The sequence below is a fragment of the Eschrichtius robustus genome, chromosome X, assembly GCF_028021215.1.
Source record: "Eschrichtius robustus isolate mEscRob2 chromosome X, mEscRob2.pri, whole genome shotgun sequence".
Taxonomy (NCBI): Eukaryota; Metazoa; Chordata; class Mammalia; order Artiodactyla; family Eschrichtiidae; genus Eschrichtius; species Eschrichtius robustus.
Window position 1 is genome coordinate 76910655 of NC_090845.1, and position 576716 is coordinate 77487370.

The 576716-nt window shown below is 36.3% G+C and overlaps 1 pseudogene; it reads right to left on the reverse strand.

The window, feature by feature from the left end:
- Positions 1-101291: 101291 nt before the first annotated feature.
- On the reverse strand, positions 101292-101762 carry LOC137756349 (ubiquitin-conjugating enzyme E2 D2-like; annotated as a pseudogene).
- Between the last annotated feature and the right edge of the window lie 474954 nt (positions 101763-576716).

A 576716-nucleotide genomic window follows, 5' to 3' on the forward strand; every position in this document is an offset into this window, starting at 1 on the left:
ACTACAAGCAACTGTATGCCAATAAAATGGACAACCTGGAAGAAATGGACAAATTTGTAGAAAGGTACAATCTCCCAAGACTGAAACAGGAAGAAATAGAAAAATATGAACAGACCACTCACAAGTACTGAAATTGAAACAGTGATTAAAAAACTCCCAACAAAAAAAGTCCACAACCAGATGGCTTCACAGGTGATTTCTATCAAACATTTAAAGAAGGCTAACACCTATCCTTCTCAAACTCTTGCAAAAAATTGCAGAGGAATGAATACTCCCAAAGTCATTCTATGCAGCCAACATCACCCTGATACCAAAACCAAAGATACCACCCACAGAAAAAGAAAATTATAGACCAATGTCACTGATGAACATAAATGCAAAAATCCTCAATAAAATACTAACAATTTGAATCCAACAATACATTAAGAGGATCAGACACCCTGATCAAGTGGGATTAATCCCAGGGATGCAAGGGTTTTTCAATATCCACAAATCAATCAGTGTGATACACCACATAAACAAATTGAAGAATTAAAAATATTATTTCATATTTTCATTTCAATAGATGCAGAAAAACCTTTTGACAAAGTTCAACACCCATTTATAATAAAAACTCTCCAGAAAGTGGGCACAGAGGGAACATACCACAACATAATAAAGGCCATATATGGCAAACCTACAGCTAACATCATACTCAACTGTGAAAAGTATTACCACTAAGATCAGGAAGAAGACAAGGATGTCCACTTTTGTCACGTTTATTCAGCATAGTTTTGGAAGTCCTAGCCAAGGCGATCAGAGAAGAAAAAGGAATACAAATTGGAAAAGAAGAAGTAAAACTGTCACTGTTTGCAGATGACATGATACTACACATCGAAAATCCTAAATATACTATCAGAAAACTACCAGAGCTCATCAATGAATTTGGTAAAGTTGCAGGATACAAAATTAATACACAGAAATCTCTTGCATTTCTATACACTAACAATGAAAGATCAGAAAGATAAATTAAGGAAACAATCCCATTTACCATCACATTAAAAAGAACAAAACACCTAGGAATATACCTACCTAAGGAGACAGAAGACCTGTACTCAGAAAACTGTAAGACACTGATGGAATAAATCAAAGATGACACAAACAGATGGAAACATATACCATATTCTTGGATTGGAAGAATCAATATTGTCAAAATGACAATACTACCCAAGGCAATCTACAGATTTAATGCAATCCTTATCAAATTACCAGTGGCATTTTTCACAGAACTAGAACAAAAAAATATTAAAATTTGTATGGAGACACAAAAGACCCTGAATATCCAAAGCAATCTTGAGAAAGAAAAATGGAGCTGGAGGAATCAGGCTCCCTGACTTCAGACTATATTACAAAGCTACAGTAATCAAGACAGTATGTCATTGACACAAAAACAGAATTATAGATCAATGCAACAGGATAGAAAGCCCAGCAATAAGCCCACACAGCTATGGCCAATTAATCTATCACAAAGGAGGCAAGAATATAAAATAGAGGAAAGAAATTCTCTTCAATAAATGGTGCTGGGAAAACTGGACAGCTACATGTTAAAAAATGAAATTAGAACACTCTTTAACACCATACACAAAAATAAACTCAAAATGCATTAAAGACCAAAATGTAAGAATGGATACTATAAAAGTCTTAGAGGAAAACAAGCAGAACACTCTTTGACATAAATCACAGCAAGATCTTTTTTTATCCACCTCCTAGAGTAATGGAAATAAAAGCAAAAATATACAAATAGGACCTAATTAAACTCGAAAGCTTTTGCACAGCAAAGGAAAACATAATCAAAACGAAAAGACAACCCACAGAATGGGAGAAAATATTTGCAAACAATGCGACCAACAAGGGATTAGTCTCCAAAGTTTACAAAGAGCTCATGCAGCTCAGTATCAAAAACAAACAAACAAACAACAAAATCAAAAAATGGATGGAAGATCTAAATAGACATTTCTCCAAAGAAGATATATAGATGGCCAAGAGGCACATGAAAAGATGCTCAAAATCACTAATTATTAGAGAAATGCAAATCAATACTACAATGAGGTATCACCTCACACTGGTCAGATGGCCATCATCAAAAAATCTGCAAACAATAAATGCTGGAGAGAGTGTGGAGAAAAAGGAAACCTCCTACACTGTTGGGGGGAATGTAAATTGCTACAGCCACTATGGAGAACAGTATGGAGGTTCCTTAAAAAACTAAAAATAGAGCTAACCATGTAATCCAGCAATCCCACTCCTGGGCATATATCTGGAGAAATACATTGTTCGAAAGGATACATGTACCCCAATGTTCATGGCAGCACTGTATACAATTGCCAAGACATGGAAGCCACCTAAATGTCCATCAACAGATGAATGGATCAAGAAGATGTGGTACAGGGCTTCCCTGGTGGCACAGTGGTTGAGAATCTGCCTGCCAATGCAGGGCACACGGGTTCGAGCCCTGGTCTGGGAAGATCCCACATGCCACGGAGCAACTAGGCCCGTGAGCCACAATTACTGAGCCTGCACGTCTGGAGCCTGTGCTCCGCAACAAGAGAGGCCGCAATAGTGAGAGGCCCATGCACCGTGACGAAGAGTGGCCCCCACTTGCCACAACTAGAGAAAGCCCATGCACAGACACGAAGACCCAACACAGCCATAAATAAATAAAGACAAATATCATATGATATCACTTATATGCTGAATCATAAAAAAATGATACAAATGAACTTATTTACAAAACAGAAACAGACTCAAAGACTTAGAGAATGAACTTATGGTTACCAGGGTTGAAGGGTGGAGGAGAGGGATAGATTGGAAGTTTGGGATTGACATGTACACACTACTATATTTAAAATAAAATGCCTTTCCATGAAAAAAAAAACATAATAAAGAATTGAAATCACATAATCATCTCAATAGATGCATAAAGTTTGCTTAACCAAATTCAACACCATTTCACGCTAAAGAATCTCAAAACCTAGAATAGAAGAAGTGCATTTCAACATAACAAAGGCTATATATGAAAAGTCCATTGCTGTACTCATACACAATTATGAAAAACTGTCCTTCCCTTAAGATCAGGGAAAAAACAAGATGTTTAGTCTCACCACTTATATTGAAAACAATACTGGATATCCTAATCAGAACAATTAGGCAAGAAAAAGAAATAAAAAGCATCAAAACCATAAAGGAAGAAGCAAAATTGTACCTGTTTGCATATGACATGATCTTATATGCAAAAAAACTTTTAAATCTGTTTTTTTTAACTGTTAGACTTAATAAATAAATTCAGTAAAGTTGCAGGATAAAAAAATCAACATACAAAAATAAGTTCCATTATAATACTCTAACCGTGAACTATCTAAAGGAAAATTAGGATAACAATCCCATTCACGATAGCACAAAAAATAATAAAACACTTAGTAATAAAGTTAATTAAGAAGGTAAAAAAACTGTGTCTCTATACACTAATAATGAGCTATCAGAAAGAGAAATTAAAAATCAATCCCATTTACAATTGCATAAAAAAGAATAAAATACGTAGTAATAAACGTAACCAAGAAGGTGAAATATGTGTACAGTGAGAACTATAAGACGTTAAAAAAGAAAATGAAGAAGATGCAAATAAATGGAAAAATATCCCATGCTCATGGATTGGAAGAATTAATATTGTTAAAATGTCCATGCTACCCAAGGCAATCTACAGATTCAATGTGGTCCCTATCAAAATTTCAATGGTATTTTTCACAGAAATAGAACAAACAATTCTAAAATTCGTATGGAGTCACAAAAGATGCTGAATATCCAAAGAAATCTTGAGAAAGAACAATGCTGGTTATATCACATTCCCTGATTTCAAACTATATTATAAAGCTATAATAATCAAAAGAGTGTGGTATTGGCATAAAAAGACACATACATCAATTAATTTGTAAGAAAGGAGCCAAGAATATAAAATGGGGAAAGAACAGTATTTTCATTAAATGTTGGGAAAACTGGATAGCCTCCTGCAATGAATGAAACTGGACCACTACCTTACACTGTACACAAAAATTTACTCAAAATAGATTAAAGACTTGAATGTAAGACATGAAACTATAAATTTCTAAAAGAAAAAAAGAAAAGGTGGTAACCTCACTTCCATTTATCTTAGTCATATATTTGTGGATCTGACTCCAAAGGCAAGGGAAACAAAAATGAACAAGTAGGATTATATCAAACTAAAAAGCTTTGGCACAGAAAAGAAAACCATCATCAAAATAAAAGGCACCATAATGAATGGGAGTAGGTATTTGCAAATTATGCATCTGATAAGGCATTAATATCTAAAATATATAAAGAAACTGTAGAACTCAATATCAAAAAAACCACCCAATTAAAAAATAGGGAGAAGATCCGAATAGACATTTTTCCAAAGAAGACATACAAGGGCCAACAGGCACATGAAAAGATATTCAACATCACTAATTATTAAAGAAATTAAACCTACAATGAGATATTGCTTCACACCTGTTAGAATGGTTATTATCATAAAGACAAAAAATAACAAATGTTGGACATGATGTGGAGAAAAGTAAACTGTCATACACTGTTGGTGGAAATATAAATTTGTGCAGCCACTATGCAAAACAGTATGAAGGTTTCTTAAAAAATTAAAAATAGAACTACCATATCATCCATCAATTTTGCCTCTAAGTATTTATCTAAAGAAAATGAAAACACTAATTCAAAAAGATATATGCACCCCCGTGTTCATTGTAGCATAATTTACAACAGTTAAGACATGGAAACAACCCAAATGTCCATCAATGGATGAATGGATAAAGAAAATGTTTTATCTATATATCTATAGATAGATAAATAGATGATAGATAGATAGATAGATATAGATATATATAGATATATAGATATGCAACAGAATATTATTCAGCCATAAAGAATGAAACTTGCCATATGGATGGACCTCAGGGCATTATGCAAAATGAAATATGTTAGACAGAAAAAAATAAATACCATATGATCGCACTTATATATGGAATCTGAAAACAAACAAAAAAAAGACAAAAAAATGAGCTCATGGATATAGTGAACATATTGGTGGCTGCCTGCGGGTGGGGGCAAAATAGGTGAAGGGGGTCAAAAGGTACAAATTTACAGTTACAAAATGTATGTAATGGGGTTGTAGTGTACAGCATGGTGACTATAGCTAACAATATAATACTGTATTGAAGATTTGAAAGTTGCTAAAAGTAAATCTTAAAAGTACCTAACACAAGAAAAAAGAATTTGTAACTATGTATGGTGATAGATGTTAACTAGGTTTATTGTGGTGACCATTTTGCAATATATACAAATATCAAATCATTATGTTCTATACCTGAAATTAATGCTATATGTCAATTATACCTCAATAAAACAAACAGGAAATCCTATAGCAAACTTCATCACTAATGGTATAAAATTATAAGCAGTACCACTAAAATTAATATCAAAATAATGTCACTGCCCACTTCCACTGCAACTATTACACACTGTACTAGAATTTGTAGGTAATATAATAAGAAAAGAAAAATAGTTGCATATGGATTTGAAAGATGCATTTTATTGTATGTAAATTTTACAGCAAAAGAAAACAAACTGTAAACAAATACTGAGTTCTAGTTAATGATATTCACACTGAAGTATTTTGGAAAAGTACTAATGCCTGCGATTTACTTTGAAACTGCACCAAAAACAAAAAAAAAGATATATTTATAGAAAGACAGAAGGGTTGATAGATGAATAGATATGAGATAAAACAACTATAGTGAAATGTTAATATTGATGGGTGTAAGGTGGATATATAGTGATTCACTGTAAAACCCATTCAAATGTGCTGTATGTTTGGAAATGGTTCATAATGAAATATTGTAAAAATTAATATAGAAACCTAAAGTTTTTTAAGTGTATGTAAGACAATTTTGATAAAACCAAAAAGCACTGGGAGCAGAAAGGGAGTAATATGCTAAAAATGCTTCTTATAAAATTTTGTAATTGAAAAAGTGTGCTATTTGTACAGGACAGACACAGATTAATGAAACAGAATAGAGAACAGATATAAATATAAGTATATATGGGAGCTTGAAAGCAGCATTTCCAATCAGTGGAGAAAGATGTACAGTTCAATAATTAGTGTTGCTATGATTGGCTTTTTTACCCGCTGGGGAAAAGTAGAAATATATTCCTATTTCAGATCATACATATGATATAAATTCCAGCTGCATGTTTTAAAAATTAAATTAAAAGCAATTAACAAGTATTAAAAAGCAAAAACACACAACTATTGGGGGAAAAATATAGGAGACTGGTCATTAGGCTCTCAGGAAATAACAAGATTTCTTTGACAAGGCACGAACAAATTTAAGAAAAAAACTCTGACCATGCCATAAAATAAACTATATATGAAAAGAGACACTGAAAACTTTATTAAAGGACTCGAAACATACTTGGAAAGGATATTTACTACATATACAAAAGACAAATTAGAAGTATTCAGAATTTTAAATGGACTTAAGCAAAAAAAAAAAAAAAAAAAAAAAACAATAGAAAAACAAAGGGTGCAATAAACGAGAAATGCTCAGGAGAAAATTTTACTGAATGGCCAGTAAAAGTAAAACAAAATACTAATCTCTAGAAATCAGAGAAATGAAAATTAAAATAGTAGTAAAATACCACTTCTCAGCTACCAAATAGGTAAAAAGAAAATTGATTATGAAAAAAAAGTGTTGAGGATGTAAAAAAAACATGAACTCTCCATGCTATTGACCAGAATGTAAATTGGTATAACTGCTTTAGAGAGCAACTTTAAAATATCTATTAGAAATGAATACTGTCATCCCCTAAACCCATAAATTCTTCTTGCAGTTAAATACTCTACAGAAACTTTTGCATTTGTGCAACAAAAAATATGTACATAGGGCCACTGCCCTTAATAGTAACAAGTAGAATTAACCTATGTGTCCTTCAACAGGGGAATGAGTAAGTAAATTGTATTTGTTCAAGGAATTACTACATAGCAGTTGAAAAAGGGAAGGAAACAAGAACAAAGAGGCCTTCAATCTTATTTGTAATGAACTATTGGTTTATATAAATATTGGAGGCACAAAGAAGAAAATGTTAACATTTGTTAACTCTGGAACTCATCATGTACATGGATGCTTATTACACTATTCAGTTATTTCCTATAATTTTAAACATTTTTTAATTGGCCACAAGATAAAGAAAACAAAGAGGAAAAGAGAATATCATAAATCCTTGTAAGAAACACTTTATCTCTTCTCCTGGGCCATTTTTCCATCTACTCCGTTACTTACCCTCCCTGCTCAATCAATCCATTTCTCACTCAAACACTCTTAATCTATTTGTCAGATGACCTGAATGCAAAGTACTGCAGGGAGCTTTCTAAAGAAACTGAGCAAGACAAAGAATAGGCACTGTTTGATATCTTTGCCTTCTTCTGTGAACATTTACCCTTAAAACATAGAACACAATAAGATGTATACCAAACATTTAAATGCAGCATTTTTAGTAATCTAAAACTAGAGGCAAACAAGTCATATAAAAATAATACTGTTGTCTAGATTCAGTAAATATATATATATAGGAAAACTTTTTAATGAAAATTGACCCAATTATGCAAATTATTATTTTAATAATGTAGTACTACAATATAATGTTATTATGCAAAACAATATAGTTTGGAAGATTAAAGAAATGACTGTAATAAAGTGCTTGAATGTATTTGGCAAGAGAAGTGTTTTAAATTTTGTCTAAAAAATATTTCCCTAGATATGCCTATATTTCATTGTACTACTCTGAAGATGTCAGCAAGTTAAAGATGATTAAGTACCAGAACATTCAAAATCATTTCTTAGATGCAATCATGTTTTCAAATATCCTCTGAGTATTATTTTCATTATTGAAGAAAAACCTTGAAATGTAAGGGCGGATAAGCAGTGCCATAGCCTATGTGTGGATATACCATTTTCAGTAATCTCTTATCTCCATGCCTCAAAAATGGCACGAAAACTAAACTTGACTCCAAAAGACTGAACAGAGAAGAAAATATTCCTCCACAAAAATGCACCACAAAATTTCAGTAAAACAAAATTTTAGCCTATCACATAAAAGATGTAGAATACCCTGCCTCTAACAAGCTAGCCAAAATTTCTGCATCTGACAAGCTGGTTAAATTTCTAAATAAAAGAGCAACCAGAAAACTTCTTTCTCTTGATCTGCAATACTTTTCCAAATCTAATCTGAGTAGTTTGAATAAATGGAAGAATATTTACTCACTTCTTTAAATGAACTTGCATAATTTACATGAGAGAAAAATGTTAGATAGCAACTGAGGGAGTGTGACATTCTTGTGTTTCTTCCAAACTAAGCCATTTTCTAGGACATCTCAGGGATACAGGCCAGACACTACAAGGTCAAAAATGTGTTTTCTTCCAAAGGTGTGAGTGCTCAAAAGAATGATTCATGCCTTTGATGCGCCTTACGACCCCCTACCCCTAGTGTGTGTATATATATATTCTTCCTCTAAAATGAGAGAGGGTAATGCGTAGAAGTCAAGTGTATGAATACAAGAGAAGCTGAACCTCTCCTTCTCCTTCCTCATCCTGAAAAGTAATCATAACAGGGACAGAGCCTTTAAGGAATATTGGCCTAGAGGTTCTCTCAACACAATTGATTCCTATGACCTCTATCTATGCTCATCTAGAGCATGCTTTCCCACTGCTCTTTCAGGTACTCTCTACCTCATGGCTTATTTCCATCAAAGCATATATGTGCTCACATCTTTGTTTTAGTAAAACAAAATAAAACAAAAATTAACTTCTCCTTTAATCCTGCATCTGCCTCTAGATTATTCCTGCTCTTACTCTCTCATTCTCCTTTCCTTGACAGCCAAGCTCTTTTCAATAGCATACATTAGTTATCTTAAATTCATGGATTCTGCCTCCATAGTTGCACTAAAACAACTTTGGCAAAAGTTACGAATAACTTCCTTGTTGCTAAATTCATGGTTGTATTTCATTTCTTACCCTTTATGAGCTCTCTGATACGTAAGTCCCTTCTAGTCAAGTTCTTTGGCTTCTGTAACACTATTCTCTCCAGTTATTCCTCCTACCTCTCTGGTCACTCCTTGATCTCATTCACTAGTAACTCTTCTACCTCCCATTGTCCCTAACCAATTACAGCCTGCTGATTGAAACGATGGTTTCAGGTGGAATATGGTAGAATGAAAAATAGGACTGAGACAGGATACAAGAGTGAGGAGGATGAAAGAAAAATGTGCAAGGTCTAACATGTATATCTTACAAAGCTTCTAAAAATAAGGTGGGTTCTTTGATATGCTGAGTTCCTTTTAAGTCTGGGTCTAGTTTGTGAATAAATGTCTCAGAAACTAAGACCAAATTTTCCCAACTGCTTTTTTATGCATTCATTCATCTAACAAGCATTTACTGATTTTCCTATAATGTCCCAGATTTTGTACTAGGCACTTGGGGATAGAGAGATGAATAAGAAATAATTTCTGCTTTTCAAGGAGCATCATAAGAGAAACACTTTTAAAAGTTCAATAACGAATATATGTCAGTCACGTGATAGTCTTAAAATACAGCAGAGCCCCGGGAATTAAAAAGGTGGCAAGCCCTACTTTGGATGGGAAGTGGAATATCTAGGCTTCTCAAAAGAGGTGACTCTTGTACTGAGTCTAAGAGACAAGGAGGTATTTGCCATTGAGGGAGTGATGGGGCAGAAGGGCAAGGTCAGGCAGAGTGAACACATGATCAAAGATACACAAGCATAGTGCATTAAGGGAGTCATCTACATTAATACATGAAAAAGGAATGAGGAGAATGGAAAACCACCATTAGAACAATACAATAATTGCTGAAGGCAGAATCCATGGACGTATGTTAAATTAGTTGGTGAAACAATAAGGAGAATGAGGATATTTGTAGAGCTTCCAAGTACCTCCTCCAAAATATTTATTAATTACTGTGTTGGTTTTAGCATATGTGGACAAATTTTTTGATATCTCCCCTTCCAAGAGGTGGATCTTAATTCTCCTCCCTTTGAGTGTGGGCTGAACCTTGCCTCTAATGACAGAGTATGGAAAGGAGGAACTTGGCTGGTATCATCTTAACCAAGTTACCAGAGTTAACATTATCAGTGATAAATTATGCTGACATCTAACCTATGTCATGAGCACAATAATAATATCAACTGATAGTACCGGGTGTTCATGAAGTTCCAAGCACCATGCTAGTTGTTTTATTCATGCTAACTCATTTAATTCTTATACCATCCTATGAAGTAGACACTATCATTTGTCCTGTTTTACAGATGGCAGAATTGAGGCAAAGAGGGTTTAAGTAACTTCTTCAGGTTACACAGATATTTTGTGGTAATTAAAGGTTTGAAGCTAGGTAATGTTAACCATTATACTACCCTTCCTCCCCTATAGAGAATATGGTAGGGGTGGGGTGCAAATAGCCCTGCAATTCCGGAAATGTTGTTAATGGAATGTGTAGGCTGAAAGGTGGCCCAACTAGTTTTCTTCATCCATGATTTTGATCTTGTGTCACAAAAGAATCTTAGCTCTGCCCTCTCATCTTTATGGAGCTCAAGGTTTTGCTATAAGGTGTAATCAATTGGAAAGGATTCCCTAATAGTTTTCTATTTCTAAGTGACTAACATGTATTTAACTACCACAAAACATTTTCTACAGAGAACCAGTTAGGTTCAATATTTCATGTGCCATATTAAGGATTTCTTGTCTAATTCTTTTTTCAAAGGGAGTCTTCTACTTATTTACATTTGCATCATGTGATATACATCATCTCAGAGAAGGTTGTTTTTATATCTATGATTTCACCTGTCACAGTGATTGAAGTAAAGAAATTCACATTGTTTGTCTAGAACTACTATTCTTTACAGTCTGAGGAAACAATAATGTCCTTTTTTATTAAAACATAATTGAAAACATAAAGCATTCTTTAGCAGCCAACTTACATATAACAGCTAATGAGAATACCAGTAATAATACTGGGCCATAAGCTAACAGCAATACAGGTAAATGTGATGTTATCTTAGCCAGGGGCTAATTACTCAATTTTTAAACTAATTTAAGGGTATTTTAGTAAATGGTTGTTTTAATAGTCCTAATGTGCTTCATTTTAATGTATTAGTCTGATATAAAAAACTATTTGCAACAGAAGAACTAGTAATGAGAAATGTACTTAATACTTTTGAAATAATCTATTAGAGCGTATTTTCTTGAATAACTGATTACATTTTTTGTTATACAACAAGAATAAGAAATGTTATGCAGTTAGGAAACTACTTTCCTTATTTATTTAAATTCCTTTACCACAAAACAGTTTCAATTAACTACAATGTTACAATTTCTGAAAACTTCTTCCCCCAAAAATATTGTATGAGGAGAATTTCACTATCATTTATAATCAGCCACTACATTGTTTAAACAAACCAAATATTTTGTCAATACTTTTTTCTAAGAATATATCCCTAACCTTACTACTCAACCACTGCATATGCAAATACTGCTGCATACGTAGAAAGAATAGGGCAGAGAAAGAAGAGAACATTCCTTCTCCAAAATTTCAATTTTTTTTAGTGTAATCATCAAAAAAAAATCTACAAGTTCTTTTCCTCTATCTTTAAGGTAAACTACTACAGACAATGTAGTCATAGAAATTCTATAGAAAACTATCTGTTTGATGTTGCTTTCATATATTTTAACAATAGATTTTGCTGAATTCAGCTTAAGATGTGACAAAAATGCTGAACTATGTATCAAACCAATAAGGTGTTCGACTGTACTGACCCACTCTCTAGCACAATGATACCCTAAGAGAAAAATCAAACATGTAAAAGTCCTTCACATATGAGTGACTGACATTCTGGCTCTCCCCTACTATGATAGTGGTAGCAGCTGAATTCCAGTTTTGACATGAAGCTTTTTCAGCTTTTGGCTTTCAACCAAGAGAATGAAGTTAGAGTTCTTCCTGCATAGCTGATATGAACCTATAGAGGACTCTGGAACCCTAAAATGAGAAATGAGCTTCAAGTATCCTCCTAAACCTAGTTGCAGTTCAACACTTTTAAATCTATTGATCACTGTAGTAGGCGGAATAATGCCTCTTTTCCCAAAGATGTCCACACCCTAATCCCTGGAACCTGTGCAACCTGTTGCATTACACGTCAGAAGGGATTTTGCAGGGGCTTCCCTGGAGGTGCAGCAGTTAAGGATCCGCCTGCCAATGCAGGGGACACGGGTTCGAGCCCTGGTCCACGAAGATCCCACATGCCATGGAGCAACTAAGCCCGTGCATCACAGTTACTAAGCCTGCGCTCTAGAGCTCACGTGCCACAACTACTGAAGCCCGTGCACTTACAGCCCGTGCTCCGCAACAAGAGAAGCCACCACAATGAGAAGCCTGTGCACCGCAACGAAGAGTAGCCCCCACTCACCGCAACTAGAGAAAGCCCGCGCACAGCAACAGAGACCCAACGCAGCCAAAAATAAATAAATAAATAAACAAAATAAATCTATAGAGAAAATAAATGGGAGGTTTTGCAGGTATGATTAAGGTATGGACCTTAAAATAGGAAGATCATACTAGATTATCTGGGCAGGCCCAATGCAATCACATGAGCCTTTAAATATGGAAAAGAAAGGCAGACGAGTCAGAGAGAGATGTGATGGAAGAAGAGACAGGAGACATTTGTAATGCTGGCTTTAAAGATGGAGGATAGAAGCCATTTAGCCAAGGAATGCTAATGGCCTCTAGAAGCTGGGAATGGCCCTTGGCTGACAGCCTCTAGGAAAGGAAGACCTCAGTTTTAAAACTACAAGGAACTAAATTCTATCAGCAACCTGAATGAGCAAGGAAACCAATTCTACTCTAAAACCTCCAGAAAGGAAAACAGCCCTCCCAATACCTTGATTTTATCCTGTAAGATCCATGTCAGAATTCTGACCTACAGAACTATAAGATAATAAATGAGTGCAACATGAGCCACCAAATTTGTGATAACTTGTAATGACAGCAATAGAAAACCAATATAATTCGCTATTGCTCTAATGGCTAGTCATTAGTCCAAATCTCTTTGCTTATGGCACAGGAATACTCGCTATATGATAGTGTTCAATAGAACTTTCCTAGGCTCCCTCTTTTTTCTCCAATAGTTATAAAAAATCTCCATTATGTCAAATTAACCAAGGCTGTTATATTTTTTCTCAAATATTAGCAAAGATTCCAATGATAAGGAGAAAATCATACATAATAAATGGTTTAAAAGGGAAGAGATGGATTCTACACTACTGTAGTTACACAGAAGCTTCACGACCGGTTGTATTTCACTATATATCAATCTTAAAATGAAAGCCTTAAAATTCTATCACATGAAATTCCTCTGGGAGGAAAAATAATTTAAAGTCAAGGAATGAAAGGAAAAGAAGCTTTTAACAGGCACTAAAATAGAGCTCAGTTTGACAGTTCAATAGTCATGTCATAGCCACTTCACTTTAATAGATAAAGTTTTTGTTCAAACCACTAAAATATCTCCAAATATATACCACACAACATTAAAGTTCACAAGTAACTTGGTTTCACATTGCAGTCAATTTTAAATAAGTGAAAAACTTGTTTGAGAGTTTGGTTAAAGTCATTAAAGTACATGAAGTTGACATCTGTCGAAAAAAAATAAGTGCATTTCTATTAAGGAATTGACATTCAGTCACAGTAAATGGTAACTTTCAAGCAAGCAAAGGTAAGAAATTGGTTAAGGCACAAATATAGATATTGTTTAGTTGTATGCCAACAGTTTTAATCTTTCCAACTCACAGGGAAAGAGATTAAAGTCAATGACAAGAGCTGTTAAAACCATTTCAGGGTAAAAAACATATTTTCATAGTCTTAATGCAAAGTTCAAGTTTTCATCCTAGATTTTTTTCTAGCTTCAACCTTTCACTTATTTGGTAAATAGATATGTTCATGAAAATATGAAGTGACAACGTTTCTCACAGGCAATATTTCTACCCATTCTTCATTTTGAACAGGGTTTATTTTAATATAACCTATGTTCCTAAAGCCACATCATGCCAGAGGTAAAAATAACAGAATTTATACAATACAACAACAGCAATGTCAACAAAATATAAATACTTCTCTGATCCCCTTATTGTCCTGTCCTTCCCCGGCCTCCATGGGCACTTTAGCCCATTAGCCATATAAAGCTGGGGCACTGTAGAGTGTCTCATGTGTGACTTGTCCTCTTGGTTTGCTTATGGCCCTCAACATTTTTCTTCTTTCCTGGTCAGGCTCCCTCTGAAGATATCTCTGTCACTGATGGTAAAAATAAAGGGGAAATTCTGCCACTGATGCCCAATGAAGACATGTTTGCTGCTGTTCTCTATTATGGGGTAGAGCTAAGTAGGACCAGAACGGGAGCATAGGAAAGGGATCACAGAGACCGTTAAGGAGCTGACTCTAATCTAAGCCTTACCCTAATGCTTCTTCAACTTTTCAATCAAAATGCCTCTAAAGACACATAAAGGAAAAAAAAAAAAAAAACACTCTAAGGCAGTCTGCCACAGTACACATTCTTTGAAGTCTTAGAGTTTTTTAACAATTTATGATAATTTTACACTTCACCCCATTAAAAATCTTTGTTTCTTTTAATATAAGCTAATGTTTTCAACCACTCACAATCAAGTAAATGCGATGGCCTGGGAAAATAGGAGAAAGATGAGAATATAAAGGAATAAAATCATTTTGTTTTTTAGGTTTCTAAATTGTCCAACTAAGTTCCAAGGTTGTAGGGGAAGAGGTTAACTAGAAGAGTTCTATTTGTCATATATTTATCCTTTTAGGTACCATAATGATACTGGAAAGGTCTAATGGAGATAAAACTCCAGTCTCTGGTTACTACCTGCAATAAGTTTAGCCAAGTATGAAGTTAAAGGGGACAAAGTCCTCCACAAGACCACTCTCACTTTCTGCAAGTTCGGGGGTTCCCCAAACCATGCTCAGGTTCACTAATAAGCTGGAAAAATACACAGAATTCACTAAAAATTGTTATACTTGTAAATTATTACAGGGAAAGGCTACAGGTTAAAATTAGCCAAATGAATAGACACACAGGGCAGAGTCCAGCAGGGGTCCAAATGGGAAGCTCCCAGGTGTCCTTTCCCAATCAAGTTATGGATGGCATTACCACCTCCTAGTCAATGATATGTGACAATACACACAGCGTATACACAAAGGGAAGCTCACCCAAGCCTTTGATGTCCAGTTTTCATCGGAGCTCAATTGCATACTGCCCAAGAAACTGATCTTTATTCTCCAGTCCCTCTGGAGGCTGGGCTAATATCTTTAGTCATCAAACTCCGGATGTCCAAACTGAGACTGTCCAAACTGAGACTGTGTGGCCCAAAGCCTCTATCATAAATCACAGTGATAAATTCTCTGGTAGTCATAGGCCACAGACAAACAAAGACCCTCCTATCCTTCAGGACAATTCAGGAGCCTAGAGATCACCTCCTAGTGGCCGAGGGCGAAAGTCAGACCACTTTTGGGGTAAGGTTCATTCTTTACACACCCTAACACATTTTTACCACTTAGATAAACTACTGGTACAAAACACATTTCTCAAACATTATCATATTGGGCTAGCCAAAATGTTCCCTCGTTTTTTTCCTTAAGATGGCTCTAGTAGCACTTAGTTGTCTTTAACTTCATTCAAAACAATTTTGTTAGATTGTATGTGACAGCTCTCATATCAACGTGCATTTAAAAAAAGACTTATCAAAATTGGTGAATGTTTGTGTAGCCATTTCAATATTGAAGATGGAAGAAAAAACGCAACATTTTCAGCATATTATGCTTTATTATTTAAAGAAAGGTAAAAAAGCAACTGAAATGCACAAAAAGATTCGTGCACTGTATGGAGAAGGCGCTGTGACTGATCAAATGTGTCAAAAGTGGTTTGCAAAGTTTTGTGTTGGAGATTTCTCACTGGACAATGCTCCATGGTTGGGTAGACCAGTTGAAGTCGACAGTGATCAAATCGAGACATTGAGAACAATCAACGTTATACCACTTGAGAGATAGCCGACATACTCAAGATATCCAAATCAAGTGTTGAAAATCACTTGCACCAGCTTGGTTATTCTAATTGCTTTGATGTTTGGGTTCCACATAAATTAAGCGAAAAAAGCCTTCTTGACCGTATTTCCGCATGCTATCTCTACTGAAACGTAATGAAAACATTCCATTTTTAAGACAAATTGTGGGGCTTCCCTAGAGGCTCAGTGGTTAAGAATCTGCCTACCAATGCAGGGGGACACGGGTTTGAGCCCTGGTCCAGGAAGATCCCACATGCCACGGAGCAACTAAGCCCATGTGTCACAACTACTGAACCTGTGCTCTAGAGCCCACGAGCCACAACTACTGAGCCTACATGCCATGACTACTGAAGCCTGCGTGCCTAGAGCCCGTGCTGTACAAGAGAAGCCACTGCAATGAGAAGCCCGTGCACCGCAACGAAGAGTAACCCCCGCTCCACAACTAGAGAAAGCCTGCGCACAGCAACGAAGACCCAACGCAGCCATAAACAAACAAACAAACAAACAAACAAATAAATAAATAAAACAAACTGTGACGGGCGTTGAAAAGAGGATACTGTACAATAATGTGGAATGTAAGAGAACATGGGGCAAGCGAAATGAACTGCCACCAACTACACCAAAGGCTGGTCTTCATCCAAAGAAGGTGATGTTGTGTATATGTTGGGATTGGAAGGGAGTCCTCTATTATGAGCTCCTTCTGGAAAACCAAATGCTTAATTCCAACAGGTACTGCTCTCAACCAGACCAACTGAAAGTGGCACTTGACAAAAAGTGTCCGGAATTAGTCAACAGAAAACGCATAATCTTCCATCAGGATAATGCAAAACTGCATGTTTCTTTGATGACCAGGCAAAAACTGTTACAGCTTGACTGGGAAGTTCTTTTTTTTTAATTTATTTATTTTATTTATTTATTTTTGGCTGCGTTGGGTCTTCATTGCTGTGCACAGGCTTTCTGTAGTTGTGGCGAGTGGGGGGCTAATCTTTGTTGCGGTACGTAAGCTTCTCATTGTGGTGGCTTCTCTGGTTGCGGAGCACAGGCTCTAGGTGTGCAGGCTTCAGCAGTTGTGGCTCACAGGCTCTAGAGCACACACTCAGTAGTTGTGGCACTCGGGCTTAGTTGTTCCGTGGCATGTGGGATCTTCCCGGACCAGGGCTCGAACCCGTGTCCCCTGCATTGGCAGGCAGATTCTTAACCACTGTGCCACCAGGGAAGCCCTTGGCTGGGAAGTTCTGATTCATCTGCTGTATTCACCAGACATTGCACCTTCCTATTTCCATTTATTTCAGTCTTTGCAAAATTCTCTTAATGGAAAAAATTTCAATTCCCTGGAAGACGGTAAAAGGCACCTGGAACAGTTCTTTGCTCAAAAAGATAAAAAGTTTTGGGAAGATGGAATTATGAAGTTGCCTGAAAAATGGCAGAAGGTAGTAGAACAAAAGGGTGAATACGTTGTTCAATAAAGTTCATGGTGAAAATGAAAAATGTGTATTTTATTTTTACTTAAAAACCAAAGGCACTTTTTCCCAACCCAATACAATAAAAGCCCTGTAAGTAATAAATGTTCAGTCCTCCATTATCAATGATGAAAAGGGCTTCAATTTCCTTTTTATAGAAGAATCTCTAAAGAGTGCTTAAAGAAAACCCTAGAACCCAAAGGAATGCATAAAATAAAACATTACACTAGAGACTTTCAAAACGCTATTCAATACAAGCCATAAAATCAGATTTTCATTATTTGCTGAAAATCCTTATATGCATGGTGGTACTGTAATTTTGATTAGTTTCTCAGGTAGTGTCCTCACCGTGTTCCTTTCCAGTACTTGAAAAATATAAATTATTCATGACAGGACAGATCCAAAGCAAATGAGGAAAGAAATAGGGAAACAATAATAAGCCACCGTGTTTACAGAAGCTTCAGACAACAGTGTAGCAGAAGGAGATATTGGCTTTGGGGATCATCATCTGATTCTGTCTGCATCACTGTTCTGTAAAGGTCTGTGTGAGTGTGAAGCTGAGATAATGCCCCTGTGATTAGGTCTTTTCCTCCTTAACTGTATTTTTTTCCTCTATGAATAAGCCTTGAATTATATATAAAAATGCCAGAATTTAAAATGATATTCATGCTTTCTTATACTCCTCCCTGCTCAACAGTCCTTAAATATTATTTACATACTGAGAAAAAATAAGGAAGAGCTAAGTGATCTGATCCATAGATAACTGCTGGGCTATCCTTATTTATTATGCTAATTTTGTAGTCTCATTTTGGGTAGACTGGTGGCAGTTATCCAACCTAGGCCTGAAAAGAAGTAGTTAACAGAATCCAAAGAGCCATGTGGAAAGGGCCTCCTGACAGGAGCTGTGACCTTTTGCCTAGGGCCACAACCAACCCACAAGTACCTGCCAGAAACAGCTAGAGGAATAAATATTTTTCCCATTCTCTGGATAACCTACTGTGCCTCCTAATGACAGAACCCAGCTAGAAAGAAGACTGCAAGGAAGTTGGGTTTTGCTGTCCAAATAGATAGCCTCATGGGACATAGAACAATGTAGAGAAAAGTAGAGAGTGGAGCCAGAAGGGCAAATACATAGGTCTGAGAACTAAGCCCTGGGACAGTCCAACGCTTAGAAGTCTACTAAAACTGGGATGGACAAGCAAAGGAGACTGAGAAGGAACAGCCAATGGGTAGCAAGAAAACCAAGAGAGTGTGACATCCTTGAGCCAAATAAAGGTGTTTTAAATTGTATGGGAGTAAAATTTTCAACTGTATCACGTACTGATGGGTCAAAAATATGAGGACTGAAAATTGGCTGCTGGATTTGGCAAGGTGGATGACACAAACAACTTTGAAAAGAGGAATGTGGAAATAAATAAAGACCATGCAAATGAGAACAAACAGAGGCTATTTATTCAGAGCTTTCAATAGCAAGGCAATCAGCCACCATCACCTGTACTTGGCAGATATTAAAAAGCTTGCAGAAGAGTTGGAAAGCTTTACAGTGAAAAAAAAAAAAAGAGAGAGGCTTCAGTATTGCTTTGATTGGACGTTGTGAGCATGGGGAAGCTAGAGATGGGTTAGCTAGAAGGCAGACATCCTATGTGATTGGTTGAGGATCGTATTTGGCTTTCTCTGGTTGGTCTGAGTTGGAAAGGGGGACAGAAGTTAAGGAAGCTGGTAATCATTGACCAAGTTCTAACTCGTTTGAGCCAATTGCCACAAAAGTTCTGGTTTGGCTTTCTGTCCTGGCCACAGAGGTTGTAGGTCAGAGTCCCATTGTCATATATGACCTGACCGTTGTCCATTTGTATAATGTCACTTGGGAGTTTCAGTGGAGTAGTGTGGGCAAAAGAGTATTTTCAGTGATGTACCAGTAAGGGTAAAGTCGGGAACCAGAAATTATTCTAATTATTTCAAACAGAGAATTTAATATAGGTGATCGGTGACAGATGAGCTGAGAAAACTAGTGGGGGACAGTAAAGCAACCCAGAGATTAGCAACCAGAGGCAGGTATTCCCACCCTTAGAACTGAAGGAGTAATAGAAGGCAGTGATGTTACCAGAGCCCAGAAGCCAGTCGGGTCCAGCAGGGGCTAAAACCACTACAGGAGCCGCCTAGGGGCCAAAGAAGGAAGTGTTGTGTGGTGGGACCTAGAGCCATGGGGGAGACACATAGCTAGAGGACACTGATACTGGAGAAGCTGCCTAAGAAAAGGAAAAGTGGAGGGAAATATATAGCTTCTCCTATCCTCTCACCCTCCCATTAGTGTCCCTCACTGGCTAATCCCAGTGAGAAGCAAGCTGACAGGGAGCCTGGGTAATGCAGCTTAGGTGTCAGTCCCCTTGCAGTTTATATCAGAGTGGGGAAAAAGTGAAAAATGAGAGTACAAAAAGGCATATTACTGACCAAAATGGGTTCAAGAGAAAATGGGGCACTTCTGAAAATGAAGAGTTGGTTTACTAGGACTAATCTTCCTGCTGTGAGCAACTAAAACTGGTAGATGAATTTTTTTTTAATATTTAAATAATTAAAATACTATCAAGAGGGAAGGAAACTGCCAGATGTGGAGGAGAGCTGGAGTTTAGCGATAAAGGCAGAGTACAAGCAAAACAAAGGTGTTTTTGCTCAGGGAATTTATCAAAACAGGAAAATGTACAAGGCCTTGAGGGCAAGGTGGACAAGAGTCAAGGCTCAAAGTCACCCAGAGCCTGTTGAAGGACATCTGGTCTGATTCCAGTTTTTCATTATAAACAAATGGTTATACAACTTTATAAATATACTAAAAAAACATTGACTTCTACATTTTAACGGGTGAACTTAATTGTAGGTAAATTATATCCCATAAAGCTGTTAGAAAAATAATGAGAGTGAGAAAAAAGATATTTTCTGATGAGAAGCTGAGAAAATATGCCACTAGTAGATGTTCAGGAAAGGATATTCTAAAGCATGCATTCCAAAGCAGAAGGAGAGTGATCCCAGATGGAAAGTCTAGGCAAATAAAATGGTAAATATGTTGGTAAATCTTAACAGATATTGACTCTATAAAACAGTGGCATCAATAATCATGATGCCTTTTGAAGAAATAAATAAGTAAATAAGTAAATGAATGAATGAATAAATCAGATAGAATTAAAATTCATGGCAAAAAAGGGAATGAACAAAGGATGGTGAAGAATCCAGAGATCAGCAACAGTTGGCATCTGTTACTATCAATAGATCTGTAAGTACAGAGAAGGAAATAGTGTTGCCAGGGCCCAAGGAGAGTTAAACTTGGAAGAAGCTTCCCAGTGAGAGTTGTGGTCACTGGGAGATACAACTTCTGCCAAAAACTTAGCACTAAAACAGGAAAGGTACAGGACAGAAGGAACAATAAATCTTTCTCTGTTTGAATTGCAAGCTCTTGCTTATGCCTCCCACTAGACAAACCCAAAGGAATAGGAAAATCAAAAGACACAGAAAAAATAATGAAAAGGCAAGCCAGAGTAGAAAAAGAAATTTCCAACAGGTTTAACCAACAAAAAACTAATATCCTGAATATATAAAAAAACTTTGAAATATCAGTAGGAAAAAGGTAGACAATCCAATAGAAAAAAGTTGACACACAAGTTGATTAAACACTTCACAGAAAAGAAAATCCCAAATAGAAATTATTTACACATGAAAGTGTGCTCAATTTTATAAGTAATCTCTGAACCATGAAATATCAATAATATTATATCCCTACAAGATTGGCAAAAATAAAAATAAAAATCCTAGGAATATCAAAGGTAGCAAAAATATAGAGACATAGGAATTTTCATGCACTGCTAGTGAAAATGTAAGTTGAGAAAATAACTGAAAAATTTTCGGCAATGTCTAGCGAACTTGACCATATACATACTCTAATCCAGCAATTTCACTACCAGGTATTTATCCTCAAACTTATGTACATATGCATCTAGATAAATGCACAAGAATGTGCACTGCAGCACTGTCCCTAATATCTCCCAAATGGAAATAATACAAATATCTATCAACAGTAGCACAGGTAAATAAACTGTTGAATATCCAACTAATGGAATATTCTACAGCTTTATAACATTGTAAACGAATAAACTACATCTACACATAATAGCACAAATGAAACTTATAGATACTGACTTGACAGAAGCAAGTCACAAAGAAATATAGGATATAATTCCATTCAAATTTCTAAAAGTACTGGTCAAACTAAATAATGGTATATTGTTTAGCAATACATAGATAAGTGATAATGTGTTAAAAAGAAACATGGAAATGATTATCAGACAGGGTTGTGGATAGCTCATTCAGAGTAACAGGAGGGAAGGTAGAGAGTACACTGGAATAGTTGCGGAGAAGTCCACAGTAGTGACTGTGGCAGTGAGAAAACATAAACTCTAGAGACAAAATGCATGGTATAAACCCCAGCTGTTTGACCTTCGGAAAATTTTGTGATTTCTCTGTGCCTCTCAAGCTCCTCAGCTGTAAAATAGAGCAAGTAACAGTAGAAATCTAACAGAAAGCACCCAGAAAATGCTGAGCACATAGGAAACACTCAATAAATGGGAGTTATTATAAGTATTACTGATTTTCAGGTTCTCCATTTATTCAATATTTATTAAACACCTACTATATGCAAGAAATTCCGTAAGGTATAATATTTACCCTCCAGGGGATTACAATACAGAGGAGATGGCCATCTAGACAATAAATTTATTGAGAACTTATTATGTGACACCACATTCTAAATGCTTTACAAAAATGAAATGGACTGCAACTGACTGTAGAGTTTGGTATAATGACCAAGACATTAATTTCTCATCAAATGTTCAATTTAATCCAGTTAATGCAGGTGAACAAATGTACTTTCATTATTTTTATTTGTTTTAAGATCTATCATGCACTGTGTCATCAATTATTAATAAATCTCTAGACATGGCCAGAATCCAAGGCCTTACAATATTCAGTCTTTCCAATTAAGCATCAATTTCTCATGTATTCATTCAATATTCATTGACATACATTATATGTAAAGTCCTGGGGTTGACACAAAGATGTAAGTTATTCCTTCTCAAAAATGACCTCAGTCCAATGGGAAAACAAACATTTAAAAAGTAGACAATACAATCTAATGTGGTAAATATGTGAAGAGAGATTAGAAGAGGTTAACTATAGGAGCATTTAGGAGGAGTGATTATTCAGTACCCTGAGAGGTCAGGCAAGGGTTTTCTGGAAAATGTGATATGTGAACTAAATTTTAGGAGACGTACAGAATGTAAACAGATGAAAGTAATGAGGTGGGGCACAAGGATTCTAAGGGCAGTAGGGCAGTATAAGAATCATGTGGAAAGATTATGTGGAGCAGCATGGCATGTTCTAGAATTTAAAGTGATATGGAAAGACTAGACATTACGATGTAGTGAGTTCAGTGGTGAGTAGTGAAGTAGTTGGGGAGGTAAGGTGGGGACAGAGCATGAAAATCCTTGTATGCTAAACTGTTTGGCTTTTATTTCAAAGGTGATGAGGAACCACTGAACTGAAAGATTTTGTGCACAAAAGGAAACTCTTCCTTGACAACCTCTAACCATTTGTATCTGAAATCTCCTTTATACCCAATCTAAGCCCCTGCTTTTACAAAAGGACAGAGCCTGGATCTGGCTTATTTAAGAAGAAATTGGCCCCAATGTATATGCTATACTGTGGCTCAAGTGCTTAGCTCTTCTACAAACTCACACGCATTGCTGCTAGAATGACAAGTTGTGAGCAGTCAGCAAGCAGGGTGGATCAGCAGCCATTTGGAGCCTTGTGGAGTGTCAATGTGCCTAAAAGTGTGTGGGGGTGGGGTTGGGGAGGGGGTTTGAAGAGGGAGGATCCAGTCTGCTTTTACTGTGGTGTCCAGGGAAGAGAAATCTCACTTCTCCTCCAGGTATATCTCACAAGTTTGGTTTGCCCCAATGTCTCTTCTTGCCTCTGTGACAAAATGTGGATAAGACCAAAGGACTTACGAAAAAGGAAGTGCCTGAATTGATTTCCCCAGACCTAGAACAAGTGAAACTGACCTGTACTTAGAAACATTCTTACTTACCTTCCAGATCCTTAAGGCCATGGGAGGTATCTGTGACAATAGGATATTTTTAACTCTTTTGAAACACTCTTCCCCACATTGTGCCTACCAATAAAAAGTAAGCCTGGATGTTCAACTCTCAAACATACTTCAAAAACTGCATAGGAAAGAAGGGACTACCTTTTAAAGTAGAAGACACACTGAACTGGAAGGAGCCAGGATATCTTCCTATGACAATGAACCAAGAATTATAAAGAGTAACTACAACAGATGAGAAGTCCACTAGCCTGAACCAAAGGAGTGTAGATGCCAAAGGGCTATGTCTGTAACTTGCACTGAAGGTATTATATTTGTCTTTCTATTTGAAGTGAGCAAATATGTATGTGCTACGGGAGTCATGCTGAGGAGTAAGTGAAGGAGGCTGAGGAACACCTCTCTCTAGACTCCATCTTAATCAGAGAGAATAAAGATATTGTTAGATCAGCTCTATAAATACTGTGAAAGGAATCCAAAAATGTAGTTCTTCAACAATGAGGAAGGGAATCAGAACCTAATTCAAACAGCTAGTTACAGAAGAATGACATATTAAGGAGAAAAGGGAAACAAAATCTGTGCTCTTAGAGACACATAGTTAAGTATAAAGTTGCTCACAGACGGGCTATTTCCAAACGGTCTAGGGAAGAGTAGCATCCTTTGATATATAGACAGTTGTGAGGAGATCAAAAGGGATTCAAAAATAAAAGTAAGGTAGACAGTCTAGGAACTTGACACAAGAAGATGGAGAGAAATAAAAATGAAGAAGGAAACTGCTACTCTGGACATAATTCTGACAACAAAAATTGAGCAGTGATTTGAAAGTGAGATTTCATAAGTCTGCATTTGTTTAGATTATTTTTCATGATTTATTTCCCTCCTCATCCATTACCTCACCAACATTTAAGCATTTTTTTGTCAAACTAATGAAAAAAATATGCACCAGTAGCAGTAATAATCATTAAAGATTATGAACGAATTTGTTTAAGGTTTTTCTTATGCAAAGTATTTTCAGACTCATAATTATCTGCCAGTTTTTCTCTGCCTCCTGCTTTGGTTACAGAACAAAATCATTGCTTTCTGTGCACTACTGCAGAGCAAATAAATTTGAATAAGACCTCTGCACTCTGCCCATTGGAAAAATATTTAAATAACATTATTTCAATAAGGCAGCATCAAGGACGCTTTGTGTAGCAGAGGACATATATTCATTACGGTGTCTTCAAAACTAGCAATCGTCCCTCTAAGAACATTTCAATGAAGAGGTAAATTCCAGAGATTAGAATACTGTTTGCATCTTCTTCAACTCTCAACCGTTAGCTCTGATTCCTTTTAGTGAAGAATCAAACTTTGTGAATCATACTCCCTGAATACACATACAGTAAGTCCCCTGCATATGAATGAGTTCTGTTCCAAGAGCGCATTGGTAAGTCCAGTCGGCTATATAGCACTGTACTAGGTTTAAAATACTTTTCACACAAATAATACATAAAAAACAAACAAAAACAAAAAATAAAATATTTTTAATCTTACAGTACAGTACCTTGAAAAGTACAGTAGTACAGTACAAAAGCTAGCATACAGGGGCTGGCATCGAGTGAACAAGCAAGAAGACTTACTGACTGGAGGAGGGAGAGGAGGTGGGAGATGGTAGAGCTGAAGGATTGTCAGCAATAGGAGACGGAAGGCAAGGTACAATTTCACTCACGCCTGACGTTGATGACACAGGTTCTGGTTCCTTGCTGGATTCAATTCTATCTACCCTCTTGAAAAAATGATCCAGTGATGTCTGGGTAGTAGCTTTTTTTTTTTTTTTCTTGTCATAGATGACATGGTAGGGTTGGATTGCATTCTGAACGGCTGCTGCAACCTTCGTGTACCGTTCTACGTTAGGGTCCTGTGCCTCAAAAACTAACAGTGCCTTCTCAAATAAAGAAAATTCCCTTGCCATTTCCTGCATCATGATCTCTTCAGTTCTTCAATTATTTCTTTTTCCTCTTGTCTCTCTTCATCCTTTCTCTGGGCCTCCAATTCCATCAGGTCTTCATTAGTAAGCTCCTCGTGTTGTACAACAAGGAGTTCAGTGAAGACATCCTCTTGCAGATCTAGCTCCAGCTTCTCACTGAGGGTCACTAAGTTGCTGAAGACCTCTTTGGATTCCTCATTCACCTTCTCAAATCCATGAAAATTGTGAACAAACTGCGGGCAAAGGTTCTTCCAAACCTCATTCATGGTGATGGCTGTAACCTCATGCCAAGCAAAGTCAATGTTCTTTATGGCATTGTAGATGTTATAGTCTTTCCAAAATTCTCGCCAAGTTGTTCCTGATTCATCACTTGCCTTTACAGCCTGACAAAAAGTGTGACATAAATGATATTTCTTGAAAGTTGCTATAACTCCCTGGCCCATAGGTTGGATGAGCAACGTAGTAACCAGTGGCAGATGCACTACTTTGACTTTGGGATGAAAGTTGTCCATGAATGGGGGGTGGCCTGGAGCATTGTTGAACAGGAAAAGAATGTTGAATGGGATGTTCTTCTCCAAGCAATATTTCTCTACCTCTGGGATAAAGTGGTGGAAAAACCAGTCCTAGAAAATGGTCTGTGTAACCCAGGCTTTGGGGTTACTCTTCCACACAACAGGAAGAAAGCCCTTGGCTACATTTTTAAGGGCTCTTGGGTTCTCTGAATGATAAACTAAGAGAGGCTTCAGCTTCATATTGCCAGAAGCATTGCCACTAAACAACAGAGTAGGCCTATCCTTTGCTGCTTTATAGCCTGGCATCAACTTTTCCTCCTTACTGATGTAACTTTGGTCTGGTATCCTCTTCCAGTACAGTCCTGTCTCATCCACATTAAAAACCTGCTCAAGTAAATATGTGCCTTCATCAATAATTTCTCGAAGGGCTTCAGGAAATTTCAGGGCAGCTACTGTACCTGCACTCGCTGCCTTGCCACTTTTACATTGCGAATGTTGGCTCTAGCCTTGAACCTATGAAACCAGCCATGGCTGGCATTAAAAGATGCACCCTCTAATTCTTTGCCATGTTTCTTCTTCAAATCTTCATAAAAGATTTTAGCTTTCTCTTGAATCAGCATTAAGCGGGACTCAACCCTGATGCTGGTCCTGCATCCACACACTAAGTTTCTCCATCTCTTCCAACACTTTTCCATGCTTCTTTGATATTACTGTTGGCATCATCGGCACAGCAGACTTTGCATGTTCCACGATCTTGTCCTTGTTCTTTAGAATCGTGCTGATGGCTGAGCAATTCATGCTATAAGGACAAGTAACGTCTACCATCTTTTCGCCTCTCTCCACTCTCTTGATTATTTTCAGTTTTGTTTCCATCGTTAACGTTTGGCGCTTCTTAGCAGTACCGGCTACGTCACCACTGATTTTATGCTTGCTTCCGGACATCTTGGACTTGAAATAAAGATACTGTACTACTGTACTCTATAAAGTGCTGTACAGTAAAGTATAGAAAAGCACAACCAACTGTAGAGGATGCATGCACATGACAGTGTACGCCAGACACGTGAACTAACTCTAGTGATTGGACATGCAAACGCACGTTCACATCTTTGAAAGTTTGCAACTTGAAGGTTCGTATGTTGGGGACTTACTGTAACAGGCTAGTGAACTCTCATTGCCTCTATATCCCCCTTCCCCTGAGAGTTCCTTACAAACTTCTTCTGGTGGCCTCTAGGTTTACACTCATTAAAGTTGTGATGATTTGCCTGAAGGCTCTGAAACTGAAGTTACAGGGTGAGGATCAAAGAGGATTGACAGAGTACACCAGCCACTATCATATATTTGCTAAAATAACATCAGTAATTGCAACACTAGCTGAGCAGCAGTGATGGAATCTATCTCCCCACTGTGGCAGTGGAGTTTTGAGGATGCCACCCCTATGGTAACAAATTTGGATATCTTACTAACAAAATGTAACCAAGACAAAAAGCAGTGGTCATGAGGGAGCCAGGGAATTTGGAGTAACTTTCTTACCATTATTATTTACTACTCTTTTCTGTTAGGTGTAAATCAGGGTGTGTGTTGGAAGAGTGTGGGCAGCAAGAGACTACTATTTTCGAGCTTTGTACCAGCTAAACTAAGATTCTTTCTATGCATTTTCTCATTCATTGAATCCCATGTATATTCTCTATCTTCAGTTGGAGGTAATTATAAGAGTCACCAATAGCTCTGGATCACCTCTGATTAACAATATTAAGATGCACAGAATATTAAGATGCACATACCATCATTGTATTTTATTAACGTTGGTGCTTGTATATCATACCTCTACATACACAGAAATATATTATAGTATCAATATTATCTCAACATCATGCTTATCTTACCTATATATTATAAATAAAGTCAGCTTGGCTTTTGGGTGCCTGAATACCTTGCTTTTAGTTCTTGTCAGCCCTCTGGCTCAGAGGCTAGATTGTTTAATGTACCAAGTATTGGCTGGAGAAGTGGTTTTAAATATTCCACAAGCTCTTTGATATCCTTCCCTTTAAGAGATGGAGCCTAATTCCCCTCCCATCAGTGTGTGAAGACTTAGAAACTTGCTGCAAATGAATAGAATAAGATAGAAAAGACAGTGTGTGACTTCAGAGACTAGGTCAAAAAAAAAATGCTGTGACTTCCTCCTCTCTCTTGTGTCACTTGATCTGGGCTAAGCCAGCTGCTATGTCATGAGAAGAGGCCTATGTGGGAAAGAACTGAGTCCTTTAACAACCACGTGAGTGAGCCATTTAGAAGCTGATCCTCCTGCTCCAGTCAAGTCTTCAAATGATTGCAGCCCAGGTTGAATTGTGAATGAAACCTCATAAGAGACTCTTAGCAAGAACCACCCAGTTCAGCCACTCCTGGACTCCTAACCCATAGGAACTGTATGACATAATAAACCTTTGATGTTTTAAGCTGCTAGGTACTGGGGTCAATTGCTATACAGCAGTATATAACAAACACAACTGGGATTCTGTTCTTTTTTCTTTTTTTTTTTTTTTTTTTTGGCTGCACCGCACAGCTTGCAGGATCTTATTTCCCCAACCAGGGATTGAACCCACGCCCTTGGCAGTGAAAGCATGGAGTCCTAATGACTGGACCACCAGGGAATTCCCTGGGATTCTGTCCTAAACAAGATGGACAACTCAGAACGAAAACACTAACACAGATCTAACTACAGGGATCCCTATTTCTGGTTATTCCACCTTATTTACCAGATTGGATTTCTTTCAGTATCAATTCTGGTCTGATCAAGTTCAAATTCTCCAGATTTTTGGCACTGATTAGGAACATTGGTCACTTTCAGGTGGCCAGACTAATTAATCTGTCTAATCCTAGCCCATTTACGCTTAGGCTTATTCCTCCTCCTCCCCCATGCCTTGAATTCAATATGGGTCACGACACTACCTATTTTGCTTATATTTTCATTCTGCAACAAATATTAATGGCAACTTGTTATAGTTGAACCACTCTGCTCATCACTAAGAATATAAAAGTAAGAGCCAATACCTACATTCATAGAGTTCATAGTCTGTGACACAGATTGTTACATCCTTCTGTTCCGATTTCCCTTTCTTCCTTCAGTAATAGAACCCCATGTTTTTTCTGGGCTCTTTCTAATGAGATGCAAGAGGAAGTAATTTTGCCACTTTTGGATCATGTCCCTCCAGAGACAACGTGTGCCCTTCACTCCCTTACCCTCTTCTTGCTGGCTGGAATGCATTAATGACAGAAAGATTGGATTAGACATTTTAGAATGTAAGGTGGAAGCCTTGGGTGGAGAATGATGACAAAGATTCTTTCCCTGACCAAGGCTCCTCTGAGCTCTATTTCAACTAGGTCTCAACTTTTAGACTTCTGGGTTCATCTCTGCATTGTCTAATTTTAGGAAGAATACTAAGTTAAGTTTAGCTAGAATCCCCTATCTTCAATATCTGATCACTCTTGATATCTAATTGGGATTCCCAACCTCACAATCCTCCTGATAATGTCTGATCCCCCTTGCCTGCCTTCAGCAAGAATTCTGTTAGATCAGTTTAGCTAGACTCTCCCTTACCCCCAATGTTTCCTCTTACTAATTTTCCATCCACTGACCCCCACCCTGCTCCTTGGCTGTAAATTTTTACTTGCCCGTGTTATATTCAGAATTGAGCCCAATCTTTCTCCCTCACTGCAAGACCTCATTGCAGTAGTCCCTTTATCTATTCTGATAGCCACTGCTTGAATAAAGTTTTCTTTAATATCTTTAACAAGTATCAAGAATATTTTTTTCTTTAAAAAGGGCAAAGCAACAAGTTAGAATGAAGACACTATATCAGTTCTGGACTGCTTATGTTTACAATGGTACAGGATAATAAATCAACTCTGTCTTGTTTTAGGTATCTAATAAATGCATAGTCTGATGAGACTGACATGCAGACAAGTAATTTTAACACAGTATTCTATACAGAGGTAAGTGTAAACTCTTATGAGAGCACAGCAGAGGGAGCAAATGACTCTGCTTGCTGGAGTAGGGATAAAGCACCAAGGAGTCTCCTGGGATATTAAGGCTGACATCTCAGTTTGTCCTGAGCTTGATGAACTTGATTACTCCAGCATTCAAATAACCCAGACTACCACTTCCAAAGTTTTCATCCTCTCAATCCATGCTCTCCTACTCCTTGACTTCTTTTTATAATGCAACTGATGATTTTTTTTTAGAAGTTTATTTATTTATTTATTTATATTTGGCTGTGTTGGGTCTTCGTTTCTGTGCGAGGGCTTTCTCCAGTTGCGGCGAGAGGGGGCCACTCTTCATCGCGGTGCGCGGGCCTCTCACTGTCGCGGCCTCTCTTGTTGCGGAGCACAAGCTCCAGACGCGCAGGCTCAGTAATTGTGGCTCACGGGCCTAGTTGCTCCGCGGCATGTGGGATCTTCCCAGACTAGGGCTCGAACCCGTGTCCCCTGCATTGGCAGGCAGACTCTCAACCACTGCGCCACCAGGGAAGCCCACAACTGATGATTTTTGAAGACTTATATCATTCTCTTCAAACCATTCTTATGTAAGAATTATGGGAAAATGTCAACAATAGACACAATCAAATTTCTGTCACTCATGCAATACCAATACACAGCAAATTCATGTGATTAACTTCTTTAATATAGAATCAAAATCCTTATGGTATTTCTGGAGGGTTGGGGTGGACAAAATGGATGAAGGTATTTCTAATTGGTTAGGGTAAAAAGTTGGCTTACATTGTTAATATTATTACCCTGAGTTTATGAGGGAATTATTAGAGTCAACATGTTGACATTTTCTCCGGGTGGCATTACTATATAATGGAGTAAAATTCACATAAAATAATCATGTTTAGCTCTAAACACAGTAACATTTTTGTGTGTATGGAAAATATCTAATTGTCAAACCAAGCACAAAAATCTTACTGAAAAAGAAATATTTTAGAGGTTTAAGTCCTCATGTTCTCTCCTATTAGTTTTTTTAATTTTTTTTACAGATTAGATAGGATTGACAGATATATGCTAAGGTGTCAGTGGGGAATGAGCCTTCATATGTTATCTCCTCCGAAGATTTTTAACAGATAAGTACGTCTCTATTTGACCAACTGGATAAATTGTACAAATCCATTATTATGCTACTTGTAACTTTTCACAAAACTAAATCAACTAGAATTTACTGAAAATCTATTATATATGTGATGTTGTGCAGGGACAAACGTTCAAAACTGTGTTGGGGAAAAATTGTTATACATAAGACACACAGAGGATAACATAAAACAAATGTAATCAAGTGCTAAATATTGTGGAACTGGTAACAAATGCATTAGGAATTTAGAAAAGGAAAGGTTACTATATTTGGAATGATTAAGGAAGGCTCCATGGAGGAGTATGAACTTAAGGATGGGTAAATTAGAAGAGGCAGGGAAAGATTTCATTAGGTCTTCAAATTATGGCAATGGCATATTCCTGTGTAATTTGTTATATATATATATATATATATATATATATATATATATATATATATATATATATATATATATATATATGCGTGCTTATTATATATATATGTTAAATTGAAGACCCTATTGTGATTTTTTTACAGTATACATGGGTAAAACATCTACTTATACAACTGAAATGTTGTTTTTGCAGAGATAAATTATATATTATTAATCTGTTTTATATATAATATATAAAATATAGCAAATATTATAATATATTTATACAATAATATAATAATATATATTTATAAGAAATATATATTTATATGCATATCATATATAAAAACAGATGTATATTATATATATAATTTATCTCAATAAAAACAGAACATTTCAGTTGAATAGCTATTTTACCCACATACACTAGAAAATTGTAATAGGTTCTACAATTATTTCTTCCCCCTTTCCTATGATTGTACATCCTCATTCTATGTCATGTGATTTGCAGCACCCTCTGTGGGAGGAATATACCTCCTCACCCTAATGCACAGAACTTGTTTTGGCCAACAGAATGTAAGCAAATGTGAGGCGTACTACGTCTGAAAAGAAGCTTTAAGAGCTACCAAGAATTCAGTTTCTTCGCCTTGAGAACAATATGTCATAGATATGGACTACTTCTTCAGCCTTAGCCCTGAATGGAAAATCATGAGTAGAGTCACAGCAAACCCACAGACAATGTATAAAGTAAGTCTGAAATAAACATTTGGTTTTGTGAGTCACTGATTATTGGATCCAAAGATTTGAGATCAATCACTGGAGATTACTACAACAAAATGAACACCTATACTAAAATTTGTTGTTTCCAAATGAATACAAATGAGATTTTAAAAATTAAGAAAACAGAAAAACAAAAACAGAAGGCATGTAGAAAAGAGCAGAAGACTTATTCCCAAGAAGGTGCAATTAAAGAAGGTGTAATTAAAAAACAGGGAAATTAAATAAGTACTGGGATGCTGACAGTGTTGTCATTGTCATTCCAGGCAATCAGGAGCAATACCTGTATATAAGCAATACCTCATCTGCTAGTTGAAGTACTCTGGGCACTTAAAGAATTCTGTCCAAACCCCTGCACTAAAAGACTTGATCAAAATGTAAAGTAGCTTCTAGCAACCTCAGGCTATATCCCTGGGATGGCCCAAACACCTTTTGAGTCCCTCTCTGGAAAAGCTAAAGGCTGTCACAAGAATTTGTGCTAGTCAACATCTGATGATATGTCTCTGACCTCCCCTTTCTTAGAGCATTTACTACAAAGGGTTTACAATTGTGAGTCCTTCCTTTGTCCCTTGAGATGTATACATATCTCCTACAACTCTAGAGTGCCTTTCTAAAGGATCTGAAAGCCATTCCTTTGAAATGTAATCATCAGAAAGGATAGGGCCTCTGTCTCCTAGTCTCAGTGGGAGGATATAACCCTAATTTAGATAATTGTCAGCTAGCAAGCACAGCTGGCCTAAATCCATTTACTTTGCCAATCCTTTATAACTTTTCACTATCCTGACTCTACTTGAGCCCTGTTCCTCTGGTCCTCATTCTCCCTTTAAAGGACTCAGACACCTCTGCACAAATAAGAATGAAATGCAGCTCTCTACTCTTAGTAGTTACTGAATAAAATCTGTTTCCACCACTTTAGCTAATGGCTGGCTTTGTTAATCTTTCACAGAGTACACTGGCATGTAGTTTAAAGAGTAAGTTATGACTATCTTATATCAAAGCATGCATCACAACATGTGTGTTTTTATAGGATTCTACTAACCACATAATAATAACAACAACAGTAATTAGCATTTACTATACTTACATTTACTGTAAAATTTTGAAACTTTACATTTATTCATTTTTTCCAGGATTTATTTCTGTGCTAATGGTGTAGGGGCCCTAAGTCAGCATGTGTGAGATTCTCTTGGCCTTCTCAAGGTTGCAAGATTGCCACTACCAACTACAAGCATGAAATCCTTACATGTCAGACTTCACAGCAGGGAAGGGAGGAGGGAGGTGCACAAAGGGAGCTCTCCTCACATATTTGTCTTTTTTAACTATGAATCAAGCAAAATATTTTCCATAAAATATAATCACATTGGTTAGAACTAGGTCACATCCCTAGGCCAAGGACTAGATACACTTTCCTTGAAATAGGGATCTCTGCCAATACCTGAGCAAAACCACAGTTCGTACTAAAAGAATGCAGGAGGGTGGACACGCTTCTGGATAAAAATCAAACAGTATCTTCCATAACTACTAAACTGTACATTTTGCTCAAATTGTTCTCCTTCCCATCTTCTAGAACTCACGTCTAATTCCTAGGGAAGGGTATATGCTACATAAATAAGTAAATAAAAACAAAATGAACTGATGTAGTAAGAAGCTGAAAATTATGTGCAGTATTTTTGCCAGCAGTCTTAATAGTAAAATCAATGCACCAGTGCCTTCAATATCGGGCAGTGTCAGACACTGCACGAATGTCAGCATGCATCGAGAGCAGTGATGCATGCCTTCAGTGGTCATCAGCAGTGTAGTTACAACTTTTGGTGTTGGCATCAACGGAAGATATACTCATGGCACTCCAAAACAAGAAAGAAGGAAAATGACCAATATCAGGTCTGGTTCAAGGAATACATGTAAGATACCCTCTGAAGATACCCAGACAATTGAACAGACATTTGAAGGAGCCTGGAATTCTACAGAGCCAGATGGGGGTAGCACCAACAATGTCTATATTGAGACTGTTCCTGTGAACTATATTTACCTCCAGGCTAGTATAACCTGGGCTACAGAAGTTGGGGTTTTTTTCCCAAGACAATAATGTATGTCATTTTAAAAATGCATTCTGTGCTTCAATACATTCTCTCTAGGAGTCCAGCTAAGGCTAAGATTTATAATAATTCTTTAGATTGTTTTCCTCCCTGGGGCTCACTCTGGTGTGTACCCCTTCACATTTAGATGACTTTTTGTACATGAGTTGCACTGTAAGTAACTAATAAATACAGGTCACTAAAGGAATTAAAAAAAAAACAAAACATTGAAATAAGTGTGATTTAATTCAAGTTTTCTAAAGAAAGAGAAATAGCTGATTAAAAGTATAGGCGAGAAAGAAGCAATCTCCAGTACAAAAAGCTGAGAGGCAGTTCTGAAATTCCAAATATAAGCAGCTGGAAAGAACACATTTAAAATTGTCAAAAATCAAGAAAATGAGATTAGGTATTATTTCAACATACCCTATCTCCATTTTTTTAAACGATAGCTTTCAAAAGTTTAAAAACATGTTTGAGAGGATTAGTATGGGTAAAAAAAATATATATATATATATATATATATATATATATATGATTTTAACCCTCTTTTCTTCAGATAATATAATTCTGAACTCTGAACCTCAAATAATATAGAGCTGTAACACAACCAAAATGAAAGATACAAGGATTTATCTTTTGTGCTAATATAGCCTGCATCTCCCTCTCCAACAAAATGTTCCTGACCAAAAATCCAGACCCTAATTCAGCTTCTCTCTTCTATCAGGTTGAAAAAGACAAAAACCGAACAAGTCAGAAAACTGATTTCATGAAAACTCTTGCAATAGGGAGAGTTCTCCAGATTCAAAGATCAGAGTATCTGAGCACAGTGGGTTTTGCCCTAAACTTTTATAGGGACAAGATTATAAGAGGCAAATTATAAGACGGGTGATTTATGGTTGTAACTTCTTAGCAATCAAGCAAAGTTTTGTTCAGTTAGCCAAACAGAAAACCTTTCTCTCTCTGTCTAGCTAATTTTAGGGAACAGTTCTAACCGCAGCTAATCATGTATAAGACAAAGAATGGGGAGTTGGAGGGCAGAATTAGGCAAAGCAGAAAGATGTATTTAGCCTTGTCACAGGTAAACAAAAGATCATCCATGTGTCTTATGAGAGTCATGAGAAAGAGTGGACAGCAAGTCTTCTCTAAGTCTTAAGGGGAAGGGTGGCTATCTATCTGCAGTAAACAGTTTCCCATAAAGCAAAAGTCGGGGGCAGGGATTACTTGACCTTCACTGTTTTCCAGAAACATAGGGCTCAGTTAAACTTCAAAATTGTCAGTTCCCCCTTTTGATTAAGGTGAGTGAATATCATTTGTTGCTGAACAACTCAGATGTGATCATAAATCTGAGTGGGGTGAAGCAGGGTCTAAAAAAGTGTCTTGAGGACTCTTGTTGACGTTGTTCCTTCAAAATCAGTTAACAAATCTGTTGAGAGTTAGTAACAAAGATCAGTTGTTTTAGAGTCCTGGGAGATCAGGCATCTTAAAAGAAGGGTGTCTGAAACTGTAAAGAGATATTGTACAGAAAAGAGTTAATATAGCAGGCCTGAGACTCTCATCCTCAGAAAGCCATGCTTGCAAGGTTGACCCTTGGTTATCTGTAACCTGAATGAATGGTAACAGTTCCCTACACTGAAATAAAACTTTCCCTAAATAAAAAGAGTGACTCACTATGCCTAGACTTTATATATATATATATATATATATATATATATATATATATATATATATATATATATATATATATATAATCAAAGTGGTTTATGCTATACCAGCTTTTTTTCTGGGAATCTGGAATTCTGGTACTTAATAGGCAAAAGGTCCCTATCTGGCCAGCCACCAATAAATTCCTTGAATACTGAGTCGCTAATAAAATTTCTTGGTAGACAATAATTCACGTGTGCTGTAACACTTTGATACTAGAAGAATTAGATACATCCTGCGTGACTCCACTGGGAGAGGACTTTTGGAAACTTGACCTAGTTTTCTCTGGAACTTTTCCCATGCACATTTTTCCTATGCCTTTCTTTGTATCCTTTCACTGAAAGCTTAACTGTAACTACCCCATGCTGAGTCTTGGGAGTCATCTAGCAAATCATCAAAACTAGGGGTGGACTTGGGGACACCCAACAGATATAGTAATAAAAATGATTGATTGTATTAAAATAAAAACCCACTAATCTAATCCTGAGGGTATCTAGTCCAGCGAATTCTAAGAGGTGAGTAGATGGACATCTTTCAACTATATATCACTGCTTGCTGAATTCCCTGAAGCTAAGATTTCTAATGCTCTTGGTGATGTCCACTGTCATGGTTACCTCTTATATAAAAGGGCATGCATGACCTAAGCTTTTCACCAGATTTTATAAGTGGTCCAGAGAGCAGCTCATTCAAGGAGAAATCTGACCCATTCATGATATCTTATGGTGGTGAGTCTTTAGAGGTCTCTATCAAGTTATCAGACTGTATCTCACAGAGCTCATTCAGATCCTGAAAAGGACAGCTACAAGAAAACCTAAGCAGAATCCTGACAGGGATCTGAGTAGTCAAGATTTAGTTCTCAGCTATGAGTCAGGCAAGAGTGAAAAAGACTGGAAATGTCAGTTTAGAGTGTTGTATCCAGATACTGAAAATATTATGAACTGAACCGTGTCTCTCCCTAAATTCACAGGTTGAAAATCTAACCCTCAGTATGACTATATTTGGAGAAAGGGCCTTTAGGGAGGTAATTAAGGTTAAATGAGACCATAAGGATGGTGCCCTAATTCAACAGGACTAGTGTCCTTATAAGAAGTGGAAGAGATACCAGGAGCATATGCACACAGAGGAAAAGGCAATGTGAGGATACATAGAGAACACAGCCATCTGTAAGCCAAGGAGAGAGGCCTAACCAGAAACCAAACCTGACAGCACCTTGATCTTAAGAGCTCCAGCCTCCAGAAGTGTGAGAAGATTATTTTTTGTTAAGTCACCTAGTCTGTAAGTACTCTGTTATAGCAGTACTAGCTGACTGATACAGAAGAAAAATAAAAGAATTAAAAGTTTGGGTAACAGTTATCAATTTGTGCTGGAACTATTCCAATTTATAGGTAGGTATCAAAACTGATCTTTCCACAATGGGAGAGGAAATCAACTTAATTTCAGTCAGAGTTCCACTTCCAGAATGGCAATATGAAAAGCTCTGTGGTCCCATTCCCCAGTGAAAAAATTAAATGGTGAAAATTACTTAAAAAAAATAACAATTTAAAGCCTCTGGAAATTGATCTAAGATCTTACAGCAAATTAAATAACATTTCTTAAAGAATATATGCTAAAACTCGGTGAAAAGAGTGGAGTCTGTGGAATTTGAACCATGGTCCACTCTTGTCCTACCCTCTCCCATTTCTCTGTGCTAGAAATTCCACTCCAGGTGGGTACTGCTAAAAACACAGGATTCCCTCTATTACCAGCTCTCAGTTAGAAAATTACAATACCTTCAAAGAGGGGTGAAATGCCAATGTTTCTCACTCCCCTACTGTTGCTAATGCTAAAGTCCAGATGAATGCAGCCAAAAGGTTGGGAGCTTCATTTTTTCATCTAATCCCCACTCATAGAATGGAGGCTCTACCTCAAGTATGACATACTGATAATACTGGGGCCCCGGTGGCCCTCACTTCATGTAAGGGAGGTCCATGCCAGGAGAGGCAAGCCGAGAAGTCCAGAGTTACCTCCCACACTCGGATCCATGCTCCTAAAGCAGAGGTATCACTATGAGGGAAGTTGGTCACTGGTCACACCCCTAAATCCACAGCCATGGCTCAGAGGTTTTTCAAACAGAGGGAGAAAAATCTTAAGAATGGAGAGCTCAGAAGCTCTCCTAAAAGAAAACGACTTTTAGGGAAGGGGGTACTCAAGCCTAAGGTCACTCTCAGAATGGAAATTTTGGCAGTCAGCAATTAAGAGGAGGACAGTGATTTCATGATACCAACAAGCTAAACCACAGGCAAGCTATTTTATCAGAGAGAACAAAGAAGAAAAAAAAAGAATAAGAACAATGAACAGAGCCTCAGAGAAATGTGGAAAACCATTAGGCAAATCAACATAAACACAATGTGAGTACTAGAAGGAGAGGAGGGTGAGAAAGGAGCAGAAAAAAAATATTCAAAGAAACAATGGCTGAAGCCTTCACAAATTTGATGAAAAACAATCTATATATACAAAAAGCTTAACCAAGGCCAAGCAGGATAAATACAAAAAGACCCACACCCATGTGCATCATAGTCAAAATGTTGAAAGACAAAGAAAATTAAATTCCGAAACAGGAAGACAAAAAGGACTCATTATTTACAAGGGAGCCCCACTACCATTAACAGATGACTTCTCATCAGGAGTAATTAGGCCAGAAGGCAGAAAAAATGATATATCCAACATACTGAAAGAAATAAATTGTCAACCAGTAATTTTACATGCATCAAAACTAACTTTTAAAAATGAAGGCAAATTAAGACATTATTTGTTCAAGATAAATGAAAACTGAGAATTCATTCCCAGCAAAACTGCCTTAAAACAAATACTAAACAAACTTCTTCAGGTTGAAAGCAACCTAGTTATTTGAAATTACAGCTGGTAATTTGAAATTACATGAAAAAAATAAAGGGCACTGATAAAGGTAATTATGAAAGTCAGAATAAATGCATAAATCTTCTTTCTTATGTTAACTGATTTAAAAAGCAGTTGTAGAGACCACCTTTTCTCCATTGTATATTCTTGCCTCCTTTGTTGTAGATGAGGTGACCATAGGTGCGTGGGTTTATCTCTGAACTTCCTATCCTGTTCCACTGATCTATATTTCTGTTTTTGTGCCAGGACCAGACTGTTTTGATTACTGTAGCTTTGCAGTATAGTCTGAAATCAGGGAGCTGGGAAAACTGGACAGCTACATGTAAAAAAATAAAATTAGAATGCTCCCTAACACCATACAAAAAATAAATAAACTCAATATTGTCACAATGTTAGTTCTTCCAAACTGGATCTATAGATTCAATGCAGTCCAAAGCAAAATCCCAGCTACTTATTTTGTGGATATTAACAAATTGAAGTTTACATGGAAATGCATAAAGCCCAGAAGAGCCAACATGATACTGAAGGAGAACAAAGTTGGAGACTGACACTACCTAACTGTATAACTTAGTTTATAGCTACAGTATTCAAAACATTGTGGTATAAGTGAAAGAAGACACAAATAGTTCAAGGGAACAGAATAAATAGTGCAATAATAGACCCACATAAATATAGTCAACTACCCTTTTTGATAAAGGAGCAAAAGCAATAAAATGCAACAAAGACAGTATACTCAACAAGTGGTGCTGTAACAACTGGACACTCACATAAAAAAAAAAAGAATCTAGACACAGACCTTACACCCTTCACAAAAATTAAATCAAAACCGATCATAAGCCTAAATGTAAAATGTGAATCTATGTAACTCTCAGAAGGTAACGTAGGAGAAAATCTAGATGACCTTAGGTATAGTGATGTCTTCTTATATACAACACCAAAGGCAGGATTCATGAAAGAAATAATTGATAAGCTGGATTTCATGAAAATTACAAAATTCTGCTCTGCAAAAGACAATGTCAACAGAATGAGAAGACAAGCCACAGACTGAGAGAAAATACTGGCAAAACACATAGTTGAAAAAGGACTAGTATCCAAATATATAAGGAACTCTTAAAATTCAACAATAAGAAAATAAACAACCAAATTAAAAATTTTAAATGGGCAAAGATCTGAATAGACACTTCACCAATGAAGATATACAAATGGCAAATAAACATGAAAAGATGCTCCACATCATATGCCAGGGAAATGCAAATTAAAACAAGATACCACTTCACACCTATTAGAATGGCAAAAATCCAGAACAATGACAACAGCAAATGCTGGTGAGGATGTGGAGCAAGAGGAACTCTCATTCATTGCTGGTGGAAATGCACATGGTACAATAACTTTGTAAGACAGTTTGGCAGTTTCTTATAAAACCAAACATACTCTTACCATGAACTCTAGAAATTGCACTCCTTGGTATTTATCCAAAAGAGCTGAAAACTTATGTCCACACAAAAACCTGCACACAGATATCTATAGCAGTTTTATTCATAATTGCCAAAACTTGGAAACAACCAAGATGTCCTTCAGTAGGTGAATAAACTGTGATACCTCCAGATGATGGAATATTATTAAGTGCTAAAAAGAAATGAGCTATCAAGCCATGAAAAGCTATGGAGGAAACTTAAATGAATGTCACTAAGTGAAAGAACCCAATATGGGAAGGCTACATACTGTAAGATTTCAACTATAAAACATTCTAGGAAAGGCAAAACTATGGAGACAGTAAAAATGTAACTTGTTGCCAGGGGTTGCAGAGGGGGTAGATGTGGTGGGATGAATAGGCAGAGCACAGAGGATTTTTAGGGCAGTGAAAACACTGTATGATACCATAATGATGGATACATGTCATCGTACACTTGTCCAAACCCATAGATTGTACAACACCAAGAGTGAACCATAATGTAAACTATGAACTTTGGGTGATTATGATGAGTTGATGTAGGTTCATCTTTTGCAATAAATGTACCACTCTGGTGGGGGCTGTAGATAATGGGGGAGGCTGTGTACATGTGGGGCAGGGGACATTTGGGAAGTTACTGTACTTTCCCCTTAATTTTGCTGTGAACCCAAACTGCTCTAAATATATAAAGTCTTTTAAAAAAAAGCATAAAAACATATTCATAGCATATTTATTCATAATAGCCCCAAATAGAAACAACCCAAATGTCCATCAACTGGTGAACTGATAAATATATTGTGGTTTATTCATATAATGGAATATTATTGGCCATAAAACTAATGAAGTACTGATTGATCCATGCTACAATGTGGATGAACCTTGAGAACATTATGCTAAGTGCAGGGAGGCAGCCACAAAAGACTACATATTATGATTCCATTTATATGAAAAGTCCAGAATGGGCAAATCTATAGTATAGAAATTAGATTAGTGGTTTCCAGGTGCTGAGGATAAGAGAGAAATGGAGAATGACTCCTGGTGTGTATAGAGTTAGATTAATGAAATATCCTAAAATTAACTGTGGTACTGGTTTCACATTTCTGTGAAAATACTAAAACACAATGAATTGTACATTTCAAATGGGTACATTTTCCAATAGGTGAATTGTTATCGCAATAAATCTGTTACCAAAAAATCTCTATCAGCTAACACAGAGTTTGCATACCTATCCATTACCTGCAATTAACAAAGTGCTGCAAAATAACTTGTAGATAATAAACTGAGTCAGAATCTGATAACCCAGATGAATGTGCAACTGATTTTCATCAAAACACAATATTTTCATCTACAGTTAGCCTCTTTGATCAAAAAAAAAAAAATGTCAAAGAAGGTTTTCATGGTCACAGAATAAGGTTGGTTTCATTAAATTTGACCTGATTATTTACATAGTTGCAGCAAGAATGTTAATTTACCATATAGGCATCCTTAAAATTGTTTTGCTGGAAGTTTTCATAAGGAATCTCAGATTGAACTCTTGAGGCTAGAAAGCCAAGCCAAGATCAGATGTCACTGACAGTATCTACAAATTTGGGTGAATACCTCTTTTCTCAGGATCCCCCAATTATCCTAAAATTCCTGTAAGCTAGGTGCCAGGTCAGTTTCCTCATAAGAGCTTGCAAATACTGGCTCCAAATAGTCAATATTATTTCCTTAAATGTATCTGGTCATATCTGATTAAATGAGCATCATTCATTCTCAAATATGACATTTCAGAAAAGTCCTTGGTTGTGAACAAAGGTTTCAAATTATGTCCTATTAACAAGCAGGATATAGTCTTAACTCAACTTATTCCAACAACAACATTGCTATGGGAAAAAAATTTCAATAAGAGTTTCCAGATACTAGAGGCACCATGCAAGGAGGAAAAGACTGTTTCATTTACAAAAGTATAGTCTATTAATTGTTATGAATTGTAGATGGTTTAAGAGGAAAGAGAAATGACTTCCTTTAGAAATGGGTTCTACTCCAGAGAGAAGAACATTAAAACATCAGGAATTCCAAAATCAAACGTACAGTTTTTGCTCCATTTCATTTATTTCTATGTAATTGGTTCTTGTTCAGCTCAATTTTGGGTTAGCAGTCTCATGAACCCACTGGTTTCTCAACAAGAGTTCTGTTAATCCTGACTCAGTCAACTGGGTAAGGTCTCAAAGCTGTTTTAGCAATACCATCAGAAGTCTGTGCACAAATATTATTCTTTTCCCTGAGTATCTGAGACAGTCCTTCTTTGAGACAAAGCCCTCTGGCTTATGGCTGATTTCTACTGCTTTCAAGCATCAGAGTTGCTATGGACTGAATGTTTATATGCCCTCCAAATTCATATATTGAAGCTCTAACTCCCCCCCACCAGTGCTGTATTTGGAGATGGGGCCTCTAAGGAAATAATTAGGGTTAAATGAGGTTTAAGGGTGGGATCCTGATCCTATATGCTCAGTGTTCTTATAAGAAGAAACACCAGGGAGCCCTCTCCCACTCTCCCCTCCCCAGTTGAAAACAACAACTTAGAATATACTAGATTCAAATTAAAGAAGTAAAGTTGTGACCAAGATAACATTTTTTAAAATAACTGCAATTATGACCAAGAGCACTATACTGTTTTGGTCTAATATCAGGGAATACAGTATCAGGTTTCTCTTAAATAGAAACATCTCATGGGTCATGAGGGAACTGATAAATATCTAGGAACTTCATACAATTTATGAAATATTTATGTTAATAAAATTTTACCCATACATATTTAACCTAGTATATCTTCTGCTTTGGCAATGCTTTTCATGCAACCATAATGTATCCAAAAAATCTACTGATTTCTAGTTCCCCTTGTTTTACAACGTGAAAGAGTAAGTCCTTTGTGATTTTCAAGGGACCCTCTGAGATAGTTCAAAGAAAGTCTTAGATATAAAATATATCATTTTGGATTTGAATTTAGGAAAGCAAAATATCAAAAGCTGTCAGGAAATTTGAACATTTGATTCAATAGGATCACGGGTTATTGAAAAAGAGCATCATGCTATCAATTTAATCAAAGTGACAAAAGATTTTAAAAGTAAACATGAGAAGTAACATAACTGTAAGGAATCTTAGCTCTTTTAAAAGTGAGAAGAATTTATTCTCTTAATTAAGGACATTATAAGTCAACATAAATCACAGAAAACTATTCTGAAAAAACACAGAATCTTATCCTTCTAGGCAGATTATTCAGAGGTAAAGAAAAACATTTTATAGCTTCTTATTAAAAGGAGACCAACAATCAATTCTACAAGAAGATAAAACAATGTTTAATGTACCTCCACTTAACAACAGAATATCAAAATACTTGAGGCAAAGCGCAGCTCCCACCATGGCTGAAGAGGAAGTTGCTGTCCCGATGGAGAAAGTTATCTGGATCCAGAGGGTGTTTATAAACCTGCTGGACTCATACAGCAGCAGAAACATCGGGAAGTTTCTTTCTAACTGTGTTGTCAGTGGCCTCACTTGAAGAAATTACCAAAGAGGAAGAGGAAGATGAAAATATCTGTGATGCCAGAAGCCTCCTCAGCCAAACTGAAGGAAGGCATGTTCCAGATCATGGGCATGCTTTCCAAGCTTGAAATCCCCCGGCCCAATTTTGCCACAGAGACACTGTGCCATCTCTTGAGAAGACCTTCTCATGTGCCTGCTGGAGTATGATGTTATCATTTATAACATCACTGAGAACCCCCAGCAAATGGAGAAAGCCATCTGGGCAGTCTCTGGCCAGTGAGATGCTCCCTTGATCTCCAGGGACAGGACTTTTTTACTTTACCTAAGAGTCATCTAAGGAGCACTAGGCAAATTAGGACCATGGAAGAACTGATCTTAGACTCACTTAAAACACAAAATGAAATCAGACTAGTGGATATGCCTAGCAGTTACAAGATAAACTGAGGCATATGAAAATCTTTAAGAGTTTATGTGAGCAAAAATTGATGCGTATTGGGCAGCACCAAGCTGGAAGTGGTTAGGAGCTCCACCAACAGGAGCTAGGGACAAGACTTTCACAGAGAAGAGCCAAATGCAAAGCAATTATTTGATTGGCTATAGCTGAAGCATTTCCCTTATTTGGGAGAGCCTAGTTGGCTGTTTGTGATTAGTTGTTCTTAGGTTTGGGTTTGCTTATCTAGGCTGCTAAGCTATTAGTCCACCTCAGTCTACAGGCTTCCTTGTTTAATTAATTTAGCAATAGGCCCTTCCAAAGAAGAGATTTTTTTTAATTGAAGTATAGTTGATATACAGTATTATATAGCCTACAGGTGTATGATATAGTGATTCACATTTTTTAAAGATTATACTCCAGTTATTATAAAATACTCCCTGTATTCCAAGTGTTGTACAATATATCCTTGTAGCTTATTTTATGCCTAATAGTTTCTACTTTTTATTCCCCTACTTCTATATTAACCCCCCCCCTTCCCTCTCCCCACTGGTAACCACTAGTTTGTTCTCTATATCTGTGAGTCTGCTTCTTTTTTGTTATATTCACTAGTTTGTTGCATTTTTTAGATTTCATATATGAGAAACATCATACAGTATTTGTCTTTCTCTGACTTATTTCACTTAGTGTAATGCCCTTCAAGTCCATCCATGTTGTTGCAAATGGCAAAATTTCATTTTTTATATAGCTGAGTAATATTTCATTGGAATATATATATACTACTTCTTCTTTATCCATTCATCTGTTGATGGACACTTAGGATGCTTCCGTATCTTGGCAATTGTAAATAATGCTGCTATGAATATTGGGGTGCATGTGTCTTTTCAAATTAGCGTTTTTGGTTCTTTTCAGATATATACCCAGGAGTGGAAATGTTGGGTCATGTGGTAATTCTATGTTTAGTTATTTGAGAAACTGCCATACTGTTTTCCACAGTGGCTGCACCAATGTACATTCCCACCAACAGTGTACAAGGGTTCCCTTTTCTCTACATCCTCGCCAACATTTGTTATTTGTGTTCTTTTTGATGATAGCCATTCTGACAGATATGAGGTGATATCTCATTGTGGTTTTGATTTGCATATCCCTGGTGATTATCAATGTTGAACATCTTTTCATGTGCCTGTTGGCCATCTGCATTTCCTCTTTGGAAAAATGTTTATTCAGTTCTTCTGCCCGGTTTTTAATCGGGTTGTTTGTTTTTTGATGTTGAGTTGTATGAGCTATTTATATATGTTGGATATTAACCCCTTATCATTCATATCATTTGCAAATATTTTCTCCCTTTAGTAGGTTGTCTTTTCATTTTGTTGATGGTTTCCTTTGCTGTGCAAAACCTTTTAAGTTTAATTTGGTCCCATTTGCTTATTTTTTGCTTTTATGTCCTTTACTTTAAGAGAGAGATGCAACAAAATATTGCTATGATTTATGTCAAATAGTGTTCTGCCTATGTTTCCCCCTAGGAGTTTTATGGTTTCCAGTCTTACCATTTACGTTTTTAATCCATTTTGAGTTTATTTTTGTATATCATGTTAGCGAATCTTCTAATTTCATTCTTTTACATGTAGCTGTCCAATTTCCCCAGCACCAGCTATTGAAGAGACTGTCTTTTCTCCATTGTATATTCTTGCCTCCTTTGTCATAGATTAACTGACCATAAGTTCATGGGTTTATTTCTGGGCTCTCTATTCTGTTCCATTGATCTATGTGTCTGAAGAATAGAATATTTTTAATCATTGAAAGAAATGAAACATTAAAGAAAATACTTGAAGCAAAAACTGATACAATTGCAAGGAGAAATAGAAAATGCCAGTATTTATAGTTGGAAGGTTCAACATCACAACTGATCTCATAGACATTAAAAGGATTTTTAAAAAAGAAGACTATGAACAACTCTATGCCCACAAAATTTATAATTTATGAAATAAGCTGGGACCTAAGACCCTCTACCAGAGTTCATGCACCTGGACAAATGTCTCCTTGAGCAACAGGTTACAAAGAAACTATGAGTGACTAAAAATAACTGTGCACATGTGCAGTTGGGGTAATTATGAACAATAGAATGCAAAAAGGCCACAAACCAACTACCATTTCTGAGGTACTGGGAGCAAAAGCAGGGTACTGTACATGATCTCTGCACACAGCACCACCAAGGGGGATGGACAGACCACCTAAGCTATGCCTCCTACCCAACCCACCAATCCAACCCTACCCTCATCCCATTTAAGGAATCAGCTTAACACCCCACCCCACTCCCACCTGCAGAGTGAGCAAGGGCACCTGTTTCTAGTTTTTGCTCCCTGATGCTATGGCACAAGCCCCAAAAAAGCCTTGTCTGAAATTCTCGTCTGGCCTCTTATCAATTTCCATTGATTGAAGAGTCCAAGGGCTGGGGTCAGTAACACTTAGATGAAACAGACTGATTTTCTGAAAGACACAAATTACCAAAATGCACACAAGGAGAAATAGATCATCTGAATAGTCCTATATTTACTAGAAAAATTGAAACAATAATATCCTTCAAAAAGGAAAGCACCAGGTCCAGCTGCTTTCACAGTTAAATTCTACCAAATATTTAAGGAAGAAATGGTATCAGTTCTCTATAAGTTTAACCAGAAAATAGAAGCAGAGAGAACACCATCTAATTCATTCTATTAGGCCAGCATTACCCTAAAAACAAACCAGAAAAATACATTATAAGGAAGGAAGACTGCATAACAATGTCTCTCATGAATATAGATACAAAAATCCTCATGAAATATTAACAAATCAAATCCAACAGTGTTTTAAAACAATTGTGCACCACAACCAAGTGTGATTCATTACAAGTATGCAAGGCTGGTACAACATTTGAAAATCAATTTAGGTAATCCAACACATCAACAAGATAAGAAGAAAAATCATATTATTTTATTGATAGATGTAAAAAGCATTTCACAAAATCCAACACTCATTCAAGATAAAAACTCTCAGCAAACTAAGAATACAGGAAATGTTCTCATTTTGATAAAGTTCACCTGCTAAAAACCTGTAACTAATGTCATATCTAATGGTGAAAAACTGCACTTTCTAAGATTGGGAACAAGTAATGGATGCCATTTCTTACCATGCTTATTCAGCATCATTCTGGAATTTCTATCTAGTGTAATAAACAAGAAGAGAAATGTATACATATTGGAAAAGGAAAAGTAAAAGTGCTTTATTCACAGATAACCTGACTGTCTATGTAGAAAATCCCAATGAATTGGTCAAAAAGAAAAAAACCTTCTGAATCCAATACGCAAGTATAGCAAGGTCTCAGTATACAAGGCTTATAGACAAAAGTCAACTGCTTACCTACATATCAGCAGCAAACAATTAAATTTGAAATTTTGCAATACTACCATATATAATAAGACCAAAAATATTTAAACACTTCATCAAAAATCTGACCAAATATGTACAAGATCTACATGTGAAAAAAACACAAAAATCTGATGGAAAAAAATTCAAAGAAAATCTAAATCAGTGTATAGGTATTCCATGTTCATGGAGTGGAAGACTCAACACTGTTAAGATGTTAATTCTTCCCAACATGATGTACAGATTAAACACAATCCCAGTCAAACTCCCAGCAAGTTATTTTGTAGCTAGAAAAAATAATCCTATGTAGAAAAGCAAAACACCTAGAATAGCTAGCACAATACTGAATAAAAACAAAGCTGAAAGACTCAAGACTTACTATAAAGCTACAATAATCAAGAAGTGTATGGGATTAGTAAATAAATATACATATAGATCAATGGAACAGAATGGAGAGCCCTGAAATTGTTGGACACAAATATAGTCATCTGATCTTTGACAAAGGAGCAATGGAAATTCAATGGAGAAGAGACAGTATTTTCAACAAATGGTGCTAAAACAACTGGTTGTCCATATGCAAAAGAAAATAATGAACCCAGACATAGAGTATATACCTTTTGCAAAATTAAACTCAAAATGGATGATAGGCATAAGTGTAAATACTTAAAACTATAAAACTCCTTGAAAAAACATAGAAAATCAATGTGACTTTGAGTTGACTGATGAATTTTTAGATACAATACAAAAAGCATGATGAATGAAAGAAAACATTAATAAATTAGACTTCATTAAATTTAAAAACTTGCAATCTGTAAAAGTCACTGTTAAGTGAATGAAAAGATAAGCCACAGACCAGGAGGAAATATTTGCAGAACACATAAATGACAAAAGAATGTATAAAAAATATACAAAGCCCTCCCATAATGATTTCATTTTAACTTAATTATTTCTCTAAAGACCATACTTCCAAATAAAGTCACATTCTGAGCTACTGGGGTCTAGGACTCTAACAACAACTACTACCTTTTTTTGGGGGGGTGTGGGCAGAGAAGGAGGGGCACAATTCAATCCATAAGCTTCTATAATCTATTAATCATAGTCCTAGATATTTACCCAACTGATCTGAAAATTTATATCCATGCAAAGACCTGCATGCATATATCTATACCACCTTCTCCCTTGGGAGGAAAGAAAAGAATGAAACTTATGTCCAATTTTCTGTTTCCTTGAGTCTGCCTGAGAGACTGGTTTCAGAGTGTTAACAGGGAACCATATACTTTGTATGCATGGTAGCCACTGAGAACAAGGAGAGCTGCTGGGCTTGTTGCAGCACCAGAGAACCTGCAGTACCACAGAGAGACACCAGAGGTAACAAGAGATTACAAACTGCTCAAAATGAAACCCACAAATTTCTCTAATTGGGAGATTACATGCACAAACCCAGAGAAGACAAATTCCCAGAAAATGTTTACAAGGCCCACAGAATCTCTAGCTGGGAGCACTGGTGAAGGTCTTCCCCTGTATATAGCCGGTCAGTAAAGACTGGGACAGGTGAACATTTTTTCAAATGCCCAAATTCAACAAAAGATCACGAGGCATACAAAAACAAAAACACACACACAAAAAGTTGGGAAACATGGCCCAATCAAAGGAAAACAGTATCCAAAAACCAACCCTAAAGAAACAGAGATCTATAAATTACCTGACAAAGAATTCAAAATAACTGTCTTAATAAGCTAAAACAAAACACAGACAACTAAACAACATTAAGAAAATGACACATGAATAAAATGACATTATCAACAGCAAGTAAGGAAAAGAGGGACAAAAGAACTACAACACAGACAGAAAACAATTAAGAAAATGACAGTAGTAAGTTCTTCCCCATCAAGAGCTACTTCAAATATAAAAAAATTAAACTCACCAATCAAAAGACAGAGAATGGCTAAATGGATTAAATAAAACAATATCGCACTACATGCTGTATACAGGAGACTCACTATAGATGTTAGGACGCACATGTCAATGTAAGGCTGAAAGTAAAAGTATGAAAAGAAGATACTCCATTCAAATAGTAACCAAAAGAGAGCAGGTGTGGCCATACTTATGTCAGATGAAAGAGATTTTAAGTGCATAACTGTCAAAAGAGACAAAAAGAACATAAAATGATGAAAGGGTCAATTCACCAGGAAGACACAATAATTATTAATATATATGCAATTAAGATAACAGCACACAAATATATAAAGCAATTATTTAAAGAGCTGAAGGGAGAAATATATAGTAACAATAATAATAGAAGATTACAATACCCCTACTTTCAATAACGGATAAAACAACCAGACAGAAAAGCAGTAAGGAAACAGAGAATTTGTACTATAATATAAACCAATACTACAGACCAACAGACATATACAGAAAACTCCAACAGCAGCATACACATTCTACTCAAGCTCACATGGAACATTCTCCAGGATAGATCTCATGTTAGATCACAAAATCAGTCTTAACAAACTTAAAAAGACTGAAATTATACCAAGTGTCTTTTCCAACTACAGTGGAATGAAACTAAATATCAAAAGCAATCTAAAGTAGTAAAACTCATAGAATAATGGCTGCCATGGGCTAGGGGGAGGGTAAAATAGGGAGTTGCTTTTCCATGCACCTATAGTTTGAGTAATACAACATGAATAAGTCTAAGAGATCTGTTGCACAACATTGTGTCTACATTTAACATATTGTATTATGCACTTAAAAATCCATCAAGAGGGTGTATCTAATGTTAAGTATTCTTACCACAATATAATAAAAATTAAAATTTTGAAAAAGGGAAATGGGAAAATTTACAAATATACAGAAATTAAACAACACACTCTTGACAACCAAGGAGGGAAAGAAGAAATTAAAAGGGAAATTAGAAAATATCTTGAGATAAATGAGAACAATAACATAACAAAAATCATGGGATGCAGCAAAAGCTAAGAGGGAATTTTATAGTGGTAAATACCTACATTAAAAAAGAGTAAAGATCAAATAAATAACCTAACTTTACAGCTCAAAGAAATAGAACAAGAAAACTAAATATAAATTTAGTAGAAGGAAGAAAATAATAAATATTAGAGCAGAAATAAATGTAATAGAGGGGAATGGCCAAGATGGGAAGACCCTGAGCTCGCCTCCTCTAATGGGCACAGCAAAACTACAAATATTTACATAACAACTATTGATAAGACAGGAAGACTAGAAGAAGAGATCTTCTACAACTAAAGACATAAAGAAGGAACCACAATGTGACGGGTAGGAGTAGGGGAGACATGGTATAGTCAAGACCCATACTCCTGGGTAGATGAGCCACAAACAGGAGGATAATTACAATTGCACAGACTCACCTCAAGGAGTGAGGGGTCCAAGCCCCACATTGGGCTCCCCAGCCCAGGGGTCCTGTACCAGGAAGACGAACCTCCAGAATGTTTGGCTTTGAAGGCCAGTGGAAACCCAGAGGGATGTAAGAAACAGAGACTCCACTCTGAAAGGTACACAAAATCTCACACATTCCAGAATCCAGGGCAGAAGCAGTTATATGAAAGGAGCCACCTGCTGATCTTGGAGAGACTCCTGGAAAGGCAGGAGGAAACCAGAGGTCACCCTAGGGACACAGACACTGGCAGCATCCATTTGGGGGAGCTCATTCTTCCATGAGGACACTGGTACTGGCAAGAGCCATTTTGGAATCCTCTCTCTAGCTTATTAATGCCAGGACCCAGCCCCACCCATCATCCTGTTGGCCCCAACACTGGGACACATTAGGTCAAGCAAAAAGCCAGGTGAGGACACAGCCCCATCCACTAGTAGGCCTGCTAATTTAAGACCCCCTGAGCCCACAGCCACCCTGGGATACAGCCCTGTTTAACAGAAGGCCCAGGACCCAGCCCCATACACCAATGAGTTGGCACTAGCTGCAGGAACGCATGGACCACAGCCTCGCCCACCAGCATGCCAAAACACCAACTCCGGGACCCTGAGGGCCCTGCAGCCAGAGACCCTGGTACCTGGCTCGACTCACCAGCAAGCCAGCACTAACTAGCTCAGGGAGCCCCCTGGGCCTCAACCTCACCAACAAGCAGGAGGACACCAGCTCCAGGGACCATTGGGCCTGGCAGCCAGAGACCCCAGGACCCAGCTCTGCCCATCAGTTGGCTGGCACTAGCCCCAGGACACAGTCTCACCCACCAGTGGATGGGCACCAGGCCCGGGATACCCTGGGTGGATACTAACTCTGTAACATCTTGGAACCCTCAGCCAACAACCCCAGGATCTGGCTCCACTCACCAGGCAGCCAACACCAGCTTTGGGACATCTCAGGCCCAGCAGTCAGCCTTGTCAGGAATTGGCCCCAGCCACCAGCAGGCCCAGCAGCTCCAGGACCCTCAGGGCCCTACAACCAGAGAACCCAGGACCTGGCTCCACCTACTGGCAGGCTGAAACCAGCTCTGAGACACCTTGAACTCCTCAGCCAGCCATCCAAGGATCCAGCCCCAATCACTAGCACTCCGACAATAACTTTGGGACACCCTGGACCTGACAGCAGAGCCGTGTCAGGAACCAACCTGCCCACCAACAGATTGATGCTAGATCTGGGACCAACAGGCAAGCAACCACACAGGCAGAACCCAGCTCTGCTGACCATTGGGCCACCTGTACCCCAGAATGTCCCAGGGCTGCACAGTCAAGTGCCTCATAACTTGGCCCCACCCACCAGTAGCAAGCATCCTCCACACAAGGCTACATAAAACAAAAAGATGTAAAATATGATGTTAAAAACAATAAACATGGGGGAAGACAGAAAACTGCAGGGCTGTTAAAATGCTTCTGAACTTAAGTGATCAGCAACTTAATCATGTGTATATACAGATTACTATATATAAACTTCATAGTAACCACAAACTAAAAATCTGTAATAGGTAAACACACACAAAAGAGAAAGGAATCCAAACATGACACTAAAGATAGTCATCTAATCACAAGGGAAGAAAGCAAAAGAAGAAGAAAGGAGCAAAAAAGAACTATAAAAACGACCCAAAAACAATTAACAATGCCAATAAGTACATAGTTAACAATAATTACTTTAGGAAGAAAGAAGAACTACAATCCTGCAGCCTGTGGAAAAAAACACATTCACAGAAAGATAGACAAGATGAAAAGGCAGAGGGCTATGTACCAGATGAAGGAAAAAGATAAAACCCCAGATAAAGAACTAAATGAAGTGGAGATAGGCAACCTTCCAGAAAAAGAATTCAGAATAATGATAGTGAAGATGATCCAGGACCTCGGAAAAAGAATGGAGGCAAAGATCGAGAAGATGCAAGAAATGTTTAACAAAGACCGAGAAGAATTGAAGAACAAACAGAGATGAACAATAAAATAACTGAAATGAAAACTACACTAGAAGGAATCAATAGCAGAATAACTGAGGCAGAAGAACGGATAAGTGACCTGGAAGACAGAATGATAGAATTCACTGCTGTGGAACAGAATAAAGAAAAAAGAACGAAAAGAAATGAAGACAGCCTAAGAGACATCTGGGACAACATTAAACGCAACAACATTCACATTATAGGGGTCCCAGAAGGAGAAAAGAGAGAGGAAGGACCAGAGAAAATATTTGAAGAGATTATAGTCGAAAACTACCCTAACATGGGAAAGGAAATAGCCACCCAAGCCCAGGAAGCGCAGAGAGTCCCATACAGGATAAACCCAAGGAGAAACACACCGAGACACATATTAATCAAATTGGCAAAAATTAAAGACAAAGAAAAATTATTGAAAGCAGCAAGGGGAAAACAACAAATAACATACAAGGGAACTCCCATAAGGTTAACAGCTGATTTCTTAGCAGAAACTCTAGAAGCCAGAAGGGAGTGTCATGATATACTTAAAGAGCTGAAAGAGAAGAACTTACAACCAAGATTGCTCTACCCGGCAAGGATCTCATTCAGATTAAATGGAGAAATCAAAAGCTTTACAGACAAGCAAAAGCTAAGAGCATTCAGCACCACCAAACCAGCTCAACAACAAATGCTAAAGGAGCTTCTCTAAGTGGGAAATACAAGAGAAGAAAAGGACATACAAAAACAAACCCAAAACAATTAAGAAAATGGTCACAGGAACATACATATCGATAATTACCTTAAATGTGAATGGATTAAATGCTCCAACCAAAAGACACAGGCTTGCTGAATGGATACAAAAACAAGACCCATATATATGCTGTCTACAAGAGACCCACTTCAGACTTAGGGACACATACAGACTGAAAGTGAGGGGATGGAAAAAGATATTCCATGCAAATGGAAATCAAAAGAAAGCTGGAGTAGCTATACTCATATCAGATAAAATAGACTTTAAAATAAAGAATGTTACAAGAGACAAGGAAGGACACTACATAATGATCAAGGGATCAATCCAAGAAGAAGATATAACAATTATAAATATGTATGCACCCAACATAGGAGCACCTCAATGCATAAGGCAACTGCTAACAGCTATAAAAGACGAAATCGACAGTAACACAATAATAGTAGGGGACTTTAACACCTCACTTACAGCAATGGACAGATCAACCAAAATGAAAACAAAAAAGGAAACAGAAGCTTTAAATGACACAATAGACCAGATAGATTGACTTGATATTTATAGGACATTCCATCCAAAAACAGCAGATTACACTTTCTTCTCAAGTGCGCATGGAACATTCTCCAGGATAGATCACATCTTGGGTCACAAATCAAGCCTCAGTAAATGTAAGAAAATTGAAATCATAGCAAGCATCTTTTCTGACCAAAATGTTATGAGCTTATAAATGAATTACAGGGAAAAAAACATAAAAAACACAAACAAATGGAGGCTAAACAATACGTTACTAAATAACCAATAGATCACTGAAGAAATCAAAGAGGAAATCAAAAAATACCTAGAGACAAATGACAATGAAAACACGACGATCCAAAACCTATGGGATGCAGCAAAAGCAGTTCTAAGAGGGAAGTTTATAGCTATACAAGCCTACCTCAAGAAACAAGAAAAAATCTCAAGTAAACAATCTAACCTTACACCTAAAGGAACTAGAGAAAGAAGAACAAACAAAACCCAAAGTTAGCAGAAGGAAAGAAATCATAAAGATCAGAGCGGAAATAAATGAAATAGAAACAAAGAAAACAATAGCAAAGATCAATAAAACTAAAAGCTGGTTCCTTGAGAAGATAAACAAAATTGATAAACCATTAGCCAGACTCATCAAGAAAAAGAGGGAGAGGACTCAAATCAATAAAACTAGAAACGAAAAAGGAGAAGTTACAACAGACACCGCAGAAATACAAAGCATCCTAAGAGACTACTACAAGCAATTCTATGCCAATAAAATGGACAACCTGGAAGAAATGGACAAATTCTTAGAAAGGTATAACCTTCCAAGATTGAACCAGGAAGAAACAGAAAATATGAACAGACCAATCACAAGAGATGAAATTGAAACTGTGATTAAAAATATTCCAGGGGCTTCCCTGGTGGCGCAGTGGTTGAGAGTCTGCCTGCCAATGTGGGGGACACGGGTTCGGGCCCTGGTCTGGGAGGATCCCGCATGCCGCGGAGCGACTGGGCCCGTGAGCCACGGTTACTGAGCCTGCGCGTCTGGGGCCTCTGCTCTGCAACAAGAGAGGCCGCGATAATGAGAGGCCCGCGCACCGCGATGAGGAGTGGCCCCTGCTTGCCACAACTAGAGAGGGCCCTCGCACAGAAACGAAGACCCAACACAGCCAAAAATAAATAAATAAATAAAATAAACCCCCAAAAAAAGTAAAAAAAAAAAAATTCCAACAAACAAAAGTCCAGGATCAGATGGCTTCACAGGTGATTTCTATCAAACATTTAGAGAAGAGCTAACACCCATCCTTCTCAAACTCTTCCAAAAAATTGCAGAGAAAGGAACACTCCCAAACTCATTCTATGAGGCCACCACCACCCTGATACCAAAGCCAGACAAAGATACTACAAAAAAAGAAAATTACAGACCAATATCACTGATGAGTATAGATGCAAAAATCCTCAACAAAATACTAGCAAACACAATCCGCAACACGTTAAAAGGCTCATACACCACGATCAAATGGGATTTATCCCAGGGATGCAAGGATCCTTCCATATACGCAAATCAATCAATGTGATGCACCATATTAACAAATTGAAAAATAAAAACCATATGATCATCTCAATAGATGCAGAAAAAGCTTTTGACAAAATTCAACACCCATTTATGAGAAAAACTCTCCAGAAAGTGGGCATAGAGGGAACCTACATCAACATAATAAAGGCCATATACGACAAACCCACAGCAAACATCATTCTCAACAGTGAAAAACTAAAAGCATTTCCTCTAAGATCAGGAAAGAGACAAGTATGTCCACTCTCACCACTATTATTCAACATAGTTTTGGAAGTCCTAGCCATGGCAATCAGAGAAGAAAAATATATAAAAGGAATACAAATTGGAAAAGAAGAAGTAAAACTGTCACTGTTTGCAGATGACATGATACTATACATAGAGAATCCTAAAAATGCCACCAGAAAACTACTAGAGCTAATCAATGAATTTGGTAAAGTTGCAGGATACAAAATTAATGCACAGAAATCTCTTGCATTCCTATACACTAATGATGAAAAATCTGAAAGAGAAATTATGGAAACGCTCCCATTTACCATTGCAACATAAAGAATAAAATACCTAGGAATAAACCTACCTAGGGAGACAAAAGACCTGTATGCAGAAAACTATAAGACACTGATGAAAGAAATTAAAGATGATACCAACAGATGGAGAGATATACCATGTTCTTGGATTGGAAGAATCAACATTCTGAAAATGACTATACTACCCAAAGCAATCTACAGATGCAATGCAATCTCTATCAAATTACCAATGGCATTTTTCACAGAACTAGAACAAATCATCTTAAAATTTGTATGGAGACACAAAAGACCCCAAATAGCCAAAGCAGTCTTCAGGGAAAAAAATGGATCTGGAGGAATCAGACTCCCTGACTTCAGACTATACTACAAAGCTACAGTAATCAAGACAATACGGTACTGGCACAAAAACAGAAACATAGATCAATGGAACAAGATAGAAAGCCCAGAGATTAACCCACGCACCTATGGTCAACTAATCTATGACAAAGGAGGCAAAGATATGCAATGGAGAAAAGACAGTCTCTTCAATAATTGGTGCTGGGAAAAGTGGACAGCTACATGTAAAAAAATGAAATTAGAATACTCCCTAACACCATACACAAAAATAAACTCAAAATGGATTCAAGACCTAAATGTAAGACCGGACACTATAAAACTCTTAGAGTAAAACATAGGGAGAACACACTTTGACATAAATCACCGCAAGATCTTTTTTGATCCACCTCCTAGAGTAATGGAAATAAAAACAAAAATAAACAAATGGGACCTAATGAAACTTCAAAGCTTTTGCACAGCAGAGGAAACCATAAACAAGACAAAAAGACAACCCTCAGAATGGGAGAAAATATTTGCAAATGAATCAACGGACAAAGGATTAATCTCCAAAATATATAAACAGCTCATTCAGCTCAATATTAAAGAAACAAACAACCCAATCCAAAAATGGGCAGAAGACCTAAATAGACATTTCTCCAAAGAAGACATACAGATGACCACGAAGCACATGAAAAGATGCTCAACATCACTAATTATTAGAGAAGTGCAAATCAAAACTACAATGAGGTATCACCTCATACCAGTTAGAATGGGCATCATCAGAAAATCTACAAACAACAAATGCTGGAGAGGGTGTGGAGAAAAGGGAACCCTATTTTACTGTTGGTGGGAATGTAAGTTGATACAGCCACTATGGAGAACAATATGGAGGTTCCTTAAAAAACTAAAACTAGAATTACCATATGACCCAGCAATCCCACTACTGGGCATATATCCAGAGAAAACCATAATTCAAAAAGACACATGCACCCTCATGTTCATTGCAGCACTATTTACAGTAGCCAGGTCATGGAAGCAACCTAAATGTTCATCGACAGACAAATGGATAAAGAAGAGGTGGTACATATATACAATGGAATATTACTCAGCCATAAAAAGGAACAAAATTGAGTCATTTGTTGAGATGTGGACGGATCTAGAGACTGTCACACAGAGTGAAGTAAGTCAGAAAGAGAAAAACAAATATTGTATATTAATGCATGTATCTGGAACTTAGAAAAATGGTACAGATGAACCGGTTTGCAAGGCAGAAGTTGAGACACAGATGTAGAGAACAAACGTATGGACACCAAGGGGGGAAAACCGCGGTGGGATGGGGATGGTGATGTGCTGAATTGGGCGATTGGGATTGACATGTATACACTGATGTGTATAAAATTGATGACTGATTAAAAAACAAAACAAAACAAACAAACAAAAACAAAACAAAAAAAGAGTATTCGTCCTATCGTGCTATTAAAGTATTCTTTTATTTTCATTTTAAATTAATTTGATTAGGAATGAGCACTAAATTTGATCAAACTACATTATAGCATCTTTTTTTTCCCCAATCACATCTGATAAAATACAGCAATAAATTTCTTCATATTGCAACGAGAACAACAAAAAAGAAAATTAAGTTTGAGGATTTCAAAAGTTCTTCATAATCTCCATTGATTTTCTAAATTGCCTTTGGTCAGGTTGGTCCAAGTAGTTAGAAATGCACATGACAAAGGACCATGATTTTTAAACGTAATATTGGCCAGAATCCCTGTGGGTTGGGGCACCCTCAAAATACTTAGATAACTGGTATTCCATTAATAAGAGGTTTTTCCTCTAGAGTAAAGAACAATTTTCAAACAGCTTAAACAGCTTACAGTACAAATAGCTCAATTCTAACAGCTAACAAGCCAATCCCAGCCAGTACTAAGAAGACAGCTTGATCCTGAGGAGGAGTCAGGCTAAAGGTTTTTTTTTTTTTTTTTTTAATTTATTTATTTTATTTATTTTTGGCTGTGTTGGGTCTTCGTTTCTGTGCGAGGGCTTTCTTTAGTTGCGGCAAGCGGGGGCCATTCTTCATCGCGGTGCGCGGGCCTCTCACCATTGTGGCCTCTCTTGTTGCGGAGCACAGGCTCCAGATGCGCAGGCTCAGTAGTTGTGGCTCACGGGCCTAGTTGCTCCGCGGCATGTGGGATCCTCCCAGACCAGGGCTCGAACCCGTGTCCCCTGCACTGGCAGGCAGACTCCCAACCACTGCGCCACCAGGGAAGCCCAGGCTAAAGGTTTTTTGTTTTTGTTTTTGTTTTTTGCCAATCTCCAGAGATAGGCTTTCCAAAGGAATAGGCTGAAAGTCTAAAAAACTGGCACAGTTTCATTTGAAGCAGTTCCTTCCCAAAGGAGTTGGGCCAAAGTCATTTTCAGCCAGCTTCGGTTGAGACAGAGCTCAAAATCAGACTGAAGTGCCAAACAACGACTCATATACAGAAGAAGGTCTTAACCAGAAAAGCAAAACCTTAAAATGGATCCTGAATAAAACCTGGGGACCTTTTAGCACAAAGAGTGTGTGAGCTTGGATCCAGGATATAGACATAACTTCAAACCATGTGGTCATCAAGAAAACAGTGAGCAACAATGGGCTCGATTATAACTCAGCTGTACCTCAAAAGGGTACTGCACCTGTTTGCTCACCATCCCCAGATCCATCAGAGGGTCTTCTCTGGTCCCTGTCCAGGCCACCAAAATGTTGACCTGAAATATATATTGTGGCAGATATTTCTGTAGCAAAGATGGGTTTATTCAGGATCAGCAGAGGATTGCAATATGGGGTCTGCAACCATGGTGAGCCACATACAAGTCCCCACACAGCAAGGGAGGGCATTTTCTTTTTGTAGAGTGGAAATAAAAGTTGGAAGGGCTATAATAAACAAAGAGGCCATGACTTTTCATTGGCTGAGTCCTTGCCAGGAAAGAAGAGGATTGTTTCTTCTTCCTGTGGGTTTTGCTTTCATCACAGGACATGGGAGCTCCCCCTTCTGGTCTGCCAACTCTTTTCATTTGAGGTTTCTGTTTGTTAATTTTTTACAACTTGAAAATAATTTATATTCTGTTCTTGTTGGATAGTGTTTTATAAAGGCCAATTAGTTCTAGCTGTTTGATAATGTTCAGGTCTTCTACACACTTACTGATTTCTGTTTACGTGTTGTATCAGTGACTGAAAGAAAGGTGATGGAGTCTCCAAATATAATTGTGGATTTGTCTATATCTCCTTTCAGTTCCATCCATTTTGCCTCATATATTTTGAAGTTCTGGTGTTAGGTGCATGACCATTTAGGATTCAATTTTCTTTTAATGAATTGACCTGTTTATCATTGTTTAATGTTTTCTTTAGCCTTGATACTATTCCTCATATTAATATAGCTATTCCAGCTAACTTTGGGATAATGTTTGAATAGTGTATTTTTCTCCATCGTTTTATGTTTAACCTACTATAGCTTTATATTTAAAGTGAGTTTCTTGTAGCCAGCATAGAGTTGGGTCTTGGTCATTTTTAAATCTAATTTGATAATATTTTATAACCGGTGTGGTTAGATCTAATTTGATAATCTCTTATAACCGGTGTGGTTAGAAAATTCATATTTAATGTGCCTAGTGATACATTTTTCCCTAGTTGTTCCAACTGTTCTCTGTTTCCTTTATTTTCTTGCCTTCTCTTGGTGTTAATCAACATTTTGGGATTTCACTATATCTCCTCCTTTGATTAATTATTTTATTTTGCTTTTAAAAAAATTGGTTTTAGTGGTTACAATTGGGTCTACAAAATACTTCTTTAATTAATCAGAGCCTAACTTTAAATAACCTTATATAGTTACAAGTGCATTATTAGAAACTTAAAATGGAAAATTCCCAATTCCCCCCACATCTGTGCTATTATTTTCATACTTTTTACTTTTATATATATATTATAAACAATAAAAAGCATTGCTATTATTTTTGCTTTAGACTATATATTTAGACTTTTAGAGCAATAAAAAAGACAAAAATGAATTTTATCTATTTTTAATAAAAATTGTTTTGATATACATATACATAGTGAAATGATTATTATAGTCAGGCTAATTAACATATCCACCTCCTCACATAGTTATATTTTTTGTGTGTGTGGTGAGAGCAACTGAAATTTATTCTCTTGGCAAATGTCTAGATTATAGTTAATAATACAGTACAGTAGTATTTGATCAGCATCTCCTCTTTTCCCCCACCTCCCCACTCTGCTTCTATGAATTTGACTTTTTTAGATTCCACGTATAAGTGAGATCATACAGTATTTTTCTTTCTGTGTCTGGCTTATTTCACTGTTCCTATTCTAATTTGCACCATGGAATGGTACACCAGTCAACAGTCAGGTATATCAGTATAAACATGGGGGCCATCTCATTCTTGATAGAGTTTTATGGATTCTGGTGTTGGGGAAAGGGTGCAATATTGTAATTTATAAGAAATATATATTTGGTCCTTTAGATCAGCGGTCCCCAACCCCTGGGCCATGGACTGGTACTGGTCTGTGGCCTGTTAGGAACCATGTCGCACAGCAAGAGGTGAGCAGTGAGCGAGCCAGCGAAGCTTCATCTGCCACTCCCCATTGCTCCCCAATGCTCGCATTACTACCTGTACCATCACCTCTCTCCCCCGGTCCACGGAAAAATTGTCTCCGAGGAAACTGGTCCCTGGTGCCAAAACGGTTGGGGGCCACTGCTTTAGATGACCAAAATATATTTCTCATATGTATTTGGTCTTTATCCACAGTTCCTGGCTCACAGATCCCCAAATCCTTGGAATTTCCTAAGTGTTGAGAGGAGTGAATAAAAGTGTCCTGTGTTATATGAATGAGGTGACTTTTAGAAGCATCTAAAAATGGTGACTCATTGCCAGGAGAACCAACCAAGTGATTAGAAGGTTGGAACTTTCAGTCTCTTTGCTGATTTCTGAGGGAAGAGAGGCTGGAGGTTGAATCAATCGCTACTGGCCAATGATTAGTCAATTGTGACTATGTAATGAAACCTCTATAAAAACCCAGAAGGACAGCTTTTTGTTCCTTATCAGAGAGCTTCCATGTGGGAGAACCAAGATGCTTCTTTGTGCCACTGTGCCAGGGCCCCAAGCTCCACAAGGACAGAAGCTCCTTTGTTCAGGACCTCACCCTATGTATCTCTTTATCTGGTCATTGATTCATATCCTTTAAAATCCTTTTATAATAAATTAGTAATCTAGTGAGTAAACAGTTTTCCTGAGTTCTATGAGCTGTTCTGGCCAATTAATTTAATCTGAGGAGGGGGTTAGGAGAACCTCTGACTTATAGCCAGTTGGTCAGAAGTACAGGTAACAACCTAGACTTGTGATTAGCATTCTGTGTTGGAAGGGGTCACTGGAACCTCCAATTTACATCCAGTCAGTCAGAAACACAATAACAACTTGGGCTTGAGACTGGCACCTGAGGTGGAGAGTGGTCTTGTAGGACTGAGTCCACACGTGTTGGAATTGGGCCCAGGGTCAGGGGAGAGGCCTGGGTACTGGGTGAGAGTACGGAAGTGTCCTCAAGGTTTCTTCCTCTTTCCCTCATAAGAAGGTCTCCGCAGAGATGTGTAAAGAGGAACTATGCCCATGGCCTCAGATAAAGAGACCTAAGAATGAAAGTGCTGGGACTAGGAATGTAAATATGTGAGGAGCATGACCTGCCAGAGAAGCTTGAGTCCTTGACTGCAACTTCCTTCACAGGCTGCTATGCATTGGCTGTGTCCCTTTTCTGGCATGGGGAGAGCATCTTCCCCCATGAGGCTTGCCAAGGAAGGCCTTTGTAATTTCTTGTGGTCAGGCATAAAAAAATCACACATAGATTTTTAATCAGGAGCTGGACTCCTTAACTCTAGTGTTGTATTTTTTATGACATGAGCAAGAAACTTAGGCTACTCCATCATGAACCTGAATAAGTTAGACTTTGAGGTGCTGTGACAATAACCAGGTGATTAGTCAGAGACAACAGCAGACTAAGGCTATGATCAAGACCACTCCAAGCAGGATGATCAGGCCTGCCTGGAGGATTGAACATAACCATGAATTTCAGTTGCTTAGCCAGGAAAAAAATATCTCATAACTTATCATTAGGGTCTAATTTAGAGAGACAGGAGGAGGTGTTTACCTTTCTTTTTCAAAATTGAAGTATATTTGATTTACAATGTTGTATTAGTCTCAGGTGTACAACATAGTGATTTGATATTTTTATAGTTTGTACTCCACTTAAAGTTATTACAAAATATTACCTATATTCCTTGTGCTGTACATTTTGTATCTCATTTATTTTATACCTAGTAGTTTGTACCTCTTAATCCCCTTCTCTTATCTCTCCCCCACTCCACTTTCCTCTCCCCACTGGTAACCATTAGTTTGTTCTCTATATCTAGGAGTCTTCTTCTTTTATATGCACTATTTAGTTTTATTTTTTAGATTCCACATATAAGTGAAAACGTAGAATATCTGTTGTTCTCTGTCTGACTTATTTTCCTAAGTGTAATACACTCCAGGTCCATCCATGTTGCTGCAAATGACAAAATTTCATTCTTATTTTTTTTATGGCTGAGTAGTATTCCACTGTGTATGTGTATATATGTATATATATACCACATCTTCTTTATCCATTCATCTGTTGATGGACAGTTGGGTTGCTTCCTTATCTTGGCAATTGTAAATAATGTTGCTATGCTGCTATGAACATTGGGGTACATATATCTTTTCAAAGTGTTTTCATTTTCTTAAGATATATACCCAGGAGTGGAGTTGCTGGATCATATTGTAGTTCTATTTTTAATTTTTTAAAGACCCTCCATACTGTTTCCTCAGGAGGCTTTTTCTTTAAGTTTTTATATAAATCTTTTTTTTATTTTTACCTGGCCTGAGGTATCAATTTAGGCATAGCACAGCTGACCCGAATGACTTCCAGGGGTGAAGCAATGTCATGATAATCAGGGTACATACATAAGAAGCATAACCCCAGAGGACACATTTGGTATCCCTGGAAACAAAGAGTTTACATTGTTAGGTCATTCTAAACTAGACATATATTCATCAGACAGTCACGTTAACAAGGCCTTCAATGTGACTTTCCAGTATGGGGGTCTCTTTCTGTGGTATTCCCTGTCTAGTCCATATAATTTAGTTTAGTATTTGGTTTAAGAAGGACTGCCCGAAGCAGTCAGTTTTAAACAGTTTTATTTGTCTGTGACATCAGTGTATCTGCCACACAAGTGTGGATGACATATAGAGCTATTTCATGTGGAAAGCGCAGGAGCTGAGGCCATCCTCTGCTGTCTCATTGTTAACATTGTCAGGTGTGATCATAGGCTCAGCAGTCAGTCTGAAGAAGCAGTCAGTCTGCAGCTTGGAAAGACAGCACAGAGAGTTGTTTTTAGAAGGAGGGGAACTCTTTCAGGAGTAGTTCTGAAATATAAAGATTATTAATGCCCTCTACCACCCCTGTGTTTTCCTAGGTGTTAGGGATTTAGTTTGTGGTTTTCATTATCAGTGTGTCCCATATTACATTTTTAATCATTCCTCAGTTTTATCTAGACATTTTGTTCCGAAGGATTGCATGCAAGAGGAACAAAAGTATTTTTACAGAAAAAGATTTTTATAATGTAATCATAAAACACATCATGTTTAAGAATTGGTTAGAACAAAATCCTGAATTTTCAAAAGATTTCAAAAATGTGTTTATATAATTCCCCAACCCTTGTTGTTTAATAGCTATTTCAATCTCCCATTTACTTGAGTCTTTGAAAAGGAGTCAAAGGGAATAGAAGGCTCTTGCAGCATCTTCCACGGTGACCAAGGTGTGAATAACTCTAAAAGAAGGGTGTACAATTGAAGGAAGAGAGCAGACAATCTGGTCAAACATAAGGAGCAAATGAGAAGTAATCTTTTGGGAAACTGCTGCATTAAAAGCCCAGACTGCTTGCCTGAGATGTTTAGTCTAGACTGGGGTTGTCTTGTCCCCTCCCATCAGTTGCTTAAACCTGTCTTTTAATTGTCCATTAGAACACTTAACCACACTTGCAGCTTGGGGCTGATACAGAGCGTGGATATTCCACAGTATGCCTCATGATTGGGTCCACCAATATGTAGCTTGGGCCACGAATTCAGGCTGTTATCTGATGCAATATGCTCAGGAAATCTGAACAGGAGACCAATGTGGTCTCATAGGGCCTGGATAGTGTGATCTGAGTCAATGGAACACTTGGGATAGAAAGGCCAAACCTGGTGAAATTATCAACTGAAGAAAAACCATCTGGATGGGATGAGAGGCCCAATATGATCTACCTACCAAGAAAGTCCTGATCTGTTGGGCTGGGAATCTATCCTGGGGTGGTATTTCGAGCTTTGGCCAGGCTCTGGCAGACGGGATAGCTATTCATGCTGCTTTGGCAACTTCTGATGATAGTGGCAGTCTATATGTACAGGTCTAGTAAAATGGTGTCTGATTTTTATGGACTGTCGTCTTATGGGTCTAGGAAGTAGCTGTACATCCGATTGCTCTGGGACAGAGGATAGGCCAATCTCTACATTTAACTATCAAACGCAGTCTGCTTGTTGGTTATGGTCTCCCTTGTCAGCACAATGGTCTCTCTGGTAAAAAGCTTATTTGGAATCAGAACGAATTTTTATCCAAATGCCTTATCCCCATAGGGGGGCTTATTTTTATCAGTCTAAGGCTTTCCTATGGCCCAATCAAATGGTGAGGTTATTAGTTATAGCCTATGAATCAGGTAGGCTTATGGTCTTCTATATGCCCCTTTATAATGGCCCTAAATACAGCAATTCCTATCAGAGCTTAGAGGCAAAGGCTAGCAGAGGTGCACAGAAACATCAACATCAATAATACATTCAGTAATGGAGAGTATAATTGTGGAGGTTTGTAGGGACCCAAAGGGACATACCTATAGTCAGACTTGGGTTACAGTGGCATCATATCCCAAACTAGAGAACATTATTTTGTTTTTTCCTCTTCTTGGTGCCAGGCATTGCCGGGATAACAGTCATGTAAGCACCAGTACCTAAAAGCTCAAGAAGTATATTTTCTTTTTTATATTGAACTCAAATCTTGACATAGGTCCTCCAGTTCTTCCTGGGTGCAGAGAGACATCAGCCTAACTCCTAGCTTTGTTTATTTTTAAAAGCTGAAAGGTCTGGATAAATGATAGTGGGACACTACAAGCTATCCCTAGGCCCACAGGGAGGGGCAGAGGGAACCAAATCTTTTTCAGTCACAGGGGCTGCTCATCAGAGTTTGGTCTCGCATTTTATGGGGCTGGAGAGGGAGTGAAGAGCCTGGTGGAGCAGCAAGCAGGGATGGACATCAATTTTTTGTTTGGAACTCCCAGGGGTTGCCTGAGCTGGGACATGCATCTTCTGTTGCCTTGAACATCAGTGCTCCTGAGTCTTAGGCCTTCAGATTCAGACTGAATTACACCACCAGTTTTCCTAGTCCTCCAATTTGCAGATTCTCTGTCTCTCTCTCTCTCTCTTTCATACACACACACACACACACACACACTCAGGTCTAAATTCATCCTGTGGTTATTACCCCTGTTCTGGAAAGCATAATTGGAAGAGACATCCTAAGCAACTGGCAGAAGCCTTATGTTGGTTCCATAATTGTAGAGTGAGGATTATTATGGTGGGAAAGGCCAAGTGGAAACCACTAGAACGGCTTCTACCTATGAAAATAGTAAATCAAAAGCAATACCTCATTCTTTGAGGCATTGCAGAGATTAGTGTCACCATCAAGGACTTGAAAAATGCAGGGGTGGTGATTCCCACCATATCCTCATTCAACTCCCATATTTGGCTTTTGCAGAAAACAGTTGGCTCTTGGAGAATGAAGGTGGATTATCATAAGCTTAACCAGGTGATGACTCCAATTTTAGCTGCTATACTATACGTAGATTCATTTCTTGGGAAAATTCACACATCCACTAGTACCTGGTATGTAGCTATTGAGTTGATAGTTTTTTTTTCCCTTATCTGTTGGTAAAGACTACCAGAAGAAGTATTATTTCAATTAGCAAGACAAGCAATATAACTTGACTGTCCTACCCTAGGTGTATATCAATTCTCCAGGCCTAAGTCATAATTTAGTACATAGAGATCATTTTTTGCCTTTCCTGTCCACAAGACATCACACTAGTCCATTTAATTGATGAAATTATGCTGATTGGAGCTAGTGAGCAGGAAGCAGCAACTACTTTAGACTTATTGCCAACATATTTGCATGTCAGAGGGTAGGAAATATATCCTATGAAGATTCAGAAGTCTTCTATCTCAGTCAGATTTCTAGGAGTCCAGTGTTGTGAAGCATGTCAAGATATCCCTTCTAAGGAAAAGCAATTTGTTGCATCTGACCCTTGCTACAACCTAAGAGGGGGCACAGTGCCTAGTGGGCCTCTTTGGATTTTGAAGGGAACATATTTTCTGTTTGGATGTAATACTTCAACCCCTTTACCATGTGACCCCAAAAGCTGCTAGTTTTGAGTGAGACCTAGAACAAGAGAAGGCTCTAATGTCCAGGCTGCCATGCAAGCTGCTCTGCCGCATGGGCTATATGATCCAGCAGATTCAATGGTGCTTGAAATGGCAGTGGCAGAAAGTGATGCTTTTTGGACCTTTTGCAGTCCCCTATAGGTAAATCACAGTGCAGGCTCTTAAGATTTTGAAGCAAAGTCCTGTCATTTTCTGTGGATAATTACTTTCAAAAGCCATTGAGAAATAGCTTTGGGCTTGCTACTGGGCCTTAATACAGACTGAATGCTTAAGCACAGGCCATCAAGTTACCATGTACCTCAGCTGTCTATCATGAACTGGGTGTGTCTGACGCACCAAGCCATAAAGTTGGGCATGCACAGCAGTCCTCCACTATCAAATAGAAGTGCTGTATATGAGATTGGGCTTGAGCAGGCCCTGAAGGAAAATTCAAGTCACTTGAGGAATTGGTCCACATGCTCATAGTCCTTACCCCTGCTACACTACCTTCTCTTTCTCATCCTGTACCTACTGCCTCATGGGGCTTTCCTTACAATCAGTTAACAGAGGAAGAGAAAATGCAGTTCTGTTTTACAGATAATTCTGTGTTATATGCAGGCAATACCTGTAAGTGGATGGCTGCAACACTACAGCCTCTTTCTGGGACATTCCTGAAGGAATGTGACAAAAGAAATTCTTCCAGTGGGCAAAAATTTTATATGTACCTAGCTATTCATTTTCCGTGGAAGGAGAAATGGACAGATGAGCAACTATATACCTATTCAAGGGCTGTGGCCCATGGGTTGCCTGGATGGTCAGGGCCATGGAAAGATAATCATTGAGTAATTGGTGACAAGGAGGTCTGGGTGAGAGGTATGTGGATTGACCTCTCTGAATGGATGAAAAACATGAAGATATTTGTGTTGCATGTGAATGCTCACCAAGGGGAGCCCTCATCAGAGGAATATTTAAATAATCAAGTGGATGGGATGACCTTTTCTGTAGAATCCAGTCAACTTTTTCCCCCATCCACCCATGGCATTGCCCAATGAGCTCATGAACAAAGTGGCCATAGCGGCAGTTATGTACGTTATGTATGGGCTCTACAACACGGCTTCCACTCACCAAGCCAACCTGGCTATGGTCACTGCTGAGTGCCAAATCTGCCGACGGTGGAGACCAGCACTGAATCCCCAACATGGCACCATTACCTATGGTAATCAGCTAGCTACCTAGTGGCAGTTTAATTATATTGGGGTGTTTCCAAAGTGGTGTTGTTTCATTTTTACTGGAATAGATACTTACTCTAGATACAGATTTGCCTTTCTGGCATGCAGTGCTTTTGCCAAAACTATCATCTTTGGACTTACAGAAATTTTTTTTTTTTGGCTGCATCAGGTCTTCGTTGTTGCATGTGGGCTTTCTCTAGTTGCGGTGAGCGGGGGTTACTCTTCGCTGTGGTGTGCGGGCTTCTCAGTGCGATGGCATCTCTTGTTGAGGAGCATGGGCTCTAGGTGCGTGGGCTTCAGTAGTTGTGGCACGTGGGCTCTAGAGCACAGGCTCAGTAGTTGTGGCGCATGGGCTTAGTTCCTCCGTGGCATGTGGGATCTTCCTGGACCAGGGCTTGAACCCGTGTCCCCTGCATTAGCAGGCGGATTCTTAACCACTGTGCCACCAGGGAAGCCCTTACACAATGTTTTATCCACAGTCATGGTGTTCCACATAGCATTGCTTCTGATCAAAGACCTTACTTTACAGCAAATATAGGTGGCAATGAGGACATGCTCATGGAATTCACTGATCTTGCCATGTTCTCCATCGTCTTGAAGCAACTGTCTTGATTGGATGATGAATGACCCTTTGAGGACTCAGTTATAAGGCCTGCTATGTGGTAAGACCTTGTAGGGTTGGGACAAATTTCTTCAGGGGGTCTGTATATGCTCTGAATCATTGTTCAATATGTGATGTTATTTCTCCCATAGCTATGATTCAAGCCAGGAATCAAGGAGTGGAAATGGATGTCTTACCACTCACTATTACCCATATTTATGAATTGGCATTTTTTTTCTTTCTGTTCCTGTGAACTTACACTCTGCTGGCCTAGAGGTCTTAGTTCCAAAAGGAGAAATGATTCCACCAGGAAACACAACAATGATTTCATTAAACTGGAAGTTAAGATTGTTTCACAGCCACTTTGGGCTCCTCATGTGTCTGAAGCAACAAGCAAAGAAATGAGTTACTTTGGTGACTGTATTGACTGATGCTGATTACCAGGGGAAAATTGGACTACTACTCCACAAGTAGATGTATAGAAGAGTATGTCTGGAATACAGAGGAACCTTTAGGGCATATTATCATGCCCTGTGATTAAAGTCAATGGAAATCTACAATAACCCAATTTAGGCAGGACTACTAATGGCCCAGACCCTTCAGGAATGAAAATTTGGGTCACCTGTTCGGATAAGAAAACCACCTGTAGTGTTTACTAAGCACAAAGGGAATACATAATAGATAGTGGAGGAAAGTAGTTTTATTTTATTTTTTGGAAGAAGATAGTTTTAAATACTAGATACAACCATGTGACCAGTTACAGAATCAAGGACTATAATTGTCATGAGCATTACTTCTTAATATGTATGAATATGTATATATATCACAAATATCGTTGTTTTCTTCCTTGTCTTATTCCCTCATCATAGAACATAAACTGTATTGACTTTTAATCACACAGCATTTAAGTACTGTTGACTTTATCCTAGTGTTCTAGTTAACAGGATATCAGGATATCAAAGAGAAGAGAGGATATCACTAAAGAAATTTGTCATTTTCTGGGGAAGGAGTAGTGTAATGTATTTTTGATTATACTCAGGATTTTTTTTTTATCACATTAGGCAGCTGTACCACCTTGTTATTGTTTCTATTTGGGAATTAAGCATCGTTTTAAGAGATGTGTATGGATGCTAAGTTGACAACAGTATTACTTGTGATGGTTAATTTTATGTGTCAACTTGGCTAGGTCATGGTACCCAGATATTTGGTTAAACACTAATCTAGATATTGCTGTGAAAGTGTTTTTTATTTTCTTTCTTTCTTTCTTTCTTTCTTTCTTTCTTTCTTTCTTTCTTTCTTTCTTTCTTTCTTTCTTTCTTTCTTTCTTCTGTGCTGTGTGGCTTGTGGGATCTTACTTCCCTTACCAGGGATCAAACCTGAGCCCCCTGCAGTGGAAGCATGGAGTCCTAACCACTGGACTGCCAGGGAATTCCTGAAAGCATTTTTCAAATGAGGTTACTACTTAAATCAGTTGACTTTGAGTAAGTCAGATTGCCCTCCATAATGTGGGTAGACCTCATCCAGTCATTGAAGGCCTTAAGAAATAAGAGACCGACATTACCCAAAGAAGTGAGAAATCTGCCTTTAAATTGTCTTTGGACTGAAGCTGCAAAATTAACTCTTTCTTGGGCCTACACTCTGCTAGCCTCCCCTGCATATTTTTAACCTGCCAGCATCCACAACTGTGTGAACCAAGTCCTTAAAAATCTCTCTCTCCCTCTCTCTCTCTCTCTCTCTCTCTCTATATATATATATATATATAAAATAGAATATATATATTCTATAATATATAGTATATATTCTATAGTACATAGCATACATATAAAATATATGTTATATATTTTCTATTATATATATATATATATATATATATATATATATATATTTCTTTTTTTTTCTCCCCTAGGGAACCCTGACCAATACACAGTCACACTGGTAAAAAGTCATAAGTACTATTGGGGAAGGTTGGGAGAAAGATTACCAACATTAAGTTTTTGGCACTGTATCAGAATCCTTCCTCTACGGAAGCCAGCTTCCACTTCATCCAAGGAGTTTTGGAGCTGTAAGCTGTCTCAAGTCTGGGAATTTGTTTAGGGGTTCCCTCACAAATTTATTTCTCATAGTCATGATGAGAAGATGTGTCCTCTACATCCTTCCAGGTTGTGTCAGCTGATCCTAAATGACAAATGTACACTAACATTCCTTTCTCTCAAAGCCTTTGAATCCCTTCTTCTATAATATACCAAAGCGAGTCTTTTTTCAATTGCATTTAGTGTAGTTTACCTTTTTGTCCACATTGCAGCTAACCAACCAAACTGTTAGAGCCCTCTCTAACTCCAGAGCTGTAATATTAAATCCAGACTCTCTGCTTAGTGGGCTCATATTAGTAAATGTGACCTTATCCAACTTTATGTTCCTTCCACTGTTATCCTACATCCATAATATTCATTCCCACACAGATTCCTTAAATTTTTATTCATCAATGTTGGAAAAAATCATGTAGTTCTTTTGGTTGTGTGCCTCATGAGTCACATTTTGTACCTCATACTTCCTCATATTTAGGGGCCTGCTGTGACTTGAGTCTAGTTATATGTCTAAAAGCAAAGAAGTATGGTAGGTGAGGGTCCTGAGGAGAATCAGCTCTCTCTTGCAAGGTAACTAACTCTGTGTTGGCCATTACAGTTTGGCAGGCAAAGTAGGTTTAATCTCATCAGATGTGGCAGGAACAGCTGCTTCTACTGGCAAAGAAGACTCATTAGAATTTAGGGGTCCATTATCCCCAGCTTTATTAGAATTTTCCATTTTGTCCGTATTCCAATTTTCTGTGTCTCCTTCCTTCCCATTCTATGCCCTTGCTTTGACAGTAGACACCCTGTGAGGTTGTAAATTCAACTTGTATTGTAATTCAGCAATTCATAGGGTGAGACTCTGAGTCTGATCTTTAGCAATCTCAGCTCTGAAGCTACAGGAGATAAAGCTTTCTTTCAAGGAAAACCTAAAAACTTTCAAGTCATTTATGTGTCACTTGAGCTGGGAAATTGAATCCTTGAGCTCATCCTCTTCTTTCTCCACTTTGTCCAGAGCAATTAGGAGAAACCAGCAATCTCATTCTTCATCATTTAGATCCTTGCTTCTTATGTGTGTTTGATTAAGAATATCTGATGGTGATATATATTTATTTTGAAGAATTGACACAGGCAATTGTGGGAGCTTTAATGTCTGAAATCTGCAGGGAAGGCCAGCAGCCTGGAGACCCAGGGAAGTGTTGATTTTGCAGCTCTATGCTGAAGTCAGTCTGGAGACAGAATTCCCTCTTCCTCAGGGAACCTCAGTCTTTTTCTCTTTAGTCCTTCAACTGATTGGATGAGGCTCAATCACTTTGTGTAGGGTAAACTGCTTTACTCAAAGTATACTGATTTAAATATTAATCTCATCTTAAAAATATCTTCACAGAGACATCTAGACTGATGTTTGACCAAATATCTGGGTACAGTGGCCTATCACAGTTGACACATAAAATTAACCATCACACACAGTGTCTCACCTGCCCATATTTTGTCTTAGGAAAGTTGTCAAATATTCTAGCTGAACTCTTCTTACCAGTGTCTGCTTTCATCTCCTTCAGGTGAGCACATGATAACCTCTCTCCACTTCTCTCTTGGTTTTGTCTCTCCTTTAATTTTGGTGTGGGTAGCTCCTCTGAAACTTCAGCTTCTTGGTAGGTTTGAAAAAATTCATGAATTTAAGTTAATACAGCTCATGTTGGGAGCAATGCTTGTTCTAACTGCCTATATCCTGAGAGGAACCAAGATGTCAGCACTATATGTAAAAATCCATCTATGTTTCTATGTATACTTGCCTGTTGCTTCCACTTGCAGCATAAGACTCTGAGACAGGAAGACAAGTGTACAGTCATTTTGGGAAAGGACTGGGGAACAGCCTTGGGAAAAACAGGCCTTGCAAGCTAAAGAACAAAGGTCCTGGGGATCTGAGTCCTAGAGACAAAAACCAGGTTGGCAGGAATAAAAGATTAACTTTATCTTTGTTACACTGAGTATACCTAGTTGCCACAAGGCAAGAAACTCAACTATAAATTTTAACCCTATCTGTCCCTGTGCTTTCTTGCAAAAAATTCTCATGCATTTCTTTCCCCTCACAGAAGCACTCCCTATTCCTGATAGCCACCATGGAGCCAATTGCTACTGATCAAAGATGTATGATAATTTCTGGAAATTATCAATGATCATGAGACAAGCCCCCCTTTTGTTATAAAAGAAACTTGCCCCTTCTACTCCGGGAGCTGGCTTTTATTTTCTGCCTTCTCACTTGTGCACAAGCTATCTCTTTTAATAAAAAGATTTGCTTGCCTGGACTTCCCTGGTGGTCCAGTGGGTAAGACTCCATGCCCCCCACTGCAGGGAGCCCTGGTTCAATACCCGGTTGGGGAACTAGATCCCACATGCATGCTGCAACTAAGAGTTCGCATGCTGTAGCTAAGAAGTCCTCATGATGCAAAGAAGTCTGAATGCTGCAACTAAAAGATCCCACATACTGCAACTGAGACTTGGCGCAGCCAAAATAAATTTAAAAAAAGAAAGAAAAGAAACAAAGAACTCTTTTAAAAAAAATAATAAAATTTTTTAATAAAAAAATTCAAAAACTAAAAAGTTAAAACATTTTTTAAATTAAAAAAAAATTTAATTAAAAATTTTTAAAAATAAAAATTATAAAATTAAAAAAAAAAACTTTGCTTGCCTAAGAGTCTTGTGGAAGTGATATTCATTTCTATGGTATCGCTGTCCAAGAATCTGGAAAGGGCCCAGTAACAACTCCATGATGTACATTCACTAAATTTTGTTTAACTATCATGAAAAACACTGCTTGTATGCATGAACTTATAGACATGTTTGAGAATGTCTTTGCATATAAATCCAGAAGTTTTTTCAAACTTTGAAAAGGACCTATATAGAGACATAATTTAAAGTGGACAAGATAAAAGGATAATAAAAATGAAAGCTTTTTGTTGTTGTTCTTTTTTTTTTTTTCCAACCCTTCCTTTGCCATTACTACAATTATTATTAGGCTGGTGGGTAGAAACTAATAGCAATATCTATATATGTATTTGTATATGAAAGAATTATAACCCACCAAACAGTTGGGGAAATCCTAGAGAAAAGTCTTTCAAAGTATGGGCTCTGATGCAGGTCACGTGAAGGATCAGAGATTTTACCCTATTTGTAAGCTAACAGTTTAGCCTGCCACAGTTCTGTAGATGTTGCCAGAATGGCACAAGTTTTCTGGGTCAGAGACAAAGAACTTTATTACTCATGGCACAATAGGCAGCATGAGCTTCATGTTTTTATCAGTTCCTCTTGTCACCAAATCCCACAGGAAAGATGCAGAGAAGTGCAGGTCAATGCTACACACACAGTGGGTTTGTGTCACAGCTGAGAAACCAGGAACTTAGGAAACCCCTTGATTTTATAAGGGGGCTGCTAGAAAACTTGTCCAGTGTTAGCCCCAGAGGAAGACATTATCTTTGTTATACTGGTCAAGAAATAAACCAGCTCTCCACCCAGGAAGGAGATTCTACATCTTACAAGACTTCTTTCTATACAATCATACTTGAAATGATAGTTTAAAACAAACTATGGTCTGAATGCTGTTGCCTCTCCCCATTCATATGTTGAAGTACTTCCCCTCAAGGTGATGGTATTAGGAGGTGGAGCCTTTGGGAGGTGATTATATCATGAAGATGGAGTCCTCGTGAATGGGATTAATGCCCTTATAAAAGAGGCCAAAGAAAGCTCCCTTGTCCCTTCCACCATGTGAAGTTACAGTGAGAAGACCATCTATAAGGAAGCAGTATCTCACCAGACACCAAATCTACTGGCACCTTAATCTTGGACTTCCCAGCCTCCAGAACCGTGAGAAATAAGTTTCTGTTGTATATAAGCCACCCAATTTATGGTATTTTGTTATAGCAATCAAATGGACTGACAATGCCTACACTCATGGAAACATGAGATAACATGGTGAATTGTTTCTCCATTATCCATTAGTAGGTCAGGAAATCTTTTTAGTGAGTCACAACTAGCACATTAATACATATATACACATATATGTAATTGGTCATGATGAACAATGTGTTTCTTATTGTGGGTTATTGTCACAGAAGTTTGAAAACCACTGCCCTAGAACAGTTTAAATTGCAAAAGTTTTATTGAGCTAAGAATTCATGAAAGAATTAGGGGTCTGAAGTGTATCTTACCCTGGAACTTTAATGAGATATCTGGAAAATCTTTATTAATATTTGTAACAGGAAAGAGCCAATTCTGACTCCATGTTGGATCTGTTCCTTTTACTTTAACCTTTGCTTTTCATTGCTTTTGTTATTATATTCACTGTCTATAGCTGTAAGCACACATAATGGCCTGCTACTGGGAACTCTGCCTCTCTGTCTGACTGTTAAACTAAAGTGCTTTTGTTCAGCTCACAGAGAGACATTCTGACCCTGCCCACCTGTGAATGGCTACAGAAAAGAAGAAATTAACACATTCCCTCCCTGAGGCAGGCCATGGGAGGAGATGTTTTGCAAGATAAATGGCCTTTTTATTTTACTTCCTTACCTCCACCCCCTCTCTGTTCTATAAAAGGAACTGGCATCTAGACCCCATAAGATGATTTTCTGGGGACTCTAGTCTGCCATCTTCTCCATCTGCTGGCTTTCCAAATAAAGTCTCTATCTCTTGCCTCAACACCTCATCTCCCGATTTTTTGGCCTGTCGTGCAGTGAGCAGAGCGATCTTGGACTTGGTAAAAAATTTGGCTTAACCAGTCAGGAGCCTTGCTTCTCGTGGCTAGCCAGCACCAGTCAGGGAATATTGGGGCAAGGCTCTAGCAGCTGCCAGGATTATTTGCCTGAGGATCTTCCCTTCAAGATTCCCTGAAGCAGCACCCGCTACCCCAGCACTTGGCAGTTGAAGCAAGGAACCGACAAACTTCTTCAAGTTGATGGACTCGATATTAGAGGGTAAGTCGCTCCAGTGTGCGCACTGAGAACATATCCCCCCCTCAGTTTGGGCTTTTCCTTTACGGGACAAGCCAGTTTGTTTGGTTGGGGTACCATGTTGGAGAGGGGAATTATTGTTGGACTTCATCTGATTTGGAAACCGGTTCGTTGGTTTTGGTTTTGGTTTTGTGTGCGTCAATGTTGGAATTTGTTTGTGCTTTTTGCGTTGGAATTTGTTTGCGTGTTTTGTGTTTTGGTGTTATCAAACTTATAAAAATGGGAAATAACTCCATCTATCTAAAAGGAGAGTCCTTTGGGGCGTATATTAGAGAAGTGGGCAAAACATAGCCGTGAGCCTATGACTAAGAAAGACATGATATACTATTTTAATAGGGTGTGGACCCAATATATGTTAAGTTCAGAAGAGCGATGGCTCCTGAATGGCTCACTCAATTATTATACGATCTTGCAATTAGAAGTGTTTTGCGAAAGAGCAGGGAAAAGAGATGAGATTCCGTATGTAGAAGCATTTGCTCTATTGCATCAAGAGGAAAAAGAGTCAGAGGACTGTCACCTTATGGTGTAGCGGTCTGAAAGGAAACCCAAGGGGGAACCTGTTCTACAAGGGGAAGAGGGAGAAAAATGAGAGTGGGCACATGTTACGTCAAAATCTGAACCCCCCTCCGGCCTATCCAGCTCCCCCACTGGCCAAGCAGGCTGCACCGGTGGTTGTTCCAACTGCCCCCTCCCCCATATTCGTTACTTTCACCATCTCCTGTTTCCCCTACCCACGGGGATCGAATAGAAGTTTCTATGTTAACTCCTGGAACACAGAGACCTGGTTTAGTATTACCATCTAAGATCTAACAGGGAACCTAATTTGGACTGGGAACCACTTCTGCATCAGGCCAATTTCCCTTGAGCCGATATCCTGTAAGAGGCCAGGGGACTCCCTTAGACTTGAGGCATCCGATTCTAATTTCCCCACAGGAGCCCCAGGTAACTGACAGTGGGGAACAAGTTGATTGACTTCTAATAGATATGGGTGCCACATATTCTGTGGTAAACACCAAGGTGGCACAGAAAACATCTCAGTCTATCACGGTCACAGGAGTTTCTGGAGAAATACAAAACCATCCATTCTGACAGCCTCTAGAATGCCAACTAGGGGACCTCACCTTGAAACATAGCTTCTTATATATGCCAGTGTCCAATCCCCCTTTTTTGGGATGACATCTCCTTTGTAAATTAAATGCTCAGGTAACTTTTTTGCTAGAATATCTTGACATCAGGGTCCCACCAGAGCACACTTTAAGCCTACAAATGGTGCTCATGGAAACCCCAGAGAAGGAAAAAAGTCATCCAAGGAGAAACTTGCCTGTATCTTTGAGATGCAAATGTCCTATCTGGTCTTCTCAGGAACACTCATCTCTGTCATCCCTTTGTTTTGTTTTTTTTTTTTTTTGCATTGAATGTCTCTATTGTTTTCTCTATGTCATTAATTTTCATTCTGATTTTTATTATGTCTTTTCTTCTGCTTGTTTTAGGTTCAGCTTGCTTTTCTTTTTCCAGTGTTTAATAGTGGAAGGTTAAGATATTAATTTTAGATTTCTCTTTTTTAATACAAGCATTCACAGCCATAAATTACTTTCTCAAAACTACTTTACCTGAATTCTATAAGTTTTACTCTTCTGTGTGTTTTTTCATTCAGTTGGAAATAGCACATAAGCTTTTTTATTTAAATTATTTTTTATCGGAGTATAATTGCTTTACAATGTTGTGTTAGTTTCTACTGTACAGCAAAATGAATCAGCCATACATATACATGTAACCCCTCCCATTTGGACTTCCTTCCCATTCAGGTCACCACAATGCATTAAGTAGAGTTCCCTGTGCTATACAGTATGTTCTCATTAGTTATCTATTTTATACATAGTATCAATAGTGTATATGTGTCAATCCCAATCTCCCAATTCCTCCCACCCTCCTTTCCCTCTTGGTATCCATCCATTTGTTCTCTACACCTGTGTCTCTATTTCTGCTTTTCTGCCATCCTTTTAAAATGTAAATTTTGAAAAGAGGGTAAAGTAATATAGAAATTGACTTGTCAAGGGTAAATAGAAATCTTAAGTGTCTTTTCTGTAAATATTGAGCCAACTAGACAAGTGAGCTTGATTGTTCCTTCTGCCAGAAACCTATTTTAATCCAACCTCTTTTGTAAACTGATGGGTTTTACATTGCTGTACCTGATTCAGGGCTGAAATTTTGAAATGAGAACTATGAGGTCTCTCTGTCTGTTTGTGTGTTTGTATGTGTCTTTGTCTTTGGATAACATTGCTGAGGTTAATCTGTAAATGAGCTCTATTTAATTGGCGTGAAGAAAAGTAAGCACTTACGAATCAAACAATTCTAAATACAAGAGAAATTAAGCTAAATGAGTTTTAGGTTCACGTGAACTGGGAAATATTTAGTATTAGATAATACCTGGTATTAATGTTTAAGTTTGTTGATATAATTAATATAGATGTGTCTTTAGAGTCATCAACATTAAGTATAATACTTTCACTGCACCTAGGTTTAATAGAAGTTAAATGAAATCTTGTTATACCTGTTGCAAATTTGTCAGCAAGAAAAATAACTTGATATGATGAAACTTTAAAGTAAATGTAAATGAGATAAGAGCCTTTAGGTTAACTCTATAGGAATAATTATGTTCTGAAAAATTATCTAAAATAGTCTCTCCAGATTTTGGTAACTATTACTTACCTCTTGGTTTTCACTAGAAATTAAGGTTTGTTTTTTTTAAAATTTATTTATTTAATTATTTTTATTTTTGGCTGTTTTGGGTCTTCGTTTCTGTGCGAGGGCTTTCTCTAGTTGTGGCGAGCGGGGGCCACTCTTCATCGTGGTGCGCGGCCTCTCTTGTTGCGGAGCACAGGCTCCAGATGCGCAGGCTCAGTAGTTCTGGCTCACGGGCTCAGTTCCTCCGCGGCATTTGGGATCTTCCCAGACCAGGGCTCAAACCCGTGTCCCCTACATTGGCAGGCAGATTCTCAACCACTGCACCACCAGGGAAGCCCCAAAATTAAGGTTTTTAAGAGTTGGGGATTCTAATTTAAATATATAATTAAAGCTACTGAAAATAATTTAAAAAAACATTTCAATATGGTAGAATGTGTGTTTTCAGTTAAGAAGGTATGAGGAATGGAATTACATTTTACAGATAAAGTTTTATAAATGGTCAGGATTAACTAAATTTAGATTGAAGTTAGCTAAGTAAATGGATTTTGTTAAGTAAGCTAATACAAGACTGGAATTTGATCTCTCTCTCTGTTAGAAGTGCTCCTTTTTGATAACAGATAGTATGAATTTCTGTGCCCTTAGTTGATCCATATTTGTTTTCTTTTAATCGGTTTGTGACTTTGGTTAAATGAATAAGTATTGTTTCACAGTGACCTATGATGCTGTTGTGTTTTAAAACCTTTTTGATATTTTTAACAAACATTCCAAATATCAAAATCTGACTAAAGTTTTTTAGCTTCCAGCTGATTCTGGGATACTTCGAAAGAACATCTCTGAGACATCTCAGAGAGGAATGTCAAACTATGTTTATTTGGTATGTTAAATTACTTCAAAAACATTGTCAAGTGATTGGAGATGAACCTTTGGTTATAGAGTAAGGATAAATGTCATTAATATAGATATTCCAAAATTTATATGGAATCCCTAACATCTGATATGTCCTAATATGTTATCAATCATAATTCTAGTTATTCTAAAATGTTGTATGTAACAGAAATATCCACATTTCCTGCTAATTGCATTGTACTCAAATCTTTAACCAGACTATTTTGTTTTGTCCTGATGCTTTTACAAAATGAAGATTTTCAAGAAGACTCATAGAAAGGATAAATATGAGTTTCTGACGGCCTTTAGATAATATCATGGGACTGGGTAACAAATGACAAAACTAGTGGAAAACCTGATTACTTCAGCCAGATCAACAGGAATTAATTACATAGGACTGAATGAACTGGTAAATATGATTTATAACTTTATGTCTTTGGGAAATATACTGGCTTTAATCTTTGTTTTTCTGAAACAAAACAAAACAAAACCTTTTCTCTTATGCTATGACATACGACAAGTTGATAAAGTACTTCTTTGTAAAAACAGAGGAATCATTTATCTTTTTCTCTCTACCTGGTTGATCCTGCCAGTAGCATATGCTTGTCTCAAAGATTAAGGCCATGCATGTCTAAGTATGCATGACCAGTACAGTGAAACCGTGGATACCTCATTAAATCAGTTATGGTTCCTTTGGCTGCACATTATTGCAACTGGATTACAACTAGTTATACTAATCATTGTTTAATTTGTTCTTTGTTTCCAAATTGTTTGTGTTTTGTGTTTCCCTGCTGCACGGTGACTTTGTCAGTGTTACTAGCTGCATTAATTTTATCCTGTCTATTTTATAAGATTGTTGTGTCTTACAGCACCTAGTGTGTAACCAGGACTCCAACAAAATATATGATGGCTAACATCTTGAGGAAATAGATCACATTTATAACATAATATAACTTTAATAGTGTGATTCTAGGTATAGGAAGAGGCAACAAGGGAAAATATCTCCTGGATCATATTAGATTAGTAAGAGGATCCAGAGAATCTTTAATTACCAATAGGACCTAATCAGAAAATTAGCACCTGGAGTGGCATATTAAGAATTTTCGCCTGATCTGGGATGAGCCTCCAAGCGCTGTGGGACAAAATTTGATCATGAAATGTCTCCCAAATATTGGTGAAATTCCTTAACAAGAGGAGAGGATCTGAGAAATGGAATATTTCCTGCCATATCAGTCATCAGCAATTGCAGCCCCCCAAAGTGAGCCGGTGAACCCTGAGGAAACTCAGGAAGGAGAAGAATACCTGCCATTTAGCAGCCATCAGACTGCAGTCACTCCCTATGGTGAGCCCTGAGGAAACTCAGGATATGAGAATACAGGATACTGGCCCCAGATAGCTGAGGTGCATATCAAAGGAATGATTTCAGTGAGCCCAGATTCTTGGGAAGATCCCATACACAGAAAAACATTAAATTCCTTAACTTGAGAAGTGGCTCTCAGGCTTGAAGTCCTCAAAATTCCCAGTAACTCTCAAATTTAGGTTGTGAATATTTTTAAAGTCTACAGGTGTAAAGTAAACACTTTTCAAAGAGGAACAAAAGAGGACAAATCTCAAAATTTGGAACACTGGCACTGATGGCAGACAGTCCCAGAAAGATCCATTTAATGAAGCAGTTAGAATGGTTGTCACCCCTTTTTCCACAAGATTGCCAAATGGACGTTGACAGTGGGGAATTGTAACAGGAAAGAGCCAATTCTGACTCCATGTTGGATCTGTTTCTTTTCCTTTAACCTTTGCTTTTTGTTGCTTTTGTTATTATAATCACTGTCTATAGCTGTAAGCATACATAATGGCCTGCTATAGGGAACTCTGCCCCTCTGACTGTTAAACTAAAGTGCTTTTGTCCAGCTCACAGAGAGACATTGTGACCCCGCCCACCTGTGAATGGCTACAGAAAAGAAGAAATTAACACATTCCCTCCCTGAGGCAGGCCATGGGAGGAGATGTTTTGCAAGATAAATGGCCTTTTTACTTTACTTCCTCACCTCCTCCCCCCTCTGTTCTATAAAAGGAACTGGCATCCATACCCTGATAAGGTGATATTTTGTAAGATGGTATTTTGGGGACCCTAGGCTGTTAACCCAAGTTCGTGTGCTTGACTCTCAGTGAGGCCAAACAAACTGAAACATCAGACTTTGGGGCAGAGAAAGGTTTATTTCAAGGAGACGAGGTGGCTCATACCCTGAAAAGCCTCGAGCTCCACAAAAGGTTTCAGCAAAGCATGTTTAAAGCCCAGGGGTGTGGGGAGCGTCACAGGGTACGAGATCAGCTTGTGCACAGTTCTCTGATTGGCTGATGGTGAGGCAGCAGGGTGGTGTCACTGCGGTTAACTTTGTCAGTCCTTAGGCTCCAGGAAGCCAGGGGCTATGTGCTCATAGTCATCAAGTAGTTCTTCCTTTTGGTGTGTGCGTCTTTGTGTGTGGGGGAGGGGGGGATTCACATCTGCAAAACAACGCAGGAAATTTGCATCAAACATTATCTAGGTACTTCAGAGAGGAGCTAAAGCAGAGGATATGGAGGAAGGCTTGTCCTGGGAAGGCCGCATAGGATCCTGTTTGGTTACAATTCCCCCCTTTTCTTTGTCACTGCTCAATCATGAGGAGAACATTTTTTTTTTTTAATATCCTTATTGGGGTATAATTGCTTAACAATGTTCTGTTAGTTTCTGCTGTATAGTAAAGTGAAACAGCTATATGTATACATATATCCCCATATCCCCTCCCTCTTGCATCTCCCTCCCACCCTCCCTATCCCACCCCTCTAGGTGGTCACAAAACACCAGCTGATCTCCCTGTGCTATGCAGCTGCTTCCCACTAGCTATCTATTTTACATTTGGTAGTGTATATATGTCCATGCCACTCTCTCACTTCATCCCAGCTTACCCTACCTCCTCCCCGTGTCCTCAAGTCCATTCTCTATGTCTTCGTCTTTACTCCTGTCCTGCCCCTAGGTTCTTCAGAACCATTTTTGTTTGTTTGTTTGTTTTTTTAGATTCCATATGTATGCGTTAACATATGGTATTAGTTTTTCTCTTTCTGACTTACTTCACTCTGTATTACAGACTCTGGGTCATCCACCTCATTGCAAATGACTCAGTTTTGTTTCTTTTTCTGGCTGAGTAACATTTCATTGAATATATGTGCCACATCTTCTTTATCCATTCATCTGTCTACGGACACTTAGGTTGCTTGCATGTCCTGGCTATTGTAAATAAAGCTGCAATGAACATTGTGGTACATGACTCTTTGAATTATGCTTTTCTCAGGGTATATGCCCAGTAGTGGGATTGCTGGGTCCTATGATAGTTCTATTTTTAGTTTTTTAAGGAACCTCCATACTGTTCTCCATAGTGGCTCTATCAATTTACATTCCCACTGACAGTGCAAGAGTGTTCCCTTTTCTCCACACCCTCTCCAGCATTTATTGCTTATAGGTTTTTTTGATGATGGCCATTCTGACTGGTGTGAGGCGATACCTCATTGTCATTCTGATTTGCATTTCTCTAATGATTAGTGATTTTGAGCATGCTTTCACGTGTTTGTTGACAATCTGTATATCTTCTTTGGAGAAATGTCCATTTAGGTCTTCTGCCCATTTTTGGATTGGGTTGTTTGTTTTTTTGATATTGAGCTGCATGAGCAGCTTGTGTATTTGAGAGATTAATCCTTTGTCAGTTACTTCATTTGCAAATATTTTCTCCCATTCTGAGGGTTGTCTTTTCATCTTGTTTATGGTTTCCTCTGCTGTGCAAAAGCTTTAAGTTTCATTAGGTCCCATTTGTTTATTTTTCTTTTAATTTCCTTTACTCTAAGAAGTGGGTCAAAAACGATCTTGCTGTGATTTATGTCATAGAGTGTTCTGCCTATGTTTTTGTCTAACAGTTTTATAGTGTCTGGCCTTACATTTAGGTCTTTAATACATTTTGAGTTTACTTTTGTGTATGGGGTTAGGAAGTGTTCTAATTTCCTTCTTTTACATGTAGCTGTCCATTTTTCCCAGCACCACTTATTGAAGAGGCTGTCTTTTCTCCATTGTATATTCTTGCCTCCTTTGTCAAAGATAAGGTGACCATATGTGCATGGGTTTATCTCTGGGCTTTCTATCCTGTTCCATTGATCTATATTTCTGTTTTTGTGTCAGTACCATACTGTCTTGATTACTGTAGCTTTGTAGTATAGTTTGAAGTCCAGGAGCCTGATTCTTCCAGCTCCATTTTTCTTTCTCAAGATTGCTTTGGCTATTCGGGGTCTTTTGTGTTTCCATACAAATTGTAAAATATTTTGTTCTGCCTAGAGAATTTCCTTTAGCGTTTGTTGTAAAGCTGGTTTGGTACTGCTGAATTCTCTTAGCTTTTGCTTGTCTGTAAAGGTTTTAATTTCTCCGTCGAATCTGAATGAGATCCTTGCTGGGTAGGGTAATCTTGGTTGTAGGTTTTTTCCTTTCATCACTTTAAATATGTCCTGCCACTCCCTTCTGGCTTGCAGTGTTTTTGCTGAAAGATCAGCTGTTAACCTTATGGGGATTCCCTTGTATGCTATTTGTTGCTTTTCCCTTGCTGCTTTTAATATTTTTTCTTTGTATTTAATTTTTGATAGTTTGATTCATATGTGTCTTGGCATGTTTCTCCTTTGATTTATCCTGTATGGGACTCTCTGCACTTCCTGGACTTGATTGACTATTTCCTTTCCCATATTAGGGAAGTTTTCAACTGTAATCTCTTCAAATATTTTCTCAGTCCCTTTTTTTTCCCTCTTCTTCTTCTGGGACCCCTATAGTTTGAATGTTCTTGTGTTTAATGTTGTCCCAGAGGTCTCTGAGGCTGTCCTCAATTCTTTTCATCCTTTTTTCTTCTGCTCTGCGATAGTTATTTCCACTCTTTTATCTTCCAGGTCACTTCTCCATTCTTCCGCCTCAGTGATTCTTCTGTTGATTCCTTCTAGAGAATTTTTAATTTCATTTATTGTGTTGTTCATCATTGTTTGTTTGCTCTTTAGTTCTTCAAGGTCCTTGTTAAACGTTTCTTGTAGTTTCCCCATTTTATTTCCAAGATTTTGGATCATCTTTACTATCATTACTCTGAATTCCTTTTCAGGTAGACTGCCTATTTCCTCTTCATTTGTTTGGTCTGGTGGGTTTTTACCTTGCTCCTTCATGTGCTGTGTATTTCTGTGTCTTCTCATTTTGCTTAACTTTCTGTGTTTGGGGTCTCCTTTTTGCAGGCTGCAGGTTTGTAGTTCCTGTTGTTTTTGTTTCCTACCCCCAGTAGGTAAGGTTGGTTCAGTGGCTTGTGTAGGCTTCCTGGTGGAGGGGACTGGTTCCTGTGTTCTGGTGGATGAGGCTGGATTTTGTCTTTCTGGTGGGCAGCACCTCGTCTGGTGGTGTGTTTTGGAGTGTCTGTGAATTTCTTATGATTTTAGCCAGCTTCCCTGCTAGTGGGTGGGGTTATGTTCCTGTCTTGCCAGTTGTTTGGCATGGGCTGTCCAGCACTGTAACTTGCCAGTCATTGAGTGGAGCTGGGTCTTAGCGTTGAGATGGAGATCTCTGGGAGAGCTTTGGCCAGTTGATATTTTGAGGAGCTGGGAGTTCTCTGGTGGACCAATGTCCTGAAATTGGCTCTCCCACCACAGAGGCTCAGGCCTGACACCTGGCTGGAGCACCAAGACCCAGTCAGCCACATGGCATAGAAGAAAAGGGAGAAAAAAAAAGAAAGAAAGAAAAGAAAAGTAAAATAACATAAAGTTTTTTTTGGGGGTTTTTTTTTTTTTTTAACATCTTTATTGAAGTATAATTGCTTTACAATGGTGTGTTAGTTTCTGCTTTAAAACAAAGTGAATCAGTTATACATATACATATGTTCCCAGGTAAAGTTTTTAAAATAAAAAAATAAATATTAAAAAAATAAATAAAAAAGTAATTTAAAAAAAGAAAAGAAAGAAAGAAAAGAGCTACCAAACCAAAAAACAAATCCACCAATGATAACAAGTGCTAAAAAGTATACTAAAAAACAAAAAAAAAAAGGACAGACAGAACCCTAGGACAAATTGTAAAAGCAAATCTATACAGACAAAAATCACACAAAGAAGCAAGCATACACATACACACTCACGAAAAAGAAAAAGGAAAAAGAAAATTTATATATATTTAAAAAAAAGGAAGAGAGCAACCAAATCAATAAATAAGTTGACCAATAATAATAACCTCCAAATGCTAAACTAAAATAAGCAGAAAACCAGAAACAAATTAGATGCAGAAAGCAAACCCCAAGTTTACAGTTGCTCCCAAAGTCCACCACCTCAATTTTGGGATGATTCATTGTCTATTCCGGTGTTCTAGAGATGCAGGGTACATCAAGCTGATTGTGAAGATTTAAACCTCTGTTCCTGAGGCTGCTGGGAGAAATTTCCTTTTCTCTTCTTTGTTTGCACAGCTCCTGGGGTTCAGCTTTGGATTTAGCCCCACCACTGCATGTAGGTCGCTTGAGGACATCTGTTCCCCACCCAGACAGGATAGGGTTAATGTAGCAGGTGATTAGGGGGCTCTGGCTCACTCAGGCTGGGGGAAGGGAGGGGTATAGAATGTGGAGCGAGCCTGTGCCGGCAGAGGCCAGCATGACACTGCAACAGCCTGAGGCGTGCCATGTGTTCTCCTGGGGAAGTTGTCCCTGGATCATGGGACCCTGGCAGTGGCGGGATGCACAGGCTCCTGGGAGTGGAGGTGTGGATAGTGACCTGTGCTTGCACACAGGCTTCTTGGTTGCTGCAGCAGCAGCCTTAGCGTTTCACGCCTGTCTCTGGTGTCTGCGCTGATAGCTGTGGCTCACACCCATCTCTGGAGCTTGTTTAGGTGCTGCTCTGAATCCCCTCTCCTCACGCACCCCAAAACAATGGTCTCTTGCCTCTTAGGCAGTTCCAGACTTTTTCCTGGACTCCCTCCCTGCTAGCTGTGGTGCACTAGCCCCCTTAGGCTGTCTTCATGCAGCCAACCCCAGTCCTCTCTCTGGGATCTGAACTCTGAAGCCCGAGCCACAGCTCCTAGCCCCCGTCCGCCCCAACGGGTGAGCAGACAAGCCTCTCATGCTGGTGAGTGCTGGCCGGCACTCATCCTCTGTGCAGGAATCTCTCCACTTTGCCCTCTGCACTCCTGTTGCTGCACTCTCCTCTGCTGCACTCTCCTCCATGGCTCTGAAGCTTCCCCCCACCCACCCACCCCCCGTCTCCACCAGTGAAGGGGCTTCCTAGTGTGTGGAAACTTTTCCTCCTTCACAGCTCCTTCCCAGATGTGCAGGTCTTATCACTATTCTTTTGTCTCTGTTTTTCCTTTTTTCTTTTGCCCTACCCAGATACGTCGGGAGTTTCTTGCCTTTTGGGAAGTCTGAGGTCTTCTGCCAGCGTTCAGTAGGTGTTCTGTAGGAGTTGTTCCACATGTAGATGTATTTTTGATGTATTTGAGAGGAGGGAGGTGATCTCAATGTCTTACTCCTCTGCCATCTTGAAGGTCATCACCCCCTGCTGCAGGAGAACAAACTTTGATCAAGAAAAGGAATAAAGGTTCAGATAGAGAGGTTAATCATAAACTTGACAGAGGGACCCATAGTGTCCCTCTTGGTTACAATTATTCCAGCAGACACTGCTTTGAGAATGGCTGGTGGCTTCTGAGTCTGACACAGCTACTCCATTCTTACTTCCAAATGCATTTCTCTCCTCAATGGCCAAAGCAGATGTTACCATTAGTGATTTTAATGCTTTTCTAAATATGAGAAGGTGCAAGAATTTGGGCTCATAAAATCGGAAAACATCTAAGGCCTGATCTGCCAGCTTTTTCCAAAGCACAGAGCGCCTCATTCCTGATCTCCACCCTGACGTCCTTTTAGGGGGTGTTGAAGGTCAGCAGCTGCAGTGGAGAGGTAGATGGCAAGTGTCAGTTTCCAGCTGGTCCCTTCCTGGTCATAAATTTGATCATCGTTTTGGGGGCTCTTCATGACCATTTTGTCCCACAGTGCTAGGAGTGCTCATTCTCAGGTCTGGCGAAGATTTCACTGGTTGGCCACTCAATGTGCTATCACTGGACTAGGCCTTAGTGCCAAAAGTCTCAGTACCTCCTGTCTTACTAGTCTCTTATGTTCCAGGAAAATACTCCCTCTTGTTGCTTCTTCTCATACCTAGAGTTTCACTATTAAAATCATTGATCATATATGGAACTATATATTATTTTATCAGAGGCTCAATCACACATTTGTTAATGAAAGAAACAACAAAATAGGCAATATAGGTTATAAGTTGTTGCAAATATCTCCTGGTTTCAGCCAGACTCAGGAGGAGATATGCTTCTTTCCTGCAGCCATTCACAGGTGGGCTGGGTCAAGATGTTCCCAGTGAGTTGAACAAAGTATTCTAGTTTAACATTCAAGCGTGGGGACAGGGTTCCCTGAGATGGGCCATTTATGTATACTTTAAGCTATAACCAAATCATTTAGTGATGAACTTGTAGCAAAAGCAATAGAATACAAAGATTAAAGTAAAAGAAACAGGTCTAATAGGGGTCAGATTTGTTCTTCCCTATTACAATTCCTGACTGTCAATGTCCATTCCACAGTCTTTTGGGGAAAGGCGCAACAACCGCTCTTAGCTACTTCCTGCTGTACGGGGGCAATGAAGGGTGATTGTGGAATGGAATTGATCAGCCTTGGACAGAGAATATTAAACCTTTTAGCCTTGTTATCTAATTTGTAATTGGACCTACCTATTAATTTTAACTTTCTCACTGTGTCATAACTATACTTAGGGGGAGAGATTTCCTTATATCTGGATAAACACAGATTAAAAGCCAGTAATATTTCAGGCAGTGTCAAAAATTACAACCATATTCATCAGTTTACTCAGTCCTATATAATTAATCCTTTTTACTAACAGTTTTATGAAATCAGAGTTTCCATTACACTTTTAAAATATCTTACCTAGTTCACCAGTATGATTTAAAAGTTATCAGAAACCTGTTTTTGTCAAAACACCCTTTTATGGCTTTTCTTGAAGATGTGGCAGTTTTGTAAAGCATCAGCTTAGCTGCCTATGAATGATAAAAGTCTTAAAAAGGCAAGGTTAAAGATCTGATTACCATTCTTCCTGTCAAAGATGCTTCTGCAAGCTGTTGTGACATGCAATATTTTAAGATAACTAAAATTATAACATTATACCAGGACATATACAAATTTCAGAAACTTTATATGATTTCTACAATGTCTGTATTAATAACACTTATTCATACTGTATAATCTGAGGAGGCTTATCACTCATTTGACAATGTTTTCTGTGTAATTTAGCATACCAGCCAATTCTAGTCAGTTTATCTTTTTTTTTTTTTTCTTGAGGTGCCTCAGGGACCCTCTGAAGTATCCCAATGCTAGCTGAAGTCAAAGGAACTTTACTTAGGATTTGATAGGAAGGTCGTCAAAATATCAGAAAGTTTAGTTTTTTAAAAAAATTTGGTCAGATAGAATATTTAAGAACAAATTCAGATCAGTTAAATGCAAGATAGTTCACACAATCTGTTGTCAAAAGCAGTATTCTAAGTAAACTTGTTCTCCTAACAAAGAGGAACCAAGTCTGGTCCTGCACCAGTCTACTTTTAATAACAAAATTCATTTTCCCAATTAAGTGTAATCTAATGTCAGCCTGACCAAGCATAAAACTCCTTTTTTTACTCAAAATATATATCCCACTTTCCTACTGGATCGTGAAATGTTTTATTATTTTTAGTAGCTTTAATTACATGTCTAAATTAGAATCCCCAACTCTTAAAACCTTAATTTCTAGTGAAAACCAAGAGGCAAGTAATAGTTACCAAAATCTGGAGAGACTATTTTAGATAATTTTCCAGAACATAATTATTCCTATAGAGTTAACCTAAAGGCTCTTATCTCGTTTACATTTACTTTAAAGTTTCATCATATCAAGTTATTTTTCTTGCTGAAAATTTGCAACAGATGTAATAAGATTTCATTTAACTTCTATTAAACCTAGGTGCAGTGGAAGTATTATGCTTACTGTTGATGACTCTAAAGACACATCTATATTAATTATATCAACAAACTTAAACATTAATACCAGGTATTAATTTAATACTAAATATTTCCCAGTTCACGTGAACCTAAAACTCATTTAGCTTAATTTTTCTTGTATTTAGAATTGTTTGATTTGTAAGTGCTAACTTTTCTTTAAGCCAATTAAATAGAGCTCATTTACAGATTTACCTCAGCAATGTTATCCAAGGACAAAGACGCAGACAAACACACAAACAGAGAGACCTCATAGTTTTCATTTCAAAATTTCAGCCCTGAGTCAGGTACAGCAATGTAAAACCCCTTAGTTTACAAAAGAGGTTGGATTAAAATTAAGTTTCTGGCAGATGGAACAAATCAAGCTCACTTGTCTAGATGGCTAAATATTTGCAGAAAAAACACTTACGATTTCTATTTACCCTTGACAAGTCAATTTCTAAATTACTTTACCCTCCCTTCAAAATTTGCATTTTAAAAGGATGGCAGAGATGAGGGTTCCTGAGAAGACCAAATAGGATATTTGCATCTCAAAGATACAGGTAAGTTTCTCCTTGGATGACTTTGTTTCCCCTTTGTTGGTCTCTGAGGTGTCAAAGCCATTGCCATCATGGGCCTTTTGCATATTTCTCTGGGTGCATTCAGTCTTTTCAACCATATCCCTATTACTGAAAACCAAATAAGCCAATTGAAACAAATCGTTCATTGGAGCCTGAGGACCAGCAGTTGCTTTCTGAATTGTGCCCCTGATGTCTGGGGCAGACTGGGCTATGAAATGCATAGCCAAAAGGGCCTGTCCCTTGGGGGAGGAGGGATCCACGTTTGTATACTTCTTAAAGTGTCCACTAGTCTCCCTTGGATGACTGAAGGATTTTTGTGCTGTCCCTGTTGCACCTCTTTCACCTTTTTATAATTAATAGATTTTACTGTAAGTTTCTTCAGGCCCTAATGAAGCTTATGAATTAAAGTTTGGCTGAGGGAACATTCCCAGCAGTTTTGAATGTTATTCTTGCACCCCCTTTTTTCTTCAGTTCCAAGCAACACAGATTGATTAGATCAGCTCCAGAGAGCCCAGGTAGATCATTTATATCTCAAGGCACAGGAAGAGAAATGCAAATTCCTCTTCTAACTACTTATAGAAAACCCAGCCATCTCAGGCTATTTTCAGGGAACTTTCCTTTTTCTCAGTTCCCAAATATCCACCTCAGTTTAAACAAACAAATACATACATATCCTCCACTCACATTCACATGCCCCTTTTCCAGCAAAACCAGGAAGAGAAAAAGGGATTCGGACCCAGGTACCAAGACACCCATTCACATACACACACATACCCCCAAGATAAAAGCAATTGCAAAAGGCCCACTTTGACATAGTAGCCAAGCCATTAGGGGGCTTTGCCGTCCAGATCTCAGGGAGTATTGAAGCATTTTCTTTCATTTAGGGAACATAGCTAAAGATCTCTTAGTTTTGCAAAAGCACCCCAGGGGACGATAAGATGGAACAGAGCTCTGATCATCCATACTTAATTATTCATGGCCGGTGTTATCAAATATCAAGCAAACGGCAATTCAAATCGGTCTCTCAGGGTCACAGTTCCCTAGCCCCTAAAAGGAAGAAAGTTCTAACCAACGCTCTGCCACAGGGGAAACCAACTCAATAGGGAAGGATATCCTGGTGTCGTCACTCAGGAGCCCCGTTACTGATCAAAATGTCTCAACTGGCCAATGCAAGTACTAACACACATACAAACAACAAACACATGGTCCCACAAACAAAGAATCAGACGAGGCGTAGCCCAGCAATTCCACCTCCATTCCCAGACAGAGGCTCCAGAGTGGCCTGGCTCCCGAAAAAGAATGGACCACGAGTGGCTCACCCCAAAATGGTACACACAAAAACACAAACAACAACTAAGTTACAGTCACACAGACAGAAAATCAGAAGAGGTGTAGTCTAGAATTCCCCTTTCACTCTCCAATGGAGGCCAAGCCCGGCTCTCGTAAATGAACCAACCGGTTTCCAAATCGGGTAGAGTCCAACAACAATTCCCATCTCCAACAAGGTACCCCAACCAAACAAATTGGCTTGTCCCGTAAAGGAAAAGCCAGTCTGAGGAGGGAATATGTTCCTGGTGTGCACACTGGAGCGACTTACCCCTCGGGTGGCTCACTTCCCGCAAGGGAAGCAGCCCAAATGGAGTGGAGAGAATTACAAGCCTGCACAAGCTGAAGTGACTCACCCAATGACACCAAATGTGGACTGCAGCTCCAGACATTTCTCGGCTCCAAACAGCCTCATGCCATGGGTGACCAGCGCCTGTCGGGGACAGTCCCTCCAAGATCCCAGGAGCGAAATGGACTCCAACAGTTGCTGGGGGCTCAGGGAAGGAATTGACCGGCCATGGACACGAACTCCTGGCTGACTGGCCAAAATTTTTAATGCACATTCACGTGCCCAACGCACAGTGAGGCCAAACAAACTGAAACATCAGAGTTTGGAGCAGAGAAAGGTTTATTGCAAGGCCATGCAAGGAAATGAGGTGGCTCATGCCCTGAAAAGCCTTGAGCTCCCCAAAAGCTTTAGGCAAAGCATTTTTAAAGGCCAGGAGAAGGGGGGGGGACGTCGCAGGGTACGTGATCAGCTTGTTCACGATTCTCTGATTGGCTATTGGTGAGGCAGCAGCGTGGTGTCACAGGGGTTAACCTTGTCAGTCCTTAGGCACAGGAGGCCTGGGGCTATGTGCTCATAGTCATCAAGTAGTTCTTCCATTTGGTGTGTGTGTGGAGGTGGGGGGGGTGGTTCATATCTGCAAAACACCTCAGGAAATGTGCATCAAATACTATTATCTAGGTACTTCAGAGAGGAGCTAAAGCAGAGGATATGGGGGAAGGCCTGTCTCGGGAAGGCCCCATAGGGTCTTGCTCAGTTATAGTCCGCCATCTTCTTGATCTGCCAGCTTTCAGAATAAAGTTGCTATTCCTTGCCTCAACACCTCATCTCCCTAGTTTGGACTCGGTAACATATTGTTGACTTAAAAAATATTCACAACCTAAAAGTTGAGAGTTATGTTTTATTCGGTGGGAATTTTTAGGACTTCAAGCCTGGGAGGCAGCATCTCAAGTAACCCTGAGAAAACTGCTCTGAGGAGGCCAGGGGGGGAGCCAGGATGTATAGGAGTTTTGCAACAAAAGGCAGGTAGTAGGAACATCAAAAGATTACTGTTAATTAAAGAAAACCATACACCTTTCTGTGTATGGGAAGGTGCAAGAGTCTGGGCTCACTGAAATTATTCCTTTGATATGCACCTCAGCTACCTGGGGCCCTGTGCTTTATATCCTGAGTTCCCTCAGGGCTCACATTGGAGGGCTGCAATTGCTGATGACTGTGACATCCTTTGTTTACTGATATGGCAGGAAATATTCCATTTCTCAATATCTTCCTGTATCATGAATGCCATGAGTTGGAAAATAATTTATTTACTTTATTTGCTTGTGCATAGAATTTATAGTTGCTCTGTTGGAACTGTTCATCTTCAATATCTAATTTTAGAAAGCAAACCTCATGTATGATCTAGACAAAAGTAATCCAGCTATTGAAAGATTCAACTATTACTTAATCCAACTTAAAATAGCACTGATGCTCATGGTCCCTTTTCTTGTTTATCTTGAGGACAAAACTGATAGCTCAAGTAATTGAACTTAGAAATCGTTAAGAATGCTCAAAGAGCAGAGTTGGAGAATTGTAGCTCTGGTATTTTTGTTTGTTTTGTTCTCATGGTGAATAACTCCATTTTGCATTGTTAAAAGGAGTCTTTCATTTCTTAATGTTACTTGTTATTCTTTCATCCAAATAATATACCTTAGCAGACCAATGCTTTCTTGATTTTTATTTTTTTAGGCTTCACAGCATGTGGGATCTTAGTTCCCCAACCAGGGATCTAACCCCCACCCCTTGCAGTGGAAGCTCAGAGTCTTAACAACTGGACCACCAGGGAAGTCCTGACCAATGTGTTCTTTAATTGCTAATTGAAAACAAAGAAAACCAGTCATTGACATGACTTCTGGCAGTCACTTATTAGTATTCTAGTATTATGAGGAAACTAATGCTAATTCTTTTTTAAAAGACAGCACATTTCCCCCTTCATTTTTCTTGTTAGAGAAATCTCTAAGAGATGAGAGAGACTTAGCTTTCCTAGTGTCATCAGGACCATTGTATAAATGCTAATAACTCCAATTTTAGCCTGTATGCCAATGACTTTCAAAACTATATGCCCAGCTCAAGCTTTTTTCCTAGACCCCATACCCAATAATCTGATTGATAGAGGAGTCATCTAAATGTCTCACATAAAAATCAACTCATTCAACATATCCAACTCAACTGAACTCCTGATCTAACCGCTACAAACCTGCTACTGTTCTGTGTCACTTTTTTAGGAAAAGGCAGCATTCTCCTGGTTGACCAGTTCAGAAACTTGGAATTAATTCAAGATCACTGTATTTCAAACTTTTGGTCTCAGGATTCTTTTACACTCTTAAAGATTATTAATGACCCTGTGGGCAGTGGGGAATAATTTTTCCTCTATCCTTCTGGATTCTTGGTTGATACCACCCTGTAATAAAAAGACAGATTAACAGCAGAAAAATAAATTTAAAAGCATACTCATGGGAGTCCCCCAAAGATATGAGACCAAAGGCAGTCAGGCAATTGAGGCTTATATACCATCCTGAGTAAGGAGAAGTGGGTAGTGGTCTGGGGCTTCAAAGGAGAGGAAGGCAATTCACAGGAAGTTGAGAAGAGCAAATGTTTGGTAAATAAATATTTGCCCTGCCATGTAGATAACTTTCTTAGATATAAAAAGTTATCTCTTGTAATAGCTCTTTTCCTGGTACAAGCTCCCTTTTCTGATTTCTTTTAGGCAGTTAAGGTAAAAACTTTTCTTGACTCTGATGGGTCTTGATTGCCTTCAGCTCCACATGGTAAAGTGGCATATTTGGAGTGTTACATTCTGCTAAAATTCAATCCCAAACAGATTTTATTTAAGTGGTTCATATGTGTTGATATTTACATATTAAAAATTAAAGCAGAAATTTCAAAACTATTATTCCAAAAATAACAATAAACACGTTACATGTTAACCTATTTTTAAAGGTTTTATCATAATTTTATTATTTTTCTTATTTTAATTGAAACAATTGATTTACAATATTATATTAGTTTCAGGTGTACAACATAGTGATTCAATATGTTTATAGATTGTACTCCATTTAGAGTTATTACAAAATAATGACTATTTCCCCTGTGCTGTACAATATATCCTTGTTGCTTATTTATTTTATACCTGGTAGTTTGTATCTCTTAATCCCATACTTCTCTCTAGCCCCTTCCCCCTTCCCTCTCCATACTAGTAACCACTAATTTGTTCTCATATAAGTGATAACATAGAGTATTTGTGTTTCTCTGTCTGACCTACTTTACACTAGACCCTGCCATGAAACCAATATCCTAATCTTCTATATTTGAAAAATCTTTCCTGTCTGTCCTGTCTTCTGCATCCTTATTAACACTGCTTTCATTTAGACCCTAATCATCTCTCATCTGGATTCTCAAAATACCTTCTGATCTGGTCTCTGTATTTAACCCATCTCTTGCAATTTGTTTTCTATTCTGTCCTTAGAATGATTTTTCTAACATGCAAATCTGAACTTACCATTCTCCAGTTCAAATTATTGAATTGTTCTTTATCACTCATAAGATCAAGTGTAATTGTCTTTAGGTAGGCTATAAGACCACCCACATTCAGGCCTCTTCCTGCCTCTCCAACAATTTGTGGTGTAGTCATATTGAATATGAACAAAAAGTTATTTCTTGTTTACCATATACTTTGTAATGCTTTTGTACCTTTGTGTTATGTTCCTTCTATCCACGATACCCTTTTTGTCCCTTATCTACCTGTGAAATCCTACTCATATGTCAAGGTTCAAAGGAGGTATAATTACCTAACAACGTACTCCCTTCCCATCTCCATGCCAGAATTGGGTAGTTTTTGATATCTCCAGCTGAATAGGACCAAAGGAGCCATGTATTAACACTTCACAAAATGCTCATCAAATAAGACACACTCAATGAACATTTAATTTTCTTTCTATAGTGTGGAAATCCCTGCTTCTTTTTGTTCCCTTACTAGAAACACTAAATGCTTCATCCACACAGTTATCTAAGGTAAATTTTAGGGGGAGGAGGGAAAAGGTTAATGTAATATAGTATTTTGTAAATGTTGTCTTAATACAGTTCTGAAGTCATGCCTAAAATCTCTCAGTTGCCTTTTGCAGGCAGTTTACTAAGCTCCCACACCAACAGGGACAGCACTTAGGCCCATGAACCTGTAAAATTTTTCAGGTAACCCAATCCACAGGGAACTTGGGAAACCTAGCTCACCCCATCCCCCCTTGCCATACATATGTTGCCCCTTGTTCCCTGTCCCCTGCCTCTGGGTGCAACTCCCTGTGTGGCAGTCTTGTCTAGTTTGCAACTGTAAGTAACAAAGAGTTCTGCCTTTCAACTATCTAAGGTTAATTTGTTCTATCCCACCATCAAGAACCTTTAAATTTTATAAAATAGTAATGTAATCTGTAGTCTAAATTCTTAGAATAATCTTGTTGAAGAACTTCCAAACATAACTTGAGTTACATGTTCACAGATTTAGCAAAGAAATGCTACTTCCTTTAGTAAATGGTGATAAAGAGAACTCAGAATGATATTTTAAGTGGAAAGCAATATTTCTTTAAGAGCTCACTCAGAAATTTTCAAAATGATTTAAACATTTATTGCATTCATTATTTGATGAATCCAATGGTACACTTAATTCCTACCTTTTATGCAATCTGTAATGAGGCTGAATAGCTCAAATTCTCTTATTTGCAAAGCTATGAAGTATTTAAGCTATGTCTATAACCATAAATGGGTTTGAATATTGCCAGTAAAGTTAATCAAAACATTTTTATGTAAAAAATAAAATCACTTGGGGAAGAGGTATGCTGGTAACTAAGTCAAAATACGTTAAACCTTGGCAATCTGCATTAGTACAGAATCTCACCCTCTTTTGTTAACAAATAATAATTCAAGTAGTGCAGTGAAATACATGGTCTATTAAAGAGTGCTCATTTCCCACCTGCTTAAAAATCATTTTTGATGATTGCAAATGCAGATTACTGGGCCCTCCTATAGGTGAGATTCAGGAATTTGCATTTTTAACAAGGCTTCAAATTGATTTTTTTTGTACTCTAAAGTTTGTGCGTATTTCTAAAAAAAAGCTGGAGGGGGATACTTCTTGTGACAGACATCCTTGTGCATGCACCCTTTCATGAATTCCCAAATTCCCAATTAAACTTACAGATTCTCTTAGCCCCTGCCTTCTCCCCCAGCCATCCTAAGAATATCAGAAGTACAGATTTGACCTGTGAAATCATCTTGCTGGCAGCCCAGCACAAGGTTATCCTAAAAGGATAAATATAATGAAGCGAAATAATAAATACAACTCCAATTATTGAATGTGTACTCAACGGTACAGGTTAAGTGTTTTTCATATATCATCTTATTCTTAAAACTAGGAAGTGTCATAGACAATATTCCAATTTAGTATTTGAAGAAACTAAGATTCATAGGGGTTAGGTAACATATTGAGAGTCACACAATTAGATATTGGTGGAGCCTGGATTAGAACACAGGGTTTTGCTCCAAACTCCCATTCTTTCTCCACGCTATCTCTGATCATAAAAAAATTAAATCAATAGTTAGGGGAAAAAAAGATAAAAGAAAAAATGTCCCCATGTCACCAAATCCTCAATTTCTTTCATGATACAGTAGTGACTGGTTGTACATGGCTATTCCAATGTAATTAATTTAATATTTTAATTTAAAATTAATTAAAATTGAATAAAAATTCAGTTGCCTGATCACACTAAACTTCAAGTGGTCAATAGCTACAGTGGCTAGTGGCTACTATATTGGATAGTGCAGATATAGAACATTCCTATTTGGCATCACTGCCTGAATGTATAGGTAAAAGGAAATTTTATATTTGAGGTGTTTGTTAGTACTTTTGATAAATATTTTTGACTTATTTTGATAAATGTTTTTTTAATGTTAAGTCATTAATATTTTCATGTTTTTACTTAAAATTATAATCCCTCTCTGCCATTAAAAAGAGTAGATTATAGTGTTTTTTAAAGGTTTTAAGTAATCTGCTTATTTCACTGGTTAGACATTCCTGAATGTACAAGTTCTAAAGGGAAAATTGGACCTTTTTCAGCACACACAAGTATTTTCATAAAATTAATTTTTACCTTTACAATCAGATAGATCCAAGCAGTTAAGACTGTTGGGGTGCAATTCTCCATGGTGTTTCTACACATCTTGTGACAGTATTTGTCCTAGACTATCCTTTCAAGGACATTTGTATAGCAAACAGCCTTGGAAGACAGAGGGCCCTCCAGGGTGAAGGATGGATTTGTTTCCTCAGCAGGTTAATAAAGATTGCATTTCCTTCTGAGGCAAAAGTTGGTCAGGTTTGGTAGAATTTCCCTTTCTAAGACTGGGGGTTTCCTTAGCTTGGGGTAACTTGGCTGTTACAGAAACCCACTGTATGTGCAGCACCCTCCTGGTTGAGTTGAGTGTTGGGGGGCAAGGGGAACTGATGTCAGTGAAGCTCATGCTGCCTGCTGGGCCCTGACTAAGTCCTGTCTCTAACCCAAGAGTCTGTGTCATTCTGCCAGCCTCCATTGGCTCACATGTAGGCTTGCAAGCTGGGTAAAATCTTAGACCATACACAGTTCTTGAGAAAGCATAAGACAAATGAGTGCTAATAGGTATGTCCTGAGAAGCAGCCTACAATCCAGAGTGGGAGAGAGGCAGAGTGACAACAAAGATAGGGATTGAAGGAGTGGGAGGTGGAGAAGGCTGGGAATAAAACTCATCATTTTATTTTGTAACAACTCCAAATCCATTTAATTTTGCTGGTTAAATATGGACCTCAAGATAGAGGATGTTACCAAACCAAACTTGGGGCTATTCTCCTGCTTGCAGTAAAGCCAGTCTACTGTCACCGGGTTGCAGAGAAGGAAAGTGCAGCCTTTATTTTAAGGCTCCAGACAAGGAGTCTAGGGTAGCTAATGCTCAAAAAACCTGATCTCCCCAGTAGGTTTCAGGAAAGCATTTTTAAAAGCAAGATGAAGGAGGGGAGTTGCAGGATGTATGATCAGCGCACAATTAACAAAATTACACAGGCCATTTTTTTTTTCAAAGCTGGATATATTTTATTTATAAATAACATTTAGATACAGAGGTTAATCAGATATTCTCCAAGATCCCCAACGTACTAGCACAGACACACCAGAGAGGAAAGAGAACGTGTTTATGTGTTTCTGACATATGGCAGCAAAATCCAAGGCTGGTTATATCCAGACATCTCAGTAAACAGAGTGCCAGATCACTTGCAAACTACAAGCACTGGGTTTATTTTGTTATTTGTTAATTAGGATGTATGATCAGCGCACAATTGGATGTATGATCAGTGCACAATTTTTTTTTTTTTAGGTCCTTGTTAAAATTTTATTAAATTTAAATATGGATCTTCTGGATGGATACCATGATAAATGCACACTCTTTTAGAGGTGTAATTCCTAAGTATGTTAGAGGGAAACTATATTTTAACATTGTTAAATCTGAGGGAAGTACATTTATTTTGGAAGACATATCAAACAAACTTCTAGGACTTTTCATATCAGCTACACATGTAAAGTTTATAAGTCATCACTCAGGTCCCTAGAAGAAGAAAATGAACAAAATGAAAAAGATCATCTTTTCTTGGACGCATTAGAGAACTGAGGTCTAAGCGCAAACAGATTCATCGAATTCTGGAGGGACAGATGTGTACAGAGTCACAGATGAGACTTGCCAACCTGAAGCAGAAGCTTCTGGAGCCATCACAGGGTAGCTCAGATTAAATGGTAATTTTGCCAAATTCTTGGAGGTGGAGTGTGGACTTTGAGAAGGAAAACATCCTGGTAACTAAAGTCAGGTGTCCACATATCTCCATAGGTTGTGTCTCCAGGAACCCTACCAGGTTTTCACAGTGAAAACCAAGAAACTTCCCACTGTGGCTCTGTCAAGAGTGAGGAAGAGATTTGTTGATGGTGAGGTAACAGGGTGGTGTCACAGAGGTTAACATCAATCCTCAGGCTCCATTAGGTCTGCGTCTACATGCTCATGGTCAGCAAGTAGTTAACTTCTTCCATCTGGTGGGGGTTTAGCACCTGTAAAACAACTCAGTGTCTGCCTCAGATACTGTTATCTATGTATTCCAGGGAGGAACTAAGGATTCCATGACTGTCATGGCTGATTTACTGTTTAAATTGTTACCAGTTCACCTGGCCCAACTGCTACTTTTGTCACTACATGGTCACATCCTTTCAATCATTAATTCTTGAGTCAGGCTTTTATGACTCAGGGGAGTCCTGAGAAACTATGGCTTTTCTGTAGACAAGAGGCAGGCAGAGGACCTGGGGGGAGGGTCTTGCCCAGTTACAAGGATATTGGTTAATACTAATCTTGGTCAAAATCAACACCCAAAGTTTCTTCAGAATAAAGTGGATACCTGACTAGCTTTGTAATCTTCATTGTTTTTCCTCACCATTGTCAGTTCTAAGAGACTCACATTAAAAATTATCTCTCTGGTTGGTGGAACTGCTCTCCTTATCCTAAAGCCACCACCCCCTTGTTCTTGCTTTCCTAATCCTAAATCAATAAAGAAATCTTTTAGTTAAAACTGGATTAAAACTGGTGTCACACTCACCCAAACCCCCAACCTTACCCCCATTCACTAATCCCTCCTCCACCCTTGCCTCCACCTGCAGACTTGCTCCACCGCCTCCACACACCCTGATATATAGGAGGTGTTACCACATATGCCCAGAGGATGGGGAGCCCTCCTTTCGTAGAAAGCCAACAAAAGGTAACCAATTAAACTGCCAGCTTTAATAAGGCAATGGGATTATCATTTATTTTTAAATTGCATGTCGTATTTCTTAGTCCATTCCCAAGCAATTCTGTCATACCTCCTCCTATCCTTTGTGTAGATCTTAGCAATTTCCGGAACCAAAGGATCATCTGCGTTGGGGGCGCACAACAGGGAGTAAATGGATAACAATACTTTGGAAATTGTCAGTGCTGGCGACCACTCAGATCTAAGGATGTCCAGGCAGATGTTTCCGTTTCTGTTAATGTTTGGATGGTAAATTCGAATGCGATTTTGGGTGGTTTGAATGGGTAATCGGAGGGAAATTGGACCTTTAGGAAGAAGACTCCTCCCTGGTAGGTGTTGTCATTGGGCCCCATCATGGTCGCTTGCCAGTGGAACATATCATCCCCCACTACCCCTGCTGAGCTCTGGGCGGGGGGTGGGAGTGGTGGGGGTGGGGTCGCGGGACAGGTCGAGGAGCTCCTTGTGGATGCACTTTAAGGCCATCATCTGTGACATGTGGCCAATCCTTGGCGCTGGGCCTGGCGACAGGTAGAAGGCGACGGCGGTGATCACGGGGTGGGAGGAACGGTGACAGACGCGCAGGTAGATGGGTGGACTGAAGGCCGGCTGCGGGGTCGAGGGGGGCGTCGTGGGAGGTGGATGGTGGCAGAGAGTGGGAGAGTGGGACTGAGGAGGGAGTCGGGCGCTCGACCACACTTGATGCGCTACTGGACGCTAGTAGCTCGTGGCCACCGCTTCCTCCTCGGCGCTGTCCTGAGCTGGAGGGCACGCAGCCCGGAGGCCGCGCCGCCCTAAGACACGGCCGCCCAGAGACACCGCCGCTCCTGCCCTGGACCGCCAGGCGGGGACCCCCTTAGTGAGGTCACAGGGGCCACGTTGATGAGGCGGCGCGGCGTCTCCCAGGGCGGGTACCGCAGGGGCGACAGGGGGAGGGGCAGGGAAGTGAAGGAGGAAGGGACGGGGTGGGGGGCGTGGAAGGGGGCGGAGGCATGGAGGGGGGTAGTGGGTACAGGGGTCTGGGGAGGGATTGGGGGGTGGAGGGGCCGGGGCTCACCCAGCGCCGGCGCTCTGGGCTGGCATGTTGAGCCACACCCACTGTCCACCAATGAGAGTTACCTGAATAAATAAGAGCGGTTCAAGGAATTCCTCTCCAGCCCTCAATAACACAGATTCAGCATCCCTTAACATTTTACCCCGTCAGCTTTATATTAATGAATTCTCTCTCTCTCATATATGTATGTATGCACACACACACACATATACACATACACTTCTGAGTGAGTTACATACATCCTGGCCTTTACTTCCAGATACTTCTTTGTGTATTTCCTAAGAGAGACATTCTTTTATATGCTCAACTTTTTAGCAAATTTAACATCATTACAATACTTTTATAAATTTTTTTTAATTTAAGTATAGTTGATTTACAACATCATGTTAGTTTCAGGTGTACAACATAGCTACTCAACATTTTTACAGATTATACTCCATTAACTTTTTAAAGTAATGTTTCATAACGTTTTGGTAAATTCATTTTTTATGAAGAAATAAAGCCTTCAAAAATTCATTGTGGGGCTAAAATCTCTTTAATTTTTGAAAAACTTCTGACAGGAAAAGGAGGAAGGAAGGAAACCAGTACTCTATCTGGTATATATAATCATTAAATTTAACATCTATAAAATACTTTAATATCCATATTCCAGTTATGTCAATTGACATGTAGTGTCTTTCAAACTTATTTTTAAACCCCTCCAGTACAGAATCCAACCTAGGATCAAGTATATTGCTTTTAGTTGTTGTCTCTATTTAGTCTCCTTGAGTCTGGAACATTGCTGCAGCCTTTCTGTCTTTTATGACACTGACACATCTGAAGAATTGCTGAGGGGGCGGGGAACACACCTTTCCCTAGTCACACTTCCCAGTCTTAAAACTGTAACTTCAGTAAACCTAGATAATATGGGAGAGAGCAGGAGGAAAAAGGGAAAAGAATGACTGCTCAGATTTGTATTTTGAATGCTGTAGTAAAGTTGTTTAAATACTTTACGATGTGTGTTATATTAGGATGCATTCTCTATTGCTTTTTGTAAGATGAATGAACTTATCTCACCCACAGGAAGTTTGTATTCTCTAATCCTCTTTGAAAAGATGAGAAACTGACAAGTCTTTTGTTGACAATGATTATATTTCCAAGAAACTAAGAAAGAAATAGAAGGCCATGTTGTATGGATTAGTTGATTCTGATTTTAGATTAAGATGTATCTATATATTTATCTGTAAATGTATATATATATATATATATATATCTTAATCTGAAATTAGAATCAATTTATGTGTGTATGTATTCTCACCATTGAAAGAAATGTTATTTGAGTAAAATTGTTAATGTGAAGTACTTTACAGACTTACACCTTCTTTTTTAGTTTCCTATGCTGTTATAACAAAATTACACAGACTGGCTTAAAACAACAGGAATTTATTTTCTTATGGATCTGGAGGCAAGAAGTCTGAAATCCTGGTGTCAGCAGAGCTCTTTCTCTCTTGAAACCTCTAGGGAAAAACCCATCCTCACCTCCTCCTTGCTTCAGTGGTCCCAGCAATCCTTGCTGCCCCTTGGTTTGTGGCTGCATCACTCCAATCTCTGCCTCAGTCTTCATGTGGACTTCTTCCCTGTGTGTGTTTTTGTGTTTGTCCAAATCTTTCTCTCCTTATAAGGACACCAATGTTTGGACTTAGTGTGCACCCAAATCCAGTATAATCTCATTTAACTTGATTACACCTACACATACTCTATTTCCAAGCAAGATCATATTCTGAGGTTCCAGGTAGACATGGATTTTGGTAGGATACTGTTCAACCTAGTACAGTATGCGCTCTACCTCCCAAAATTCACATCTGTCTCATACAAAAATACAAAATACAAAATATACTCATCCCATCCCAACATCTCCAGCAGTCTTAAACCATTCTGGCATTAACTCTAAAATCTCATCTAAATATCAAGTCAAAAAGTTCCAAATCTCATTTAAGGACACTAATTCAGGTATGGGTGAGACTCTGGGTATGATTCACCTTGGGACAAAATTCCTCATCATCTGTGGACCTGTGAAACAGAAAACAAGTTTTTTGTTTGCAAATACAATGATAGTACAAGCATAGGATAGACATTCCCATTATGAAAGGGAGAAATTGGAAGGAATAAACAAGTCAGTAGTCTCAAGCAAATCTGAAATCCAGAAAGGAAGAGTCCACTAGTTTTTGTGGCCTGAAAATAAACTTCTTTTACCCAATCTACCCTTTGTGCCCAAGGAGGCCCTGCCAGGACCTGCCTCTGTTCCTGTCTCTAGCTTCTCTGCCTCTGCACCCATGACTCTGCCCTTATAGTCATTCTTTTTCTTGAAGAAGAGCTCATGTTTGAGTATTTCTATCAGTCTGTTTCTACCAGTAGAAACTCTGAAATCTGATAGCCTTTCTGCATTTCATCCTGTCTCTGGCTCCTTCCGTCACAGCTTTCAGTGTTCCTTCTGATATAACATTCTCAAAAACCTTGTCAGTTCTTCCGTGTATGTCAAGGGGATCCATGCCATTACAGAACTGGATAACCCACCTCTATTCCTGGCTTCTACTGAGATGGTTGACTGGATCCATGAGTCACAGGCATAATCTCTTCAGGAAAAGTCTGTGCAGTCACACACTTAGCCCAGAAAATGCTATCTGGACATGCTAAGAATTTTCCAAATAATCAAGTCTGGCTCCTTTTTTCTTAACAGTTCTGTTCTCAGTTTATCTCATTCTTCTCACACTTTATTGTAAGCAAGGAACAAGGAGAAACCAGGCTGTACATTCCACACTTTGCTTGGAAATCTCAGCTATATGTCTCAGAACTTACTTAGAAGTTCTACCTTCCCACTAACAGCAGAGCACAATTAAGCCAAGTTTTTTGCCACATTAAAATGAGGATTGCCTTTTCTCCAGTGTCCAATAACACGCTCCTCACTTCCTTCTGAAATCTCACCAGAAACTCCTTTAACACCATATTTCAATCAAAATTCTGTTCATGGTGATATATGTATTCTCTAAGATAATAGAAATTCTCTTTACCATACTCTTCATTTCCTTCTGAACTCTCACCAGAATCACCTTTAACATCCATATTTCTACCAATGTTCTCTTCTACACAATTTAGGCATTTTTTTATTATGTGCCTCAAAATTCTTCCAGCTTCTACTTATTACCCAATTCCAAAGTCACTTCCACAATTTCATTATTGTTACAGTAGCACCTCACTTCCCAGTACCAAAAGCTCTATCAGTCAGGGAGTCAGGGTTCTCCAGAGAAAGAAAAACACAATAATATATATATTATAGAATTGTGTGTGTGTATATATATATATATAAGATTGTATGTATACAATTAGTTCTGTTTCTCAGGAGAACCCTGACTAATACAGATTTTGGTACCCAGAGTGGTTCTAGAGAGACAGAATTTTAAAGATGAGGTTTTTTGAATTGGGTTCTGGGGTTTCTGGAAATGGCTCTCTAATCTGATTATATTTAAATGTGCTAATGACTCTATTTCTAGTAGTAAAGAGAACACTCATAGACCATGGCATAATCTGACAATATAGATACACAAAATATCACCGTTAGATACTCCTAATCAACCACTTACAAGAAGTAAGGATCTGAGTGACTGTGTATATGATACTTTGGAACATTTTTGACAAGCTAACTAGTGAAGTGATATTGGCTAGTTGCTCCTAATGTTGCTGGACAAAGAAGAGAAAGAAAAAGATGAGTGCAGGGATTTGAATTCCCAACTCAAGCACTGCATAAATGACCTGAAAATTTCTATGTGTACCATGAAGGAGACCCTTATTTCCTATAGCTGCTGGAACAAGATTGCTGAAAATCAAACCCAGAATCTCATCCTCCTACTGTCTGAATTACAATGCAAATTGAATTCTCAGCCTTGTAGGATGTTTAGAGTCAATGTGAAGACATTTATTGGGAAGAAATGGGATACTAAATGTTGGATTTGGGACTTGTGGGAGACCCTGTTGAACTTGGAGACATTGAGCTCCTACATTCTGATGAGTCTTCTTTTCCTGTGGAAGAGGCTTCTCTTATGCATTGACTCAGCAACATGGACTTCACCAAGGCTGACTTGGTTACAGCAACCACTGAGTATCCATAACCAACAATGAGTCTCCAGTATGGCACCATTCCCCAGCGTGATTAATTAACTACTGGTGGCAGGTTGGTTACATTGGACCTCTTTCATCATGGAAAGGGCATCATTTTGTTCTTACTAGAACAGACACTCACCCTGAATATGGATTTTCCTTCCCTACTCATAATGCTTCTTCCAAAACTGCCATCCATAGACTTACAGAATGTCTTCCACTGTCATGGTATTACACACAACATTGTTTCTTTTTTCTTTTTTCTTTTTTTAAAATTTATTTTTGGCTGCATTGGGTCTTGGTTGCTGTGCACGGGCTTTCTCTAGTTGTGGAGAGCAGGGGCTACTCTGCGTTGTGGTGCACGGGCTTCTCATTGTGGTGGCTTCTCTTGTTGCCTAGAGCAACAACAGAAGCCTAGAGCATGGACTCTAGGCACGTGGGCTTCTGTAGTTGTCGCTCATGGGCTCTAGAGCGCAGGCTCAGTAGTTGTGGTGCACGGGCTTAGTTGCTCCGCGGCATGTGGGATATTCCCGGACCAGGGCTCAAACCCGTGTCCCCTACATTGGCAGGCAGATTCTTAACCACTGTGCCACCAGGGAAGCCCCACAGCATTGTTTCTGATCAAGAAAGTCACTTCACAACAAATGAAGTGTAGTACTAGGCCCGTGGAATTCACTGGTGTTACCATATTCTTTACCATCCTGAAGCTGCTGGCTTGATACAATGGTGGAATGGCCTTTTAAAGACTCAGTTACAGTGCCAACTAGGTGCCAATACCTTGAAGTACTGGGCAATATTCTCCAGAAGGCTGTGTATGCTCTGAATCAGCATCAAATATATGGTGTTGTTTCTCCAATAGCTAGGATTCACAGGTCCAGGAATCAAGGAGTGGAAGTAGGAATGGCACCACTCACTGTGATCCCTTAGTGACACACTAGCAAAATTTTGCTTCCTTTCTTCCAGGACCTTATGTTCTGTTGTCCTAGAGGTTTTTGTTCTGAAGGGAAGAATGCTTCTACTAGCAGAGACAACAATGATTCCATTGAACTGGAATTTAAGACAGTTGCCTGACCACTTTAGGCTCCTCATGCCACTGAATCAACAGCAAAGAAGGGAATTACTGTGCTGCTGGGGGTGATGGATCCCAACTACCAAGAAGAAATTGAACTACTCCATAATAGAGGCAAGGAAGAGTGTGTCTGAAATACAGGAGATCTCTTAGGGTGTCTATTATTATTACCATGCCCTGTGATTAAGGTCAATGGAAAACCACAACAACCTAGTCCAGACAGGACTATTAATGGCCCCATAGTCCAGACAGGACTATTAATGGCCCCAATCTTTAGGATGAAGGTTTGGGTCACTCTACCAAGTAAAGAACCAGGACCAGTTAAGGTGCTTGGAGAAGGCCATGGGAATACAGAATGGCTAGTAGATGAAGGTAGTTATACTTACCATGTGGCCAGTTATATAACCTGGAAGAGTAACTGTTGTGAGTATTTCTCCTTATTTTGTCATGAATGTGTGTGTGTGTGTGTGTGTGTGTACACGCCCCACATCCATGACTATATATATATATATAAAATAAAATATACATATATATTTATAATTATATATATATATATATAACTTACATTATTGATGGTGAATTTTCTTTACTTAAAGGCAACTGATTTTGGATGCCATACAAAACAGCCATCACAGCAATACCTAGATTAGTGTCTGATTATATAACTCAGTGTTATAGCCAAGCCATATTAACACATAAAACTAGCCATCACAACTTCCAATGCAATATTTTCCACTTTTAACTAGTTAAATTTGTAGAGAGATAGATGTTTTACCCTTTACAAACTCAAAAGTTTATTTTCCAGTTTCATAAATGCTAAACATAAATCATAATGGAAACTTATGGAAGTGACTCATATGCATTTTACACAGTGGCATTGAGACTAATCTCCTGATGTGTGTGTGTGTGTGTGTGTGTATGTGTATGTGTGTGTGAGAGAGAGAGAGAGAGTGATGAATGATGTTAATACAATGTAATCAAACCAAAGGTACATGTATTTCTTCCTTTTGTACCATTTACAATTCATTTTTAGAATTTTCTATTTCACTCCCACTTAGGTGAGAAGAAAGATTAATTTCATAAAGAAAACAACAAGCAAACAAATAAAAACCAAGCTGAGTTGAGATATTATTGGGTCTTACCCAATAAGGTCTGATACTAAAGAAAGTAAAATAACTTAAGTTTCTCTTTATTAACTTTAAGATGAAATATTATACATTGTGAGTTGTGCTCATATTGAAAGAATATACTATATAGGGCAATTTTACCATACTCATGCTTCTAGTAGAAATAAAGTTAGGCATACTTACCTGAAGGCAGAATTGATCTATGTAATACTCATTGGTCATAACACATTTCTATTTTAGAATTTACAGGGAAGTCATATCCATATTAAATTGATTGGCTCTGAACTTTTAAAATGACTGTAAGCTCATTTCATACAATTACAGAGTTTAATTATCCCAAGCTTCTCATTTCAATCATGCACCAAAGGTGTTGTACATATCAGTATATAGTAGTAGGCTTAAAACCTATGAAATATAAGCCCAACACTAAAGAAAACAGGTCTTAGATAAGCATGGCTTTACTATTTTAAAATTTCATTCTTTCAAGTTATTCTTGGTCATTTTCATTAGGTGTGTTGCCCTGTGATCTTGTGAAGTACAAAATGACTAATGGCTACTAATGGCTCATATTTTCCAGCTTGATGGACTTTCCTTGTGGTATTGAAATTGAGAATAGATGTATGTATCTAGCAGAATCTAAGAATGTAGCATGCTATGGAATTAACAAAGAGAATAAAGGTAGAACTAGTAGTGAATCTCTAGTTTAATCATTCAAGCTTGCACTCATATAGTGCCAACAATGTATGTTTAGCCTTTTTCCCTCTTCTGTATTGGGTACTATGTTAGTTAAATATTGAAAGAAAGTTTTAGAACATCCTTCCTTGAAATCTAGCTTACAGTGAGTATATCACATACTTTAGTTCCTCGTTTCCTTCAGATGTTTGCTCAAACCTGTATAGGTCAGCCTCTGTGCTCCATACTAGGGTTACAAAGAAGAGTAAATGCCAGGTGATCACCGAGGGGCAATTAAGCCATTTTCTGTGAATATTTCTCAAGTGAATAAATGAATGAATGAAAGGAATTAATCCTTAATCACTAATCCTAAGGGATATCAAAATACATTTTGTAGAACTACTACTTGCCACAAAATAATTTCTTTCTGACAGTTCCTTACCTGCCTCTCTATACCATATTCCTGGAGAATTTTCCTCTGTAGGGTTTAACAGTTTTCCCTCTCTTACTTCAGTGCTAAGAGTCAGCCCTATTCTTTTTATGTTGGATAATTCAATGTCAGATATCATACCCTAGAGCAGATATTTGTTGCCTTATCTTTTCCTCTGAGCTATTCAAATAAAGATACTAAGTCAAAATTAATCCAATCATTTTGGGGATGTCATTTGCATTATCTACTCCGTCAGATCATGTTTAGATAGCTTGGTGTCTTACCTTAGGTTTACTAATCATTTAGCTTAGTGGAGCTAATATTAGTTTTCCTTTGAGTTTCAGATGAAACAAGAGATGATATTGTCAGAAATTTGTTGCCTTTCTTGTTGTCTTTCATTTCTGAGGTTTGCTATCAGTGTGCTCTTAGCATACATTTCAACGAGAAAATCAAATCTTCTCTGTGTCACATAGTTTAATAGTGTTTACATATTTGTCTTTCTTCACTTGGATGCTTTATATGATGGGTTGTAGTTGTTATTATGGGGAAGAATAGAGACATTGTAGAAATCCAGTTATAAAAATCTAATATAAGTGAAAAAAATCATAAGCAAATTGAGGAAGATTCTGGAATATAGTACATATGTTATCACAGCTCACTCACTTAGCCTTGGTCCTTCTGAAAAAGTAAGTGTAGGATTTCTGGTTTCTGGTCCACATGAAAGGAGCTTGGAAGTCACCATTCTGTCCTAACAACAAGTAAAAAACTGAACAGACTGAAAAATCAACAACTCTTCTTGGATTTGTAAGAGAGGGGAGGACACAGGACAAACTGCTCTGCCTAAGATTGTAGAGAGAGAAAGGCAAATAGAGAGTCACTTTGTACTGGAGCAGAGACTCACCAGCAGAAACTGGCTCAAGAAACAGTGACAGGGTAGAAAAACCTAAACTCTAATTTACGAATTGCCAGAAGCTCAGTATGGACAACCCTGAGAGTGAAAAACTCCAAGGGGATCCAGTCATACAGTGTCCTTCAAAATATTGTGAGATTTACCTCTAGGAGCTTGACTTGGCTCAACAGTAAATATTGGAAAATATCTCCTTCTGCTTCTGCAGGGTGTCAAGAAAAGGAACCATTTTCAAAACTGCCAGAACACACTGTTTTTCTTTTAATTTTTATTTTTTTAATTGAATTTTTTTAATACAGCAGGTTCTTATTAGTTATCTGTTTTATATATATTAGTGTATATATGTCAATCCCAAGCTCCCAATTCATCCAACCATCACTACCACCCCCCACCCTGCTTTCCCCCCTTGGTGTCCATACCTTTGTTCTCTACAACTGTGTCTCTATTTCCGCCTTGCATATTGGTTCATCTGTACCATTTATCTAGATTCCACATATGTGGATTAATATACGATATTTGTTTTTCTTTTTCTGACTTACTTCACTCTGCTTGACAGTCTCTAGGTCCATCCACGTCTCTACAAATGACCCAATTTCATTCCACTTTATGGCTGAGTAATATTCCATTGTATATATATATACCACATCTTCTTTATCGATTCATCTGTCGATGGACACTTAGGTTACTTCCATGACCTGGCTATTGTAAATAGTGCTGCAATGAATATTGGGGTGCATGTGTCTTTTTGCATTATGGTTTTCTCTGGGTATATGCCCAGTAGTGGGATTGCTGGGTCATATGGTAATTCTATTTTTAGTTTTTTAAGGAACCTCCATACTGTTCTCCATAGTGGCTGTATCAATTTACATTCCCACCAACAGTGCAAGAGGGTTCCTTTTTCTCCACACCCTCTCCAGCATTTGTTGTTTGTAGATTTCCTGATGATGGTCATTCTGACCAGTGTGATACCTCATTGTAGTTTTGATTTGCATTTCTGTAATAATTAGTGATGTTGAACATCTTTTCATGTGCCTCTTGGCCATCTGTATGGCTTCTTTGGAGAAATGTCTACTTAGGTCTTCTGCCATTTTTTGATTGGGTTGTTTGTTTTTTTTAATATGGGGCTACATGAGCTGTTTATATATTTTGGAGATTAATCCTTTGTCCATTGACTTGTTTGCAAATATTTTCTCCCATTCTGAGGGTTGTCTTTTCATCTTGTTTATAGTTTCCTTTGCTGTGCAAAAGCTTTAAATTTCATTAGGTTCCATTTGTTTATTTTTGTTTTTATTTCCATTACTTTAGGAGGTGGGTCAAAAAAGATCTTGCTGTGATTTAAGTCAAAGAGTGTTCTTCTTATATTTTCCTCTAAGAGTTTTATACTGTCCAGTCTTATATTTAGGTCTTTAATCCATTTTGAGTTTATTTTTGTACAGGGTGTCAGGGAGTCTTTTAATTTCCTTTTACATGTAGCTGTCCAATTTTCCCAGCACCACTTTTTGAATAGACTGTCTTTTCTCCATTGTATATCCTTGTCTCCTTTGTCATAGATTAGTTGATCATAGGTGCATGGGTTTATCTCTGGGATTTCTATCCTGGTCCATTTATCTATATTTCTATTTTTGTGCCAGAACCTTATTGTCTTGATTACTGTAGCTTTGTAGTATAGTCTGAAGTCAGGGAATCTGATTCTTCCAGCTCCATTTTTTTCCCTCAAGATTGCATTGGCTATTCAGGGTCTTTTGTGTCTCCATACAAATTTTAGGAATTTTTGTTCTAGCTCTGTAAAAACTGCCATTGGTAATTTGACAGGGATTGCATTCAATCTGTAGATTGATTTGGGTAGTATAGTCATTTTCACAATATTGATTCTTCCAATCCAAGAACATGGTATATCTCTCCATCAGTTTGTGTCATCTTTGATTTCTATCATCAGTGTTTTATAGTTTTCTGAGTACAGGTTTTTTACCTCCTTGGGTAGGTTTATTCCTATGTATTTTATTCTTTTTGTTGCAATGGTGAATGGGATTGGTTCCTTAATTTCTCTTCCTGATCTTTCTTTGTTAGTGTATAGGAATGCAAGAGATTTCTGTGTATTATTTTTGTATCCTGCAACTTTACCAAATTCATTGATTAGCTCTAGTAGTTTTCTGGTGGCATCTTTAGGATTATCTGTGTATAGTACCATGTCATCTGCAAACAGTGACAGTTTTACTTCTTTTCCAATTTGAATCCCTTTTATTTATTTTTCTTCTCTGATTGCTGTGACTTCCAATACTATGTTGAATAGAAGTGGTGAGAGGGGACATCCTTGTCTTGTTCCTGATCTTAGCAGAAATGCTTTCAGTTTTTCACCATTGAGAATGATGTTTGCTGTGAGTTTGTCATATATGGACTTTATTATGTTGAGGTAGTTCCTTCTATGCCCACTTTCTGGAGAGTTTTTATCATAAATAGGTGTAGAATTTGGTTGAAAGATTTTTCTGCATCTATTGAGATGATCATATGGTTTTTATTCCTTAATTTGTTAATATGGTGTATCACATTGATTTTCATATATTGAAGAATCCTTGCATCCCTGTGATAAATCCCACTTGATCGTGGTGTATGATCCTTTTAATGTGTTGTTGGAATCTGTTTGCTAGTATCTAGCTGAGGATTTTTGCATCTATATTCATCAGTGATATTGGTCTGTAATTTTCTTTTTTTGTAGTATTTTTGTCTGGTTTTGGTATCAGGGTGATGGTGGCCTCATAGAATGAGTTTGGGAGTGTTCTTTCTCTGCACTTTTTTGGAAGAGTGTGAGAAGTATGGATGTAAGCTCTTCTCTAAAAGTTTGAACAGAATTCGTCTGTGAAGCAATCTGGTCCTGGGCTTTTGTTTGTTGGAAGATTTTTAATCACAGTTTCAATTTTAGTGCTTGTGATTGGTCTGTTCATATTTTCTATTTCTTCCTGGTTCAGTCTTGGAAGGTTATACCTTTCTAAGAATTTGTCCATTTCTTCCAGGTTGTCCATTTTATTGGTATAGAGTTGCTTGTAGTTGTTTTTTGTGATGTTTTGTGTTTCTGTGGTGTCCATTGTAATTTCTCCTGTTTCATTTCTAATTTTATTGATTTGAGTCTTCTCCCTCTTTTTCTTGATGAATCTGGCTAAAGGTTTACCAATTTTGTTTATCTTCTCAAAGAACCAGCTTTTAGTTTTATTGATCTTTACTATTGTTTTCTTTGTTTCTATTTCATTTATTTCTGCTCTGACCTTTATGATGTCTTTCCTCCTACTAACTTTGGGTTTTGTTTGTTCTTCTTTCTCTAGTTCCTTTAGGTGTGAGGTTAGATTGTTCATTTGAGATGTTTTCTTGTTTCTTGAGGTAGGATTGTATTGCTATAAACTTCCCTCTTAGAACTGCTTTTGCTGAATCCCATAGGTTTTGGTTCGTCATGTTTTCGTTGTCATTTGTCTCTACATATTTTTTTATTTCCTCTTTGATTACTTCAGTGATCTCTTGGTTATTTAGTAATGTATTGTTTAGCCTCCATGTGTTTGTTTTTTACGTTTTTTTCCCCTGTAATTTACTTCTAATCTCATAGCATGTGGTCAGAAAAGATGCTTGACATAATTTAAATTTTCTTAAATTTACTGATGCTTCATTTGTGACCCAAGATGTGACCTATCCTGGAGAATATTCCATGTGCACTTGAGAAGAACGTGCAATCTGCTGTTTTCTGATGGACTGTCCTATAAATGTCAATTATATCTATCTGGTTTAATGTGTCATTTAAAGCTTGTGATTCATTATTAATATTCTGTCTGGATGATCTCTCCATTATTAATATTCTGTCTGGATGATCTCTCTGGTGTAAGTGAGGTGTTAAAGTCCCCCACTATTATTGTGTTACTGTTGATTTCCTCTTTTATAGCTGTTAGCATTTGCCTTATGTATTGAGGTGCTCCTATGTTGGTTGCATATATATTTATAATTGTTATATCATCCTCTTGGATTGATCCCTTGATCATTATTTAGTGTCCTTCCTTGTCTCTTGTAGCATTCTTTATTTTAAATTCTATTTTATCTGATATGAATATTGCTACTCCAGCTTTTGATTTCCATTTTCATGGAGTATCTTTTTCCATCCCCTCACTTTCTGTCTGTATGTGTCCCTAGGTCTGAAATGCGTCTCTTGTAGACAGCATATATATGGGTCTTGTTTTTGTCTCCATTCAGCAAGCCTGTGTCTTTTGGTTGGAGCATTTAATCCATTCACATTTAAGGTAATTATCAATATGTATGTTTTAATTATCATTTTCTTAATTGTTTTGGGTTTGTTTTTGTAGGTCTACTCCTTCTCTTGTGTTTCCTGCCTAGAGAAGTTCTTTTAGCATTTGTTGTAGAGCTGGTTTTGTGGTGCTGAATTCTCTTAGCTTTTCTTGTCTGTAAAGCTTTTGATTTCTCCGTCAATTCTGAATGAGATCCTTGCCAGGTAGAGTAATCTTGGTTGTAGGTTTTTCCCTTTCATCACTTTAAATATATCATGCCACTTCCTTCTGGCTTGTAGAGTTTCTGCTGAGAAATCAGCTGTTAACCTTATGGGAGTTCCCTTATATGTTATTTGTTGCTTTTCCCTTGTTGCTTTTAATAATTTTTCTTTTTCTTTAATTTTTGTCAATTTGATTACTATGTTTCTTGGTGTGTTTCTCCTTGGGTTTATTCTGCCTGGGACTCTCTGCACTTCCTGGACTTGGGTGGCTATTTCCTTTCCCATGTTAGGGAAGTTTTCGACTATAATCTCTTCAAATATTTTCTCAGGTCCTTCCTTTCTCTCTCTCTTCTCCTTCTGGGACCCCTATAATGCAAATGTTGTTGCATTTAATGTTGTCCCAGAGGTCTCTTAGGCTGTCTTCATTTCTTTTCATTCTTTTTTCTTTATTCTGTTCTGCAGCAGTGAGTTCCACCATTCTGTCTTCCAGGTCACTTATCCGTTCTTCTGCTTGTGTTATTCTGTTATGGATTCCTTCTAGCGTATTTTTCATTTCAGTGTTTGTATTGTTCATCTCTGTTTGTTTGTTCTTTAATTCTTCTAGGTGTTTGTTCTTTAATTCTTCTAGGTCTTTGTTAAACATTTTTTGCAACTTCTTGGTCTTTGCCTCCATTCTTTTTCCAAAGTCCTGGATCATCTTCACTATCATTATTCTGAAATCTTTCTCTGTAAGGTTGCCTATCAACACTTCATTTAGCTGTTTTTCTGGGGTTTTGTCTTGTTCCTTCATCTGGTACATCGTCCTCTGCCTTTTCATTTTGTCTGTCTTTCTGTGAATGTTGTTTTTGTTCCACAGGCTGCAGGATTGTAGTTCTTATTGCTTCTGCTGTCTGCCCTCTGGTGTATGAGCCTAAGTAAGAGAATTGTGCAATCTTCCTGATAGGAGGGACTGGTGGTGGGTATAGCTGGTTGTTGCTCTGGTGGGCAGGGCTCAGTAAAACTTTCATCTGCCTGTCTGCTGCTGGGTGGGTCTGAGTTCCCTCCTGGTTGGTTGTTTGGCCTGAGACGACCCAGCACTGGAGGTTACAGGCTCTTTTGTGGGGCTAATGGCAAACTGCGGGAGGGCTCACACCAAGGAGCACTTCCCAGAACTTCTGCTGCCAGTGTCCTTGTCCCCACAGTGAGCCACAGCCACCTCCCACCTCTGCAGGAGACCCTCCAACACTAGTGGGTAGGTCTGGTTCTTTCTCCTATGGGGTCACCGCTCCTTCCCCCTGGGTCCTGATGCTCACACTATTTTGTGTGTGCCCTCCAAGAGTGGAGTCTCTGTTTCCCTCAGTCCTGTCAAACTCCTGCAATCAAATCCCACTAGCCTTCAAGGTCTGATTCTTTAGGAATCCTCCTCCCATTCCCGACCCCCAGGTTGGGAAACCTAACAGGCTCAGAACCTTCACTACAGTGGGTGGACTTCTGTTGGTACCATTGTTCTCCAGTTTATCACCCACCCAGTGGTTATGGGACTTGATTTTGTTGTGATTGTGCCCCTCCTACCATCTCATTGTGGCTTCTCCTTTGTCTTTGGATATGGGGTATCTTTTTTGTTGAGTTCCATGTCTTCCTGTCAATGATTGTTCAGCAGTTATTTGTGATTCTGGTGCTCTTGCAACAGGGAGTGAGTGCACATCCTTCTATTCCACCATCTTGAACTGATCCTCCAAAACACTCTGTTCTTAACAAGGCTTCCTCTTAAGAGGAAACTAGTTAACCAGAGCCTAGCCTGCCAGTGTGTTATCTGAGCCTAACTGGCCTGAGGGAAAGGAAATATCCAACTCCAGCTGGATCTAGTCTACCAACAAGGATAGGGGAAATACCCAATTCCAGCCACTCTAGCCATCCTGTCCCACCTAATAAGGGAGAAAAAAGGTAAGAAAAAAAATCTTGTAAATTTCACAGTCCAGAGGCATAGGTGCACTAAAAAACTGAGACCAACTCATAGGATTGTAGAACACCTCACCCCACACCTTATCATCACATTGCTAAAGGCTTGTTTACATTAGTTTCTTTTACCTGGTACATCATGTCTAGCTATCAAGAAAAAATTACAAGGCATACCAAAAGGCAAAAACCACAATATGTAGTGAAGGAAGAAGCATCAGAACCAGACATGACAGAGATATTGGAATTATCATACCAGGATTTTTAAACAACCATGATTAATATGCTAAACAGTCTAATGGATAAAGTACACTGCACACAAAAAGAGATGGATGATGCAAACAGAGAAATAGAAATCTTAAGAACCAAAAAGACATGCAAAAATTTATAAAACACTGTAACAGAAATGAAGGTTGCCTTTGATGGGCTCATTAGTTGACAGAACAAGCCTGAGAAAAGACTCTCTGAGCTGCAAGACATATTAATACAATTCTAAAAACAAAGATTACAAAATTTGAAAGCAGCACAACAGAATATCCAAAAATTGTGGGACAAATACAAAATATGTAACATACGTGTAATGAGAATACTAAAGGGAGAAGAGAAAAAGGAACAGAAGAAATATTTAAAACAATAACTGAGAATTTCCCCAAATTAATGTCAGACACCAAACCACAGATCCAGGAAACTCAGAGAACATCAAGCTGGATAAATGACAAAAAACCCTACTTATTGGCATATCATTTACAAACTACAGGATATAAAGGATGAATAAATATTTAAAGTGTTGAGAGGAAAAGAAAATCACCAACCTAAAATTTTGTACCCTACCAAATTATCCATCAAAAGTGAAAATAAATACTTTCTCAGACAAACAAAAATTGAGGGAATTTATTGCTATTAGACTTGCCTTGCAAGAAAACAAAAACTTCTAACTGATAACAGTTAATAGATAGCAGATAACACTTTGTTCAAAATAATAATAACAACAATGTATTTGATTATGTATGTATATGTGTATTATGTATAAATGAATTTTATATATATATATATACATACATATCACATACCTTTATTGTGATATTTGCTTTATTGAAGTGGTCTGGAACCAAACCCACAATATCTCCAAGGTATATTATAATATATTATATTATATTATATTATATTATATTATATTATATTATAATATATAATAATTATATACATTATATTATACTTTGGAGATATTGTCAGTTTGGTTCCAGACCACTTCAATAAAGCAAATATCAAAATAAAGTGAGTCACATGAATTCTTTGGTTTCCCAGTACATGTAAAAGTTATGTATGCACTATACTGTAATCTATTAAGTGTTTAATAGCATTATGTCTAAAAAGCAAGTGTACAGACCTTAATAAAGAATACTTTTTTGCTAAAAAATGTTCACCAACATCTGAGCCTTCAGCGAGTCATAATTTTTTTTGCTGAAGGAGGGTCTTGCCTCCATGTTGATAGCTGCTGACTGACAAAAGTGGTGATTACTGAATGTTGGGGTGGCTGTGTCAATTTCTCAAAATAAAACGACAATAAAGTTTGCTGCCATGACTGACTCTTCCTTTCATGAACAATTTCTCTATAGCATACAATGCTGTTTAATAGTGTTTTACCATAGTAGAACTTCTTTAAAAATTGTAGTTAGTCATCTCAAAACCTGCCACTGCTTTATCAACTAAGTTTATATAATATTCTAATTTTTTGTTGTCATTTCAACAATTTTCACAGCATTTTTACCAGGAGTAAAAGGAGAGATGTTCCATGTTGATGGATGGGAAGACTCTATATTGTCAAGATGTCCGTTCTTCCCAAAATGATCAATAGATTCAAAGCAATATCAATAAAAATTTCAGCAAGTTATTTTGTGGCTGTCATTACAGTGCTTTGAAAGTTTATATTGAGATGAAAAAATCAAAAAACAAAACTAAACAAAACAAAAAAAACAGAATAGCCAACACAATATTGAAGGAAAAGAACAAAGTTGGAGGACTAACACTACTCACCTTCAAGACTTATTTTATATCTACAGTAATAAAGACAGCATGGTATTGGTGAAAGAATAGACAAATATTTTAAGGGGCCAGAAAAGGAGTGCAATAATAGACCCACATAAATATAGTGAATTATCTTTGAAGAGGAGCAAAGGCAGTACAATGCAGCAAAGATAGTGTTTTCAACCAAAGGTGTTGGAATAACTAGACATCCACATGCAAAACAGTGAATATAGACAGATCTTATATCCTTCACAAAGATTAACTCAAAATGGATCACAGACCTAAGTGTAAAACACAAAACTATAAAACTCTTAGAAGATAACATGGGAAAAAATCTAGATGATTGTGCATATGGTGATGCATTTTAGATACAATACCAAAGACATGATCTGTGGAAGAAATAATTAATAAGCTAGACTTCATTAAAAGTAAAGACTTCTTCTCTGAAAAAAACAATGTCAAGATAATGAGAAGACAAGCTGCAGACTGGGATAAATATTTGCAAAAGACACATCTGATAAAGGACTGTTACACAAAATATACAAAGAACTCTTACAACTCAACAATAGGAAAATAAACAACTCAATTATAAAGTAGGCCAAAGAACTTAATAGTCACCTCACAAAAGAAGCTATACATACTGCAAATAAGCATATGAAAAGATGTTCCATACCATATTTCATCAGGAAATTGCAAATTAAAACAATGAGATACAGCTATGTATCTATTAGAATGGCCAACATCCAGAACACCAGCATGCCAAATACTGGTGAGGGCTTGCAGCAGCAGGAGCTTTAATTCATTGCTGGTAGGAATGCAAAATATTATGGCTACTCTGGAAAATACTTTGGCTGTTTCTTACACAACTAAACATACTTTTACCATGTGATCCTGCAATCACACTCCTTGGTATTTACCCAAAATTATGTCCACATTAAAACCTACATGTAAATGTTTATAACAGTTTTGTTCATAATTGCCAAAACTTGGAAGTAACCAAGATGTCCTTCAGTAGGTGAATGTATAAACTATGGTACATCCAGAAAATGGAATATTATTCAGCACTTTAAAAAAATGAGCCATCAAGCCATGAAAAGATATGGAAGAACCTTAAATACTTATTACTAAATGAAAGAAGTCAATATTACAAGGTTATATACCATATGACTCCAACTCTATGACATGGAAAAGGCAAAACTGTAGCGATGCTAAAAACATCAGTGGTTTCTACAAGTTTACAGGGGAAGAAAAGAATGGTGGAGCACAGAATATTTTTAGGGAAGTGAAAATGCTCTGTATAACATAATGATGTGTAAGGTGTCATTATACATTTGTCCAAAATCATAAAATTTACAACACCAAGAATGAACCATAATGTAAATTATGAACTTTGGGTGATCATGATATACCAGTGTAGGTTCATCAATTTTAAAAATGCATCAGTCTGGTGGGGTCTGTTAATAATGAGGGGGGCTATACATGTGTGGAGGCAAAGAGGCATACGGTAGATCTCTGTAACATCTCTTCAATATTGCTGTGAACCTAAAACTACTCTAAAAAAGTAAAGTCTTAATAAAAGAAGAACCTTGTTGCTTAATTATCTTAGAACTCAGTGCTATGAAAGGTACTAATAAAAAAAATAACTGTAGGTTTAATAATCAGGTAATTAAAATGGAAATTTCAAAATAGTATCCAGATTATGTACTATATATAGTTTATTCAGCTTCTTTTATTCTGAGTAATGTGAACCATGAAACAAATATTACTTCTGTTATTGTATCAGGTTGTTGTCTATTTGTCTTTTTGTTTCTTTGCTTAGTATGGAAATCTGACCACATTTCTTTGAGGTAGATTTCATTAGAGATACCAGGTTAGGCTATTGCTGCTTGAAAATAGTATTAAGAATATGATACTAGTTTAATGTATTCTTACTGAATAATTGGAACTACCGGCATTTACATGACCAGCACAGAAGAAATATTGTTAGATTAGTCAGAACTTTAGTAAGATATAGTTATACCAGTCATTTAGGTAAATGCAGAATATGTTCAAATAGCTTTCTGGTAGAAAAATGAATTAATTATTCAAAGACCCAGCCTTTCATATTACGGTCATTGAGTTCAATCTCTCCAGCATAAATTTTGACTAAAAGGCATTGCATGTTTGTCCTGTATCATTGAATGCTTAATATGTGTCAGGCATTGTTTCGGGCCTTAAGGCCCCATGATGAACAAGACAGATGCAGTCACTGTCCTCACTGAGATTCTATTATTGTGGGGGGACAGACCTAAAATCAAGTAAGTATCCAAACAACCTAATTATGGCAATTTGGAATGAATACTATAAAGAAAACAAACAAGAAACAGAGATGGAAAGAAATAAAAGGGAACCTATTTTAGATAGTTTGATTAGAACAGATCTCTCTGAGAAAGTGATATTTAAGTTGAGAATTAAAGAGAAGGAACTGGATTTGGGAAGTGAGGGGAAAAAATTTACTTTAGGCAGAGAGCAGAGTGTATGCAAAACAGAGATATAAAAAAGGTTTGTTGTATTAAGAGCTAAGAGATCTGTGAATGGAGTGTAGAGATCAACAGAGTACCCAGGATTAAAATGTACCTGGGATTTGTTGAATCAGGCATGCTAAGGACAGCAGATCAGGAGACTTGACTGCAATTGAGAAGATATGTTATGCATAGTTGCCAAGGTGTGTGTGTGAGGGCATGCCATACCCCACCAGGGCTGGTCAGGAAGCATAAGGAGTTGAGGGGAAGTTATGAGCCAGAGCCTTTATTGGGTTTATTGTGGGAAGGAATGGGTGAGGCAAGGTAGATACACTGAATACATTTAGGATTGGAGAGAGTTTGAATAATTTCAGCAGGCTTTGGGCTATAGAGGTTATCTCTAGTTGTCCAGTACTTGACCCTTGGGTGCATTAGATTAAGGGGAATATTCACTTGTAGTATGAATGTTTGATATAGGAGGTGGTTGCTGGTATGGGCTCTCTAGGAATTAGCTAACTCTGGGAGTGCCAGTATCTGTTAAAACTTGAGATTCCTGAACCATGCTACAGGCCTAGTAAATCAGGCTCTGGAATTTTATTTTTAACTAACTCCTGGATGATTCTTATCCATTCAGCAAGGCAAAGGATTAAGGACCAGTATCTGGGAACTACTGTACTGGATTTATATTGCAATGGATTTATATTCTATCACTCACCTGACACTTTTGTGAGATGTGTAATCTAATGGTCAGTCTCGTCACCTTGTATATTCTAGTGAAAAGTGCAAGTGTCATTGGGGACATTGAATATTATAACCTATAATAATTAATTCATTATTATATGGTGGATTTAATTTAACCTTTCCTCACATACCCACCCAAATACTCCAGGTGCCAGTGCCAGGACAACTCCAATTCATATAAAAAAGAATGACTCACAATTAATTATTGAGTAAGTCAAGTACTCAAAATACAGCAAGCATTTTCTTTTCTCGTAACAGTGGTTAAAATTAGAATTTCCAAATATTGCGATACTTTGAATGATATTTATGTTGTTGAACTTTATAGGCTTCATTATCACTTATTTTTAAGGACTGATTGTACAGTTCTTTTTTCTTTTGGTGTAGGCAAGTACCTCATGAATATTTATGAAAATCGGATTTAATTACACTATTTATGAATGGATTGAACGTGGCTAGAGATGTACTAAAATAAATCTTTTGTTGTTTTAATTTCATGGGGGAGCTGATTCCCAAATGTTCCAGCGTTCAGAAATAACTTACTGCACAAAAAAGGAATTTCTATATTTATATCTGTCTGGATATTTCAGCTTCACCTGATAGAAACACTAAATTATTTGTACAAGGAAATCAGTTGTATATAGTTCTCTCTCTTTACCCTTTAGTCTAAAAGAAAAGTTCGCTAAGTGATTCTCAAGTTCCAATTTAAAAAGGACTACAGATGTTAATGATAGAATGTAAAAATTTTGTTTCAGAGTATTCGGCAAATAATGTGAAATTTCAGAAACTAAATTAATCATAGAAAGACTGACTTTTCTATTCGCTTTAATCATGCTGCATATATTTTGGGGTGCAAATGCTCTAAAATAACTTAGAATGGAAATGGACTTTTAAAACCCTAGAAATACTTACTGTTTTCTGTGTTCCTGTATTGTCCATCTCAAGGTTGCTTTCTTTGCTTATAATAACACTCTTATAATAACACCCTTCACAACTATTGATTCATGCAACATCTGTTGATTCAGAAATCATTCTGTACATTTCTGCAATATACTTCTGCTGCTGAGCAACCCAGAATAAAAGTCATTTTTCATTTCTAAGGGGTATAAAGATTTTTTTATTAATATACAGATATGTACAACGAATTTAGGACTAAAGAAGAGGATTATTTCTAAATGAAATGAATAACCACAATTTAAGGATCAGATGGAATCAAAGAGTTGTCTCCTCTCTTCCCTGATTAGACTTAGAAATATATTTTCTATGACCTTCAAAGAGAAACAATCAATGAATCTCCAGTATATTTATTCAGTGTTTTGAGTGAGGAGCTAAGTGTATTTGCCTCAGAACAAGGTAAAATGGTACTAACCCTATCAGTTTTTCTTTTTATGAACAAGTAAACCCCATCAACTTTATTATTCTAAATAACTCATCTCTTAGCCACTGTTGTAATAACCTGATAAATCCATTTTCTTTTTTGGGGTGACAGCACTGTTTACACAGAATGGAGAGATCAGGATTTGTAGGCAGAGTGGAAAAAGAGACAATTCTGTCACTAACTAGCTGTGTGAGTGTTGGGAGATAATCTGACCTCTGTGATTTGATTTCCTCATCTGTTATAGTGTTTCATGAGCCTGGACTTTGGAGCCAGACTGTTTGGGTTCCAAGCCCAGCTCTACCACTGACTAGCTGTGAGACCATGAGCAAACTCCTTAAACTTCCTGTGCTTTGTAACTTTGTGTTGGGATCCACACATTTGAAAAGACAGTCGCTCCTCCCAGTCTTTATGAGCTTACTTTATACAGGTAAAGACCTTCACCTTCTGGGGGCTTCTCAAACCCTTTTTGTGGATACATTTTCTCTGGACTTGTGCCTATAAATTTCCAATTTGAGGAAGTTGCTGGCTTCTTTTTTAGGTCTTGTAATCTTGTGCTGTCTCTGGTGTCCATCTGTGTTGCTGCAAGTTCCCTGAAGATTCTGCAAGCCACCCAACTTTCTATTTTCTTAGCAGAGAATGGGCTTCTACAGTAGGCCTGGTTCTGTTAGCACTCCAAATCGGTTGAGACAGAACTCAGTTCCTCAAGCATCACCCCCACCCCCGCCAAAAAAACAAAACCAAATCCAAAACTGTAACAGTGGAGCATGCTCTATTCTTTTATTCCTTCCAAATGGGAGGCCATCAAGCTATATTGTTCTTTGTCTTCTATACTGCAGGTCTTCTAGAGAAGCAGCAAGCTTCCCGGTACTCTATTGCTTTCAGTGGCACCTAGTAACTCATACTATGCTGCCCTATCAGTGCTCTGAGACACTGAAAGCAGTCCCTTAGGCAGCTCCCTGAAAAACCAGAATGTTTTACACATGTTCCAACTCCTTCCATATCCAGGTAGAAGCTGGGAGTTGGGTTTTTTCCCTGCTCCTTCCATGCTGAACCAGGGGAAGAGACACACTCTCCAGAGTGTGTGCTAGTCCAAATCATTGCCTTTGTTCCTAGCAGACCCCAACTGGGTATCCTTTCCTGTCAGGATTTAGATACAGGCAAGACAGAAGCCAGCCCCTCAGACGAAGTCAGGATGTTGGAAGTATGGTCCAGTCTTCTCTTTTCCTCCCCAGGGAGAAGGCAGGAGTTCGGAGTTTTCTTCCAATTTCACTATGCTGTGCCACAGAGAGGGACTATGGTGAATGAATGCCATGAATTTTCCTATTGGATTCAATGTGTCTGATTTTACTCACCTGGAGTGCAGGAGCCTCTTAGCTTGTTTCCAGATTTCTAACAGAGAATTGGTTCAAGTATTTTCATTGAGTTGGTGTCTTTGTCAGAAGAAGGAGGCTCTGGGACTTCCTATTCCACCATCTTTCTGATGTCATCATTCTCAGTAATCTATGTTTTAGCAAGATGATTCCAGTGCACATGGAAGCTTGAGAAACACTGATCTAAGTTTTCTTCTGGCTTAAGCATTCATCAGTACTCCTCGTCTTCAAATTCTAGATATGCCACCTATAAGCTGTATGACTTTGTGCAAGTTCTTTTACCTCTCTGAGACTAATTTGCCCCATATACAAAGTGGGTATGATAGTTGTAGTTTATTCATAAGGTGATTATAACATTAAATGAGTTAATATATACATTAGTTGTTTTTTTTTTTTACTGTTATCAATGTATTCATCATAAGTCTCAACTCTCTGTGTTTTAAGGCAATGTTGCAGTCCTCAGGGAAAGCAGGAGTTTACTTTATACCCCTGGAAATTATAGAAAGAAGATATACTTAAGTATAAAATAATAGGAAGCAAGAATCATAAAACATAAAAAGTGAACTGTGAATAAAAAGACTAATGAAGGTGCCATAAGAGACCTTAGAGTTCTTCATCAAAGAAGAAGTAATAACAGAGGGAGTTAGAGATTCTTAAGTCTGTATTAAAAAATTGCTTCATATTTCTAAGTTGGCCTGTAGTTGGGCATGTTTGATTATTGAACTTGGAATATTGTATTTTGGAGAAGGTTTTGCAGTGTATTTTTGACAACAGTAAAACTATTTTAAGACTAGCTCTTTTTTTTTTTAAGTAGAGGGAAGGATTATTTACTTATTTACTTATTTATTTATGTATTTATTTTTGGCTGTGTTGGGTCTTCGTTTTGTGAGAGGGCTTTCTCTAGTTGCGGCAAGCGGGGGCCACTCCTCATCGCGGTGTGCGGGCCTTTCAGTATCGCGGCCTCTCTTGTTTGGGGGCACAGGCTCCAGACGCGCAGGCTCAGTACTTGCGGCTCACGGGCCTAGTTGCTCCGTGGCATGTGGGATCTTCCCAGACCAGGGCTCGAACCCGTGTCCCCTGCATTGGCAGGCAGATTCTCAACCACTGCGCCACCAGGGAAGCCCAAGACCAGCTCTTTAACGGTAAGTTTACCGTGTCCTTACTTGCACATTCAGTAAATAGTCCTTTTTTTTACTCCCTGTCCTCACCCTCTTCAAATGCAAATAACAGTTGGGCTTGAGAGAATGAGAAGGTGACAAAGTGCAAAGTTGATATTATCTTTAAAGGACATAGAAGCTTTGGCTTGTGGTTGGGAAATGTAAAATGATAATTTATTAACTGAGAAGATCTACTTATCAGGAAATTTTGGAGTGGGGTGAAAGTAGAAAACCAATGGTACTACTTGAGTGGCAATGATAGGTCAAGGAAATCTAGAAGACATATTTAAGTCCAGAAAACTGGCATCTGAAAAAATTTTACAGCAATTTGAACCCTGACTTTAATATTTCATTGCAAAAGTATGATTTAAGCATACTATCAATTTTTGGCTGATTTATACTTGAAGAGACATCTGAAAATAGTAAAAAAAAGTAAAATATTTTTAAAGAGCTTAAGCTATATTTTCTGTTTAGTCAAACATAATGTTAATATATTACAAACTCCTCTAATTAAAACATGTCTACTTCTTGATTGATGATTAATAATAGTCAGATATGTCAATATAAGATCTTATATGATTGGAGCTGTGACCTAAATCTATAATTCTTCCAACACTATAATGATGGTAATATATTCTGTAATTATAGAAGAATATGTTAATATCACCATTTTTGTCTCAATTTAAAGTATGTGTTTCCGTAAATGCCTTAAGATAATATAGGTCCATATTTATTTATGGTCTGTGGACTTCATCTTTTATAAAAAGAAATTCTTCTTAAATTTGTATGCTGTTTTGTCCTCGCAACAATTTTGTGATGCTGGTGGTGCAGAATTATTCAAGCAAGTGATAGAGCCAGAACAGAAATACTAGCAAGTCTTCATTCTTGTCATCTAGTTACCAGGACAGTTAGGAAATTCAAATGAAATATTACATATTAAGTGCTTATCACAGTGCCCGAGACATAGTAAGCACTTAATAAATGCTATTACTACTACCACCACCACAACTACTACTGCTGCTGCTGCTGTTACTACTACTATTACTGCTGCTGCTGTTGCTGCTACTACTACTACTGCTACTGCACAAAACAAGCTCAAAACTAGAAAGAATAGAATAAATGGTAAACTGTGGAATTAAAAATTTTTGGTAACAACTTGTAGTTTGGTCGCTAATAGAAGGCTTTTCTAAAGCACAGGCAGTATATTATTTATTTTCTGATGATATCAGAAATTATTTCAAAAGAATTTTAGGGGAATGGGTGAGGGTCTCTTCTATAAAAGCCATCAATCCTCAGCACACTTCTCTATGATAGAGACCTCTACAGTGATAAGAAAATATATGCATGTGAAGATACCAAGGGTAGAAAAAGAACCAAAAAGCACTCTGGAGGATTTAGAGCTAGAACTAGTGAGTAATTTAGTGTCTATCTGATACTCTAACCAAAGTGAATATCTTGAATTTTAAATAGGATTAAGTTGAAAAGGTAACCAATTTACTTAAAAATATTTTGATAAAAATGGACAGTTTAATGGTTCAAAGATGAACTATATGTGAAGCAACATAGTTGCTAGAAAGTTTAATGAATATGTAAATTCAAATTAAAAGCAATATATGATGGATTTATTATAAAAAGTAATGTTTATATAGAGAAAAAAGAGTGGTTGTGTTTTCTTGTCTTCTGACAATTCCAAGGAAACCTTTTTTTTTTTTTTTTGGTAGCAGCGTGATGACTTATAATTCGTTATGTAAATTTACTGTCAAAAATATGTATGCTCTTTAATAATGTAATATTTTCAGTATTAAAATCTAACAACTCTGTTATTAATAATTGTGGCATACACATAATCTATAATAAGGAAAACAGAGTGAAATTTACAGTGTTGGGATGTATAATATTAGTAGTCATTGCCTTTGACTGTAGCTTCTGACTGTCTCTTGTTTTTATGCGCTAAGCTTCTGTTCACTAATTGGATGCAATAATATAATATGATAATTCTGGCTGTAGACAGTCATCATTCCCTTTGAGTGCCATAGATGAACTTAATTTGGATGGATCCAATCAGGAAGACCCTTAGGAAGCCAAGTGTTTCTGGGTCTGAGCTGGTATTTCAGGTCTGTGCTATGATTTGGATCTAAGGGTTCATGATGGACTTCCTTTTATAATAGGCCTAATATTCTCTTAAGCAGGCAACCACTTAAACAGATAACAGAATTAAATAAGACTGAGGACGCTGAGATGCAAACAGAATGAGTATGGCATCTCACAGCTCCATAATACTGTTAGAGAGCTGTTTCTTGCTTTCCTGAGCACATAGAAAAAGACTGGAGGTTGCTCCTCACTGGGTCAATAATCTTATCAAATTTAATATTTGCTCAGAAACCTTTTCTATATAACAGGTAGGACAGTGTAGGAAGCGTTTGCTGGCAATGCCATCTAGTAATATAACAAGAGTACTACTGAACACATTTCTAAAAACATGCAATACAAATTGTTTTTTTCCTCATACAAGGATAGGTTATACTAGGTTAAATATAATCTTATTTAATCTCTCTTGCAAGCAAGAAATCCATTGTTAAATATCTAGCCAGGGGTTAAGATGTAGCTGTGTCTCCAAACCTGGTTTTTCATCAGAATTAGTTGAGGAGATTTGCAATAATACTTATTCCAAGGCCCTTTCTCCACCCAACATCTGATTCTGATTCACAAAGTCTAAGCTAGGGGCTCGACATCACTCTCTATTTTTAAACTCCTCAACAATTCAGAAACAGAGATAGAGTTTCAAACCACAGATGAGTCTCTGGCCATGGTATTATTAGTACTTTCCTGGGATGTGGAAAGTACTAATGTGAACTGAAGGATTCATCTTTCTTCATTATGTATGTCAATAACTTGCTTGGGTGGGGGTCTGGGGCATTTAACTCGTTGGGTTAGAATTTTTGGTAGAAGAAATAAAGACTTTACAGTTCTCTATATAAGTAGTTTTCTGCAAATTCTCCCTCCTCCTTATCCTAAAAATAATGTGGTAAAGTTGGCTTTGGGTTCTTCTCTCTCCCAGCTAAACCTAGTATGCTCAAGTTAGGACTCAGGTGAAAACCAAGGTGAGAGGGACAGAACTTTCCTAACTGCAGAATGAGAATCTCTCTTAATCCACTCCTCTATAAATAAAAGCAATAAAAAAACAGGAAAATTTTGTAAAAATAAATGCATTAAGAACTCTAGAAATTAACCAAAATCTTGCAAAAAAAGAAATCTAAGGCGAGGAGAGAGGAGAAGATGGTGGAAAAGTAAGACGCGGAGATCACCTTCCTCCCCACAGATACATCAGAAATACATCTACACCTGGAACTGCTCCTATAGAACACCCACTGAACGCTGGCAGAAGACCTCAGACCTCCCAAAAGGTAAGAAACTCCCCACGTACGTGGGTAGGGCAAAAGAACAAAGAAAAAACAGAGACAAAAGAATAGGGGCGGGACCTGCACCAGTGGGAGGGAGCTGTGAAGGAGGAAAGGTTTCCACACACTAGGAAGCCCCTTTGCGGGCGGAAACTGGGTGGCGGAGGGGGGAAGCTTCGGAGCCACGGAGGAGAGTGCAGCAACAGGGGTGCGGAGGGCAAAGCGGAGAGATTCCCTCACAGAGTAGCGGTGCCAACCAGCACTCACCAGCCCTAGAGGATTTTCTGCTCACCCGCCGGGGCGGGCGGGGGCTGGGAGCTGAGGCTCGGGCTTCGGTCGGATCCCAGGGAGAGGACTGGGATTGGCAGCATGAACACAGCCTGAAAGGTTTAATGCACCACAGCTAGCTGGGAGGGAGTCTGGGAAAAGGTCTGGACCTGCCGAAGAGGCAAGAGACTTTTTCTTCCCTCTTTGTTTCCTGGTGCGCAAGGAGAGGGGATTAAGAGTGCTGCTTAAAGGAGCTCCAGAGACGGGCACGAGCCGCGGCTATCAGCGCGGACCCCAGAGACGGGCATGAGACGCTAAGGATGCTGCTGCCGCCACCAGGAAGCCTGTGTGTGAGCACAGGTCACTCTCCACACCACCCCTGCCGGGAGCCTGTGCAGCCCGCCACTGCCAGGGTCCCATGATCCAGGGACAACCTCGCCAGGAGAATGCACGGTGTGCATCAGGCTGGTGCAAAGTCACGCTGGCCTCTGCCTCCGCAGGCTCAGGCCGCATCCGGACCCCTCCCTCCCCCCGGCCTGAGTGAGCCAGAGCCCCCAAAGCAGCTGCTCCTTTAACCCCGTCCTGTCTGAACGAAGAACAGATGCCCTCAGGTGACCTACATGCAGAGGTGGGGCCAAATCCAAAGCGGAACCCCGGGAGCTGTGTGAACAAAGAAGAGAAAGGAAAATTTCTCCCAGCAGCCTCAGAAGCAGCAGATTAAAGCTCCACAATCAACTTGATGTACCTGCATCTGTGGAATACCTGAATAGACAACGAATCATCCCAAATTGAGGAGGTGGACTTTGGGAGCAAGATACATTATTTTTTTCCGTTTTCCTATTTTTGTGATTGTGTATGTGTATGCTTCTGTGTGAGATTTTGTCTGTATAGCTTTGCTTTCACCATTTGCCCTAAGGTTCTGTCCGTCTTTTTGTTTTTTTTTAACTTAAAAATTTTTTTTCTTAATACTTATTTTTTATTTTAATAACTTTATTTTATTTTACCTTTATTTTATTTTATTTTTTTATCCTCTTTCTTTCTTTCTTTTTTTTCTCCCTTTTATTCTGAGCTGTGTGGATGAAAGGCTCTTGGTGCTCCAGCCAGGCATCAGGGCTGTGCCTCTGAGGTGGGAGAGCCAGCTTCAGGACACTGGTCCACAAGAGACCTCCCAGCTCCACGTAATACCAAACGGTGAAAATCTCCCAGAGATCTCCATCTCAACACCAAGACCCAGCTTCACTCAACGACCAGCAAGCTACAGTGCTGGACACACTGCCAAACAACTAGCAAGACAGGAACACAGCCACATCCATTAGCAGAGAGGCTGCCTAAAATCATGATAAGGCCACAGACACGCCAAAACACAACACCAGATGCAGACCTGCCCACCAGAAAGACAAGATCCAGCCTCATCCACCAGAACACTGGCACTAGTCCACTCCACCAGGAAGCCTACACAGCCCACTGAACCAGCCTTAGCCACTGGGGACAGACACCAAAAACAATGAAATCTACAAACTTGTGACCTGCGAAAAGGAGACCCCAAACACAGTAAGATAAGCAAAATGAGAAGACAGAAAAACACAGAGCAGATGAAGGAGCAAGGTTAAAACACACCAGACCTAAAAAATGAAGAGGAAATAGGCAGTCTGCCTGAAAAAGAATTCAGAATAATGAGAGTAAATATGATCCAAAATTTTGGAAACAGAATAGACAAAATGCAAGAAACATTTAACAAGGACGTAGAAGAACTAAAGAGGAAACAAACAACGATGAACAACACAATAAATGAAATTAAAAATACTCTAGAAGGGATCAATAGCAGAATAACTGAGGCAGAAGAACGGATAAGTGACCTGGAAGATAAAATAGTGGAAATAACTACTGCAGAGCAGAATAAAGAAAAAAGAATGAAAAGAACTGAGGACAGTCTCAGAGACCTCTGGGACAACATTAAACGCACCAACATTCGAATTATAGGGGTCCCAGAAGAAGAGAAAAAGAAAGGGACTGAGAAAATATTTGAAGAGATTATAGTTGAAAACCTCCCTAATATGGGAATGGACATAGTTAATCAAGCCCTGGAAGCACAGCGAGTCCCATACAGGATAAATCCAAGGAGAAACACGGCAAGACACATATTACTCGAACTATCAAAAATTAAATACAAAGAAAACATATTAAAAACAGCAAGGGAAAAACAACAAATAACACACAAGGGAGTCCCCATAAGGTTAACAGCTGATCTTTCAGCAGAAACTCTGCAAGCCAGAAGGGAGTGGCAGGACATATTTAAAGTGATGAAGGAGAAAAAACTACAACCAAGATTAATCTACCCAGCAAGAATCTCATTCACATTTGTTGGAGAAATTAAAAACTTTACAGACAAGCAAAAGCTGAGAGTTCAGAACCACCAAACCAGCTTTACAACAAATGCTAAAGGAACTTCTCTAGGCAAGAAACACAAGAGAAGGAAAACACCTACAATAACAAACCCAAAACATTTAAGAAAATGCGAGTAGGAACATACATATCGATAATTACCTTAAATGTAAATGGATTACATGCTCCCACCAAATGACACAGGCTGGCTGAATAGATACAAAAACAAGACCCATATATATGCTGTCTACAAGAGACCCACTTCAGACCTAGAGGCACATACAGACTGAAAGTGAGGGGATGGAAAAAGATATTCCATGCAAATGGAAATCAAAAGAAAGCTGGAGTAGCAATTCTTCTATCAGGCAAAATAGACTTTAAAATAAAGACTATTAGAAGAGACAAAGAAGGACAGTACATAATGATCAAGGGATTGATCCAAGAAGAATATATAACAATTGTAAATATTTATGCACCCAACATAGGAGCACCACAATACATAAGGAAAATACTAACAGCCATCAAAGGGGAAATCGACCGTAACACAAACATAGTAGGGGACTATAACACCCCACTTTCACCAATGGACAGATCATCCAAAATAAAAATAAAAAAGGAAACAAAAGCTTTAAATGATACATTAAACAAGATCGACTTAATTGATATTTATAGGACATTCCACCTAAAAACAACAGAATACACATTTTTCTCAAGTGCTCATGGAACATTCTCCAGGATACATCATATCTTGGGTCACAAATCAAGCCTTGGTAAATTTAAGACAATTGAAATCATATCAAATATCTTTTCCGACCACAGTGCTATGAGACTAGATATCAATTACAGGAAAAGATCTGTAAAAAATACAAACACATGGAGGCTACACAATACACTACTTAATAACGAAGTGATCACTGAAGAAATCAAAGGGGAAATCAAAAAAAACCTAGAAACAAATTACAATGGAGACACGACGACCCAAAACCTATGGGATGCAGCAAAAGCAGTTCTAAGAGGGAAGTTTATAGCAATACAAGCCTAACTCAAGAAACAGGAAACATCTCAAATAAACAACCTAACCTTGCACCTAAAGCAATTAGAGGAAGAAGAACAAAAAACCCTCAAAGTTAGCAGAAGGAAAGAAATCATAAACATCAGATCAGAAACAAATGAAAAAGAAATGAAGGAAACGATAACAAAGATCAATAAAACTAAAAGCTGGTTCTTTGAGAAGATAAACAAAATTGATAAATCGTTAGCCAGACTCATCAAGAAAAAAGGGAGAAGACTCAAATCAATAGAATTAGAAATGAAAAAGGAGAAGAAACAAATGACACTGCAGAAATACAAACGATCACGAGAGATTACTACAAGCAACTCTATGCCAATAAAATGGACAACCTGGAAGAAATGGACAAATTCTTAGAAATGCACAACCTGCCGAGACTGAACCAGGAAGAAATAGAAAATATGAACAGACCAATCACAAGCACTGAAATTGAAACTGTGATAACAAATCTTCCAACAAACAAAAGCCCAGGACCAGATGGCTTCACAGGTGAATTCTATCAACCATTTAGAGAAGAGCTAACACCTATCCTTCTCAAACTCTTCCAAAATATTGCAGAGAGAGGAACACTCCCCAACTCATTCTTCAAGGCCACCATCACCCTGATACCAAAACCAGACAAAGATGTCACAAAGAAAGAAAACTACAGGCCAATATCACTGATGAACATAGATGCAAAAATCCTCAACAAAATACTAGCAAACAGAATCCAACAGCACATTAAAAGGATCATACACCATGATCAAGTGGGGTTTATTCCAGGAATGCAAGGATTCTTCAATATACGCAAATCAATCAACGTGATACACCATATTAACAAAGTGAAGGGGAAAAACCATATGATCATCTCAATAGATGCAGAGAAAGCTTTCAACAAAATTCAACACCCATTTATGGTAAAAGCCCTGCAGAAAGTAGGCATAGAGGGATCTTTCCTCAACATAATAAAGGCCATATATGACAAACGCACAACCAACATCGTCCTCAATGGTGAAAAACTGAAACCATTTCTACTAAGATCAGGAACAAGACAAGGTTGCCCACTCTCACCACTATTATTCAATATAGTTTTGGAAGTTTTAGCCACAGCAATCAGAGAAGAAAAAGAAATAAAAGGAATCCAAATCGGTAAAGAAGTAAAGCTGTCACTGTTTGCAGATGACATGATACTATACATAGAGAATCCTAGAGCTGCTACCAGAAAACTACTAGAGCTAATCAATGAATTTGGTAATGTAGCAGGATACAAAATTAATGCACAGAAATCTCTTTCATTCCTATACACGAATGAAGAAAAATCTGAAAGTGAAATTAAAAAAACACTCCCATTTACCATTGCAACAAAAAGGATAAAATATCTAGGAATAAACCTACCTAAGGAGACAAAAGACCTGTATGCAGAAAATTATAAGACACTGATGAAAGAAGTTAAAGATGATACAAATAGATGGAGAGATATACCATGTTCTTAGATTGGAAGAATCAACATTGTGAAAATGACTCTACTACCCAAAGCAATCTACAGATTCAATGTAATCCCTATCAAACTACCACTGGCATTTTTCACAAAACCAGAACAAAAAATTTCACAATTTGTATGGAAACACAAAAGATCCCGAATAGCCAAAGCAATCTTGAGAACGAAGAACGGAGTTGGAGGAATCAGGCTCCCTGACCTCCGACTATACTACAAAGCGACAGTAATCAAGACAGTTTGGTACTGGCACAAAAACAGAAATATAGATCAATGGAATAGTGTAGAAAGCCCAGAGATAAACCCACGCACATATGGTCACCTTCTCTTTGATAAAGGAGGCAAGCATATACAGTGGAGAAAAGACAGCCTCTTCAATAAGTGGTGCTGGGAAAACTGGACAGGTACATGTAAAAGTAAGAAATTGGAACACTCCCTAACACCATACACAAAAATAAACTCAGCATGGATTAAAGAGCTAAATGTAAGGCCATTCACTATCAAATTCTTAGAGGAAAACATAGGCAGAACACTCTATGACATAAATCACAGCAAAATCCTTTTTGACCCAGCTCCTAGAGAAATGGAAATAAAAACACAAATAAACAAATGGGACCTAATGAAACTTAAAAGCTTTTGCACAGCAAAGGAAACCCTAAACAAGACCAAAAGACAACCCTCAGAATGGGAGAAAATATTTGCAAATGAAGCAACTGACAAAGGATTTATCCCCAAAATTTACAAGCAGCTCATGCAGCTCAATAACAAAAGAACAAACAACCCAATCGAAAAATGGGCAGAAGACTTAAATAGACATTTTTCCAAAGAAGATATACAGATTGCCAACAAACATATGAAAGAATGCTCAACATCATTAATCATTAGAGAAATGCAAATCAAAACTACAATGAGATATCATCTCACACCAGTCAGAATGGCCATCATCAAAAAATCTAGAAACAATAAATCCTGGAAAGGGTGTGGAGAAAAGGGAACACCTTTTTAGTTCCTTAAAAAACTAGAAATAGAACTATCATACGACCCAGCAATCTCACTACTGGGCATATATCCTGAAAAAACCATAATTCAAAAAGAGTCATGTACCAAAATGTTCATTGCAGCTCTATTTACAATAGCCAGGAATGGAAGCAACCTAAATGTCCATCATCGGATGAATGGATAAAGAAGATGTGGCACATATATACAATGGAATATTACTCAGACATAAAAAGAAACGAAATTGAGTTATTTGTAGTGAGTTGGATGGAGTTAGAGTCTGTCATACAGAGTGAAGTAAGTCAGAAAGAGAAAAACAAATACAGTATGCTAACACATATATATGGAATCTAAGGGGGAAAAAAAAAGGTCATGAAGAACCTAGTGGCAAGACGAGAATAAAGACACAGACCTACTAGAGAATGGACTTGAAAATATGGGGAGGGGGAAGGGTAAGCTGGGACAAAGTGAGAGAGTGGCATGGACATATATACACTACCAAACTTAAAATAGATAGCTAGTGGGAGGCAACCACATAGCACAGGGAGATCAGGTCGGTGCTTTGTGACCACCTAGAGGGGTGGGATAGGGAGGGTGGGAGGGAGGGAGATGCAAGAAGGAAGAGATATGGGTACATATGTATATGTATAACTGATTCACTTTGTTATAAAGCAGAAAGTAAGTCACCATTGTAAAGTAATTATACTCCAATAAAGATGTTAAAAAAAAATCTAAGGAGAGTTTATCCAATAAATACTTCTGAGCATTGGTAAGAATAGTAGGGTTTGTGATATTTTAACTTGGCCTACTACAATTGTTCTCTTCCCAGCTCTGTGGTATCCTTGACGTTGAGAAACCTCACAATCCCATTCGTTGTGAAAATCATCAGCCCACCTTTGGAGCTAATAAAGAGTCCCATCCTCAGATAGTCATCACTATTTGACCTGTGTTGCAGCCCCTGGGAGAAGACCCATTCACAGGGCTTGTTATTTGAGTTGACTCAGAGCTAACTCAGTGGAAAGCTCTATCTCTAATGCATTTGTCCAAACATTTTAGCAGGAATTGTGTAATATCTCAGCTGTCTGAGTCTACAAGTAACAGTTGGGGCCAACAAGATGCTGGCCAAAACCTTAAGAGGAAAAATGGGAAATGAAATGTGTACAGGAAGCTTTGAAAACCTCCAAGAGATTCTGAAAGTCTAAGATGCACATTTGTAGGGCTATGCCAATCCCCAGAAATACATAAACAATTATCTGTGCTGACTTTGAGACATTGTACAAGCAGCAAGTGAAGGCTAAGGCTGAGTTGTAAGCCTCCAGAGTGCTGAATTCATGTGAACAAACACATGTAGAGACTGTTGGCAAAGGGTGGGAGACATGTTGATTCCAGGCATGTAAGGAAATCTCTGTCCAGTATTCAGCTGTGCATTTGAGAATAAGGTGCATTATACACTTGCCGAGTAGAGTGTTATATATAGATCCCAGCTGTTATGGACTGAATTATGTCTCTCTAAAATTCATATGTTGAAGTGCTATCCCCCAATGTGAGTATATTTGGAGACAGGGCCTTTTATTTGGAGAGTTAATTAAGGTTAAATAAAGTCATAAGGGTGAGGCCCTAATCTGATAGGACTGGTGTCCGTATAAAAAAAGGAAGAGACAGCAGAGATTGCTTTCTTTTTCCATGGTCACAGAGTAAAGGCCATGTGAAGATACATCAAGAAGGCAGCCATCTGTAAACTTGGAAGAGAGGCCTTACCAGACACCAATCCTGTTGGCACTTTGATCTTGGACTTTTAGCTTCCAAAACTGTAAGAAAATAAATTTCTGTTATTTAAGCCACCTAGCCTCTGATGTTTTGTTATGGTTGCTCAAACTGACTAATACACGTCTGAAAACCACAAAATTCTTATAAGAAAACAGGGGTAAAACATTCATGAGTCTTGGATTTGGCAATGGAATCTTAGATATAACACTGCATTAGTTTCATAGGACTACAATAACAGACTACCATAGACTGGGTGGCTTAAGTGACAGAAATTGATTCTCTTACAATTCTGGACACTACAAGCCTGAGACAAATGTGTCATCAGGATTGGTTTCTTCTGTGGTTTCTCTCCTTGGCTTGTTGATAGCTGTCTTCTCCTTGTATTTTCACATGGTTTTCCTCTGTATGTCTGTATCTTTGTATTTTCACGTGGTTTCCTTCTGTATGTCTGCATCTGAATCTCTTCTTGAAAAGACATCACTCATATTGGATTAAAGCCCATCCTAATGACATTATTTTACATTAATAACCTCTTTAAAGACTCTATCTCCAAACTTAGTCACATTCTGAGGTACTGGGGTTGGAACATCAACATAGGAATTTTAGAGGGAAACAATTCAGCCTATAGCAGGCACCAAGATTGCACAACAAAAGAAAAAAAATAGATAAATTGGATATCATCAAAATTAAAAAGTGTGTTTTTCAAGATTGCTTTGACCTTTTGGGGTCTTTTATGTTTCCATACAAATTAAAAAATGTTTTGTTCTAATTCTGTGAAAAATGCCATTGGTAGTTTGATAGGTATTGTGTTGAATCTGTAGATTGCTTTGGGTAGTATAGTCATTTTGACAATATTGATTCTTCCAATCCAAGAACCTGGTATATCTCTCCATCTGTTTGTGTCATCTTTCATTTCTTTCATCAGCACCTTATAGTTTTCTGAGTACAAGAATCAGGCTCCCTGACTTCAGACTATACTACAAAGCTACAGTAATCAAAACAGTATGACACTGGCACAAAAACAGAAATATAGATCAATGGAACAGGATAGAAGGTCCAGAGATAAACCCATGCACTTATGGTTAACTAATCTATGACAAAGGAGGCAAAAATATACAATGGAGGAAAGACAGTGTTTTCAATAAGTAGTGTTGGGAAAACTGGACACCTACAGATAAAAGAATGAAATTAGAACATTCCCTAACACCATACACAAAAATAAACTCAAAGTGGATTAAAGACCTAAATGTAAGGCCGAATACTATAAATCTCTTAGAGGAAAACACAGGCAGAACACTCTATGACATAAATCACAGCAAGATCCTTTTTGATCCACCTCTTAGAGTAATGAAAATAAAAACAAAAATAAACAAAAGGAACCTATTTAAGTTTAAAAGCTTTTGCACAGCAAAGGAAGCCATAAACAAAATGAAAAGACAACCTACAGAATGGGAGGAAATATTTGAAAATGAAGAGACTGACAAGGGATTAAACTCCAAAATATACAAATAGCTCATGCAGCTCAATATCAAAAAAACAAACAACCTAGTCAAAAAATGGGTGGAAGATCTAAATAGACATTTCTCCAAAGAAGACATACAGATGGCCAAAAGCACATGAAAAGATGGTCAACACTGCTAATTATTAAGAGAACTGCAAATCAAAACTACAGTGAGGTATCACCTCACACCAGTTAGAATGGCCATCATCCAAAAATCTGCAAACAATGAATGCTGGAGAGGGTGTGGAGAAAAGGGAACCCTCCTATGTTGTTGGTGGGAATGTAAAATGGTACAACCATTATAGAGAACAGTATGGAGGATCCCTAAAAAACTAAATATTGAATTATCATTTGATCCAGCAATCCCACTCCTAGGCATATATCTGGAGAAAACCATAATTCAAAAAGATACATGCACCCCAATGTTCATTGCAGCACTATTAACAATAGCCAAGACATGAAGCAACCTAAATGTCCAAAAACAGAGGAATGGATAAAGAAGATGTGGCACATACGTACAATGGAATATTACTCAGCCATAAAAAGAATTTAATAATGCCTTTTGGAGCAACATGGATATACCTAGAGATTGTCACACGGAGTGAAGTAAGTCAGACAGAGAAAGAGAAATATCATATGATATCACTTATATGTGGAATATAAAAAAAAAATGGTACAAATGAACTTATTTACAAAACAGAAATAGAATCACAGATGTAGAAAACAAACTTATGGTTACGGTGGGGGGGAATTGCAATATTGGGATTCACATATACACACTACTATATATAAAATAGATAACTAATAAGGACCTGCTGTATAGCACAGGGAGCTCTACTCAATGTTCTGTGGTGACCTAAATGGGAAAAGAATCTAAAAAAGTGTGGATATATGTATATGTATAACTGATTCACTTTGCTGTACACCTGAAACTAACACAACATTGTAAATCAAATATAGTCTGATAAAAATTAAATTTAAAAGAAGGAAAAAAAATAACTTTTGTATGTCAAAGAACATTATTCAAAAAGTAAAAAGACTACTTACATAATGAGAGAAAATATTTGCAAATCATATATCTCATAATGGCTTAATATCCAGAATATATAAAGTACTCTTACAATTCAACAAGAAAAAGATGAAGAACCGAATTTAAAAATGGGCGAAGGATCAGAATAGACAGTTCTTTAAAGAAGATAATAATACAAATGACCAATAAGCACATGAATAAATCCTGAACATCATTAGTCATTAAAAAAATGCATATTAAAACCATAATGTGATGCCACTTCACACCCACTAAAATACCTATAATTTTTATTTTATATTTTTTTTTACAAAACACACAAAATATGTGCTGGCAAGAATATGGGGAAATTTGAACCCACTTATATTGTTGGTGGGAATATAAAATGGTTTAGCTGCTGTGGAAAACCCTTTGGTGATTCCTCAAAAATAAAATATGGAGTTACCTCATGACTCAGCCATTCCAATGCTAGGTATATACCTTCCAAAATAAAAACATATCTATAAAAATCTTATACATGGATATTCATAGCAGCATTATTCATAATAGCCAAAAACTGGAAACAAACCAAATATCTATAAATTGACAACTGGATAAGTAAATTGTGGTAGTCATACAATGGAGTATTATTCAGCCATAAACAATAATGAAGTCCTGTTACATGTGAAAACATGGATGTACCTTGAAAACATTATGCCAAATGAAAGAAGACAGAAACAAAGGATCACATACTGTAGGATTTCCTTTATATGAAAGCTCCAAAGTAAGCAAATCTTATTTTTTTATTTAAAAAAATTTTTAATATTATTTTAAAGGTTACTTTCCATTTACAATTATTACAAAATATTGGCTATATTCCCCATGTTGTACAATACTTCCTTCAGCCTATCTTACACCCAATAGTTTGTACCTCCCAGTCCCCCACCCCTACATTGCCCCCCCCCCCACACCAAATAAGCAAATCTTTAGAGGCAGAGAGAAGATTAATAGTTGTCTAGGTCTGAGGTTGGGGTTGGGGAAAGTTTGAGACTGACTGCTAATGGAGATGGGGTTTCTATATATTTAGCCTAATTTAAATGTTCTAGGGACTTCCCTCATGGTCCAGTGTTTAAGAATCTGCCTTCCAACGCAGGGGACATGGGTTCAATCCATGGTCGGGGAACTAAGATCCCACATGCCATGGGGCAAGTAAGCCCATGTGCTCTAGATCTGCGTGCCACGACTAGAGAAGCTGTGTGCCACAACTACTGAGCCTGCACACTCTGGAGCCTGCACACCACAACAAAAGAGAAGCCCATGTGCCACAACGAAGAGCCAGCATGCCACAATGAAAGATCCCACATGCTGCAACAAAGATCCCGTGTGCCGCAACTAAGACCAGATGCAACTAACTAACTAAATAAATAAATAAAATGTTCTAAATTGTGGGAATGGTTGCAGAACTCTGTGACTATACTAAAACTACTGAAGTGCAAATTTTAAAATGGTTGATTTTATGATATGTGAATTATATCTCTAAAAGTTTTAGAATAGAAGTTCATGTTATAAAAGACTCCCTCTGTTGGCTACCTGATTCATAGCATGAGACTACTCTGGTAAGAAAGGCCAAGTGAAAGCCCTTGGAACTACATGCTCACAAAATAAATAAGGAACCAAAACAATACTATATTGCTGAGTTGTAGAGATTAGTATCATCATGGGAAACTTGCAAAATGCAAGGGATGGTGATTCCCATTCTACTCAATTATTTCAAATGTGTGGAAGATATATTGGCCTATTGCTACTGGACTCGTATAGAAACTAAATGCCTGACCATGGATGTCATATGACCTCAAGAATTGAGCTTTCTCTAATAAAATGGATGTCATTTTGATACACCAAACAATAAAATTGAGTGTGTTTAGTGGCACTCCATTATTATCAAAATAAGGCATAAGTAAGGCTCAAGTAAGCTACATGAGCAGGTGGCTCAAACTCCCAGTGTACCTACTCTTGTTGCGTTGTCATGTTTTCCTCCACACCTACAGCCTCACGGGGAGTTCCTTATGGACAATTAACAAAGGATGAAAGCATGAGTTGATATAAAGATGATTCTGCAGGATACATCAACAACTGCTGTAAGTTTATTGCTATAATATCATATTCAAATAGTATATCCAATATAGTATCAGCCTCCAAAGAGGATGAGAAATTTTCATGGTAAGAAGGACTTTGAGTATTACATCTGATTGTTTACTTTTATGAGAAAGAGACATGGAGAGAATGAAAAATCTATGCCACTTCATCAGCATCATTCAGTAGTTTGACTGGATGGCAGGGAGGCTTAGAAGACACAAGATAGGAGAACTGGTGAGAAGGAGTTTTGAGAAAAATGTATGATGTATGTGGATGGACCTCTTGGATTGAGCCCAAGGGTGAGAGTATTTGTGTTCCATTTGAATACTTCCCAAAGGGAAGCCACTGCAGAGGGGGGTGTCATTGATAAAGTGAACAATTTGTCTTGGTCTTCAGAGGTCTTTGACTGTCTTTCTCCATCTATCCTTATGCTTGTTCAGTGGGCTTGTGTAGAATGTGAAAATAGCACAAAGGATTGAGGCTTTACTTGTGCTAAAATACATGGTTTAACCTTCATTAAGGCTGATGTAGATTCTGCCACTGATGAGTACTTTGTCAGCAGCAGGGGCCAATGTTGAGCCCTATTATGGACTATGGCCTGAGGTGATCATCCATCCACATTGTGGTGAGTTTATTACTTTGAGGCTTTTCCACAACAGAGAAGGCAGCAATTTTTTTCTCAGCGGAGCAGACAGTTATGTTGTATGAAAATTTGCCTGCCCTGGCCATCAGGCTTCTGCTAACATTACTATCTACAGATTAATTAATACCTTATTCACCATCAGAGGATTCCATGAAAGTTTGCTTCTGACCAAGGAATTCATTTCCAGGGAAACAATGATGCAATTCACTGATATTCTTGGGAATGAATGTTCTCACCATATAGCCCATAATCCAGAAGCAGCATCTTGGACCTAGCCAACTCCAGGCCTTAGACTGAATCAACATGTTTCTCTGTGTCTATTTCTGTGCCCATCTTTCTTTGTCTTCCTATCTGTTTCCTTACCTCTTACCTCTTTCCTTATGTCTTACTTCCTTACCCCCACCTTTATCTCCTGTTTTCTGTCTGCCTTTTCTCTACACCTATCCCTTCTCTCATGCTCTTTTTGACATGCATATTCCTCTGTCTTCTCACTAGAATTTGGAGTGGTAGGAATCTGAAGGAAAGGACTGGGATATAGACCCAGAAGAATGAAAATGGCCAAGAAGCTGGTAGGGCTTAGCCGGATCTTAAGTTTGAAGGGAAAAAGTAGTTTATTTTTGGACAAAATAAAAATAAACACTCAGTGATACCAACATCTAGCTACCTGGAGATTTGGAATCCCTATTCCTACCTAATTAGTACCTCAATCTATCTGAGCTTATGAAGGCTACTGCTGCCAATTAGCACTGAAATTCAGATGACTTTTACTTCAACAATTTTATAACTGCATATGGATGACAATTACCCAAACAGTGCTTAAACCAGAATGGTAGAATTTCAGATTTAGAAAGCATCTTATTCACCACTTGAATTTTTTTTCTATTTTTTAAAATTAATTTTTATTGGATTATAGTTGCTACCACTTGCATTTTAACAAAAAGGAACCTAAAGTTCACAGAGGTTAAATGATTTGCCCAAGTGTACGTAGTTTGTTAGTGGCAGATCTCAGAATGGAATTCAGTTCTTCTGGCCGTAAGTGCACCTCCCTTTTTGTTGTACTGCACTGCTTTGGGCCTAAACATTAATTATCTTATACCATTTCCAATTTCTGTCTTGTGCACTACCTTCAGATGCCTAAACTGCTGGTAACTATCTTCCTGACAAGTGCTATCGGAATAGAAAAACTTTATGCAAACTAGTAGGAAATACGAGTAAGGTAACATGGACAACTCTAGTTAATTGTTTCTAGTTAAGTATGATAGTTGTAAGACCAAAGTTGAACCAAAGTTTATTTAGTTCAGTCTTTTATTTCCAATTTTAAAATATCAGAGACTCAAGAGTTTGCAAAGCAGGTAGTAAATCCAACAATGCACGGCAGATTGCAGAAAGCCTGCACATCACAGAACAATTCTGACTGAGCATCTACACAGGATCCAAAAGCCAATTTGCACTCTTTTGTTTTCCCTGCCAAAATTGGACTTTGGACTCAAGTCATAGATCTGTGCATGATCTTACATGCAATAGAATACTGAACCCCAAAGGCTAGATCAGACATCAAAGAAACATGGAATGATTTATCTTTGCTACTTATTCTTCCAGCTTTTCTTTTGCTTTCTGTTCAGAAGCTGTAGTATGGATAAATGACTTTTGTAGCTAGGGTGACAAAATTAATTTTGCAATGGGCATATAACTCTCACTACTGAAAGCCAACGTGCTCTGGCTTCCCTCCAGGAAGGGAATAGTAGCAGTCCCTAGTAGAAGCAATTTATCTTCACAGAAAACATTGGGTAGCAGAGACACGGTTCTAGTGTGATCTCTGCCTTCAGAGTTGTCGTGGAAAGGCAACTTGGCCCTCTGACCCTCAGTATCATCATGTGGAAAGTAAGAAGTGTGACTCCATAGGGGATGGAAACTCAAATGGCTACAGGGCCAGGCAGATAAACCTACATAATTGAAGCAGGCCTGGTGAGGACTGTGGCAGGCAGAGTGCTAGCCTGACCTAAATGGTCAGTTGCTCTTGAATTCCAGCTCATTACTGCCTTAGGGAATGCAGGCTCATTATTTCTAGATACTTGGATTTTTTTTTAAACCTGTAAATCCCAAGTTTAAAATATAATTGCTGATTGTTAATGTTAAGCCATGAGCTCAAATAAGTTAACACTGGGCAAGTTAAACAACACATACATGGCTCATATTTGTCTGTGAGTTTACACTCACACCAGATTACATATTCAGTCATTTAGACCTTCAGATTCTGACATTCTAAAAATGTTTGATTACCCAAAGCCACATAAGTTACTTTGTGTGTGTGTGTGTGTGTGCGTGTGTGTGTGTGTGTGTGTGTGCGTACATGCACATTGTGCTATGGTTCTTCAAAATGAAATAACCTTTAGCAGTGAGTCTGAATTAGAAGTAATTTTGTGTCAGTAATGCATCACTGTAGATCACTCACCAAGCACAAAGCACAAAGTCATGTAGTCTTTTTTGAAAGAAATTACCAGACTTTTTACATGAAGATAATTCAAGGCAGATGGTATATATACTATTTTTTACATTTTTTTTAAATTTGGCTGCATTGGGTCTTAGTTGTGGCACATGTGATCTTCATTGCAGCATGTGGGATATTTCACTGTGGCACACAGGCTCTTCATTGTGGCGCATGAGCTTCTCTTTAGTTGTGGCACGTGGGCTCAGTAGTTGCTGTGCATGGGCTTAGTTGCCCCGTGGCACGTGGGATCTTAGTTCCCTGACCAGGGATCAAACCTGCATACCCTGCATTGGAAGGTGGATTCTTAACCACAAGACCACCAGGGAAGTCCCATATGAACTATTAAATAATAAACTTTTGGAATCAATTTCCTGATGAGCATGTACAGAACTATAAAATAGTCTGTGAATTAATACTAGCCCCCTTGCTCCCTGGCATAGAGATTAACAAACTCCGTGTAAATTCCTTATTTGAGTTAAGAATTCCGAGAAAAAGATATTAGCAGATGGAGACAAGCCAAATATCAAAGAAAAACAACTTCTTACTAAAAGATTGCAGTAACTACTTTACACAAGCCCACCAAACCAAACATACTGCTGGTACTTTGACAATTTTGTCTCTTTTTTCTATAAAATTCCTCTAAATTTTCCATGTTTGGAGACAAAATCCCTCAAGGTGTTCTCCCTGTTGCAACAACATGAATAAATTATTTATTCTTTTGCATTTGAATCTCAGAAAATTTTTGAAAGTTTGAGAAGCAGAATTAAGAATTGCAACAGATTCGGTAAAGTTGCAGGATACAAAATCAACATAGAAAAAATATTTGCCTTTTGATATACTAAAAATGAATCATCTGAAAAGGAAATTAAGAAAGCCATTCTATTTACCATGACATCAAAAAGAATAAAATACTTAGGAATAAACCAAGGAGAGGAGAGACTTGTACAATAAAAACTACAAAATGTTGCTGAAGAAAGTTAAGAGACAAAAGTAAAGATATCCTGTGTTTATGAATTGAAAGACTATTGTGCAGATGTTATTACTACCCAAAGTGATCTACAGGTTCAATGCAATCCCAACAGTATTTTTTCAAATGTAGAAAAATCTATCCAGAACTCCATATATAATCTCAAGTTACCCCAAATAACCAAAGAAATGTTGAAAATGAAGAACAAACTTGGAGGTCTCACACTTCTTAATTTCAAGCTTACTATAAAGCTAGAGTAATCAATACAGTGTGGTAGTGGCACAAAGATAAATGTATAGGCCAATGGAGCAGAATAGAGAGCTCAGAAGTAGACCATTGCATATATGGTCAAATGATTTTTGACTAGAGTACCAAGACCATTCAATGGGGTAAGGATAGTCTTTTCAATAGTTTTCGAAACACTGGATATCCACAAGCAAAACTGAAGTTGAACCCATACTTTACACTATATCCCAAAATTAACTCAAAATGGATCAAAGATTTAAGGGTAAAGCTAACACTATAAAACTTTTAGATGAAAACAATGGGGAAAAGCTTCATAGCATTGCATTTGGTGATTATTTCTTGGTTATGACTCCAAAAGCCCAGGCAACAACAACCAAAACTGTAGATAAATTGGACTAAATTAAAACTAAAACTTCTGTGCGTTAAAGGACACAATCAACAGAATGAAAAGTAACCCATGGAATGGGAGAAAATATTAGTAGATCAAATATCTAATAAGGGCTTAATATCCAGAATATATGAACTCCTATAACTCAACAATAAAACCCAAAGAACCCAATTAAAATATGGGTAAAGATCTTGAATAGACATTTCTCCAAAGAAGATTTATAAATGGCCAATCAACACATGAAAATATGTACATCACTAATAATTATGGAAATGCCAATCAAAACCACAATGAGATACAACTTCACATTCATGAGGATGGTTACTATCAAAAAAATAAAAATAAAAAAAACAGAAAATAACAAGTATTGGCCATGATGTGGAAAAATTGGGACTCTTTTGCTCTATTGCTAGAAATGTAAAATGGTGTATTTTCTATGGAAAATAGTATGGGGATTCTTCAAAAAATGAAAAATAGAAATACCATAGGATCCTGCAATTCTACTACAGGGTATATATCAAAAAGAATTGAAATCCAGGTCTCGAAGAGATATTTGTATGTCTATGTTCATGGTAGCATTATTCATAATAGCCAAAAGGTGGAAGCAACCCAAGTATTCATCAATAGATGAATAGATAAAGGAAGGAAATCCTACAATATGCAACAACATGTATTAGCCTTAAGAATATTATGCTAAGTGAAATAAGCCAGTCACAAAAACACATATATGATTCCACAAATATAGAAGCTTCTTATATGAGGTACCTTAGAATAGTCAAATTCATAGAGAGAGAGTAGAATGGTAGTTACCAGATACTGCGGGAAGAGGAAATGGGGAGTTTTTGTTTAATGGTAGAGTTTCAGTTTTGCAAGACAAAAAATCTTCCGGAGGTGGTTGGTGGTTATGATTGCATAACAATGCGAATGTACTTAATACCACTGAACTATACATTTCAAAATGGTTAAGTTGGTAAATTCTATTTTATGTATATTTTAGTACAATTAAAAAAGGAAGACATAGGGGATACTTCACTGGTGTCTGTGTGATGTATCCATTTAGACTTTTGTCAATATTATACTGTACTTGAAGCCTTCTCTGAGTGAAGTTTTGTGGGAGGTTCATGGAGGATATTGACAATGCAGATTTTCTTTGTGCCAGAAAAAAGAAAACTGGGATTTGATTGAATATACAAATTGTCACTGCTACACAACTTGGTGTCAGTGCTTTCTGTTGACAGGCATGTTTTTGGAATGCTATGAAGGTTATCCAGATAGCCTTTCAGAGCTGACAGGCTCTAAGACCTTCTCAAACAGGTATTTGATATGTAAGTAAAGCACAAAGTAAAGATGATATAAAAAATCTGGGAGACATTTCTGAAAAGCTTCTTAAATATGCTTTTTCTAATCAATAACATTACAAGAGCTGTTATTATATTAGGGAAAGTTATTATAGAAGTGGAACAAAATGGAAATCTGGCTCTTTTGAACTTTGTTGAATGGCTTTCAAAGTGAAGTGAGGGCATTTATTCCTCAAAGTCTTTACTTATTTTAAAAAGTTAAAAAAAAAAAAATCTTACCTCAAACGGTTGTTTTGTCTTTTTAAAAATTTCAGTAAGTAACTTTCACTTCAGTTACTTCAATTTCATTACTTCAAAGCTTCTAACAGGAAGGGGCCATTTGGCCAGTGGAGGGGGATGTGGGAAGATGCGACGTCTACTCAGCATGGTGGAGGGGATAAAACCACGCCCCCAGAGACAAGGAAATCTGTTATCAATCAAAATGAGAATGTATTCATTTGTTATTATCAACAGACCAAACAAGTTGTACCCAAAGAATGCCAACATGAATTAAAATGTCTTGGAATGAAAATTAAAGTTCAATTAAGGCACATAATCTGATAATTGAAAAAGTAACCATGTGGTACAAAGAGTTAATTACTTATACAAGTTATAACATAGCATTTGAATAGTAAGGTATATCTATAAGCTTATGTAAACCATACTTCTTTTGTCTTTGGATCATTTTACTTCACCTCTGAAACACATTCTGGACCAGTTTCTTCAATAAGTGGTGCTGGGAAAACTGGACAGCTACATGTAAAAAATGAAATTAGAATATTTTCTAACATCATATACAAAAATAAACTCAAAATGGATTAAAGACCTAAGTGTAAGACTGGGAACCCATAAAAGTCCTAGCCAAAAAGCAGGCAGAACACTATTTGACATATTTTGTAGCAATATTTTTCTGGCTCTGTCTCCTAAAGCAAAGGAAATAAAAGCAAAAATAAACAAATGGGGCATAATTAAACTTAAAAGCTTTTGCATAACAAAGGAAACCACTGACAATACAAAAAGACAACTTACAGAATGGGAGAAAATATTTACAAATGATATGTCCCATAAGGGGTTAGTATCCAAATTATATAAACAGTGCATACAACTCAAAATCAAAAAATCAAACAACCCAACTAAAAAATGTGCAGAAGACCTGAACAGGCATTTTTCCAAAGAAGACATACAGATGGCATAAAGGCACATGAAAAGATGCTCATCGGAGAAATGAAAATCAGCACCACAATGAGATATCACCTCACACCTATCAGAATAACTCTCATCAAAAAGACCACAAATAACGAATGTTGAGCATGTGGAGACAAGGGAACCTCCGTACACTCTTGATGGGAATGTATGTTGGTGCATCCACTATGAAAAATAATGTGGAGGTTCCTTAAAACAATGAAAAATAGAGCTACCACATGATCCTGCAATAACACTCCTGAGCATATATCTGGAGAAGACTATAATTGGAAAAGATACATGCACCCCAATGTTCATTGCAGCACTATTTACAATGGCCAATACATGGAAGCAACCTAAATGTCCATCGACAGATAAATGGATAAAGAAGACGTGGTGTGTGTGTGTGTGTGTGTATACACACACACACACACACACACACACACACACACTATGGAGTATTACTCAGCCATAAAAAAGAATGAAATAATGCCATCTAGGTGGATGGACCTAGAGATTATCATATTAAGGTAAGTAAGCCAGAAAAAGACAAATATCATATTATGATCACTTATATGTGGAATCTAAAAAAATGATACAAATGAACTTGTATACAAAGCAGAAATAGACATAGAAAACAAACTTATGCTTACCAAGGGTGTTAGGTGGGGGAGAGATGAATTAGGAGTTTGGGATTAACATATACACACTACTATGTATAGAATAGATAACTAACAAGGACCTACTGTATAGCATAGGGAACTATATTCAATATTTTGTAATAACCTATAAGGGAAAAGAATCTAAATATATATATATATATACATACATATATACACATACATATATATGGATGTATAAATGAACCACTTTGCTGTACACCTGAAACTAACACAACATTGTAAATCAACTATATTCAATAAAAAATAAATAAAGATAATCTCACTCAGAATCAATAGTCATTTAACTAGTCCCAGGAGGATATTAGGGTCTGAATTATACTTACTCTCTGAGTACTTTTCTTAGTAAATAATGGATTCTGCTTTACAATCATTTTCAATTTTCCTATTATTTCAAAGCCAGGAGTGTTCTCTGAATGTCTTCCTAAAAGAAAATGCTAAATGTGCTATTGCCTCAATAGATACATATTTAGAATTCCAAAAGCTTTGATTTTATATAAAGTTTTACAACTTGAATTCCTCACCTTTACATTTGGGGAGACTGTCTTTCTATGAAAGAGTATCTAAAAGCTACATTTTAAAGTTATAAAACAGAGCCAGAGCTTTGTTATTTATACAAAAATTTTTATACAGTTTTTTAACATGCTTATTGGAGTATAATTGCTTTACAATGTTGTGTTAGTTTCTGCTGTATAACAAAGTGAATCAGCTATACATATACATATATCCCCATATCCCCTCCCTCTTGCGTCTCCCTCCCACCCTCCCTATCCCACCTCTCTAGGTGGTCACAAAGCACCGAGCTGATCTCCCCGTGTGATACAGCTGCTTCCCACTACCTATCTATTTTACATCTGGTAGTGTATATATGTCAATGCTACTCTCTCACTTTGTCCCACCTTTCCCTTCCCCCTCCCCATGTCCTCAAGTCCATTCTCTACATCTGCATCTTTAATTTCCATTTACAGTTATTACAAAATATTGGCTATATTCCCTGTTTTGTACAATACATCCTTGAGCCTATCTCACACCCAGTATTTTGTACCTCCCGCTCCCCCACTCCTATATTGCCCCTCCCACCCCCACTGGTAACCACTAATTTGTTCTCCATATCTGAGACTTCTTCTTTTTTGTTATATTCACTAGTTTGTTGTATTTTTAAGATTCTACATATAAGTGATAACATACAGTATTTGTCTCTCGCTGTCTGCTTATGTCACTTAGCATAATGCCCTCCAGAGCCATGCATGTTGCTGCAAATGGCAAAATTTCATTCTTTTTAATGGCCAAGTAGTATTCCGTTAAATATCTATACCACATCTTCTCTATCTATTCATCTGTTGATGGATACTTAGGTTGTTTCCATATCTTGGAGAATTGTAAATAATGGTTTGATGAACATTGGGGTGCATACATCTTTTTGAATTAGTGTTTTTGTTTTTGATGTATACCCAGCAGTGGAATTTCTGGGTCATATGGTAGTTCTTTTTGTAGTTTTTTGAGAAACCTCCATACTGTTTTCCACACTGGCTGGACCAATTTACATTCCCACCAACAGTGTACAAGTGTTCCCTTTTCTCCACATCCTGGTCAACATTTATTCTTTCTGTTTGTTTGTTTGTTTGTTTGTTTTGACTAATCATTCTGACAAGTCTGACATGATATCTCATTGTGGTTTTGATTTGCTTTTCCCTGATGATTAGTGATGTTGAGCATCTTTTTATGTGCTTCTTGGCCATCTTCATTTTCTCTTTGGAAAAAATGTCTATTCAGTTTTTCTAATCATTTCTTATCTTATTGGGTTGCTTGTTTTTTTGATGTTGATTTGTATTTTGGAGAGTAATCCATTATTGGTCACATAATTTGCAAATATTTTCTCCCATTCAGTAGGTTGTCTTTTTGTTTTGTTGATGGTTTCCTTTGCCTTGCAAAAGCTTTTAAGTTTAATTAGGTCTCATTTGTTTATTTTTGCTTTTATTTCATTTACTTTAGGAGACAGATCCAAAATATATTGTTGTGACTATGTCAAAGAGTGTTCTATGTTTTCATCTAAGAGTTTTATAGTATCCAGTCTTACATTTAGGTCTTTAACCCATTTTGAGTTTATTTTTGTGTATGGTGTTAGGGAATGTTCTAATTTCATTCTTTTACATGTAGCTGTCCAGTTTTCCCAGCACTACTTATTGAAGAGACTCTCTTTTCTCTATTGTATATTCTTGCCTCCTTTATCATAGATTAATTGACCATAAGTGTGTGGGTTTATTTCTGGGCTCTCTCTCCTGTTCCATTGATCTATATTTCTGTTTTTGTGCCAGTACCATACTGTTTTGATTACTGTAGCTTTGTAGTATAGTTTAAAGTCAGGGAGCATGACTCCTCCAGCTCTGTCCTTCTTTCTCAAGATCAATTTGCTCTTATAGTTTGCCTTCTTATTTAGAAATCTCACAAGAAATTAAAATGGAATATTTAAAATATTCTACTGACACGTTACAGATCTCCAGTCATTTGTCTGCATATCAGAAAAAACTGTTCTGGAATATCTATTGTTTCAATCATATTTCTACATCTTTAAGAAGCTTGTGTTAATTTAACATATATAACCCTTATTTGGCTACACGAAATCAAACATTTCTATTATCCTTGTAGTCATTCTGACAGTCGCTAAAATTTATATGGATATTAGCTAAAATTTGAAGAAATATTGTAGGAGTGTTTTTTAACATATAATATTTGTTTTGTTTTCACCTTTCCTTCTGGTTTTTCTCTCCTCTTGAATATATGCTAAAAATGCTAGGGTTATAGTGTAGCTGAGTAAGCTTTACCAGGGCCAATTCATACAGCATGCCACTGTTAGATGGAGCTTCCCGAGACAGCATATTCATCGTCATATCAATATTTTGTTCAGTAACATTCATTGGTCCTCATTACATGTGGCACATTCGAAACTCATAAATTTAATGTACAAATCCATGAATAATCTTGTTCAAACTGACCTTAGCAACCTTATAAACTAATATAATTTTCTCCTCTCTCCTCTCTACCATCATAATTTCAGGTTAAAGCTTTCTATTTTGAGGAGAAGGGAAGCAGTGCTGTGATTTTTGCTGTGTATAATTATAAGTAAAACTAAATAAAAACCACAAATCAGAAAAATTTAAGGCAAAGACTAAGCAGTTTCTATAAAATTACAACTAATAATGAAGTTGAGTTTTTACTATGTTCCAGTTACTGATCTGAGCAAGTTACATGTGTTATCTCATTTAATAATAGGTACCATTATTATCTCCATTTTATTTTTTTATTGCTTTAAATTTATTTATTTATTTATTTATTTATGGCTGTGTTGGGTCTTCGTTGCTGTGCGTAAGCTTTCTCTAGTTGCGGGGAGCGGGGACTATTCTTCATGGCAGTGCACGGGCTTCTCCTTGCTGTGGCTTCTTTTGTTGTGTGTTGAATTCATTCTTTGGGTAGAGCTCTGAAGTGAAACTTTTCTGCCTTCTGAAAGTTAGCAAGAGGCCAGTTTATATGTGATTTTTGGCTAGGGAATATGTGTAGTCAAGTATATACCTTGGTAAAAGATTACCACTAGTCACACAAAAAAACATACCTCACTGTCTGTCAGTGACTACAGCAGGTTACCACTTAATCCTTGCAAAGTTGGGTGGTGAGCAAAAAGCTCTTTGTTCTTTGTTTACATATTACATATTTACAGAACCATCTATTTCCCCTTCAATATTCATTTAGGATTCTTGGGAGATCTGGAGCAGCCCTGCTTGAGAAAGAGAAAGAATGGAAGTTAGTGGAAAAATTGGAGTTTTGGCAAGATATAAGGAGTAGATAAAAGCAGAGAGTGTTTCTTGCTTATTTAAAAATTGACTGAAAGGTTAGCTTTCTAGCAAATTAAGGAGATAATATAGGTTTGAATTATTTTATTGATTCACCACCTTTGAAAAGTATTCATTGTCCCATTTGTTTACATATTTTCTCATCTAATGCAAAATGACTTTTATGTTTTCCTTTGTGGAAAACTGATTTTTTTTCTTTTTTTGTTGGAGAAATTCATAGTAACTAATGTATTAATTGCTGTGAGGTTTGGTCTCATTAAGGATTATCTATCTACTATCTATCTATCTCTCTCTCTCTCTCTCTCTATCTACCTATCTATCTACTTACCTACCTATCTATATATCTATCCATTCTCATCTTCAAATAGTGAAGTGAAATAGCAGAGCAGATGGGTATATGCCAGTCATAGGCAAGGTGTTCAATTGAATTCAGGTAGAATTCACTGTGAGCCAACAGTCTTTCCCCTAGGCTATACATCTAAGTTCTTGGAACAAGAGGAAGGAAACTTTTTTTTTTTTTCTATTTTCTGTACTATCAAATTACTGTTCCCATTATTAGAGAATGATTAGCAGTTTACTTCAGTTTCTCCATTTAATTAAATGAGAAACAGCAGACATAATATGACCCACAATATTACAGGGAAACTAAACAGCTGCCACTATAATACTCTTTTGTATGCTGAAATGGAACTTCCCTACCCCCTTAAACATTTCCGGAAATAAGGACTCTCTTAAATTAGCAGATAATAGCAGATGTCATCTAATAAAGGCTTGGGTTATCCGGATGAGCCAAACAGATGAGAAAAAAAATGGTTTTAAAACTCTTCCATTTATTATATGCTTCAAATTCTTTAAAAACGGCTCCATATTTCTAAGATGTTTTTCTTGTAATTTATAACCTTGAAATTTATGATAATGTCTTGGAATAGGATGGTTTGAAACCCACTTTGCTAGGACATTTCTTGGCACGGAGAGAAACAAGCATCTTGTTTCTTCCCTGCTGCTTGAGTAATTGAAGGTCTGAACCCAGCGGGGTCAGTTAGCCGCAAATGAGGCAATTATGACGCATGACTTATCTCAAAGTACTTATCTTCCCTGAAATGTCAAAATATCTCAAGAGCATGCAAGCTTTCCAACTTTAAGGTGAAACTTGCCTATCATCACAACTTTTCTTTTCCCTCGAGTGAAAAGTATATGTGCAAGTACCAATGATTTTTTTACTAGCTTGCAGCAGGATGATAAAATGGGAAAGACATTATCACCCATTCCAAAGCTTAAATTTGATTTTACAAGGTTACCTCCTGTTTAGTTCTGAATACTTATTTATAAATGCTTTTTAAAAAGAAAGTATAATTTGAAAATTCTTATTCATATAAGAAAAATATATAATTTTTGGTCATGACTCATTACTTTCCCCAGTGTTCCTTTTTGATATTACTGATCCTATTATCTGAAAGGCTGGGACGAAACTCTAAGGACTTCAAAAATTACCATGTTGAGTTCTATACAGCTATTATTTATTTACTAGAATGAATTTCTCAAACTGCATGTCACAAGAAGCATTCTTTACTTTTCACATTTAAACCTATGGCACTTAATACACAGATTGGGACTGTTAGGGCCAAACTTGACATCTTCATCTAGTAGGAAATGAGAATTACATACTAGAGCCTAATCCCATCTCTATGGGATTGAGTTTCTGAAGTGAAATGAAGAACTGGGTTATAACAGGTCTTATCTATCAAGCATTATGGAGATATACACTCTGGGAAAAGGGTTACATGGAAAATGCTAGTGCTATAAATAAAATGCTCTTCAAAATTCATTTCACTATACTTTTTCTCTATTGAAATTCTTCCTACTAGTCACGGTGGAGTTTTTAGCAGATGCAGCCAATTAGATTTGAAAATTTTTTGTTGCCATAAATTTTCTTTTTCATATTTAAAAAATTGAGGTATAATTCACATAACACTAAATTTACCATTTTAAGTATAGAATTTAGTGGCTTTTAGTATATTCACAAATTTGTGTAATCATCTCCATTATCTAATTCTGGAACATTTTTATTACCCGAAAGAGAGACTGTGTACTCATTAGCAATCATAAAGCAGAACCCTCTCCCCCAAATCCTGGTCACCACTAAACTATTTTCTGTCTCTATCGATTTACCTATTCTGGACATTTTATGTATATAGAGTGAGACAAGACGTGCTCTTCTGTGTTTGCCTTCTTTCACTTAGCATAAAGTTTTCAAGGTTCATCTGTGTTGTAGCATGGATCAGTACTTCATTCCTTTTAATATATCACTGTATGGATACATCATATTTCATTTACCTACTTGGCAGTTGATAGATATTTAGGTTGTTTCCACAGTTTGGTTATTATGAATAATATTGTCATGAACGCTGGGTACAAGTTTTTATGTGAACATGTTTTCAGTAATTTTGGATATATACTCAGGAGTGAAATTGCTGTGTCATGGAAAATCTATGTTTAACTTCTTGAGCACTACCAACCTGTTTTCCACAGCAGCTAAAGCATTTTGTATTCCCATTGCAATATGTGTGGTTTCTACTTTCTCCACATTTTTGCCAACACTTGTTGAATTTCTTTTTGAGTCCAGCTATTCTAGTGGATGTGCTGCCTCATTGTGATTTTGATTAGCTTTTCCCAAATGACTAAAGTTGATAATCTTTTCAAGTACTTATTGACCATCTGTATATATTCTTTAGAGAAATATCAATTCACATCCTTTGCCCATTTTATAATTGGATTATTTGTCTTTATATTGCTGATGTGTAAGAGTTCTTCTGGATAGTAGACCCTTATCAGATATATGAATTTTCAAACACTTTTCCTTTTCTGTGGGTTGTCTTTTCATTTCCTGGTAGTGTTCTTTGAAGCACAAAAGTATTTAATGTTGAAGAATCCAATTAATCTATTTTTTGATTGCTTGTGCTTTTGATCTTATCTAAGAAAGCTTTGACTAATCCAAGATCATGAAGATTTACAACTATGTTTTCTTCAGAGTTTTATAATGACTCTTACATTCAGATCTATGATGCATTTTTATTTCATTTTTGTATATAGTGTGTGGTAGTGGTCCAGCTTCACTCTTTTGCATGTGGATATTCACTTGTCACAGAATCACTTGTTGGTTTTCCCATTGAGCAGCCTTAGCACTCCTTGTCAAAAACCAATGGACCATAAATGTGAAGGTTCATTTCTGGACTCTCAGTTTAATTTTGTTGGTCTTTATGTCTCTATTCTTATACCTATACCACAGTCTTCATTACTGTAGCTTTGCTGTAACCATTGAAATGGGGAATTAGTCCTCCAATTTTGTTCTTTTTTCAATTTTGTTTTGGCTGTTCTGTATCTCTTGCAATTCTTTATGAAATTTAGGATCAGCTTGTAAATATCAGTAAAAGTTTACCTGGAATTTTGATAAAAACATTGAATCTGTAGATCAATTTGACAGTATTGCCATCTTAATACTTTTTTTTAAATTAATTTACTTTATTTATTTATTTAGGCTGCATTGGGTCTTTGCTGCTGTGCACAGGCTTTCTATAGTTGCAATGAGCGGGGGCTACTCTTTGTTGCGGTGCACAGGCTTCTCATTGTGGTGGCATCTCTTGTTGCAGAGCACAGTCTCTAGATGTGCGGGCTTCAGTAGCTGCAGCACGCAGGCTCAGTAGTTGTGGCTCACGGGCTTAGTTGCTCCGCGACATGTGGGATCTTCCTGGACCAGGGCTCAAACCCGTGTCTCCTGCATTGGCAGGTGGATTCTTAATCACTGCACCACCAGGGAAGCCCCATCTTAATAACTTTAACTCTTCCAATCCATGGACATAAGATGTTTTTCCGTTTATTTATTTTAAATTACTTTCAATGATATTTTGTAGTTTACAGTGTACAAATCTTGCATTTCTTTGGCTAAAAGTATTACTAAGTATTTTATTCTTTTGATGTTCTTGTAAATTGAATTTTTTTTCTTAATTTTCAATTTCCTATTATTCATTACTGTTATATAGATAGACAGTGGATTTTTAATGTTTATCTTGTATCCTGCAAACTTACTAAAATTATTTATTAACTTTAATAGTTTTTAGTATATTCCTTATGATTTTCTATGTACAAAATCATGCCATCTGCAAGTAGAGATAACTTTGCTTCTTCCTCTCCATTTTGTATGACTTTTTATTTCTTTTTCTTTCTAAATTGTTCTGACTAGAACTGCCAGTACAAAGTTGTGTAGAAATAGACATCCTTCTTTTTTCCTGATCTTAAGGAGGAAATCTTTCAGAATTTCATCATTAAATATGATATTAGCTGTGCACTTTTTGCAGATGCTCTTTATCACGTTAGGGAAGTTCCCTTCTATGTCTGTATACCTGGTTTGTTGAGTGTTTTTTAAATCATGGAAGGGTGTTGGATTTTGTCAGATGCTTTCCTACCCTATTGAGATGATCATATGGTTTTTATCTTTATTCTCTGAATATGGTATATTACTTTGAACTTATATGTTGAATCAATCTTGCAATGCTGGCATAAACTCCACTTGGTCGTGAGGTATATTTTTTTAAATATACTGCTGGATTGTTTTTGGCATTTTTCTTTAATAAGGATTTTTATATCTATATTCATAAAGAGTATTGATCTCTACTTTTCTTATAAATAATTCGTCTGGTTTGGTTTTTCCCCAGTGAAGCCATTAGGCCCTGGTATTTTCCTTGTGTAAAATTTGATTATTTATTCATTCTCTTTATTTCTTATAGATCTATTCATAGTTATCATTTCTTCTTCAGTTAGTTTTAGTATTTTGTGTTTTTCTAAGAATTTGTCAATTGCATCTAAGTTATTTAATTCATTGGCATACAATTTTTCATAGTATATATTTACATTCTTTTTTATTTCTGTAACTTAGGTAGTAATTTAATACATTTGTAGGAATAGAAGGAATGCAACAGAACTAGAATTTTATAATATATTTATATCATACATCTATGTAAAAGATATTTCATTTATAAAAGAAGTTTCTCCTATTTCCATATCTTTTTTATCTTCCTAAGAGCAATAAATAGTAATTACTACTCATAGATGAGCTGCTTCATTGTGTTGAACAGTAATTATATCTTTATGTTTCAAGTCAATATCATCTCCAAAAACTACCCTTTATTTCATTGCCCAGTTTCACTGTACTAAAATTGCACTCTATTAAAATTAGAAGAGCCCAAAGTAACTAGAGCAAACAGCAGACAAATTCATTTGAATGAATGCTAGAAGCCCAACAATTTTTAAGTACTGATTTAGTAACAGAGTGTCTACTGGCACAGACCATGTATTTATTTATATTATTAAAATTATAATAATAGAAATGAAAACTTCTTTAATAAAAATAAACTCAGGCTTGAGATATTTAAATATAACTAAATATAATTAATTAATTATATTGAGTTTTAATTAATGTATAATATTATATTAGTTTTGGGTGTACAACATAGTGATTCAATGTTTTATACATTATAAAATGATCATTACATTAAGTCCAGTTACCACCCATTACCATACAAAGTTGTTACAATATTATTGACTATATTTACTAAGGGTATATTACAATCCTGTGACTTATTTATTTTATAGCTGGAATATTGTACCTCTTAATCCCCTTCACCTATTTTGTCTGTTCCTTCACCTTTTTCCTCTCTGGCAACCACCAGTTTGTTCTCTATATCTATGAGTCTATTTCTGTTTTGTTTTTTTTTAAATTTTTTGTTCATTTATTTTGCTCTTTAGTTTCCACATATAATCAAAATTCTAGGGCCTTTGTCTTTCTCTGTCAGATTTATTTCACTTAGCATAATGCCCTCCAGGTCCACCCATGTTGTCTCAAATGACAATATTTTATTCTTTTTTCGTGGCTGAGTAATAATCAATTATATATATATACACATATGCCCATTGATAGATGAATGAATAAAGATGTGAGATCTATCAATCTATCTATCTATCTAATCTCACATCTTCTTTATTCATTCATCTACCAATAGGCAATTAGGTTGCTTCCATGTCATGGCTTCTGTAAATAGTGCTGCAATGAACATAGGGGTATATACATCTTTTTGAATTGTTTTTTGTTTTCTGTGGATAAATACCCAGATGTGGGAAATGCTGGATTGTATGGTAGTTCTATTTTTAGGTTATTGAGGAACTTCCATACTGTTTTCCAAAGCGGCTGCACCAATTTACATTACCATCCACAGTGCACCAGGGTTCCTTTTATTCCACATCCTCACCGACACTTGTTGTTTCTTGTTTATTTTTTTTTTAATAATAACCATTCTGACAGGTGTGAGATGATATCTCATTGTGGATTTGATTTGCATTTCTCTGATGATTAGTGATGTTGAGCACTTTTGCAAGTACCTGTTGGCCATCTATATATCTCCTTTAGAAAAATGTCTATTCAGGTCATCTCCCCATTTTCTAATTAGGTTGTTTGTTTTATTTAGATATTGAGTTGTCTGAGTTCCTTATATATTTTGGATATTAACCCCTTATCAGACATATTGTTTGCATATATTGTCTCATTCAGTAGGTTGCCTTTTTGTTTTGTTGGTGATTCCCTTTGCTGTGCAAAACCTTTTGTTTTGATGTAGTCCCATTTGTTTATTTTTGCTTTTGTTGCCCTTGTCTGAGGAGATGTATCCAGAAAAATATTGCTAAGACTGATGTCACAGAGGTTGCTGCCTATGTTTACTAGGTCTTATGGTTTCCGGTCTTATATTTAAGTCTCTAATCCATTTTGAGTTTATTTTTTATATGGTGTAAGAAAATGGTTCAGTTTCATTCTTTGTATGTAGCTGTCCAGTTTTCCCAGCACCGTTTATTGAAGAGACTGTCTTTTCCTCATTGTATATTCTTGCCTCCTTTATCATAGATTAATTGACCATATGAGCATGGGTTTATTTCTGTACTCTATTCTGGTTTCGTTGAGCTATATGGCTGTTTTTGTGCCAGTACTATATATATATATATATATATATATATATATATATATATATATATATATATATATATATATATATATATATATAATCTATTTATTCCTTTTTGGCTGTGTTGGGTCTTCTTTGCTGCATGTGGGCTCTCTCCAGGTGCAGCCAGCAGGGGCCATTCTTCACCATGGTGTACAGGCCTCTCACTGCAGTGGCCTCTCCCATTTCAGAGCACAGGCTCCAGGCACATGGGCCTCAGCAGTAGCAGCATGTAGGCTCAGTAGTTGCAGCTCCCGGGGACCAGAGTGCAGGCTCAGCAGCTGTGGTGCATGGACCCAGCTGCTCTGTGGCACGTGGGATCCTCCCAGACTGGGGACCAAACCCATGCCCCCTGCATTGGCAGGCGGACTCTCAACCACTGCACCACCAAGGAAGTCCCCATACTGTTTTGATTACTATAGATTTGTAGCATAGTCTGAAATCAGGTAGCATGAAAACTCCAGCTTTATTCTTTCTTTATCAAGCTTTCTTTGTTTATTCGGGGATTTTGTGATTCCATACAAATTGTAGAATTATTTGTTCTAGTTCTGTAAAAAATGGCATTGGTATTTTGATAAGAATTGCTTTGAACCTGTAGATTTGATTTGGGTAGTATGGACATTTTAACAATTTTGATTCCTCCAATCCATGAACACAGTATATCTTTTCATTTATTTGTGTTACCTTCAATTTCTTTCCTCAATGTCTAATAGTTTTCAGAATACACGTATTTCATCTCCTAGGTTGAATTTATTCCTAGGTATTTCATTTTTTTTGATATAATTGTAAATGGAATTGTTTTCTTTATTTCTCTTTCTGATAGTTTGTTGTTAGTGTTTAGAAATGCAAGAAATTTCTGTATATTAGTTTTGTATCCTGAAACTTTACTGAATTCATTTATTAGTTATAATTGTTCTTTGGTGACATCTTTGGGATTTTCTATAGAGTGTAATGTCATCAGCAAATAGTGACAGTTTTACTTATTTTTTTTCTCAATTTGGATCCTTTTTATTTCTTTTACTTGCCTAATTGCTTTGGGTAATACTTCCAATACGGTGTTGGATAAAAGTGGTGAGAGTGGGTATCCTTGTCTTGTTCCTGATCTTAGAGGAAATATTTTCAGCTTTTCACTGTTGAATATGATGTTAGCTGTGGGTTTGTCATATATGGCCTTTATTATGTTGAGGTATGTTCCCTCTATTCCAGCTTTGTGGAGAGTTTTTTATCATAAATGTATGTTGAATTTTGTCAAATGGCCTTTTCTGCATGTATTGACATTATTATATGATTTTTATCCTTGGTTTTATTAATATGGTATATCAAACTGATTGATTTATGGGTGTTCAACCATCCTTGTATCCCTGGAATGAAACTCACTTGATCATGATATACAATCCTTTTAATATATTATTGAATTTGGTTTGCTAATATTTTGTTGCTTAAATTACTCATATAATCTGTATTTTCTTCCTTCTTTTTGCTTTACTTTGCTTGATATTTTTCTAACTTCTTAAGATCAAAAGTTAGTTTATTGACTTGAGATATTTCTTTTTTTAGCATAGGTGTTTGTTGTCATAAACTTCCCTCTAAACACTGATTTAGGTATATCCCATAGTTTGGTATATAACATTTGTTTTTTTTTTTTGTTTTGTTTTTAATTTTTTTTTTTTAACTTTTTGGCCACCCCCCAAGGCATGTGGGATCTTAGTTCCCCAACCAGGGATCGAACCCCTGCCCCCTGCATTGGAAGCTCTGAGTCTTAACCACTGGACCACCAGGGAAGTCCCCTAACATTTGTTTTTTAATTCATCTTAAAGTATTTTCTAACTGACCCATTGATTTCCTCTTTGAGCTAGTAGTTAATGAAGCGTGTGTTGTTTAATCTCCATTCATTTTTTAATTTCCTTTTGTTATTAATTTCTAATTTGATTTTATTGTGGTTGAAGAATATACTTTGTATGATTTTAGTACCCTTAAATTTTTTGAGAGTTATTTAATGGTAAATATATGGTTTATCCTAGAGAATGTTCTGTGTACTGGAGAAGAATGTGTATTCTGCTATTATTGGGCAGAATGTTCTAAAGATATCTGCTATGTCTATTATTTTATAGTGATGTTCAATTCTTTTATTTCCTTGTTGATCTTCTATCCATTATTTAAAGTAGAATAATGAATCTTTCAACAATTACTGTTGAATTTTCGATTTCTCCCTTCACTTCTGTCAGTTTTTTTCATCGTGAGTTTTGGGGTCTGTTTTTACGTGCATATATGTCTATAATTGTTATGTCTTTTTGATGGAATCATACATTTATAATCATGAAATATCCTTCTTTTTAGCTAGTGACAATAATTGTCTTAAAGTCCGTTTTGTTTGATATAAGTATAACTATCCCAAGTCTCTTTTGCTTGCATGGTAAATAATTTTTTCCATTCTTTTACTTTCAACTTGTTTGTGTTTTTGGTATGAAACTGAGTCTAATGTAGATAACACATAGTTTGATTATATTTTAAATTGATTTTTCCATTCTCTGGCTTTTAATTGAAGAATTTAGTCCTTTTATATTTTTCGCAATGACTAATAAAGTAAGATTCATGTCTGCACTTTTGTTATTTCCTTTCTCTATGTCTTATAACTTTTTTTTCTCAATATCTTCATTATTGCCTTTTTTGTGTTAGATATATTTAGTGTGCCATTTTAATTCCCTTGCTATTTTTCAATGATTACTTCATGGCATATCATTAACATCTTAATTTATAACAGTCTATTTCAGACAAATAGCAACTTATTATCAGTAGCACACAAAACCTTGCTCCTATATAGCTTTACTCCCCCTCCCTTTGTGCTATTATTGTCACAAATCAATCTTTATAAATTGTGTGCCTATCAATATAGATTTATTATTATTGCATCATACAGTTGTCTTTTAAATGAGATAGTAAAAAAGAGTTACAACCAAAATATATTTGTACTGTCTTTTATATTTACCTAAATATTTACCTTTACTGACGCTCTATTTTTTCATGTGGATTTAAGTTATTCTTGAGTGTCTTTTTATTTTAGCCTAAATGACATCCTTTACTACTTTTGTAGTGCAGCTTTGCTAGCAATAAACTTTAAAAGTTTCTGTTCATATGAAATGTTTAATTTCTCTTTAATTTTTATTGCTTTTTTTCCAGTTTAGTTGAGATATTATTCACATATAACATATATAAATTTAAGGTGCACATTGTGATGATTAAGTACATGTATATATTATAAAATGATTACCACAATAATGTTAGTTAACTCCATCCCTTCACATAATTATGATTTGTGTGTTTGTATGGTGGGTGATAAAATGTAAAATTTACTGTCTTAACAACTTTCAAATATATAATACAGTATTGTTAATTATAGCTAGGAGTTTGAACCCTTTGACCAACATCTCCCCATTTCTCCCCCACCATCCTCTAGCAACCATCATTCCACTCTATTTCTGAGTTGAGATTTTTCATTGATAGATTCCACATATATGTGAGAACACACAGCATTTGTTATTGTCTGTCTGACTTATTTCACTTAGCATAATACACTCAAAGTCCATCCATGCTGTTGCAAATGGCAAAATTTCACTCTTTTTTGTGGGTGAATAATATTCCATTATATATGTAAATATACCACATTTTATTTACTCATTCATCCATTGATGGACATTTAGGTTACTTCCATAGCTTGGCTATTTTAAATAATGCTGCAGTGAACGTAGGGGTACAGATATCTATTTGAGATAGTATTTTCATTTCCTTTGGATATATACCCAAAAGTAGAGTTGCTGGATCATACATTAGTTATCTTTTTAATTTTTTGAGAAATCTCCATACTGTTTTTCATAAATGCTTTACCAACTTAAATTCACCAACAGTGTACAAGGGTTCCCTTTTGTCCACATGCTCACCAACACTTGTGATTACTTGTCTTTTTTTTTAAATTTTTATTTATTTATTTATTTATTTATTTATTTATTTATTTATTTTTGGGTGTGTTGGGTCTTCGTTTCTGTGTGAAGGCTTTCTCTAGTTGCGGCAAGCGGGGGCCACTCCTCATCGCAGTGCGCGGGCCTCTCACTGTCGTGGCCTCTTGTTGCAGAGCACAGGCTCCAGACGCGCAGGCTCAGTAGTTGTGGCTCATGGGCCCATTTGCTCCGCAGCATGTGGGATCCTCCCAGACCAGGACTCGAACCCATGTCCCCTGCATTGGCAGGCAGACTCTCAACCACCGTGCCACCAGGGAAGCCCACTTGTCTTTTTGATAATAAACATTCTTACAGGTGTGAGGTTATATCTCATTGAGGTTTTGGTTTGCATTTTCCTGATGATTAGTGATGTCAAGCATCTTTTCATGTACCTGTTGGTCAATTGTATGTCCTCTTTGGAAAAATGATTATTAAAGTCGTTTGCCTATTTTTAAACTGGATTGTTTGTTTTTTGTTATTGAGTTGTATAAATTCCTTATAAGTTTGGATATTAACCCTTTATCAGATAGATGGTTTCCAAATATTTTCTCCCATTATGTAAGTTTCCCTTTCATTTTGCTGATTACTTTTTTTGCTGTGCAGAAAACTTTTAGTTTTGTGTAGTCTCACTTGTTCATTTTCACTTTTGTTGCTTGTGCTTTTTGTGTCATCCAAAACATCATTGCCAAATCAGTGTCAAGGAGCTTTCCCCCTAGGTTTTCTTCTAGTTTTACAGTACTGGGTCTTTCATTTAAGCCTTTAATCTGTTTTGAGTTAATTTTTGTGAGTGATATAAGATAGGGGTCTAATTCCATCCTTCTGCATATGGTTATCCAGTTTTCCCAACACTATTTACTGAAGAGATTGTCACTTCCCCATTTCATCTTCTTTACTCCCTTGTTCAAATATTAGTTGACTGTATATGAGTTGGTTTATTTCTGAGTTCTGCATTCTATTTCATTGATCTGTTTGTCTATTTTTATGTCAGTACCATGCTGTTTTAATTACTATAGTTTTGTAATGACGTTTTAAATCAGTAAGTGTGATGCCTCAGGCTTTGTTCTTCTTTATCAAATTGCTTTGGCTATTTGGGGTCTTTTGTGGTTCCATACAAATTTTAGGATTTTTTTTCTTTCTGTGAAATATGTCTTTGGAAATTTGATAGGGAATTCATTGAATCTATAGAAGTATTGAAAGAGAGTATGGATATTTTTAAAATGTTAATCCTTCTGATCCATGAACATAGGATATCTTTTCATTTATTTGTGTCTTCAATTTCTTAAAATTTTCTGTACAGATCTTTCACTTTCTTGGTTAAATTTTTTCCTAAGTGTTTCATTTATTTTGGATTTGGTTGTGAATGGGATATTCTTTATTTCTTTTTCATATAGTTTGTAGTTAGTGTATAGAAATGCAACTGATTTTTGTATTATGATTTTGTATCCTGAAACTTAACTGAATTCATATATTAATTCTAATAATTTTTAGTGGAGTATTTAGGGTCTTATATAATATATATAGGATCCTATCATCTGCAAACAGAGACAGTTTTATTACTCCCTTTCTGGTTTTGATGTTTTTTATTGACTAACTGCTGTGGATAGGACTTCTCAGTATTATGTTGAGTAGGAGAGCTGAGAGTGGGCACCCTTGTTTTATTCACAATCTTAGCAGGAAAATTTCAACTTTTCACCATTGAGTAAGATATTTGCTGTGGGTTTGTCATATATGGCATTTATTATGTTGAGATATGTTCCTTTTATACCCAATTTGTTGAGAATTTTTATAGGAAAGAATATTGAATTTTGACAAGTATTTTTTCTGCATCTATTAACATGACCATAAAATTTTTATCCTCTATTAATGTGGTGTATCACATATATTGATTACTGTATGTTGAACCATTCTTTTATTCTAAGGATAAATCCCACTTAATCATGGTGTATGATCCTTTTAATGTAGTGTTGAATTTGGACTGCTGATATTTTTTTGAGAATTTTTGCACCTATGTTCAACAGGAACAATGATCTGTATTTTTCTTTTCTTGTAGTGTCCTTAGCTGGCTTTTGTTCCAGGGTAATGTTGGCCTTGTAAAATGAGTTTGGGAGTGTTTCTTTCTCTTCAATTTTAAAAAGTTCTTCTTTAAATATTTGGTAGAATTTACCAGTGAGACCAATTGATCCTGGGCTTTTCTTTGTTGGGAGGTTATTGATCACAGATCTTATCTGTTTCTTCATGATTGGTCTGTTCAGGTTTTCTATTTTTTTCATGATTCAGTCTCAGTAGGTTGTATGTTTCTCGGAAGTTATCCATTTATTTTAAGTTATTCAATTTGTTGGTATATAATATTTCATAATAGTCTTTTATGGTCATTTGTATATCTATGGTATCAGTTGTAGTGTCTTCTTACATTTGTGATTTCATTTATTTGAGTCTTTTTTTTTCTTAGTCTAGCTAAAGGTTTGTCATTTTTTTTTATCTTTTCAAAAAAAGCAGCTCTTAGTTTCATTGACCTTTTTATGGTTTTTCTGGTCTCCATTTATTTCTGCTCAGATCTTTGTCATTTTCTTCCTTCTGCTAACATTGGGCTTAGTTTGTTCTTTTTTTCTAGTTTCTTGAGTTGTAAAATTAGATTATTTATGATCTTTCTTCTGTCTTGATTTAGGCATTTATCACTGTAATCTTCACTCTTAGAACTGCTTTTTACTACATCTCATAAGTTTTGATCTGTTTGTTTACATTTTTGTTTCAAGATATTTTTATTTTCCCTTTTGGTTTCTTATTTGACCCATTGATTGTTCAGGTGTGTGTTTCATTTCTACACATTTTGTGAAATTTTCAGTTTTCTTCCTGTTTTTGATTTCTAGCTTCATACCATTTCTGTTGGAAAAGATACGTTCAATTTTCTTTAATTTTCTAAGGCTTGTTTTGTGACTTAACATATGCTGTATCCTGGGAATGTTCCATTTGCACTTGAGAAGAATGTGTATGCTGCTGCTGTTAGGTGGAATATTCTGTATATGTCTGATACAATCATTTGGCCTAAAGTATAGCTCAAGTCTAGTGTTTCCTGATTGATTTTCTTTCTAGATGACCTTTCCATTGTTGAACATGGGGTATTGATTGAAGTCTTCTACTACTATTTTATTATTAGCTACTTCTCCATTCAGGTCTTTATTCACTCTTTGTTATATCCTCCTGATACATTGACCCCTTCATCATTATATAATGACTTTGTCTTTTGTTACAGTTTTTGACTTAAAATCTATTTTGCCTAATATTAGTATAGCTACCCATGCTCTCTTTTTTCCATTTTCATGGAATATCTTTTTCCATCCCTTCACTTTGAGCTCATGTGTGTTCTTGAAGATGAATTGGTCTCTTGTTGGCAACATATAGCTGGGTCTTATTTTTAAACCATTCAGCCACTCTATGCTTTTTGATTATAGAATTTAGTTCATTTACATTTCAAGTAATTATTGATAAGTAAGAAATTTACCATCTTATTAATTTTTTTCTGGCTGTTGTGCAGTTGCCTGTTCCTTTCTTAGTCTTTTGTTGTCTTTCTTTATGGACTGATGATATTCTGTAGTGGCATTCTTTGATTCCCTTCTCTTTTTCTTTCGTGTAAACCTATCTACTGTAGGTTTTTACTTCGTGATTACCATAAGGTTTACATGAACCATCTTATAGATATAACAATCTATTTTATGCTTTCTATAATTTAACTTCAGTCACATACAACTCTATCTTTTACTTCCCTCTCAATAATTTCTTTTCAATTTCATAATTTACCTCTTTTTATACTGTGTATCCATTAACAAATTATTGTAGTTATACTAACTTTTAAACTTATGTCCTTTAAATATTCATACTAGAGTTACATTATTAATACACCAACATATTACAGTGTTAGTATATTCTGAATTTAACTGTATACTTACGTTTACCATTAAGTGTTATATTTTCACATGTTTCGTTGTTACTAATTTCATTTCATTTCATTTCATCTTGGAGAACTCTTTTCAGCCCTTATTGAAAAGCAGGGTTAGAGGTGGTGAACTCCCTCTGCTTTTGTTTGTTTGGGAATATCTTTATCTTTCCTTCATTCCTGAAAGACAACTTTGTAAAGTATTCTTGGTTGGCAGTTTTATCTTTCAGCACTTTGAATATATCATCCCACTCTCTCCTGGCCTGCAAGGTTTCTGCTGGCTCCTCCGCTGATAGCTTTATGGGAGTTCCCTTATATGTGAGAAAAAAAAATTGCTTATTTTAAAATTATCTCTTTATCTTTGATTTTAGACAGTTTTATTAAGATGTGTTTTTGAGAAGATTGTTTTTTAGGTTAAAACTTTGGGGTGACCTCTTAGCTTCATGGTCTTGGGTATCTAAATTTCTCCATAGATTAAGGTAGTTCTCAGACATTATTTCTTTAGATAAGCTTTCTTTTCCTTTTTCCCTATCTTATTCTCCTGGGACTCTAATAATGTGTAGATTACTTATTTTAATAGTTTTCCATAGCTCACATAGCTTTCTTCTCACTTTTTCCATTCTTTTTTTTTTTTTTTGCTTCTCTGACTGTATGACTTTATATGACCTGTCTCCTACTTTGCTAATTCTTTTTTCCACTTGGCCAAGACTTTCTATTGAATTTTCAGTGCAGTCATTGTAGTGTTCAACTCTAGAATTTCTGCTCAATTTTTTTAATGGTTTCTATTTCTTTGTTGAACTTATTTTGTTCATGCATTGTTTTTCTAATTTCATTTTGTTGTCTATCTTTGCATTCTTATAGTTTACTGAATTTCTTTAAGAGGATTATTCTGACTTCTTTGACAGTTTAGAGATCTTCGTTTATTTAGAGTCAGCCATTGGAATTTTATTAGTTTCCTTTGGCGCTGTCATGTTTCTATGATTTTTCATAATCTTTGTGGCCTTGCATTAATGTCCACACATTTGAGGATATAGGCACCTCTTCCAGTATTTACTGGCTTCAGAAGGCAAAGCCCTTCACCATCCAGAGATTCTAGGTGGGCAGTCTGGTGGTGTCTCCAGGCATGTTTGATGTTGGAGTCCTTGGGCAACCTGGTGCTAAGGAGGATTAAAAGCCTTGGACAGCAATACTCAGCTGGGTGCTGAGCCCTGTTACAGGTGCCTTCATGGAGCCTAGAATTGTGGGTGTTGAAAGAGAACCTGAGGCCTCAGGAGTGTCCAGGACTGTGGGGACCAGCCAGTCTTGTGATGTGTTAGGAACCTGGGTTTGATGGAGCACTCTGGGAGCCTCTCAGGGACACAGGATCCAGCTGGTGCTGGAGGGAACTGGTAATATGGGTTCACGAGAGCCCACTAGGAGCCTGGTGCCATTGGCAGGCAGAGGGTGACCTGGGGCCTGTGTTTGCAGAACCCCATTGAGAATTTGGAGCCAAGGATGCTGTTTAGAACTGTTTGGTTTCCTTTAGCAAAGGAAACCATAAACAAGACGAAAAGACAACCCTCAGAATGGGAGAAAATATTTGCAAATGAATCAATGGACAAAGGATTCATCTCCAAAATATATAAACAGCTCATGCAGCCCAATATTAAACAAACAAACAACCCAATCCAAAAATGGGCAAAAGACCTAAATAGACATTTCTTCAAAGAAGACATACAGATGTCCAAGAAGCATATGAAAAGCTGCGCAACATCACTAATTATTAGAGAAATGCAAATCAAAACTACAATGAGTTATCACCTCACACCAGTTAGAATGAGCATCATCAGAAAATCTACAAACAACAAATGCTGGAGAGGGTGTGGAGAAAAGGGAACCCTCTTGCCCTGTTGGTGGGAATGTAAATTGATACAGCCACTATGGAGAACAGTATGGAGGTTCCTTAAAAAACTAAAAATAAAATTACCATATGATCCAGCAATACCACTACTGGTCATATACCCAGAGAAAACCATAATTCAAAAAGACGCATGCACCCCAATGTTCATTGCAGCACTATGTACAATAGCCAGGTCATGGAAGCAACATAAATGCCCATCGACAGACAAATGGATAAAGAAGATGTGGTACATATATACAATGGAATATTACTCAGCCATAAAAAGGAACGAAATTGAGTCATTTGTTGAGATGTGGATGGATCTAGAGACTGTCATACAGAGTGAAGTAAGTCAGAAAGAGAAAAAGAAATATTGTATATTAACACATGTATGTGGAACCTAGAAAAATGGTACAGATGAACTGGTTTTCAGGGCAGAAGTTGAGACACAGATGTAGAGAACAAACGTATGGACACCAAGGGGGGAATACACCGGTGGGGTGGGGATGGTGGTGTGCTGAATTGGGCGATTGGGATTGACATGTATACACTGATGTGTATAAAATTGATGACTAATAAGAACCTGCAGTATAAACAAACAAACAAAAAAAACAATAAAAACAACTAATACTAAACTCTCTTTGGGTTATTTGTATGGAAATATGTTAATATAAATGTTTCAGACATTACATGAAATTTCTAAAAATCTTATATATTCTGGTATAATGTTATAAGTCATAATTCTAGTTATTACTTTAAAATGTATATCTCAGAAATAACTAAATTTCCTTGTCAATTGCATTATTATGAACTTTCATCAAATCTTTAACCATGGTCATTTTTAAGTCCTTTGTCATTTGCAGACAGTTCTGGGTGTACTCTGATGCTTTTGCAAATATATTCCTATAAAAGGGTATCATCTTCAAGGAATTCATGGAAAAGACTGACAAGTACAGGTTTCTGGTAACTGACTATACTGTTGACCTGAATGAATATGCGTTTTCAGAACTCTAATGGAAAATTGATGAATTCATAAAAGTGCTAATAAAAGATCAAGATGAAAAAAAAATTAATTACATGGGACTGAGTGAACTGATGAGGATGATTATAATTTTTGTGACTTTCTGTTTGAATAAAAAAAATAAAATAAAATCAAAAAAAAATTAAAAAGAACTGTTTGAGCTGCCTGGAGTCACTGGAGCTAGCAGGCACTGGGTTGAGAAGTCAGAGGTGGCCTGTATTTGTAGGATCCAGCAGGGAGCCACTTAAAGTTGTGTGAGTCAGCCTGGTGCTGGGGCAGGCTGACTCTGGGGTCTGTGGTGAAGTAGGACACTCACTCTACTCTCTTTCTGCCACAGGAATGTTTCTCTGTCCACACTGGGTTGCCTGGGTTTGGAGGAGTAATGGTTGTAGTTTGAATCTATCTTTTCTACTCTCCCCAATGAGTCCTTTCTTATTTCTGTGCTTTACCCAAGTGCTGTACTCTTTCACCTGAAGTACTTGGCTTATGTTAAGGCATTTTCAAGCACAGATAGTAGTTCAGATTGATGTTTTTGGGGGGATGAGTGGTAGAAGTTCCTATGCTGTCATTTTTCTCTTATTCATTTTTTTTTAAAATTATTTATTTATTTATTTATGGCTGTGTTGGGTCTTCGTTTCTGTGCTAGGGCTTTCTCTAGTTGCGGCAAGTGGGGGCCACTCTTCATCGCGGTGCACGGGCCTCCCACTATCGTGGCCTCTCTTGTTGCGGAGCACAGGCTCCAGACGCGCAGGCTTAGTAATTGTGGCTCACGGGCCTAGTTGCTCCGCGGCATGTGGGATCTTCCCAGACCGGGGCTCGAACCTGTGTCCCCTGCATTGGCAGGCAGATTCTCAACCACTGCACCACCAGGGAAGCCCTCTTATTCATTTTTGAAGAATTGTTTTGATGGATATAGAATACTTGGTTGACAGTTATTTTCTTTCAGCACTGTTAATATGCTATCCCAGTGCCTTCTGGCCTCCATGGTTTCTGATGATAAATCAGCCTTTTAATCTTATAGAAGATCTTATGGATGTGATGAGTCACCTGTCTCTTGCTGTTTTCAGGATTTTCTTTGTCTTTCAACAGTTTGATTATGGATTATGGTATATCTGAGTTTGGATTTCTTTGAATTTATTCTACTGGAGTTCACTGAGCACCTTGGATGTGTATATTAATGTATTTCATCCAAATGAGGAAGTTTTTTTGCCATTATTTTTTCAAATATTTTTTCCTCCTTTTTCTCTCTCCTCTTTCTGAACTCTCATTATGTGCATTTTGGTATGCTTGATGGTGTCCCACAGGTTTTTTAGGTTCTGTTTATTCTTCTTTAATTTTATTTCTTTTCTTCAGATAAGATATCTCAATTAACCTACCTTTGAGTTTCCTGATTCTTTCTTCCCCTTGCTCAAATATGCTATTAAGCCTCTTAATAAAATTTTAATTTCAATTATTCTATGTTTTAACTCCAGAATTTCTATTTGGTTCCTTTTTAAAATTTTCTTTCTTTATTAATATTCTCTGTTTTTTGACACATTGTTCTCCTACTAACTTTTAATTCTTCAGACATGACTTCTTTTTCATTTTTTGAACATGTTTAAAATAGCTGATTAAAGTCTTTTTTTAGTAAGCCCAATGTTTATGCTTCCTCAGGGACATTTTCTATTGATTGCTTTTTTTCTTGTGTATGGGCTATGCTTTTTAATGTTTGCATGTCTAGTATTGTTTTTATTGAAAACCAGACATTTATTTTTTTTAATTTTTTAAAAAGAGTTTTATTGAGATGTAATTAATATGCCACACAATTCTCCCATTTAAAGCATACAACTCACTGGCTTTTGGTGTATTCACAGAGCTGTGCCTCCACCACCATAATCAACTTTAGAACATGTCCATCATCCCAGAAAGAAACCCTGTACTTCTTAGCTGCCATCCCCCACCTCCTCCATCCCTCCCAGCCTTAGACAACCACTAGTCTACGTTCTGTTTCTATACATTTGCCTAACAATGGGGGTTTTGCTCACCGAAATTCTTGGGTCCTCCATCACTTGGGTCACTCCTGGGTGCTGATTCCCTGGCACATCCGGCCTGCCCAGAGTGCAGGCTCACAGGCTGAGCCCACCCAGAGAACACAAAACACCCTGAAGCAGAGAGGCCTGGAAGCTGAATACATCAGTGTGTGTGTGTGTGTGTGTGTGTGTGTGTGTGTGTGTGTGTGTTGGGGGGTGTTTCAGGGCTGTGGGCCAGATTCTGACAATATCTGCTTATCATGCTGCTTCTTTATGCTGCCCATGGTCCTCTTCCCATCCAAGTATCTTCTTTGCTTCCCTCCATTAAATGGCACCTCTTTCTTCCAAGATCCAGGACCAGTATTGTGAAAAGTCTCTCCTCCTCATCCTCAACTCATTTACTGCATCCTCTTCCCGGATGGGAGGGACTGTGGCTTTAGAAATGATGGTCAGGGCATGTGTTTCTGCTCTGAGACCTAAAGATGGAGATTGGACAGCTGAACAGAGTTCTGGCGGAGAGCATCCACAGGCAAATGGGGGAAGCAGAAATAGGCTTGGAGTTTGCATGGATCAGTTAGCAAGCCTGAGGGCCTGGAGTGGGACTTCTGAGGGTAAAGGCCATGATGAAGTGGGGAGAGAGGGTGAGAGCAAAATCCTGCATGCAGGCTCTTGGTGACCTTGATAAGGAAAACCAGACATTTTAAATAATATAGTATGACACTTCTGGAAATCACATTCTCCTCTCACCCTAGTGTTGGTTGTTTTTGTTGACTTTGCTTTTGTTGTTTGCTTGTTTGGTGAATTTTCTGAACTAATTTTGTAAAGTCCATATTCTTTGTCATGTGTGGTCACTTATGTCTCTCTCCAATTAATTTGCTGGTCACCTAATGATTTAACAGAGATTTTCTTAAATATCTGTAACCAATATGTCTCCCAATCTTTGCTAAGAGACCTATGTTCATGTTGGGACACACTTTGAACACTCAGCTAGGCATTTTACCACTTTGCTTTAGCCTTCACTTCCTGCTAGCTCAAAGCCTCAAGGTTAGCCACTAATGAGGCTTAGTGCCTGCTTAGGTCTTTGCTGAACATCCTGCATAGCAATAGGTGAGTACATGACCATTTAGATTTCCAAGAATATGTTTGAGCTTTTCAAAACCCCATATATATCTCTAATTTCTCAGCTTTTCATTCTAAGGAGTTTGATTAGCTAAATGTTTGCCTCAAGTTTTAATCATCATCCTAGTTACTCACAATGCTCAACAATTGCTTCTGATTGTTTTTGACGTGCTCCCAGAGAAAAGACAATTCACACTGAGTGAGCTCTGAGGCCAAGTAAAGACAATCTTGCAAGTGAGGTCTTCCAGGGTAATCCACCCATTTCAAATAAAAATAATTCTCTTGGAATGGGGCTCTGCAAGAGTTACAACCTCATTCTGCTCCCTTCAATGCCAGGCTGCTTGCTGGTTTTCGCTGTGACTATGGGCTTTTGGTATTCAAGCGTATCTTGTTGCTGTCAAAGGAGTGATGGGATTAGGCCAAGTTAACCTGCCACAGATCCCATTGTTCTTATCAGGATTCAGATATATTTCTTGAACATAGGCTTCCCAGATTGGTGTAAGCCTTTGCTTAATTACTAGAGTTGTGAGTAAATTTATTCTGACAATTTTTGCCAGTATTCTCATTGTTTTTATAGAGGAGTGGGTTTTCAGAGGTCTTCACCCTGCCATTTTTGCTGATGTTTTTTGTTACCTGAAATTTGTACTTTTAATTTTTCTATTTTAAATTGAAACATTAAGGACTCACAATTGTGAGGCCAAAAAAGGTAATTTTTAAAAGTGACTTTTATTAAAAAACTTACTGTAAAAATGAGTCTTTTCTTTGACAATGTAACTTTCTTCAAGGAGTAACAACAATACAGTGTAGTAAAAATAGCCTGGTCAAATGGAAATGGATGCATATTTTCATAGACATCAGGAGAGCCCCATTAATTTTTATTTCTTTTGATCTTATATTTATATACTACCATGATGTAAAATTAGACCTAACAAAATTAGACTTTTCATCAACAAAAAATTGTTTTGCATGACTTGACTACTCCTTGCCTGTATTAAGTTACATTACACAAAAGACCCTTATTTATTAGATTCAAGAATAAAGAAGGAATATGACACCTAAATAAAATTTCGCATAACAAGCATTGGTTATTTATTGTTTCATCAACATTTAAATAACTGGAATCACACACAAAAAAGAGAAAGATGATTTGGTGAACGTGACAGGTACAAAGTATTATCTCTCTTGTAAATGGGACTAAAAGGAACTGAAATGCAAGGCGCAATATTAAAAGTGTGAATTATGATAGTTTTATATTTTTTGAAAAGCAATGTCTATCAAGATACTGCTAGTTTCCTGGCACTAGTGACTTCTACTATTTCAAATTCTCAGAATACTTATCAGAGCAATTAGCTACTATGTGCCAACAATGAAGGCTCTGTGTTTAGATGACTCATCTCCTGTTTTAATTGTTCTAGTTAATTTCCTATTTATCATCCTGCTTTCTTTGCTGAGTATTCTCAGTGTGATTTATTTCTTCTCATCACATATGCCCTAGGTCCTAAGGCCCAGTTAGTAACTTAACTTTGAGCTTATCTCCACATAAATTTTTTTAACATCTTTATTGGAGTATAATTTCTTTACAACGGTGTGTTAGTTTCTGCTTTATAACAAACTGAATCAGCTATACATATACATGTATTCCCATATCTCCTCCCTGTTGCATCTCCCTCCAACCATCCTTATCCCACCCCTCTAGGTGGTCACAAAACACCGAGCTGATCTCCTTGTGCTATGCAGCTGCTTCCCACTAGCTAGCTATTTTTCATTTGGTAGTGTATATATGTCCATGCCACTCTCTCACTTCATCACAGCTTACCGTTCCCACTCCCCGTGTCCTCAAGTCCATTCTCTACGTCTGTGTCTTTATTCCTGTACTGCTCCTATGTTCTTCAGAACCATTTTTTTTTTAGATTCCATATATATGTGTTAGCATACTGTATTTGTTTTTCTCTTTCTGACTTACTTCACTCTGTATGACAGACTCTAGGTCCATCCACCTCACTACAAATAACTCAATTTCGTTTCTTTTTATGGCTGAGTAATATTCCATTGTCTATGTGTGCCACACCTTCTTTATCCATTCATCTCTTGACAGACACTTAGGTTGCTACCATGTCCTGGCTATTGTAAATAGAGCTGCAATGAACATTGTGATCCACATAAAATTAATATGATGATATTATTTACTATCCAGAGCAGGCAGCTCCAGGTATTTTCCATTTGTCCTTATAACACTTGAGTGAGAAGGAGTTTATATGAAGTGTTCTTGTCTAACAGGGGTTCTGTGTATGACAGGAATGTGGCAGTGTGTATTAAAAAAGAAGTGGTAGGTGAAGAACCTATGGTAACTGCTTCATCCAAATAGGTTCTCAGCTCTCAGTAGATAGGTTTATTTTCACCTTTCTCTCGATACCCCTGTATCTACTACAATTTTACCAAGGCAAAGAGAAATTAAATTGTATTTTTTAAGGATACATTGTGGAGAATGTTTTTGCAGTTCTGATAGAAATATTACTTAATCCATTCTTAACCCAGGAAAAAATATTAAAAATACAATGAATACAGAATATTTCTCTAATTTGAACCAGCATGGAAGTATAAAATAAATTGTTTCTTTTAAGTAATGATCTTATTAGTTTCAACTGCATATTATTCCTAGAACTGGGCTAACAGTGTTACAAATTTCATATTCTCAAGATATTTACCTTAATGAAGTGTTTATTATAATTGTTGTATCAGGTATTTGTATGTATATTAGTACTTGTAAAATGGTATACATTTAAAATAGTTAATGCTCATCTTAAACACATTCAGAAAACTACATCTGACTCTTATTAATCATGTAGAGTGTTCCACTTACCATGTTATTACTGGAAATGGAGTTAAGTAAAAATGATCCTTACTCTCTAAGCACTCTCAATCTACTGTGAAAGACTAAAAAAATGAAAAGTAAGGGGTGCTACTAAAGCTCAGAAGAGAGGCATGTAACCCAGGCATAGAGGACATTTAACCCAGAGAAATACCTGGAGTTGCCTGCTCTGGATACTAAATAAGATTATTATACGAACTCTTATAAAGAGATAAGCTCAAAATTCGTTATATTCTAGTCAAAAGGAACAATATGTGCAAACGCCCAGAGATCTAAGAGAACATGGCCCATTCAGGAAGTACAAATAGTTCAGTATGGTCGGAGCATAGATGGAGGGAAGGTTGATGCCAAAAGGCAGACATATGTGTGGGGTATATGTAGGGCAGTGGTAGAGGATGTGTCTGACCAGGTAGGCAGTATCTAGGAGATAATGAAGGGTTTTGTATATCATATTAAGGAATAACGATTCATACTGAAATTGATGTAGAGGTATTGAAATGTCTTAAGCAAGGGAGTATTCTAATCAGACCTGAGTTTTAGAATGAGTGTAATACAGTTATTCCAGAGTAATTTGTTATAGAAACCCAAGCTAAGACAGAAATTGGTACCAAGAAGTAGAGTGCTGCAGTAACAAATACCTAAAAATTTGAAAGTGGCTTTGGAGCTACGGAACAGGTAGAGGCTGGAGGAATTTTAAGGTGCATGTTAGAAAAAACTGATATTGCAATGAAGCGACTGCTAAAGGTGATAGTGGTGAGGACTCAGAAAGAGGCAAGCTGGAAAGAAAGCTTACATTTTCTTAGAAAATGCATAAATCATCAGGAAAAGAATACTGCTAAAAATATGGATGGTAGAGGCCATTCTGATGAAGTCTCAGAAAGAAATGAAGAACCTGATGGAAACTGGAGTAAAGGTGGCCCTTGTTATAAAGTAGCAAAGAATTTGGTTGAATTGCATTTGTGTTCTAACGTTTTGTGGAAGGTAGAACTTGTGAGTGATGAAATTGGATGTTTAACTGAAGAGGTTTCTAAGCATAATGTTGAAGAAGTGGCTTGGTTCCTCTTGGCTGCTACAGTAAAATGCAAAAAGACGAACAAGTTGAAGGCAGAATTGTTAAGCAGAAAGGAAGCGGAACTTAAAGATTAGGAAAATCTGAGCCTGTCCATATTAAAAAAAAATGATAAAAACGTGTTTGGAAGAGAACACTAATGATGTGTGATCAACTGATAAGAATTTTAGCGCAAGTGTGAACCACAGAACTAATTAGCTCTCCCAGTAGGAACATGTCAGTTTCAGCTAAAGGGGACAGAGAAAGCAGGATGAAATGAAGGAAAGCTGTGAAATTTCTTGGATTTTACAGGATGAGATCATAGAGCCATTTAGGTGTTTAAGTGGGCTGTTGAGACAGGGAAAGAATGATCCTGAAGGCAATTCAGAGATTATCAAGGCTGCCGTCCTAGTTTTTAAAAGAGGGCATTGGTAACATTTTGGTTTCAACAGGCCGAATAGCCTCTGCCCAAAGCCTTGGGAAGAGGACCACACAGAGCTATGGTAATGGGGTTGCTCCAAGTCTGGGAGGCATAAACCCTACCTGGCAGAGCTGCAGGGGAAGAACTGCCACCTCAGTGGGTCCAGAAAGTGAGACCTCCACCCCAGTGGGTCTGAAAGACAGAGCATAGAGCCAAAGCCAATCCTCTTTGATCTCATAAAGTTTGCCTTGCTAGGTTTTGGACTTGCTTGGGACCTATCACCCCTTTTATCTTTCCAAATTATCCCATTTGGAATGGGAAAATCTAGCCTATGCTTGTCCCACCATATATTTTGGAAGCACATAACTTGTTTGGTTTCACAGGTTCATAGCTGGTGAGGAATTTTGCCTCAGTATTAATTGTACCTCTCAAGTCTCACCCATACCTGATTTAGATGATATTTAGGTGAGACTTTGGGCTTTAGACTTGAGAGTTGATAATGGATGAGTTAATACTTTGCAGGCTGTTGGGATAAAGTGAATATATTTTGTATGTGAAAAGCACGTAAATTTTTAGAGACTATGGATGGAATGCTGTGGACTGAATATTTGTACCCCCCCCCCCCAGTTCATACGTTGAAGCCTTAATCCTCAATGTGATGGCATTTGGAGGTGTAGCCTTTGGGAGGTAATTAGTTATGAAGGTAGAGCCCTCATGAATGGGATTAGTACCTTTATAAGAAGAGACATGAGAGAAATGATCTATCTCTCCACTATGTGAGGATACAGCAAGAAGCTGGCTGTTTGCAGACCAGGAACACAAAATCTGTTGGAACCTTAATCTTGGACTTTACAGACTCAAGAACTGTGAGAAATAAATGTTTGTTGATTAAGCCACCAAGTCTATGGTAATTTGTTATAGCAGCCCAGACCGACTAAGACAAATAGTGAACCCACCCATGTGTAGCTCATTTTGCTCATCTCTCTAAAAATTTCCTGCTTAGGTCCTTCATGGTTTCACATTGTCTTCAGCACAAAACACAATTCCTAACCCAGACTGTGGGTGGTAGGGTAATCAAGGAAGGCTTCTGAGAGGAGATATTGCCTGAGCTGAGTCATGTAAGAAACAGAGGAGCTATTTGTGCTAAGAAGGATGTTTTGACATAGAAGAAGCAGCACGGGCAAAGGTCCAGAAATATAAGGAAGCAAAACACAGAGAAATGTATGATGGGAGTATAGACTGGTTGGTGAAGAACATGGCAAAAAGTGAACATGGGGTGCATGTGGGAGAGTTGTGGGGTCTGGAGAAATTGGTACATGTTTCAGAGATGTTTAGAAGATAATATTGACAAGACTTTGTGTCTGACTTGATGAGTAGGACTCACAGGGATGAAGAGGAAGAGACTGAGATGATTTTGATTCTTCTGTTTAGGGCCACTGGATGGATGGTGGTGGCATTCACAGAGACCACAAGAGGGCAAATGAGCAGATTTTAGGTAGAAGATACTGAGTTCAGTTAGGGGTATATTGAGTTTGAGGTGTTCAAGTAGAGATTTCCAGTGAGCCTAGGGCTCAAGGAACTATCCTAGGGCAAAATTGCTTAGACTATTAAAACACTTCAAACCGTATTTTGATACTACAAACATAAGTTTACATAAATTTTAGCTTAGAGCTTACCTAGTCTATTAAATGTTTTAGCAGTAGCAGCCCATTTGGTAATCATTCACTCTATTCTATACAGTATACATTAACTAGAAACTACTTTTTAATCTGTGACTTCAGAGGTTTAGATTTTATATAAACTAGCTTTTGACATTTATATTTATACTTACTTATGCATACTCCATTAGACTGTAGAGGAGAAGAGAGTAGTTGACAAAGAGAAAGTAAAGATATTTGTTTTTATTAATTCAATTTGCTTAAAACTGCATTTTTAATAAGCATAGTAGAGTAGTAGTAGAGTCTGGAAGCTGAATTTTTTTTTAAGATTTATTATTTATTTATTTATTTAATTTATTTTTGGCTGGGTTGGGTCTTCAGTTGAGGCACATGGGATCTTTGTTGAGGCATGCAGGATCTTTCGTTGCAGCGCACAGGATCCTCTCTAGTAGTGGTGTGCGGATTTTCTCTCTCTAGTTGAGGCACGTGAGCTCAGTAGTTGTGGTGCACAGGCTTAGTTGCCCAGTGGCATGTGGTATCTTAGTTCCCTGACCAGGGCTCGAACCCACGTCCCCTGCATTGTAAGGTGGATTCCTTACCATTGGACCATGAGGGAAGTCCCTGGAAGCTGAAATTTATTAGAATAATTTCAAGAATAGACTAGAAGTTTGAAGATGCATGTACTCTATTTTACTTGCATTTTATTTATCATTTCCTTTAAGGAGAAAGAAACTAAAATAAAAATTTATAGAGTTGTTATACTAATGAGGTGGCACTATCATGATTAGGATCATAACAGTAATGATGTCTTTCTTTTCATCACATTTATATCTGCTTCTTACCAAATAATTCTGTTAATATTGTAATTGTTAGAAATAGCTCATTCTAAAACTTTATTTAGGCTCATAAATATTTGACATTAGGGAATCTTCCATTACAGAGACTTTTACAAATAATGCAGGTGGCTAAATATCAAGGTTTACTTAACTAGCCATTGCAAGAGAGGGGAGAGTTGACACAAGATCATCCCAGTGACAGCTTTGGAGGTTGATGAATACCAATGGATATCATTAAAATTTTCTCCCTAACTTGCTTTTCATCATAATAAATGCACTATGGAAAAAATGCTGCAATTGTATAGGCCTTATTTCCTCTAAATCATATCTTGTAAAATGCTTTAAAATATATCCATCTTTTATGGAATGGATGGCTGCTCTTCAAAATAAAATATGCATTATAGAGGCAGACAGGAAAGGGAAGAATTTTCTCAGAAATTTAAACTTATGAAAGCCTGGATTTGTGATAACTATGCATTCTGTGCTCCTGAAACAATAGCATCCATCTGTAATTGTCAATATCAAAGGCAACAAAGCAAGAGGTAATCTGAAAAAAAAAAAAAAAGGCTTGAGAAAAGCAAGAGAAAGTCTGCTAGTACCCACTTAACAGATATTTGTAGCTAAGGGAAACTCATGTGAGGCACTTTGAAATGAAAGAAATCCCATTTTGTGGGTTTTAATGTCCTCTGCTGGTTTCTTGTGTGTAGTAAATGAATGTGCCCACTGGTGTGGAACCTAATGCGCTTGTTAGCAGGCTCATATTGCTTATTTGTGCCCAGGGCCACAAAGAATTCAAATTGAAATGAGTGAGAAAGTCATGTAGATCAGACTTTCCTTTTTACTTTCATTTTGTTTAGTTTATTCATTCATAAAGTCCCTTATTTATTGATTGCCTACTATTGACTTCTGTGTTAGGTAGAGGTAGCCAGCAGGTACTGAGACAGTTAGTTACATAAATGAACTGGACAGTTCCTGCCCTGGGAGGAAGTCAGTCTAATACTGGAGTAGCTCATTTAAATAAATAAATGCACAGTGTAAAGAGTTCTCTAACAGATGTCTAAACAAAAATAAAAAGAAGCACAGAAGACAGAGCAATTAGCTTCAAGGGAAAGTGGAAGAAGAGTGGCATAGGAAGAATAAATAATCTCCAGATCAATGTAATGTGTTTGCATCCTCTCTCCCTATGCTTTGCTTGCCATCATACTAGAATTTTCAAAAATTAGCATTTCTATTGCTCTTAGGGACTAGCAACTGGAGTTCATGTTCCTATCTGCGCTCCCTTTACATCACCCCTATGAAGTATGCATAGTGGGTTTGACAAGATGTATTTGCCAGGAGAAAAAGATATTTAATTTATTATGTCTATGAGAAAAGTATATTTTCTTCCTGTAACTCATATTATGAAAGATCTGCCTCATTTCTGAGTGTGGTATTATGTCTTTAGGCCATATTTTCTGCCAGAAGTATCTATTTCCCCTTTTGTGAACATAAAAGTTGATTATAAATGTATTCAATTTAGAAATTTGTAGTTGGGTTATTTTTTCAGGATCAGAAATTTTCAGTTAAGTGAATTCAGCCATGCAAGGAGCCACAGGCAGACAGGAATGATTCTTGTTCAGGTACTGTTGTGTTTACCTGGCCTGCCAAATCTGGACTACAGATGTTGCTTGAGTTTATCTGTTTTCAATTTTTAACTTAACAACGTATGAAGAGGTCCTATGAAATCACCAATTAGTTGAAAGAAACCAAATGCTTGCACAAAAATATTTAAAAGATGAATAGTTCCATGATTGAATCTGTAATTACAAAAAACACTGAAAAGTTAAAGTGTTTTTCTTTTTAAATTGGTGCCAAAATTCATTTAGTGCTGGACATGATCTGAACTGATTTATGACTGTTTATTATCTTTACTTATACACCTAATGTAAATATTTATATACTTCATGACAGAAATATTTATCGATTTGATTATGGGATGCTGTTCCAGATAGTGATGGGAGTGTTAATATATGTAATGTATGTCCCATTACATTTTTAAAATATGAAGTGTACTGATTTCTGAAGAACATCTAAACCTAAGGAATTGAAAAAATATAATAGCATTTGTATACCTAAGGTGATTCCTAATCTTTAGCTCAAAAGTATACTTCTGTACGAGATCATTAAACAGTACTTCTCTTATGCAACTGGTAAGATTCTACTCGTCCTTAGGAATTCACCTTAGATGTGACCTCCTCTGTGAAGCCTTTTCTTACTCTCATAGTTAATAATTACTTCCTCAATACTTGATTTATATGTCTAAAATACTTATTATATTGTATAGATGTTGTTTCTTTGCAAGATGTCTCTACAATTAGACTATGAGTTCTCAAAGGGCACTACTTTTTTCTGTCACTGTGTTTAGTAGAGTATTTGTCACTGACTAGATTTTCAGTAAATTTTGAATAACCTTCTGGTAGATGGCATACAATTTAAAAATAATTTAAAAACTTGATATTTGCCTAGGGATTTCTTGATAGCAACCAATCATCATATTCATTCATTTATTATTCTGGAGCATGTGCTATGTGTATAGAAAGCTGATATTTGCTATGAAAGAAATAAAATGAAGTTTAAATTTATTTCTTATTGTTCAAGATCTCACAATGTCATTAGCTATCAATAAATCCACATGCAAATGTAATAGGTTATCTGTTCTGTTTAAGGGCTAAAAGAATGCACAGACATTAAATGCTAAAGGAGATCAGAAAAGATATAGAATTATAGGGTAGAGCTTGCATAATCCACATGGGCCAGATATATGCATAGACCTTAGTAGAAGATGAAATCTACTGGAAATGGGCAAGGCTAAAGTAACTAACTGGATATACGAACAAGCCTCATAAAAGAAGAATGGCAACATCAGTCAAAATGCCCAAAAGGTCATAGTAGAATCATAATCCTGCTTGGTGGGCACTCAAGAATTCAATATGGTGGGTCAGCCATGGTCAAAGGAATCTCTAGCTCATAATTTTTTCACAAGGTATGGCCAATTGACCTACATGTATCAAAATCACTAGTTGAGTTTATTTAAACTGCAGAGGCCTAGGCCCAATTTCAGACCTTTGAATTAGAATCCTTAGGAAATTAGAATTTGCTTGTAGTTTTATTTGCTTGTGTATTAGTTTTCTATTGTTATATAACAAGTTACCTCAAAAATAGCACCTTAAAACATCATTCATTTATTATCTCACATTTTCCATAGGTCAGAAGTCTGGGCATGGCCTGGTTGGAAAATGTTAAATGAGGCTGCTCTCTCATCTGTGGCTCAGGGTCCTCTTCTAAATTCATTCAAGTTGTGGACAGAACTCAGCTTCTTATGGTTGTAAGACTGAGATTCTCATTCTCTTGCTGGCTGTTGACCAGGGGCAACTCTCAGCTCCCAGAGGTTGCTCCAAGTCCTTGCTGTTGGGGCCCTTTCATCTTCAAGTCAGCAACAGCACATTAAATTCTTCTGGTGCTTTGAATCTCTGGTTTCCTCTTCTACAACCAGCCAGCTACAAATTTCAGCTTTTTTTTTTTTTAATGAAAAATATAAAAGCAATTTATTCACGAAAAGAGAAATAAGCCTCACAGGGTCTTCTAGTTTATCTACTTGTATGCCTTTAAAAAAATACATATACAGATTTCTAACAGAATATTAATAGAGTATAATTAATAGTTGATATTAACAGAGTTAATTAACACCATTGTAATATAGACTTTGATTTATGATATATCAACATTGGTTTAAAAAATCACCTATGTCAACAAAGTTAAGAAACCAGAACAAGCTGTATCAACATTAAAAATCATAACAGAAAAATATAACATTTTTTTGTTAATTGACTTACTCCATTTCACAGAACTACCAAAATATCAGTGATCTCAAAATATGTAAATGCAATTAAAATATCTAGTAAAATATCCAGCATTTTATCCAGTAAAGGTCAGAGTAGGGAAGTAACTGAGGTCAGGATATTTATTTTCCCATTTCTCTGCTCACTGATTTGCAGTGGGTTGACTGTCTCCCTATACAGAAGTCATAGTTCCATTAACAGAACCCTCATACGATCTATACCATCTTTATGTTTTGGAAACTGATCTTTTAAAACTTTCTGCTTTTAAAGGGTTTATATGATTAAGACAGGCCCCCCAGATGTTCTCTGTATTTTAAGGTCAACTGATTTACGACTTTATTCACAACTTCAAAATCCCTTCACTGTAGTACCTATATTAGTCTTTATTTGAATACCACGGACCAGGAGTCTTGTGGAGAGCATCTCAGAATTTTGCTTCCCGCAGTTTGTTTTTAAAGTAATACATACATATGACAAAGACATTCAAAAAGTATAGAAGGGAATATACTGTGAAAAGTAAATCTCCCTCCCATACCTGATCCTGAGTTTCCCAGCTCTCTTCTCCATAGTCATCTGTTGAGATCAGTTTCTTCTGAATCATTCCAGATCTAGTCTTGTCAAAAATCATGTGTTTTTTTTTCTCTACACTCATTAAAGTGTACTATACATATTATTATGCACTTAGATTTTTTTCCACTTGACAATGTATCTTGAAGCTCTTTAAACATCAGTACATCTAGACCCACTTTATTTTTTATACTGGCCATGTATGCACATTTTGTGAAATGTTCTTCTAACCAGACTCCTCCCCCACTCACCCATGGCTTACTTTCTCACTTCATTCAGCTCACTGTTTAATTTCAACTTTTTGAGAGTCTTTTTCTGATCACCCAATATCAAGTAGTTACACTCTCATCATAGCACACTATTTAATTGTCCTCAACCTTTACTATTTGAAATAATCTTGTTCATTTATCTGTTTACTTGTTTTTGTCTATTTTCCCACCATACAAATAGAAGGTAACCTTAATGAGAACAGAGATCTCATCTATCACTGCTTTATCGTTAGCTCCTGAAATAGTGTTTGGCACATGGCAGATGTGTTATAATTCTTTGCTAAGTATGTAATTCCATTATATTAATTCCATATTTCATTCAGCTAATAATTCGCTTAGTTTGTTCGCTACTATAATGCTGAAATGAAAATCAATGTTCATTGTTCCTGTATTTGTGAATGTAGCTGTAAGATATATTTGTAGAAGTGTAATTATTAGGTAAAATTATATATGCACTTATTATTTTGGTAAGTATTCCCAAATTACCCAACATAAAGTGTTTTTTTTTGTTTTATTTTTAAACTTTGGGTTTATTTATTTATTTATTTATTTATTTATGGCTGTGTTGGGTCTTCATTTCTGTGCAAGGGCTTTCTCTAGTTGCGGAAAGTGGGGGCCACTCTTCATCGCGGTGCGTGGGCCTCTCATTATCGCGGCCTCTCTTGCTGCGGAGCACAGGCTCCAGACGCGCAGTCTCAGTAATTGTGGCTCACGGTCCTAGTTGCTCCGCAGCATGTGGGATCTTCGCAGACCAGGGCTCGAACCCATGTCCCCTGCATTGGCAGGCAGATTCTCAACCACTGCGCCACCAGGGAAGCCCAAGTTTTTTTTTAATTAATGTGGACTCCCAATAAAAATGTAAGAGAAATATGTATTTCCTTCAAATCTTGCACAACAAAATTTATTGTCAAACTTTCAAAAGTTTATTTTCATGTTTATTGTTAAAATTAGGAGTGATACTGAATATTTTTTATGTTTATAGCAATTTTTTAGTTTATTGTTACTGTTATTTATCCATGTCATTTTCTATTTTCCTATTGAGATTTTTGGGTTTTTCCCCTATTTTATTGATTTCTAAGGGCTATTTGTACATAAAGGAAATGAACTTTTTGCCTGTCATATGTGTTGTTAATATTTCCCCCAGTTTGACTTTTATATTTTGACTTGCTTTATGATATAATTTGCTATATATTATTTTTTATAAAATTCATGTAGTAAACTACATGAATCATTTTATGTCTTCTGGACTTCTGTTTTGTATTTTGCTCAGGCAGTCTTTTCTCATCCCCAGAGTTTCTAAGAAAAACAATCTCATGCTTCTTACTCCTTGAATTTAACTATTTATTTTTGAAAATATATCTTTGATTTAAGGAATTATTTTTCAAATAATTTATATTTTTTTACTCTGATTTGAAGTTTCATCTCATCAGACACTTAATTTCTATATGTATTTGTATCCATAGCTGATCTCTCCTTTCTATTCCATGTATCTTTCTATCTATTCATGTGTCTGTACCAATATATTTAAAATACTGTAGCTTTATAATATGTTTTAATATCTGGTAGTTCCAATTGACCTCCACCTCTAACACTTTCCTTTTCCAGAATATTTCTACCTATTCTTGTATATTTATTTTCTCCACATGAATGATCACATTGAATTTATGCAGAGAACTAACTTCTTTACATTATTGAGTCTTCCTCCCAAGAGCAAGGTACAGCATATGTTTTCTATTTTATTAGGCCCTCTTTTATTTACTTTTTTTTTTTTAATATTTGGTAAAAAATAAAATTTATGTCTTGAATTTTTCATGAAATTGAAGAATGGCTATCAAATGCTTCCTGATATTCCTGAAGCAATAATTATATATATATATATATGTACACATACATATATATATATATACACACATATATATGTGTATATATATGTATACATATATATATACATACTTCCTTCTATGCTTCTATTCTTGCAAAATTAATAATTATCTCTTAGCAACCTGTGCTTTGAGCTCTTAAGCGCACTGGCTATTTGAGAAAGCATGTGACAGAGCTGAATCAAGCTGGCAGTCATTCACTAAATATCCGTGAATATAGTCAGCCAGTAAATCATCCATAAATATTTTCCTTTATTACAAAATCCCATGCTATTCTACAGAATTGTCTTATTGACAGTAAAAGTTCATACTTACCATGCTAATATCTTTATAAATTTGGTGATTAACCTTGCTATACTCAACAGAAGCTCTCTCAAACAGAATAATGCACTTAAGGGGACCTTTAAATGCTGGCTGTACATATTCTTATGATTTTCCTCCTTGAATATCAATAGTAGAAAATTTTGGGTTCTTTGATTAGCAAATGGATGTGTATCAACTTCTACCACTTTTCCCATGAAGCACTGGTTGCACATATGTCAATTGATTCTCTGATGACAATAAACGTTGCTGTTGCTATTGTTGTTGGTGGTGGTGTGTTTGTTTCATTCCTCTATGGCCAGTTTTATACTGTTTTGTAGCCTCTTTCAACTATGCCTGGGTCATTGGCTTGACCCAGAATTGATGGCTTCAGTTCTTGTACAGCTAGATTGAAAATCCCTTGCAAATTCAAACCAGTTATCTTAATGAGTATGCTTTCAACTTCTCCATCCATATATGTTTTTGAACTCAGTGATTCCTGATTCAGCCTCAGAGTTTAACTGACAACCTTGGTAAAATCCTGTAGGAGTCCAAGTCTGGGTCTCGTTCAGCAGACTTTCCCTTAAGCAGATCTCTTGCATTCCTGAAGAGCCTGTCTGGTATTTCCAGTTAATAGTGTTTTAAAATTTGCTTTCATGTGCAGGTTCTTTGAATTTTTAATATAGTTTATTGTAGGCATTTGAAATTGCTATTTTAAATAGTAGTTTCATTTTATTTATGTTAGAATTATTATTTTCAGAAGAATGTTTTAAGTGTGCACTAAAGATTGAGAGCCAAGGCTTAGGAGTAGGGGATGGCTTTAGGAACAGAGTGCAGGTCCTGAATCTAAGAAGAACTCAAGATCGAAATCAGTAAGTTGTGGTTCAGGGCCAGGCTTGAATCTAGCAGGAATATTGGAGTACATATAAGAAAACTCAGATCTTAGCTCATAGATGGCCTCATAGGAATTCATATATAATTGTATCTAAACCATCTGTCACATCGTGATTACTTGTATACCTATTTTTCTCTCTTACTAATTGTGAACTCCTTTAGGTTAAGGGTCACATCTAGTTTATCTCTGAGCCTCTAATGCAAAAATCCAGACATAGCCTGGCCATTGAATGAATTGTTTTCACTACTTATTTCTGCTGTGCTATCTTGTGACAACTACCCAACATTTCTTCCATGTGCTCTTCAATGTCAAGTGATACTGACTAGGTAATTCAGCTACTTCCAAAATATCTAAAACTTCACTGGAAAGGAAGTTGATGAACCATGATTTAGATGTATTGAGTTTGAGGTAATTGTAAGAGATTTAAGTATAAATGCCTTGGAGAAGTAGAGAGGAGAAGATCAAAACTGAAATCTTTTTCTATATAATTGTGATTGTCCCTGCAAAAGGTTCCATAACATTGCCATGCCAAAAAGGATGGTTTAAAAAAATTTTGTACCGTGGAGTGTTACAGCAAGTGGCAATACTGACTTTCCTCCTCAGTTGAATCAAACATATGTAAATGTCATCAGACAGTACATTTGCAATGCTATTACCATAGGTTTTTTTTTTTCATATTTAAGCAACTTTATTATTATTTTTTAAAAGTTATTTATTGGAGTATAGTTGATTTACAATGTTGTGTTAGTTTCAACTGTACAACAAAGTGAATCAGCTATGCGTATACATATATCCCTTCTTTTTTGTATTTCCTTCCCATTTAAGTCACCACAGAGCAATGAGTAGAGTTCCCTGTGCTATACAGTATGTTCTTATTAGTTATCTATTGCATACATAGTATCAATAATGTATATATTTCAATCCCAATCTCCCAATTCATCCCACCCCCTTTCCACCTTGGTATCCATACATTTGTTCTCTACATCTGTGTCTCTATTTCTACTTTCTAAATAAGATCGTCTATACCAAATTTTTCAGATTCCACATATATGTGTTAATATACGACATTTGTTTTCCTCTTTTTGACTTACTTCATTCCGTATGACAGTCTCTAGGTCCATCCATGTCTCTACAAATGACCCAAATTTGTTCCTTTTAATGGCTGAGTAATGTTCCATTGTATATATGGACCACATCTTCTTTATCCATTGCATTGTTGATAGACATTTAGGTTGTTTCCATGTCCTGGCTATTGTAAATAGAGCTGCAATGAACACTGGGGTGCATGAGACTTTTTGAATTATGGTTTTCTCTGGGTATATGCCCAGTAGTGGGATTGCTGGGTCACATGGTAGTTAAATTTTAATTTTTTTTAAGGAACCTCCATACTGTTCTCCATAGTGGCTGTATCAATTTACATTCCCACCAACAGTTTAAGAGGGTTCCCTGTTCTCCACACCCTCTCCAACATTTATTGTTTGTAGATTTTTTGATGATGGTCATTCTGACCAGTATGAGGTGATACCTCATTGTAGTATTGATTTGCATTTCTCTAATGATTAGAGATGTTGAGCATCTTTTCATGTGTTTGTTGGCCATCTCTCTATCTTTGCAGAAGTGTCTATTTAGGTCGTCCACCCATTTTTTGATTGGGTTGTTTGTTTTTTTGAAATTGAACTGCATGAACTGTGTGTGTATTTTGGTGATTAATCCTTTGTCAATTGCTTCGTTTGCAAATATTTTCTCCCATTCTGAGGGTTGTTTTTTCATCTTGTTTATGGTTTCCTTTGTTGGGCAAAAACTTTTAAATTTCCTTAGGTCCCATTTGTTTATTTTTGTTATTATTCTCATTACTCTAGGAGGTGGGTCAAAAAAATCTTGATGCAATTTATGTCAGTCTTCTGCCTATATTTTCCTCTAGGAGTTTTATAGTGTCTGGTCTTACGTTTGGGTATTTAATCTATTTTGAGTTTATTTTTTGTGTATGATGTTAGGGAGTGTTCTAATTTCATTCTTTTACATGTAGCTGTCTAATTTTCTCAGCGTCAGTTATTGAACAGGCTGTCTTTGCTCCATTGTAAACTCTGGCCTCCTTTGTCACAGATTAGGTGACCATAGGTGCGGGGGTTTATCTCTGGGCTTTCTGTCCTGTTCCATTGCTCTATATTTCTGTTTTTGCACCAGTACCATACTGTCTTGATTACTGTAGCTTTGTAGAATAGTCTAAGTCAGGGAATTTGATTCCTCCAGCTCCATTTTTTTTCCTCTCAAGATTGCTTTTGCTCTTCGAGGTCTTTTGTGTTTCCATACAAATTGTAAAATTTTTTGTTCTGCTTCTTTGAAAGCTGCCATTGGTAATATGATAGTGATTACACTGAATCTGTGGATTGCTTTGGGTACTATAGTCATTTTCACATTATTGATTCTTCCAATCCAAGAACATGGTATATCTCTCCATCTGTTTGTGTCATCCTTGTTTTCTTTTATCAGTATCTTATAGTTTTCTGAGTACAGTTCTTTTGCCTCCTTTGGTAGGTTTATTCTTAGGTATTTCATTCATTTTGTTGCAAGGGAAAATGGGATTGTTTCCTTAATTTCTCTTTCTGATCTTTCTTTGTTAGTGTACAGAAATGCAAGAGATTCTTGTGTATTAATTTTGTATCCTGCGACTTCACTAAATTCATTGATTAGCTCTAGTAGTATTCTGGTGGCATCTTTAGGATTTTCTGTATATAATATCATGTCAACGGCAAACAGTGACAGTTTTACTTCTTTACCAATTTGGATCCTTTTATTTCTTTTTCTTCTCTGATTGCCATGGCTAAGACTTCCAAAACTATGTTGAATAATAGTGGTGATAGGGGGAAACCTTGTCTTCTTCCTGATTTTAGAGAAAATGCTTTCAGTTTTTCACCATTGAGAATAATGATTGCTGAGGGTTTGCCATATATGGCGTTTATTATGTTGAGGTACGTTCCCTCTGTGCCCCCATTTTGAGAGTTTTTATTATAAATGGGTGTTGAATTTTGTTGAAAGCTTTTTTCTGCATCTATTGAGATGACAATATGGTTTTTATTCTTCAGTTTGTTAATATGGTGTACCACATTGATTGATTTTGCATATATTGAAGAATCCTTGCATCTCTGGGATAAATCCCACTTGATCATGGTGTATGATCCTTTTAATGTATTGTTGGATTGGGTTTGTTAGTATTTTGTTGAGGATTTTTGTGTCTATGCTCATCAGTGATATTGGTCCGTAATTTTCATTTTTGATGATATCTTTGTCCGGTTTTGGTATCAGGGTGATGGTGGTCTTGTAGAACAAGTTTGGGAGTGTTCTTCCCTCTGAAATTTTTTGAAAGAATTTGAGAAGGATGGATGTTAGCTTTTCTATAAATGTTTGATAGAATTCACCTGTGAAGCCAGCTGGTCCTAGACTTTTGTCTGTTGGAAGATTTTTAATCACAGTTTCAACTTCATTACTTGTGATTGGTCTGTTCATATTTTCTATTTCTTCCTGGTTCAGTCTTGAAAGCTAGTACTTTTCTAAGAATTTGTCCATTTCTTCCAAGTTTTCCATTTTATTGGTCTATAGTTGTTTGTAGTAGTCTCTTATGATCCTTTGTATTTCTGCAGTGTCACTTGTAACTTCTCCTTTTTCATTTCTAATTTTATTGATTTGATTCCTCTCCCTTTTTTCTTGATGAGTCTGTCTAAAGGTTATCAATTTTGTTTACGTTCTCAAAGAATCACCTTTTAGTTTTATTGATCCTTGCTACTTTTTTTTTCATTTCTATTTCATTTATTTCTGCTCTGATATTTATGATTTCTTCTAGTAACTTTGGGTTTTGTTTGTTCTTCTTTCTCTAGTTGGTTTAGGTGTAAGTTTAAGTTGTTTATTTGAGATTTTTCTTGTTTCTTGAGGTAGAATTTTATTGCTATAAACTTCCCTCTTAGAATTGCTTGGCTGCATCCCACAGGTTTCAGTCTATTGTGTTTTTGTTCTGATTTGCTTCTAGGTATTTTTTGATTTCCTCTTTGACTTCTTCAGTGATCTCTTGGTTATTTAGTAGCAGATTGTTCAGCCTCCATGTGTTTTTATTTTTTACAGGTTTTTTTTTGCCTGTAATTGCTTTCTTATCTCATAGCTTTGTGACCAGAAAAGATGTTTGATATGATTTCAATTTTCTTAAGTTTATGGAGAAGTTATTCGTGATCGAAAATGTGAGCTTTCCTGCAGAATGATCCCTGTGCCCTTGAGAAAAAAGTGTATTCTGCTGCTTTTGGATTGAATGTCCATAAATATCAGTTAAGTCTATCTGATCTAATGTGTCATTTAAGGCTTGTTTTTTCCTTATAATTTCCTGTCTGGATGATCTATCCTTTGGTACAATTGGAGTGTTAAAGTTCCCTGCTATTATTGTGTAACTGTCAATTCCCCTTTTATGGCTGTTAGCATTTGCCTTATTTATTGAGGTGCTCCTATGTTGGGTACATAAATATTTATAATTGTTATATTTTCTTCTTGGATTGATCCCTTGATCATTATGTAGTGTCCTTTTCTGTCTCTTGTAATAGTTTTTATTTTAAAGTCTATTTTGTCTGATATGAGAATTGCTACTCCAGCTTTCTTTAGATTGCCATTTGCATGGAATATCATTTTCCATCCCCTCACTTTCAGTCAGTATGTGTCCCTAGGTCTGAAGTGGGTCTCTTGTAGACAACATATATGTGGTTCTTGTTTTTGTAGCCATTCAGCCAGTCTGTGTCTTTTGGTTGGAGCATTTAATCCATTTACATTTAAGGCATTATCGATATGTATGTTCCTATTACCATTTTCTTAATTGTTTTGGGTTTGTTTTTGTAGATCTTTTTCTTCTCTGTGTTTCTGGCCTACAGAAGTTCTTTTAAGCATGTGTTGCAAAGCTGGTCTTGTGGTGCTGAATTATCTTAGCTTTTCCTTGTCTGTAAAGCTTTTGATTTCTCTTTCAAATCTGAATGAGATCCTTGCTGGGTAAAGACATCTTGGTTGTAGGTTTTTCCCTTTCATCACTTTAAATATATCCTGCCACTCCCTTCTGGCCTGCAGAGTTTCTGCTGAAAGATCGGGTGATATCCTTATGGGGACTCGCTTGTATGTTATTTGTTGCTTTTCCCTCATTGCTTTTAATATTTTTTCTTTGTATTTAATTTTGTTAGTTTGATTAATATGTTTCTTGGCATGTTTTTCCTTGGGTTTATCTTGTATGGGACTCTCTGTGCTTCCTGGGCTTGATTGATTATTTCCGTTCCCATGTTAGGGAAGTTTTCTACTATCATCTCTTCAAATATTTTCTCAGACCCTTTCTCTTTCTCTTCTTCTTCTGGGAACCCTATAATTCGAATGTTGGTGCGTTTAATGTTGTCCCAGATATCTCTGAGACTGTCCTCAATTCTTTTCTTTCTTTTTAATTTTTCTTCTCCATAGCAGTTATTTCCACCATTCTATCTTCCAGCTCACTTATCCCTTCTTCTGCCTGTTATTCTGCTATTGATTCCTTCTAGTGTTTTTTAAAAATTTCATTTATTGTGTTGTTCATTGCTGTTTGTTCTTTAGTTCTTCTAGGTCCTAGTTAAATGTTTCTTATTTTCTCCATTGTATTTCTGAGATTTTGGATCATCTTTACTATCATTACTCTGAATTATTTTTCTGGTAGATTGTCTATTTCCTCTTAATTTATTTGGTCTTGTGGGTTTTTACCTTACTCATTTGTCTGCAACGTATTTCTCTGTGATCTAATTTTGTCTGTCTTACTGTGTTTGAGGTCTCCTTTTGGCAGGCTGCAGGGTTGTAGTTCCTCTTGCTTCTGTTTTCTGCCCCCATGGGGTGTGTTTGGTCCATTGATTTGTGTAGCCTTCCTGGTGGGAGGGACTGGTTCCTGCGTTCTGGTGGGTGGAGCTAGATATTTTCCCTCTGATGGGAGGGCCACGTTAGGTGGTGTGTTTTGGGGTGTCCATGGTGTTAGTATGACTTTAGGCAGCCTATCTCCTGATGGGTGGGTTTGTGTTCCTGTCTTCCTTGTTGTTTGGAACAACAACAGGAGACTGGAGACTGCAGGCATTTGGGTGGAACCAGGTCTTGGAGTTGAGATGGAGACCTCTGGGTGAGCTCTTGATGAATAATATTCCTTAGGGCCGGGAGTTCTCTGGTGTTCCAGTGTCCTGGACTTGGCGCTCCCACCCCAGAGGCTCAAGACTGATGCCTGTCCTGGGATCCAAGACCCCACAAGCCACACGGCTCAGTAAAAAAGTGAAAAAAAAAAAGAAAAGAAAAAAGGAAAAGAAAGAAAAAGGGCGGGAAGAAAACAAATGAAAACAAAAAGACAAACAAGACCCAAGACAAATAGCAAAGACAAAAACAAGCAAACAGCAATAGCAACAATTAAAAAGAAACGAACAGACAAACAAAACCCCAGACAAACGGTAAAAGCAAAACGAAAAAAAAAAAAATCCAAAGAAACAGACACACACAAAGTAAGAAACAAAAACAAAATCAGAGACAACAAAAAACAAGAGAACAACCAGACATACAAAGAATCCTAAAACGAAGTCAAACAATTAAAATCAAAACTAACAAAAACAGAAAAACAAAATGAAAGCAGAATGCAAACTGAAGGAAAAAGCAAAGAAAACAAAACAAACACATGCAAATAATAAGAAAAAATGATTAAAAAAGAAGAGCAAATAGAACAAAGAAAAAAGGTAAAAACAAAATAGAACAAAGGAAAGAAAAAAACAAGGAAAAAACACAGAAGAAGAAGAAAGTAACACAGAAATAGAAATATACAAAAAATTAAAAAAATATATTAAAAAATTAAAATAAATAAATAAAAATAAAAGTAAAAACAGATTTAAAAAAACAACAGAACAAAACAAAACATTAAAAAAATAGTAATAATTATATTTTCCTGGGATCTCATCTGTCAGTGTCCTTGCCCCCACTGTGAGTTACAGACAACCTCTGCCTCCCTAGGATGCCCTCCAAAACCTCTAGGTAAGTCTCTGGTCCCTCTATGGGCACTGTGGGGGCAGCTCAGACTCTGATCTGGTCCAACTCCCACGTGTACTTGTCCCCAAAGTCCACGGCTGCTAGAGCTAGATTGTTTTCAGTTGTGGGAACGTTTGCTGTCCATTCAGATATTCCGTAGATGCAGGGTTTGCCAAGCTGATTGAGGGGATTTAATTTGCAGTTTGTGCAGCTTCACAGAAAGATTTTTGTTCCTCTTCCTTAGTCGCCCTGCCCCTGGGGCTCAGCTGTGGTTTTATCCCCACCTCTGTGTGTGGGCCACTCACAGGAGTCTGCTCCCAAGGCTGCCCTGGAGCAATTGAGTCTGCCCTGGTGAAGACAGGGCATGGAAGTGGCACGACCGCCTGGGTCACAGGTCCCTGGCAGTGACAAGTGCACAGGAAAGCTGGGAGCCACAAGTGGGATAGATTCGGCCTTAGGAAGAGCCTTTCCTAGTTTCTGGCAGCTGGCACAAGATAGTCAGCCCTGGTGAGGGCTTTTTCTAGTGCCTGGTGGGGCAGAGGGCCAGCACGTGAGGAGATAGAGGCTACAGTGGTGGCTCCACCTCCTGTGCATCACTCAACTGTGGCACCTTGCTTCTATGGCAGTCTCGGTTTCCTGCACAAGCATTCCTGGTTGTGGATTACCTCCCTCCCTTCCCCTCAGACTGTCTCCTCGCAGCCAACAGCAGTCCCCCCCCCTGAATTTGCTCTCCAATCCCCATGTTCCAGCTCTCAGTCCCCGTGTGCACTGCAGACACACATCCAGGCTGGGGCATGCAAGGCTGTGGCATGCACCATTTGTGTAGGTCTCACTCTGTCCTGTCTGCCACAGACCATCCATTTCACCCTCCTCTGACAGCCTCAGATGCTCCCCTTCTGTTCCAACTGATTTCCCTGTTGGTGAGGGGGCTTCCTTGAATGCAGGAACCTCTCCTCTGCTTTGGCTCCCTATCAGGGGCACAGATCCTGTCCCATTTCCTCTCCTCTTCTTTTTCCTTTCTTTCTTTCATCCTACCTGGTTATGCGGAGATCTTTCTTGCCCTTTCTGGTGTCCAAGGGCTTCTGCTAGTGTTCAGTCAGTGTTCTGTGAGAACTGTTCCATCTGTAGATGTATTCTTGATGCATTTGTGGAGAGAGATGGACTCCAAGTCCTCCTACTCCTCCGCCATCTTTGGTTTTTCTACCATAGGTATTAAAATTTTCAAATACACTGCAGGTCACGGCCAAACAAAATTTTATTTTTCATTTTATCTGAGAGTCTGTTTCAGGTTGACTAAAATTATAATAAACTTCATTAGGCACTGATAGTTACCATTAAATATTGTTACCTGATATTCCTGAAAAGATTTCTTCCTTAATAAACTAACAAAAATGTCTTTCCTAATTCATACTTTATTAAGCTTGTATCCCAGATATGTTCTTTAATGGTATAGACTAGTTTTTTTTTCTATGACCATTCTGTAACATGCCTTTGGTGAGTCTACAGAGATGCACTTCACCTAAGTGTTCAACCAGTTCTTAAATGAACATTTTTTGAATATAGTAATTATAAACTTAGAAAGTGGTAAGCCTGCATGATGGATATATGAGCTATAAGTAAAAATGCTGTGAAGGTGTTTCCTAATCTTTAATTCCAATGAAAAATTTGGATCATATATAACTAATGCCATAAATAATTAATGACAGAAAGTTTTAGTAAAGGGGATGTTAATACTGGTATAGAGTTTGGTGCTTTTTGACCACCTAGAGGGGTAGGATAGGAAGGGTGGGAGGGAGATGCAAGAGGGAGGGGATATGGGGATATATGTATATGTATAGCTGACTCACTTTGTTATACAGCAGAAACTAATACACCATTGTAAAGCAATTATACTCCAAAAAAACGTTAAAAAAAAAATAGTCCCCACCATATTAGGTCATTAAATTAGGCATTACAGTCTTGAATTTTTCTTACTTTACTTTAGTTGTACACCCATATCATTCAAAAATTTGTTTAAAAGTAGCATGACTTTATTTATGACACTTCATCTTTTTCCAAAATGTGTTGTCTTTGTTATGCTTAGATTTCAGTAACTAATGAAAAAGTAAAGTAAATAATCTGATTATAAGTATTTGCAAAGATTATTTTTTAAAAAGTACTGGTATAGAACAATGGAAAGTCCATTCTATCCCTGTGGAAGGTCTTTCTTGGCAATTAAAATATTTTTTGAATAATTTTCACTATAGCCTGCTTTACTGAAGATCAACCCTGACTTCAACAGTTATCTAATCTAAAACTGGACATTTGAGTCAGCATTGCATAATGGTTAAATGGTATATGAGTTCTGAAGGAAGATGAATCTGGGTTTTGAATTGAGGCATCATTGTTTACTAGTTATGTGGCCTTCTGCAACTCATTTAATCCTTCTGAGTTTCTATTTCTGGTATTGTAAAATGAGGACAATTATTGGACCTTTTGTTATGGAGAGAAATGAAATAATGCAAGTAAAGTCTTTGGAATGGTTCTGGCATATAGTAAACAATAAATTGTAATATTATACAATTATTACAATGAAATCCCCACAGATGTTTTCAACTCTGTTTTTATTGTTTTGATACTCTATAATTTGATCACATCAAAAACTTAAAAACTCTTGAAAATATCCTATATTAAAATGAATCCCATTGGCATTGTAGAGCACCAGTAACACATAAATAAGGCTGGCTACAGTGGAAGACAGTACACATTTTAAACTGTTTTAAAAAGCCAGGAATTACTTACATATGACAAATATGTAATTTGAACTTGCTGGAAAAATTCTAGCTTTAATTAGCTTTTCAGCAGCTTCTAAACGGATATACATTTTACTTTTTATTAAAAATGAAAATGATTCATTCAACTTTTAATTGAAAGTGAGAGTTGACACAGGCATGGTAACAGTGAAAGTGGTAATTAAATGGCAGCTACTTTAATATTCAATGCTCTACAGATTGGAAGGCAGGAGGAAGGAGCACCAAGGCACAGATCTCATTGAAAACATGCTAGTATCCAAGGCCAGTCTCTGCTATTTCACTTACGATAACGTGTCAATAGCTGTAAGAGAAAGGAGAATGACTTGCAACATATTGGTAATGATAACCAGTTGTTCCTGGTGCATTCAAGAAGTGATTATCACATTTTACAAATGTGTAAAATTAAAAAAAGATACATGGATATATATTTTTTCAAAGAACAACATGGCTTAATTAGAGAAAAAAGTATAGCATGTTCATGTAAGAATTACCAGGAGCTGAATTTTTTCAGCTCAGTTAAATATGTAATTTTGTATTTTGAAAATTCAATTAGGAAAAAACAAAATGAAATCATGCACAGAGAGATTATTTCTACTCTATCATCATGAAATCTAGAGTTGTGAACACTCTAGATTCAGTTGAACATATGGCTATTCAATGATAAACTCACTGTATGATATGCTAATCTCAGGAGAAGTTAAGACACTCAATTTACTACAGTCTTTCCTAGAATATATTCATGTGGAGAATACCCAAAATATTTTCATACAAGTACTCCTGCTTGATTTTGGAATGTATGTTTTCTAGTTATCCTATTATCTATGTCCCACAATAGTCTGCTCCCAGGGCAGGAAATTTACATGGAACTTGTCACTGTCATATGTGCTTATCAATTTTCTTTACCCTTCCTTCCTTTCTGTGATCACTAGTCTTATTCTACTCTCTTCCCTCTTCTATTTATCATAGAAACACATAAAATTAGAGCTGGAAAGTTGTTTGAGATCATTAGATACAACTACATCATTTTACAGATTAAAAAGAATGGTAAAAACACTTAACTCAACGTTACAAGATAAGTTGAAGGCAAAGTCAGGCTTTGGACCCATATCTCCAAACATCAATGTTTTTTGACATACAGTTTTCAACTATAGCTTGAGCCTTCTAGAATCACTTGATGATAATATACAGGCTTCAGATACTGTTGTTAGTTCTTCATTCATTTGGGCACTCAGCAAATATTCATTGAGTACTACGTATTAATGTGGGGAGGGAGGATACATAGTGAACAAAAGCAGATATTAAACATGGTCCCTGCCTCCAGGAAGGCTACAGTCTAGTGAGGGTGGCAAACATTTACTAAGTTATATATACACTCATATAAAATTAAGCCTGCAAAGATCCTAAGAGAGTCATCGTGCTATGAAAGTGTGTAAAAAATAGAACCTAACCTATGGGACATGTATAAGGGAAAGTGTCAGGTATGGATTCCTTGAGGATGAACTGAGATTGAGCTGAGAGCAAATAACTGAAAGCATTCAAAAGGTAGAAAGGGAGGAGAAGGGGAAGGAAAGAACATTCAAGGTAGCAAGCAGCATATGTGATAGCCCTGTGCAGGAGAGAGCACAGGGTACTGAGAGATGTCTACTGTGATCATGAGAGAGAGAGAGAGAGAAGAAATATTGTACACCCCTAGCTGCAGGATTGGGAAGGTCGGACCATTTAGGGCCAGCTTTCTGATATTGATACTATGTATAAAATAGATAACTAATGAGAACCTACTGTATGGCACAGGGAACTCTACTCAATGCTCTCTGGTGACCTAAATGGGAAGGAAATCCAAAAAAGAGGATATATATATACGTACAGCTGATTCACTTTGTTGTATAGTAGAAACTAACACAACATTATCCAGCAACTATACTCCAATAAAAATTAAAACAAAAAAAGAAACCAAAAGATAAATGCTAGTCCTCACTGATCTGTGGTAGACAATCCTTTTCAAATAAGTACCATCCATTTAAATGGTGTGACAAAAATATGGGGAGTAAGGAAAAGAAGAAATATCAATAATGGAAAGGGGAATTAAAGGAGTGCAAAACAAATTAAATAGCTTATGGGTAATTTACCTAATGAAAAATACAGTTAGTTGCCAATTTAACTAATTTTCACCTCTTTTCCACCAGACGACATACACAGGCATATGAAAAAGGAGTTTTTTTGAGGGGGAGGCTGTAACATGCTAAATTTTGTGTGCCTGAAAGCTTAGTTTATTCAGTGGCAAAATGACTGGACCAGTATAGTCAATTCAGAAATATTTTAATACTTTAATAAGTAGGGGGCTTCCCTGGTGGTTCAGTGGTTAAGAATCTGCCTACCAATGCACGGGATACGGGTTCGAGCCTTGGTCTGGGAAGGTCCCACATGCCGAGGAGCAACTAAGCCCATGCACCACAACTACTGAGCCCACTTGCCACAACTATTGAAACCCACACGCCTAGAGCCCGTGCTCCACAACAAGAGAAGCCACCACAATGAGAAGCCCGCGCACTGCAACAAAGAGTAGTCCCCGCTTGCCGCAACTAAAGAAAGCCCGCATGCAGCAATGAAGACCCAATGCAGCCAAAAATAAATAAACAAAATAAATACTTTAAAAAAATAAAATAACTAGGGACTATTATCATATATCCGTAATAAGCACTGTTCTGTATAGTGAGGAAAGCAAGGTCACTGCCTAAGTATCATGTATTAGGTAGGATGGAGTAGGAAGTGTAATGCGCAATTTGGGGAAGGGAATATCATAGAATAAAATCTGTCTTCTGCTTACAGAATTAGTATAGGTAGTTCTCTATTTTTGTGAGCATAAATGTACTTTATTAAATCCTAGCTTAATCTAAACCATTGATAAATTTGGACTAGCTGTATTACAGAATACATCTCAGAAAACTTCAAAAGAGATTTAAACTAGAGTATGATCTCAATAGGAAAAATCTGTGCATAGAGAAAAGAATAACTGGCTGGAACTGCACCAAAATGTTATAGAGTGATTATTTCTAAGTGATAATATTTTAGGAATTTTTTTCTTTTCTGTACTTATTCATATTTCCAAATTTTTACATAAGCATATTTTTCACATAACCTTCATTTCCTTTTACAAAGTTATTCACATTTAAAGAAAATATAGAGTAGCAAAATGAAAAAAACAAAAATAACCCAGAGATAACTAATTTTAACATGTACTGTATTTCTTTGTGGTTAAATTAAAAAAAAAATTTATATGAGTATGTTTTAGCAAAAATGGAACTGTGATATACATACTATTTTGTAACTCCCTTTCACTTAACATGTTGTGAATATCCTTCTGTGCCCTTACTTTTCTACTCATTGTCCTTAATGGTTGTAAATATTCTGTTGTATGAGTATGGCTTTTCCCCAAAATTATTTTTTTAAATAAGACAAAGATTTCAAACAGTATAGGAAAACTACATATTAATGCTTGTACAAATCAAGATTTTTTGACATCATTTAGGAAGGACATCATATATTTTGTCTCTTTCCTATGCCTTTCTCTACACATACGATATTCACTCACACTTTAACAACTCGTCAAATATATAGATTGACTGTGTCTCAAGTTCAGCTCCAATGGTACAGATTCCAAACCTGATTTACATGTGGTAGTATTTAAGATCTATCATTGAGAGAAGAGGGTATTGTGCAATTTCTTTACAATAGGGGCATGTTTCATGTATTTAAAATATATGGCAATATTTGAAGAAACAAAGCACACAGTCCTAAGGAGACCTCTTTTAGAAATCTCATTTTGTTCTGAGGTAAAGTAAACCTGACTAACAGATGTTTGGGGGTTTCAAACCCTCAAATAAAGGTCTTTTACCTATTCTTAAAATTTGCCAGGTCTAAACCTTGCAGATAAGTGCTAAATTAACTGGTAATGAAGTTGGTAGTGGAGGTTGGGGTGATGTAGGAGCTGAGTTTCTGAGAAATACATGAGAGAAACCCACATTTCTGTTATATACCAACAAATAGTATGTGGAGTATAAAAGAAGGGGAAGAGACAATGGGCAGTTGTGGTTTTCTTACTGCAATTTGAGGTTGGAAGTTGGAGAGACCAAATGTGATTTTGATGCTAAAAGTCGTTCCAACTGGCTTGGTATATATACAAATGACAGTACACTTCAGATTTCTTCATTAAAAAAGTACTGCTGGGCTTCCCTGGTGGCGCAGTGGTTGGGAGTCCGCCTGCTGGTGAAGGGGACAAGGGTTCGAGCCTTGGTCCAGGAGGATCCCACATGCCGCAGGGCAACTGGGCCCGTGCGCCACGACTGCTGCGCCTGCGCTCTAGAGCCCCCTAGCCACGACAGCTGAGCCCGTGTGCCACGGCTACTGAAGCCCGCACATGTAGAGCCCAAGCTCTGCAGCGGGAGAGGCCACCTCGGTGAGAGCCCTGTGCACCTCGGTGAGGAGTGGCCCCCGCTCGCCGCGGCTGGAGAAAGCCCGCGCGCAGCAAAAAAGACCCAAAGCAGCCAAAAATAAATAATAAATAAATAATTAAATTTAAAAGAAAAAGTACTATTGTAGCCTGTCTGTTGAATCTAGGAATTTTTTTTTATTTTTCTTTGATATAAAGCAAAGTGTTTACTGGTACATAATCCAAAAATATTAACCTAGATTAGATGACTATAAAATCTATTAAATATCAAATGTTATGTATATCAGCTGAACAGTTGTTTCATTTTACATTGATTATTTGCTATTTTTATTTTCCTAAATTTGGTGATTAAATAAAAATACACAGCCAGAGCTGATTAAATAAGAGTTAACACTTTTATTTATGAACTTAGATTAATTTCAAAGTCTTAGTTATAATTTTGAATGCATTTCCCTTTAACAACACAATTGCATTCCATTCAAAAGGGAAAAGTATTCTCTGAAAGGCAATTGATCTATTTGAAGAATTATGGTTCCTTTGAATCTGTGGGTGCATCATGGTGTTTCTTTGATTCTTTTGATTGTACTCTTTCCAAAAACAGCTAAGCCAAATTGATGAAGGAAAAAGATGCTTTTTGTTCCTCTACAACCCCATCATAAGAGAAACAGTCAGAAATTAGACTTAATAGCTCATAATGGAGGCTAAAAATATAATTAGCACTTACATGAATGACTGCTTTGGAAGTACTGGTCAAACTCTGTAGAGTGGCCAGATATGCGGTTACCATGTTGGTTTGGTTTTCAAACATAGATCAGACAATAGTCCAGATTAAAAAGGTGATTCATATGAGAATTTACTGAGGGATAGAACTTCTGGGGCTGGAAAGGATCAGAGGCAGTGTTTTACAAAGTGTGGTGTTTAGGCCACCTGCATGAGGGAAATTGAATGAGGTTTTATTTATTTACTTACTTTTTGTTTCTTTTATTTTCATCGTGGTAAGAACACTTAACATGAGATTTACCTTCACAAATATTTAAGTGCACAATAGAGTATTGTTAACTATAGACACCATGTTGTACACCAGATGTAGTAGAAACTTTATACCTATTGAACAGCAACATCCTATTTCCACCCAACTTCCAGCCCCTTGCACCTACCGTTCTACTCTGTTTCTGGGAGTTAAACTACATTAGATACCTCACAAACGTGGAATATTTCTCCTTCCATGACTGACTTATTTCACTTAGCATAAAATCTTCCAGGTTCATCCTTATTGTTGCATATGGTAGGATTTCTTTCTTTGTTTTCAAGGTTGAATAGTATTCCACTGTATGAATACCATTTTGTTTCAGGAGTCCGTGAGGTGAGACAGAACCCGTGATTTGGGCAGTGTACCAAAAGGCTGGGGACTTAGACATTTTACTCTCTTTTCTCCCCACGCCTATCCCCCAAGGGAGAAGTCACTGACTAAGAGATGTCTCTCACTCTGAGCAATGCTAGCTTGAGGGAAGAAGGGTTGACATGGGTAAGGCAAAATTGCTCTTACCTGTTTCAATGTGGTTGTTCTTGCTTTATGTGTTTATCTGGGATAATGCAACTTCTTAACTCTATTCAGGCCTTCTTATAAAGGTATTTTGGTCTTTTTAGTCTACATGTTATTGTTTAATTAGTGTTTCTGTGGGGAAACAGGGCTGGGACTTGCTAATCGTGACAAGATTCTGCTATCTTGCTGATGTCATCCTTGGGATGCTTTTAAAAATGCAGAATAATAGGTCTCTCCCCAGACCTAGTGACCAGGGGACCACTGTGGACTTGGCCGGGAAAATGCATTTTAATGAAGAGGTACAAAGTGCTTCATAGTCTGACGCTGGCTGGATGGGGGCAAACAGTGTAGGTATGATTTTTAGATGGACCTGGACAAAATCCCAGCTCCCTCACATCCTAGCTGTACCATGCTGCAAATCCCTTCTGTGTACTATGCTCCTCCTTGCTCTGATATACCCTCTCTTGTTCCTCTTCTATGTAACTGTCCTCTACCTGTTCAAGCTCAGCTAGTTTCCTGTTATCCTCTTTCCCTTAGCAACAAGAGACCCCTCAGTGTGTATTATTACCCCCAGCCCCCCAACTTCCCCTGTCTTCTGAACCTGTGCAGGGTAGTTATCCAATTGGCATTCATCTTGTCACTTCTTCCCCCACCTATCTTCCAACCTCAGCTTCCTAACCAACATGACCTCTGGTCTTTCTCCCTGGTTATGGTTGTCATCAGGTAGGCACTCACTGCTCTGACCTTTCAGAGGCATCATACTGGGTATTTTGTAAATTCCCCAGCTTCCAGTCCTTGTTGTAACTGGAACTAAATAGGAACAGAAGGTCAATGCAAGACTTGAGTGCTAACCTGATAACCCTCCCTGCAGCAGCATACATGGCTGTCCCATTCCATCTCCCCATGTGCCCTGGATTCCCAGTACCAATGCCTGTCCACCTCCTGTCCCATAGCAGCAGGAGAGATCACATCTTGTAGAAGTGGATGACATGGGTCACAGATGCCTTCACTGGAGGCTGATATAAGCCTAGCCTTAGAGGGAAGGCAGGATTTCCATAGGCAGAGATGGAGGGACCAGACATTGCCAAAAGAGGCAACAACAGGATTGAAGGCATGTGCTGGGGACCAGTATAGTGCTAGAAATGCTAATAACATTATCTCATTATTTCTCCAAGTGTTGCCCTTGCAACAGTTGATTGGAATTACCAGTAGTGCTTATTAAAAATTCATATTACTGCACCTTACTTCAAATCTACTGCCCCAGAATCCCGAAGGTTGGGTTCAGAGAATCTACCTATTCACAAGCTTTCTATATAATTAAATGAAACTATAAATTTTGGGATCACAGGATTTGAGGAGAACTTCTAAACAATGCAGGTTTACACTCCTTTGGATGTAAGACAGAAATCGTACAATCTATTAAAACAGAAACAATTTATTAAAATAAAATATTTTTAACTAGGTATAAAGTTAACTTAGTAAAAAAAAGGCCTAAGAGGGAGCTCAAATGAAGCAACTGCATAAAGTAGTTACTACCCTTGGGGCTGTAGGAACAAAGGGATGATATTAGAATTATTAAAACTTAGAGAAGGAGCACTGTGCAGCTGAAAGTCAGACTGCTGAGGAGAGAACAGTCCTTGGCTGGTGCTGGTTTCTCTGAACTCTAAGGAGAACCTTATGCAATTGGGACATCTGGGGAAAAGATACCTGTTGGCTGTTGCTAATGTCCTCAAGAGGGGATGAAGAATCTGGCTTTGCAAATAATAAAATTTTGCACACAGGATTCAGCAGCTACTACAGGTAATAATGTTGTTTCTAAGGTGACGTGTGGCTGTGGCTCCGTGCTATAGGAACCTCAAGCCAACTGGAAACTGAATGGAATAAACCTTGCAATTTCCCTCTAATGGAGCCTACCAGAAGACTTTAATAAGGAGTCAACTGGTAAAGTAAAATTCAACACACAGAGTACCAGTTCCAGCAACACAAAATGGAGAGAAGGCTGTGGGGCTAACAGACAATAGCTTGATAACTGGTTCAAAGTCAAACCAAGAAATAATAATTTTCCCATCTGTATTTGTGGAAAACTCATGAAGCAATTTTCTCTTTCTCTCTCTTCTCTCCCTTCTTCACTTCCTCCTTCCCTTCCTTCCTCCCTCCCCCCCACCCTTCTCTTTTTGTCAGGCTCACACTTTACCTCGGTTCTGGATTACCTTATAATTCTTATGGTTTTACATCAAGTTGAACAAGGAAATTGGCTGGATGTTCTATTCATAGTTGCAGAAATGTCACTGTGAGAACATGAATAAGGAGTCAGGAGGAGGTGGTGTCCAGTCAAAGCAGAGCCATTAGTCAGAGGACAAGACTTAAATTCAAGGGTTGGAAAAAGAATCAAATGAGTCCCACTCTTCACTGTTGAAAGTGAGAGAGAGAAAAGACACTCAAATTTTGAAAAATGGTTAGCAGATGCCCGTTACCTCTTTTACAGGCAGTATGAATTAGTATTTCAAGAAACACCTGGCTGTGAATAAATATCCAACTAGCCATCCTGAGTAGGAGCTTTCGATACCTAGCATTTCAATACCTTTGAGTTTTAATGCAAAGTACAAAACTAACTTTTTGTTTGTTAAAATTTGTTACCTATCCTTGTCCATGCTAGCTTCTTGCTCTAAAGGTAACCATATTTGATTTGCTGAAAAGTTTAAAGCAAGATCTTGGAGTTGTACACTTCTGGGTGAGAATCTCCACTTTTACTCGCTGTGTAACATTGGATTAGTGATGTAATCTTCCTGAGCATTAGTTTCTTTTCTCATTTGTAAAAATATGATAATAATCCCTACGTCTTATGGTTATCATAAAGGTTAAAAGAAGTGATGATGCCAAGCATATTATTGAACACAACACTAAATAAATGGTAGCTATCAATTCTTATTTATATTCATAAAGTTCTAATTGTTTTAAGGCATCTTGATCCTCATACCATCATGGAATTTTAGACAAAACAAAGCATATGGTTTCCAGGTTAAATAGGTAAAAAATAAGTGATTATTGTGGCCTCACAACTGGATAAAAAAGAAAAAAATATAGTCAATTTTCGAAGTTTCCACATGACAAGATGTATATTGAAAAAATCCAGAGATTTGAAAAATAGTTTTAGCTTTCATGAAGAAGGCAGATGGTACAGAAGCCATTTGTTAATGAATTCATCTTGTGATGCACATATTTCACCAAGACACTGGGAGAAATCCTGGTTTGGGCTAAGGTGTAGCTTTTAAGAAAAGTGAAAAACGTTAAGAACACATTAAATCCATGGGTGACTTTTAATCAATGAGGGCATCAAAATTAAGGCTATAAATTTACCTTCAATTTTAGTTCAAACACAGCATGCACTGTAAAATGGTCCCATATAGAATTAGAACCAAAGTATGTTAAGAGAAGTGTTAATAACAAGCTTAATATACATCACCTGAAAACAGCAATGAACGACTCACTCTACCATATGAAAAGGTGTAAGGGGAGTAATTAACATAGACTGTATATTAGTAACAAATTGTAAACCTGAGGGATTTCTGTAGCAAATCTTATTGCATTGTGAACAAGGTGGCAAGTAAAAATGACCATTTGTGCATCATTAGCTTTTGGAAATACAGTTTATAATCCAGTAGAAATATGCAAATGATTTAACAATAGATTAAGATATGTAAAGCTTCATAGCTGAAGCTTCACACTACCTGTTTGCCCCAACTTTGCTAATAGTATTGTGTGGATGAAGATACGTCTAACTGCTACAAGAAACCATGGTAGAATTTGATGAAGGATTTGCTACAGAGGTTCAATATAGTTATTGTTACTAAAGTACACAACAAATATATAATTAAACTCTAGTTATGGATAGGACCAAATTATAAATGGCAAATAGCCACAGAGTTAAATATATAATCAGAAGATGAATCATGTTTAAGTGACATGGATTAGAATTTCTCAAAATGGAATACTCAAACCATCTGTCCTAATCATCTTAAGTGCTTGCTTAAAACACAAAGTCTGGAAATGCCATTTCAAGCTTATTGAATTAGAATATTTTGGTGAGAATCTATGAATCTGCATCTTAAACAGCATCCCAAGTGATTTTTATGATTATTAAAATTTGAGAGTTAAAATTACACAAAACTCCATTGTTACAGCTCTTCAAGTACATTCCCAAGATTATTTTAGAATATATTTGCTAAAATATATGTAGGGAAAAAAACATAAAAATGAGTAAATAAATATTGGAGAATAAAACAAATAATCTTTTTGATAAAAATTAACAGCAGTGGAAACATGTCAATGTTTGTCCCAATTGGTAAAACTACTAAAATCTATATAGTAAAGATAAAGAAAGCACATAAGCCTAACAAGAAGTACTTTTGTGTAGTGGGTTAAAATCTCTGCTCTCCAACTCAACACCTGTATGACTTTGGGCAAATTACTGAACTGCTCTATACTTCAGTTTTCATATCATGAAGATAAAAATGGACCTATCTCATAGGATTGTTTTAAGTTTAAAACATATTAATGTACATAAAGTCCTTAGATCAGCACTTGAACATATTATTGGGTGGGCCAAAAAGTGCCTTCAGTTTTTTAAGTAAAAATAAAAGACACATTTTTCATTTTCACCAAGAACTTTATTGAACAATGTATTCACCCTTTCATTCTACTACCTTCTGCCATTTTTCAAGCAACTTCATAATTCCATTTCCCCAAAACTTTTTATCTTTTTGAGCAAAGAACTGTTCCAGGTGCCTTTTACAGTGTTCCAGGGAACTGAAATTTTTTCCATTAAAAAAATTGCACAGGGAGATCAGCTCGGTGCTTTGTGACCACGTAGAGTGGTAGGATAAGGAGGGTGGGAGGGAGATGCAAGAGGGAGGGGATATGGTGATATATGTATACATATAGCTGATTCACTTTGTTATACAGCAGAAACTAACACAACATTGTAAAGCAATTATACTCCAATAAAGATGTTAAAAAACAAAATTTGTAAAGACCAAAATAAATGGAAATCCGAAGGTGCAATGTCTGGTGAATACGCAGATGAATCAGAACTTCCCAGCCAAGCTGTAACAGTTTTTGCCTGGTCATCAAAGAAACAAGTGGTCTTGCATTATCCTGATGGAAGATTATGCATTTTCTGTTGACTAATTCTGGACACTTTTCGTCGAGTGGCGCTTTCAGTTGGTCTAATTGGGAGCAGTGCTTGTTGGAATTAATTGTTTGGTTTTCCAGAATGAGCCCATAATAGAGGACTCCCTTCCAGTCCCACCATGTACACATGGTGTATATGGATGGATGAAGACTGGCCTTTGGTGTGGCTGGTGGTGGTTCATTTTGCTTGCCTCATGATCTCTTCCATTCCACATTGTTGTACAGTATCCACTTTTCCTTGCTCATCATAATTTGTTTTAAAAAAGGAACGTTTTCATTAGGCCCCATTTGTTTATTTTTGATTTATTTCTTTGGCCTTAGGAAACAGATACAAAAAATATTGCTATGATTTATGTCAAAGAGTGTTCTGCCTATGTTTTCTTCTAGGAGTTTTATGGTTTCAGGTCTTACATTTAAGTCTTTAATCCATTTTTGAGTTTATTTTCACATATGGTGTGAGGAAATGCTATAATTTCATTCTTTTACATGTAGCTGTCCAATTTTCCCAGCACCACTTTTCAGAGAACAGCTTTTATCCATTGTACATTCTAGATTATTTGACCATAGGTATGTGGGTTTATTTCTGGGCTCACTATTCTGCTTCATTGATCTATTTGTCGGTTTTTGTGCTTGTATCATGTTGTTTTGATTACTGTAGCTTTGTAGTATAATCTGAAGTTTGGAAGGGTGATACCTCTAGCTTTGTTGTTTTTTCTCAAGATTGCTTTGGCAATTTGGGGACTTTCGTGGTTCCACATGAATTTTAGGATTATTCGTTCTAGTTCTGTGAGAATATCATGAGCATCTTGATAAGTATTGCATTAAACCTGTAGAATGCTTTGGGTAATTTGGTAATTTTAACAATATTAATTCTTCCAACCCAAGAGTATGGGATATCTTCCCATTTTTTGAATCATCTCAAGTTTCCTTCATCAGTGTTTTATAGTTTTCAGAATATAGGTCTTTCACCTCCTTTGTTAAGTTTACTCATATATATTTTATTCTTTTTGATGCAGTTTTAAATGCGATTTTTTTTTACTTTTCTTTCTGATAGTTCATTATTAGTGTATAGAAAGACAACAGATTTCTGTATATTAATCATATCTTGCAAACTTTGCTAAATTCATATACTAGTTCTAATAGCTTTTGCATGGAGACTTTAGTGTTTTCTATATAATGTATCATGTCATCTGCAAATAGTGACAGTTTTACCTCTTCCCTTCCAGTTTGGACACCTTTTTTTCTTTTTTCTTTTGGACACTTTTTTTTTTTTTTTTTGTCTGATTGCTGTGGCTAGGACTTCCAAAACTATGTTAAACAGAAGTGGTGAGAGTGGGCATCCTTGCCTTGTCCCTGAATTCAAAGGAAAGGCTTTCAGCTTTTTACCATTGAGTATGATGTTGGCTGTGGGTTTCTCATAAAAGGCTTTTTTTATGTTGAGATATGTTCCCTCTATAACCACTTTGATGATGGTTTTTATTGTGAATGAATGTTGAATTTTGTCAAATGCTTTCTCTGCATCTATTGAAATGATCATGTGATTTTTATTCTTCCTTTTGCTAATGTGGTTTATCACATTTATTGATTTACAAATGTTGAACCAACCTTGTGACCCTGGAATAAATACAACTTGGTCATGGTGTATGATCCTTTTTATATATTGTTGGATTTGGTTTGCTAATTTTTGTTTATGATTTTTGCATCTATATTCATCAAAGACATTATTTGTTGTGTCTTATTCTGGTTTTGGTATCAGGGTTATGGTGGCCTCAGAGAATGAATTTGGGGGTGTTCCATCCCCTTTAATATTTTAGAGTAGTTTGAGAAGGATAAGTATTAGTTCTTCTTTATATGTTTAGTAAAATTCCCTTGTGAAGCCATCTGGTCCTTGACTACTGTTTGCTGAGAGTTTTTAATTACTAATTCAACTTCACTATTAGTAATCAGTCTGTTCAAATTGTCTTTTTCTTCTTGATCCAGTCTTGGCAGTTTCTATGTTTCTAGAAATTTGTCCATTTCTTCTACATTGCCCAATTTGTTGGCATATAACTGTTTGTACTATTCTCTTATGGTTTTTTGTATTTCTGTGTTATTGGTTATTATTTCTCCTCTTCATTTCTTATTTTGTTTATTTGGGTCCATTCTCTCTTCTTGGTGAGCTGGCTAAAGGTTTATCAATTTTGTTTCTCCTTTTAAAAAACCAGCTTTTTGTTTCATGGATCTTTTCTTGTGTTTTTTAATCTCTATTTTATTTATTTCCTCTCTGATCTATATTATTTCCTTCCTTCTGCTGACTTTGGGCTTTATTGGTTCTTCCTTTTCTACTTCCTTGAGGTGGTAGGTTAGGTTGTTTACTTGAGATTTTTCTTGTTTCTTGAGGAAGGCCTCTATCATTATAAACATCACTCTTAGAACTGCTTTTGCTGCATCCTATCAGTTTTTGAGTGTTGTGTTTCCATTTTCATTTGTCTCAAGGTATTTTCTGACTTCCTCTTTGGTTTCTTCATTGACCCATTGGTTTTTTAGTAGCATGTTGTTTCGTCTCCATGTGTTTGTTCTTTTCCCATTTTTCTTTCTATAGTTGATTTCTAGTTTCGTACCATTGGAGTTAGAAAAAATGTGTGATATAATTTCTATCCTCTTAAATTTGTTGAGACTTTTTCTGTGGCCTAGCATGTGATCTGTCCTGGAGAATATTCCATGTGCACTTGAAAAGATTGTGTAGTCTCCTGTTTTTCGATGGAATGTCCTGTAGATATATATTAAGTCCAAATGGTCCATTGTGCTGTTTAATACCACTGTTGCCTTATTGAACTTCTATATGTATGATCTGTCCACTGATGTAAGTGTGTGTTAAAGTCTCCTACTATTATTTTATAATTGTCAAATTCTCCCTTTATGTCTGTTAGTATTTGGCTTATGTATTGAAGTGCTCCTGTATTGGGTGCATATTTGTTAATGAGTGCAATGTCCTCTTTTTATATTGATCCCTTTCTCATGATATAATGCCCCTCTTTGTTTTTTGTTATAGCCTTTGTTTTGAAGTCTATTTTGTCTGATGAGTATTGCTACTCCTTTTTCTTATTTCCATTTGTGTGAAATATCTTTTTCTATCCCCTCACTTTCAGTCTCTGTGTGTCTTTAGTTCAGAAATAAGTCTCTTGTAGGCAGCAAATGGAAAGGTCTTTATTTATCCAATCAGCCACCCTATGTCTTTTGATTAGAGCATTTAGTCCATTGACATTGAAAATAATTATTTACAGGTATGTACTTATTGCCATTTTATTACTTGATTTCTGGTTGCTTTTCTAATTCTTCTCTGTTCATTTCCTCTTCTTTTTGTTTTTCCCTTGTAGTTTGATGATTTTATTTAGTAATATTTTTGTGTTCCTTTCTTTTGGTTTTAGTGTATCGATTGTGCATTTTTTATTTTTGATTACCATGGGGTTCATACGCATTGATGTATAATTTTGTCTACTTGTTTTAAACTAATAGCCATTTAAGTTTAAGCACATTCTAAGATATCTACATTTTTTACTCCTCTCCCCTACTTTTTGTATTTTTGATGTCATATTTTACATCTTCATGTTTATCCCTTAATTAATCATTGTAGTTATTGTTTTATTTACATTTTTCTTTTAATCTACGTACTGTATTATTTAAGTAGTTAATCCTTAATTCTTACTACTATATATTTGCCTTTCCTAGAAGTATTTCCCCTTTCCTATGAATTCTTACTCCTTTTGCATTTGGAGAAGACTCTTCAACATTATTCTTTTAGGGTAGTTTTAGTATTGATGAATTCTTTTAGTTTTTGCTTATCTGGGAAGTTCTTTATCTCTCCTTCCGTTGTCAATGATAATCCTGCTCAGTAGAGTGTCCTAGGTTGAACGTTTTTCCCTTTCAGCACATTGAATGTATTATGTCCCTCCCTTCTGGCCTGCAAAATTTTTGCAGAGAAATCAGCTGATAGCCTTATGGGAATTCCCTTGTATATGACTGTTTGTTTTCTCTTGTTGCCCTTAGAATTCCTTATCTTTGACCTTTGCCATTTTAATTATGATATGTCTTGGTGTTTGCCTGTTTGGGTACATCTTGTTTGGAACCCTCTGTCCTTCCTGTGTCTGGATATCTGTTACTTTTTCATGTTTGGGATGTTTCCAGCCATAATTTCCTGAAATACATTTTCATTCCACTTTTCTCTCTCTTCTCCTTCTGGAACCCCTATAATGTGAATGTTGGGATGCTTAATGGTATCCCAGAGATCTCTTAGATTGCTTACAATATATTTTTTATCTGCTGTTCTTATTGGGTGATTTTCATTGTTCTATCTTCCAGATGACTTATGTGTTCTGTATCACTTAGTCTGATATTCATTCCTTCTCATGTGTTTTTTTTTTTTTATTTTAGCTATTGAATTCTTTATTTTTGATTGGGTTATTTTTTTATACTTTTTAATTTTGGTTAAATTGTTCAGTATTTAGATCAATTCTTTTTCCTAATTCATTAACACTTTTATTACCAATGTTTGGAATTCTTTATCTGGTAAATTGGTAGTTCTGTTTCATTATTTATTCAGGGATTTTCTCTTGCTCTTTCAATTAAAAGTAGTTCCTCTGCCTTTTCATTTTACTTAGCTTTCTCTGCCTCTATGAATATAGGTGAAACAGTTAACTGTTGTGTTCTTGAAGGAGTGTTCTTATGTGTGAGCTTCTCTAATCAGACTGCATGTGCCCAATGCCTTTAGTGGGAGAGCTGGATTTGATGTGGATGCAAGTCATGTCTTTCCTTATGATTTGCTGGCCACTATCACCTTGGTATGGGATGGGGCTAGAGATCGAGAAGCTAGAGCTGGTGCTGGATATAAAGCTGGATTTCCTTTCTGTTTAGTGGTCATCACTGCCCTGTCAGTTGCATGGTCTATTCCCAAGTGCTGGAGTAGAAGCAGTGAGGGTTGGGCTTGAGCTGGCTCTGTCCTCTTAAAATGTGTGTTTTCCCCTTTCTCTGAACCAGGACCTTTGTCCCAGAGGAGGGGAAGGCTGAAGCAACTGGGGCCCTTACACATTCAGAGGTCTCATGCCCTGAATGTGTAGGCATCTGCAGCTCTGCTCAGATGCAGCCCATTGTCATGTCTTTTCCCAGGCCATGACTGCCCCAGATCCAATGCCACACTGTGGCTTGTTCTGAGCAGGGATGGAGTGATCATTTGGCTTGGGCTGGGTCACACTGTGCTGGGGCATAAGACAAGGTGGTGTTGGGTAATCTGACAACTGCTAGAGCAGAGCTTTCTCTGCCCTACCTCAGAGGCAAGACCCCTTTGCCCCTACAACTGATCACCGTCCCAAGCCTCTACCACTCCCACCACTCCCCTGTTGTGGGACTACTCCACAGGGGAAGTTGGGCCTGTGTGTTTTCTCTGCATGTATTGGGGGGAGAGGTTGAGCTATGCTAGAACAGCTGCCATCAGAAGTCTGGGATTCATCTGGAGCACCACTTGAGTAAGCACAAACAATGGCCATGGGAGTCCCACCCAGGTTCTGCCCTGGGACCAGGTCACCTCTTTGTCCCAAGGTCAAGCCTTTTCCCTGGTCCTGGCTGCCCCAGATCCAGTGCTGTGCTGTGGCATGGAGTGAGTGGGGCTGGAGAGTTTGCTCTGCTCAGTGTGAGGCCTGAGGCAGAACAGTCACAGCAAACCTACAACTTCTAAGGAAGACCTCCCTCTGCTCTACCTGGGGGCTAGCCAGCATGTGCACACACCTCATGAGTGGAGTCCAGGCTTCTCCAGCCTTTTTATCTCTCCCAGTAGTCAGTCCTCCAACCAGCCAAGGGGGCTTGTCTCCTCTGCATAGGACCCCAGGACTAGGATGCTCAGTCTGTGGTTTGACACATTCACTCCCCATGGTGGGTGTCTGCTGGTGTAATCTTCCTTTTCCTCTGAGTCCTCTCCCATGTCCCAACTCAACTGCTTTTCTTTCCTTCCTACCCAATTACTTGTGTATCTTTTTTACAGCCTTTGTTATACAGGAGTCCTTCTGCCACTTTCCAGTTGATTTTCATTGAGAATTGTTCCACATGCAGATGTATTTTTGAAGTGTTAGTGGGGGGAGGTGAGCTCCATGTCCTCTTTCTCTGCCATCTTATCTCCACCAATATGATTATTATTAATAGTAGTAGTATAGAGTGGTTAAAGCTCACTATGAATCAAAGTAAAGTTAAATCATTTCAGCAACCATAACAGACCCCACTTATAGAATTTTTATATTTTGACAACCAAACAAAAATACTTTAGAAATTTAAATTATCACCAGAATTTTAACTCAAAGAGACTTGTGTTTAATATGTTTGACTAATATAATTCAGACAATTGTACTGAATTTAAATCACATTCATCTATGTAAAAACTGAAATTTTATTCTCTATCTGGATAGCACTTTGAAATATTCTTGATGCCTTACCCCATGTTTACCATCTTATTTTAAACTCTTAGCTAGTGCAAAAGTTAAGTAAGAAATGTTTATACCTGTTATAAAGGTGAATAAAAACACAGTGGTATGATATAGTGAAAAAGATGGAATCAGACTGGTGTCAGGCTCCCAGTTACATTGCTTATGTGATGTGTGAGCTTTGGCAAGAGATATAACCCATCTGAACCTTGGTTTTTCTCACTTATCAGTTGTGGACTATACTTCAAGAAGGTGTTGTAAGATAAAGTATTTGAAGTACCTAGTACAGGGCCAAATTTGTAAATGATATATAGGTGATATACCCAAACTCACCGTGTTTTCTAATAGGTTGACCATATAATTTATCATTCAAATGGAAACATGTTTTTTTCTATGCCAAATGTTAAACTATACAGGTCTCAAAGACAAGTATAAAATAAGACTGTACCAAACAAACTGGGACATATGTCCAGTTTACTTCATGGTAGAGCTGGAAATCTAACCTAAAGGTCTTGAACTCTCCGAATAATGTTCTTCCATCTAATTCTCTCAATTTGTCCTACTGTTAACTGAATGGACATTTCTGCATTGATTCTATTTTCCTTTTCCATTTCTCTCTTCTACTGCCACAGCAACCTTGGAGGTCCAAAGACCATAGTCACAAGGTAGAACAGGGCCACTCAACTCACATTTGACTTTATATGAGCAACAAATAAGCCTTTATTATATGAAACTACTGAGATTCCAGGATTTATTTGGTACAGCAGTAAGGCCTATCCTGTCCTGATTAATAATTAAATCACATAGCTCTCTTTATTATTTATTTATTTATTTTTTAATTAATTAATTTAGTTATTTTTGGCTGTGTTGGGTCTTCGTTTCTGTGCGAAGGCTTTCTCTAGTTGTGGCAAGCGGGGGCCACTCTTCATCGCGGTGCACGGGCCTCTCACTATCGCGGCCTCTCTTGTTGCGGAGCACAGGCTCCAGACGCGCAGGCTCAGTAGTTGTGGCTCACGGGCCTAGTTGCTCCACGGCATGTGGGATCTTCCCAGACCAGGGCTCGAACCCGTGTCTCCTGCATTGGCAGGCAGATTCTCAACCACTGCGCCACCAGGGAAGCCCTCTCTTTATTATTCTAAATGAAATCTGAAGATACTATAATGTATTCCCAACTCTGAATTTAAAAAGTTCAATTAAATTCCCTATTTCTAATATAAAATTTAAAAAAGAATAATTCTTAACAAAATAGTAAGTATCTCAATATATAAATGATTAGTCACAACACTAGAAGTAACGAAGTGATAAAGTAAACTTGCATGTATAAATACAATAACTGTGAATTTGAGAGTTAGAAATGCAGACTGATATAGCTGTGTTGCATTGACAACTTAAGTATCACATATGGCGTTGCATTTAGTGATGTGATTTTCTATAATAGTGAACAGCTCTTGGTAAAGCTCTGAAAAAAACAGAAAAACACACTCTTTTATTTATAAGGCAGTTGCATCTCTGGAAAATTCAGTGTATATTGAAATCTTGCAAAAATATTTTGCATTTATATGTAAGGAGTTAGTTTTTAGGTTCTGATAATTATAAGGTTTTACACTTATATCGAAGCCATGTGACATACGGGAAAGTGATGCAAGGTATGGGACAGTTGTCTATTGAGTGGAACTGCCTCATATATTTTGGGAAGTCTAGTATCCCCTGTACCCCACCTAAATGCCCAGAGAACCACCTCCATCATACTTTGAACAAAAAACACCCTCATGAATTTCTAAAATAGCAGTGTTGAGAACCATTGCCAATCATAGTTGGGAAAATGAACTTGAATTTGCCAAGGACACAACGTTTTAGTGAAATAAAATTAAAAAGAAATAAATATAAAGAAAATATACACTATATTTATTTCATGCTCACCACCTAAGTTTTTTCCAGGTCTTCTCCCACCTGGTTTTATCATTATTAATATTTACCGATAGTTTCTCTTTAACATTTTATATTTTTCAACAATCCTGTGAGGTAGGCAGGCCTAGTGTTATGCTCTCTATTCTAAGGAACCCAGCTTCAAAATTATAGTAGAGGTCAGAGTAAAAGTTATAGTTTGGTGAACAAGTGATCACTTTACTCCTATTTTTTTTAAAATTACAAATGTGTTCAATGCATAAAATGAGCTAATTTTATAATACATTCTAAATAGATGAACTTTTTAGATGATTTACTCTCTGGGAAGTCTGCAGAATTTGACCAACTCCATTCATGGATCATTAAATTGGAACTAACCAATGAATTTGGTAAGGTTGCTGGTTACAAAATTAATGTACAGAAATCTCTGGCATTCCTATACACCAACAATGAAAAATCAGAAAGAGAAATTAAGGAAACAATCCCATTTACCATCACAATAACAACAAAAAAATACCTAGGAATAAACCTGCTTAAGGAGGTGAGAGACTTGTACTCAGAAAACTATAAAACACTGATGAAAGAAATCAAAGATGATATAAACAGATGGAGAAATATACCATGTTCTTGGATTGGAAGAATCAATATTGTGAAAATGACTATAGTACCCAAAGCAATCTACAGATTCAATGCAATCCCTGTCAAATTACCAATGGCATTCTTCACAGAATTAGAACAAAAAATTTTACAATTCGTATGGAAACATTAAAGTCCCCGAAGAGCTAAAGCAATCTTGAGAAAGAAAAACAGAGTTGGAGGAATCAGGCTTTCCGACTTCAAACTATACCATAAAGCTACAGTAATCAAGACAGTATGGTACTGGCACCAAAGCAGAAATATAGATCAATGGTACAGGATAGAATGCCCAGAGATAAACCCATTCACATATGGTCACCTAATTTATGGCAAGGGAGGCAAGAATATGCAATGGAGAAAGGACAGCCTCTTCAATAAGTGGTGCTGGGAAAACTGGACAGGTACATGTAAAAGAATGAAATTAGCACACCGCCTAACACCATACACAAAAATAAACTCCAAATGGATTAAAGACTTAAATGTAAGACCAGACACTATAACACTCTTAGAGGAAAACATAGGAAAAACACTCTTTGATATAAACCACAGCAAGATCTTTTTTCACCCAACTCCTAGAGTAGTGGAAATGAAAACAAAAATGAACAAATGGGACTTAATTAAACTTAAAAGCTTTTGCACAACAAAGGAAACCATAAACAAGACAAAAAGACAACCCTCAGAATGGGAGAAAATATTTGCAAATGACACAACAGACAAAGGATTACTCTCCAAAATATAAAAGCAGCTCATGCAGCTCAATATCAAAGAAACAAAAAATCCAATTAAAAAATGGGTGGAAGACCTAAATAGACATTTCATGAAGGAAGACATACAGATGGCCAAGAGGCACATGGAAAGATACTCAACATCACTAATTATTAGAGAAATGCAAATCAAAGCTACAATGAGGTATCACCTCACACCAGTCAGAATGGCTATTATCAAGAAATCTAGAAATAGTAAATGCTGGAAAGGGTGTGGTGAAAAGGGAACCCTCCTGCACTGTTGGTGGGAATGTAAATTGATACAACCACTATGGAAAGCAGAATGGAGGTTCCTTAAAAAACTGAAACTAGAACTACCATATGACCCAGCAATCCCACTACTGGGCATATACCCTGAGAAAACCATAATTCAAAGAGAGACATGCACCACAATGTTCATTGCAACACTATTTACAATAACCAGGACATGGAACCAACCTAAATGTCCATTGAAAGATGAATGGATAAAGAAGCTATGGCACATATATACAATGGAATATTACTCAGCCATAAAAAGAAACAAAATTGAGTTATTTGTAGTGCGGTGGATGGACCTAGAATCTGTCATACAGAGTGAAGTAAGTCAGAAAGAGAAAAACAAATACGGTATTCTAACACATATATATGGAATCTAAAACAAAAAAAAAAATGGTACTGGTGAACCTAGTTGCAGGGCAGGAATAAAGATGTAGACATAGAGAGTGGACTTGAGGACACGGGATGGGAGGGGGAAGCTGTGGCAAAATGAAAGTAGAATCGATCTATATACATTACGGAATGTAAAAGAGTTAGCTAGTGGGAAGCGGCAGCAAAGCACAGGGAGATCAGCTCTGTGCTTTGTGATGACCTAGAGTGGTGGTGGGATAGGGAGGATGGGAGGGAGGCTCAAGAGGGAAGGGATATGGAGACATATGTATGCATATGGCTGATTCACTTTGGTGTGCAAGAGAAACAAACACAGTATTGTGAAGTAATTATACTCCAATAAATATCTATTAAAAAATAAATAAGTTGGAACTGCACTTGAGTAAATTATAAATCATTGAATTCTGGCAAGCAGTGTACTAAATAGTTTCACAGAAAATTGGGACTTTTGGAATAACTTGAGAAATTTTTGACTTATGAATGGTTCTTATTTACTTTTATTTGTCCTACAGTAAAAACATACTAGAATAGTGATAATAATAGCACTAAGAATGGACTGTTAAGAGATTTCTGGTGATCTTTGATTGAAAACTTGAAACATTTTAATTTACCGCTTCTCATGAACTCCATGAATATTTTAAGTAATAATTTGAATTTGTTAAGTAATATTTCCATTCTCATGGTAGTTCATCAAAGACCTATGAAATCTCAGTTTTTAACTTTAGATTACTATGACATAATGTGTGGGACTTGTAACTTGATATAAGGTGATAAAATTTGAACCAGTAGCAAATAAATTCAATATATTAGTTTAAAATATGTCTTGAAACTGATGGTAATTTTTGTCAGACTTTTAAAATGAGTAACGTATTTGGAAAAGGTTGTATAAATACTAGAGGGGTAGATTAGTATGTAAGGTTCAGTGGATGTTTAAGTTTAGTAAATCATATTATAATTTTTATAGGGCCTTATAATAATAGATATTTTTCAAAGACATATGTATTTGATTACTTTCAAGTTACATAGTCACAGTTGTACACACACACATGCACACATACACACAGTCATCCACTTTCTCAATTGTTAGAATGAGAAAGGCAATCTTTAAAGTTTTTTGAACTCACCAGGCACATGTATCAGAACAGCAGCCAGTCTGGCAGCTATAGAAGTACAATTATGCAAATTAGATATGTGTTCCCTGAAGAGGCCTAATAGGAAGATTGACCTATATACAGCTTAATTTGTTCTCATGCTTCCTCTTTATTGTCTTCCAGCTGCACAAGAAATTAAAACTTGTTAAATTGTATTGCTCCCCAATTATATATCAAAGGTGCTCTGTCCTTCCATGACAAAACCAATCAATAGGGTTTTTAAATACTATTTCTCTCTGTTAATTTATCCATGGTGCTGGAAGATTTTAAACAATGTGTATGAAGCACCTTTTAAAATCAACATATCACTTATGAACTGATGACAGTGAGTTTTAAGTTGTGTGATTGAGAGATTGCAGAATATCTGGGTTATGCATGGAAACAATTTATTCTCTATTGTTTTTGATGATCTGTGTAAAATTGACTCTTATTTGGAAATACGTTCTTTTCCAGGTAGGTAAGTATATGTGCAAATCGCCATTTGGGCCTTGCACTAGTTTAGATTTTATTACCACCAAAAACCTTCATAATAAATTAGGTTTCAGTTTGTTAAGCAGACCAAAGCTTAGTGAAAATGGAGAATACCTTGGCTTCATGGCAATCATGAAAACAGCTTTCTGACTTCTCCAATAGAGAAGACATATGTCTTCTTTAAATTTTTCATTAACTTTTTTTTATTATGCTGCTTAGCTAATATTTCTGTGTACATGGTATTTATGTTTCTAATGCAGTTGTTTCAAAAAGAATTTTGGAAATAGACACACGTTGAGTACTTTTAGATACTCTTCCTCTTCACCTCACTACAATTTTGGAAACTTTAATATTTGTTGAGGAATGGGTCTCGTATTCTGGGATTTGATTGACCTATGACAGGATTTCTTATAAGGTCTCTTCCCCATGCACACTGATAAAAACAAACAAACAAACAAAACTGGGTTGAAAGATGTCCTTGATCTACTGTTTGCTGACGTAATTGTTATGATGCAGAGTGAATATAATTAGAAAATATGTAGCTTGTATCATGACCTACTGATGATGGTAGGTCAGTGCTTCCCAATGATAATATCTTACTGAACACTGTGGCAAATGGCTAATCCTCTGTGTTCAGAGGCTGCTGGTCCAGGGCTCCATACTCTACTCAACGATTATAAGGGCTAAGGCAATCAATGTCCCAGCATACTCAGGGTTCTTATGGGGAATAGGAAGATTTGTGCTAGATATTAGGCAGATCAGTATCCTGTTGCCAACCTTAAAGTTGGAACACTAATAGGTCTAGTGAGGGAAATCTTTTTAGGAATAATCATCATCTCTTACAACCAGTCAAGTTGTTTTGGCACTTGGGAGAATAACCAAGTTATTTAGGCACAAATGGTGCTCTTCCACAAAATTACCATCACCTCACCCACTAAGAGGCTCCACAGTTCTCAGTTTTTTTAAAACTGATTTCCAAACAACCAAAATTTATATATTACAACAAATAGTCTTATTTTGTTGATTTGCTTTATATGAGTAACATAAGAAGTGGGTTGTCTCCAGGCTGCATTCAAAGGGCTGAAATAACCATCCTAATGAGATCAACCCATTTGGCCATAAGTAAATTGCTCAACATTTGACAACTAGGTGGCCTAAAACACTGAAATGAAGGTCAAATGACAAATTCATTGGAATCATGCTTTAATAATCACAGAGTATTCCTTTAACGTGTGCCATCTGAAGCATCAATTCAATTTTTTTCTAGTCATACTCTTAACAAATGAGAGTTTAATAATAAACACACTGTTTGCATAAATATATTTTTTGGATACTAATTCCAGAGTAAGCCTTTTCCCTCATGAAACATTTGATCTATTAATTACTGTCCTTGCTAAACAGTGATTGTTTCTGAAAGTGATATTATTTCTAACATGTATTATTTTCCTATTGGGTCAAGGTTATACACCTTCTGCCAAAAATATAACTGAAGAACAAGATTAAAAATTAATTCAACAGGTCTTTCATTGACTTGTTGACTTTTTGTTAGTTTCTGTGGCTATCTGGTATAAGTTCAAAAACTCCAATAATAACTCCTGGTTAAAAACAACAACAACAACAGCAGCAACAAGAATAACACATCTTCCTGAGTGGCTCACTGGTGTTTAGAATTCTAGTTATGGATTCACTTTTTTGTTTCAATTATATTTAATTAGGTATGTCCAATTTTATGTAAATGCATAGGCAATATGAATGTCAAATAACAAGTCTTATTTGGTTTATTACACCTATTTGCATCTGTTTCTTAGATGAAGTACAGATAAGCATTTTGATAAAATGCTTTGCGTGTAGACTATTGGTTAAGAGTACACTCTTTGGAGTCAGACATAAGTCTGAAATGACCCATTACCACTTATTATTTGTGTATTGACTCACTGACTGTCTCTGAGTTGTGTGGATTAAATGTGATCTCACTCAAGACAGATACAAAAACCAAGCATTCTTTAGCGGACTCTGGCCACTTTCCAGTAGATTCAACTTATAGTAAATTCAATAACAACTGTGTATTTGTGAGCATGGGACAAATTTCATTTCTTGTCAGAATAAACTGAATAAGGGCTTTTGCAGTTCTCCTTAGAGGCAACAGTTTAATTGAAAAGGTGCACGTTTTCTTTTTTTCTTGAAAAAAAGTGTGTGTGTGTGTGCGTGTGTGTGTGTACATATATGCATAATGATCTAGGGAATGTTGGAAATATTTTAACATAAGAGAAATGTGTTAATGTAGAGAGGTAAAAAGTATAAAAGAAGATTTTTACATAACAGTGTAACTGTGTAACTCTGTACACTGAAAATTTTCTTTATTTGTATTTTAGACAAACTGTACTGGAAAAACTTTCCATAGTGGCTGTAATGGTGAAATAGACTCCTGACATTTGGCAGAACATTTGAAATATCACAGTTATTTTTCAGTATGAAATAACAGGTAAACATTTATATCTATTAAGCTATTCATATCTGAGATTGTCACCACCTCATGCCATGCCTCAGTCCTGTCAAAGTTCCATCAGCAGCAAAGACATGGATTTCAAGAAGCAGCACCTAGGAGGATCAAAACTTTTGTTACGGTTAGACATATGCCCAACAATCATCATTGCAGTAATTTAGGAACAGAGTAAATGATTTTCATTGGAATTTTGCCATTAGGTGATGTAGGGAAAGCAAAGAACTAGTGGATCCATTATTATTGTGCTATGAATAATATGTCTTTCACTAGGCACTGAAACACAGTAGTGAGACATACTTCTAAAACTGGCCAGAAATATCTCCTTCAACTCAACAATGATTAATGAGGCCTTATTAGAAAGCAAAAGTTCTCAAGATTCATGAAATCCTCTACATAGGTGCATGTGATCACCACTTCTATGTAAATATTGCCTTCTTTTAAATATTTTATGACATATTTAATATATTAAGACTTCTTTAATTGTCATTAAAGTGTGATATGACAAATACCATCAAACACTAATATAGTGTTATTCTTTGAAAGAATTTCTAAAATATTTTAATTTCTTGACTAAGAAAAATAATGAGATTATGCAGGGAAGAGAATATATTATAGTCTAGTTCCAAAGCTTGTAAAAAGGAATGGATCAAGTTAAATGAAACAGCAGAGAAATTTCAAATAAATATACTGAACATTATGCCAGGTTCATTAGAACATGGGACAAATGAGGCCAAGTTTGCACGTTTTAATTCCTCTTCATGGCAATTAGCTTTGCAAAAGTCAGAGGCTATACCCCAGACCCTTGAGTAGTTGCTTTGAAAACATGCACCTTTGGTCATAACTAGAACTAGTTTAGCACTTCAGAAAAATTACAACAGTGAATGACCCAACATAATAGCACTCTACACTGCCTTACACAAAAGGAGTTTATCCTTTTAAAGTAGCAAAATACCACCATCATCTCAAGTTTTATTTTATAGTACATCTAAAAATGAGTTTTGTTTAGAAGCATTACAACAGAGTGTTCTCACTAAAACAATACCTTATCCCCTGAAACCATGACAACATCCCTGAAATCACAATGAGAGGTCAAGGAAGTGACTGCCATCTTAAGAGGGCCCTGTGGTGAGAATAGAATACACAGAAAGAGCTGTGTCTAACAGGACTATATTGGACATTTGATTTTACTAGGTAAAGTCAGCAGGAGCTTCTTCTCAAGCTTAGCAATGAGTTCATGGTTTTGAGAATACATTAGCTAGCTGAATTTCACTCAGCTAAAAATAGTATGAAGGTTAAACTTCTATCATTCAGCTTATATTTACCCTTCCCAAGTATTACTTTCATCTTTATTTAAATTTTCCTGTAAATGATTGCTTTCTACACAGAAAATATTTATTTTTTCACAGTATCTAAATTGTTAAAGTAAATGTACATTTCTTTCCAGAATTTTATGTAAATTCTCCTCAGTATAAGAAGACTTGGACATTTCTACTTGAGATTGGGAAAAGAGTTAAAATATAATTATGCAGAGGGATTTTTTTCAAACAATTCTTATTTTGGTACTATATATCTTAGTGGATATAGGCTATGTCTTATTTAAGTGTGAACTCTCAACACCTACCATATAGTACACATTAGTTCACATTTAAATTAAGGTAAAATAAAATATCTTTGATATATAAAATGTAATTTATATATAGTATCATATATAGTATATACTTATAGAGTATATACTATATATATAGTCTATAGTATATAATTTATATAGTATAGTAAAACAGCAAGTGTACAGAAGTAGACCTTACTACAAAATATTTTTAAGCCTTTACAATGTACTATCAACAAGATATATTGCTTTTCTTCACATACTTGTTGGGAAAAGTTATAGACAGAAGTAGTTAGATTTAAGAACACTAGTTCTCTTGTTAAGTAATATGGTTTATCTAATTGGCATTACTGCTATTCCATAATTGTTAGACATAAAATGGACCAAGAAAATCTAATTAGCTCTTTAAACTCATTATGTGCCACATTTAATCTTGTGCTTGTCACATTCAAATTTGTTTAAGTTTAGTAATATTCAAGTTCATGTATTTGTATTAAAGGCCACATGTGCTTAAGTATAATGAATATTTTAATCTCAGTAATTCATTATTTTTCTAACCATTTTTAAATTTGTCTAGGTGAATCGTTTATCTTTCCCATAAGATTTGTGAGACATTAATTCAAAGTAGCAGAAAATTGAGCCTTATCATTTATTTTTACATTTATTCATCAGTCATTAATTCAGTAATGTCTCTGACCACTTAGTCTCTCTCATTTTAATGAAGAAAATGAATCCAACTGAAAAACAGTACTTTACTCAATATACAGGCAAATATTTAATTTATTTCAATTTTTGATTATTTAATTTGAAACAACACATTGTTTACCAGTGAAATTAAATTCTTAAAATCTAGAAAAGTTTGATGATAACACTTAAAGTCCAAGTGCAGGGAAATATTGATTGTGTACTTGATTGAACAATTGTGTAATTGATTGACGTTCCATTAAAATTTGGCTAATACGCCTTTCTTCCCTTTTGTCCTTATTTGATGTTTGTTCATACTCACATAAGGCTTTCTATAGAGGGTTAGATCAATTATCTACAGTTCTAATTTTGCCAACTCTCTTTTTTATCACTCCTCGATTCTAAAGGAGAGGGGTGCCAAAAAATGAATGTGCATGGGTCAATACAAATTTATTATCACTATGATAGCAAGTATTTAGAGACTATGTTCTTTTTGATGTGAACTGGTAGAAACTTTTCGTATATAATTGGCTGCAATGTTTCTTAAATGTTTTCCCCTCCTGTTTCAGTTTTTTGTTTTCTTTGTCTTTTAATTTTAGAGTATGCCAAAATCACCTAGGGAGTTTGATGAAAATGTTAATTCCAGACCACAAATAATTTACTCTTTTGTAATTTAGAGTTTGAAGACTGCTCATGTGCATTGAGCATAATATAGTGTGTAAGAGCCTGAGTTCTGGCCTTAGAGTATTTGTCTGGCTTCAAAGCTTGCCTTGCTACTTACAGGCTGTGTGATCTTGCTGAAGTTACTTAAACTTTCTAAGTCTTAATTTACTCATTGATAAAATGGGAATTGTAAGAGTATCCACTTCACAGGGTTGAAATGAGAGAGTGTGTATGAAATACTAAGCATATAGCCTATCATATAATAAGCAATAAATACTAGTCATAGCACTAGACTATAGACACCACAAGGAACATAACTGTCTGTTTAATCACAAATGAATCTGCTCAGTGACAGAGTGTCTGGCATAGAGTGCACAGTTAATAATTGTTGAATGAATACACACATGATGGCGTATCCTCTTAATTTTAGACATTATCTCTCTTGTATCATGGCTGCATAATACAATATTAAAAACTCACTTCTGTAACTTCTCTAAACAGTGCAGTAAAAAAAGTTTGTATCTATTTCTGTGGTATATTGGTCAGAATAAACAAGGTTTTGCTATATTAACAACAACCACAAAACCTCAGTGGCTCAACAACAAAGCTTAGTTCTCCCTCATGCCATATGTCCCATGTGGATTAGCAGGAACCTCTCCTTTCTAACCACTTAGGAAACCAGGGTGACAGAGGCTTCACTGTTTTGTAGATACAGTACCAAGAACAGATGGTCCTAACCATCAACACAAAGGAAAGAAAATGTATGGAATGGGAGAAAGTATTTGCAAAAGATGCAATTGGCAAGGGGTTGATATCCAAAATATACAAATGACTTATATAACTGAATATCAAAAAAACCAACAGCCCAATCAAAAAATGGGCAGAAGACCTAAATAAACATTTTCCAAAGAAGATATACAGGTGGCTAACAGGTACATGAAAAGGTGCTCAGTATCGTTAATTATTAAAGAAATGCAAATCAAAACCACAATGAGGTATCACCTCACACCTGTCAGAATGGCTATCATAAAAAAGTCTACAAATAATAAATGCTGCAGAGGATGTGGAGAAAATGAAACCCTCCTACACTGTTGGTGAGAATGTAAATTGTTGCAACCACTGTGGAAAAGAGTATGGAGGTTCCTTAAAGAACTAAAAATAGAACTACTATAAGATTCAGCAATTCCACTCCTGGGTATATATCCAAAAAAAACAAAAACTCTAATTTGAAAAGATACATGCATCCCAGTGTTCATATCAGCACTACTTACAATAGCCAAGACGTGGAAGCAACCCAAGTGCCCATCAACAGATGACTGGCTGAGGAAGATGTGGTATATATATACAATGGAATATTACTCAGCCATAAAAAGAATGAAATAATGCCATTTGCAGCAACATGGATGGACCTAGAGAATATTATGCTGAGTGAAGTAAGTCAGACAGAGAAAGACAAATACTGTATGCTATCACTCATATGTGGAATATAAAAAAAATAATGCAAATGAATGTATATACAAAACAGAAACAGACTCGCAGATGTAGAAAACAAACTTATGGTTACCAAAAGGTAGAGGGAGAAAGGGAGGAACAAATTGTGGTATGGGATTAACAGATACAAACTACTATACATAAAATAGATAAGCGACAAAGATTTACTGTATAGCACAGGGAATTATACCCAATATCTTGTACTAACCTATAATGGAATATAAAAAAATTGAATCACTATGTTGTACACCTGAAACTAACACAGAATTATAAATCAACTATACTTCAATATACAAAAAAAGAAAAAGAACGCATGGCCCTCCCATTTTCTCAGCTGCTGCGGTAGGGGCAGAAAAAACTGGAGTTCTGTATGGGGAAATACATTCTTTGGTAAGTAAGTAACACACATCTCTGTGATTACATGTGACTTCCCCTCAGAAACTATTGGCTGAAAATAGACACCTGATGAATAATTGCAGAGGAGAGGGAAATGTAATTCCTCAGAGAGCTTGGAGGGAAAGGAAAACTAGTGATGCATGAGAATTTAGAAATGTCTACCACAGAGGAGAATTTTTGTGCACATTTTCAAAGATAATTTGTCTTTTCATATCAAAATCACACTTGTAGTCGATGGAGACTGTATCTTTATTCATTTTTTCTGTGATATTTGTTAGGTGGCTCTACTCATTGTAAAACACTCACTGAATATACCAACACTTTGAATATCCATTTTTTTGATATTTAAAAAATGTTGGAAAATATACATACAATAAACTTTACATTTTAACCATTTTTATATACAGTTCAGTGGAATTAAGTATATTCACATTATTGCACAACTATCACCACTATCCATCTCTTGAACTTTTTTCATCTTCCCAAATTGAAACTCCATGCCCATTAAACAATAACTCCCAATCTCTCCAACCTGTCCCTGGGAATCATGATTCTACATTCAGTCTCTATGAGTTTATCTGCTCTAGGTAACTCATATAAGTGAAATCATCCAGTATTTGTCCTTTTGTGGCTAGCTTATTTCACTTAACAAAATGTTTTCAAAGTTTATTGATGTTGCATCATGTGGCAGAATTTCTTTCCTTTCTAAGTTTGAATAATATTCCACTGTATACATATATGTATGTATATACCACGTTTTGTTTATCCACTCATCTATCAATGCACCGTTGGGTTGCTTCCACCTTTTGGCTATTGTGATTAATGCAACTATGAACATGGGTGTACAAATATCTGTCGGAGTTCCTGCTTTCAATTATTTCAGCTATATCCTCTGAGCTTTGGCAACAGCTTGGAGTGAAGGCTTAAAGTCTTAAGTCTTTTCTGGGCATCTGTCCTCCCTGGGCCTATATATGTGCTTCCCCCATCCCACTCCACCCCCAATTTCTTCCATATTCAAGGCTGCTTCTAAATGTTTAAGTTTCCCAAAGAATCTAATCACATTTTCTTTGAAGGGCCTTAGATATTCTATTGCATTCCTCTACTGTAATCTCTTGCCCCTAGACATCCTCAGGCCTGCTGTTCCCTTGCAGCTTTTACATGCCATGGTGGGTTCCATCAGCCTGAGAGCTAAACTATACCACCATTCCCCATGTAAGCTCTGAGTTAGCCCAGACAGAGACAAATCATTCAGTTAGCTCAAAAGCATGTTAGAATGTTGTAAATATGTTCTACTTTGCTCCTTATGGCCTAAGGGAAAAAATCAGGAATTGGGCTACATCTTCCTGGCTGCACTGTGCCAGGAAAGGCATGGGGCAAGAGTGAGTAAAAATGCCACAAAAGCAGTTTTGAGTATGACTTTTTCTTGATTTGGTATTTCCCTGGTTGCTGTAGATCTTTGAGTAGTTCCCAGAGCTCCTGCAAAGTTATTTCAATCAGTCTATAGTTTTGTTTGTTTGTTTCTTTTAACATTTCTATGGAGGAATGAGGGCCTGGAGCTTCCAAATCTGCCATCTTGCTGATGTCTGAATATCCATTTTCAAATTTATCACTCAAGTGATGTCTTGTAAAACAGTCACTGAGGCTTGACAATAGCAATCCTAAATTATTCTGCATAAGTTGATAGAAAAACATTGTTCATAAAACCTATTATACAAGAAATTAAAGATCAATCTTTAACACATTGGCAATTATTAAATTCTGCACACAGCCTGTGATTGTTAGTACATGCCCAGAATTTCATTTCTTTTCACTTGGTAATTACAGCTGAGTGACATGGTAGCTTTCTCTCAAGTCTTTTCCCTTTACATCATGGCTGCTTTTGCGGGCCTTCTTACTCTTTAAGATAATCTCCTGATCTTTACCAGCCAACTGAAATGAACTTGCAGTCTGGCAACAAAAGAAGAAGTTAAGAGGTTCTAGTATACTTGCTATGTCAAAACCTTCTCTTCCTTTACTAATTTTTAATGTTTCTATTTTTTCACTGTAACAAATTTATTGCATGAGAACCTCTCAGCAATATAAATTTCATGGACCTTGGATTTTATCGCTTCTCTTGTTAGCTTTTCTTAAGATAAGATAGAGACTAATTTCTGCAGTTTTGGGGGGTTCTATGTTGCTCTTCTTACTGCTGTGTCCCTCATCTAATGATATCTTCCTCTTATGTTGGAACTATGGTAAAAACTATTTGTTCTCAGCAACTACCACTTTATTGTTGTTTGTCTTGTTTTCATTGACTTACCCATGTCTCATGTTGTCACATACACTGTATGTGAAGACTTCTTTTTTAAAATTTTCTATAATATCCAGCACGCTATTATGACTATCGCAATGAACCATTTATATTTATTTTTTCTTTTATTTATTCATTTTTTATTTTGGTCCTTTGCACACTCTTTCCAAATGTTTTTATTTATTTAATCAATTAATTTATTTTATTTTTTACTTTATTTGCTATTGAAGTTACTTGATTTACAATATTATATTAATTTCAGGTGTACCACATAGTGATTCATAATTTTTACAGATTATACTCCGTTAAAAGTTATTACAGGATAATGGCTAATTCCTTGTGCTGTATAATATATCCTTGTTGATTATCTATTTTATACATAATAGTCTATATCTCTTAATACCATAAGTCATTTGTCACTTCTCCCTTTTGGCTAAACATTGGTAACCACTAGTTTGTTTTCTATATCTGTGAGTCTGTTTCTGTTTTGCATATACATTCATTTGTATTATTTTTTTTAGATTCCACATATAAGTGATATCATACAGTATTTGTTTTTCACTGTCTGACCTATTTCACTAAATATAATATCCTCTAGGTCCATCCACATTACTGCAATTGGCATTATTTCATTTCTTTTTATGGTTGAGTAATATGCTATTTTATATATATATATATATATATATATATATATATATATATATATATATATATATAATAACTATTGGCTATTATAAATAGTGCTGCTATGAACATTGAGGGAAGATGTATCTTTTTGAATTAGTGTTTTCATTTTTTTCTGGATATATGCCCAAGAGTGGAATTGGTGGATCATATGGTAGTTCTATTTTTAATTTTTTAAGGAACCTCCATACTGTTTTCCACAGTGTGTACACTGATTTACATTCTCCCAAACAGTGTACAAGGCTTCCATTTTCCCTACAACCTCTGCAGAATTTATTATTTGCAGACTTTTTGATGATAGCCATTAATAGGTGTGAGGTGACACCTCATTTTTGATTTGCATTTCTCTAATAATTAGCGATGTTGAGCATCTTTTCATGTACCTGTTAGCCATCTGTATATCTTCTTTGGAAAAATTTCTATTCAGGTCCTCTGCCTATTTTTTTGTTTGGATTGTTTGCTTTTTATGACATTTGAGCTGTATGAGCTGTTTATATATTTTGGATATTAACTACTTGTTGGTCATGTCATTTGCAAATAATTTCTCCCATACCGTAGGCTTTCCTTTTGCTTTGTCAATGGTTTCCTTTGCTTTGCAAAAGTTTTAAAGTTTAATTAAGTCCCATTTGTTTATTTTTGCATTTATATTTTTTGTCTTAGGAGACAGATCCAAAACAAATTGGTGTAATTTATGTCAAAGTTTGTTCTGCCTATGTTCACTTCTAGGAGTTTCATGGTGTCATGTCTTACATTTAGGTCTTTAATCCATTTTGAGTTTATTTTTGTATATGGTGTCAGGAAATGTTCTAATCTCATTGTTTCACATGTAGCTGTCCAGTTTTCCCAGGACCACTTATTGAAGCGACTGTCTTTTCTCCATGTACATTCTTGCCTTGTTTGTCATAGAATAATTGACCATATAAGTGTGGCTTCATTTCTGGGCTCTCCATTCTGCTTCATTGATCTATGTGTCTGTGTTGGTGCCAGTACCATGCTGTTTTGAAGACTGTAGCTTTGTAGAATAGTCTGAAGTCTAGAAGGGAGATAACTCCAGCTTTTTTTTTTTTTTTTTCTCAAGCTTGCTTTGACAATTCAGGGTCCTTTGTGGTTCCATATAAATTTTAGAATTATCTGTTCTAGTTCTGTGAAAAAATGTCATGTGTATTTCAATAGGTATTGCATTAAATCTGTAAATTGCTTTGGGTAGTATGGCCATTTTAACAACATTAATTCTTCTAATCCAAAAGCATGAAGTATCTTTCCATGTATTTGTACCATCTTCAATTTCCATCATCAGTGCTTTATAGTTTACAGAATATAGGTCTTTATCCTACTTGGGTAAGTTCATTTCTAGTTATTTTATTGTTACTAATGCAATTTTAAATAATTGTTTTAAATTTTCTTTGTGATAGTTTATTATTATTGTATAGAAGCACAACAGATTTCTGTATATTAGTGCCTAACAGGAAGCACATCACACCTCTGTCTACACAATAGCCCCATGAGAGGGTGGTGAGAGCCACTGGGCAGAGGGGAAGTTCCAGTTCACAACTGTATCCAGCTGTAGCCCTTCCATTCACAGCTCCACTCCCTATCAAGGAAGTAGTTGCCAGCAAAACCTGAGGAAAGACTCAAGTTGCATGTAAGTTAAATCTAGCTCTCCCATCAAAGGCATTGGGCACACACAGCCTATATAGGATGCTCCCACATAAGAACAGCCCTTCAAGGCCACAATAGATAACTGTTTTACTTGAAATCATATATGCAGAGAAAGTTAAGCAATATAAAAAGGCAGAGAAACTGCTCTCAATTCGAAGAACAAGAGAAAAACCCTGAAAAAAAATAATGAAACAGAAATAAACAATTCACCAGATAAACAATTCAAAGTATAGGTTATAAAAATGTTAACAGAAGTAGGGAAAATAATAAATCTGCACAGTATTAATTTTAACAAAGAACTAGAAAACATTAAAAAAGAAACCCAAACAGAAATAAAGATTTCAAAAGCTGAAATATAAAAACACACTAGGAGGAATGAAAAGCAGACTAAAAGGGATACAGAAGAATGCATACATGATCTGGAAGATGGAATATTGGAAATAACCCAATCAGAACAGCAGAAAGAAAAACAAAATTTAAAAAAAAAATGTAAGCAATCTAAGAGGCCTCTGGGATAACATTAAATATCCCAACATTCACATTATAGGGGTACTAGAAGGAGAAGAGAGAGAAAAGGAAATCAAAAATATATTTGAGGAAATTATGGTTGTAAATGTTCCAAACATGAAGAAGGAAACAGATATCCAGACACAGGAAGCACACAGTCTCTCAAACAAGATGAACCCAAACAGACATACACCAAGACATATCATAATTAAAATGGCAGAAGTCAAAGATAAAGAGAGAATTCCAAGGCCAACAAGAGAAAAACAAAGAGTCATATATGAGGGAATCATCATCAGGCTATCAGCTGATTTTTCTGCAGAAATACTTTGCAGGCCAGAAGGGAGTGGCATAATATATTCAGTTTGCTGAAAGGGAAAAACCTGCAACCTAGGATACTCTACCCAGCAAGATTATCCTTGAGAATGGAAGGAGAGATAAAGATCTTCCCAGATAAGCAAAAACTAAAAGAATTCATCAATACTGAAACTACCCTAAAAGAAATGATGAAGAGTATTCTCTAAATGGAAAAGAAGTAAGAACACATAAGAAAGGGGAAATCCCTCTAAGAAAGACAAATATATAGTAAGAATTGAGGATCAACCACTTAAATATAACAGTACATAGACTAAAAGAAAAAAAATGTTAAAGAAACTATAACTACAATGAACAATTAAGGGATAAGAATGAAGATGCAAATATGAGTCTTATTTTTATAGACTCCATCCCATGATGGAGTCCTTTCCCCTGTCCTGGCTACCCTAGATCCAGTGCTGTGCTGTGTCATGTAGTGAACTAGTTCTGCATGTTCCCCTGGGTCAGGCTGGGGCACAGTGATGTGGTGGTGGGAAACTTGGCAGCCACTAGGGCATACCTCTATCTGCCCTTCCTTGGGGCTAGTCAGTGTGCATGCACGCCTCACAAGCTGATTCCAGGTTTCTCCAGCCTTTCTATCAGTAGTTTTCCAACAAGCCAAGGGGGTTTGTCTCCTCTGTGTATGACACCAGGACTGGGATGACCACTAGGTGGCTCAACTTGCTCACTGCCCAGAGCAGGTGTCCACTCATGTAACTTCCTTTTTCCTCTGAGTCCTCTCCCAGGGAAAGGTGTCATGACTTGATCACTTTTCTTCCCTTTCTACCCTATTACGTGTGTATTTTTCTTACAGCCTTGTTTGTACAGGTGTCCTTCTGCCAGTTTCTGGTTAGTTTTCAGTGAGAATTGTTCCACAGGTAGGTGCAATTTTCATGTGTTCATCGGGAGAGAGTAGGCAAAACAAGTCAGGAGAGGCTAAGTGACTTGTCAAAAGGCAGTACCTGGATGGAAATCTAAGTCTAGCTGACCACACAGCTAGTGTTTTTAATCACTTTGCTGTGCTAGGTTTACTATAGGTACACAAAGGTTTATTCTGTAAGTTATCTTATATAACCAACAAAAGAAACAACAAGCAGAAATCTCCACATTGAACTCAAGTTCCCTCAAATAACAAAATAAACACAAGTGTAAAAGTCTAAATTTATTATGAGCATTTTTTTTCCTTTTTAAATTGATTTTCATTGTAAAATTGAGATACAGAATGAAGAATATTGCTTAGTAAGATCATCTGCTTTGGTCATTTTACTGGCTTGTCCCTTTCTTTACATTTCGGGGTGTGTGTATGTACCTGTTCAGTTGATATCCACTATATCCAATCCTTCATGAGAAGTGTTTCATGGAAATAAATTAATATTTTCATAACATAAAATATAACTTTTTCTTCATTTAGTCCAGAGTTTTGGGACATAGGCTAATCTCTCCATCTCCTACAACTCATTTATAACCCTATGGTGCTACTGACTTGAAAATTGATGAAGAGAATTTATAAGGATATTTTATCAGTTATTAAATATCTCATTATAATAGGGAAATACATGAAAAAAAAACTATTATACTATTAATTTACAGGAAACTTAGAAGACAGAGAAGTATTTAAACCATACCAAACCAAGTGCTACTGACTTGAAAATTGATGAAGAGAATTTATAAGGATATTTTATCACTTATTAAATATCTCATTATAATAGGGAAATACATGGAAAAAAAAACTATTATACTATTAATTTACAGGGAACTTAGAAGACAGAGAAGTAGTTAAACCATACCATGGGAATGCAATAAGCAAAATCCATGCTGTAGGACATTACAGAAAAAAAATAATCCAGTATCTTCAACTGCAATGAGGAAAAAGAGGAGATAGAAGTCTATAGATTAAAGGAGAGTTAAAAGAAGTATTAAAAATAGGTAAAACTGAGCTATAGTGTTTATGGATGAAAACTTGTTAGATAAGTGTATAAAGATAAATAACAAAGTGATTAATTGTTCAGGTTAGCAGTTACCCTTAGGGGACAAAGCACTGGGGAGTGCTTTTAGGGGTGTATGCTAGTTTTATAGTACTACTGCAACAAATGTCCACAAATTTGAGGCTTGGAATAAGATACATTTATTATCTAAATTTCTGAAGGTTAGGTCTCCAAAATGGGTCTTATGAGGCTAAAATCAAAGGATCAACAGTGTCATGCTCCCTCCAGAGGTTCTAAGGGAGAATCTGTTTCCTTCCCATTCCAGCTTCTAGAGGCTGCCGGCATTCCTTGGCTTGTGGCCCCTTTCTCTGTCTTCAAAGCCAGCGGTGCAGCATCTTCTCTTCTTCCTGAACTTCTGCCTCCCTCTTGTAAGGATCCTTGTGATTACATTGAGGTTATCTAGGCTAAACCCTGGATTATTTAGGATAATATCCCTTCCCATCTCAAGATCCTTAATGTCATCACATCTGAAAATCCCTTTTGCCATGTAACTTAACATATTTATAGGCTCTGAGGATTAGAATATGAACCTTTTTAGGGAGATGAGGAGCATTATTCAGCCAACCACAGTGGCTAATAAAATTCTGTATCTTAACCTGGTTGGTGTTTATGAGTACGTCAGAATTGGAAGATATATCAACACACACACACACACACACACACACACACAGCACACCCAATTAAATTTGAATTTCAAATTTCAAATAATATATCATTTTTTGTATGAATATGTCTGATGCAATATTTGGTATATACTTTTCATAAAAAAGTGTGACTCATTGTTCATCTGGAATTCAAATTTAAATGGGTGTCCCGACCTGAATGGGAAGGAAGTCCAAAAGGGAGGGTATATATGTATATATATGGCTGATTCATTTTGCTGTACAGTAGAAGCTAATACAAAATTGTAAAGCAACTCTATTCCAATAAAATTTAATTAAAAAAATTTAAATGGGAGTCTCATATCTTTATGTCAATACTGCTTAAAATAATTAAGGTGGACATTTGTTTTATGTGTGTTTGTTATTTTTATTATACCTAACAATAAAGAGTTAAAATATTTATACAAGTATATGTATTGTGTATGTAACCAGAATATACACCCACACGCTCTATATATATACCACTCCAGCTCTATTTCATCCTTTTGTCAAGAATGATTTTCTCCATATAACTGCATGAATGCCTCCTTGTAATTCTGTAATTATTTGCCTTTATGGCACCCCGTCAGGTACACCATACTCACAAAGCAAAATTCATCTCTCATCTCTATTTATCAAATTGTTTTCTTTTTCTTCAGGGAACTTATCACTTTTGGAAAATATTTTTTAAATTATTTGGCCACTGATATACAGATGTAGCTTAGCCAAATTCTCCCTCTTTGTTTCCTGTTGGTACAGCAGACATCTTGCTGTGATGTGAATGAAAGCCATACGACAATGTTTGCTGAGCAAGATGAAGGAATAAACCTAGGCCCTGATGATTTCCTTGAACAGCTGTAAACAGACCTGTTCTGCCTGATTTCGAAGTTTCTATTTATTGTGAAAAAGAAACCTTTAAGTTTTAACAAAATATGAAAACCTGTAATTAAAAAGTTCATTCCTTAAAAGGTGAAACTTAATTCTCTAAGACAACATCCTAAATGTATTATCACGTGGGATTTTAAAGGAAAGGAGAGCTCACGTTTGCCATGTTTTCTCAGTTGAAAGAACTATGTTGTGCATTCTAGAAGGTCAGACAGAGATAAAAGCAGATAGTGCCATAGGAAAAAGGAAACAAAGCATATGATATGCATGCTTGAGGTAACGGTAGTCTATATCCTTTGATTTACAAATTACTTGAAAGTTTGTTAATTAGTTATACTTCAATACATCTATCTATAATTAAGTCTTGACTATGTGGTTTAAGGAAGTTTGACATTTATGATATATTTTCTTAGTTTCTCATATTGCTTCTAAGTTATTTTTCATAATGCTTTATATTTCATGTGGCTGTACTTTGAAAATAAATGCGCATCAATCTGAATATCTCATCATTTGACAGTTGCCATTTTGATAAGTCGACAGTTTGTCTTCTATACCCAGTTAATAACATAACCACAGACTCACTGTAATATTCTTACAGTGTAATATTCTTACAGTGCATCTTTTATGACGGAATAATTTTTACCAAATTACTGTCAACAAGTATGACTGATAAGTTTCACTTTTACATTACTTAAAAGTAATAGTAACACTTTTTAGATTAAGTTTAATAGTGAATTTTGTCATGCATTCTTTCCCTTGCTCAGTCTATGATGGTAGGACAAGAAAAAAAAAATTTTTAATGAAATATAGTTTTAATAATAGAAAGATAGGCACCCAATGTCATGTTCTAAGGTTTCAATTCTTATGAATTTACATATAGATTTTTAAAGGCTTGTCAGTTTCACTGTCGTTTTTTTCCTAAGTAAAAAATTATTTGTAGAATATCACCAGGCATTGTAATGTGCACATGATAATTCTAAGTATATCTTACTTATACTTCCCTTCATAATAAGATGCATATTTAGTGTTAAAATAAGCTCTTGAAAATTTACAGGACTCTAAGAAAGGAAACATGCATTAATGTCTCCTTCAAGTTGGGTACCAAGTAATTACCTTTTAGGTCGTTGTCTTGGTATCTGCTTGTGAAACTACCACTAACATGAGTATTTTCCTTTTATAAAACATGTTGTATTTATTTTATAAAATGTTTGCTGGTTCAGAATGGAAGTAGGCCCAACAGCTTCAGAAAGTGATATACTATAGAAGCCCATCTGTTTGGTAAGTATATATAATAAAATCTTGATCCAGGTACACAGCATGAATATCCCTAGTAAGATTAGTGTTGTGGTTAATATTTAAGTTCCTAAGACCAAATACTTCTGTTTTGCTGTGAACAATGTAGGTAGATTAATAATACTAGTTATAATGGTATGCCTTTCTATAAGACCTTTGTAGCATTATGCAAAAACTAGAGTAACAATAAACTTACAAATAAAGATCACTTAAAAATTCTTCAGTGATGTAGGTACTAGATCATAAAAGTTTTAAAGAGCAATTTTGAAAATAAGAACTGAGAAAGGACAGCTTACCTAGACAAGACATAAAAATATACTGGAAAGAGAAGCATGAACCAGACTTCAGTGAATTGAATAAATTACTATGTTGTTTCCAACTTTACTTGCTATTATTAATTATACTTAGGATTGACCTATACAAGGAATAACTCCATGAATCTATGTTACAATTTGGCATAGTAATGAAATGTGAAAAGTAAATCAATATTCCTGTCTTGAATTATCTCTACGACTCCAAATTGGTTATAGGGAATATGTCTACTCACTTAACTTAGTTTAAAAGAGTTCACTTACTATTATTCTCATGGCAATTGCAATAAAACTGAAAACAAGGAGACACTACAAACTCAAGGTGAAGCATATTACACAATAAATATAAAAATAAGACTTTACCAGCAAATATTTGATAAAGCTGTTGAAATTTTAGTGATCATCTTCTGAATACACAGCTTGAGTTATCTAAAAAAGGTAGATTAAAGTATATTTCAATGAAATTATATCTTGACTTAGTTAGTTACTCACCATATGGATCTTCACAGTACCTCACTATACCCAGTAAGACTAAGAATGTTTGATGCTTCTAAAAAGAATGAGTTCAATCCATGAAATGCAAAGTTTCATTAAATAAGTCATGCTGGGTCCAAATTAGGTGGTAAACACTGATAGCAATAATTTGTGCGTAAAGGTAGAAAATAATGATTTGAACTTCTAATCATGAGCTTAAGGTTACTGGAGATGTGAAAAAAGAATGCTATTAGAAAGTCACATACGTTTTGGCGATTTCTGTCTCCTTTTGCACCCAAGATATTAAGCTTGTGTAACTGTGCTGTCCTTTCTCCAAAATTACGCTCTTTGTTGTATTGAAATCAGATGCCAAATGGGGTTTGTGTCTACAAGATCCATAACACTAGCAAACAAGGAAGCATTTCTTTATGGGTACACTAGCACTTGCCACAGCCACTCCCCCAGGGTTCAGTGCAGAGGAAGCAGGCAAAGACACCCATCTCCCAGTCTCCCTGAAAGAGGTTTAACTGCATATTTTATAAGCTGCTGCCTGAGGGTCCAGCTTCTAATTTAGCGTGCATCTAGGGATTGGTTGCAATCATCCCTGGAGACTGAGGACACCAGCAGACATTGTTCATCACCAAGTGACCAGTATCTACCTGGAAGGAGCATGTGCACATGTTTGGTGTCCCAGCTTCTGTGGCTTTTACCTGAGGAATGAGTCCCAGATATCCTGTCTCTGATAGCCAACAAGGCTTGCATTCATGAGTCACACAGGACTGTAGCATACAAATAAGTAGTTCTTAACAGGCACACATGTAGACCAAAATATGCATCATAGATGTCCCAGAAGGAGAAGAGAAAGGGATAGAAAGTTTAATCAAATAAATAATGACTAAAAACTTCCCTAACCTAAGGAAAGAAACAGACACCTATGTCAGAAGCAAAAAAAAAAAAACACAAATAAAATGAAATCAAAGAGTTCCATACTGAGACACATTATAATTACATTGTTTAAAGTTAAAAACAAGGAGAGAATCTTAAAAGCACCAAGAGAAAAGCAATAGTGTCACACACAAGAGAACTCCCATAAAACTACAAGCAGATTTTTCAGCAGAAAATTTGTAAACCAGAAAGGAGTGGGATAATATTTTCAAAATGATGAAGGAAATTAACCAAAAAACTCCTGCCAAACATGAAAACTCTACCTGGCAAAGCTGTCCTTCAGAATTTAAGGACAGGTAAAGAGTTTTCCAGACAAAAGCTGAAGGAATGCATCACCACTAGACCAGCCTTACGAGAAATGTTAAAGGGGGTTCTTCAAGCTGAAGTGAAAGGATGCTAAATAGCAACATGAAAACATATGAAAGTATAAAACTCATTGGTAAAGTAAATATATAGCTAAATTCAGAATACTTTCATATTTTAATGGTGCAGGGTAAATCACTTATAACTAGTATGAAGGCTAAAAGAATATTAAAATAACTATAAATATAATAAATTGTTAGTGGATACACAATATTAAAAAGCATAAATTGTGACTTCAAAGATGTAAAATGTGTGAGAGAGTGTACAAATATAGATTTTTAGTATGTGTTCAAAGTTAAGTTGTTATCAGCTTAAAATAGACTGCTATAACTATAAGATGTTTTAGGTAAGCCTTATGGTAACCACAAAGAGAAAACCTATGGTACATACACAAAAGATAAGAAGAAAGGAAACCAAGTATACCACTATGGAAAGTCATGAAATCACAAAGGAAGAGAGCAGAGAGGAAGAGAGGAACAAAGGAATCACAAACAACCAGAGAGCAATGAACAAAATGGCAATATTAAGTACATACCTATCAGTAATTACTTTACATTTAAATGGACTAAATTCTCCGATCAAAAGAAGTAGACTGGCTGGATGGATAAAAAAAAAAACAAGATCCTACTCTATGCTGCCACAAAAGACTCACTTCAGCTTTAAGGACACAAATAAATTGAAAGCAAAGAGGTGGAAAAAGATATTCCATGCAAATGGAAACCAAAAGAAAACAGGAGTAGCTTTATTTATATCATTCAAAATAGACTTTAATCCAAAGACTGTAACAAGAGACAGAGAAAGTTATTATATAATAATAAAGGTGTCAGTTCATCAAGATGATATAACAACTGTAAATATTTATACACTCATAGGAGTAAAATATATCATATCACCCTGATACCAAAGCCAGACAAGAACACTACAAGAAAAGAAAACTACAGGACAGTATCCCTGATGAGCATAGATGCAAAGCTCCTCAGCAATATATTAGCAAAACAAATTCAACAATACATTAAAAGTATCACACCACATGATCAAGTGGGATTTATTCCAGAGATGTAAATATAGTTTGACATCAGTAAATCAATCAATGTGACATACCACATTAACAAAATGAAAGATAAGAATCAGAGGATCATCTCAATAGATGCAGAAAAAGCATTTGACAAAATTCAACATCCTTTCATGATAAAAACTCAAAAAATTAGTCATAGAAGGAATATACCTCAACATAATAAAGGTCGTATATGAGACTCCCACAGCTATCATCTTACTCAATGATGGATAGCTGAAAGCTTTTCCTTTAAGGTAAAGAGCAAGACAAGGATGCCCACTCTTGACAGTTTTATTAAACATAATACTGGAACTCCTAGCCAGAGCAATTAGACCATAAAAAGAAATAAAAGGCATCCAAATATTAACTGAAGAAGTAAATTGTCATTATTTGCGTTTCACTGGCATTTTTCGCAGAAATAGAACAAACATAAAACTTAAAATTTGTATGAAAATACAAAAGATTCCTAATAGCCAAAACAATCTTGAGAAAGAACAAAGCAAGGAGTATCATTCTTCCTGATTTCAAACTACTTTACAAAGCTATAATAATCAAAGCAGTATGGTATTGGCATAAAAACAGATGCATACATTAATGAAACAGAATAGAGAGCCCAGAAGTAAACACATGCATATGTGGTCAGTTAATTTTCAACAAAGTAGCCAAGACCATACAATGGGGAAAAGATTGTCTCTTCAATAAATGGTGCTGAGAAAACTGGAAATCCATATGCAAAAGAGTAAAAGTGGACCACTATCTTTTACTATACACAAAAATCAACTAAAAATGGATTAAGGATTTGAATGTAAGATTCAAAACTATAAAACTCCTAGAAGAAAGATAGGGGGTAAACTCTTTGACATTGTCCTTGGCCATGATGTTGTGGATTTGACACAAAAACAAAGGCAACAAAAGCAAAATAATCAAGTGGGACTGTACCAAACTAATAAGCACAGCAAAGGAAACCATTAACAAAATGAAAAGGCAACCTACAGAATCAGAGAAAATATTTGCAAATCTCAAATCTGATAAGAGGTTAATATCCAAAATATACAAGGAACCCATACAACTCAACGAATAATAAAAACAAATAACAAAATTAAAATATGAGCAAAGGATCTGAATAGACACTTTCCCAAAGAAGACAGACATACAAATGGTCAATAGGTACATGAAAAGGTTTTTAATATCACTAATCATCAGGGAAATACAAATCACGACCACAATGAGATATCACCTCATACCTATTAGGATGGCTACTATCAAAGGACAAGAGATAACAAATGCTGTGGAGGATGTGGAGAAAAAGGAACCCTTTGCACACTGTTGGTGAGAATGTAAACTGTTACAGCCACTACAGAAAACAGCATGGATGTTTCTCAAGAAATTAAAAATAGACCTGCCATATGATCCAGCAATCCCATGTCTGTGTGTATATACAAAGGAAATTAAATAATTATCTCAAAGAGCTATCTGTAATCCCATGTTCCACTGCAGCATTATCCACAATAGCCAATGCATGAAAACAACCTACAACCTAAGTGTTTGCTGACAGATAAATGGATAAATGAATTGTATATATGTGTATATATATATATATATATATATATATATATATATATATATATACACATATATATAATTCAGCCTTAAAAAAGAAGGAATTCCTGTGATTTGCAACAACATGGATGAACCTGGAGGGCATTATGATAAGGTTAATAAGCCAGAAAGACAGCATGGCAAAGACAAATACTACATGGTATCACTTACATGTTGAACCTAAAAGAAACACACAAAAAAATGAACTCTTGGAAACAGAGAGTAGAAAGGAGTTGAAAGAAATAAGGAGAGGTTGGTAAAAGGAAGGAAAGTTTTTAGTTATGAGATGAATAAAGTCTGAGAATCTAATGTATATCATGGTGACTATAGTTTGATAACACTTTATTGTATAATAGAAATTTGCTAATAGAATAAAACCTAAATGTTTTCACCAAAAAAGTTAAAAAAAAAGGTAAAAAATAGTTCAGAAGTCAAATGAGAAAATTAATTTTACTACTTTTTTCTAGTCACATGTATTATCAAATAGAAATAGATTCTCATGAAATGATAAAACAAAGTCACATTTATTTAATAGTAATTATAAAATTCCAATATGAAACACATTTCTTTCTTTAGGGGAAGGTTTATATTTCTAATTTTATAAGGCTCAGTGGATTCAAAATGTTTTCAATCATCTCCATATGAGAATATATTCAGTAATAACTTGAATTAACTCAAATTGTATTTTCTGCTTTTTTAGCCACAGTATACAATCCGCATCTGCTGTAACAAAATGATTGTTCATTTCTTTCCACTTTTGCTGCAAATAGACTCTTCCTGAAGCTTATGCAGAAAGTGTCTACTGTGGTATTTGGGGCTGGGGTGGGTACTGATGATGATCCTTTAATAACTTCATTACTACGTTCTAATTCTCAAATGAATTCAAAAGTGAAACTTTTAATAGATTATTGTCCAAAAGATCTGAAATTCCTGTAAATCCTGCTTTGAGATATGGTCAAATTTGGATATTAAGTCAATTGTTGTAAAGCTCATTTTATTTTCCTAAATTTCTCTGTTATTATACCATACGACATGGCTTCCCCTGTTCTAGTTTACCCTTAATTGACAATACCACCTCAGAAAAAATCAATACTTGTAAGTTATTCTTTACTAGAACACGGGAAACATTCAGAAACTAGGAACTGCTATTTCCCAGAATTTTTCAGCTCCGCTTGTTTGTTATATTCTGTTTTACCCCAGGCATTCAACGTTTTAGAGTCCCATTGTAAGCTTCTTCAGAACCCTGATGAAAATACTGACAGTTAAGAAGAGCTGGGAAGAATAAAAGAAAAATAAAACCAAACTCACTGTATGACATTGGGCTTAATGAAACCTCTACCTGAAAACCAATATTCTTTTAGAGAATTAAAAATATATTTCTGAAGAGAAACCAATTTATAGTTCATATCGTTTCCTTTTAGAAAACGCCTAGTAACATTTTATTTCCATTTCTTTTTTTCAGGAATGACTACCTTAGACTTTTGCATATGTAGTCTTCTTGGGAGGCCTGAAATTCCCAGGAATCTTTAATGAAGGGGAAATTATGCTTCTGTCTAAATACGATTTGGTAGGTTGTATCACCATAATATTAAAGTGACCACAGACACATACTACAAACTCCGTCATTAAACTTGACACTAGTTAGTATAATCAAATGAACATGTTCTGAACGTTGAAAGTAAAAAAAAAAAAAAAAGACCATTTATTGAAAAATTTCTATGTAGTAGTTACTACAAACCATATACTAGGTGCTTTATATATGCTAACTCATTGAATTCTCCCATCAACTCTATATGGAAGATATAATTGTTCTATTTAACCCAGGATTGTAGGAGCAATTGGGTTCAGAATGTCAAAAATAGATCTAGCTACAATTTTAATTAACTTAGTCTTCAGGGGTTTTGATTGGAATTAGTGGGAAGATATTTTTGAATGCTTAAGCAGTAGAGCGCTAGAGCCAAAGCTGCTTTGGGCTTTGGCTATATATTCTCCCATGTTCTCTAAGATTAGGCACAGTTACAATCCTGTGTCACTCTGAATTTCTGTATATTTTAAATGTGTTCTCTCAGTCTTGTCTCCAAGTCAGAATAATCTTGATAGTTTTGTATAAAAAAGGGTGGGGGGGGTTACTCAAGAGACTAATAATTCTCAGGCTCTGGAGCTCTGGAGATGCCATGACATATGTATTTGGAAAAAAGCTGTTGTGATAAATAGCCAGTATAGAGAACCACAGTGTTACCATAGTCAGCTGGTGATAATCTACACACCATTTTCTCATACTATTTTGCATAGTCCTCTGGTCCAGAGTTAATTAAGGTATTGTTCACAGGCTTCTGACAACAAAAACTCCTGGAGTGCTATTTTAAAATACTGATTAGGACCTCAACTCAGACATGCAAAATCAGACATTATGGGGAAAAAGGAACCTAAAAAGTTGCATGTCAAATAAGCCCCACAGTGGTTCTTATGCTCACTTAAGCTTGATAAAAATGAATGTAGTTAAGGTATGGGTTTTAAAGTCATATGACTCTGAGTTTGAATTTCAGTTTTATTGCTGACCTGTTCCCAAGGCCATTATGCCCCTCATGTATTATTGCCAACTATTTGCTCATAGTGGTCTTTTAAAATACCTCCCTCCTGGTTATATAACCTTCTACTTACTAAAAAGCTCAAGTAGGTAGTTGTCCATTACCCACTGGATCAGGAAAATAAAAGTCCCCTTAATGGGTATTTCCATACCCTAACATCATTCACACTGCAGGGATGAAGTTGTTGAAATGACAGATATTTTGCCTAGTTTTCCCACACGTGTCCTGCCAGGACATATTCCTCAATCTTTTTCCATAAACATAGTTGAGATTTCTACACTGCCTAAACAGACCTCTGATGTCAGCATTTCTTTGATTCTTTTGCTTATACTATCTTTTAAAAAGCAATAGAGAAAAATCAATTAAAATGTGCTTTTTATTCCTATGCTAGTCCAGTCATAAGAGAGACCATCAGGTATGAGATTTAATAGCTTTTCATGGAGGCTAAAAATATAATTAAAATTTATATGAATGCCTGCTTTGAAAACACTGGTCAAACTTTGTAGAGAGGCCAGATTTTCAGTTAGCACATTGATTTGGTTTTCAAACTCAAATTACCCAATGCTCCAGCATATTAGGAGTTATTGGGGGATACATATACCTAGCCTGACAAGAATTAGAGGCAGTGTTTTTCAAAGTCTGACTATTAGGCTACTTGCACAAGGGAAAATTAATTGAGGTGTTTTTAAAAATTCAAAATAATGGACCCCTCCCCAAACCTAGTGAATCCAGGGAACCACTGTGGACTTGGCCTGGAAACATGCATTTTAATAAACAAGTACAAAGTATACTATAGTCTGAGCATTATTGGTTAGAGGCAAAGAACATGGGTATGTCTGTTAGATGGACCTGGACAAAATCCCAGCTCTCTCACTTCCTAGCTGTACCCATGCTGCACATCCCTTCTGTGTACTATGCTCCTCCTTGCTCTGATTTTCTCTCTTGCTCCTCTCTATGTAACTGTCTATCTACTCAAGCTCAGCTAGATAGTTTCTTGTTATCCTCTTTTCCTTAACAAGGAAAAGCCCCTCAGTGTGTATTATTACCCCCATCTCCCCAACTCCCCCTGTCTTCTGAATGTGTGCAGGGCAGTTATCCAACTGGCATTCATCTTGTCACTTCTTGTCACTTCTTACCCAACCTACCTTCCATCCTCAGTTTCCTAAACCAACATGACCTCTTGTCTTTTTCCCTAGTTATGGTTGCCATCAGGTAGGCACTCACTGCTCTGGATTTTCAGAGGCATCATACTGGATATTTTGTAAATTCCCCAGTTTCTAGTCCTTGTTATTACTTGAACTAAATGGGAACAGAAAGTCAATGCAAGACTTTAGTACTAACCTTATAGCCCTCCCTCTAGCAGCATATATGGCTGTCCCATTCCATCTCCCCTACCATGTGCCCCTGATCCCCAGTACCAATGCCTCTCAACCTCTTGTCCCATAGCAGCAGGAGAGATCACATCTTGTAGGAGTGAATGACATGGGTCACGATACCTTCACTCGAGGTTGATGTAAGCCTAGCCTTAGTGGACAGGCAGAGATGCATGGAGGCAACAGCAGGAGTGAGGGCATGAAGATTGTCCTGGGGACCAGTATAGTGATAAAAATACTGTCAACATTGTCTCATTGTTTCCCCAAGTATGGCCCTTGCACCAGCTGCTTGGAATTACCAGTGGTGCTTAGTTAAAATGTATATTCCTACACCTCACCTTAAGTCTACTACCCCAGAAACCCTAAGGGTGGATCCAGAGAATCTGCCATTTCATAAGCTTTCTAGTTGATTGTGCTGAACAGTAGTGATTGATAACACTCTTCTAGTTTATAAATAGTTTGAGAGGTAACTACAGGACCCTAGAGAACTGATATCACAAAGTGTTGAGAGCTGATAAAGTAGATAGTATTTAAGTCTATCAAAACAACTAAAATCATGCCTTGGTCTTAAATAAATCATAAGCCTTTTATACATTACACAAATATATATATATATGTGTATATGTATATATGTATATATATAGATATACATATATATATATCTAAATATATCTATCTATCTATCATTCGTCTAGATAGATAAATATAATTACAGTGCACTTGGAGGAGTATGCATACATCTACTTCAAGTAACCACAAATACACCCATTGTTCAGATTTTAGTTTCTAAATACCATTCTCCAATAAAAGGAACCAGAGATCCTAGGAGAAATTAATGGTTCCAGGAGTAGAGGAGGAAAAATACAAGATGAACTTGGAGCATTGTGTTGTGCCAGAAAGTAATGAAGGGCTAGGAAATTAAAAGACTGGAGGGTGTCCAAAGGACACAGGAACAAACCTGAAAGAACTCCCAATGGGCAAGGCTGGAACAATTGGAAAAAGAAAATAATGAATGATATTATTAGATTATAATTAAAATAATAAATATCCATGAATCCATTCTGAAATAAGTAAATGTTTGAATAACATAAATATGGGTGAGAATGGACAGATATTCCTTATATGATGGTTCTGATTAATAAATGTAGAAGGTCAGTACCATACTGTTTTGATTACTGTAGCTTTGCAGTATAATCTGAGGTCAGGGAGCCTGATTCTTCAAGCTCCATTTTTCTTTCTCAAGATTACTTTCACTATTTGGGGTCTTTTGTGGTTCCATACAATTTATTAAAAAATTTGTTCTGGTTCTGTGAAAAATGCCATTGGTAATTTGATAGGGATTGTATTGAATCTGTAGATTGCTTTGGGTAATGAGGTCATTTGGATAATATTGATTCTTATAATCCAAGAACATGGTGATTCTTTCTGTCTGGTTGTGTCATCTTTGATTTCTTTCATCAACATCTTATAGTTTTCAGTGTACAGGTCTTTTGCCTCTTTAGGTAGCTTTATTCCTAGGTATTCTATTCTTTTTGATGTGATGGTAAATGGGATTGTTTCTTTAATTTCTCTTTTTGATCTTTGGTTGTTAGTGTATAGAAAGGCAAGAGATTTCTGGGTATTAATTTTGTATCCTGCAACTTTACTGAATTAATTGATGAGCTCTAGTATTTTTCTGGTAGTGTCTTTAGGATTTTCTGTGTATAGTACCATGTCATCTGCAAACAGTGACAGTTTTACTTCTTCTTTTCCAGTTTGGATTCCTTTTACTTCTTTTTCTTCTATGGTGGCTGTGGCTAGGACATCCAAAATTATGTTGAATAAAAGTGGCAAGAGTGGGCAGAAATACAGATCAATGGAACAAGATAGAAAGCCCAGAAATAAACCCACGTATCTATGGTCAATTAATCTATGACAAAGGAGGCAAGAATATACAATGGAGAAAAGAGAGTCTCTTCAATAAGTGGTGCTGGGAAAACTGGACAGCTACATGTAAAAGGATGAAATTAGAACATTCTCTAACACCACACACAACAATAAACTCAAAATGGATTAAAGAGCTATATGTAGGACTGGATACTATAAATCTCCTAGAGTAAAACATAGGCAGAACATTCTTAGATATAAATCATAGCAATATGTTTTTGGTTCCATCTCCTAGAGTAATGGAAATAAAAAGAAGCAAATGGGACCTAACTAAACTTAAAGGCTTTTGTACAGCAAAAGAAACCATAAACAAAACAAAAAGACAACCTACAGAATGGGAGAAAATATTTCCAAATGATGTGACTGACAAGGGATTAATCTCCAAAATATACAAACAGCTCATACAGCTCAATACAAAAAAAAAAAAAAACACACACACACACAAAAAACAACCCAATCAAAAATGGGCAGAAGACCTAAATAAACATTTCTCCAAAGAAGACCTGCAGACGGCCAAGAGGCACATGAAAAGATGCTCAACGTCGCTAATTATTAGAGAAATGCAAATCAAAATTACAATGAGGTATCACCTTACACCAGTCAGAATGACCATCATCAAAAAATCTACAAATAGTAAATGCTGGAGAGGGTGTGGAGAAAAAGGTACCCTCCTACATTGTTGGTGAGAATGTAAATTGGTACAGCCACTATGGAGAACAGTATGGAGGTTCCTTAAAAAACTAAAAATAGAGCTACCATATGATCCTGCAATCACACTCCTGGCCATATATCTGGAGAGAACCACAATTTGAAAAGATTCATGCACCCCAATGTTCACTGCAGCACTATTTACAATAGTCAATACATGGAAGCAACCCAAATGACCATCAACAGAGGAATGGATAAAGAAGATGTGGTACATAAATACAATGGAATAGTACTCGGCCATAAAAAAAGAATGAAATAATGTCATTTGCAGCAACATGGAGGAACCTAGAGATTATCATATTAAATAAACCAGACAAAGACAAACATCATATGATATTGCTTATATGTGGAATCTAAAGGAATGATACAAATGAACTTATATACAAAATAGAAAGAGACCCATAGATACAGAAAACAAACTTATGGTTAACAAAAGGGAAACGGGTGAGGGAGGGATAAATTAGGAGGTTGGGATTAACATATACACACTACTATATATAAAATAGATAACAAACAAGGACCTACTGTATAGCACAGAGAACTATACTCAGTATTTTTTAATGATGGAAAAGAATCTGAGAATCTTTATATATATAAACTGAATCACTTTGCTGTGCACCTGAAACTAAAACAACATTGTAAATCAACTATACTTCAACACAAAATAAAATAAATCAATATAAATAAATAAATAAATAAAATAAACATGAAAAAAAATAAATGTAGAAGGAATGAGAGAAAAGGAAAGCACTATTAGAATAGCCTAGTAATAATTGCTGCAGGCAAGAGCCACAGGTGAATGCTAAAATTAGAGGGTGAAACTTTAAAGGGGAACATTCTGTTTCTGTAGCCTTATGATATCCCGCTCCTACACGTATTTGCTAACTACTATTGTGCTTTTAACATATGTCCACAAAATCTTTGATACTCCTCCTTAAAGGAGGTGGAACCTAATTCAAAACCCCTTGAGTGCTGACTAGATTTAGTGAGCTGCTTCTAATAAATAAAGAATGGAAGAGGAAAATAGTAATTTTACACTGGGAAAACTACTAAACAAGGATCAATTTTAACATCATAAGTGATAAGTAATGTTGATATCATGTAGCCCAGAAATAATGCAATGAGAAGGGAATATTACATATATGTTCTTCTTCCTAATAATCTATAATGTAAGTCCAAACATGACAAAATGTTAGCCTAATCAGACAAATCCAAATTGAGCAGCATTGTATAAAATACCTAACTACTACTCTTCCAAAGGTCAAGGTCATGAAAGACATGGAAATCCTGAAGCACTATTGCAGATTGGAGGAGACTAAGGAGACATGAAAACTAAATGCAATGTGGGTTCCAGGATTGGATCTTGGAACAGAGAAAGGGCATTAGTAGAAAGACTGGTGAAATCTGAATAGAGGCTGAGGTTGAATTAATAGTAATGTAACAAGGCTAAATTCTTAGTTTTGATAAATGAGCCATGGTTATGTAAGCTGTTAACATTAGAAGAATTTGGGCACAGAGCATACAGTAACTTTGTGTACTGTCTTTATAACTTATGTAAGCCTAAAATTATTTCAAAATAAAACGTTAAAAAAGCATCATAGGAGAAGCATGCAACTCAGTAATAAAAAAGTGAACTACTGATACATGCAACAACATGGATGGATTTTAAGGACTTTTCCTGAATGAAAGAAGCCAGATTCAGAAGAAAATTATATTAACATGAAATTTTAGAACAGACTAAACTAATATGCAGTTATGAAGATCGGAATAATGATTGCCACTGCAGATGGGAATTGGCTGAATGAGGGTATAAGAGAACTTTCTGGGCTGTTGGGAATGTCTTATATCTTGATTAAGGCATTGGATACATGTGTGCATATATCTGTCAAGAAGCATCATCTGTACTCTTAGTATACGTGAATTTCACTCTGTGTAAATTATACATCCATTAAAAAAATGCTCTGCTTTTTGAAAAAATATGAACTTTACAAAGTTTTGGAATGGTTGAAATCCAGATTTATTGCTATATCTTGCCTCTGTGTATATTTGTCCTTTTCTATTAGGAAACATAATCTATTCTTCACATCTATTTTGTTGATCAGCAGAAAATATATTCTTACAGCAGTATATATCACTCCAGTTCCTCAGACTACTAAACTTCTTTTAACTGAATGACTTCTACTGTGTTTTTACCCTCAGATTTATTTATGTATTTCTATTCAGACAAATGCCTTCTGAACGTGCACCTTACTTCTGTTCATTTGATTTCCCCTGACCACAGCAAACCTTTCCATTGCCCTATTCCAATCACCAAGTGCTTTATCTCATCAAATTAGTATGATATAATGTCAGGTTCACTTGGCTAACAGTAAGTTATAATAAGTCACTATCATTCGCAATTGCATTTGTCAACAAGTATGTTAGGAGACTATCGAGTTCTATATATAAAAAAGAGATTCAGGTCACAACATCCCTGTAAATTTTGGCTTTTCAGTTAAATATTTGTATATGTTAATATACCATGCTTCTCTTTCTATGTTACAATAAAACCACACCAAAAAATATGGTAAATCAGCATTATTATTGTTCATTTCCTCCATTTGTACGCTTGAAAATATCTCAATAGAGAGATGCAATGGGGCAGCAATAATAGGAATCATGTTTCTCAGACAATACCATCATAATTCTTCATTCATTTTGAGACATTCATTTATCTAAAAGCAATTAATGTTTAATTGCTGCATAACCTAATTTAGAAATGCAAATTAGTACAGAAAGCAAACAAGTATGTGTTCATTAATATCTTTGTTATCACCATCTGTTTAATTTAAAAACAGTTTTACTGAATGACAGCTCGCTAAATTTATAAATGGTTTTCTTAGTGGAAAATGTCTATTGCAAGTGAGGTCAGCATCTGATAAAATTTCAGTTTGTACATAAACATGTTATCTAAACAAATTCTAGTATTTTCTAATTCATGATCATTGTCAATATATGTAATGCTATTTAGTGGAAAATAGATAATTTTATATAAGTCCCTTTAAGTAAAATACTGTGTATTTTACAAAAAAATATTGCAAATACAATATATTACTGCAAATTTAGTCTTTAATATTTTCAGTTACTTTATTCTTATTTGTTTTCGTTTTTATTTGCCTTTTTGCATAATGTTTTTTTTTGGTTTATATAACTGAAAATTCACTATTTAAATTTTGCAACTAGAGAAAGAAAAAACAATAAGTGTTTTATAGTACTGTGATTTTAAAAATATAGATTATATTATCTAAGCTATTTTAAACCTTGTAGAAATGATTTACACTTGGTACTTCTAATAGTTAATCTTTCAGGAACCAAAGTAGAAAGAAAATGTCTTCCAGGTTTATGATGTATTAAGTAGGGGATTTAAAAAAGAAGAATCCAGAAGCATTAAATTGAAGCAGAGGTTCATATGTGTTAGATGATTTGTAATTGATCTTGTTAATGTTATAAAACAATCAGGTTATTTTTCTTATTATCATGAAACCAAACAATGTACATTATGAAAATTGATGTAGCAAATAGGTATAAAATTAGGTCAAGTCCATATAAATATCAACATACCTACCTGTAGTGTATGTGTGTGTGTATGTTTGTGCAGAGCTCTTCTTTATCTATTTTATTCACTTGATGAAATGTAGAGAGAGATTTTAGTATCAGCCCATATATTTGTATCTACATCATGTCTACATAGTATTCTGTTGTGTGGAAGTGTCAAAAGTTATCAGTCTGTACTTTATTGATGAGAATTTCACTTATTTCCATTTTTTGGCTATTACAAAGGTTAATATCATTCATGTATAAATATGTGTGCACATGTGATAGTGTTCCTATAGAATAATTCTCCAGAAAAATGAAATTACTTGGTCAAATGGTAGGATGGATTTAAAATTTTGTTAGATATTTAGGAGTTTTCCTATAGAAAGCTATCACCAATTTAACATTTTCCCCCAACCTTGCATTTCAAGCATTTTCAATGCATTTTCAAGCATTTTATTTTTTGCCATTGTGAGAGGTGGAAAATGCATTTCATTGTGGCTTTATTTTTCTTTAATTATGAATGAGGCTAATCATCATCTATTGACCACTTATATTTCTTTTTGTGAAAACTGTTCTTCTCCTTTTCCCTATTGAACTATTCACTTATTCTTAACAGTTTTGTTGGAGTGTTTAGTCATTTTTTTTTAAATGATATAATTTTCTATAAAACTTTGCCTCTTTATTCTTATAAAAAATAAAGCCAAAATCTGTGCTTCATGTCAGTTGTCGAAATTGATGCACCCCGATTTTTCCTGATTGGACACAGGCATGTTTAATAAATCTTTGCTGTATATATTGTAGTCTTAGTATTACTTTCTTGATTTGCATGGAGAGGGGAGATAAAATGATTTGAACCTAGTTATGTTTCAATATGCAATGTGAAGAATGATAGTGTGTATGCTATTTTATGTTATATAAGTATACATGCATATATGTATTTTGTATGCATACATGTGTGTATTAATATAAGTGTTTCATGCAGGAGTGAATTCTGCATCTTATAATTCCTGTATCTGCAGTCTTTGGTGGTCTTAATCTGAAGTTTGTTATTTCTGTTGATTTTTCTTCAGTGTCTTATTTCATTGTGTGTTCTGCAATTTTTTTTATTGTGTCTCATTTTTTATTTGTTAGTGGGGACACTTTGAGGTCTGAGCTTAAAGAGTATTCTGCTAGAGAGAAGCTGCATTTACTTCATTTGCACATCTGGGGACACAATCATTTCAAGACCTTTTTCAAAATAAATTTGTGGTGTGGATATTGTTTGGCAGGATAAACAACTACGTGAACTCTGAGTCCAAATCCACATGAGCATTAGCTTATAGTTAGGAATTTTTATGGGGTGATTTCTATTTCTCTCTTTCACCTAGAACCATGGCTAAGACAAGAAATTATCTTTACTATCTAGTTTTGTGGGAAGGGTTTGGAAAAAAATCACATTGACTTCTAGGTCAGGCAATATATCACAGTTTTTCCAGGTAACTGGTGTGAGACATGCCAGAAACAGAAATCCAGGTGCTATTTCTGAACTAGTGATTCTCTACTCTGGGTTTGTACCAGAATCCCCTGGAGAGCATTTTCAAACTAGTAATGTTCAGGCCTCAATTTAGGCTTACTGAATTAGAACTTCTGGTGGACAAAGAGTTTAAATTTTTTGGTTTTAAGGCAGGATAATGAGCAAAATTGGGTGTTCAGTAGATTAAGGACCTTGCTCAAGAACACATGGCTACTAAGGGGCAGTTTGGGGACTAGTTCTGGATCTTTGTCCAGTATCCTTTTGTTCTTTCTCTTATGCATTTTAGTGCACTATTGGTATTTCTCAATATATACTGAATAGAGACAGACAAAATTTGGAATTTTTTTGGTGTTCTGCATATTTTCTTTTTAATTAATAGTTGTAAAAGCATTTCAGGTAAAACACAAATATATATTCATTCTATTTTTAATAAAACTCAGGATATACCCTCATGTTAAATATCTGATCTATATAAGTAAAATAGCCTGAACTCTTGGTTTACTGCTAATATACTTTACAATGCTGTAAACTATTATAATGTTCATGTGATTAGACATTCAGAACTCCAGGATACCTATTTACAAGAATACCAATCCTTTGCTATAATATTTTATTTTATAATATTAATATTTTATGTATAGCTACATTAAATTTGTATTAGTTTTTAGGTTCTCATTCAAGCAAAACAATTTTTTACTTAAATAGACAGGAGACTGAAGAATTGAGGCAGCACACATGAAGATATGATACAGAGTATTACATATCTTCTACTGGGAAAGAAAATTATAATTTTTTCATCTCTAAATATTATTTATTGGTCATAGTTGCTGACTTTTCACTAGATGGCAATATTGCATTGCATTTACATTAAAATAAACACTTCTATATGATCATAATTCCCCTTTTCCAAGAAAATAATCCTCACAGAGAACATTAAATGCAATATGTTCTGTAAGCATGTATTGCTCTTTTTAAAAAAAAAATCTCATTTGAATCTGTCAAAATTTTCTGTTTTTCCCTGTTAAGAGAGCCAATATACCTAAAATTTTTGTCTTTTGTTTTCATTCTCAATGTTCAAATTCCTTGAACTATATTTTATATTATTTTTATATGAAAGTCAAACTGGTATTTTATTAGTGGCATGATATTATTATGCTATTCAAGAAAAAATCTTTTCTCTTTAAAACCTGATTTACACTAACTAGTCTGAGCCACTTAATGGCTTTCCTCATCTTCATTGACTCTGTCAGTAGCATTTAAAACCAATGACCCTTCTTATAAAGATTCTCTCTTCCCTTGGCTTCCAAAACAGTACAAGCTCTTGACTTTTTCTTCCTACTCCTACCCAATACTCAATTACTTTTGCTTGTTCTTCCTCCTCTACCTTATAGCTTTAAAGTTCCAAACTTTCCTCAGGTGATTGTATCTACTTTCATGACTTTAAATAGCATCAGTTACAACTCCCAAAATATAATCCCCAGCTCATGATGTTTCTATGAATTTCAAACCTATTGCTACCTTATTGTCACCTTCAATTCAATATATTACTGAAATTTCAGACTATATGTTCAAAACTGGACTCTTGACCCCTATTCCCACCCCATCCCGCTCCTTCCCAATCCTAGTAAAAGACATCTCCATTCATCCATTTACATCAGAAGCCTGGAAGCCATTCTTATCGCCTGGTCTTCGCTTATAAACTTACATACAATCCATCATTAGGTACTTTCTATTTTACTACAGTAACATATCCTAAATATGTCCACTTCTTTTCATCTCCACTACTGCCACCCTAGTCCAAGAAATCAGCCTTCCCCACCCAAACTTTTCCAATAGCTTCCTAACATTTCTCCCTCTTTCTCTATTAGCTTCACAGTAGTCCATTTCCCCACACATTAGAATGATCTTTTAAGAAATATAAATCTGGATAATCATCCCTTGCTTAAATTTTTTCATTGATTTTTCAATACTTAATAAAACCCTCAAGTCCTTTTATGATCTGGTCATTGGCCTTTCCAATCCTATCCTCTTCTTTTTTTCCTCACTATGTTCCAGTGACACTGTTCTTAGAATTCCTTTATCCCCAAGACTTTGCAGCATGATAAATACTCTGCCTCTAAGACTCTTGTCATAACTCTGCCTTGCTCAATCCTTATTCTTCAGATTTCATCTTAAGCCTCACTTGGGGAGGCCTCCCCTTACATTCCTGTCTGGATGAAGTCTACCTGCTATTTACTATAATAGAGACTAGTTTCATAACAATTACTCCCACATTAATTATATATTTTGAGTGATTACTTATTTGAATTCTATATATGTCAGTAGACTATTTGTTCCAAGGGAGCAGGTACTGTTTATTTTGTTTATCAGTATTTATCACTTAGCACCTAGCATAGTACCTGACACTTGGTAGGAGTTCAATAAATATTATTCAAATGAATGAATGACCCCTGATGAGATACTTTTCCTTTCCCTAATCTTTCCATACTTCATGGAAGTTTTCTGAAGAATGAATAATATGTGGCATGTAAAATGTTTAGTAAGCACACAATATAGATCATTTATTATCATTTTCTTACAACCCAAGCTGATATAATCACTTATGCATAGCATAACTTGACATAATATTTTCCCTTTTAAATATTTCATTTTGTCCAGTTTCTAACCAGTGTTAGTGTTTTCCCATTTCTTTTGTTCTTACTTTTTTAAAAAATTTCACACAAAGTACACAGAAGCTAAAATTCTATGTGATGTGTCACAACATTTTAATTCAAAAAGATGAATCTTTTCTACTACTATGAATACTTACTTTTCCCCTTTCTTTTAGAAGGTTTGGTGCTACCTTTAAGGAAGTGTGCTATGCTTATAATTTTTTGTTATAAAACATGCAATATTTTAAATGTTTTACAATGTCAAGAACAAAAAAACAAACCAGCAAACAAAACTCCTAAGCTTCCATTAACTGTAATGTTGCCTCCTAAGAGAGTAAATAACTCCTGGATTGGCATAATTATTGCAGACTTGGAGAAGTTGTACCAAAATAAAAGTGGGCTTTAATGAACCAATGTGTAATTTTCTTAAACGAGTGACATTATTATCACTCAAATAACACCCCTTGAATTAGATCTGCATCACTGTCTCTGGGACAATCAACACTTTAATTATTTAGGAAGTATTAATGAATCATCAAAAGCCATTTGATTACCATCCTTATCAGGTCATTAAAGTGGTCAGAATCCTTTTCATAAAAGAAATTTCATAAAATTAGTGTACTGTAAAATCAAGTCCTCAATTGTCTAGAACCAGCAAATAGTTCACTTCAGAAAATATTATATGCAAATGCATGAAAAATTTTTGGACATAAAAATGTCTCTGAAATCTAAGATGTCTTTTAATCATGTTACGTGAACATGAGGACACATTTTTGAACAATAGTAACTAGCAGACTGATGGGGAGTCAGAAAATACTAACTTTGGAACACACTTTTTGGATCATTTTAAAAATCTTATTTTATAGTTAAGGACACTGAGGCACAGAACACATAAATGACTTGCCCTTATTCACACAGATCATCCTCCTCCTGTTTCTCAAGTCAGTGAACTTTCCATTTCACTGTCTTGCTTTTTTTGTCTCTAAGGAGTTTATAAACAAGTTCACTGCATACAGTTGTTTAGGTTGTTCATTGAACAAAGATGCCCGTCTTAGGGGTTAAAATCCAGCCTTCACACCACTTGCCGAGTCATGTGCCCATGGGCTACATCCATCTTTTTTTTAGGTCACTAGAAGTTTCTATAAGGGCTAGCAAAGGCCCTTGTTTCCAAGTTCTAAGAGAATTCCTTTTTTTTTTTTTTTTTTTTTTGACACATAAGAAGCAGTGGGCCTAGGTTGTCCTTATTCTCCCATAGAAAAGCAGTAGTCCTTAAGGTGTATCTACTATGTGTATAGTGGAAAGATAAAGATCCACGGTTTCACTTCGCTAATAAGGATTATGAGAGCTAAGGATTATGCTCAGGTTCTTATGTCTTGCATAGGCAATATATAGCAGCGACTAAAGAGTAGATATGTTTTCCCTGAACTTGTGAGGAGGTATTACTCTCTGGTGAGGAAATAATTGAGACTTCAACAAGCATATCAAAATAAAATCATGATCAATCTAATGTAGATTCAGTAGAAAAATTGTCAATTTGCATGAAGTTTCTGTCTCAAATAAGTTTTTAGAGACTACTTTTTCAATTCTCTGAGATTTAAAAATAGATAAAACTCTCACTTGGATGTTTCTAGAAAGAAAGACAGATAAAATAAAGTTTCAAAATGACATGGATAAATTTTGTAGTTCATTAGGGCCAAACCAATTTTATAAATTGGTAGTTTTTAGGGGAGATAAGTGGGACCTCATAGAATTAATTACATCTTTTTTTATCATCATCATCATCAACATCATAGTCATCTCTCATTGACTTCCAGATTCATACATGCAACTGCTTATTTGTCGTCTCTACTTGGATATCTCATATATCTCAAATTAATAGTCCCTTATAGACAGAATTCTTGATTCCCCACACTCAGTCTACTTCTTCCTTACTCTCCCATATCCCATCTAGTTGTGCAGGCCCATATTCTGCACATCATGCTTGAGTCATCCTTTTCTTTTCCCATCCACATTTAATTTATTATCAAGTTTCATAGGCATCATCTTCAAAATATACCTTAAAATCTCCATCACATACTCCAATATACCATTATCATTTGCCTGGACCACTGTAATAATCTCCCAATTGGTCTCCTTGTTTTCACTCTTCACTGCCTTTAAACCCATTATCACACTGTAGACAGAGTGATATTTTTAATACAAATTAGATAATGTCAACACTGCTCCTAACTCTTCAGTCACATTATAATAGCGTGCCCACTTCTACAGACTCATCTTCTATTTTCACCTCATTCTTTAAGTCACACAGTCCTTCTTTTAATTCCCCAACTGTACCAAACACTTTCCCACACTGGGGCCATTACACACGATGGTTCCACTGCCTGGACTGCAGTTTGCCTCCTTTCTCTGCCTTGCTACTTCCTACTTATCTTTATATCACTGTTTGTGTCACATCCTCAGAAAGGCTTTATCTGAACCCTCCATTCCAAATTGGATTAATTCTGTTATTTTCTTTTATATCACTTAACACAATTTGTGCTCCATATTTACTTGAGATTGTTTAATGTGTATTTCCCCCAGTGTATTGTAAGTTTTATTGGTACTGAACTTATAAATGCGGCACTTTCTTCTCAGAAGAGTAACCGTATTCTTTGATTATTTTTCATTGTAAATTCAAACCTTCTTGTCTGCTTTTTAAACCTCTGTAAGATTAACTTTCCCCATCTGGCAGTTCTTACTTCCAAGGGAGAGAAGCAGGAAAGATGAAAGCCAGTATGGAGTGAGAATCTTCCAAATGCCAGGCAATGTGCCGGATGCTTTTAGACCTATGTGATCTAATTTAATCCTCACCACAATATTTCTGAGAGATGCATTATTGTCCCTACTTTTACAGATGACAAAACTGAGTCTGAGATGATAAATGTCTTGTGTGAAATCTAGGATTAAACCTAGATATAACTCATATCCTATGGCCTCTTTCCTGAATTCCAGGCGAAATCTCTACCTGCCTTATACATACATACATTACTCATATATGCCCCTCTTGCTATCCCACATATAAAAATCTTTGTGCCTGAAATATCCTTTTCCTCCTATCAACCCACACTCTGACTTCTGTCAAAATCCATTAAAAGTTTCTAAAATATGTTTCTAAAAACAGACCCTAATTAGCACAACACTTAATATGTTTTATTTAATCAGTGCTTATATTCCTTTATCAGTCTTTTCACCTGGTTGTAGAAATGATAATACAAATATTTAATGGCAAGTGTATTGACCAATGAGTAAAACTTCTGGGTGTTTTTATGTTCTTCCTGAATATCCACCTCCCACCCCCACCCCCCATTTGTGTTTCTGAGCTCAACAAGCCCTGGAGAACAAGAACCAATTTTGCATCAGACTGCTGAAAACAGTAGATATCTTTCTTTGTCCAAGAGCTTCCTGAATCAATAGTAAATTGATTCTAAGTGTTCTTCTTCATCAAATACTGTCAATATTACAAGTCCACCTTGCCGTATTATACACTGCTGAGATGGTATTAATATATAAACAAAGTGCTAGTCATTTGATCTCATTTTTCTCCCACTAAATTCTCTGGTTGTATGGTAGCACACAAGTAGAGCTATGGTTCAGGTTGTCTAACTATTCAAATTTATTTCCTCATTTTAAAGCTAGCTAAAGGCATATCAGTTACCTGCATCTAAAGTCCTTGAATATTAAAGAAATTATTATAGCTCAGCATGTAATTTCTTGGATGTGAGAATGATCTGTGTCCAAAAGTCAGTGAAAATCAGGGTTGATATGGTCAATATATCTAAGTAGGAAATTTCCTTTTCCTGCTTTTTAGGATACTCAAGAGACCTTCCCTGGAGTTAGAAGAAATGTTTTATCAAGTGTATCCATATAAGCGTGCTTCCTATTAGCACTGAAAAACAAATTCAGAAGAGTCATTTGGAGGAAAAGGAATGTTGGGGATATGGCAGCTCAGGATAAGATCAAGACATGTTCGTATTAATAAGGTATAGTTTCTTTTTAAATAACTGTCTCAGTTGATTCTCTGAACTAATAGTATACAGACTCTCACATTTTATTATTTGTCCTGCTTTTTCAATTACATTGAAGTAGCATCATTCCTCACGATGTTACTGACAAAAGTGTAAGCCAGGGGTACTTTGAGTCCCACACACCTCATTTCCATTTTCTATCCTTTCAAGCAGTCAGTGCTTTAATGAGTCTTCCATCTATACATATGCTTTTTTGGGAGTAATGCCTGCTTTAGAATTTTCCCTTTCTATTCTTTCTCAAAACTAACCCATTCCCTTAGGCTCTGCTCTCAGTTAGCTAAATGAATAAACTATTACTATTAAAGGATGCGGGAATTAATGAGTTACTCCTTCCAGAATAACTGTTTGCATTTTGACCTGGGTCTCTAGTACTTTGAACCCAGGAAGTTATTGATTTGGTGCTCTAGGCCTTACTGGGGAGAACCCACAAATCTCAACCCAATAAGATTAGCCTTGATTGTGGAGTGAGGATATTTATAGGCTTAAGAGTCTCTTGCTTTGAATGGAAAGAAAACATTTAGAGAGTAACATGTACAATGATGAAACGTTCACTGTTTTTAAAAATGTGCTATTACTATAAGTTTTGGCAGATAATTTGATTAATTCACAATTATTGTGTCACATTTATGACTTTGTCTGATTATCTCACTTCACCTGTATCTTTAGCTTTTCTAAATCTTACACAGATTTATCAGGTTCAACAGGATGTCAGCCAATCATCCTTTCTGAAATATTGAAAAATAATAATTTTAGTAATAAAAATTAGTCTCTTTACATTGATGTATATGAATGGGAAATAAACATTCTTCTTGTGACATAAAAGATGGAAACCAAGTATGTATTGCATTTTTCAGAAATGGCAAGCCCAAGTAGGGAATTGAGATTTGCAGTATGTAGCATTCTTTAGTTCATGCTTGAAATTTTTTTCCATTTATTAGTTCCTACTTTAAAAATTCCCAACTGTATATATATTTAAAGAAAATGAACAGACCAATTTCAGAATTTCTTTCCCCTAATGGTATTATTATATAAGAAGATGACCTTGTTCTTAGCAGATATATTCTGAAGAATTAAAGGAAAAAGCATCATCGTGTCTGAAGGCTACTTTGCAATGACTGAAAAAAAATGAAAAAGCGTATGTGTATATAATATTATATGTGTATATATATATATATATATAAATGGATATATAGGTGTTTATTGCACTATGCTTCTGAATTTTTCTGTGTGTGTGAAATTTTTTAAAATTAAAATGTTAAGATGGAAAAGAAAAGACTCAAGATATATATTAACCAAAAGCAATAGGTGAGCCTCTTTAAAATCTAGAGTCAAACAAAAGAATGATAAGGAAATCAGATTTGAGACAATGGGAAATTTGAACATTGATAGGACATTAAGAATATTAAGGAATTACTTTTAATTTTGTTAGGTATGATAATGATATTGTGGTTATGTTTTAAAAAGAGAATCTTTACCTCTTAGTGATAACTTTTAAAATATTCAAAGATGAAACATGATGACTGGGATTAGTTTCAAAATAGTCTACTGTGGAAGTGGGGAGTTTATTTAAGATTGGATAATTTTCAATACACTTTGAACCTTGGTGATGGGTCTCTGGGGTTCATTATATTATATTTTCCTATTTTGTAGATTATCAGAAATTTTCCATAATAAAAAGAAAAGATTCCTTTTTCCTGAACCTCAAATAATTTGAAGACCCACATAAGCTCACAATTTTAGACTCCTTATTAAATTGCCAACAGCATGAAACTAATAGACACAATTTCCACATTGTATTCGGCAACATGCAGAAAACATCAGTGCAGTAGTAGTGATGTTTTTCCAAGAAAAGGTGGTATATAAATTGAATTTGCTGCTGTTAAACAAACTGCTGTTAAATAAACTAGTAGGGGTTATTTTCATTCATCTGAAGTATATAGAAAAAATCAATTTTTGAAAAATGAGAAAAGAAGGTATAGGGCAGGGGCAGCCAAGTTTCTTCAGCAGTTAGCCAGAAGATCAGTAATCCATATGTGTGTAGGCACATAAATTTTTCTATTGATAACAGTAGTGAGGAATTTCTTGTCATCTTGTAAAAGTTGTATAGATTTTAGCAGAAATGTAATGTCACTCAAAAAATAAAATCAATCAACTTTATTGCATAAGGTTCAAATTATATTTATTGATCAATTTGGGTCAAGTCGATGAGAATACTGGAATATATAAGCATGAACTATTCTCAAGTTAGTGAGTTGTATTCAGTGAGGCTACATCTCAGCTTAGATCCAAAGTTAAGATCCCTGATAGTGGATTGATCTAAGATTTGATTTTAGCAGTTTCATGAATAAAGGTGTTTCACAGGGCCAAGTGGACCAAAATATTGCCCAGTGTTTGTCCACAGACTTGGAAATATCAGCATATATACAGGACTCACATATTAATTTATACAATTCCAAGATTATCTTGTGTGTGTGTGTTTGTTGTTTTTTTTTGGTCAGGAAATTTGGCTTTCAGGTCCATTAGCTCCTCAAGAAACTGCAAACTGAAAGGACAAATTCTTGATAACTTCAATACATCCTGGAGTTTACAATACGAAGTTTCACTCATAGAATATTAAAGCATGATTCATACTCATAAATGCCTCTGAATCTTTACTAAAACTGTGACAATTTCTAACAAATAGCTCTGTATATTAAAAATATCTTATTTTCTTTGGACTCAGTGCAGTTCTGCAAGGGAAAATAAGTAGTTTCTGGCTGCCTTCTGATCAACCTTCTGGATTTAGTGAATTCCTACCCTTACTTGTAGAGATAAACAATGTTTTAAAATCCTATGTATTCAGATGTCTTGTCATATGAGTAAGAAATTTTGATGCTGTGAGTCATGAAGGAGACCTGACAAATTTGGTTCTGCTAATATGTTATTTTTTTCTGCTTGAAGCACTTCCTCAACTATTTGTTTTCTTAATTTCTACTCATCCTTCAGGTTTTAGCCCAAATTGTTACCTCCTCAAAACATCCTCTACTCCAAGATACTTCACATTTCATATTTCTACCATTATACTTAGCAAACTGCTATAAATACCCATTTATGTATCTATATCTTCTACTGGACTGTGAGCTCATTGAGGACTGTTTATTTTTCTTATTCTTTCCTTAATCTCTTGTTTCTAGCTGAGGTTGAAAAATAGCAAGTGCTCAATGCAATTTGAGAATTTAATGCTTTTTATGCCATTGGATTGACAGATAATGCAAGTTTCAGACATGGTAGTAGCAGATACATTGAAAAAATATTTCTGGATAAGCAGGCACATCTTTTAGTGTTCTTCAAAACATATTATTTGGGTGGATACCTACTCTACCTGTGACTAGTGCCAGTCCTTGTTAATTCTACATCACATGACCATTAGCAGAATACTTGTTATTCTGGCTATGTCACCATGTTGACTGACAGCACTGATGTTACCATGTTTACTGATAACACCATACATTTTTCACAGAATAATTATCTCTTTACACACTATTATAGAACTATTATAGAACCCAAAATGATAGGTCCTATACTAAGTTCTAATATTCAACTGAGTGCTGCTGTTTCACTGACTAATCATATCAAAATATTAAGGCTTAGATCTGGTCTTATACTTTAAGGATTTAAAGATTTTATAGGATTTAAACATTTTTTTGATGGTGGGACACAACACATTGACTCTTGGATAGATGAAAGGCAGAACTCTTTTTTTTCTTAGAGCTCCAAATTTGAGAAGACTAGCATACAGTGCCACACAGAGGGCTGCACCCAGGGATAGGGTAACAGCAAGCTGGAGCTATAGGAGGTGGTTTATGTATGGCAAATTGGGTGTGGTTAGCTGGTTTTCCAGGCTCCGATGTAATGGCTAATTTGAATACTTTCACAGGATCTAAGACTTAGGGGCTGTCCCTAGTTATCTGGTACCTGGCCCTGGGATTATTAGGGTAGGTGCACAGTGGCCAGGAGTTTGAGTGTTTGCTAAGGGGAATGGTTGAGGTGTAGACTTAATCAGCTGTTCAAAAAAAGAAACTGGTCTCTAGCCAGGGCCTCAAAACTGAGTCGAAGCAATAGTTAAAGAAAAAAAAATATATTGCACCTTAGATTAATGACTTATATGGAATTGAAGTTGATTGCATACTGTATAATCTGATTAATCAATAAAAACTACTTACACAGAGAGTAAAAAACAACAGGGTATAACAAACTACATATTAATGGCTAAATTTGCTGAGAGGATTTCTCTTTAATGTTCTTCAGTAACTTTATAGCAAACCATTTTACATTCATATTTGAGCTTGGTTTTATGTAGCTATTAGGTCAAGATGTCACTTATATTCCTATGCATTTTAATTCCCTCTTTTTGCTTCAGGGAAGCTAGCTTCCTCTTAGCCCTACCATCTTTTCTCTTATAATGTTTTATTCTTGGTTTAGGCAAATGTTCTCTCAAACTTTAGTGTGAATATAAGGGAATTGAGAACTTGCTAAAATTACAGTCTTGTGCCAGACTGCCAGATATTTTGATTCAATACGTCTGTGACAATGCTCAGGAATCTGCCTGAACATATTATCAACTTTTTATTCCAGAAATAACAATATTAAAGAAACCTAAACTGACATCTATTATCATTATCAGTTCATGAAACAAAGGACATTTTAGCATTAATGAAATTAAATGAAGGAAATTTATTTAATTTAAATATATTTAACAATGAAAAACTTGCTATATTTTGTTCCTAAGTGAGAAAAATAAAGAATATGCATTTAAACAATTGTTCTAGAAGATTATAATGCAGGTCGTCTGTTCTAGAGCTCATCCTTTGCCATCTGATGCCAGTAGCAACCCTTATACCACATCAAGAAATTATTTGATCTATACTCATACATTACTATTGTCAGAAAACTTTCTGTATTACCTAGCTACCTTACAAGGAGTCAGAACCAGAATTTTGGCTGGAATCCGTAATCTAGGTACAGCTGTCAGGTCAAATAAAAGTAAGATGTGTGACTAGGATAAGGCCAAATGATAAGTTCTTTAAGAGACTAGAAAACAGAGCTTCTAATTGAATATTACAATAAGTGAGGGGACAATTGTGGAAGGAATGGACAAAGGAGACATAAGTACCATCGCTAAATGACCAAAATCCACATTGTTATTTCACGTGTAGTAAGCCGACAGAAATTCAAGCAGCAGATAGTCCACAAAGTAAGGAAGAAAGCCCTGGAAACCAATATTGGTGACACATTCATGAGTGTACAAAGGATCAGTAGCAGAAATCCAGATAGAATGACCATTTTAGGAGAACATGATAGGAATTTAAAAAGTTAGATGTCAATATCAGAGAAGGTTCAACAGCAAGACTGATGATGCTGATTGGTTAAACAGTTGTCTCTTGCTTTATAGGATTGGTCCCAGATTTTTCAAGGAGAATGAATATAGACTGGGACAAGGTAGCCCCAGCTTAGAAAATTGGAGTACTATAGGAATGGGGTGCCAAACACGTGTTTACAATTGCACTCAATATATTCCAGGCTGTCACATATATTATTTCAATTGGTCAAAATATAACCATTGAACTTTTACTGAATGAAAAACCCTGTGTTAAGAGATTTGTGATATACACAGAATAACATTCTAGCAGGGGAGGTTTGAAATGTTCAATAATAGTTACAATGACAGGTAGGGGTGAAAAATTCTGAGAGAGGTACAAATAAAATTGTATGGGGGATGAGAGATCGACAATAGTCAAAAATACTTTCATACAATAGTAAATGATAAGAATGCTGCCTTATTTAGTGTTGTGTATTGATATATGCAACTCAATTTGAAGTGCTTAAAAAATTAAGATGGATTGATGGAAAAATAGAGGCATGAATAGATGGATACTTGTGTGATAAAACAAATATAGTCAAAGGTTAATTGTAGGATCTAGAAGGTGGGTATATGGTTGTTCACTGTACAATTTGTTTCTACTTTGAACATTTTCATAATAAAAAGGTGGAAAATGGACCTTCAAGGGATAGTACAATTTAAACATGCAGAAACAGGTAGGAAATGTAGTAAGGGAAAATGAGGGAAAGGAAGAAAGAATTCTCTGCAAGGGGAAGAGTAAAAGCAAAGGAAAAACGTTGGGAAATTTCAAGTGTGTGTAGGGATCAAAATACATCCAGAATATTGAGTAATGTAGGAGAGTAGGACAGAGGGTGGTAGAAAAGTTGGCTGAGAGTAGATCATATTCAATTTTGAATTCTTTGATAAACAGGTTATTCTTTAGAAATTGGGGAGTGAAATGATTATCTCAGTGGCAATGGCTGACTGATCTACCCAATATTGTCACTTCCCCCACCTCCTTCTTGCTACTGAATGAGCTCTTACGTGTCATGCTTTCCAGTGCTTATTCCTCACCCGATAATCAGAGCACCTCAGCTTTCTTCTGGTTATATTACAAAATATAAGCTTCCCAGCTGACCATTTCAAGAAAATATTCCTTTGAGTCCTTTATCTTCCTGACTCCCTTGTTCTTCTAATGTTCTGCCTTGCCCGTCTTCAGTGATGTATGATTTGCCTTATCTGCTTTCTCATCTCTGTTTTTGGACTGTTGAAAGTCGACATAGACAATTAAGGCAAAACATTCCAATTTCAAACCTATGCTTTTCAACCTCAAATTTACCATTGCTGCTTTTCAAGAGTACTTTTGTACATCTATAATTAATATTATTTACTGTAACTACCCTCTTTCATAACTTTCAAGTCCTTAACCTTACTGCTTTCACTCTATTCATGTGGTCATGCCTCACATTTTTACTGAAAAAAAGAGAGATAAACTGCTAAAACCTATTTTACTATCCTACCTGTCCAAATGTATTTTCAGAATCCATTAACATGCCTAGGCCTGAAAAGCCAAAGGAAAAAAACATCATTACCAGAGCAATTTGAGAATTGCAGCTGGAGAAGTACCTGCCTCCGAAGAGCTATAGTCTGGAGGAATGCAGCCAGTGCTATCAAATGTGACACTGAATTAGGGAAGGAGTGAGGCAGAAGTATCTCACTTTCCTCTCTATCTGTCTTCCTAATGGCTGGTGCATGCTCTTAGGACAATTTCCAGAGATTTTAAATGATGTTTTTTTAAAATAATTTTCTCCATTTAAATGATATTTTATTGAACAGAGGTTTGACCATGCTCTTTATTACTCCATTCTGGAAGTCAGTCTATCAATTTTTAGTTTGCTCTCTACTTGATCTGTTTGTTTTATGTAGAGATTCAGAAAGATTTATGAACTATGCTACCCAGGTGCCATCTTCCCAGAATCTTTCTGCATCCCTCTTTTTAAGAGGGAAAATATTATGCTTAAAATCTAGGTGAAATAAATTTTGTCTTAATGAAGAATCTAAGAATCTCAATCAAACTATTGAAAAACTTTAAATGTACAAGAATAGTTTTAGTTTGAAACTTTATGGCCATGAATACTTCTGAATCCCTAACTTTCCAGGCTACATAAATGTTTTATGAATGACATTTATTTGGTGATGTTCCACAACATCACACTGAGTTGCATTTTATAATGGCTAAGGGAGCCTAGGAACAACCTGTGAGCAATAAATGGCTATAGTGACTCAGAATTGATCACTGACCCCTAGGTACACAAACCAAAAATAAAAACAAGAAAAAAGAACTGAGTAGGGACATCAGAGGTTGCACACTGCAGGAAAAATATTCACATAATCCAACAAAGTCAATAAACAAATAAATAAACAACAAACCAAGCAAAAAACAACATTCATTTTTGGCAGGATCAGTTTTCAGAATTGTTACAATATATTATCTAAAATGTCCATTTTCAACAAAAAATTTTGAGACAGGCAAAAACAGAAAAGTGTGACCCATATACATTTAAAAAAATCAGACAACAGAAACTGCCTGTGAGAGGGCTCAGATATAAGATTTAACAAAGATTTCAAAGTAGCCATTGGAAATATGTTCAAAGAACTAAAGGAAATCATACTTAAATAAGTAAAGGTAAGTATGTAGACAATGTTTCAGCTAACAAAGAAATTGATAGATTAAAAAAAAATAATTTAAAAAGAAACAAAAAGAAATTCTAGAGTCAAAAAGTACAAAAACTAAGACAAAAAATCATTAGAGGTGCTCAACAGTAGATTTGAATTGGCAGACAGAAGAATCAGTGAATTCTGAAAGACAGCAATACAGATTATGAAATCTGAAAAACAGAGAAAAAAAGAATGAGACCAATGAACATCATCTCAGAGAAATGTGGGACACCATCAACTACACCATCATACATGTAATGGGAATACAAGAAGACAAGGAGAGAAAGGGACAGAAAATCATACAAAATAACAATGCCTGAAAACTTCTCAAATTTCAGAAAAACATTAATTTACACATCCAAGAAGGTCAACAAGCTCCAAGTAGGAGAAATACAAAAAGATGCACACTCAGAGTCATCATAGTCAAAATGTTTTTTTAAAATAATTGACAAATATAGTTGCATATATTAATAAGCATGTACAGTTTGATGATACATATGCATTGTGGAATAATTATCAAACCCAACATAATTAACACATACATTAAAAAGTATAGTTGGGGGCTTCCCTGGTGGCGCAGTGGTTGAGAATCTGCCTGCCAATGCAGGGGACACAGGTTCGAGCCCTGGTCTGTGAAGATCCCACATGCTGCGGAGCAACTAGGACCGTGAGCCACAATTACTGAGCCTGCGCGTCTGGAGCCTGGGCTCCGCAACAAGAGAGGCCGCGATAGTGAGAGGCCTGCGCACCACGATGAAGAGTGACCCCCGCTTGCCGCAACTAGAGACAGCCCTCGCACAGAAACGAAGACCCAACACAGCCATAAATCAATCAATCAATCAATCAAATTAAAAAAAAAAAAGTATAGTTAACTTTTGCTTTTTTTGTGTGTGGTGAGAATACTTAAGTTCTACTCTAAGCAACTTTCAATTATAGAATACTGTATTATTAACTATGGTCACCAGGCTGTACATTATATTCTCATAACTTATTCTTCTTGTAACTGTACCCTTTGACCCACATCATCCTATTTCCTCCTCCTCCCAGTCCCTGTGCCCTGGCAACGACCATTCTCTTCTCTGTTTCTATGTTATGTATCTTTTTTAGATTCAACATGTAAGTGATACCATACAGTATTTGTCTTTGTCTGACTTATTTCACCATGTTGGGACAAATGGCAGAATTTCTTTCTTTTTTTATAGATAAATAATATTCCATTGTATATGTATACATTCATCTCTTGAAGGACCTATAGATTGTTTCAAAATCTTGGTTATTGTGAATAATGATGCAATGAACATGGGAATGTATATATCCAGGAATGGATTGCTGTATGCTGTATAATCTCCTCTGATTGGATAATATCAAGAGATCAATCTTCAAGGTCACAGATTCTGTCATCTGCCTGACTGAGGCTGCTGTTGCAGCTTTCTTTCTATTGAATTTTCCATTTCATTCATTATATTCTTCAGCTTCAGAATATCTGTTTGGTTCTTTTTTATGATTTCTATCTATTTGTTGAACTTCTAGTTTTGTTAATACATTATTTTCCTGAATTCATTGAGTTCTCTGTGTTCCCTTGAATCTCGCTGAGCTTCCTTAAAATAATTATTTTGGATTCTTTTTCAGGTAACTTGCAGATCTCCATTTCTTTTAGGCCAGTTATGGGAAAATTATTGTGTTCTTTTGTGGTGTCACGTTTCCTTGCTTCTTCATTTGTCTGATGGCTTTGCATTAATGTCTGAACATTTCAGGGAGCAGTGACCTCTTCTAGCCTTTTCAGACTGGCTTTGGTGGGGAAACATTTTTACCGGAAAGTGACTGCAAGGCATAAGGTGGGTGGGGTGTAGTATTTCTTGTTCCTGGGATGGCACAGCAGTGTAGTCTTTGTGCAGCTTTGTCAGCTGATGTCAATGTCACAGTAGACTTCAGGGGTCTTCTGTGACCAAGTCTGAGGAGATCCTGTGGGTGGCAAGGACTATGGAGATCTTCAGAGGTGAATGCTACTGGGGACCTTATGTTCAAACTTTTTCCCTGTGGGAGGAAGTTCTAGCAAAAGATATTCCTTGTGGTGCCTGGTCTGGGATGCAGGCACTCAGAGCACTAGTAGACTGGGGATCCTCAGATCAGGCACACATAGAACCACCACAGAACCTGTGTCTTGGGGCACCAATACACTTGCTGTGACAGTGGTGCTGTGTCTAGGATGCAGAGATATGCAGATCTTCCATGGAACCAAGGTCTTGGTCTCTTGGGCTTGTCATAGTGACTGAGGCTGGTGGAGTGATGCAGTAGCAGAAGAGGCCCTGGGTGGTGGCTTGAGCTTAGGGTGTATGGAGCAATAGCAACACAGGTTGAGGATGGAGGGTCAAAATTTCAACTCTGGATCAAAGGGGCAGTCACAAAATAACAGCAACATGTCCCTGGTAGTGTCGTGTTAAAGCCACATGTTGGAACCCATGGGGCATGTTGCTGAGAAGCAGCAGCTTGGCCTTGGTAGTGATGTGTCAAAGTTATTGTCCTGGGGGGTGGGACTCAGAACAGTTTGGTGCTAGTAATGATAGTCAATTCACGACTTGGGACTCAGGGTGCAAGGCTTAGAGCAGAGATGGCCAAAGCTGTGACATGAGACTGGGAGTGGGGCATAGATAAGTGGTATTACCAGTCCCAAGGTGCTGAGGCATCTTGATCCCAGAGAGTGGTGCAAAGCAGCAACTTGGGGCCCTGGAGGCAGGTCTCATCACAGTGTATCCTCAGTATCAAAGGCTGCAAATGACCACTGCAGTGAGGCTTGCTGGAGTTCTCCTGCGTTTCCTTTCCCCATGGGACAAATTCTTTTGAGGGGATCTCTCCTGGTGCTGAAATGCCCTGGACTGAGGAATGAGGTGATGCAGGTAAAATGCTTCCTATGCTTTTCCATGCAGCCATCTCTAGTTTTGAGCTCCACAGTGTTTTTGTTACTACTTTGTTGTAGTCCAGAGCTTCCCCTGAGCTATTTTCATCAGGTGATAGTTGTTTATTTATTGTTTTTGTTGTTTTTGTGGGGGAAATGAGCATGGGGACCTCCTAGCCTTCCATCTTGCTGACGTCACTGCAAAAATGTTGAAAGATGAAGAGATAATTTTGAAAGCAGCAAGATAAAAATAACTCATTACACATATGGAACTCCAATAATATTAACATATGACCTAACAGAAACAATAAAGGCCAGAAAGCAGAAGAAAAGCATATTGAACATTTTCAAAGTAAAACAACAACAAAAAATGTCAAACAAGAATTATATCCAGCAAAATTATCTTTCAAAAATGAAGGTGAAATAAAGACATTCTTAGATAAGAAATAAGAGCTGGAAGAATTTGCTGCTAACAAACCACCTTACAAGATACACTAAAGGGAATTTTTCAAGCTGAAAACAAGTAACACCAGACAGCAAGTTTATTCTACATGAAAAATAACAAGTGCCAACAAGGTAATTATGTAGGTAATTATAAAAGACAGCTGTATTAATCTACTCTGGGTGCCATAGCAAAATACCACAGATTGGGTGGCCTAAACAACAGAAATTTATTTTTTCACAGTGCTGGAGGCTAGAATTCCATAATTAAGGTGCCAGCCAATTTGATTTCTGAGAGGGCTCTCTTCCTGGCTTGTAAAAGTCTGTCTTTTCTCTATGTCCTCACATGGCCTTTCCTCAGTGCATGTGCATAGGTAAAGAGAGAGAGTGAACACTCTGGTGTCTCTTCTTATAATGATACTAATCCTATAAGGTTAGCATCCCATACTTATAATCTTAGTTATCTTTAATTACTTCCTTAGAGACTCCACCTCCAAATACAGCCTCTGTGAGAGTCAGGGCTTCAACATGTTAAGTGAAATGAGCCAGACAGAGAAAGGCAAATACTATATGTTCTCACTGACATGTGAAATTTGAAGAAGCCAAATTCGTAAAAATAGAGAGTAGAATGATGGTTATCAAGGGCTAGGGGCTGAGGGAAATAGGGAGATGTTGTTCAAATTCTAACAATAAGATAAATAATTTCTGGGAATCTAATGTAGAGTATCGTGAGTAGAATTAACAGTACTCTATTATGTACTTGAAAAGTATGAAGAGAGTAGGTTTTAAATATCATGATCACACAAAAATACTATGTGAGGTGATGGAGTTATTAAGTAACCTTATCATTGTAATTATTTCACAACATATACATGTATCAAAATCAAGTTGCAAACCTCAAACTTCGATATGTTATGTGTCAATAATATTTCAATAAAGCTGGAAAATAAAATATAAAATAAAATGTGTCCCATTGGGAAAAAGACATTCAATAATTGCAAATCAGAATTAGAAAAACTCAGAAATGAACTCAGAAAGACTTGGCAAAAAACTAGGAGTAACAGAAAGAAACTCGTAAATGGACAGGATACTAAGAAAAACAGAAAATAATGCTTTATCAACAGACAATGCCTTAAGAGTAACAGAAAAGAGAAAAGGAGGTTTTTTTTAAAAAAAATGTAAAAAAACCTTGAGAAAGTCAACCCAGAATTATCAATATCAAGACATGTTTTATTAAATTTAGTGATCTTTCAAGAAAAAGAAAATAGTACATAGGCACCTAGGCAAAAGTGAAAGTGGCTCATAAAGGAATGAAAGTTAAATTATCATCCTGATTTTAACCATAATTCCACAAGGAAATGTAGTAACATATTTAAATCATTAATGCAAAGAAAATGTCACCCAAAGAAATTATATTCAGCAAAACTGAGTTTTAAGTACAAAGGGAACAGGAAAACGTATTAACATGAAAGAACTAAGGGAATATTTTTCCATGAGCCTTTTCTGAAGACTCTACTAGATAATGAATTTCCAAGAACTAAAATGAGTAGGTAAATATTGATATTAAGAATTACTACTAAACATGCAACATATAGTTACATATAGAACTAGGAGTAAATCAAGTTTAAAAGAAAGAAATGTTGCAGCACATAACAGCTATATGATTAGACAATGTATATTTAGTACAATTATGAAAAAAGAAAATTAACAAGGATAACATGCAAATTAAAAAAAATGTTCTCAGTAATTACATTAATTGTGATAGTATTAGCATTGATAATCTGATACTGTTTTTTATGTGTGAAAAAGTAAATGAATAATTATATGATGTTCAAATTGTATAATCTCCCATGATTTAAAGAACCAGATTTCTCAGTTTGGAAGAAAGAAGATACAGATATAACACAAAATAATTTAAGTAAAAATCCCTGAGTCCTTAATTTAAATTGGAAGTATCAACATGAACTCATGAAGTACTTTCTCTGTGCATATGTGTGTATTGAGAAATATGAAAATATTGACTATAGACTAACACAGTAGCAATAATCATCCTTAGTGCCCAGATTACAGTCTTGAAATACCATTTTCTACTAAAAGAACCCAGTATTTATTTCTTGGAGAAATGACTGACTCTATGTTTGGGACAAGATATATCCAGCATGAGCAGGGAACACCTGTCTAAACAGAAAATAAGGAAGCTATCAGTGACTACTAGGTATGTCAAATGGCCTCAGAAATAGACTTGAAGAGAACTTTGCTGACCACAGGTGGAGCAACTTAAACTGCAAAAAGTACATGTTTCTCACTTCAAAAAGTGTAATTGCAATTGATTGAAACCCATAAGAATGTTTAAATTCATGTGAAAAAAATAATAATATAAAAATTGAACTGCTACTTTTGCTGGATGATAAACAATACACTATCTTGAAAACTGGTAAATAAAAGTTAAAAAAATAGGCATATACCTATATATACCCTTTTACATGTGAACTGCATCCCTGGATAACCAAATAGTAGGCTAAGAAATGTGTCTTTTAAAATACATTCCAAAGTATAAATGAGAAAGAGGTGATGGAATTAAAATATCAAAATACTGCAATCTCCAATGAATTAATGAATTTAGGTATTGGGCATCAAGGGTTGCTAACATTACAAAATGAGACAGCCAGCGTTCATGTGTCTCTTAATTAAAAATCTCAGTATCACTTTAGCATTGCCAAAAGGTTTAAATTTAGTCTAATAAGACTGTATTCAGCTGCCAATTCACAAGAAATACATAAGACAGAGGAACATGTAAACGTGCACCATAAATATACAAACATCAATATTCAGGCTGTGGGAAAGTGCAGGTCTAATGTCCCAAGTTAATAAAAAAAGTAAATTGTAAGGAAAACGAAAAGATAAAGTAAGACTATATTGCTTAAAAGAGACTTTGAAGACATATAATTATTTTTTTTTAATTAGCAAGACTAGATAATTGTGTTGGCACACTTGAATGATGAAAAGCAATGCAAGGAAGTCATTACTATAGATGTTAGATGTTACAGTGATTACTTTGGGAGGTGCAGTTGAATTTGGAACAGGAAGGGGCTTCTGTGTTGGCTGGCAAAGTCCTATGTTTTGAACTGAGTTGAATTTACAGTTCATCTTATAATCACTCATTAAGCTCTAAATTTGCTTTATCTTCTCTATTTGTGTTTTATTATCTACTATAAACATATATTTTTAAAATATATTGCTTGTGAGTAGTTATACAGTAAAACAAAAAGTAAAGGACATGGAGAGTGAAAAGGGGCATAATAATACTTGACAACTAAGGAAAATGTGAAAAAGGTGAACATGAAGAAAAGCACCTAGAAAAATCCTGTGAATCCAACAGAGAACACTCACCAGAATAAAAACATTCTTCTCACATGCTGGACCAATTATACACTAAATATTTAAGGGCATATTAGAAAAATAGCATTTAACTGAATTCATAATTACAAAGAAATATTTTTTGTCTCCATTTACCTATATGGTAAGCTAGCATATTAGTCAGGATAAGCTAAGTCATTCTACATTAACAAACACCACCAAATGATCAATGGCTTAAAGTAGGAAAAAATTTATATTTTGCTAACACTAATATAAATATAAAATTTATATTTTGCTAATTTAATTATAAATTAGCCAGAATCTCTGCTCAACATAGTCATTATCCTTACTCTGGAATCCAGACTAACAGAGGAGATACTATCTGGAACACTGACAATCACCATGGTAGAGCTAAAAGATACCATGATAGCACACATACTAACTCATAAACTTCTGCCCTGAGGTGACACATAGTACTTCTGATCTCATTTCATTGGCTAAACCAAGTAATATGCCCTCATCTAACTTTAAGTGGGTGGTGAAGTAAAATATTTTCATGTGCCTAGAGGGAGATAGCATCATAATAATTATGAATAGCCTTAATTGACCTCCATGTCTATTCCATCACAATTATTCTTATGTACTTTGCAATACAAAACAATGATATATCAGTGAAATTCTTTAATACAAACTAAGATTTTTACCTAAGAGAACTTAACAAATGAAGAAGGAGGAATAAGCATTGATGATCATCAAGTAAATGGCATGAATAGAACTTTATACCATCTTATAAATTTCTAGAAACTTGTACCCAGAATTTTTATCACTTTGCCAGAGATACACAGGCTCATCTAGTTAGGTTTTGTAGAAATAATAAAGATAAAGAGAACTCACAAGTGGAAAGGACTGGTGCAGATTTCTTTACGTTGGATAGTGACCAATTCAAATGCATAAAAATATGTCATGAGTTTAGCAATTTGAATTCCTACAATTTCTATTTGATCTTATTATCTTCCCAAAGACACAAAAGTTCATTTGGTCCACCTTAAAAGAAAAGTAAAGGAAAAGTTAATTCACTTGTGAATTCCTATTATATGTTAGACTTGTGATATATGTTTTATATATAGTTTATTTTAACTCTTCTGTTAAGTTTTCAGGATGGGCAAGATTATTCACCTCTTATAGATAATAGAACCAAGGTAAAAGGAACCAAGTAGCTTACCCAAAGTCAGTTACACAACTTGTAAGTGTAGAGTGAGAATAAACCCAATTGGTCTGACTTGAAAGTCTGTGTTTTTTCCACACTCAGTCCATGATGTGGAGGTATAAACAGAAGTTTAAAAGTAAAAGAGGTGTTAAAGCTCAAGTAGTTGACTTCTTTATTATATAGAAACAAGGACCCAGAGAGGGATATTTAAACTATTCCACAATGATAAATCTTATTACATTAAAACCATGAAATATTTTAGACATTCAACTTCATTCTGGTCTCAGTATGGAATGGTGATGTGGTAGTCTAACATGCCATGTGAAGAATGGGACTTCTAGGAGTCGAAATCAGAAAGATGACACTAGACCCTAGGGTACATAGCAAAATAGATAGAAAAACATTATTTCCATCAAGAGTTAGCAATCATTCTGTATTCAGATTTTACCTTCTACAAATGTCCTAGGGAAAACCTGTTAGATGTTTAACTTATTTATTAAAATATCTTCCACATCATGAGTTTAAGGACAATCTCCTGATGTACAGACTCGTGCTTCTTGAATGTGTTGGTTCTTTGCTCACAACTGTGGATAAGATGAGGAGATTGTTCATTACTTAATGGAGAATTTACAATATTACGTATTAGGAATTGTAGGATTGAGATGGGCCCTTTTATCATTCCAGTAAACTAATCTTTTATAGCAGTTTAAACTTTTATTCGTGTATTCACTCAGCCATATATTAAAATCTAACTATGTGTAATACAATGGCAATGCAGAAACATACTCAAGTTGTTATAAAATAGTGTGCTAAGAGCTATGAAAGAATATGCACAAGGTTCAATGGTACCTAGAGGAGAAAATTCTGCATAAGAATGTGGTAGAGGAAGATTTCAGAAAGGAAGTGATTTCTTAAAGGATAGAAGGAATTTGCCAGAGGCACAGGGGTGAGGTGTTTTTTAGAGACAGAGGAAGTAGGAGGAAAAGAAATATGGATTTACCAGATTAAGAGGAATGTTTCTAGAAAGCAAATGTGGAGAATTCCATTTCTAACTAAAAGAGTAACTATTACCAGACTAGCCGTCCTGCTATAAATAAGCATAAGACTTGATAATTGTATGAGTCAACTGTCTTCAGGTTTTGGACAACAGAACAAGACTGTAGTTTCTAAGAGAAGTGAATGAGATCAGGCAGGTATTCCAGTTGTCTGTCAGCAGACAACTTTCTGACTGTGGTGCAGCAAGTTGGAATCCAATTAGAACATGGAGGTCCTTCTGAACTGAGAAGGAATAGAATCAATTTTGGAGCATTCAACACAGTTAGAATCTGTGGGATAATGTACAAAAAAAGAGGGAACTATTTGGTAGGGAGAAGTCAGGCAGATATCTGTGCAGTTCCCCCACTAGTATGTGGCTAATATATAGTTTGTACATGCACTGGGAGAGAATACCTGAGACTGCACAGAGAACGATTGCTACAGAGCTGAGAGTAAGAAGGAGAGATTAGAGGTCTAGCTATACTGGACATTGGAATTACAGTTACTCCAGAATGGAGAGATCTTATTAATATTTCCTTAACACTCTTGTAATCATGAAGAGCTCCACTTTCTGAGTAAGGCCATGCCCTAAAGTAATACTCAATTTATCCAAATACTAAAACTAAGTTCTGGTTAGATCCACAGAGGGGAGCATGTGCAGGTTTAGTCCTACCAAGGAAGAGGGGCTTTGGAAACACAATCAATTTGGTTTAAGGAAATGTAAGATTGAGCCTACACAAGTTCAAGGTTGACCAGCCAGTGATTGAACTGCCTGCTAGAATAAAAAGCATCACCTTCAGAAAATGATATCAGGATCCATAATATCTACAATGTATTATCTACAATGTTCAATATATATTAAAAAAATTAAACATGCAAAGATAATAGAAAATGAACATAGAACATAGAACCTATTCAAGAAAAGTGTAGCCAATATAAACTGACCCCAAGATGACCAAAATGTTGGATTGATCAAAATTTTAAAGTAGCTAGGATAAATATATTTAAAGATTTCGAGAAAATGATATGTTCAAAGAATTAAAGATATAGGTGTCACTAATAAATAAATTGATATGGAATCAAAGCAGACAAGTGTAAAGTACAAAGAAGAACCTAATGGAAATCCTAGAAACAAAAAGAACAGTAAACACAAATTTAAAAAGTCACTGCCTGCGCTTAACAATAGACTGGAGATGGCTGAACGAAAGTCAGTCAACTTAAATCAATAGATACTTTCCAATCTGAAGAACAGAAGAAAAAATATTGAAAGAAATTAGAGCTTCATGGGTATGTGGGGCAATATAAATCACCTAAATCATTATTAAAGTCCAAGAAGTGAGTCAGAATAAGTGAGAAAGAATATTTGAAGATATAATGGCTGAAAATTTCCCAAATTTGGTGAAAAAATATCAACTTACATATCCAAGATGATCAGAGAATCTTTGGATTTACTTAGGATAAATACAAAGAAAACTACACTTTGGCATTTCAGGTAAAACGACTGAAAATCAAAGATAAAGCAATAATCTTAAAAACTTCCAGAGGTAGGGAGGCAGCCATTACATTGAGGAGAACAGTGATACAACTGATGGACAACATCTCATGAGAAAAACGGCAATAAGAAAATAATGGGATGACATTTTAGAGTGCTGAAAGCACAAAAGTAATTAATAGTACAACTAAGAAAAAATCTGTATGGATAGTGAACATGTGATCAATAGTATCGACCAACTTGCCCAAATTGGCATTTATAGAACATACACTACATAAAACAACTGAAGAAGAAATATTATTTTCAAGGACACATGGACTATTCAGCAAATTAATACATTAGTCTGTTAAAAAGTGTCATAGTAAATGTCAAAAGATTGAAACCTTACAAAGTAAATTCTCTGAACATAGTGGGATTAAATTATAAACCTATCAGTTTAAGATACATAGAAAATCTCTGCACATTTGGAAATTAAATAACACACATGTTGTCAGTTGGCCAAAGGGTATCACATGGGAGATTGAATTGCATTATAAGAGAAGCCCGATATATCAACATTTGAATGATGCATTTTAAATCTTGCTTACAAACAAAATAATACTTTCAATGTCTGCATTAGAGAATAATTTTCCTGTCTTAATCAATTTGGGCTGCTGTAACAAAATACCACAGATTGAGTGGCTTATAAACAACAGAAAGTTACTTCTCACAGTTCTGGAAGCCTGAGATCAGGTTGCCAGCTTGGTCAAGTTCTGGTGAGAGCTCTCTTCTGGTCTGCAGATTGCTGAATTCTTATTTTATCCTCCATGGTGGAAAGAGCATGCTAGCCCTCTGGCCTCTTCTTATAAGAGTACAAATCCCATTAACAGGGGGTCCATTCTCATGACTTAATTACCTCCCAAGGGCCCAGTTTCCAAATACCATCACATTGGGAATTAGATTTCAAAAAATGAATTTTGGGGGGAACACAAGCACTCAGTCCATAACATTAGTCCACTTTTAAAAAGAACAAAATCAGAAGACTTACACTAACTGATTTCAAGAGGCTACTATAATAAAGACAGTGTGATACTGGTGTAAATGTGGAGCTATAAAAAATGGAACAGAATAGACGCTAAATATAGATCCTCATATGTAGCCAATTAATATCTACAAAGTTGTCAAGGTAATTCAATGGGAAAATAATATCCTTCTCAACAAATGTTACTGAAGAAACTGGGTATCTATATGAAAAAAGTAAACATCAATCCTTTACATCATTCACAAAAATATCTCATAGTTCCAAATGCACTATAAAACTTCTCAAGAAAATAGATTAAAATCTTCATGATCTTGGATTAGCCAAATACTTCTTAATATAGGACACACACATAACTAACCTCCCAAAATAATAAATTGTGCTTGATCAAAAATAAAACTTTCTACTCAAAAAGCTACTTAAAAATCCAAAGACAAACCAGGGCTTGCAAAGAAATAGTTGCAATACATATATATGACACAGAACTTGCATCTAGTCTATACAAAGAACTCAATAAACTCATTAAATGATAATAACGTGACAAATGAGCCATTAAATGGGTCAAATATTTGAACAGACACTTCACAAAACAATATATATGAATGGTTAATAAACACATTAAAAAATGCTCCACAACTACAGTGACCTACCAGTAAACAAGCACTAAAATAGCTAAAATTTAAAAGAACAATTTATATAGTGATGGTGAGGATGCAGGGTAAAGTGCACTCTTATTTATGGCTGATGGGAGAGTAAAATAATACAATAATTTTAGAAAACACTATGCCAATTTGTTATAAACTTAAATATAAAATTCACGTATGATCAGTAATTCCATTCTTATGTATTTTATTAATAGAAATGAAAGCAAGTAGATTTGTATATAAATGCTCATAGCAGCTTTACTCATAATGGTCCCAAAGTGAAATCAACCCAAATGCCCATTAATGTAAATTGATACAGCCACTATGGAGAACAGTATGGAGGTTCCTTAAAAAACTACAAATAGAACTACCATACGACCCAGCAATCCCACTACTGGGCATATACCCTGAGAAAACCATAGTTCAAAAAGAGTCATGTACCAAAATGTTCATTGCAGCTCTATTTACAATAGCCAGGACATGGAAGCAACCTAAATGTCCATCGACAGATGAATGGGTAAAGAAGATGTGGCACATATATACAATGGAATATTACTCAGCCATAAAAAGAAATGAAATGGAGGTATTTGTAATGAGGTGGATGGAGTTAGAGTCTGTCATACAGAGTGAAGTAAGTCAGAAAGAGAAAAACAAATACAGTATGCTAACACATATATACGGAATCTAAGGAAAAAAAAAAAAAAGCCATGAAGAACCTAGTGGCAAGACGGGAATAAAGACACAGACCTACTAGAGAATGGACTTGAGGATATGGGGAGGGGGTGGGGTGAGATGTGACAGGGTAAGAGAGTGTCATGGACATATATACACTACCAAATGTAAAATAGATAACTAGTGGGAGCAGCCGCATAGCACAGGGAGATCAGCTCGGTGCTTTGTGACCACCTAGAGGGGTGGGATGGGGAGGGTGGGAGGGAGGGAGATGCAAGAGGGAAGAGATATGGGAACATATTGTATGTGTATAACTGATTCACTTTGTTATAAAGCAGAAGCTAACACACCATTGTAAGGCAATTATACTTCAATAAAGATGTTAAAAAAAAAATTGAATGGGTTAGTAATTTGTGGTATATTTGTACAATGGAATACAATTTAGCAATAAAAATGAAAAACTACTGATAAATGCAAGAACAAGGGTAGACCTCAAAACCTTATGTTATGCAAAAGAAGCAAGACAAAATAGTGTTTACTATATGATTTTATTTTTATGAAGTCCTAATATATACAAAGCTAATCCATAGTGATATAAATTAAACCAGTGTTTTCCAAGGCAGATTTTGGGAAACTTGACTGGGAGGAGACATAAGAGAAACTTTCTGAGTTTCCTGTTTGTGTTCATAGTTACATGTGCGTACACATTTACAAAAACTCATTTTACATATAGTATACACATGTTCATTATATTTTATATGAATTATACTACAATAAAAATGATTATAAAAGCAATGGCTACTATACAACTATTTGAGAGGCAAACTAACTAACTAACTAACAATACCAAATGCTAGTAAGGATGTGGAAGACAGTTTGGACCTGAAACAATTTATACACTGACCATGAGACCCAGCATCTTAGTTCATTTGGACCGCTATAAGAAAATACCATATGTAACCAAAATATCATAAACAAAAGAAACATATTTCTTAGAGTTCTGGAGGCTGGGAAGCGCAAGATCAAGATGCTGACAGATTCCATGATGGGGGAGTGCCCACTTCCTGGTTCATAGAAGGCCATATTCCCACTGTGTCCTCACATGGCAGAAAGAGTGAGGACGCTCACTGGGTTCTCTTTCACAAAGATGCGAATCCCATTCATAAGAACACCACCTTCATGACCTGATCATCTCCCAGAGACCTTATCTCCTAATACTCTCGTATTGGGGGTTAAGTTTCAGCATATGATTTTGTGGGGGACAAAAACACTCATTGTCTAGCACAATGTTTTCACTGGATACTGTAAAGCTGAAGACAAAAGGAACAATACATAAACATTGTATTCTATAATAGTTGTTAAATTTGTGTCTCACAAGGTATGAGTTAGCAATTCTGAAACATTACATGTATACTAGGCTTGAAAAAGTAAGTAAACACATTCTAGATAATGGGGGTTCTCACAGTGAGAGAAATTACAAATAAGCAAGGGGGAAAGGCTAAAACAAATCCAGTGGTGTTGAATTAATGTCAGATATATTGATAAAAATTCATGATTATTTTAGTGTATCTATAGATGGCTAGATATAGAAATACATATAGATATGTGTGAATATATATGTGGCTTATCATACATACATGTTTTTCTTGTTTTGTTAGGTGGGATGGCCTAAAATAAATGATTCCTCAGTGGCAACAAGTATACCTAGCACCCATATCTTGTTTTCTAATATTCTCCAATAAAAAGACACAGGGATCTGTGAATAAATGGCTGATTAAGGGCTAGGACAGGAAAAATACAAAGATGGTTCTGAAGAACCTTATATTGCCAGAAAAAAAGTGCTAGAAAGAAAGGAAATAAGGAAGGGGCAGAGGGAGGGATGAAGGGAGGACAGAAGCAATGGAAAGAAAGAATGAATGAAGGAATGAAAAGGAGGGAAGGAAGGAGGGAGGATGGAAGGGATGAAGTCAGGGAGGGAGGGAGAAAAAAATGTGAAAATAGGGCATATCAAATGTCCTTAAGGGCCAACTAGAAGAGCCCTTAATGAGCACGTCTGGGACAATCCATACAATATAATAAAAAATAATAGTATTGGACTTTAAAGAATAAAATAAATATCCCTGAGTTCAAAACGAAATAAATGAATTATTAAATAAAGAAATGAGAATGAGGGAAATCTTCATTAAAGAAGAATTCCAAATAATAAATGTGGAAAGAGTGAGGGAAATAGAAAATCATCATTAGAACACTACAATAATAACTGCTACAGGAAATATCCATGAATGAATTTAAAAAAAAATTAATATGGGAGACATCTTAAGGAAAAATGGGATATTTGCATAGACTCAAAGTATCTTCCCCAAAATATTACAAAAAAAATTAATGGGTAGTTTTAACATATATTCCTAAAACATTTGAAACTCTTCCCTGCAAAAGAGTTTAATTCCCCTCCTTTTGAGAGTGAGGTGGACTTAGTGACTCATTTCAAATAAACTAGTTATAAAAAGGAAAAAATAGTAAATTTTAAAGTGAAGAAAACTGGGAAATGCCACCTTAAACAAGGATCAAGTTTAACATCACAAATGATAAATCATGTTGCTATCATGTACACCTGATATGAGGCACTGATAAGGGCATATCACCACTCTGATATTCTTCCTAATAATCCATAGTGTCAGTATAATCATGAGAAAACATCAGATGAACCCAAATTAAGAGGGATTCTATGAAATAACTGACCAGTACTTTTTAAAAATGTCAAGAAAATGGAAAACAAGATAAGATTGAGAAACTATCAAGAGGAACCTAAAGAAATGTAATAACTAAATGCAATGTGTATACTGGATTAAATCAGGAAAAGAAATAAAGGACTTTACTGGAAAACCTGGTGAAATCTACTTTAGTCTGTAGTTTAGTTAATAGTATTGTGCAAATATTAATTTCCTAATTTTGACAAATGTACTATGGTTGTGTAAGGTGTTAACTTTGGGAGAAACTGAGTGAAGGGTATAAGGGGACTTTTTGTGCTATTTTTACAACTCTTCTTTAAATCTAAAATTATTTTAAATTAATGCAAACAAAGTCTGTTACTGGAGTTGTATAAATAAAGACATTGGAAGTGGGGATGAGGAAGAGCATACAGGTTAAAAAGAAATTCAGAGGGCAGAATTGGATATGGTTGATTAGATGGGAGATAGAATGGGATAGAGCTAAAAGTATGGAATAAAGATGACTCCCAGGTTTCTGAATTGGTTAGATGATTGTACCATTGACTGAAAAAGTGAATATTTTGATTTTGGGTGACACCGAATTGAATTATATTCATGCTAATTCTTGAAGTATTAGCAGCACTAAGTAGAGAAGACTACTAAGCAGACAGATTTATGAAGCTAGAGTTGAGAACAGCAGTCTGGATGTGAGATAAAGACTTTTAAGTTTTCTGTATAAAACTTCGGAATTAGGTGAGATTGCTCACTGTGTTTTGGTAACACATTTCTTGGAGTATAGACCATATATTTTATATTATGCTTTTCTTTAAAAATCCTTATAGAAAACTAATTGAGTATTCTTGAAACCAAAATTAAAATTTGTGGATGGCATGCTTTGCATTACCACTTTGTGATCAATCTTCCAATTTGCTTCCACAGTCATAAGTGTGGGCTGGTGTGGAGGATTAATGGATGAGTGATTGAAAGTCATGAATTTTTAGATTGCCAATTTTCTTGTAGAGTGAATTATTTTCCCTAGATATAAGAAACAACGCCTGAGCTGTCTTTGTTTTTGATATCCTGGGGATAAATTTTAGAAGGCAAATCCAGTGGCGTTTTCCAGACCATTAATTTGAAACTCACACTGGAGTCAGGTGAAATAACAAAGTGAATTTGTTACAAGAATTTGTTTATTGACAGGTTTTAAAGATTTTTTTTTAATTTTAAGTAAATATAGGCTAGATAATATGGGTTATGGAACTCATCCAAGAACTGTTGATTTTACCCCAGAATCTCAGTTGATGTTTGTTTATTTATTTTTAATTGAAGTATAGTTCTTTTACAATATTATATTAGTTTCAGATGTACAGCATTGTGATTCAGTATGTTTATAGATTGCACTCCATTAAAAGTTATTACAAGATAATGACTACAATTCCCTGTGCTATACAAGGTATCCTTGTTGCTTATCTATTTTATACAGAATAGTTTATATCTCTTAATCCCATACCCTAATTTGCCACTCCCCTTTCCCTCTTCCCTTCGATAACCACTAGTTTGTTTTCTATATCTGTGAATCTGTTTGTTTTGCGTATATCAATATATTTGCTTGTATTATTTTTAGATAGCTCATATAAGTGATATCATGCAGTATTTGTCTTTATCTGTATGAGTTATTTCATTAAGCATAATATTCTCCAGATCTATCCACATGGCTGCAAATGGTAGATTTCATTTTTTTAATGGCTACATAATATTCCATTGTGTATGTGTGTGTGTATATATATATACCACATCTTCTTTATCTATTTGTTGTTTGATGGGTACATGTGTTGCTTCCAAATGTTGACTATTGTAAATAGTGCTGCTATGAACATTGAGGTGCATGTATCTTCTCAAATTACTGTTTTTGTTTTTCTTTTAAGTTATATACCCAAGAGTGGAATTGCTGGATCATGTGGTAGTTCTATTCTTAGTTTTTTGAGGAACTTCCACGCTGTTTTCTATACTGGCTGTACCAATTTACATTCCCAGCAACAGTGTACAAATGTACCCTTTTCTCCATATCCTCTTCAAAATTTGTTATTTGTGGTCCTTCTGATGATAGCCATTCTGACAGGTGTGAGTTGATATCTCTTTGTGGTTTTGATTTGCACTTCTCTAATAATTAGCGGTATTGAGCATCTTTTCATGTGCCTGTTAGCCATCTGTATGCCTCTTTGGAAAAAATGTCTATTCAGATCTTCTACTCATTTTTTGATTGGGTTGTTTGTTTTCTTGATATTGAGTTCTATGTGCTATTTATATATATTGGATATAAACACTTTGTCAGTCATATCATTTGCAAATATTTTCTCCCATTCTTTAAGTTGTTATTTTTTTCATTTTATTGATGATTTCCTTTGCTGTGCAGAAGCTTTTAAGTTTAATTAGACCCCATTTGTTTATTTTTGCTTTTATTTCTTTTGCCTTAGGAGACAGACCCAGAAAAAAACATTGCTAAAAGTTATGCCAAAGAGCATTCTGCCTATGTTTTCTTCAAGGAGTTTTATAGTATCTGGCCTTACATTTAGGTCTTTAATCCATTTTGAGTTTATTTTTGTATATGGTATTAGAGAATGTTCAAATTCCATTCTTTTACATGTAGCTGTGCAGTTTTCCCATTACCAGTTATTGAAAAGACTGGCTTTTCTCCATTGTATATTCTTGCCTCCTTTGTCATAGATTAAGTATATTTAGTGTGGATTTCATTTGTAATTCTGAATGGTCATCATAGCTTCTTTTCCTTAATAAAATAAGCTCATTAGTAAATGTTACTTAAATAGAAAATACTGTTTTGTGTTAAAAGAATCTGTAATTTCTCCTTTACTCTCTTAAGTAAATATTTTTCTGATTTATTCAAATTAGCCTCAGAATGACTTAATTGTCTTTGCACAACTGCCATCTACAAATCATTTAGGTGCTTTCTTTTGGTGTGTGATTTAAGTTGGTCACCATTACTCTTATTTTCCAAGGAAGAATAGGTGATAAAAAGTTCATGTGCTGAAGGAACTATGTAATCTATTTCAACATTAGTACTTGCATTAAAACACCTGTAAAATTCATTAATTTATTCAGCAAACATTTATTCAGCTTGAGTCAAATATGCTAGACCATTGGGATACATAGATGGATAAAGCCAGTCCATCTCTTCAAAGAATTTACATGATGGCAGGAGATGGGGACATACAAACAAGTAAACAAACTAGTTATTACAGATTGATAAGAGCTATGATAGATGAACATATGTAGTGCTTTACAAACACTGAGGAAGGAACAACCAATCTGTTTCTTTTCCACATATGAGCTGAGACCTGACAGATGATTAGGAGTTCATCTAGGTAGATAGGGGACACTGAGGAAAGAACTGTAAAGAGGAAGGGCATTCTAGGTAGAAAATAATATAGAGACATAGGGAGGAAAAAGAGCAAGATCAAAATTGTTAAAGCTTAGGTTTGGACCACCAGTCTGTCCCTCCGAATTGTTATTATTGTGACCATAAAGTATTATTACTATTATTATCAATAGTAATAGTAGTAACTTTGATTACATTTGTTGAGCACTTACTATGTGACAGACATTCTTCTAAGCATCTTTACTTGCATTAGCTTTTTAAACCCTCAAAATAACTCTTTTAAGCAGATTCTAAAGTTTATCACATTTTATGGATGAAGAAATTGAAGCATCCAGATATAAGGAACATGATCAAACCATTTAACTAGTAAATGGCAGGATTGAGATAGGAGCTCAAGCAGTTTGCATCTGAGTCATGCTGAGAACTATTGAGCTATGCTTTCATTGTACAAATGTGACATGAAGAAAGATAAATAAATAGAAATTATGATGATTATAACTCACTGGTACTCATTTCAACTAGCTTGCAAAGAACGTCTTTCCATGATCTAGAGTGCAGAATCATATTATACTGTGAACTCATTGAAGCAAGGGGTGGTATATGAAAGTGGTCCTTGAATGAAAGGACCCACGTAAGATCTTTCTCCTATTAAGTGGTAAAACCAGGACTGAAATTGCTTCTCCTAAAAGTTGAGTGTTTTTTTCTGATTTTGTTTAATTTGTGTGTAAGTAGGTACTGTTGACTTAACCATTTGTACTTTACTTTTAGGTTAGAAAATTGTTCGACTATACATGTTTTTTTATATTATATCTGTAGTTCATACTTTGAAATAATTACCCAGTATTATTTTGCAGTTCACAGTTGATTGAGTAGATATTGTTCAGTGCAATTACTCCTAGGATTTGCCTAAATGTGAGTATCATTTGCTGGATTCTTAAACTTCAGTAGAAAACTAGTGTTATAATAATTAATACATGTTCCACTCAAATATTAATTTCAGAAGAAAGTATAAACTTAATAGATATATTTAATAGGGCTAGTTTGAATCAATCTGCCTTTATGTTCCCTCCCCCCCTCCAAAAATGATGTTACATGGAAGGTAATGCATGACACACACTGATCCTTTAGCCATGTTTGTTAACACATTGTGTTGTGTGTTGGTTGACCACTGGCCTGTTCTACTGTCAGTTTTCTTCATTTACTGTATTAACATAAATGGTAAAATAGTCAATTTAAAAACTTCTGTAATATGGGACCCTTTTCTACCTTTTAAATTATTGTTATAAAGTTAATCCTGATTATATGGTCCTTACACTTGTGCAACACAAAAATAAACACTTCCTGGTGTTGTCAGGTACACGTGGCAGTTGGAAGCATATTTTAGGATTCTACCTCCCATTAGCTGTGTGATACAAGCATTGGCTTCTGCCAACTAGGATTCGGTTTTTTAATCTGTTAAAAGGGAAACAGATTTTGTCTAAAGCATTTCAAAGTCCTAATATTGAGTACTTACAAGTTTTCAATGATTTAAATAAAACCATTCTCATGTCAGTTCCTTGATAAAATTTGCATTTCAATTCAGAAAGAAACAAAACAAAAAACAGAAAAACAAACATACATTCTAGTTTGTACAAAAAGATTCAAAGAACTATGCTTCAATTTTTTTTTTTAGAAAAACAAGTTTTCTATTTGTAGTTACTACATTGCAGGGACAGGAATTCTTACACATACATTGTAATTTGTATAAAAGGATTAAAATAATTATGCTTCAAAATTATTTTTTTCCATTAGACAATAGAATTATTTTTTTCCATTAGACAATAGAATTATATTTCATTAGACTTTTTTATAATTTTTGCAGAATTAGAATCTTATAAATGCTTCTACTTTTTTTGCTACTTAACAATATGTTATGAGCCTCTCATGCCAGTACATACAGTTCTACCTAATATTTAATGGCAAAATAGTATTCTGTTTTAGAATGTATGTTAGTTTACTTAAATAGCCCCCTATTTAGGTGGTAATCCAGTTTTAGCTGTTCTACACAGTGCTGTGATGGATATTCTCATACATACTTTGCATTCTTTTCTGATTATTTTCTTAGGATAAACACTGTTGGGTCAAAGGGTACATGCATTTTTAATCTGGTTGCCAAACTGCCTGTCAGAAAGGAATTACAAATTTATTGTTACATCCAAGATAAGCTAAGCCTATGCCCCATTGTGTGCTGTATTGCATCATTAGTATGACTGCAATAATTACACAAAGCCACAGCATTGAAATTTGTATTACAGTGGAGTTCCTTATGTCTTAGAATTCTACATATTAGAGGGGTTAAGTCCAGCAGTGAGGGAAATGTTTACATTCGCAACTTGGATGGCGTGGTATTCATTTTGAAAAGGAGAGTTCTTCAGCCAGCAGTTAAATGGTGACAGAGCATGCGTTGGTATTTTGCTTTTTCTGGGACTTGGTCACAGGGCATGATCCTTTCTCACCTTAGATGAGTGACCGAGGAGGTGGTGTTCCTCTGAGGAAAACTGACCGACTCTTCAACTACATGTATTCAACTGCACCCCGGCCTTGTGTTGAGACGTCCTGAGCAGTGCCCCTGTAATTCTGGAAAAACTCTTGTTCTTCCAGGCTTTGAAGCATCTCTGTGCAACATGAAAATATATATATACAGTTTCACTGTCCTCAAGGAGCTTGTCTGTACCCTGGGTGGGGAGACATGAAATAATTTAAAACTTAGATGTTGGACTGGCTGTGAATGAATATACTAGGAGATAAAAGAAATGAAGATTAGTGGGTATTGTAATAGCCAGATAGGTTTTTCTAATGTATGGGTAGGACTGTGGATAGACATGAGAACAAGTGAAAGAAGGCATTCTATATAGGAAAGATAAAAAAACAGACATTAGGATACCATATATGAGAGACAGAGGGGAGCCTGGCTTTCTGGAATAGAGAGTGTATACTGGAGGAAAGTTGAACACTAAGTATTAAGTAATAAGAACTTAGGAACTAATGGTCTTAATAGCTTTGGGCATGGGGCAATAAAGTAAGTATTCTTGTCATTGTGTGGGTGGTTACCATGATGAAACTGAGCTTTTCTTTTTCTGTAAAATACTATGTATTCTTGACTAAAACGGAGGGAAACTGGAATCAGGAAGATTAGAAGGTACATTTGAAACACTTTTAAAGCAAGATTCCTTGATATAGGTCCCTGGATCACCTGAATCAGAGCAACCAGATGATCATTAATATACAGATCCAGGATGTTCCACTCTACTGATTCTGAATCCCTTGAGTAAAATCCAGAAAGCACATCTGTAACAAGTGCCTCAAGTAATCCTGATCTGGAAGCTGGTTATTCTGCTTTGGGGTTTCTAATATCATCAGCTCCTGGGCCTTTTGAAAGTTACTTTTGATAATTATTAATAATCACTCAGAGAACAGTCAGAGGGAGAGCAGGCAACAAACCAAGTGCATTGTTCCTCTTTCACAGGTGGCAGGAGATTTTTCTTTTGTAGATGTATTCCCTGCACATTGAATTGAATTTGCCTATTTATTTATAGTGGTTTAATTCCCCTTTTATTATGCCCCTTTTTATTTGGTCCACTAAGTGTTTCTCCAAATTAGTGTTTTGTTTTGCTTTAATTAAAATAGCTGTTTATCAACTGAATTTGGCACTTCTAGACACTATGTGAAAACAGAAGCAACCAAAAGTCCATTTCTGATATTTTGAGTAGTTATTCAATTCTACTGAGAAATGCCTTTTGTTGACCACTGTGTTTTCTGAATCCTGCCTTTTTTAATGTTTCAATTGTCAGTCCCCAGATTAAATACAAGTTAAACAATGAACAAACTACAAAATGAGGGATAAACAAAATAGTGATTAATGGCATTGTAATTTTATAATTATAATTGCATGCATTCATATGTAATATAGAAAGCATGCTTTTCAAATCTACTATTGTTAAATTTCTGGCAAGTATCATAATACTAGTTTTCTGAGATAAATTATAGTAATTTGACTGCTGATAGTCTTTTTCTTCAAAATTATATTTTAGATGATTGTATTGTATTATAATCAGTTAACTCTCCAAAAATTAAGACTTGGTTTACCAACACTTCTGTTGGAAGAGAAGGGGGATTTTACATGCTAGATATAATTCACCGTATATAGTTATTTAAATATGATGATAAACATTACTTTAAAACTTAGTTTTACTAGAACTTTATTTTAAAATGATATTGCATCAAAAATTAAAACTTCCCACCATTTGTATTAGGTAGCATTTGGTTCTCACCTAACTTCATGTAGTAAGAAGGGAAATATTATTTTTACCATTTGACCCATGAGGAAACAGACCACAAAAAGTGATTTGCCTAATGTTATGGAGCAAGTTAAGGAGAAACTGTAATTCAAACCAATGTTTCTTGGCTCTTAATACAATATTTTTGGAACTAAAACTTGCTACCTTCAGTAAAATAGAGGATTTTATAGTAGCCTTGAATTTTAGTAAGTAGGGAGTTAAATCACTGAGTGTTCCATTGACAAAGTGAATATTACTATAGAATTAAAGATAAATGCTTCATGCCATAGCCAAAAACTTTAAATATTATGTTCTTGTAACACGCAATTTAGCTAAGAAATAGTTTTGGGCCAAATAAATGCCCTGTGCACATGATACATCTCATACGATTTAAGAAATATTGACTCATTCCTTACCATGTATCAGGCATTATGTAAGGAACTAGGAAAAATGAGTTGGTTAAGAAATAGCCTTTACCTTAATATGTTCACAGTAGGAAGGGCAGATATTCAAACAAATATGTTATTATATATTGTAATAAATATAATCATAGGAGCAAGTATAAAAAAGTGGGACATACAGAGAGTGTTATGAACATTATTGGGATTAGCAAAGGTTTCTGGAGAGGTGATAATTTCTGAGCCAAATATTGTGGGGCCAGTAGAAGTATTGCGATAAAAGGCTAATTGACTATATGAGATAATTTTAGCTTATGAGGAATGGAATATTTATAAATGGAATGGAATATTTATAAATGGAATATTTCCTGCCATATCAATAAACAAAGGATGTCACAGTCATCAAGGATTGCAGCCCTCCAACGTGAGCCTGTGAGCCCTGAGGAAACTCAGGGCTGAAAAGTATACCTGCCATCTAGCAGCCATCAGACTACAGCCACTCCCTGCAGTGAGCCCTGAGGAAACTCAGGATATGAAAACACAGGATAAAGGCCCCAGATAGCTGAGGTGCATATCAAAGGAATGATTTCAGTGAGCCCAGACTCTTGCATCTTCCCATACATAGAAAGGCACTAAATTCCTTGACTTGAGATATCTGGTTTTCTTTAAGTAACAATAATCTATTGATGTTCCCGGACTACCTGCCCTTTGTTGCAAAACTCCTATATATACTAGCTCTTCCCCTCACCTCCTCGGAGCAGTTTCTCAGAATTATCTGAAACGCTGTCTCCCGAGCTGCAGTCTTTATTTTGCCCCAAATAAAACTTAACTCACAGTTATCACGTTGTGCATTTTTTTAAGTCAACACTTACAAATTTTCACAAAAAATTTCCAAGATAAATGAAATGGAAATAAATAGAATCATAGAATATAAACACACTTTCTCATTTTTCATTATTCTACTATAGCATCTGAGTTCTCCTGGCTGTGTTATAGGTGACACTCATTTTGGAAACAACAGAAGAGAGCCCACTGGGTAAGTTTGAGCTTGGACCTAAGCTAAGTCAACACTTAGGTCATTTTTCTACTAGGGATCCTATCTCTTTGGGCTTGGAAATAATGACTTGAGGAGGGCAAAGAACTCTCAAGTATACTGAATGTTCTGCATAAACTCAGATCTTTTTATTATCAGCATTCCAGGCACCAATGGTACAATGGATGGCAAATGTAAATTATGTATTCAAACACAAATATACAGAAAAGATATGATTTTCTACCTTCTTTAAAATTTTGGTAAACTAACAACAGTGGATTTACATGTTTTTGAGGGTAAGAAACAGCTGGATGGATTAGTAGCTGCTCACTTGAGGCAGAGTGTGTACTCTTCACCTGACTGGTGTCATACATTGTGAGTCCCAGCTTGGCCCTTGAAGGCATTGAATTTAGATATTAAATACAAAACCATTCTCATTTTTGAAACTCCTCTCTTTGTCATTAATAGTATCACATTTCAATAAATTTTAAATAACTTACCCATTTTTGCTTGGCCAATTATATGCATTGCTATTCTGCCCTAATAGTGATTTAGACCTCATAACTCTCCAGAGCAAAAGCCTAAAAATGTCCACCAAATTGTTCATATTCCATAGGCTACTTGAGAGACAAAAATGATTCCAGGACCATTCCGAGGATTCTGAGTAATCTGAGGTTTCTAGTATCCTCTTCAGAAAGAAAAATGCTGAAAATCAGGTTATTTATACACTGTTGCTCAGGGCCATAGTGTTGTTTTTTTTTTAACATCTTTATTGAAGTATAATTGCCTTACAATGGTGTGTTAGCTTCTGCTTTATAACAAAGTGAATCAGTTATACATATACATATGTTCCCATATTTCTTCCCTCTTGCATCTCCCTCCCTCCCACCCTCCCCATCCCACCCCTCTAGGTGGTCACAAAGCACCAAGCTGATCTCCCTGTGCTATGCGGCTGCTTCCCACTAGTTATCTATTTTACATTTGGTAGTGTATATATGTCCATGACACTCTCTTACCCTGTCACATCTCACCCCACCCCCTCCCCATATCCTCAAGTCCATTCTCTAGTAGGTCTGTGTCTTTATTCCCGTCTTGCCACTAGGTTCTTCATGGCCTTTTTTTTTTTTTTCCCTTAGATTCCGTATATATGTGTTAGCATACTGTATTTGTTTTTCTCTTTCTGACTTACTTCACTCTGTATAACAGACTCTAACTCCATCCACCTCATTACAAATACCTCCATTACATTTCTTTTTCTGGCTGAGTAATATTCCATTGTATATATGTGCCACATCTTCTTTATCCATTCATCTGTCGATGGACATTTAGGTTGCTTCCATGTCCTGGCTATTGTAAATAGAGCTGCAATGAACATTTTGGTACATGACTCTTTTTGACCTATGGTTTTCTCAGGGTATATGACCAGTAGTGGGATTGCTGGGTCGTATGGTAGTTCTATTTGTAGTTTTTTAAGGAACCTCCATACTGTTCTCCATACTGGCTGTATCAATTTACATTCCCACCAACAGTGCAAGAGTGTTCCCTTTCCTCCACACCCTCTCCAGCATTTATTGTTTCTAGATTTTTTGACGATGGCCATTCTGACCGGTGTGAGATGATATCTCATTGTAGTTTTGATTTGCATTTCTCTAATGATTAATGATGTTGAGCATTCTTTCATGTGTCTGTAGGCCATCTGTATATCTTCTTTGGAGAAATGTCTATTTAGGACTTCTGTCCATTTCTGGATTGGGTTGTTTGTTTTTTTGTTATTGAGCTGCAAGAGCTGCTTGTAAATCTTGGAGATTAATTCTTTGTCAGTTGCTTCATTTGCAAATATTTTCTCCCATTCTGAGGGTTGTCTTTTGGTCTCGTTTATGGTTTCCTTTGCTGTTCAAAAGCTTTTAAGTTCCTTTAGTTCCCATTTGTTTATTTGTGTTTTTATTTCCATTTCTCTAAGAGGTGTGTCAAAAAGGATCTTGCTGTGATTTATGTCATAGAGTGTTCGGCCTATGTTTTCCTCTAAGAGTTTGATAGTATCTGCCCTTACACTTAGGTCTTTAATCCATTTTGAGTTTATTTTTGTGCATGGTGTCAGGGAGTGTTCTAATTTCATACTTTTACATGTACCTGTCCAATTTTCCCAGCACCACTTATTGAAGAGGCTGTCTTTTCTCCACTGTATATGCTTGCCTCCTTTTTCAAAGATAAGGTGACCATATGTGTGTGAGTTTATCTCTGGGCTTTCTATCCTGTTCCATTGATCTATATTTCTGTTTTTGTGCCAGTACCAAACTGTCTTGATTACTGAAGCTTTGTAATATAGTCTGAAGTCAGGGAGCCTGATTCCCCAAGCTCCATTTTTCGTTCTCAAGATTGCTTTGGCTATTCGGGGTCTTTTGTGTTTCCATACAAATTGTGAAATTTTTTGTTCTAGTTCTGTGAAAAATGCCAGTGGTAGTTTGATAGGGATTGCATTGAATCTGTAGATTGCTTTGGGTAGTAGAGTCATTTTCACAATGTTGATTCTTCCAATCCAAGAACATGGTATATCTCTCCATCTATTTGTATCATCTTTAATTTCTTTCATCAGTGTCTCATAATTTTCTGCATACAGGTCTTTTGTCTCCTTAGGTAGGTTTATTCCTAGATATTTTATTCTTTTTGTTGCAATGGTAAATGGGAGTGTTTTCTTAATTTCACTTCCAGATTTTTCGTCATTAGTGTATAGAAATGCAAGAGACTTCTGTGCATTTATTTTGTATCCTGCTACTTTACCAAATTCATTGATTAGCTCTAGGAGTTTTCTGGTAGCATCTTTAGGATTCTCTATGTATAGTATCATGTCATCTGCAAATAGTGACAGCTTTACTTCTTCTTTTCCGATTTGGATTCCTTTTATTTCTTTGTCTTCTCTGATTGCTGTGGCTAACACTTCCAAAACTATGTTGAATAATAGTGGTGAGAGTGGGCAACCTTGTCTTGTTCCTGATCTTAGTGGAAATGGTTTCAGTTTTTCACCATTGAGGACAATGTTGGCTGTGGGTTTGTCATATATGGCCTTTATTATGTTGAGGAAAGTTCCCTCTATGCCTACTTTCTGCAGGGCTTTTATCATAAATGGGTGTTGAATTTTGTCGAAAGCTTTCTCTGCATCTATTGAGATGATCATATGGTTTTTCTCCTTCAATGTGTTAATATGGTGTATCACATTGATTGATTTGCGTATATTGAAGAATCCTTGCATTCCTGGGATAAACCCCACTTGATCATGGTGAATGATCCTTTTAATGTGCTGTTGGATTCTGTTTGCTAGTATTATGTTGAGGATTTTTGCATCTATGTTCATCAGTGATATTGGCCTGTAGTTTTCTTTCTTTGTGACATCTTTGTCTGGTTTTGGTATCAGGGTGATGGTGGCCTCGTAGAATGAGTTTGGGAGTGTTTCTCCCTCTGCAATATTTTGGAAGAGTTTGAGAAGGATAGGTGTTAGCTCTTCTCTAAATGTTTGATAGAATTCACCTGTGAAGCCATCTGGTCCTGGGCTTTTGTTTGTTGGAAGGTTTTTAATCACAGTTTCAATTTCAGTGCTTGTGATTGGTCTGTTCATATTTTCTATTTCTTCCTGGTTCAGTCTCGGCAGGTTGTGCATTTCTAAGAATCTGTCCATTTCTTCCAGGTTGTCCATTTTATTGGCATAGAGTTGCTTGTAGTAATCTCTCATGATCTTTTGTATTTCTGCAGTGTCAGTGGTTACTTCTCCTTTTTCATTTCTAATTCTATTGATCTGAGTCTTCTCCCTTTTTCTCTTGATGAGTCTGGCTAATGGTTTATCAATTTTGTTTATCTTCTCAAAGAACCAGCTTTTAGTTTCATTGATTTTTGCTATTGTTTCCTTCATTTCTTTTTCATTTATTTCTGACCTGATCTTTATAATTTCTTTCCTTCTGCTGGCTTTGGGGTTTTTTTGTTCTTCTTTCTCTAATTGCTTTAGGTGCAAGGTTAGGTTGTTTATTCGAGATGTTTCCTGTTTCTTGAGGTAGGCTTGTATTGCTATAAACTTCCCTCTTAGCACTGCTTTTGCTGCGTCCCATAGGTTTTGGGTTGTCGTATCTCCATTGTCATTTGTTTCTAGGTATTTTTTGATATCCCCTTTGATTTCTTCAGTAATCACTTCGTTATTAAGTAATGTATTGTGTAGCCTCCATGTGTTTGTATTTTTTACAGATCTTTTCCTGTAATTGATATCTAGTCTCATAGCGTTGTGGTCGGAAAAGATACTTGATACGATTTCAATTTTCTTAAATTTACCAAGGCTTGGTTTGTGACCCAAGATATGATCTATCCTGGAGAATGTTCCATGAGCACTTGAGAAAAATGTGTATTCTGTTGTTTTTGGGTGGAATGTCCTATAAATATCAATTAAGTCCATCTTGTTTAATGTATCATTTAAAGCTTGTGTTTCCTTATTTATTTTCATTTTGGATGATCTGTCCATTGGTGAAAGTGGGGTGTTAAAGTCCCCTACTATGATTGTGTTGCTGTCGATTTCCCCTTTTATGGCTGTTAGTATTTGCCTTATGTATTGAGGTGCTCCTATGTTGGGTGCATAAATATTTACAATTGTTATAGCTTCCTCTTGGATCGATCCGTTGATCATTATATAGTGTCCTTCTTTGTCTCTTGTAATAGTCTTTATTTTAAAGTCTATTTTGTCTGATATGAGAATTGCTACTCCAGCTTTCTTTTGATTTCCATTTGCATGGAATATCTTTTTCCATCCCCTCACTTTCAGTCTGTATGTGCCTCTAGGTCTGAAGTGGGTCTCTTGTAGACAGCATATATATGGGTCTTGTTTTTGTATCTATTCAGCCAGCCTGTGTCTTTTGGTGGGAGCATTTAATCTATTTACATTCAAGGTAATTATCGATATGTATGTTCCTATTCCCATTTTCTTAAATGTTTTGGCTTTGTTATTGTAGGTGTTTTCCTTCTCTTGTGTTTCTTGCCTAGAGAAGTTCCTTTAGCATTTGTTGTAAAGCTGGTTTGGTGGTGCTGATCTCTCTCAGCTTTTGCTTGTCTGTAAAGGTTTTAATTTCTCCATCGAATCTGAATGAGATCCTTGCTGGGTAGAGTAGTCTTGGTTGTAGGTTTTTCTCCTTCATCACTTTAAGTATATCCTGCCACTCCCTTCTGGCTTGCAGAGTTTCTGCTGAGAGATCAGATGTTAACCTTATGGGGATTCCCTTGTGTGTTATTTGTTGTTTTTCCCTTGCTGCCTTTAATATGTTTTCCTTATATTTAATTTTTGAGAGTTTGATTAATATGTGTCTTGGCGTGTTTCTCCTTGGGTTTATCCTGTATGGGACTCTCTGTGCTTCCAGGACTTGATTAACTATCTCCTTTCCCATATTAGGGAAGTTTTCAACTATAATCACTTCAAATATTTTCTCAGTCCCTTTCTTTTTCTCTTCTTCTTCTGGGACCCCTATAATTCGAATGTTGGTGCGTTGAATGTTGTCCCAGAGGTCTCTGAGACTGTCCTCAGTTCTTTTCATTCTTTTTTCTTTATCCTGCTCTGCAGTAGTTATTTCCACCATTTTATCTTCCAGGTCACTTATCCTTTCTTCTGCCTCAGTTATTCTGCTATTGATCCGATCTAGAGTATTTTTAATTTCATTTATTGTGTTTTTCATCATTGCTTGGTTCCTCTTTAGTTCTTCTACGTCCTTGTTAAATGTTTCTTGCATTTTGTCTATTCTATTTCCAAGATTTTGGATCATCCTTACTATCATTATTCTGAATTCTTTTTCAGGTAGACTACCTATTTCCTCTTCATTTGTTAAGTCTAGTGTGCTTTGACCCTGCTCCTTCATCTGCTGTGTGTTTTTCTGTCGTCTCATTTTGCTTATCTTACTGTGTTTGGGGTCTCCTTTTCACAGGCTGCAGGTTCGTAGTTCCCGTTGTTTTTGGTATCTGTCCCCAGTGGCTAAGGTTGGTTCAGTGGGTTGTGTAGGCTTCCTGGTGGAGGGAACTAGTGCCTGAGTTCTGGTGGATGAGGCTGGATCTTGTCTTTCTGGTGGGCACGTCCACGTCTGGTGGTGTGTTTTGGGGTGTCTGTGGCCTTATTATGATTTTAGACAGCCTCTCTGCTAATGGATGGGGCTGTGTTCCTGTCTTGCTAGTTGTTTGGCATAGGGTGTCCAGCACTGTAGCTTGCTGGTCGTTGAATGAAGCTGGGTCTTGATGTTGAGATGGAGATCTCTGAGAGATTTTCGCCGTTTGGTATTACGTGGAGCTGGGAGGTCTCTTGTGGACCAGTGTCCTGAAGTTGGCTCTCCCACCTCAGAGGCACGGCCCTGATGCCTGGCTGGAGCACCAAGAGCCTTTCGTCCACACGGCTCAGAGTAAAAGGGAGAAAAAATAGAAAGAAAGAAAGAAAGAGGCTATAATATAGTGAAGTAAAATAAAGCTATTGTAAAGGAAAGCTATACAGACAAAATCTCACCCAGAAGCATATACATATACACTCACAAAAAAAAAAGGAAAAGGGGAAAAATTAATATATCCTGCTCCCAAAGTCCACCTCCTGAATTTGGGATGATTCGTTGTCTCTTCAGGTATTCAACAGATGCAGGCACATCAAGTTGTTTGTGGAGTTTTAATCCGCTGCTTCTGAGGCTGCTGGGAGAGATTTCCCCTTCTCTTCCCTGTTCGCACAGCTCCTGGGGTTCAGCTTTGGATTTGGACCTGCCTCTGCGTGTAGGTCGCCTGAGGGCGTCTGTTTCCCGCCCAGACAGGACGGGGTTAAAGGAGCCGCTGCTTCGGGGGCTCTGGCTCACTCAGGCCGCGGGGAGGGAGGGGTACGGAGGAGGCGGGGCGAGCCTGCGGCAGCAGAGGCCGGCGTGAGGTTGCACCAGCCTGAGGCGCGCAGTGCGTTCTCCCGGGGAATTTGTCCCTGGATCATGGGACCCTGGCAGTGGCGGGCTGCACCGGCTCCTGGGAGGGGCGGTGTGGAGAGTGACCTGTGCTCACACACAGGCTTTTTGGAGGCGGCAGCAGCAGCCCCAGCGTCTCACGCCCGTCTCTGGGGTCCGCGCAGATCGCCGCGGCTCGCGCCCTTCTCTGGAGTTCGTTTAGGCGGCGCTCTGAATCCCCTCTCCTTGCGCGCAGCGAAACAAAGAGGCAAGAAAAAGTCTCTTGCCTCTTCGGCAGCTGCAGACTTTTTCCCGGTCTCTCTCCCAGCCAGCTGTGGTGCGCTAACCCCTTCAGGCTGTGTTCACGCCGCCAGCCACAGTCCTCTCCCTGCGATCCGACCGAAGCTGAGCCTCAGCTCCCAGCCCCGCCTGCCCCGGCGGGGGAGCAGACAAGCCTCTCGGGCTGGTGAGCGCTGCTCGGCGCTGAGCCTCTGTGCGGGAGTCTCTCCGCTTTTTCCTCTGCGCCCCTGTTGCTGTGGGATCCGCACTGTTAGCTGCGGCTCGCGCCCGTCTCTGAAGTTCGTTTAGGCGGCGCTCTGAATCCCCTCTCCTCGCGCACCAGGAAACAAAGAGGGAAGAAAAAGTCTCTTGCCTCTTCGGCAGCTGCAGACTTTTTCCCGGACTCCCTCCCGGCTAGCTGTGGTGTGCTAACCCCTTCAGGCTGTGTTCACCCCGCCAACCCCAGTCCTCTCCCTGCGATCCGACCGAAGCCCGAGCCTCAGCTCCCAGCCCCGCCCGCCCCGGCGGGGGAGCAGAGAAGCCTCTCGGGCTGGAGAGTGCTGGTCGGCACCGCTCCTCCGTGCGGGAGCCTCTCCGCTTTGCCCTCCGCACCCCTGTGGCTGCGCTCTCCTCCGTGGCTCCGAAGCTTCCCCCCTCTGCCACCCGCAGTCTCTGCCCGCGAAGGGGATTCCTAGTGCGTGGAAATCTTTCCTCCTTCACAGCTCCCTCCCACTGGTGCAGGTGCCGTCCCTATTCTTTTGTCTCTGTTATTTCTTTTTTCTTTTGCCCTACCCAAGTACGGGGGGAGTTTCTTGCCTTTTGGGAGGTCTGACGTTTTCTGCCAGCGTTCAGTGGGTGTTCTGTAGGAGCAGTTCCACGTGTAGATGTATTTCTACTGTATCTGTGGGAAGGAAGGTGATCTCCGCGTCTTACTCTTCCGCCATCTTCTCTCCTCCCAGGGCCATAGTGTTTTATCAGCAATATTTGTGTTACTTATAAAAACAATTTCTACTTTTCAGTGGCTTGCAGTGAATTTGAGCAAATATAAATTTATGTTCAACTTTGAGTGAGTTTCTAGAGGAAGAAATAAAGTAAAACTATCATAAAAACAATAATCAATCTGTGGTATCAAAAATACTGACTTTGAACTTTGAACTAGAGCATGTAAGAGTAAAGTTATGAAAAGATAATATGCCTTCTTAATCCTGAAAAGACATCTGACTGGCAAAGCCATAAGCACGGGAAAAAAAAAAAAAATTGAAATAGCCACTTTTCATTTCCTTGTTGAACTTGAAGTCCAATTTTATGTTCTTCACCTAGCACCACAAGCCATTTCCTCAGGCTTGAGGTCATTTTAATAGTTCAGATGTTATATATTGTTATAGAACAGAGAACTGTGTTTGAGGGAGATTATGACTTGTCTATGGCAAATGGCAAAGTATAGTATATAACATTTTTTGGTGATGATATTGTTGTTTAACTTATAAAAATCAGTTCTTTCCACTATCTCCTTTTGATATAAAAGTACTTTAACAAAAATTGAAAGACGACACAAATCTGATTTTTTTTTTAGCTTTGTTTGGTCATGCTAGCTAAATTAGATTAAAAGTAAAATTTAGAATAGTATATCCCACAATGTTCTATGGTAGTTTTTTGTAGCTACTTTTGGTAGCTATCAATAGGTGTTTGATGATGAATAGAATCAATAATCAAGAAGTTGTGAAAAGCTAGGTTCAATTTAGTTTTAAGTACCTAGGTCTTAAAAGCTTTTATTACGTAAATAAGCACTGTTAACATTTAAGAGGAGAATAATTCTTCTTCTAATTACTATTATTATGATTATATTGATAGACCCAAAGTTGCCTATGTAGCTAAGCTTTGGAAATATTGCATTCAAATTTTGTTTCCTTTGTTCTATCTACTTTTAAATGTTTTTTTAATCACCCATTTTTAACATTTACAATACCTCTTTCACCCCAAGAAAAATGTGTCAATCTTCTTCAGTAGTTCACATTCTGATTCATTAATAATGGCTAAAATAATTGGTGTGTAAATAGGCTCCAATGGAATGAGTTTAATCAGATTGATAATAATAATAATAACACCTAATATTTAATACTTGTGTGCTAAATATCAAGCACTAAACTAAGTGCTTATCATGAATTATTTAACTTAATCCTTACAACAACTCCAAGGAGTACATTTTATTACTATCCCCATTTTACCAGTGAAGAAATTGATGCATAGAAAGATGATGTCAATTTCTCATGGTAACACATTAAGTGGTTGAGTAGGTATGTGAACCTGGTAGTCTGATTTCATAGTTGTCACTCTTCATAACTTTTATATTGCCTCCCTAATCAGATTTATCTATGAGGTTCCTCTCTAGCTTACTCATTCCTTAACATGCCATCACTTTGTAAAATGGCTTGCTCTTTCTTTGCATGGATCCCCAAGTAATGCAGGAGTTGTTTGTATGGTAGCTTGATATAAACGTGTCTCTTTAAAGGGTCTATACCAAGTAGAATGGCATTATGAATATCTGCCCCATGACAGTGACAGAAAAGAAGGATTTATTTTAAGAACTTATCCTACATGATATGATATCTAGTTGGTACCTAATTTTAGTGGTTTTTCTTGACATCAATTTTCCTATCTATGAGTAAAGGTCATATTTGTTTCCTAGCTATTAACTTTTTCTATCACAATTCTGATTATATATATGTAAAGGATAATGTGTTAAGAGTGGAAAACTAGCTCCTATTTATTGCCGATCAAACCAACAATAAAATAATTAGTCTCAGTTACACATCCATTGTAATTTATAATATTAAGTGAGAGAATTTGTTTTAATTAAATATCTTAGTGTCCTCAAGTAAGTTATATTGTTTCCATGTTTCAGTTTCTAGGAGGTACACAGCTGATGTTCAGATCATAGTTCACAGCAAGTCATATACACTTTTAAACAGAATCTTAATTATGCTAATTTTTTTCAATTAAGGCTTAAACTTCATTTTAGCAAATATTTTACTTATATGTGTGACTGTGTGTTTGTAACAAATTTGTTTAAATCATTGTTGAATTCTAGTAGACTTGAAATACAGTACTTTTAAATATAGCTTCACCTTGAAGAATGAGAAAAGGCAAAGTTGCCAAGGAGGTCTTTAAATACCTTGCAACTCCTTTTAAAGATATTTTTAAATGCAAGAAAAACTTACCTATCATATGATAGTTTCAGCTGGGGCAACATTCACGTTAGGATAACAAATATAGCAATACAAATAAGATCAAGATTTCAATAATCTTACACATGACAATTGATATTCTGGACTACTGGATAATAAAATATGGAGAAAAATATAGAATATCAAAAGTAGAAAAGTAAAAAGTGCATCATTCCCCTTATAACTGATATAAGTGTAAAACAAATAAATGAAATATATGTTAGTATCTACATTAGATTATTAAAAATATTAATTTCTATTTTTAGCACAATTGTATTTAATGTTCACAGAATCAGATGCCTGTCCTCTTCATAAGTTCTATCTTATGTCAGATAAGCTGCTGGGATATGTACTTACTTAGTGGGCTCCTTTTTTTACTTCTAGTGTACAGAGTATATTCTAAAAATGCAGAATAGAGCATTGTCTGGGAGGAACCTCATGAGATGATGTACTATGTTTCTCTACTGACAAGTGGTGTTCCACCCAAATTATTCTGGGTTGGCTTTCAAAAATTTATGCAAGAACTCTGTTAACTAAGCAGTGCATACCAGTGTTTAAAACTCTGGGTCTACCCTAAATTATTCCCACTATATTTTCACATACTACCCATTAAAAGCCAAAAGCAACTCATTCTTCCCCAAGTTGGTTCTACCTGGTTCCTTTAGCTTTTCTCCTAGGGGATATCACTGGAAATTTTACTTTTTGTTAAAATCGTAAAAGCAGTTTGGGACTCCAGTTGTACATTAAAAAAATGGTCAAGTTATGAGATAAAAATCCAAAGAACGCAATCATCTCCAATGGGGAAAACTAATTTATAAATACTAAAATGATTTCCCCCAAATAAACAGGCAAAAAGAGCTACCCAGAGGCATTTCAAGATTTGATGTGGCTTCCTTAAATGATAAAGCTGCCACCAGCCTTCCTGCCTCAAATGTCAATATTGATATTGATATTGAACATGATTTTCAAAATATGAGGACTCAAGTCAATTATGATGACAGATAATAATCTGTTGGCTGATCTGATTACTTCTGACCTTTTAAAAGCTACAGAGAGCCAAAATGGCCTAAAAGAAGAGTACATGCATACACTACATAAAGCTAGAATTCCATATGTGAGCTATAGTCAAGAACATATATAACGTTAGCAAATATCTGACAAGGCTTACAGCAAATAATTTCTTGGATGATTTGGCATCATAAAAACCTGTCATGGGGCTTCCCTGGTGGCGCAGTGGTTGGGAGTCTGCCTGCCGATGCAGGGGACGCGGGTTCGAGCCCTGGTATGGGAGGATCCCACATGCCGCGGAGCTACTGGGCCCGTGAGCCACAATTACTGAGCCTGCGCGTCTGGAGCCTGTGCTCCGCAACAGGAGAGGCCGCGATAATGAGGCCCGCGCACCGTGATGAGGGGTGGCCCCCGCTTGCCGCAACTAGAGAGGGCCCTCGCACAGAAACGAAGACCCAGCACAGCCATAAATAAATAAATAAAAATTAAAAAAAAAAATTTAAATTAAAAACCTGTCATTTATTATACCTGAGCCGTGACAAGACATAAACTTGGCTAATTTTATATCAATACATCATATGAGAATCATGGCAAATTATAGCTCATTTTCAAATTTGGGAGCCACTGTCCAAAATAACCATTACTTTCACTCCTGTGAACCTTGGTCAAAAGCTTTAAAACTAGATTGATTTTTCTGTAAGCAAATGTTTAATACCATTTAAGGGCATTGCTTTTTGGTACAAAGGAAATAGAAATGTAGATTTGTCATAGCCCAATTATTTTTTAACTCCAATTTCATCAAGATGTTAATATTTGGAAGAAATAACTCTCCAAACACAAAACCAAAATAAGTTTGCAATATGTAGTTAAGGTTTTGATTAATGGGCCTTTTGCATTGCAAAATAGTTAGAATTGGAGTAGCTGATTGATACAATTACACATTAATAGTTTTCACCACATCTCACATTAGGTTCTTGTAAAGAACTAAATATATTTCTAAATAAGCTGAATTAAATTTAAATAGATAACATTTGCCATTTTGTCAATCTTTATTATGTACCTCACTAACAGACTTCCTTGCTAAATTGAAAGATCAAAATTTTCCCAGCTATATTAACAGTGTAAATAAATTTGAGGAGAAACTGGTCTTCAAAGTGAGCCTAGCTGACCATCTAGTATGAGCAAGGGAATGATAGTGGGGATTGAATCTAGAATATTTTATGCAAATCATACAGCTTGGGACAAACATACCATCACACAGATCTAGCTGAATGTCTCAAAAGTTAAGAAACCCCAGGCTTTCCCTTAAACAGACACCCAAAACTTCCTCAATTTTCCTGCAGGTTTGTCTCCCTAGGGTTCTCTCTTTTTCGAATTGTACACACACACAGACACACACACACACACACACAACATTTATTTCCTTGAGCATAATCATTTTACTCCAGTAGAATTACAGTCTCGTTTGTTTCTCTTAAGACAATGGTTCTTTATCTTTTTATGTCACATATGCCTTTGAGAATCTGACAAAAAATCGATTGAACCTTCCCTGGAAAAACATTGCTCTCCTCTCCTGAAAAAAATGCGAACAATGTACAGAGGTTCGCAGATTCCTGGAAGCTCTCCCAGGGTTCTGGGATAAAATTCCTTATGCAGATGGTATCCCCTGAAGTTTTCTAGAAAATCAAAGAACTTATGCAGTAAGTCTCCATGACTACAGGTGCAGGCCAGTACTGACTCATTTTTGTCTCAAGATTTTTCTTCTTTACTGAGATTTTAATTCAGATAACTTACTGATGAGAGCATGGGTCAAATTAATCATTCTCAAGTTATCCACCGTGCAGTAAAAAGCTTATATATACATACACACAAATACATATATAGCATTTATAAAGATCATATACTCACATGAGTATATAAGTATATATGTCCAACAGCCATCATTAACAACTTTCCCATGACAGTCCATATTTTTATAAATCACAATTGAAAACCATTGTTTCTATTCTCACATTAAACATAAGCTTGCAGAGAGTTTATGTTTTAAACTTCTCAGAGAAAACACCTTTTTTCCCCTGAGAATTAGAAACATATAGTGAATATACACATATACAGTTATATATTAATGTGATTCATCTGAAATGTTCCAGTATACAAAGATGTTCAACTGTAGTTCACTAATATCTTTGTATAAAGAAGGTTTAGACTAAGTAATTATTATTTAAATGAACATCAATTAAAATATTCAGTTTTAAAAGTTTATTACCTGGATGTTTTAAAGACTGCACAGTCATTAGACGTCTCCTTTGCAAGAACATAGAGAGGCCGGCATTAACAAAAAAATATGAAATAAATGAGGGAAATGTAGTAGTCAGCATGGGCAGAACTCCAGTGTATTTTAGAGACAAAAAGATTCATATTCATTTCACATGCTCTGTTAATAAAAGTTTTATTTTTTCCTCTCCTGAATAAAGAAGAAGCAACCGAAGAAGAAAATAACAAACACCAGAGTTCTCAATCATGTCTGGGCCCATAGCAAACAGAATCACAAAGGAAATGTACTTGTGGGAATTGTGAGGCTATTAATAAAAGATCCAATGTTACCAGGACTCAAAAGACATTTTTCTCTCTCCAAAAGAGCAAAGACATCCCAGAGAAGGCTTTAATTCTATATATCTGAATAGCCCTGAGCAGTAAAGAACAATTAGTTAATGACTGCAGTACAGGAGAATGAGGATAAGTAGACAGAAGGGACACCTGCTGGGAAGAGACAAACATCAGTTTTGAAGATACTGTGTTCATTATATATCATCCACTGATTCCCTTTCCATTTGCTCTTTCTAGTAGAAATATGCTTCAGAAGAGGGAGATGATAATAATAACCAATTTTATGGATAATATTTTCTTCAAGGAACAGACAACTTTAAAAAAAAGAATTGCTCAAGATATTAATGTACAGTGAATGAGTATTAGTATTTACTCATTACTTGTTGTTATGAAATTCAAGGACATAGGAATGGTGGGTTAAGCAAATGTCCTGGCCATTGCAGGATCTCTAGATATTTTTAGTTCAAACTTGAAGAAATGCAGGGGATTTTTCCTTTAATGCTTCCATCATCCCTTTAGTTGTGGGCCTTTGAAGGAGGAGTTGTACATACAAGAGTGAGTTAGAATGGATTTGAGTAGAGTCCCGAATAAGTGTCATAACAGCTTATGGATTGATGGATGACATTCTAGCTGGCATAGAATGATGGTCTTCACCAGGTGGTAAAGAGAAGGTCAACTGGGCACTGGCTTTCACATCACTTCCTGCTGTGAGAGATGCTTGATCCTGTGAAAGCTAAAGGTCTCTTAAGCTTTCCCTTTATTTTCTATGTGGCACTTTCTCACTTTCCCCTTTTCTAGCTCCTGGTATCTTTCATGTGGTGTGAATATGAGAAAAGTTGTCTTATATGCAAGTTGTGTATATAATATGCATGTGATAAATATGCATTCAATTTTTTCTATTTGACCTCCTAGACAAGTGGTATTTGAACTTTATGATCAAATATCTTCTTTTAATCAATAAGGGAGAGAACTGATTTATATTTCAAAATAGTATGCTACCATACATTATTTATTTATTAAACAATTTATCGGGCTTCTACTATGCATCAGGCACAGCACTTAACACTAGAGGCATCAAAGTGGATGATGCATGGACCTTCTCCTGAAGAACCTCATGTTTCTGAGGGAGGAGATACAAATGCAATGTATCAAATGCATCAAATTAATTTGGATGCTATTTGTATAAGTGAACAACATTCATTGAGAGCCATAAGAAAGAATTGATGAGAAAAGACTTCGTAGACTAGGTAGTTTATGAGATAATTCTTCAAAGATGAAGATGAAAGGTGTGTCTGCACCTTATAGATGAGGTGCAAAAGAACATTCTAGGTTGAGAAATCAGAGTATGAGTATGGTTTTCATTGAGGCTGCTCTCATATATTCCAGATTCCACCTTAGGGACCCATGGCAGGGGTTAACTTCCTTACTTCAGTTGATATTAAAAGTGGCAGTTACTGTTTTTGGGTAATTCCTCATGAAATGAAGTGACTGGTGTGAATTCCAGGTGGAAATCTTAAGAGCTAGGTTTTAATTTTCCATGTTGTTTTTACCTCTGTCATGATGACCAGAAATTCTCTGGATGAGGTTTCAGAGTGAGGGTGCAAGAAGCAGACTTCCTAACTAACCTGCCATTGACATATTGCATAAGTAGAAAGTAAACTTTGTTGTTATGAGACACTAAGATTTCGAGGTTGGTTGTTACTACTGTGTAATCTAGCTTCTTGTAACAGATACAATGAGCCAAATTTTGGAGAACAGAAGTGGTAATGTATATCTGGAGGGATAGGCAGGAGACAGATCATCAATGAGTGTTATTACATGTCCTACTAAGGAATTTGAATTTTGTCCAATGGAAAATAGCAATCAGTGAAAGTGCTTTAAGGAAAGGAATAATGTCCAGATTTGCATTTTTGGAAAGGTCAACTCTGATGATAATGAAAAATAGATTCAATTGACCAAGACTAGCTGCAGGGATCAGTTAAGGAGGCTGTTTTGAAAGTTCAAGCAAAATATAATAAGGATCTGAAGTAAGGCAATCACAGAAGAATTTGAGAGGAAAAATTTTGAGAAATCTTTAGGAGGTAAAATAGGAAAATCTTCCCGACTTCTTGTGGTACAGAAGAGATAGAGTTTGTGGGTATTATTACAACATCCAGGTAGAAATATCCAACAGGAAGTTGTTAGTGAGAGTTGGGTACTTAGGATAGAAGAGTAACCTAGAGATAAATATTTGAGGGTATTTGGATATCCATGGAAGTTGTAACCATGGGCAGAGATTAGATTGTCTAGTGAGACCATATAAATAGGAAGAAAACAATAATATGACCCTAGATGTCATTAATATTTTATGGTTTCAAAAGGGAGGGGAAATAGAAAAGAAGAATATGAAAAAAATGGTCATAGAATTGAGATGAAGACTAATAGAACTATGTTACAGGAGTCCATGGGAGAGGGACATTAAAGACACAAATAGCTAGATCAAATAAGATGGGGATTAAGAGTCTATTAGGAGATTGCTGTTGGCTTTTACCATTGGACTTTCAGAAAAGTGGTGGTGGAAGCCTTGAATGTTTTAAAGAGTGGTTGGCAGATGAAGAGACTACATTTCAGAGGATTTTTTTTTTAATGAAAACATATTTAGTTCACTAAAGAATAAACCAATCATGAGGAGAAAGTTGATTGTGCCAGATAAAGAGATTGTAACTGATAGTGTAGTCTGGAATTAGATGAGACTGTAAGGGAATGATATCAAGAACACAGGTGGAAGGGTTTACTTTAGAAAAAAAAAATCTCTTCCTTTGAAAATGAAGAAAACGTAGAGGTAGGCAGAAGATATAGATAAGTTGTTGTAGATGTAGGAGATTGAGGTTGTTCATACTGTATAGACTCAGTTTTCTCAGTAAATTAGAAGGCAGCTTAATTTATTGAGAGAGAGATGGTAGAGGATTTTATGACTGAAGTGAAACATAAAAATTTGGAATAGATATTGCAGAGGTTCAAAGAAAGTGACCAGGAACATGTTTGAGAATTCCTGAGTGATGCTGAAATCTCAAATGAAATAAGCTTACAAATGTCTGGTTACTTAAAAACATAATTTTGTTATTTTCTTCTGCAGCATTCTGTAGCCTTAGTATATTAATGGAAGAAGTGATTGCTTAGATTAATCCAATGTTTGGGGCTTGTTGTAAAAAGGATTAAGGGCTAAGGGCATTGAGGGTGCTGGCAAAGGAGGGATTGTCATGATGCATCATGAAATCTGTATTGCATATGGAAGAAAGTGAAGCAATGGAGGAATGATGCACTGGGAAATAAATTATGGGGTGAAAGTATTTCCATATTCTCAACTTCCATATGCACTCCTTTTCTAAAATAGATCTGCCTGAGAAAGTAAGTAGTAACTCGTTCTTTCTTCCTAAGCTCTTCTTTCACTAAAGTTCTATGCTATAAAATAAGGAGAACCCTCATCCATTCAAATATTATTAAGGTGCTTTCCCCACAGTTTAAAAAAATCTAGGCAACACAGAAAGGGGTAGGTTTAAAGGAAAGATCATCTAACGTTCAAAGTAAATTTAGGGGGAGAAATACTGAAGGGAACTATGCTTTGATTCAGCTAAGGCAGTGGTTCTCACTTGTGGGTGATTTTTGCCCCCCAGAAGATAAATGGAAGTGTCAGAAGACATTCTGGGTTGTCACAACTGGGAGGAAAGGTGCTACTGGCATTTAGTGGATAGAGGGTAGGCACGCTGGTAGACAATCCAACAATACAAAGGAGAGCTTCCCCACAACTAAGAATTATTTGGCTAAAAATGTCAGTAGTGCTGAGGCTGAGAAACACTGATCCAGGGCACAAACTCAAGGAAAGAACTATAATTCAGAAATTAGAAGACTGTCACATGAACATGTATGAATACATTTATTTAAATTAAAAAAATATTTCAGACTTTTTCTGACAAAGTAATTCTGAATTAGCTGATTGATTTGACACTAAGAACTATATTTGTCGATTAATTTGTATGACAAACGTATAAAGTGAAGGAGTTTTAACTGCAACTCCAAGTTTTTACAAGAAAATATACTTCAAGCACATATATATATAGAATATATTGGAAAACTTTTTTTGTATCTATTTAAACTTATGATACAACAATCTTGAGGTGTCAACTTTAATATGCCACAAGAGACTCCCGCAGAGAATCGGTGCCGGTGCCGACCAGCACTCACCAGCCCGAGAGGCTTGTCTGCTCACCCGCCAGGGCGGGCGGGGGCTGGGGGCTGAGGCTCGGGCTTCAGTCGGATCCCAGGGAGAGGGCTGAGGTTGGCGGCGTGAGCACAGCCTGAAGGGGTTAGTGTACCACAGCTAGCCGGGAGGGAGTCTGGGAAAAGGTCTGGAGCTGCCGAACAGGCAAGAGACTTTTTCTTGCATTTTTGTTTCCTGGTGTGCGAGGAGAGGGGATTTAGAGCACCGCCTAAACGAGCTCCAGAGATGGGTGCGAGCCTCGGCTATCAGTGTGGACCCCAGAGACGGGCATGAGACGCTAAGGCTACTGCTGCCACCACCAAGAAGCCTGTGTGCGAGCACAGGTCACTATCCACACCACCCCTCCCGGGATCCTGTGCAGCCCGCCACTGCCAGGCTCCCGTGATCCAGGGACAACTTCCCCAGGAGAACGCACGGCGCGCTTCAGGCTGCTGCAACGTCACATTGGTCTCTGCTGCTGCAGGCTCGCCCCAAATCCGTACCCCTCCCTCCCCCCAGCCTGAGTGAGCCAGAGGCCCCGAATCAGCTGCTCCTTTAACCCCGTCCTGTGTGAGCAAAGAACAGATGCCCTCAGGCGACCTACATGCAGAGGCGGGTCCAAATCCAAAGCTGAAACCCGGGAGCTGTTCGAACAAAGAAGAGAAAGGGAAATTTCTGACGGCAGCCTCAGAAGCAGCAGATTAAAGCTCCACAATCAACTTGATGTACTTGCATCTGTGGAATACCTGAATAGACAATGAATCATCCCAAATTGAGGAGGTGGACTTTGGGAGCAAGACTTATTATTTTTTCCCCTTTTCCACTTTTTGTGAGTGTTTATGTGTATGTTTCTGTGTGAGATTTTGTCTGTATAGCTTTGCTTTCACCATTTGTCCTAGGGTTCTGTCCGTCCGTTTTTTTTGTTTGTTTGTTTTTTTACTTTAAAAATTTTTTTTTCTTAATAAATACTTTTTATTTTAATAACTTCATTTTATTTTATCTTACTTTATTTTATTTTATTTTATCCTCTTTCTTTCTTTCTTTCTTTCTATTTTTTTCTCCCTTTTATTCTGAGCCGTGTGGAAGAAAGGCTCTTGGTGCTCCAGCCAGGCATCAGGGCTGTGCCTCTGAGGTGGGAGAGCCAACTTCAGGACACTGGTCCACAAGAGACCTCTCAGCTCCATGTAATACCAAATGGTGAAAATCTCCCAGAGATCTCCATCTCAACACCAAGACCCAGCTTCACTCAATGACCAGCAACCTACAGTGCTGAACACCCTATGCCAACCAACAAGCAAAGCAGGAACACAGCCCCATCCATTAGCAGAGAAGCTGCCAAAAATCATAATAGGGCCACAGACACCCCAAAACACACCACCAGACGTGGACTGGCCCACCAGAAAGAAAAGATCCAGCTTCATCCACCAGAACACAGGCACTAGTCCCATCCACCAGGAAGCCTAAACAACCCGCTGAACCAAACTTAGCCACTGGGGACAGACACCAAAAACAACAGGAACTACGAACCTGCAGCTGCAAAAAGGAGACCACAAACAAAGTAAGCTAAGCAAAATGAGAAGACAGAAAAACACACAGCAGATGAAGGAGCAAGGTAAAAACGCACAAGACCTAACAAATGAAGAGGAAATAGGCAGTCTACCAGAAAAAGAATTCAGAATAATGATAGTAAAGATGACCAAAAATCTTGGAAATAGAATAGACAAAATGCAAGAAACATTTAACAAGGACCTAGAAGGACTAAAGAGCAACGAAGCAATGATGAACAACACAATAAATGAAATTAAAATACTCTAGAAGAGATCAATAGCAGAATAACTGAAGCAGAAGAACGGATAAGTGACCTGGAATAAAAAAATAGTGGAAATAACTACTGCAGAGCAGAATAGAGAAAAAAGAATGAAAAGAACTGAGGATAGTCTCAGAGACCTCTGGGACAACATTAAATGCACCATCATTCGAATTATAGGGGTCACAGAAGAAGAAGAGAAAAAGAAAGGGACTGAGAAAATATTTGAAGAGATTATAGCTGAAAAGTTCCCTAATATAGGAAAGGAAATAGATAATCAAGTTCTGGAAGCTCAGAGAGTCCCATACACGATAAATCCAAGGAGAAATACGCCAAGACACATATTAATCAAACTATCAAAAATTAAATATAAAGAAAACCTATTAAAAGCAGCAAGGGGAAAACAACAAATAACACACAAGGGAATCCCCATAAGGTTAACAGCTGATCTTTCAGCAGAAATTCTGCAAGCCAAAAGGGAGTGGCAGGATATATTTAAAGTGATGAAGGAGAAAAACCTACAACCAAGATTATTCTATCCAGCAAGGATGTCATTCAGATTTGATGGAGAAATTAAAACCTTTACAGACAAGCAAAAGCTGAGAGAGATCAGCACCACCAAACCAGCTTTACAACAAATGCTAAAGGAACTTCTCTAGGCAAGAAACACAAGAGAAGGAAAACACCTACAATAACAAAGCCAAAACATTTAAGAAAATGGGAATAGGAACATACATATCGATAATTACCTTAAATGTAAATGGATTAAATGCTCCCACCAAAAGACATAGACTGGCTGAATGGATAAAAAAACAAGACCCGTATATATGCTGTCTACAAGAGACCCACGTCAGACCTAGGGACACATAGAGACTGAAAGTGAGGGGATGGAAAAAGATATTCCATGCAAATGGAAATCAAAGGAAGCTGGAGTAGCAATTCTCATATCAAACAAAATAGACTTTAAAATAAAGACTATTACAAGAGACAAAGAAGGACACTACATAATGATCAAGGGATCAATCCAAGAAGAAGATATAACAATTTTAAATATTTATTCACCCAACACAGGAGCACCTCAATACATAAGGCCAATACTAACATCCATAAAAGGTGAAATCAACAGTAACACAATCATAGTAGGGGAATTTAACACCCCCACTTTCACCAATGGACAGATCATTCAAAAAGAAAATAAATAAGGAAACACAAGCTTTAAATGATACATTAAACAAGATGGAGTTAATTGATACTTATAGGACATTCCACCCAAAAACAACAGAATACATATTTTTCTCAAGTGCTCATGGAACATTCTCCAGGATAGATCATGTCTTGCATCACAAATCAAGCCTTGGTAAATTTACGAAATTTGAAATCGTATCAAGTATCTTTTCCAACCACAACACTATGACTAGATATCAATTACAGGAAATGATCTGTAAAAAATGCAAACACATGGAGGCTAAACTATACACTACTTAATAACGAAGTGATCACTGAAGAAATCAAAGGGGAAATCAAAAAATACCTAGAAACAAATGACAATGGGGGCACGATGACCCAAAACCTATGGGATGCAGCAAAAGCAGTTCTAAGAGGGAAGTTTATAGGAATACAATACTACCTTAAGAAACAGGAAACATCTCAAATAAACAACCTAACCTTGCACCTAAAGCAATTAGAGAAAGAAGAACAAAAAAACCCCAAATTTAGCAGAAGGAAAGAAATCATAAAGATCAGATCAGAAATAAATGAAAAGGAAATGAAGGAAACGAGAGCAAAGATCAATAAAACTAAAAGCTGGTTCTTTGAGAAAATAAACAAAATTGATAAACCATTAGCCACACTCATCAAGAGAAAAAGGGAGAAGACTCAAATCAATAGAATTTGAAATGAAAAAGGAGAAGTAACAACTGACACTGCAGAAATACAAACGCTCATGAGAGATTACTACAAGCAACTCTATGCCAATAAAATGGACAACCTGGAAGAAATGGACAAATCTTAGAAATGCACAACCTGCCGAGACTGAACCAGGAAGAAATAGAAAATATGAACAGACCAATCACAAGCACTGAAATTGAAACTGTGATTACAAATCTTCCAACAAAACAAAGCCCACGACCAGATGGCTTCACAGGTGAATTCTAACAAACATTTAGAGAAGAGCTAACACCTATCCTTCTCAAACTCTTCCAAAATATTGCAGAGGGAGGAAAACTCCGCAACTCAGTCTACGAGGCCACCATCACCCTGATACCAAAACCAGACAAAGATGTCACAAAGAAAGAAAACTACAGACCAATATCACTGATGAACATAGATGCAAAAATCCTCAACAAAATTCCAGCAAACAGAATCCAACAGCCCATTAAAAGGATCATACATCATGATCAAGTGGGGTTTATTCCAGGAATGCGAGGATTCATCAATATATGCAAATCAATCAACGTGATACACCATATTAACAAACTGAAGGAGAATAACCATATGATCATCTCAATAGATGCAGAGAAAGCTTTCGACAAAATTCAACACCCATTTATGATAAAAGCCCTGCAGAAAGTAGGCATAGAGGGAACTTACCTCAACATAATGAAGACCATATATGACAAACCCACAGCCAACATGGTCCTCAATGGTGAAAACCTGAAACTATTTCCACTAAGATCAGGAACAAGACAAGGTTGCTCACTCTCACCACTACTATTCAACATAGTTTTGGAAGTGTTAGCCACAGCAATCAGAGAAGAAAAAGAAATAAAAAGAATCCAAATCGGAAAAGAAGAAGTAAAGCTGTCACTGTTTGCAGATGACATGATACTATACATAGAGAATCCTAAAGATGCTACCAGAAAACTCCTAGAGCTAATCAATGAATTTGGTAAAGAAGCAGGATACAAAATTAACGCACAGAAATCTCTTGCATTTCTATACACTAATGATGAAAAATCTGAAAGTGAAATTAAGAAAACACTCTCATTTACCATTGCAACAAAAAGAATAAAATATCTAGGAATAAACCTACCTAAGGAGACAAAAGACCTGTATGCAGAAAATTATGAGACACTGATGAAAGAAATTAAAGATGGTACAAATAGATGGAGAGATATACCATGTTCTTGGATTGGAAGAATCAACATTGTGAAAATGACTCTACTACCCAAAGCAATCTACAGATTCAATGCAATCCCTATCAAACTACCACTGGCATTTTTCACAGAACTAGAACAAAAAATTTCATAATTTTTATGGAAACACAAAAGACCCTGAATAGCCAAAGCAATCTTGAGAACGAAAAATGGAGCTGGAAGAATCAGGCTCCCTGACTTCAGACTATACTACAAAGTGACAGTAATCAAGATAGTATGGTACTGGCACAAAAACAGAAATATAGATCTATGGAACAGGATAGAAAGCCCAGAGATAAACCCACGCACATATGGTCACCTTCTCTTTGATAAAGGAGGCAAGCATATACAGTGGATAAAAGACAGCCTCTTCAATAAGTGGTGCTGGGAAAACTGGACAGGTACATGTAAAAGTATGAAATTATAATACTCCCTAACACCATACCCAAAAATAAACTCAAAATGGATTAAAGACCTAAATGTAAGGCCAGACACTCTCAAACTCTTAGAGGAAAACTTAGACAGAACACTCTATGACATAAATCACAGCAAGATCCTTTTTGACCCAGCTCCTAGACAAATGGAAATAAAGACAAAAATAAAGAAATGGGACCTAATGAAACTTCAAAGCATTTGCACAGCAAAGGAAACCAAAAATAAGACCAAAAGACAACCCTCAGAATGGGAGAAAATACTTGCAAATGAAGCAACTGACAAAGGATTAATCTCCATGATTTACAAGCAGCTCATGCAGCTCAATAACAAAAAAACCAACAACCCAATCCAAAAATGGGCAGAAGACCTAAATAGACATTTCTCCAAAGAAGATATACAGGTTACCAAGAAACACATGAAAGGATGCTCAACATCATTAATCATTAGAGAAATGCAAATCAAAACTACAATGAGATATCATCTCACACCTGTCAGAATGGCCATCATCAAAAAATCTAGAAACAGTAAATGCTGGAGAGGGTGTGGAGAAAAGGGAACCCTCTTGCACTGTTGGTGGTAATGTAAATTGATACAGCCACTATGGAGAACAGTATGTAGGTTCCTTAAGAAACTACAGATAGAACTACCATACGACCCAGGAATCCCACTACTGGGTATATACCCTGAGAAAACCATAATTCAAAAAGAATCATGTACCAAAATGTTCATTGCACCTCTTTTTGTAATAGCCAGGACATGGAAGCAACCTAAGTGTCCATCAACAGATGAATGGATAAAGAAGATGTGACACATATATACAATGGAATATTACTCAGCCATAAAAAGAAACGAAATGGAGTTATTTGTCATGAGGTGGATGGAGTTAGAGTCTGTCATCCAGAGTGAAGTAAGTCAGAAAGAGAAAAACAAATACAGTATGCTAACACATATATACGGAATCTAAGGAAAAAAAAAAAAAAAGGCCATGAAGAACCTAGTGGCAAGACGGGAATAAAGACACAGACCTACTAGAGAATGGACTTGAGGACACGAGTAGGGGGAACGGTTAGCTGGGACAAAGTGAGAGAGTGGCATGGACATATATACACTACCAAATGTAAAATAGATAGCTAGTGGGAAGCAACTGAGCAGCACAGGGAGATCAGCTCTGTGCTTTGTGACCACCTAGAGGGGTGGGATAGGGAGGGTGGGAGGGAGGGAGATGCAAGAGGGAAGATATATGGGAACATATGTATATGTATAACTGATTCACTTTTTTATAAAGCAGAAACTAATACACCATTGTAAAGCAATTATACTCCAATAAAGATGTTAAAAAAAAAAAAGATGGTTATTGTAAAAAAAAGAAAAAGTTAACAGGAGTTGGTGAGTATGTGGAGAATTTTGAACACTAGTACACCATTACTGGGAATGTAAAATGGTTCATCCTCTACAGAAAACAGTTTGGCATTTCCTCACAAAATTAAATATCATTCTGGTTCTGAGCTCAAGTCTAGGAAGTAATGCACATGTTTGCATTCCCTCTCTTTGAACTCTGGTGAGGCACCCTGAGTTCCACCAGTTTAGCATGTTGGATAATGAGAGACATGGGCCCAGTCGTGCCTGTTGCTGTAACCCACATTTCTAATCCCCAGAATCACATCCACCTAGATGATCAGCAACTGGTCACAAACATATAAGCAAGCCTAAATGAGACCTGAAAAGCCCTCCAGCTGAACCCAGTTCAAGTCACTAACATGCAAAATTATGATAAATGGTTATCATGTAAGCCAATAATTTTTCTTTGTTCTGAGGTAAATACTAACTGATGGAATGCCTAAACTTGAAACTTTTAGAGTACTATTTATTACTCCCAACAGGAACCTCCAATCAGTTTCCAAACTCTGTTGGTTTCACTATTGAATCATATCTCATCTGTAACTTACTTTTCTATTCATACAGTCCTTCACTCTAAACCACTTCCATCACATGAATGCTATCTTCTAGTGACAGCACACTTTTCATCATATCCTAAAATATATCACACAACTGTTAGATCAATGCTCTTTATGAATTGACTTTTTCTCCATTTCTATCCTTATCTCTTTCTACTCTCAACTGTGCTCTCTATACTACAACCACGCTGACTTCTAATGGTTCTTAGGATATTCCAAGCAATTTCTCAGTCTAGAAACTTTATACTTGCTATTCCTTTTGTCTGAAATGATTTTCCCTTAGGTCAACAGGGCTGGATTCTTCTTCTCTTCCAGGTCTCAGATCAGAAGCTACCTCCTAAAGGAAGACTTTCCTGACTACTCTATTTCAAGTAAGCTAATGTGGAAAATTGTATTACTTGGTCTTAATTACTTACTTCTCTACTCTTGCTGTGATTTCCTGTTGGTGGAGTATACTTCCCCACTCTACTGCTTTTGGTCTTGACCATGTGATTTAATTTAGCCAAGGGAACACAGCACATACCATGACCAATCAGAAACTTTAAATGAATTTGCATGGTTTGGCTCTACTCTCTTTGAGCTTGTTACCTGTACCTTAAAAAACCAAAAACAAACAAACAAAAAAACCCAGCATGCCCAGGTGTTATACTCATTCAAAGCAGGTTCTAGAATGATAAGACATACAGAACTGAGCCAAGCTGAGCCCAGCAGGTTATCTGGAATTGCCATTTAATGTGACAAAAAATAAAGGTTATTATAAGCCACTGAGGTTTGGGGGTTGTTTATTTCAATAGCAAAACTGACTAGTACAACTCTTTATTTCATTATCATATATAAAAACACATGCTTTTCTTTATAGAATTTATCATAATCCCTAATTTTTCCTAATTTCTTCTACTGACTTTTAAAAATATTTCCCCCCAAAACTGTAAGCTTTATAATGGTAAAATCCATGTCTGTCTGTCTACTGGTCACAGAGACCCTTCAATAATTATTTTTTGAACCAATGAACTGATCCTTTAAGGTTCATCTCAAATAAATGTGGCCTTTTTAGATTTCTTTTATGTTATTCTTTGTCTCCCTGATTCTTTCTCCTACCCTCAATAATTATGTGCTTTATAGAGCAGATTATTTATTTTAAAAACCACTATATCATTAGACACAAATCTTAGGGTTTATGAGACAGTCACAGTTTCATAAAATTTTATCATTCTCAACAAAGCAGTTTATTATATGCAGAACTAAAATTGATTTATTCTGTTTAAAAGTATTTTGTAATTCAGAAAAGCAATGTTTGTATGATTACATGTCCAGATTTTTGGTTTAGTAGCTATGGTCATAAATAAATATTAATGCATTTTGATCAATCAAAATTTTGGCTTTCATTAAACACATAAACAGGCACTGACCATATAAATGATAAAATGGAGAGTAAATACATGAGCAAAGTCTGATTATTTGGACTTAGAACTTACATGTTCAGATGTATGAGGTAACTCCTTGCCAATTAATACTATTAGTGCTATTGATTCTGGCCATATACCAATATAAATAAATTCCTACTCAATTAGAAGTACATTATCTTTGCAATCCATAAAGCGGAGTTCCAAAAATTTGAATATTCAGTGTATATCTTAAATTAGATTTCTTTTTCCTCTTTACTATGATTTTCATAATTACAAGAAACTGCACATTTATATAATTTTTAAAATGTCTTAAATGATATTTACTTTTTATACTTGGATTTGGTTGATTTTTATAAAAAAGTTAGTTCCCTTTTGCCAATCATTTTTTATAATATTTCTGAGTTATGTTTCCACAGCTTTCAGTATTCCTCTACTTCAGTCTGTCCTGCACGCTATTTCTAGATTTATTTTTTTAGAAATCAGCTTCATTATATCATCACCAATCATGCCCTTAAATAAAAACTCAAGAGTTCCCCAGTGTATAGAGGGAAATGTCCAAAATGCTTTGGCAAGTCAGCAAGGACTTCTCTAACCTGGCTTCACTTCAAGATTATTTTCTTCTCCCCCTTCTTAACTTCACTACTCTGAGTGCAAACATTTTCCGCCGTGCGACATTCCTGTCACTTTCCCCACTTCAAATGTTATCCAATGTTTTAAGGTTAACTTATTCAAGTCATAATATTCTTCCAGCATCCAGAACAACTTAATTCCCTCCTTGCTTTGTCCATCCAGGCTGCTATAACAAAATACCACAAACTGGGTACCTTATAAACAGAAGAAATTTATTTTCCACAGTTCTTGGGGCTGGAAGTCAAGCATCAGGGTGCCAGCATGGTCAGGTGAGGGCCCTCTTCTGGGTCACTGAATTACTGTATTCTTACATGGTGGAAAAGAGAAGGGAACTCTCTTGGGAATCCTTTTTTTTAATAGCTCTTTATTGGAGCATAATTGCTTCACAATACTGTGTTAGTTTCTGTTACACAAAAAAGCGAATCAGCCATATGCATACACATGACCCCATATCCCCTCCCTCTTGAGCCTCCCTCCCATCCACACTATCCCACCCCTCTATGTCATTGCAAAGCACCAAGCCAATCTCCCTGTGCTATGCTGTTGCTTCCCACCAGCCAACTATTTTACATTTGGTAGTGTGTCTACCTCTTTATTTCTGCCCTGCAACTAGGTTCATCAATACTATCTTTTTTTTTTTTTAGATTCCATATATATGCATCAGCATATGGTATTTGTTTTTCCCTTTTGACTTATTTCACTTTGTATGACAGACTCTAGGTCCATCCACCTCATTACAAATAACTCGATTTCATTCCTTTTTATGATTGAGTAATATTCCATTGTATATATGTGCCACATCTTCTTTATCCATTCATCTGTTATTGGACATTTAGGTTAGCACCATGTCCTGGCTATTGTAAACAGTGCTGCAATGGGCATTGTGGTACATGTCTCTTTTTGAATTATGGTTTTCTCAGGGTATATGCCCAGTAGTGGAATTGCTGGGTCATATGCTAGTCCTATTTTTAGATTTTTAAGGGACCTCCATACTGTTTTCCATAGTGGTTGTATCAATTTACATCCCACCAACAATGCAGGAGGGTTCCCTTTTCACCACAACATTTCCAGCATTTATTGTTTCTAGATTTTTTGATAATGGCCATTCTGACCAGCATGAGGTGATACCTCATTGTAGTTTTCATTTGCATTTCTCTAATAATTAGTGATGTTGAGCATCTTTTCATGTGCCTCTTGGCCATGTGTATGTCTTCTTGGTGAAATGTCTATTTAGGTCTTCCGCCCATTTTTTAACTAGATTGTTTGTTTTTTTGATATTGAGCTCCATAAGCTGTTTGTATATTTTGGAGATTAATCCTTTGTCTGTTGTTTCACTTTCAAAGGTTTTCTCCCATTCTGAAGGTTGTCTTTTCATCTTGTTTATGGTTTCCTTTGCTGTGCAAAAGCTTTTAAGTTTAATTAAGTTCCATTTGTTTATTTTTGTTTTTATTTCCATTACTCTAGGATGTGGGTCAAAAAAACTCTTGATGTGGTGGATGTCAAAGAGTGTTTTTCCTATGCCTTCCTCTAAGAGTTTTATAGTGTCTTGCCTTACATTTAAGTCTTTAATCCATTTGGAGCTTGTTTTTGTGTATGGTGTTAGGGAGTGTTGTTATTTCATTCTTTTACATGTAGCTGTCCAGTTTTCTCAGCACCACTTATTGAGGAGGCTCTTTTTCTCCACTGCATGTTCTTGTCTCCTTTGTCATAACTTAGATGCCCATATGTGCTTGGCTTTATCTCTGGGCATTCTATCCAGTACCACTGATCTATATTTCTATTTTTGTGTCAGTACCATACTGTTTTGATTACTGTAGCTTTGTGGTATAGTTTGAAGTCAAGGAGCCTGATTCCTCCACCACCGTTTTTCTTTCTCAAGATTGCTTTGACTATTCAGGGTCTTTTGGGTTTCCATACGAATTGTAAAATTTTTTGTTCTAATTCTGTGAAGAATAACATTGGTTGCTTGGTAGGGATTGCACTGAATCTGTAGATTGCTTTGGGTAATATAGTCATTTTCACAATATTTATTCTTCCAATTGAAGAAAATGGCATATTTCTACACCTGTTTATGTCATCTTTGATTTCTTTCATCAGTGTTTCATAGTTTTCTGAGTACAAGTCTTTTGCCTCCTTAGGCAGTTTTATTCCTAGGTATTTTACTCTTTTTGTTGCAATGGTAAATGGGAGTGTTTCCTTAATTTCTCCTTCTGGTTTTTCATTGTTGGTGTATAGGAATGCCAGAGATTTCTGTGCATTAATTTTGTATCCTGCAACCTTACTAAATTCATTGATTAGTTCTAGTAGTTTTCTGGTGGCATCTTTAGGATTTTCTATATATGTTATCATGTCATCAGCAAACAGTGACAGTTTTACTTCTTCTTTTCCAATTTGTACTCTTTTATTTCTTTTTCTTCTCTGATTGCTGTGGCTAGGACTTCCAAAACTATTTGGAATAAAAATGGCAGCAGTGGACATCCTTGTCTTGTTCCTGATCTTAGAGGAAATGCTTTCAGTTTTTCACCATTGAGTATGATGTTTGCTGTGGGTTTGTCATATATAGCCTTTATTATATTGAGGTAGTTTCCCTTTATGCCCATTTTCTGGAGAGTTTTTATCATAAATTGGTGTTGAATTTTGTCAAAAGATTTTTCTGCATTTATTGAGATGATCATATGATTTTTATTCCTTAATTTGTTAATGTGGTGTATCACATTGATTGATTTGTGTATATTAAAGAATCCTTGCATCCCTGGGATAAATCCCACTTGATCATGGAGTATGATACTTTTAATGTGCTCTTGGATTCTGTTTGCTAGTATTTTGTTCAGGATTTTTGCATTAATGTTCATCAGTGATATTGGTCTATAATTTTCTTTTTTTGTGATATCTTTTTCTGGTTTTGGTATCAGGGTGATGGTAGCTTCATAGAATGAATTTGGGAGTGTTTCTCCCTCTGCAAATTTTTGGGAGAGTTTCAGAAGGATCAGTGTTAGCTCTTCTCTAAATGTTTGACAGAATTCACCTGTGAAGCCATCTGGTCCTGGATTTTTTTTTTTGGATGATTTTTAAGTACTTTTCAATTTCATTACTTGTGATAGGTCCATTTATATTTTCTGATTCTTCCTTGTTCATTCTTGGAAAATTGTACCTTTCCAAGAATTTGCCCATTTCTTCGTGGTTATCCATTTTGTTGGCATATAGTGGCTTGTAGTAGTCTCTTATAATCCTTGGTATTTCTGCAGTGTCAGTTGTGATTTCTCCTTTTTCATTTCTAATTTTATTGATTTGCGTCCTCTCCCTTTTTTCTTCATGAGTCTGGCTAAGGGTTTATCAATTTTGTTTATCTTCTCAAAGAATCAGCTTTTAGATTTATTTATCTTTGCTATTGTTTTCTTCGTTTCTTTTTCATTTATTTCTGCTCTCATCTTTATGGTTTCTTTTCTTCTACCGACTTTGGGTTTTCTTTGTTCTTCTTTCTCCAGTTGTTTTAGTGTAGGGTTAGATCATTTATTGGAGATTTTTCTTGTTTCTTGTGGTGAGATCGAATTGCTATAAACTTCCTTCTTAGAACTGTTTTTGCTGTGTCCCATAGGTTTTGGGTTGTTCTGTTTTCATTGTCATTTGTTTCTATGTAATTTTTTATTTCTTCTTTGATTTCTTCAGTGATCTCTTGGTTATTTAGTAGTGCTCTGTTTAGGATCCATGTATTTGTGTTTTTACAATTTTTTTCCTGTAATTGATTTCCAATCTCATAGTTGTGGTCAGAAAAGATGCTTGATATGACTTCAATTTTCTTAACTTTTCTGAGGCTTGATTTGTGACCCAAGATGTGATCTATCCTGGAGAATGTTCCATGTGCACTTGAGAAGAAAGTGTATTCTGCCAGTTTTGGGTGGAATGTTCTATAAATATCAATTAAATCTGTCTGGTCTATTGTGTCATTTAAAACTTGTGTTTCCCTATTTATTTTCTGTTTGGATGATCTGTCCATTGGTGTAAGTAAGTTGTTATAGCTCCCTACTACTATTGTGATAATGTTGATTTCTCCTTTCATGGTTGTTAGAATTTGCCTTGTGTATTGAGGTGCTCCTATGTTGGGTGAATAAACATTTATAATTGTTATATCTTCTTCATGGATTGATCCTTTGATCATTATGTAGTGTCCCTCCTTATCTCTTGTAACAGTCTTCATTTTAAAGTCTATTTTATCTAATATGAGTATTGCTACTCCAGCTTTCTTTTGATTTCCATTTGCATGGAATTTCTTTTTCCATCCCTTCACAGCATATATATAGGTCTTGTTTTTGTATCCATTCAGCCAGTCTGTGTCTTCTGGTTGGTGCATTAATCCATTTACATTCAAGGTTATTATCTATATGTATGTTTCTATTCCCATTTTCTTAATTGTTTTGGGTTTGTTTTTGTGGGTCTTTTTCTTCCCTTGTGTTTCCCGCTTAAAGAAGTTTCTTTAGCGTTTGTTGTAAAGCTGGTTTGGTGGTGCTGAATTCTCTTAGCTTTTGCTTGTCTGAAAAGCTTTTGAATTCTCCATCAAATCTGAATGAGATCCTTGCTGGCTAGAGTATCTTGGTTGTAGGTTTTTCTCTTTCATCACTTTAAGTATATCCTACCACTCCCTTCTGGCCTGCAGAATTTATGCTGAAAAATCAGCTGATAACCTTATGGGAATTCCTTTGTATGTTACTTTTTGTTTTTTCCTTGCTGCTTTTAATGTTTTTCCTTTGAATTTAATTTATGTTAGTTTGATTAATATGTGTCTTGGTGGGTTTTTCCTAGGGTTTATCCTGTATGGGACTCTGTGTGCTTCCTGGACTTGGGTGACTATTTCCTTTCCCATGTTAGGGAAGTTTTTGACTATAATCTCTTCAAATATTTTCTCAGACTCTTTCTTTTTCTCTTCTTCTTCTGGGACCCCTATAATTCGAATGTTGGTGCATTTAGTGTTGTCCCAGATGTCTCTGAGATTGTCTTCAGTTTGTTTCATTCTTTTTTCTTTATTCTGCTCCTCGGCAGTTGTTTCCTCCATTTTGTCTTCCAGCTCACTTATTCGTTCTGTCTGCCTCACTTATTCTGATATTGATTCCTTCTAGTGTATTTTTCATTTCAGTTATTGAGTTGTTCATCTCTGTTTGTTTGTACTTTAGTTCTAGATCTTTGTTAAACATTTCTTGTATTTTCTCAGTCCATGTCTCCATTGTATTTCTGAGATTCTGGATCATCGTTACTATCATTACTCTGAATTCTTTTTCAGGTAGATCACCTATTTCCTCTTCATTTATTTGGTCTCGTAGGTTTTTATCTTGCTTCTTCATCTGTGACATATTTTTTTGCCATCTCATTTTTTTCTTTTTATGAGTAAGATTGTGTTTCTTTCTTACTGGTTGTTTGGCCTGAGGCTTCCAACAGTGGAGTTTGTAGGCTATTGGGTACAGCTGGTCCTTGGTGCTGAGATGAGAAACTCTGTGAGACCTCACTCTGAGGAATATTCCCTGGGGTCTGAGGTTCTCTGTTAGTCCAGTGGTTTCTATTTGGAGCCCCCACTGCAAGCGCTTTGGCCTGAGTTCTGGAGAGTGAACCAAGATCCTGCAAGCCACGTGCGTGGGGTAGCAAAAAAATAATAATAATAACAAAGTAAAAAATAAAATTAGGCTAGGAAACTAACAGATATGTAGAAAGAATATAAAAATAAAAATATACATGAATCAACAACCAGAAGCTACATTAATACCAGAGTAAAAAAGAGGAGGAGGGAAAAGAAAAAAAAAGGGGGGGAAAGACCTTGTCTATGGAGGGTGGGGCCTAGTCAAGGGCAAAATTTGGGCAGTGGGTGAGGTCTATACTTAGGACCCACAGGTCTAGGAAAGATCCTGTGGGCTCTAGGGGGTGGGGCTTAGGCTCAAGGAATAGAAAGGGCCCAGGCGTGCTTCCCACCCTTAGTCTCAGAGGGCAGGGGACCTCACCTGGGAGCCCAGCAGGCTTCCTGAGCTCGAGTGGGTGGGGCAAACGACCTCCTCTCCTCTCCTGTTCCTCTGGTCTGGCAGGGCCCCTCCTGCCTGCCTCTCCTGATATCCCCAGCCTGCCTCTTATGCACCCAGGACCCACACGTCCTGGAGGGGGCTTTGGAGGGGGAGTACCAGCTTGGGAGCTCAGCAGGCTCCCTGGCACAAGTGGGCCAGGCGATCACCCTCTGCTCCTCTCCCGCTCTTCCTGGAGATTCCCTCCTGTCTGACTCTCCTGATCTCCCCGGCCTCAGGGGCGCCAATCCTGTCTGGCCTCCACTTCTCCCCTCCTGCCAGTTTCTCCACGTCCTACTGGTTCACTTGGGGGTTCCTCCCGTCTCCTTGGGTGTCAGGGTCCCCCACCAGTGGCCAGCAGGTGCCCTAGTTCTGGGGAGATGTTAACTCGGCGTCTTCCCACACCGCCATCTTGGCTCCGACTCCGGGACTCTTTTGTAAGGGCATTATTCTTATTCATGAGGGCTCCAACCTCATGACCTAATCAGCTCCCAAAGTTACCATTACATTGGGCATGAGGATTTCAACATATGGATTTTGGGGGAACACAAACATTTAGACCATAGTACTGTTTTTCCAGGAAAAAGTTCTTATTACCTTGGTCCATGGTGCTCTCTAGCTCCTGGAGATGCCTATGTCTGTCATTTCCAAATCTATTCTTTCAGCATGACACCTTTCTAAAAATGTTCCTAGTGTTAATATTCACTAGTATATTTAACCCTGGACTAGAACCAGGCAGGTTTGTGGGCGGAAAGGGAATAAATAATTCAATTTGTTCAACTTGGATTTGAGTCACTTTTGAAACATCCAAATGAAGAGGTTAAGTAAATGACTGAATCTGTGGACCTGGACCTCAGAGAACTCTGGGAAGGAGCTATAACTTTGTGAGTCAACCTGTGTATAAATGGTAATTAAAGAAATTGTCATTGTGGTATCCAGCCTCCAATATGGTCTCCAATGATTCTCATTTCCTAAAATTCACTCTGTTGTGTGGTCTCCTTCCACACTGAATTAGGTCTGGGTTGTATGCCTGATAGAGTACAAAGGAGATGATCGTGTTGGAGTTCCTAGGCTAGGTAATAAAGGGATTTGCTGCTTTTATATTCATGTCTTGGATTACTTTCTCTGGAAGCAATCAACCACCATGCCATGAAGACCCTCAATTATCCTTTGGAAAGGCTATCATGGAGAGGAACTGAGACATCAGCAGTCATCACTAACATACCTTTGTGTAGGTGAATCCTCCAGCTCCAGTCAAGCCTGCAGATTAATATAACCCCTTATATCTAACTCTGTCCTTTTAAGAACTGTGAGGGGTCTGAGATTTTACCTTATCTGTAAGATAGTGAGTCAATCTGCCACAATTTCACAGATGCTGTTAAATGATACATGACTCCAGGATGAGAAATAAAGAACTTTATTACTCATATCACAGCAGGCAGCATGAGCTTCATGGTTACATCTTACTCCATAAGTCCCACAGGAGTGATGTTATATGGTCTGGATGGATGCTAATATATGCATCACAGTTGAAGAAACCCAAGTTTGGGGGAACACAAATATTTTATAATGGGCTGCAAACAAACCTTCCCTTTACTGTGGAGAGAGATATTATCTTTATTATGCTGAACTGTAGGCAAATTTGCCCTTACTTCTGGAGGTAGATGCTACCTTGATTTTCCAAGCCTGTTCAATATATAAGCATTATTGGAAGAACAGTTGGGAATATAAGAGCAGTTAATGCCTTACTTGAAAGATAAACGGAAATATGAGAGACATATAGAGGGTTGTTTCTCAATGTAATTTCATGAGAAAAACAAAGCCAGACCCACCTAGACAAACTGCTCTTGAATTCTGAGATACACTAAACACTTACTGTTGCTTGAAGCACTAAGTTTTGGACTAATTTAGTATGCAACAAGTTATAACTATTACAGTCATGAATGAGATTGCTCTGAAAATATGTCTCAATTTTATTATATGGAAGAATTGTGAAGGGAGATTATTCAAAATGCATATTCCCATGTCATACTTGGAGAGATTCCAGTTTATTAGGTCTAGAGTAGGATCTCATAATATGCATTTTATCACTTGTACTTCTAATGCAGATGGTCACTATATGGAGAGGGATTACAAGTGAGGATAAAATAATGCCTAGGACTTCTTCCTGAGGGACTCCATTATCTAAAGTTCAGATAAAGAAAATATTTCCCACAAGAGTAAGGAACAGCAGTGACAGAGGTAGAAAATAAAAGAAGGAAAGCTTGAAATCAAAGTAGAGTATTTTCTTAAGAAGAAGGATGTGATCAGCAGAGTCAAATGTTTCCTAGAGATAAAGTACTAACCTGATTGAAAATTATAAGCAACTCCATGTTTGAAATGTAACTCAAGAAAAATGACCAAATAAATATACACATCTAATTAAGCTCTCTTGGGAAACCCAACAAAATTTATAGTAAAGAGGTATTTTTAAGACATAAATTCACTAGGATAATCGTTCCAGGAGAATAGCCAAAGCCAATACAATTTCAGAAGCTAGAAATGAGAGAAGCTATATTTACTACACCTTTTGGGTGTAAATTTAAGCTGGCAGTGGAGAAAGCAAGGAATAACCTGATTTATAGCACAAAATCCTCAATAAGCTCAGGAACTGGCAGAGAAGGTAATACAAAAGTGAGTTAATGGTTGTTTTATAAACAAATCCAAATCTCTTCTTGCACTTCACTACGCTGAGTGACTGTCCTTTTCCTGTTCAAACAGACGTTTAGAGGTTTATTTTCTTAAGAGAAAATAAAGTAGAGGCTCTCTGGATTAGAGCAATGACAGTTGATTGGTACCATACTACAAACATGGGAATAAATGAGCATACATGCATGTGGAATTCTCAGTCCCTTTCCCCACTCAGTTCCAAGAAAACTGGTATCCCAGTATCTACCTTTTCACATGAAAGACAAAGACCAAAACAAGCAAGTAAAGAGAAAAGTCAAGCAACTTTGAGGAAACACACTATACAGAAAGAAGATAACATAGGGAGAAAAAAACAATCAGTGTATTTGGTTATATAAGAAAATATATTACAACTACAAATCAAGAATAAGAGGATATAATAAAGGAACATTTTGAAAACAAAAACATTTTTGGAAGTGAAAATCATTATAACAAAAAAAAATTGCAATCAATAGAATACTTGGAATATGAAATAGGTGAAATCTTCCAGAAATTTGAAATTTGAGCAAACAAAGAGACAGATAAAAAACATTGGAGAAAAGTTGTTGTTGTTGTTGTTGTTGTTTTAAGTTGGGGTGCAGTCCAGGAGCTTTACCATTTGAAAAAAAAGTTCTAGCAAGAGAAAACTGAGGTTACAGAAAAATAAAGTGATTTAAGAAATTTACCAGAACTGAAGAATATAAGTTTCCAGACATAAAGAACCCACTGATTTTCTGGTACAATGGATAAAAAATAAGAGGGGTTCTCTGTTATCTAGAAATGTGTGTAGATGTGCCTAAATTATCTTGGTAGAGCACATGAAGATGCTAAAAGCAGTTGTATCTGAGGAAGGGATAGGGTGGCCAGGAAAAGGGAATACTTTTCATTGCTTATTCTGGTGCTTTTTCAAGTTTGAATCTTATATGTAGACTTTGCTTTTTACACTTCATTTTGAAAGGAGAATATTTAGTTTTTATAATAATGGCTTACATTTTTTTAACAATATATATCTATTATACATTGTCCAGTTTTCTTTAAATGAATGAAATCATTTATTCCTCATACCAACTTTATGAATTATATAACATTATACCATTTTTATAGATAAGGAAACTGAGTCACAGAGATAAGTAACTTCTCCAAGGTTCATAGTGAGTAAGCCATAAAACGCGAGTATGAAAGCAAGCATCTTGTCTCCAGAGGGAGGCACACACACAATATGGAAACTTTAGCTAGCTGTTACTATTAGAATATTCAGTTGCAAAAGAAAAATTTTCCTAGGTCTGGGATATATTTCAGAATTCCATTAATTTATGTCAGCCTATTATTTATTATTTATTGCTATTATTATTATTTTTTAATGTTTTGGCCACGACAAGCAGCATGTGGGATCTTAGTTCACTGACCAGGGATCAAACCCAAACCCCTTGCAGTGGAAGTGCAGAGTCTTAACCACTGGACCACCAGGGAAGTCCCAGCCTATTTTTATTATAATTGAGTAGGGTCACAAATATATTTAGAGCACGTACATGTCTTTGAGGGAAAAATGAGTTTTAGCATTGCTAGATGGCATGAAAAGTGGCAGTTTTCAAAGGGTCATTGTTATTAAGCAGCAAACACAACTCTTCCTACTATTAAAAATTATTGGCAATAAGTAACATTTATTAAGTAGTTACTCTGTATCAGGCATTATAGGAACTTTAAAGACATCATTATACTTATCTTCAGAACAACACACTACCATTCTTTCTACAATTAGGAAGATGGTATGTATTTTAAAGGTTCCTAGTTCTTTCCTGGTTTCAGAGGAAAAAAAAACTTATTTTGGATGTTATGCTTCCGCCAATATTGCAATCTTTATTAGTTTCTTATTGTTGCATAACAGTATGCCACAAACTTAGAAGTTTAAACAATACACATTTATTATCTCACAGTTTCTGAGTCAGTTTTCTGAGCATGACATAATTGGGTCCTGTGCAAGGCTGAAATCAAGGTGTTAACCAGGACTGGGTTTCATCTGAGGCTCTACTGGAAAAGGATCCCCTTCCAAGTTCAAATGGTTGTTGGTTGCATTCAATTCCTTGCGGGCGCCAGATGAGGGCCTCAGTTTCTTGTTGGCTGTCAGCCAGAGGTCATCTAGAATTTCTTGCATGTGACCCTCTCCACAAGGCAGCTCACAACACGTCAGCTTGCTTCTTCATATTTAGTAAGGTAGTGAGAGATTCCAGCAATATGGGCACTACTATCTTACATAAAACAATTATGTACACACAACCAAATACATCCTATCACCTCTGCCATATTCTATTGGTTGGAAGAAAGTCACAGATTATTTTCCCATGCAATGGAGGGAATTATACCAGGTGTAAATACCAGGAAGTGGGAGTCATGGGGACTACAGTGAATAAGCTGAAGAACATTATTTAATAAGGAATAATAGTAGTGTTTTCATTTTTGTAGTTTGTGAATTAGAAGTCAGTCTTTTATTCATAAATTGTAAATCTAGATTAAATCCATTAGTACAAATTAAAGATAGTATTGAAACTTTCATTCTGATACTCATGACAAGTAAGTGTGGTTGGGTTTGATTTATTTAGTAGGACTTCTAAATGTTAGAATCCATTTACAGTTTTTAAACTGAAGCATTAGAAATATTCTATTATATACGTTTATTCTCTCATCCCACCCAAGTACCCGCATACAGACTCTCCTACATGTGTATACACACACACAGTTTGTTTCCCATAAATACATAGCTTTTCCCTTAAACTGTCTGTCTCATATGCCATAAGAATTCAAGCTTCTACTCTCTGCCTCAAGTAGCAAATTACTTTTGCTCACTTTGCCCTCTGCTGTGCTCTGTTCATGTTTTAAGAGAGCTTCCCTAAGCATATGAGCATAAGGGAGGAACTAAAAATACAGATTCCTCCTAGTCGGTGAAATGTTTGGTAAGTGTTGCTATATTTTACGGAGAAAAATGAACCTATTTTAAATTAGGATGATTTTCATAATTCCTGGTTAAAATTAGAGAAGATAATCTTTTGAAAAACACAGTTATGTTTGGTCCTAAAACCTGAGAAATATTCAAATAACCTCTTTGTACTTAGGATCAACCACTAGTTCTATGTTATTTCATGAAACACAAGAGAATCTGGTAAGTAATGCATATTGAAATTAATTCAATAAGCACTGATAACTTCTATGATGTTATTGATAATTTCTCATAGCATCAAAATAAAAATCTCCAAAAATAATCTTAAGCAACTGAGTAGTAGTTTTTTATTTCAAAGGCCAATAATTGTAAAAACTGTAAAGGATTGCTGGATAAATATGATAATCTGAGCTAATAAAGAATTCTCCTCTTCTACTTGAAGTATTGATACATAGAAAATCTAGCAAAATGTAATCCCCAACACTTTTGAATGAATCTTTGAACCTGAAATCAGGAAAGAGAAATCCCCTTGTGCCATAAATAAAGAGAGAAATAAAAGTCATAATGGTTAATAAGACCTAGAATTGAGGGGCCTGTGAAGGAATTTAGTTCATATATAGGCCTTCTAAAAATCGGATTAGGCTGTATTAATCTAGAATTAAAAATATGACTACAAAAATCTTAGTAGCTTCTAGTAACAAAGTTTTATAATTGTTTTCCATCCAGGAACAAGGAGATAACATAGCTTCTATCAAAGATATTGGCATTCTCATAGTAAAAGGAAAAGGAAAATAGAGGAACAGGATGGCTTTTAAAGCCTCTGCTTGAAAGTGGCACACATCACTTCTGTTAACATTGTTTGGCTAAAGTAAGTCATGTGGTCAGGCCTGACATCAAAACGCCAGTAATATATAATTGCCTAACAGGAGGAACAGTGATATAAAAGCAAAATTAAAGATGGTAAGATTTATCAGAAGAAGGCTAGTTAAATATATGTTGTAGTAATATAGATATCAAATAAAATATAATTTAAGGTGAAAAAATAGTGTAAATATATGAAGATGTTACATAATGATAAATCAAAGAAGGAACAAAGATGGTGTAACAATAAGAGCTTGTAACTCCTAACATCTAGCTTAGAAATATATTAAACTGTTATAATTATAAGAATTGGACAAAACCTCGATTATGACAGATTTTATTTATTTATTTATTTATTTATTTATTTATTTATTTATTTTCAACTAGTTTTATTGTGATATAATTGGCATGCAGCACTGTACAAGTTTAAGGTGTACAGCATAATGATTTGACTTACATACATCATGAAATGATTATCACAGTTTAGTGAACATTTATCATCTCATATAGATACAAAGTTAAAGAAATAGAAAAAAAATTTTCCTTGTGATGAGAATACTTAGGGTTGGCTTTCTTAACAACTTTCATATACAACAAACAGCCTTGTTAATTATATTTATCATGTTGTACTTTACATAAATATACTTAGTACTTATTTATCTTATAACTAGAAGTTTGTGCCTTTTGACTGCCTTTATCCAATTCCCCTCTCCCCATCCCCTGCCTCTGATAACCACAAACCTGATCTCTTTTTCTATGAGTTGGTTTGTTATTTGTTTGCTTTTCAAGTATAATTGACCTAAAACACTGTTAGATCCTGTTGCATGACATAGAGATTTGATATTTTTATACATTTCAAAATGATCACCATAACAAATCTAGTTACTATATTTCACCATACAAAGATATTATGTAGTTACTGACTATGCTCCTCACACTGTACATTTCATACCTGTGACTCATTTATTTTGCAACAGGAAGTTTGTATCTCTTAATCTCCCTCACATATTTCTCCCCCCACCGCCCTGCCACCAGCCCTCTCCCCTCTGGCAACCCTTGTTTGTTCTTTGTATCTATAACTTTGTTTCTGTTTTGTTATGTTTGTTCATTTGTTTCATTTTTTACATTCCACATATATAAGTGAAAACACAGTATTTGTCTTTCTCTGTCTGACTTATTTCACTTAGCATAATACCCTCTAGGTCCATCCATGTTGTCACAAATGGCAAGATTTTATTCTTTTTAATGGCTGAGTAATATTCCATTGTGTGTGTGTGTGTGTGTGTGTGTGTGTGTGTGTGTGTTTGTATCACATCTTCTTTATCCATTCATCTATTGATGTGCACTTACGTTGTTTCTGTATCTTGCCTATTGCAAATAATGCTGCAATGAACATAAGGGGTGCATATATCTTTTCAAATTAGTGTTTCGTTTTCTTTGGATAAATATCCAGGAGTGGAATTGCTGGATAATACAGTAGTTCTAGTTTTAATGTTTGAGGAATCTCTATATTGTTTTCCATAGTGGTTGCAACAATTTACATTCTCACCAAGAGTGGATGAGGGTTTCCTTTTCTCTATGTCCTCATCAACACTTGTTATTTGTTGTCTTTTTGTTAATAGTCATTCTGACAGGTGTGAAGTGATATCTCATTGTGGATTTGATTTACATTCCCCTGATGATTAGTGATGTTGAGCACCTTTTCATACGCCTATTGGCCGTCTCTATATTTTCTTTGGAAAAATGTCTGTTCAAGTCTTCTCCCCATTTTATAATCAGGTCATTTCTTTTTTTTTGATGTTGAGTTGTATGAATTCTTTGTATATATTGGATATTAACCCTTTATTTCATATACTGTTTGCAAATATCTTCCCCCATTCAGTAGGCTGCCTTTTCATTTTGTTGAGTTTCCTTCACAGTGAAAAAGTGTTTTAGTTTGATGTAATACCATTTTGTTTATTTTTGCTTTTGTTTTTCTTGCCTGAGTAAACATATTTAAAAAAATATTACTAAGACTGATGTCAAAGAGCATACTGCATATATTTTATTCTAGAAGTTTTATGGTTTCAGGTCTTACATTTAAGACTTTAATCCATTTTGAATTTATTTTTGTGTATGGTATGAGAGTGTAGTCCAGATTTTAATACATTTTTTTCTCAGAAATGTATTAATATAGCTGCTGTATACAGAGAATGGTGTTCCAAGAATACGTAAGGAACTCCTACAAATGCATAAGAATAAGCAAACTGATAGAAAAAGTGGCAAATTATAATACTGTTAAATTCACAAAAGGGGAAAATATGCTAACAGAGAAAGATATACAATTATGCTAAATCTCACTTGTAACAGATATGACTTTGGACAAGTTACTTTACTATATCTAAATTTCTGTGTCTAGCCAATGAAGATAAAATCATAAATAACTCACAGAGTAATTATAAGAATCAAATTAGTTAATGCATGAAGGTTTTTAGAAGAGGTCTTAACACAGAGTAAAGATTAAAAACTGTTAGCCAGTGATGTAATATAAGGGGTAAAAGTAGGAGTTATAGTAGTAATCAGAGAACTGTAACTTAAAACAATAATATGATAGAATCAGACTGGTAAACATGTAAAAAAAAAAAAAAAAGGATCTGACTGTGCCAAGCGTTAGTGAGGATGTGGGGCAACAAGAAATCCTGGTGAGAGTGAAAATCAGTGCAATTCATTTGAATTAATTTGGAAATGTCTAGGAAAGCTGAAGGTAAAGTGAAGCTGAAGGTGCATATGCCCTATTATCCACCAACAGCTTCAGGGTATAGACTCTGGAGAAAATCTCACATATATGTCCCAGGAGACATCTACCTATGTGTTCTTCATTGTTTATATTGCCAGAAATTAAAAGCAATAGAGGTCCACAATAGAATAAAGACATAATAAATTATGTTACTAAATAACAGAGTAGATGAATTTAAGTTATCATCATGAATAGATCTGGAAAACGTAATGGTGATTGGAAAAAGTGAGCTGCAGAAAAGTGCAAATGATGTGACAGTGTTTATGTAGATTTTAAAAATACACAAAGTAATGTTGTATAATGTTAATTGATGTGTGTGTGGGCTGTGCACACATAGTGAAATTTAAAATAAAGACAAAAATGGACTACAAAACGCACAAAAATTCATTTTATTGATAGCTCTAAGGTAGAGGTGATAGGAGTGGGATGGATAGGTGTAAGGCTGGGGAAAGAGGCAAAGGGGATTCCAGGTTAATTTTGATTGTTCTGTTTCTTTTATACACACATGTGGGTATAAACACAGGAAGCAAAAATAATCAAATGCTAACTTTTATTAATTCTAGATCATAGGTCCTTCTGTGTTTCTTATATTATTCACTGAATTTTTCTATATTTCTAAACTGTCTTTAAAATGTGGAAAGATTTTCCTTTTAACAATGAATGATTTGGATTTGCTAAAGCACAAAATATTTTTCCAAAAGACTTATTGAAATTCCAAACTCTTAGAGTTGAAAAGGACCTTAGAGAGTTTCCAGGAAGCCTATTGAAGTGATATGTGTCATTATAATAAAACAGATTTTTTTATAGAAAGGGTGGAGATGGAGTGCTAAACAAGCTAACATTCCATGTGTAAACACTAAACCCTTGACAACTTTTGAGTATTATGGAACATGCTGTCCCTATGAACATCATTCACATTTTGGAGAAGTGTTCATAGTAGAGAATAGAAATAAAGACACAATGATAACTCATCTGGCTCGATTTCAAGTATATTTTTTCCTTTTCTGAAGAATGTTACAACTTCTATTCATTACTGCTGGAGACAGCCTAAGAAAAATAACAGTATGATGGAAAGGTAAAGAGGATACTTCCTAGAAAAAAATGAAATAAGAAAAAAAATTTCCACTTATCAATTGTGACTACTTCTCTTTTCATCTGCCTGTACTCCCAGTTTCTCACCTAGTGCCGCTTTCAATAAGCCACCTATTTTGTCTGCCTCCTACTTGATTTCCTCCCCATCACAGGCTTCACATTTCTTTCTGTATTCTTTATTTCCCAGGCATGGACCATAACTCTCCCTATGTATGCTTCCCAATTCTCTTTTCTCTGTTGATACTGCTACTTCCTCTAATTCTTCCCTTTTTTACTTTTATTGTATCTACCTGAACTTCTGTTTCTATCTAGCATTGTCCATTTTGTTTGTTTCTTCTTCAACATCCTCTCTTTCTCAGTCTCTTCCTCTCTCTCTCTCTCCCTTTTTAAAGGAATAAGCGTCCTTTGAGTTGATACTATTTTTTTTAAAAAAGACTTTAAGCTAGCACAATTTCCCGGTGTAATGTGTCTATGTATTAAGCCACTAGAGTAGAACAAACTTTCTCAGGCACCAAAGGAATTAGTCACACATAGACTTTTTTTGTCAATAGTTCACAGAATGCAGACAAATCCAAAACTGCTCACTGTATTAAAAACACTAGGATTGTGGAAAGTTAATTAACTTAAGAAGAATTGTACTGCATGCCAAATATGTTGTTTAAGCCTAAAATCTTAGTGATCGTGAATTTTAGATTTCACAAAATCTAACAAATACAAAATAAGTACATTTCCAACTATCAGTTTTTTGTTTGGGGCACTTTTCTGGGGACAGATCTTCTCCACTTATTTCCAGACTCACTGGACTGACCAGCAGATGGCATTATTGTTGTTTCAAAATGTCCTTAAATAAAAGGGGAAACAAGAGAGAAGTAAATCTATTTGGCAAGTTGCTGGGATTTTTGCAGTGCAAATAGAAATGTGCTCCCTTTTTCCTTATGATCTATATTGCACAGATGTATGAAAGTCCACATCATCACACATTTTAAATCCTGTACAATATATACCCTTTGAAGAAAGCGTCCCATGCCGATAAAATTAATGTGCAGCCACACACCCAGTTCAGTACCTAAATTAACGATTTTTCAGTTAGTGTGACAACTTCTTTCTCCCTAAGTGTCATATGTATGTTTGCAAGATGACTATTTTAAACATATAAGAATTTATTTAGTTGCTACATTTAGAGATATTTAAAATTTTCTATTGCTAACTTTCAGCAATATACTGACCATTAATGTGCTTCTACAAGATGGAGGTGACTATAGGAGTTCAGAGGAGAAAGACTTTGATATAAGTTCCAAACAAACAGCAACCTTCAATAGTTCTGAATAATGTGAACAATCTCTGAAATAGGAGATCTCTGATGAGATTTACAGGGGACATTGAACTCTTGTTATAGCTACAGATATACAAAGTGCTGATCATTTCTAACTCACTACCAGGCTTATAACAAAGGCCTCTTATTGCTCTAAGCCACCAGATGTTGTCCCTAAGCCATTGATGCTACTGATGGTACAGATACCTAAGACCTCTCAGGTCACTTGTGCCATGCTATGTTCTATGATGAAAGGGAGGTTATTCTTCTCTTCTGTTTTATTTTTATTTTTTTTTCTTCATCACACTGATACCAATTTAGCACTGTCTTTTTCTTGTGGGTATTTACACGTAAATAGTTCTTTTAATTTCACTTAGTCTCCTCTCCAAAGGCTTGGGGGATTTGGATAGGAAATCACATAAATGACATACACCTATTCAGAATTTCCCCTGCTTTCATTGCCGGGACTATGATATTGATGAAATTTTTGTGTTTGACTCTCTTCTTTGATAATAGGGACATCATACTTAACAATTTTACTGCTTGAAAACCATATAAAATGCTTTTCATATATATCTCAATTCCCTCAGGACCTCTGAGACTTGAATATTTTTATTAACTGTATTTTACAGATAAGAAAACAGGATAAAAAAATTAAAGGATTAGCACAAGGTTATGTGGCTAGTAAGTGACAAAGCTGGGGTTTAAACTAAATTCTACCTTTAGTGCCTGAGTTTTTAATCACCTCACTAAACTGAGAAGCCACACAACGTGCCTTCTCTGGCAGGGTTCAACCAGCCAGTGATCACAGATGTAAAACATCATTTTTTATTTTTAGTGTAAATATTAATAGAAAAGTAGAGCTGGTTAGAACCTTAGAAATTATCTATTCCAGCTCCACATTTTACTGAGAAGGAAATTCAGGTCTAGAAATGAGACCTGAGTGAATTAAATGAGAAGAAAATTGTCCCATCTGTTTACCCAATATTTCTGCAACAGTGCTAAGGTTAGAAAAAACTGTCATTTCTTTTGTGTATGCATTTGGGTCAAGACATAAAATCATTTTCCATCATGCCACATTATTGTTATAATAAACCAAGATAATGCATATGAGGGAGTATTATATCTGAAGAGGGATGAGAAGGGAGATTTTCTTGACTAAATAGGTTCTATCTACCCTCCTCTACTTGAAACTTGCTTCCAGAAAATGAGTGTATAGGACTTGGTTCCAGGAAGACATCCCTCAGCAGCATGGTGCAACATGCCAGTGTGGTTTTGCACTATTCCCTGAAAGAGAGCCCTCCACTAATAAGTGTCAGAGAAACATTACTTGAACTGTTCTACTATATCCTGTTAATATATTGATTATTCCTGATCAATACATAATGTACTAAGAAGTAATAACTACAACAAAGGGGGAAATTTATCACTTAATGTTCATATTCAAAGTCTTCTGTGTTTTCTCAGCTCTACTAGACCTCTACATGGACTAAAGGAAGACGGAAACTAACATTTACTGTACACCTATTATGGGGTCAAATACAATGCATAAATCTTCTCACTCAATCCCCATAACATTTCAAAAAAGTAGGTACCATTATTATCTACTTCACAGATGAGGATACAGGCTCAGATAATTTAAATAACTCTCCTAAGTTGTTAGTAAATGTAGAAGCTGTGAATTGAACCTAAATTCATCTCACTCCAAAGTATCATCCACCAGGCTGCCTCTGCTGAAAGGAGATCTTGCAAATTTCTGAATTACAAGTTAACAGGGACTGAAAGGAAGAAAAGCATTACCAGGTAAATCCTATTTCCTTACTATGTAGCCTGTGTAGTCAGTCCTGAAACCAAGCTGCTAATTAGTGGCATGTGTTTGCATTTTAAAGGAAAGTAATTTAACACTGAGGATGTTTTTCTTGTTTATTTCCTTTCTCACAAGATATGCACTTTTTTTTCTAATCACAATTCTGAAATAAGCTACAACCTAATTTAAATTCTGCTGTTACTCAGTGTCAAAGATATCTAAGTCATAAAAGAGTTTTTCTCTGTTTGTTCTTCATTTAGGAATTATTTCCTTGACAATATACTGAGTTTACTTATGCCCAGAGCTTTAAATGAAGATTTATTTGTCCTCTTGTTAATCATGAATCAAACTTCTTTTGGATTAATTAAGTAAATCATTTTGGAGCTAGTCTACTGCATTCTTTATAGATGAAAATCTTTTTTCCTTATATTCTATGAAACATCTCTCTCGACAAAATGCAATTAATAACCTATTAGTCTCTAGAGTGGGTAGCTTTCAAACGTTTGTGGGAGTGAGCAATTCATTTCTTGCACCTTGCTAACAGATACTTAAGTAAAACATTAGTATTAATATGTACTTACATTCCTGTTGCCATCCTTTCAAATATTTGTAGTGAACACAAAGAACTTTTTAACAAAATTACTTATGACACTCTAAATACCTGATTTAAAAGAAAATATTTCATCTACCATTAATGCCATGCCATGGCATGGTAGTTCATGTCATACAAGCAGAGAATTCTTGAAATGAAGATTTTAGGTTAAGTTACAATTTCTTAACACCTATACTTAAAATAGTTTGTAAGAGATACAGGAATAGTATTACTTGTGGGACAAATTTACTGAGACAACTTCTGGTTGAATTAGAACTTTAAGTCCGGTATTTGGGTATATAGGCATAATGTTTAAGCAACAGACAAAAAAAAAAAAAAACAAAAACAAAAGACATTCCAATACATGCTTTAATAATGTTTCAAGTTCAAGCTCAGTCTTGGGATTTAATTAAGCTGCCTTATAACAGGGACTATCTGTATGGATAGCATTAATAAGATTTTCTGATTTATTCATTAGTATTTTGTGTTTTTGAATATTCACATAATAATAATTTTCACTTTAATGTGGGAAATGAATAAACATTCAATAGAAAGCAACACGAGGTGCATTAAAACAAACAGCCAGGAGAAATGCACTGAAGAATAATTACCCTTGGTAAGTAAAGTCTGTTCATTAGGGACAAAGTATCAAAACAAAGGAACTTGACACTAGCAAAATTATAGATTTCATCAACTAAATGATATTCAAATTTTTTATAAGACTTTTCCAAAAAGGACAAAAATGGGACACTTTTATTCTTATTGTTATTAAGCGGATACTGTGCAATTTTTAATCATTTCATCTTTGGAACCAGACCTGGTTAGCTCTGACTTTGGGAAATATAATCTCTTCACTTTTGGTTTTTACACTTTCAAATACTCTGTGTACCTTTCAAACTTAGAAATTGCTAATTCCTTTCATTGTTCTTAGCAAAAGAATCCATCCTCAAGTAAACACGACTGAAATAAAAAAATGTGGTGACATTTTCGTTAAGTTATAAAAACTGACAGCCATTTATAGGATATAGCAAACAAGGTGACTTTATTATCAGAAGTTAAACTCCTTGAGCTATTAATTGACATTACAGTTGATATATTATCAACAAAAATATCAATGTAATTTTCAAGTCAAATTGATATTTCTCTCTAGTATTTAATATTTCATAGTAACAAAAGTATTTAAAGGTTGATTTTATGAGCAGGAAGCATCTAAAATATGTTTTTGTTACAACAGTGTTAAATAATTTCTTTGTTAGTGTTAATTTACCTTTAGATTCAATGAAAAAAATGCCTGTCATAGTAAACTTTGTTATACTGCTGTCGCAAAAAGCTACGAAATAGAATATTACTCTATTCCATCTTTATTTTCAAGTATAAACTACTCAGAGAAAAAGCCATGTAATGGAATAAGGGGTAGAAATAGAGTAGAGGGAGAAAATAACTACAATATCCATTATTTATTTATTGTGTAAAGTCATTTCTACAATAAAAAATAATAAATTACAAAGGGATTTTCAACGTATTTCAAAGTAAATAATTCATTGATCTGGTGAGAATGTTCAAGGCATTTCTCAGGAACTATTGTAATTTAGATTTAAAAGAGAGAGAGAGACATTCCTTCATTCATGCATTTATTCAACAAGTATTTATTTAGGACCCACAGTGTGCCAGGTACTGCTTTAGGCACTGAGGATATAGCAATAAACAAAGCACATAAAAATCCCTGCCATTTTTAATGTTATATTCTAGTGAAGGAAGATATGTAATCATAAATAGATAATAATAAAATAGATAAATAGATAAAACTTAGAATAACACAGAGTAATAAAGACTATGAAGAAAACTTGAGCAGCATAAGGGTATTAAGGTACTGGACAGAGGAAGTTGCCATTTGAATCGGGTCATTGTCAGGGACTACATCTCTAAGAAACTAGCATTTGACAAAATAACTTAAGGCAATAAGTGCACAAGCCATGCAGATATGTAAAGGAAGAGCATTCTAGGCAAAGGTATAAAATCTGTAAAGATCCTGAGACAGAAACATGATTTCTATGTTTGAAAATCAGCAAATGGTCAGTGTGGCTGGAGCTGAGTAAGCAACCTGGGTTGGGGGAAGAATTAGGAAACTAAATTAGAGAGGTAACAGTAGGCAGATCTTGTAGGGTCTTGAGGGCCACTAAGTGAGATGTGAAAACAAGTGAGCATTTTGAGAAGAAAAGTAACATGATCTGATACATATTTTAATAGAATCATTGCTGGCTGGTTTGCAAATAGACTGTAAGAAGGCAAGCACAGACACAGGACACCGGTTGAGAGACTGTTAAAATAATCTAGGTGAGAGATAATGGTGGCTTGGACCAGGGTTTTAGCAGTGGAATTGCTGAAAAGTGGTAAGTTTCTGGGTATAGTTTTAGGTGAAGCCAAAGCATTTTTCTAGTTCATTGGATGTGGGGCATGAGAGAAAGAGAAGAGCTACAGATTAGCAAATGGAACAATACAATTTCTATTACATTAAAGGGGAACAACTTTGCAAAGAACAGGTTTAAGGAAAAAAGATCAGGTGATCTGTTTTGGACATGTTAGTTTGGAGATGCCTATTAGATAACCAGGTGGAGTAAGCAGCTGGATATATTGGTCTGAAATTTGGGAGACAAGTGTGGGCTATAAATATAAATTTTGGATTTGTCAACATGTGGAAGGTATATAAAGCCATTAAGCTTGACGAAGTCTTCAAGGGAGTGAGAAGAGATAGAAAAGAAAGTAGATTGAAGGACTGAACTTTTCAGGCCTTTGATATTCAGAGGTAGGAAAGATGAGGAAATACTAACAATAGCTAACTGAAAAGAAGCTACCAGTGAAGTAGTAGAGAAATCAGGGGAGTAGTGTCCTTGATACCAAATAAAGTGTTTCATTATTCAGAGAGTCATATATTGGGTCATATGCTGCTTGATTCATCAAGATGAAGACTGAGAACTGACCATGGGATTTCACAATGTTGAGGTCATTAGTAATTTTGACAAAAGATTTTTCAGCAGATTGGTGAGAATGAAACCTAAATGAAGTGTGTTCAAGAGACAATGGGATGACAGGATTTGAAGAGAAGATCAGACTCCTCTTTGGAAGTTCTATAGTGTAAAAGGGAGCATAGAAATGAGGCAGCAGCAACAGGAGGAAGTGAGATCAAGAGAGGATTATTTTTTTTACTTAAGATGGGGGAAATTACAAGATCAGTGTTAAATAGAAATAGGCATGTAGAATGAGAGAGAGGGAGAAATAATGGAGAACAGACAGTATCAATATTACGTAGAATAATTCTACCTTCTTATCTCTTTGTAGATAGTTAACCATATATCCCACTGCTTCAGCAAAACAAAACCTTTCTAAACTTGACCCGTTTTTTCCCATTATCCCAAGCACATTCTATTTTCCTCCTTGACTTTCTCTTCATTGTTCATGTTATTTCTCATTGAAAATACTTTCCCTTTACTGTTCTTATATAAAAGAATTCCTGTCCTTCAAGATCTAGTCCAAGTTCTGCATTTCAATTAAGCCTTCCCTGACTACTCTAGTCATCCATAAGTCATTTGTAATTTCTAACCATATAATTTAGTACTTAACCATATATTCTCTAGTACCATTCAACTTTATTTGTTACATGTATCTTGTCTATTCAGCCAGAATGTAAGATTCTTAAGGGTAGAGTCCATGTTATAATTCTGTGACTATTCATAAACTATAGATTTTTCAATACCTAAGTCTGTAGTGTCATGAATATCTAGGCAGATATTTAATAAATTATTATTATTTTACTGTCATATTTCAGGTATTGGAGTTTTAGATTAGTGAGAGAGAAAACTTCATGAATCTCCACTTGGTTAGTAATTCTAAAATCTCACCCCACATTTCACTATTACTGGAGAGTGTGCCAGAAAGAACACTGAAATAGGAGTAAGTAGTTATGAATTATAATCTTAACTAAACCAATGACTTCTGTCTTTCTTTGTGAAAATCACTGTCTCTCCCTTTCTAAAATTAGTAGTGCTCACCAGCTGATCTCTAAAATCTTGTTAACTATCATTTAAAAAAAAATTCTAACTCCATCTACACCAGTTATTCTGCTTTTTGAAGCCAAGAAATGATTATTTCTTTCTAAAAGAGAAAACAAAACCTCAGTATTTTTATAACTTTATTTTTCCCTTACTCATATATATTGTTGGAAATTTCCCCCAATAGTCATATAATGAGATAAGGGCTATAAAACAGGTGATCTAGGGACATCAAATAATGAAATTAAAAACCAGTATACTTGAAAAGGTACAAGATAGCAGGAAATGTTTGGAATGTTTTGAAAATGAAATGGTGTACTAGTAAGGATAAGTTAAGTACTGTACCAAATAGATCCCAAAACTCATAATGGCTCAAAAATAGTATAAGTTTATTTCTCACTAACATAAGATACTAATATGGGTTTTCCTGGTTGTCAGATATATCTCCTGTGTGTGTTGAATCAAAGAGCAATGTTTCTTCCGTCTTCTCTCTCTGATCGTTCCCTAAGTGTAAATAACTGTGAAGGGTCTGAGATTTTGCCTGACTTGCAAGCTAATAAGTTAGCCTGCCACATTTTTATGGATACTGGTAGAAAACACAAGGTTCCTAGATCAGAGAATATGGAGAAGTTGTTACTCACAGCAATAGTAGTAGCCAAAGTACCAGCATTTTTTGCACTGATTCCTTGAGTCCCAAATTTTACAAAGAGGGCCAGAAGATGCCTGCACATGCAGTGGGTTAGGATACAGGAAAGGAACCCTTAGCTCAGTGAACTTGAATCTTAGGCGTAAGCCTGCCTGTCTTTTACTAAGGAGGGATATATTATCTTCATTGTACTGGACAGTGAACATGACAGAGGGAGAATCTATATAATCTAAGGTTGTTAGCTATATAAACATCCTTGAAAAGATACTTCAGAGCAAAGGCAGTCAGTGCCTCATTCACAAAACGTGAATAAATACCAGAGACCCATGGAGAATTCTCTCCCTACTCTAAGGTCTCATTGTTGTCTGCATTCACTGGCAAAACAGAAAAGACAGAATCGATAATGAACATCCACTTATTCAAAGTCTTGGTCCAGAAGTTGTAATTCAGACCACTTTCGCACACATGCAATTGGTGAAAAGTAATCACATGATACAGCTAACAGTAAGGGAGACTGGAAAATATAATGTAGATATAACTTCCTTCTGGAAAAGAATTGTCTTCCGAGAGAAGAATGGATATTGTTGACAAGCTGCTATTATCTGCCACAAATGGAATAATAGCTAAATTTATACAGCATTTACTATGTGCCACTTATCAGATATATAGTTTGCAATATTTTCCATTCCATAGGTTACATTTTGACTGTTGTGTCCTTTGGTGAACAATAGTTGTTTTTTGTTTTTGTTTTTGTTTTTTTAAATTTCATCCCATTCGTTCTCTTGCTTTTGTTGCCTGTGCTTTTTTGGTTATATCCAAGAAATCATTGCTAAAACCAATCTCATGAAGGTTCTCCTCTATGTTTTCTTTTAGGAAATTTTATAATTGTGGATATTACATTTAGGACTTTATTCTATTTTGAGTTAATTTTTGTATGCAGGGTAAGACAAGGTTGCAACTTCATTCTTTTGCATATGGATACTCAGTTTTCCCAATACCATTTGTTAAGAGAGTAACCTTTCTCTATCAAGTGGTCTTTGCATCCTTGTCAAAGATTTTATGATTACACATGTAAGGATTTATTTCTGGACCACTATTCTATTCCATTGGTCTATATGTCTGCGTTTATGCTAATACCACACTGTTTTGATTACTGTAGCTTAGTAATGCATTTTGAAATCAGTAAGTGTAAGTCGTCTAACTTATCTCTTCATTTCAAAATTGTTTAAGCTACTGAATCCTTGAGATTCAATGTGAATTTTATGGTGACTTCTCTATTTTTTTTAAATGACATTGGAATTTTGATAGAAATTGCTTTCTGCAGATTGCTTTGGTTAGTATCTTTTACTTAACAATATTAATTATTCAAGTCTATGAGCATGGGATGTCTTTCCTTTTATTTGTGTCTTTAATTTCTTTCAATAATATTTTCACTGTACAAGTCTTTCATCTCCTTGATTAGGTTCATTTCTAAGTATTTTATTCTTTTTAATGCTATTATTTATAATATTGCTTTATTAGTATCCTTTTCTGACTGTTTATTGTTAATATATAGGAATGCAACTGATTTTTGCATCAATTTTATACTGCAAATTTATTGAATTCACTGATCATTTCTAATAAGTTTTATATGGAATTTTAAAGTTTTTTTTTTACATATAAGATAATGTTATTTGCAAACAGAGATGGTGATACTTTTACTTCTCTTTTTCCTATTTCTTTGTCTTTAATTTAATTTAATTTTTTTTTTTCCTAACGGCTCTAGCTGGGACTTCCAATACTATGTTGAACAGAAGTGGTGAAAACAAGCATGCTTCTTTTGTTCCTGATCTTAAAGGGAAAACTTTCAGTCTTTCACCATTGAGCATTATATTAGCTGTGGGATTTTCATATATGGACTTTATTATTTTGAAGTAGTTTCCTTCTATTCTTACTTTGTTGACTGTTTTTATTATGAAAGGGTGCTGAACCCTATCAGATGTTTTTTCTGCATCAGTTGAAGTGATCATGTGGTTTTTGTCTTTCATCCCATTAATATGATATGTTACATTGATTGATTTTATATGTTGAACCACTCTTGCATCCCAGAGATAAATTCCACTTGGTCATGGTGTATGACCCCTTTAATGTGGTACTTTTAATGTGATCCGTTTAATTGAATTCTTCTAATGTGAATTTGGTTTGCTACTATCTTGTTTAGGATTTTGCATCACTATTCATAAGAGCTATTAGTATGTAATTTTAATTTTCTGTCATATGTCTGGCTTTAGTATCAGAGTAATGTTGGCCTCATAGAATGAGATTGTAAGCATCCCCCTTGTTAAAATTTTTGGAAGAATTTGAGGAGGATTGATATTATTTATTCTTTAAATGTTTGGTAGAATTCTCTAATAAATCCATTTGGTCTTTGGCTTTTCTTTATTAGGAGGTTTTTGACTCAGTTCCCTTACTAGTTATTGCTCTGTTCAAATTTTCTATTTCTTCATGATTCAGTCTTGGTAGGTTGTCTAGTTTAGGAATTTATCCATTTATTCCAGTTCAACCAAATTGTTGGCATATAATTGTGGATAAAATTCTTTTACAATCCTTTTTATTTCTGTGGCATTGGTTGTAATGTTCCCTTTTCCATTTCTGATTTTAGTTACTTACTTGAGTTCTTTCTTTTTTCTATGTTAATCTAGCTAAGGGTTTGTCAACTTTGTTGATCTTTTCAAAAAATCAACTCAGTTTTGTTAATTTTTTTCTATTGTTTTTCTATTACCTATTTCATTAATTTCTGCTTCCATATTTATTATTTTCTTCCTTCTTCTGCTTTTAGGTTTAAGTAGTTGTTCATTTTCTTTTTCCTTGAGGTATAAATTTAGTTTGTAAATTTTAAACCTTGCCTACTTTTTTTGATGCACATATTTACAGCTATAAACTTCTGCTATTGAATGAATGTTTAAGTTGCTTTAAATTTGTATGTTGAAGCCCTAATCCCCAATGTGATGGTTTTTGGAGGTGGAGTCTTTGGAAAGTAATTAGGTAATGAATATAGAGCCTTCATGAATGAGCTTGTCTCCCTTATAAGATGAATCATGAGAGAAATTATCAATCTCTCTTCCTGTCTTATGTGAGGACACAGCAAGAAGACAACCATCTGTAAACCAGAAAGAGGGCTCTCATCAGAACCTGACCAAGTTTGTACTGTGATCTTGGACTTCCAAGCCTCCCTAACTGTAAGAAATAAATTTCTTTTGTTTAAGCCACTCAGTCTATGGTATTCTGTTATAGAAGCATGCACTGACTAGGGAAACTTCCTTCCTAACACTCCTTTCACTGCATGTCATAAGTTTGGTATGCTGTATTCTTGTTTTCATTTGTCTCAGTGTGTTTTCTAATTTCCCTTGTTACTTCTTTGGACCATTGCTTAATTCAACACATTTGTGAATTTTCCAGTTTTTCTTCTGCTATTGATTTCTAGTTGCATTCCATTGTGATTGGAAAAGATACTTTGAATAATTTCAGTCTTTATCAATTTGTTGAGACTTGTTTTGTGGCCTAACATATGGTCTATCCTGGAGAATTTTCCATGTGCACTTGAATGTATATTTTGGTGCTGTTAGGTGGAGTATTCTGTATATGTCTGTTAGGTCTAATTGGTATATAATGTTTTTCAAGACCTCTATTTCCTTATCAATCTTCTGTCTGCTTCTTTTATCTATTATTGAAAGTGAGTTTTTGAGTATCCTAGTATTATTTTGGTGCTGTCTATTTCTCCCTTCAATTCTGTCAAATTTTGCTTCATATTTTAAGGAGCAGTGATGTCTGGTGCTTATATATTTAAAATTGTCATGTCTTCTTTGTGAATTGACCATTTTGTCCTTTTGATTTGCATTTAAAGTAATTGCTGATAGGGAAGGACTTACTATTGCCATTTTGTTAATTGTTTTCTGAATGTCCAGTAGCTTTTCTCCCCTCCTTTCCTTTCTTACTCCATTCTTTTGTGTTTCACTGATCTTTTTATAGTGCTATTTGATTCCCTTCTCACTTACTTTTATGAATGTTACATAGATACCTTCTTTATGTTACCATTGCTATACATAAAATATCTTAAAGGTAGAAGCATGTAACTCAGATATGCCTGTGCAGAACACAGACTACCTCACCTTTACCCCTACCTCCAATCACCTTTCCCCACACCTAAGACCACTCTGCTTCTTTATCCCATAAATATCTCAAGCTCCTCACTTTTGGGAAGGTGGATCTGAGACTGACTTTCCCATCTCCTCACTTGGCTGCCTTGTGAATAAACCCTTTCTTTTCTGCACCTAAGTGTCTTAGTGTTTTGGCTTGCTGAACATCAGGCAAATGAAACTGGTTCGGTAACACCATTACTTCTTTTTAGCATTTAAGTGTGCTACAGACAAAAACTTACTTGCACTTATACCTACACTTAGGGATTCTTGCCTGAACCCACAACTTTCTTAAGAAACCCTTACCTTTAATCCCAAGAGAGAAAACTCTAGGACTTTTGTAATAGGAAATAAAATAAAAGCTATTGAATCTTTTATTCAAGCACATCCGTTGCTTTTAAGAGCAATTCCAGGTTTTCAGAGCTACTAGGAATAACACTGTCTTTCACTGAAGGGGTTGTTATCCAATTGCTTTTAGGAGAATTTGAAAATATCTCTTTCTAAAAGTAACTTGCTGTCATTTAAATTTGGGAGTTCTTTGGAGTTTTTATTAATTCTGTTAATATTTTTTTTTTGCATTGATTCTACATTAATGAGGTATGGATGGGAAAAAATTAGGATATTTCTTTTTTTGAATCATCTTGTTTTGGTTGTGGCTTCCCTGACCTTACTTTCTTCTCTCCTTGTATGTGCTAATGTAGATTAATTTGTCTATACATGTAAAGATAAATTGTTCTAAATAAAAATGTAAATGCCTAATTTTTTTTCTGGCAAGATTGTAAAGTTCAGTGCCAATGTTTAGGATAATTTAGACTATACTAAATGTCAACATGGGGAAATCAATTCCTATTGCTGCATAAACAGTGACTAGATAAAAAATATACATCTGTTTTTAGATAGGTAGCTAGGCAATTAAAGCTGAAATGTATTTTATCATTGAAAATAACTAGAGTAAAATATACAGGGGTAATAAGTAAAACAAAAAAATCTAGATTAGTCTGGTTCCTCTTTGATTGGCTTCATATTGAGTTGGCAGTTTTAATATATTTAATCATAATACAAATAAATCCCGTTTATGAGATGCACATTGATACACACCTATCAGTTAATAGTTCCACAAAATTAGTTACTTAGCTTGCTAGTCTTGATATAATTTTGGTGCAGAGAAATCTTTTTAAAAATCGTGAATTGTCTTTATAACCTTAAGATAACTATAAATGCATCATTACCTAAGTTAAATTAATTTGAGTAAAAATTCAAGTATTCAGCATGTATTTATTAAATGTTTATAGATTATGTACTACATATCATACAATCTTTTAAGATAAACATATTGATATGGGCACCTTTAACAAGTCATCTTTCACATTGAAAATATACTATGTTACAAACTTGTGAATAAAACATATTTAGTTGTAATTGAGAGTATCAAACAGTATATGTTTATTGAATACCTACTAATGCCTAGCATTGATTATTATATACTACAGTAGATACAGACAGATATAAGATATGGCTTCTAAGTGCATGAAGCTTAAAATGTATTGGGGGAGACAAGAAAAATTCATATCCCCAAATAGGATACAGCACAAGGCAGGGCATAACCAGGTGGTAGATTGTCCAACAGCCTACAATAAGCTTGATAGCTTAGTGGGTTTTGGTATAGAATGGGAGGGCATAGCTTCATTTATGGTAGTGTTCAATAGATATTTGTTAAATGAATAAGTGAAGAAATGTGAGTGCACTCAGATTATTTGATACTAACATTTGTATATGACTTTAATATACACTATTAGGTAAAATTTTCATATTAACATAGCAAGGAAGTATTGTTTATTAGTAAACTATTCATTATGCCAACAAACCTCCTTAGTGTAAATAGCATTCTGAATTTTTGTAAAGCATAACGTTTTATTTATTTATTTAATTAAAAAAGTAATCATCTAAAAAATTAAATTCCATCTTATATGTACATAGTTTTAAGAAGGGAAAATGGTAATCCTCAGTTCTACTCCTTCCCACTCTCAATTTACACTCTAAAGAAAAGTATAAATTTTTAATGTAACAGTACTTCATAGCCTCAACTCTGAGCATTCCCTGGATTCAGAAATGCATAGACATGTTTAAAAGGTGGAAGAAATATATTTGCATGTCTATTTGCATGAAAGATAGGTACCTTGTCTAAAGACACTTACCCAAAGGTTAGAGAGGATCTGGACAGGTAAACTTGATCCAAGTAAGATGAGTTTTCATCAAATCAAAAGAATTGTACTTCTCAATTTGTCCTTTACCTTTGTTTTCATCCTTCCACAAACAATGTGAAAGAACCATGTGAAGAAAAGAGTGCAAGAAGAGATGTATATTAAATCCCTAAGGCAACATTATATTTTAGCCTCATAGTCTCCAAGGAATCCAAGTGAACAATATCAGACGTGATAAGTAAACCAAAGAAACCTGAGCAAGAGTAAAACAAGTCAGAAGCATTCTAGGACCATAGTGAACTTGATGCATATACATTTCTATTTTCCTATCCACTCTATCCCCACCATCTAGTGAAACGTCTGACACTTGGTAGGCACCACTCAACAACTCTAGAACAGATGACCTGAGACTTGTATGGTCATTGGGAGCAACAGGGGAAGATGCTGCCCTGTGAAAGAACAACTGTAATCACAAATATTTACTTGTGAGACATCATATCAGAAATAATATATTGGGCTGAAGTACCCACAATCTGCATATAGGGGCTGAGCCTGAAAGAATATTATTAGTAACAACTTTTTATGACCTATTAATTCCTCAAGGCAATGTGAATTAGGAAAACAGTTCATTTTCATAAGTGGATGAGGCATTTCAGGTAAAGCTGGTATGGATATCTACAAATCAGCCTGAATGAATTCAGTATTAAAAATATTACTTTTAGTCTAGAAACATATTTTAGATTTAAATAATGAATATTGAATAGAAAATACCTTTTTATTGAAGAAATGGATTTTGCATCATATAGAGCAGAGGTTGGCATTTATTTTTTTCTATAAAGAGCTGGATAGTAAATATTTTCAGCTTTACTTGCTATAGGGTCTCTCTCACAGCTACTCATCTCTGACTCTGCAATGCAAAAGGAGCTATAGATAATACAGAAACAAATGAGTGTGCATACATAAAATTTCATTTTTGTAGACTGAAATTTGAATTTCATACAAATTTTATAAGGCACAAAATATTTTTGGATTTTTTTCAACCATTAAAAAATGTAAGAAACATTCTTAGCTCAAGGGTTGAGCAAAATGAATCAGAGGGCTGGATTTGGACTGTGGGCCATAGTATGCTGACTTTTAGATTATATCTGTCACTATAAGAATGCTACAAACTATTTTGAATTTGAAAATGTAAATTTAAGATTCATGATTAATGTGCCCCTTTTCTAGCCATGAATCTTCCTTTTCTTTTTAAAAAATGTTATTTCCCTTTATATTTCTTTTCACCCCCAATCCTTCTTTTTCTTTTTCCTCCCTCCCTGCCTTCCTTCCTTCTGTCCTTCCAATCTTCCTTCCATCCTTCTCTCTCTTTCTTGCTTTCTTTCTTTTTGTTTTTGTTTTTATTATCCTCACCAAATAGTTGGTATTATCTGTCTTCTGGGTTTTTTTTTTTTAATGTTTATTTATTTATTTATTTTTTTAACTTATAAGTCATCCATTTTATACACATCAGTGTACACATGTCAATCCCAATCTCCCAATTCATCACACCACAACACCCACCCACCGTTGCTTTCCCCCCTTGGTACCCATAGGTTTGTTCTCTACTTCTGTGTCTCAATTTCCACTCTGCAAACTGGTTCATCTGTACCATTTTCTAGGTTCCACATATATGCATTAATATACGATATTTGCTTTTCTCTTTCTGACTTAGTTCACTCTGTATGATAGTCTCTAGATGGGCATTTAGGCATTTGCTTCCATGACCCGGCTATTGTAAATAGTGTTGCAATGAACATTGGGGTGCATGTGTCTTTTGGAATTATGGTTTTCTCTGGGTATATGCCCAGTAGTGGGATTGCTGGGTCGTATGGTAGTTCTATTTTTAGTTTTTTAAGGAACCTCCATACTGTTCTCTATAGTGGCTGTATCAATTTACATTCCCACCAACAGTGCAAGAGGGTTCCCTTTTCTCCACACCGTGTCCAGCATTTGTTGTATGTAGATTTTCTGATGATGCTGATACTAACTGGTGTAAGGTGATACCTCATTGCAGTTTTGATTTGCATTCTCTAATAATTAGTGATGTTGAGCAGGTTTTCATGTGCTTCTTGACCATCCATCTGTATGTCTTCTATGGAGAAATGTCTATTTAGGTCTTCTGCCCATTTTTGGATTGGATTTTTTGTTTTTTTAATATTGAGCTGCATGAGCTGTTTATATATTTTGGAGATTAATCTTTTGTCCAATGATACGTTTGAAAATATTTTTTCCCATTCTGAGGGTTGTCTTTTCGTCTTGTTTATGCTTTCCTTTGCTGTGCAAAAGCCTTTAACTTTCATTAGGTCCCATTTCTTTATTTTTGGCTTTATTTCCATTTCTCTAGGAGGTGGATCAAAAAAGATCTTGCTGTGATTTATGTCAAAGAGTGTTCTTCCTATGTTTTCCTCTAAGAGTTTTATAGTGCTCAGTCTTACATTTAGATCTCTAATCAATTTTGAGTTTAGTTTTGTGTGTGGTGTTAGGGAGTGTTCTAATTTCATTCTTTTACATGTAGCTGTCCAGTGTTCCCAGCACCACTTATTGAAGAGACTGTCTCTTTTCCATTGTATATCCTTGCCTCCTTTGTCATAGTTTAGTTGACCACAGGTGCATGGGTTTATCTCTGGGCTTTCTATCCTGTTCCATTGATCTATATTTCTGTTTTTGTGCCAGTACCATATTATCTTGATTACTGTAGCTTTGTAGTAGTGTCTGAAGTCAGGGAGTCTGGTTCTTCCAGCTCTGTCTTTTTCCCTCAAGACTGCTTTTGCTATTTGGGGTCTTTTTTGTCTCTGTACACATTTTAAGAATTTTTGTTCTACTTCTGTAAAAAATGCCATTGGTAATTTGATAGGGATTGCATTGAATCTGTAGATTGCTTTGGGTATTATAGTTATTTTCACAGTATTGATTCTTCCAATCCAAGAACATGGTATATCTCTCCATCTGTTGGTATCATCTTTAATTTTTTTCAACAGTGTCTTATAGTTTTCGGAACACAGGTCTTTTGCCTCACGTGGTAGGTGTATTCCTAGGTATTTTTTTCTTTTTGTTGCAATGGTAAATGGGAGTGTTTCCATAATTTCTCTTTCAGATTTTTCATCATTAGTGTATAAGAATACAAGAGATTTCTGTGCATTAATTCTGTATCCTGCAACTTTACCAAATTCGTAGATTAGCTCTAATAGTTTTCTGGTGGCATCTTTAGGATTCTCTATGCATAGTATCATGTCATCTGCAAACAGTGACAGTTTTACTTCTTTTCAAATTTGTATTCCTTTATTTCTTTTTCTTCTCTGATTACTGTGGCTAGGACTTCCAGAACTATGTTGAATAATAGTGGTGAGAGTGGACATCCTTGTCTCGTTCCTGATATTAGAGGAAATGCTTTCAGGTTTTCACCATTGAGAATGATGTTTGCTGTGGGTTTGTCGTATATGGCCTTTATTATGTTGAAGTAGGTTCCCTCTATGCCCACTTTCTGGAGAGTTTTCGTCATAAATCAGTGTTGAATTTTGTCTAAAGGTTTTTACTCCATCTATTGAGATGATCATATGGTTTTTATTCTTCAGTTTGTTAGTGTGGTGTATCACTTTGATTGATTCGCGTATATTGAAGAATCCTTGCATCTCTGGGATAAATCCCACTTGATCATGGTGTAAGATCCTTTTAATGTGTTGTCGGATTCTGTTTGCTAGTATTTTGTTGAGGATTTTTGCATCTATATTCATCAGTGATATTGGTCTGTAATTTTATTTTTTTATAGTATCTTTGCCTGGTTTTGGTATCAGGGTGATGGTGGCCTCATAGAATGAGTTTGGGAGTGTTCCTTCCTCTGCAATTTTTTGGAAGAGTTTGAGAAGGATGGGTGTTATCTCTTCTCTAAATGTTTGATAGAATTCACCTGTGAAGCCAGCTGGTCCTGGACTTTTTTTTGTTGGAAGATTTTTAATCACAGTTTCAATTTCAGTGCTTGTGATTGGTCTGTTCATATTTTCTATTTCTTCCTGGTTCAGCCTTGGAAGTTTATACCTTTCTAAGAATTTGTCCATTTCTTCCAGGTTGTCCATTTTATTGGCATAGAGTTGCTTGTAGTAGTCTCTCAGGATGCTTTGTATTTCTTTGGTGTCTGTTGTAATTTCTCCTTTATCATTTCTAATTTTATTGATTTGAGTCCTCTCCCTCTTTTTCTTGATGAGTCTGGCTAATGGTTTATCAATTTTGTTTATCTTCTGAAAGAAACAGCTTGTAGTTTTATTGATTTTTGCTATTGTTTTCTTTGTTTCTATTTCATTTATTTCTGCTCTGATCTTTACGATTTCTTACCTTCTGCTAACTTTGGGTTTTGTTTGTCCTTCTTTCTCTAGTTCCTTTAGGTGTAACGTTAGATTGTTTATTTGAAATATTTTTTTTCTTGAGGCAGGCTTGCATAGCTATAAACTTCCGTCTTAGAACTGCTTTTGCTGAATCCCATAGGTTTTTGATCATCGTGTTTTCATTGTCATTCGTCTCTAGGTATTTTTTGATTTCTTCAGTGATCTCTTGGTTATTTAGTAAGGTATGGTTTAGTCTCCATGTGTTTGTGTTTTTTACGTTCTTTCCCCTGTAATTTATTTCTAATCTCATAGTGTTGTGGACATAAAAGATGCTTGATATGATTTCAGTTTTCTTAAATTTACTGAGGCTTGATTTGTGACTCAAGATGTGATCTATCCTGGAGAATGTTTCGTGCGCACTTGAGAAGAAAGTGTAATCTGCTGTCTTTGGATGGAATGTCCGATAAATATCAAATCTATCTGCTCTATTGTGTCATTTAAAGCTTCTGTTTCCTTATTTATTTTCATTTTGGATGATCTGTCCATTGGTGTAAGTGAGGTGTTAAAGTCCCCCACTATTATTGTGTTACTGTCAATTTCCTCTTTTAGAGCTGTTAGCCGTTTCCTTATGTATTCAGGTGCTCCTATGTTGGGTGCATATATATTTATAATTGTTATATTTTCTTCTTGTATTGATCCCTTTATCATTATGTAGTGTCCTTCCTTGTCTCTTGTAACATTCTTTATTTTAAAGTCTACTTTATCTGATATGAGTATTGCTACTTCAGCTTTCTTTTGATTTCCATTTGCATGGACTATCTTTTTCCATCCCTTCACTTTCAGTCTGTATGTGTCCCTAGGTCTGAAGTGGGTCTCTTGTAGACAGCATTTATTCAGGTCTTGTTTTTGTATCCATTCAGCCAGTCTATGTCTTTTGGTTGGAACATTTAATCAATTCACATTTAAGGTAATTATCGATATGTATGTTCCTATTACCATTTTCTCAATTTTCGGGGGTTTGTTTTTGTATGTCTTTTCTTGTCTTGTGTTTTCCACTTAGGGCAGTTCCTTTAGCATTTGTTGTAGAGCTGGTTTGGTGGTGCTGAGTCCTCTTAACTTTTCCTTGTCTGTAAAGCTTTTGATTTCTCCATCAATTCTGAATGAGATCCTTGCTGGGTAGAGTAATCTTGGTTGTAGGTTCTTCCCTTTCATCTTGTTAAGTATATCATGCCACTCCCTTCTGGCTTGTCGGTTTTCTGCTGAGAGATCAGCTGTTAACCTTATGGGAGTTCCCTTGTTTGTTATTTGTCATTTTTACCTTGCTGCTTTCAATAATTTTTCTTTGTCTTTAATTTTTGCCAATTTGATTACTAAGTGTCTCGGCGTGTTTCTCCTTGGGTTTATTCTGTATGGGACTGTCTGCACTTCCTGGACTTGGGTGGCTATTTCCTTTCCCATGTTAGGGAAGTTTTCGACTATAATCTCTTCAAATATTTTCTTGGGTCCTTTCTGTCTCTCTTCTCCTTCTGGGACCCCTATAATGTGAATGTTGTTGTGTTTAATGTTGTCCCAGAGGTCTCTCAGGCTGTCTTCATTTCTTTTCATTCTTTTCTTTATTCTGTTCCACAGCAGTGAATTCCACCACTCTGTCTTCCAGGTCACTTATCTGTTCTTCTGCCTCAGTTATTCTGCTATTGATTCCTTCTCGTGTATTTTCCATTTCAGTTATTGTATTGTTCATTTCTGTTTGTTTGTTCTTTAATTCTTCTTGATCTTTGTTAAACATTTCTTGCATCTTCTTGATCTTTGCCTCCATTCTCTTTCCAAGGTCCTGGATCATCTTCACTATCATTATTCTGAATTCTTTTTCTGGAAGATTGCCTGTCTCCATTTAATTCAGTTGTTTTTCTAGGGTTTTATCTTGTTCCTTCATGTGGTACATAGCCCTCTGTCTTTTCATCTTCTCTATCTTTCTGTGAATGTCTCTTTCTTTCTTTCTTTCTTCTTTTTCTTTTGTTTCCTTTTAAGTCACATGAATTGAATTGAAGAAAATAGTGATGGCCTTTACTTGCTCTTTGTGGGAAGAATTGAAGCAAGGAAATCACTTGATAACTTGATAGTTTTACGAACTGATCCCCATCATTTTCTGAGATTGAGGATAATTTTGGACCCAGAAAAACAGTTTTCCAAATGCAATTCAATGAAGGCTTTATACTGAGCATGCAATGGCTCATTAGTTAGATTCTGATACTTGAGATAATGTTTCTGCTAAGTATTACATGGAGAAGAGAAAATGAATTATTTGGAATATAATAGTAATTATTGTACATGTCATAAATGTGAAAGTGTATTCATTTAAACATGTATGTAGTAAAGTTTAGCATACTTTAATCTTCTGAACAAGTTAGAAGACACAGTATTTTTTGAGCTGTCATTTTACCAGTAGTTTTTCATAAATCAGTATATTTAACAACACTGATAAGTAGCTCTAATGGCATCTAATTCATAGATATTTAGTTGGAGAAAAAAAGCTTTAATATCATATTGATATAATGTATTTTAATCCTCTAAAGTAAGTGTATTATTCTGTCCATTATTTATTCAAAACTTCAGAGCTATTTCTCTAGTTATATTTGAGTTCAGAGATTATTGGAAGGAGAATACAGATTTCAATAGAAAGTTTTATTGTATGAGTAAATATATCTAAACAGTTTGAAATAGTATTAATATATTAATAATAATAAGTAGAATGCATTTACCTTCTTCAAATAAAATGGAATATAACAATGTAAACATTGTATGCTAAATTATTTTTGAAATACAGATTCTTTAAACTTTATTTACCATTTCTATTACATTAGTTTAAATAATGCTTCTTAAGTTGGGGTCCACAGGTCTATGGATATAATTCAATCTTTTCATGAAGCTGGATTGGGAAATAATTGGTCTGCAAAAATAACAAATCTTTATCTTCACTAACTTCTAAGTGAAATTTAGCATTTCCTTCAACTATAAATGTAGGCAACAAGACACAGTGGTATTAGCATCTGCGGCATCATTAGAAATGACATATTTTAAAATCATAGTACAGTTGTTGCAGTTATCTCACAATATCATTTATATTAGTCACTACTTTAAAATGATAGTAATAATAAGAGTTGATGCTAAATATTACTAAACGAGCACATGTATTACTTTGCTGTGTATTTGGAAATATAACTGTATTTCAATATAATTGGATCATTTAGTAATCTTATGTGTTTTGTTTTATGCACTTAAAAATATTATTCTTAAAAGGTATCTATAGCCTTCATCAGGTTGCAGAAGTGTTCCATGGAACAAAAAGGGTTACAAGTTAGTAATGGTCCAAATACTAAAAGTCAGCAAAAAATTGTGCTGGGGACCTTTACAGATAGGTAAAGATCCCTCTCTAGCAGCATACTCTCTAAAATTAGAACGATACAGAGACAATTAGCTTACACATTTATAGTGTTTTATTGATTCCAAACTATCCTGGGCTAACGTCATCCTAAATCAAGGCAATTTACAACTTTAGAATTCAAGGGACTTACACACATGAATATTGACATCTAGTGTCCCAATCTACATAACATATTTTAGATAAATAGGCTATCTCCCCAAATATGAAAGTCCTCATGAAATAAAAGTCAAGTCTCTCCAAGCAGTCAAAAAATGGGGTAGGTAGCTGTTTGGGGTTTCATAGTCAGCAATTATCTAATTTTCTGAAACTGGGTCTCAGTTTTCTTATTTATAAAAAGGAGAATTGGAATAGATAATCTTTAAAGAGGCTTTTAGCTTAAGAATTACATGATTCTTTAATTATAATATCTTTGTGAGTGGTAGGAGGCTTCTGCAATAAGTTCAGAATAGTCGATAATCTATGGTTACTTTAGTTTCTCAAATTTGAAGAGAATATCAATGCAAGAGATTCAGCTCACTTTAAAGATGACCTGATAGCTTAAGTTACCAGCAACAGAGGGACTTAGTTCAATTTCCAAGCTTCCCATGAGGGTAGGAGATACTGCCAAGCCACAAAGGCAGACATCCTCTGTGTGGAAGTCCTTATAATCCCTTTCTACTGACAGGTGATAATTAAACACTCTGGAGGGCTCCTTTTCAAGTTCTTAGAAATCTAAAGACATGCATTTTCTTGATTCCAAGAGATAGGAAAAATTTTTCCTACAGTGAATGGGAGTAGTCCTACAGGAGATAACCAGGAGGATGCCAACAAATTAGCTTGGAAGGCTGAGTATGAGAAGGAGGGCAGAGAGAGGCTATTCCCTGATGGAAAAGGTGGAATAGAGCCTGTAAAAATAAGTTTTTCTTTATCAGAAGTTTTGTTAAGCAATTTTTAGACAAGTTTCCTTTCTCCTATGACTTTAAAATCCAAGATATTTGGCATGAACATGAACATATTTTAAAGAATTTAATATAATAATCTAATAAAAGTACAGAAGTCATTATTGATATTCACTAAATATTTCCAGTTCTCTGCCTCCAAGACATATGGCAAAATTGTAATTCCTGCTCTTCTTGTGACTGAGTGGGACCTTGTGCCTGGTCCTGGCCAATAGGTGCTGTGAAAGTACAACATGGGCCACTTGCACACCAGGGCATTTCACACAAGAGTGAAAGCCTTCCAAGTTCTCTTTCCTTATAGTATGGCAACCATCAACATTCAAGAAGTCAAGAAAATGGTTGTTTTGTCAGCCTGGACAATGTAGAACAGAGTGCCCACCCCGTATTTGGAAATAAACAATTGTTATAAATCACTAAATTATTGGGTTGTTTGAAACTCTAGCAAAACTTATATCTTGACCTACACACTAATTAGGAAAATATTAAGTTAACTGCACAGACTCTGAAGAGATGTTGACTTTGTTGGTTTTTTCATATCCAAAAACATTTCAATGTAAATTAAACAATAAAGCCTTTATTGATACCTTTTTTTTTAAACATCTTTATTGAAGTATAATTGCCTTACAATGGTGTGTTAGCTTCTGCTTTATAACAAAGTGAATCAGTTATACACATACAATATGTTCCCATATCTCTTCCCTCTTGCATCTCCCTCCCTCCAACCCTCCCCATCCCACCCCTCTAGGTGGTCACAAAGCACTGAGCTGATCTCCCTGTGCTGTGTGGCTGCTTCCCACTAGCTATCTATTTTACATTTGGTAGTGTATATATGTCCATGACACTCTCTTACCCTGTCACATCTCACCCCACCCGCTCCCCATATCCTCAAGTCCATTCTCTAGTAGGTCTGTGTCTTTATTCCCGTCTTGCCACTAGGTTCTTCATGGCCTTTTTTTTTTTTTCCTTAGATTCCGTATATATGTGTTAGCATACTGTATTTGTTTTTCTCTTTCTGACTTACTTCACTCTGTATGACAGACTCTAGCTCCATCCACCTCATTACAAATACCTCCATTTCATTTCTTTTTATGGCTGGGTAATATTCCATTGTATATATGTGCCACATCTTCTTTATCCATTCATCTGTCGATGGACATTTAGGTTGCTTCCATGTCCTGGCTATTGTAAATAGAGCTGCAATGAACATTTTCGTACATGACTCTTTTTGACCTATGGTTTTCTCAGGGTATATGACCAGTAGTGGGATTGCTGGGTCGTATGGTAGTTCTATTTGTAGTTTTTTAAGGAACCTCCATACTGTTCTCCATAGTGGCTATATCAATTTACATTCCCACCAACAGTGCAAGAGTGTTCCCTTTCCTCCACACCCTCTCCAGCATTTATTGTTTCTAGATTTTTTGATGATAGCCATTCTGATCGGTGTGAGATGATATCTCATTGTAGTTTTGATTTGCATTTCTCTAATGATTAATGATGTTGAGCATTCTTTCATGTGTCTGTTGGCAATCTGTATATCTTCTTTGGAGAAATGTCTATTTAGGTTTTCTGCCCATTTTTGGATTGGGTTGTTCGTTTTTTTGTTATTGAGCTGCATGAGCTGCTTGTAAACCTTGGAGATTAATCCTTCGTCAGTTGCTTCATTTGCAAATATTTTCTCCCATTCTGAGGGTTGTCTTTTGGTCTTGTTTATGGTTTCCTTTGCTGTGCAAAAGCTTTTCAGTTTCATTAGGTCCCATTTGTTTATTTGTGTTCTTATTTCCATTTCTCTGGGAGCTGGGTCAAAAAGAATCTTGCTGTGATGTATGTCATAGAGTGTTCTGCCTATGTTTTCCTCTAAGAGTTTGATAGTGTCTGGCCTTACACTTAGGTCTTTAATCCATTTTGAGTTTATTTTTGTGCATGGTGTCAGGGAGTGTTCTATTTTCATACTTTTACATGTATCTGTCCAATTTTCCCAGCACCACTTATTGAAGAGGCTGTCTTTTCTCCACTGTATATGCTTGCCTCCTTTATCAAAGATAAGGTGACCAGATGTGTGTGGGTTTATCTCCGGGCTTTCTATCCTGTTCCATTGATCTATATTTCTGTTTTTGTGCCAGTACCAAACTGTCTTGATTACTGTAGCTTTGTAATATAGTCTGAAAACAGGGAGCCTGATTCCCCCAGCTCCATTTTTCGTTCTCAAGATTGCTTTGGCTATTCGGTGTCTTTTGTGTTTCCATACAAATTGTGAAATTTTTTGTTCTAGTTCTGTGAAAAATGCCAGTGGTAGTTTGATAGGGATTGCATTGAATCTGTAGATTGCTTTGGGTAGTAGAGTCATTTTCACAATGTTGATTCTTCCAATCCAAGAACATGGTATATCTCTCCATCTATTTGTATCATCTTTAATTTCTTTCATCAGTGTCTTATAATTTTCTCCATACAGGTCTTTTGTCTCCTTAGGTAGGTTTATTCCTAGATATTTTATTCTTTTTGTTGCAATGGTAAACGGGAGTGTTTTCTAATTTCACTTTCAGATTTTTCGTCATTAGTGTATAGAAATGCAAGAGATTTCTGTGCATTAATTTTGTATCCTGCTACTTTACCAAATTCATTGATTAGCTCTAGGAGTTTTCTGGTAGCATCTTTAGGATTCTCTATGTATAGTATCATGTTATCTGCAAATAGTGACAGCTTTACTTCTTCTTTTCTGATTTGGATTCCTTTTATTTCTTTGTCTTCTCTGATTGCTGTGGCTAACACTTCCAAAACTATGTTGAATAATAGTGGTGAGAGTGGGCAACCTTGTCTTGTTCCTGATCTTAGTGGAAATGGTTTCAGTTTTTCACCATTGAGGACGATGTTGGCTGTGGGTTTGTCATATATGGCCTTTATTATGTTGAGGAAAGTTCCCTCTATGCCTACTTTCTGCAGGGCTTTTATCATAAATGGGTGTTGAATTTTGTCGAAAGCTTTCTCTGCATCTATTGAGATGATCATATGGTTTTTCTCCTTCAATGTGTTAATATGGTGTATCACATTGATTGATTTGCATATATTGAAGAATCCTTGCATTCCTGGGATAAACGCCACTTGCTCATGGTGTATGATCCTTTTAATGTGCTGTTGGATTCTGTTTGCTAGTATTTTGTTGAGGATTTTTGCATCTATGTTCATCAGTGATATTGGCCTGTAGTTTTCTTTCTTTGTGACATCTTTGTCTGGTTTTGGTATCAGGGTGATGGTGGCCTCGTAGAATGAGTTTGGGAGTGTTCCTCCCTCTGCAATATTTTGGAAGAGTTTGAGAAGGATAGGTGTTAGCTCTTCTCTAAATGTTTGATAGAATTCACCTGTGAAGCCATCTGGTCGTGGGCTTTTGTTTGTTGGAAGGTTTATAATCACAGTTTCAATTTCAGTGCTTGTGATTGGTCTGTTCATATTTTCTATTTCTTCCTGGTTAAGTCTCGGCAGTTTGTGCATTTCTAAGAATCTGTCCATTTCTTCCAGGTTGTCCATTTTATTGGCATAGAGTTGCTTGTAGTAATCTCTCATGATCCTTTGTATTTCTGCAGTGTCAGTGGTTACTTCTCCTTTTTCATTTCTAATTCTATTGATTGGAGTCTTCTCCCTTTTTCTCTTGATGAGTCTGGCTAATGGTTGATCAATTTTGTTTATCTTCTCAAAGAACCAGCTTTTAGTTTCATTGATTTTTGCTATTGTTTCCTTCATTTCTTTTTCATTTATTTCTGACCTGATCTTCATGATTTCTTTCCTTCTGCTGGCTTTGGGGTTTTTTTGTTCTTCTTTCTCTAATTGCTTTAGGTGCAAGGTTAGGTTGTTTATTCGAGATGTTTCCTGTTTCTTGAGGTAGGCTTGTATTGCTATAAACTTCCCTCTTAGCACTGCTTTTGCTGCGTCCCATAGGTTTTGGGTCGTCGTATCTCCATTGTCATTTGTTTCTAGGTATTTTTTGATTTCCCCTTTGATTTCTTCAGTGATCACTTCGTTATTAAGCAGTGTATTGTGTAGCCTCCATGTGTTTGTATTTTTTACAGATCTTTTCCTGTAATTGATATCTAGTCTCATAGCGTTGTGGTCGGAAAAGAAACTTGATACGATTTCAATCTTCTTAAATTTACCAAGGCTTGATTTGTGACCCAAGATATGATCTATCCTGGAGAATGTTCCATGAGCACTTGAGAAAAATGTGTATTCTGTTGTTTTTGGGTGGAATGTCCTATAAATATCAATTAAGTCCATCTTGTTTGATGTATCATTTAAAGCTTGTGTTTCCTTATTTATTTTCATTTTGGATGATCTGTCCATTGGTGAAAGTGGGGTGTTAAAGACCCCTACTATGATTGTGTTGCTGTCGATTTCCCCTTTTATGGCTGTTAGTATTTGCCTTATGTATTGAGGTTCTCCTATGTTGGGTGCATAAATATTTACAATTGTTATACCTTCCTCTTGGATCGATCCCTTGATCATTATATAGTGTCCTTCTTTGTCTCTTGTAATAGTCTTTATTTTAAAGTCTATTTTGTCTGATATGAGAATTGCTACTCCAGCTTTCTTTTGATTTCCATTTGCATGGAATATCTTTTTCCATCCCCTCACTTTCAGTCTGTATGTGTCTCTAGGTCTGAAGTGGGTCTCTTGTAGACAGCATATATATGGGTCTTGTTTTTGTATCCATTCAGCCAGCCTGTGTCTTTTGGTGGGAGCATTTAATCCATTTACATTCAAGGTAATTATCGATATGTATGTTCCTATTCCCATTTTCTTAAATGTTTTGGCTTTGTTATTGTAGGTGTTTTCCTTCTCTTGTGTTTCTTGCCTAGAGAAGTTCCTTTAGCATTTGTTGTAAAGCTGGTTTGGTGGTGCTGAACTCTCTCAGCTTTTGCTTGTATGTAAAGGTTTTAATTTCTCCATCAAATCTGAATGAGATCCTTGCTGGGTAGAGTAATCTTGGTTGTAGGTTTTTCTCCTTCATCACTTTAAGTATATCCTGCCACTCCCTTCTGGCTTGCAGAATTTCTGCTGAAAGATCAGATGTTAACCTTATGGGGATTCCCTTGTGTGTTATTTGTTGTTTTTCCCTTGCTGCCTTTAATATGTTTTCCTTATATTTAATTTTTGACAGTTTGATTAATATGTGTCTTGGCGTGTTTCTCCTTGGGTTTATCCTGTATGGGACTCTCTGTGCTTCCAGGACTTGATTAACTAATTCCTTTCCCATATTAGGGAAGTTTTCAACTATAATCTCTTCAAATATTTTCTCAGTCCCTTTCTTTTTCTCTTCTTCTTCTGGGACCCCTATAATTCGAATGTTGGTGCGTTTAATGTTGTCCCAGAGGTCTCTGAGACTGTCCTCAGTTCTTTTCATTCTTTTTTCTTTATCCTGCTCTGCAGTAGTTATTTCCACCATTTTATCTTCCAGGTCACTTATCCTTTCTTCTGCCTCAGTTATTCTGCTATTGATCCCATCTAGAGTATTTTTAATTTCATTTATTGTGTTTTTCATCATTGCTTGGTTCCTCTGTAGTTCTTCTATGTCCTTGTTAAATGTTTCTTGCATTTTGTCTATTCTATTTCCAAGATTTTGGATCATCCTTACTATCATTATTCTGAATTCTTTTTCAGGTAGACTACCTATTTCCTCTTCATTTGTTAAGTCTGGTGTGTTTTGACCCTGTTCCTTCATCTGCTGTGTGTTTTTCTGTCGTCTCATTTTGCTTATCTTACTGTGTTTGGGGTCTCCTTTTCACAGGCTGCAGGTTCGTAGTTCCCGTTGTTTTTGGTATCTGTCCCCAGTGGCTAAGGTTGGTTCAGTGGGTTGTGTAGGCTTCCTGGTGGAGGGAACTAGTGCCTGAGTTCTGGTGGATGAGGCTGGATCTTGTCTTTCTGGTGGGCACGTCCACGTCTGGTGGTGTGTTTTGGGGTGTCTGTGGCCTTATTATGATTTTAGACAGCCTCTCTGCTAATGGATGGGGCTGTGTTCCTGTCTTGCTAGTTGTTTGGCATAGGGTGTCCAGCACTGTAGCTTGCTGGTCGTTGAGTGAAGCTGGGTCTTGATGTTGAGATGGAGATCTCTGAGAGATTTTCGCCATTTGGTATTACGTGGAGCTGGGAGGTCTCTTGTGGACCAGTGTCCTGAAGTTGGCTCTCCCACCTCAGAGGCACGGCCCTGATGCCTGGCTGGAGCACCTTTCGTCCACACGGCTCAGAGTAAAAGGGAGAAAAAATAGAAAGAAAGAAAGAAAGAGGCTATAATATAGTGAAGTAAAATAAAGCTATTATAAAGCAAAGCTATACAGACAAAATCTCGCCCAGAAGCATATACATATACACTCACACTCACAAAGAAAAAGGAAAAGGGGAAAAATTAATATATCCTGCTCCCAAAGTCCACCTCCTGAATTTGGGATGATTCGTTGTCTATTCAGGTATTCAACAGATGCAGGCACATCAAGTTGTTTGTGGAGTTTTAATCCGCTGCTTCTGAGGCTGCTGGGAGAGATTTCCCCTTCTCTTCTCTTTTCGCACAGCTCCTGGGGATCAGCTTTGGATTTGGACCCGCCGCTGCGTGTAGGTCGCCTGAGGGCGTCTGTTCCCCGCCCAGAGAGGACAGGGTTAAAGGAGCAGCTGCTTCGGGGGCTCTGGCTCACCCAGGCCGTGGGGAGGGAGGGGTACGGAGGAGGTGGGGTGAGCCTGCGGCGGCAGAGGCCGGCGTGACGTTGCACCAGCCTGAGGCGCGCAGTGCGTTCTCCCGGGGAAGTTGACCCTGGATCACGGGACCCTGGCAGTGGCGGGCTGCACAGGCTACCGGGAGGGGCGGTGTGGAGAGTGACCTGTGCTCACACACAGGCTTTTTGGAGGCGGCAGCAGCAGCCCCAGCGTCTCACGCCCGTCTCTGGGGTCCGCGCTGATCACCGTGGCTCACGCCCGTCTCTGGAGTTCGTTTAGGCGGCGGTCTGAATCCCCTCTCCTTGAGCGCCGTGAAACAAAGAGGCAAGAAAAAGTCTCTTGCCTCTTCGGCAGCTGCAGACTTTTTCCCGGACTCTCTCCCAGCCAGCTGTGGTGTGCTAACCCCTTCAGGCTGTGTTCACGCCGCCAGCCCCAGTCCTCTCCCTGCGATCCGAACTGACCGAAGCCCGAGCCTCAGCTCCCAGCCCCGCCCGCCCCGGCGGGTGAGCAGACAAGCCTCTCGGGCTGGTGAACGCTGCTCGGCGCCGAGCCTCTGTGCGGGAATCTCTCCGTTTTTTCCTCTGCGCCCCTGTTGCTGTGGGGTCCATGCTGATAGCCACGGCTCGCTCCCGTCTCAGGAGTTCGTTTACGCGGCGCTCTGAATCCCCTCTCCTCACGCACCAGGAAACAAGGAGGGAAGAAAAAGTCTCTTGCCTCTTCGGCAGCTGCAGACTTTTTCTCGGACTCCCTCCCGGCTAGCTGTGGTGCACTAACCCCTTCAGGCTGTGTTCACGCCGCCAGCCCCAGTCCTCTCCCTGCGATCCGACCGAAGCCTGAGCCTCAGCTCCCAGCCCCGCCCGCCCCGGCGGGTGAGCACACAAGCCTCTCGGGCTGGTGAGTGCTGCTCGGAGCGGAGCCTCTGTGCGGGAGTCTCTCTGCTTTACCCTCCACACCCCTGTGGCTGCGCTCTCCTCCGTAGCTCCGAAGCTTACCCCCTCTGCCACCCGCAGTCTCTGCCCGCGAAGGGGTTTCCTAGTGCGTGGAAATCTTTCCTCCTTCACGGCTCCCTCCCACTGGTGCAGGTCCCGTCCCTATTCTTTTGTCTCTGTTATTTCTTTTTTCTTTTGCCCTACCCAAGTACGGGGGGAGTTTCTTGCCTTTTTGGAGGTCGGACGTTTTCTGCCAGCATTCAGTGTGTGGTCTGTAGGAGCAGTTCCACGTGTAGATGTATTTCTACTGTATCTGTGGGAAGGAAGGTGATCTCCGTGTCTTACTCTTCCGCCATCTTCTCTCCTCCTATTGATACCTTTAAAGAGGCTTCTGGTTCAGAAGAGGCTAGGCATTATAATTTATTATCATATTTCCTTATATCAAGAATTTAACATTAGCTTTTCCAGCACATAGGGGGGCAGAGAAATAGTAACACATTAATTAAGATTCTCAATTTGAGAAACATTAAAATGACAAAATAGTGCATCTCATTACTTAAGGAAATATGGTAATTAATATAGGTGTTAAAATACCTAGGATCTTAGAAAAAAATCTTTATTAGAGACTCATCTCACCAAATCCATTCTCACAAAAATCCATGTTCTCCCTTAGGAATTTTTATTATACAATATCCTGTCCTTGCTTAATCTTGGGTGTATATTGGGTAGATAATCTGGCTTTTTAATCCACAAGCATGAGGAACAACATCTTAACCAAAGGGAAACACTGGTTACTTCCAAAATGGATTAGAACTAGATGAAATAACTGAATAGGACTTTGAATTGACTCCACTGAGGAAGGAAGTAGATGACATCATGCCTCAGAGTGGTTTATAGTAGAAAATCCTAAAGACATAGTAATTATTTTTTGAGGTTGATTATTCTACAGCCAAAGTTAGGACAGAAACAGAAGATTGGAGAAAAGTGAAATGTATAGTAAGTAATAGTGAGGGAAGGATATTGCCAGTGAGGGGAACATTTAAGGCATTAAGATGTAGGAATTGGCTAACGTCTTAGGGAACATGTATTATTGTGGCATCTATTTCTTTAGCTCAAAATAATCCAGTTTTTTTCCTATCATAGGATATTATGAGGAGAGACAATCTAGTTAAGAGGGAGGGATGAAATTGACATAGAGACTGAGGTTTTGTAGTGATCTTGCTGGTTCCAATGGGTTACTGGGTGATATTGTGTGAATTAGGATGAAAGAACTATGTTGTTGTAGAGTTTTTCTTTGAAATTTTGTATGCCTTCTCATTCTTTTGAATTGAGGTATCTATACAGACTGCATCTGAACAGATAACAAAGTAGCTGAACATTCTGTGATTGATTCAGTGCAGTTAATTCCAACCACACAACAATAAGGTTGAGGAGGATGATTGACAGCCAAAATCAAGTTGGGGAAAAGAAATTTGTGCACAAGTGACAAAAAAGGGCAAACTCTGGTAACTCTCTCTCTCTTTCTGTCTCTCACTCTGTATGTGTGTGTGTGTGTGTGTGTGTGTGTGTGTGTGTGTATAAATTATATGAAGGAGGACAGCTATACCCACTGAAGGAGGAAGATATTCATGTTCCTACAACAAAGGAATTGGCAAAAACCTTACTGAACATGTGCAAATGTAAGACTTATACTAAGCTCCCCAAATTAAATGCATGCTTTTCCATCAGAAGGGAGAGTGAATATTTAGGTAAAGAGGAGGAATTAATTGTGAGATGGCAGTTGGGTAGGCTCAGAGCTTACTGCTTCAGTATTGGGCTGAGTAAATTTTCATGGGGTAGTTGCCTGCTGATTGGGCATCTCTACATGTGCTATAATGCATAAGGAAGTTTATAATGTCAAGTTTGATTTTCAAGTTTATGTTCAAAGAATTTGCACATCTATACATGAATATGTGCAGTTGAGGACACGAGGAGCAGAGTAAGAGCAATGTTGGCACTGATAGTGGGGAAAGATTTTAGGAGGTAAGGGAAGAGAATGTGGAGACAACAAACAATTCTCTAGTTGTGAGAGTTGTGTACTGAGTTCCAGGCTTTCATGAAGTTCCTGCTGATGTAAACGGCTGGACTTGCTTGAGAAACCACTGTGGTGCGCCCGGCTCCCTCCCTTGTACAGTGTAGGCAACCAAGAGAGAGGGAAAGCTTTTCTGAGATTTGGATCCCTGCTTCAATTTCTTACACGGCCCAGAACACATGCAGATCAGGGACAAGAAAGGAATCTGAGCTGTATACAATCCACATACCTCACCTATTAATATCTTCCTCCTCATTAAGACCAGTCTAACTTGTACCTAATTTTTGAAGAATTTCCAGACCTGGGTGATAGACGTTATCTTTCCTACGTATGCAGTTGTATAAGACTTTATATGTATGATTTAAAGCTCTCTTTTCATTTAATTCACGTTGTTATTACATATGTACATCTTACTTTATGTTCTTGTTATACTGTAAGATATTTTGTTAATCTTTTCTTTTTTTAATTAGACCTAATTTTATGTTATAGTAACACATTCATTTATTTACTTTTTCAAAAAATTATTTTTATTGCTTTCTCGGATTATATACCAGCTGCTTAGTCAGTATTTATGTACAAAAGGAGAGGAAAGAAAAGGAAATAGAGAGGGAAGATAAGATAGACAGAGGAAGCAAGGAAAGACGGAAGGATAAGGAGAGGAAGAGCTTGAGCTATGTAAATAATTTGTCTTTGGTAAACCAGAGAAATTTCAAATGCTAATGGTTTGAAAAGGAAAAGCGGGTATGAGTAATGTTTTCCTAAAACTAATTGTCTGTGTTCTTCCAAATGTACCATTAGTTTTTTTTTTTAACATTAGTTTTATATATTTCTATGTAGTTAAAGGATTTTAAGTGCATTTGGAAGACTTTAGGTTTCATTAAGCTTCTGTTTAATTTTATCTTCCTTCTACCTCTGGTAGCTCTACTTTTTGCATTTGAAGGTGATTAGCCCTGTTTTTCCCTTTAGTTTTACTCTGGTATGCTGTGTTAAAATAATCAATGTACATTTTCTACAAGCCATTAATTCAGCAAGGAATCAATATTTTAAAATTTTGTATGATATCTACAAAATATTTCCCTCTGAATAAGTTCGTATAGTTAGAGGTCGCCAAACTTCAAAACTGCAATCCAGGTAAGATCACTTTAAGTATCTTTCTCCTATTAGATACATATTTTATCGTTTTTCAGATAGGTCTGGAATCTGACTGACTTTAGCTTTGTCATGCTTGCCCCGATCCTTATTCTAAAGTAGGCTGAAGAGAGCAGTATGTACCCTGTGAGTGTAAGCTTCTCTTTCAATTACAGCTGACATCTCCCACCCAGAAGTCGTAACCTGAGAAGACTTCAAGGGAACAGTTAATCTGGGTCAACACAACTAGAGGGAAAGTCAGCCCTGTATAAATGGAAGTTAGACCAAGATAAACCACAGAGTAGTGTCAGCTTAGGTGCTGGCTTTTAACAGATTAATGCAGAATTTTTTAGCTCAAGTAATAACTAATTTGTCAGAATCTCTGGGGATAGGGATTGGGGACTATATTTCTAACAGTTTCTGTAGGTGATTTTTACCCTGCCTAGTGTTCTTACTTCTATGTTGTTCCCCTCACATTGGATGGGACCATATCTTTCTATTTTCTAACCACGATCAATACAGATACAGATACAAACAGACAGACACACACACACTCCAGAAGCTTATATTACACAAAGATAGAAGGTTGCTTCAGGCAGAGATTCCTTTTTCTGGACAAATCCCAATGCCTCATGCATCAAAAGGTAGGGTGTTAGGGATGCAAAATAGTCAGAGAGAGAGAAAGAGAGAGAGAATGATTAATGATGAATATTAGAAAGTTCTCTAAGTACATTTTATTTCTCTTTCCCTCTTTGAATTATTTTAGGTACTATACTTCTGTGACCAATTTGATTTGCTTAGCTCAGGAACTGCTTAGCTCAGGATTTCCCAAATTTGAATGGCTATAAGAATTATATAGGGGATCCTTACCAAAAATAAAAATTTCTGGAACCACACTACTCAAATCAGAGTCCAAGGGAAAACACACACATACACACACACACACTCACGAATAATCATTACTCAGTCTAAACTATGACTGATATTTTAATAACTAGAACAAATTTGTTTTCCAATTTAGGTTAATTATATATTAACATATAACATAGATACATACTAGTATTTCTGTAGATAGATAGATAGGTAGATAGATAGATGGATAAATACACTAGTTTGAATCATTAGAACTTTGGACCCAATATAAAAATATTAACTATGTATTGTATGAATAAGTCTAATGTACTCTTATGAAATCTGAATGTTTGAGTATTTGACCTTCTATTCAGCCAGCCTCATGGTAAATACTGAGAAATATGTCGGAAGTAGTTAGTACCATTTTCCAGATTGATAAGACTAAGGAATGTAATTGTCATGAGGAGAGCTATATTGTTACTTTATGTTATTATTAAATACAAGGAATTAGTGATTGATACCTAGAGCTTCAAGAGCTGTGTCACGTTTCCAGAGCTTTCCCCCCACCCAAATAACCTGGGAAATGAGAAGGGAATAATATAAGAATAAACATCTCTAGGGAACTTGATATTGCAAGCATGTTAAGCCTGGTGGAATTTTAACCCTTCAGAGTAAATATGAACTCTATTGGGATTTTTGAATTCCAAGAAATCCCATACCTCTGCTGAGGAATATTAGATAGTCTCATTCCTTGAGACATGAACATTTATATAGATGAGCTTTTGCATCCCAATGACTAGGTGTAAACAGCTTAGAAGCTGTCACTCACATTTTTTCAACAAAAGTTGGGACAACTGCCAATCAACTACTTTTCTTGGACCTATCAGAGAACAGAGGTCACAGGGCAAACCACCACTCCAACAACTGAAGAGAAAGGTGAATCCAGGGAGCCACATATGAGATCTGATTTCCTGGAACAGAAGTCACTGGAACCATAAACTACTAGGAATATTTGAATGGCAAATGTAATAATGGCTGGAGGCTGAATGAGAGTGAGAAAATCCTGGGAGCTGCAGTCTAAGAAGAGGTCTATAATTTCCTGAGTTTTTCTGTGAGGAATCCCACAAAGTTCTCACAGTTAGGATCTGAGATAGATACCCTCATGGCCTTGGCAGGGTCAGGGAGAGATTAACCATTGTGAAACACACCCAGAGCCTTCTGCTTAAAAAAGACCTACTCTCAAGGGTAAAGACTATGCTAGAGCACAATTCTAAAACCTTATCTCACCCAGGAGAATGGAATTCCCCCCCCCCCACTCTAGCCTCCTCCATCTTTTCTGGCTCATCTAAGGGAGAAAAAGTAGCATAGTTAACAGGGAACGGTTTTCAAGAAAATAGATTGTGAATGCTGCAGCCAAGGAAAGGAGTAGCCAGGTAGAGGGAGAAAAAAGTAATACCACTGAAGGAGGCACAGACACATTTGTGGAAGTCACAGCCCTGAGACTAAAAGACTGAAACTTAATCAGAATATTATAGAATGCTTCCTTCTCCTACATCATATGACCACTCTAACAAGCCTCCAATATAATAATCAGTAGATTACAGCTAAAAGAGCTGCAAAACAGACTCTATTTCAAAAGGAGTTATTAGAGAAACCTCAAAAGGACAGGGGATAAAAAAATATTGACCCTAGAGGACATTGAAGCATCTGGTATCTACAGCTACAGCAAACATTAAACACAACTTAGTTGTGGGAAAATTTACAAAATAGTTGACCAGTACTCCTCAAAATTGTCAGAGTTATCAACAAAAAGGAAAACCTGATAAGCCACAACAGCCACAGTGAGCTTACAAATACAGGGAGACTAAATGTAATACAAACCCTTGATGGGATGCTGGAACAAAAATAAAAGTACATTAAGTTGAAACTAAGGGGATCTGAAAAAAATATTGACTTTAGCTAAAGTGCACACACACACACACACACACACACACATTTATTCTTTTTCTATCTGTTGGTATCTTTCTGTCAATCACACCACAGTTTTTCAGCAACTATGCATATACTTCCTAAGTTCACTCAGTAACTTTCAGGGGTATTTTTCAAAAAGATATATGCATTCTACTTTGATCCTAGTAGATACTATTGCAAACTTTGCTCTTCCTCACTGTAACTCACACCCTTGTATTGCCTCTTACGTAATAACCTAAAATCCTAAAAATTGACAAAATCAATTGGCTTCTATCTTCTACCAGCCTACTGGAAGTGTTGAAGTGAAAGATGCAGACATATCAGCTCCAGGTACTAATCTTAAATCCCTTAAATAAAGCATTCTTTAAAAGCAAAGACAAAAGGATATGTGTTGATTTGTTATTATAAATAAATGTTTGGCTTAAGAAACTCAAAATACATTTATATTGTTATTCTATTGTTAGATGTTTGAGTTGAATATGTAGGTGATAGATTTTTGCACTTATTACTCAAAAGGAAAAGATATTTTTGACCACACAGTTGAGTTTTACACATATTTAATTTTTACCTACTTTCTTCATGTTCAATACAGTGAAACTCTTCCACAGCCCAACCAGGTACTTATTTCTGAAGGAAGGTTAGTTTGCTCTAGACCACCTTAATTGCTTTTCTTTTAAGGGGAAGCTGAAAATCTTTCCTGATGGAACTAGTTTTCATGATCTTTTGGAGACAATATTAGGAAAATGAAATCTAATGATTGTCAGGGATTATTTTGCTAAAGTGTTACATTATGTGCTTTCAGGAACTCAGAAGCTATATTCAACATCAAAGCTCATTATAAGTATTAGAACCCTCTTGGCAGAATGGCAAACGATGATCAGTGACCCCCTAGGATTACTGAGACATAGACAGGCAATAAAATGAATAGAATCAGCATTATTTTCTCCTCATGCAGAGAAAGTTTGTTTGACCCCAGGCTAGTGGCAATTTCCAAAGATGTGACACGACTCATGATTATTTTCAAACCTCATTTTCTGCTGTTCTCATTATCATGTAGTTGGCTCAGGATGCAAGGAGATTTTTCTGGGAAACATTCAAATATCCAGCTGCATCTTTTATAAAATTGAGTGTCCTAGTTGCCAACTCTATTTAATTACATGGAAGAAAACCTTTGAAATGAATTAAGGTTGCATTTATTTTTTATTGTCTTGCCAAGAAAAATTAGAAATGCAAGCCTTAAAGTGGGGGGTGGGACTAACCATTATTAGGTTCCTACTTGTAGCCAATTGGTATGCTGTATACTGTATTTGTATGATTTTAATAGACTCAAAATGTCAGGCAGGTATTATTTATATAAAGGCCCATATTCCCTGGAACATAGTAAACAGTTAATAATGGTTAGGTTTCATTACTATAATTTTCATTTTACTCTTGAGGAAACAGAATAAAAAGATCAAATAATTTTCCCCAGATAACAAAGGTGATTGTCTTGAATTCAAACTTTACCAGAGTGTTTTTTCTGGAACACAGATCTTTTCTCTGCTTGAAACACATTGCCCATAGTGTAAATAACAAACTCCTTTGTGTGATGTGTGGTGCTTCCCAAGATCTGGCCTTTTTCTCCATTACACCTGAAGTTCTAGCCATTCAGAACTCAGTTTATTTAGCAAGTCAGGTTCCCTTCTTACACCTCTGAATTTCCTTCTGATGACTCCATTGAATACAATGGGAAAAGATTCAACTTTCTAGACTGCTGAAGTTTAATCACTTTGGAGACTTTTCTAATCCCTTCTTCACCCCAACACTTTACTCTTTGCTTTTTTCTACCTTAGTTCCTACGAATTTTAGTAAGCATATGTTTTTATATGCCTGTCTCCATACCAGACTGTGATTGTATTGGGAAAGCCTCTATGTTATACTAATACTTCTATTCATGATCTTACTGTCTATGTGTTTAGTATAAAATAGACAATTAATGAATGGATCAATAAGTGGAAGACCGTTAACAGGGATGGAATCATAATCATGACTGAATTCCATAGAAGATTACTTGTTCTGGTCAAGAATATATTTGAAGTAGCCTTAAGTACATATTCTGCTGTTACAAAGTTAACTTTCTTGAATTAAAAAAAAGATGGGGTGGGAGGAGTCAAAATGGAAGGAGAACGTGGAATTAGTCCCTCCTCACAGGTACATCAAGAATACATCTACAAATGGAACAGTCCTCACAGAGCACCTACTGAACATTAGTGGAAGACTTTGGAAACTTAAAAGGACAAGAAAAATCCCCTCACAACTGGGTAGGATGAAAGAAAGAAAAAAAGAGAAAAGGAATCAGGAAGGGATCAACACATCTGGTGGGAAGCTGAAGGTGAGGAGAAGTTCTCACACTCAGAAAACCCCCCTCACAGCAGGGAAATCAGCTGGGACAGAAAGGGACCTTTGGGGGATCAGACGGGAAAGCAGCAAACAATCTGTGGAAGGCAGGACAAAGTAAGAACTGTGAGCATTGTCCATGTTGCAACCCTGCACACCCCAGCCTGAGTCGTGCAATTCCTGTTGTGGAGGGGGGCTGGGTGCTGGAAAGTGGGGTTTGGAGCACGGACCCAGGGAGGGGACAGCTGTTGGCTATGAAAAGACAGCCTGAAGGGTCAGAAGTAAGGAGCTCCACAACCAGGAAAGTTTTCAGAAGAAGCCCGGGACATCATAGAAGCAAGGTGCCATTGTTGAGTGGCGCTCAAGGGGCAGGACCACCATTGCAACCCCCTTCCCCATCTTCCGGCTTCTGCCTCCGCAGGCACTGGGAGGCGCTCCCATCTGAACAGCCTCGCCCACCCTTCAAGCCAAGGCCTCCTCCTTCTGTGTAGACTCCGAGATCCTAAGCGCTGCCAATGCCAAAGCCTCCTCGTGGAAATTCCCTGGCAGTCCAGTGGTTAGGACTCCATGCTCTCACTGCTGAGTGCCCAGGTTCAATCCCTGGTCAGGGAACTAAGATACCACAAGACATGTGGTGCAGCCAAAAAAAAAATTTTAAATATAAAAAAGACTCCTTGGGAATCAGACCTGGGCACCCCAGCCTAAGACGGGAATCTGCCACTGCTAAAGCGTGGGGTGAGGAGAGTGGATCTGGGGAGAGGACAACTGCTGGTGGTGCAGCTACAACTGAGGAGACAAGAGTAAGGGGCTCTGCAGCCGGGAATGCTCCTAGAGAAAGTGTGGTCTGCCTAGGAAACAAGGTGCCATTGTTCAGTGGTGTGCAGAGGGTGGGGCCACCACTGCCCCCACACTCCAGCCCCTGCCTCCGTGGGCACTGGGAGGGACTCCCACCAGAGTAAGTGTGCCCCAGTCTGTTGCAACTGCCTGCTGGTCTATGCTGCTGCAGGCAATTTGCGCACACCCCAGTTGTGGTCGCTCTACCCCTCCCCAACCTAAGTGAGTAAGTGTGCCCTAATCAGCCAGTGCTTTTTTTCACTCTTGCATGGGCAGGGAACAGATGTCTGAGGGGTGGCCCACACGCAGAGGTGTGGCCAAAACTAAAGCTGAGACCCAGGGGCAGTGCAACTAAGGAAGAGGAATAGAAATCTCTCCATGCAGCTGCAAAAGCTGCAGATTAAATCCCTGTGATCAGCTTGGTAAATCCTACATCTGTGGAATATCTGAATGGGCAAAGAGTACTCTCACAACTGAGTCTGGTCTAGCTTTAGCAGCACTGGAAATTGACGGAAAGTACACACAGGAGTTCGGCCAGCTCAGAGTCTGAGCTGCCCCCACAGTTCTCATTACAGGTCCAGAGACTTACCTAGAGGTATTGGAGGGCCTCCTGGGGAGGCGGGGGTTGGCTGTGGCTCACCATGTGGGAACAAGGACACTGACAGCTGAGGTCCCAGGAAAATATTCTTATTACTATTATTCTTTTTTTGTTTGTTTTGCTTTATTCAGTTGTTGTTTTTAATATTTTTTAAATTTTTATTATTAATTTATTATTTATATTTTTTAAATATATTTTTTATTCTTCTATTTTTACTTTACTTTTTTCTTGTTTTGTGTTTTTTTTTCTTGTTTTTGTTCTTTGGGGTTTTTTTTAAATGATTTTTGTGTGTTTGTTCTAAGTTTTCTTTGCTTTTTTACTTTCCTTATTTAAGGTTTTGGGGGATTTTTTAAGATTTTTTTTTTTTATTTGAATTTTTTTTTAACATCTTAATTGGAGTATAATTGCTTTACAATGTTGTGTTAGTTTCTGCTGTATAACAAAGTGAATCAACTATATGTATACGTATATCCCCATATCCCCTCCCTTTTGCATCTTCCTCCCACCCTCCCTGTTTCATCCCTCTAGGTGGTCACAGAGCACTGAGTTGATCTCCCTGTGCTATGTGGCTGCTTCCCACTAGCTATCTATTTTACATTTGGTAGTGTATATATATCAATGCTACTCTCTCATTTCGTCCCAGCTTACCCTTCCCTCTCCCCATGTCCTCAAGTCCATTCTCTATGTCTACATCTTTATTCCTGTCCTGCCCTTAGGTTCGTCAGAACCACTTTTTTCTTTTTTTTTAAGATTCCATATATATGTGTTTTAGCATACAGTATTTGTTTTTTCTCTTTCTGACTTACTTCACTCTGTATGACAGACTCTAGGTCCATCCAGCTCACTACAAATAACTCAATTTCATTTCTTTTTATGGCTGAGTAATATTCCATTTTATATGTGTGCCACATCTTCTTTACCCATTCATCTGTTTTTGGACACTTAGGTTGCTTCCATGTCCTGGCTATTGTACATAGTGCTGCAAAGAACATTGTGGTACATTTCTCTTTTTGAATTATGGGTTTCACAGGGTATATGGTATATGGATTGCTGAGTCGTATGGTAGTTCTATTTTTAGTTTTTTAAGGAACCTCCATACTGTTCTCCATAGTGACGGTATTAATTTGTATTCCCAACAGTACAAGAGGGTTCCCTTTTCTCCACACCCTCTCCAGCATTTATTGCTTGTAGATTTTTTGATGATGGCCATTCTGACCGGTGTGAGGTGATACCTCATTGTGTTTTTAATTTGCATTTCTCTAATGATTAGTGATGTTGAGCATCCTTTCATGCATTTGTTGGCAATCTGTATATCTTCTTTGGAGAAATGTCTATTTAGGTCTTCTGCCTATTTTTGGATTGGGTTGTTTGTTTTTTTGATATTGAGCTGCATGTGTTGCTTGTATATTTTGGAGATTAATCCTTTGTCAGTTGCTTTGTTTGCAAATATTTTCTCTCATTCTGAGGGTTGTCTTTTCATCTCATTTATGGTTTCCTTTGCTGTGCAAAAGCTTTTAAGTTTCATTAGGATGTGGACCATTTTTAAAATCTTTATTGAATTTGTTACAATATTGCTTCTGTTTTATGTTTTGGTGTTTTGGCAGTGAGGCATGTGATATCTTAGCTCCTGGACCAGGAATCAAACCCACATCCCCTGAACTGGAAGGTGAAATCTTAACCACTGGACCACCAGGGAATTCCCTCATTTTGATTTTAATTCGTTTTTGTTAGTTTATTCTTTATTACTTTTTTTTCATTTTGGGGTTCTTTTGTTTGTTTGGTTGTTCTCATGTTTTATGTTTTCTTTTTGTGTGTGTATTGTTATTGCCAATTTTTGAGGTTTGTTTTTGCTGTTTTTCTTTGTCTGTTTTTTTTTCTTTTCCTTTTTTTCTCTCTCTCCCTTTTTTTTCTCTGACCATTCCGCGTGGCTTGTGGGCTCTTGATTATCCAGCCAGGAGTCGAGTCTGGGTCTTTGGGGTGGGAGCACTGAATTCATGATGCTGGACCACCAGAGAAATTCTGGGCCCAGCGATTACTAATCGGCATGCGATGGCCCAGAATTATCCATCTCAACACCAAGATCTGGCTACAACCAACTGCCTGCAGGCTCGAGTATTCAATACCTCATTCCAAACAACCAGCAAGACAAGAACACAGACCCACCCATCAGCAGACAGGCTGCCTAAATTTGTGCTAAGCTCACAGACACCCCAAAACACACCACCTGATGTGGCCCTGCCCATCCGAGGGAAAAAACTCAGTTCCACCCACTAGAGCACAGGCACCAGTCCCTCCCACTAGGAAGCTTAAACAAACCCCTGGACCAAGCTCACCCACCAGAGAACAGACAACAGAAGCAAGAGGAACTACAACCCTTCATCCAGCGGAAAGTAGACCACAAAAAGAATAAGTTAAACAAAACGAGACAACAGAGAAATGTGTTGCAGCTGAAGTAGCAAGGTAAAATCCCACAACAGCAAATAAATAAAGAGAAAATAGGCAATCTAACTGAAAATGAATTCAGAGTTGTGATGGTAAAGATGATCCCAGATCTCAGAAATAGAATGGAGGCATGGATCTAGAAGATACAAGAAATGATTAACAAGGACCTAGAAGAACTAACAAACAAAGAGTGATGAAAAACACAATAACTGAAAAGAAAAATACACTAGAAAGAATCAATAGCAGAAAAACTGAGTCAGAATAACGGAAAGTGAACTGGAAGATAGAATGGTGGAAATAACTGCCAGAAAGCAGAATAAAGAAAAAAAAATGAAAAGAAATGAGGACACACTCAGAGACCTCAGTGACAACATTAAAAAAACAACATTTGAATTATAGGGGTTTCAGAAGGAGAAGAGAAAGAGAAAGGGTCTGAGAAAATATTTGAAGAGATTATAGTCGAAAACTTCCTTAACATGTGAAAGGAAACACTCACTCAAGTCCAGGAAGCACAGAAATCCCCATATAGGATAAACCCAAGGAAAAACACATTAATCAAACTAACAAAAATTAAATACAAATAATTAATATTAAAATCAGCAAGGGAAAAGCAACAAACAACATACAAAGGAATCCCCATAAGGTTATCAGCTGATTTCTCAGCAGAAACTCTGCAGGCCAGAAGGGAGTGGCAAGATATATTTAAAGTGATGAAAAGGAAAAAACTACAAGCAACACATCTCTACCCAGCAAGGATCTCACTCAGATTTGACCGAGAAATCAAAAGCTTTAGAGACAAGCAAACCTAAGTGAATTCAGTACCACCAAACCAGCTTTATAACAAATGCTAAGGGAACACCTCTAGGTGGAAAACACAAGAGAAGAAAAAAACTTACAAGAACAAACCCAAAACAGTTAAGAAAATGACAATAGGAACATACATATTGATGATTACCTTAAATGTAAATGGATTAAATGTTTCAACCAATAGACACAGACTGGCTGAATAGATATAAAAACAAGACCTGTATATATGCTGTTTACAAGAGACCCACTTCAGACCTAGGGACACATAAAGATTGAAAGTGAGCGGATGGAAAAAGATAATCCATGCAAATGGAAATCAAAAAAAGCTGGATTAGCATTATTCATATCAAACAAAATAGACTTTAAAATAATGACTATTACAAGAGACAAGGAAGGACACTGCATAATGATCAAGGGACCAAACAAAGAAGAAGGTATAACTATTGTAAGTATTTATGCACCCAAAATAGGAGCACCTAACTACATAAGGCAAATGCTAACAGCCATAAAATGGAAAATTGACAGTAACACAATAATATTGGGGGACTTTAACACCCCACTTTCACCAATGGACAGATCATCCTTAATGAAAATAAATAAGGAAAGAGAAGCTTTAAATGACACATTAAACAAGATGAAGTTAATTGATATTTATAGGACATTCCACCAGAAAGCAGCAGAATACACTTTCTTCTCAAGCGCACACAGAACATTCTCCAGGATAGATCACATCTGGGGTCACAAATCAAGCCTTGGTAAATATAAGAAAACTGAAATTGTATCAAGCATCTTTTCTGACCACAACACTATGAGATTAAAAATCAATTACAGGAAAAAACAAACTGTAAAAAACACAAACACATGGAGGCTAAACAATATGCTACTAAATAACCAATGGATCACCGAAGAAATCAAAGAGAAGATCAAAAAATACCTAAAAACAAATGACAATGAAACCACGACAACCAAAATCCTATGGGATGCAGCAAAAGAAGTTCTAAGAGGGAAGTTTATAGTAATACAATTCTACTTCAGTAAACAAGAAAAATCTCAAATAAACAACCTAATCTTACACCTAAAGCAATTAGAGAAAGAACAAACAAAACCCAAAGTTAGTAGAAGGAAAGAAATTATAAAGATCAGAGCATAAATAAATGAAAAAGAAATGAAGGAAACAAAAGCAATGATCAATAAAACTAAAAGCTCGTTCTTTGAGAAGACAAACAAAATTGATAAAACTTTCGCCAGACTCATCAAAAAAAAACCCCAAAGGGACTCAAATCAATAAAATTAGAAATGATAAAGGAGAAGTTACAACTGACACCGCAGAAATACAAAAGATCATGAGAGACTACTACAGGCAAGTATATGCCAATAAACTGGACAACCTGGAAGAAATGGAAAAATCCTTAGAAAAGTACAACCTTCTAAGACTGATCCAGAAAGACTAGAAAATATGATCAGACCAATCACAAGTAATGAAATTGAAACTGTGATTAAAAATCTTCCAACAAACAAAAGTCCAGGACCAGATGGCTTCACAGGTGAATTCTATCAAACATGTAGAGAAGCACTAACACCCATCCTGCTCAAACACTTCCAAAAATTGCAGAGGGTGAAACACTCCCAAACTCATTCTACTAGGCCACCATCACCCTGATACCAAAACCAGGTAAAGATATCACAAAATAGAAAATTACAGACCAATATCATTGATGAACATAGATGCAAAAATCCTCAACAAAATACCAGCAAACTGAATCCAACAACACATTAAAAGGACCATACACCATGATCAAGTGGGATTTATCCCAGGAATGCAAGGATTCTTCAAAATACACAAATCAATCATTGTGATACACCATATTAACTAATTGAAGAATAAAAAACCATATGATCGTCTTAAGAGAGGCAAAAAAAGCTTCTGACAATATTCAACACACATTTATCATAAAAACTCTCCAGAAAGTTGGAATAGAGGGAACCTACCTCAACATAATAAAGGCCATATATGACAAACTCACAGCCTACATCATTCTCAATAGTGAAGAACTGAAAGCATTTCCTCTAAGATCAGGAACAAGACAAGGGTGTCCGCTCTCACCACTATTATTCAACATAGCTTTGGAAGTCCTAGCCATGGCAATCAGAGAAGAAACAGAAACAAAAGGAATCCAAATCGGAAAAGAAGTAAAACTGTCACTGTTTGCCCATGACATGGTACTATACATAGAAAATCTTAAAAATGCCACCAGAATACTACTAGACTTAATCCATGATTTTAGTAAAGTTGCAGGATACAAAATTAATACACAGAAATCTCTTGCATTCTTATACACTAAAAATGAAAGATCAGAAAGAGAAATTAAGGAAACAATCCCATTTACCATTGCAACAAAAAGAATAAAATACCTGGGAATAAACTTACCTAAGGAGGCAAAAGTCCTGTATTCTGAAAACTATAAGACACTAATGAATGAAATTGTGTTGCTTTTCTATCTTGGCTATTATAAATAGTGCCGCTATGAAATTTAGGGTGCATGTATCTTTTTGAATTTGTGTTTTCATTTTTTTCCAGATATGTATCCAGGAGTGAAATTGCTGGATCATAATGGTATTTCTATTTTTAGTTTTTTGAGGAAAGTCTATACTGTCTTCCATAGTGGCTGAAGCAAGTGACATTCCAATAAAAAATGTACAGGTTTCCTTTTTCTCCACATCCTCTCCAACATTTGTTATTTGTAGATTTTTTTGATGATGGCCATTCTGACAGGTGCAAGTTGATCATTCATGCAATATTGTTTTGATTTGCATTTCTCTAATAATTAGCAATGTTGATCATATTTTCATGTCTCTATTAGCCATCTGTATGTCTTCTTTGGAAAAATGAACCTCTGTTGAGGTGTCTGTCCATTTTTTGATTGGGTTGTTTGTGTTTACTTTCTTTTTCTTTTTTTTTGATATTGAGTTGTATGAGCTGCTTATATATTTTGGATATTAAACCCTGTCCATCATATCATTTGCAAATATTTTCTCTTATATGTTCTGATTGGGTGTTTTCCATTCTGTCTTCCACATCACTTATGCCTTCTTCTGCATCACTTATTCTGCTTTTCATTCCTTGTAGTGTGTTTTTTATTTCAGCTATTGAATGCTTCATTTCTGATTGGGCCTTTTTAATATTTTCTAGTTCCTTGTTAAAGTGTTCATTGTTCAGAGGTTACCAATGTTTTGAATTTTTTATATGGTAAATTGTTATTTGGTTTCATTATTGATTTTTTTTCAGAGGTTTTCTCTTTCTCTGTCAATTGAGAGTAGTTCCTCTGCCTTTTCATTTTGCTTAACTTTCTTTGTCTCTATGAATATAGGTGGAACAAGTTCTAATTGTGGTCTTGAAGGGGTATTCTTATGTGGGAGTGTCCCTATATAGAGTGCTCATGCCCAATACTTTTGGTAGGAGAGCTTGATTTGATGTGGATACAAGTCACATGGTTCCTCTGGGTGTGACTCTTGTCCCAGAGGGTGTGAGTGCTGAAGCATGTTGTGCTCATGCCCAGACAAAGGTCTGATGCACTGGGTGTTCATGTGCCCCCTGCTCTGCTCAGATGCAGCCTCCGGTGTAAGTCTCCTTTTTCCCCCACAGCTGATCACTGCCCCAATCATCTGCCACTCCTGCCCTGTTTTAGAACAGCTGGGCATATCAAGTGGGGCCCGCATGCACTCTTGGTGTGTATCTGGGTGTGAGCTGTGGTGCAGTGACTGCTGTTCAGAGATTTGGGAGACTTCAGAGGTGCCATTGTATAAGCACCAACAATGGCCACCACTGTCCCACCCAGGCTCTGCCTTAGGACCAGGTTGCCTCTGCGACCCACAGTCAAGTCTTTTCTATGGTCATGGCTGCCCCAGACTCAGTGCCACACAGTGATGTAGAGTGAGTGGACCCAGAGCATTTGCTCTGCATGGGCTGGGATGCACAGTGAGGCAGCTGCGAGAAGTCCAGCAGCCACTAAGGCAGACCTCTCTATACCCTGCCTTGGGTGCTAGTCAGTGCATGCAATCCTCCCGTGTAGCGTCCAGGTTTCCCCCAGCTGTTCTATTTGCCTCAGTTGTCCTCTAACGAGCCAATGGGGCTTGTTTTCTCCACGTAGGACTCCAGGACTGAGGCACCCAATCTATGGCTTGAATTACTCATTCCCCGGGGTGGGGTGTCCACCTGTGTATTCTCCCTTTTCTTTTGGTCCCCTCCCACGGACATAGTTCCCAACCCAATTGCTTTTCTTATCTTCCTACCTGATTATGTGTGTATATTTTTTTCAGCCTTGGTTGTACAGGAGTCCTTCTGCCAGTTTCCAGTAAGTTTTCTGGGTGAATTCCTCCACATGTAGATGTATTTTAGATGTGTTCATTGGGGGATGAGCTCCACAACCTCTTACTTCACCATCTTGATCCCCATTTAAATTTTGAACACATGGAATTGTACATAATCTGCTTTCAGATTGTTTAGAATTTGATGATTTCTCTAAATGTGAAAATACTTCAGCTTCACGTCAGGTTGCAAATACCCTGTAAGACTATTATTGTATTTTATTAAGTATGAGTTATTTGGATGGCAATATTTTTCAGAAAAGAAGATGATGCAATAAATATTTTGAATCTCTGAGAACTTAGAGAAACATAAATCTTCACTGTAGCAATGTGAATTTTAGGAAGATGGAAAAAGTCACTCAATAGATAGTTAAGGTCAAAGTCCTGAATGTTGTGACATTGCTAGGGAGATCAAAGGGAAAGTTGCTTTTCTTCTTACCAGTGTCACTCATGGTAAATACATGGCTCTGGAAGAATTTTGAGTTAGTTTGGGAAAAGAAAAATCTTTTATCAGAAAATAAATCTTATCTATATGAGCCAATGAAGTGTGCTGCCTTTAGATTAGGAAGCTTTGGATTCAATCCACAAATGGGTCTTTCCTTGTCTTTCCACTAATCCCAATGAATTCTGCAACAATTGTCAGGGTATTGCTAAACGTATATAACAGAGAGAAGGAAGAAACATTGTTTGATACTAAACTGTACAATCCTTATTTTTTAAGTAGTACAAGCATTTGACAGTATTTATAATCCTGGTTTTTGTTTCTTATTTTTATTTTATAATGATAATAACAAATTTTACTTATAAATGGAAAAGTTTTGCCAAAATAGCAGTTGATATGACAGATAGCATGAATGACTACTGTTAACATTTATTTGGTTCTTAGATAATTTTTCTTGTTTAGTAAACAAAACAATTTTCTCTGTAGAGGAAACTGTGAAACTACTTTTTCAAAAATAGGCACAGCAAAAAATATAAACCTATTTTGTAAAAATACACATAATGATATTTTATATTTATTAAGCAGTTATTATGATTCAGTCATGATGCTAAATGCTTTACATTCATTGTGTTTTAAATTCTCAAACCAACTTTAGGAGTTTTTCACACTTACTCCAAGAGGACAAAGGACATAAAAATTATGTCAAAATTTTGTCTGCACATTTTATCACCTGTATTTATTTATTTTTTAATTAATTTTTATTGGAGTATAGTTGCTTCACAATGTTGTGTTAGTTTCTACTGCACAGCAAAATGAATCAGCCATACATATATATCTATCCCCTCCCTTTTGGACTTCCTTCCCATTTAGGTCACCACAGTGCATTAAGTAGAGTTCTCTGTGTTATACTCTATATTCTCACTAGTTATTTATTTAATACATAGTATCAATAGTGTATATGTGTCAATCCCAATCTCCCAATTTCTCCCCCTTGGTATCCATACATTCGTCCTCTATGTCTTGTCTTTATTTCTGCTTTGCAAATAGGATAATCTATACCATTTTTCTAGATTCCACATATATGTGTTAATAAGCAATATTTGTTTTTCGCTTTCTGACTTACTTCACTCTGTATGACACTCTCTAGGTCCAACCATGTCTCTACAAATGACCCAACTTTTTTCCTTTTTATGGCTGGGTAATATTCCATTTTATATGTGTACCACATCTTCTTTATCCATTCCTCTGTTGATGGACATTTAGGTTGCTTCTGAGTCCTGGCTATTGTAAATAGTGCTGCTATGAACGTTGGGTGCATGTATCTTTCTGAATTATGGTTTTCTCTGGGTATATGCTCAGTAGTGGGATTGCTGGGCCATATGGTAGTTCTATTTTTAGTTTTTTAAGGAACCTCCATACTGTTTTCCATCTTGGCTGTATCAATTTACACTCCCACCAACAATGTATGAAGGTTCCCTTTTCTCCACACCCTCTCCAGCATTGTTTGTAGATTTATTGATGATGACCATTCTGACCAGTGTGAGGTGATACCTCATTGTAGTTTTGATTTGCATTTATCTACCTCGTATATTTAATTTCTTCCATATCCTTAGACATTAGAACACTTATTGCAAGTTCAAGGATCAGGGCTATCATATAGTACATAAAATAAATCCCACTGTAAAACTTCATATATGATCAGTGTTTAAGAGCACAAACTTTGACTTCAGACAGTTTTAGGTATAAATAGTAATTCTGCTCTTAATAAGTCATTTGACCTACCTGATCCTTACTTTGCTCATCTGTAAAATGTGAATAATAATACCTACCTCAAATATTTTTTTGGGAGGATTAAATGAGATAAAGTATGTAAAGTGCTTAGCACAGTTCTTGGTAAATTGTGAGTGTTCTATTTTGGTAATGAGTTATTATTATTAATATAACAACATAATAATTCAATTTCCATATAGATAAAAATAGTTAAAGTAAATACCAAGGATAGTTTAAAGACTGGAAATTACTAGCTTGTGGACAAGATTTTGCCTATGCATGTGTTTGTTTAGTTAACCTAGTATATTTCAAAAATAGAGACAAAAATTATAAAAAAACAAGAGATGTTACATTAAAATACTGATTTCTGGATTCTCATGAAAAACAGAAAGACCTGGCAATATGGGTCCATATTTTTTCATGGCAAGAATTAGAGTTAAGTAGTGGCTTTTTTATATTCTCTAACAGTCCATTTTTATATAAGGTACAAGGTAAGTATTGAAGTTCATTGTTTTGTATATGGGTACCCAATTTTCCAGAAAGAAGTGTTGAAAATTTTTTCTTTTCCATCAAATGCAATTGGAACCTTTGTCAAAAATCAATTGCTCACATATGTGAGAATCTATTTTTAGACTGTCTATTCTGTTCTTTTGATCTATATCTCTATAGTTCTGCCAATAGCACTGTCTTGTTTATTATAGTTGTAGAGTTAGCCTTAAAAATAAGTAGTATAAATTATCTTTTTTCTTCTTTTACAAAATTATTTTGGCTATTTCTATTTGCCCTTCTACATAAATTTTAGAATCAGGTTGTCTATTTCTATAAAAATGCCAAATGGAATTTTGATTGAGATTGTGTTGAACATCTAATTCAATTTAGGGATAGGGACATTTAAAAAATATTGCATCTTCCAATCCATGAATCTGGAATATATCTCCATTTCTTTTTGTCTGCTTTATTACTTGCAACAATGTTTTTTAGTTTCTAGTATACAGGTCTTTATACACATTTTGGTAAAATTATTCCTAAGTATTTTGTACTTTTGGAGCTTCTATAACTGTTAGTTTATTTAATCTTTCAGCTGTTTGTTCATAGTATTTATAAATGTAATTTATTTTTGTATATGGACTTTGCATCCTCTTTCCTTGCTAAATTCACATACTAATTCTGATAGTCTCTTTGGAAATCCTTTAGGATTTTCTAAGTAGACAATCATGCCATTCCACAAGTCATTGATACTTCGTTCATTTTTTATTTTTGCTGTTTTTTTTCTTCTATGTTTTATTTTGGATAGTTTCTTTGGTTATGTCTTTAAGTTCATTAATATATATTTTTTCTAAGATATATAATCTTTTATTGTATTGGGTATATTTTCATTTCAGTTATTATATTTCACTTCCAGAAGTTCCATTTGAGTCTTTTTTATATCTACCATTTTGCCCTTCTGTGTTAAAACTTTTCTCTATAGTTTTGAAAATATGAAAAATATTTATAGTAGCTCTTTTAATATCCTTGTCTTCTAATTCCATCATCTATGCCACTTCTCAGTGTGTTTCCATTGATTGAATTTTCTCCTGGTAATGGATCATATCTTCCTGCTTCTTTGCATACCCGATAATTTTGTTTGCAATCCGATCATCTTACATTTTACAATGTTTGTGCTGAATTTTAGTATATTTCTTTAAATATTGTTTAGTTTGTTCTGGGATTCAGTTAAGTTACTTGTAATTTGTTTGAGTCTTTTGAGGTTTGATTTTAAGTTTAGTTACGGCAGGTTCAGAGCAGCCTTTATTCTAGTTCTAAGTTAGCCCACTAACAAGGTTAATACACTTTTTGAAGACTTTACCTGAAGTGTTGTATATTAAGAGCTTTTTATCCATTCTCTCTGGAAGGAATAAAAACTATTACAAGCTCTGTGTTAGCTCCAGGAATTTTTCAACCTACTCTTTTGCCATGGTTATTTCCTGATCTTCAGGTACTTTCCTCTACCCAGTTGTGAACCAGCCACAGACAGACTTTAAGAAACCCTTCTACAAATTCCTGGAGAATTCTTTAGGTGTCACCTCCTCTTCTTGGGTATTTTGCAATGAATTTAAACCTCCTGGATTCACTGAACACTGAACTTTGCCTCTTCAATGGAGTTATACCATTGGTCTTTATTTGAGTTCCCCTCCCTGCACTGCACATTAAGAGTTCTCTCTACACAGCAACGTGAGGCAATAATAAAGTTCACCTCATTTTTTTCTCTTCTCTCAGGAATCGTTCTTTTATGATGTCTGTTTTTCAATGTTTGAAAACCATTATTTAATATATGCTGTCCTTTTTTCTACTTGTTTAAGGTGAAAGAATAAACCTGGTCCCTGCTACTTTATCATGGCTGGAGTTTAACTCTATACTGACCTACTGAATAAATAATCCTGTTTTGAATAAAAGCAAGGAATTGACTGTAAGAAATGGAAGACATAGCCCAGCCTTAATCTATCATTAACTATACCTCTCAGAAGCTTAGCTAGTAAGTTCATAAACAAAGGAAAGTATCTTACAAAGTATAAGAAAATTGATGGTCAATTTAATATCTGTAATGGTGTCCTTTCCATGTTGATATTTTTAGAAACTTTATAAAGATGCATTATTTTATTCACAAGAGGAAAAAATGGACCAGAAATTTTGTTAATAAAATCCTTCATGAATTTCATATTACACCTGGTTCTTTACAGCTGTTAAAACACCTAGATTATCCTCAAGAAAATATGTTTAAAATCAAATGTACAGGATATAGGCATTTATTTGAGTTTTTCAGACAATGATTGTGTTCATATAAAAATTCTTAAGGCAAATTATTTATGTTGTTTAAATTATCAGGATAATTGTCCAAGTTCTATTTAATGCAGGAAGATGAATACTTACTTGAAGACTATAGGGAAGTGAAAAATCACATTCTCAGGAAAAAACAGTAAAGTCTGAGGAGTATTCTATGCTAAGCTCTTGACTGTGAATTTCATATATTTTCCCCTTAGATTAGAACTGATAAAATGTAATACTATTTATTCTAAGAAATGTGTCTTGCAAGTTTACTTATATTATTCTTGAACTTTTATAGTGCCATAATGTCTTCTACCTTTCTCCTAAGAATCAAAAAGGAAAATATCAATGATAGACTGATAAGATTTACCAATATGAATGTCTATAACTTATTAAATAACCTAAACCATGTCACCCTGGGGGTAATTAATATATTTTTTTGATTTCAATTAAATAAATGATTCAAGGAAAAAAAATGGTCAAAATTTATATTCCTCTATGCTAATTTTTGGTAGTCTGAAATAGTTTTTTTCTGGGAATTTGCAAATCATCAACATTAATAAACTTCTTTATATTTCATATAACTATTTAATATAACATTTAATCCACTGACATTGAAAATTATTTAGAACCTATAACATCAGTATTAATTATGAGGTCATGCATGTCAGAAGTATATTATTACTGGAAATGAGTCATCACTTAGGTGCTGCTATAGACTAATAATTTTCTGTCCCAGTCTGTGCCAATTATGAAGATTATGTGTGTGACATACATTATTTGTAGATAAAAATATTGATTTTCTATACCTGTTAAAAGGCATTCTCTAAATATGTCCAAAATAGCATGTAATCAAAAGGTATCGTTTAAAGATGTTAATTAACACATGGAATCATCTTATTTTTTTTTAAAGTTGGCATCTTAAGAGTTTGCAGTGAACCAACTTCTCCTTCCTACCTTTTGTTGGTAAAGGCATACCTGAATTTAAATTGATAGTCTACATTAAGAGATACCACTAAGACCTCTTTATTAGCTTAGCTAGGAGCTTTCTTGAAGTTTTCTTTGTAAGTGAAATTTACTATATTGTTCACATTCTCTAGTGTAAGGCAAAATTATTTGGAATGTGGGTTATGCTGAAATGAATATAGAATAACTGCAATCTAAGTTAACATCATGTTTTTCTTTCTCTTTGTGCTAAACCAGTGAACCAAAGGGCCAATGGTTTTCAATTTTTTTTTTATCAAAAATATCACTTGGGGGGCTATTAAAACACATATTCTTGGACCCCACAACCAGAGTATCTGATTCAGTAGCATGGAGTAGGGCCCGAGAATTTGGGAAAGTAACAAGTTTCCGTGTAATGCTGAGCTGCTGGTCCTAATACCACAATTTGATAGCCACTTTTTTGGACTATACTGCGATGAAGTAAAGTAAACCTAACCTTACATTATAAACAAAAATCAACTCAAAACCCCAAATTTAAGATTGAAAGCTACAAATGCTTAAGGGAAAATATTCTTGACCTTTAAATTGACAAGAGATTATTGAATATGAAAACAAAGCACAGGTAACAGGAAGAAAATAGATACATTTGACTTCATCAAAATTAAAAATTAGAAAGAAAAAACTTTCTTTTCACAGAAAGAATATTTGAAGTAATAATGGCTGAAACATTGCAAATTTGATGAAAGAAATAAATCCACACATCCAAGAAACTCAACTAATTCCAAACAGGATAAACTCAGGAAGATCTACACCAAGATATTTTATAGTTATATCGTCAAAATACAAAAAGAGAATCTTTAAAGCAGCAAAAGAAAAGTGACTTATCACATACATTAAACCTCAATAAGATAGACAGCTGATTTCTCATCTGAAACCGAAGAGTCCAGCAGACATTGGGATGACATATTTAAAGTGCTGTAAGAAAAAAAAAAACAAACCATCCAAGGATTCTATATCTGAAAAAAAAAATATTCTTCAAGACTGAAGGAGAAATAAAGACACTTCCAGATAAATAAACAAAAGCTAAGGGAGTTTGGTACTAGTAGATCTGCCATACAAGAAATGTGAAGAGGAATCCTTCAGGCTGTAAAGAAAGGACACTAAAATAACTTGAAGCCATATGATAAAATAAAAAAATGCAAGTAAATACACAGGTAAATATAAAGCCAGTATTATTGTACTTCTCGTTTTTAATTCCTCTTCTTTCCCTTATGATTTAAATGACAAATGGGTAAACAATAATTATAAATCTATGTAAATGAGCACAAAATGTATAAAAACATAATCTTGACAATACAAGAGGTGGTGTGGATATTTAGGAGCAGAGAGTTTGTGTATTATTGAAACCAAATTGGTATTATTCAAATTAGGTTGTTATAAGTTTAATATGTTCATTTTAATCCTCAAAACAATCTTTAATAAAGTAACTAAAAATATACAGAAAAGAAAAGAAGAAAGGAATCAAAGTAGTACACTACAAAAAATCAACTAAATACTAAAAAAAAAAACAAAACAAAAACAAAAAAACCAAAAAACTAATGGAGGAACTGAGGAACAAAAATCATGTAAGAAATACAGAAAAGAGGATGGTCAAGAAGGCCAAGGAGTAGGAGGATGTGGAGTTCATTTCTCCCTACAAATGCATCAAGAATACATCTACAAATGAAACAATTCTCACAGAGCACTGGCTGAACACTAGCAGAGGACCTCAGACACCTAAAAGGACAAGAAAGTTTCCTGCATAAAATGGTAGGATGAAAGAAAGAAGAAGGGAAAATAGGAGAGTAAGTGGGATAGGACTTGTACCCCTTGGGGGGGAGCTGAAGGAGAGGAGAGGTTCCCACATCCAGGAAAACCCTCTCACCAGTGGGGAGATCAGTTGGAAGAGAAGGGGAGCTTCAGGGGTATTGGAGGAGAGCACACCAACCAGTGTGTGACAAGCAGGACAGAGGGAGACCTTCACAGATGGTCTGTGCCACAGCCCTGCATGCCACAGCCTGAGACAGGTGTCCACCAGTGCTGACAGGGGCTGGGTGCTAGAACGTGGGGTTTGGAGAGCAAACCTAGGGAGAGGATTGCTGTTGGCTGTGAGTAGACGGCCTGAGGGGATAGGAGTGAGGAAATCTGAAACCAGGAATGCTTGTGGAGGAAACCATAGAAGCGTAGCACCAATGTTGAGTGATGCACAAAGGGCAAGGTCTCCATTATAGCCTGTCTCCCCACGCTCCAGCTGCTGCCTCCCTGGGCACCAAGAAGGGCCCCTGCTAGGGCTGGATCTCTTTTGCCCATAGGCGCCAGCTCCCCCAACTGCTCCATTGCTGCCATGGATGTCTCTCTCATGCCCAAAGCCACTGGCTCCCCCACATGCCCCATTGCTGCTGGGGCTCCCACGATGCTGGCTGCCACAATCTCCATGCCCCCTCTTCACCAGGGCTGACTCGTGTGCTCTGAGGCAACTTCAGAAGCAGAACCCTGTGAGGGGCCCACACTCAGAGGTGGAGCTGAAACCACAGCTGAGCTCCAGGAGCCTTACAACTGGCCAGCCCACCCACCAGAGGGCAGCCACCAGTTCCTCCCATCAGGAAGCCTGCACAAACCCATGAACTAAACTCACCCACCAGGAGCCAGACACCAGAAGCAAGAGGAACTATGATCCTTCAGCCTGTGGAAAGGAGACCACAAACACAGAAAGTTAGACAAAATGAGATGACAGAGAAATATGTTGCAAACAAAGGAACAAGATAAGAACCCACAAGAACAACTAAATGAAGAGGAGGTAGGCAATCTACCTGAAAAAGAATTCAGAGTAATGATAGTAAAGATGATCCAAAATCTTGGAAAAAGAATGGAGGTACAGATTGAGAAGATAGAAGAAATGTGTAATGAGGAGGTAGAAGATTTGAAGTAAAAACAAACAGAGATGAACCATACAATTAATGAAAAAAAAAATACACTAGAAAGAATCAATAGCAGAATAACTGAGGTAGAAGAACGGATAAGTGACTGGAAGTCAGAGTGGTGGAAATCACTGCCACAGAACAGAATAAAGAAAAAAGAATGAAAGGAAATAAGGACAGTCTCATAGACCTCTGGAACAGTATTAAACACCCCAACATTCACATTATAGGGGTCCCAGAAAGAGAAGAGAAAGAGAAAGGGCCTGAAAACATATTTGAAGTTATTGTAGCTGAAAACTTCCCTAACATGAGAAATGAAACACTCACTCAAGTCCAGGAAGCACAGAGAATCCCATACAAGATGAACACACCGAGACATATATTAATCAAACTGACAAAAATTAAAGACAAAAAACAAAATTAAAAGCCACATGCGAAAAGCAACAAATAACATACAAGCAAATGCCTATAAGTTTATCAGCTGATTTGTCAGCAGAAACTCTGTAGGCCAGAAGGGAGTGGCACTATACATTTCAAGTGATGAAAGGGGAAAACCTACAACAAAGAATACTCTACCCAGAAAGGCTCTCATTCAGATTCAACAGAGGAATCAAAAGCTTTACAGACAAGCAAAAGCTAGGAGAATTCAGCACCACCAAGCCAGCTTTGCAACAAATGCCAAAGGAACTTCTCTGTATGGAAAAGAGACCAGCAAATTACAACAACCTTTTGCATATATAGACTGCTATATCAAAACATCATGGGAACAGCAAACCCCAACTATAATAGATAAACACACAAAAAAGTAAAAGAAACACAAACACAACACTACAGATGGTCATCAAACCACAAGAGAAAAGAACAAAACAGGAAGGGAAGAAAAAAGACCTACAAAAACAAACCCAAAACAATTTTTAAAAAGGCAATAAGAACATACATATCAATAATTACCTTAAATGTACATGGATTAAATGCTTCAACCAATAGACACAGACTGGCTAAATGGATAAAAAAAAAAAAAAACAAGACCCATATATATGCTGTTTACAAGAGATACCTTATACCTAGGGAAACATACAGACTGAAAGTGAGGGGATGGAAAAAGGCATTCCATGCAAATGGAAATCAAAAGAAAGCTGCAGTAGCAATACTCATATCAGATAAAATAGACTTTAAGTTAAAGACTATTACAAGGCACAAGGAAGGACACTACATAATGATCAAAGGATCAATCCAAGAAGAAGATATAACAATTATAACACCCAACATAGGAGCATCTCAATACATAAGGCAAATGTTAACATCCATAAAAGTGGAAATTGACAGTAACACATTAATAGTTGGGGCCTTTAATACTCCACTTACACCAATGGACACATCATCCAGATAGAAAATTCATAAGGAAACACAAGCCTTAAATGACACATTAGACCAGATAGACTTAATTGATATCTATAGGACATTCCATCTGAAAGTAGCAGAATACACTTTCTTCTCAAGTGCACACGGAATGTTCTCCAAGATAGATCACATGTTGGACCAAAAATCAAGCCTTGGTAAATTTAAGAAAATTGAAATCATATCAAGCTTCTTTTCCAAACACAATGCTGAGATTAGAAATCAATTACAGAAAAAAAAAGAAAACTGTAAAAAACGCAAACACATGGAGGCTAAACAATGTTACTAGACAACCAAGAGATCACTGAAGAAATCAAAGAGGAAATCAAAAAATACCTAGAGACAAATGACAACAAAAGCAGGACAATCCAAAACCTATGGGACGCAGCAAAAGCAGTTCTAAGAGGAAAGTTTATAGCAATACAATCTTACCTCATGAAAGATAAATCTCAAATAAACAACCTAACCTTGCACCTAAGGCAACTAAAGAAAGAAGAATATACAAAAACCAAAATTAGTAGAAGGAAAGAAATCATAAAGTCAGAGCAGAAATAAAATAGGAATGAAGAAAAGACTAGAAAAGATAAACAAAATTGATAAACTTTTAGCCAGACTCATCAAGAAAAAGGGGAGAGGACTCAAATCAATAAAATTAGAAATGAAAAAGTAGAGGTTAATACTGACACCAGAGAAATACAAAGGATCATAAGATACTACTACAAGCAACTATACATCAATAAAATGGAAAACCGGCAAGAAATGGGCAAATTCTTAGAAAAGTACAACCTTCAAGGACTGAACCAGGAAGAAATAGAAAATATTAACAGACCAATCACAAGTAATGACATTGAAACTGTGATTAAGAAGCTTCCAACAAACAAATTCCATGACAAGATGGCTTCACAGATGAATTCTATCAAACCTTTAGAGAAGAGTTAACACCTATCCTTCTGAAAATATTACCAAATATTGCAGAGGAAGGAACACACCCAAACTCATTCTATGAGGCTGCCATCACCCTGATACCAAAACCAGGTAAAGATATCACAAAATAGAAAATTACAGGCCAATATCACTGCTGAATATAGATGTAAACATCCTCAACAAAATATTAGCAAGCAGAATCCAACAACACATTTAAAGGATCATACCTCATGATCAAGTGGGATTTATCTCAGGGATGCAAGCATTCTTCAGCATACATAGATCAATCAGTGTGATATACCACATTAGAACCTGAAGAATAAAAACCCTATGATCATCTCAATAGAGGCAGAAAAAGCTATTGACAAAATTCAACTCCCATTTATGATAAAAAGACTCTAGAAACTGGGCATAGAGAGAAACTACCTCAACATAATAAAGGCCATATACGACAAATCCACAGAAGACATCACTCCCAATGGTGAAAAACTGAAAGTAATACTGCTAAGATCTGGAACAAGACAAGGATATCCACTCTCTCCACTTTTATTCAACATAGTCTTGGAAGTCCTAGCCTCTGCAATTAGAGAAGAAAAAGAAATAAAAGGAATCCAAACTGGGAAAAAGATGTAAAAATGTCACTGTTTGCAGTTGACATGATACTACACATAGAAAATTCTAAAGATGCCACCAGAAAAATACTGGAGCTCATCGATAAATTTGGTTAAGTAGCAGGATACAAAATTAATACACAGTCGTCTCCTGCATTCTTATACACTAACAACAAAAGATCAGAAAGAGAAATTAAGGAAACCATCCCATTTACCATCACATCAAAAAAATAAAATACCTAGGAATAAACCTACCTAAGGAGGCAAAAACCTGTACTCAGAAAACTATAAGATACTGACCAAAGAAATCAAAGATGACACGAACAGATGGAGAGATACACCATGTTCTTGGACTGGAAGAATCAATATTGTCATAATTTCTATACTACCCAGAGTAATCTACAGATTCAATGCAATCCCTATCAAATTAACAATAGCATTTTTTATAGTATTAGACCAAAAAATTTTACAATTTGTATGGATACACCAAAGACCCTGAATAGCCAAAGCAATCTTAAGAAAGAAAAATGGAGCTGGACGTTTCAGGCTCCCTGACTTCTGACTATAATACAAAGCTATAGTCATCAAAACAGTATGGTACTGGCACAAAAACATAGAAATACGTTTAATGGAATAGGGTAGAAAATATGGAGAAAAACCCATGCACCTAAGATCACCTAATCTATGACAAAAGAGGCAAGAATATACAATGGAGAAAAGACAGTCTCTTCAGTAAATGGTGCTGGGAAAACTGGACAGTTACATGTAAAAGAATGAAATTAGAACACTCCCTAATAACATACACAAAAGAAACCTCAAAACAGATTAAAGACCTAAATGTAAGGCATGATCCTATGAAACACCTAGAGGAAAACATAGGTAGAACCCTCTCTCACATAATTCGTAGCAAGATATTTTTAGATCCATCTCCTAGAGTAATGAAAATAAAAACAAAAATAAACAAAAGGAGCCTAATTAAACTTAAAAGCTTTTGCACAAGAAAGGAAACCATAAACAAAATGAAGAGACAACCCTCAGAATGGGAGAAAATATTTGCAAACATAGTGACTAATAAGACATTAATCTCCAAAATATACAAACAGCTCAGGCAGCTCAATATCAAAAAAAAACAAACAACGCAATCAAAAAATGGGGGGAAGATCTAAATAGACATTTCTCCAGAGAAGACATACAGATGGCCAAGAGGCACATGAAAAGATTCTCAACATCACTAATTTAGAGAAATGCAAATCAAAACTGCAATGAGGTATCACCTCACACCAGTCAGAATGACCATCATCAAAAAATCTGCAAACAGTAAATTCTGGAGAGGGTGTGGTGTAAAGGGAACCCTCCTACACTGTTTGTGGGAATGTTAATTGGTATAGCCACTATGGAGAACATCATGAATGTTCCTTAAAAAACTGAAAATAGAGCTTCCGTATGATCCAGCAATCCCACTCCTGGGTATATATCTGGAGAAAACTATAATTTGAAAAGATACATGCACCCCAATGTTCATTGCAGAACTATCTATAATAGCCAGCACATGGAAGCAACCTAAATGTCCTTCAACAGAAGAATGGATAAAGACGTGGTACATGTATACAATGGAATATTACTCAGCCATAAAAAAGAATGAATGACACTTGCAGCAACATGGATGGATCTAGAGATTGTCATACTCAGTGAAGTAAGTCAGACTGAGAAAGACAAATATCATGTGATATCAATTATATGTGGAATCTAAAAATGGTACCAATGAACTTATCTACCAAACAGAAATAGAGTTAGAGATGCAGAAAAAAAACCTTATGGTTACCAGGCGGCAAGTGGGGAGGAGGAATAAACTGGAATATTGGGATTGACATATACACACTACTATATATATAATAGATAAATAATAAAGACATACTGTATAGCATAGGAACTCTTTCTACCCAATACTCTGTAACAGCCTATATGCAAAAATAATCTAAAAAGGAGTGGACATATGTATATGTATAACAGATTCACTTTGCTGTACACCTGAAACTAACACAATATTGTAAATCAGCTATACTTCAATAAAATTTTTTTAAAATTAAAATTTAAAATATAATATACAAAGACCTACAGATGCAGCCAAGCAATGGTCTGAGGGAAATTTGTAGCTTTAAATACCTACATTTTTTAAAAAGGAGCAAGATCTCAAAATAATAACCTACCTATACACCTTAGAGAAGTAGAAAAAGAAGAGCAAACTAAATGCAAAGCTAGTGGAATGTGGGAAATAATAAGGATTAGAGAGTAGATAAACAAAAGAGAAACCATAAAATAATAAAGAAAATAACAAAATTAAAAGTTAGTTAGGTTTTATAAAATAATCAACAAAATTTACAAGACTAAGAAAAAAAATCAAAGTACTAAAATCAGAAGCAAAAGAGGAAACACAACTACCAACTTATAGAAATAAAAAAGATCATAAGAGAATACTATGAAAACTGTATATTAACCAATTGGATACCCTAGACAAAACAGAAAAATTCTTCCAAATATACAAAGTTCTTATATAAACTTATTTAAGAAGAAATTTAAGAAACTGTATATTAACCAATTGGATACCCTAGATGAAACAAAAAATCTTCCAGATATACAAAGTTCTTATCTAAACTTATTTAAGAAGAAGAAATAAGAAATTTCTTATTTAAAGAAATTTAAGTTATCTAAACTTATTTAAGAAATTTGATTTAGGAGGGATTAACCAAGATGGCGGAGTAGAAGGACGTGCTCTCACTCCCTCTTGCGAGAGCACCAGAATCACAACTGGCTGCTGGACAATCATTGACAGGAAGACCCTGGACTTCACCAAGGAGGATACCCCACGTCCAAGGACAGAGGAGAACCACAGTGAGACGGTAGGAGGGGCGCAATCAGAGTAAAATCTAATCCCATAACTGCTGGGTGGGTGACTCACAGACTGGCGAACACTTATACCACAGAAGTCCACCCACTGGAGTGAAGGTTCTGAGCCCCACGTCAGGCTTCCCAACCTGGGGGTCCGGCAACGGGAGGAGGAATTCCTAGAGAATCAGACTTTGAAGCCTAGTGGGAATTGATTGCAGGACTTTGACAGGACTGGGGAAAACAGAGACCCCACTCTTGGAGGGCACACACAAAATAATGTGTGCATCGGGACCCAGGGGAAGGAGCAGTGACCCTGGGGGAGACTGAACCAGACCTACCTGCTGGTGTTGGGGGGTCTCCTGCAGAGGCGGTTGTGGCTCTGTTTCACCGTGGGGATAAGGACACTAGCAGCAGAGGTTCTGGGAAGTTCTCCTTGGCATGAGCCCTCCCAGAGTCTGCCATTAACCCCACCAAAGAGCACAGGTAGGCTCCAGTGTTGGGTTGCCTCAGGCAAAACAACCAACAGGGAGGGAACCCAGCCCCACCCATCAAGAGTCAAGTGGATTAAGGTTTTACTGAGCTCTGACCGCCACAGCAACAGTCAGCTCTACCCACCACCAGAGCCTCCCATCAAGCCTCTTAGATAGCCTCAACCACCAGAGGGCAGACAGCAGAAGCAAGAAAAACTACAATCCTGCAGCCTGTGGACCAAAAACCACAGTTACAGAAAGATAGGCAAGATGAAAAGGCAGAGGGCTATGTACCAGATGAAGGAACAAGAAAAACCCCCAGAAAAACAACTAAATGAAGTGGAGATAGGCAACCTTCCAGAAAAAGAATTCAGAATAATGATAGTGAAGATGATCCAGGACCTCGGAATAAGAATGGAGGCAAAGATTGAGAAGATGCAAGAAAATAAACAAAGACCTAAAAGAATTAAAGAACAAACAAACAGAGATGACCAATACAATAACTGAAATGAAAACTACACTAGAAGGAATCAATAGCAGAATAACTGAGGCAGAAGAACGGATAAGTGACCTGGAAGACAGAATGGTGGAATTCACTGCTGCGGAATAGACTAAAGAAAAAACAATGAAAAGAAATGAAGACAGCCTAAGAGACCTCTGGGACAACATGAAACGCAACAACGTTCGCATTATAGGGGTCCCAGAAGGAGAAGAGAGAGAGAAAGGACCAGAGGAAATATTTGAAGAGATAATAGTCGAAAACTTCCCTAACATGGGAAAGGAAATAGCCACCCAAGTCCAGGAAGCGGAGAGAGTCCCATACAGAATAAACCCAAGGAGAAACACGCTGAGACACATAGTAATCAAAATGGCAAGAATTAAAGACGAAGAAAAATTATTGAAAGCAGCAAGGGAAAAACGACAAATAACATACAAGGGAACTCCCATAAGGTTAATAGCTGATTTCTCAGCAGAAACGCTACAAGCCAGAAGGGAGTGGCATGATATACTTAAAGTGATGAAAGGGAAGAACCTACAACCAAGATTACTCTACCCGGCAAGGATCTCATTTAGATTTGATGGAGAAATCAAAAGCTTTACAGACAAGCAAAAGCTAAGAGAATTCAGCACCACCAAACCAGCTCTACAACAAATGCTAAAGGAACTTCTCTAAGTGGGAATCACAAGAGAAGAAAAGGACCTACAAAAACAAACCCAAAACAATTAAGAAAATGGTCATAGGAACATACATATCGATAATTACCTTAAACGTGAATGGATTAAATGCCCCAACCAAAAGACATAGACTGGCTGAATGGATACAAAAACAAGACCCATATATATGCTGTCTACAAGAGACCCACTTTAGACCTAGGGACACATACAGACTGAAAGTGAGGGGATGGAAAAAGATATTCCATGCAAATGGAAATCAAAAGAAAGCTGGAGTAGCTATACTCATATCAGATAAAATAGACTTTAAAATAAAGAATGTTACAAGAGACAAGGAAGGACACTACATAATGATCCAGGGATCAATCCAAGAAGAAGATATAACAATTATAAATATATATGCACCCAACATAGGAGCACCTCAATGCATAAGGCAACTGCTAACAGCTATAAAAGAGGAAATCGACAGTAACACAGTAATAGTGGGGGACTTTAACACCTCACTTACACCAATGGACAGATCATCCAAAATGACAATAAATAAGGAAACAGAAGCTTTAAATGACACAATAGACCAGACAGATTTAATTGATATATATAGGACATTCCATCCCAAAACAGCAGATTACACGTTCTTCTCAAGTGCGCACGGAAAATTCTCCAGGATAGATCACATCTTGGGTCACAAATCAAGCCTCAGTTAATTTAAGAAAATTGAAATTATACCAAGCATCTTTTCTGACCACAACGCTATGAGATTAGAAATGAATTACAGGGGAAAAAACGTAAAAAAGACAAACACATGGAGGCTAAACAATACGTTACTAAATAACCAAGAGATCACTGAAGAAATCAAAGAGGAAATAAAAAAATACCTAGAGACAAATGACAATGAAAACGTGACGACCCAAAACCTATGGGATGCAGCAAAAGCAGTTCTAAGAGGGAAGTTTATAGCTATACAAGCCTACCTAAAGAAACAAGAAAAATCTCAAGTAAATAATCTAACCTTACACCTAAAGAAACTAGAGAAAGAAGAACAAACAAAACCCAAAGTTAGCAGAAGGAAAGAAATCATAAAGATCAGAGCACAAATAAAAGAAGTAGAAACAAAGAAAACAATAGCAAAGATCAATAAAACTAAAAGTTGGTTCTTTGAGAAGATAAACAAAATTGATAAGCCATTAGCCAGACTCATTAAGAAAAAGAGGGAGAGGACTCAAATCAATAAAATCAGAAATGAAAAAGGAGAAGTTACAACAGACACCGCAGAAATACAAAGCATCCTAAGAGACTACTACAAGCAACTTTATGCCAATAAAATGGACAACCTGGAAGAAATGGACAAATTCTTAGAAAGGGATAACCTTCCAAGACTGAACCAGGAAGAAACAGAAAATATGAACAGACCAATCACAAGTAATGAAATTGAAACTGTGATTAAAAATCTTCCAACAAACAAAAGTCCAGTACCAGATGGCTTCACAGGTGAATTCTATCAAACATTTAGAGAAGAGCTAACACCCATCCTTCTCAAACTCTTCCAAAAAATTGCAGAGGAAGGAACACCCCCAAACTCATTCTATGAGGCCACCATCACCCTGATACCAAAACCAGACAAAGACACTACAAAAAAAGAAAATTACAGACCAATATCACTGATGAATATAGATGCAAAAATCCTCAACAAAATACTAGCAAACAGAATCCAACAACACATTAAAAGAATCATACACCACGATCAAGTGGGATTTATCCCAGGGATGCAAGGATTCTTCAATATACGCAAATCAATCAATGTGATACACCATATTAACAAATTGAAGAATAAAAACCATATGATCATCTCAATAGATGCAGAAAAAGCTTTTGACAAAATTCAACACCCATTTCTGATAAAAACTCTCCAGAAAGTGGGCATAGAGGGAACCTACCTCAACATAATAAAGGCCATATATGACAAACCCACAGCAAACATCATTCTCAATGGTGAAAAACTGAAAGCATTTCCTCTAAGATCAGGAACGAGACAAGGATGTCCACTCTCACCACTATTATTCAACATAGTTCTGGGAGTCCTAGCCACGGCAATCAGAGAAGAAAAAGAAATAAAAGGAATACAAATTGGAAAAGAAGAAGTAAAACTGTCACTGTTTGCGGATGACATGATACTATACATAGAGAATCCTAAAACTGCCACCAGAAAACTGCTAGAGCTAATTAATGAATATGGTAAAGTTGCAGGATACAAAATTAATGCACAGAAATCTCTTGCATTCCTATACACTAATGATGAAAAACCTGAAAGAGAAATTATGGAAACACTCCCATTTACCATTGCAACAAAAAGAATAAAATACCTAGGAATAAACCTACCTAGGGAGACAAAAGACCTGTATGCAGAAAACTATAAGACACTGATGAAAGAAATTAAAGATGATACCAACAGATGGAGAGATATACCATGTTCTTGGATTGGAAGAATCAACATTGTGAAAATGAGTATACTACCCAAAGCAATCTACAGATCCAATGCAATCCCTATCAAATTACCAATGGCATTTTTTACGGAGCTAGAACAAATCATCTTAAAATTTGTATGGAGACACAAAAGATCCCGAATAGCCAAAGCAGTCTTGAGGGAAAAAAAAACGGAGCTGGAGGAATCAGACTCCCTGACTTCAGACTCTACTACAAAGCTACAGTAATCAAGACAATATGGTACTGGCACAAAAACAGAAACATAGATCAATGGAACAAGATAGAAAGCCCAGAGATTAACCCACGCACCTATGGTCAACTAATCTATGACAAAGGAGGCAAAGATATACAATGGAGAAAAGACAGTCTCTTCTTGGTGCTGGGAAAACTGGACAGCTACATGTAAAAGAATGAAATTAGAATACTCCCTAACACCATACACAAAAATAAACTCAAAATGGATGAGAGACCTAAATATAAGACTGGACACTATAAAACTCTTAGAGGAAAACATAGGAAGAACACTCTTTGACATAAATCACAGCAAGATCTTTTTTGATCCACCTCCTAGAGTAATGGAAATAAAAACAAAAATAAACAAGTGGGACCTAATGAAACTTCAAAGCTTTTGCACAGCAAAGGAAACCATAAACAAGATGAAAAGACAACCCTCAGAATGGGAGAAAATATTTGAAAATGAATCAATGGACAAAGGATTAATCTCCAAAATATATAAACAGCTCATTCAGCTCAATATTAAAGAAACAAACACCCCAATCCAAAAATGGGCAGAAGACCTAAATAGACATTTCTCCAAAGAAGACATACAGACGGCCACGAAGCACATGAAAAGATGCTCAACATCACTAATTATTAGAGAAATGCAAATCAAAACTACAATGAGTTATCACCTCACTCCTGTTAGAATGGGCATCATCAGAAAATCTACAAACAACAAATGTTGGAGAGGGTGTGGAGAAAAGGGAACCCTCTTGCACTGTTGGTGGGAATGTAAATTGATACAGCCACTATGGAGAACAATATGCAGGTTCCTTAAAAATCTAAAAATAGAATTACCATATGACCCAGCAATCCCACTACTGGGCATATACCCAGAGAAAACTGTAATTCAAAAAGACATATGCACCCGAATGTTCATTGCAGCACTATTTACAATAGCCAGGTCATGGAAGCAACCTAAATGCCCATCAACAGATGAATGGATAAAGAAGTTGTGGTACATATATATAATGGAATATTACTCAGCCATAAAAAGGAACGAAATTGAGTCATTTGTTGAGATGTGGATGGATCTAGAGACTGTCATACAGAGTGAAGTAAGTCAGAAAGAGAAAAACAAATATCGTATATTAATGCATGTATGTGGAACCTAGAAAAATGGTACAGATGAGCCAGTTTTCAGGGCAGAAGTTGAGACACAGATGTAGAGAATGGACATATGGACACGAAGGGGGGAAAACTGCAGTGAGTTGGGGATGGTGGTGTGCTGAATTGGGCGATTGGGATTGACATGTATACACTGATGTGTATAAAATTGATGCCTAATAATAACCTGCAGTATAAAAAAACAAACAAAACAACTAATACTAAACTTTCATTGGGTTATTTGTATGGAAATATGTTAATATAAATGTTTCAGACATTACATGAAATTTCTAAAAATCTTATGTTTGTGTTTGTATGGAAATATGTTAATATAAATGTTTCAGACATTAAAAAAAAAAGAAATTTGATTTATAACAGGTAAGGATGGTTGCACAACACTGTGACTACACTAAAAACCACTAAATGGTACACTAGAAAATGGTTGAAATGGAAAATTGAATATTACATTTATTTAATCACAAAAAATTGGAGAGGCCACAGGATATCTGGGAAGTCTAAAGAATCTGGCTTAGTCATTATGCAGCAAAGTTTAATGCCCTAAATCATTTGGAACTATCCCCTTGCAGATACCATTTGCCACCATTATTGGTTCTAGACACTGAACATCCCTGATGCTAGATGTTAATGTTCAAATGGAGCAGCTGTCCCTGGAAATTGTATAGCTACTGCCACTGCTTCCAATTTGGGTGACTTGATACTATCCAATCCTTGTTTCTTAGCACAATTACCTTAATTCCAAGGCATCTATTTTTTCACATTTTTAACATCTAGGGAATCACAATGCATTTTATAATCAACTGTGTGGCACTGTTTAATCGGCAGCAATTTTTTTCTTTCTTAATTGTACAAGAAACTGGTGTGACTTTTTAAGCCATAGTGTTTCATATTTGATGAAATAACTAGTTTCTGGTAGACACAGAGGGCATATGTCTGATTGCTATAACCTGGGTCATGCGACTACAACACTGCTGCAAGGGAGACTAAAGATGTGAGTAAAAGACATTTTCATCTTTTATGCTGGAAGGTGAGCATTACCTCAAGATGGAAAATTCCCCAACTATGGGAAATAAGTTCACATTAATAACGTGTATCCTCTTTAGGAACAGATTCAAAGTATTCAAAAATATTGGATAGGCCAAAGAAACAATATATGAGGGTCAAATTCAGCCTGTGTGACATCAACATATGACTTCCGGTTTATAGCTTCCATACAAATCTCTAAGAGTGTTCTTGAGGAAAGGGTCAAGGACACACTACTTTAAATCTTCTAGATGAAATTTTTCAGTAGTTCCAAGTCTACGTCTCTTTGCTAACATTTGTAAATCAGCATCTTTTATTTTCAGGAATATTGTGAGAGGAAACAGTCGTATGTGTTGCTAGAGTCCAGAAATAAATGTATTTATTTTTGTACCTACTTATTTAACTTAATAAGGAAATGAGCTTGTATTTATGTGATGTGTATTTAGTGAATTCATCCTAATTACCACCATAGAAGCATGTTGGGCTATGCACAAGGAGTCTGGAATCAGATGGATTTGGACTCAATTCACATTCCATTGCCTACCAGCTGTGTCATATTGGAATAGTTACTTCCTTACCTCAGGCAGCTATAACAAAATACTATAAACTGATGGTAAACAATAGCAATTTATTTCTCACGGTTTTGGAGGCTAGAAGTCTGAGACAAGGGTGCCAGCACAGTCAGATTCTGGTTAGGGCTCAACTGTGGGTTGCAAAATGTCGACTTCTCTCTGTATCCTCACATGGCAGAGAGCAGAAAGCGGAAGCATGCTCTCTCATGACTTTTATAAAGGCATGAATTCTATTCATGAGACCTGTGTTCTCATGATCTTATTTAATTCTAATTATGTTCCAAAGGCCTCAACTCCTAATACCATCACACTGAGGGGTAGAGTTTCAACATATCAATTTTGAGGAGACAAAAACATTAAGTCCATAATAGTCCATAATTGCTTTCCTTTCTAATTTTCCCCTTGGGTTAAAGACAAAGTTCAATAATAAGCAAATAATTAAATTGCTTTCAGTTCAGAATGTCAATGTGGTTTTGATTCAGAATAACAATGGGTTTTCTAAAAAGAAATTAAGCACAAAAATTCTCATAAGGACAATATTACTATATAATAAGTTGTACTAAGCTTTAGATGCTATACCCTAGCTCTAAGTGGCATTTAACATAGCAATTTTTCTACAACATCAAGTAATGTGACTGGAGGTAAGGTAGAATGGATTTAAACCTTTTGGCCAGTTGAAAGATACCTCAAGAGGGCAATATGAGTATGTATGTGTATGATGGAAATCATTCTTGTTTCATGACCTTTCTCTAAAATTATTAGTTTGCTGTCCTCAAGTCTCATTCACTCCTTAGTAGAAGAAACTATGCTATAGGGCACCTTACCAACCACAGCTCTCCATCAATCAGCACTGTTTGTCTCCGTGAGTGTCTGTAGCTATGAAAACTCAAATGACTGAAATGCTATTACCTAAAAAAAGAATTTAAGACACATGTATATGGAAGGAGATCAATCAAGTTTTAAAATATATTTTCAGACACTTCCATCCAGGAAATTGTTCATGTTCTTATTTATAACTGGGGCAAAGATATCTGTGCCTTCAGAAATCAGTGGGTAATCTTTAGTTTACATGATAAATTATGGTCTTTCCCTGAATGCTCCCCCAAACCAACAACAAAAATGTAGTAGGATCAAAAACCCCTGGATGTGTTACTTTCCATTAACCAACATTTCTCGGTTATACTAACTAAATGCTGAAAATCCTTGCTTATATAGTATGATTTTTCTGGAGGGGTCAGATACTCGTGAAAGAAAATTAATTGAATAAAATCCAGTCAGTAAGGTTTTGATAGTAGTTATATTTTCATCTTCTACTTCTCTAAATATTGATGAACTTATGTAAGTCATTTATTTATTCCAGAAAAATTTATTAAGTGCTTACTCTGTGACAGATACTATTCTAGATCATGCATGGGAATCATTGACAAGAATATTTTATTTACTACAACATTCCATTGTCTAATAATGTCAGATAAATGAAGGTATACTATATAATTTTAACTCTAACAGTGGGTATATAAAACATGTAAGTTGATGCACATTTAATTATGTTATGAAAGAGGTCACCATACACCTCTTTGTTGCTAAAGCCAATGGGTGATTTTCAGTCTAATCTGACTTGAGTGCTCTGATGTATAAGATACTTGTTATGATACCATCCAATGGCTGTTGGTGTGCCACTCACTCCCCCTTCTGAAGTGCATGTAGGTAAAACAGACCACCCAAAAGTCAGTTGCCAAAATTAATTAAAATGTTTATTACTCACTTAGGTATTTGAAAAGCCACTTAGATTCCCTGAACTAGGGACAGGTCCCACCAGCAAGAGGATCCAGGCAAAAAGGCAAGAGAGACAACTTGAGCAGTATCTAGGGGTACAAATAAATAAGGGACAGGATCCTGCTGGTGGGAGTTTTAAACAATGACAGAGGTAGACTAATTTCGGTAGCAGGAGGTGGGGATGCAGAGTAAGAACGGGATTGAAAGGAAGACCAGAGTGGTGAGGGCAGGTTGACTTGAGTGCAGCTTTTCAGGAAGCAGCTGAGGTGAGAGCAGTTGAAAATCTTTTGCTGTTTCACTCCGGCAGATTTTTAAGTGTTTAGCTAAGTGTCATTTTGCCAGGCCTTGACTTAACCCTATTTCTCCACATACAGTTTACCACCACTTACTCTTTCTTTAGCATCAGTGATTTTGTCTTTCCTGGTTTCAACAAAACATCCTCCCCTCCCACCATCAACTCTAACTTGGTCTCCTTTCTAGTCTCTTCCTTCTTATACTTACACATAGATGACAATATTCCCCCGGTTACCAGGTTACTATCTCAATGTGAGAGTGTGTGTGTATTTGTGTGCATGTGTGTGTGAGAGAGAGAGAGAGAAAGAGAAAGGAGGAGGAGGAGGAGGAGGAGGAGGAGGAGGGGAAGGGGAAGGGGAAGGGGAAGGGGAAGGGGAAGGGGAAGGGGAAGGGGAAGGGGAAGGGGAAGGGGAAGGAGAAGGAGAAGGAGAAGGAGAAGGAGAAGGAGAAGGAGAAGGAGAAGGAGGAGAAGAAGAAGAAGAAGAAGAAGAAGAAGAAGAAGAAGAAGAAGAAGAAGAAGAAGAAGAAGAAGAAGAAGAAGAAGAAGAAGAAGAAGAAGAAGAAGAAGAAGAAGAAGAAGAAGAAGAAGAAGAAGAAGAAGAAGAAGAAGAAGAAGAAGAAGAAGAAGAAGAAGAAGAAGAAGAAGAAGAAGAAGAAGAAGAAGAAGAAGAAGAAGAAGAAGAAGAAGAAGAAGAAGAAGAAGAAAGAAGAAGAAGAAGAAGAAGAAGAAAGAAGAAGAAGAAGAAGAAGAAGAAAGAGAAGGAGATGGAAAAGGAGAAAAAGAAGAATCTTCTGGGAAGTTTTTAAAGTATACTTGTACTATAGCCCCAGTTCAGATCTGAGAATCAAAATTTCCTAGGTAGAAGGAGGAGGGACATTTATCCCCAAATTGAGAACTATTTTTTTATATGTTTTCTCTGGTTTATCTCATTTAGTGTCAAGGAACACTGGTTTTATGCCTATACCTATATCTGTATCTGTATATATATCTACATTTATATCTGTACCTATATGCCTTTAGCCTTTCTCTGTCTCAGTTTCAACATATGTGATTGGGGGTAGTAATTATATCAAATGATTTTTATCAGTGTTTACTGAGGTAATGCTCTGTATATTTAGCATATAGAATTGTGCACAAGCAAATAGAAAGTGCTCAGTCAACATTAATTTTTAATATTATTACAATGTCATTGCTCTTTAATTCACTTATTTAATCAATGAAAAATAATTATTGATCACATACTCTGAGGCCAGATACTGCCAGCCCAGAACTCTCTTCTGGGCTTCTGATGTGTATAACAAACTGCTAGAATACTTGGATGTCCCAAAGACACTGCAAACTCAACACTGAACTCTGCATGCTGCTTCCTAAACTTAATTTTTGTCCACTAATAATCACTATGTAAATCATTAGCACTATCATGTAACTAGTTGCACAAATATTATCCTTTACTTATCCCCTTCCTCACAGCCAATCAGTCACAAAGTTGTGCCAATTTTGTTTCTGAAGCACCTCTAAAATTCACCCACTTTTCTCCATTCTTAATGCTATTATTCTCAACCAATGTTCTACCATCTCTAGTCAAGTGAATTCAACAGAATCCCTATCTCTATGCTTATTTTATTCTTCACTATCCAAAGCAAGAGTTACCTTTTCAAAAGGAAAATATATTATGACACCTCTTTAATTAAAACCTTACAATGGCTCCTTGTGATGGTTAATTTTATGTGCCAACTTGAGTGGGCCAGGGGTACTCAGGTTGAACATTGTTTCTGGGTAGGTCTGTGAAGGTGTTTCAAGAAGAGATTAGCATTTGAATCAGTGACTCAGTAAAGTAAATTGCCCTTCACAATGAGATTGGGCATCATTCAATCTGCTGATGGTTTGAATAGAACAAAAAGTGGAGAAATGAGGATTTCACCCCTTTTTTTCTGCCTCACTGTGCTGGGATATCTCATCACATTTTCTCCTACCTTCAGATTGGGATTTACATCATTGGCTCCCCTGGTTCAGGCCTTTGGATTTTTACTTGGAATGAATTACCCCTACACCACTGGCTTTCCTGGGTCTCCAGCTTGCAGACAGCAGATTGTGGGATTTCTCATCCTCTATATTTGCATGAGCTAATCTCTCTCTCATGAATATATAGGATTTCTCTGGAAAATCCTAACTAATACACTCCTTAATTACTCCAAATTACAAACTCCTCAAATATTGCTGACAAGCCCTTGCAATGCATGGTTTCTGTGAGAGCAAACAATATATCTGATAAGGGGTTAATATCCAAAATATACAAATAACTCATACAACTCAACATTAAAAAAACAAAACCCATTTAAAAAATGGGCAGAAGACCTGAATAGACATTTTTCCAAAGAAGACATGCATATGGCCAAAAGACACATGAAAAGATACTCAACATCACTGATCATCAGGGAAATGCAAGTCAAAATCCCAATGAGGTATCACCTCACATCTGTCAGAATGGCTATTATCAAAAAAGACAACAAATAACAAGTACTGGTGATGATGTGGAGAAAAGGGAACCCTCATCCACTAATGGTGAGAATGTCAATTGGTTCAGCCCTATAGAAAACAGTATGGGGATTCCTCAAGAAATTAAAAATAGAACTACCATACAATCCAGCAATTTCACTTCTGGATATTTTTCTAAAGAAAAAAACCCCCACTAATTTGAAAAGATATATATACCTCTATCTTCATTGCAGCATTATTCACAATAGCCAAGATATGGAAGCAACCTAAGTGCCCACTGATAGATGAATGAATAAAGGACATTTTATATATATATATATATATATATATATATATATATATATATATACACACACACACACACACACACACACACACACACACACACACACTGGAATATTACTCACCCATAAAAAAGAATGAAATCTTGCCATTTTTCACAACATGGATGAACCTAGAGGATATTATGCTAAGTGAAATAAGTCAGACAGAGAAAAAAATACCATCTGATTTAACTTATATGTGGAATATAAAAAAACAAAACAAATGAACAAACATAAAAAAAAAAACAAAAAAATGAGTTAAGATACAGAGAACAAACAGGTGGTTGCCAGAGGGAAGGAGAGTGGAGGGGATGAGTAAAATCGGTGAGGGAGATTAAGAGGTACAAATTTCCAGTTACAAAATAAATGAGTAATGGGAATTAGATGTACAGTGTGGGGAATATAGTCAATAATAGTGTAATATCTTTGCATGGTGACAGATGGTAACTAGACTTATCATGATAATCATTTTGTAATGTATAGAAATATTGAATCACTATGCTGTGCACCAGAAACTAACATAGTGTTGCAGGTCAATTAAACAAACAAATAAACAAACTTATAGAAAAACAAATCAGATTTGTGATTATCAGAGGTGGGGGATGTATATGAGATGATAGGTGTTCACTAAACTTATCATGGTATTCATTTCATGATGTGTATAAGTCAAGTCATTATGCTGTACACCTTAAACTTATACAGTGCTGTATGTCAATTGTATCTCAATAAAACTGGAATAGAAAATAAAATAAAGGTAACTTTCCTTTCCAGATTCATCTCTTCTCACTGCCAATTTTTTATCCATATTTTATTGTTTTTAATTCCTAACAAAACCCCATATGGCTCCCTTTGCCAATATTGCTCTCATGTCAGTTCCTACTTACCTTAGAATTTATAAAAAATATTAACTCTATAGAGACCTTTCCTAAGCTCCTCAATCTAATAATTTTTATTCTCTATCTGTATCTCTCTAATAGTACTGATCACTCTGTTCTATATTTGCCAATCCACTTGTATACAATTTCTCACTGAACGTAAACTCCTTGAGGTGTGGGGCTATGTCAGTTTTTTGTGTGAAAATTACTAGAAGCAAGTACACTACCTGGCCTTAGTGGGCATTCAATAAATGTCAATGAATGAATGAATGATTCCAACAAGTGTCTTCTCTAGTGGCTGTTTATACTTTGGCACTCTTGCTACTTCAAAAACAATTGTACACCTGTAACATATATAATATGTACATCAACTATACTTCAATAAAAATATTTGAACAAGAAATTTTAGATTTCTTACTGTATCTGATTAACACACCTTTCTAAATGTATACGGTTTGTCATTTTCAATATTAGTTTATATTATTTATTTATTTTTTAAGAGTTGAAATTTTATTTTTTCTGATTTATTGTTACAGAACTTTATACATGTTCAATCTTTTTCTTTCTTTTAAAAGTCTTAATTAGCTTTATTTAAATTTTTATGTAGTTTTAATTTAAGTATAATTGACCTACAAAACTATGTTAGCCCCAAGTGTACAACAGTGATTTGATGTTTCTAAACATTACAAAATAATCACCACAATAAGTCTAGGTACCATCTGTCACCATAAAAAGTTATTACAATATAATTGACTATATTCCCCATGCTGTACATTTCATCCCTGTGATTCATATATTTTGTAACTGAAACTTTGTACCTCTTAATCTCTCTCACCAATTTCACTCATCGCCCCCAGCCCCCTCCCATCTGACAACCACCTGTTTGTTCTCTGTATCTATGAGCCTCATGGTAGAAGCACCCTAAAATGGTTGCTATCAGCATCTATGTCCCCAGGGGCAGTTCCAGTTGCCCCCTGCCTCCTTGGGAGGCTCTCCAAGATCAGCAGTGGGAATGACACAGGATCCTTTCAAATTACTGCCTCTGAACTGGGTCTTTGAACATGTGATACTTTGTGCCCTTTGGGATAAAAGTCTCTTTTTCCTACTGTCCTTCAGCTCTCCCTCTTTCTCTCTCTCTCTCTGCTCTTGTATGCAAGCCCTACTGGTCTTCAAAGCCAGACTTTCTGGGGGCTCACTTGTCTTCCCAGTGAAGAACACCCAGGCTGAAGAACCCAATGTGGGGCTTGGACCCCTCAGTCCATGAGGAGAGCCTCTGCAATTGTAATTATCCTCCTATTTGTAGGCCACCTACCCAGGGGTGTGGATCTTGATTATACCGTGTCTCTGGCCCTCCTAGTTATCTTGTGGTGGTTCCTTCTTTATATCTTTAGTTGTGGAAAATCTTTTACGCTGGTCTTTAGATCATTATCATTGATAGTTGCTCTGTATGTAGTTATAATCTTGGTGTGCTCATGGGAGGAGATGAGGTCAGAGTCTTCCTACTCCACCATCTTGGCCACACCTATATGAGTCTATTTTAGAATTCTTTGAATATTTCAACATATTGAAGTTAGAAATTGAAAAATAATCTTTAACTATTAAAGATAAAATCAAACTTAAAACAGTTATAGCCAACAGTATAAATGTTTATAAATTTTGATAATAAAACTTTGTATAATGACATTTATTAACATTCCATAGAACTACAAGTGGTATGAGTAAAAAAAAAAATAGTAGTCAACGGCCAATAATAAATTTTCTTTATATCTTATGAATTGGCAAAATAAGATATTTAACAGGACTAATTCTGAGAGGGAGGAACAAGTGGTCACTTCATATGATTTGATATTATTTGTGTGTACTGTTACCTAACTCTAATATGTTCTAGGTACTATTGAATTGTCATAATGAGAGCCATTCTTTAAAAAAAAAATTCTAGGTCTAGAAATTTGTTAGTCAATTGCAAATGGTGGTTTAACACAAATCTTCATTTAGCAGTCATTGATTTCTTAATGTGAATTTATTCTTATTTTATTCCTTTCTCCATAGAAGAAGTGTTTTGAAGAGGGTGAGTGGGGTAGGAAGAATGTGATAAGATAATTTTGGTACTACGTGAGGTATATTTGAATGTGGTGCAAAAATATGGTACTCTGAAGTACCATGAGCCGCTATTGAAACACTGGTTACACATGGAATAATTATGGGATTCAGAGGTTTTTGAGGTAAGGGACAGAGTCTGTTCATCCTTGTATTCCCAGCCTCTAGCACAATGCAAAGTAAACCGTGGTTGTCCCATCACTGTTTGTTAATTGAGTGACAGAATGAATGAACATGCTTAGAAAAATGTGTCAGCAATAGAAGAAGAAACTTGAAAAAAGACACAGGAAGAAATCAATGACAATTTTATCCTAATTATAAGAACACATTCAATTGAATGTTTAATATAATTTTATACATCTGATGGTATAAAACATTTTGATATAAACAATGAGTTAAAATGTAAATGAAATACTAATATCATTTTGAATAAATTTATCAATCTCACCATAGAAACTCTTTCAGAGTAACTATTTTAGATTAGTTAACTTAAATGCTACTAAGCTGCCATTGATGATATTCAACACATAATTGTGACCTGAGCTATTATTCTGACATGTGGTGATTCTGAGTCCCATGGCCTATCCTTGTGTTCCCAGTGTATGTGAGGTATATTTTGAAGCAGGAAAAGTTCTAAGAAGAGAAATAAAACATAATGTGGCTTTGCATTAAGGGGATTGGACTTCACTAGTGAGAAAACTTAGCAATGTTTTTTCTTTATTTTTTCTTAAGATGAACAAAATATACCTAAATACAAGGACTGTTTAATATAAAACATTTTAACTCCAAAGACTTACAAAAACAACTCATTCAGAATAGCTCCAGAATGGTATAAAGATATATTTTCTTTTCCTTTTATTTCTCCTGGATTGAGTAGGAAGAAAAAGTGTGCATGAAACATATTTCTTGTTATCTGTCAGCATAAATAAAATTATTATTATTATTTTTTTACATTTTGATAGGGCTTTTTAACATTGTGATTCAATGGAGCTGATCTTGTCGTGGCACAAATAAAAGATATGAGATGATGTGGGAAGGCAGATGAGGATGTAAGCATGTGTGTTATACAGAAAGAGCTCTGTGCTAGATATGAGTCAGGAAACTTGGGTTCCAGTACTGGATTTCTCACAAATTAATTGGCAAAAAAAAAAAAAATCATTCATTCTCTCTGAATCTCAAGATTTTCATATCTGAAAATCAGAAATATAAATGTATTGTACCTCTCAAAAAGGGTGGTTGTGAGGAGTAATGATGATATTACCTATTAAGTACTTATAGCATGCCAGGTACCATGTTACATGTTTGACATGAATTATTTTGTTTAATCCTCATGACAACCTAATGAAGTAAGTATTGCTTACTATTTTATAGATGATGAAACTGAGGCTCAATGAGCTGAAGGGGCATGCCTAGAGTCATAGAGTTAAGAAAATGATGGGGCTGAGTTTCTAACACAGGCCATATAGTCTAACTCCAGAGCCTAAGAAGTTCACCACTCTTATGACTGAGGAGTCCTTGACAAGAAGCTTTTCCACTTTTATGGCCCTAGGACTTTGAGCTTGCTCATGCCAGAATTAAGTGTCTCTTTGCTCTAATCATTGAAATATCTTTCATCCATCAAGGCTCAGTTCAAATGTTTTTATCTTTTTTGTGCAATCACCCTATTCCTCTAAATTGGGCTCAAATCTCTCCCTCATCATCCTGTAGAATTCTGTTTGATTCATTTTTATGGTAACCATATTATGTATTTCATTACTGTATCTATCTCCTTCACTAGACTGTAAGTACCCTGAATAAGAACCATGTCTCATTCATCTTAGCAACCTCAGTGTCCAGCAGTTTCTGAAACATCTTAGACAGTCAATAAAAGCTTCGGGAATGAATAAGGATAAAATCAAAGGAAAAATATAATATTAATGGAATAAGTCCTACTGCACTGAATGTTGCTTTTCAGTGAGTTTATCAGTTGAAGAGATTAGAAAATAACACCCCTCATTGTATCTGTTATTCTCACTATCTCTATTGCCTCAAACTCTAGGCCTTCTCAAATCCACCAACTCAATCAAAACTTATATGTTCACAGAAGAAGAACTACAATCCTGTGGCCTGTGGAAAGAAAACCACAATCACAGAAAGATAGACAAAATGAAAAGGCAGAGGACTATGTACCAGATGAAGGAACAAGATAAAACACCAGGAAAACAATTAAAAGAAGTAGAGATAGGCAACCTGGCAGAAAAAGAATTCAGAATAATGATAGTGAAGATGATCCAGGACCTCAGAAAAACAATGGAGGCAAAGATTGAGAAGATGTAAGAAATGTTGAACAAAGACATAGAAGAATTAAAGAATAAACACCTAAAAAAAAAAAGAATAAACACCTAGAGGAGTTAAAGAACAAACGACAGAAATGAACAATACAATAACTGAAATGAAAAATACACTAGAAAGAATCAATAGGAGAATAACTGAGGCAGAAGAACAGATAAGTTACCTGGAAAACAGAATGGTAGAATTCACTGCTGCTGAACAGAATAAAGAAAAAACAATGAAAAAATGAAGACAGCCTAAGAGACCTCTGGGACAACATTAAACACAACAACATTCGCATTACAGGGGTCCAGAAGGAGAAGAGAGAGAGAAAGGACACAAGGAAATATTTGAAGAGATTATAGTTGAAAAATTCCCTAACATGGGAAAGGAAATAACCACCCAAGTCTAGGAAACACAGAGAACCCCAGGCAGGATAAACCCAAGGAGAAAAAGCTGAGACACATAGTAATCAAATTGGTAAAAATTAAAGACAAAGGAAAATTATTAAAAGCAACAAAGGAAAAATGACAAAAAATATACAAGGGAACTCCCATAAGGTTAACAGCTGATTTCTCAGCAAAAACTCTACAAGCCAGAAGGGACTGGCACTATATATTTAAAGTGATGAAAGGGAAAAACCTACAACCAAGATTACTCTACCTGACAAGGATCTCATTCAGATTCGACAGAGAAATCAAAAGTGTCACAGACAGGAAATGCTAAGAGAATTCAGCACAACCAAACTAGCTCTACAACAAATGCTAAAGGAACTTCTCTAACTGGGGAATGCAAAAGAAGAAAAGGACCTACAAAAACAAACCCAAAACAATTAAGAAAATGATAATATGAACATACATATTGATGATTACCTTAAATGTGAATGGATTAAATTCTCCAACCAAAAGACACAGGCTCACTGAATGGATTCAAAAACAAGACCCATATATATGCTGTCTACAAAAGACCCACTTCAGACCTAGGGACACATACAGACTGAAAGTGAAGGGACAGAAAAAGATATTCCATGCAAATGGAAATCAAAAGAAAGCTAGAGTAGCAATACTCATAACAGATAAAAGAGACTTTAAAATAAGGGATGTTACAAGAGACAAGGAAGGACACTACATAATGATCAAGGGATCAATCCAAGAAGACGATATGACAATTATAAATATATATGTGCCCAACATAGGAGTACCTCAATACATAAGGCAAATGCTAACAGCTATAAAAGAGGAAATCAACAGTAACACAAGAGTAGTAGGGGACTTTAACAGCTCACTTACACCAATGGACAGATCACCCAGACAGAAAATTAATAAGGAAACACAAGCTTTAAATGACAAAATAGACATGATAGACTTAATTGATAATTGTAGGACATTCCATACAAAAAGAGCAGAATAGACTTTCTTCTCAAGTGCACATGGAACATTCTCCAGGATAGATTACATCTTGGACCAAAAATCAAGCCTTGGTAAATTTAAGAAAATTGAAATCATACCAAGCATCTTTCCGACCACAATGCTCCAAAATTAGAAATAAAATACAGAGAAAAAAGGTAAATATACAAACCCATGGAGGCTAAACAATGCATTACTAAATAACCAAGGAATCACAGAAGAAATCAAAGAAGAAACAAAAAGAACCTAGAGACTAATGACAACAAAAATATGATGATAGAAAACCTATGGGACACAACAAAAGTAGTTCTAAGAGGAAAGTTTATAGCAATACAATCCTACCTCAAGAAACAAGAAAAATCTCAAATTAACAATCTAACCTCACACCTAAAGGAACTAGAGAAAGAAGAAAAAACAAAACCCCACGTTAGTAGAAGGAAAGAAGTCATAAAGATCAGAGCAGCAATAAATGAAATAGAAACAAAGAAAACAATAGCAAAGATCAATAAAGCTAAAAGCTGGTTATTTGAGAAGATAAGCAAAATTGATAAATCTTTAGCCAGACTCATCAATAAAATTAGGGAGAGGACTCAGATCAATAAAATTAGAAATAAAAAAGGAGAAGTTACAATGGACACCACAGAAATACAAAATATCATAAAAGACTACTAAAAGCAACTATATGCCAATAAACTGGAAAACCTGGAAGAAATGGACAAATTCTTAGAAAGGTATAACCTTCCAAGACTGAACCAGGAAGAAATAGAAAATATGAACAGACCAATCACAAGTAATGAAATTGAAACTCTGATTAAAAATCTTCCAAGAAACAAAATTCCAGGACCAGATGGCTTCACAGATGAATTCTATCTAACATTTGGAGAAGAGATAACATCCATCCTTCTCAAACTCTTCCAAAAAATTCGTAGGGAAAGGAACACTCCCAAATACATTCTACGAGGCCACCATAACACTGATACCAAAAGCAGACAAAGATACTACAAAAAAAGAAAATTACAGACCAATATCACTGATGAATACAGATGAAAAAATCCTCAACAAAATACTAGCAAACCAAATCCAATAGCACATTAAAAGGATCATACACCACGATCAAATGGGATTTATCCCAGGGATGCAAGGATTCTTCAGTACACGCAAATCAAACAGTGTGATACAGCATATTAACAAATTGAAGAATAAAAACAACATGATCATCTCAATAGATGCAGAAAAATTTTTTGACACAATTCAACACCCATTTATGATAAAAACTCTCCAGAAAGTGGGAATAGAGATAACCTACCTCAACATAATAAAGGCCATGTATGACCAACCCAGAGCCAACATCATTCTCAATGGTGAAAAATTAAAAGCATTTCCTCTAAGATCAGGAACAAGACAAGGATGTCCAGTCTTGCCACTATTATTCAGCATAGTTTTGGAAATCCCAACCACAGCAATCCGAGAAGAAAAAGAAATAAAAGGAATACAAATTGGAAAAGAAGAAGTAAAACTGTCACTGTTTGCAGATGACATGACACTACACATAGATAATCCTAAAGATGCCACCAGAAAAGTACTAGAGCTAATCAATGAATTTGGTAAAGTTGCAGGACACAAAATTAATGCACAGAAATATCTTGCATGCCTATACACTAACAAGGAAAGTTCAGAAAGATAAATTAAGGAAACAATCCCATTCACCATTGTAACAAAAAGAATTAAATACCTAGGAATAAACCTACATAAGGAGGAAAAAACCTGTACTCAGAAATCCATAAAACACTGATGAAAGAAATAAAACATGACACAAACAGATGGAGAGATAGACCATATTCTTGGATTGGAAGAATCAATATTGTGAAAATGACTATACTACCCAAAGCAATCTACGTATTCAATGCAACCCCTATCAAATTACTAATGGCATTTTTTACAGAACTAGAACCAAAAATCTTAAAATTTGTATGGAGACACAAAGTCCCCAAATAGCCAAAGCAATCTTCATGGAAAAAAATCGAGCTGGAGGAATCAGATTTAGAGAAATATTGTCTAAGACTCCTTGGTTTCCGACTATACTACACAGCTATGATAATCGGGACATAATGGTACTGGCACAAAAATAGAAATATAGATCAATGGAACAGGATAGAAAGCTCAGAGATAGACCCACACACCTATGGTCAACTAATCTATGACAAAGGAGGCAAGGATATACAGTGGAGGAAAGACAGCCTCTTCAATAAGTGGTGCTAGGAAAACTGGACAGGTACATGTAAAAGTATGAAAGTAGAACACTCCCTAACACCATACACAAAAATAAACTCAAAATGGATTATAGACCTAAATGTAAGAACAGACACGATAAAACTCTTAGAGGAAAACATAGGAAGAACACTCTTCGACATAAATCATAGCAAGATCTTTTTTGACCCACCTCCTAGAGTAATGGAAATAAAAACAAAAATAAACAAATGGGATCTAATGAAACTTAAAAGCTTTTGCACAGCAAAGGAAACTATAAGCAGGATGAAAAGACAACCCTCATAATAGGAGATAATATTTGCAAATGAATCAACAGACAAAGCATTAATCTCCAAAATATATAAACAGCTCATGAAGTTCAATATTAAAGAAACAAACAATGCAATCCAAAAATGGGCAGAAGACCTATATAGACATTTCTCCAAAGAAGACATACAGATGGACAAGAGGCACATGAAAAGCTGCTCAACATCACTAATTATTAGAGAAATGCAAATCAAAACTACATTGAGTTATCACTTCACACCAGTTAGAATGGGCATCATCAGAAAATCTACAAACAACAAATGCTGGAGAGGGTGTGGAGAAAAGGGAGCCCTCTTGCACTGTAGGTGGGAATGTAAATTGGTACAGCCACTATGGAGAACAGTATGGAGGTTCCTTAAGAAACTAGAAAAAGAATTTCCATATGACAGCAATTCCACTACTGGGCATGTACCCAGAGAAAACCATAATTCAAAATGTCACATGTACCCCAATGTTCATGGAAGCACTATTTACAATAGCCAGGTCAGGGAAGCACCCTAAATGCCCATCTACAGATGAATGGATAAAGAAGATGTGGTACATATATACAATGGAATATCACTCAGCCATAGAAAGGAACAAAATTGGGTCATTTCTAGACACATGGATTGACATAGAGACTGTCATACAGAGTGAAGTAAGTCAGAAAGAGAAGAACAAATTTCATATATTAACACATATGTGGAATCTAGAAAAATGTTACAGATGAACCAGTTTGCAAGGCAGAAATAGAGACACAGATATAGAAAACAAACATATGGACACCAATGGGGGGAAATGGGGGAGGTGGTGGTGGGATGAACTGGGAGATTGTGATTGACATATATACACTAATATGTATAAAATAGATAACATAATAACCTGTGTATAAAATTAAATTAAATTTAATTTAAAAACTTATATGTTCTATGTCTAGTTTACTGAGGGTATTGCTGAGGATTTGCTAGCAAATCTGATAAACTAATTTAAGCAAGGTAATAATGGATTAAGTTACTATTCTCCAAAGTATTGACAATTTAAGAAGATTCTTAGGAACCTTAACACCTTAATGCTAAAAAATGAACTGCTATTAGTGGAATTTCAAAAAACCTTAGGCAGAGAGGTGATTGAGATATTTTAGGTGATTTGAATATGTAGAAGAATACTTCTTAAATTATGCTAAGATGCCACTGTCACTAACCTTTAAATCCTCCTGTGCATGCCCTCGTTGATCAAGTTATGCTTTGCTGTGGCACAGACAGATAGAGGTTTAAGACTAGGCAACCAAATTACTTGTCCTTTGTCCTTACCAGCTCTATCTATTGATCAGATACTACAACTCACAGAATATTCACTAACAGCTTACCTTGTGCTGTATTGTCATCTCCTTGAACTTTTGGCACAATAGCTGCCATTATAAACTATTCCAGAGCTAAAAAAAAAATAGCAACTATAATAATGGCAATAACTATTCTGCTGAAAATATTGTCTGTTTAAGGAATGTAAATAGCATTATTTAGGGGGAGAATAGTCAGTTTGGAAAAACATTTTAATAAACCAACTTGGTTGTAAAATTATGGCTTGTAGAACAAGGTTACAATAGACTATAAGTGAAACAAAGATGATTAACATAGCTGAATAATAGTGTGAAAAAAAATTGAGTTTCCTCAGAAAAAATATAGCATAATATCTACAAGGGAAATAAATCAGTGGAAGATTCCCACTTGTAAGAATATCTGAGAAATATTAGACAACTTATTTATAATTTTCACTTTTTAAAATTTAAATTAAGTTATAACATTATATATAGCAAAATGCACAAATTCTAAATGTACAGCTCAATGAATTATAACAAACCGAACATATCCATATAATCAAAACCTAGATGAAGAAATAGAACATTACTAGTATATAAAATGTCCTTCGTGCCCCCCCAAAATGAATTTTATATAAATGAAATCATTCAGATATATACTTTTATGACTGCTTTCGTTTGTTCAACATTGTTTCTAAAATTTATCTAAGTTATTGAACATAGCAATGAAGTGTTCCTTTTCATTGCTATATAGTATTCCATTGTTTCAATATAGCAATGTATTTGTTCACTCCCTGCTGATTGACATTTGGGTTGTATGTAGATTTGAAAATTGGCTACAATATTTTTAAAGTCTTCATTTCAGGAAGCATAATTGTTTTCTCTACCACTTGAATCTGGATTGAAAATGACATTGTGTGATTTCTAAACCTAGGCCTTAATAGTGCTTGCAATTTATACTCCTGAATTCTTGGAATCCTGTGACTGCTAAGTGAAGAAGCCCCCCTGAGAGATTATTAAATTATGATCGACACATGGTTCTGTCCTCTCAATCACTCTGTTTAACAGCCAGTCAACACTTAGACCTGTGAGTGGGGCCACTTGTTATGGGCTGAATGTCTGTTTCCCCAAAATTCACATGTTGAAGCCTCAACCCCCAATATGACTGTATTTGGAGATAGGGCTTACATATAGGAAAGTAATTAAGATCCAATAACATTAGTATCCCCTTAAGAAGAGACACCATAGAGCTTGTCCTTTCTCTCTCTCTCTTCCTCTCTCTCTCTCTGTCTCTCTCCCCTCCCTCTCCCTCTCTCCAAATACACTGAAGAAAGGTCACCTGAGGACACAATCAGAAAGCAGTTATCTGCAAGACTGGAAGAGAGCACTCACCAGAAACTAAAAATGCCAGAACCTTGATCTTGACTTCTAGACTGCAAGATCTAGGACTATGAGAAAATAACTTTCTGTTGTTTAAGCCTCCCAGTCTGTGTTATTTTGTTATGGCATCCCAAGCTGACTAAGACACCATTCTAGACTTTCAAGCAGAGACTATAAACACATGATTAATCTTAGTCACTGTCCGCTGATCAAGCCCAAACCAGAAAAACCACCCAGCTGACCTATAGAACTGGAAGCTAAGTGAATGATTATTGTTCTAGGATACAAAGTTTTGAGGTGATATATAATACAGAAACAGTTATTTGCAGTGTTGGCTGTCATTAATAAAACTGGTATGAACATTCTTCTACTAGCTTTTTGGAACTCATATGTACACACTCATGTTGGTTATATATTTAGGAATGGAATATTGGGTCATAGGGTATACAAATATCCACCTTTAATAGGTACTACAGAATAGTTTCCCAGAAAGATTGTATTTATTTATACCTCTGCTAGCAGTGTATATGAGTTCCAGTTGTTTCATTAGCTTAACCAACACTTGCTATTGTCATTAAAAAATAACCACCCATTGGGGTTTAGTGGTATCTCATAATAGCTTTATTTTGCATTTTTCTGAGCTGATAAATAATAAAGTTCAGCATCTTTTAGTATTTTTACTGGCCTTTTGGATATCCTATTTTTTGAAGTGGCTATTTAAGTATCTTTCAGATTTTATAATAATTCAATTTTAATTTATTTTTGTGTTATTCTAAAATATATTTACTTTGCTTACAAACTGTAGTGAAGTCAATTACACACATAGGCTTAAATCAGTGGTATGTATGTGAGATAAAATGCAAAGAGGAGACTAAAAATTCAGTGGAAGTGAGAACTCAGAGCTAAGAGTGATGAGGAATAATGTAAGAATGCAAGTATCCTGAAAATATTAATAAGGATATTGGGTTTCCTACTATACATAAGCTGGTAGGTGAAGCCAATTTACAACTAAATCTTAAAGGAGATGATTACCCCAGCAACCTGAAAGAAAAAAGAAAAATTAAAAAACACCTTACCTATAGAAGAGCAAGAATAAGAATTACATTGGACTTCTCTTCAGAAACCATGCTAGTAGGAAGAAAGTGGAGTGAGATATTTAAAGTGTTAAAAGAATCACCAACCTAGAATTCAGTACATTGCAAAATTATTCTTAAAAACCGAAAGAGAAATAAGTATTTTCTCAGAAAAACAAAGATAGAGGAAATTTGTCACCTGTAGAGCAGTCTTGCAAGAAATGTTAAAAGAAGTTATTCAGAGAGAAAGAAAATTATATAGACCAGAAACTCTTATCTACATAAATAAAGGAAAAGCTTTAGAAGAAGTAATAAATAAAGGCAAGATAAAACCTTTTATTTCTCTTATTCTTGATTGATCTAACAGACAACAGTTTGTTCAAAATAATAGTAACAGTGTATTCAGTGATTATAGCCTTGAATAAATGAATTATATGACAGTGTTGTCACAAGGAATGAGAGGGAGGAACTGAGAATATCTGTTTAAAGGTACTCATGCTGCCTGTGTAGTAGTATAGTGTTACATACAAGTGGACTTAGATTAGTTAGAAATGTATAATTCAAATGCAAGGGCAACGACTAAAAGAAGAAAAAAAGAAGTATAACTGGCACACTAAAAGAAGAGAAAAAAATGGAATCATATAAAATGCTCAATTAAAACCACAAAAGGCAGAAAAAGAATGGAAAACAGAAAAAAAAGAAACAAAGAACAAGGGCTACAAATTAAAAAAACAGTAATGACTATGGTAGGTATTAATCCAACTACACTGATAATCACTTTAAATGTCAATGATTTATATGAATCAATTAAAAGTGACACTGTAAGAGTCAATCAATAAACAAGGCCCAAGCATATGCTGTCTACAAGAAACCCACTTTAAATATAAAGGCACATATAGATTAAAAGTAAAGAGATGCAAACAGTGACAGCTTTACTTCTTCTTTTCCGATTTGGATTCCTTTTATTTCTTTTTCTTCTCTGATTGCTGGGGCTAACACTTCCAAAACTATGTGGAATAATGGTGAGAGTGGGCAACCTTGTCTTGTTCCTGATCTTAGTGGAAATGGTTTCAGTTTTTCACCATTGAGGACGATGTTGGCTGTGGGTTTGTCATATACGGTCTTTATTATGTTGAGGAAAGTTCCATCTATGCCTACTTTCTGCAGGGCTTTTATCATAAAGGGGTGTTGAATTTTGTCGAAAGCTTTCTCTGCATCTGTTGAGATGATGATATGGTTTTTCTCCTTCAGTTTGTTAATATGGTGTATCACATTGATTGATTTGCGTATATTGAAGAATCCTTGCATTCCTGGAATAAACCCCACTTGATCATGGTGTATGATCCTTTTAATGTGATGTTGGATTCTGTTTGCTAGTATTTTGTTGAGGATTTTTGCATCTATGTTCATCAGTGATATTGGCCTGTAGTTTTCTTTCTTTGTGACATCTTTGTCTGGTTTTGGTATCAGGGTGATGGTGGCCTCCTAGAATGAGTTGGGGAGTGTGCCTCCCTCTGCAATATTTTGGAAGAGTTTGAAAAGATAGGTGTTAGCTCTTCTCTAAATGTTTGATAGAATTCGCCTGTGAAGCCATCTGGTCCTGGGCTTTTTTTTGTTGGAAGATTTGTAATCACAGTTTCAATTTCAGTGCTTATGATTGGTCTGTTCATATTTTCTATTGCTTCCTGGTTCAGTCTCAGCAGGTTGTGCATTTCTAAGAATTTGTCCATTTCTTCCAGGTTGTCCATTTTACTGGCATAGAGTTGCTTGTAGTAATCTCTCATGAGCGTTTGTATTTCTGCAGTGTCAGTTGTTACTTCTCCTTTTTCATTTCTAATTCTATTGATTTGAGTCTTCTCCCTTTTTTTCTTGATGAGTCTGCCTAATGGTTTATCAATTTTGTTTATCTTCTCAAAGAACCAGCTTTTAGTTTTATTGATCTTTGCTATCATTTCCTTCATTTCTTTTTCATTTATTTCTGATCTTAGAGAATCCTAAAGATGCTACCAGAAAAATACTAGAGCTAATCAATGAATTTGGTAAAGTGGCAGGATACAAAATTAATGTGCAGAAATCTCTTGAATTCCTATATACTAATGATGAAAAATCTGAAAGTGAAATTAAGAAAACACTCCCATTTACCACTGCAACAAAAAGAATAATATATCTAGAAATAAACCTACCTAAGGAGACAAAAGACCTGTATGCAGAAAATTATGAGACACTGATGAAAGAAATTAAAGATGATACAAATAGATGGAGAGATATACCATGTTCTTGGATTGGAAGAATCAACATTCTGAAAATGACTCTACTACCCAAAGCAATCTACAGATTCAATGCAATCCCTATCAAACTACCACTGGCATTTTTTATAGAACTAGAACAAAATATTTCACAATTTGTATGGAAACACAAAAGTCCCCAAATAGCCAAAGCAATCTTGAGAACGAAAAATGGAGCTGGAGGAATCAGACTCCATGACTTCAGACAATACTACAAAGCTACAGTAATCAAGACTGTATGGTACTGGCACAAAAACAGAAATATAGATCAATGGAACAGGATAGAAAGTCCAGAGACAAACCCACGTACATATGGTCACCTTATCTTTGATAAAAGAGGCAAGACTATACAGTGGAGAAAAGACAGCCTCTTCAATAAGTGGTGCTGGGAAAATTGGACAGGTACATGTAAAAGTATGAAATTAGAACAGTCCCTAACACCATACACAAAAATAAACTCAAAATGGATTAAAGACCTAAATGTAAGGCCAGACACTATCAAACTCTTAGAGGAAAACATAGGCAGAACACTCTATGACATAAATCACAGCAAGATCCTTTTTGACCCAGCTCCTAGAGATATGGAAATAAAAACAAAAATAAACAAATGGGACCTAATGAAACTTCACAACTTTTGCACAGCAAAGGAAACCATAAACAAGACCAAAAGACAACCCTCAGAATGGGAGAAAATATTTGCAAATGAAGTAACTGACAAAGGATTAATCTCCAAAATTTACAAGCAACTCATGCAGCTCAAAAACAAAGAAACAGACAACCCAATCCAAAAATGGGCAGAAGACCTAAATGGACATTTCTCCAAAGAAGATATACAGATTGCCAACAAACACATAAAGAATGCTCAACATCATTAATCATTAGAGAAATGCAAATCAAAATTTCAATGAGATATCATCTCACACTGGTCAGAATGGCCATCATCAAAAATTCTAGAAACAATAAATGCTGGAGAGGGTGTGGATAAAAGGGAACCCTCTTGCACTGCTGGTGGGAATGTAAATTGATACAGCCACTATGGAGAACAGTATGGAGGTTCCTTAAAAAACTAAAAATTAAACTACCATACGACCCAGCAATCCCACTACTGGGCATTTACCCTGAGAAAACCATAATTCAAAAAGAGTCATGTACCAAAATGTTCATTGTAGCTCTATTTACAATAGCCAGGACATGGAAGCAACCTAAATGTCCATCATCGGATGAATGGATAAAGAAGATGTGGCACATATATACAATGGAATATTACTCAGCCAAAAAAGAAACGAAATTGAGTTATTTGTAGTGAGGTGGGTGGAGTTGGAGTCTGTCATACAGAGTGAAGTAAGTCAGAAAGAGAAGAACAAATACAGTATGCTAACATATATATGGAATCTAAGGAAAAAAAAATAAAGTCATGAAGAACCTAGGTGCAAGACAGGAATAAAGACACAGACCTACTAGAGAATGGACTTGAGGATATGGGGAGGGGGAAGGGTAAGCTGTGACAAAGTGAGAGAGTGGCATGGACATATATACACTACCAAACATAAAGTAGATAGCTAGTTAGAAGCAACCATATAGCACAGGGAGATCAGCTCGGTGCTTTGTGACCACCTAGAGGGGTGGGATAGGGAGGGTGGGAGGGAGTGAGATGCAAGAGGGAAGAGATATGGGAACATATGTATATGTATAACTGATTCACTTTGTTATAAAGCAGAAACTAACACACATTGTAAAGCAATTATACTGCAATAAAGATATTAAAAAAAAGTAACGAGATGAAGAAAGATATACTATGCTAACACTAATCAAAAGGAAGCTAGAATAGCTGTATTAATTTTAGCAGAGCAGACTTCAGAGCAAGAAAAATATCAGATAAAGTGGGACACTACATAATGATAAAGGGGTCAATTCTCCAAGAAGACATAACAATCCTTATCATTTATGTGCATAACAACAGATTGTCAAAACATGTGGGGCAGAAACTCATAAAACTGCAAGGAGAAATAGATGAATACATTATTAATGCTGGAGACTTTGACACCCCTCTATCAATAAATGACAGATCCAGCAGGCAGAAAATCAGTCATGACTAAACAGTATTGTCATTAGCTCCTTTTTAAAGACTAATATACTGCACGGAATTTCTTAAGCATCTCAGTGAAAAATAGCAAGTAGTCTGAGTTTTTTCCTTTTCCACTGGAAACAGAAAAAAAAATTAAATTCTATTGTATTTAGATAATATTTCTTGTTAGTGGTAAATCTCTAAGGTCTAGCTGGTATTCAAAGGCTTCTCTCATTTCCTCTAAGCCCTTCCTACCGCACCCCATTCTTATAAAAGAGGAGTTATGATATGGCTTAGAAGATACACTCAATATATTGTTGAATTCTGGATGCATAAAGAGAAGATATTAAAACTCCTTGAATAAAAGAGAAGAAGTTAAAACGTTTTGTATACACCTTTTTTTTGTACTTGGATGGTTCCCTGTGAGCATATAACTTGTGCATCCTAGAGCAAATGCTTTCTTGGATTCAGGACTAAGACAGTCATCCAGTAGAAGGATTTGGAGTTTTTCTTTTCATTAGAGAAACAATATTTCTTTAAAAAATATTGTTTCTCTTGTCTATGCTAGTTCACCTATGCTTAAGGTCAAAGAAGGTAATGGCATATTTTAGCTGCAAAAAAATCACCATATGAAAGCAAACTAGAACAAATAACATTTACATTATTAGGGAACAGGATTGCCCCTGAGTGTGATATATTTGATTACGTTTCATAGATCCTGTTACCAGCTTATTAGGACAATTAGAAAATTACCATTGATGTAAACTTGAATTTTAAATTATATTGAGACAGGGGGTGGAGTCAAAATGGCAGAGTAGGAGGGCATGGAGCTCACGTCTTCTCACAACTAGGGTGCCTACCAGGCACTGGTGGGGAACCTCCGACACCTAAGGGGATGGGAGGAATCCTCACATAACCGGGTAGGACATGGGGTGGAAAGGGGGAAGAAAAGTGGAGGTGGGATGGGACTGGCACCCCTGAGGGTGGCTGGGAGAGAGGAGGAGTTCCCAAATTCAGAGGGGCCTACTCATAGTAAGGGGATCAGCAGGGATGGGGTGAGACTTTCAGGAGATCGGAGGGGAAGGCAGCCAGTTTCTCCCCCGTGCTCAGGCTCTGGCAAGCCAGCTGGGGTCCTGGGCCCAAATTTCTGCCCTCTGGGGCACCCTCAGTCAGAATGAGTCCTGAGCCTAAGTCTCTCCTCCCCCCACCAAGTCCTCTTCTGTCCATGAGGGTCCCAGGCCTGAGCCCCAGCTCCCCACCCCAGTCCTCACTACCAAGGCCATTTCTGCATTTTTTTTCTTTTTTTTTGTTATTGATGTTCTGTTTTGCTTTGTTGTTGTTGTTTGATTTTTACTTTTAATTTTTAATATATTTTTTATTTTTCTAATTTTATTTTACTTTTTATTCTTTGTTATTTTTCTGCTCCTTTTAGTTTGCTGCCTTTTTTTTTTTTTTTTTTTTTTTTTTAACTATGCTGTGTGGCTTGTGGGGTCTTGGTTCCCAGGCCGAGGGTCAGGCCTGAGCTCCTGTGGTGGAAGCACTGAGTCCAAACAGATGGATTACAGAGAACCTCAGATATCAGGGAATACTAATCAATGTGAGGCATCCCAGAGGTCTTCATCTCGTCAACAAGACCCAACTCCACCAAACTGCCTGCAAATTCCAGTGCTAGATGGCCCAGGGCAAACACCCAGCAAGAAGGAAACACAGCCCCACCCATCAAAAAAAATGAGTTGACAAAAAATATGTTACAGACGAAGGAGAAAGGTAAAAACCTGCAAGATCAAATTAATGAAGAGGAGATAGGCAATCTACCTGAAAAATAATTCAGAGTAATGAAAATAAAGATGATTCAAAATCTTAGAAATAGAATGGAGGCACAGATAGAGAAGAACCAAGAAATGTTTAAAAAGGACGTAGAAGAACTAAAGAACAAACAGTGATGAACAACACAACTGAAATTAAAAATACTCTAGAAGAAATCAATAGCAGAATAACTGAGACAGAACAGATAAGTGAGCTGGAAGATAGAATGGTGGAAATAACTGCCATGGATTAAAATAAAGAAAAAAGAATGAAAAGAAATGAAGACAGTCTCAGAGACTTCTGGGACAACATTAAATGCAAAAACATTCAAATTATAGGGGTACCAGAAGAAGAAGAGAAAGAGAAAGGGACTGAGAAAATATTTGAAGAGATTATAGATGAAAACTTCCCTAACATGGGAAAGGAAATAGTCACCCAAGTCCAGGAAGCACAGAGAGTCCCATACAGGATAAACCCAAGGAGAAACACACCCAGACACATATTAATCAAACTAACAAAAATTAAATTCAAAGAAAAAATATTAAAAGCAGCAAGGGAAAAGCAAACAATAATATACAAGGGAATCCCCATAAGGTTATCATCTGATTTTTCAGCAGGAACTCTGCAGGCCAGAAGGGAGTGGCAAGATATATTTAAAGTGATGAAAGGTGAAAACCTACAACAAAGAATACTCTAACCAGCAAGGCTCTCATTCAGATTTGGCAGAGAAATCAAAAGCTTGACAGACAAGCAAAAGCTAAGAGAATTCAGCACCACCAAAACAGCTTTACAACAAATGCTAAAGAAACTTCTCTAGGCCAGAAACACAAGAGAAGAAAAAGACCCACAAAAACAAACAAAACAATTAAGAAAATGGTAATAGGAACATACATATTGATAATTACCTTGAATGTTAATAGCTTAAATGCTCTAACCAAAAGACACAGACTGGCTGAATGGATACAAAAACAAGACCCATATATATGGTGCCTACAGGAGACCCACTTCAGACCTAGGGACACATACAGACTGAAAGTGAGGGGACAGAAAAAGATATTTCATGCAAATAGAAATCAAAAGAAAGCTGGAGTAGCAATACTCATAATAAATAAAATAGACTTTAAAATAAGGACTATTACAAGACACAAGAAAGGACACTACATAATGATTAAGGAATCAATCCAAGAAGAACATATAACAATTATAAATATTTATGCACGCAACATAGGAGGACCTCAATACATAAGGCAAATGCTAACAGCCATAAAAGGGGAAATCAACAGTAACACAATAATAGTGAGGGACTTAACACTCCACTAACACCAATGGACAGATGATCCAGACAGAAAATTAATAAAGAAACACAAGCCTTAAATGACACATTAGATCAGATAGACTTAATTGATATTTATAGGACATTCCATCCAAAACAGCAAATTATACTTTCTTCTCAAGGGCACATGGAATATTCTCCAGGATAGATCACATCTTGGGTTACAAATCAACCTCAGTAAATTTAAGAAAACTGAAATCATATCCAGCATCTTTTCTGACCACAATGTTATGAGATTAGAAATAAATTACAGGAAAGAAAAAACTGTCAAAAACACAAACACATGGAGGCTAAACAATTCATTACTAAATAACCAAGAGATCACAGAATAAATCAAAGAAGAAAATTTAAAATAATACCTAAAAACAAATGACAACAAAAACATGATGACCAAAACCTATGGGACACAGCAAAAGCAGTTCTAAGAAGGAAGTTTATAGCAATCCAATCCTGCCTCAAGAAAAAAGAAAAATCTCAAAATTAACAAACTAACCTTACAGCTAAAGAAACTAGAGAAAGAAGAAGACCAACAACAAAAAACTTAAAGTTCATAGAAGGAAAGAAATCATAAAGGTCAGAGCAGAAATAAATGAAATGGAGATGAAGAAAACAATTGCAAAGATGAATAAATCGAAAAGATGGTTCTTTGAGAAAAAAAACAAAATAGATAAACTTTAAGCTGGACTCATCAAGAAAAAAGGGGAGAGGATTCAAATCAATAAAATTAGAAATGAAAAAGGAGAAATTACAACTGACACCGAAGAATTATAAAGGATCATAAGAGACTACTACAAGCCACTATGTGCCAATAAAATGGACAACCTGGAAGAAACAGACAAATTCTTAGAAAGGTACAACCTTCCAAGACTGGACCAGGAAGAAATAGAATATATAAACGGATGATTCACAAGTAATGAAATTGAATTGTAATTAAAAATATTCCAACAAGAAAAAGTCCAGGACCAGATGGCTTCACAGGTGACTTCTATCAAATATTTAGAGAAAAGCTAACACCTATCTTTCTCAAACACTTTCAAAACATTGCAGAGGTAGGAACACTCCCAAACTGGTTCTACAAAGTCACCATCACCCTGATATCAAAGCCAGACAAAGATATCACAAGAAAAGAAAATTACCAACAAATATCACTGATGACCATAGATGCAAAAATCCTCAAGAAAATAACAGCAAACTGAATCCAACAACAACACATTAAAAGGATCATACAACATGATCAAGTGGGATTTATCCCAGGGGTGCAAGGCTTCTTCAATATACACAAATTAATCAATGTGACACATTGTGTTAACAAATTAAAGAATAAAACCATATGATCATCTCAATAGATGCAAAAAAAGCTTTTGAAAAATTCAACAACCATTTATAATAAAAACCCTCCAGATAGTCTGCATAGAAGGAACCTACCTCAATATAATAAAGGCCATATACAACAAACACACAGCCAACATCATTCTCAATGGTGAAAAACTGAAAGCATTTCCTCCAAGGTCAGGAAAAGACAAGGATGTCCACTCTTGCCACTATTATTCAACATAGTTTTGGAAGTCCTAACCACAGCAATCAGAGAAGAAAAAGAAATAAACGGAATCCAAATTGGAAAAGAAGAAATAAATCTGACACTGTTTGCACATGATGATACAATACATAGAAAATCCTAAAGATGCCACCAGAAAACTACTAGAGCTAATCAATGAATTTGGTAAAGTTGCAGGATACAAAATTAATGCACAGAAAACACTTGCATTCCTATACACTAACAATGAAATATCAGAAAGAGAAATTAAGGAAGCAATCCCATTTATCATTGCAACAAAAAGATTAAAATACCTAGGAATAAACCTACTTAAGGAGGCAAAGGACCTATACTCAGAAAACTATAAAAAATTGATGAAAGAAATCAAAGATGACACAAACAGTTGCAGAGATATACCATGTTCTTGGACTGGAAGAATCAATATTGTGAAAATGACTATATTATCAAAAGCAATCTACAATTAAATATAATCTCTATCAAATTACCAATGGCATTTTTCACAGAAGAGAACAAACAAATTTAAAATTTGTATGGAAACATGGAAGACCCCAAATAGCCAAAGCAATCTTGAGAAAGAAAAACAGTGCTGGAGATTTCAGGCTCCCTTACTGCAGACTATACTACAAAGCTACAGTAATCAAGACAGTATGGTACTGGCACAAAAGCAGAAATATAGATCAATGGAACAGCATAGAAAGCCCAGAGGTAAACCCATGCACCTATGGTCACCTAATCTATGACAAAGGAGGCAAGAATATACAATGGAGAAAAGATGGTCTCTTCAATAAGTGGTGCTGGGGGAACTGGACAACTACATGTAAAAGTATTAAACTAGAACACTCCCTAACACCATGCACAAAAATAAACTCAAAATGGATTAAAGACCTAAATGTAAGACCAGACACTATAAAACCCTTAGAGGAAAACATAGGAAGAACACTCTTTGACATAAATCACAGCAAGATCTTTTTTTGACCTACCTCCTAGGGTAATGAAAATGAAAACAAAAATAAACAAATGGGACCTAATTAAAGTTAAAAGCTTTTGCACAGTAAAGGAAACCAAAAATAAGATGAAAAGACAACTCTCAGAACGGGAGAAAATATTTGCAAATGAAGCAACTGACAAAGGATTAATCTTCAAAATATACAAGCAGCTCATGCAGCTCAATATCAAAAAGCAAAAAACCCAATCCAAAAATGGACAGAAGACCTAAATAGACATTTTTCCAAAGAAGACATACAGATGGCCAAGAGGCGTGTGAAAAAATGCTGAACATTACTAATTATAGAGAAATGCCAATCAAAAGTACAGTGAGGAATCACCTCACAGTGGTCAGAATGCCCATCATCAAAAAATCTACAAACAATAAATGCTGAGAGTGTGGAGAAAAGGAACCCTCATGTGCTGTTGGTGGGAATGTAAATTGATACAGCCACTATGGAGAACAGTATTGAGACTCCTTAAAATCTAAAAAATAGAACTACCATACGACCCAGCAATCCCACTACTGGGCATATACCCTGAGAAAAACATAATTCAAAGAGTCATGTGCCACAATATTCATTGCAGCACTATTTACAGTAGCCAGGATATGGAAGCAACCTAAGTGTCCATCAACAGATGAATGGATGAAGAAGATGTGGCACATATATACAATGGAATATTACTCATTCATAAAAGAAACGAAATTGAGTTATTTTTAGTGAGGTGGATGGACCTAGAGTCTGTCATACAGAGTGAAGTAAGTCAGAAAGAAGAAAACAAATACCGTATGCTAAAACACATATATATGGAATCTAAAAAAAAAAAATGGTCATGAAGATCCTAGGGGCAAGACGGGAATAAAGAGACAGACCTACTAGAAAATGGACTGAGGATACGGGGAAGGGGAAGGGTAAGCTGGGAGAAAGTGAGAGAGTGGCATAGACATATATACACTACCAAATGTAAAATAGATAGCTATTGGGAAGCAGCCACAAAGCACAGGGAGATCAGCTCGGTGCTTTGTGACCACCTAGAGGGGTGGGGGAGGGAAGGTGGGAAGGAGATGCAAGAGGGAGGAGATATGGTGATATATGTATATGTATAGCTGCTTCACTTTGTTGTAAAGCAGAAACTAACACACCATTGTAAAGTAATTATACCCCAATAAAGATGTTAAAAAAAAAAGTTATGGAAAAACTCAAACGAACTTTTTGGCCAACTCAATGTTACTAATAATGGGCATGAAGCAGATATATTTTAATTAATATTTAATGAATTTGTGGTGAATCATTGTTAATTTTAGAATTATAAAGGCTTAAGCATTTGAAAATATTTGCTCTGCAATGATTAATTATTAATTGCTTAAATAATTAATATGTTTCATAAACAATTCATAATTAATTCATCAGTTAATTTGTGTTCCCACTTACACAGACAATTCATAAGTGAATATCCACACAATCTGTTTAAATCATCAGAAATTCCATTTTAGATATTCAAATTATTGAGTTACTACAGTTGTCTATTGATAACTTACAGCAAGTAGAACTAAAAATCTGCCATTTACAACCCCCTTTAATAACACTGTTTCCTTTGACCATAAGTATGTCAATAAAGTAGTTTCTATCAGAACTGTTTGTTCCTGATGAAACCTAGATACATAAAATCTGTGCATAGAAAACCATTTTCCATTTAGTTTCTTAGATGGAAGAACTTAGTGTCATCTATAGGGAGAAAGACTAGCATATAGTTTTCTGTCTGACAAAAGAATTATTGCAGCCAAAACTATATGTTTCCATGACTTATTTTTGCACTTGAACTTCTTCATATTTGCTGAGCTACAACTTACACTGCACTGATATGGGAGACGGTAGAAAGTAGGATGTGGGAGAAAGGATTGAGGGCTTAACAACTTGGTGAAGATGGCGTCTTAGTCTGTTTGGGTTGCTATAAGAAAATATCACAGACTTGGTGGCTTATAAACAACAGAAATTTATTTCTCACAGTTTTAAATGCTGGAAGCCTGAGATCAGGGTGACAGCATGTTTGGGTGAGGGCTCTATTTGGGATTGCAGACTTCTCACTGTGTTCTCAACTGGCAGAAGAGGTGAGGGGTCTTTGTGGGGTCTATTTTTTTTTAAAGATTTGATGAAAGTTCATAATAGTGCAATTGACAAGGAAATTTAGTTATTTCTGAGATATACATTTTAAAGTAATAACTAGAATTATGACTTATAACATTACACCAGAACATATAAGAATTTTAGAAATTTCACATAATGTCTGAAACATTTATATTAACATATGTCCATACAAATAACCCAATGAAAGTTTAGTATTAGTTGTTTTATTTGTTTGTTTTTTAATACTGCAGGTTCTTATTAGTCATCAATTTTATACACATCAGTGTATACATGTCAATCCCAATCGCTCAATTCAGCACACCACCATCCCCACCCCACCGCAGTTTCCCCCCCTTGGTGTCCATATGTCTGTTATCTACATCTGTGTCTCAACTTCTGCCCTGCAAACCGGCTCATCTGTACCATTTTTCTAGTTTCCACATACATGCGTTAATATACGATATTTGTTTTTCTCTTCTTGACTTACTTCACTCTGTATGACAGTCTCTAGATCCATCCACGTTTCAACAAATGACTCAATTTCGTTTCTTTTTATGGCTGAGTAATATTCCATTGTATATATGTACCACGACTTCTTTATCCATTCATCTGTTGATGGGCATTTAGGTTGCTTCCATGTCCTGGCTATAGTAAATAGTGCTGCAATGAACATTGGGGTGCATGTGTCTTTTTGAATTATGGGTTTCTCTGGGTATATGCCCAGTAGTGGGATTGCTGGATCATATGGTAAATCTATTTTTAGTTTTTTAAGGAACCTCCATACTGTTCTCCATAGTGGCTGTATCAATTTACATTCCCAAGAAAAATGCAAGAGTGTTCCCTTCTCTCCACACCCTCTCCAGCATTTGTTGTTTGTAGATTTTCTGATGATGCCCATTCTAACAGGAGTGAGGTGATAACTCATTGTAGTTTTGATTTGCATTTCTCTAATAATTAGTGATGTAGAGCATCTTTTCATGTGCTTCTTGGCCATCTGTATGTCTTCTTTGGAGAAATGTCTATTTAGGTCTTCTGCCCATTTTTGGATTGGGTTGTTTGTTTCTTTAATATTGAGCTGAATGAGCTGTTTATATATTTTGGAGATTAATCCTTTGTCTGTTGATTCATTTGAAAATATTTTCTCCCATTCTGAGGGCTGTCTTTTGGTCTTGTTTATGGTTTCCTTTGCTGTGCCAAAGCTTGGAAGTTTCATTAGGTTCCATTTGTTTATTTTTGTTTTTATTTCCATTACTTTAGGAGGTGGATCAAAAAAGATCTTGCTGTGATTGATGTCAAAGAGTGTTCTTCCTATGTTTTCCTCTAAGAGTATTATAGTGTCCAGTCTTACATTTAGGTCTCGAATCCATTTTGAGTTTATTTATGTGTATGGTGTTAGGGAGTGTTCTAATTTCATTCTTTTACATGTAGCTGTCCAGTTTTCCCAGCACCACTTATTGAAGAGACTGTCTTTTCTCCATTGTATATCTTTGCCTCCTTTGTCACAGATTAGTTGACCATATGTGCGTGGGTTTATCTCTGGGCTTTCTATCTTGTTCCATTGATCTATGTTTCTGTTTTTGTGCCAGTACCATATTGTCTTGATTACTGTAGCTTTGTAGTATTGTCTGAAGTCAGGGAGTCTGATTCCTCCAGCTCTGTTTTTTTCCCTCAAGACTGCTTTGGCTATTCGGGGTCCTTTGTGTTTCCATACAAATTTTAAGATGATTTGTTCTAGTTCTGTAAAAAATGCCATTGGTAATTTGATAGGGATTGCATCGAATCTGTAGATTGCTTTGGGTAGTATAGTGATTTTCACAATATTGATTCTTCCAATCCAAGATCATGGTATATATCTCCACCTGTTGGTATCGTCTTTAATTTCTTTCATCAGTGTCTTATAGTTTTCTGCATACAGGTCTTTCGTCTCCCTAGGTAGGTTTATTCCTAGATATTTTATTCTTTTTGTTGCAATGGTAAATGGGAGTGTTTCCATAATTTCTCTTTCAGATTTATCGTCATTTATATATAGGAATGCAAGAGATTTCTGTGCATTAATTTTGTATCCTGCAACTTTACCAAATTCATTGATTAGCTCTAGTAGTTTTCTGGTGGCATTTTTAGGATTCTCTATGTATAGTATCATGTCATCTGCAAACAGTGACAATTTTACTTCTTTTCCAGTTTGTATTCCTTTTATTTCTTTTTCTTCTCTGATTGCTGTGGCTAGGACTTCCAAAACTATGTTGAATAATAGTGGTGAGAGTGGACATCCTTGTCTCGTTCCTGATCTTAGAGGAAATGCTTCCAGTTTTTCACCATTGAGAATGATGCTTACCGTGGGTTTGTCGTATATGGCCTTTATTATGTTGAGGTAGGTTCCCTCTATGCCCACTTTCTGGAGAGTTTTTATCATAAATGGGTGTTGAATTTTGTCAAAAGCTTTTTCTGCATCTATTGAGATGATCATATGGTTTTTATTCTTCAATTTGTTAATATGGCATATCACATTGATTGATTTGCGTATATTGAAGAATCCTTGCATCCCTGGGATAAGCCCCACTTGATCGTGGTGTATGATCCTTTTAATGTGTTGTTGGATTCTGTTTGCCAGTATTTTGTTGAGGATTTTTGCATCTATATTCATCAGTGATATTGGTCTGTAATTTTATTTTTTTATAGTATCTTTGCCTGGTTTTGGTATCAGGGTGATGGTGGCCTCATAGAATGAGTTTGGGAGTGTTCCTCCCTCTGCGATCTTTTGGAAGAGTTTGAGAAGGATGGATGTTAGCTCTTCTCTAAATGTTTGATAGAATTTACCTGTGAAGCCTTCTGATCCTGGACTTTTGTTTGTTGGAAGATTTTTAATCACAGTTTCAATTTCAGTGCTTTTGATTGGTCTGTTCATATTTTCTGTTTCTTCCTGGTTCAGTCTTGAAAGGTTATACTTTTCTAAGAATTTGTCCATTTCTTCCAGGTTGTCCATTTTATTGGCATAGAGTTGCTTGTAGTAGTCTCTTAGGATGTTTTGTATTTCTGCAGTGTCTGTTGTAACTTCTCCTTTTTCATTTCTAATTTTATTGATTTGAGTCCTCTCCCTCTTTTCTTTGATGAGTCTGGCTAATGGTTTATCAATTTTGTTTATCTTCTCAAAGAAACAGCTTTTAGTTTTATTGATCTTTGCTATTGTTTTCTTTGTTTCTATTTCATTTATATCTGCTCTGATCTTTATGATTTCTTTCCTTCCGCTAACTTTGGGTTTTTTTTGTTCTTCTTTCTCTAGTTCCTTTAGGTGTAAGGTTAGATTGTTTACTTGAGATTTTTCTTGTTTCTTTAGGTAGGCTTGTATAGCTATAAACTTCCCTCTTAGAACTGCTTTTGCTGCATCCCATAGGTTTTGGATTGTCGTGTTTCATTGTCATTTGTCTCTAGGTATTTTTTTTATTTCCTGTTTGATTTCTTCAGTGATCTCTTGGTTATTAAGCAGTGTGTAGTTTAGCCTCCATGTGTTTGTGTTTTTTACGTTTTTTTCCCTGTAATTCATTTCTAATCTCATAGCGTTGTGGTCAGAAAAGATGCTTGATAAGATTTCAATTTTCTTTAATTTACTAAGGCTTGATTTGTGACCCAAGATGTGATCTATCCTGGAGAATGTTCCGTGCGCACTTGAGAAGAAAGTGTAATCTGATGTTTTTGGATGGAATGTCCTATAAATATCAAGTCAATCTATCTGGTCTATTGTGTCATTTAAAGCTTCTGTTTCCTTATTTATTTTCATTTTGGATGATCTGTCCATTGGTGTAAGTGAGGTGTTAAAGTCCCCCCACTATTATTGTGTTACTGTCGATTTCCTCTTTTATAGCTGTTAGCAGTTGCCTTATGCATTGAGGTGCACCTATGTTGGGTGCATATATATTTATAATTGTTATATCTTCTTCTTGTATTGATACCTTGATCATTATGTAGTGTCCTTCCTTGTCTCTTGTAACATTCCTTATTTTAAAGTCTATTTTATCTGATATGAGTATAGCTACTCCAGCTTTCTTTTGATTTCCATTTGCATGGAATATCTTTTTCCATACCATCACACACAGTCTCAATGTGTTCCTAGGTCTGAAGTGGGTCTCTTGTAGACAGCATATATATGGGTCTTGTCTTTGTATCCATTCAGCAAGCCTGTGTCTTTTGGTTGGAGCATTTAATCCATTCACGTTTAAGGTAATTAGCGATACGTATGATCCTATGACCATTTTCTTAATTGTTTTGTGTTTGTTTTTGTAGGTCCTTTTCTTCTCTTGTGTTTCCCACTTAGAGAAGTTCCTTTAGCATTTGTTGTAGAGCTGGTTTGGTGGTGCTGAATTCTCTTAGCTTTTGCTTGTCTCTAAAGCTTTTGATTTCTCCATCAAATCTGAATGAGATCCCTGCCGGGTAGAATAATCTTGGTTGTAGGTTCTTCCCTTTCATCATGTTAAATATATCATGCCACTCCCTTCTGGCTTGTAGAGTTTCTGCTGAGAAATCAGCTGTTAACCTTATGGGATTTCCCTTGTATGTTATTTGTCGTTTTTCCCTTGCTGCTTTCAATAATTTTTCTTTGTCTTTAATTTTTGCCACTTTGATTACTATGTGTCTCGGCGTGTTTCTCCTTGGGTTTATCCTGTATGGGACTCACTGCACTTCCTGTACCTGGGTGGCTATTTCCTTTCCCATGTTAGGGAAGTTTTTGATTATAATCTCTTCAAATATTTTCTTGGGTCCTTTCTCTCTTTCTTCTCCTTCTGAGACCCCTATAATGTGAATGTTGTTGCATTTAATGTTGTCCCAGAGGTCTCTTAGGCTGCCTTCATTTCTTTTCATTCTTTTTTCTTTAATCTGTTCCACAGCAGTGAATTCCACCATTCTGTCTTCCAAGTCACTTATCCGTTCTTCTGCCTCAGTTATTCTGCTCTTGATTCCTTCTCGTGTAGTTTTCATTTCAGTTATTGTATTGTTCATCTCTGTTTTTTGTTCTTTAATTCTTCTAGGTCTTTGTTAAACACTTCTTGCATCGGCTCGATCTTTGCCTCCATTCTTATTCCGAGGTCCTGGATTATCTTCACTATCATTATTCTGAATTCTTTTTCTGGAAGGTTGCCTATCTCCACTTCATTTAGTTGTTTTTCTGTGGTTTTATCTTGTTCCTTCATCTGGTATATAGCCCTCTGCCTTTTCATCTTGTCTATCTTTCTGTGAATGTGGTTTTTGTTCCACTGGCTGCAGGATTATAGTTTTTCTTGCTTCTGCTGTCTGCCGTCTGTTGGTTGAGGCTATCTAAGAGGCTTGATGGGAGGCTCTGGTGGTGGGTAGAGCTGACTGTTGCTGTGGTGGTTAGAGCTCAGTAAAACTTTAATCCACTTGACTGTTGATGGGTGGGGCTGGGTTCCCTCTCTGTTAGTTGTTTTGCCTGAGGCAACCCAACACTGGAGCCCACTTGGGCTCTTTGTTGGGGCTAATGACAGACTCTGGGAGGGGTCATGTCAAGGAGTACTTCCCAGAACTTCTGCTGCCAATGTCCTTGTCCCCACGGTGAAACAGAGCCACCCCCCACCTCTCCAGGAGACCTTCCAACACTAGCAGGTAGGTCTGGTTCAGTCTCCCCCGCGGTCACTGCTCCTTCCCCTGGGTCCTGATGCATGCACTATTTTGTGTGCGCCCTCCAAGAGTGGGGTCTGTTTCCCCCAGTCCTGTCGATGTCTTGCAATCAATTCCCACTAGGCTTCAAAGTCTGATTCTCTATGAATTCCTCCTCCCATTGCCGGACCCCCAGGTTGGGAAGCCTGATGTGGGGCTCAGAACCTTCACTCCAGTGGGTGGACTTCTGTGGTCTAAGTGTTTGCCAGTCTGTGAGTCACCCACCCACCAGTTATGGGATTTGATTTTACTCTGATTGCGCCCCTCCTACCATCTCATTCTGGCTTCTCCTTTGTCTTTGGATGTGGGGTATCTTTTTTGGTGAGTTACAGTGTCTTCCTGTCCATGATTGTCCAGCAGCTAGTTGTGATTCTGGTGTTTTCACAAGAGGGAGTGAGAGCACGTCCTTCTACTCTGCCATCTTGGTTCCTCTGTGAGGTCTATTTTATAAGAATAGTAATTCTATTCATGAGGGCTGCACCTGCATTACATACACACCTCCCTAATGGCCCCACATCCTAACACCATCATATTTGGCCAGTAACATTTTAGCATATGAATTTGAAGAGGACACAAATGTTCAGAACACAGCAGATGCCAATCATTCTGGTTAGGTTTTCTGAAAGAAATTACTTTTTAGTTAGCTGCCAATCACTATCCTGAACGACTTATTTCCACTTACTGATGATGACATTTCCCCATTGTTTACTCTGTACCAGTCACTTTATAAGAGCTTTAATAATCCTTATAACAAGCTTGTGAGTTAAGCGCAATTATGCCCACTTTACAAGTATCAAAATCCAGGCACAGAAGTGTTAAATAATACTTTTTCAAAGCTATCCAGCTACTAAATAGAGAAGCTGAGGTTCAAACCTGGATGTCTGGTTCCAAAGTTTCTGACCACTATACCTAAACTGCCTCATGACAGAGATTAGGGCCCTAATGGAATGAGGTAGGAGAAAGGTGACGTATGATGACAACAATATAACCAGGTATATAGAGGGTTGTTCAGGAACTGAGCATCTGGGAGTAAAAGGGTAAAGAGATGATCAACAAACTTCATAATTTTTCTGATGACCAACATTTCTTATCATATTTGTAAATCTTACCATTTGTCAAAGATTATTTGTCATATACTTATTTTTCATTAATTTTTATAAATCATATCACATATCCATAGTCTATTAAACACCACTAATACGTATCATCAATTGAAACTTCTCATTTTTATTTTAAAAATATATAAAAATCAAAATGACAATCTAATCTACATGGTAGATTATTCAGCAGTTTCAATTTAGATATAGAAATCAGATCTTAGGATAGGAAAACAAGAAACAGATCTCTTAAGATACTTATAATTTGATTCAAAACACTAGTAATTTCCTGGGTTTGTTCAGAAATATCAGGAAGTAATTTAATATTGTATATATTTAATTACACTTGACCACTGACTTCATAAAACCGTATACTGGATACAGTAATGTGGATGTGATACTGTACCACTGCCAGGGACAACTTATGAACAAGTGCCAGAGAATCAGATATTTCAAACAATAAAAAGCTCTTAGAGAATGTGTTTTATAATTGAGCTCTTGGGAATTCTTCACTTTTAAGTGTAAATGTAAAACAGTCAAATTTAATTATATTTGCTTGCAAAAAAAAGGACCTAATCATACTGAGAACTTACTAACAAATTAGTATTTGAAGGCTTTGAACTTTAGTTTCAAAAAAAAAAAAACAAACCCAACAGTCTAGAAGAGTAGTTCTTAAACTATCTGTGTGGAGGAACCAAATTTATTAATTCCAATTTGTTTCAGATTGATATTTTGTACAATAAACTAAAAATAAATTCATAGAAATTAAATGAGAAAATAACATACAGAATATAATTCCAAATATTTTTATTATTACATTCAATATGTATATAATTACTGTCTGATTGCTTTAAATATTTTTAAATATTTCCTTTCAATGTTGGTGCTTACTTGGTTGCCAGCTGATAATAGTTGGTGGATCAACACAGGCTCCCACACCAAACTTTGAGTAGAGAGCTTGTCTAGATTACTTGGCAGTAGCCCACCACACACACCAGTTTAAAGAGATGCTGAGTCACAGATACAGCAGTGATACTTTAGATCCACTTAGGATCAAATATCACTAGCAAAACTGACCCAGTAGCAGGTTAGCATATTATATTTTTCTTATTTTTAAAGTTACCTTGATTAACCAAGGTCTTCTGTCTGATTAACACATGAGGACAGAAAAAAAAAACTTTGACTCACTGGGGAGAAATAGAAAACTGTGGATCAACTGAATATTTTAATATTATTCACAACCGAGGCAGAGCTTCTTATATAATTAGCAGTGACATTAGAGGAGGAAATGGAACTGTCAGCTTAAGAAGCCACTAGCCTTGTGTGTGCGTGTGTGTGTGTGTCTGTGTGTGATGGTTATTAGTCAGTGTTCATTTTTCAACCATTGCAAATATGATGAAAAAGAATGGATCAAAATCAGTATCTTTTGGCAATGTTGGGTGAATTCATGACAGTACAGATCAATTGCACAGATGAGACTATTGATTATACAATAATCAGTAATTAAAGATATTGAAGCAACTGAATGATGAAATGATTGATTTAGTGTTTCTGTATTGGCAATGACCTAAGCTGCAAATCAAAAATAGAAGTGTCAAAAACACATTTCACATCCATCTGGAAGAAATAATAAAATCTGGTGTTTTCTTCTCTCCTTATCTATGTTTACTTCACATATCATTTCAGGACCAAATTATTAGTCCAGTCTTAACTGCACATCCATTCTGATGATACAAATAATTTACTATAGAGTACTGCATTGAAGCCAGAGACTAAAGTAAATAATTACAAATGATACTTCACTCAAAATGGAAGATGTAAGTGCTGGTTTGGTTTTTTACTGAACACCAAAATGTGAGTTGAAAATGGTTTCTCAATGGGAAAATGATCAATAGCTGTTGACTTGGAAGAAGCTGAATAATCTGAATATTCGAAATTCTAATTACAATTAATGCATCAACATATACTTATTTCATATTTATTATATGTCAGGCATTGTTTAAGGTACTGGGGATAAACTGATAAAGAGATGATAAAGTCTTGCTCTCTTAGAGGTTAAATTCTAATGGAGACATTTTTGGAAAGAGCTCCTTCTTCCACAACATTTCATAGATTGTAAGATACACATTTGTCACATTTTAACATCTCTGAAATCAGAATTCATCTTATAATTGAAGAACCAGGAAGCAGTTGTGATGTATTTGTCATTGCCTCATTGCCTCATCATCTGTATATGTGTGAATTTGACAATAATTTTTTGTGTTGCACTAAATTCAACTGAATTATTTATATTGCTTAACAAAAACATCACCCATTAATGGAAGGTAATTCACAAGCACAGTGGAGCTTACCAAAGAAATAGGAAAGGAAAATGTTTTAACTCAGATGAGAAATAGATTCCTGTGGGCTTAGAGAAAGAGAGAGAAATAGAAATGAAATGAGCAGCAAGCCACCTTGAAGAGAAGTTGAGAATCCCTTGGAATCTCACCAAAGATATTAATTTTTGATGCATTTGTAGACATGATATTAACAGTAAAGGATAAGCTTGCTGAAAAGTGAAGCGACTTAGTTCTTATTTTCACTGACTGATCACACAACTTGAACTCCTCAATATTTCAATCAACAAAACACTTAGGTAATCTTTCAGGTAGGAATACGTGAATTTGTTGTTAACTGAAAAATCTTCTATTTACACCCACTCGTTAGATCAAGATATCACCATCATTAAAACTTGTAGAATATTTGTCAAAGTCTTAGATGAATTCCTGGAGACAATTAAGGAACACTATAACGCTGTATTAGCCACATACTTGATGTCACAGAGAATATTATTATGTGATAAAATAGGGACTTTGAGAACCCAGAGTCAAACATGATTGAAGGGAGAAGGTCTCAGAAGATATAGGATTAATATGAAAATGAATTTTATTTCCATATACTGGCAAGGAACATGAAGAAACAAAAATTAAAATAATACAATACTATTTACAATTACTCAAAACATGAGATGGTTAGACATAAATCTAACCAAATTTATACAGGACTTATAAGTCAAAAACTACAAAGCACTGCTGAAATAAATCAAATAAGGCATAAATAAATGGAAATATACAGCTTGTTTATAGATTGCAAAACTCAACATAGTAAAGATATCAATTTTTACTAAACTGATAAACAGGTTTAACATAATGCTATTGCTACCACAGCAAGATATTTTATAGGTATAGACAAGATTATTCTAAAAGTCATATGGAAAGAAAAAGGAACTAGAATTGCTGAAATGATTTTGAAAAAGGAGAATTAAATAGGAGGAATCACTTTACCCAATTACAAGACTTATATAGCTATTGTAATCAAGACTGTGTGTTATTGTTGGAGGGGTAGACACATAGATGAATGGAACCAAATTGAACGGAAATAGAAATACATATGTATGACCATTTGATTTTTGACATAGGTGCAACTCTGATTCAATGGAGGAAGGACAACCTTTTTAGCAAATGGTAATGAAGCATTTGTACAATAGTAGGCTAAAAGGACCTGGAATTAAAGCTCTCACATTTACAAAAATGTTAAACTTAAAACTATAAAACTGTTAGAATTAAATACAGGAGAAGATCTCTTAGACCTAGAGCCAGGATAAAAAGTATTTAGACATGATACCAAAAGAATGATCTATAAAAGAAAAAAAGAAATTAATAAGTTGGACTTCCTCCAAAGTTAAACATTTGCTCTGTGAAAGACTTGTTAAGAGGATGAAAAGAAAAGCAACAGACTGGGAGAATATATTTGCAAACTATATATCTGATAAGGAACTCAGGTCTAAATGTTATTAAAAATTCTGGACCAGAGGGCAGACAACAGAAGCAAGAAAAACTACAATCCTGCAGCCTGTGGAACAAAAACCACAGTTACAGAAAGATAGGCAAGATGAAAAGGCAGAGGGCTATGTACCAGATGAAGGAACAAGAAAAAACCCCAGAAAAACAACTAAATGAAGTGGAGATAGGCAACCTTCCAGAAAAAGAATTCAGAATAATGATAGTGAAGATGATCCAGGACCTCGGAATAAGAATGGAGGCAAAGATTGAGAAGATGCAAGAAATGATTAACAAAGACCTAGAAGAATTAAAGAACAAACAAACAGAGATGACCAATACAATAACTGAAATGAAAACTACACTAGAAGGAATCAATAGCAGAATAACTGAGGCAGAAGAACGGATAAGTGACCTGGAAGACAGAATGGTGGAATTCACTGCTGCGGAACAGACTAAAGAAAAAAGAATGAAAAGAAATGAAGACAGCCTAAGAGACCTCTGGGACAACATGAAACGCAACAACATTCGCATTATAGGGGTCCCAGAAGGAGAAGAGAGAGAGAAAGGACCAGAGAAAATATTTGAAGAGATTATAGTCGAAAACTTCCCTAACATGGGAAAGGAAATAGCCACCCAAGTCCAGGAAGCGCAGAGAGTCCCATACAGAATAAACCCAAGGAGAAACACGCCGAGACACATAGTAATCAAAGTGGCAAAAATTAAAGACAAAGAAAAATTATTGAAAGCAGCAAGGGAAAAACGACAAATAACATACAAGGGAACTCCCATAAGGTTAACAGCTGATTTCTCAGCAGAAACTCTGCAAGCCAGAAGGGAGTGGCATGATATACTTAAAGTGATGAAAGGGAAGAAACTACAACCAAGATTACTCTACCTGGCAAGGATCTCATTCAGATTTGATGGAGAAATCAAAAGCTTTAGAGACAAGCAAAAGCTAAGAGAATTCAGCACCACCAAACCAGCTCTACAACAAATGCTAAAGGAACTTCTCTAAGTGGGAAACACAAGAGAAGAAAAGGACCTACAAAAACAAACCCAAAACAATTAAGAAAATGGTCATAGGACCATACATATCGATAATTACCTTAAACGTGAATGGATTAAATGCCCCAACCAAAAGACATAGACTGGCTGAATGGATACAAAAACAAGACCCATATATATGCTGTCTACAAGAGACCCACTTTAGACCTAGGGACACATACAGACTGAAAGTGAGGGGATGGAAAAAGATATTCCATGCAAATGGAAATCAAAAGAAAGCTGGAGTAGCTATACTCATATCAGATAAAATAGACTTTAAAATAAAGAATGTTACAAGAGACAAGGAAGGACACTACATAATGATCCAGGGATCAATCCAAGAAGAAGATATAACAATTATAAACATATATGCACCCAACATAGGAGCACCTCAATACATAAGGCAACTGCTAACAGCTATAAAAGAGGAAATCGACAGTAACACAGTAATAGTGGGGGACTTTAACACTTCACTTACACCAATGGACAGATCATCCAAAATGAAAATAAATAAGGAAACAGAAGCTTTAAATGACACAAGAGACCAGATAGATTTAATTGATATATATAGGACATTCCATCCAAAAACAGCAGATTACACGTTCTTCTCAAGTGCGCACGGAACATTCTCCAGGATAGATCACATCTTGGGTCACAAATCAAGCCTCAGTAAATTTAAGAAAATTGAAGTCATATCAAGCATCTTTTCTGACCACAACGCTATGAGATTAGAAATGAATTACAGGGAAAAAAACGTAAAAAAGACAAACACATGGAGGCTAAACAATACGTTACTAAATAACCAAGAGATCACTGAAGAAATCAAAGAGGAAATTAAAAAATACCTAGAGACAAATGACAATGAAAACACGACGACCCAAAACCTATGGGATGCAGCAAAAGCGGTTCTAAGAGGGAAGTTTATAGCTATACAAGCCTACCTCAAGAAACAAGAAAAATCTCAAGTAAACAATCTAACCTTACACCTAAAGAAACTAGAGAAAGAAGAACAAACAAAACCCAAAGATAGCAGAAGGAAAGAAATCATAAAGATCAGAGTGGAAATAAATGAAATAGAAACAAAGAAAACAATAGCAAAGATCAATAAAACTAAAAGTTGGTTCTTTGAGAAGATAAACAAAATTGATAAGCCATTAGCCAGACTCATCAAGAAAAAGAGGGAGAGGACTCAAATCAATAAAATCAGAAATGAAAAAGGAGAAGTTACAACAGACACCGCAGAAATACAAAGCATCCTAAGAGACTACTACAAGCAACTTTATGCCAATAAAATGGACAACCTGGAAGAAATGGACAAATTTTTAGAAAGGTATAACCTTCCAAGACTGAACCAGGAAGAAACAGAAAATATGAACAGACCAATCACAAGTAATGAAATTGAAACTGTGATTAAAAATCTTCCAACAAACAAAAGTCCAGGACCAGATGGCTTCACAGGTGAATTCTATCAAACATTTAGAGAAGAGCTAACACCCATCCTTCTCAAACTCTTCCAAAAAATTGCAGAGGAAGGAACACTCCCAAACTCATTCTATGAGGCCACCATCACCCTGATACCAAAACCAGACAAAGACACTACAAAAAAAGAAAATTACAGACCAATATCACTGATGAATATAGATGCAAAAATCCTCAACAAAATACTAGCAAACAGAATCCAACAACACATTAAAAGGATCATACACCACGATCAAGTGGGATTTATCCCAGGGATGCAAGGATTCTTCAATATACGCAAATCAATCAATGTGATACACCATATTAACAAATTGAAGAATAAAAACCGTATGATCATCTCAATAGATGCAGAAAAAGCCTTTGACAAAATTCAACACCGATTTCTGATAAAAACTCTCCAGAAAGTGGGCATAGAGGGAACCTACCTCAACATAATAAAGGCCATATATGACAAACCCACAGCAAACATCATTCTCAATGGTGAAAAACTGAAAGCATTTCCTCTAAGATCAGGAACGAGACAAGGATGTCCACTCTCACCACTATTATGCAACATAGTTCTGGAAGTCCTAGCCACAGCAATCAGAGAAGAAAAAGAAATAAAAGGAATACAAATTGGAAAAGAAGAAGTAAAACTGTCACTGTTTGCAGATGACATGATACTATACATAGAGAATCCTAAAACTGCCACCAGAAAACTGCTAGAGCTAATTAATGAATATGGTAAAGTTGCAGGATACAAAATTAATGCACAGAAATCTCTTGCATTCCTATACACTAATGATGAAAAATCTGAAAGAGAAATTATGGAAACACTCCCATTTACCATTGCAACAAAAAGAATAAAACACTTAGGAATAAACCTACCTAGGGAGACAAAAGACCTGTATGCAGAAAACTATAAGACAGTGATGAAAGAAATTAAAGATGATACCAACAGATGGAGAGATATACCATGTTCTTGGATTGGAAGAATCAACATTGTGAAAATGAGTATACTACCCAAAGCAATCTACAGATTCAATGCAATCCCTATCAAATTACCAATGGCATTTTTTACGGAGCTAGAACAAATCATCTTAAAATTTGTATGGAGACACAAAAGACCCCGAATAGCCAAAGCAGTCTTGAGGCAAAAAAATGGAGCTGGAGGAATCAGACTCCCTGACTTCAGACTCTACTACAAAGCTACAGTAATCAAGACAATATGGTACTGGCACAAAAACAGAAACATAGATCATTGGAACAAAATAGAAAGCCCAGAGATTAACCCACTCACCTATGGTCAACTAATCTTTGACAAAAGAGGCAAAGATATACAATGGAGAAAAGAGTCTCTTCAATAAGTGGTGCTGGGACAACTGGACAGCTACATGTAAAAGAATGAAATTAGAATACTCCCTAACACCATACACAAAAATAAACTCAAAATGGATTAGAGACCTAAATATAAGACTGGACACTATAAAACTCTTAGAGGAAAACATAGGAAGAACACTCTTTGACATAAATCACAGCAAGATCTTTTTTGATCCACCTCCTAGAGTAATGGAAAGAAAAACAAAAATAAACAAGTGGGACCTAATGAAACTTCAAAGCTTTTGCACAGCAAAGGAAACCATAAACAAGACGAAAAGACAACCCTCAGAATGGGAGAAAATATTTGCAAATGAATCAACGGACAAAGGATTAATCTCCAAAATATATAAACAGCTCATTCAGCTCAATATCAAAGAAACAAACACCCCAATCCAAAAATGGGCAGAAGACCTAAATAGACATTTCTCCAAAGAAGACATACAGATGGCCACGAAGCACATGAAAAGATGCTCAACATCACTAATTATTAGAGAAATGCAAATCAAAACTACAATGAGGTATCACCTCACTCCTGTTAGAATGGGCATCATCAGAAAATCTACAAACAACAAATGCTGGAGAGGGTGTGGAGAAAAGGGAACCCTCTTGCACTGTTGGTGGGAATGTAAATTGATACAGCCACTATGGAGAACAATATGGAGGTTCCTTAAAAAACTAAAAATAGAATTACCATATGACCCAGCAATCCCACTACTGGGCATATACCCAGAGAAAACCGTAATTCAAAAAGACACATGCACCCGAATGTTCATTGCAGCACTATTTACAATAGCCAGGTCATGGAAGCAACCTAAATGCCCATCAGCAGACGAATGGATAAAGAAGTTGTGGTACATATATACAATGGAATATTACTCAGCCATAAAAAGGAACGAAACTGAGTCATTTGTTGAGACGTGGATGGATCTAGAGACAGTCATACAGAGTGAAGTAAGTCAGAAAGAGAAAAACAAATATCGTATATTAATGCATGTATGTGGAACCTAGAAAAATGGTAGAGATGAGCCAGTTTGCAGGGCAGAAGTTGAGACACAGATGTAGAGAATGAACATATGGACACCAAGGGGGGAAAACTGCGGTGAGGTGGGGATGGTGGTGTGCTGAATTGGGCGATTGGGATTGACATGTATACACTGATGTGTATAAAATTGATGCCTAATAAGAACCTGCAGTATAAAAAAACAAACAAAACAACTAATACTAAACTTTTATTGGGTTATTTGTATGGAAATATGTTAATATAAATGTTTCAGACATTACATGTAATTTCTAAAAATCTTATATTTGTATATGTATGGAAATATGTATGGAAATATGTTAATATAAATGTTTCAGACATTACATGAAATTTCTAAAAATCTTATATTTGTATTTGTATGGAAATATGTATGGAAATATGTTAATATAAATGTTTCAGACATTACATGAAATTTCTAAAAATCTTATATGTTCTGGTATAATGTTATATGTAATAATCCTGGTTATTACTTTAAAATGTGTATCTCAGAAATAACTAATTTTCTTGTCAACTGCATTATTATGAACTTTCATCAAATCTTTAACCGTGGTCATTTTTAAGTCTTTTGTCATTTACAGACAGTTCTGGGTGTACTCTGATGATTTTGCAAATATGTTCCTATAAAAGGGTTTCATCTTCAAAAAATTCATGGAAAAGACTCTGACAAGTACAGGTTTCTGGTAACTGACTGTACTGCTGAACTGAATGAATAAGCATTTTCAGAACTCTAATGAAAAACTGATGAACTCATAAAAGTGCTAACAAAAGATCAAGATGAAAAAAAAAATTAATTACATGGGACTGAGTGAACTGATGAGGATGAGTATAATTTTTGTGACTTTCTGTCTGAATTTAAAAAAAAAAATCTCACAAGGACTCAGAGGCAAAGAATATACAAATCAATTTTCACTGCACAGTAAAGGAGCTGTTACAGTGGAGGATTACTGGACTGAATGTCAATATTATGACATAGTATGAGTGTGTTTCAGGTTTGGTAATTGCAATCATTGTTGCTTTTGTTGTGGTCATCCATGTACAATGCTTGGTGTCAGTCTATTTATCTCTTGTAAAAATAAAATACTGTGTGTGTTTGTGAAAAAAAAATAAAATAAAGTAATACTGCGTGGTACCCAAAAAAAAAAAAAAAAAAAAAAAAGAATACCACTGCTTCTTAAACTCTTTAAAAAAAAAAAAAAATTCTGAAAACTTAAGAGTAAAACAAAGAAGCAAACAGACAAACAAATAATCCAGTTAGAAAATGGGCAAAAGGCATGAAGAAACATTTCACTGAAGAGAATATACACATGGAAAATAAATATATGAAAGATGTTTAATATTGCTAGTTATTAGAGAAATAAAGCCACAAAGAGATATCACTGCACATCTATTAAAACAGCTAAAATAAAAAATAGTGGCAATACCAAATGCTGGTGGAGATGTAGCATCTGAATCTCTCATCCATTGTTGGTGGGAATGTAAAATGGTACAACCACTCCTGAAAACATACACTCCTAACAATGCACTTACCATGTGACCGAATAATTGCTTTCTTGGGCATTTATCCCAGATAAATGAAAAGTTATATCCACCCTGAGAACTATATGCTATTGTGCAGAGCAGTTTTATTGTATTGGCCAAAAATGGAAACAACTAAACTGTCCTATGATGTGTAAATGGTGAAACAAATCATGATGCATCCATAACATGGACAATTACTCAGCAATAAAAAGGAACAAACTGTTGATACACACAAGCATTTGGATGACTCTCAAGGGCATTATGCTAAATGAAAAAAGCCATTCTCAAAAGGTAACATATTGTATGATTCCCTTTAAATAACATTCTCAAAATGACAAAAATGATAGAGATGGACAACAAGTTTCCAGGGTTTCCAGGGTTTGGTTGGAGAGACACGTGGATGTGGCTATAAAAGGATATCACAAGGTGCACATATGACCGTGGAGTAGTTCTGTATCTTGATTATGGTGGTTGTTACAAGAATCTATACATATAATAAATTGACATAGGATGGTGCACACATATTGTATCAGTGCCAATTTCCTGATTTTGACATGGCACTATAGCTATGTAAGATGTTATCATTAGGGGAAACTAGATGAAGAATACATGGAAACTCTCTGTTGTATCTTTGCAAATTCTTGGGGAACTTAATTCAAAATTTCAAATTAATAAAGCAGATAGAATGTTTGTAAATGTGAATACATTTTAGGGATACCTTTAGGAATACCTAAGAAGAAAGAATAAGTTATCTTTCTAGTATCTGTGTAGACAATGATATTAAAAAATCACTGCAATATAGTTAGATATTCAAAGATTATGCAGTGAGAAATGAGAAAAAGTATTATAAAAATGTCAGACATTTATTAATAAAACACTATGCTATGTTTCTGGGTTTTATTTTAATAGTAAAATTATATTTAGTAAATTTATAAAGTAGTGTAACCATCACTCTTAGTTTCGGAACATTATCATCCCTGCAGTAAGATCTCGCATGCCCATTTACAGTTAATCCTCTTTCCTATCCCTAGCTCCACACAATCACTAGCCTACTTTCTGTCTCCATAAATTTTCCCTTTCTGGGCATTTAATATGAACAGAATTGTGCAATATATGGTCTCTTGTGTCTGACTTCTTTCACTTGGCATATGGTTATTATGGTTCATACATGTGATAACATGTCAATCGTTCATTCCTTTCCATTGCTGAATAATATTCCATTGTATGAATATACCACATTTTATATATTTATTCACCAGTTGATAGATACTTAGGTTGTTTTAATTTTTGGACATTATGAATAATGTTGTTATGAACCATCACATGCAAGCATACAATAATTATTATTATTGTAATTATTGTATTGTAATTGTATTTTTAACTTTTAAAGAAATGGCTACTGTTTTTCAATAATGTCTGCACCATTTTACATTTTCACCAGCAATGTATGATAATTCCCATTTCTCCACATCCTTGCCAACATTGTTATAAATCTGTATTATTTATTATAGCTGCATTATTTATTATAGTCATTCAAGTGAGGCAAAATAGTATCTTTTCATTTTTATTTACATTTTCTTAATGATTCTTGGACAAAAGTGCTTTATCAGTTATTTTATTTTATCATATTTTATCAGATATAGCATTTTCATTTTCTTTTTGTTGTTGTTGCTGTGGTAAGAACACTTAGCTTGAGGTTCACCCTATTAACACATTTTTAAGTATGCAATACAGTATTATTAACTATAGGTAATATGTTGTACAGCAGATCTCTAGAACTTATTCATCTTGTATAATTACAACTTTATACCCCTTGTTCATTTCTCCCATTGCTCAGGCCCTGGAAATCACCTTCAACATTTTGATTCTCTGACTATTGTAGTATAGTATATTCTCTGAGTATTATAGATATCTCATATAAATGGAATCTTCAGCATTTGTCCTTGTCTGAGTGGCTTAATTTATTTAGCACAATGCCCTACGTGTTCATCCATGTTATTGCAAATGGCAGAAGTTCCGTCTTTTTAAAGACTGAATGATAGTTCATTGTATGTAAATACCACATTTTCTTTATCCATTCATTCATTGATGTACATTGACATTGTTTCCATGTCTTGAGTACTATGAATAATGCTTCAATGAACATGGGAGTGAAAATATCATTTCAAGACTCTGATTTCAATTTTTTGGATATATACAGAGAAGTGGGATTGCTGGACCATATTGTAGTTCTATTTTTTTGAGAAATCTCTATAATGTTTTTCATAGTGGCTTCAACATTTTATATTCCCACAATTATTGTGCAAGTGTTCTAATTTCTCCACATTCTTGCCAATGCTTGATATCTTATGTGTATTTTTTTTTCCTTTAAAAATGGCCATCTTAAAAGGATGGGGGCATCTCACTGTGGTTTTGGCTTACATTTTCCTGATGATTACTGATATTGAACACCTTTTTATATATCTGTTGGACATTTGTATGTCTCCTTTGGAGAAATGTTTATTCACTTTCTTTGTTCATTTTAATAGGGTAAGTTATTTTAATATTGAGTTTTAGGATTTCCTTATATATTTTATATATTAGTGCCTTATCGGATATATGGTTTCCAAATATTTTTTTCCCATTTCATAGGTTGTCTTTTCATTTTATTGGTTATTTCCTTTATTGTGCAGAAAATTTTTAGTTTGATATAGTCCCACTTGTCTATTTTTCCTTTTGTTGTCTGTGCTTTTTGTGTCACATCCAAGAAAACATTACCAACACCAATATCAAGAAGTGTTTCCCTTATGTTTTTGTATACAGTAATTATTCTACAGTTTCTGATCTTACACTTAAGTCTTCAATCCATTTGAGTTGATTTTTGTGTGTGGTATGAGATACCATAGAACCATTTCGCAGCACCATTTGTTGAGAAAATTTCTTTTCCCCATTGTGTTTTCTTGACTCCCTTGTTGAAGATCAGTTGCATGTACATGCATGAGTTTATTTCTGGGCTTTCTATTCTGTTCTTCTTGTCTATATGTCTGTCATCATTCCAGGACTATACTTTTTTTTAAAATTGAAGAATAGTTGACCTACAATATTATATTAGCTTCAGTGGTACAACATAGAATACTGTACTGTTTTGATTGTTGTGCTTTGTAATATATTTTGAAATTAGAAAGTGTGATACTCCAGATTTATTTTGTTTCTCAAGACTGCTTTGACCTTTGGGGCTTTTTTGTGGTTACATAGAATTTTAGGATTGTTTTTCTATGTCTGTAAAAATTTCCAATGATGTTTTGATGGGGATAGCATTGAATCTTTATATACCTTTAGGTAATATAATAATTTTAGCAATAAGTACTTGAATCCATGACCACAGGATGTCTTTCTATTTATTTGTGTCTTCCTTAATTTATTTCGTTAATATTTTGTAGCTTTCAGTATACAAGTCTTTCATCTCCTTGGTTAAGTGTATTACTAAGGGTTACAAAGGGAGTGACATAATCAAGATGGTGGGTTACTAGGCTCTAACCCATGTTCTCCTAGAGAAACACCAATTTAATAACTATCCATGGAAAAATTACTTCATGAGTGCTCCAGAATCCAGGTGAGAGACTACAGCACACCAGTGGAACACAGAAACAAGGAAAGATGCATTGAAAGAGTAAGAAGAAAAGTTTCACTTTACTTGCATCACATCTCCTCCAAGCCAGTGCAGCAGTACACCAAGAGACATTCCCATGGCCTGCAAGTTTTTTTTGTGGGGAAAAGAGAGAAAAGTGAGCATTCAACTTCACCACTTTTCAAGGTACTACTCGATGGTCTTCTTCTCTCACATCTTACACAGAATACTGAGGGAATAAGCATGGCTAGATCATTTGGGGGTAGCTAAGAACAAAGAAAAGGGGCAGGGACTCTCAACAACCAGCACACGGATTTGAACAGCTGGTACACAGGTCTTAGTAATGGTCCTTCTTGCAGATCACAGAAGCAGGGTCAAATATGGACCCTGTCAAGAGAGAGGCCTACTCAGAATCTATTGCTGGGCTGACTGATGAAAAGCTTTCCTTGCTGAAGCCAGTCTGTAAAGATGGGAAGAAGTGACTGCTTCTTCAAATAGGCAGACACAAATACAAGTCTATTCAAGGGTCATGAATAATCAGAGAAACATGAAACCATCAAAGGAACAAAACAAAGCTCAAGGAACTGACCTTAAAGAAACAGAGATCTATGAACTGCTTGACAAAATAATTCAAAATAGTATTGTTAAAGGAGCTCAATGAGCTACAAGTGAACACAGATAGATAGTTAAAAGAAATCAGAAAAATAATGCATGAACAAAATTATAGAACAACAAAGAAATAGAAACCATAAAAACCATGAAAAAACACCCAAAGAGGATCCAAACAGGAGCTGAATAATACAATGACTGAACTGAAGAATTCAGTAGAAAGCTTCAACAACATATTTGGTCAAGCAGAAGAAAGAGTCAGTGAAGTGGAATATAGGTTATTTGAAATTATACAGCTAGAGGAACAAAAAGAAAAAAAAAAGAAATGAAAGTGAGTGAAGAAAGCCTAAGGGACTTATATAACACCATCAAGTGAACCAATATATACATTATGAAAGGCAGAGAAGGAGAAAAGTAAAAGACAAAAACCTTACTTAAAGAAATAACTGAGAGGAAGAGAGAGAGAAAAGAACTACAAAATATTCAGAAAACAATTTAAAATGTCAGTAGTATGTCCTTCCCTATCAATAGTTACATTAAATCTGAATGAATTAAACTCCCCAATACAAAGATATAGTAAGGCTGAAAGGACAAAAAACCATGATCCAACTATATGCTGTCTACAAGAGACTACTTTAGATTTAAGGACACATTTAGGCTGAAAATAAAGGGACAGAACATGGTATTCCATGCAAATGGTAACCAAAAGAGAGCAAGGGTAGCTATACATATATCAGAAAAAACTAAATTTTAAATGAAAACCTGGCATAAGAGGCAAACATGATACTGAAGTGTAAATTCAAAAGGAATATAAAAAATTATGAATATGTATAAATCAAATAGAAGGGTGCCTAAATATATAAAGCAACCATTGAGAGAATTGAAGGGAGAAATAGGTAATAAAACAATAATAGTAGGAATCTTTAATACCCCATTTTCAATAAGAGAACATAGAAACAGAAAATCAATAAGGTAAGAGAGTACTTGAACAACACTATAGAACAAATGAATCAACTAATATATAGAGAACATTCCACCCAAGCAACAGAATACACATTTTTTTCTCAGGCAAACATGGAATATTTTCCAGGATAGATCACGTTAGGTCAAAAAAGTTTTAAGTTTAAGAAAAAATTGAAATCATATATTTTTACTGAACAAAATGGAATGAAACTAGAAATCAATAGCAGAAAGAAAACTGAAAATTTCACAAGTATGTGGAAATTAAACAATATACTCCTGAACAACCATTTGTTTAAAGAAGAAATCAAAAGAGAAATGAGGAAATATCTTGAAACAAGTGAAAATAAAAACAGAACATGCCAAAACTTATGGGATATAGCAAAAGCAGTGTTAAGAAGGAAGTTTAGAGTGATAATTGCTTACTTTTATAAAAAGAAGAAAGATCTCAAGCACCCAAGCCCTGTACCTCAAGAAAAACAAGGTAAAACTATAACTAAAATTAGAAGGAAGAAAATAATAAAGATACAAGCAAGAATAAATGGAGAATAGAAACACAACAGAAAAATTGACAAAACAGAGACTCGGTTTTTTGAAAAGATAAACAAAATTGACAAACCCTTAGCTAGAATAACTAAGAAAAAAAGAGAGAAAACTCAAATCAGTAAATTAGAAATGGAAGAGGAAACAATAAAATGGATGTCACAAAAGTGTAACAGATGATACAAGATCACTATGAACAATTATATGCTAACAAAAGGGACAATCTAGAAAAACTGAATAAATTCCTAGGAATACATAACATACCAAGACTGAATCATGAAGAAATAGAAAGCCTAAAAAGACTAATAAGAAATAAGGAGACTGAATTAGTAATAAAAAGTCTCCAACAAAGAAAAGTCCAAGACCAGATGACTTCACAGGTGAATTCTACCAATCATGTAAAGAATCAAAACCAAACATTTAAAAACACTCCCCAAAAAAAGAAGAGGAAAATATTTCCAAACTTCTTTTCTGGGGGCAGCACTACCCTGATACCAAAGCCTGACAAAGAAACCACAAGAAAATAAAACTATAAGCCAATAACACTAATAAACATGGATGCAACAAAATAATAGCAAACTGAATTCAACAAGACATTAAAAGGATCATACACCATGACCAAGTGTCATGACCATGGGATGAAAGGATGGTTCAACATAAGCCAATCTATCAATGTGATACACCATATTAAACAGAATGAATTATGCAATCACATGATCATCTCAAAAGATGTAGAAAAAGCATTTGACAATATTCAACATGTTTTCATGATAAAAACTCTCAACAAGCTAGGTAAAGAAGGACTGTACCTCAACATAATAAATTCCATAAAAATCAAGCCCACAGCTAATATTATATTATGATCTGGAACACGGTGAGAATGTCTACTCTCACAAATTCTATTCAACATAGTACTTGAAATCCTAGCCAGAACCATAAGGCAAGATAAAGAAATAAAAGGCATTCAAATTGCAAAGGAAGAAATACAATTATTTCTATTTATAGATGTCTTGATCTTGCATGTAGAAAACCCTAAAGATTCCATAAAAATTTGTGAGAACTAGTAAACAAGTATAGTGCAACTACAGGATACAAAATTAATATACAAAAATCAGTTACATATCTATATACTAAGAATGAAAAATTCGAAAAAAATTTAGGAAAACAATCCATTTACAAAAGCATCAAAAAGAATAAAATACTTAACCAAGGAGATGAAATACTTGTACACTGAAAACTACAAAACACTGATGAAACAAATTAAACTAGATGCAAATAAATGAAAAGATATCTCATGTTGATGGATTGAAAAAATTAGTATTTAAAATATTCATACTGCTCAAAGCTATCTATAGATTCAATGCAATTTTATCAAAACCCAGTGGCATTTTTATAAAAATAGAAAACATCATAAAATTGACATGGAAACAGAAAACACCAAAAATAGCCAAAGACATTTTGATCAAGAAGAATAAAGCTGGAGGCATCCCACTTTCTGATTCCAAACTATATTACAAAACTTTAGTAATTGATACAATATGATACTAGAATAAAAACATATTAATAGACCAATGGAAAAGAATACAGGATCCAGAAATAAATCCACAATATATAGTCAACTGATCTTTCATAAGGAAGCCAAGAATACCCAATGGGTAAAGAATAATGTCTTCAATAAATGGTGCTGGGAAAACTGAATATCCACTAGCAAAAGGATAAAATTCAACCTTTATCTTATAACATACACAAAAAGCAGCACAAATGGATTAAAGATAGAAAAGAAAGACCTGAAGCTGTAAAACTTCTATAGGAAAATATAGGGAAAATTCTTCCTGACATTAGCCATGGCAATGAGTTTTTGAAAAAGACAGCAAAAGCACAGGCAACAAAAGTAAAATAGACAAGAGGCATTGCATTAAACTAAAAATCTTCTGAGCAGCAAAGAAAATAATCATCAAAATGAAAAGGTAACATACAGAATGGAAGAAAATATTTGCAAATGATATGTCTGATAAAGGGATAATACTCAAAATATATCAGGAACTACTACATCTCAATAGTACAAAAACAAATAACCCTTTTAAAAATAAAAAGCAGAAAAATTGAATAGATGTTTCTCCAGAAAAGACATATGAATGGCCAATAGTAATATAAAAGTTGCTCAACATTAAAATCATCAAGGAAAATGAAAATCAAACCACAAGATATATCATTTCATATTCTTAGGATGGATATTTTAAAAAAAGAAATGGTATTAAAAGTTGGAGAATATGTGGAGAAATTAGAACCCTTGTACACTGTTAGTTGGTATGTTAATTGGTGCAGCCACTATGGAAAAAATTATGGAGGTTCTTAAAAAATTAAAATTAGAACTACCATATTATTCAGAAATCCCACTTCTGTGTATGTATTAAAAATAACTGAAATCCAGATCTAAGAGAGATATCTGCACTCCTATGTGCACTGCAGCATTATTCACAATAGCAAAACATGGAAGGAATCTAAATGTCCATCAATGGATGAACGAAAAATGAAAATGTGGTATATACATATACAGTGGAATATTATTCAGCCATAAAAGAAGGGAATCCTTCCATCAGCAACAGCATGGATGAAACTATACTAAGTGAAATAAACCAATCACAAAAGAACAAATACTTCATGGTGCCACTTATGTGAGGATCTAAAGTAGTCAAGCTCACAGAATCAGAGAGTAGAATTGCATTTGCCAGGGACTGGGGGGAAGTGATAAATGTTGAGGATAAAGTGTACAAATTTTAAGTTATATAAGATGAATAAATTTTAGAGATGTACTATACAACATAGAGTCTATACAATATTGTATTTGTAAATATTTGTAAAGATCTTGTGTTACCACACAAAAAGTCTATTCCAAAGGATTTTATATTTTTGATACTATTGTAGATGGTTTTGTTTTATTAATTTTATTTTTGAATAATTTTTGTAAGTGTGTAGAAAGGCAACTTATATTTGAGTGCTGATTTTTAATCCTGCAACTTTATTAAATTTATTTACTAGGTCTGACTAATATTTCATGAAAGCTTTAGGGGTTTTTTTATGTATAAGTTCATGTCATCTCCAAACAGAGATAACTTCATTTCCTTTTCAGTTTGGATGCCTTTAATTTATTTTTACTGCCTAATTGCCTTGGCTAGAACTTTCAGTACCATGTTTAATAGAAGTGGCAACAGTGGTCCTCCTTGTCTTGTTCATGATCTTGGGGGAAGTGTTTTAGTTTTTCACCAGTAAATATGATGTGAGTTGTGGGCTTGACTTACATGGTTTTTATTGTGTTGAGGTACATTCCTTCTATATCTAGTTTGTTGAGACCTTTTATCATAAAAACATGTTGAACTTCTTCAAATCCTTTTTTAAATCTATTGAGATGATCATGTAATTTTCATCATTCATTTTGTTAACGTGGTGTAACACATTAATTGATTTCCATATTTTGAACCATCCTCAAATCCAAGAGACAAATTTCATTTTATCATGGTGTATGACTTTTCAATGTGTTTTCAAATTCAGTTTGTTAGTTTTTGTTGACAATTTTTGCATCTATGTTCATCAGGGTTATTGGCCTATAGTTTTCTTTCCTTGCGGTGTCCTTGGCCTTTGGCATCAGGGCAATGCTGGTCTCAAAGAAAAAAATTGAAAATGTTCCCTTCTATTCAGTTTTTTGGAAAAGTTTTAAAAGGATTGGTATAAATTCTTCTTTAAAAGTTTGGTAGAGGGAATTCCCTGGCAGTCCAGTGGTTAGGACTCTTCCCTTTCACTGCAAAGGGCCTGGGTTCAATCCTTGGTCAGGGAACTAGGATCCCACAAGCTGCATGGGACGGTAAAAAAAAAAAAAAATCAAACCAAACTAAACCAAAACAAATAAAAATAAAATTTTATAAAATTTTGGAAGATTCCAAGCATGAAGCTGCCTGGTCCTGGGCTTTTGTTAGTTGGGCAGGTTTTGAGTATATATTAAATTTTCTTAGTTATTATCAATCTGTTCAGAGTTTCTATTTCTTCATTATTCAGTCCTGATAGGTTGTATGTTTCTAGAAATGTATCCAGTTCTTTTAGGTTGTCCTATTTGTTGCCATATAATTGTTCTTGGTACTTCTGTATTATGTTTTTAAATTCTGTGGCATCAGTTGTAATGTCTATTCTTAAATTCTAATATTTTTTAAAAACATCTTTATTGGAGTATAATTGCTTTACAATGGTATGTTTCTGCTTTATAACAAAGTGAACCAGATTTACATATACATATATCCTCATATCTCTTCCCTCTTGCATCTGCCTCCTTCCCACCTGCCCTATCCCACCCCTCTAGGTGGTCACAAAGCACAGTGCTGATCTCCCTGTGCTATGCGGCTGCTTCCCACTAGCTATCAGTTTTACATTTGGTAGTGTATATATGTCCATGTCACTCTCTCACTTCGTCCCAGCTTACCCTTCCTCTTCCCCGTGTCCTTAAGTCCATTCTCTAGTAGGTCTGTGTCTTTATTCCCGTCCTGCCCCTAGGTTTTTCATGAACTTTTTTTTTTTTTTAGATTCCATATATATGTGTTAGCATACGGTATTTGTTTTTCTCTTTCTGACTTACTTCACTCTGTAGGACAGACTCTAGATCAATCCACCTCACTATAAATAACTCAATTTTGTTCCTTTTAACGGCTGAGTAATATTCCATTGTATATATGTGCCACATCTTCTTTATCCATTCATCTGTTGATGGACACTTAAATTGCTTCCATGTCCTGGCTACTGTAAATAGAGCTGCAATGAACATTGTGGTACATGACTCTTTTTGAACTACGGTTTTCTCAGTGTATACACCCAGTAGTGGGATTGCTGGGTTGTAAGGTAATTATATTTTTAGTTTTTTAAGGAACCTCCATACTGTTCTCCATACTGGCTGTATCAATTTACTTTCCCACCAACAGTGCAAGAGTGTTCCCTTTTCTCCACACCCTCTCCAGCATTTATTGTTTCTAGATTTTTTGATGATGGCCATTCTGACTGGGGTGAGATGATATCTCATTGTAGTTTTGATTTGCATTTCTCTAATGATTAATGATGTTGAACATTCTTTCATGTGTTTGATGGCAATATGTATATCTTTTTTGGAGAAAGGTCTATTTAGGTCTTCAGCCCATTTTTGGATTGGGTTGTTGGTTTTTTTGATATGGAGCTGCATGGGCTGTTTGTAAATTTTGGAGATTAATCCTTTGTCAGTTGCTTCATTTGCAAATATTTTCTCCCATTCTGAGGGGTGTCTTTTCGTCTTGATTATGGTTTCCTTTGCTGTGCAAAAGCTTTTAAGTTTCAATAAGTCCCATTTTTTTTTAATTTTTGTTTTTATTTCCATTTCTCTAGGAGGAGGGTCAAAAAGGATCTTGCTGTGATTACTTCATAGAGTGTTCTGCCTATGTTTTCCTCAAAGAGTTTGATAGTGTCTGACTGTACATTTAGGTCTTTAATCCATTTTGAGTTTATTTTTGTGTATGGTGTTAGGGAATGCTCTAATGTCATTCTTTTACATGTAGCTGTCCAGGTTTCTCAGCACCACTTATTGAAGAGGCTGTCTTTTCTCCACTGCATATTCTTGCTCCTTTATAAGAAACAAGGTGACCATATGTGTGTGGGTGTATCTCTGGGTTTTCTATCCTGTTCCATTGATCTATATTTCGGTTTCTGTGCCAGTACCATACTGCCTTGATTACTGTAGCTTTGTAGTATAGGCTGAAGTCCGGGGGCCTGAATCCTCCAGCTCTGTTTTTCTTTCAGAAGATTGCTTTGGATATTCGGGGTCTTTTGTGTTTCCATACAAATTGTGAAATTTATTTTTCTAGTTCTGTAAAAAATGCCAGTGATAGTTTGATAGGGATTGCATTGAATCTGTAGGTTGCTTTGGGTAGTAGAGTCATTTTCACACCGTTGATTCTTCCAATCCAAAAACATGGTATATCATTCCATCTATTTGTATCATCTATAATTTCTCTCATCAGTGTCTTATAGTTTTCTGCATACAGGTCTTTTGTCTCCTTGGGTAGGTTTATTCCTAGGTATTTTATTCTTTATGTTGCAATGGTAAATAGGACTGTTTCCTTAATTTCACTTTCAGATTTTTCATCATTAGTGTATAGGAATGCAAGAGATTTCTGTGCATTAATTTTGTATCCTGTTACTTTACCAAATTTATTGATTAGTTCTAGAAGTTTTCTGTTAGCATCTTTAGGATTCTCTATGTATACTATCATGTCATCTACAAACAGTGACAGCTTTACTTCTTCTTTTCCAATTTGGATTGTTTTTATTTCTCTTTCTTCTCTGATTGTTGTGGCTAAAACTTCCAAAACAATATTGAATAATAGTGGTGAGAGTGGGCAATATTGTCTTGTTCCTGATCTTAGTGGAAATGTTTTCAATTTTTCACCATTGAGGACAATGTTGCCTGTTGGTTTGTCGTATATGGCCTTTATTATTTTGAAGTAAGTTCCCTCTATACCTACCTTCTGGGGGGTTTTTATCATAAATGGTTGTTGAATTTTGTTGAAAGCTTTTTCTGCATCTGTTGAGCTGATCACATGGTTTTTATTCTTCAATTTGTTAATATGGCTTATCACATTGATTGATTGGCGTATATTGAACAATCCTTGCATTCCTGGGATAAACCCCACTTGATCATGGTGTATGATCCTTTTAATGTGCTGTTGGATTCTTTTTGCTAGTATTGTGTTGAGGATTTTGGCATCTATGTTCATCAGTGATATTGGCCTGTACATTTCTTTCTTTGTGACATCATTGTCTGGTTTTGTTATCAGGTGATGTTGGCCTCATAGAATGAGTTTCGGAGTGTTCCTCTCTCTAAGATATTTTGGAAGTGTTTCAGAAGGATAGGAGTTAGCTCTTCTCTAAATGTTTGATAGAATTCACCTGTGAAGCCATCTGGTCCTGGGCTTTTGTTTGTTGGAAGATTTTTAATCACAGTCTCAATTTCAGTGCTTGTGATTGGTCTGTTTATATTTTCTATTTCTTCCTGGTTCAGTCTCAGATGGTTGTGCATTTCTAAGAATTTGTCCATTTCTTCCAGGTTGTCCATTTTATTGTCCTATAGTTGCTTGTAGTAATCTATTATGATCTTTTGTATTTCTGCAGTCTCACTTGTTCCTTCTCTTGTTTCATTTCTAATTCTATTGATTTGAGTCTTCTTGCTTTTTTTCTTGATGTGTTTGGCTAATGGTTTATCAATTTTATTTATCTTCTCAAAGAACCAGCTTTTAGTTTCATTGATCTTTGCTATTGTTTCCTTCATTTCTTTTTCATTTATTTCTGTTCTTATCTTTATGATTTCTTTCTTTCTGCTAACTTTGGGGGTTTTTTGTTCTTCTTTCTCTAATTGCTTTAGGTGTAAAGTTAGGTTGTTTATTTGAGACGTTTCTTGTTTCTTAAGGTAGACTTGTATAGCTATAAATTTCCCTCTTAGAACTGCTTTTCCTGCATCCCATAGGCTTTGGGTCGTTGTGTTTTTATTGTCATTTGTTTCTAGGTATTTTTTGATTTCCCCTTTGATTTCTTCAGTGATCTCTCGGTTATTAAGTAGTGTGTTTTTTAGTCTCCATGTGTTTGTATTTCTTACAGATTTTTTCCTATAATTGATACCTAGTGTCATAAAGTTGTGGTCAGAAAAGATACTTGATACCATTTCAATTTTCTTAAATATACCAAGGCTTGTTTTGTGAACCAAGATATGATCTATCCTGCAGAATGTTCCATGAGCACTTGAGGAAAATGTGTATTCTCTTGCTTTTGGATGGAATGCCTTATAAATATCAATTAAGTCCATCTTGTTTAATGTATCCTTTAAAGCTTGTGTTTCCTTATTTATTTTCATTTTGCATGATCTGTCCATTGGAGAAAGTGGGCTGTTTAATTCTCTAACTATGATTGTGTTACTGTCGATTTCCCCTGTTATGGCTGTTAATATTTGCCTTATGTATTGATGTACTCCTTTGTTGGGTGCATAAATATTTATAATTGCTATATCTTCTTCTTGGGTTGATCCCTTGATCATTATGTATTGTCCTTCTTTGTCTCTTTTAATAGTCTTTGTTTTAAAGTCTATTTTTTCTGATATGAGAAATGCTCCTCTAGTTTTCTTTTTATTTCCATTTGCAGGGAATATCTTTTTCCATCCCTCCCTTCAGTCTGTATGTTTCCCTAGGTCTGAATCAGGTCTCTTGTAGACAGCATATATACGGGTCTTGTTTTTGTATCCATTCAGCTAGTCTATGTCTTTTGGTTGCAGCATTTAATCCATTTACATTTAAGGTAATTATCGATATGTATGTTCCTATTCCTATTTTCTTAATTGTTTTGGGTTTGTTATTGTAGGTGTTTTCCTTCTCTTGTGTTTCCTGCCTAAAGAAGTTCCTTTAGAACTTGTTGTAAAGCTTGTTTGGTGGTGCTGAATTCTCTTAGCTTTTGCTTGTCTGTATAGGTTTAATTTCTCCATCGAATCTGAATAAGATCCTTCCTGGGTAGAGTAATCTTGGTTTTAGGTTTTTCCCTTTCATCACTTTAAATATGTCCTGCCACTCCTTTCTGGCTTGCAGGGTTCCTGCTGAAAGATCAGCTGTTAACATTACGGGGATTTCCTTGTGTGCTATGTGTTGTTTTTCCCTTGCTGCTTTTAAGAATTTTCTTTGTATTTAATTTTTAATAGTTTGATTAATATGTGTCTTGGCCTGTTTCTCCTTAGATTTATCCTGTATGGGATTGTCTGCACTTCCTGGAGTTGATTAATTATTTCCTTTCCCATATTAGCGACGTTTTCAACTATAATCTCTTCAAATAATTTCTCAGTCTCTTTCTTTTTCTCTTCTTCTTCTAGGACCCCTATAATTTTAATGTTGGTGTGTTTAATATTGTCCCAGAGGTCTCTGAGACTGTCCTCAATTATTTTCTTTCTTTTTTCTTTATTCTGCTCTGCAGTAGTTATTTCCACTATTTTATCTTCCAGGTGACTTCTCCATTCTTCTGCCTCAGTTATTCTGCTATTTATTCCTTCTAGAGAATTTTTACTTTCATTTATTGTGTTGTTCATCATTGTTTGTTTGCTCTTTAGTTCTTCTAGTTCCTTATTAAAGGTTTCTTGTATTTTCTCTATTCTATTTCCAAGATTTTGAATCACCTTTACTATCATTATTCTGAATTCTTTTTCAGGTAGACCACCTATTTCCTCTTCATTTGTTTGGTCTGGTGGGTTTTCACCTTGCTCCTTCATCTGCTGTGTGTTTCTCTGTCTTCTCATTTGCCTACCTTACTGTGTTTGGGGTCTTCCTTTCGCAGACTGCAGGTTCGTAGTTCCCGTTGTTTTTGGTGTTTGTTCCCAGTGGCTTCGGTTGGTTCAGTGGGTTGTGTTGGCTTCCTGGTGGAGCGGAGTAGTGCCTGTGTTCTGGTGGATGAGGCTGCATCTTGTCTTTCTGGTGGCAGGTCTGTGTCTGGTGGTGTGTATTGAGGTGTCTGTGACCTTATTATGGTTTTCAGCAGCCTCTCTGCTAATGGGTGGTGTTGTGTTCCTGTCCTGGTTGTTGTTTGTCACAGGGTGTCCAGCACTGTAGCTTGCTGGTCGTTGAGTGGAGTTGGGTCTTGGTGTTGAGATGGAGATCTCTGGGAGATTTTTGCAGTTTTATATTATGTGGAGCTGGGAGGTCTCTGGTGGGCCAATGTCCTGAACTCTCCTCTCCCACCTCAGAAGCACAGGCCTGATGCCCGGCCAGAGCACCAAGACCCTGTCATCCACATGGCTCAGAATAAAAATTAGAAAATAAGTAAATAAATAAATAAAGTTATTAAAATAAGTAATAAAAGAATAATTATTAATAATAAAAGAATTAAAATGTAATAAAAAAACCAAAGAAAGAAAGAAAAAAGAGAGCAACCAAACCAAAAAACAAATCCACCAATGATAGTAAGTGCTAAAAACTATACTAAAAAAATACAAAACAAAACAAAAAAAACGGACAGACAGAACCCTAGGACAAATGGTAAAAGCAAGCTATACAGACAAAATCACACACAGAAGCATACACATAAACACTCACAAAAAGAGAAAAAGGGAAATATATATATATATAACATTGCTCTCAAAGTCCACTGCCTCAATTTGGGATGATTTGCTGTCTATTCAGTTATTCCACAGATGCAGGGTACATCAAGTTGATTGTGGAGATTTAATCTGCTGCTCCTGAGGCTGCTGGGAGAGATTTCCTTTTCTCTTCTTTGTTCACACAGCTCCTGGGGTTCAGCTTTGGAGTTGGCCCCGCCTCTGAGGGTAGGTCACCTGAGGGCGTCTGTTCCCCTCTCAGACAGGACCGGGTTAAAGGAGCAGCTGATTAGGGGGCTGTGGCTTACTCAGGCAGTGTGGAGGGAGGTGTACAGAATGCAAGGGGAGCCTGTGGTGGCAGAGGCCGGCGTGACGTTGCAACAGCCTGAGGTGCACCATGTCTTCTCCTGGGGAAGTTGTCCCTGGGTCACTGGACCCTGGCAGTGGTGGGCTACACAGGCTCCTGGGAGGGGAGTTGTGGATAGTGACCTGTGCTTGCACACAGGCTTCTTGGTGGCTGCAGTATCAGCCTTAGCGTCTCATGCCCATCTCTGAGGTCCGCGCTGAGAGCCACGCCCCGTGCCCATCTCTGGAACTCGTTTAGGCGATGCTCTTAATCCCCTCTCCTCATGCACTGTGAAACAAAGAGGCAAGAAAAAGTCTCTTGCCTCTTCGGCAGCTCTAGACCTTTTCCCGGACACACTCCTGGCTAACTCTGGCACACTAGCCCCCTTCAGGGTGTGTGCACACAGTGAACGCCTGTCCTCTCCCTGGGATCTGACCTATAAAGCCAGAGCCTCAGCTCCCAGCCCCCACCTGCCCTGACGGTTGAGCAGAGAAGCCTCTTGGGCTGGTGAGTGCTGACCGTCACCGATCCTCTGTGAGGGAATCTCTCCGCTTTGCCCTCCACACCCCTGTTGCTACGCTCTCCTCCGTGGCTCTGAAACTTCCCCCCTCCACCACCCGCAGTCTCCGCCTGCGAAGGGGCTTCCTAGTGTGTGGAAACTTTTCCTCCTTCACAGCTCCCTCCCAGTGGTGCAGGTCCCGTCCCTATTCTTTTGTCTCTGTTTTTCCTTTTTTCTTTTGCCTTACCCAGGTATGTGGGGGTGTTTCTTGCCTTTTGGGAGGCCTGAGGTCTTCTGCCAGTGTTCAGTAGGTTTTCTGTAGGAGTTCTTCCACATGTAGATGTATTTCTGATGTATTTGTGGGGAGGAAGGTGATCTCCACATCTTACTCTTCCACCATCTTGAAGCTCCTCCTCATTTCTGATTTTATTTGAATTTTTTTTCTTAGTCTAGTTAAAGTGTGTAAATTTTGTTCGTATTTTTAGAAAAACAATTCATAATTTTATTGTTTTTTTTCCTTTTTAATATATTTTATTCTTACCCATTTCAATGTGGCTGTTATTGTTTTTTTGCTCATTTGAGGTGCTGCAACTTCTTAACTGGAACCTGGACTTCTCATAAATGTATTGTGATATGTATATCATCGTCAAATTAATGTTGCTGTTTGAGAATGGGCATTGGGACTTTCTATTCTACAGTCTTGCTCACGTTGCTCTGTTTCTGGATTTTTTTTTGAGAGTTGAGTTATTTGTCAGCCTTTTAAAAATTTGTTCTTTCCACCTCTTTGTAAAGTAATATTCACTTTGATACCTAATTTTGTATTTATAAATTTGAGATCATTTTTTAGAGGGCTTCTCATATTGTATAAGCTTCAAGTGTCACAGAAGTGGATCATTTTTACTACAATCAAAATATTTTCAAACCCCTACTCAAAACCTATTACCCCTATTCCACAGCCCAGCTTCACCCCAAGTTACTAGACCTTAAGTCCAGCACTTAGGCCCCTCTTTTGTTGGACAGGTGAAAATCTTAGAGGGAAAATTCTCTTTAGTGGATGACTGGAGTTCTGAAGATTACTAGGAAACACAGGAATTCTGTTACTTGATAACAGATGATATTTTAGGAAGATAGTGCATTCGGAAGAGTGCGTTCGGAAGATTCAAGGAGGGAGAAAAAATTAAAGGAAGAAGTACCAACAGAAGAACTCAGGTGAAACATCAGGGAAAGAGAAAAACCTCACATAGGACAACACAGAATTCAGGGAAGTTAGGCACTGCTTTTTTTATATCCTGCAGAGCTTCAAGGAGACAGGGTAATTAGACTAGGGAAAGAAAAGCAGATTGTCTTTTTCTTTCCAACCCTTTTCAATACATATGCATCACAAACATGCACACATGATTGGAATTTATCTTTTGCAATTTGAGTAAATCACTATTTAAAAAAAATTCTTTGAGGTTTAGTTTGTCCACATCCATTTTGGTGAATTGTGTCTCAAAGAAGTCCAAACTATATCAGAAATCTAGTATCTGGAATATCTGAATAGTAAATCCACATGGCTATTGATGACATCAAAAATCCATTCATTGTGCTTTTATTATATGAGATTTACAAATTATTGGTAAAACCTCCTTCTTGTCCCATGTATCACTTATGCTCCCTGAAGATATTAGTACTCTTTCAGGTGATATGGTAGAAGAACACTGTCAATAAAACTAACTCTGGTTAAAAGTTGGGTTATAGAGAAGGTAGAAACTGATGTGCAAATGTCTTTTTAATTATTCATCCCATCTTAATGTATTCGTGCAATTTAATAAAAAAGACATATTTGATTGAGAAAATTCCCTTTCATTTTTGCAACTTAAGGTTATTCATATTTGTAATCAAGAGGAGTCTTAAATATAAAACTTCACACACAAAGATAGTGCACACCAGGATAGTGATACATGTTTGAATATAATGGGAATTATTAGATATTCTTACCTATTTTCATATTACCATTTTATAGATGACAAAACTGGGGTTCAGAACATTGAAATATATTGTTCCAAATAACATTCTTAGTTTTATTATGTAATATTTATCATCTTCAACAATATGTGCATTATTGTCGTATGGCAGCAAACTTTTTCTGCTGCTGCCTGACTAAAATAATAGCTCTTAAATTGTGAGGTCAAATTAAGAAGCCTCTCCGATGCATTAACTTCAAATGGTATTTATTTTTCTATGATGTATATCTACATGCAAGAGAACTTGGCTGCAAACAATTTGTTGTGTGGACAGAAGACCTACTAAAATTAAATGGAGGTTTTGTGATTGATACAGAATATGGGGTAGAGAGCATGGGACACTAGGATGAGCACTAAGTTCAGAATCTGGAGCTTTTGTGTTTAGTTCCAGCACTATCTCTAACTATATTGTTGTTTTATGTTTTGCTCTTTTGTCTTTTCTCCCTTCTATGTCCTCAATTTTCTGATCTGAAAATGATTGGATTTGAACCAAGTAATTTCTTAAGAAGATCATTTCCAATAGTACTCTGTGATGAGAATAAACCTTATTTTAGTCCTCTAAAATAAGCTACTTGAACATTTTAATCATAAAATATGCATAGCTGAATCCTTTAGGTTGTACTTTCTGAAAATTTTGACCTTCTGGGATAAACTCTCATAGGATTCACAATAATCCAGTAGGTATTTTGCTTGTAGAAATTTCCAGACATTTAAAAACTGAGGAGGCAAGTGAAAAAAAAAAAAAAAACACAGGAAGAAAGTCAAGGTCATGAAATGATTTGAACATAAAGACAAAGTTTTGTGATAAGGTATGAAATTCAATATCCAAGGGAGTAAGGAATGAAGTAAAAAGCCCTAGAGCTGAAGCAACAGAGGCAACTGAATACTAATATACCTAAGTACATTTCCTGAAAGGTACATTGCTAGGTTGGAAGAATCCACGCATTCTTGAAATCAGTCATAAGGCTCTCTGGTGGACATTCTCAGCTATAAGCCCCAAGTCTCTGCTTTGCTTTCATCATGTGATACTCTTTAAATAGCCAACCAAATGAGTCATGGAATAAGTCATGGAATCTGCAGACCCATGCCTCTGCTCACTATGATGATAAAAACTAAGATACCACTAATAGTTATGCATCCCTACGAAAATATTTTTAATGGACAATGGAATTATACCATCTAATATTTTCTCAATTATCCCAAGCTGAATGTGGACATTTCTTGAAGGGATCCCAGTAGTTTCTCTATTCACGAAGCATATCTGGCTTGTAGAAAACTGTGTTTTGTTTGTTTTCCTTGTTTGTTTTGCTTTTCTGTTAACTAATGAGTTCTTTCATATTGGAAACTCACTTATTACTTTTCCATTTAATCTTCAATTTCATCTATTGGAAAGGTAAGTAAGGATGTTTGGCTGGAGTAAAGAGACGTTTTTATATTGAAGAACTTACTTTGTGTTTTTATTTCCACGTCTTGACATAGCCTTTAGAAAAATACATCATTCTGTATTTTTTACAATATCTTTAGATCTCTAAGATAAATCAAAATAAAATATACAAAGATTACTAATAATATACTGTATCAATTAACTTACTGAAACATAGAGAAATTGAAGAGTTATAAGAGAAAACGTTTATGGGGCAATGTACCTAAAACAAAGATTTTTTTTTCAGGCTGCAAATTACCAAAAGCTCCTTTTACTAAATAATGCCCTCACCAAGACAAAGTGGATTAGCATTCAAGATTCTAATGAAGATAATTTTGTTAAGGTCATTAGATGCTCAATAGTGTTTGGGAAGAGCTGTAAAAGAATTGCACCTGGCTGCTCTCATAATAGTTTATATATCGGGAAATGGTAAATGGTGTGCAGATTGGTTACCAATTATTTTAGAAGATTAGTTACAGCATTTGCAGATGCTTTTGAGGCATAATACAAGGCAGAGAACAGGTTCAGAATTGTCTGTTATAAATTCTAGTTTCACAACAGGCACAAGCACATCAATTTGTGTCTAATTAAGCTCTTCCCTGTGAGATATAAAATACCTCAGAGTTTCTATAATAAAAGCTCTTTAAAGTTGATGAAAAGTAATTTTGAAACTCTTTCTGCCAGAGCTAATGTTAAAACAGATGCTAATTGCTCTGATAGGCCTTTGAGGGCCCCATTTACCAAAGTGTTTTTCTGTTTGACTTGCCTAGCTTCTGTAGCCACAGTTATCTCCTGACAGTGCAACTCCTATTGGAAATCTATTTGTTTTACATTTGAGGATGAAATTGGACAGTTTTCATAAGAAATAAGAATAATTGTGGGATCTCTAGTGTACATGAAAAACAGAAAATGACTCCATTACAAAAATTCTAAAGATATAAATAAATTTCAATGTCAAATTCATCACCAAACCCAGCCAATCTGACTCTCGCAAATTGATATAATTAATTTTAATCAGGCTATCTGAAATTTGTATTTCATATTCTTCTATTCAAGTTAGTTAATATTTATCAAATTTCTATTATGTGCCATGTACTCTGATAGAGGGATTTAAAGATCAATAAGATCTAAGCTTGCCCTCCCCTCATCTATGGAACTTCCAAATAAATGGAAAAGGCAGATAAGTGCATAAGTAACTAATACAAGGCAGACTATGATAAACATTGTAATGTAGTTCTAAGCAAAATGCAACAGGGGAACATGGAAGGGGGTGTAGACTAACGATGTAGAAAGGCTTCATGGAGGAGATGGCATTTGAACAGCTCTTTGATATATGCATAAAACTTTAACATACTGAAATTAGAAGGAAGGAAAAGAGACCAACATGAGTAAAAACATGGCTACAGAAGCAGAGCACATGTATGTCAAAGAGTGTGCCTGATGTATTGATGAGTATTTGGAAGATATGGCTTAGATAGACAAGCTGATGTGAGACCATGAATGTCAGGCTGGAAATTTTGGATTTCATTTTGTATACAATGGGGAATATCATTGTGGATTTTTGCTGAGGAGAGTAACATGTTGATATCTTCTTTGGTGGCAACATATAAGATATATTGGTGGAAAAAACGACTAGAAATGGGAAGACCAATTAAATGGCTATTTAAAGAGATTTAAATTAAATGAAGGTAAAATAATTAGAAAAAAACATTTTGGAATTAATACACACTATCCAGTAGGGTCTCCTTATAAGCATGTCAATAACCAGGAAGTTTTGTCATGTTCATTTGTGTTCATACTTTACATCATATTACAAAATTTATGAGGAATAAACAAGAAAATAATGGGCAAGAGATTTCATCAAACATATAGAAGACATGTGATTTAAACAGTGACAACTGATCTATCAGTGGAAAATCTCAATTTCCTGCAGAGAGGGATACTGGCAAGACACATGCCAAACTGCCCAGTAGAACTCTTCAGAGTTTTAGCCCTTGGAAGCATCAGATATTATGGAAAGTGGGAGTGGGGTGCAGGCTGAAAATTGATAGGTTGCAAGTCTCTTTATAGATCTATTTGATCTGAACCTCTGGAGAAGCACAGCTTTCCCTAATACAAATATTTAAATACATTAATTAATTTGTACAGAAGTGTTGGTGGAGAACTTGTCTATTATGGAAAGTACATTAAAATATTTCATATGCCTATTTCTTTTGTAATACTTTGAGAAATTTCAGGAGCTTGACATAAAAATACAACTCACTGAAAGTAATTTGTGGTGATTGGGAGAGGAGTCACATTATATAATGTTGCTATACAGTCTTCTGATGTATTAGTTTACTCCAAGAATAAAATTTTAAACATTTGGAGAAGAACAAACAGACTACAAAAGAAAATTTCCCAAAATATCAATTATTTAAGCTAGTCTTTTGATAAAGAACGTGTACATTTAAAGTGGATTAGTTCATTGACTGCTATCTTTCAAAGTCTTATCTAGCTATTGCAACCAAATTTAATGTATCTACTGAGACAGAGATTTGTAGTACTGTTTTTTTTTCACACTATTTTAAATATTTATTTATTTATTTATTTTTGGCTGTGTTGGGTCTTCGTTTCTGTGCGAGGGCTTTCTCTAGTTGCAGCAAGCGGGGGCCACTCTTCATCACGGTGCGCGGGCCTCTCACTATCTCGGCCTCTCTTATTGCGGAGCACAGGCTCCAGACGCGCAGGATCAGTAGTTGTGGCTCACGGGCCTAGTTGCTCTGCGGCATGTGGGATCTTCCCAGACCAGGGCTCGAACCCGTGTCACCTGCATTGGCAGGCAGATTCTCAACCACTGCGCCACCAGGGAAGCCCTGTAGTACTGTTTCTTGAAGATTTGTTTAGTATATTATTATTTTTTGGCTTATCAATAGATCATATTTGGCACTAATGCCAAAGTGAGTAGCCCTATCTGTACCTAACCATTGTATTCATTTATCAAAATTCTATAAATAGGCAGTGTGGTATGTCAGAAAAAAATCTGGGATAAGGTGAAGAGACCTGAGTTTGAGTCATAACTTTGTTACTAACCATGGAACTTGTATTGAGGCATCTTGAAAATCATTTAATTTTTGTTAAATTCAGTTTGATAGAAAATTATTAAACAGTACCATAACAAGTTGATTGTTAAGAGCATTACTCACTAAAACATCTGTAGTTCAAACATTTATCTACTTAATATCTTAGGGTGTCTATTTGCAAATGAGAAAACTTAAGCACAATATCATAATTCTCTGGCACTCAATTCCTCAATTCTCTAACATATTTAAACATAAATATTCAATTCCAAAAGCAGCTACTGTCAATATTTTAAGGTAATCTTTTATAGTTTTTCCTCAAAGAATAGGAGAGATGGAGATGCCTAACTTATTTTAAAACAATGTTTGTGTATTGTTGCTCTTATCTATGGGTTTGTGACAGAATTTTTTTTTTTTTACTTTGATGGATATCCGGCATATTGATGCTTCTTTATGTTCAAGCTATTTTTAGTTACAAAATTATAATGCTAATTTTCACTTGCCTGAAGGATATAGAATCATTCAATGAGTCACTCAATAATAAAACAAAACCATAGAGGTTAGCTCACTCATTCTTCTCAAATTTTGTCAACCATTTAGTCTTTGCAAATAGGATGTAAACTACCATTGACTTTCACTTCAGATATAAAACTACAGTTATTTAAATCAGAAAAATACACTTGAATAAGCCATGTAAAAGAAATGTGATTTGGCCTAAGTGGTTGCCAGGAAAGATGAAAGTTAGTTATTACAGCCATGCAACTTCCAAAGAGTTTAAGCTCAAACTTAAATTTATAATAAGAAGTTGAGCTTCACTCATAGGTAGAAATAGCCTGGTATATAAGCTGCCAGCCATCAACTGAGTACATGAATCTGTGGGCCAGGAGAAAGGATGGATCTTTCAGAGACAAGATATAAAAGGTTTCTAGAAAGCATGAAGATGACAAAAACTACTTAGGATGGGATATTCTGAATCACAGGGGAGGAGTCTCTGGCAGCACACAGAAGCTTGGTAAAACAGGCAAAGTAATAAAACTTTCTAGGACAGAAGCCAGAAGGGGTGTCTAGGAGAAAGTGAAGAGCCCTAAGAAAAATAGTAGATAGTTGCAGCTTTAAAAAGTGTTGACCTAACATTGATTGCATAGCATCCATGTGTCAGGTAGTATGCTAAACATTTACAAAAATGATTTCATTTAATTATAACAACAATGTTGGAAATAATATATTTGTTTTATATTTAGGAAAATTAAGTTTGCAGAAGTTATGGGGCTTCCCCAAAAAACACATAGCTCATAAATAGCAGAGGTAGAATCCAAGAGGCTTGAATTCAAAGCCTTTTACCACACTTTTCTATTGTTGAGGTAAATTGGATCCTTTGAGCCTATGGAAAGAAAGGAAGAAAAGAGATGTAGAAACTCCTAGGGTCTTACCAGACAGAAAACGAGTAAAGTTTTTTTTTTGTTTTGTTTTATTTTTAATGTAGAACTTAATAGTCTCATAGTCTCCATTTAGATGTAGAAACAATACTAGTCAAAATATCTTGTTTTGGATTTGAGAATTAGGTAAAGCTGTATTTTAGGGGCAGTATTCCAGATAAATATCAATTATACCCATTGAGATGTATCTGTGATATATCTTCTCCAATTGTTTGTGGTCAGGGTCTACCCTTTGGAATTGTCTGTTGTGTTAGCATCCTCAAAATTTGAAAGCTTTGTGGAGTCTAGAAGGGAAATCCTTTGCAATGTGTATATTAACACTTCCATGATGTCAAGGATGACTTCAGAGAAGGTACATCTACACTATGAGTGGTATTTAACATGAGTCTAAAATAGCAACACTTTATTTCCATCTTTAAATATCTTGTAGGTAATATCATAGGGAGAATTTGAGTGGGAAAACTGGATAAACTGTTTTTTAGAACCCTCTAAATCAAGATTTTACAATGTTATTTCAATAGTAGATTTGAAATTAGTTATTAGAAATTTAAATTATCATGGAAAGACAGAAACTACATGCTAGAATCAATTAGAAATTTTCTTTACATTATTTACACCTCAGTTGCTTTTCACTAACAGAATTTTGTACACAATTTCACCCTTTCAAGCTTTCTTTTGATTCCAACACTATTCAATTAAATCCAGAAAGATTTTCTGTTCTCGTGTAAATTCTAAGCCAACAGAAATAAAAATCTAAACAGAAATAAGAAGAAATAAGCACTATGTATTAGGGCAATTGTGAATATGTTGATTAAACATGATGTAATTATAGAAAAAGCACAGATTACTTGTACCAAATAGCAGCTATGTAACTTTGGATGCAAAAACTAAATTCTTTAAGTTTCAGTTTTCTCATCTGTGCAATTGGATCACCTCACAAATAGTTTGTATTAAATGAGATAATGCTTGTGAAAGGGTCTAGGTCATAATACGTGTTCCATAAATGTTAATTTTTCCCTTTCATATCATGTACTTCCATCATCGAATCAAGGTGTGTACTAGGTGGAATAAAAGACTATTATTATGTTCTTTCAGAGACTAACTGAGCATAGATTGCTATAGGTACTTAACCTTTGTATCCACATTGGGAACTCTGGTATATCAAAGAGGCATCTGGAACTTTATATCAGAAATCACCCTGGATCTCCAGGGAAGCAAGGAACTCACTTTTAAGTAGGAGCGAACAAAATTCCACATTCCTAGATTCAAGTATTGGATGATACCAGCAAGTAAAAACAGATTTCAGGGCATCACTGGATGTATCTCAAATGTCCCCTGACCTAGCCCTTAGGAAACTAGTCCCAAATCCCTCTATTCAAGGGCCATAAATGTGAAAGGACCAACATACATACAGAGGGCCTAAAATCTGTAGTCGCTGCAGCCAAATCATTGTTTAGGAAAAGTAAGGAGTAGAGTGATTGTGAGAGTTTATACTCTAATAATTTAAAGCAGGTGTTTCTAACAGATGACCCGCAGAGCACATCTGGCTTTCAAACATGTCACCTTAGGCCTACATAAGTGTTTAAAAATACCATTTGAATGTAAGGCTAAGAACTATAAAGATACAGCAGTATTTCTCAAAGTGTGCTCTGTAGAACTTGTTTCTCATGAGGAGTTAATCATTTTTCCGAGAAAAACAAATTATCCCATTGTTAAAAAAACAATGGGAAAAAAACTGAATATGATTCCCTTATATTGCAGATTCAAAATACATAATAGTTTTATTAAATGAGCCAATAATTACTGTGATCAAAAAACTATATTTAACTTAGCATTTCCAAATTATATTTGGTGATGAAACACTTTTCAAGGAATAATTGATAACATGGGTACCGCACCATTTGGAAAAATCTCAACTGACAATTTGGAGATGGATTCAGGTGCTGGCAAAAGAATAAAATAGGACATAGGCAACATATAGTCATCTGCTCCTATGGCAGCAATTAGGGTGATGAGTAAAGCATCGGTGGTGGTGGCAATAGAAATGATGGCAGAAACATCCCAAACTGCCAAAGTATAAAGGAAAGAATTCTGCAAGTTTTGCTATCCCAGTAATGCAACTGATATGTAACTGAGAAATAAGTGACACTCTGATTGCTATCCGAAGACATGTTGTTATTTAGTCTTATTTGCTTGTGGAAAATGATGGTGACACTAGTGTTTGACACTGTACTGCCATATTCTGGGAAGGCAGTAGAACATACTGATTAAAAGCATGGCCTGTGGAGGCATATTGTTATGGCTACAAATCCTGGTTCTACTAGCTACATACTGTTTGACTTTGGTCAAGTTATTAAAACCCCTTATGCTTCAATTTTCTCCATTTGTAAAATGGAGATAATAATAGAAACTAGTTCAGAGTTATTAAAATAATTAAATGATATAATGCATGAAAATGTCTTAGAACATTGTCTAGTATATAGATGTCCATCATTGAAAGTTTACTATTGCCACTGTTAATGATATTATTGTTACTATTATTTCAGTGTGTTTATGCTTTTAAACAAACCAAAAGAAATGACTGAGAAAAGTAATTAAAAACTTCCATCACAGAATTTTGTTTTGTGAAGAGTAATAAATTACATCACAAAAGTGTGTTTGGCCTTAGTCTCCAAGACTGTTATTGTGTTAATTTTCAAGCTCTTACTGACTTGTAAAGACTAGGATAAGTACATCAGCTCTCAAGGATCATCCTTGAATACTATCAGAGGTGCGTGGTACAGTTGCTCCCTCAGTGTGTATAATTTTGATTCCTCTATATACTGCAAATTGACAATATTTTGTCAATTAACTATTCAAGATAGACTGCTAATGTTCATGAGAAAGTTATGTTTCTTATAGTATTATATGGAAGTAAAAAAGAGTCTACTGCAAAATGGGAAGATAGTTACTTATTATTAAGTTGGAAGGGTAAAATAAAAAACAATATAAAGACAGTAGTTATCCTACCACATTATAGACTGCACATTTAGCTTCTTCGCTTAACCAGTTCCATTTAAAAATTTCCTTATTTCCCATGAGAGATTTTAGAAAAATGTTTTGAAAACTTATGTAAATTGGTAATGCTAGGTCACCTTTATATGGTATGAATTTATTCCAAGTATTCTGTTTTTGGAGTTGTCTTGGCTAGTTTGATTCTAAATGCATCACTCCAAGGAAGTGGTAATGGAAATGTACAATTTATCGTGTTACTCCATTGACATTGTTACACATTTCTAAGAGAAACCACCAATAGGCTAGTAGAATTCTCATGAGAATGGGAAAAACAAACAAACAAACATCTATTTTCTTCATAACCAATGCCCCAGAAACTCTGTGGAAATCTCCCCTCTGATGTTTTAACAATAATAGCTAATTTTATTAGCACTTTCTTTCCACCAGGCAGTTTACAGACATTATTTAATCCTTAAATAACCTTATGAGACTATAGAAGTCATCTTTATGACTTTCCCTCCCCCTACCCCCACCTTAGGTCACAGTCCATTCATTATCAAGTCATGTCCATTCTAATTCCCAAATCTATCCCCTCTTTATCCAATTCTCTCTGTCTCCTATCCTATTTGTATCCATCATAATCTATCACTTGAACTACAAAAATAGCCGTTTTCCCCCTACAGTTGATTCTTTATAGGATAAGCAAAATTCACCTGTGTTTGGTGAAAACAGATCCAGGGGAGGTGGACTGAAAAGGTAGGGTGAAATATAGCAAGCTTGTTTTCTGATTCTGAGCTCAGTATTAATGTAGACCAAAGTCGATGCCACAACATTTTCAATGATATAAGAGGTCTTTTGTTTTCCCTGGATTATTTCCACATGTAGTTTTTATTCCAGTATGAATTTATCTATAAGCAGAGTTCAACTTTTTCAAGTGTGAAAGAAGATGAGAAATTTGTTGTTTAAATGTGGTTAGCCTCCCAGAAGAAACTGATTACAATTGATCCATTGCCACTGTCATAAACCTATTTGCTGACAAGGATCATTAAGTTTCAATAGTTTTATCAGACATCTGTACTGACACCTATGCTAATGTTTTCTTGTCCTATCCCCTATCCACTGTTTGCTGTATCTGTCACATAGATCAAAATGTCCAAGTGCTGCACTAAATAATAGCTCCAGTAACAACAACAGATAATACACAAGAAAAAGAAGAACAGATAATACATAAAGCAAAAAGAATCCCTCTTGGAGTAAGAAGATTTCTTTTCTTTTTCTTTCTTTTCTTTTCTTTTTTTTCTTTTCTTTTCGTTTTATTTTGCTTTGTTTTGTTGTTCTACACTCCTGAGGAGCTGATCTGAGTATGAGCTCTTTATGAAGTTAATGGGAATTGCAGGCATGGTTCAGCTCCACAGGGTATAAAACAAGATGAAAATCAGAGTCTCAGTCTCATAGCAGAAAACATCATAACGACACTGGCTGTGCTATTAAGGACTGCTTCCCTTTTTTGCTGTTTATTTTGACGTGGTGATACAAACTGTCAAGGAAGAGATTTTGCTACCTGCAGCTATTCAAAATAGTCTACAGGAAAAAAAAAAGATATATGATTGAGTCTGTGAGTGAATGAAAGGGCACAAAATTGATCTAAACTAATCCATATTTCAAGGTAGATTTTCAAACTAGAATTAGATAATTTATTTGAACTCATAGAGCAATTAAGTCATGGACCAGAATTTATAAACCTCAATTCCATACTGCCTGTATTTATTTAACTCTTTCATATATTTTTGCCTTGACTCCTTCTTCTAAAATCAGGCCTTTTTTTTTAGGGCAAGGACTCTGAGTTTAATTCTATATTGCAAATGTGCCTTAAGCAATGCACCATCAAGTTTCTCATCAGCTACTCACCTAATCCTCTATGAAGTCACTTTAATACTTTATTACCTTCCCCAAGTCCCTTAAATCCTCCATCTGCCCTCTTACATTTGCTGGATGATCTCTCCTATTACTTCACAATGGAAATTTTAAAATCCAGGTACAAATTTCTCTCTCTCCCTCCCTCTTTCCTTCCTTCTCTCCCTCTTCCTCTATTTCTACCTACATGTGACACAACATCAAGACTCTTTTATCTTCTCTTCATGAATTTTAATATAGCTTTTGATAAAATAATAGACTCGGTTTCATGCAGCAGTATTCATTGGCTTTTCTATATAGAAAGCCCAACTATGTAGAAAGTGGGCCTGAGAGAGTTGCCTCTGTAGTGGTTGAGTAATTGTTTAGCACTAAATACCATAAATATGACCTTATTATTGGATCTTGCAGGGGAAGGGAAAAGAATTCCCTTTCACCATTACCCAAAAGTATCTTTTAGTTTCAAGAGGTGGTAGCTAAGCATTTTATAAAGTGATATTGAGTTACCTAATACGTTTCTATTTCTAACTGCATGATATTCAATATCGGACTTCCCAGACAGAAAACTCTTTCCTGTTTACTTGTTTTGTTTTGGAAAGGTGGTATTTAACATGTTTTCACTAGCACACGTTTTTTTCTTCAACTGGATTGTAGTTTTTGAAAGTAATTTTTATGCTTTTTTCCAGATAAAAGTCAGCATATTTTCTAATCCAACGTATATAATTTAAATTTGAATGAGTAAAATGATGTAAGTTAAACTGCAACATTCACAATGGAACTAATGAGAAGTGGAGTTAAAAGATAGCAAATGAATATACTGTTTGTGCCCTCCCCTCTCCAATTCATATGTTGAAACCTAACCTCAATTTAATGGTATTAAGAGGTGCTGCCTTCAGGAGGTGATTAGGTCATGAGGGTAGAGCCCTGATGAATGGGGTTTGTGTTCTTATTTAAGCAACCTCAGAGAGCTCCCTGGCGCCTTCCTCCTTGTGAGAACACAGCGAGAAAACAGCTGTCTATGAACCAGGAAACCCTCACCATGCACAAAATCTACAGGCGTCTTGATCTTGAACTTCCCACCCAGAACCATGAGAAATAAATTTTTGTTGTTTATAAACCACCCCCCCACACACAAAAAAAGGAAGTTAATGATGACGTTTTAAAGTAAACCTTAGGCTGTAGAATAATAGTGTTAGAAGGCAATTTAGAGATCACTAATCCAAAAGTCTCATTTTTCAGATGAAGCCTCCTATAACTCTAGAGGTGTCATAGGATGCTGAGAAAGCAAAATACATTGTAGAATTAAACCTTCATTTCCACTTTCATTATCTTTGCCCCATCATATGACAGCTGGAAGATTTGATTCCCAAAGGCAGCATTATTGTGGGATAATTAAATAAATGTGATTTGTCAATTTTTTAAAAATGAAAGTTCAAAAATCAGTCATTAAAAGTATACCAAATGTATGCCTTAATTGTATTTCTGACTAAGATTAAAATTTAAGGGACTTCCCTGACGGTCCAGTGGTTAGGACTTCCCCTTCCAGTGCAGGAGGTGTGGGTTCATTCCCTGGTCAGGGAGCTAAGATCCCACATACCTAGCAACCAAAAAACCAAAACATAAAACAGAAGCAATATTGTAACAAATTCAATAAAGGCTTTAAAAATTGTCCACATCAAAAAAAAAAAAAAACTTTAAAAAAATTAAATAATCAGCATTGTGAAAACATAACACATACTTAAGATCACATGAACATTGAGCATCAGAATAAAATAGTACTTAATATTGAGTTATTTTTTTAAAAACTCAAATAAGGAGCTAGACTAGATCAGAGAGGTTTTTGTTCTGTGGTTGTGTTTTGGTTTTTTGTTCTTTTGCTATAAACCTACCTCAAAAATGAGTTGTCTGATCAACAAAATATGATATATGACTTGAAATAGCTGAAATAGTAGAAATAAACTAATCACATTTATGCCTCTCAAATGTTATAACAGTGATGAATGGCAGCCCACAGATTGCTGCTGAATCATCCAGAGCATTATTTTTGATACTGTAGGTCTCATCCACAGACACACTGATCTTCACTGTGCCCCTGACAAGTTTGGTTGTCAAATTCTAGCTTTTGGACATTCATTCCAATCTTTCAAAGTCATTGTGTAATTTTTTTAAGCACAGGCTGAGCCTGCCAACAGTTCTATTGTTGACTCTTCTGTCATCTTTCTTTCTTAATGAAACAAAGACAGGGGACACATTCTTGAATCTTAGTCATATAGTAAAGAGACTAAATCATCAATTTCAAGTGAGAGGAATAAAGGAATGTTTTTTGTGTTAATGCTAAAAGATGAAATAGAAATCCTGGGTACATTCATTCATTCATTCATTCAAATGCTATTTATCCAGTATTTATTAGGATACTGATCTAAGCACTAAGGATATTGTAGTGGTGAACAAAACAGGTACAGGCCCAGCACACTAATGAATACATTCTAGTTGCCACAAGACATGCAGGAGGCTTGCCTTGGGGATGGAGCACAGTTGATAGAAAAGTGAGAGAAGGGAAAGAACCTTATGTATTGGAGTTTGGTCTAAAACCTTTGGTGGCTCAAAATGGGGCAGTCTTTCCCTTAGTGATGGAGAAGGGAAGAAATGAAGAAGATAAGATCTTCCCTGTGAGAAACCACTGTCTTTACATTGTGACTCCCTACTTATGTTTCAAAATCCATCTCTAATATCTCCTTTAGGAAGCACTTTTGGGTAAGCATTTCAGACACTATCAGATAAGAAAAGTATTTGAGGAGGGGAGGGTACCATCAGATTCTCATTTAGACTCCAGACAGTTTCCTAAGTCCTCCTCATCCTGTGCCCAAACTACTTCTTAATATCCTTTTTGGAATGACTCAATTCTGCAACCTGCTTAATGACTGCTTCTCCAGTATACTGACTAGAGGTACTGTAAAAAATGGCAGGTCTCAGGATAAAAACAATTCAAAAGCTTCCACCATTTTACTTCCCAATAGAGCTTGGGAAGACATGCAGAATAAGCAGAAAGTGGATAGAGGGTCATCTGGTCACTAGCAGTGGGTGCTGTCAGAATTGCTCAGGGATAGACTTCCTGCTTTAATAGAAAGGTGTTAGAAGGCATTTACCTGTTGGTTTAGAACTAAGCTTTCAGATATAGGGACAAATTGTTCCAGCCAGAGTGAAAAGTAGTAGTTCAAAAGGTGAGAACAAGCTTGGTGTGCCAAAGAAACATAAGGAAGGTTGAAGGTAGCTGTGAGCAAGAGGAAGAGCAGTAATGAGATGATGTTGAATGAAACTTTTCTTACCGGTGAAAGGGAACTTTCAGAAGATTTTCTCTTCTTCCATGAAACAAAAATTGCTATGTGATTTGAGGAAAATATTATAAATATTTTAAACTAACATGGTAAACTTGTATCAATAGTTTTAAAGTAACATCTAGAGTGAGAGAGTATAGTTGGAAGGTATATATATATATACCTAATTTCATCCTCATATATACATGAGGATATCTATCTATATATATACATATATATATGTGTGTGTATATATATATATGCGTATATATATATATATATATGTATACACATATATATATATATATAATTTCTAAGCCGGGGTTTCAAATTAAATTTTAACCCATACCCCTTCCACACATTACTCAGAGTACATGATTAGAGTATGTCACATGGAAAATTCAATTAAACCATGTCTATGGGGTGGCTATGAGGTGGTGGGGTAGAAAGGAAGGCAGAAAAGGAGAATTCTTGTAGTTTAAGGTTAGTATTTGTTTTTTGTTGTTGCTGTTGTTTCTTTGGGGTTTTTGTTTGTGTGCGTGTTTTTGTTTGTTTATTTTTTGCTAATCACAAGAAATAATCAAAGGATTTTTTAAAATGGGAAATATCAGTGATTCCCAGGCTGGAAGCTAACTAGAATGCTGTGTGAAGAGGGTCATTTCAGTTCTCTGACGACAAGGTCTCAATGCTTTTAACATTTCTAATTTCTTATTTTAGTTAGATCAATGTGGCTTTCCTGGATTTGATGACCCTAAGAAATGTCTTTGAATACCTGGCTTTAAGAGGGTAGAGGAAGTTGCATATCAAGAGTTCAAGTTTGGAAATCTGAGACAAAATAGAAAATCTAGTTTCCAAATCTCTTTATTTTCTTTAATCTCTTTCACACTAGGAACTGATAAAATTTGGTGGATCCTCTTTACTTGTTACTGCCAGTACAGCCACATCAATCTAGTTTGGTATCATATTTTTGACTCCCACATGTAGTAGGATTTATTTTAAATATGCTCCCAAAGTGAAACTCAAGCATAGAGAATGGACAAGCATTACAATCATTGATAGTAAAGCTATTTAATGGAAATGATTCTTTTGGTACCTCGTAAGAGGCAATGACCATCTGCATATGTTATTTTTATACTGGTTGAACGGATTTGAACTGAAACAATACTTCATGGACAATCTATACCAGATAACAATAAATGATTATTGAATGAATGAGTGATTAACTACATGCATGTTTTCATACAAACTATGGACTTATACCAGGTAATTATTGACTATTATCTTGCACAGCACTATTTGAGGTACTTACCTTCAGGAGTAAGGTATAGATCAAGTTAGATTTTAAGTTAACTTGAGACAAAAAGTCTTATAAGTGGCAGGCAAATAGTTGTTCTAAGGAGTCCTGCTTCGTGGGAGAACTAGTTATACCCACCTAACCTTACCTTCACTTGGTCTGCTTCTCCAACAAGTAGGTGACTATTGCATAGAATATTTTCTGATCATCAAGATTATAAACTATGTTTTTTTTTCATTTTTTTAATTGGAGTATAATTGCTTTACAATGGTGTGTTAGTTTCTGTTTATAACAAAGTGAATCAGGTATACATATACATATGTTCCCATATCTCTTCCCTCTTGCATCTCCCTCCCTCCCACCCTCCATATCCCACCCCTTTAGGTGGTCACAGTGCACAGAGCTGATCTCCCTGTGCTATGCGGCTGCTTCCCACTAGTTATCTATTTTACATTTGGTAGTGTATATATGCCCATGCCACTCTCACACTTTGTCACAACTTACCCTTCCCCCACACCATATCCAAAAGTCCATTTTCTAGTACGTCTGTGTCTTTATTCCCGTCTTGCCACTAGGTTCTTCATGACCTTTTTTTCCCCTTAGATTCCATATGTATGTGTTAGCATACTGTATTTGTTTTTCTCTTTCTGACTTACTTCATTCTGTATGACAGACTCTAACTCCATCCACCTCACTACAAATAACTCCATTTCGTTTCTTTTTATGGCAGAGTAATATTCCATTGTATATATGTGCCACATCTTTTTTATCCATTCATCCAAAGATGGACACTTAGGTTGCTTCCATGCCCTGACTATTGTAAATAGAGCTGCAAAGAACATTTTGGTACATGACTCCTTTTGAATTATGGTTTTCTCAGGGTATATGCCCAGTAGTGGGATTGCTGGGTCGTATGGTAGTTCTATTTTTAGATTTTAAGGAACCTCCATACTGTTCTCCATAGTGGTTGTATCAATTTACATTCCCACCAACAGTGCAAGAGTGTCCCCTTTTCTCCACACCCTCTCCAGCATTTATTGTTTCTAGATTTTTTGATGATGGCCATTCTGACTGGTGTGAGATGATATCTCATTGAAATTTTGATTTGCATTTCTCTATTGATTAATGATGTTGAGCATTCTTTCATGTGTTTGTTGGCAATCTGTATATCTTCTTTGGAGAAATGTCCATTTAGGTCTTCTGCCCATTTTTGGATTGGGTTGTTTGTTTCTTTGTTTTACAGCTGCATGAGCTGCTTGTAAATATTGGAGATTAATCGTTTGTCAGTTGCTTCATTTGCAAATATTTTCTCCCATTCTGAGGATTGTCTTCTGGTCTTGTTTATGGTTTCCTTTGCTGTGCAAAAGCTTTTAAGTTTCATTAGGTCCCATTTATTTGTGTTTTTATTTCTATTTCTCTAGGAGGTGGGTCATAAAGGATTTTGCTCTGATTTATGTCATACAGTGTTCTACCTATATTTTCCTATAAGAGTTTGATAGTGTCTAGCCTTACATTTAGGTCTTTAATCCATTTTGAGTTTATTTCTGTGTATGGTGTTAGGGAGTGTTCTAATTTCATACTTTTACATGTACCTGTCCAGTTTTCCCACCACCACTTATTGAAGAGGCTGTCTTTACTCCACTGTATAGTCTTGCCTCCTTCATCAAAGATAAGGTGACCATATGTGCGTGGCTTTATCTCTGGGCTTTCTATCCTGTTCCATTGATCTATGTTTCTGTTTCTGTGCCAGTACCCTACTGTCTTGATTACTGTAACTTTGTAGTATAGTCTGAACTCAGGGAGTCTGATTCCTCCAGCTCCATTTTTCGTTCTCAATATTGCTTTGGTTATTCGGGGTCTTTTGTGTTTCCATACAAATTGTGAAATTTTTTTTCGAGTTCTCTGAAAAATTTCAGTGGTAGTTTGTTAGGGATTGCATTGAATCTGTAGATTGCTTGGGGTAGTAGAGTCATTTTCACAATGTTGATTCTTCCACTCCAAGAACATGGTATATCTCTCCATCTATTTGTATCATCTTTAATTTCTTTCATCAGTGTTTATAATTTTCTGCATACAGGTCTTTTGTCTCCTTAGGTAAAAATCTCCTTAGATTTTTGCATCTATGTTCATCAGTGATATTGGCCTGTAGTTTTCTTTCTTTGTGTCATCTTTGTCTGGTTTTGGTATCAGGGTCATGGTGGACTCGTAGAATGAGTTGGGGAGTGTTTCTCACTCTGCAATATTTTGGAAGAGTTTGAGAAGGATAGATGTTAGCTCTTCTCTAAATGTTTGATAGAATTCGCCTGTGAAGCCCTCTGGTCCTGGGCTTTTGTTTTTTGGAAGACTTTTAATCACAGTTTCAATTTCAGTGCTTGTGATTGGTCTACTCATATTTTCTATTTCTTCCTGGTTCAGTCTCGGCAGGTTGTGCATTTCTAAGAATTTGCCATTTCTTCCAGGTTGTCCATTTTATTGGCATAGAGTTGCTTGTATTAATCTCTCATGATCGTTTGTATTTCTGCAGTGTCAGTTGTTACTTCTCCCTTTTCATTTCTAATTCTATTGATTTGAGTCTTCTCCCTTTCTTTCTTGATGAGTCTGGCTAATGGTTTATCAATTTTGTTTATCTTCTCAAAGAACCAGCGTTTAGTTTCATTGATCTTTGCTATTGTTTTCTTCATGTCTTTTTCATTTATATCTGATCTGCTCTTTATGATTTCTTTCCTTCTGCTAACTTTGGGGATTTTTGTTCTTCTTTCTCTAATTGCTTTAGGTGCAAGGTTAGGTTGTTTATTCAAGTTGTTTCCTGTTTCTTGAGGTAGGCTTGTATTGCTATAAACTTCCCTCTTAGAACTGCTTTTGCTGCATCCCATAAGTTTTGGGTCGTCGTGTCTCCATTGTCATTTGTTTCTAGGTATTTTTTGATTTCCCCTTTGATTTCTTCAGTGATCACTTCGTTATTAAGTAGTGTATTGTGTAGCCTCCATGTGTTTGTATTTTTTACAGATCTTTTCCTGTAATTGATATCTAGTCTCATAGCATTGTGGTCAGAAAAGACACTTGATACGATGTCAATTTTCTTAAATTGACCAAGACTTGATTTGTGACCCAAGATATGACCTATCCTGGAGAATGTTCCATGAGCACTTGAGAAAAATGTGTATTCTGTTGTTTTTGGGTGGAATGCCCTATAAATATCAATTAAGTCCATCTTGTTTAATTTATCATTTAAAACTTGTGTTTCCTTATTTATTTTCATTTTGGATGATCTGTCCATTGGTGAAAGTGGGGAGTTAAAGTCCCCTACTATGATTGTGTTACTGTCTATTTCCCCTTTTATGGCTCTTAGTATTTGCCTATGTATTGAGGTGCTCCTATGTTGGGTGCATAAATATGTACAATTGTTAAATCTTCTTCTTGAATCGATCCCTTGATCATTATATAGTGTCCTTCTTTTTCTCTTGTAATAGTCTTTATTTTAAAGTCTATTTTCTCTGATATGAGAATTGCTACTCCAGATTTCTTTTGATTTCTATTTGCATGGAATATCTTTTTCCATACCCTCACTTTCAGACTGTATGTGTCCCTAGGTCTGAAGTGGGTCTCTTGTAGACAACATATACACGGGTCTTGTTTTTGTATCCATTCAGCCAGTCTGTGTCTTTTGGTGGGAGCATTTAATCCATTTACATTTAAGGTAATTATCAATATGTATGTTCCTATTCCCATTTTCTTAAATGTTTTGGGTTTGTTATTGTAGGTGTTTTCCTTCTCTTGTGTTTCTTGCCTAGAGAAGTTCCTTTAGCATTTGTTGTAAAGCTGGTTTGGTGGTGCTGAACTCTCTCAGCTTTTGCTAGTCTGTAAAGGTTTTAATTTCTCTGTCAAATCTGAATGAGATCCTTGCTGTGTAGAGTAATGTTGGTTGTAGGTTTTTCTCTTTCATCACTTTAAATATGTTCTGCCACTCCTTTCTGGCTTGCAGAGTTTCTGCTGAAAGAGCAGCTGTTAACCTTAAGGGGATTCCCTTGTGTGTTATTTGTTGTTTTTCCCTTGCTGCTTTTAATATGTTTTCTTTATATTTAATTTTTGATAGTTTGATTAATATGTGTCTTTTTGTGTTTCTCCTTGGATTTATCCTGTATGGGACCCTCTGCGCTTCCAGGACTTGATTAACTATTTCCTTTCCCATATTAGGAAAATTTTCAACTATAATCTCTTCAAATATTTTCTCAGTCCCTTTCTTTTTCTCTTCTTCTTCTGGGACCACTGTAATTCGAATGTTGGTGCGTTTAATGTTGTCCCAGAGGTCTCTGAGATTGTCCTCAGTTCTTTTCATTCTTTTTTCTTTATTCTGCTCTGCAGTAGTTATTTCCACTATTTTATCTTCCAGGTGACTTATCCATTCTTCTGCCTCAGTTATTCAGCTATTGATCCCGTCTAGAGTATTTTTAATTTCATTTATTGTGTTGTTCATCGTTGCTTGGTTCCTCTTTAGTTCTTTTAGGTCCTTGTTAAATGTTTCTTGCATTTTGTCTATTCTATTTACAAGATTTTGGATCATCTTTACTCTCATTATTCTGAATTAATTTTCAGGTAGACTGCCTATTTCCTCTTCATTTGTTAGGTCTGGTATGTTTTTACCTTGCTCCTACATCTGCTGTGTGTTATTCTGTCTTCTCATTTTGCTTATCTTACTGTGTTTGGGGTCTCCTTTTTTCCACGTCTGTATTTCCAGTTGTTTTTGCTATCTGTCCCCAGTGAGTGAGGTGGGTTGAGTGGCTCGTGTAAGCTTCTTGGTGGAAGGGACTGGTGCCTGTGTTCTGGTTGGTGGAGCTGGATGTTTTCTTTCTGGTCGGCAGGTCCATTTCCGGTGGTGTGTTTTATGGTGTCTGTGAACTTAGTATGATTTTAGACAGCTTCTCTGCTAATGGGTAGGGTTGTGTGTCTGTCTTGGTAATTGGTTGGCATGGGGTGTCCAGCACCAGAAGTTGCTGGTTATTGAGTGGACCTGAGTCTTAGTGTTGAGTTGGAGATCTCTGGGAGAGCTCTTGCCGATTGATATTAGTTGGGCCAGGGGGTCTCTGGTGGTCCAATGTCCTGAACTTGGCTCTCCTACATCAGAGGCTCAGGCCTGACACCTGGCCAGAGTACCAATCCCCTGTCAGCCACATGGCTCAGAAGAAAAGTGAGAAGAAAAAAGAAAGAAAGAAAAAATAAATGTATTGAAATAAATTAAAATAAACTATTAAAATAAAAAAGTAATTAAAAAGATAGAAGAGAGAAACCAAACAAACAAACAAATCCACCAATGATAACAAGCACTACAAACTAAACTATGATAAACATATAAATCAGAAACTAGTCCATCACATACAGCAAACTCCTGTCTATAGTTGCTCCCAACGTCCACTGTCTCAATTTTGGGATGATTCGTTGTCTATTCAGGTATTCCACAGACGCAGCGTATATCAAGTTGATTGTGGAGATTTAATCCGCTGCTCCTGAGGCTGCATGAAGAAATTTCCCTTTCTATTCTTTGTTTTTACAGCTTCTGGGGTTAAGCTTTGGATTTGGCCCCACCTCTGCATGTAGGTTGCCCTCTGGTATCTTTTCTTTGCCCAGACAGGAGGTGGTTAAAGGAGTGGCTGATTAGGGGGCTCTGGCTCACTGATGCTGGGGGGAGGAAGGGGTACAGAATGTGGGTTGAGCCTGCAGCGGCAGAGGCCAGCATGAAGTTGCAACAGCCTGCGGCACTGTGTGTTCTCCCGGGGAAGTTGCCCCTGGATCCCTGGACCCTGGCAGTTGAGGGCTGCACAGGCTCCTGGGAGGGGAGGTGTGGATAGTGACTTGTACTTGCACACAGGGTTTTGGTGGCTGCAGCTGCAGCCTTAGTGTTTCATGCCCGTCTCTGGTGTCCATGCTGATAGCCATGGCTCGTGCCCATTTCTGAAACTCATTTAGGCAGTGCTCTGAATCTCTTCTCCTTGTGCACCTGGAAACAATGGTCTCTTGCCTCTTAGGCAAGTCCAGACTTTTTCCTGGACTCCCTCCCAGCTAGCTGTGATGCACTAGCCCCCTCAGGCTGTGTTCACACAGCCAACCCCAGTCCTCTCCCTGGGGTCTAAACTCCGAAGCTCGAGCCTCAGCTCCCAGTCCCCACTCACCCCAGCAGTTGAGCAGACAAGCCTCTCAGGCTGGTGAATGCTGGTCGGCACTGATTCTCTGTTCAGGAATCTCTGCTTTGCCCTCTGCACCCCTGTTGCTGTGCTCTCCTCCGTGGCTCAGAAGCTTCCCCCCCGCCCCACCCACTCGCTGTCTCTGTTAGTGAAGGGGCTTCCTAGTGTGTGGAAACTTTTCCTCCTTCACAGATCCCTCCCAGTGGTGCAGGTCCCGTCTCTATTCTTTTGTCTCTGTTTTTTCTTTTTTCTTTTGCCCTACCCAGGTATGTGGGGAGTTTCTTGCCTTTTGGGAAGTCTGAGGTCTTCTGCCAGCATTCAGTTGGTGTTCTGTAGGAGTTCGTCCACATGCAGATGTATTTCTGATGTATTTGTGGGGAGGAAGGTGATCTCCACGTCTTACTCCTCCACCGTCTTGAAGGTCCTCAATATGGGGATTTTACACAAGCTGTTTCCTCTTCTTTGAAAGCTTTGTCTTTCCCTCTTCATCTATTTACCACATTTTATCCTTGTGATATTCTGTCATAGATCACTTTTTTTGGGGAAGCTTTATTGGACTCTCTTTGTTAAGTCCAATACTTTTGTTATACATGCCCATAGCATTTTATACCTCAATTTCTTAATACTCACCACAATTATAATTTTGTGTTCATTTACCAAGTTCACTTACTACAGTTTATTTTAAAGTCTGTATGACAGGAAATTTTTCTCTTGTTCCCTTTGAACCACCAGACTCAAGCACAGTGCATGAAACCACAACAATCTTTTTTTTTTTTTAATAGTTAAATGCTTGTATGAACGAATTGACCTGCTTGAATACATAATTCTAACTTCTAAATGAACAATATCGTAAAGAAAACAGATGGACTTACAATGTGCCAGTTTCACATTTTTATCTTACTGAACACTCACAACAAACTCTTGTGACAAGTGCTAGATTTATTTCCATATTACAGTTGAGGAAACTGTAGCCCAGTTAAATTATTGCACTGCCCATAATCACATAATTAATACGTAGCAGGGCCAGGATTAAAACTCAGATCTATCTGGCTGTAGAATGCCAGAGTGATTCCCTTATACCTTCTTGGGCAGGCAGGAAGAAATTGTTTTTAATAAAGCTAAGTTTCCTTTCATTTTTTCTGACAAGTAAATATTACAAGTAACTCACATAAACAAAGCCAGCTTTCTAATCTATATATTCCATTTTTCTCCTTATAATTGACAAGTCTATGTATTGTCTAGGTGAATGAAATATATATGTATGTCTCCAAGGAACCAAAAGCAAATAGATGCTTGCTGTGGGTTTGTCATATATGGCCTTTATTAGGTTGAGGTATGTTTCCTCTATGCCCATTTCGTGGAGAGTTTTTATGATAAATGGGTGTTGAATTTTGTCAAAAGCATTTTCTGCATCTATTGAGATGATCATATGGTTTTTCTTCCTTAATTTGTTAATGTGGTATATCACATTGTTTGATTTGCATATATTGAAGAATCAATGCAACCCTGGGATAAATCCTACTTGATCATGGTGTATGATCCTTTTAATGTGCTGTTGGATTCTGTTTGCTAGTATTTTTTCAGGATTTATGCATCTATGTTCATCAGTGATATTGGTCTGTAATTTACTTTATTTGTGATATCTTTACCTGGTTTTTGTATCAGGATGATGGTGGCTTCGTAGAATGAATTTGGGAGTGTTTCTCCCTCTGCAATTTTTTGGAAGAGTTTGAGAAGGATCAGTGTTAGCTCTTCTCTAAATGTTTGATAGAATTCGACTGTGAAGCCATCTGGTGCTGGACTTTTGTTTATTGGAAGATTTTTAATTATGGTTTCAATTTCATTACTTGTGATAGGTCTGTTTATATTTTCTAATTCTTCCTGGTTCACTCTTAGAAAATTGTAACTTTCCAAGAATTTGTCCATTTCTTCCTGGTTGTCCATTTTATTGGCATATAGTTGTTTGTAGTTAGTCTCTTATAATCCGTTGTATTTCTGTAGTGTCAGTTGTGATTTCTTCTTTTTCATTTCTAATTTTATTGATTTGTGTCCTCTCCTTTTTTTTCTTGATGAGTCTGGCTAAGGGTTTATCAATTTTGTTTATCTTCTCAAAGAACCAGCTTTTAGTTTTATTTATCTTTGCTATTGTTTTCTTCATTTCTATTTCATTTATTTCTCTTCTGATCTTTATGATTTCTTTCCTTCTACTGACTTTGTGTTTTCTTTGTTCTTCTTTCTCTAATTGTTTTAATTGTAGGGTTAGATTGTTTATTTGAGATTTTTCATATTTCTTGAGGTGATATTGAATTGTTTTAACTTCCCTCTTAGAAATGCTTCTGCTGTGCCCCATAGGTTATGTGTCTCAGTGTTTTCATTGTCATTTATCTCTATTTATTTATTTTTTTATTTCTTCTTTGATTTCTTCAGTGATCTCTTGGTTATTTAGTAGCACACTGTTTAGCCTCCATGTATTTGTGTCTTTTACAGTTTTATTCCTCTAATTGATTTCCAATATCATAGCAGTTTGGTCAGAAAAGTTGCTGGATATGATTTCAGTTTTCTTAAATTTTCCGAGGCTTGATTTGTGATCCAAGATGTGATCTATCCTGGAGAATGTTCCATGTGCATTTGAGAAGAATGTGTATTCTGCCACTTTGAGCACAATGTTCTAAAAATATCAATTAGGTCTATCACTCTATTGTTTCATTTAAAGCTTGTGTTTCCTTATTTATTTTCATTTTGGATGATCTGTCCATTGGTGTAAGTGGGGTGTTAAAGTCACCTACTTTTATTGTGTTACTGTCTATTTCTCCTTTCTTAGCTGTTAGTATTTCCCTTATGTATTGAGGTGCTCCTATGTTGCGTGCATAAATATGTACAATTGTTAAATCTTCTTCTTGAATCGATCCCTTGATCATTATATAGTGTCCTTCTTTTTCTCTTGTAATAGTCTTTATTTTAAAGTCTATTTTTTCGGATATGAGAAATGCTACTCGAGCTTTCTTTTGATTTCCATTTGCATGGAATATCTTTTTCCATCTCCTCACTTTCAGACTTTATGTGTCCCTAAGTCTGAAGTGGGCCTCTTGTAGACAGCATATATACAGGTCTTGTTTTTGTATGCATTCAGCCAGTCTGTGTCTTTTGGTGGGAGCATTTAATCCATTTATATTTAAGGTAATTATCTATATGTATGTTCCTATTCCCATTTTCTTAAATGTTTTGGCTTTGTTATTGTAGGTGTTTTCCTTCTCTTGTGTTTCTTGCCTAGAGAAGTTCCTTTAGCATTTGTTGTAAAGCTGGTTTGGTGGTGCTGAACTCTCTCAGCTTTTGCTTGTGTGTAAAGGTTTTAATTTCTCCATCAAATCTGAATCAGATCCTTGCTGGGTAGAGTAATCTTGGTTGTAGGTTTTTCTCTTTCATCACTTTAAATATGTTCTGCCACTCCCTTCTGGCTTGCAGAGTTTCTGCTGAAAGAGCAGCTATAACCTTATGGGGATTCCCTTGTGTGTTATTTGTTGTTTTTCCCTTGCTACTTTTAATATGTTTTCTTTATATTTAATTTTTGATAGTTTGATTAATATGTGTCTTTTCGTGTTTCTCCTTGGATTTATCCTGTATGGGACTCTCTGTGTTTCCAGGACTTGATTAACTATTTCCTTTCCCATATTAGGAAAATTTTCAACTATAATCTCTTCAAATATTTTCTCAGTCCCTTTCTTTTTCTCTTCTTCTTCTGGGACCCCTATAATTCGAATGTTGGTGTGTTTAATGTTGTCCCAGAGGTCTCTGAGACTGTCCTCAGTTCTTTTCATTCTTTTTTCTTTATTCTGCTCTGCTGTAGGTATTTCCACTATTTTATCTTCCAGGTCACTTATCCGTTCTTCTGCCTCAGTTATTCTGCTATTGATCCCTTCTAGAATATTTTTAATTTCATTTATTGTGTTTTTCATCGTTGCTTGGTTCCTCTTTAGTTCTTCTAGGTCCTTGTTAAATGTTTCTTTCATTTTGTCTATTCTATTTCCAAGATTTTGGATCATCTTTACTCTCATTATTCTGAATTATTTTTCAGGTAGACTGCCTATTTCCTCTTCATATGTTAGGTCTGGTATGTTTTTACCTTGCTCCTTCATCTGCTGTGTGTTTTTCTGTCTTCTCATTTTGCTTATCTTACTGTGTTTGGGGTCTCCTTTTCGCAGGCTGCTGGTTTGTAGTTCCTGTTGTTTTTGGTATCTGTCCCCAGTGGCTAAGGTTGGTTCAGTGGTTTGTGTAGTCTTCCTGGGGGAGGGGACTAGTGCCTGTGTTCTGGTGGATGAGGCTGGGTCTTGTTTTCTGGTGGGCAGCTCCACGTCTGGTGGTGTATTTTGGGGTGTCTGTGGCCTTATTATGATTTTACACAGCCTCTCTGTTAATGGATGGGGCTGTGTTCCTGTCTTGGTAGTTGTTTGGCATAGTGTGTCCAGCACTGTAGCTTGCTGGTCATTGAGTGAACCTGGGTCTTGGTGTTGAGATGGAGATCTCTGGGAGATTTTCACCATTTGGTATTACGTGGAGCTGGGAGGTCTCTTTTGGGCCAGTGTCATGAAGTTGGCTCTCCCACCTCAGAGGCACAGCCCTGATGCCTGGCTGGAGCATCAAGAGCCTTTCATCCACACAGTTCAGAGTAAAAGGGAGAAAAAAATAGAAAGAAAGAAAGAAAGAGGATAAAAGTAAATAAAATAAAATAAAGTAAGATAAAATAAAATAAAGTTATTAAAATAAAGAATAGTTATTAAGAAAAAAAATTTTTAAGTAAAAAAAAAAAAAAACTGAAAGCCAGAAACTTAGGACAAATGGTGAAAGCAAATGTATACAGACAAAATTTCACACAAAAGCATACACATACAGACTCACAAAAAGAGGAAAAGGGGAAAAAATAATATATCTTGTTCCCAAAGTCCACCTCCTCAATTTGGGATGATTCATTGTCTATTCAGGTATTCCACAGTTGCAGGTACATCAAGTTGTTTGTGGAGCTTTAATCCACCACTTTTGAGGCTGCTGGAAGAAATTTCCCTTTCTCTTCTTTGTTCGCACAGCTCCCAGGGTTCAGCTTTGGATTTGGACCCGCCTCTGCATGTAGGTCGCCTGAGGGCGTCTGTTCTTTGCTCAGACAGGATGGGGTTAAAGGAGCAGTTGATTCCGGGGCTCTGGTTCACTCAGGCCGGGGGGATGGAGGGATACGGATGCGGGGCGAGCCAGCGGCAGCAGAGGCTGGCGTGATGTTGCAGCAACCTGAGGTGCGCAGTGCGTTCTCCCGGAGAAGTTGTCCCTGGATCACGGAACCCTGGCAGTGGTGGCCTGCACAGGCTCCCAGGAGGGGCGGTGTGGATAGTGACCTGTGCTTGCACACAGGCTTCTTGTTGGCGGCAGCAGCAGCCTTAGCGTCTCATGCCCGTCTCTGGGGTCTGCGCTGATAACCGCGTCTCGTGCCCGTCTCTGGAGCTCCTTTAAGCAGCGCTCTTAATCCCCTCTCTTCTCGCACCAGGAAACAGAGAGGCGAGAAAAAGTCTCTTGCCTCTTCGGCAGCTGCAGACTTTTTCCCGTACTCCCTCCCGGCTAGCCGTGGTGTGCTAACCCCTTCGGGCTGTGTTCACGCTGCCAACCCCAGTTCTCTCCCTGCGATCCGACCGAAGCCCGAGCCTCAGCTCCCAGCACCCCCCCCACCCCAGCGGGTGAGCAGACAAGCCTCTCGGGCTGGTGAGTGCTGGTCGGCACCGATCCTCTGTGCAGGAATCTCTCCACTTTGCCCTCCGCACCCCTGTTGCTGCACTTCCTCCATGGCTCCGAAGCTTCCCCCTTCTGCCACCCGCAGTCTCCGCCTGCAAAAGGGCTTCCTAGTGTGTGGAAACCTTTCCTCCTTCACAGCTCCCTCCCACTGGTGCAGGTCCCGTCCCTATTATTTTGTCTCTGTTATTTCTTTTTTCTTTTGCCCTACCCAGGTACGTGGGGAGTTTCTTGCCTTTTGGGAGGTCTGACATCTTCTGCCAGCGTTCAGTGCATGTTCTATAGGAGCAGTTCCACGTGTAGATGTATTTCTGATGTATCTGTTGGGAGGAAGGTGATCTCCGCATCTTACTCTTCCGCCATCTTCTCCTCTCTCCCTTAAACTATGTTTTATATAAGCTTTAGCGCACTTGCAGTTTCCTCACATAGAGGCATTCCATCATTCACTATCCTTTATCCCTACCCAGTCAAAATCATGTCCCATCAACCATAAGCTCTTCTGGTACAGGATCCTGATGGAATCACCCTGATTATAGTGACCTTGTATACATGAGGATCATTCAAGTACCTGACGAACTTAGAGATAAAGACTGCCTACTTTAATTAAAAGGAGTGCAAGGCATTCCGCTGTTGTTTTAGGACCAACCTTTTAGGATCTAGGGGCGAATTTTCCAGCTAGACTGAAGAGCAAGAGTTCAGAAGGTGAGAACAAGCTTGGTTTCAAAGAAACAGAAGGAAGTTGGACTGGACAAGAGATGAACCTCAAAATTAGGATTAAGAACTGCTTGCCCTGTTCATATTTCCTGTTTTGCTTTATTTTGACAATATTTTGCCAAGTACAAGCTCTGCATGACCTGAGGCTTACTGTTTCTGCTCTGTGTGTTGCGAGGTGGGGGTGGGCATTGAGTGGACTGGTGGAGGTGGATAAAATGGCATATTGTGTCAGTGCCCACGTAATGAAATAATGCTTTTGCCATACTAGGTCATTTACCTCTGGGTGGAAGTAGTTTTCCCTTTCATCCAACTTTTCAGATGTTTGGCTTGCTTCAACCTCTAACCCCACTTCAATAAGTGTGTAGAATTAAGGGGCCTTAAGACAAATCAAAAGAGACTTCTTGTGGTTTTTCACCTATTGTGGGGTCATAAACGTCTCTGAAAAACTGATTAAAATTATTGACAACCTTGCCCTCCCTCCCTCAGACGGTAAAAACACACATGTACATAAATCTTTGCATAGTTTCAGGACATTTCTAACTCGTGTAAAAGTCATCCATGGGCCCCTTAAGAGTATTTAGACTCCAGGTCATGAATTTTAAACTGGAAGGTCTCATAAATGGCAGCATAGGGTCAGATTAACTAGGTGGGCCTGAGTTTTATTTTCTGAATTGTAACTGCTAAGACCACCTATGCCAGGGGGCTCTGCTGCATTCTATTTTCAATTTTTGACTGTGGCAATGCTCTGTAGACTTTCTAGAGTGTAACTTGTACACTCAGATCAAAAACTCATCTTCATGCCTTGTTACCTGTTTTCACTATGACCTATGCACCCTGCCCTTTCCCTTTCCCTTAGTGCTTAACAATGGGTCTTCATACCCGTTTCAGCAGTGTAGACAATCTCCAAAGGTTTTAGTTATTTGTTTGTCCATTTCTTTTTTTTATTTGAAAATATTTTTATGTGAAAGCCACTCAGATGGGATATAAATCAAAGATATTTTGATCAAGTCAGAAGCACAAATTTACCAACTTTATCAAAGGCTAAGAATTGTCCACATAACTGCCCCATTAAGAGGTCATTTTTGTTTCATTAAATGAGGCAGCCAAGTAAAATGATTGCAAAATACTGGGGAAATCTTTCCAAGGGAAAACATCATGACCTTTATTAGTGGTTCTCAAAATGTGGTCTGTGCATCTGAAATACTTGTCTGTATTGGGCTCAGAAATCTGCATTTTAAAAACACCTCTGATGCTTCTGATGCTGTACTGCACTCTGAGAAACACTGGCCTATAAGACTCAGTCTTTAGGCAAATAGTCACAAAAACATGGAAAAGCATGGCCTAATGGGGGGAGAAATTTATATATCATTATGTACACAGAAAGGCAAATTTGTCTAAAAATTGCCTAAGTTGGAAAAGAAAGTGCAGAGTTTTACCTGGAAAATGCTTCAATGGAAATTGTAAAGTGACTATCAGAGTCAGTTACTGAAATCTCTAGTCAGCTTTCTTGACTTAAACAAGAAATTCATTATTGAATAGGCTTTGCATTTCAATAAGGAAACTATGATTATGTGTGTTGGTGTAAAAATACACTGAACTCATATAAAACATTATTTTTGCTCTTTAACTAGATATTATCCCTGCACTTTAATTGTAATTATTATCCCACTAAATATACTGAGCCAGTGTAACCAAAAATCTCAGTAGGATTGAGGGAAACCCTACTTTGTTCATATTTCTAATTTCTTCATTATAGACCAACTACTTTCGCAATTACTAAAAGAAATAATAAAGTCTAAGGGACTCTGAGCCAAATTGTCTTTCTTTTAGAAAGACAACCCTGTAAGAACAAGAAGAACTACTGTGAGTTTGGCCTTGTTCTCTATTTATTTTGTGTTTCTCCAGCTGCCTGACCAGGGAAAGAAGAGATCCCTTTCAGTAAAGAGCACACTGGTCATTAATTTACAGCAATGGAACCTGACACCTATTCTAACTGGGCCATGAAAAGATAGCTTCACAGTCTATTCTTTTATACACTCCCTATTACAAAGATTCACTCTGTTCAAATAGGGAGAGACTGCCATTCTCAAATGCAGTGGCTTTCTTTCTCAGTGAGGCAATTAAACAGAAAAAAGAGCAAATATCATGTCTGAACAATTTCACTGCTTTTTTTGCGCATCATAGACTCCTTACTCCTTGTTCAGAAACATTCTAATTATTAACAGGTGGCCTTTAGCCTATGCTGCATTGAAATTTCGGGGTGTTTAATTTTCAGTGTGGTGATTTCTGTCCCTTGTTAAAATGGCTTATTTTTTTTTATTAAGAGAAGGTATATAAAATTGTTTCTGCAATGTCTTATTTGGTACTATTCCAGGAGCCCAAGGAAATATCATTTATGAGTGGAAAAGATTTACCAATAAAACAAAATAATTGCCATAAACATTAACAACCATTTGCTTTTCATTACTGAGATCAAAGATTCATATCATTCTTTACAATTTCTTCATTTCCATGATTTATTTTTTTTTCTTTCCAAGAAATGATGAAATTTGTGTAGTAGACATGCACTTCTTTTCAACACACCCTGCCTAAAGGAAGATGTTTATATTGATTTTCTACAATTATTCTACAGTGAAACCATCTCCAGGAAAGAAAAGGACTGCATTACTGAGACTCTAACGCACAGTTTTCAAATACTAAGGATGACTGCTTCTAGGTTTGTTTTTTCACTGTTTTAGTTTAGATAATACTAAGTCTACTTGCTTTTTTTTAAATAGGTCTTTATTGGAGTATAATTGCTTCACAATACCATGTTAGTTTCTGTTGCACAACAAAGCAAATCCGCCATATACATACACAAGTCCCCATATCCCCTCCCTCTTGAGCCTCCCTCCCATTCTCCCTAACCCACCCCTCTAGGTCATCGCAAAGCACCAAGCAAATCTCCCTGTGCTATGCTGCTGCTTCCCACCAACCAACTATTTTACATTTGGTAGTGTGTCTACCTCTTTATTTCTGCCCTGCAACTAGGTTCATCAGTACTGTCTTTTTTTTCTTTTTTTTAAGATTCCAAATATATGCATCAACATATGGTATTTGTTTTTCTCTTTTGACTTATTTCGCTCTGTATGACAGACTCTAGGTCCATCCACCTCACTACAAATAACTCAATTCCATTCCTTTTTATGGCTGAGTAATATTCCATTGTATCTATGTGCCACATCTTCTTTATCCATTCATCTGTCATTGGATATTTAGGTTGGTACCATGTCGTGGCTATTGTAAACAGTGCTGCAATGTACATTGTGGTACATGTCTCTTTTTGAATTATGGTTTTCTCAAGGTATATGCCCAGTAGTGGAATTGCTGGGTCATATGCTAGTTCTATTTTTAGATTTTTAAGGAACTTCCATACTGTTTTCCATAGTGGTTGTATCAATTTATATCCCACCCACAGTGCTGGAGGGTTCACTTTTCACCATACCCTTTCCAGCATTTATTGTTTCTAGATTTTTTGATGATGGCCATTCTGACCAGTGTGAGGTGACACCTCAGTGTAGTTTTGATTTGCATTTCTCTAATAATTTGTGATGTTGAGCATCTTTTCATGTGCCTCTTGGTCATGTGTATGTCCTCTTTGGTGAAATGTCTATTTAGGTCTTTTGCCCATTTTTTAACTTGACTGTTTTTTGATATTGAGCTACATGAGCTGTTTGTATATTTTGGAGTTTATTCCTTTGTCTGCTGTTTCATTTGCAAATATTTTCTCCCATTATAAGGGTTGTCTTTTTGTCTTGTTTATGGTTTCCTTTGTTGTGCAAAACGTTTTAAGTTTAATTAAGTCCCATTTGTTTATTTTTGTTTTTATTTCTGTACTCTAGGAAGTGGGTCAAAAAAAACCTTGCTGTGGTTGATGTCAAAGACTGTTTTGCCTATGTTTTCCTCTAAAAGTTTAATATTGTCTGGTCTTATATTTAAGTCTTTACTCCATTTGGAGTTTATTTTTGTGTATGGTGTTAGGGAGTGCTCTAATTTCATTCTTTTACATGTAGCTGTCCAGTTATCCTAGCACCACTTTTTGAACAGGCTGTCTTTTCTCCATTGTATGTTCTTGCCTCCTTTATCATAAGTTAGGTGCCCATATGTGCATGGGTTTATCTCTGGGCATTCTATCTTGTACCATTGATCTATATTTCTGTTTTTGTGCAAGTACCATACTGTCTTGATTAATGTAGCTCTGTGGTATAGTTTGAAGTCAGGGAGCCTGATTCTTCCAACTCCGTTTTTCTTTCTCAAGATTGCTTTGGATATTCGGGGTCATTTGTGTTTCCATACGAATTGTAAGATTTTTTGTTCTAATTCTGTGAAGAATACCATTGGTAGTTTGATAAGGATTGCATTGAATCTGTAGATTGCTTTGAGTAGTGTAGTCATTTTCACAATAATGAGCCATTATTATCCATTGGATATCTTCCAATCCAAGAACATGGTACATTTCTCCACCTGTTTATGTCAACTTTGATTTCTTTCGTTAATGTTTTATACTTTTCTGAGTACAAGTCTTTCACATCCTTAGGCAAGTTTATTCCTAGATATTTTATTCTCTTTGTTGCAGTGGTAAGTAAGAGTGTTTCCTTAATTTCTCTTTCGGATTTTTCATTGTTGGTGTATAGGAATGCCAGAGATTTTTGTGCACTAGTTTTCTATCCTGCAAACTTACCAAATTCATTGATTAGTTATAGTAGTTTTCTGGTGACATCTTTAGTATTTTCTATGTATAATATCATGTCATTAGCAAATAGTGACAGTTTTACTTCTTTTCCAAATTGTACTCTTTTTATTTCATTTTTTTCTCTGATTGCTGTGGCTAGGACTTCCAAAACTATGTTGAGTAAGAGTGGTGAGAGTGGGCATCCTTGTCTTGTTCATGACCTTAGTGGAAATGCTTTCAGGTTTTCACCATTGAGTATGATGGATCTCATTCAGATTCGATGGAGAAGTCAAAAGCTTTTCAGACAAACAAAAGCTAAGAGAATTCAGCACCACCAAACCAGCTTTACAACAAATGCTAAAGAAAGTTCTCTAAGGGGGGAACACAAGAGAAGAAAAAGACCCACAAAAACAAACCCAAAACAATTAAGAAAATGGTAATAGGAACATACATATCGATAAAAACCTTGAATATAAATGGATTAAATACCCCAACCAAAAGACCCAGACTAGCTGAATGGATAGAGAAATGAGACCCATATATACGCTGTCTACAAGAGACTCACTTCAGACCTAGGGACACATACAGATGGAAAGTGAAGGGATGGGAAAAGGTATTCCATGCAAGTGGAAATCAAAAGAAAGCTCGAGTAGCAATACTCATATCAGATAAAAGAGACTTAAAATAAAGATTGTTACAAGAGATAAGGAGGGACACTAAATAATGATCAAAGTATCAATCCACAAAGAAGATATAACAATTATAAGTGTTTATGCACACAACATAGGAGCACCACAATACACAAGGCAAATGCTAACAACCATGAAAGGAGAAGTAGAGAGTAACACAATAAAAGTAGGTGACTTTAACACCCCATTTACACTAATGGACAGATCATCCAAAATGAAAATAAATAAGGAAACACAAGCTTTAAATGAAACAAAAGAGTGATAGACCTAATTGATATTTATAGAACATTGTGCTCAAAGTGGCAGAATACACATTCTTCTCAAGTGCTCATGGAACATTCTCCAGGATAGATCACATCTTGGATCACAAATCAAGCCTCGGAAAATTTAAGAAAACTGAAATCATATCCAGCAACTTTTCTGACCAAACTGCTATGATATTGGAAATCAATTAGAGGAATAAAACTGTAAAAGACACAAATACATGGAGGCTAAACAGTGTGCTACTAAATAACCAAGAGATCACTGAAGAAATCAAAGAAGAAATAAAAAAATAAATAAATAGAGATAAATGACAATGAAAACACTGAGACACATAACCTATGGGGCACAGCAGAAGCATTTCTAAGAGGGAAGTTAAAACAATTCAATATCACCTCAAGAAATATGAAAAATCTCAAATAAACAATCTAACCCTACAATTAAAACAATTAGAGAAAGAAGAACAAAGAAAACACAAAGTCAGTAGAAGGAAAGAAATCATAAAGATCAGAAGAGAAATAAATGAAATAGAAATGAAGAAAACAATAGCAAAGATAAATAAAACTAAAAGCTGGTTCTTTGAGAAGATAAACAAAATTGATAAACCCTTAGCCAGACTCATCAAGAAAAAAAAGGAGAGGACACAAATCAATAAAATTAGAAATGAAAAAGAAGAAATCACAACTGACACTACAGAAATACAACGGATTATAAGAGACTAACTACAAACAACTATATGCCAATAAAATGGACAACCAGGAAGAAATGGACAAATTCTTGGAAAGTTACAATTTTCTAAGAGTGAACCAGGAAGAATTAGAAAATATAAACAGACCTATCACAAGTGATGAAATTGAAACCATAATTAAAAATCTTCCAATAAACAAAAGTCCAGCACCAGATGGCTTCACAGTCGAATTCTATCAAACATTTAGAGAAGAGCTAACACCGATCCTTCTCAAACTCTTCCAAAAAATTGCAGAGGGAGAAACACTCCCAAATTCATTCTACGAAGCCACCATCATCCTGATACAAAAACCAGGTAAAGATATCACAAATAAAGTAAATTACAGACCAATATCACTGATGAACATAGATGCATAAATCCTGAAAAAATACTAGCAAACAGAATCCAACAGCACATTAAAAGGATCATACACCATGATCAAGTAGGATTTATCCCAGGGTTGCATTGATTCTTCAATATATGCAAATCAAACAATGTGATATACCACATTAACAAATTAAGGAAGAAAAACCATATGATCATCTCAATAGATGCAGAAAATGCTTTTGACAAAATTCAACACCCATTTATCATAAAAACTCTCCACGAAATGGGCATAGAGGAAACATACCTCAACCTAATAAAGGCCATATATGACAAACCCACAGCAAGCATCTATTTGCTTTTGGTTCCTTGGAGACATACATATATATTTCATTCACCTAGACAATACATAGACTTGTCAATTATAAGGAGAAAAATGGAATATATAGATTAGAAAGCTGGCTTTGTTTATGTGAGTTACTTGTAATATTTACTTGTCAGAAAAAATGAAAGGAAACTTAGCTTTATTAAAAACAATTTCTTCCTGCCTGCCCAAGAAGGTATAAGGGAATCACTCTGGCATTCTACAGCCAGATAGATCTGAGTTTTAATCCTGGCCCTGCTACGTATTAATTATGTGATTATGGGCAGTGCAATAATTTAACTGGGCTACAGTTTCCTCAACTGTAATATGGAAATAAATCTAGCACTTGTCACAAGAGTTTGTTGTGAGTGTTCAGTAAGATAAAAATGTGAAACTGGCACATTGTAAGTCCATCTGTTTTCTTTACGATATTGTTCATTTAGAAGTTAGAATTATGTATTCAAGCAGGTCAATTCGTTCATACAAGCATTTAACTATTAAAAAAAAAAAAAGATTGTTGTGGTTTCATGCACTGTGCTTGGGTCTGGTGGTTCAAAGGGAACAAGAGAAAAATTTCCTGTCATACAGACTTTAAAATAAACTGTAGTAAGTGAACTTGGTAAATGAACACAAAATTATAATTGTGGTGAGTATTAAGAAATTGAGGTATAAAATGCTATGGGCATGTATAACAAAAGTATTGGACTTAACAAAGAGAGTCCAATAAAGCTTCCCCAAAAAAAGTGATCTATGACAGAATATCACAAGGATAAAATGTGGTAAATAGATGAAGAGGGAAAGACAAAGCTTTCAAAGAAGAGGAAACAGCTTGTGTAAAATCCCCATATTGAGGACCTTCAAGACGGTGGAGGAGTAAGACGTGGAGATCACCTTCCTCCCCACAAATACATCAGAAATACATCTGCATGTGGACGAACTCCTACAGAACACCAACTGAATGCTGGCAGAAGACCTCAGACTTCCCAAAAGGCAAGAAACTCCCCACATACCTGGGTAGGGCAAAAGAAAAAAGAAAAAACAGAGACAAAAGAATAGAGACGGGACCTGCACCACTGGGAGGGATCTGTGAAGGAGGAAAAGTTTCCACACACTAGGAAGCCCCTTCACTAACAGAGACAGCGAGTGGGTGGGGCGGGGGGGAAGCTTCTGAGCCACGGAGGAGAGCACAGCAACAGGGGTGCAGAGGGCAAAGCAGAGATTCCTGAGCAGAGAATCAGTGCCGACCAGCATTCACCAGCCTGAGAGGCTTGTCTGCTCAACTGCTGGGGTGAGTGGGGACTGGGAGCTGAGGCTCGAGCTTCGGAGTTTAGACCCCAGGGAGAGGACTGGGGTTGGCTGTGTGAACACAGCCTGAGGGGGCTAGTGCATCACAGCTAGCTGGGAGGGAGTCCAGGAAAAAGTCTGGACTTGCCTAAGAGGCAAGAGACCATTGTTTCCAGGTGCACAAGGAGAAGAGATTCAGAGCACTGCCTAAATGAGTTTCAGAAATGGGCACGAGCCATGGCTATCAGCATGGACACCAGAGACGGGCATGAAACACTAAGGCTGCAGCTGCAGCCACCAAAACCCTGTGTGCAAGTACAAGTCACTATCCACACCTCCCCTCCCAGGAGCCTGTGCAGCCCTCAACTGCCAGGGTCCAGGGATCCAGGGGCAACTTCCCCGGGAGAACACACAGTGCCGCAGGCTGTTGCAACTTCATGCTGGCCTCTGCCGCTGCAGGCTCAACCCACATTCTGTACCCCTTCCTCCCCCCAGCATCAGTGAGCCAGAGCCCCCTAATCAGCCACTCCTTTAACCACCTCCTGTCTGGGCAAAGAAAAGATACCAGAGGGCAACCTACATGCAGAGGTGGGGCCAAATCCAAAGCTTAACCCCAGAAGCTGTAAAAACAAAGAATAGAAAGGGAAATTTCTTCATGCAGCCTCAGGAGCAGCGGATTAAATCTCCACAATCAACTTGATATACGCTGCGTCTGTGGAATACCTGAATAGACAACGAATCATCCCAAAATTGAGACAGTGGACGTTGGGAGCAACTATAGACAGGAGTTTGCTGTATGTGATGGACTAGTTTCTGATTTATATGTTTATCATAGTTTAGTTTGTAGTGCTTGTTATCATTGGTGGATTTGTTTGTTTGTTTGGTTTCTCTCTTCTATCTTTTTAATTACTTTTTTATTTTAATAGTTTATTTTAATTTATTTCAATACATTTATTTTTTCTTTCTTTCTTTTTTCTTCTCACTTTTCTTCTGAGCCATGTGGCTGACAGGGGATTGGTACTCTGGCCAGGTGTCAGGCCTGAGCCTCTGATGTAGGAGAGCCAAGTTCAGGACATTGGACCACCAGAGACCCCCTGGCCCAACTAATATCAATCGGCAAGAGCTCTCCCAGAGATCTCCAACTCAACACTAAGACTCAGGTCCACTCAATAACCAGCAACTTCTGGTGCTGGACACCCCATGCCAACCAATTACCAAGACAGACACACAACCCTACCCATTAGCAGAGAAGCTGTCTAAAATCATACTAAGTTCACAGACACCATAAAACACACCACCGGAAATGGACCTGCCGACCAGAAAGAAAACATCCAGCTCCACCAACCAGAACACAGGCACCAGTCCCTTCCACCAAGAAGCTTACACGAGCCACTCAACCCACCTCACTCACTGGGGACAGATAGCAAAAACAACTGGAAATACAGACGTGGAAAAAAGGAGACCCCAAACACAGTAAGATAAGCAGAATGAGAGGACAGGGAAATATGCATCAGATGAGGAGCAAGGTAAAAACCCACCAGACCAAACAAATAAACAGGATATAGGCAGTCTATATGAAAAATAATTCAGAGTAATAATAGTAAAGATGATCAAATATCTTGTAAATAGAATGGAGAAAATACAAGAAACGTTTAACAAGAGCCTAGAAGACCTAAAGAGCAAACAAATAATGGTGAACAACACAATAAATGAAATTAAAAATTATCTAGAAAGAATCAATAGCAGAATAACTGAGGCAGAAGAACGGATATGTCACCTGGAAGATAAAATAGTGGAAATAACTACCACAGAGCAGAATAATGAAAAAAGAATGAAAAGAACTGAGGACAGTTTCAGAGACCTCTGGGACAACATTAGATGCACAACATTCGAATTATAGGGGTCCAGAAGAGGAAGTGAAAAAGAAAGGTACTGAGAAAATATTTGAAAATATTATAGTTGAAAACTTCCCTAGTATGGGAAAGGAAATAGTCAATCAAGTCCAGGAACTGCAGAGGGTCCCATACAGGGTAAATCCAAGGAGAAACACACTAAGACACATATAACTCACATTATCAAAAATTAAATATAAAGAACAAATATTAAAAGCAGCAATGGAAAAGCAACAAATAACACACAAAGGAATCCCCATAAGGTTAACAGCTGATCTTTCAGCAGAAACTCTGCAAGCCAGAAGGGAGTGGCAGGACATATTTAAAGTGATGAAAGGGAAAAAACTACAACCAAGATTAATCTACCCAGCAAGGATCTCGTTAAAATTCGATGGAGAAATTAAAAGCTATACAGACAAGAAAAAGCTAAGAGACTTCAGCACCACCAAACAAGCTTTAAAACAAATACTAAAGGACCCTCGCTAAACAGGAAACACAAGAGAAGGAAAACACCTACAATAACAAACCCAAAACAATTAAGAAAATCGTAATAGGAACATAGATATTGATAACTACCTCAAATGTAAATGGATTAAATGCTCCAACTAAAAGACATAGACTAGTTGAATGGATACAAAAACAAGACCCGTATATATGCTGTCTACAAGAGACCCACTTCACACCTAGGGACACATACAGACTGAAAGTGAGGGGATGGAAAATGATATTCCATGCAAATGGAAATCAAAAGAAAGCTGGAGTAGCAATTCTCATATAAAACAAAATAGACTTTAAAATAAAGACTAGTACAAGAGACAAAGAAAGACACTACATAATGATCAAGGGATCAATCCAAGAAGAAGTTACACAAATAGTACATATTTATGCACCCAACACAGGAGCACCTCAATACATAGGGCAAATGGTAACAGCCATAAAAGGGGAGATCAACAGTGACACAATAATAGTAGATTATTTTAACATACCACTTTCACCAAAGGAGAGATCAAATAAAATGAAAATAAATAAGAAAACACAAGCTTTAAATGATAAATTAATCATGATGGACTTAATTGACATTTATAGGACATTACATCCAAAAACAACAAAATAAACTTTCTTCTCAAGTGCTCAGGGAACATTCTCCAGGAGAGATCACATCTTGTGTCACAAATCAAGACTTGGTAAATTTAAGAAAATTGTAATCATAACAAGTATCTTTTCCGTACACTACACTATGAGACTAGATATCAATCACAGGGAAAAAAACTGCAAAAAATACAAACATATGAGGCTAAAAATACGCTACTAAATAACCAAGAGATCACTGAAGAAAATAAAGAGGAAATCAAAAAATACCTAGAAAAAAATGACAATGAAAACATGATGGTCCAAAACTTATGGAATGCAGTAAAAGCAGTTCCAAGAGGGAAGTTTATAGCAATACAATCCTACCTCAAGAAACAAGAAACGTCTCAAACAACCTAACTTTATACCTAAAGCAATTAGAGAAAAATCAACAAAAACACTCCAAAGTTAGCAGAAGGAAAGAAATCATAAAGATCAAATCAGGAATAAATGAAAAAGAAATGAAGGAAACAGTAGCAAAGATCAATAAAACTAAAAGCTGGTTCTTTGAGAAGGCAAGCAAAATTGATAAACCATTAGTCAGACTCATCAATAAAAAAAGAGAGAAGACTCAAATCAACATAATTAGAAATTAAAAAGGAGCAGTAACAACTGACACTGCTGAAATACAAAGGATCATGAGAGATTACTACGAGCAGCTCTACACCAATAAACTGGACAACCTGGAAGAAATGGACAAACTCTTAGAAAAACACAATCTTCTGAGACTGAACCAGGAAGAAATAGAAAATATAAATAGACCAATCACAAGCACTGAAATTGAAACTGTGATTAAAAATCCTCCAACAAACAAAATCCCAGGACCAGATGACTTCACAGATGAATTCTATCAAACATTTACAGAAAAGCTAACACGTATCCTTCTCTACTCTTCCAAAATATAGCAGAGGGAGGAACACTCCCAAACTCATTCTATGAGGTCACCATCACCCTGACACCAAAACCAGACAAATATGTCACAAAAAAATAATACTATAGGCCAATATCACTGATGAACATAGATACAAAAATCCTCAACAAAATACTAGCAAACAGAATCCAGCAGCACATTTAAAAGATCATACACCATGATCAAGTGAGGTTTATCCCAGCAATGCAAGGATTCTTCAATATATGCAAATCAATCAATGTGATAATGCAAGGATTCTTCAATATATGCAAATCAATCAATGTGATACACCATATTAACAAATTGAAGGATACAAAATATATGATCATGTCAATAGATGCAGAAAAAGCTTTTGACAAAATTCAACACCCAGTTATGATAAAACCTCTTCAGAACTTACTAATAGAGGGAACTTATCTCAACCTAATAAAGTCCATATATGACAAACCCACAGAAAACAAAATTCTCAATGATGAAAAATTGAAACCATTTCCTCCAGGAACAGGAGCAAGACAAGGTAGCCCACTCGCACCACAATTGTAGTTTTGGAAGTTTTAGCCACAGCAATCAGAGAAGAAAAAGAAATAAAAGAATCCTAATTGGAAAAGAAGTAAAGCTGTCACTGTTTGCATATGACATGATACTATACATAGAGAATCCTAAAGATGTTACCAGATAAATATTAGAGCTAATCAATGAATTTGGTAAAGTAGCAGGATACGATATTAATGCACAGAAATCTCTTGCATTCCAAACACTAATGATGAAAAATCTGAAAGAGAAATTAAGGAAACACTCCCATTTACCATTGCAACAAAATGAATAAAATACCTAGAAATAAACCTACCTAAGGAGACAGAAGACCTATATGCAAAAAAGTATAAGACACTGATGAAAGAAATTAAAGATGATGCAAACAGATGGAGAGATATACCATGTTCTTAAATTGGAAGCATCAACAGTGTGAAAATGACTATACTACAAAAAGCAACCTAAGCAATCTACATATACACTGCAATCCCTATGAAAGTACCAATGGCGTTTTTCACAGAACTAGAACAAAAAATTTCACAGTTTGCACGGAAACATAGAAGACCATGAATAGCCAAAGCAATTTTGAGAAAGGAAAATGTAGCTGGAGGAATCAAGGTCCCTGACTTCAGACTCTTCTACAAAGCTACAGTAATCAAGAATCTATGGTACTGGCACAAAAACGGAAATATAGATCAACAGAACAGGATGGAAAGCCTACAGATAAACCCACACACATATGGTCACCTAATTTATTGACAAAAGAGTCAAGAACATACAGTGGAGGAATGATAACCTCTTCAATAAGTGGTGCTAGGAAAACTGGACAGCTATATGTAAAAGAATGAAATTAGAATGCTCCCTAACACCATACACTAAAATAAACTCAAAATGGAGTAAAGACCTAAATGTAATGCCAGACACTATAAACTCTTAGAGGAAAACACAGGCAGAACACACTCTGAAATAAATTATAGTAAGGTGCTTTTTGACCCAACTTCTAGAGAAATGAAAATAAAAACAAAAATAAACAAATGGGACGTAATGAAACTTAAAAGCTTTTGCACAGCAAAGGTATCCATAAAGAAGAAGAAAAGACAACCCTCAGAATGGGAGAAAATATTTGCAAATGAAGCAACTGACAAAGGATTAAACTCCAAAATATACAAGCAGCTCATGCAGCTCAATATGAAAGAGCAAAAAACCCAATCCAAAAATTGGCAAAAGACCTAAATAGACATTTCTCCAAAGAAGATACACAGACTGCCAAGAAACACATGAGAAGCTGCTCAACATCACTAATTATTAGAGAAATGCAAATCAAAACTACAATGAGGGGGCTTCCCTGGTGGCTCAGTGGTTGAGAATCTGCCTGCCAATGCAGGGGACACGGGTTCGAGCCCTGGTCTGGGGGGATCCCACATGCCGCGGAGTAACTGGGCCCGTGAGCCACAACTACTGAGCCTGCACGTCTGGAGCCTGTGCACCGCAACAAGAGGGGCCGCGATGGTGGGAGGCCCGTGCACCGCGATGAAGAGTGGGCCCTGCTTGCCGCAACTGGAGAAAGCCCTCGCACAGAAACAAAGACCCAACACAGCCAAAAATAATAAAAATAAATAAATAAAACATAAATTCGGCTATAAAAAAAAAACTGAATCACTTTAAAAAAAAAAAAAAAACTACAATGAGGTATAACCTCACACCAGTCAGAATGGTTATTATCAAAAAATCTACAGGCCTTTCCGTGCAGATGAAATACTTCTGGATGGGACTTCCAGCATTTTCCTGGTCGTGCTGTGTGGATGAAAGGCTCTTGTTGCTCCATCCAGGAATCGGGGCTGTGCCTCTGAGGTGGGAGAGCCAACTTCAGGACACTGGTCCACAAGAGACATCTCAGCTCCATGTAATACCAAACGGCGAAAATCTCCCAGAGATCTCCATCTCAACACCAAGACCCAGCTTCACTCAACGACCAGCAAGCTACAGTGCTGGACACACTATGCCAAACAACTACCAAGACAGGAAGACAGCCCCATCCATTAGCAGAGAGGTTGCCAAAAATCATAATAAGGACACAGACACCCCAAAACACACCACCAGACGTGGACCTGCCCACCAGAAAGACAAGATCCAGCCTCATCCACTAGAACACAGGCAGTAGTCCCCTCCACAAGGAAGACTACACAAACCACTGAACCAACCTTAGCCACTGGGGACAGATACCAAAAACAACAGGAACTACAAACCTGCAGCCTGCGAAAAGGAGACCCCAAACACAGTAAGATAAGCAAAATGAGAAGACAGAAAAACACACAGCAGATGAAGGAGCAAGGTAAAAACATACCAGACCTAACAAATGAAAAGGAAAAAGGCAGTCTACCTGAAAAATAATTCAGAATAATGAGAGTAAAGATGATCCAAAATCTTGGAAATAGAATAGACAAAATGCAAGAAACAATTAACAAGGACCTAGAAGAACTAAAGAGGAACCAAGCAACGATGAAAAACACAATAAATGAAATTAAAAATATTCTAGAAGGGATCAATAGCAGAATAACTGTGGCAGAAGAACGGATAAGTGACCTGGAAGATAAAATAGTGGAAATAACTACTGCAGAGCAGAATAAAGAAAAAAGAATGAAAAGAACTGAGGACAATCTCAGAGACCTCTGGGACAACATTAAACGCACCAACATTCGAATTACAGGGGTCCCAGAAGAAGAAGAGAAAAAGAAAGGGACTGAGAAAATATTTGAAGAGATTATAGTTGAAAAACTCCCTAATATGGGAAAGGAAATAGTTAATCAAGTCCTGGAAGCGCAGAGGATCCCATACAGGATAAATCCAAGGAGAAACACAAAAAGACACATATTAATCAAACTATCAAAAATTAAATATAAAGAAAACATATTAAAAGCAGCAAGGGAAAAATAACAAATAACACACAAGGGAATCCCCATAAGGTTAACAGCTGCCCTTTCAGCAGAAACTCTGCAAGCCAGAAGGGAGTGGCAGAACATATTTAAAGTGATGAAAGAGAAAAACCTACAACCAACATTACTCTACCCACCAAGGATCTCATTCAGATTTGATGGAGAAATTAAAACCTTTACAGACAAGCAAAAACTGAGAGAGTTCAGCACCACCAGGCCAGCTTTACAACAAATGCTAAAGGAACTTCTCTAGGCAAGAAACACAAGAGAAGGAAAACACCTACAATAACAAACCCAAAACATTTAAGAAAATGGGAATAGGAACATACATATTGATAATTACCTTAAATGTAAATGGATTAAATGCTCCCACCAAAAGACACAGACTGGCTGAATGGATACAAAAACAAGACCTGTGTATATGCTGTCTACAAGAGACCCACTTCAGACCTAGGGACACATACAGTCTGAAAGTGAGGGGGTGGAAAAAGATATTCCATGCAAATGGAAATCAAAAGAAACCTGGAGTAGCAATTCTCATATCAGACAAAATAGACTTTAAAATAAAGACTATTACAAGAGACAAAGAAGGACACTATATAATGATCAAGGGATCGATTCAAGAAGAAGATATGACAATTGTACATATTTATGCACCCAACATAGGAGCACCTCAATACATAAGGCAAATACTAAAAGCCATAAAAGGGGAAATCGACAGTAACACAATCATAGTAGGGGAATTTAACACCCCACTTTCACCAATGGACAGATCATCCAAAATGAAAATAAATAAGGAAACACAAGCTTTAAATGATACATTAAACAAGATGGACTTAATTGATAATTATAGGACATTCTACCCAAAAACAACAGAATACACATTTTTCTCAAGTGCTCATGGAACATTCTCCAGGATAGATCATATCTTGGGTCACAAATGAAGCCTTGGTAAATTTAAGAAAATTGAAATCGTGTCAAGTATCTTTTCCGACCACAAGGCTATGAGACTAGATATCAATTACAGGAAAAGATCTGTAAAAAATTCAAACACATGGAGGCTACACAATACACTACTTAATAACGAAGTGATCACTGAAGAAATCAAAGGGGAAATCAAAAAATACCTAGAAACAAATGACAATGGAGACACGACGACCCAAAATCAATGAGATGCAGCAAAAGCAGTGCTAAGATGGAATTTTATAGCAATACAAGCCTACCTCAAGAAACAGGAAACATCTCGAATAAACAACCTAGCCTTGCACCTGAAGAAATTAGAGAAAGAAGAACAAAAAATCCACAAAGCAAGCAGAAGGAAAGAAATCATAAAGATCAGATCAGAAATGAATGGAAAAGAAATGAAGGAGACAATAGCAAAGATCAATAAAACTAAAAGCTGGTTCTTTGAGAAGATAAACAAAATTGATAAACCATTAGCCAGACTTATCAAGAAAAAAAGGGAGAAGACTCAAATCAATAGAATTAGAAATGAAAAAGGAGAAATAACCACTGACACTGCAGAAATACACAGGATCATGAGAGATTACTACAAGCAATTCTATGCCAATAAAATGGACAACCTGGAAGAAATGGACAGTTTCTTAGAAATGCACAACCTGCCGAAAAACTGAAAAACTGGTGAAAAACTGAAGCCATTTCCACTAAGATCAGGAACAAGACAAGGTTGCCCACTCTCACCACTATTATTCAACATAGTTTTGGAAGTGTTAGCCACAGCAATCAGAGAAGAAAAAGAAATAAAGGGAATCCAAATCGGGAAAGAAGAAGTAAAGCTGTCACTGTTTGCAGATGACATGATACTATACATAGAGAATCCTGAAGATGCTACCAGAAAACTACTAGAGCTAATCAATGAATTTGGTAGAGTAGCAGGATACAAAATAAATGCACAGAAATCTCTTACATTTCTATACACTAATGATGAAAAATCTGAAAGTGAAATTAAGAAAACACTCCCGTTTACCATTGCAACAAAAAGAATAAAATATCTAGGAATAAACCTACCTAAGGAGACAAAAGACCTGTATGCAGAAAATTAGAAGACACTGATGAAAGAAATTAAAGATGATACAAATAGATGGAGAGATATACCATGTTCTTGGATTGGAAGAATCAACATTGTGAAAATGACTCTTCTACCCAAAGCAATCTACAGATTCAATGCAATCCCTATCAAACTACCACTGGCATTTTTCACAGAACTAGAACAAAAAATTTCACAATTTGTATGGAAACACAAAAGACCCCGAATAGCTAAAGCAAACTTGAGAACGAAAAATGGAGCTGGAGGAATCAGGCTCCCTGACTTCAGACTATATTACAAAGCTACAGTAATCAAGACAGTTTGGTACTGGCACAAAAACAGAAATATACATCAATGGAACAGGATAGAAAGCCCAGAGATAAACCCACGCACAAATGGTCACCTTATCTTTGATAAAGGAGGCAAGCATATACAGTGGAGAAAAGACAGCCTCTTCAATAAGTGGTGCTGGGAAAATTGGACAGATACATGTAAAAGTATGAAATTATAACACTCCCTGACACAATACACAAAAATAAACTCAAAATGCATTCAAGACCTAAGTGTAAGGGCAGACACTATCAAACTCTTAGAGGAAAACATAGGCAGAACACTCTATGACATAAATCACAGCAAGATTCTTTTTGACCCAGCTCCTAGGGAAATGGAAATACAAACACAAATAAACAAATGGGACCTAATGAAACTTAAAAGCTTTTGAACAGCAAAGGAAACCATAAACAAGACCAAAAGACAACCCTCAGAATGGGAGAAAATATTTGCAAATGAAGCAACTGACAAAGGATTAATCTCCAAGATTTACAAGCAGCTCATGCAGCTCAATAACAAAAAAACAAACAACCCAATCCAGAAATGGACAGAAGTCCTAAATAGACATTTCTTCAAAGAAGATATACAGATTGCCAACAAACACATGAAAGAATGCTCAACATCATTAATCATTAGAGAAATGCAAATCAAAACTATAATGAGATATGATCTCACACTGGTCAGAATGGCCATCATCAAAAAATCTAGAAACAATAAATGCTGGAGAGGGTGTGGAGGAAAGGGAACACTCTTGCACTGTTGGTGGGAATGTAAATTGATACAGCCACTATGGAGAACAGTATGGAGGTTCCTTAAAAAACTACAAATAGAACTACCATATGACCCAGCAATCCCACTACTGAGCATATACCCTGAGAAAACCATAGTTCAAAAAGAGTCATGTACCAAAATGTTCATTGCAGCTCTATTTCCAATAGCCAGGACATGGAAGCAACCTAAGTGTCCACCATCGGATGAATGGATAAAGGTGTGGCACATATATACAATGGAATATTACTCAGCCATAAAAAGAAACGAAATGGAGTTATTTGTAGTGAGGTGGATGGACCTAGAGTCTGTCATACAGAGTGAAGTAAGTCAGAAAGAGAAAAACAAATACAGTATGCTAACAAATATATATGGAATCTAAGGGGAAAAAAAAAAGGCCATGAAGAACCTAGTGGCAAGACGGGAATAAAGACACAGACCTACTAGAGAATGGACTTGAGGGTATGGGGAGGGAGAGGGGTGAGATGTGACAGGGTGAAAGAGTGTCATGGACATATATACACTACCAAATGTAAAATAGATAGCTAGTGGGAAGCAGCCGCATAGCACAGGGAGATTAACTCGGTGCTTTGTGACGACCTAGAGGGGTGGAATGGGGAGGGTGGGAGGGAGGGAGATGCAAGAGGGAAGAGATATGGGAACATATGTATATGTATAACTGATTCACTTTGGTATAAAGCAGAAACTGACACACCATTGTAAAGCAATTATACTTCAATAAAGATGTTAAAAAAAAAGAAGAAAAAGGGAGAACACTCAAATCAATAGAATTAGAAATGAAAAAGGAGAAGTAAACACTGACACTGCAGAAATGCAAACAATCATGAGAGATTACTACAAGCAACTCTATGCCAATAAAATGGACAACCTGGAAGAAATGGACAGATTCTTAGAAATGCACAACCTGCCGAGACTGAACCAGGAAGAAATAGAATATATGAACAGACAAATCACAAGCACTGAAATTCAAACTGTGATTAAAAACCTTCCAACAAACAAAAGCCCAGGATCAGATGGCTTCACAGGTGAATTCTATCAACATTTAGAGAAGAGCTAACACCTATCTTTCTCAAACTCTTCCAAAATATTGCAGAGGGAGGAACACTCCCAAACTCATTCTACGAGGCCACCATCACCCTGATACCAAAACCAGACAAAGATGTCACAAAGAAAGAAAACTACAGGCCAATATCACTGATGAACATTGATGCAAAAATCCTCAACAAAATACTAGCAAACAGAATCCAAGAGCACATTAAAAGGATCATACACCATGATCAAGTGGGGTTTATCCCAGGAATACAAGGATTCTTCAATATACGCAAATCAATCTACTTGTTACACCATATTAGCAAACTGAAGGAGAAAAACCATTTCCACTAAGATCAGGAACAAGACAAGGTTGCCTACTCTCACCACTATTATTCAACATAGTTTTGGAAGTGTTAGCCACAGCAATCAGAGAAGACAAAGAAATAAAAGGAATCCAAATCAGAAAAGAAGAAGTAAAGCTGTCACTGTTTGCAGATGACATGATACTATACATAGAGAATCCTGAAGATGCTACCAGAAAACTACTAGAGCTAATCAATAAATTTGGTAAAGTAGCATTTTACAAAATTAATGCACAGAAATCTCTTGCATTTCTATACATTAATGATAAAAAATCTGAAAGTGAAATTAAGAAAACACTCCCGTTTACCATTGCAACAAAAAGAATAAAATATCTAGGAATAAACCTACCTAAGGAGACAAAAGACCTGTATGCAGAAAATTATAAGACACTGATGAAAGAATTTAAAGATGATACAAATAGATGGAGAGATATACCATGTTCCTGGATTGGAAGAATCAACATTGTGAAAATGACTCTACTACCCAAAGCAATCTACAGATTCAATGCAATCCCTATCAAACTACCACTGGCATTTTTCACAGAACTAGAACAAAAATTTTCACAATTTGTATGGAAACACAAAAGACCCCGAATAGCCAAAGCAATCTTGAGAATGAAAAATGGAGCTGGAGGAATCAGGCTCCCTGACTTCAGACTATATTACAAAGCTACAGTAATCAAGACAGTTTGGTACTGTCACAAAAACAGAAATATAGATCAATGGAACAGGATAGAAAGCCCAGAGATAAACCCACGCACAAATGGTCACCTTATCTTTGATAAAGGAGGCAAGCATATACAGTGGAGAAAAGACAGCCTCTTCAATAAGTGGTGCTGGGAAAATTGGACAGGTACATGTAAAAGTATGAAATTAGAACACTCCCTGACACCATACACAAAAATAAACTCAAAATGGATTCAAGACCTAAGTGTAAGGGCAGACACTATCAAACTCTTAGAGGAAAACATAGGCCGAACACTCTATGACATAAATCACAGCAAGATCCTTTTTGACACACCTCTTAGAGAAATGGAAATAAAAACACAAATAAACAAATGGGAACTAAAGGAACTTAAAAGCTTTTGAACAGCAAAGGAAACCATAAACGAGACCAAAAGACAACCCTCAGAATGGGAGAAAATATTTGCAAATGAAGCAACTGACAAAGAATTAATCTCCAAGATTTACAAGCAGCTCTTGCAGCTCAATAACAAAAAAACAAACAACCCAATCCAGAAATGGACAGAAGTCCTAAATAGACATTTCTCCAAAGAAGATATACAGGTTGCCAACAGACACATGAAAGAAAGCTCAACATCATTAATCATTAGAGAATTACAAATCAAAACTACAATGAGATATCATCTCACACGGGTCAGAATCGCCATCATCAAAAAATCTAGAAACAGTAAATGCTGGAGAGGCTGTGGAGGAAAGGGAACACTCTTGCACTGTTGGTGGGAATTGAAATTGATACAGCCACTATAGAGAACAGTATGGATGTTCCTTAAAAACCTAAAAATAGAACTACCATACGACCCAGCAATCCCACTACGGGGCATATACCCTGAGAAAACCAAAATTCAGGAAGAGTCATGTACCAAAATGTTCATTGCAGCTCTATTTCCAATAGCCAGGACATGGAAGCAACCTAAGTGTCCATCATCAGATGAATAGATAAAGAAGATGTGGCACATTTATACAATGGAATATTACTCAGGTATAAAAAAACCAAAATGGAGTTATTTGTAGTTAGGTGGATGGAGTTAGAGTCTGTCATACAGAATGAAGTATGTCAGAAAGAGAAAAAAAATACAGTATGCTAACACATATATATATGGAATCTAAGGGGGAAAAAAAAAGGTCAGGAAGAACCTAGTGGCAAGACGGGAATAAAGACACAGACCTACTAGAGAATGGACTTGAGGATATGGGGAGGGGGAAGGGTAAGATGTGACAAAGTGAGAGAGTGGCATGGACATATATACACTACCAAACGTAAAATAGATAGCTAGTGGGAAGCAACCACATAGCACAGGGAGATCAGCTCTGTGCATTGTGACCACCTAAAGGGGTGGGATATGGAGGGTGGGAGGGAGGGAGATGCAAGAGGGAAGAGATATGGGAACATATGTATATGTATAACTGATTCATTTTGTTATAAAGCAGAAACTAACACATCATTGTAAAGCAATTATACTCCAATAAAGATGTTTTAAAAAATCTACAAACAACAAATGCTGGAGAGGGTGTGGAGAAAAGGGAACCCTCTTGCACTGTTGGTGGGAATGTAAAGTGATACAGCCAGTATGGAGGACAGTATGGATATTCCTTAAAAACCTAAAAATAGAACTACCATACCACCCAGCAATCCTGCTACTGAGCATATACCCTGAGAAAACCATAATTCAAAAAGAGAGTCATGTATCACAATGTTCATTGCAGCTCTATTTACAATAGCCAGGACATGGAAGCAACCTAAATGTCCATCATCAGATGAATGGATAAAGAAGATGTGGCACATATATACAATGGAATATTTCTCAGCCATAAAAAGAAACGAAATGGAGTTATTTGTAGTGAGATGGATGGACCTAGAGTCTGTCATTCAGAGTGAAGTAAGTCAGAAAGAGAAAAACAAATACAGTATGCTAACACATATATACGGAAATTTTTTAAAATATATGGTTCTGAAGAACCTAGGGGCAGGACAGGAATAAAGATGCAGACGTAGAGAATGGACCTGAAGACATGGGGAGGGGTAAGGGTAAGCTGGGATGAAGTGAGAGAATGGCATGTTCTTATATATACTACCAAATGTAAAATAGATTGCTAGTGGGAAGCAGCCGCATAGCACAGACAGATCAGCTCGGTGTTTTGTGACCACCTAGAGGGGTGGGATAGGGAGGGTGGAAGGGAGAAGCAAGACAGAGGGGATATGGGGATATATGTATATGTATTGTTGATTCACTTTTTTAAAAAGCAGATACTAACACAGAGATGTAAAGCAATTATTCTTCAATAAAGATGCTATAAAAAATATAATAAAAAAATGGGGCTTCCCTGGTGGCGCAGTGGTTGAGAATCTGCCTGCCAATGCAGGGGACACGGGTTTGAGCCCTGGTCTGGGAGGATCCCACATGCCGTGGAGCAACTGGGCCCGTGAGCCACAACTACTGAGCCTGCGCGTCTGGAGCTTGTGCTCCGCAACAAGAGAGGCCATGGCGGTGAGAGGCCCATGCACCGCGATGAAGAGTGGCCCCCGCTTGCCACAGCTGGAGAAGGCCCACGCAGAGAAACGAGGACCCATCACAGCCAAAAATAAAAAATAAATAAATAAATAATTTTAAAAAATAAAATAAAATAAATAAATAAATGAAAGCCATGTATTGGGAGGTATGATGGTTAATATGTGAGCCCTAAAGTAAATCATTGTAGTGGAAAAAACAAGTTTTGTATATTGGCAGATAAAGCTGAGGAAGGAGACAAGAATAACATCATATAAGGTCTTGTAGTACATGGTAAAGCGTTCCATTTATACACTGAGGATGGAAAATCACTAAATAAACTTTTTCACCTTTTGGGGTGAGAGGTGACATGATTAAACTCATTTTTCCTGACTGAAGTCTGGAGAACCATTCAGAAAAGGGCCTGAGTGGAGGCAAGAAGACCAGTTATGGGGATATTGCATTAATTCCAATGAGAGATGGTGGTGGAGGTAGTGAGTATTGGCTGGATTCAATCTGTATTGCAAGAGGGATTAGTGGCTCCCAAGGGTTATGGTTAAATACTTGAGCTCTCTCTACCTATGACATGACTGTATTTGCCTGGGATTAAAATTTTAACAAAATCGTGTACTTTTATTTTTTAATATTGAAATGAAATTTTAACAAAATTGTGTACTTTCATTTATTTAATATTGAAGGAATACAAGGAGATACAAGGAGAGCATGTTTGAGGAGAAGATCATGTGCTCAGTTTTGAACACAAGTTTGAGATCCCTTTAATATATCCAAGATAATATATGAGGTGGGCAATTGGATTTAAGGGTCTATGGCTCAGATAAATAGTCCAGACTGGAAAAATAAATTTTGAGGCATTTTCAGGAAAGTCGTGATTGAAACATGACCATGGAGGAAACTTCTGGGTAAGAATTGAAGACATCTAACAATTAATTGCTCAATAAAGCTTGCAAAGGAGCCACATAAAAAGTGGTAGAGATGTAGCAGGGAAACCAAGAGAGTGTTACTGACTCCAAGAGAAAAGAATATTTAAAAGAGGAGAATGTTGCTGAGAAGTTAGTTAGTTAGATGAAGATGGAATTATATCAACTGAATAGAATGATCTAGAGGTTATCAGTGAACTTGAACTTCTCAAGCACTGTTTCAGTGAATTTTGGGTTTGAAAGTCATGAGGTTAATGAGTGAATGGTGAGGAGTGGATGCTGTGTTGGGGGGAAAACAAGGTAATGAAAATAAATATGTATTGTTTCTCAGGTGTACTTGCCATATAAGAAAATTTATTCACATGTTAATAATATACATGGAAAATGTTTAACCTCTCCAAATGAGCCAAACTCTTAATAGGTCATATTAACAATTTGGACAGTTTGCTTACCAAAAGTCACTAATTCCTATACTATATGAGTAAATCTGTCTGAATTCCAACAAACTTCTGACACTGGTTGGTAAACTCATATTGTGGAAACCGCTTTTGCTGTATAAATACTAGATTAAAACTCTTTTTTAGGCCAACTTTATCACATATATACTATTAGTGGCAGCCTCGGTTTCACCAGAATTCTATTCTAATTTATGTACTAACCAGTTCATAAAGTTATTCAGCTATATGTATGGAGCAAAAGTTGGCATTTCTTTTTTTCTGTAAAGAGCCAAATAATAAATATTTTGGGCATATAAATAAACTATCCTTCAATTTAATAAAAGTAAAACAAAAACAAAAACAAAGAAATTAATGCTGATAATAAAATATTTGAAATTTTCCTTAAAATTTTATTTTGGCTTTACGAAGTGTACAAGCTCTGTTGCAACAACTGAACTCTGTTACTGGAGTCCAAAAGCAGCCATAGACAATAATAAACAAATGGTCATGGTTGTGTTGAAAAAACTAAACTGATTTTAGAAAAACGAGTAGTGGGCCCGATTTGGGCCACTTACTGTGGTTCGCCAGTCCCTGGTCTAGAGAATAAGTGAATTTCATGATAACATCTATATTAGAATATTACTTGTTGAGATCTTTGCAAGTCAGAGGATTCCATTTTTATCATAATGCTAGATAATTTTGCCTGGCACCAAAAGTTGCATTGAGCATTCAAAAAACTTCACTCCAATGCAAGGTTCAAAAGCTATAAGTAGGCTCTGACTATTGAATTTCCCCACTTCCTATAGGCCCCACATAATTTTTCTACCACCTGTCTGGATGGCTGAGCAAGTGACAGTATATTCCAGAGATGAGAGAAGCTTGAGGATGAACTCATATTAGGCAGATTTCTTCAACACCAAACTTCTATATTGTTAAATCTGTATGAAATTTGTTGATTGAAAAGAAGGAATTAAAAAATAATGTCAGAAGGAGAAAAAAAGGCAAAACCCAGAAATATATAGTGGAAATGGTACTTTTGAAATTGATGAAATTTAATTTTTAAAATCTTTTTCTCTCCCATTGGAGCCCACAACATTTTATCTTTTCTAGAAAACACCTCGCTCCAATATACTTGAAGGATTCCTTAATTTACATACATCTATATTTAAATTTTATATTTCTGTTATTTCATTTACATGTCCAAGCCATGCTAAATCCACCTATTTTATGTTGATATCCACTATGATTGCCCTGCTCTACTTCTATAATCAGCATTTCTTCTCCACTGTGACCATTTCACCCCAATTATATTGCTAGGCAATTTTACCTAACAGCTATGGCCCTATCTTAAGTCATCGTTATGTTCAAAGTGAAAAGAAATAATATTATCTCCTTTTTCATCACCGGGATAAGATCTAGTAATGACGCTGAGCTTACAAAATGTATCAGAACATCAGATTTATTTCAGTTACACATATAGTACATTTTATGTTTTGTGTTTAATTAAAATTTGAAAATCTGTCATATTAAAAACAAGTTCTAGTAATGATCTGAGGAATTCTCAATATGTACTTTTCCTGGCAAAGTCTGTTTTTAATCTTCACATTTCAGGGGAATTAGAAATAGCAACAATTTTATTAGTAGTTGTCAGAGTTTTCAATTTTTTATTAATAAGATGAAAAATGGTAGCAATAAACATATTGTTCTTAAGCTAGTCAATTGTATGCTTCTCATGAGAATATCATTTTGTAGAATGTTCAATTTCAAAACAAATTGAGAAAGAGCTGATGAAATTTTTAAAAAAATGATTAAATGAGCTTAATTTGCCCATTTTCCTTTAAAATTATCATAAATCTTTCCAACTAATCTCTCACAAATATGTTGATACTAATTCAGTCACATTAAAGTTAAGGATAATTTCATCTCTGAGTCTCAAAGGGTCTGTACTATAAGTTTGCATATGAAAGTAATGCAGTTACTTTTAGAGACCAGGGATAGTGACAAATATAGATAAGTTTATAATCTTGGAGAAACCAACAATTTGCTTTTCACACATGATTCCAGTGTAATAATATGAGGGATTATTATTGTTTCAATATGATTATTGAAAGAAAAGGATGCAATCATATGAATTTAAATGCAACACCTAAAGTCTTCATATGGATGAGAAAGATTTCGTAGCATTTGTATTTAGAGTAAAAACTATGTAGTTTTGTATATTAACCATTTTTTCAAAAGTACATCGCCTGTGAAGATATAGTATATCCACTTCTGTGCATAATGACAAATGGGAGGTAATCTTCATTTAAGAAACCATATTGATTTTAAAACCAAATTTTGTTAGTTTCATTAAGAATGCATGCTTCTTAACTACAACTGACTCCAATATGTTATAGTTTTAATGATGGCAAATAAAATAGTCAAAATAAGTTAACAATGAAAGAGATCTAAAACCTGCAGTAGCTCCTAAATCTCCATCACTCCCTAATCTAAAAGGAGGGAGAAAATGCCCCAAACTTAAAAATGAGACTCATTTTTTTAAAAAAAGTCAATTCAAAAGCACTTTATTTATGCTTCTCATAGGGCTTACACCATCAAGGGAGATCAAACTTTCTGAAATGAGGCTTTTCCAAACTCCTGACTTTGCACACATGAATGCAGAGCATATATTTAACTAGTGGAATCCCAATTCTCTACCTTGGGACTTTTCCCTATATATATATTTTTATTGGGATATAATTGTTTTACAATGTTGTGTTAGTTTCTACTGTACAGCGAAGTGGGGTTCCCTGTGCTATACCACAGGTTCTCATTAGTTATCTATTTTATACATATTAATGTATATATGTCAATCCCAATCTCCCAATTCATCCCAACCCCCCTTTCCCCCCTTGGTGCCCATAGGTTTGTTCTCTATGTCTGTGTCTCTATTTCTGCCTTTCAAACAGGTGCATCTCTACCATTTTTAGAGATTCCACATATATGCGTTAACATATGATACTTGTTTTTCCCTTTCTACTTACTTCACATTGTATGAAAGTCTCTAGGTTCATCCACGTCTCTACAAATGACCTAATTTCATTCCTTTTTTATGGCTGGGTAATACTCCATTGTATATATGTACTACATCTTCTCTATCCATTCATGTGTCGATGGACATTTAGATTGCTTCCATGACCTAGCTGAATAGTGCTGCAATGAACATTAGGGTGCATGTGTCTTTTTGATTTATGGTTTTCTCTGGGTAAATGCCCAGTAGTGGGATTGCTGGGTCATATGGTAATTCTATTTTTCATTTTTAAAGGCATCTCCATACTGTTCTCCATTGTGGCTCTATCAGTTTACATTCCCACCAACAGGGCAAGAGGGTTCCCTTTTCTCCACACCCTCTCCAGCATTTATTTTTTGTAGATTTTTGATGATGGCCATTCTGACCGGTGTGACGTAATACCTCATTGTGGTTTTGATTTGCATTTCTCTAATGATTAGTGATGTTGAGCATCCTTTCATGTGTTTGTTGGCCATCTGTATGTCTTCTCTGGAGAAATGTCTACTTAGGTTTTCTGCCCATTTTTTGATTGGGTTGTTTGTTTGTTTGATATTGAGCTGCATGAACTGTCTGTATATTTTGGAGATTAATCCTGTGTCAGTTGCTTCGTTTGAAAATATTTTCTCCCATTCTGATGGTTGTCTTGTTGTCTTGTTTATGGTTTCCTTTGCTGTGCAGAAGCTTTTAAGAGTCATTAGGTCCCATTTGTTTATTTTTGTTTTTATTTCCATTACTTTAGAAGGTGGGTCAAAAAGGATCTTGCTGTAATTTATGTCAATGAGTATTCTTCCTATGCTTTCCTCTAAGAGTTTTATGGTCTTACATTTAGCTCTTTAATCCATTTTGAGTTTATTTTTGTGTATGGTGTTAGGGAGTTCATTCTTTTACATGTAGCTGTCTAGTTTTCCCATCACCACTTATTGAAGAGTCTGTCTTTTCTCCATTGTATATCCTTGCCTCCTTTGTCATAGTTTAGTTGACCATAGCTCTGTGCGTTTATCTCTGGGCTTTCTATCCTGTTCCATTGATCTATATTTCTGTTTTTGTGCCAGTACCATACTGTCTTGATTAGTGTAGCTTTGTAGTATAGTCTGAAATCAGGGAGCCTGATTCCTCCAGCTCCGTTTTCCTTTCTCAATATTGTTTTGGTTCTTCAGGGTCTTTTGTGTCTCCATACAAATTTAAAGATTTTTTGTTCTAGTTCTATGAAAATTGCCATTGGTAATTTGATAGGAATTGCATTGAATCTGTAGATTGCTTTGGATAATACAGTCATTTTCACAATATTGATTCTTCCAATCCAAGAACATGGTATATGTCTCCATCTGTTTGTGTCATCTTTGATTTCTTTCATCAGTGTTTTATAATTTTCTGAGTACAGGTCTTTTGTCTCCTTAGGTAGGTTTATTCCTAAGTATTTTATTCTTTATGTTGGAATGGTAAATGGGAGTGTTTCTTTAATTACTCTTTCTGATCTTTCATTGTTAGTGTATAGGAGTGCAAGAAATTTCTGTGCATTAATTTTGTATCCTGCAAACTTTACCAAATTCATTGATTAGCTCTAGAATTTTTCTGGTAGCATCTTTAGGATTTTCTATGTATAGTATCATGTCATCTGCAAACAGTGACAGTTTTACTGCTTGTTTTCCAATTTGTATTCCTTTTATTTCTTTTTCTTCTCTGATTGCCATGGCTAAGACTTCTAAAGCTATGTTGATTATTAAAACACATGTTTTAAACAGTTGATCTTTTTCTTAACTCTTATAGTCCATATCTCTCATCTACATTATAAATTCCTTGACCTCTGGAATTCATGAATTCATCTTTGGATTCCCAGCCAAGATCTTGGTCTATGCATATAATACTTAATGAATAATTGCCAGGTTTAATAGAAGGTGACTTTAAAAAAAAAGAAAATTTCAAAACTTCTATCAATTTGCTGGTGGTTTGGTCTGTTTGATGTGAAGAAAACTGAGGGATTAAATCTTATAAATGAAATGATTGAATTAACTCGAACTTTTTAAATACAATATACAGTTACTTCCTCAAAGCCCTTACTCAAGTGGGAGACTGTATGTGTCAGAGAAGTAGGAAACATGGTGAGAGATGGAGGGTAGGCTCCTACAACAGGCAAAGGTTAAACAGCTAACAGAGGTTAGTCCTGATATAAGTCTTAAGAGCATCCTATAGGTAAGTGATATGATGAAAGTATATTTAGGAGAAGTTATAGGGTAGGTTTAGAAGGATTGGTTCCAGAAAATCACTTTTAGAACTGAGGTGATAGATCCTGGAGTAAGCTTAAGAGTAACATAGAGTGCCTGGGTTTAAATTCTGATCCTGTCACTACTAATTATATGGCTTTGGAAATTTCTCTTATTCTCTTTAACTTAGGTTTCCTCATATGAAAAGTGGGAATAGCAATACTACCTGCTCATAGGGTTGTCATTAGGAGGTAATCCACATTAAAATTTAGCAGTGTTCCAGGCATGCATTCAGTGAGATACATACTGGCTGTTACTACAGAGATGGAGATAAACAGAGCCATGGCAGCAACTTCTTTTGCATCTCTGTTACTTTCTTCACTCTTCCCATGCCTTAGCCCTGAGTCACCTCCATTCACTTCAAAAGTCGTCTCACTTACTGACTTTTACAAGATTCTCTATTTTTCTTCCCCAGAAATATATTTACCATATTTTATCAATACCATTTTGCCCCTCTAATCTTCATTATATCCATGTTTCTATCATCTATCTGTCTGTCTATCTACTGCTTAAGACTTCCTACCATAGAAAATTTGGTGTTTGCAAATTCTGTAGTAATTCTCTAAAATTCCCAGAGAGCTACATTCCTCCATCATTCCTTGATAGCTGCCTAATCATTCTTATATTTATGCTGCTTACAGCTTTGAGTGCATTTCTTTGTGAGGCAGGAAGAAAAGAAGAATGGGAGTTAGGACAGGCAGGTGGGAGGGAAAAAATACATTCTATAATTTGTGTAGGATTTTGCAGTTTACCAAAACATCATTCGTATGCATAATTTTAATTGAGATTCACAGCAATGCTATTGGAATAGAGCACTGCAGAAACCATTAATGTGTGATGGTTAGAGTGGCATTAGAGGTCCTGCTCAGCCATTGGTCAGCACCACAGTGGGCCCCATTCAGCCACTGGTTGGTGCTGCAGTGGGCCCCGCCCCCAAGTGAGCAACTGTCAATGAGTGACCGTTAGAGGGGCATTGAGCCAATGGTTGGGGGGGAGCTGTTTGTCAGGTGGAGAGAGAGGTAAGAAGCAGATCCCGGCCTTCTCCCTGGGGCCCTCCAGCTTGGGATAGCAGGTGAACTGGTGGGAGGGTCCCAGGGAACCTGCAGGGCTCCAGAGCCTTTGCCAAGTCTGCCCACTGGCTGGGCCCAGGCCCTGAGTTAGCAGTGAACCTCTCCCCCATTCCTGCCTCTGCAACCTAATGGCAGCAGAAGTCTGCATGGGACACAGTCTGGGAGACCTGGCCCCCACCGTTTAGGTGGCCTAAGGAGCCGGTGGGCCAGTTGGGTGCAGCGTGCCTGGCTCCCTCAGCAATGACAGCTGGGCAGGGTCTGGGGACCTGGCCTTGAGGGAGCCACCAACTGAGATCTGCCTCTTCAGCCAGGCCTGGACACTGGTGGGAGGACCAAGATTGGGTGTTGGATGAATGCTCTGGGGCAGGGTAACCCCCACCCCTGACAGGGACACCCTTCTCTTAGCCAGGCCTGGACTTCAAAGGGTGAAAGTTGTGCCTTGGGACCTTCCCCTTTCTTGTCAGAACAGAGACTAACATTTGTTTGGTGGAGATTTATAGGAACATCATTACCTGACTTTGACTTGACCTTGAGAACAAATGATCTGACACCAAGAAGTTTGCAACAACTAACCATGCCCCTCCCTCACCTTTCCTATGAAAGGGCTTTGCTGAAAGCTTTCAGGTAGTTTGGAGTTTTTAAGGCATGAGCCACCCATCTCCTTGCATGGCCCTGCAATAAACCTTTCTTTGTTCCAAACTCTGGCGTTTTGGTATTGTTTGGCCTCACTGTGCGTTGGGCACATGGACTTGTGTTTCAGTAGCACTATGATTTAGATAGGAAAGGTGTTATTATCTCAGTTTTGTAGAGAGCAGAAAAGAAATGGGAACCTTATTTTCATCTATCCCCACTTTAAATTAAAAAAAATAATAAGATGACCACCTTTTCTCTATTAGTTTTGGTTTCAACCAGAAAGAAACCTATGTTGTTATGTTAAACTATTCTGATTCCACCTATCTGCCACATCTGTTTTAAAATAACTTCTTAATTCTTAGATATGATCCCCCCATGCATACTTGGCTATTTAAAAAGAAAAGAAAGCAAAATCAAAATTCATTGCTTTGCATTGGCAGCTTTATTCTCTATTCCTTATTTATCCAGATTTAAAAAGAGAGGAAAAAAGAAAGGGCAACAGCAAGCACACAATGAATCTCCCAACAAATGCTTATCTACCCCATCATTCCCTTTTGGAACATCTGCCAAAGCAAAAGAAAATCCAAAACCCCCCCTGTATTTTTTTATTGCTGCTACTTACTGGTATTTTTTAAAAGACAAGATCATAAAAGAATATTAAATGATGCATAAAGATGTTCATGAACTATTAAATGAAAATTAAAAACCAGAATATCGACCAATATGACCAGCATAATAAATTTTTGTTGTTAAAAATTCAGACTAATGTATATGCATATTAAAAAGGACTTGGAAGTAGTTGTCTTACCAAGGTGATGACAAATTGTGTACGGTTGTGGACTAATGGGTGATTTGTGTTCTATTCTTATTGCTCATATGTATTTGTCATTTTTTTTCCGGTGTAAGCATGTATTATTTTGTAGTAATAAAAAACAATAAAAGTTATTTTTGATAAACACAAAACTAGACCTCAAATATAATGCTAAATTTTATGTAGACAATTTCATATACAGGATAATAGCATTACCATTTAAATTTCCCTTATCACCCTTGTCTTTCTTACTTTTCTTTAAATCTGAGTTTAGATGCTTCTACACCAGAAAGCCTTACATGTGACTTTTGGCCTAGGTTCCTGCCTTTGCCGTATGCTTCCAGAACACCCTGTGATTACCTCATCTTAGCACTCATTACTTTGTATTATAGTGACATGTATAATTATGTCTCTTTGAGACCATAAACTCTGTGATGTTAGGAGCTCAATTTTTTTCCCACCTATCCTTTTTAAAACAGTGTCTGTTGCCTTGTATATGTTTAATAAATGTTTGTTGGATAAATGTCTTGAAATATTTAACATTAAACCAGAGTTTTATCTTCAAACCAGAGTTCTGAAGTGATGGTAGTGGGGCAGAGATTGGGATACTTCTGCAGGTTCAGGGATTCTGTGACTTCAGTAAATCTAGGGTCCAGTTCCCTCACTGTGTTCCACCTTATGCTGTATTGACCAGTGTGTAGAACACATCCTTAGTCATTTTCCTTTCAGAATAAGTGGGTGAATTATGTCAGCAAGTTTACCACTAAATGGTAGGCCAGTCAGAAATTTTACAGTGGACATGAGACATTTGAAGAGGTTGGGAAATACATACCTGGAAGGACCCAAACTCCCTCAGAGTTTGGTTTGCTGAGTAAATAGGTCTGCCTGAAATTTCGCTGATGTCTTGAAACCATTGTTAAACTGCCTGATATGAAAGAAGTTAAAGACTGGGGCTCCTTTTTTTGTTATTGGTAGTTTGGGTCTGAGAAATTTATTTCTGACAGGATCTACATTCACACCAACTGGAATGCCAGTGTGATTATACCAATTGAAGACCCTCTCACTTGTTTCAGCCTGGAGCATGGGGAATGCTGCATGGGCACTTTCCTCTGGAGCCTGATGATTCTGGTCTTTGGTGGCCTCTACGACTCCCATATGACCAGCAGACTCTATTCCACCTTCCACTTCTGTGTGAGTACCATGTCAATGGTTATCGTGCCCAGACTTCAGGTTTTCTTAAATACATGAAAAGTAGAATTCCTCATAAGAAGGATTGAAGTTCCCACATATAAGCCGTTCCACTAAGCTAGTAGTTCCATTTTAGATTCAGAAAAGGATTCTAAATTCTAGATGCAAAATAGAGGGAGATACGGAAGAAGCAGTCTTTTACATGAAGAATACTATTCTTCTAGGATCCCTAAATACGTTTAGCCCTGCAGTGTGTTATATAATTGTTGTTCTTTTCTGTGATATGATTTTGTAATTAACTTATTATTATTTTTATAATACATGTTAAATGATCATGTAAATGAAGAATTCTAAAAGTTGCTGGAAGAGCTACATTAATTGCAGCCTAGGACTCCTATTGGTGAAGCTTAAAACAACAACAACAGCAACAAACCAATTGAGCAGGAATGACAGGTTGGACATTCCACTAATACTGAAGTAAAACTCATGTGAAGGAAGCTAACTCCTTCTCCTTCTCTTCCTGTTTCTTCATCTTCTTTACTGCTTTCCCTTCCCTTCTTTACTATAGTGATTATTTAATGAGTGCTCTGGATTTTATTTAAACACTCTATATAGTAAAATATATAAGGTAAAATCAAGCTACAACTTGTTATTTTGAAAACATATTTGATCAGTAAAAATTAATAAACAGAAATACTCATTTAAAATGATGTCAGGAGGACAGAAGGAGGAGCTCTCATGCCCTACCACTTGATGTCAATTGCAGATCCAACATGAAGAGACATACCTTTGCATCTCCAACAGGAAGAAGGTTACTGCTTTACTTCCCAGCAGGAAGAAGGAAGAATTTCTACTTGTCCAGCAACAGCCCAGTCAATGAGAGAGTGCCACAACTCAGCCAATGGAAAGCTACTATGATTCGAACTCCCAGTTTCCTCCAATGGACTATTTGTTTATAACAGCCCATCCCAACTCTTCCTTCTCCTCTATAAAATAAAGTTCCTCTGCTTTGCTCTTTGGACTTACCTGTGGTTCATCATAGATAGCTTGTTCTGAATTTCAATTCTTTGCTGTTCCCAAATAATACCATTTTGCTGGTAAAATAACTGGCTATTTTATTGTTTTAGGTCAATAAATCGAAAACCTGGGAACCAATGCCATTATTTAAGAATATATTTTTACATGTCTTTGATGTTTTTTTGGCCCAGGAATGTTACCTATAGTCCATATAGTGTGCATTCTGTTATAAAAATTGCAAAACTCAACTCATAGTCTCTTCAAAGCTTATATCATTGATGGTATCTCACAAAAGTTGATTTACTTTGATGTCAGGACCAGTCCAATGATTCTGTGAGCTATGTGAGCTGGTGTGGCTGCAACTATTTTATTTTATCAAGTTGTCATTGGTCTCTAGGCCAAGCAGATACAGGTTCGTGATTTTTTTTTTCCTTTGGGGTTTTAGTCCAAGCTGCTCTGTTTGATTTCTTTCCTTTTGGGTGTTTGCTTGAAGATACTCTGCTTGATTTTTAGAGATGAGGTTCTCAGCACCACGTTTTTGACCTGAAAAAACTCTTGGAATATCAGGAGCATTTGACATATTTTATCATTCATTCCTACTTGAAACACTTTCTTCACATTGCTGCAAAAATACCACACTTTCTAATTTTGCTTCTGCATCAATGCCTGCTCTGGATCAGGTATCTTTTATCCTATATCTCTCGGACCTTTGTTTTCATATTTTAAATGAACACACCTGAAGGTGAAATTCACAACTGGCACTTGGAATTTTTTGAGTGAGATATAGAAAATTCATTTATAAAACTAAGAAATGCCATTCAAACTTAATTGGTAGTCCTTTCATGGCAAGAGTTTATCTCTGACAACAGCACCAACAGAAGTTTATCAATCTCAAAGCTAGACCTGTAACTTGGTTCTGACACAGCCTACTATATATATATATATATATATATATATATCCTATTACAGATCTTGTTATATGTGAATATATGAAAAACATTTTAAAATTTCATAAATCTATATTTTATTCTGTATCTGCTTTCTGAGTATTCCAAAAGTTTGCTCTTTGACATTTTAAGTAGTATTTCTTCTTGTTTTCCCTGATAAATTTTTCTCTACATTTTGTTTATTTTTAAAAATAAGTTTTGTCTTTTAAAAATTACAAAAGTAGTAAGTTTTCCATAACAAGTCAAACTACATAGAGATTTATACAGAAAAGTTAATATGCCTCTTTCTCAAGCCATCTCCTCCTCACTACTGTATACTTTGATGAGGTAGCCAATATTAATCCAGTGAAACGTACAAATTTATAAGGATAATATTTTTAAAGTAACTCCCACTTGCTTCTCTTTTCTGTAATCCATTATTTTTCCACCATTATTGCCATTGGGAATAAAAAGGTTAAATGCAACCTTGGGAAGAAGGAAGATATAATATTCAAGAAGGTCATCACAGTCAGGGACGGAAAGTATTCAATAGCACCTAAAGTGCCTGAAAGGGAGCCTTGGATAATAGTACAGAAAGGTAAGGACAAGAGAGAGAAAAGATCACGCTGGTTTTCCGTGGAGACAAGTTTGGCATGGCAGGGATGTCCAAGTGCCCCATGGGCCTAAAGAAGGCTATGGATGAAAACTGAGACTTAAACTCTAGACCCCCATCCCACTTATCCCCTTGAATAAGATACTTGGTGTGACAAAGTCATCCCATGAGGAAGCTTTGAGGTGGATATCTTGCTAGTGGTGAAGTAGGGTGGTAGACACGTTTCTGTAGCCTTCCTGATATTGAGATATTGTAGAAAAAGTATGGATTTGGGTACCCAAAAGCATTACTAGTGCCACATGATTGCAGTGTCAACTAGTCATCACCCGTACTGGAAACAGCAGCAGAACAGACCTTGCGATTCATCATTTATGCACTTAGGCAGCTGAAAACATTTTGATGCCCTGGGACAAAATCAAACCAGTCAATCATATCACATCAGAAACCAGTGAATACCTAGAAGACAGTGGACAGTGTGTACCTACAAATGTCCCCACCCATCACCATGAGAACACATAAGCGTTTCTCTTCACAGATGCTGGCACTGTAAGGAATGAACAATCCTGAAAGCTTCAAAATGTACTCCAAAGGGTAACATAAAAGAGCCAGCTTTTCATGTTCATCTGTAAACATTGGGAAAAAAAATCACTTAAATGCTCTGTACCTCAGTTTCCTCATCTATAAAACTGGGTGATAATAGTACCTACCTCATAAGGTTACTGTGAGGATTAAAGGAATTACATATGTAAAGCACTTAGACTTTGTGCCTGGTACACAGTAGGAGTTCAGACAAACTTGGATCCCTTTATTTGGCAGAAATAATGATATCCCACTAAACCCTCTGTCTTTAGCTGCACAGTAGGATGGAGAATACAGGTTAGATGAGTTACAGAAGCTAAAATTCTTTGAAAATCTAGGTTGTAGATTCTTATTCTATATCTTAAAGAAAAATGAGATCTCTCAATTTCTAAAGATACTTCCAATATATTAACATACCAGAATTTAATCAAGATGTTTGAATTTACACAATTGTTATCTTCCATGAATTTATAAATTTTAATTTTATTTCCTTTTGCCCTCATCTCCAGATGATCAAGTCCTAATATTTTTAAAATCTATCCTTTACATTAAATGCATGTTTCTTCAGCTATTAAGGAAAATTAAAATAATAAGATATGGCAAATTCTAACTTATATTTACTCCTAGATGAATAGAAACAATCTTGCATAGGAGTAGTTGTTCTAGACAGAGATGTTTAAAATGATCAAAGACTGTTCTAGTTCCAATTCTTGTTAGTACAGTCTTTGAACACTGACCTGGTATAATACCTTACTTCCTTAATCAGGGGTGAGCTGCTGTATTTTCACGTGAAAATCAGTATCAACTAATGAACATATATTTAACAAACATACAGCAGTGACAACTGAGAGCTGTGTTACTTCAGTACACAGTTCTTTATAAAAATCCTTAAAACAAAGCAGAGATTGGTAATAGAGAACACTTTTTTTAATATGTTTTTTTTTAAATTTTATTTATTTATTTATTTATGGCTGTGTTGGGTCTTCGTTTCTGTGCGAGGGCTTTCTCTAGTTGCGGCAAGTGGGGGCCACTCTTCATCGCGGTGCGCAGGCCTCTCACCATCGCGGCCTCTCTTGCTGCAGGGCACAGGCTCCAGACACGCAGGCTCAGCAATTGTGGCTCACGGGCCTAGTCGCTCCGCGGCATGTGTGATCTTCCCAGACCAGGGCTCGAACCCGTGTCCCCTGCATTGGCAGTCAGATTCTCAACCACTGTGCCACCAGGGAAGCCCCGAGAACACTTTTTTTTAACATAAGTTTATTTTAGAATTTGTTTATAACAATTTGAAAAATTTTTAGAGAGCTCAAAGTTTATTCAGTGATGGACTGAAGAATAGATGATCTTAAGACTGAAACATGAAAAATTCTCACCAGAATTCTGCCAGTACTTTTAGAAAATGATCCTTCTAGGCTTGTTATATATGCACCTCTTATTTAGAAACTCTGAGTGGTAAGAATACAATTTGGGGACTTCACAGGAAACTTAGAATGTGTTTATGAAATAGCAAAAGACATTTGTTTCTGAATGGCTCCTTGGTAGCCGTGTTTTTGTTGGGTGGCTTATGTAAAAGGATTAAATAGCATACTCAGTGTATCTGTTGTTCAGTGTTACCATTAATTTCTATTTTCCACAGCTCTTTTAAAACTGCAGATTTTTTTTTTTTGCATAAGCAATTCAAATCCATTCAGAAACTTCTTCATATTATTACCAAACCATAGGTATTTAATAATAATAATTACTAACATTTTTTGAGCACTCACCATATGCAAGTCACTGTTCTTGTAATTTATATGCGTTACTTCATTTAATCATAAATCTTACAGCAGCCCCATGAGATAAGTACTGTTATTATTCCCATTTTACAGATGTAGAAAACAAGGCACAGAATGATTGAATAATGTGTCCAAGATCACACAGGTGTTATGCTGTGGTTCTCAACTCAATTTGTATTTATCTTTATTTCTAGGTTTAATTTTTCTAGGTTTTAGTTAGATAACTTGAGAATCAGAGACACTTGATACTTCTTGAGAGAGATAAAAGAAAAGGTGTGGAGAGCTTCTGTGTATGCTTGTGTTTTGGCTTTTCTTCTAATTTTAGAAGGGAGTATTTTGTTGTAAAGATGTTAAGTGTCTAGGCTCTGGGGTGTGAGATGTAAATCTGGCCTCTGCCAGTTAGTTATTCACCTAGGAAGATTACTTCAGTTCTCTGAACCTTTGTTTTTTAATCTGTAAAATGAAAATAAATTGTATTTATTTCTTAGGGTTGTAGCGGTAGCTAGAAAGTGATTAAATGAAATTTTCCCATAAATCCCCTTAGCTTTAAATAGATTATTATTGTAATTTATATTATTATTATTTCATATCATTCAATCTGTGTCCTCACCAACTGGACAATAGCTTCTTAACTCACTTACCTTCTACAAACATTCACTCATCCATTTTGAATACTGCTACCAGACCAGTGTAATTGCCCAAAACCCCCTAGAATCATGTCACTATCTTGCTAAGAAACTGTATTATTAAATGTAGGGTCAAGGGCACCAAATTTAAATCCCTGTAAACCTTGGCTTGCATCCTGGAGAGGCAGATGGGTAATCAGCATCTAGAATTGTACTCATAAGAGAGTAGACAAAAATAGTTACAGAAAGTATGGGATAAAAATGCAGATACTTTTAGGAGAAGAAATGCAACAGTAGTTTCTCATATTGACTATCACTGGTGTGAGTTTTTATGGCCTCAGCTAGTAGATAACAAGAATAATAGGAGGCAGAATATGTTCTCAATATCTATCCCTGATGTTAGAATAGATTCGTGAAGGCACAATTGCAAATAAGTAAGAGATGTTAGGGTTTCTTGGCGTGGCCTGCATAAATCCAAAATGGCAATCATGTTAAATACGATGCTATTTCTATAATACTTATTTCCATGCAACCACTGAAATAAGAGCATAAAGCAGGATATATATATATATATAAAAGGAAAGATGGAGACCAATAAAACAAAACAAATGGCTAAAGAGAAGTCAAATAAAATGAAGTGGAATCAAAATAATGACCTGTACTCAAAAATAAATTTATTTCTAAATAAACTTACAACCTGCTTAAAATAGAAAAATGCTCGATTTGTATATGAAGAAAGAAAAGTTTGCATTGCATGCTGCATATTTTTCATTGAGTAAGGGTAAAACCATGGTAAACTAAACTTTTAAATGAGTGGTTTTCAAAGACATCATGAAAAAATGTTTTTTCCCCCCAATACATAGAGATTTATTTATTTATTTTTAAATTAATTAATTAATTAATTACATCTTTATTGGAGTATAATTACTTTACAATGGTGTGTTAGTTTCTGCATTATAACAAACTGAATCAGCTATACATGTACATATATCCCCATATCTCCTCTCTCTTGCATCTCTCTCCCACCCTCCCTATCTCACCCCTCTACGTGGTCACAAAGCACTGAGCTGATCTCCCTGTGCTATGCAGCTGCTTCCTACTAGCTATCTATTTTACATTTGGTAGTATATATATGTCAATGCCACTCTTTCACTTCGTCCCAACTTACCCTTCTCCCTCCCAGTGTCCTCAAGTCCATTCTCTACATCTGCATCTTTATTCCTGTCCAGCCCTTAGGTTCTTCAGAAACTTTTTTTTTAATTCCATATATTTGTGTTAGCATACGCTATTTGTTTGTCACCTTTTGATTTACTTCACACTGTATGACAGACTCTAAGTCCATCAACGTCACAACAAATAATTCAATTTCATTTTTTTATGGCTGAGTAATATTCCATGTTATATATGTGCCACATCTTCTTTACCCATGCATCTGCTGATGGACACTTAGATGGCTTCCATGTCCTGCTATTGTAAGTAGTGCTGCAATGAATATTGTGGAACATGACTATTTTGGAATTATGGTTTTCTCAGGGTATATGCCCAGTAGTGGGATTGCTGGGTCTTATGGTAGTTCTATTTTTAGGTTTTTATGGAATGTCCATACTGTTCTCCATAGTGGCTGTATCAAATTATATTCACACCCACAGGGCAAGAGGTTACCCTTTTCTCCACACCCCCTCCAGCATTTATTGTTTGTAAATTTTTTGATGATGGCCATTCTGACAGGTGTGAGGTGATACCTCATTGTAGATTTGATTTGCATTTCTCTAATGATATGTGACGTTGAATACCCTTTCATGTGTTTTTTTGGAAATCTGTGTATCTTCTTTGGAGAAATGTCTATTTAGGTTTTCTGCCCATTTTTGGATTGGGCCATTTGTTTTTTTGATACTGAGCTGCATGAGCTGCTTGTAAATATTGGAGATTAATCCTTTGTCAGTTGCTTCATTGGCAAATAATTTCTCCCATTCTGAGGGTTGCCTTTTCATCTTGTTTATGATTTCCTTTGCTGTGCAAAAGCTTTAAAATTTCATTAGGTCCCATTTGTTTATTTTTATTTTTATTTGCACCACTTTAGGAAGTGGGTCAAAAAGGATCTTGCTGTGATTTATGTCATAGAGTGTTCTGCCTATGTTTTCCTCTAAGAGTTTTATAATGTCTGGCCTTACATTTAGGTTTTTAATCCATTTTGAGTTTATTTTTGTGTATGGTGTTAGGGAGTGTTCTAATTTCACTCTTTTACATGTAGGTGTCCAGTTTTCCCAGCACCGCTTATTGAAGAGGCTATCATTTCTCCATTGTATATTCTTGCCTCCTTTATCAAAAATAAGGTGACAATATGTGCATGGGTTTACCTCTGGGCTTTCTAACCCGTTCCATTTACCTATATTTCTGTTTTTGTGCCAGTACCCTACTGTCTTGATTACTGTAGCTTTGTAGTATAGTCTGAACACAGGGACCTGATTCCTCGAGCTCTGGTTTTCTTTCTCAAGATTGCTTTGGCTATTCGGGGTCTTTCATTTTTCCATACAAATTGTGAAATTTTTGGTTCTAGTTCTGTGAAAAATGCCATTAGTAGTTTCATAGGGATTACATTGAATCTGTAGATTGCTTTGGGTAGTATAGTCATTTTCACAAAGTTGATTCTTCCAATCCAAGAACATGGTATATCTCTCCATCTGTTTGTATCGTCTTTAATTTCTTTCATCAGTGTCTTATAATTTTCTGCATAAAGTTCTTTTGTCTCCTTAGGTAGGTTTATTCCTAGGTATTTTATTCTTTTTGTTGCAGTGATAAATGGGAGTGTTTCCATAATTTCTCTTTCAAATTATTTATCATTAATGTATAAGAATACAAGAGATTTCTGTTCATTAATTTTGTATCCTGCTACTTTACCAAATTAATTGATGAGCTCTAGTAGTTTTCTGGTAACATCTTTAGGGTTCTCTATGTATAGTATCATGTCATCTGCAAACAGTGACAGCTTTACTTCTTCTTTTCTGATTTGGATTCCTTTTATTTCTTTTTCTTCTCTGATGGCTGTGGCTAAAACTTCCAAAACTATGTTGAATAATAGTGGTAAGAGTGGACCAACATGTCTTGTTCCTGAGCTTAAAGGAAATGGTTTCAGTTTTTCCCCATTGAGAACGATGTTGGCTGTGGGTTTGCCATATATGGCCCTTATTATGTTGAGATAAGTTCCCTCTATGCCTACTTTCAAGAGGGTTTTTATCATAAATCAGTGTTGAATTTTTTTGAAAGCTTTTTCTCCATCTATTGAGATGATCATATGGTTTTTATCCTTCAATTTATTAATGTGGTGTATCACATTTATTGATTTGCATATACTGAAGAATCCTTACATTCCTGGAATAAACCCCACTTAATCATGGTGTATGATCCTTTTAATGTACTGTTGGATTCTGTTTGCTAGTATTGTGTTGAGAATTTTGCCATCTATGTTCATCAGTGATATTGGCCTGTAGTTTTCTTTCTTTGTGACATCTTTTTCTTGTTTTGGTATCAGGTTACTGGTGGCCTCATAGAATGAGTTTGAGAGTGATCCTCCCTCAGCTATTTTTGGAAGAGTTTGAGAAGGATAGCTGTTAGCTCTTCTCTAAAGTTTTGATAGAATTCACCTGTGAAGCCATCTGGTCCTGGGCTTTTGTTTGTTGGAAGATTTTTAATCACAGTCTCAATTTCAGTGCTTGTGATTGGTCTGTTTATATTTTCTATTTCTTCCTGGTTCAGTCTCAGAAGGTTGTGCTTTTCTAAGAATTTTCCATTTCTTCCAGCTTTCCATTTTATTGCCATATAGTTGCTTGTCGTAATCCCTCATGCTCCTTTGTATTTCTGCAGTGTCACTTGTTACTTCTCCTTTTTTATTTTTAATTCTGTTGAATTGAGTCTTCTCCCCTTTTTCCTTGATAAGTCTGGCTAATGGTTTATCAATTTTGTTTATCTTCTCAAAGAACCAGCTTTTAGTTTTATTGATCTTTGCTATTGCTTCCTTCATTTCTTTTTCATTTATTTTTGATCTGATCTTTATGATTTCTTTCCTTCTGCTAACTTTGGGGTTTTTGTGTTCTTCTTTCTCTAATTGCTTTAGGTGTAAGGTTAGTTGTTTATTTGAGATGTTTCTTGTTTCTTCAGGTGGGATTGTATTACCATAAATTTCCCTCTTAGAACTGCTTTTGCTTCATCCCATAGATATTGGGTTTCCATGTTTCATTGTCATTTGTTTCTAGGTATTTTTTGACTTCCTCTTTGATTTCTTCAGTGATCTCTTGGTTATTTAGTAGTGTATTGTTTAGCCTTCATGTGTTTGTATTATTTACAGATTTTTTTCCTGTAATTGATATCTAGTCTCATAGCAATGTGGTCGGAAAGATATTTGATATGATTTCAGTTTTCTTGAGATTACCAAGGCTTTATTTGTGACTTAAGATTTGATCTATCCAGGAGAATGTTCCATGAGCACTTGAGAAGAAACTCTATTCTGTTGTTTTTGAATGGAATGTCCTATAAATATCAATTAAGTCCATCTTGTTTAACGTATCATTTAAAGCTTGTGTTTCCTTATTTATTTTCATTTTGGATGATCTGTCCATTGGTGAAAGTGGGGTGTTAAAGTCCCCTACTATGATTGTGTTACTGTCGATTTCCCCTTTTTTGGCTCTTAACATTTGCCTTATGCATTGATGTGCTCCTATGTTGGGTGCATAAATATTTACAATTGTTATATCTTCTTCTTGGGTTGATCCCTTGATCATTATGTAGTGTCCTTCTTTGTCTCTTGTAATAGTCTTTATTTTAAAGTCTATTTTGTCGGATATGAGAATTGCTGCTCCAGCTTTCTTTTGATTTCCATTTGCATGGAATATCTTTTTCCTTCCCTTCACTTTCAATCTGTAGGTTTTCCTAGGTCTGAAGTGGGTCTCTTGTAATCAGCATATATATGGGTCTTGTTTTTTTATATCCATTCAGACGGTCTATGTCTTTTGGTTAGAGTATTTAATACATTTAACATTTAAGGTAGTTATAGATATGTATTTTCCTTTTACCATTTTCTTAACTGTTTTGGGTTTGTTATTCTAGGTCTTTTCCTTCTCTTGTGTTTCCTGCCTAGTGAAGTTCCTTTAGCATTTGTTGTAAAGCTGGTTTTGCGGTGCTGAACTCTCTCAGCTTTTGCTTGTCTGTAGAGGTTTTAATTTCTGCATCGACTCTGAATGAGATCCTTGCTGGGTTGAGTAATCTTCGTTGTAGGTTCTTCCCTTTCATCACTTTAATTATGTCTTTCCATTTACTTCTGGCTTGCAGAGTTTCTGCTGAACGATCAGCTGTTAACCTTATGGGGATTCCAATGTATGTTATTTGTTGCTTTTCCCTTGCTGCTTTAATATTTTTTCTTTGTGTTTGATTTTTGATACTTTGGTTAGTATGTGTCTTGGCCTGTTTCTCTTTGGATTTATCCTGTTTGGGACTCTCTGCGTTTCCTGGACTTGATTAACTATTTCCTTTCCCATATTAGGGAAGTTTGCAACTATAATCCCTTCAAATATTTTCTCAATCCCTTTCTTCCACTCTTCTTCTTCTGCGACCCCTATAATTCAAATGTTGCTGCGTTTAATGTTGTCTCAGTGGTCTCTGAGACTGTCCTCAATTCTTTTCATTCTTTTTTCTTTATTCTGCTTTGCAGTAATTATTTCCACTATTTTATCTTCCAGGTCCCTTATCCTTTCTTCTGCTTCAGTTTTTCTTCTATTGATTCTTTCTAGAGAATTTTTAATATCATTTATTGTGTTGTTCATCATTGTTTGTTTTCTCTTTAGTTCTTCCAATTCCTTGTTAAATGTTTCTTGTATTTTCTCCATTCTATTTCTAAGATTTTGAATCATCTTTACTATCATTACTCTGAATTCTTTTTCAGGTAGACTTCCTATTACCTCTTCATTTCTTTGGTCTTGTGGGTTTTTATCTTGCCTCTCTATCTGCTGTGTGTTTATCTGTCTTCTTATTTTGCTTAACCTACTGTGTTTGGGGTCTCCTTTTCTCTGGATGCAGTCATAGTTCCCGTTGTTTGTGCTGTCTGCTCCCAGTGCCTAAGGTTGTTTCAGTAGGCTGTGTAGACTTCCTGGTGGAGGGGACTGGTGCCTGTGTTCTAGTGTATGAGGCTGGATCTTGTCTTCCTGGTTTGTAGGACTGTGTCCGGTTGTGTGTTTTGGGGTGTTTGTTACCTTACTATGATTTCAGGCAGCCTCTCTGCTAATGGGTGGGATTGTGTTTCTGTCTTGCTGGTTGTTTTGCTTAGGGTGTCCAACACTGTAGATTGCTGGTCATTGAGTGGAGTTGGGTCTTAGCATTGAGATGGAGATCTGTGTGAGAGCTTTCATTGTTTGATGTCATATGGAGCTGGGACGTCTCTGGTGGACCAATGTCCAGAACTTGGCTCTCACACCTCAGAGGCACAGGCCTGTCACCCGGTTGGAGCACCAAGACCCTGTCAGCCACAAGGCTCAGAATAAAAGGGAGAAAATAAGAAAGAAAGAAAGAATAAAATAAAATAAAGTTATTAAAATAAAAAACAAGACAAATTAGTAAAAATTAAAAATTAAAAAGTAATTTTAAAAAGGGAAAAAGAAAAGAAAGAAAGAAAGAATTGAGCAACCAAACCAAAAATCAAATACACCAATGATAATAAGTGCTAAAAAGTATACTAAAAAAACAAAAAGCAAAAAAAAAAACCTACAGACAGAACCTTAGGACAAGTGGTAAGAGCAAAGCTATACAGACAAAATCACACAAAGAAATATACACATACACACTCAGACAAAGAGAAAAGGGAAAAAAATATATTTCTATATATTAAAAAAAAGGAAGAGAGGAACCAAATCAATAAACAAATCTACCAATGATGATAAAATCTAAATACTAAACCAAGGTAAACATAAAACCAGAAACAAATTAGATGCAGAAAGCAAACCCCAAGTCTACAGTTGCTCCCAAAGTCCACCGCCTCAATTTTGGGATGATTCGTTGTCTATTCCGGTATTCTAGAGATGCAGGGTACATCAAGTTGATTGTGGAGATTTAATTCCCCACTACTGAGGCTGCTGGGAGAGATTTTCCTTTCTTTTCTTTGTTCCCACAGCTCCTGGGGTTCACCTTTGGATTTGGCCCCACCTCTGCATGTCGGTCGCCTGAGGACGTCTGTTCTTTGCTCAGACAGAATTGGGTTAAAGTAGCAGTTGATTAAGGGGCTCTGGCTCACTCAGACCGGGGGGAAGGAGGTGTACGGAATGCGGGACAAGCCTGTGGCAGAAGAGGTCAGCGTGACGTTGCAACTGCCTGATGTGCACTGTGTGTTCTCCCGGGGAAGTTGTCCCTGGATCATGGGTGCCTGGCAGTGGTGGGCTGCACAGGCTCCCAGGAGGGAAGGTGTGGATAGTGACCTGTGCTTACACACAGGCTTCCTGGTGACTGCAGCAGCAGCCTTAGCGTTTCATGCCCGTCTCTGTGGTCCACACTGTTAGCCTTCACTCACGCCTGTCTCTGGAGCTCGTTTAGGAGGTGCTTTAAATCCCCTTTCCTTGTGCACCCCAAAACAGTGGTCTCTTGCCTCTTAAGCAGTTCCTGACTTTTCCCCAGACTCCCTCCAGGCTAGCTGTGGCACACTAACCCCCTTCAGGCTGTGTTCACACAGCCAACCCCAGTCCTCCCTGGGATCTGACCTCTGAAGCCTGAGCCTCAGCTCCCAGTCCCCGCCCACCCCCATGGGTGAGCAGACAAGCCTCTTGGTCTGGTGAGTGCTGGTCAGCACCAATCCTCTGTGTGGAAATCTCTCCACTTTGCCCTCTGCACCTCTGTTGCTGTGCTCTCCTCCATGTCTCCAAAGCTTCCACCTTGCCACCTGCCATCTCTGCCAGTGAAGGGGCTTCCTAGTGTGTGGGAACTTTTCCTCCTTCACAGCTCCCTCCCAGTGGTGCAGGTCCTGTCCCTATTCTTTTGTCTCTGTTTTTTCTTTTCTCTTTTGCCCTACCCAGCTAAATGAGGAGTTTCTTGCCTTTTGGGAAGTCTGAGGTCTTCTGCCAGTGTCCAGTAGGTGTTCTGTAGGAGTTGTTCCACATGTAGATGTATTTCTGATGTATTTGTGGGGAGGAAGGTGATCGCCATGTCTTATTCCTCTGCTATCTTGAAGGTCTCCCTTAAAGCAATATTTGTACCAAGAAAAAAATAGAGGCAAACTGAATGTATATAATAGGGGGATAGTTAAACAAATTATGTTTTCTCCTTAATGGGAAAACTACATAGTCATTAAAATGAATGAGGAAAGAGGCTTCAATAAACATGGTGGAGTAGTAAGACTTGGAACTCTCCTCCTCCCACAAATACATCAAGAATACATCTACAAATTGAACAATTCTCACAGAACACCTACGGAACACTAGAAGAAGACCTCAAACACCTGAAAGGACAAGAAAGATCTCCACATAACTGGGTAGGATAAAAGGAAAAAAAAAAAAAGAGGAAGTGGAATGGGACCTGTGAGACCCTGGGAGGGAGCTGAACGAAAGTAGGGGTTCCTGCACCCTGGGAAGCACCCTCCCTGGTGAGGAGCTTAGCATGACAGAAAAGGAGCTTCAGAGTCTCAGAGGATAGTGCAACAAACAGTTTGTGACAGGCAGGACAGAAAGAGATCTACACAGACTGTCTCTGCCACTGCCCTACATGGCCCAGCCGGAGATACACATCCACCAGTGTGGGCGAGGGCTGGGTGCTGGAGAACAGACCTGGGGAGAAGACAGCTGTTGGCTGTGTGAAAACAGCCTGAAAGGGCTGGAGTGTGTGTTGCCGCAACTGGGAGTATTTGCAGAAGAAGCCCGGGCTGCTATAGAAGTGAAGTGCCATTGTTAATTGGCATGAAAGGGAGAGGTGGGGCTGCCATTGCAGCCTCTTTCCCCACACACTGACCCCTGACACTGTAGGTTCCAGGAGAGGCTCCCACCTGGGCAGGTTGGTGTGACCAGGTCACCACTCTGGCCACCTCCCACCTGAGCAGGCTCTCATGCCATGGCCACCACCTTTGCTCCCTCCTGCCTGGGTAAGATCCCTCGCCCTGGCCACTGATGCAGGTCCTGGGAGCAGATGCTGGTAGCTTGCCCAAGTGCAGGTGTGGGGCTGAAATCACACCTGAGCCCCAGGGTGTGACTTAGGAAACAGAGCTGAAATCTCTCCCCACAGCTGCACACACTATGGATTAACACCCTTCCACTGCTGGCTTTATTTTGTTTTGTTTTATTTTTTTTTCATTTTTAAATTTCTTTCTTTACTTAAGTACTTACTCCCATACACTACTTTTGCTTCCATACAATACTTCTGCTTAATCACATGGCCTCACCTACCTACAAAAGAACCTGTGAAATGTCATATCAAAAAGTCAGTGTTCTGCTCAGTGGAAGAGAGGAATGGCTGTTGAGAGACTATGATAGTCTTTGCCACAGCCAACATGCCCCAGATTGCTTCAGACTACCCAAGTCCTCTAAACACTGAATCCTGTTTCCTGTGATATCCACTTTGAAACCCTTCCAGAGATGAGGCTATATTCCTTTTTTTAAAAAACTTTTTATTGCAGTATAGTTGCTTTACAATATTGTGTTAGTTTCTACTGTACAGCAAAGTGAATCAACTATATGTATACTTATATCCCCTCTTTTTTGGATTTCCTTCCCATTTAAATCACCACAGAGCATTGAGTAGAGTTCCCTGTGATATACAGTAGGTTCTCATTAGTTATCTATTTTATACATAGTATTGATAGGGTATATATGTTAATCCCAATCTCCCAATTCATCCCACCCTCCACCTTTCCCCCTTGGTATCCATACATTTGTTCTCTACATCTCTATTTCTGCTTTGTAAATAAATAGCACCTCACACTTGTCAGAATGGTCATCATCAAAATATCTACAAACAATAAATGCTGGAGAGGGTGTTGAGAAAAGGGAACACTCTTGCACTGCTGGTGGGAATGTAAATTGATACAGCCACTATGGAGAACAGTAGGGAAGTTCCTTCCTTAAAAATAGAACTACCATGTGACCCAGCAAATCCACTACTGGGCATATACCAGAGAAAACCATAATTCAAAAAGACACGTGCAACACCAATGTTCATTGCAACACTGTTTACAATACTCAGGACATGGAAACATCCTAAATGTCCATCAACAGAGAAATGGATACAGAAGATGTGATACATATATACAATGGAATATTACTCAGCCATAAAAAGGAACGAAACTGGGTCATTTGTAGAGAAGTGGATGGACCTAGAGATTGTCATACAGAGTGAAGTAAGTCAGAAAAAGAAAAACAAATATTGTATATTACCGCATATATGTGGAATCTGAAAACATTGGTATAGACGATCTTATTTACAAACTGCTGCTGGCTGTGTAAATGCAGAACCTGTGGAACATTTGAACACACAACAAGTGCTCCCGTGGCTGGGACACATCTGGCCTTAGCAGCTGTGGGCTTTGTGGGCATGTACACATGGGAGTTGGGTTGGGCTCAGGTCTGAGATGCCTCCATAACTCCTACAGTGGGCCCAGGTGCACGACTACTGCAGTCCTGGGACCAGACTTCAGTGGATCTGTGCTGGTAGCCTGGGGTAAATGCCTGAGAGATACCAGAGCTGATTGCCAGAATACCCATGGTTGAGATGGGGCCAAGGACAGTGCTAACAACAGTGGTCTTTGTGAGCCCACTCTACAGGTGACAGGTGACACAACAAAGCATGCTCACAGGTGAACAGCTCCAGCACAGGAATATTCAGTGACTCCTCTCCCAGTGGGAGCACCCCAATCCCACCTACCTTGCACTGCAGATCAGAAATGCAGCTCAGAAACAGATCTGGGGGTTTCTACTCGAACAACTAAGAAGCAGACCCTGACCCTGACAGGACAGTGACAACCACAGAGCAAAGAGGAGGTCCTGCTCAATATCCAGTTCAGGTTCTGGTCACCACAACATCAGTTATATCTCCTATCAAGGCTCTGGTCACCACAACTTCAGTTACACCTCTATCAAGGGGATAACTGTCATACACTGAGGAAAGAGGTGGCAGGCATCCATACTAAAAACAGCCCTTGCACCAAAGAATATTAAACCCACACAGGCTACACAGGGGCATTCCCACATAAATATAGCCCTCCAAGACCACAGTAGATACTTATTTCTCCTAAACTCATAGAGCAAGAGAAATATAAGTAAAATGAAGAAGCAGAGGAACCACATCCAATTAAAAGATCGAGAGAATTCCCCTGAAAGAACAACGAAATAGACCTCTTCAGTCTAATAGACACGGAGTTCAAAAAAGAGATAATAAAAATACTGAAGGAATTAAGAAAAGCTATTGACAGAAATGCAGATTACTGTAAAAAGGAACTAGAAACTATAAGGAGGAGCCAAGAAAAATTAGAGAATTCATTTGAAGAAAGGAATGCTGAACTAAAGACTATGAATAGCAGAATGAATGAGACAGAAGAACAAATAAGTGATCTGGAAGATGGAATAATGGAAATCACCTAATTAGAACAGCAGACAGAAATCCAAATTTAAAAAAAAAAAATTAAAGCAATATACGAGGTCTATGGGATAATGTAAAGTCTCCCAATCTATGCATAATAAGGGATCCCAGAATGAGAATAAAAGGGGATTGAAAATATATTTGAAGAAATTATGGCTGAAAATTTTCCACACTTAAAGAAGGAAACAGATATCCAGATACAGAAAGCACAGAGGGTCCCAAACAAGATATATTCAAACAGACCTACACCAAGACATATTATAATAAAAATGGCAAAATTTAAAGATAGAGGATTCTAAAGGCAGCAAGAGAAAAACAAAGAGTCAGTTACAAGGGAACCCCCATAGGGCTATCAGCTGATGTCTCTACAGAAACATTGCAGGCCAGAGGGAGTGGCAAGATAGATTCAAAATCCTGAAAGGGAAAATCTGAAACCTAGGATACTCTACCCAGAAAGATTATCATTTAGAATAGAAGGAGAGAGAAATATTTTCTCAGGCAAGCAAAAACTAGAAGAATACAGCAAAATTAAACCTATCCTAAAGGATATATCGAAAGGTCTTCTCTAAATAGAAAAGAAGTAAGAATCTATAGGAAAGAGAAAATCACAATTGGAAAGTAAATCACTTAAATAAGCCAGTACACTGATTAAAAAATTTAAAAAATCAAAAAATTTCTGTGAAAGTGATGATAGCCACAATGAAGAGCAAAAGAATGATCATGAAGATACAAAAGAAGACATCAAAATCATAAAATATGGGGGAGAGTGTAATAAAATGCAGGTTTTGTTTTTCTAGAATGTATTTGAGCCTATATGACTACCAGTCTAAAGCAAGTAGAGATAGGAAGGGGTTAACATGCTTGAAAAACAGGGCACCACATATCAAAAACAAACAATGGATTCACAAAAAACAAAAAGAAGCTAACATAAGCATAATGCAAAAGAAAATCATCAAACCTCAAAAGGAAAAACAAGAAAAAGAAAGGGACAAAGAAGAAATATAAAATCAATGGGAAATAAGGTTTAAAATCGCAATATGTACATATCTATCAATAATTACCTTAAATGTCAATGGACTAAATGCTCCAATCAAAAGACATAGAGCAGCAGATTGGATAAAAAAAACAACAAGAGCCTATAATATGCTGCCTATAAGAGACCCACTTTAGGGCAAATGACATACATAGATTGAAAGTGAGGGGATGGATAAAGATATTTCATGCAAACGGAAATAACAAGAAAGCGGAGGTCACAATACTCATCAGACAGAGTAGACTTTAAAACAAAGGCTATAAAGAAAGATAAAAACGGATACCATATCATGATAAAAGGTAAATACAAGGAAAGTATATTGCACTCATCAACATATATGCACCCAATATGGTAGCACCCAAATACATAAAACAAATACTAACAGACATAAAAGGAGAAATTGATGGGGATACAAAAATAGTAGGAGATTTTAACACCCCCCTCACATCAATGGACATATCTTCATAAAAGACATAAAATCAATAAAGCAACAGAGATCCTAAATGATACAATAGAACAGTTAGACTTAATAGATGTCTTCAGGACATTACCTCCAAAAAAAGCAGAATATTCTTTTCAAGTGAACATGGAACATTCTCTAGAACTGACCACATACTAGGGCACAAAACAAGCCTCATCAAATTTAAGAATATAGAAATTATTTTAAGCATCTTCTCTGACTACAATGGCATGAAAGTAGAAATCAATGACAGGGGGGAAAAAAAGAAAAAAAAACAATTACATGGAGACTAAACAACCTGCTACTAAAACACCAATGGGTGAACAATGAAAGAAAAAAATTAAAAATACCTTGAGGCAAGTGACAATGAAAATGCAGCCAGATAAAATCTATGGGATGCAGCAAAAGTAGTTCATGGTGGGAAGTTCATAGCAATATAAGCCTTCTTTAAGAAACAAGAAAAATCTCAAATAAACAACCTAACCCACCACCTAAAATAATTAGAAAAAGAGGGACAAACAAAACCTAAAGTCAGCAGAAGGAAGGAGATAATAAAGATCAGAGAGGAAATAAATAAAATAGAGATTTAATAAACAATTAAAAAATCAATAAAACCGAGCTGGTTCTTTGAAAGGGTTAAAAAAATATTGACAAAACTCTGGCTAGGCTCGCCAAGAAGAAAAGAGAGAAGAACCAAATAAACAAAATAAGAAATGAAAGAGAAGAAATCACAATTGATACCACAGACATACAAAAAAATAAGAGAATACTATGAACAATTATATGCCAAAAAATTTGACAACCTAGAAGAAATGGACAAATTTCTAGAAACATACAGCCCGCCGAAAATGAATCAAGAAGAAATAGATAACTTGAACAGACCAATCACTAGAAATGAAGCAGCATCTGTAATTTAAATGCCCCCCCCACACAAAAAAAAAAACCTGCCTACAAGCAAAAGTCTAAGACCAGATGGCTTCACTGGGTAATTTTACCAAACATAAAATGAAGAACTTATACTGATCCTTCCCAAACTCTTCCAAAAATTTGAAGAGGTAGGAACACTCCCAAAGACATTCAGTGAAGCCACCATCACCCTGATACCGAAATCAGAAAAAGACACTACCAAAAAAGGAAATTACAGACCAGTATCTTTGATGAATATAGACACAAAAATTCTCAACAAAATATTAGCAAACTGAATCAAACAACACATAAAAAAGGTCATACACTACGACCAAGTTGGAGTCATCCCAGGGTCACAAGCATGGTTCAACATATGTAAATTAATCAATGCGATACAGCACACCACACCACATAAATAAAAGAAAGGACTAAAACCACATGATCATCTCAATAGATGCAGAAAAAGCATTTGACAAAATTCATCATAAATTCATGATAAAAACTCTTACCAAAGTGGGTATAGAGGGAACATATCTCAACATAATAAAAGCTATTTATGACAAACCCACAGCCAATATAATACAAAATAGTGAAAAGCTGAAAGACTTCCCACTAAAATCTGGAACAAGATAAGGATGCCCACTCTCACCACTTCTCTTCAACATAGAATTGGAAGTCCTAACCACAGCAATCAGACAAGAAAAAGAAATAAAATGTATTTAAATTGGTAGGGAAGAGGGAAAATTTTCATTATAAGCAGATGACATGATACTATATATAGAAAACCCTAAAGACTTCACACAAAAACTACTAGAACTGAAAAATGAATTCAGCAACATAGCAGGATACAAGAAATCAATTGCATTTCTTTACACTAACAATGAAATATCAGAAAAGGAATGTAAACAAACAATTCTTTTAAAATTGCATCAAAAACCCCCAAATACTTAGGAATAAACATCAACAAGGAGGTGAAAGATTTATATGCTGAGAAGTACAAAATGTTAAAAAAGGAAATTAAAGATGATCAAAGAAATGGAAAGATATCCCATATTCTTGGATTGGAAGAATTAATATAATTTAAATGGCAATACTACCCACAGCAATCTACAGATTTATAATGATCCCTATCAAATTATTCATGGAACTTTTCACATTTTATGGAACCATAAAAGACCCAGAATTGCCAAACAAATCCTGAGGAAAAAAGAACAAAGCAGGAGGCATAACCCTCCCATACTTCAGACAAAACAGTGTGGTATTGGTACGAAAACAGACATACGGATCAATGGAACAGAAGAGAGAGCCCGAAAAAAAAAATCTACCCACCTATGGTCAATTAATCTCCAACAAAGGAGGCAAGAATATAAAGTGAGTAAAAGACCGTCCTTTCAGCAACTGGTGCTGGGAAAGTTGGACAGCTGTATGTAAATCAAAATGGCTTAAAGACTTAAACTTAAGATATGACACCATAAAATTCTTAGAAAACATCATAGGCAAAATATTCTCTGACATAAATTGTACCAATGTTTTCTTAGGTCAGTCTCCCAAGGCAATAGAAATGGAAAACAAAAATAAACAAATGGGACCTAATCAAACTTATAAGCTTTTGCACAGCAAAATAAACCATAAACAAAACGAAAAGACAACGTATTGAATGGGAGAAAATATTTGCTAATGATGCGACTGACAAGGGCTTAATTTCCAAAATATACAAATAGCTCATACAACTCAACAGCAAAAAAAGAACAACCCAATCAAAAAACTGGGCAGAAGACCTAAATAGACATTTCTCCAAAGAAGACATACAGATTGCCAATAGGCACATTGCTAATTATTAGAGAAATGCAAATTAAAACTACAATGAGGTACCACCTCACACCAGTCATAATGGCCATCATTAAAAGTCTACAAATAACAAATACTGGAGAGGGTGTGGAGAAAAGGGAACCCCCTTACACTGTTGCTGGGAATGTAAACTGGTGCAGCCACTATGGAAAACAGTATGGAGGCGCCTCAAAAAACTAAAAATAGAGTTGCCATATGATCCAGCAATCCCACTCCTGAACAAAACTATAATTCGAAAAGACACATGCAGACCTGTACTCATAGCAGCACTTTACAATAGCCAAAACATGGATATAACTTAAATGTCCATCTACAGATGAATGGATAAAGAAGTTGTGGTATATATATGTATATATATATATATATATATACACACACACACACACACACACACACACACACACACACACACACATTGGAATATCTCTAGGATGGACCTAGAGATTATCATACTAAGCGAAGTAAGTCAGAAAGAGAGAGACAAATACCATATGATATCTCTTATATGTGGAATGTAAAATACGATACAAATCAACATATCTACAAAACAAAAAGAGACTCACAGATATAAAGAACAGACTTGTGGTTTCCAAGGGGGAAAGGGGGTAGGGGAGGGAAGGGTTGGGAGTTTGGGATTAGCAAAGGTAAACTATTATATATAGGATGGATAAAGAAAAAGGTCCTACTGTATAGCACAGGGAACTATATTCAATATCCTGTGACAAACCATAATGGAAAAGGATATGGAAAAGAATATATATGTAACTGAAAAAAAGAAAAATAGCCAGAATATATTAATTTGAGAGCTGAAACTTGAATATAAGCAGGGAGTTTTTGTCTCTTCCATTTTTTAATATTGATGCCTTTAGAATTTTCAATTTGGCTGATACAAATCAGAGTAATTGGGTTTTTTATAATGTAAACAACCAAAATCAGAATATCTAACAAAACTGTACTGCTACTGGAAAAAAATTGCTATGTATAAAAATAATGAGGAAAAAGATAGATAAATTTGAATAAGACGTTCATTGTTGAATTAAAAGAAATACTTGCTGAACAATACATAGAATATGATCCTGTTTTTGGAAATTAATGTACCTCTCTGTTAATTTTCAAAATCTGGAAGAATACACATTGATCTATTAAAAGTAGTTACTTCTAGCTAAATTTACTGCAGCAATCATTTCACAATATATGTAAGTCAAACCATTATGTTATACACCTTAAATTTATATAGTGATGTATATAAATTATATCTCAATAAAACTGGAAAAATATAGTTACTTTTGAAGACTAAGAATGAAAATGAAAGGGGATCTCTCACTTTTTATATTGTATATCTTTTCATTGTTTGAGTTTTTGTAGTTACAGAAAGAATGAAATCCTGCTTTCCTTTTAAAATTACCTCACATTCATATATGTATATATTACAATGTACTTGTTTGTAGAGGGGTTTACCTTGTCAATTTGACTGTGAATTCTTTGAAGACAAGGACTATGGCTTATTCATCTTTACATCCACAAAATTTCAACATAGTAGGCATTTGAAAGTGAGTGAATAAACTTAGCAAATAGGCTAAATCCTTCTTCTGAATTCAACTATGAACAGCAGTTTGATCTAGCCGTTTTCTAATCAAGATGTGGTCCTGGACCTGGTGGCCTTATTGCCAATAGGGAGCATGTTAGAAATACAGTCTTGGACTGCATTCTAGATCTAATGAATCAAAATCTTCATTTTAACAAGATCCGTGGATGATTCTTATGTACATTAAAGTTTGAGATAAATTGCACTCGAACATCAGGTTGTAAATTTAGCTCTGCTGCTCATAAGAATAAGAAATTTTGGGTCAATCACCTACTTTCTCTGACCCTGAGGCTCTTCAGCTGTAAAACAGGACTATTGTCCATAATATCGAACTCAGGTTGTGAACATGATTTTGAAACTACAAGCACCTGGAACTGTAAAAAGATGACATAGAAATTCATTTAAAATAAATTTAGACTATGATAGACATAAATTTATCCTCACATTGAGTACAAACGAAGAGAAAGAGAGAAAAATACATTGCTCAACCATATGAAAGTATTATTTGTGGGGAAAAAACCCAGAATGCATAGTTTCCATATTTGTTTTCATTATTGTTCTAAGTAGAAGCATAGCTCAATTATATGTCAAGTGATTTCTTGACAGCATATTTACAGAATTCAAAAATACTAGCATCAGAAAGCAATCTGCATGGCAAAATAATTGTAGCAAATTTAATTATGCCAAAATATTAATTGGAGCCTCTTTTCTACCTAAAATTATGTCAATTTTTGCCAGCTCTATGTTCCCCCCACTGCTATAACTGAGAAGTGTGATGTCAAAGTACTCACATATGTATATCAAGTATGTAACAAATATTTTTCTCATCTGATACCAAAACAAAATGAATACACTGAGAGGGGAAAAGGAGGAATTAGATTGAAGAAGCTACCAGTAGTAAGAAGCACCTGAGCCTATGGCAGTTCTGTTAACCTTGCTCTGTACTGATAACAAACTTTGACAAGCAGATGTGTGTGTGTGTGTGTGTGTGTGTGTGTGTGTGTGTGTGCACGTATGCTGAGAAAAGCAAAATAATGCAGAAGGGGGAAAATGAAATAATCAGAGAGAGGCAGAACTATGTTGTGGTTAAAATTTGGGGATCTGAAGACAGTTAAACCAGTGCTCAACTCACATTTGTGTGACCTTGGTAAAGCTATCTAACTCTAAGTCTCAGTGTCCTCATCAGTAATGTAGGGTAATAAAAGTATCTCTCATCTAGTATTAGTCTGGGAATTACATGAGATAACACAGATATTGGGTATTGTTATTATTATTTTTAGTATATTATATATACATTTTTATGTGTAATAGGAAACCATGAAGAAAAATGATTTAGGGGGGAAAATGTCTTTGAAGGTGCAAAGTTTTGTACCCGATGCTATAGAACAGGGGTCCCAAGTCCCCGGGCCACGGACAGGTACCGGTCTGCGGTCTGCTGGGAACCGGGCTGCACAGCAGGAGGTGAGCGGCAGGCGGGTGAGCGAAGCTTCATCTGCCAATCCACATCGCTCGCATTATTGCCTGAACCATCCCCCTCCCACACCCCCATCCATGGAAAAATTGTCTTCCACGAAACCGGTCCCTGGTGCCAAAAATATTGGGGACCGCTGATATAGAACATGGTTACTTCGACTGAAGTTGGGGATTACAGAATGATTGGGTAATTGTGCAGTAGAAACCTGGCTCTCCCCTCAACTACAGATCCATACGACTAGCTGCCTACCAATCATCTCTTCTTGAATGGCCAATAGTCATCTCAAAAGGAACATTCTAAACTGAGCTCCTGATATTTCAACCCTAATGAGATCCTTCCACATTATTTTCCCATTTCAGTTAATGGAAACTCCTTCCTGCCAGTTTCTCAGCACCAAAATCATGGCGTAATCTTTAGGCTTTCTCCTTTTTGCACACATCAAATCCATTAGAAAATCTTGTTTGCTCTGCCTTAAGAATATATCCCTTGAACTTGGTTATTTCCATAATCCTGGATAATAAGAATTGACGGGCATGTTGATGACCCTGAATTTTACAAAGCTTCAAAGAAGAAAATATGATAGTCATGTGACAGGAAAGTAGAATCAGACAACCCAAAAATGATTTACAAAATTGGACCAAATTTAAGATGTTTTTCCTTTTCAGTTTTCAAAAAAAAAAAAAAATAACATCAAATTTCTCAGGATATTCAGTCCTCCAAATATTATGGTTAATTGAAATTTCACTGTATCATAATTATAAAAGACCGGAAGGACACTCCAGGCTTAATCTAGTCTATTACCTAGCCTTGGGCATCATTCTCTTAAATTATGCCAGACAGTAGACGTAAGATTGAACATGATTTTTAAAGATGCTGCATTTAAACTATCTCAAGGGAGAGATGGGCACAATCTGTTTAAGTAATTTTTTCAAATGATTGTCATGTTTGAGTGTTCAGACCTGATGGCACATTCCTTGCCCAGGTTTCTTGTACAGCTCTGTTCTGCATACATGGTCATGTTCTTATTTTTGAGTGTCTATTTTTGTAAATTCCATATCAACTTTGTCTAGGCAAACAAAAATAAAAAACTTGAGTCCCATGATAACGTTCATTTTTCCTCTTAATGAGTCAATAGAAATTGTAGAATTTAAAGCTGGGTTTTTCAAAGTGAATGGCTGATGAATTTTACTAGGTTGCTTTCTGCTTTTTTCACTTCCTCTCCAGAAAAGAAGTTGAGACCATTTCTATGAGAGAAATTATGGTCTCTGAATTGGGCAATTAATTTTACTTACTAAAACTGATTGCCATAGATTAGAATGGTCCAATGAATCTCTTACTTTTTATTTGTGAACTGTGTCTGATTGAAGATAAAACAATTACCAGAGTGATATTTCATTCACATAAAGAGGCAATGAAAGCTTACCTTATAATTGCCATAAGAGTTTTTGTAAATGTAAATTGATTCTGATATCTAATATACATTTTTTTTTTACTTTCATAGAACCTCCAGACCTTTTAATTTTTTTGAGATTTAGCCGTTCATTAAATGTCACACAGACAATGAGCATGCAAGCTGGAATTCAAGGCTAGGGCTGTCTGACTCTAACCAAGACAGCCTTCCAAGAAAGGGAAACTCCAGATCTTTTAGAGAACCACACCATATTTTAATTGCAATGTTGATAAACATAGCCAGAACACCGAGATAGCCTGTAGTCTGTGGAGTAAGCACATATTCTACACTTTATTCTGTCACAGATTTGTTGTTGTATTAGATAATTCACTTAGCAAAGTCACTTTAAGATAATTAAATGTTTAATACTTTTTTTCCTACGTATAGGAGGCTGAAAATCATCAAGTTTAGGGCAAAGGGATTGCTATTTCTAGTCAAAGCCTATATATTGGTACGACTACTAGCAATAGTTTGTCCATTGCCCACCTAATGCCTTTGATCCTTCATGTTCATTTGTGTTCCAGTTTTGATGTTTTGTGGTCTGGAAATATTGAACACTTGAATATTTTAGGTCTGAAAGGAAAAAGCAATGCAAAGTGTTTTTGACTGTTTTAACAAAACACCCATATTAAGAGAAATTTAGCAACTGATCTCAGTTTTATGTGAATTAAGGCACTGAGATTAGTTAAGTAACCCTACATGTGCATCAGTGCTTTCCACTCCTTCACGTGCAAAGTGATACCTGAGGAATGAATGCTTGCTTTCCAAAGTCATTTCACAAACATTTATTGAGACAAACCTAGGTGCATGGCATTATGGATGATATAAAAGTTAGTAGAATATAGCTTTTTCTTCAGAAATGTTGCAATTAGGTAATGGAGACTAGACAAATATTAAAAAATGGTTATGATACCAACAGCAGAAGATACTATCAAAGCATTTTACATGCATAATATTTAATCCTTACAAGAACCCTGTAATAGCTGTTATTATCTAAAGTTTGAAGGGGGGGAAGCTGAGGATCAGAGACTAAGTGGCTTTCTCAAGCTCACATACTAGTGAGTATTAAGCTGACATTTGAACATCCATCTATCTAGCTCCCAAAACCTCACACTTAACTGTTATGCCATACTTCTCTAAAGTGTTGTGTGGTAAAGGAAAACACATCTTTGTGGGTGATAAGGGCTTCAAAGAAGAGGTAACGTTTTACTCAAGGTGTGTTTATGTGGCAGACACACCATGCTATATGTTTTTGGCATACTTTTTTTTTTTCTGTGTATCTTATCTAATTCATTATTTACAACAATCCAGTGAGCAACTATTATTAACTCAATCTTTTAGAGATTAAAGAACTGAGGCTAAAGCAGGGGAGATGACTAGTTCAATGTCTCATGACTAGATAGAAGCAGAGCTAACATTTAAACTCTGGTTTTCTGGTATAAACCCTTAAGCTCTTTTCACTTACCTCAACTATTCCCAGAATTATACTTTGCATAAAGTGGACACTTAAATATTACTAAATGAATGAAAGTATCTTAAAAGATATGTAGAATATTGACAGACAGAGATATATTCAAAAATCTTTCTAGGTAAAGTGAAAAGATGGTCAAAACACAGAAGTGGGGTTTTGTGGGAACAGTGAATAGTTCGATTTGGCTTAAGCTTAGAATAGACATACAAAGTCATGAGAAGATAAGATTGGCAAGAAGTTAAAGTAAGAATTTTTACTCAATTCAATTTACTGTTTAATAAATAAAATGCAAAAACATTGAAGTAGTTTTAAAAGGGTGATGATGGAAGCCTTCTCAATAACAAAAAGCAAGCTCTTTCTAGATAGGCTCGCTGGATGTTTCTAAGAGTTCTCAAAATAATGAGGATGAGTTAACTGATAGTAACATTTTCATCAAGGTCAAAAAAAATGACAGCGAACAATTAAGGACAACCAGTGTACAAAGATATTTTAAATGTTCTAGGTAACTCAAAAGGAAAGGAACTGAGAAATATACCTGATGATACAAAGGAAGTAAAAAGGTGTGCAATTACTCTGACATAAATTCTTTGAAAATTTTTTTTTTGCTTTTGGGAATTCTTTTCCATTTATCAGCGATTTACCTAGTAGGTTTAAATAACTATCTTATTTCAACAATAATTGTCATCAAGCTTACCACTAGATGGCAGGATGAGTCTGCTAATAAAAAATGGAAGTGACTAATACACATTTTTGATTAAAAATAGATTAATGATAAATTAATTATTCCAAGGGAAATAATACAAAGAACCCTGATTTCTTCTGTTAGGCCAGTCAGAAGCACATTTTTGTACATTCAGACCCATTTAATTAGGTTTTTTCACTCTATAGTTGGCTAGTCTTAGAGGACAATTTTTCTCATTATTTCAAAAAGAACTTCTATAATTTATAGCTTCCTTTTACATCCCTTCTGTATACTCAAACACTAGAGACCTTAAAAATTACTTGCTAGATAAAAAAATATTGTGCTAGTTGAACCCAGCAAAAAACTGGTGTGTTTCCAAGAAAATGTACAGGCAGAAGGAAAAAAAAAATTGTGTAGTCTAAGTATTCTTACTACTTAAACAGATCTTTGTTTTCAGTCAAATTTAAATAATTTTTATAAATATCATGATACTACAACATTATTTGGAACTGTAGGGGACTTTAAAGATCATCAAAAGATTTTTATTTTAAAATTTTTGGCAGAAATATATTTTCTTCAAATCAAATACTAAACAGAAGTCTAATGTGCAAAACAGATGAAAATAGAGCTTACAGTTACAGTGGAAGTGGGTGTTCTGGAGCCTGGCCATGTATGCACTCCCTTTTTTACTCTGCTTTCTATAAATGGATTTGAGGAAAACAGCTTGAAAATCTGTGACACAGTCTATCTTTCACTCTTTTTAAATCTTCTAAGATTCAGAGAAGGTTAAGGAGTGGGGGTGGGGGTTATCTACACGAGGCCTCACTCAAAGTGATGATTGTGCTAGAAGCACAATCCTTCCGGCCTTTCCTAACTTATGGTCCAATACTACATCCATTGGATCCTTTCTTGATCCTAGACTCAGTGCATGTTGGAATTAAAACATGCCCTGATGGCTGTGTGCATTATTATCATTCTATTACGAAGTTATTACACTTTCTCATCTTCATGCAATTGCTATCTGTGCAACACACACGTGGCTGAGATTTCAAATGAAGCAGTGGAGATATATAATAGGTACTACAAAATGTAGGACAGGGCATGGTTTCAAATCTTTTTGCACTTTGAGCTTCTATTATTAATGGTAAAGCAGAAAAGGCACTTCAACAGAATGATATAGCCAAAGAACACTGGACAGGAAACCAGGAAAAAATATGAGAGGCAGAGCAGCATAATGGGAAGAGCAAGGACTTTAGACTTAGACTGACTTGGTTCATCAGTACTGAATTGACCCTGGTTGAGTCTCAGCTGCCTCGTTGGTATAATGCGAATAATGATAGTACTTAGCTCACCAGGGTATGAGAAGTATTACAAGACACAGTTTATGTAAAGGACCCATTATCAGTCCCATAGGGACTCTATGTTAATTCCTTTCTCTTCTCATAGTGCTTCTATTCTGCTCTGGATCTGTTTTAAACCGGTTGGGTGACCTTTTTAATGTCATCCATTTAGAATTAACTCTGTGTTCCCTCCTAGCTCTGACACTATATGGTCATAAAAATGCTATTATTTACATAGCATAAATACTTCAATTTTTCTCCTGCTATTCTCTAATGAGTTTTTTATAAAGTGTAAGTAGTAGCTGCACACATATAGAAGTCTTATTTTTTGTTTCATCAGTAGAATTATTATTCATCACAAAAAGGTGCTAAGTATCATATTTATTAATAATTCCTTTTCTATTTAAACCTTATGAAGTTTGTTGACTAGACTGTACTGAACCTTCAGTTTGGGGTCATTTCCTTATCTTCAATTAATTTACATAATTCAGAAGTAAATCAACAAAAGTATCCATGTTTGCTTTCAACTGTGTCATATGATGATAAAATTGAGCTTTACGTATTTGTAAATACTATCTCCCTTGCTGATTTTTAAATTTCAAACTTATTTTAAAATTAAATAGTTTTCACATAAAAATATCAAGTATGATTTACTGAAATCTGGGTATTTATTATAATGCCCCACTATTAAATAAGATTTCATGATACCATTATAAAACATGCCATTATAAAACATACACCATGAAAAGACAGACTTTGGAAGGATTCATAGATATAGCAGGTATGTTGTTTTCCCAAATTACAGCAGATAGTCATATTGGTCATGTTTATGGGACATGAAGGTACGAGAATATGAAAAAAGGAAAGGTCAATGTTGCATACGTTTCAATGGCAAAGTCAAGGAGGAGAAGCAAGTAGAAAGAAACAATGAACAAAATAAGGCCAAGAGGATCAGGACACTCACAAAATTTTATTTGAGTTTGAAATATATTAGAGAGTAATGTCTTAAGAAGAAAATTAGACAACTTTCTTTGAAAGATTTACTGTCTTTCCTATGATGCAATCAATCAATCAAAGGTTGTGACTCCATTATAAAGGCAGTTAGATGTATTGAAAATGTGTGTAAGACTTTTAGAACCTTTGTTTCAATATGTAAGATGCCCTTTTTTGCAAATATTTCCAAATCTGTTTTGCTGAGTTAAAGAACAGACACATTGCACAAATGTTTAAAATGTGTGTATGGCTATATCAGATTTCCTTGAATTATAATTGGTTACATTTCACTTTCTTAGTATGGTCCACACAATACGACTTGCCATAAATAGAGAAGAGGTGCTCCATGTAAAGGACAAAAGGAATTTGATGGTTTTCATTCACATTCTGTATTTATGGAGATAATACAAGTGTATATCAATAAACAACAAGCTGGCATTATATTTCAGTAGAGACCTGAAGAAGTTTTGAGAGTAACCCTATAAGTTACTAAGGTGTTTCATTGAGAAACTAGACACTAGCTGAAGAGTCTCAATACAACCTTGAACTTCAAGGTTCATCATCTCTTACGGCTCACATTTGCCCCAGTAATTAATTTCCACAACAGGAAAATAACAACAACAGCAAAAACATGACAACAACACTGAAAAGTACCCAAGAACTGTATTAATAATTCGTAAGGAATTTTATTTTCATGTGTTGATAGAAAACTCTAATAGATATATTTTGTGGTATATTACAAGAAAGATGATATATTTGGAGATTTTATTCAGAATAAAAGCACATATCAAAACAAATAATTTCTTTCTTTAAACATCTCCTTGTGTTTTTTTAAAAATTATTACAAGATTGATAACTCAACTTTCAATAGAAATACCCAGTAATGACATAATTTAAAATTGGAAATTAGGGACAACTATGAAGTTTTCTTTCCATTTTAAAAGCAGATTAAAAAGAAAAGCTTAACTACAGCAAAGAAAACACAGCTGGGGAATAAGCTCTTAAAAAAATCTACAAAAAGTCTACAAATATATATGGCATAAGTAAAGCTTAAAGAAAATTGTGGAACTTACTTAAAAACATTTCTGGATTGGTTCCAAAGCTGAATCTACAATATTTTCTCCTAGTGCCATATTTTTGTGAATGATTCTATGTCTCCTTAGAACAATGTATAGTTTTTATGAATGACAAGTCACTTCCCTCAATTCAGATTCTGTTTAACATACTGCTCATTTAAATGTTACTATATGATTTATTCATTAGAAGCAATACCACAGTAGAGGTTAAGATAATCTATTTTATTTTATCTTTAACACAATACCTCACTGCCTTCTTACTTTGAAAAAATCTTGAGAGATAATTTTAAAATAATAAGAGATACAAAAATAAATTAGAAGGGTAAGTAACATATGGAAGTTTGCTATTTAAAAACAGAAAACCAAAATTGTTATTATAAAATTTTTTTCAAGGTTTTATCTATCACAGCAGATTTTTAGATTTTTTACTTTAAATCCACTAATAATTTTTTTTAAGATATCTAGTGTTTGCTAAATATTATGCACTCTATGTAGGATATAAAGATGAACAGGGAAAAATTCTAGGTGGGGGGGAAACTAAATAAAAAGTCAAATACAAAAAATTGTTGTCTTCAAAATAGCTCTTGAGAGACAGCTGATATTTTGAAATACTGTAGAAATCATATTGATGTTCTGTATTACTTTGAAAAATGACATATTAGACTTTTCTAATGGAGTATGGTTAGATTATTTGGAAAGATGGAGAGTCTCATGTTGTATAGCACTAATAATTAAATCATATAACATTTGACTTAAGGGAACAAAAATCTTGACTTAAATTTAACGCTTTTGAAGTATCTGGATTGGCCACACAATTTTGAAGTAGATGTATTTTGTTTCTATTCTCTTTCTCTTTGGCTGTTGTTGGGCCTCTCCTTTCCCAGCCAAAGGTGCTTGGTGTGTTCTCTCCATAGCCTAATACCAAAGGGTGCACTGTATCCTTACAGTGTTAGGGACTGAAAGTTTGTCTCCCTCCCCCAGTTCATATATTGAAGTCCTAATCCCCAATGAGGTGATATTCGGAGATGGGGCCTTTGAGAAGTAATTAGATTTAGATGAGGTCAAGATGCTGGGACCCTCATGATGGGATTAATAACCTTACAAGAAAAGACAACAGAGAGCTTGATTTCTCTCTCTCTCTCTCCATGTGAGAATACAGAGAGAAGGCAGCCATAAGAAGTCAGAAAGAGAGTTCTCACCAGAAACTGACCTTGCTGGCACTCTGATGTTGGACTTCTAGCTTCCAGAACTGTGAAAAAATAAATTTCTGTTGTTTAAGTCATCCAATTTATGGTGTTTTGTTATGGAAGCTCAAACAGTTCCCTTTCCCAGCAGTATTAGAAATTAAGGAATTACCACTGGCTGTGGAGTTAACTCTTTGAACCCTTGGTAAAGGAATGCTAATAGTGTTGAGGTCAGGAAGATGAGGGTGATCTTTAAAATTATACAGGTTGATAGATGCTCTCTCAAATTGTGTGTCCACCTTTGCCTCCACTTCTCAATCCAAACATGCACTCTTTCTTTAGTTCTCAAGCTTCAAATGTTATGGTGTAAGTCAACATTTCCCAAACATGAAAATACATAATTATCTTTAAAATGAGTTTTTCTATGAGTGAAATAACTTAAGAATAGTACTTATTTGTTTTAGAAAAATTTTACTAATCCAGAAAGTTTTTGATCTTTTTACTCAGGTTTTGGTACCAGCCACTTTTCTCAACTGTGATCCTTATGACTCTATAACATCATCTACTTTAGACAAAGAGTGATTGTTACTTAGCCACTTATCTTTCAATGATGATCAATTTCAATTAAATTCAGTTCAATTGAACAGACCTCTATGAAACATATTCTAGGTGCTACTGAAAATATGAAGATGCATATAACACTACATTATGGTTCTTACAAGTTAGGAGTTTGTGTCAAATAATCTGCAGTCAGTTATCCTTGTGACTGGTTACACAAATTTGCAAGATAGTTGCAAATTCAGATATAATCTGTGACTAGGATAAAATGAGGCTTACTAGCCCATTCGGGGATAGAACCTACAAAGTTGGCTTCATTAACCACTGACTGCACTGAACTTTCAACAAACATTTAAGTCAGGATTATCTGTCAGTAGTTTTCTTTTTGTTTTGTTTTTTCCATTTTGTTCTTTATGCGGCAGGAAACTGCAAAGAATGAGAAGTGCTTTCATTCTTGTATCCGGGGAAAGTAAACAAGCCTTTTCTGAATCTTGGCTCCTTGCCTCATGAGGCCCTTCATATCTTTTTATTTCAGGGCCCAAAACAGAAGTTTAATGTTTCAAGAAGGTCCAACATTTTTTTTTTAATCAGTCATCAATTTTATAGACATCACTGTATACATGTCAATCCCAATCGCCCACTTCAGCACACCACCATCCCCACCCTACCGCAGTTTTCCCCACTTGGTGTCCATACGTTTGTTCTCTATGTCTGTGTCTCAACTTCTGCCCTGCAAACCGGTTCATCTGTACCATTTTTCTAGGTTCCACATACATGCGTTAATATATGATATTTGTTTTTCTCTTTCTGACTTATTTCACTCTGTATGACAGTCTCTAGATCCATCCACGTCTCAACAAATGACTAAATTTCGTTCCGTTTTATGGCTGAGTAATATTCCATTGTATATATGTATCACAACGTCTTTATCCATTCATCTGTTGATGGGCATTTAGGTTGCTTCCATGACCTGGCTATTGTAAATACTGCTGCAATGAACACTGGGGTGCATGTGTCTTTTTGAATTATGGTTTTCTCTGAGTATATGCCCAGTAGTGGGATTGCTGGGTCATATGGTAATTCTATTTTAGTTTTTTAAGGAACCTCCATACTGTTCTCCATAGTGGCTGTATCAATTTACATTCCCACCAACAGTGCAGGAGGGTTTCCTTTTCTCCACACCCTCTCCAGCATTTGTTGTTTGTAGATTTTCTGATGATGCCCATTCGAACTGGTGTGAGGTGATACCTCATTGTAGTTTTGATTTGCATTTCTCTAATAATTAGTGATGTTGAGCAGCTTTTCATGTGCTTCTTGGCCATCCATATGTCTTCTTTGGAGAAATGTCTATTTAGGTCTTCTGCCTATTTTTGGATTGGGTTGTTTGTTTCTTTACTATTGAGCTGAATGAGCTGTTTATATATTTTGGAGATAAATCCTTTGTCCGTTGATTCATTTGCAAATATTTTCTCTCATTCTGAGGGTTGACTTTTCGTCTTGTTTATGGTTTCCTTTGCTGTGCAAAAGCTTTGAAATTGCTTTAGGTCCCATTTGTTTATTTTTGTTTTTATTTCCATTACTCTAGGAGGTGGATCAAAAAAGATCTTGCTGTGATTTATGTCAAAGAGTGTTCTTCCTATGTTTTCCTCTAAGAGTTTAATAGTGTTCGGTCTTACATTTAGGTCTCGAATCCATTTTGAGTTTATTTTTGTGTATGGAGTTAGGGACTATTCTAATTTCATTCTTTTACATGTAGCTGTCCAGTTTTCCCAGCACCACTTATTGAAGAGACTGTCTTTTCTCCGTTGTATATCTTTGCCTCCTTTTGTCATAGATTAGTTGACCATAGGTACGTGGGTTTATCTCTGGGTTTTCTATCTTGTTCCATTGATCTATGTTTCTGTTTTTGTGCCAGTACCATATTGTATTGATTACTGTAGCTTTGTAGTATAGTCTGAAGTCAGGGAGTCTGATTCCTCCAGCTCCATTTTTTTCCCTCAAGACTGCTTTGGCTATTTGGGGTCTTTTCTGTCTCCATAGAAATTTTAAGATGATTTGTTCTAGTTCCATAAAAAATGCCATTGGTAATTTGATAGGGATTGCATTGAATCTGTAGATTGCTTTGGGTAGTATAGTCATTTTCACAATATTGATTCTTCCAATCCAAGAACATGGTATATCTCTCCACCTGTTGGTATCGTCTTTAATTTCTTTCATTAGTGTCTTATAGTTTTCTGCATACAGATCTTTTGCCTCACTAGGTAGGTTTATTCCTAGGTATTTTATTCTTTTTGTTGTAATGGCGAATGGGAGTGTTTCCATAATTTCTCTTTCAGAGTTTTCATCATTAGTGTATGCAAGAATGCAAGAGATTTCTGTGCATTAATTTTGTATCCTGCAACTTTACCAAATTCATTGATTAGCTCTAGTAGTTTTCTGGTGGCATTTTTAGGATTCTCTATGTATAGTATCATGTCATCTGCAAACAGTGGCAGTTTTACTTCTTCTTTTCCAATTTGTATTCCTTTTATTTCTCTTTCTTCTCTGATTGCCATGGCTAGGACTTCCAAAACTATGTTGAATAATAGTGGTGAGAGTGGACATCCTTGTCTCATTCCTGATCTTAGAGGAAATGCTTTTAGTTTTTCACCATTGAGAATGATGTTTGCTGTGGGTTTCTCGTATATGGCCTTTATTATGTCAGGTAGGTTCCCTCTATGCCCACTTTCTCAAGAGCTTTTATCATAAATGAGTGTAGATTTTGTTGAAAGCTTTCTCTGCATCTATTGAGATGATCATATGGTTTTTCTCCTTCAATTTGTTAATATGGTGTATCACGTTGATTGATTGGCATATATTGAAGAATTCTTGCATTCCTGGGGTAAACCCCACTTGATCATGGTGTATGATCCTTTTAATGTGCTCTTGGATTCTGTTTGCTAGTATTTTGTTGAGGATTTTTGCATCTATGTTCATCAGTGATATTGGCCTGTAGTTTTCTTTCTTTGTGACATCTTTGTCTGGTTTTGGTATCAGGGTGATGGTGGCCTCGTAGAATGAGCTTGGGAGTGTTCCTCCCTCTGCAATATTTCGGAAGAGTTTGAGAAGGATAGGTGTTAGCTCTTCTCTAAATGTTTGATAGAATTCGCCTGTGAAGCCATCTGGTCCTGGGCTTTTGTTTGTTGGAAGATTTTTAATCACAGTTTCAATTTCAGTGCTTGTGATTGGTCTACTCATATTTTCTATTTCTTCCTGGTTCAGTCTGGGCAGGTTGTGCATTTCTAAGAATCTGTCCATTTCTTCCAGGTTGTCCATTTTATTGGCATAGAGTTGCTTGTAGTAATCTCTCATGATCGTTTGTATTTCTGCAGTGTCAGTGGTTACTTCTCCTTTTCCATTTCTAATTCTATTGATTTGAGTCTTCTCCCTTTTTCTCTTGATGAGTCTGGCTAATGGTTTATCAATTTTGTTTATCTTCTCAAAGAACCAGCTTTTTGTTTCACTGATTTTTGCTATTGTTTCCTTCATTTCTTTTTCATTTATTTCTGACCTGATCTTTACGACTTCTTCCCTTCTGCTAGGCTTGGGGTTTTTTTTTTTTTGTTGTTGTTCTTCTTTCTCTAATTGCTTTAGGTGCAAGGTAAGGTTGTTTATTTGAGATGTTTCCTGTTTCTTGAGGTAGGCTTGTATTGCTATAAACTTCCCTCTTAGAACTGCTTTTGCTGCATCCCACAGGTTTTGGGTCGTCGTGTCTCCATTGTCATTTGTTTCTAGGTATTTTTTGATTTCCCCTTTGATTTCTTCAGTGATCACTTCGTTATTAAGTAGTGTATTGTGTAGCCTCCATATGTTTGTATTTTTCACAGATCTTTTCCTGTAATTGATATCTAGTCTCATAGCCTTGTTGTCGGAAAAGATACTTGATACGGTTTCAATTTTCTTAAATTTACCAAGGCTTCATTTGTGACCCAAGATATGATCTATCCTGGAGAATGTTCCATGAGCACTTGAGAAAAATGTGTATTCTGTTGTTTTTGGGTGGAATGTCCTATAAATATCAATTAAGTCCATCTTGTTTAATGTATCATTTAAAGCTTGTGTTTCCTTATTTATTTTCATTTTGGATGATCTGTCCATTGGTGAAAGTGGGGTGTTAAAGTCCCCTACTATGATTGTGTTGCTTTCGATTTCCCCTTTTATGGCTGTTAGTATTTGCCTTACGTATTGAGGTGCTCCTATGTTGGTAGCATAAATATTACAATTATTATACCTTCCTTTTGGATCGATCCCTTGATCATTATACAGTGTCCTTCTTTGTCTCTTGTAATAGTCTTTATTTTAAAGTCTATTTTCTCTGATATGAGAATTGCTACTCCAGCTTTCTTTTGATTTCCATTTGCATGGAATATCTTTTTCCATCCCCTCACTTTCAGTCTGTATGTGTCTCTAGGTCTGAAGTGGGTCTCTTGTAGACAGCATATATATGGGTCTTGTTTTTGTATCCATTCAGTCAGTCTGTGTCTTTTGGTGGGAGCATTTAATCCATTTACATTTAAGGTAATTATCGATATGTATGTTCCTATTCCCATTTTCTTAAATGTTTTGGGTTTGTTCTTGTAGGTGTTTTCCTTCTGTTGTGTTTCTTGCCTAGGGAAGATCCTTTAGCATTTGTTGTAAAGCTGGTTTGGTGGTGCTGATCTCTCTCAGCTTTTGCTTGTCTGTAAAGGTTTTAATTTCTCCATCAAATCTGAATGAGATCCTTGCTGGGTAGATTAATCTTGTTTGCAGGTTTTTCTCCTTCATCACTTTAAGTATATCCTGCCACTCCCTTCTGGCTTGCAGAGTTTCTGCTGACAGATCAGCTGTTAACCTTATGGGGATTCCCTTGTGTGTTATTTGTTGTATTTCCATTGCTGCTTTTAATATGTTTTCTTTATATTTAATTTTTGACAGTTTGATTAATATGTGTCTTGTCGTGTTTCTCCTTGGATTTATCCTGTATTGGACTCTCTGTGCTTCCAGGACTTGATGAACTATTTCCTTTCCCATATTAGGGAAGTTTTCAACTATCATCTCTTCAAATATTTTCTCAGTCCCTTTCTTTTTCTCTTCTTCTTCTGGGACCCCTATGATTCGAATGTTGGTGTGT